This window comes from Rhinopithecus roxellana, chromosome 2, assembly GCF_007565055.1.
Source record: "Rhinopithecus roxellana isolate Shanxi Qingling chromosome 2, ASM756505v1, whole genome shotgun sequence".
NCBI lineage: Eukaryota > Metazoa > Chordata > Mammalia > Primates > Cercopithecidae > Rhinopithecus > Rhinopithecus roxellana.
In genome coordinates this window covers 88,871,842-89,448,557 of record NC_044550.1, presented here as the reverse complement: position 1 = coordinate 89,448,557, position 576,716 = coordinate 88,871,842, and the positions used below count along the sequence as shown (strand labels likewise).

The 576,716-nt window shown below is 39.1% G+C and overlaps 3 protein-coding genes, 1 non-coding gene and 4 pseudogenes across 14 annotated transcripts in view; 3 read left to right on the top strand and 5 right to left on the bottom strand.

Annotated features, from left to right (window-relative positions):
• Window positions 1-215,188, bottom strand: part of RAPGEF2 (Rap guanine nucleotide exchange factor 2) — a 269,038-nt gene extending 53,850 nt beyond the window's left edge. Inside the window, 8 exon segments of the mRNA XM_010383053.2 lie at window positions 2,870-3,001; window positions 62,798-62,815; window positions 65,158-65,325; window positions 67,644-67,719; window positions 98,471-98,554; window positions 115,601-115,657; window positions 122,173-122,243; window positions 215,006-215,188. Of these exon segments, the coding sequence (XP_010381355.2) occupies window positions 2,870-3,001; window positions 62,798-62,815; window positions 65,158-65,325; window positions 67,644-67,719; window positions 98,471-98,554; window positions 115,601-115,657; window positions 122,173-122,243; window positions 215,006-215,074 (675 nt within the window). The 5' untranslated portion in view covers window positions 215,075-215,188.
• On the bottom strand, window positions 130,707-132,714 carry LOC104678088 (annotated as a pseudogene). Its single transcript, XR_004054908.1, has 2 exons — window positions 132,609-132,714; window positions 130,707-131,450 (listed from the first exon to the last, which is right to left on the bottom strand). The product of XR_004054908.1 is annotated as a peptidyl-prolyl cis-trans isomerase A pseudogene (transcript).
• Window positions 215,189-282,530: 67,342 nt separating the features above from the next.
• Window positions 282,531-413,199, top strand: C2H4orf45 (chromosome 2 C4orf45 homolog). Its single transcript, XM_010383170.2, has 5 exons — window positions 282,531-282,726; window positions 336,599-336,831; window positions 349,528-349,586; window positions 391,102-391,291; window positions 412,622-413,199. The coding sequence occupies exons 1-5, from the start codon at window positions 282,663-282,665 to the stop codon at window positions 412,634-412,636; spliced, it is 561 nt and encodes a 186-aa protein (XP_010381472.1). The 5' UTR covers window positions 282,531-282,662; the 3' UTR covers window positions 412,637-413,199.
• On the bottom strand, window positions 287,858-288,052 carry LOC115893548 (annotated as a pseudogene).
• On the bottom strand, window positions 310,060-310,780 carry LOC104677988 (annotated as a pseudogene). Its single transcript, XR_004053569.1, has one exon. The product of XR_004053569.1 is annotated as a proteasome activator complex subunit 2 pseudogene (transcript).
• On the bottom strand, window positions 398,326-535,618 carry FNIP2 (folliculin interacting protein 2). 9 transcript variants are annotated; one of them, XM_010383116.2, is made up of 18 exons: window positions 535,290-535,618; window positions 477,111-477,237; window positions 473,890-474,048; window positions 471,558-471,658; window positions 471,381-471,452; window positions 469,884-469,984; window positions 469,614-469,703; window positions 467,997-468,068; window positions 451,920-452,049; window positions 444,077-444,278; window positions 443,671-443,759; window positions 441,805-441,951; window positions 441,517-441,686; window positions 433,841-435,167; window positions 432,799-432,955; window positions 414,735-414,935; window positions 410,447-410,562; window positions 398,326-401,921 (listed from the first exon to the last, which is right to left on the bottom strand). In XM_010383116.2, the coding sequence occupies exons 1-18, from the start codon at window positions 535,394-535,396 to the stop codon at window positions 401,843-401,845; spliced, it is 3,447 nt and encodes a 1,148-aa protein (XP_010381418.2). In that variant the 5' UTR covers window positions 535,397-535,618; the 3' UTR covers window positions 398,326-401,842. The 9 variants fall into 9 exon arrangements, with proteins under 9 accessions (XP_010381418.2, XP_030773558.1, XP_030773597.1 ...); XM_030917698.1 differs by lacking the exon at window positions 535,290-535,618 and adding an exon at window positions 496,856-497,439; XM_010383129.2 differs by lacking the exon at window positions 469,614-469,703 and having other exon boundaries at window positions 399,578-401,921; window positions 535,290-535,592.
• On the top strand, window positions 508,612-508,718 carry LOC115896325. Its single transcript, XR_004056207.1, has one exon. It is a non-coding gene; the product is annotated as a U6 spliceosomal RNA (small nuclear RNA).
• A 2,503-nt stretch (window positions 535,619-538,121) lies between the features above and the next one.
• Window positions 538,122-538,275, top strand: LOC115896298 (annotated as a pseudogene).
• The last annotated feature ends 38,441 nt before the right edge of the window (window positions 538,276-576,716 follow it).

Here is a 576,716-nt window from a genome sequence, read left to right as displayed (position 1 = left end):
TCAAAATAACATTATTTTCCAAGATCTACTAAATTCAGGACCTAAACGAATATGTCTTGTATTGAAGGTATTCTTAATTGTTCACTAACTTTCAATAATTAAAAAAATAAAAACATCACTGACTAAATACAACAATAATCTTTCATAACTATACTGTCTCTAAAGAAAGTTACTTTTACGGTTATTTCATGCCACAGTTCCTAATAAGCCAAGAGTTATTCTTTGTAAAGTAAGAATAATGTTATTTTGCTTGAAACCATATACAATCCAATAGTAGTAGAATGTATTTGAAGGCCCAAATAAGGATTTTTTGTGTATATTTCAGTCTCTTTTCCTAAATTTGCATATTCAAAGCTACTAGAATGTTTCTTAAGAATTAAAATTATCTTGTTTTAAAAACATTTTTGGAATCCCATAGCTCTGGCTTATTTTCTATCCATCAGTATCATAAAAATTTATTTTAAGCAGATACTAAATCTAAAGGTAATTTTTTAAAAACACAAGGAAGATAATTCAATGATCCACTCTGAATAGGCCCTTCCTTTTGTCACACTCAGTATGAGCTTTAATAAGAAAAACTTGTAATATTAGATAAACCTACAGCCAACATCTCACTCAACAGGGAAAAGCTGAAAGCATTCCCTATAAGAACTGTAACAAGGATGCCCACTTTCCCACTCCTATTCAAAATAGTATTCTAAGTCCTAGCCAGAGCAATTAGGCGAGAGAAAGAAATAAAAGGCATCCAAAATGGAAAGTGGAAGTGAAATTATCCCTGTTCACTGATGGAGTGATCTCATTATATATAGAAACCCCTCAAGACTCCTCAAAAAATTTTTAGATTTGATAAAAGAATTCAGGGAAGTTTCAGAATGCAAAATTAATGTGCACAAATCAGTAGCATTTCTATACACCAATAGCAACCTAGCTGAGAACAAAATCAAGAAAGCAATCTCATTTACAATAGCTACAAAAAAAAAATACCTAGAATATATTCAACCAAGGAGGTGAAAGCTCTACAAGGAAAACTACAAAATACTGATGAAAGAAATTGTAGATGACATAATGAGAAAACATCCCATGCTCATGGATTGAAAGAGTTAATATCATTAAAATGACCTTACTGCCTAAAGCAATATACAGATTGAATATAATTCCTATCAAAATCCCAGCATCATTTTTCACAGAATTAGAAAAAAAAAAAATCCTAAAGTACATATGTAACCACAAAAGAGCCTGAATAGTGAAAGCAATCTTGGGCAAAAAGAACAAATTACACTACAAGGTTATAATAACCAAAACAGCATGATACTGGTATAAAAGTAGGTACATAGATAAATGGAACAAAATAAAGAATCCAGAAATAAAGTCACATATTTACAGCCAACTGATCTTTGACAAAGCCAAGAACATACACTGGGGAAAAGTTACCCTTTTTGATAAATGGTGCTGGGAAAATTGGATTGCCATATACAGCATAATGAAACTGGACCCCTATCTTTCAGCATATAAAAAAATCGACTCAAAACGGATTGAAGACTTAAGACCCAAAGCTATAAAAATAATAGAAGACAATCTAGGGAAAATTCTTTTGGACACTGGTCTAGGCAAATAATTCATGACTAAGACCTCAAAAGCACAGGCAATGAAAACAGACAAATGGGACTTAATTAAACTAAAAAGCTTCTGCACAGTAGAAGAAATAATCAACAGAGTGAACAGATAATCTGTAGAATGGGAGAAATATTTGCTAACTATGCATCCTACTGGAGACTTATATTCAGAACCTCAAACAACTGAATAACAACAACAACAAAATAATCCCATTAAAAAGCGGGGAAAGGACATGAACAGACATTTTCAAAGGAAGACATACAGATAGCCAACAGACATATGAAAAAATGCTTAATACCAGTAATCATCAGAGAAACGCCAATTAAAACCACAATGAGATACTATCTTTCACCAGTCAGAACGGCTGTCATGAAAAAGACAAAAATAGTAACAGATGGCGAGGATGTGGAGATAAGAGAACAATAACATGCAGCTGGTGGGAATGTAAACTAGTACAACCTCTGATGAAAAACAGTATGGAGATTTCTCCAAGAACTAAAAACAGAACTACTATTCAATCTACCAATCTCATGACTGAGTATCTACCCAAAGGAAAATAAATCATTATATCAAAAAGGTACCTGTACCTGTATGTTTCTTGCAGCACTAGTAACAATAGCAAAGATACAGAATCAACCAAAGTGTTCATCAATGGATGACTGAATAAAGTACAGTACATATACACAATGAAATACTATTCAGCCATAAAAAATGAAATCATGTCTTTTGCAGCAATATGGATGGAAGTGGAGGCCACTATCTTAATTGAAATAAGTCAGACACAGACAGACAAATACCACATTTTCAGTCACAAGTGGGAGCTAAATAATGTTTACACATGGATGCAGAGTGTGGAATAAGCAGTGGAGACTCAGAGCATGAGAGAGTAGGGGGTGGATAATGAGAAATTACTTAATGGGCACCATGTAAGTTATTGGGGTGATGTATAACCTAAAAGTCCTGACTTCACCACTATGTAATCTATCCAAGCAAAAAGTTTACACTTTTACCCCATACATTTTATACAAATAAAAAAATAAACACTTTGATAACTCGTAATAGCAGAGGCAGTACAATTAGACAGTTCTACACCCTAAAAATAACATATATTAAATAAACATTAATATTTTTTGTACATACATGCACACGTAATATACACACATGTATTTACTTTATAGATTCTATCAGCTGAGAACCTTAAAATTTCTTGGAATAAATGAAAATGAAGCAAATGACAAGGAAAACACTCTCTTACCTGGTAGATATCAGAAAGACTGCTGCTTCCAGAATCACTAGTGATACTACATCCTGAATGGCTAGAAGAAACGTGGGTCACCTGTGGGTGGAGACTGTCAGTAAGATGCAGTTTTGTGAAATCTGCAGGAAGCTATGGAAGGAGCAGGAAAAACTAGGATTACAATCTGAATCAAGAATTCCAAGAAGACATTTTAAAATTAAAATATCATATTTTATTCTATACCATTGAACTAAAAATGGTATTCATTTTCCACATTCACAAATTACTAAATATTGTCTTATTTACCAAAAATCACATAATAATTTTTAAACTGTATGAGCACACAGTAAGCCTTAAATAACACTAAATTCAATGCTTTAAATAGGTGGGTCTGGTGATTAAGATAAACTTGGGTGTTTAATTTAGTTAGCTAAAATTTTCCAATAACACATCAATGAGCAAATTAGGCTACTACTATTTATTAGCCATCACAAATGTAACTTTGTGGCAAAAAGCAGTTTAAACAAGAAAACACATTTAAGCTTCTTTTATACCCAAATGATGTTTAAAGGTTAAGAAAAAAGAGAGCATCTTAGAATTGATGAAGTACACTGCCATATAAGCAACTGTACTAGGCTCTACAAAGAGAGAAGAATGCCATCAAAGATCTTAGAATTGAAAAAGTTATTGACAACACTTACCTATCTATACTCATATACATAAATATCAACTTTCTACATGTTCATGTTTAAATAAAATGTCTCTATTAAAATAAACACATTCACTAAGCATCTCTTATGTGTTCTGCATCCCTTATATACCAGAGAAAATGCATTTTAAAAAACCCACTCATACAATAGCTTATTTGACAAATATTTACTGAGCCCCTTTTCTCTTATTATGCCCTAGTCATGTGAGAATCTAAGAAAACAGATGTAAGGTTCTGAAGAATCTTACAGTCTTACCAGTTATTACTAATTCTTTTGAATAAAAAAAGACATTATATTTATCTATAATATCACACATTATACTACTGAGCTATTAAACAGCATTGCAAAATACGTGTTAACTAGCATCATGAAATACTGATAACACTCCCTTTTTCCTGCATGTTGATCCTGTTTAGTTGGTGAATAGTTATAAATATAAGGACTAACTGTTAAAACTTAAATAAATGTTAACCTTAGTAATACTCCCATCTACCTTTTGAGGCTCATTCCCTCTCCCCCTCCAAAATGTTAGGGCATAGTTTAGAGTAGGCCTCACAAGGGAGACAGTTCGGATTTACGACAATGCTCAATGGATTTTGATACTTCAGAGCTCCAAGTAGGCAAAATGTATTTATATCCCATAATAATTCAGACCTACTCTCTGAATAGATTACATTCCCTCTACCTTAAGTGAATTATATTTAACAATATTTACATACAATCTGTTTAGAAATAATAACTTTATGGGATACGAGGCATACAAAGGAAAGATTTAAACATAAACTTCATAGGGGCATATAATTAGATGCCAAATAAATGGAGAAAAATCTATTTGTTGAGGGAGCTTGGAGAAGTGAAATAATCGCAAACCTATCTTACTAACAGTGTTTATAAAGAAGCTGGTAATTGAAGATGTTGTAAAATATATAATAATTAGGAGAATAACAACTTATCTGTAAGGGATAGGCAAATACTTCTAAATTCAGAATTTATATGTTTCATTCATAATGTAGAATAATGAAATATTTGCAGGACTTCTTCAGGAACAATTCCAAGATACAAGTTTACAGATATATATTAATGACTCTAATTTTACATGTAGCTAAATGATGGTGATCAGATATTAAAATAAATAATAGGCAGGATAGATACCCTTCACTGTCTTAGCTACGCTTCCATTTAATTCAGTCACTTACTGCAGAAGGCAACTGGGGAAACATTACTCTTATGGCTTAGAGATGTTAAAAGGCATCAATCAATACATGTAATTAGAGAACAATAAACTGATTTCTATTGATTATCTTTTGCAGACATGACTCAGGTTGACGTGCCACATAGTGTATTTTTTTTTTTAAATTAATGTGTCAAATGAAGATAAAACAATCTAATGAATTTTTACACTTTATTTATTCAGGTCTCACAGAACTCTCTTCTCTTCAGAATCCATCATCTGGTCATCTTCCCTGACTAAGAATTCACTGTATGGAGAGCACTAGGAGCTGTAAGAGCCCCAAACCTAACAGAAGAGACATTTATCCAGCTTTTAGATACCACAATCTATTCATCTGTGCCTACTTACAGTCACAAATATCAGAATTACATGGAAATGTTAGGCCCAGAACCATAAGACTGTCAAAAGAGAAATATTTTTGCTTTTAAAAATTCAATTATATTTAATAAATACTTATTGAATATCTGCTGTGTCATACACTCTGCTAGGGGCAGAGAATATCAAGATAAGTAAGACATTCCTAACTCCAAACCTCTACTACCTCCAAATTCACTGTGTGACAGGTGTTACAAACAACAGGAAATAAATGTTTTTTATTTTTATTTTTATTTTAAAGACACGGACTTCCTCAACTGTCCAGGCTGGAATGCAGAGACACAATCATAGCTCACTGTAGCCTTAAACTCCTGGGCTGAAGTGATCCTTCCACCTCAGCCTCCTGAGTAGTTGGAACCACAGGCACATGCCACCATGCCCAGCTAATTTTAAAATTTTTTGCAGGTAATAAAGGGGTCTCCCTATGTTGCCCAGGTAGGTCTCAAACTTCTGGCCTTAAGCAATCCTCCCTCCTCAGAGGGCTGGGATTACAGGTGTGAGCCACTGCAAACATTGTTTTTATCTCTTTCTCCCCACTATCTGTGTTCTTTGCAGAATAGCATGAAATAATGATATATTAAACTAAATGCATATATAAATTAGCATTAATTAAATACCTTTTAATATGAGATATGTAAGAATAGATGCCATGTTCAAAAAAACCTTAAAATCTTTTCCCACCAATTAGGATAACAATACTATTATTAATTTTTTTTTTTTTTTTTTTTTGAGACAGAATCTTGCTCTGTCACCCCGGGTGGGGTGTGGTGGCACAATCTCAGCTCACTGCAACTTCCACCTCCTGGATTTAAGCGATTCTCCTGCCTCAGCCTCCCAAAGAGCTGGGATTACAGGTGGCCACCACCCCGGCTATTTATTTATTTATTTATTTTATTTTTTTAAGCAGAGACAGGCTTTTCACTATGTTGGCCAAACTGGTCTCAAACTGCTGGCCTCAAGTGATCCACCTGCCTCGACCTCCTAAAGTGCTGGGATTACAGGCATGAGTCACCACATCTGGCATTATTATTAAATTTTATTGACAATACACATCAGTCAAGTTATGGAATGAGAGATGTTACAAAAGGTGTTCCCATAAGGAAAGAAACTGAAATGCCCTGATTTGGCTCTGCCATGACACTCTAATGGAATAGAGGCCTGAGCCCATGCCTAGGAAAAATGGAGTTTCTAGGAGGGAAATAAACCATGTAGGGGTTAAGAGTCAGGAGGCAGACACAAGGGCAGATGCCCACATTTAAACCCAAGGGCATCAGGGCAACAGAGATCTGAGAAATATATACAAGAAAGGCACAACATGACAGCAAGCATCACTTATTCTAAACTTTTTCTAAGCTTGACCCAGTGCCAATTTAAATTACTATGTATCAGTATGCTATTTAATTAAATTACAGATTAAATTGAGGTTGTGAATTATCTTGCAACTGCAGTCACCATTTATAACAGAAATTCTGTTCAAAAAATAGAAAAATTTTATAAAGCTAGAAATATACAGTAATTACCTGAATAAAATCAATAATTAAATTAATTAAATGAGAAAGTAACACATTTTATGTATTTTTAATACCAATGTATTTTCCAACAATTCATTAAGAACACAATTCCAAGGAATCTTTTCACCTATATTTTTCATTTTTATCACTTAAATATTTATTTTAATATTTGATTATATAAATATATTACTGCTTAATTTTTTGTTCCTGGAACAAGCAACCTATAGTCCTAAAAAACACCACCTATCAATCACAATTTTAATAAACTACTGTTAGGAAAATGGTTGAATCACAGTTTAAACACAAACACTGCTAAATACATAAAAAACAAGGGTAATATTTAAATCAGGTTCTTAAATCAGACTTAGATTATATTAATTATATATTTAAATCAGATATTAATTTTACTTTATATAAGTATTACTTTATACTTTTAACACTTTATGTAAGTATTATAATAAAGGATACTACATTTTCATCCAGCATTCATCCATCATTTATTGAAAGCCTGTATTGTGAGGACTGAATAAATAAATGGGTATGAAGGACTTAGAGAAGTGCCTGGCACACAGGAAGTAATACTTTATATAAGCATAAATCTAAAATTAATCACAGTTTCATAAAACCTTGGTATCATTTGTTTAATAATTTTTTTTTGTTTTATTATGTAGGACAAACAGATGCTACCATAATTAGCTTTGAAAAAGTAAATTCTACACATTATTTAAGTCTCTATAATATATAAATAGGAATTTGATAATCACTGATTAATCTAATTGTTGGCATTTATAAAATTACTAGCTAATAAATGAACTCTATCTTGAACATAAAGATAATGAGTATGGATGCCTCAAAGTCTCTGATACCAATAAGTAAATACTCATAAGTAAATAAGTAATAAGTAAAAAAAAAAAAAAAGTTAAATTGGTAAAATACCTAAAGTTGGTGACAGTGCAGTACAAACAAGGGTGGCTGCCCTTCTTCTTCCTCTCCATCCTGAATTAATTACTGATATAATTATTGATATAGCCCAGCATCTGTGGTACTAGATCCCCAAGTTTTGGGGATGAATTTTGTGGAATTTTATTATCAACAGAGGCTTATTCTCCTTTTTTAAAAATATATGTGAAAGAGAGTTTCATGCTCCAAGATACCTATCATCATCATCTTAGGACTGCTGAGAAATCCAACAGTTAAAAACAAAAAAATACTGTCTATTGACTGAAATATATTTAATTGATAATTTTCCAAACTAATCTTGGAACCACTTTAAGTAACAGTTACAACAGAATGCACAACGTTTGGGTGATGATCACTGGAATCTAGTCAATCTTCCCGGGCATCTTACCTTGAATAAAACTACTTAAAGTAAATTAAACATCACACTTAGTGACTAAAGTATATTTATATTAAGATGCATCACTCAGAATTTACCCAAATGAACACTGCTCTCCCCATATCATTGTTAGAGTTTTGAGTCTTTATGTTCATGTTTTTAATCTCTACAAGGTGGAGTCAGTATATTCCTAGACATATTTTCTATTTTTCTCTGAGGTATTCGTAAAAAATAAAGCATAGTATATTTTCGTTCAGCATTCATCCATCATTTATTGAAAGCCTGTGTTGTGAGGACTGAATAAATAAATGGGTGTGAAGGACTTAGAGAAGTGCCTGACCCACAGAAATGAGTAAAGAAGTGTTAAGTATAGATCGTCACAGACCAGATTCTGCAAGGCGCAGGTCCCTTCCAACTTCATGATTCCTGTAGCTGGAATCTAAGCCCAGATGACAATGGATTATTGAGCTATTCCCAGAAAGGGCTTTCACGGCCAAAGTCACCCAGCTATAGACACTATCTTTCACTCCCTCTGGAGCTCAAGTTGTTTTAAAAGCCATTCATATAGTTTCTCTTTCTCTAGGCATGCACACACATACACACCCACATTGGTTTTTTTTTTTTTTTTTTCCCTTTCTGCTACTAATCTTTTCAGGTACTACTAGTTCTGACACTCTTTGACTTGTTTCTACATGTAGCTTGATGAGGCAGGAAATTTTTTAGTAGCTAATTTTAAAGACCAGTTTATAATCTGATCAACTTTTATTTCTTTAAATCCTATCTCTTTAAGAACACCAGAAAAAGTAAACATTTAGACTTTTAAATATTATTTACCATAGTAATTTTGACTCCTCTCATAATCCCTTTATATACACCCTAGATACAACACCCATCCTCAAAGGCTTCATCTATCAGTATTCCACAAAGCAAAGAGAAAGATTTTTGTAAAATATACAATTTATTTTGCTAATAAATGTATATAATGTCAGGAAACAAAAGTTTTCTAAATCTGTCATGAGTTAATAACTTAATAAACTGATAAGGCCTAATGTTTTTCTGATTAAACTACAGGTAGAGTTTTTAAGGTGTTGATATAACTATGCTTTATAAGAATAGTTCTGCAAAAATGTATTTGCTTTTATCTATTGGAGAAAACTGCCAAAATTAACAATTTGTAAGAACTTAACATTCTTCCAGCTTCCTACCAGGCTCAGAAGACAGAAGCCTCATGTTAGCCATATACGGATTTATCTTCTGTTCAATTACCTCCTAAGTCAAGCGAACCTGGGCACGTAACTTCTGTGTACCTCAGTTTCTTCTATGAAATGACTGTAACATAAGAGAGTGATCAAATGAAATAATCACTATCATCCAAATAATCTACCTTACATACGCCTCTCTATTCCTTCTCATTTCTTCTGTCATTTTTCCATTCAACATCCTTCACCACCTTAGGCCAGATAATTTTTCAAATTCCGTGGGAACAAAGACTTGTCAACCAAAGAAATGACTTGTTTTGACAGGGTCATACCTAAAACTACCATTATGGTAGTTCACTTACTACGTATTTCCCCAAAAGTCTACGTATTACCTTTTAAATAAATCATGTATTTATATGGAGAGGAACTCACTGCTTAGAATACCATAATAAATTTTGCAAACTACATAACCTCATTGTCATGATATGCTTATAGCTCAATTACTCTCTTTTATAAATATTCAAATTTCTGTAGTTTAGAATTCTCTCAAAGTGGTAACAACTTGGGTAGCTTTGTGCTTTTATATGTATTGCCTTATATTTGACTGCAAAAGCCTCGAAAATAGTATGTATTTGGCACAGACATACGCTACAAACTAAGTATGGTGAAACCATAAAACTTTGCTCCTGCCATACGGAGCACACCGCCTCTCAGAGGACAGTCTGAACAGAAACACCACTGTGTTGTGTGTTTTTTGGGGGGTGGGGGAGGGGATGTATTTCAAAAGTTCCTTGCTACTTTCCTATATTATGATAATGTTTTAGAGAGAGTTGTAACAGAGAGGGCTTGATAAGATGTGGCTTATACAATGAATATTTCACATGGCTTGCTGTCCAAATATATATCTTTATGTGGTGGAATTAGCTACTGAAATATGGTACCCTAGCCCTCTCCCAAGGCAGAAAGGAATTAATTCTTACATGTATGAAATGGGGACACTTTAAACACACTTGGCACCCTGATGAGGAAAATAAATAATCAGAATTAGTGAACTGGTTGAAAAGAGACTGTCTGTCACAAGGTGACTAATGTTTCAAAGCAAATAGTTTTAGAAGGGTTTTTCCATTGAATGTTGAAAGAAAGCACTGAGTAGAAAGGAAACCTGTATGAACTTCACTTCAAAATGGGAGAGAGGAATACTTCAGGGTGATGAGAAACTGCATGATCTAAGTATCATGTATTTCAAAATGTGAGGCTTTGCCCCATTTTCCCAAAGATAACAAAATTAGATCACCTGTACACCAGTTACTATGTGCCAGGCCCTACTCTAAGTACTTGCATATATTAGCTCACCTAATTTTTAACAACACTCTTACAAAGTAGGTATTAGTAGGACTATTTTATGTAGGAGGAAACCTCAGATGCAGAAAAGTGATTTGCATCAAGATCACACAGCAAAAAGGTGATGGAAACAGATGGCAGCCCCAGACGAATGGCTAGGGAGCACACACTTAAGCGTTAAACTTAAATATATTTATTAATTTACTAACTAACCTGAAAATTCTCATGGATATCGATGAAACAATTAAATGGCTATTTATATCAACTTACCAGTGTAATACAAATTTCAAAATCACATGGAAAATAAAATATTAATTGTAAATAATTTCTTGCTCTCACGAAACTTTACTTTTTTTTTTTTTTTTTTTTTGAGACGGAGTCTCGCTCTGTCGCCCGGGCTGGAGTGCAGTGGCCGGATCTCAGCTCACTGCAAGCTCCGCCTCCCGGGTTTACGCCATTCTCCTGCCTCAGCCTCCCTGAGTAGCTGGGACTACAGGCGCCCGCCACCTCGCCCGGCTAGTTTTTTTTTTGTATTTTTTAGTAGAGACGGGGTTTCACCATGTTAGCCAGGATGGTCTCGATCTTCTGACCTCGTGATCCGCCCGTCTCGGCCTCCCAAAGCGCTGGGATTACAGGCTTGAGCCACCGCGCCCGGCCAACTCACGAAACTTTACATCTGCATCTCCAACATCAAGGACTTTGACATTTGCAAAGCTGACTCACTGTTTGAGTCATCCAGTTGAGTTTACATTCCTTCTAATTTGTTTAAGGTAGTGACGTGTCTATACATGACATAGTGCTGTACAACATTCGTGAAGCTGATTTTTCATTTTTCTTGCAAGTTCTTTACAACGACAATCATTTACTTTTTGCTTCATAAGTTGATATTTACAATGTTCATGGTAATATCCAGTAATTGCAATTTTGAGATCATATTTTCAGGTCTCATTATTAAATCTATGTAAAACTTCTTTAAGTCCCTTATACCATTGCCATCATGTGACTCTTACAAACATTCCAAGCTAAGATCGCTTGGGGTCATTTCTGATTTATTTTCCTTATGGAAAAAATATATTCTTGTTTAAAAACAATAAACTAAATTGAGAGAGAACTTCATTATACAGAAGATTAAGGTGACTTATTTTCTGATAGTTGATTTTGGTGGAAGCAAAACCTTGTCTTATATATAATTTCCCCAACATTTGAAGGTCAGAAAAAATACTATGTGTGTGCACACGCTCTCTTGCGCGCGTTCTCTCTCTCTCTCTCACTTATGCTAGCTAGTCAACGAATTCTATCACTTTAGGAAAGATATCTGAGATATCTGGCATCAAGAATAATAGCAGAATTATTATTAGAACCATTGAAAGTGTCATTGAAAAGATAATTGTCTTTTTTCAAAATGGAAATATTTATTTGAGACCTCAAACAGTACAATCCAACCGTTTATACAGGTTTCCATAGAAGCACGAAGGTAGTTGATTAATGTATATATGGCCAAATGAAATGTCCTGTTGTCTGTTAATAAACAATTTTATGATGGATTTCAAGTGACAGCCACACTATTCTCACTTCAAATACACATACCCACACACACAAATGCACATACACAGGCATGCACTCTGCATATAATTCCCTTTCCTTTTCAATTCATTTTCAACCATCAACAACCACTCATTTGAAAAGCATGAATCCCTCTGGGAGATTCCAAAAAATTCTCTAGGTTACCAGTCCAAGAACTTTCAATGAAAAACACGGCAACTGTTGGCACTGAGTTGGGTGATTTAAAAGTCATGTTCTGGGTAGTATTTCACCTATTTTAAATTCCAAACTCCCTTGTATATTTTCTCTTAATGTTAATAATAATTACTGTGATTGCTTTGGGGTGAGGGGGCATGTACTGTGTAACGGGCAATGCACAGAATGTTGCATACATTGTCTCTTGGTTCTAATACCTATGAAGAGCCCAGATGTTGCACTTCATTGCCGAAGAAATGAAAGCTCAGGCTGGATGCGATGGCTCACGCCTGTAATCCCAGCACTTTGGGACGGCGAGGCAGCTGGATCACCTGAGGTCAGGCGTTTCAGACCAGTCTGATGAACATGGTGAAACCCCGTCTCTACTAAAAATACAAAAATTAGCCAGGCATGGTGGCATACACCTCCCAGCTACTTGGGAGGCTGAGGCATGAGAACAGCTTGAACCCAGGAGGCAGAGTTTGTAGTGGGCCAAGACCATACCAATGCACTCCAGCCTGGGTGACACAGTGAGACGAAAGGATGGAAGGATGGAAGGATGGACGGACGGACGGATGGAAGGAAGGAGATAAGAAACGGAAGTTCACAGAGCTTAAGTGGCTCGTCCAAAACCCTCAGTAACAGACTCCAAAATCTATGTTTAAGAACTATAAGCATATCATGCAATCATACCACCTAGACTGTAACACTAATTAATATAGAAATATTGGTAATATTCTACAATTACTAAAACTTGAGTTCTCGGTCTCCTGTTTTCCGGAACCTAGTGGGACTGGTGCTATGGAAGCAGCAATCCCTGGAGAGGGTGGCAGCTGCTGGTACTATCAGAAGATGGTTTCTACAACCAATTAGACTACAACTTTGATGAGCTCCAAAGAGACTGCACTTAGTTATCCCAGCTGAAGAAATGCTCAGTGGGGTATGGAGTTTGGGAAATGAGTGTTTAAAATCAAAGAAAAAAGATTCCTATGGGATCCATGGAGGATTCTAAGCTGCCTTATTTGTGAAAAAAAAGGTTGGGTTTGGGAAGGAGGCCTTACACAGAATTAAAAACATTAATCCATAATTAATTTTTAACTCTTCAAAAGTTATAAAGCTATCTTACACCTAAATGCAAATGAACTTAGATCTACACACAGTAGCATGGCTGAGACTGGCTAGCTATTCACCAGTGCCCTCTTGCTGGGTACATCGCTAGATTACATTTCCCAGCCTCCCTTCCGGTTACGTAAGTGCCAATATAAATGAGTTCAAACCACTAGAGTATGAACAATTAGAAGTGATTATGCCACTTCTGTATCTTACTCATAACAACCTTCCACATGAGACTCTCCATGATCTTACCCTTTCCATTAAAGAGAGTCTCCATTGGAAGAAAACGCAAGCTTTGCATTGAAGGTTAAAGACAACTGAGCCAAAAAATGGAGAAGGCCTGCACCCCTGAACTACTATCTAGAAGGAATTTGTCCATTGATCAAGAACAACATCAGATTTATGAAAAAGAGACTTTAAAACAAATCTATTGTGTTTGAACCATTATATTTTGTTTTGTTTGGTACAATAGCTAGCATCACCCTAAACAAATACTAGGATCATTTTTGCGACCTATGACTGAAAAATCTTCCACAGTGAAATTCTAAATTCCTTATGAAGAAGTAGTCAGGACTCTGATAACATGTGACTTATTTCATGGGATTGTGTGCAGTTTGGACAAAATAAACATGACAGTTCATTTACTTTTCAATTAACTAGTCAAACAACATTTATTGAAAACCAGTAGGCCAGACACTGTTCTGAGTTTGCTAAATATAGCAACGAGTAAAATAAAGCCCATGCTGTCATGCATCTTACAACCAGTGGGTGGGGACAAATAATTAAATAACAAACAAGAAACTGTCAAGTTCTGATAAGTACTGCATCCAGCAAAGATGAAAAGAAACCGATGTGATAAACAGTAACTAGATAGCAAGGGATGACGTAAGATGTGATTTTTTTTTTTTTTTTTGAGACGGAGTCTCGCTCTGTCGCCCAGGCTGGAGTGCAGTGGCTGGATCTCAGCTCACTGCAAGCTCCGCCTCCCGGGTTCACGCCATTCTCCTGCCTCAGCCTCCCGAGTAGCTGGGACTACAGGCGCCCGCCAACGCTCCCGGCTAGTTTTCTGTATTTTTTAGTAGAGACGGGGTTTCACCGTGTTAGCCAGGATGGTCTCGATCTCCTGACCCCGTGATCCGCCCGTCTCGGCCTCCCAAAGTGCTGGGATTACAGGCTTGAGCCACCGTGCCCGGCCCAAGATGTGATATTAAGACGAGAAAATTGTTTTCTTTTTTTTAATGCTCTCACTTATTTCCCAAAGGAATAATTTTAATTATATCATCTTCATGAAATATATAGACATGCACACAAAGTATATAAGCATACAAACTTTGTATATAACATTTTCATATATTAATATATAATACATTGCTAAGTATACTTCATATTTGTCTTTGCGTAAAGTTGAGATAAATCTAGCATATCACTAAGTCAAAGGAATATAATCATTAAATATATTATGAAAAATTCTTGTGCTGTTTATGTAACTTAAGAACAAAATCAACAAAGTATTAGATTATCTTATGAACCAAAGACAGTAATGAAATATATGGGGTTGTTCAGTGCCCTCTAATTTGGAGAGCACTAATATCTACCCAAATTTCAATACACAAATATTCTATGATGAAACTATAAGGCTTCCAAAAAACTACTTGTTTTTAAAAGTGCTGCTTCATAGGTTACATGAAAAATTAGGTCTAGAAGCCATCTACTTGATTGTTTGATTTTGATGACTCATAAAATTTACTGAATAGGCTGACCACTTGAGAATAAATACTTCTCTTGAAATTTGTGCTGTAGTCTTTCAAAAAAATGGAAGTAAACTTGATTTCATTAGGAAGAAGAGTGGATGTACTCAAAACTCTGATTCCATAGACTTTATATCCTAGCATTTCTGTGTCTGTGTTGGGGAGTGGGTAGGAAGTTGGGGGAAGGCCATCAAAAAAATAAGAACATCACATAGCAGTGATTAGAAAGTTAATTAAGTAGGATCCAGGATACAGGGGGTGAAAGGTCTCCCTGCTCAGGTAACATCTGAGTACAAGATATGAATGAAATGAAAGCCTGACCCCTGCAGAAGCACATGTGAGTAGGAGGCATTTCAGGAACAAGGACACCAAGATCAAAAGCCCAAGGCAGGGGTGGCGTTAGCATGTTTTAGGAATAGCTAGGTCAGTACAAGCTCTGACAAGGAGAGGGACTGGGGCAGAGAGACATTCAAGGGTGAAATTATGTGCGGAGCTATGGTAAAGAGTTTGGATTTTACCCTGAATGAGGTGGGAAGCCACTGAAGGGTTTTGGAAGCTCACAATGTACGAGTCAATAATTCAACACATTTTAAATATCAGCAACGGTGGTAATGTTGCACAAAAGATTTTCCTCATTTTAATGTGAACCAATTCCACACACATACACAAAATAAAGACTATGGAAGGGCATAAAGAAAATGTTAACAATAGCTATAATTGCATAGTAGGATTATAGACAATTAAAATTTGTTTCTGCTTATCTACATTTTCTAAAGTTTTAAATATAAATATGAATTACTTTTGAGATAAGAAAAATAAAACACTGGCCAGGCGCGGTGGCTCAAGCCTGTAATCCCAGCACTTTGGGAGGCCGAGACAGGCAGATCACGAGGTCAGAAGATGGAGACCACCCTGGTTAACACGGTGAAACCCCGTCTCTACTAAAAAATACAAAAAACTAGCCGGGCGAGGTGGCGGGTACCTGTAGTCCCAGCTACTTGGGAGGCTGAGGCAGGAGAATGGTGTAAACCCGGGAGGCGGAGATTGCAGTGAGCTGAGATCCGGCCACTGCACTCCAGCCTGGGCAACAGAGCGAGACATGGTCTCAAAAAAAAAAAAAAAAAAAAAGAAAAAGAAAACATTTACAGTAATTCCACATAACTTTAACAGAAAAAGATATTCATTACAACTTATATCAAGAGGACATCAAAAAACCGCACTAAAGCTTGTCTTGATATATAAACAATGGATAGTGACTCAAAACTGTGAAGTTCCATCTATTCTAAGTTATCATTTATGGATACACTGGTTATATAACTTTATCAACTGAAAAACTCTATGTACTGTGTGGCTTCTCAAATAGTGCCTAAAGTATAGTAAGTAAATTTAATAAGCAAATCAGGCATGGTGGCTCATGCCTGTAATCCCAGCACTTTGGGAGGTTGAGGTGGGAGGACAGCTTGAGTCCAGGGGTTTCAGACTAGCCTGGGCAACATGGCAAAACCCTGTCTCTACAAGAAATACAAAAATTAGTCGGGTGTAATGACACACGTCTGCAGTCCCAGCTACTAAGGAGGCTGAGGTGGGAGGATCGCTTGAGCCTAGGAAGTTGAGTAAACTGTGACTGCACCACAGCACTCAAGCCCTGGATGGCAGAGTGAGACCTTGTCTCAAAAAATAATAAAAATAATTAATAATCTCCACCCATTCCTCATACACACAGATGTATATCTTCACACACACACAGGAAACTACCTTGATTTTAGATGACAACTCAGATCCTACCTCTAAAAATTCGCTTCTAGATTTCATGCAACCACCACCACAGGTGCTAACAAAAACACTAGGTATTCACATTATGTGTCTACTGTATCAATTTTTCCTTTTTAAAGATATCCACGTTAGGATTTATTTCCAAGGACTTCAATGATAAGACATTTAATTTCACATTTATTTTCAAAGCCTTGATGTGTCAACCCTGGTATGCCAGGTAATCTCACTGCTTTGGCTGTCGGGAGGGCACTATACAAGAACTGACTGAACATTTGTGGTGCATTACTCACTGCCTAGGGCCAGCAGGAATATATACTCATAAGCTGCAAGAAGTCTAACAGATTTTTCTCTTTTCCTTCATCTTTTCTTTTTTTTTTTGTAAACCTTAGACACATGCCATTAAATGAATAGTCTGAATGACTATGACATCGTCAAGCACACATTATTACCTCATAAAGAGATCCCCTCACTTCTGCCAATGCTCCGGCATTTTTATGACTTTCTCAGTCACCTGCCATGACTGATTTACATCACCAATTGAGTAACTCTCTTAGAAAGTACATTCTTCCCAAATTAATACAAACTTTTAATATTCTATTGCTGTATTAAGTTTTGTTTCCTTTCCTCAACTTCAACTACTTTCTCTAAATTTTTCTGTTAAGTGTGTATGTGTATGCATATTGATGTATCATCCTAGGTTGAAATCAGGGAAACAGAGTAGCATTCATTAAAATCCACTTAGAGAAACTGATGACTGGTTAAATATAATCTGTGGTGTCAGTGCACATGCATGCACATACACAAAAGCATGAATACTCTGAAAATGTCTTTAGATGCAAACAGTATAACTTCCATAACCTTGAAGTTACATAGCCTCAATTCACCTTAGGAAAACCCAGAACTTACAAAATTAACCAAGCTCCCACTATGTGTGACAGCACTCTGAGAGGGGATTTACAAATACGAACCCACTTCACTGTGGTGCTACCGTACTACCACTGTCCCATCTTGCTTCTTGTAACCCTCTTCTTCATGTTGCAGCCAGAAGTAAACTTTTAAAACACGATAGGAAAATACACACCTGATCCCGTCACTCTCCTGCCTAAAATGTTTTAGTGGCTTCTCTTTCCCTTTGGAAGAAGTTATATTCCTAACCACTGTACCCTACTGTCTACTCCTTTTGATCTTCTCACACTTACTTCTCTTCCCCTCAGTCTCTGTACTAAATATATAAATCTATTTCTGGTCATTTTAAATACAGAGAGATACTCTGTATCTCCTCCCGGGTCTTCATTGTTCCCTCTTCCGGGAAGAACACTCTCACCCCTGGCCTGGCTAATTCTCTGAACCCTCCTCCTGAAGTTAGAAATTCTTGTGAGGTGTTCCTGTGATACCCAGAATGCTGCCTGTCACAGAACTTAAATCACTTTATAGTAGCTGCTGATTTAATAATTCAATGCCCTCTCTAGGTGTATCTGTCTTTTTCATCACTCTTTCCTAGCTTCTCACATAGTGCCTAAGGTATAGTAAGTATTTAACAAGCAAATCATTGAACTGTGAACTCCAGTTAGAAGATATTGAGGCTGAGAGAAATTGAACAGGGACGGTCTGATCCCAATGTTCTTTTCCTTACCAGCTCTACAGTCAACCCCTTCCATCAGCAATTATAGGCAAGATCACCAGAATAAGACTAAAACACAATGACCAGCAACTGTAGTTATGCAATAAATTTAGTTTAGCTTTCCTGGAAGCCAGCACCAAAAAAATTAAGGACAAAACTTCTGAACTCAACAAATTTTTAACTTCCTATCATAGATCTCAACAAGAAGCCTGCCAGATGAAGAGTATATAAACTCGCTTAGAACAATAAGATTCATTCATCTACTTAATTATCCAGCAAGTATTTACTGACATCCTGTAACAAGCCAGTCACTGTTACAGGAACTAGTGATTTGGCAATGACTAGGATTAGCAAAATTCCTGCTCCCTGGAATTTACACTCTTAAATCAGAGAGCAAGGGTTTGAGGGGGGAAGGGGAAAGGAGGAATATGTAACAATAAAAAAATTTTAAAAAGATTTCAGCTATCAGTAAGTACTGTACAGACAATACCAAAAGAAGAGCATGTAATAGATGGTGATGGCTGGGAATGGAGAGTCTACTATTTAAGACTGGGTGATCTGAGAAGGCTGCTCTGAGAAAATAATATCTGAAATAAGAGGTGAATAAATACAAAGGATCCAGCCAAAGATGTAGAAGGAAAGCTTTACAGATGGCAGGAGTATCCAGGGTAAAGACCTTCAGGTGAGATAAACCTAGGAACGGTCGAGAACCAATTTCAAGGTGACTGGAATAAAGAGTGAGAATGCAGAGGGAGAAAACATGCACTCAGAATCTGACGGTTCTGAGAAGAGTTCATGCACTGGAAGGTAAGGAGTGAGAAAGGCTGAGTGGTACAAATAGGGTCAGGGCAGTAGGGACCAAGCCTACCAAAAAGTAGGCTCTCTAAGTGCAATGAGAAGTCACTGGGTTTTTTTAAACAGGAAGTTAACAAGACCCAGTTATGTTTTATAAGATAATTCTGGCACAGGGTGGGGAAAATGGGTTATAAGGGATTAGAATGGAAGTAGGAAGACAAGTTAGAATGGAGTGAGGTATACCATCTGGACAACAAATTGAAAAATGGCCTTTCAAAACCTAACCTGAAAGTACTTTAGAGGAGCCTCTATATTCAGCTATTCAACTTTTTAAAAAAGTAAAAATTTGATATGCTTGAAGCACCATAAAAGTGATTAGGTATATCCCACAAATTGCTACAATACTTTAGTACTGGCTTCCTACAAATTATGTGGGTGGATAACCAAATTTCCAAGGTCAGATTTTGAAAATTCTCAAGTTACTGTAGTGGTAACTTATGAAATATGGATATTTACTTTGACTAAGTACTTAACATCACCAGGAACTGGCATCAGGAGGTCAAAGATTATGATATGAAATTATACAGCAAATACATGGCTAGTTCCAAGATGACTGTGTAACTCAAGAAAATAATTTTAATTCTTAGTAGTTCAGTTTACTCACAAGTGTGGAACAGACATAACAAGGTCTGTACTGCCTACCTAACAAGATAGTTGTGAGAACAAATGGAACAGATGCGAAAGAATTCTGGTAATATAAAGCATTATGCAAATACAAGTTTTTGTATAAAGCACAATGATAGACCTGGAAGAGCCTAAGGATTCATTTAGTATAATCTTCTCATTTCACAGCTGTAGGAACTGATATCAAGAGAAGTGAATTAGCTATGCCACTGCTAAAAGCAGAATTTAGATTTTGCTTTTATATCATAGAAAAATATTAATTTAAATAGTTTCCAAATTTTCTACAATGTAAACTGTAACATTAATTTTAAAGACAAGTATTCCACAAACCCTCATAAATCCTAAGAGGGAAAAGTAACTTGGAATTCTTTATTAACAATTTATTATGCATGTAAACAAAAATTTACATATTTTTACTTCAAGTCCATGATATACATACATTAAATATGATTGTTCTTAGAGAACCACGTAACTTTCATAATGCTTTATAGTCAAGTCCTATCACTTAAGGAAACATCCAAGTAGCTTTACTTGGTTTTTGGCACTGAATTATACCGAAGGCTTTCAAAGTTTGATCTTCAAAATAATCCATATTAATATTCTTCCTAAATAGAATGTCAGTATTTCTAAAATTCTGTATCATCTAAAATTCCTAAGAAGCTTATATCAAAACTTTTTTGTTGCTTAAACAATATTTATTTCCATATTTTATTAAAATGTTCAATGTTAAAGAATCACATGACATAACAATAGTGATAGTTAACAGTGTTAATCCTAACTTATCATTAAGATTGCTAATGTGGATATTCAGTGATTGATGTTTACTAGCTACTTATTGCCTCCAGTCTTTATACCTAAATTCAATTTTATCTAAGTTTAATCTACTCACAAGAGAAAAAAAAATCCTCCCAAGATGAAACAATTATCTACTAATTCTAAGCTTACTAACATGTTGCCTATACCTATATTTTTGTACTTATTAATTTTCCTCTTACACATTCCATAATTATTTATCAAATGGTTTTTTTATGTTAAACACATCCCAGACATTACAGACAGTGATGAACTGAACAGATGAGGTACATACTTTCATGAAGCTTGCATTCCAGTGGGGAAAGACATAATAATCAAGCAGTAATAACATGAACTACAACAACAAACAAAAACCCAAAATATAATAATCAATGCTTGGCAGAGAATTAGCATAATATGGTGTAACAGAAATGCCCGAGGGGCTACTTTGAACTGGCCTGCCAGGAAAACCTCCTATAGCTGAGATCTGAGAGTCATGGATCCAGCCAGGTAAGCATCACAGATAAAATTCTGGGCAAAAGAAAACACAGAGCCTGAAAAGGCTCCATGGCTTGGTCTGTTAAATGTACAAAGGGAGGATCAAGGCAACGGAAGCAAGAGTGGGTAAGATGGAGAAAAGTCCAATGAGAGGAAAGAAGAACAAGTGGGGCTAGTTCATGCATCGTTCTCCAGGGAGCGCAGATTCTACTCCAAGTGCAATAGAAAGCTACTGAAGAGTTTTAAAAGCACAGAAATGATATTGTTTGATTTATATTTTATAAATGTGAAGAATAGCATGCACAGAAGAAGGGCAGATGAGAAATAAGGGAAACACTAGGAATAGTACAAGTACTATTAGGTATTTGGAACAGTACAACACCAGGAACCGTATAAGTGAGACGATGGTAGCTTGGACCAGGGTGGTAATAATGGAGATGGAGGGAAGAAAGTCAATTCATGGTGAGGCAGGTAGAAGAAATAAGACTTGCTGAAGGATACAGAGGTTTGAGCAACCTGAGGAACCAAAGATAGGTTTGGGGTTTCAATACGCGCATAGATGGCAACCTCAATGATTTGAGATGAGGAAAACTAGGGACCCTAATAGTTTGTTGACTGCATGGTTGGTTGGTTGGTTGGTTGGTTGGTGGGTTTGGGTTAATATTTGATGGTGGTGGTGGCGGCTGGGGGGAACAGTTAAGAGTTGTATTTTAGCTATGTCAAATCTGTGACAACATCCACACTAAAATATCCAGTGGGCAAATAAATAGACTCGTAATTTTTAAAATTATAATCAACCAATTGATGTTTCGTTTTGGGGGCAAAACTTTGTAAAACTTCACCTGCTTATTGAGTGCTTACAAGTTAATGCATACAAGTACAATGATGATCAAGATGACAATGATGATGAGGGAGGGAATACTTTGATCCATACTGTGGTGAGACAGTGATTCTTGAAATCCATAAACAGATGGGGTAACTAAATAACAGGCCTCAAGGTTTCTCTTCCTTTTGAGGTAAGCCCTACTTAAAGTAGTTCATACATGAAGCCCCCTACAGGAAAGTAAAATAGGAATTCATTTATATTTTAAAGTTTGCTTAAACGTCTACACTTTTGCTTATAAATATCTTAAGGAACTTGAGAAACACCTAGTGCTTCCTCCAAACACAGAAACCTAATAAAAGTTCAAGTGAAATATGAACTTGGCTAGATACTTGCCATTTGAATTAATGTAGCTTTGTAAATAAATTCTGTTCTTTAATGATTTCAATTTTATCAACAGGATTAGCAAACCTCCTGAGATAGAATCCTCCCTTTAGACTGTAATTCACAGAACTCAGATTAAAATCAATAAAAAAAATAGTAACCAAGACATCAATAACAAAACACACCAAATAAATCAGACATGAACTTTGATATTTTTTATGTGTCCTCTTCACTTGAAGGCCAGCATTTGACATCTGTGATTCTCTGGTGCTTATAAACTAGATAGCTTCATGTAAACTAGATATATACATACCTTCATATATGACTAAATAGGGCTTATTCGAATGTATTCTACCAACTATGGAAAACTGGAACATAAAAAAAAGAAAAGTAATAGAGGTAGAAAAAATCTCCTGTCAACACAAGAAAAGTATGTTTCTTTTCTTTTCTTTTTTTGAGACAGGGTCTCCCTCTATCACCCAGAACGGAATGCAGTGGTATGAACATGGCTCACTGCAGTCTCAACCTCCTGGGCTCAAGTGATCCTCCTACTTCAGTCTCTCAAGTAGCTGGAACCACAGGCATGCTCCACCACCCCCCGCTAATTTTTCAATTTTTTTTGTAGAGACAAAGTCTCCCTATGTTGCTCAGGCTGGTCTCCAACTCTTGGGTTCGAGTCATCCTCCCACTTTGGTCTCCCAAAGTGTTGGGATTATAGGCGTGAGCCACTGCATCCAGCCAGAAGAGTAAGTTAAGGAAAGACATATTTAAACAATTTTCAAGAATTTTATATATTTCATATATTCCAGTTAATGATGGTTCAAATCTATGAGATATTTTGAAGTGAACTGAACCAAAAATGAAGATTTATCACCTTAATTCAGGAAAAAAGGGATAAAGTGTCTATTGGAACGACATCCAGAGGAGTCAGGCACTGCGTATCCCCCACCAGGACACTGTTTCATTTACAATTCGTGTGTGTGTGTGTGTGTGTGTGTGTGTGTGTGTGTGTGTCTCCATGGGGGTGGGAGGTAGGCATCAACTACATTCTTAATATTTCCAACCTGACTGCTCCATGATCCTTTAGGAAAAATTCGTAAGGTGCTCAATTTCACAATTCCTGACGGATTGCTTGGAGTTATGTGTACAAGAAAAGGCTTATATAATCTTCTCCCTCCAAATCAATGCTGAGGCAAGAAAATACTTGGCTTACACGAGAGTAGGGCTGATAGAGTTAGTACATTACTGTGTTACTACGTTAGGCAAAGGTAGGTGCTTTTCTCCGTTGATTTGGGGAAAACTCTAAAAAAACAACTGTTATTCTGGTGGGATGTGATGGGAAGTTAAGAGGAGCCAATGAAGGCAGATTTCAGAGCTTGTATGTTACTTTTCAGTAAAGAAACTTCAGCCTGACATTGGTCATTTTTCTTAAATTAAAATACAATTTCACTGTGAAACAGCCTAAAATCAAAAGTTACATTTAGCATATAAGAATTTCAGTGCTAACACCTCTTTTGGCACAGATTCTCAGTTTCCACTGCATGCAAATTTGGGGAGGGGGGTGGAGAATGAACTCATGGCTTAAGAATCTGGCAACTGCTTGAATTTCACTGTAAAGACGCATCATTAAGAAGCTAGGAGTCTGACTCACTTAATATCAGGCTTCAGCTAAATACTTAAATGGTTACATAACGCCACTAATTTTTAAGAACAAGAAAGGATTTTTTTTTTTTTAAATGTCATGGCTTTAGGATTTCCTCTGTTTTTCATACTATAAAAATGTCTTGTTTGATCCTTCGATATATAAAAAAAACTTATTTGCTTTCTTCTTGAAGAATAAAAGATCTCCACATCTTCATACAGATGCCCATTATTAACCTGACACTCTAAGATGTGTCTTTCTTTGGCATTAGATAATTCATTTCTCTCTGACAATGATTCATGTTTACAATATAAGATAAAATATGAGAAATTCCATTGTAATAATTAAAATATCTCTAAAATTCCAGTGAATTCACACATTATCAAATAACTAAACTGAAAACCAAAAACCATGCTTTAAACCCTGGATGCTTCACACCATGCAGATGACACATCGGAACCAATAACAAAAGTTTTCACTCAAGCTTTGACATTTCGACATGTAGTAGATATAACTTAAAAATTTTGGAAAAGAAATAAAGAACATACTGGAAAATTATTTTTTAAAAATCTTTTAAACTTCTCTATGAATAGTTTCTCAACTTAGCTGTAGTAAAATTAGAAAAAAAATTCTATGTTTATCATTAATCAAAGATACTAAGTATATCATTAACCAAAGGTATTATCTCTTTTGAGATAAGTGTCACAAACAACTAACATGAATTTGCTTAAGCCTTAAGAGTTTCTTTTCCCAGTATTTCGAAAGGGGTAAGGAGAATCAGATAAAAGAAGATATTATAACTTCCTATAAACACTGTATTTAGAGCAATAAGAAAGCAAATAACAATGTTCCTCTTACATACTCAGCATTAAATTATCTTTCACAAAGCAAAAGGCATTTTTTTAAACCGATAAAGCAGTATGTGCAGTTATAAGAAGTATAGAACTCCCACATCCTGGCCTTTACATTCTTCTTCTTAAAAGAACGCAGCATTTATGAGCCCCATAATGACTATTTTAAATCCCTGAATCACATTGCAACAGAAAAACACTGTAGAGCATAATGTATAATGGCATATTTATATACAGCTCCAAATCCCATGCTTCTATAATCTATATTAAGTTGTGAGCAAATAAAGACATTTCTACCTTGATCATTTCTTAAGCAAAGGTTAACCAGAAAGGCAAGCCTTAGGAAGAAATAGAATACATACCATGATGTAGTCTCTTTCGTTAGAAAAGGCAAGAAAAACAGATTTAAATTAAGACTTGGTGTATAAAAGCCGAAAGCATAGAATTTGTATCCACATAATGAACTGATGTCTCCTCTAAAGACGTCAGATTGCTGTTCAGCTAAACTATCTAAAAATACCTCCTTGCAAACACACACATGAAATGACTACAAAGACAGGTCTTACTAAGCAGCTCGACTTGCACAAAATCACTTAATAAGTGGGAAAAAATTGAAGTACTTAGGGAAAAAAATAATAGAAATTTTTCATATCAATTATGGTCTTTTATGAGCTATTTTGCAAACCAGTACCAATGTGGAAAGAGTAGTTAGTAAAGGATCTTAAAGCAAATTGTAATTAATCTAAGATGTCCAACAGAAAATCATGTTCTACGAAGTTAAAATCAAATAAATAAGTCTCTGAATCACCATCAACATTCTATTTAAAAATCAAGAAAAGGAAAACATCCTAGCTGAAAAAGCAGGAGTCGAATTCATGGATGCCACCGTGTGTCAGGCCATGTGCCAGATATGTAATTCCTGCAAAACCTATGAAGTATGCATCATTAACAGCACTTGACAGATCAGGAAAAATGGTTCTGAACATTGAAGCAATCTGCCTATCGTCACACAGCTACAGAGAAGAGTTGGGTTCCAACCCACATAGGAATGACTCTAGAGCATTACAATCTAACAACAATAACTGGCATTCACATAAGCTTTACAGTGTGCAAAAAGATTCGGATGACATGAACTCTAGTTTTCTCATTTAAACCTAAAGTTTTCATCTAAAGAATGAGAAGCAGAATCCCATTTTGCTCTTAATATTGTTAGACGACTAAAGAAAATCACACACACACACATACACACACACACACACAGTACTTAGTAAAATAATTGTAATTATTACTGTAACTATTAATAATTCTTTTTTCTTTTTTTTTTGAAACAAAGTTTCACTCTTCTTGCCCAGGCTAGAGTGCAATGGCCCGATCTCAGCTCATTGCAACCTCCACCTCCCGGGTGCAAGCGATTCTCCTGCCCCAAGCTCCCAAGTAGCAGGGGTTACAGGTGCACACCACCATGCCCAGCTAATTTTAATATTTTAAGTAGAGAAGGGGTTTCACCATGTTGGCCAGGCTGGCCTTGAACTCCCGGATCTTCAGGTGATCCACCCGCCTCAGCCTCCCAAAAGTGCTGGGACTACAAGCGTGAGCCACCATGCCCAGCCAATAATTTTCAAAACAATATTGTGAGGTAGACCAGTATTACAATCATTATCTCCATTTTGAAGGGAGAAATCAGTAACTTTAAGAAGTTAAATGACAGCCAGGTGTGGTGGCTCATGCCTGTAATCCCAGCATTTTGGGAGGCCAAGGTGGGCGGATCATGAGGTCAAAAGATCGAGACCATTCTGGGCGACATGGTGAAACTCTGTCTCTACTAAAAATACAAAAATTAGCTGCGCGTGGTGGTGCATGCCTGTAGGCCCAGCTACTCAGGAGGCTGAGGAAGGAGAATCGCTTGAACCCGGGAGGCAGAGGTAGAGGTTGCAGTGAGCCAAGATGGCGCCATTGCACTCTAGCCTGGAGACAGAGGGAGACTCCATCTCAAAAAAGAAAAAAAAGAAGAAGAAGAAGTTAAATTACTTGCCTAAGCATTGTGCAGCTAGCTAACATCAGAATAAGAACTCAAATCAAGGTCTCTGGTAAATAAAGTACTTTATTGTTTTACTACACAAAACAACCTAATTGGAATAGTTCCTTCCTGTTGCTGTGTAGAGGTCCACAGCTGAAAAAATGAAGATTTTGTTTTAAATATGCTTACTAAAATGCTTGAAGATAATATGCAGTGAGTACCATTAATAAGTTTTGCTACACTATGTATGACGTTTCAATATAGATCCAGTTTGTTCTCAGGCTCAGGGTTAACAATTCAAAGTCACTCATTAACTTCATTATAAACAAACTGACGACAATATCTTTTTCCACGGCAGCTCTGGATGACACTTTAAGGAGGGAACAATACAGAGAAAGGAGTAATATATATACACGTGGCTAATAAAGCCAGCACATGACATGAACTCCTTCAAGGATGTGCTCTTGTCCTACCTACTCTAACACCACAGCCATCATCATTAGACATACACTCTTTTCAGAGAGTAGGGACTGAATATAGTGCCATTAGCAGTGCCAAGAAAGAAGAATCCATAATCAGTGGATTTCAGGGCACTCTGTTGTGGCCAGGTGAAAATATATCTTAATACAGTTTTCTAAAAGGTCTAATTATATCTCACAGTCAAAACTGTAATAAAGATAAAGCTAATTATTATTTATTTATATGTATTTTAAATGGCTAAGCCTATGTTGCTAAGTCAGTCTGGCTGAGAAAACTCTTTCATCCGGCTATATACTAAAATTAGCTCCCTATAGATTACTTATCTAACTAGAAACAAATTAAGAGAGCAATTATATCACCCAAATAGTAAGTCAAAGCAGGATTATTTTCTAAATCCAAGTCTAAAAAAGGATAACATGAAAGACCTCTGGCAAATCATATGGATGGGAAATTTCAGATAAGCATGGTGACCTGCTCCTAAAAGGTTAAATTAACAAGAGAAAATGTGCATAAAGGCCAGGTGCAGTGGCTCACACCTGTAATCCCAGCACTTTGGGAGGCCAAGGCGGGCAGATCACTTGAGCTCAGGAGTTAAGAGAGCAGCCTGGCCAACACGACGAAACCCTGTCTCTACCAAAAATTCCACAAAAATTAGCTGGGTGTGGGTGTGGTGACACGCACCTGTAATCCCAGCTACTCGGGAGGCTGAGGTGGAAGAATCACAGGAACCCAGGAGCGGAGGTTGCAGTGAGCTGAGATCACACCACTGCACTCCAGCCTGTCCAGCCTGGCTGACAGAATAAGACCCTGTCTTAAAAAAAAAAAAAAAAAAAAAAAAAAAAAAAAAAAAAAAGAGTAGTTCTTCAAAACAAAATTGTATTCTTGCAATTCTGGCTAAGACTGAGGAACAATAAAATACTCTGCTTTTATTTCTACCAGGATCAAGGTAAAGTTACTCTACATTTTATGTCAGGGATGGTAGCAGTTATGACACGGCACTTATGAAATCCCTCTGAAATCTATTTGAAAGAAAATCACCTCTAAATGTTGAGGGAGGAATAAACTGTTCACAGACTTTCTGATTAGAATTATAACCCACAGGACACACTGAAAACAAAAGGAACTGTCCATCCTTTAACCTATGTACAAAGGACAGGTATTTCATGTAGCTTCCCCAAATAGACCTGTGTGTGCACATGCATCTGCACATACAAGAACATTCTGCCAATGACTCCACCAGGCATTAGCCTGTGACTTTGAGAAAGTTACTGTAACTCTATGTCCTGATTTCTTTAGTATGTGGAAGCAGCACTCTTACATTATTGTGAGGATTCAATGAGATAATAAATGAAGAGTTTCGAACACTGCCTAGAACAAAGGGAGCCTTCCATTTTAACTAATGATATCATTACTGTTGCTTTTTCACTCTAATAACAAACTAGTAAAAAGAAGGTTGCTGCTGATATGCAACGGTAGGGGATGGAAAAGGCAAACCAACTTAAGGACAGTCACCTAAAGGAAAGGGAAACATCAAGTGTACTTGTAAAAGACAAGTATACTGTGTCTGCCTCACGTGTGTAACAGGTTTAATTTTCCTTACCTCCTGGATAGTGTGGATAAAATCTTCCTACAAAAATGTAAGACTTGTATTTATTTATGGGTCGTGTATTATTCTAAGCACTTTATAGGTTTTACCTCATTTAATCTTCACACAACCATATTACCTCCATTTTACAAATGAAGATTCCATGTTAAAGGGCCATACAGCCAGGGTCATACAGCGAATGAGTGGTGAAGCCAGATTATAAATCCAAGTTACTGATTCTAGAGTTTTCTGACCACAATGCTACAGCTCTTACTAATCCCTTCTCTTAACATAACTTTGTTCACAAAGGTCACAACTGGCCAGATTACTGTTTTCGTAATCACATGTGCAAACTATTTCCTAACGTGGGCTATTTTTATAGATGGGTTACTAGCAGCAGTTTCACTTCTAAGTCAGATTCCCCCCTTCCATCCACTGCTAAATTTCGAGAGCTCCTGTGGAACCCTGAGTAGTTATTTCAATATATTTAAGTACTCAGATTCTTTAGGAGTAGGAATGATAACATTATATAAATTACAAGAGTAGAGTATTTAAACCAAAGTGGGAGCAGGTCATCTTCAATCCCATTCTATTCTGGATTTTTTCAAACCCTGTGTTCCAGGACTTCCAGATGACTCTGATGCGCAGCTCAAATTTTCCAAAACTCCATCTGCCTGAAATGCCTTTATTCACCATGTTCATACGCATTCACCTGGTGGGCCCCAGCTACCCCCTGCACACTCCTCAGTCAGCCCCATACATAACAATGGGTACACATGTCAGCAGATCCCTCATCTCCTACTATCATTCTGTGAGCAACTCTAAGATAGGGGACGTCTTATTCACAATCAAATAACCAAGACACGTGAATGGTGACACTGAATTTTCCTTAACAAGTGAATCTGCTGTAAGGAACCTGGGAAGGTTAATAGCATATCCAGCTCTACTATCTGCACATTACTATTAATGTAATATAAAGACATTATTATTGAATATATTAAACATACACATTAAATATGTTAATGGCTAATACCACATTTCATAGATTCTAAAAGTTTATTTCATTTCAACATCTTTGAAATTAAGATCCAATTAATAATCAATGAAAACAAAGTACTGGGTCATTTAAAGTAAGGTGAGTCAAGCAGTGACATTTTCATTGAAACACATATACAGTCAAATTTTAAAGGAAAATAACATCTAGGAATTCTTGATCCTTTCATCTGCTGACACCACAAAGTTAGCAGTGAGTAGACTGTGCCCAGATCAACAGAGATAGCTTGATTCCACTAGTCACCCTAAAAGACCATACTCATGAACATTAACATCACATTGGTACCCTGGCCACACCAAACAATTTCATTTCACTATATTCAGTGGCTAATGGTTTTCTAATTATTATATGTATCCACAGATGAGACCAAAATTCCTTGAGTTGACATTCAACGGCTTCTGTAAACTGACCCCTCTCATCAACCCAGCTTTCCTCCAACTGCCCTAGCATCTCAGCCAAGTTGATCCACTCACTGCTCCTTGATGGCACATGAACCTTTCTGATTCAAGGTTTTAGCTTGTTCCTTCTACTTTGCAAATGTTCTTCCCATTTCCTTTTTTCTTCCCATCTTGCTTATGTCCTGTAAAATTGGAGTCTTATTTGCTTCTCTGGGGACAACTCAATCACGGGTGACAGTCTTGCCTGTGCATTCCTATGTATTTATTGTCCGTTCACCCGGTATTTAGATATATGTTACTCCAACTAGATGGAAAATTTTCAAACCACAGTGTCTAATCTTTTACAGAACTCTGAAAAAAAACCCACAAGAAAACATTCAGAATGTTGTTTCCTTATTAATACTCTCTTCTCACAAAGCAAATAAGCATAACATACAATTTCAAAACAAAATGGAACTGCTCAGATGACAAAAGAACAACAGTAATGTAAATGTTTTGTAATTTTTTTCTCTCCATTAATGGTTCATTTTCTGCAGAGTGCTTCTGCACTAGTCAGTGGCTGTTCTTATATAAAAATGTACTTATTTTAACCTATATGTTTTTAATATCAATATAGATTTACTTCTTTTCTGATATCTAGCAAGTATTTGAAATGTTAATTTTTAACGTTTTATTTAGCTGACACTGAAGACACTTTCATTAAGAACCAAAATCTGTATTTTCCTCTTCTTTTGAAAGACAGTCCCTGACTAGTCTTGCTCTAAGAAACAGCTAAGACATTTAAAGTTATCCCTATTTCTTTTTCTAGAAAAAAAAAGAATTTCGTAATATCACTACTAATGAACTTTTGTGAGGTTGTTCAACAGACATGCTTTAATTCTTATTTATATCAGGTTGTTAATTATTTTCAGAGGGGAAATAGGGATAATGAAGGGTAAAGAAATCTGGGAATATGCCCAACTAAAATGAACACATTAAAAGATTTTAGTGATAAAAGGCTCACTATATACAGTGCAAACGGAGAAGAAATGTCACCTGTGTTTATACTTTCTTTAGCTGCTATTTCAAATTTTATTTGTTATAACAAACAAGACACAGACCAAGCTGCTGCCTAAATAACTGTAACAAATAAAAACCATCTGTGAAAATTAGTTTAGCTATTCAAAGTATACCTTCTTCTATATAAAATTGTTTTAAGTTATTTTTACATTTAGGTAAATGTTATCCCTAAAATACTATGGTTTTGACACTTGACTATTTCAACAAATGATACTCATTTCAACAGGAAATAGGTAGTCCTATGCATCCATATCTTTAAGTTGCCATTTAAAATGAACAAAAGTATACCTTCAAGAAAACAAGTAAATGTAAAATTAATTAGTCATAAAGAAAAAGCTAATTTCATCCTTCACATTCTGAGTCACTGGAAACCTGGGGCATAAATTTACTCATCGCTCATTTTTGCTGAACTTCCCACAACCCCCAGCAACCCAGCCACTATAGGCCCAGTGACTACAGAATCATTCTAAACCTTTACTGACAAGGAACTCAAGACAATCTCCTTTTTCACTACTATTAAAGATACTATAATACGAAGTACCTAAGGTTTAAGTATTAAAATTACTGTAGTACCTTTAGTAGTCCTTCTCAGTTCCATAGTACCCATAAAAATTATATGGCAGAATTCTCCCATTTAAATCCAAATATTTCTTAATTACTGAGAAAAATAAATAAGAGTGCTCCCACTTAATAAAGATACTTCAGAATGCAAAAGTGGGTTACTCATTTTTTTTCCCGTGAGAGAGAATGAAAAAATTACAACTCTTCACTTTTTCACATTTCATGTTTTATTGTCTTCATCATGAAAAGTATGATTTTTTTTTGCCACTTTTAGTAAATTTTTGCCCACTGAAAATACCCTGTAATAAGATGACTCTATTGTAATCTGTATTTTTAACTCTATTATAGAAGAGTAAGAAATAAAACATCTATGACAAGAGATAGAACATATATTCTCAAAATTCAATTTTTACTAATAAAGTAAGCAAATCTTAATTCTAGTTTTTTTTCTACACGCCAAAATTAAAAATGAGAGTATGGATTAATTATATTTACACATACACACATTTACATATGAAATAAGTACACGTATATAGATATATCAATAAAGGGGAAAGGAGGGTATGTTTCATTTAATAATCAAACCAAGTCAATATTGCAAACCAGTAATGTATTTCTCTAGAGTTCATTAAAGAAGAATATAACTTTGATAATTGTAAGGAAATTTTTCAGGCTGTCACTTTATTAATAAACGTAAGGCTAACTCATGCCTAACATGTCTCTGAAAACAGCCTTCATGATGAATATCCAGTGTAAGTTGTAAAAGAGAATTTGCTCTATTGATGTGGAATGAAGAGATCTGAAGCATATGGGGCATATTTATATAGTGACTTCAGAGTACAAAAGAAACATAGATAGTGGATGATTGATACGATGTATCATAGACTGCAATTATAAGATTCTTATATATCATACACACACACACAAGTGAAAGAGAGAGAAAAACACAACAAAACTACATACAAGGCCTATGTTAGAGGTTCAATTAAGAAGAAGAAATGGCAGAGGGTGACAAGTGATTAATTCTTTATGGCATGGGTGTTTCTGTACCAACAGGAAAGACAGTGAGTGGCAGGGACCATTAGTGAGCTTAAGAGAACTTCTTGTGTGATACAATGTGTCGCATTTTTAAAGTGTGCTCTGTTATATCATATCTTTAAAGTAGCTTTAAGGTAGCAAATTTATATCTACATTCCCTAATATATCTTTTCTATTAGTTTCTTAATCTATGTTCCAAAAACCAGACACTATTCCATGTAGCCCATTCTGTGTAATACCTAAGACAATAATAATAGCATTGGCATCTTAATACTATATGGAAATAATCACAAGCATGTGTCATGTCTATAAAGACCACTTCTTAAGGATGAAGAAAAAGTAGGCAGAGAGAACAAAGATCTCAGAACAAGGATATTAATAGAGACCTTAAGGACACATTTACAAACTTTCATTTAAACTACAAACACACTTATACACATATACGTGTATATTTTTATACATGCTCACATGGTTATATCTGTATGTAGCTATACTTAGACACTCATTTTATTTTTAAAATATTTTTCAAAAAAGCTTATAAGCAAACCATATTTGAATAAAATATATAATGATAAAAGTTATTTGATCTAAATTGAAAAGGCTTTCAAAAGTTTATAAAGAGCACTACAGGCATGACAGTAATAAGTTAGTTTTTTTAAAATGAGGGATATAAAGTAAGCATTAAAAAGTACTTCATTAAGGATTGAAAGTAACTGTAAAATAATTTTACCTTTATTGTTAAACAAAAGAAAATGAAGAAAACTTAAGCATTCATCTGGAGGAATTCTTAATAGATTACCTGAATAAATTAGGAGTTTGGTCAAACCTCTGGAGGCAGATTAAAGAAATGTCAGGGCTGGGTGCAGTGGCTCAGCCTGTAATCCAGCACTTTGGGAGGCCAAGGCAGGCACATCACCTGAGGTCAGGAGTTCAAGACCACCCTGGCCAACATGGCGAAACCCTGCCTCTACTAAAAATACAAAAATTAGCTGGGCATGGCGGCGGGCACCTGTAATCCCAGCTACTTGGGAGACTGAGGGGGAGGACTGCTTGAACCCGGGAGACAGAGGTAGCAGTGAGCCAAGACTGCGCCACTGCACTTCAGCCCAGGTGACAGAGCGAGACTCCATCTCGAGAAGAGAAGAGAAGAGAAGAGAAATGTCAGGTGATGTTTAAGGAATACTTATACCTATGAGACCAAACTTACAGAGCGTTTACTTTGGTGCATTTTATATAATATTTAAAATGAGAAAGAAAGAAAGAAACTGATTACTGATCTTACCTAGTTAAATGGTTAAAGGAGAATAACTGAATTCCTAATGATACATTTTGAGCATTTGCTGTTTCTTAAGTTCATCATTCTTTTTCACAAACCTAAATTGATTTTATTTTCAGATAGATTTTTTAATGGATTATTACTAAAAATATTTAAAAGCAAAGATATGAAGTATACTTATTTTGACTAAAAGCAGAGATCTTACTTTAATATGTCCTCTGTGACATAACTGGACACACAGTGATACAACTGGAAAAAGCACTGTCTTACCCATATAAGCAGAGCATGTAATGTCTTGGCAAGTTTCTGAATACATTTCTTCACTTCCAATGGGGGTAAAAAGATCTATTATTTGTTGCCAGGGTTTCTTGGCCCAAATCCAAGGCAAGACGACCTTGTCCTTGAATAAAACAACAGGATATGCTTCCTCTCAATCCCCTCTCTGCTAGTAAGCACAGAAGAAAATGATGCCAAGAGATAAGTTTATTTCATCTCAGGAAATATATCTGTTATAATAGACAAAATAAAGATCAGATAATGAAGAGGTGGAGTCTCACCCAGAAGAGGTGTACTCTAGCCTCTATAATTAGTTCTGGTGCTTTTTTCCTACATGCTAAGGAAAATCCATCAATCAAAATATCCTAAAGAGACATTCTACCCAATGTTTACACACAAGGTCAAACTGTCATGGTAATATAACTCATTTTTTGTTAATTGAGTTCTCTTAAATCTGTTCCAGTTGAAAGACAGGAAGGAGAGGGGAAGAAAGAGGTTACACTCCTTTGCTGCATCTTCAAAATAGTCATTAATTTATCTGGTATTCTAACATCCTCCACTCCATCACCTGTACTGACCTACTTCTCTCTAACACAAAACTCCAACAGTGATGATTTCATTGTTTTTCCTCAGAACCCTCATATTCTTCTACATCTTCCTACCTTGGGCCCTCACATGTTAGTCTTCCAGCCTAAAAAATCCTTCTCTATACTGTACTCTTAACAGCTGATAAACAGTTTTAAATTCCAGCCACACCCTTTGAACACATGGAATTCATTCCAGATGTAATCTGTTATCTAACTGTAAAGACCGAACAAATTTATAAGCATCAATTAGAAGAACTAATAAAATTAAGCACTGCATATTAAGAGATCCTGATTCATTATTAACATAGAGATAAATACGAAGCGATAAGGACCAAGTCAAAGTCAAGCCATGAACACAGCAAGCTGAGAAATGAGAAAAAAAAATGAACCTGGAGTGTTTCTCATCAGGCCAGCTTGTCCTAAAATAAAAGAGCACAATCTTATACGTTTATAAGGGAACAAATGTAGATTATAGAGGGTCTTAAGTAACCAATAGGAATTTGGAAAATATGGTTAAGTTATATCCTTCTTGGTTAAGGGGCTTCTGAATGATGAAAATGATACTTATGGCTACAGTTGAGTCATGGGCGGTATGGACTTAAGGGAGGTGATCATGAATTGAAGTCAGGCTCCACCGTATGCAGGGTTCACTGGGGCAGCAACAGGCAAGACACAATGGCAAGGTTCAGGACTTCTGGTAGAACACAAGTGGCCACGGTCAGGCACTCAGAGGTTACAAAGGGAAAAGGCAGAGGAAATTGAGACATTGAGCGTATGTTTAAAGAGTTAAGCAGCAAAAAGGAAATGTACACGGTAGGGGCAAACACAGAAAAGCAGAAGGAAGAAAGGAACTGGGCTAAATGGCAACTATTCCTGACCATCTCAACTCAAGTCTCAACATGATTTCAAAATGGATAGATGTACGACTGACTCAGCCAAGCAATGAAAGTTTTGTAAAATGATTTTGATCATGATATTCTTTCTGCTTGGAATGTCACATATGCCAGGAAAAAGATAGCTGCAGGAAAAAAAGCACTTTTTCAAGTTGTGCATTCCACTGGTTAATACTAGCTCTCATAATTATGCAGTCTACACACTGGAAGTAGACTAAATTTGGTCACACAGAGGTAAGTATGTGTAAGTCTGTGGTTAAGGCAATGGCTATAAAATCAGACAAACCTGGGTACCAATGATGGCTCCAACACTTACTAGTAATATGCCCTTGAAAAAACTCTTTTTAATCTCAGTTTTCTCATATGTAAAAAGGTAATACTGTTTCTTAAGAGTTGAGATAATATGTAATATAGTGTCTGCTATGCAGTACATTACTCTATAAATTACAGCTACTGCAATTTATTCCCATATTTAAGTAGGGCACTTTCTTATGTGTACTACCATTTTTATTATTATTTAATCATGACTTGGGCTGTGATTTAAGTATAGCACACTATATAAATCAATTTCTACAAAAATGTAAAATTTAAAAACATGTTATCAGTTTGATAGCATCAAATTAATTTATTTTAAAACTTTTTTTAATTTACAAAGTTTCAAATCCATCCTATATTGTAGAATTTTCAAAGGCATCTGAGCTGGACAAAATGGGGAAGAGAAGAGCTCCACTTTAAAAAACTAAACAGTTGGTAAATTGAGTAAAGATACTTTTAATGCTAACATTTTCCCTAACTTAATGAGCCTATAAAACTTTTCTTCATCTACCATCTATTAACAGTCTATCCAACTAATGGTCCACAGTAGTCTTTAGAAAAATGCAGTCTCATAATACAGTTCTGAAATGTTAGAAATCTCATCTTATTTTAAAAAGAAATCACAAGATTTTTACATTTTTATATTCACAAAATCATGAGATTCCTCTGAAGACTAACTGAAAAGCACCACATGACTATAAAAATACAGCCCAGTGCTGGGTGCATTTCTGGTGACACGTGGGTATTCATCTTAGTATTATCAATCAGCCACATAAAATGGAATTGGGGGGAGGTGTGATAAAATATGTAAAATTTACTAGTTAAAAAGGTTGAGACTTTATTCATCCAAAAATTTAAAGAGAAATTCAATGGTATTTATCATACGTCTATCATGTGCCAGCAACTAAGGTATGCATCGAATGAGAGACAACAAATAAAGAATAAAAGCCCATGAAATCTGAAAGGTTCTGATAAAGTAGAACAACTGAGCTTACTATTTGTGCCTTGTCATAGCTAAAAAATGCCTCCACCCCAAATTTAATGGTTTTTGTTTTCTAGTACTGCACTACCTGCTGCAGTCAAAGAAGCAAAGCCATTTAAAAGTCCACAAACTTTTTGAAGAAGCAAAAACAGAAGTATTTATGAATTTAATAAATTCTATTCATTTGAAATTAGCTCTGACACCATAAAACCTCATAGGATGAAAAAGGGGCCATCTCACTCATTTTTGCCCAATAACTACATTAAGTCATTTATTGAGAGCCTGAGTAATTATTTTCTTATTCAACTCCTCACCCACAATTAAAATTTTAAAGGTCTGATTATTACATAGCAGCTCAATAGAACCAAAGGACTAGTCAACCATGATACAGCAAGATCTTGATATCCTAAGCTGCATGTGACATCTTGAGATGGCAAATTCTAGTATTTTAAGTTCTAACCAAAGTATCATGGGCAATACCACTCACATATTTTCTATAAATTGCTTGATCCAAAGTTATTTTATCGCTAGTGTTACTTTAGTCTAATTTAATCTCTCTAAATTGTAGCAAAATATAGGCACTTGTCAGGAAACAAACAGGTTTACAGAATAAGATCAGGGACTGTAGTTCAGGCACTACTAGGTAGTATCTGTCCCATCTGGCCTTTTCATGAATGTAGTAATATGTTTTCCTCCTCCTGGCAGTAAATGGTTTTAACAATTTTCTTTTCTTTTTTTAAATAGAGATGGATTTCACTATGCTGCCCACAGTAGTCTCAAACATCTGGCCTCATGCAATCCTCCCACCTCTGCCTCTCAAAGTGCTCGGATTATAGGTGTGAGCCACCACACCCAGCCAACAATTTTCTTTGTTCATTAAATTTATATTATTATTCATTTAAATGAATAATACAAACACACACACACATACACTTTAAGAAAAGACATATGAAACAGTTAAGTAAAAAGCCTGGGGTTTAACTTTTGTTTCTAAGGTTCCTCAAGTATAGCTTAACTAACACTCTTACTTTTACCTGGAAAATCATGACTACAGAAGAGTTTAATTTCAAAGGCCCTGTTAAGAAAATCAAACTACAATGGAACTTCTCTACAACACCCTTTCCTACTAGTGAAATTAAGTTTAGGGCTGGTCTTTTTCTGGATCTGATCCAAAGAGAGTTAATTAGTGAAGTACCACGAGGACCTCATGGTAAGGGGTTGGGCTCTCGGCGCAGCGTCATAACATGCTTCCAACACAGGCGCTGCCTTAAGCGCAGCTTGCATGGCTCATTCCTGAGGTGAGACAGTGCGCAAAGAATCCCATCTAAGAACATCTCTTGGATTTAGTTGGTAATTTCGTTCATAATGATGAACAAAATCAAATTATACTCATGAACCTAAGCATCTAAATATTCTACATTCATGGCCTCCTATCTATAAACTTACAAAGCCTCAGCAACTTATTTCCACTTTTGAAGTTTACCATCTTATCTTCTTTAGAATACATGAAAGATAATTCCCACACTTTAACAACCTGCTAGATGCTAGGATGTAGAAGAAGGCATTTCAAAAATACTTAGACTACTATACAAGCTGCCTAAATTCATGCATTTTCATTTTGAGGATTGAATATATTTATGTATGTATCAATCAGGTGAATTTGTGTGATGCCAGAAAACTCCCAATATGGTGATATAAAAGTAGCACTGTGAGAACTCACATTCCTGAAACAGGAGGCTCTGACTTGCTGTTAGGCATAGAAAAGTCTTTCTCGGTAGCTGCCCATGGGATTTCAGCATGACAAACACATAGCTGACTCATGGGATCAATTATAAAGAAGCAGTAATTTTTTGTGGCATTAAAAAAAATCTGTGTTTTCATAAGTGATGAATACATGTTAAGAAGTCAGATAGATCCCACTGATCACTTTATTACCAAATCAATAACCAAAGCTCTCCCTCCTACACTCAAACCTACATGTGAATTCCTCACTATAGATTCCTGTTCTCAATAACCTTTCTGATGATTTCTCATTAATTTCAACTACAAAAACATTTTTTTGAAAACTATTCGAGTATTAAGTCGAAGCTGAACTGTCAAGCTTTAGTTTCTGAATATAAAAATCAGCTGCCCACTATTTCTCAGTATCAGTGATTTTGCTTTAAATAAATTGCTGGTCTTGCTTCCAATTTTTAAAAATTACAACACTGGAGGAACAAGGCAGTTTTAATGTACCCTCCCCTCCTCCAAGCAGACTATTATACCTTCTACAAAAACTGTTTTCCCTGAAGAGAAAGAGCAACATCCCCATTTTAAAGCAGTTCTCTATGACGTGCTATCAAAGCACAAGCGGCATTTGCGATACTTACTGAGTGTTTCTCCTGCTGGCCCATAACTCCATGGTTAGCTGGGATTGCTAGTGGTTTCATAATGAAGAAACATATGCTGAACTGAATTTACACATCATGTACCAATCTCTCACGATGGCAAGTCACCCTCTACAGCATTAAATTAAAAGAAAAAGGAAAAAAAAAAAAAAAAGAGGGAGGAGGGAAAACCAAGCTGCAGCTTAAAGTGTCACTACTGGTAAGCTTAAAAACCCTTCACACTTGTAGACCAGAAAAGGAATCCGAACAACAGTGTTCGTCTCCATTTTTATAACATTGAAACTCTAACCATCCTAGGCTATGACAAGACCGAGAAAACCTCACACAGCTCTTAGTCTTCCAAGAGAACAAGATCATTTCTGAGATTGAAGAACAAGAGGCAAAAGAAAAGGAGAGAAAAAAAAAAAAAAGAAAGAAAAAAGCTAAAATGGCTGACTGCACACAGACTCCCCTCAAAAAGGCTTAACACAGAAATATATTAGTCAGGGTGGTATAAGAACCAGGCTCTAGCATTCAGCCAAGCATTGTTAATACCCTTGTTTCATCTGCAATCACACATACAGAACCCTCCAACCAAGAGAAAAAAAAAAGAAAATGAAAGAAAGAAAAAAATCAGGGCAGAGCGTGTGAATCGGGAACTCCTCCCTAGCTGCTAATGATGCTGACAGAGTGGTGACCAGTGATCTCTGTCCCACTCCACTAACCAAGTTTGCACAATTAATCTTAGCAGCATGACACTGATGGACATTTAATTTAATGATGTCTGTCCCTCACACTCAACACAAGCATGCCTGCTAGCAAGAGAGCCACTAAAAGAAACACAGCACATGCACACACACAATCTCAAAAATCATGAGTCTGAATGCAATACACCAATATAATTACATTATTGTGCTTACTTTGGAGGACCATGGCTGCAGGCAGTTGGCATAGCAACGCACAAGGAAAGCCATTTCCTGGATAGAAAGCTTCCTTTTCTAAATAAAAAATTCCTCTTAGGAAACAAACGGCATTGCTGCTTCCTGCAGAAAGCAAGACACTGTAGTCTGTCTCTTAACCTGCAAGGCTCACACTCAATGCAGTTCTAGTGATGTAAGTGGATTTCTCTCTCACCCTCCCTCTCCCTATATACACTGAAATATTCAGCTCAAATGGTACACACATTCCTTAAGACTCGCCCCCTCCTCTACTTAACCATTTCACTCATTAAGGTAGCAATGGACAATTCAGATAAAGTAACAAGCTCTTGCCTGTATTCTATCAGCAGCTGTAGGTTAAGCAAGTCTCAGAGGGATGGAATCCATTGATTGCTGACTCCAAATAATATCACTGAAGACAGGGTGGGAAAACGGAGCAAGGACTTACTTGAACAGCTTTGAATTAAAATATGATTTTTTTCACCAAGGTGAAGATAAAGGAATCAATATGACCTCTATCCCACCCTCAAATATCGCTGTGCTATAGTAAACAAGTATCTATCAAAAATTTAAAAAATGCACACTTGACAAGCATTGTATAAATTTAGACGATGTGATTTTCACAAACACGCATACACACACACACACACACAGATGCACATATTGCCTTGCAAATAATATAAAAAATTAACCTACCAAGGTTTTTTTAAAAAACCAAACCAAACTTCAGAGGCAGAGAGTTGAAATAAAATGAGGATACATTATTCTATTATAAACTCTTAATTTCACGTAGGTATGTAGGTATTTGAAAGACTGCATTATATTTGACAAAGAATAAGGACATTTTAATTCTGAAACACTGGTCAGCTTTTCACAATCAGGTTTATCTATCAATGGCACATGTAAATAAAATAGATACAGAAAATGTAGTATTTTTAATAATTGACTTTGGAATTGTCAGTGCTTGCTGACTTGTGTTTCTTGACTACTACCTAAGACTCTGCCCACCCTATTCTCTTTCCTTCTTTCTCCTCATGTCTAAAGGCAACCATTCCCACCACATCACTCTTTTGGATCCTTCTCCAAACATACCCATTATCCTTCTTTTGCCATGTATGCTTAACCTCTGCCCCACAACCAGAGTCCTCCCTGCCAGCTTTTAAATGTGCAGGTCTCAAAAACAAAACAAAAACAGAAACATTCTCCAGACCCGGTATTTTCCTCTTCCTCCACTTCCCAGACAAATCTCTCAAGAATCTGTTTTGGTTTACACTATTCCTCATCCCATGGAATACTCACATGATGAACCACAGTGATCCTGTTACACCATTTCTACATCTAAGAGTTTCCTTAACATCTCTGTCCATGATCAATCCATCACAACATCTGTTTATTACATTCTCTAATCTTTCTCAGATTTAGATTTCTCTTTGTCTTTGCTGTTATCATCCCACTCCAATCATTATTTTTTGCCTTGAGAACTGTAAAAGTCTCCTTAATTAACTTTCTGGATTCTAACTCCATTCACCCAACCTATTTACCATACCACCTCCTGAAATCTTATAAAAACTAAAGCCTAATCATTTTGCCCTCATCCACTAAGCCCCTTTTACAAATGAAAACAAAACACTTCCATGGCTTCCCACTGCTCCTGGCATAAAGACCAAAACTCTTATCATGATCTGCAAGATTTATATGTTTTCCAGATTTACACCCTGCTCACGGTCACTCTCTGCACTCCCAAGTTGCATGGGCGGCTCTTGCCTCCCTGATAGACAAAAGGGCCTTTGCACACGTTATTTCCTCTGCCTGAAACTTTCCTTCTTCCTTCCTTTCCTGACTGATGCCACCTCCACCCGCAAAAACATACTGGTGAAATACCCTCAGAAATCTCATGTTAGTGTTTATCCCTTCATGGAAGCACTTATTTACTACCATTGTAATTTTGCATGGAGTCCCAAGAGTATTTAAGCAGTTAGTGTCTGCTTCCTCCACTACACTCTCATCTCCACAATGGCTGATGCCTCATCTGTGTGTGGGCACTCCTGTGATCGCCGCCCCAAGCACTGTAGGCACTCTCATTCTTGTTGAGTGAATGAACCTTCCACTGACTGGGAAAGGGCACAGGAAAGACCCTATTTAATTCTCTAGACTAGTTTTTGTCAAAATCCCAAATATTTTTCTATAATATTCATAACTAACGACTTAAAAGTCAACTTTTGCCAAAAGGTAGAAGCAACCCAAGTGTTCGACAGATGAATGTATGAATAATATTCATACAAATGTGGTATATGCATTATTCAGCCTTCAAAAGGAATGAATTTCTATTACATGCTACACCACAGATAAAACTTGAAGACATCAAGCTAGAAATAAGCCAGTCACAAAAGGATAAATACTATATAATGCTCTACTCTAGATATCACAGTAGTCAAATTCACGTAGGTACAAAGTAGAATGGAGGTTGCCAGGTGCTGGGGGAAGGAGGGATTGGGGAGTTATTGTTCGATGGCATAGAGTTTTAGCTTGGGAAGATCAAAACAGTTCTGGAGATGGATGGTGGTAATGGTTGCAAAAACAATGGGAATGTATTTAATCCCATTGGCCTTTTACACTTAATAACACATAAAATTATAAATTTTATTGTTACTTATATTTTATCACAATTAAAAAAAAGTAAATGGCAACTCAGCGATTAAATAATCAAGTTCTACACCTTCCATCTGGCCCGTGTCCCACAAAACACATGTCCATGAGCCAAAGAATTCTTCTCAAGGTTATGTCAAATTACCCCCATGCTGATGGTGTCTGACTTTATATATGGAGGTTTCCAACTGCTTGCCTCTCTCTGGAAAAATGTGTGACTTCTCTCAAGATGGAAACTAACCTAATCGGGGAACCTGATAGATGAAGTAAAATCACACATCCTCAGGCACTGATGCTTTTCTGTGCTGAGACTTGGCGTGATCTCTCTTTCAATCTGGCTCCACGCCTACAACCTACACATCTTAAAACTCATAATTGTAATACAGAAATTTCATTATCCACACTATCTTGTATGTTGAAACACAATTATGACAGGCTATAATATACCAAACACTGCTAAAGAAATAAAACATAAACAAAGGATTTAGGAGAAACCTATATTATAGATTTTATACAAAAAAGAATAAATCACACTTACCTTGACGTTCACTCTAATTTGGGTTATATTTACCCCATTCCTTAACCATTACCAAGTAGCATTAACTACATCCGATTAAGAAAAAGAACCATGTAAGAACTTTCTACCCTGTCAATAACATCCAATGACTTCTAAATTATCAGTAACAACACTCCAAAAAAAATGGAGATTATATAGTTCAGGAAGCTACTTAATGCAAAGGCTTTCCATGCTATATTTAATACCATTATATTCTTTTTTTTCCGCCTAAAGTATTCACTTTCTAATTACTATGAAATTGAGAAAAATGGTCTGTTCTCAGTAATGATTAATCATACTTAGAACATATACAATGTTTAACCATAGATCTCAATGTGCTTTACAAATATTTAATTAAACTTCATCAAAACCCAAGGGAAACAAGAGAATAATGTACTTATCTTTCATAGAAAAATAAAGTGTATAAGATCATAGAGTTAGTAGCATAGAAGAATGCAAAATAGAATTCTAGGTTTAATACCACTTACTTCACTTAATAGTTAAATATTCCCTCTCGCCTCTACCACAGAGGAAAAACTATAGAAGCTGGGGAAAACTTGTGGGTAGAGCACAAAGAAGTCATTCTTTGATACTAGAAAACAAGAAAGTTTACAAATCGGATTTATAGTCTTTCATTGTTCCCCCAAAATATGTCATTTTAAAATGCAATTTTCTATATGAGTACATCAAACTAATTAAGCACGGAGCCAATGCAAAATAAAAGATGGTAGACACGGTCAGAAGTTTTACTTTCTCTTTTCCTAAAGCCAATACATCCCTCATTAATAGTTGCAATTTCTTTTAGAAGAAAAGTTGATTATCTGATAAACTTTATATTTTAACTCAATCTTACATTTTCACATCACCTATTTCATCCTTGGGTTTACCTCACACAAGTCCTTGACACACCCCACCCAAAGCAGTCACAGAGGACACCTGGGCTAAAATTTCATTTTTCTACTTTCATAAAGTGAAATGGTATTTCTGGTTCATTATTAAAAATAATATAATTATGAAATAAAATATGAAAGAAACCAATGCAATGGCTGACACATAAGAAATGCTAGATGCTAACTAAACATCTAAGTGAATCTAAATACAGTCTTTAGAAACACAAGGAATCTGTTGAGTTAATGTTCAGTATCAGAAAAACCTACATGAGAGTTCAAGAAAGATCACCAAGATTTACTCCACAGATATGCTGCAAGAAAATGTTTTTTAAAAAAGTTTCTGATAGCAAACTGTTTATGTAGCATCTGATTTGTAATTGAAAAATTACGTGGCAACTATCTATAAGAAGTATAAGAAAATTATGTGGCAACTATAAGAAACATTCACATGGAGCAGGTTAGAAGGGCAAGATTAAAAGATGACATGAGATGGAGACATGCAGAAAAACAAAGAAGCCTGTAAGTCCATGAGAAATTCCCACGTGGGGCTTTTAAAAATGCACTTACTTGAAAACTGGGCAGACCTTAATAGCAGATATAACAAAGCTTACTTCATTTCCTAGAATCTATCTTTTAAAAAGGCCAGACTTCACTTACAAACCTCTGCTCAAGGTTTCAGAGGTGGAGTCCTTCAACAGTGGTTGTGAATTGTTTCCATGCTTTTTCTAGGGGCGAGGCCCTATCCCCACTATAGTATTTCACACAGCAACACATGGCAAATGTAAAATATTATCTTTATTACTAATTTGACTGTAATATATTCCCTTGGGATTATTATGTTGCATGAGCACAATGATCTGTTAATTATCCCTCTGTTTTATTTAAGAAAAACAGGAAATACTGCATCACAAACTGGGATTATAAGTTAGATGAGGGCAACCTCACAACACTTATCTGATATTGTCAACGACAGACTGGGCTTTATCCCTAGTACTCGACACACAGTAGTTCACAGAATGAATCATAAGTGATTCCACTTCAACTTCGAAACTAACCTGTTAAATATTATTCCACACTTTTTAAAATGGGGAACCAGACACAGGATGGGTGAGTAATCGTAAAAGATGTCTAATTTCTTTACTGACAAAATCTGGAGTTTTAAATAATTTGATAGGCAAAAAGAGTAGGCTAAAACCAGTAAATTTAAATTTAACAGGAATAAAGACCTACATGAACATTATCAAAATGTCACTTGTACAAGAAAAGGATAGGGGAGGGTCAGGCTTAAGGAACAATTCACAGGTGAGTGGGAGGTAGAAGGGGTTATCTATAAAACAGAGCAAGCCAAAAGCTCTCTCTGAGCCAATGTACCATCCCCAAAACCTTAATATAATCTCAGGTTACATGATCAGACCTATGATGTCCAGAGCAAGGAAGACAGAAAATTCTACTGTTATCTGCACTGCAGGGTATTATAGGACCTATGCAAACAACAGCAAGCAGTAACTGGTTTAGGAAAGCTACAAAAAGCTGGTAATATTTAATACAGAAGAAGAGGTTTAAAGGGTGGATCTTTATAAACATCTGAAACACAGTTATACAAAAATGGAATATTAATATTCACTTGTGTTGCTTTAAAAGAGACCTAGAAACATGAACTAAAATTGTGGAGAGACAGATTACAGCTAATCATAATAGTTTCTTAATAATTAGCCCTTTCCTATAATAAACAATAACTGTTAGGATTTACTAAGTTCAAGAGTTTCTTAATAATTAACCTTTTCCAGCCGGGTGCGGTGGCTCATGCCTGTAATCCCAGCACTTGGGGAGGCCGAGGTGGGCGGATCACGAGGTCAGGAGATCAAGACCATCACGGCTAACACAGTGAAACCCCGTTTCTACTAAAAATACAAAAAAAAGTAGCCAGGAATGGTGGTGGCACCTGTAGTCCCAGCTACTCGGGAAGCTGAGGCAGGAGAACAGTGTGAACAAGGGAGGGAGAGCCTGCATTGAGCCAAGATCACTCCACTGCACTCCAGCCTGGGCAACAGAGTGACTGGATCTCCAAAAAAAAAAAAAAAAAAAATTAACCTTTTCCTGGCTGGGCACAGTGGCTCACACCTGTAATCCCAGCACAAAAAATAAGCCGGGCGTGGTGGCGCATGCCTGTAATCCCGGACTTGAGAGGCTGAGGCAGGAGAATCACTTGAACCTGGGAGGCGGAGGTTGTGGTGAGCTGAGATCACCCCATTACACTCCAGCCTGGGCAACAAGAGTGAAACTCTGTCTCAAAAACTAATAATAATTAAACTTTTCCTATAATAAATAATAACTGTTAGGTTATAGAAAAGAACTAAACTGCATTAAGTGGTTCAGCAAGAAAATTCTTACAATCCTTTCACACTCTTAAGGTAGTCTTATCTAACATGGCTGTTACCAAACATCAGCTGTTGGGAAAATGGGGTTAGAAGCGTGATATAATATAGAATCAGAGAAAAAAAACCCACCACCTTCATTCCAAGTAGCTCCTTCATTCCAAGATTTTTGTCTTTCTGTTTTGGTAGTGGGAGGGAGAATATTAAAATGCCCCATACTAAAAAAAAAAAAAAAATTTTGGCTGGGTGCAGGGGCTCACACATATAATCCCAGCACTCTGGGAGGCTGAAGCGGGCGAATTGCTTGAGCTTAGGAGTTTAAGACTAGCGTGGGCAACACGGCAAAACCCCATCTCTACAAAAAATTAGTCAGTTGTTGTGGTGCACACCTGTAGTCCCAGCTACTCGTGAGGAGAATCACTTGAGCCTGGGAGGTCAAGGCTGCAGTGACCGGTGACTGTGCCACCACACTCTATCCTGGGTGACTGAGTGAGACCCTGTCTCAAAAAATTAAAATAAATAAATAAATAATAATAAAAACAAACTATAGTGATAATTGAACGATAGTTAAGCAGTTTTCTTCTTAATGTCCTTACTTAAAAATTAAAAGTTGCCAAACTTAGAAATGGGATTAGAGAAAGATGATTTTAAACAATAATTTGAATTATTCAGATTATATATAACTAGATAGTAAGTTTTACAAAAGTTTTTTTTTTTAAACTCTTTGATTTACTTATATTTTTTCAACATTCTTAAGTATTGCCAAAACACTTCCAACATTTTCTGGTACACAAGAAGCAATTTTATGAGTGGTATTTTTTTCACCTCTAAAAACTATGAGTAATTTTAGACAACTAAGTTATTTCAGTTCATTAAAGAGTCACACCTACAAAAGATCTTTCAGCAAGATTTTGGTTTTCCTTAGTATAATATTAGTGGGACTAACTTTTAAAATACACTAGTTACATGGTGATCCCTTTGTGTGTGTGTGTGTGTGTTTTTTTTTTTTTTGAGACAGCTCTGTCGCCCAGGCTGGAGTGCGGTGGCGCGATCTCGGCTCACTGCAAGCTCTGCCTCCCGGGTTCACGCCATTCTCCTGCCTCAGCCTCCGGAGTAGCTGGGACTACAGGCGCCCGCCACTACGCAGGGCTAATTTTTTGTAGTTTTAGTAGAGACGGGGTTTCACCGTGTTAACCAAGATGGTCTTGATCTCCTGACCTCGTGATCTGCCCGTCTCGGCCTCCCAAAGTGCTGGGATTACAGGCGTGAGCCACCGCGCCCAGCCATGGTCATCCCTTTGTTATGAAATGGTGCTACTTACTAGTAAAAATGTATCCTATTGGAATGAAGCTAGAAAGGTTAAAAAGAAAAAAAGATAGCTGTGCTTCATTAATGATACATGGTCAGAAAAGGAAAAACACTTAACTTGTAACAAAAAGACTGATTCATCAACCAAAGTCCCTAACTGCTGTAAATATAGCTCAGTCATCATTTCTGGATATTGGGCATTGGACATTCTATGCCCCAGTCTCTTTCTTCAAAAGGCACTTAAATGGTATACTTCTAAAGTAGTTAAATTATTTGATATATATCTCCTTTGGGCTGTATTTTAAGTTTAAATAACATAAAAAGCAACATATGTTAAATTCATTTTTTAAAATGAGTAATTTCATAGATTGGGAATGGGAAAGACCTATGTTTGGCTCTATGTCTAACATTTACTACCTGAGTGACCATGAGTATTGAACATGTTACTTAACCTCTTTGGCCAGTGCATGCTTATCTACTGACAGGGAAATACAGAACTGTGGGCTAGTTTCATCGACAAAACATGAGTAAACATCTAGCAGACTGGTGTATCATAAACTTTCAGTAAGTGTCAATTTTATTCTCTCTAAAATATTCTAAAAAGTCAGCTGCATTCAAGCCTCGGCCAACCCATTAATTAATGTTGTACAGTTGTCTGGGACTAAGATCCTTGTGCTGATATCCCTGTACAGACCTGTTAAAGCAGGAAGATCTATAATGCCACTCCTAGAAATACTAAATAATGCTAATTTTGCAAGTTAGATCCAAAGATATCAACATGACGTAACCACGGTATTGCTGAGACCTATATATTATCTGTTGTGTGAAGGACATACACAATGGCATAAAGACACTATCTGCTTTCAAAGACCTATTGAGTCTTCAGAAATTTAATGTTTAACAAATACATTTTTATTTTTAAAAAATCTAGTATCTGGAAATATCAAAATATGCAAGTTTTCAAAATGGTTCAACAGTCTTTCTAAAAGAAAGCGACAGTGATTATAAACGGACGCATTAACCAATGGACTTTACTACCAGAAATAGAATTGTGCCTGCCCTTTTGATGTAATCAAATACATTCCAGACAGGAAATGCTTCCAAATAAACTTGCCTGGAAAATAAATAAATATAGAAGACCATCTCAATATAGAAAATATTTTAAATGACACAAAAATTTCTAAAATATTTTCTTGAAAAAAAAGTCAGCCTACCAATACAGCCATGAGTTTAACATAACAACATTCGATATTCCTTTTTATAAATAAATGAATAAGCAAACAAAGCCCAAAACACACACTAATTTCTCCCTCTCCGTAGCAGCTCTAAAAAGGCATGGAGAGCATTTTACTATTCATATTTTAGTTATACTTTGAAATTATCAGTTACTACCATTTTGATATTTAAAAACCAAAGATAATACTAGAATATTTAATTGTAAATATCAGATCATCATTGTTAGAATTGCTAACAGCTGGCCAGATAGTTCATGTTCATGGAAGATTACATCACCTATGTGTGTCATAAAGTAGCATTTCACATTATTAATAAAGGAAGGCATTCACTCATTAATTCTACAACTGACCCCCAAGACTTTAAATGGAATAGGACAAGAAACAAGAAATCAGGCATGAAAGAGCCCATATAGCCAAGACAATACTAAGGAAAAAGAACAAAGCTGGAGGCATCATGCTACCCGATTTCCAACTATACTACAAGTCTACAGTAAGCAAAACAGCATGGTACTGTTACAAAACCAGACACATAGACCAACAAAACAGAATAGAGAACTCAGAAATAAGATTGCACATCTACAACCATCTGATCTTCAACAAACCTGACATAAAAAAGCAATGAGGAAAACATTCCCTATTTAATAAATGGTGCTGGGAGAACTAGCTAGCCACATGCAGAAAACTGAAATTGCTCCTTTCTTACACCTTTTACAAAAATTAACTCAAGATAGATGAAATACTTAAATGTTGATATGATATGGCTCTGCATCCCCAACCAAATCTCATTTTATAGTTCCCGTAATTCCCAAGTGTTGTGAGAGGGACTTGGTGGGAGGTGATTAAATCATGGGGCGGTTCTCATGATAGTGAATGGGTCTCATGAGATTTGATGGTTTTAAAAATGGGAGTTTCTCTGCACAAGCCCTCTCTTTGCCTGCTGCCATCCACATAAGATGTGACTTGCTCCTCCCTGCCTTCCACTATGATTGTGAGGCTTCCCTAGCCACGTGGAACTGAGTCCAATTAAATATCTTTCTTTTGTAAATTGCCCAGTGTCAGGTATGTCTTTATCAGCAGTGTGAAACTGACTAACATAAATGTAAAACCCAAAACTATTAACAATCCTAGAAGAAAATCTAGACAATGCCATTCAGGACATAGGCACGAGCAAAGACTTCACACACACACACAAACACCAAAAGCATTGCAACAAAAGCAAAAACTGACAAATGGGATCTAATTAAACTAAAAGGCCTCTGCACAGCAAAAGAAACTATCATCAGAGTGAACAGACAACCTACAGAATGGGAGGAAATTTTTACAATCTATCCACCTGACAAAGGTCTAATATCCAGAGTCTACAAGAAACAAAAAACATTTACAAGAAAAAACCAGACAATTCTATTAAAAAGTGGGCAAAGAACATGAACAGACACTTCTCAAAAGACATTCATGCAGCCAACAAAAATGAAAAATACTCAAACATCATTGATCATTAGAGATATTCAAATCAAAACCATGAGATACCATCTTACACCAATCAGGATGGCTGTTATTAAAAAGTCAAGAAACAACAGATGCTGGCGAAGTTGCAGAGAAAAAGAAATACTTTTACATTGTTGGTGGGAGTATAAATTAGTTCAATAATTGTAGAAGACAGTGTGGCGATTCCTCAAAGACCTAGAGGCAGAAATACCATTTGACCCAGCAATCCCATTACTGGGTATATACCCGAAGGAATAGAAATCATCTTATTATAAAGATACACACACACATATGTTCATTGCAGCACTACTCACAACAGCAAAAACATGGAATCAACCCAAATACCCAGATAGACTGCATAAAGAAAATGTGATACATACACACCATGGAATACTCTGCAGCCATAAAAAGGAACAAGATCATGTCCTTTGCAGAGACATGGATGGAGCTGGAAGCCATTATCCTCAGCAAACTAAAAAAGGAACAGAAAACCAAAAACTGCATTTTCTCACTTTTAAGTGGCAGTGCAAGGGAGGGGAACAACAGACACTATGGCCTGGGGGGGCCACAGCAGGGGAGAACATCAGGATACATAAAGCTAATACACTGGGCTTAATACCTAGGTGATGGGTTGCTACGTGTGGCAAACCACCATGTTACACGTTTACCTATGTAACAAACCTGTATATCCTGCACGTGTATCCTGGAACTTTAAATAAAATTAAACTAAAAAAAGAAATCAGAGATGAACTTCAGAAATCATGTTTGGTCAGTTCAACAGTGTACTAGACATAAACAAAATATACTGACCATCTATGAAATGCTTACTAAAAGACTGTCTTAGAGCAAATGTATAAAAAACCTGTTTTCTGGATGGTTTATGTTTTACAGCAAGTAAATATTTTTTCCAAGACAGAAAGCAAACTTAAAATCTGTTCGACCAAAATTTAAAAGTATGTATCACTAAACTCAGTGAACTTTTAAGATTAAAAACAAAACTAACAAGATATTAATAATCCAATCAACTACTACAAAACATGGTATTTACAATAAAAGTAAAAACACAGTATGGAAGAAAATGAGACTATTGAAAAAAATTTTCTCTACCCAGAAACAATGCATGAACCTATGGTGACCCCTTATCACGTAGAATATTCATCTGGCCATTTCAGTTTTCACCAAGCGAGACCCACCATTTCAGATTTGAGGAGTTGACACAACATTTCCAGTGCCTTTCCAAAGGCAGCTCTATTCCCTCAGACAATTATTTTGCTTTATAGTAGCTGATTACTGAAAGAATTCTGAATGTCAGAGCACAGTCATGAGTTGCCAATCACACTTTGTGATAACAAGGGAAACTGGCCACTTACGTCTTAATATAAGAACAAGGAGATAGAAAAAGAATGAAGGCAGCACAAAGGCACCAGTAAAACAAAAACAAAAACAAAAACCACTATATATTCAAAATACAGCAAAAGAGAGAGAAGAATTCTAGAAATAAAGTAAGGGGAGTTTTGAGAAGAAAGAAGTTTTAAAAACGGTCACACGTCATAACGACAGAATGACGGGGAATACATTCCGAGAAAAGCGTCACTGGGCAATTTTGTCTTTGTACAAACATCATGGGAGTGTACTTACACAAACCTAGAAGATGTTGCCTACTACACACCTAGCTAGGCTCTATGGGATAGCCTATTCCTCCTAGGTGACAAACCTGTACAGCACGTCACTGTACTGAATCCTGTATGCAACTGTAATACAATGGTAAGTTTTTCCATATGTAAAATACCTAAACACAGAAAAGCTAACAGTAAAAATACTGTACTATAATATTCTAGGACCACTGTTGTGTATGTGGTCCTTCATTGACAAAAACATCACTATGCAGCATATGACTATTTAAAGAGTCATGCTGGTGGGACATGGTGGCTCATGCCTGTGATCCCAGCACTTTGGGAGGCCAAAGTGGGCAGATCACCTGGGGTCAGGAGTTCAAGACCAGCCTGGCCAACATGGTGAAACCCTGTCTCTACTAAAAATTAGACAGGCATAGTGGCACACGCCTATAGTTCCAGCTACTTGGGACACAGAGGTGGGAAAATCACCTGAACCCAGAAGGTGGGGGTTGCAGTGAGTGAAGATTGTGCCACCGCACTCCCGCCTGGGTGATAGAGTGAGACTCCATCTCAAAAGGAAAAAAAAAAAAAAAAAAGTCATGCCGTATTAGGTACAGATTTTGGACTTGTCAGCTTCCACAATAGCATATGCCAATTCCTTAACGTCTCCTTCCCTTAACACTCCACTGGTTCTGTTTATTTGCGGAACTCTATTATACTATGCAAATAAAATCTGAAGAACCAGTGAATCAAAGCTATAAGAGACTAGTTCACAAAGTATGGTCTCAGGACCCCTGAGGATCCCCAAGGTTCTTAAGGAGTTCATAAAGTCAAACTATGTTTTCATTCTGACACTAAAATGTTGCTTGCTTTTTTCACTGTGCTGCTGTGCAAAAGCAAACATGGGTAAAACCTGACTGATGTCTTAGCATATATCAAGACACTGGTATCACTACTACTGTGTAACTGCTGTCATTACCAATATGGTACTCATATTCTTTACCACCACTCACAGTGGCAAAAAAAGAAAATGCAGTATTACTTTAAAGTGTCCTTGATAAAGCAGTAATAATTAATTGCATTAAATCTCCACCCATTAGTACACATCCTTTTAATATTCTGTATGATGAAGTGAGAAGTCTGCATAAAGCACTTTTGTTACAATGTACAATGGTTGTCTCAAGGAAAAGATGTGCAATTATTTGAGTCGTGAGTGAACTGGCCCCTTTTTTCACAGAAAAACATTTTCATTTGAAAGAACAAATAAAAAAAAAAAAAACTATGGTTATTCGGACTTGGGTATCTGGCAGGTGTTTTCTAAAAATGAACAAAATGAGCTTGTCATTTGAAGAAAAACAGCTGATAGTACTTTGCTAATGATAAAATTTGAAGTTTCAACTAAAATAATTTTGAAAAACATATCTAACACAGTTTGACAGCTTCTTAATAATTAAGGCATTTTCTTGATGAGATCTGTGGTGATATTAACAAATGTGACTTTTCTTTATATTGTATAATGTGCCAAAATTCAGAAGACTGTTTAACCTAGTGACCAATGCATAACGTTACAAAAGTATGCATAAGTAAAAAGATCCTTTCATGTGCAAGTAAGACCAATGGGTTTTAATAAAAGAGAATAAGGCAAGTTACACTAACTATGGTTTTAAATTCTTCATGCAGTTAAGAAACCACTACTGGTCAAATTTTGGTGTAGTCTTTCAAAGAACATCCACAATTATTTTTGAAAGCTGTTAAAATACTCTTCCCTCTTCCAACTACCTATGCATGTGAGGTCAGATTTTCTTCATATACTTTACATACTTCAACCAGAGCAGCGTATCACAACAGATTGAATACAGATATGAGAATCCAACTGTCTATTAGACCAATATTAAACGTATTTGCTAAAGTATAAAACACTATCATTCTCCTTAAAAATTTTTGTTTTATAAAATATTTCCCCTTAGAAACCCTCATATTAATGTGTAATGGGTTTATTACTATTTTTAAATTAATCAATGGATACATATTCAAAATTCTGTTTCATTTCTGATGTGGTAAATAATAAGAGATAAACAAAAACTCATTAGAGCCAAAAACTTTTTTTTAGAAGTTTAAAGGAGTCCAGAGGTTGAACTGTTTGAAAACTGCTGCAACAAGAAAACAATCAGCCTCTCTTAGCTGATGTGAAAGAATGCAGAGTTATCAACTGTCCTTAGATTTCCTGTTTACACCCACTTCAGAGCAGAACCCTCTGACTGACAACTTAATCTGCTTGCAGAATAGCTGGCTGCTCTTTTAGTCTAACCAAAGTTAATACTAAAAGTCAGGTAAAAGTTTATACTAAAGAGTAATTTCTAAACTGAGCTGTTAAGTGCTCCTCAAAAATGCCCATTGTAAAGGACATCAAGAATATCAATGATGCCCAAATATTCTCTACATCCCAGTTGGTTAGGGATATGCTTATTTCATAAATTAACAAATGGCAAAATGATCCTTTTCTAAAAACTTTCCTAGGTGTTCCAAAAGTCCTGATGATTCAAACATTTTTTAAAGGTTCAGTTTAAATTTTTGTATAGGCCGGGCGCGGTGGCTCAAGCCTGTAATCCCAGCACTTTGGGAGGCCGAGACGGGCGGATCACGAGGTCAGGAGATCGAGACCATACTGGCTAACACGGTGAAACCCCGTCTCTACTAAAAATACAAAAAACTAGCCGGGCGAGGTGGCGGGCGCCTGTAGTCCCAGCTACTCGGGAGGCTGAGGCAGGAGAATGGCGTAAACCCGGGAGGCGGAGCTTGCAGTGAGCTGAGATCTGGCCACTGCACTCCAGCCTGGGCGACAGAGCGAGACTCCGTCTCAACACACACACAAAAAAATAAATAAATAAATAAATAAATAAATAAATAAATAATAAATAAATAAATTTTTGTATAAAGAAATACAGGGCCAGGCGCCTATAATCCTAATACTTTGGGAGGCCAAGGCAGGCAGATCTCTTGAGCTCAGGAGCTCAACCCAGCCTGGTCAACATGGCGAAACCCTGTCTCTACAAAAAAAAAAAGACATAAATGAGCCAAGCGTGCTGGCTCACGCCTGTAGTATTCTCAGCTATTAGGGAGGCTGAGGTGGGAGGATCTTTTAAGTTTGAAAAGCGGAGGTTGCTGTGAGCCGAGATCACGCCACTGCACTCCAGCTTGGGTGACAGAGCAAGAGACCCTGTCTCCAAAACAAACAAACAAACAAACAAAAAGAAGTGTGCTAATAATCGGTGAAAGGGAAATGTCACGACTTGTTTTGAGGTTTTAACTTTATTTTCTAACACCCTCAAATGCCTTCTGCACTGTATCGAAACCATAGATGACAGGTTACCATTGCTATTCTCAGAGACATCTGAGTAAAAATCAAAACAGCCTCAGTATTTTTTTTGTCATCCTCAAATATTTCCCTTTGTAATTACTCCACTATTTATCTAAATCAGCAATTCATATTACAAGTTTGGTCCACTCTACTGCCATACCATTTCTCCCCTAGGTCAGCTATTCCAAATGTCATATTACATCCAACTACCACCTGTCTTCCACTTAATTATTATTATTTTTACTTTTCCATAGGTTATTGGGGTACAGGTGGTATCTGGTTACATGAGTAAGTTCTTTAGCGGTGATTTGTGAGACCCTGGTGCACCCATCTCCCGAGCAGTATACACTGCACCATATATGTTGTCTTCTGTCTTCCACTTAAAAGAAAGGAAGATTTAAGGGGATGGGAGAGGATATCTGATCATTTACTGAGTCCATAAGAAATTGCTATAACACAATTATTTAGTAATGTTTTAAAAATAGATTCTACAATTACTTTTTCCAAAAATATCTTTAAAAGTATTTTTTAGCCTATGTGTAATTTTATTTTACTTTTTTGCCTTGATATTTTCCAATACGAGTAATTTTAATTTTCACAAAGGATGGTAGGCAGTACATCTGTGAAATGGATATGCTCAGTCAGTCCAAAGTTTACTACTAATATACTTAACCCTACTGAGCTGTATCATAAAAATGTTAAGATGGTAACATTAATGGTATTTGGGTTTCTTTAACCAAAAAAAAAAACAATTAACTTATGTATTTTAAATAGGTGAATTTTATGGCACGTGAATTATATCTCAAAGAAGCTGTTATTGGACAAAAGAAGCGGAGGTTTGTCCCTGATCAGTTAAAAAAAAAGTTTACTATTAAAATAGTATTGATAATACTGACTAAATGACTAAATTTTTCAGAGAAAATAAGGGGGAAATTTTATATAGATAAATATGTATAGCATTATTATCTTAATACAAATAATTAAAATATTTTGTTTCACAAGTGATTTAAAACCTAACATCTATATATTCCATAAAATGCTAGAGTTTTGTCCAGAGGTCAATAGTATCTTCCAGCTAACAGAGAGGCATTTCAGGCTAACAATGTTTTAACACTGCATTCAAAACCAAAAGATAGTATTTCTAATCACCTGATATTTCAAACAGTGAAAACAGACAACTTACAACAGATAACTGAAAAAAGATCAATTCAGCACTGGCAGGAAATAGGTCTGAATATCAAAGTAGATTTTTCCAAAAAAAAAAAAAAAAAAAAAAAACAGAGACTTTTTAAATCAGCATGTAGCTCTGCAAAATCTCATGACAAAAAAAAATCACATGGTAAGAAATGAAACAGTCGAAGATGAAAAGCATCTTCATTGTTGCAATTAAAAGCTAAATTTTAGCCAACTATATTTAAAACATGTACAAGCACAGACAGCCACCGGTATTCACAAGGAGAGGCAAGACAAAGTGACAGTGATCTTTTTGACAAATAAATCGCTTGAAATATTGCATGACTTGCTACACAACACCCTTATTACTTTCAATTTCCAAATGCAACCAAAAGATGGGTCCAATTATGACATCAATACAAGCTTTCTTTCAAAATGGAATGAAAGAACAGTAAATCCCAGTGGACACGGGAGTTCTGTAGCAGAGATGATGTAATATATAAAAATAGACATCCTTCAACAGAAGCTGAAACTTGGGTAAACAGCACACTGCATATCATTCTCAACTGCCTTGCATGAATTTACAATGCATGCTGTTAATAGCATGAGAAATCATTTTATTTTCTAACTATTTCCTGATTTACATTTCAATTTCTGTACATACGCTATAGTACAATTTCCCAATCCATATAAATTAAATCAACATAAATACCTGATTATAACTACAAGAAAGAGAATTAGTGCCCCCAAAGCAAGGAGGTTGAGACCACTACAGCAGCTTTAACATGCTGCATTTTGCCAGAAATTGCAGCATACAGCACAGTATTGTTACATCCACCTATTGTTCAGAGACTTTTCCACAGGGAGCTTTCTGTAGGATGTTAAAATGCAACATAATCTAGGGTACAGAGGAACTAGTAAATCTGCTGATAATGGGCGTGAAAAGCAAAGGATACTTTTGACACCACTCTCCAAAGACTCGTCTGATGAAAACATAAAGCATCAGGCATCCAAACAATAAATTTTAGTAAAATTTGTGGGGGTTTTTATTTGTATGTATATCACTCTCTAACACTCTCTCCACATCCTCTTTTCCATTCTTTATTACCTAATTCAGTTTTCACATTTCTAGTTAGCTTTCCTGGATTAAAGAGTAATCTGCTTGAAACTAATCTACCTCAAACTCTCACTCACGTATTTATATTCATATACAGTATGGTCATTAAACACTATTGGAATAGAAAGTACTGCCCACAAAGCAAATCATCAGAAATTAATGAATTAGAGCTAAAGTTTTATTTTGAAACATAAATTATTTCTACTTTCTTCCCCCCAAACACCACCTAAATCCCTCACCTTTCATTCTTACTCCAGTTGCCATGTTCTAGCCACCACTTCCATTTCCATTACTTAACCAGGTCCTGTGGTCCCACCTTACCATCCCTATCCCCAAAATCTGTTCCATCTCGGAGCCAGAGTAGTTTATTTAAATGTAAATCTCAGGATGTCACACCTCTGCTTCAGTCTCTTTGTTCTTCCTTACGGTCATGAAAAAGTTCAGCTTCCAACATGGCTTTCAAAAACCCTATGACCACTCAACCTCTAAGTCTTTGAGCAAATAAGATTCTTTCTGTACAAAACAGCTTTCTTTGAGCCAAGACATTGAGGTGGTTCATGAAATCATCCCTGACTCCTGTAAGGGCCCTGGGTGCGTACCATTTATTTATCTGTATTCCCTGTGAGGCTATAAGGGCAAAAGGGGCGCAGATTCTCCTGTGTTGCAGACTTTTATATCTCTAGAGCCTGGGACAGACCTGAAACATGGTGGGCACTCAATGAATATGTGTTAAATGACCAAAAATATATAAATGAAAATATTGAGCTATTCTCTCTATGATACAAGAAATAAAATACACAAATTTCCTGAAACTCCATCCCATTATAATTCACAGAGACACTGATAATAATATTGAAGACAAGTCTTCAGGTCCAATTAAGCAAACAAATGCTTGATAAATTTATGTTTTAAAAGGACAAAAAATGTTAAGATAACTAAGAAATTTCTTCTGTATTTGCATAATTTCATATATATGTACATAAACAGATTTTTAAATATCATCATATAAATTATAGCCAGGTGTGATATCATATAAACTGAAGGTAAAATCTGAAGTCCTTAAATATTCTAGGAACTTTACTAGCTATACAAGTCATTGATACATTACCCAAAACATATCCTCTTATTTTAAGTAGCAAATACTGAGTCACACCTAATAAATAATAAATGACAAGGTAAATACATGACATGAGTAAAAATATTGCCTACTTCTTATTTAAGAACATAACTCAAGTCAAAAAGCCTAAATGTCAAATAAATGTACACGATCACGGAAACTAAATGCTGTAATGTTTTCATTTGTTTCAATAGCTAAATGATTTTTGAAACTAACCAAAACTACCAAGGAATCTTTAACTGAAGGAGAAATCAACTTAACTCTATCTCAAGAGAAATACTGACTTCAGAGATATTTAAGATATATTCTAGGAATGGTTATATCTTATACACCCATTGTAAGAAACAAAATTTGTCTTATATTATTATACATATTATATATTAATATGAATAATATATATTTAAATACTATATGGTTTTAAATAATATATATTTAAAACTAATAACCTTAGTTTTAAAATGGGACTGATTTTCATAAGCCTCATATATGAATCAATCTTATTACATTGCTGCCACATTTTAAAAATATTATATTATCACTGACTACAACAAAAATTATTTCCATGAAGTTTAATATTATATGGCATTCAACTTACATTATATTAATTTAATCTTATGTAGTATTTTCCATTACTTTTGCACATTCTCTCTAAGAACATTAAGCCTCATCTACTGGAAAATTCAGTGTACCTTTATGAAACAGTACTCTGGAGTGTATATTCACATTGTAGAAAAGGACTACTAATAAAATGTGTGGGAGATACCCTTTTACACAACCAATGAATTTTCATCATTTTAAAATTTTTGCACTGACTGAAACTTTATAAATATGTTTTATTTACACTGTGTTCAAATTCTCCTGATTCAGATTTGTATAAAGTGGAGCCATATTTTTGGGTAAGTAGGAGTGGGAGTATGGGGTCAACCAGAACTTTAAAGCATGGAGAGCATTTTAATATTGCCACCAGCCTAGGAAGGATGGAAATTATGAAATGTCAGTTGGGACACATAACCTTTACAGTTTGGACAAGTTTTCTTCAATCTTTAGTCTAATATTTCTCTGTATAGTTTTCCTCTTTCCAAACTGGAAAAATGGAAGAGCTGCATTTTTTCCTTATTAAAATCAGGGGAGGGATAGAAGATGATGGAAGAGGAATGTGCCAGCTTCCCACGTCACTCCAATAAGGTACAAGTTAAAATGGTCCTTCCTCTCCTCTCCACTTTTAATATGGAATTCAGATTTTCCTACCCACACAAACTTCTAGAATAAATTACTGATCAATACAGAGAAGGCTTGAAACCATGGGTAAAACAAACATAGCTTTTCTTCTCCTGCCCTATTCTGAACCCGGAGACAAGGTAAACTTTACCATCCAAAGTCCCCAGATAGTCTCTTTAGTGATGGACCCCAAATCTTCCAGCCTCTGCCAGGAACCTTATTACCTGCCTCTATAACTACTCACTCTAAGACTGAAAAGTCATGCTAAATCTTATTTTTTTAGCAATTTTAAATACAGCCTCAATCTCTACTCATCAAAATGTAAGAAAATGCTAATGAAAGCCATCTCCAATCTTCCTTTCTCACTGCATTTTAAAATGCTATTCTCTCTGCAAATCTCATACACTTGTCTTGAAAAATGTCCTGAAAACACACTACATGGACTATGAGTATTCATGTTTCTGAAGAAAATAATTATAATCCATTTTAAACTATTGTGAAACATCTAATTTTAAAAAGTGTACATTAAAGTATACATCATAACTCAGTGCATATTTTAAATTCAATTCCAAGTTCTAAGTAGGAATTAGACTGGCAATTTATGCTTAAAAAAAGAGGAAGATCAAGTACATATTGATTTATCTTTTAAAATATTATGTTATATATAAGTGTACTCTTTTCAGAGAGAAGCTCAAAACACTGATGTACATAAAACTGTGTACAATTTAAAAATTATTTTAACTTAAAATTTTAAAATTATATAAAAATGTTTTAGATTTATCACATCATTTAAAAATTAGTAGTGCTTCCAAAAACCAATACAGCAATCATGACATCTGTGGCATTCTAATACATACTCTCTTGTATAGAACATAAAGGAACTGTCTCATTTTAATTTGAAAATTTATACATAAAATTCATACTTTTAGGCAAAGTTACTCTAATAGCCAAAGATATATAGATGATAGATTTCCCCAAAGTGAATAAATTATTCATGATCTTTTCCCTGTGCAATGATAAAACACAAGCATAAAATGCTACTAGTTACTTAACCAATTAGTTTTCAGGAATAAATCAGTTTTTCTTCCTTGACTCAAAATTCCCTGATAACCCCAAATGTAATCTAGATCTTCAAAGAACTCACACTGAAAATCATAGATTTTAGTACTTAGTACAGTACTTAGTCATGTACTTTAGTACTTAGTATAGTACTTAGTCATGTACTGGCATGAAAGAAGTGACCAAGGAGATTATTACAGACCTCAATTAAAATGTAGAATGAAATAAAAGCAAGAAACCTTGTTAAAAACAAAGTGCAAATAAGAAAATACAAAGAGATTTTAAACTTTGTTTCCTTTCTAACTAAGCTTTTTAAAAAAAATCTGACTGAAATTTTACCAGTGGCCTCCCAAAATGTTCTCCCATTGGGATTCCTGAACTTTAAAGTTTTCATCTATAGTATTTAAAATGTAAATTTCTAATGAATTTCCCATAAGCTTTCACATAAAAAGGAAAAAAAATCCTTTATGTCTGCCTGCCTTTCTCTCTTCATTTTTTTATTTGCAAAGCAGGTTAGTGAAGAATAGTGTTCCACTCATTTTTTTAAGTGCTCCATTCATTTTTAAAAATACGTAGCTTGCACTTGAATTCTTTCTTCAACATGGACAATCCATCCCCAGGTCTGTATAGATCAAGCAGCCTATTCAACCACCCAAACCACTGATAATTTCAAAGTAAATTAGGGCAAAATACAGAAGGACAAGACCAAGCAAAACATATCAATATTATAAATTCATTAGTAACAGTGCAAATTCACACATAAACTTAGGTTAGTGTCAGGAGACCACACACAAATTACAATACCTGAGATTTAGTGCATTCCTTTGAGCCAAAATGAAATGAGTGCCATAAAGGAGGAAAGGAAAAGATGAACATTATCAGACATGCTATATTACATCTGCCAAAATGAAGATAATGTTAAAATTAAGTTAAGAATGATCATACAGAATCAGCTATATGTATAATGCTTCCCATGTTCTTTAGCCATGCACTTGAAATGCACTTGCAATCACTTTAAATCACCTGTGAAGTTGATCATGCAATTCTTTTAAATAAACTTTTCACCCTCAGTCCTTCCCTACTAGCCAATTTCTTTCAAAGAGAACTATTTCTGTTAAAAATAAGTAAATATGATGTAGGGGTAATAAAGAACAATTTCTATTTAATTCTTTTTACTATGTGGTATCATATATACAAAACAAAATTTTGCAATCTTCCTACATTAAAATTATGTATGTAAAATAAATAAATATAATTATGTCATTTTTACATCCCAAAAAGGATGCAATCCTTATGACCATGTTGTTGCCAATCTTAACTCATTTAGTAAAATTAATGCCACATGTCACACATTAGTAAACCAGTATAAGATCCATTAGTAATCAAGCCAAATTTTTCATCCTAGTATTGAATTTTCCCTAAAAGTATCTGCTGGCTAGGTAAGACATTCTTAAAAATCCACTAAAAAAAAAAAAAAAAAAAAATCTTGTAACAATAAAAGAAATATATTTTTTAAAACAAATAATGAAAAGGGAGCAGTGTAAGGAAATTGAATGAAGTTTTCCATAAAAGGGGAATCACAGTGGGGGTGGGGGTGACAGTTATCAAACGGCCCACCCAACTAAAGTGTGACAAATGTAAGAACAAACAAACCAACTTTAGCACTACATTTTAAATAATCCATACTCCCACTGACTATTTTAGTTTGAAAACTAAACTGGAAAAACAATTCCAAAGCAGAAAAAAATTAGGCTAAAATATTATCTGTGTTGTACTATTAATATGTGTAACTATTTTTAATACATATTTCCTTCTTCCATAATGCTACATCAACCCCAAAAGCATTACCTTCTTTTATGGACAATGGTAACAAAAAACCTTTCATGGTTTTTTTTAATACTAAGTCTCTGCAACAGACAAAGATGTCTTTGTGATGAGCAAAAAGCAGTCCTTTCCAAATGAGCTCAATGCAATGATTCAACTATGAAATTCATGTTAAACTAAAATACTTCATGGGTAGCAAGAGGAGTAGTCAGATTGCTAGTGGTCAAAACCACATTAAATATTTAAATAAAAAGAGCTCTCTGAGAAATAGAATATATGAAGTGTGGGTTTAAGATATATCACTTAAACTTATTAAAAGTTGAGTAAATAATTTTAAGTCTATATACATTTTCCCATGCATTTTGTATTTATACTTATTTGCAGAAAAGAAAGAAAACTGTAAACAACTGGGGAATGTAAAACAGTTGTTAATTATCTATTTTTACTTTAAAATTAATTATACATAAAATAACCACTCATTTAATGGTATTACATGCATAAACGATCTTTCACATTATTATGACCTATCCAGGAATCTAAGCTACTTTGCTCTTGAAAAAACAAAGGAATAAGAAAAATAAGGTTTTAAAGTGACTTTATTGAGATCTTAAACAAAGCACTCATTATCTGTGTCTTGGTTTCCTCAAACATAAAAAGCAGTTTATCTATCAATATTTATGAAATAAATGACAATCAACTGGGTTATGCCTGCCTGCCTTTAAGAGGATCTTTGAACCTATTAGAAATATTTCAGGGCATCTTCACATTGAGATTTTAAAAAGCATTATTTCAAATTATTCTTACTTCATTGCATTAAAAAATAAATCTCAGATATTCTCACAAAGGTATAAAAAACTATGAAAAATAATGCAATTTTTACATATCTACTTTTAAATAGATAGCAGCCATTTGGGTTGGGAGTGAAGGGTGGAGTGCACAGGAGGGGGCTAAAATGTTAGATTAAAGTAAAACAACTTAAAATACTCCAATTACAATTATATGGGCTTATCACAAAGCTGATCTTCAGAGAACAACTTAAGAAATAAAGGAGCTAGCAAAGTCTGTTGACATCTTATTTCAATGTCTTTTAAAAACTAATCATATCATGTTTGCTTCCAGAAAAATCTACTATTTCTTTAATAAATATAAGTTTACATAATATATATTTATTTTATATTTATTAATATAACAATTAAAAATAAATATTTAAGTATATTTAATGTGTGTGTGTATATATATCATTGAAAAGATTTGTCAAAAATTGAAAATTTAAACATCTTTTCACAAAACCCCAACAAAAAACTAGAAATAAATAAAATGATTACACTCGTATAACTTACCGTGTGATAGCCTCTAGGCAAAGGAGGTTTGCCCATGGGATAAGGATCCACAGTGTCAATAATTGTTTGTCTTTCACCCTTCTGGTTGATTTTTCTAAATCTCCTCCGAGACTGTCTATGGGAAGCTTGACGCTGAAAATATTCTTCATTTTCATCCATATAGTCCACCTGAAATAAAACCCCCCAAAATTTCATTTCTCCAAATGCAACATTTCCTATTAATATCAGATACAGAAAGAAACTTACAGATAACCCATATTCAATCATCTTGCAAAGAACATCTGCAGACAAACTATCTAGACAAACTTCAAGTGTCTCTGAACTTCTCTGGAACTAATTGGTTTTAAGTAACATTTCTTTTATGAGGAGGCATTTTCAGTTCCACTTAGGACAATATGGGTAACTCTTGAATTTCCTGTAGTTTCAAAGGGAAGGATATTTTCAGCAGTCTTTGTACTGATTTATTAGTGAAAGATCTCACAGGATACATTACCACACATTATGGAAGCAACTGCCACACTGTCTTAAGCAACGTGGAAAAAACAAAAACAAAAAAAAAAAACTGATGGAAATCTGTAAAAACCTCCAAATGACTCAAACACTGCTAACAGAATGGCTTCAGTAGGTTATGCAAGGGTTTCTCCTTCTACTTTCATTCTGTGACTTCAGTTTCTTTTTTTAATAAATAGTGTTGTTTAAAAGTAATTCCTCATTTAAAATCATTTTAGGCCAGACACAGTTGCTCACGCCTGTAATCCCAGCACTTTGGGAGGCTGAGACGGGTGGATCATGAGGTCAGGAGTTCAAGACCAGCCTGGCCAACATGGTGAAACCCCATCTCTACTAAAGATACAAAAAATTAGCTGGGTGTGGTGCACGTGCCTGTAATTCCAGCTACTAGGGAGGCTTAGGCAGGAGAATTGCTTGAACTCAGGAGGTGGAAGTTGCAGTGAGCTGAGATCACGCCATTGCACTCCAAATTGGGCAACAGGGCGAGACTCTGTCTCAAAAAAAAAAAAAAAAAAAAAAAAAAAAAAAAATTAGAAATGCTGATGAATGAACAGGGAATAAAAGTTACATTAGGTTATTCCTCATGTGACTGCTCATAATAGAGGCATGTTTAGGTTATGTAACTGTTCTCACACCAGCAAACCTAGTAGTTCATGTAGTACCAGCAAGTATAAAATACTCAATTTTAAAGACTAAAAATCCTTCAGAGAAAACTCAAAGTGGTAGTAACAGAGGGCAAAATCTCAAGGAAATATCTAGACTATCTACTGTTGGAAAGTGCTATATAGCTGCCCACATTCTTCCCAACCCTAAATCCTTACCATAACTATGCTACTTTCTCACTTGAGTACATTTTGTAAAACTTTACCAAATATTTCAGTAAATTTTACAAAAAGTTTGCTAGCTTTGATGAGGAAGTTCTCATTTCTGACGGAATTCCTCTCCTACATCATAGGGAAAAACCCTACATCTTCTCTGAAAAGAGACCTAGAATTCTTTATCAAATACTTTACTAAACGTGAATAAAGTTTCCATCGTCATCTTTATTTGGTTATCATTTACTTTACAAGATCTTCCTTCCCAGCTAGGATGGTGGATGGGGACAGAAAGAATATCGACTGAATGTCTACACTGGGAAACTCCCCTTCCACCTCATCTTATTTCTGTGACTAATTTTTTTAAAGGGTACATATTATCCTATCTTAAAATCATTCTTATACAGTAAGAAAAAAGTATGACAGGTTTGGTTTTTAAGCTTCAAGGTTGCTAATATCTATTTTACTAATATGTTCCATGTATAATCTTTCTTTATAAATTTTTAAGTCACAAAATTCCATTAAAAAGAGAGAAAAGATGTCAACAGAGTGTTTAACCAGCATAATAGTCCCCAAATTTCCTTTTAATTACTTGAAAGAATTCAAGTGATTATCTTGTGTTTTTAAAAATAGTGTTGTTTAAAAAATAATTCCTCATTTAAAACATCTTAGAAACTCTGATGAATGAATTAACAGTGAACAAAGTTCCATTTGGTTATTCCTCACAAACGCTCAGAGTGGAGGCACGTTTAGATTCCAAAATTGTTCTCACACCAGCAAACCTAGTGATTCATTTAAAGTAAGTCACTCAAACCAACCAAAACTTGGAGAGCTAAAATCCTGCAATCAAGAGATTCTCCCCAAATTTCAATTAAATGGCATTATTATAGACTGAATTACAAAGTACAAAAACAAAACACTTAGCTACTTGTAGTTTTAAAAATTTTTTTGCATTTAATTGAATCCTGTAAATAATGAAATATTATGATTATGAACTCAAATTCATAATAAAAAGTTGTGAAATAAATATATCTAATGTTATAGAAAATATGCAATATTTTCTATTCAACAAAAATCTAATATTATAAGCAGTTTGTAAAAATGCCTTTATTTCATGCAATTTTTCAGGAGAAAAATAGTCCTCACAAGAAATACTCTTACCACAATCATTTCAGAAGGCTCTAAAACAATGCATTCACAGCCACGCCTAAAACTTCCTGCAGAACGCTTGCCAAAACTAGAAAGAAAGAAAAAAAAAAAATCAATGAGGACAACCTCAGAGATTTAAGTAATATGAATTGGGAACATAAGCCAAACTTCCAGATAAATAAAAATTAAAAACAATTACAAAAAGTACACCTTGGAGAAAATGAACTATCTTTAATAATTTACATAGAATGACAAGAAAGCATGCAAATTCTTAAGTTTCAGTCATAGATTTTTCTGGAAAATTCTAACATAATATTTTCAAATTAATGATGTAAGAAAAGGAGAATTATTAGCATGGGTGAGTTTTCTGTTAGGTTATTTTAAATCATCCTCAGGTGAACTTTGAGAATATTCCAGTAGGGATGGGAAATGTCTCAGTGGCAAACTACAGAAATGTCCCAAAGAAGTATAAAATGCATGTACATGTAATTCTCTTCACAACTTGCTTAGGTTAAACACTTTTTTTCACCTAAAAAGTGTATTTATTTTCCTAAATTTTCAAATCAACTTATTCTAAATGTTTTAAGAAAAAGATACTCAACTTAAGACTTTATTTTTACAGTAAAGTGATTTCAGTTGATGTACTACTGAAAGCTCATTCCTCCTGAGAACTCTGCATGAGTGAACACAGACATAGCACCTTTGCCTTATCTGTGGTGAATTCCCACGTTAACACTGGAGAAGATTTATTGTTTCTGACATAGGGATATGCAAACTAGAATCAAGAACAGTGAATTCCAGTGAAGCTCTTTTTGTTAATGTGACACCTCAATCACAAAAATATTTCTTTCCTTCCATTTAATATGAACTTTTAAAAAATTATTATTATACTTTAAGTTCTAGGGTACATGTGCACAACGTGCAGATTTGTTACATATGTATACATGTACCATGTTGGTGTGTTGCACCCATTAACTCATCATTTACATTAGGTATATCTCCTAATGCTGTCCCTCCCCCCTACCCCCACCCCACGACAGGCCCTGGTGTGTGATGTTCTCCTTCCTGTGTCCAAGTGTTCTCATTGTTCAATTCCCACCTATGAGCAAGAACATGCGGTGTTTGTTTTTCTGTTCTTGCGATAGTTTGCTCAGAATGATGGTTTCTGGCTTCATCCATGTACCTACAAAGGACATGAACTCATCCTTTTTTATGGCTGTATAGTATTTCATGGTGTATACGTGCCACATTTTTTTAATCCAGTCTATCATTGATGGACATTTGGATTGGTTCCAAGTCTCTGTTATTGTGAATAGTGCCGCAATAAACATAGGTGTGCATGTGTCTTTATAGCAGCATGATTTATAATCCTTTGGGTATATACCCAGTAATGGGATGGCTGGGTCAAATGGTATTTCTAGCTCTAGATCCTTGAGGAATCACCACACTGTCTTCCACAATGGTTGAACTAGTTTACAGTCCCACCAACAGTGTAAAAGTGTTCCTATTTCTCCACATCCTCTCCAGCATCTGTTTTTTCCCAACTTTTTAATGATCACCATTCTAACTGGTGTGAGATGGTATCTCATTGTGGTTTTGATTTGCATTTCTCTGATGGCCAGTGATGATGAGCACTTTTTCATGTGTCTGTTGGCTGCATAAATGTCTTCTTTTGAGAACTGTCTGTTCATATCCTTTGCCCACTTTTTGATGGGGTTGTTTTTTTCTTGTAAATTTGTTTGAGTTCTTTGTAGATTCTGGATATTAGCCCTTTGTCAGGTGAGTAGATTGCAAAAATTTTCTCCTATTCTGTAGGTTGCCTGTTAACTGATGGTAGTTTCTTTTGCTGTGCAGAAGCTCTTTAGTTTAATTAGGTTCCATTTGTCAATTCTGGCTTTTGTTGCCATTGCTTTTGGTGTTTTAGACATGAAGTTCTTGCCCATGCCTATGTCCTGAATGGTATTGCCTAGGTTTTCTTCTAGGGTTTTTATGGTTTTAGGTCTAACATTTAAGTCTTTAATCCATCTTGAATTAATTTTTGTATGAGGTGTAAGGAAGGGATCCAGTTTCAGCTTTCTACATATGGCTAGCCAGTTTTCCCAGCACCATTTACTAAATAGGGAATCCTTTCCCCATTTCTAATTTTTGTTTGGTTTGTCAAAGATCAGATAGTTGTAGATGTGTGGTGTTATTTCTGAGAGTTCTGTTCTGTTCCATTGGTCTATATCTCTGTTTTGGTACCAGTACCATGCTGTTTTGGTTACTGTAGCCTTGTAGTATAGTTTGAAGTCAGACAGTGTGATGCCTCCAGCTTTGTTCTTTTGGCTTAGGATTGTCTTGGCAATGCAGGCTCTTTTTTGGTTCCATATGAACTTTAAAACAGTTTTTTCCAATTCTGTGAAGAAACTCATTGGTAGCTTGATGGGGATGGCATTGAATCTATAAATTACCTTGGGCAGTATGGCCATTTTCCCGATATTGATTCTTCCTATCCATGAGCATGGAATGTTCTTCCATTTGTTTGTGTCCTCTTTTATTTCACTGAGCAGTGGTTTGTAATTCTCCTTGAAGAGGTCCTTCACATCCCTTGTAAGTTGGATTTCTAGGTATTTTATTCTCTTTGAAGCTATTGTGAATGGGAGTTCACTCATGATTTGGCTCTCTGTATGTCTGTTACTGGTGTATAAGAATGCTTGTGATTTTTGCACATTGATTTTGTATCCTGAGACTTTGCTGAAGTTGCTTATCAGCTTAAGGAGATTTGGGGCTGAGATGATGGGGTTTTCTAAATATACAATCAGTCATCTGCAAACAGGGACAATTTGACTTCCTCTTTTCCTAAATGAATACACTTTCTTTCTTTCTTTCTCCTGCCTGACTGCCCTGGCCAGAATTTCCAACACTATGTTGAACAGGAGTGGTGAGAGAAGGCATCCCTGTCTTGTGCCAGTTTTAAAAGGGAAGGCTGCCAGTTTTTGCCCATTCAGGACTTAACTTTTTTTTTTTTTTTTTTTTAAAGAGACAGGGTCTCACTCCATCACCCAAGCCACAGTATAGCAGCACAATCACAGCTCACTGCAGTCTTGAACTCCTGGACTCAAGCAACCCTTCTACCTTACCTCAGACTCCCAAGTACCTGGGACTACAGGTGTATACCACCATACATGGCTTTTTTTTTTTTTTTTTTAAATTTTTGTACAGACAAAGTCTAGCTATGTTGCTCAGGTTGGTCTTGAACTTAGGGCCACAATCAATTTTCCCTCCTTGGCCTCCCAAAATTCTGGGATTACAGGTGTGAGCTACCACCACTGGCCTAATATTAAAATTTTTGTCAATCATACTTAATAAACTTATCTTTAAAAAAATGCTTTAAAATTCTATCAAAAACTATTTCATTGAACAATTTTTTCCAAGTTAATTAGGCACTGTGACGGACTCCTATGGAAATTCTTGTTCCATTTATAATCCTCTTTATATCATAGTAATATACATGTTTCAAGTATCAGGAGCCAAGTCATGTAAGAGGAAGAAAATAGAAAAGCCAATATTGTCATTCTATCGTCTGCAATCTCTAGCAAACTATCTTCACCACATCATACAATAAATTTTATTTGTTTACAGGTTTATCAGGTTAGACTAGGCCATCACTTAAGTCCTTTTCCTTAATAATAATTATTTGATTGTTAAAGATAATTAAGTCCTTTTCCAAAATCATTTCTGGCCAGATGCGATGGCTTATGCTTGCAATCCCAGCATTTTGGAAGCCTGAGGAGGGATGATCACTTGAGCCCAGGAGTTCGAGACTAGCTTGGGCAACATGGTGAAATCCTGTCTCTACTAAAAGTACAAAAATTAGCCAGGCATGGTGGTGTGAGCCTATAGTCCCTGCTACTCAGGAAGTTGAGATGGGAGGATCACTTGAGCATGGGAGGCAGAGGTTGCAGTGAGCCAAGAATGTGCCACTGCACTCTAGCCTGGGCAACAGAGTAAAACCCTGCCTTGAAAAGAAGAAAAAGTTTCCATGAAAATCAAAACCAGCATCATGTTTAACATATTTGAAAAAAAGTTTTAAATGTTCATATATACAGTCACACATATATGCTGTCACACATATATGCCCACAGAAACATACACGTTAGAGTACTTTTAAGTGAAAAAATTTGCCAGAAACATAATAAATCTATCTTCATGTTACTTCTCATACAATTTAAATGATCTGAATTTTTAAACATTTCTTTTAGCTTACAATTAAATACAACTGAAATTCCATAACTCTTCAATACACACAAAAATTTGAGTTTCTGAATCTACCTATTTGCAATTTAATTTTTTTAAACGAAGCTTACAATTATGCACTACAAATTAATAAATAATCTCAATGTGTGAGTAAAATATCTGGCAGGTTACATACAGACTTAGACAAGTTTATAAATATAGTGGTCTAATGTTTATCCATTTTTAAATGTAACATAGTAAAAAATCATAAATGTTTGTAAAGTATACACTGTTCATATAACACCTGATACAAAAATACATGCCTAGAATTGTTTACAAATTTTAGCAACAAAAGGTGTTAATGTTCACATAAATAAACTATATAACTGTTAATTATTTTATATATAAATATAGTACCATCTTCCCCACTCCAGGATTTAGGGTGCAAATCCTCTTACCAATTAGTCATTCATTCAACAGAACTTTATGGCTAGGAAGTCACACTTCAAGTTGCACTAGCACACTATTACTTTGGGGATGAAAAGTTTACATTTCCTAAAATGTGCTCTATAAAAATATTTCCATGAGAGTTTTTCAGAGAGTCAGTTGCACTAGAGCCTGATGAAACTTTTTCAATCACAAAAAGACTCGAGTTCCACAAAGCGTCACAAAGATATGAACACGAGAAACTGCAGACTCTCCATCAGATGTATTTATTGAAAAAGCTGAATGGAAAAAGCAATGTGCACAGAACACATATTAGCAAGAGAGAATATATTACTTCATTTATTCAACAATCTATTTTTTCAAACACAGCCAGGAATGCAGAAAGGAAGAGCAGCCTCAAAGGAGCCAAAGAGTAGGTCATGAGTGCACACGATAGGCCTGATGAGTGACAAAGTCTCTGAGCTCTCTCACAGAGATGATGTGCTCTTAGCTCACAAACCAGAAGCTGTAAGGTTGGAAGAAACAGACACAGCAATGAAAAAAAAAAAAGTTAGCTCGAAATTAAGTCCACAAGTTACTTCTGCTTCTGCTCTCTGATTCTTTGAAACAATAAATACATAAACAAAAGTAAATAAATATGATTATTTACAACATTTTCAAAAATCTTTGGCCAAGTTCTATACAAATAAACTGAAGAAATTCGGCTCTGGAAAATAAGTACAGAGACTTAAAAAAGGCAACAGATGAAGATGTGTAGGAGATAAAGTACCTCATTGACAATATAATGAACAATCCTTTTAAATATTTTAGATTACTGAGTGGAAAAAAATGGTGCAAAATCTTCAGGACTGCAAATAACAAATACACTTTGAGAGAGTAAAACAAAAACCAAAACAGTAAGAATAAAGTACAAGACATTTTATAAAGTGTGAGTGCAGGAAAGCCACAGAGGATCCAGTGTGCACAATGAAATGCTCTACACTGAAAAGGTGATCAAATGCACACAGTATTTAATATTATATTAAACAACAGGTTCTCAGTTTTCAGTTAAAAGTTATTAACAAAAACGAAGTCTTTGAATGCATTAGCACAGCAAGATGCTTACACAACAAGTAAAATTATAAACAAAGACAAAAGTATGAAATGATGGACACACAAGGAAAGAATCAAAAACAATAATTACAATACATGCCCTTATAGAAAAATCAAATCTGTAAGAGGGTATTATCCCCGAAGAGTTTCTAAGGGGAAATACACAGAACTGAAAAATTTCTCACAAAAAATTCAGGGAATCCAAAGGGCTTTCCAAAAGACCAGATGCATAAATTAAGATAACTTTTCATAGGCTGGGCTTGGTGGCTCATGCCTGTAATCCCAGCACTTTGGAAAGCCAAGATGGGAAGATCACTTGAGGTTAGGAGTTTGAGACCAGCCTAGCCAACATGGTGAAACCCCGTCTCTACTAAAAATACAAAAGTTAGCTAGGCATAATGGCAGGCACCTGTAATCCTAACTACTCAGGAGGCTGAGGTAGGAGAATCACTTGAACTCAGGAGATGGAGGTTGCAGTAAGTCGAGATTGCACCACTGCACTTCAGCCTGGGTAACAGAGCAAGACTCAGGCTCAAAAATAATAATAATAGGCCGGGAACGGTGGCTCATGCCTATAATCCCAGCACTTTGGGAGGCTGAGGCAGGCAGATCGCCTGAGGTCAGGAGTTTGAGACCAGACTGGCCAACAAATGGCGTGAACCCAGGAGGCAGAGCTTGCAGTAAGCCGAGATCACACCACTCATTCCAGCCTGGGCAACAGAGCAAGACTCCATCTCAAAAAAAAAAAAAAAAAAAAAAAAAAATTAGCCAGGCATGGTGGCGTGTGCCTGAAGTCCCAGCTACTCGGGAGGCTGAGGCAGAAGAATCACTTGAACCCGGGAGGCAGAGGTTGCAGTGAGCGAGATCACGCCACTACACTCCAGCCTGGGTGATAGAGCAAGATTCCGTCTCAAAATAATAATAATAATAATAATAATTCATTAAGTCCTATTACACCAGCTAAAAGCCAGTATCCCTCAAGTTTCTAAAATAATCATTTTTTAAAAACTTAGAAATAATTTAGAAAAAAAACAATTAAAGAACTTGGGTAACTTAAATGTATACTTACGATCCTTGATCAAAAATCAGGAGTAGGTAAGGATTGCTCTAAACCATGTGACTACATTCTGATCCAAATGTGATTACATCCTGTTCCTTGGTGCCACTGTCAGAAATGGACTCTTAACACTGTCAAATACAGCACTGTTTTTTTTTTTTTTTTAGTAAGTCTTACAATAAACTACATAAGGTGATCTACAGATTCAACATACCCTCTATCAAAATTAGACCAGTCTTTTTTACAGAAATGAAAAAACTGGTCGTAAAATTCATATGGAAATTCAGTGGGCCCTAATTTGCCAAGAAAATCTTGAAAAAGAACAAAGTCAGAGGACTCACACTTCCCAATTTCAAAATTTACTACAAAGCTACAGTAATCAAAACAGTGTGGTACTTAGGCCAAAAGGATAGAAGTGGGAGTCCAGAAATCAACTCATACATCAATGGCCAATTGATTTTTTGTGTGTGAGTGTTAAATTAACAGTACTTTTTTTTCTTATGTTTTCTTTTTTTCTTTTTTTAATTTTTTATTTCCACAGGTTATTGGGGAACAGGTGGCACTTGGTTATATAAGTTCTTTAGGGGTGATTTGTGAGATTTCGGTGCACCCATCACCCAAGCAGTATACGCTGCACCCAATTTGTAGTCTTTTATCCCTCACCCCCTTCTCACACTTCCCCGCTGAGTCCCCAAAATCCACTGTGTCATTCTTATGCCTCTGTATCCTCATAGATTAGTTCCCACTTATGAGTGAGAACATATGATGTTTGGTTTTCCATTTCTGAGTTACTTCACTCAAAATAATAGTCTCCAGTCTCATCCAGGTTACTGCAAATGATTGACCAGCTGGTTTTTGACAAGGATGCCATATCTGTTCAATGGGAGAAGAACACAGTCTTCAACAAATGGTGGTGGGATTATTGGCTTTCACATGAAAAAGAATGAAATTGGACCCCTACTGCACACCATAGACAAAAATTAACTCGAAATGAATCAACAAGCTAAATATAAAAGCCAAAAGTAAACTCTTAGTAAAAGCATAGGATTAAATCCTCATGAACTTGGAGTTGGCAATAGATTCTTAGCTCTGGAAAATAAAAGCATGAGGAGCAGGAGAATAAACACAGATCAACTGAATTTCATCACAATGAAAAAATCCGCATCAAAGGGCCTTAACTGAAAAGGCAACCTGCAGAATAAGAAAGTATTTGCAAATCACATACCTGATAAAGATTCAATATTCAAAATACATAAAAAATTCTTAAACAACAAAAAGACAACCCAGTGTCAACTTGACAAAGGACTTACATAGGCATTTCTCCACAGAAGATACACAAAGAGCCAATACGCACATGAAAAGGTCCTCAGCATCTTTAGTCATCAGAGAAAAGCAAATCAAAACCACAGTAAGATACCATTTCACACCTGAAGCCACATGCAAATGAGATACCAGGATGGCTACAATTTTTTACTATTTTCCTTTTTTAAGAAAGCAAAAAGAAAGAAAAAAAAGAATGTGGAGGACTTGGAACTCTGTGCATTGCTAGTGGGCATGTAAAATGATACAGCCACTGTGGAAAACAGTTTGGCAATTTCTCAAAAATCTAAACATAGAATTAACATATGACACAGAAATTCTAGCCCTAGGTAAACACCAAAAAGAACTGAGAGCAGGGACTCAAACAGATATTTGTACACCAATGCTCACTGCAACATTATTCACAGTAGCCAAAATGTGGAAACAACCCCAGTGTCCAACAATGGATGAACAGATAAACAAGCTGTGGCATACACACATAATGGAATATTATTCAACCATATAAAGGAATGAAGTTCAGATACCTGCTACAACATAGATGAATCTTGAAAACATACACTAAAGACAACAAGCCAGCCACAAAAGTACAAACATATGATTCCACTTACATGAAATATCTAGAATAGGCAAATTAATAGAGACAGAAAGTCGATTCAAGGTTGCCACGGGTTGGAGAAAGTGGTTTGGAAAGCATAATGGTTTCAGGGTTTCCATCTGGAGTTACAGAAAAGCTTTAGAAAGAGGTAGCGCCTCTAGTGACACAACAGTGTGAATGTTATTAATGCCACTGGAACACACACTTAAATGTAACCATACATTTAAAAATAGTTAAAATGACATAGTTTACATATTTTTTTTTACCACAATAAAAAAATCTTAGAAAAGAAACTATAGAGAGGATATTTGGGTTTCTTGGCCAAAATCTGGGACTTGAATAAGAAAAAGTAGAATCACTATTTTAACAAACAACAAATCTTAGGAACAAATAAAGAGTTATATTTGATGACGGACAAACTGGGAACCTGTCTCTTTTATATGATAATTTAACAACGAAGTGACAGACATTGGGTGAAAGAACTAGTTAGAGATGGGCAGAAGGTAAACAAATACGACTGAAAGACAGGTCAAGTATCCATTATCCAAAATGCTTAGAATCAGAAGTGCTTTGATTTTGGATTATTTTGGATTTGGGAATATTTGCATGTATAGGTAGAGCATCCCTACTCTAGAAATATGAAATCCAGAATGCGCCAATGGGTATTTCCTTTGAGCACCATGTCAGTGCTCAAAAAATTTCAAGTTTTGGAGCATTCTGGATTTGAAATTTTTGGATTAAGAATACAACTTAATCTTTAACACATAACAAAATAATACGTGTGAGTAATAATATATATTAACATACAGTCATGCATTGCTTAAGGATGGAGATATGTTCTGGGAAATACGTTGTTTTGCGATTTTACTGTTGTGTGACCATCACAGAGTATACTTACACAAACCAAGATGGGATAGCCTACTATCAACCTAGGCTAGATGACACAGCCTATTGCTCCTCGGCTACAAACCCATACAGAATGTTACTCTACTGAATATTGTAGGCAATTGTAACACAATGGTATTTGTGTATCTAAACATCTAAACATTGAAAAGGTACAGTAAAAATACCATATTATAATCTTCTGGGACGACCACTGTATATGTGGTCCATTATTGATCAAAACATTATTACACAGTGCATGACTAGATAACATTATTTCTGACATATATATTATTGTGCTATCTATTCCTCTTCCAAATGTTCACTGGACACATAACAGAATCGATATTACCAATATAAACTCGGTACTCAATACTGAGAGTTTACAAAAAAACTCATTAAATACAGTCCCTCTTCTTAAGTAGTTTATATGCCATGGATGACAAGTACACAAACAGCTATAGCCCAATGACAAGTCGAGAAGTGAGTTTCATTGAGAGGTGAATTCTCAATGGCCAGGCTCACTCAGTAGCTAGTTGAGTGAAAAACACAAATCAGCATTTGTAATTCAGAAGGCAATTCAAATTCAGCAAAATTACAAATGACCATAAAGAGCTTTAGGGTTACCTCAGCAAAGATCTGTTGTTTATCAAGATAAACAAGATATTTTAAAATTTCAGACTCCTTAATTTTTAAAGATACATGGCTTATCTTTTCTACTTAGAATTAAAATATCTTTCAAAAGTTATTTCTGGTCTTCTAGTAGTTTCAGTCTGTGTGTATATGTGTATTTGTATATAAGACACGCCATCAACACACACGTATTAACACACATATATGAATAGCTGTCTTTCAAAAACAAGAAAGATGTAGGTTAACAGTTATCAATGAGAGTTAGCCTGAATATTTTAAAAACTTGTTCTTTCTAACTAGACACTAGCATTTGACAAGAGGTGTTTAGTCAGAGGCCATAAAGTAGGAAAAGGGGGTGGTGGAAGGGAGAAGTACGGTATATGTGTTTTAAGAATGCTGATAGTCTTCTCCTTCTACACAGAATGAAAATGTGATCACTATGGTCTATTTTAAAGCTTTCTAAATTGTTCTGTATAAATACGCTGTACACCTCGCCTTTCAACAATTCAATCTCAATGTAATTTCAGCATGTCCTTAAAATCTTACATTAAACAATCACAAGATAACAACTAAAAGTGATGTAGGTTTACTTCTGGTAAATCTGTGAGTTCTCTGCCATGTCAAAACAGAAAAAAAATTAAGCCCACCAGTAAATGATTACTGAAAAGACCACTTGCAGCATATGAAACAGATTATTCCTAAATGCTAGTACTCCCTCAGTATGGCTAAGAACGACTGCTCTAAAAACAGTATAACAATTCAGACTTTCATTCCATTAAATTTTTTTGCTGAAGTTTTTACACAAAACAATTTAAAAATTAAAAAGTAAAATTGTTAGCAAAATTGAAACTAAGTTAAATACTTCTACAGGTGCAAATGACATGACTTTGTAATATCAAAAATATGAAGACAAAAAAATTACTAAGTAGTCTTCCATATAATATAAAAAATAGAAAAAACTAAACTTTCCTTCAAGACTCCCACACAGCATGAAAGTTTGAGAACGTAAAGTCTTACCTAGTTTTCGTAAATACCCATAGGCAATGAAACACCAGACAGGGTGCTGCAGGTGTTGTAAGGTCCAGTTGTCCGAAGTTTCTGTGACCACATTTTCCTCTCCCAAGTTGGGTCAAGAGCACTTTCTGCCAGTGTGAGCTTTCCACGAAAGGCAGTCACAGTGCATAGAAGCCTCTTCTATCAGTGTCCCTAATCTTGCCCTTTGTATGGGCCTCCACATTCTTCTTGTACGTCAGAACTACCCAGTGGAATGCAATTCTCGGTATCGGAATGTAAACTTATTCAAGTCAGCCTACACCCAGCAAGGGAATACACAGGAGTCAAGCAGATATTATACTGGTGGGCAGTCCTAATTTACAAAATGATTAAAAACGTAATACTCCAATATATCAATTTTTCACACCCCTGTTTCCAGAAAATGATAGGCAGTTACTAAATTTTAGTTTCTTCCTTAAAAAAGTCTAAGTAACTGACTGGACTGATGTTCCTAAATCAAAACCAATTTATTTGTTTAGGACTTGCAAAAAAACAATCACATAACACTGTCTTCAGACAGCAGAGTGGCAATTAAAGTAGGGAGGAAAAGCTAACAAGTAACTGCTGATGCCATCAATTCCATTCTCAAAAATTGGTAACGTATATAAGAATAAATTTTAATATAAGTATAAAAGGAAAGTGGCAAGGTTGAAAGACTTTCCATAAAATACATGTAATATTTTCTTAATAAGTTGACTCATTAGTTTAGACCCCAAAAAAGTAACAGCTATGTTAAAAATCACACACACACACCAGATACATATATAAATTACATGCATGTGTGTAAACTGCAAACTGCTTCTAAAGCATGGACTTTAACCGGCTTATATTTCAGAAGTATTGGGAAAACTGAACACACACTATACATCTCTAAATTTCTTTCAAGGCTCACTTAGAAACATTCTAACAATCATCCCCCCAACACAAATTAACAGAAGTTTGCTCCTCTGCAAAGTGGATCTCAACATTTAATCTCTGCTTATAAAAATAGCGTACACGATAAAAATTATTATACAATATCTAGGCCTTATAGCTGTGCTATTTCCCCTGTTCGTTCCTCAGTAGTTTGTTGTCTATTTAACAAGCACTAAACATACTTAAGCTACTAACATTTTAATTCCTTTAAAAAAAATTCTAACCTGCACTGTCTTCAGTATCTTTGAAGTACCACTAACAGCAATAGTGCTGTCACCTTCTATAGGAGCTCTTTTCTCTGCAGCACTGAGCACTCCCCATTTCCCTGTGTGTTTTCTCCCAGTGAGTCCATGCGCACGGCGTAGCTTGTACAGAGGCCAACATTCCATCTGACGGCTAATTTCCTGCTTCGATGACCCACCCACCTCTCCTGGCTGCAGCTATGTGTTTCGCATGTTGTATGGGTACTCTTTTCGCATACCAGCCTCATGACCTCAGCGGCTGCCTGACAGACAGTCTTTATCAATTTCTATTAATTCATTATCTACTCTCTTGTAAGTGAAGGGCAAGTAGGGAAATCTGCAATGTCTGCTCTCCTCAGTCTTCAAAGTCAAATGCTTCGTGCTGGCAACACAATTTTGTTATTAAAATTTACCCAAGCTGCGCTACAAACTAGTTGCTCTCCGCCAAAAAGATGCTGAACTGTATACCTGGCCTGGGGGATTATCATGGAAAAGACTAGAATAAATTTAAATCAAACAGCATGGGAAAAGTTAAAAGAGGCAGATTTGCTCTCGTTTTTCCCTTCAAGAGAAAAAAAGGTGGCTCTTACCTCAGCTGTATTAGGGTGAAGAGAGCAAGCAGTTTTTCTCTCTTGCCACAATCTAAACCAGCAAAGATCAGTGGTGTGATGACTACACTTTGGTAGTATCTATGTCCTCGTGACCAAACTGCTAGAGAACAGCTCAGCTAAATTAATCTGCTGCTATCAGTCTACACAGTGGCACAAACAGGTCTCTGCTGATCACAGTGCTTTGTACACAGATGGCAGCTGATCAGCTGGTATAAAAGTTATGGTCCATAACAGCTTTTCCTTTCAGCATGTAGATACATGCCCATCCAATATACTTTTGTTAAATGTTCACCATTTCAGTGTGCAAAGCTGGCCGTGTATGAGTTGTATAGACAAGGAAGCTTAGCTCTAATATCTTATTTTCTTTTTTTTTTTTTTTTTTTTTTTTGAGACGGAGTCTCGCTCTGTCGCCCAGGCTGGAGTGCAGTGGCCGGATCTCAGCTCACTGCAAACTCCGCCTCCCGGGTTTATTCCATTCTCCTGCCTCAGCCTCCGGAGTAGCTGGGACTACAGGTGCCCGCCACCTCGCCCGGCTAGTTTTTTGTATTTTTAGTAGAGACGGGGTTTCACCGTGTTCGCCAGGATGGTCTCGATCTCCTGACCTCGTGATCCACCCGTCTCGGCCTCCCAAAGTGCTGGGATTACAGGCTTGAGCCACCGCGCCCGGCCAATATCTTATTTTCAAATGGCCTTATTTTTTATAAAATTCATTCAAGAAGTAAAATAAACAATTACATTAAGAATTAACCAAACAGATCTATGTAACATATTAATGAGAAAAATGGCAGATGAATATAACGAATGATTCAGATTGGCCCTAAGCAAGTAAGAACTTGAACTGATCTCAAGAATCACGACTAAACATCTGCTATTCTTTAAAGCTCTATGTTAATGGCATCAAAACCTAGCCACTAACCTGCCCAAAAATTGGCACATACCATAAGAGAAGTTGAAATGGTAAGTATGTCTTTGTAAGACTGAACCTCAACAAAAATTCAGGTCACTTGAAAAATACTGTATTCATAATTCTTGGAAATTAAAAGAACACATGTACACATATATAATCTTTTACAAAGATATCAAGTCATAACATGGCAACTGGTTTAATTCATCTGAATTAAATGTGGACTTTTCTCATGAGCCTGTACTTGTTTTGTAAGTGAAAGATTGTTCTAATTCTACCAATAACTAACACTGGCAATATTGCATAACCTTTGTTTCAGAGCTTCTCCCTTATAGACTGAAGTGGTAAAAATCTATTACTTATAATCAAAATACAAAATACTTAGGAATAAATACAATGAAGAATGTGTATGATCTGTATACTAAAAACTACCAAAGGGAACTTAACCTTGCAAAGGGAAATTCTAGAAAACTTAAATGGAGAGAGAGTTCACGGTTTGGAAAGCTCAATATTGTTAAGATAGTAATCTTTCCCAAGCTGATCTACAGACTCAGTGCAATTCCAACCAAATCCCAACAAACATTTTTTTGGCACTGATAACCTGGTTTAAAATTTATATAAAAAGGCAAGGACAGAATAAAAATAATCAAGAACAAAGTCAGGGATTTATGCTACATGACTTCAAAAGTGACTATAAAGTTACACAAATGAAGATATTGTGGTACTGGTGGAAGAACTGACATGTAAAGCAATGGAACAGAAGAGAGATTCCAGAGATAGATCTAAACAAATATTTCATAGTTAAATAATTTATTTTTACAATTAATTGATTTCAAACAAACATGCCAAGGCAATTCTATGGATTAAAACTATTCTTTTCAATGAAGTCTTCTAGAACAACTGAATATCTGTATGAAGAAATGTAAATCTCAACCCTTACCTCACACCACACACAAAAATTAAATCAAAATAGATCTCAGACCTAAATGGAAGAAGTAAAACTATTACATTTCTAGAAGAAAAACTGAGGAAACCTTTATGACATGAGGTTAAGAAAAGATTTATTAACGAGGACACTAAAAGTACAAAGTATAAAAAACAGGTTGACAACATGGACTTCATTAAGATTAAAAGCCTTGCCGGGCACGGTGGCTCAAGCCTGTAATCCCATCACTTTGGGAGGCCGAGGCGGGTGGATCACGAGGTCAGGAGATTGAGACCATCCTGGCTAACATGGTGAAACCCTGTCTCTACTAAAAATACAAAAAACTAGCCGGGCGTGGTGGCGGGCGCCTGTAGTCCCAGCTACTCGGAGGCTGAGGCGGGAGAATGGCGTGAACCCGGGAGGCGGAGCTTGCAGTGAGCCGAGATCAGGCCACTGCACTCCAGCCTGGGCGACACAGCGAGACTCCATCTCAAAAAAAAAAAAAAAAAAAAAGAAAGATTAAAAGCCTTAGCTTTCAAAAACACAGAGTTTTTACTTTATTTTTTTAAGGTGCATGTTAGATTAGGAGGAAATTTTTGCAAAATATAGCCAACAAAATAATTGTATCCAAAACACATAAAGATTGCTTACACAACTCAAAAATAAGACAAACAATCCAATTTTTTAAAACAGCAAAAGAGGTGAACTGACACTTTGCCAAGATATAGAAATGGCCAACAAACACATGAAAAAAATATCAACATTAATCTTCAGAGAAATGCAAAATAAAAACCACAGTAAGAATACTGCCACATATCTACTAGAACAGCTAAGATGAAAAAGACTGACAATACCAAGCGTTGACGAGGATGTGAGGCAAACAGAAATCTCATAAACTGCTAGTGTGCATAAAAAATGTTACAGCCACTGTGGAATACAGTGTGGGAGTTCCTTATACAGTTAAATACACATTTACCATGTTATCCATCAATTTCACCCCAGGTACCTTTCCAAGACATTAAGGAAAGCATACACCCACACAAACAGACATTTGTGAATGTTCATAGAAGCCAAAATATGAAAGCAACTCAATCATTTTCAAATTAATGTTTTGTGAAAGATTAATACTGCCTCATTTACAAAATTCGGTAACTTTATAAATCTGGCATTCACTTTATGTAAGGATTGACAACATATTGCATGGCTTGCTAAAATGACCATGAGACATCTCTGCACTGGGTTGGTCAGTACAGCAAAATTTTAAAGTTTGCAAATTCTGTTCCTGTTTGTTACTTTCTGACATAGCTGTAAGTACTCTTCTTTTCCTTTGGTATTCTTTCTATTTACCCAACCTCCACCTACCCTACCCTGTATCTACAATCTTTCTCAGGAACCCAGGTTATCTCTTTATATTCCCCGTAGTTCCCATCTATTTGTCAATGCATTAATTAAACATGCCTAAAATCAAGTATCTTCATTTCAACTCTGATACCCACCTACCTCATTCCCTCCAGATTTGGTTATAGCTGTAATTGCTCTATAGACATCCAAATTCAAAGAACTGAAGCCATTTTTTACTTTTTTTCTTCCCTTGTCTGTAACCTTCAGTCACTAAATTCCACCAATTAGCCCTTTTAAATTATTCTCCATCAACTTCTTTTTCCATGGAAATACTATCCAGGCCCTTAGCTTTGGCACACAGAGACCATTAAGATAAGGTTCCTGTCTCTGGTTTCAACTTTACCAAATCTTCCAGGGATTCTCTTCTTCTATTGATCTACCTTTAAAACAATTACACATCGATTTTAAAGTCATTCACCTACAGCCTCTCTGTTCGAATCTGATTAACCACCTGCTGGTATGCTTTTAAAACAAGAGAGTCCAAGGTCCAACCCAGATGTGGCAAACCAAAATCTCTAGGGCGTGGGACTCAGCATTTTGCCCATCCTCAGCCAGTCAAATCTAATAACTGCCTGGTTTGAAAACCTCTACCTTGGGCAATTACTTTGAAAGTCTTGCCCCATGTCATCTTCAAACCATCATTATTGCCAAACACAAGGACTCTAAAGTCTTTTCTATATACTGTCCCACAAGCACGTTCTTAGAAAAATTAAAATTCATGTTTCTTGGGCTTGAATGGTAATCAAGCAGCTCTTCTCTACTATATTTGAAAGACTAAAATTACTTTATGTTCCAACATAGATAATCAATGAAAAAAATCTGTTTCAGTCACAATGATGCTTTCAAACACAAAATTTCCTATACATAAGAGATTTTAGAAGTTCACTTAAATGGGGCCAGACATGGTAGTTCACACCTGTAATCCCAGCACTTTGGGAGGCCAAGGCAGGCGGACCACTTCAGGCCAGGACTTCAAGACCAGCCTGGCCAACATGGCAAAACCCCATCTTTACAAAAAATACAAAAATTAGCCAGGAGTGGTGGCACATGACTGTAATTCCAGCTACTCAGGAGGCTGAGGCACAAGAATCACTTGAGACCGAGAGGCAAAGGTTGCAGTGAGACAAGATCACACCACTACACTCCAGCCTGGGTGGCAGAGTGAGACTCTGTCTAAAAAAAAATCACTTAAATGGGATAATGGCTATAAAACCTGGAATACCTTATTCAAAGCCAATTCCTTAGTTTGTGTTCCCAAAATTATGTAAGTTAAATTCAAGATAAGGTGAAAAGAGGTAAACGGAAATGGTCTCATGATTCCGAGTAATAACTAAATTATTATCCTGGAATATATCCATCATGGCAAGAAAAGAGGGAAACATATATGCCTCTGATACATACACGCTAGAATATATACATATTCATCCTAAAATATATCTGATTTAGCCTAATGAAATGGAATTTCTCAACTTGAGGTTTTTCTATGTGTAAAACTGAATTAAGTCTGCCTAATGACTATTTTCTAAATTCACCCTAATGAACCATAAAATAATAATAATAAAACACAAGAATATGTTTGACAAATTTTAAATTGCCCTCATTTTTAAAACTATCTGAAAATGTTTAATACCAAAGTTATCTTAAGGAAATTACACTTACATTCTAAGCAATTTCTAGTTATAAAACATGAAAAGATAAGCCATCAATTAAAGATAAGGTTAAGATTATCTTCAAATATCTGACTCAAAAAAAGTAGATAAAAGTATAACCAAGAAAATAATGATTTAATGTTTGTGTAGCTCTCTAAATACATGAACAGTCAATAGCAGAAATTCTATTTTCTATTTAATAGCAAAAATATGTAACCCCTATAAAGCTGTAAGAAACATCTAAGACAATAATTTAAATATTTTGGATTCACAATTCAAAATACTAATTGGTAATAAAAAATAACTGCAGATCCTTTTAAAAACCACATGACATTTAAATTCTTACATTTAAAAAGGCAATAATATAAATATCTAAGCTATAGTCCTTCACTTTATTATTTCAACAAGTACTGTCAAAAAATTTACAATACATGGAAAAAATTAAGTGGGTACATAATACAGAATAAAGTCATCTTCTTTAACATTTCAAAATATGATTTTGTCTTCTATCTATCTATCTATATATATATATACACACACACACACACACATATTCAACTCATAAGAAGGTCCCTGAACTATGATTAATTGGACATTTTTATCTTAATAATGACATTCCAATTTCCCAGAGTATAATTTGCATCACATATCAATCCTTCTTTTAACCATATTATTACTCTTGTTATTTTCTGTTAGTGACCCCAATACAGAGAGTACACTTTCTTAAACAAAAACAAATTTAGCTGCTCTATTATTTTAAGATACACCCTGAATTCATACAAGTGAAACAGTAACTCACACATCCCTCCGTCCCTTCTCCAAAAACAACTGCAGCACAGACAAGAGTTAGGCGTTCCTGAGCACTTAGCAGTGGGTAACCAACCGAAACATCTTCCAGAGAAAAACAATAGTGTGTTTCATTGACACAAACATCAGACTCTAAAATCTTTATGAAATATAGTATTATTTATTTCTTCAAGAGAAATATAAACATCACTGCAAACAGGACTTCTGGGATGAACTATCACACACTCATTTATAGCAAGGATCACAAACAATGCCCTAACTGAAGACTTTAAGCATCAGGTGACCTGTGGAACTCCATCAACTATATACACAAAAAATATCAGAGTCCTTCTCTTTTCGGCTACTTACTGTGTCAAGACACTACTAATCCCAGTACTCCAAAGGCCACAGAAGCCTACATAAACGTACAGCACATCTGCGATGTTGTGGTTATAGCAACCAAATTCCCAACTTGATCCAGCAATTGAACCCTCTCTCTCTAGAGAACAGTTTTGCTCTGTGCATCAGGTATCACATTGGAATATGATGTACAACATGAAAGAGGGTTCTAAATAATGCTAAAAATCATGTTAATGTTCCAGGATGAAGATACCTCATACTGAAGCAGAAAGTATGACGAACACCCGAAGGGGGAATATTTTAATATATACCACTGTGACTATTTACATATTTCACTTTACTCCTTTAGAGACCTACCTTATTTTACATTTAAAATAGAATATACTTACATCTAGTGTAACTAAAGTTTCCCTTCAATATCATCAACTCTAGTTGAACCAAGTTGACATTTGTTTCATCATTTTCTTTACCTTATTTGGAATTCTCTCCCAGCACTTCCTTAAAACCTTTAATATAAGCCTTTGCCTTATATATGTCATAGGAATACCAGGACTTGAGTAAACTTTCAGTAGGACAAATAGGAATTACAGATAATGTAAAAGCTAAAGGAGTGTGGCTAAGCTGATGTAGGATGTGAGCACAGGCAATTAATGCACTCCAAGAGTGAGGGGGAAAACTGAAAAGGAGGTGTAACAGAGACTGTGGGTTCCCTGCTCCAATATCCATTTTCCTCTTTCTCCTTAGAAGGATATTTTTATATTATTTTTAGCAGGGCGCATCACATTGCAGAATAAAAGACTACATGTCCCAGGATCCTGGGTGGCCTGAAGTAGCCACATGACTACATTCTGGACAATGAGATATAAATAGAAATGACGTTTCAAGGAATCTGTCTTGGATGGAAAAGGTAACTTTTCTGCTCTGTTGCCTTTCCTTCTGCTTCTAGCTTTTAATGCAGACATGATGGCTGGGGTTTGGCAGCCATCTGTGCTACGAACTGACCCTGAAAATGCAAGCACATGGTAGCACAAGTAGAGAAGGGTGGAAGCCTGTAACCTTTCACCTTTGGAGCCACCACCAAACCATCCTGGACCATCCACTCCCAGGGTCCTTTTCTGTGAGAGAAAAATTGGGTCCTACTGTATTGTAGCAATTGGTTTTTGCAACCAAAACTAATTACAACTAACACAGTAAAGAAATCCAATATCCAGCAAACCCCATTTGCCTTTTTTCCTCTTCTACACCCCTGCAAAGGTCGAACAATATCAATTTCTCATACGCTTTCCCCAGACTCCTCCTTCTATTACCTTGCAACCTCATTCTTTTCCCTGGTTTTCTCCTCTATATCAACCTGACATTAAATAAATTGTAGGCTACTGAAAAGTTATTTCTGAAAGGGAATATGTTATCATAATATTGTCAAACTTTATAAGTGATTTTTTTAAAGAGCAAGTTAAAAATATAATCCTGACCCAACAGAATTCAGCAAACATTTATTAAACGCCTGCTGTGTCCTAGGCACTGGGGAAGCAAAGATGAATAACAGAGCCCACACCTTTGAAAATATCACAGTTTAATATGATATGCAATGATTGATCCTGACAGGAACACAAGGGTAGACTTCCTAAAGAAATTCACAGGGTAGGGGGAAGGTGCTAACAATGTGGTGGATATCCCAGACAGACAACAACAGCTTAGACAAAAGTATGTCCAGACCACAGAGATCAGTAACTGTAGAGCATGTTGGAAGCACCACAAGCTGGAAGCATTTTGAGCTGCCCTGTATGTCTCATCAAGGGAGTGTGGATTTATGTTTGGCAGCAGGAAATCATGGAATTTCCAAATCTACCAACTGACCTACATCTCTTATCCTAAGTTTATAAAAGAGCATGAAGTGCTTTCACACTCTCAAAAGCTAACACCTCCCCCACCCCATCCCACCCCACTGTGGGCATTTCATACACTTCTGCAAGTACCTCCCCTCTTTCCTTTATCACCGTTGTACCTCTCTCAACTGGATCGTTTCCATCAACACACAAACACATGCTAGCATCTCCTAATTTTGAAGAGACAAACCCCTCTTGATTTTACAACTCCTAGTCAGCACCCCATTTTCCCGCTCTACTTCACTATGAAATTTCTTGATATGATGAAATTTTCTGTTTCACCAATTCTTCTCTCCCCATTGTCTCCTCCACCAGCTCCACCACTCCACTAACACGAGTCCTGTTAGGTCACAGGACTCCCATGTTGCTAAATCCAAAGGTTATGTCTCCCATTATCGAATGTCCCTGCAGCACTAGACAAAGTGACCCTTCTCCCTTCTCAAAACACTTTTTAATCTCTTGGCTTTGATAGCACATGAGGAGGATCTCTCCTTTAGTTCAGCACCACATTCTAAGCAAGCATGTAAGAAGCAATAAATATTTGTAGGATGAATAAAATAGAAGTATATGCATATCAAACATTGCAGGTGAGTTTAGATCAGAAGTCAGGATAAAAGAGCTCATTAGTACTGATTAAGCACAAAGGTAAGGAATCTCTTGAAAAGACATGACTAATAACCTGGAGTAATGTCTGATTTTAGAAATCAGTTCTGGTCATTTTTGCTCGTAACTTTTGATAATCCTTTTGGTAAACAATTCTTCAAAGATAAAGTTGTTGGGACACTACCCCTTGTAGTGATTAGGTTTTGCACATTAATATCTTAAAAAGAACAATACATATACCGCTCATTCTTGATAAACTACCGACTTAATAATTACTTAATAGGTTAATGCTTTGTAAAACTAATACAGGTATGTCAGTTTTTTACACCTGTTGCTGGATTAGGTGCGCGGTAAATAAGTGCAGAAGACTTAAGGAAACAGAGTCAAGTCCTAGAGGATGAATTGATACACATACACACAAACAAATATATATTTATGCACATGTGTATATTTTAACTCTAGATTCAGTTATACATATATGCATATATCAAATTGAACATTTTTAGGTTAAAATGGATGGCTCCCTGCCTAACCTAGTACTTTTATTAACTGACCAACTACAGGGCCCAATCACCTGCTTCTGCAAAAATAACATGATAATGAGTTGTACAAGACGAATCCTAAGATAAGCAGTTCTTACACACTTAGTAACCCTTACTAATTCTCCCATCATCTAACTTTAGGCCATTCCAAATATGAATTAAATAAAGTCTTATGGTTTTCCTTTTCAAGAAAACAACAACTTTTTTTTTTTTTTTTTTTAGATGGAGTCCCACTCTGTTGCCCAGGCTGGAGCGCGGTGGCATGATCTTGGCTCACTGCAACCTCTGCCACCCAGGTTCAAGCAATTCTCGTGCTTCGTCCTACCGAGTATCTGGGACTACAGGCTTCTGCCACCACACCTAACTAATTTTTTTTGTATTTTTAGTAAAGATGGGGTTTTCACCATGTTGGCCAGGCTTTTCTTGAACTCCTGACCTCAGGTCATCTGCCTGCCTCAGCCTCCCGAAGTGCTGGGATTACAGGCATGAGGCACTGTGCCCGGCCAGCAACTTCTAATAATGTTCTCTATAAAGAAAACATCTAAAAAGCTTATGTATTGCCTCATTTAATCCTATTATAAGTTAGTGATATTTTCCCATGGTAGGAGGAAAGGGTATGTAAGACCAGTATATTACTTGTAAAACTCAATAAGGACAGTTTTAACATGATTTGTAGTTTTTCCTTTTTCCCCTCCATTCCTTCTCCAATCACCACACTCCTATCATGCTTAATCTGCACTCCAGCTGTGATTTTTGCCAATACCTGAAAGTAAATCTTACGTGAATATACAACTTCCAGAACTCCATCCCTCACTTATCTTTATGCCTTTTGGATGTGTTTAATGTCCAATAAAGTTACCCTTCTGTAACATAATTCACTAGTGAGTTATTTTTAAAATGCCATACTCCTTAAGGTATCTTCAGTAAGTCATTGTATGACTTAAAACAAATGTGTACTCTTTCAAGAATATGATTTTCTTTGTTTTTTTTTTTTTTTTTTGAGACGGAGTCTCGCTCTGTGGCCCAGGCTGGAATGCAGTGGCCGGATCTCAGCTCACTGCAAGCTCCACCTCCCGGGTTCACGCCATTCTCCCTTCTCAGCCTCCCGAGTAGCTGGGACTACAGGCGCCCTGCCACCTCGCCTGGCTAGTTTTTTGTATTTTTAGTAGAAACGGGGTTTCACCGTGTTAGCCAGGATGGTCTCGATCTCCTGACCTCGTGATCCGCCCGTCTCGGCCTCCCAAAGTGCTGGGATTACAGGCTTGAGCCACCGCGCCCGGCCAAGAATATGATTTTCTAATCCTATATAGCTCTTTACATGAAATAAGAAACACTTAAATTTGTCTTCACATACAGGTGGCAAAAAACATATGAAAAAATGCTCAACATCAATAATTAAGAGAGAAATTCAAATCAAAGCCACACTGAGATACCACCTCACACCAGTCAGAATGGCTATATTAAAACGTCAAAAAACAACAGATGCTGGCCAGGCTGTGGAGAAAAGCAAACGCTTATACACTATTGGTGGGAATGTAAATTAGTTCAGACATTATGGAGAACAGGTTGGAGATTTCTCAAAGAAATAAAAATAGAACTGCCATTTGACCCAGCCATCCCATTACTGGGTATATAATCAAAGGAAAAGAAATCGTTCTACCAAAAAGAAACCTGCCCTTGCACATTCATCTCAGCAATATTCACAATAGCAAAGACATGGAATCAAACTAGGTGCCCATCCGTGGTGGACTGGATAGACAACGTGGTACACGTACACCATGGAATGCTACACAGCCATAAAAAATGTCCTCTGCAGCAACATGGATGGAGCTGGAGGCTGCAACACAGAAACAGAAAACCAAATATCACATGTTCTCCCTTATAAGTGGGAGCTAAACATTAGGTACTCATGGACATAAACATGGCAACAACAAACAGTGGGGAGTACAAGAGTGAGGAGGAAGGAAGGGGACAAGAATTGAAAAGCTACCTATTGCACACTTTGCTCACTATCTGGGTGATGGATTCAATCAAACCCAAACCTCAGCATCACACAATATACCCTTGTAAAAAAAACCTGCACAAGTTCTCCCTGAATCTAAAATCAAAGTCAAAATTAAAATAAATAATCCCACTTGAAAACAAATAAATAAATTTGTCTTCAGTCTCTGCCACATATAGAACCACTCATCCATTGTTTTACCTCCTCCCATTACTAAAAAAAAAAAAACCTTACAGGATCTCAGAACAATCACTTAACTTATCATGCAGCACCGGCAAGCAGAAAGTAGGCCTGCGACTTTTAAACTCAAGTAGCTCATTGTTCGTCATGTGAATCATAACGAGAATAGTATTTCAGCCTCTCCAAACTGATTAGTTAAATGTTCTGTTTCTCCACTTATTCTCACTATAGCTGTCAGCTCTGATTTAAAATGTGATTATTAAGAGTACCACAGCACAGTTTTAATTTTTAAATTATAGATACAGTTGGTATCAATGAAGGAGAAGCACTAATTGTAAATGGACACAGTCAATGTGGTGTAAATACATGATATGCACATTTCTTTCAACCTTCTGCCAATGTTACTTGAGACCTAATTTACCAACAGTCCCGGCTTTCCAACCAAGTTATACCGCTTTGTAAAGTAGAGCTCTCATCGATGCCACTATTACCAATGCTTCTGTAACTATTTCACTCCCTAAACTACACTTGCATTCTAGATAAATTGATCTCAATCTTTTGTCCTCACTCAAGCTGTTGGTTATGTTTGAATCATCCTCACTCAATCCTATCTCTGTGCCATCACTCATGTTCTTTACCATGTCCACATTTTCTTCCTGACCACTTTCCAACAATCTAAATTATAAACCCAACTCAAAAATACCCCCTTAAGAGCCACCCTTGAGGGCCTTCCACATACATTAAAATATCCCTGTCTTTGAAATGATTTTGCATTTTGTATGGTCTTCGCCACGTCGATTTACACTGTACTACGTACTTGTTCAATGATACCCAGGGAACTTTTTCTGCTTCCCATGCAACCGCCTCATTGCCCCAAGCAGACACTAAGTTACATGACGGCAGGGGTAGATCATCTTGCTTCTTTTGAATACTCTAGGACTCATTGTAGAGACCACACAGTAGGAGAGTGGTCAGGTCAATGCAAGTTTCAATTAATGTTTGAAAAAACACTGAAACCTATAAAATGAGGAGAATAATCCATAGATAAGCATGGAAAGGACCCATGAAGCAAACCTCAATTTTGATGGCACTTCACTGTACAGCAGTTCCCACTGCCAGTACATTTTCAGTTATAGATAAAATTTCTTAATGCACTTGTAGTATAGATCATTTTGCCTACTAAGTCTGCTGCCCAAATAACCTGGTAAATCAAACCCTAAAGTCCATGCATCAGAAGCCACCACTCTCTGTATAGTCTTTGTCCTAATCTCTCTGGTTTCCAGCCTTAATTACCATCCTCCTATTGGCATCTTCAAAGTTCCAAGACTAATAGCTACCCTGGGATTAATTTCCCTTCAACCCTACAGTCCCTACCTGGCCAACACATAAAAGAAAGTGAAGAGATTCCTCTCCAAATGCTCTATATAAAAGATATAAAAAGTTTTAAACTATCAGAGCAATAAAGATGCTGTTTATGATTAAATATGGGACACATGACTATTTCTATTAAAAGGCCCTTCCTTTGAGACTTCTATGATAAAATTGATTTTATTAAGAAAATCAGATTAAGCATTTCAACAGCAGTGATTTTTTAAGACTGTGACCAACATAAAAGAGTCTCTCTGTATAACAATAATGATTCATGTCTTAAATATCTAGCATAGGCCAGGTGCAGTGGCTCACGCCTGTAATCCCAGAACTTTGGGAGGTCAAGGTGGGAGGATCGCTTGAGGTCAGGGTTTGAGACCAGCCTGGGCAACACAGCAAGACCCCATCTTTCCCCTCAAATATTTTTCACATCAGCAGGGCATACTGGTGTGTGCCTGTAGTTCCAGTTACTTGGGAGGCTGAGGAGACAGGATGGGTTAAGCCCAGGAGGTTGAGGCCACAGTGAGCTAAGACTGCCCCATTGCACTCAAGACTAGATGACAGACTGAGAACCTGTCTCTTTAAAAACCAACCAAACAACAACAACAACAAAAACTGGCAGTGGCTCATATCTGTAATCCCAGGATTTTGGGAGGCCAAGGTGGGAGGATCAGTTGAGGTCAGGAGTTCGGGAGCAGCCTGGCCAACAAGGTGAAACCTCGTCTCCACTTAAAGTACAAAACGTTGCAGGATGTGGTGGTAGGTACCTGTAATACCAACTATTTGGGGGGCCGAGGCATGATAATCGCTTGAACGTGGAAGGCGGAGGCTGCAGTGAGCTGAGATTGTGCCACTACACTCCAGCCTGGACAACAGAGTAAGACTCCATAACCCCCTCCCCACAAAATAAAAATTGTACGCTTTTTTTTTTCTTACTGCAAATAGGATTTTTAATGACTGATAAATTAGTAGAAAAATGCTCTAACTCAATAAGTTTACATGAAACCTAGGTAAACTATCTCCTTCTCTAACAAATAATCTAAAGAGCTAGATATACATTTAGAAATACAGTCTGAACCTATCTTTAATAAATTCCTAGCCTTCCAAAAGTCAGCAGCCAAAAAATAATATATTGGTTCATTATTATATTGTGACTTTATTAGGAAATAGGCTTCATCATTCATAGAATGGGGTAATTTTAGACAAAAATTTAAATTCCACAATTTCTATTATAATTTTTAAATATACTGATTTCAGGTATTTAGGGGCAATGAAAATTGTCAGTGTTTTCCTATCCATTACGTACAATAGCATAAAGCAAAGGTACATTAGAAAACCATTTCTAAATCTGCAACCTCATAAGATAATCTTCATCTATTGCTTTCCAGCCCCACAGCTGTTGCAAATGATGCCTCTGAAAATATTATGTAGGAAAAACTCCTTCTTCTTACTACCCTCTGCCTGTCAATTATTTTAATAAATCAACCTGCAATGACTATGGGTGTAGTCAGCACCTCATAAAGTTATGCAGCACACAACCTTACAACCGAGTGGCCACAACTGCTTCACTCATAGATTTGAAAAAACACATCACAGTTTGCACTGTTTCTATATTCACCTATGGCAAATATTCTCTCTCACCCACACACTCCATTCTTAAATTACCTTTGCTAGCAATCTTCTGTTGATACAAAGAAACTGAATTCATTTTAAACGACTTTTAAGAAAACAATAACTATAAATTATACCTTGCTTCAATACAACTATAATTCAAATAAGAGTTTAGCTCTATCTGAAGGCAACAATATATGTAACAACACAAAATACATGGTGTCACAGGCACTTGTATAAATATCAATGTTTCAAAACTTGACAAATTTCTACTAGATTAAAAATAAAACTCACAAAAACATTCATGATCACTGAAACTGCTTGAAGTGGAGAAGAGTAAGCAAGCTGTCAATGATAGTCACATAGGAATTCATAAGCTCTACAAACCTTAACAAGGAACAACACTCATGTTTGAACAACCAAAGTAAAAGTACATACCTAAACCACCCTCATCTATCTAGGAAGAGTTGTAACTAACACAAAAGAAAAAAATTAGAAAAACATAAAATGCTGACTTAAATGTTGACTGAGGGATTTCAATAAGGCTAATTAAATCTGGAAGCCAAATGACAGATTTTCTGCCATATATATCCTCCTTTTCACTGGATGAAATCATGTGTGAAAACAATTTCATCAGAATTAGTCAAAAATATAAAAATGCTGTTCCAGATCTTTTGGTACTTTCAAGGTGAATTACCCGTCAAAACAAGTTGGCACTTTCAAGAGAAAGTTGACTTATTATATACTGATAACCAATTTCCAGGCTTACATGATAAAAACATAGGTTGAAGAATCATCTGTAAACTAGTTGTTTTATGAAACTGGACTGTCAGTAATACCTAATCCATATAGAACCTCAGTATTTTCTGGGAAGAGAAATATATATTGAATCACTAATGCCAATCTTCAGCATAACACCACTAAACTCTTTCTCATTAAAACAATCTCAGTCCTATTCCTAAGGCAACATCCCCAAAGGAAACAAACAACTTGGACAGTGCAAATGTCAGCAGGTGCAACATGAAGCAATAACCTATAAATAGTACTGACTTGTCATTCTGTCAGAACCACTATTCCCTCTTTTACCCTATTAAAGTACTAACTGGCAAGCACTTGACATCCAGCCAGAAAAAAAGTAACTTATGTCATCTTTTAAAATAATTAGATACAGAGTCCAATGTGCTCAAGAAATAAGTCTGAACTGCAAGTCCTCTTTTTTCTAGAATAGCAGTCTTTTGAACATTAAGTTCCCTTTCCAGAAGTTAGAACAAGCTGTTACTTGACTAGTTGATAACGGCTGGTAGTCAAGGACGACCACTACTGGCTTCTTCACTGTTCTGGGGCTTCAGTCTTATGCATTTAGTTTGTACAACAGACCTTGTATTAAGATGATGATAAAGTCACAATCAGTGTTCTTTTTAAGACATAAATTTCAAATTGCATTTGCTATAGCATTATTTATAATAAAATGTATCCTTTACAATTATTAACTAAATTGTGGAAAGTTCAAATAACTAAATGTTAAATAGGCATTAGAAGTTATAAAGAGTAAACCTTTTTAAGAAGAATTTTTAATATTATAAGGCAACATATATATTCTTTAACCGGAATAAGGAAGACATTAAATTGTATTTAAAGCATGATCTTAAACACAAGCATATAAGTGTAGAGAAAAAATACTATTAAAGAATGATTATCTTGGATGAGAGGATTTTAGCTGATAATGTTTCTTCTCTTTATTTTTGAAAATGTATATGGTAATTACTACTTTTATATTAAATTATATGTAATTTTAAAAATATGCCAATGCTTAAATACTGTTTGCCAGCACCTTCTTTTAAGTTCAGAAACAGAGTCAGACAGAACCTCCAAAAAGGGACCAAATAGTAGGTCCTTAGTCTGAAGGAGTGGAAGAGCTTTACGATTCCAGTGGAGATATTCCTGCAGGAAACAGAATTCCTAGAATTATCAAAGCTAGCTCACAGGGTCAATCCAGGCTTTCTAGGCAGATTTCCAGGAAGTACAACCACCCTCCATCCTGTATTACCATAGTTTCCTCATTCATAAAATATAGGTAATAATTGTACCCACTTCAAAGGGGAGTTATGAAATTAATATATACAAAACATTTAAAATGGTGAATGGAAAATAATGTAAAAGCTTAGCTATTTTGTCATCATTCTTTTATTACTATTATTTTTACTATTACAATTATTACTATCTCCTATTACTACTACCACCACCACCAATGGTAGCATCATTTCCAAGACTATTACTACAGGAACAAGCAGGCAGTAGAGTTTCCCTCCCTCATGTGACCATTTTCCAAAGAGAATATGTTTGTCAATTTGACCTCAAAGAAGTAGAAGGGCAAAGAGGCATGAGAATCCCACCCAAGATTATTTTTAATTAGATGCAATGTGCCTCTGGCACTCCTTCACTAGCATTCTGGCCACCAAAGGCCCGTTCTACTCACGTCAGCTACCACACCCAGGCTGATCTTTCTCCACAGTGTAAAATTACCTCTCCTTGTTTCAGACTCTGACCTTTTATAAAAATTTGTTCACATCTTTCAAATAGATTCTTCATAAGAGCCTGACCCATTGAGAATATTTATCAACAAGACATTTGAATATTTTTATAGAAGAGCTAAGTGACAGAAAGGGGCAATCCCCGTACTTTAACAAATTTAGTCAATTCAAATAAAATATTTATTTCGTAATTTAAAATAAAAATACTTAAAAGTTTAAAACCTTTAGTAAAAATTATTTACTTACGAAAAGTACATAGAAACATAACTACTGAAACTCAGTAGCTGACACCCTTGGGGAACCTGAACCTAGGCAATCATGTATGCAACAGATGAGCCCTAACCCTTTCTGGCCACAGCTGGTTGGAAGACAGGAATACATCCGCCCCAACCCAGGCCAGTCAGATTGTATCCTGAGGAATCTAAAGACAATACCAGCACTGTAGTCAAACAATGTAAACATTAGGGACATAAGGCCGTAAGTGAGTAGTCAGCACATACAAGTCAAAGACAGGGAGAAAGGAATTAACAGCCTTACAGAGCAGGGAGCCAATCCATAGACAAATGCAAAACTGAAAGGTCATATGGTCTTGAGAAACAAAAAATGTCAATGAAAGTCCCTGGCTCTCCATTTCTAGACCCATGTGGTCTTAATGAACTTTCTTTGTCTCTCTTTAAATGTTTATGAGACTGCCTGCTATACTCTTTAAGTTAGTCCCCCTTTATCTAAGCTATCTTGAGCTGATTTTATTCCCTAGGAGCAAATGTGCCCTCAACACAGTGACATAATCATGTAACAAATGCACATGGCATCAGCATGTTTTCTGTTCTTGCTCTTTGTTAAAGAGATTGGAACAGTGTATAAAAAACAAAGTTATTTCTTAAAGATTCATATATCTACACCCCAAAGTACTGTCTTGCTTTGCGTCAGCAGAAGAGGACACAGGAAAAGAAAAAAATTTTAGAACTCAATTCTGCAAAAGAATTTCAAGCTTCATGGATAATCTGTTACAGAATGTCTATACGATACCTGCTTCTTGGAAGAAACATGGATTCCTTGATGAACACAGAACCAGAAAGAAGGATATACCAGCAGGTCCCAATATCATCGGGGCTGAAAAGAAACAGTAACAGAATCAGATTGTTACCTATAACAACAACAACAACAAAATTAAAACATATAGCACAAAGTGCAGCACCCGTATTACTTTTAACATAATAAAGAACAATAGCATAAAACACATTCATAAAAATACCATTATTCAACTATTGAAATCATTTTTACAAATTACTTTATATCCCTGAAATACACAAAAGATAATTATTAGTATATTTAAATGTTTCAAATGTTCCTTAGACCTACAGCACCTATCATTCTAAGTTTTATTTTTTACTTTTTTTGAACATGAAATACTTTCACTTGCTTCACAAAATGAAAAAATACCCAGAGCTATCAGTGAAACTTACTATTCCTAATCATTTTCCCTGTGTAGCAAGTTCTCACATTTCTCCACTATTTCTTCCGGTATTCTTTTAGAATTTATGTATATGCACACAATAATGGACATACATTCTTATGCTTCCCACCAACTTCTTTCGTTACAGAAAAGATAGCACACTCTACATAGCTCTTTTCTTTTGCGATAACTCTTAGAGATCTTTTCATCAAAAGATAGCTTTCTTGAGCATTCTTTTTACTGCTGTAGAGCATTCCTGCTCTTTTTACTGCTGTAGAATCAAATATGGATGTGCCATATTTGACTCAAGCAACCCCCTACTGACAGTCATTTCCCATTGTTTTCAATATTATACAATTATATAAAAACAAATAAAAACTGCAATAGTAATTTTGTACATACAGTAGTAGCTGGAAGATAAAGTCCCAGAAAGGCAACTGTTGGGTCTAGGAGCACATACATAGTAATCTTGTTAGATACTGTCAAACTGTCCTCCACAGGTAGTTGGCGATGTATATGCCTACCTACTTCCCCACAACCTTACTAATATAGTCTGTCACAATTTAACAAATACTGACAAATTTTATGTGGAAGGCTTTTCTGGATGTTTAGGATATGTCAGGGAAAAACAACAAAAAGATCCCGCCCTCATGGAGATTACATTCAAGTCTCATTGAGAAGACATCTGAGCAAAGGAGGTGAGTTAGCCACGTGGATCCTGAAGGGAGCAGCATTCCAGGCAACAGGCAGGGAGGATCAGGAGTGTGAGTGCAAAGGGCTGCCACTGCCAAGCAAGGTCAGGGTGACCGAAGCGCTTCTGGATGTTTTGCCAATCTGCTTGGTGAAAATGATATCTCAGTTTATTTTTCATTTGTTTTTCTTATAAGATCATCTTTTTTATGTTCATGAGTCATTTCGGTTTCCTTTTTGTAAAATCACTTCATAACTTTTAACTAAGTCTCTAATTAATTACTCTAAGTCTCTAATTAATTGTGACGGGATTTTTGTCTTTTTTTTTTTTTTTTTTCCCAGCTGGGCATGGTGGCTCACACCTATAATCCCAGCACTTTGGGAGGCTGAGGCAGGCGGATCACCTGAGGTCAGGAGTTCAAGACCAGCCTGGCCAACATGGTGAAACCCCGTCACTACTAAAAATACACAAAAAATAGCAATGGTGGTGGCTCACGCCTGTAATTCCAGCTGCTTGGGAGGCTGAGGCAGGAGAATTGCTTGAACCCAGGAGGTGGAGGTTGCAGTGAGCCGAGATTGGGTTACTGCACTCCAGCCTGGGTGGACATGGCGAGAGATTCTGCCTTTAAAAAAAAAAAAAAAAAAATTGTGAGATTTTTTTCTAGGCGTACTTTATAAAAACTGGCCTTCTGAAAACATGACCTGTGAATATCTTTTCTCCCAGTTTGCTGCTTACCCTTGGACTTGGTTTATGGTGCCTTCTGCCATGAATAAGTTATTTTATCGTATATAGTCAATTGCATCAAATTTATTAGTTAGGACACAAACTCAGCTACTATTAAAAAATCTAAACATAGCAATGGCATAACATAACCAAAGAGGAAGTTCATTACTCTCTCATACACAAAATAGTGTGAACATGAGAAGTCTAAGACTGATAAGGTGTTTCCATGATATTGGGAAGCCACACTCTTTCTATTTTGTGGTTCAGCCATCCTCAACCCATGGCTTCCATCTCATCTTCTAGGGTGGCATCTCATCCACCATATCCACGCTCCAGCCAGGGGGAGGAGTAGAAAGGGAGCAGAGAGCATACCCCTTTTCTTTCAAGAGCACAACATGGACGGCATACTATGCTCCTCTCAGATCCCCGTGAACCATATGCACCTTGCAAGGGAGTCTTCAGCAATTTCTGCCAAGTCCTTGCTTTGTCTGGTTTCTGTATGTCATGAAAAAGTTTTTAGAAGACACTAAATTCTATTTACAACTCTGAATAATTACATCACTTAATAATGTCAATCTCTATCGCCTTATCATTTTCACTGTGCTATCTGCTTCCAAAGTGAATCAGCAGTCGAACATCTTTCCCCCCAAGTCCATTCTTCACCAAATTCATGACTACTTAGCTCAATAGCAATGCCTCAAGAAAATATAAAGGAAAAGCACTGTTAAAGAGTTTCGTGTGAATGCAGAACCATAAAAATAAAATGATTTCTCAAGTGAAAATGCAAAGTACTTCAAAGAGTAATTCATATTTTTGTCTCCTCAGTTTTTAATCATTAGCTCTTGCAACCAGCAATCATTCGTCTGGTTTGTGAAAAAAACTTACTTGTCTTTACTAAGATGACAGCATTACTCTCAAATTCTGAATGATGCTAAGTAAAAATGTTATTCCAGACTCAAAACTAGTTTAATAATTTTTAAATAATAAATGGTGAAACATTAAAACAGAAAGCGGGAAAAAAAATACTCTGTAAACTTTTTAAAATCTGTTTTTACCATGTTCCCTTTATCACAAAAAAGGTTGGCCCAAGGAAATAAAATCTAGAAAAATAGGAAATTAAGGTAGATCACCACTTCCTAACTATGTGGCCTGGCGCAAGTTACTAGAGCTGCTGCAAGGATTAAATGAACAGTGATCATTAAATGCAAATAATTATTCAGTGACAACTAATAGCATTAACAAGTTAGAAAGTACAATAAATGGCACCATGATCTAGATTATCTGTGACAGAGGGAAATAACAAACATTAGCTGGCTTTTCAATTATTTCATGTCTGTCAACTGTGAAGGCAAAAATAATAAGGACAAATTAAGTACAAGCCTTATAAACTCGGCTCTCCTGGCACTGATAATAAAGCACACATGAAGTGAAAGACAACCGATGTTCAAAGTCGATAAAATACTGTGGCAGTGAATGCTCTAGCATCCTTAACACCTACCGATTAGCCTGTGTTTAGGGTTGACTCTTTATATCAGGAAATCCATGGGAAAGATTTGAGGATGTGAAGGTAAGTGGTAATCTCTACCACTCATGACAATTTTGTTTATCTGATAGATAGGCTGTTGCTCTACATTCCCCAAAGAATCCAAAGTTAACTTGCAAGAGTTATATTTGCTTTAGTAGGCATCTGCAGAGAATGACCATTCAATCAACATTTATTAAATTCAGTGAGCATTTACCACACGCCAGGCCCCATATGATAAGCAAAATTTTTAGAGTTGTCTCTTCTAAGGATTCAGGTTTTCGAAAAGTAAGTTAATTAAAAGTAAGAACACATAGTTAAGGAAAGTAAGAATACAAAAAAAACAGTGAATCTTATTTTACAGATGTTCTGGAAATAGCTGGAAGCTAGAAAAACCCCTCTCCTCTCCTCCTATCCATCCCCTACAGAACTTAAGTTTAGTTCCTGTTACGAAAATTCCTTGCTATGAGGTGTCAGCATCAAAAATCTGTTTTATTTAGTCTTACTTGTCTAGGAAATTCCCCTTACTTTATTAGAAAGCACTGTACTAACCACGCTTACTCTTTTCACTTACAATTATGCCTCAGGCAGACAGTGTTTCCATGTGGGGTACAACGTGCTTCCTTTCAAGGTCTGCAAACACTTCCTTTCCACAGTGCAGCTGTTACTAGAGGGTTTTTACACGTGTATGTAAAAATGGAAAAGTGATTTTTTTTTAAGAAAAATGAAACTAAAATTATGAAAATAATACTTAGTAGTAGCAGCAGCAAATTGTTCAGTACTTAAAGGGTATGCAAATTGAGACCTCACTTCCAGGCAATGAAGCTGGTTAAGAGAAGACTGACAATAATAGTACAGACGGTGCCCAACTTCCAATGATCCAACAAGCTTTTCGTCTTTATGACACACTCAACTTCGAGTACCACAACGATTCTGCTTTTCACTTTCAGTACAATATTCAATAAATTACATGAGGTACTCAACAGTTTGTTATAAAACAGGCTTTGTGTTAAAAGATCCTGTCCAACTGTAGGCTAATGTAAGCGTTCTGAGCATGTTTATGGTAGGCTAAGTGTATGTGTCATTCTCACACTGCTACAAAGAACTACCTGGGACTGTGTAACTTGAAAAGAGGTTTAACTGGCTGACAGTTCTGCAGGCTGTACAGGAAGCATGACTGGGAGACCTCAGGAAACTTACAATCATGGGGGAAGGGGAAGGGAAAGCAAGTACGTCTTACCATGGCGGAGCAGGAAAGAGAGCAAAGAGGGAAGTGCTACACACGTTTAAACAACCAGATCTCATGAGCACTCATCCACTATCATGGGAACAGCAAGAGGGAAATCTGCCCCCATGATCCAATCACCTCCCACCAGGTCCCTCTCCCAACATTAGGGACAACAATTTGACATGAGATTTGGGTGCGGACACAGAGCCAAACCATATCATTAGGCTAAGCAATGATGTTCAGTAGGCTAGGTACATTAACTGCATTTTGATTGATGATATTTTCAACATATAGTGGGTTTATTGGGATGTAACCACATTGGAGTAGGTGTAGTGGTAGATAACAAATATCTAACACTGAGATTCTATTCTATCCAGTAGTTCTCAAGCCTTGATGTGCAAGTGAATCAACTAAGATGTTAATTAAAAATGCATCTATCCCACCCAATTTCTGATCTTTAGGTAGGAGATCCATCAAAGTGACTTTTAATCAAATATCCCAGATGATTCTTACGTATGGGGCTGGCCAACTCTGAAAAACTTTCAGAAAAATGGTCTCGATATGAAGTCCCAAGAGGAACAAATGGCAGGAAAAAAAACTACAACTCTATCAATATCCATGCAACTAGGTACATGCATTGTATTAATCAGTGCTATTTTAATTTTTCCTCAAATAATTTTTTTTTAAAATTATGAGCAAAGAAGCTCCTTCAAGTGTTGCTGAAATGCCAAAGCTTAACCCTGAAAGAACCCTGACTGAGGATTTCCAAACAACCTGACACCACCAGTACTGGGCAAAAAAAAGAAATCTGAAGACTAAAGAGGTCTATATAGGAAAGCAGTACTTGCAAGTCTCTCTAATCAGAATTCACGCTTAGAGAAGACCTAATCCTTCTTAGAATCTCAGAATTTGATCACAGGATGATGAGCTAGGAACCACAATGGACAACTGATTTGATTTCAACACATCTCATCCTACAATGGATGAAACGGAAGTCACAAAAGCCCTGGTATATAATGAGAAACTTTAAAAGGCTCCGACTTCTGTTTTTCATCAACAGGAAGGAAATTAACAAGGCCAAACAAATACAGACCATTATAAAATGATCAGTTCACCTTCCAGACAGACAGAAAGCTGTAAATAGACAGAAAGCCTCTGGGGCAATCAGAACTGTATGATCCCGCTGAGCATTACCCCAAGTCTAAACCAGAAAAATGGGCATGAGGGAAATACTTGATCTGACCCCCTCTCCTCTCCCACCTTCCTTCCTACTACCCCCCAACATAACCCACTGCTCCTGTCTGGCTGCTTTCCTTCTGTTCCTTCCAACTCTGCCACACTGTTCAGGATGTTTACCTCTCTCCATCTACCCTCTGCATCACACTGTACCTTAAGAGATGGCTCAAAAACTACTACTTTAAGAAAATCTTCTCACTGTTTTCCAAACTCTAGAATACTTAGCCCATCTAATTTCATCATTTTATGTTTGTCTGTAATGATTTCTTATTCCTGAGCATCTTCTTCCAACTACAATGAACTTCCTTTCAGGGCAGAAACTGTGCGTCATGCCTAGTAGAAGCTGGGCAACATTTCAGCGATCATTTGCTCAGGTAAATCAGATCACATGACATCCTTCTGATGAACCCCATGGTCCTTCGCAAGAGAAGGTCCAATCCCCCTGGCAAAGTTCATGAAGGAAGCAGGAAAAGGCTGTGCAAAGAGCACAGGTTCCAGAGTGCAGGTTCTGGAGCAGATTCCTTCTTCCACACCAGCCACGTGATCCTGGTAAAGTCAAATTCTGAGACTCTAGTTCCTCAACTGCAAAATGCAAGACATTGATACCTTCTTCACAGAGCTCTTTTTATATAATGAAACAATATATATGTAGTACCTTGTATGACGGGTACAAAAAATACTAGTTCTCTTCATCTCCTTTCCTCTCTTAGCATCGTCTCTGAAAGGACCAACCTACAGTTTTGCTTTCTGCTCGCAAGCCCAACATTCGTTATGCTGCAAACTTCATCCTGTTCGGCCAAGCCACACATTTTTTTTTCCACCTATGCCACAAAGGTTCTGGACAAACCTGCTGACTAGCTTCTAAATAGTGTATTTTCTCTTGTAAATGTACTACTCATCCTTCTAGTTCCAGGTTAACTATCACCTCCTCTGAGAAGTGTTTTGGTATATTCCAAGGAAAGTGAGTCATTTTTTTCCAGCTTCCCAGTGCCCTGTGTACATGCTTGCCTGAAGCAGGTGCCCGTGTCATAATTCCTCACAGTAGGAGTTTCTCCTCAGTAGTTTTTAAACTCCTCTAACTCTTAAGTACCCCCAATATATACACTACATAATGCCTGAGTGGTACTCAAATATTTTCTTAATAAGTAAATTAATGAACTGAAGGTATTAAAGTGCTTGAAAGTCAAAGATGTAAACTTCAGTTTACCAGTAAATGGAAACATGGAGCCACCATCTAAGCGCCTCCTTGGCAATATCCTAGAGATCCACAAGGTGGCACTCTCTCCATGGGAAAGAGCTGTGTGTGCCGCTCCACATTCTCATTTAAGGAAGCCGCCAGTAAATGCAAGTGATCAAGTTGAAGTTAACAAGGGAATTGAAAGAACAAAAAACTACTAAGTCTGAAGAAAACTGATTAAATCAGCAAAGACAATTATTAGAGGGCAAGAAAGTAACTCTGAAAATGCTACTTCATTCAGCTGTTAATACAAGAGGAAAACTTAAGTGAGGCCCAGTCAGCCAAAAAGGCTGCTCATGGCTGCAGGCACAGTGGCTCACGCCTGTAATCCCAGCACTTTAGGAGGCAGAGGTGGGTGGATTACCTGAGGTCAGGAGTTTGACAACTGCCTGACCAACATGGTGAAACCCTGTCTCTACTAAAAATACAAAAATTAGCCGGGTATGGTGGCAGGCACCTGTAGTCCCAGCTACTGGGTAGGCTGAGGCAAGAGAATCTCTTGAACCCAGACGGCGGAGGTTGCAGTGAGCCAAGATCGTGCCACTGCACTCCAGCCTAGGCAACAATAGCAAAACTCCATCTTAAAAAAAAAAGGAAGAAGAAAGAAAAGCCAAGGGGGACTGACAAGGAGAGAGAAGATTCTGACTTGAAACAAAACAGAGTGGTAGGCATTGTGGAGGTGGCTGTGGGCAAAGGATGCTAAGCCTAGCAGACCATCGGCTCAAAATAAGACTCCCAACAGTCACAAACATGGCCATCTAAGCTTGGAGAGGGTGGTTTGGGGAGTGGAGAAGCAATAAACAGAAACAGATAGAATGGTGCCCACGCAAAATCTAAGCAATCTGGAACCAGAAGTTAGTGTTTTCCCAGATGATCCTGACAAAATATGGAACAAGGAGGGTGTATAGGCTACAAGAAGAGACTCCTCCCACTTTAGCAGCTCAAATGCAATATGGCCAAGCCTGAAGCGGCCCAGGGGAGTGAGGAAGCTCCTCTGAATACTTCATATGGGCAGCATTAACAAGGTCATTAAAACAGAGAAGCAAAAAGATGGCAATTGTTTTGTGAGTAAGAATAGGTAAGATGAGCACTGGCAAAATGTCCAGAAATAGTGGCTGAGCTTACCACATGACACAGCTATCTCAGACAGGTTTGGCACAACTGAGAACCACGTATCGCATCAAATACTAATTTTGGTGCTATTTTAGAAAGGTCACTTTATACCATCCAGGATGTAATACCACACAGTATCACATTCAAAAGACAAGGCTGTTGGCATCTGGAGAAAAGGAGACAGGAATCATCATCTACGGCTATTGATCCCATGCCTATAAAACAAGAAAAAATGAAATAAAATGAAGACTAACAAAGGTTCCAGTAACTACGTGGGGACCACAAGGAATTCCACAGGGCCAGCTACCTGTGACCAAAAAATAGAAAAAACACCTTTATTTTCCTGTATCTGCTGTCTCACCAACACCATCCAACCAAAAGACAAAGGGACATCTTCCCAAGCTTCTGCCTCTTCACGGCCTGTCATCACATTCTGCGGGTTCCCCTCCCAAGTCTCTATCGAAGCCCTTTGCTAAAGTTCAGGGTCCCATTTTTGCTCACCTACAATGCTGTTATTACAGACTTCTGGCCAGCTTAGACTCGTGCTCTCAAATATACGATTATGCCAAAAAAAATCACAGTGAAAATTACTTATTTACGACAAATTATCGTCTATCCCTTTATAGGCGTCCAGCAGACGGTTGAGATCAGAGGTTTTCAATGTCAACAGCCCTTGGGATTTCAAGGCGTCCAAACCTCTTTCAACCATAATAGCTACTGCTGTTGGGCTGAACAGGATTTTCTATGAACAAAGTGTTCCACGGCTTCAAAAAAATACATTCTAACAATGGCCACCTTCCAATACACAGATGGCTTTCCAGATATACAATAATTTTAATCTTTTTCACAAATACATTACATCATTTGTTACTGGATTTATTACAGTTTAAAAATTATTTGTATATTTTTACTCTTCTCATGGAGCTCTGAGTTATAAGCTGATAGAAAAATGCTTCATTATTTATTTTTGTATAGCCAAATGGTACAAAGCAAGCTCACTAGATAAATTAATGCAACACAGCACATTAGTAAACAACCCTAACAATGATATCAAGTCAAAAGAAATATAAAGTGCATGTACTAAAACATGAAGTATACGCCAGATTTCAGAAGGAGTCCTAACAAGAGTTAAGGGCTTTGGTATTTCCATTTTCCACTGTTGGAATACTGGTACTTTATTATAAAATGAGCTATATGTAAATATATCAATTATAAATTCCCACAATAAGAAAACAAATGACATTTTTAAAGTTGAGGGTAATTTTTATTCTATTTCTTAAAAGTTCCAAATTGTGAGGAAATTACTTCATTTATAATTAAAAACTCTGAAGAAAGAAAACACCATTTTAAGATTTTCCAAACAAAAATCCTTATTTTCCAATCAACAGCAATTCATTCACAAGGAATTGCAACCAACAAACAGGAAAAGTCAGTAAGATCAATAAGAACTCTGAAAACTGATGAAAATATTAAAGACATTTCATCTTTATACTGAAAATACAGGGGAGACAGCAGACATCCTTTTTTTTTTTTAACTACCAATGTAAACTACCAAAGAACCAATAAAGCCAGATATTCTATAGGCTCATTAATGTCATCATTTTTTTCATTATTTATTATTTTTATTATTGTTTTTGAGACAGGGTCTCACTATCGCCCAGGCTGGAGTGCAGTGGTACACTCTTGGCTCACTGCAACCTCCACCTCCCGGGCTCAAGCGACCTTCCCACCTCACCCTCCCGAGTAGCGCTGGGACTACAGGGGTGCACTGGAGTCCCAGCACTGGCTAAGTTTTGTATTTTCTTAGAGATGGGGTCGTGCCATTTTGCCCAGGCTGGTCTTGAACTCCTGGGCTCAAGTGATCTACCCACCTCAGCATCTCAAGGTGCTGGGATTACAGGCATGAGTCACTGTGCCTGGCACAATCTTAAATTTATGAAATTCATTTTTAAAATGAAAGGAAGGAATGAAACACTGGGAGTTATGAAGCTCTTCAATAAACGATAAATGAAAGGAAAAACACCAATACAAACTACATACAGATATAGATATATAGAGAGAGATTACAATACATCAAATTGATGAGTCAGCTATACTGAGGGTAAAAAAATAGATCCAAGGGCTCAAGGAACAATTTATCACATTTAAAAGAATCTGAAAATTTCACTCTTTTGGAAACAACTAATGGGTTACGAAATTAATTTACAAATGTGTCTTTTAGATTCATATGCTGCAATTTCATCTTCACAAGAAAACTGTTCCTCACCCAGTGTCACCTGGGTCTAGAAAAATTAAAGGTAACTTATACACACCCAGAGAAGAGTCAAATTCAAGGCTAAATCTGCCTAACTTCACTATAGGAGTCCCTACAGCAAGAAATCGCAACACTGCAAAACACTTGACAGCACCACTAACTCTCACATCAGAAAGGATATAAAAAGCAAGCTGTATTTTTCTCCTATACCTTACCCTAAACAGCTTTTATTCACTAAGCAGTTTCATAGAACATTGATACAAAGAATCCAACACCTGATGATGTGTAACCAGCCATTTTATTAGGAAGTTAGACCATAATGAAAGTCTTTATCTACAGATCAAAGGAGTTCCTTCTTTTGAATTGAAAAAAAATAAATAAGTAACCATCAGGAACAGACTAAATGCAAATTTCCATTGCAGGCATGAGAAGGCAAACCTGAAATATAAACATAGTCCCTACCCTCGTGAAGATTACAGATTAATTGTATTTTTAACAATGTTTTTATTTAAATACTCTTCTGTTCAACATAAAAATAAAACATTTTCATGTTAAAATAGTAATATAAAAATATCATTGTCAAGAAGCCTTAAAGGATCTCCATATGTACATGATGAAACAGTCTTTCTTAAGTATCTGCGTGGGCATGGGTGTGTGTGTGCTTAATTCTCATACTTACATACAGGCAAGGTGGTTGAGCACCTGTATCCTACAATTCCATGCAAAGGCTAAGTCTTTAAAGATGTCATTTTTTTCAAATACATTAAAACCTTTGGTTTCACTTTTTTGGGGGGACGGCAGGGGGCGACAGGGTCTCAGCTGCCCAGGCGTGATCTCAGCTCACTGCAAACCCCGCTGCTGGGGCTCAAGCAATTCTCGTGGCTCAGCCTCCCAAGTAGCTGGGATTACCGGCTCATGCCACCACGCCAGGCTAATTTTTGTATTTTTAGTAGAGACGGGGTTTCACCATGTTGCCCAGGCTTGTCTCGAACTCCTGGCCTCAAGTGATCTGCCCGCCTCAGCCTCCCAAAGTGCTGGGATTACAGGTGCGAGCCACCACATCCAGCCACCATTTTCTTTATGTACACATATAAGCATAATAAAATTAGGACAGAAAAATACTCAAAATGGTGGTTACATCTTGCTGGGTAAAAACAGAAGAGGCCAGGTGCTGTGGCTTACGCCTGTAATCCCAGCACATTCGGAGGCCAAGGTGGGTGGATCACTTGAGGTCAGGAGTTTGAGATCAGCCTGGTCAATACGGCGAAACCCCAGCTCTACTAAAATTACAAAAATTAGCCAGGCGTGGTGGCACATGCCTGTAATTCCAGCTACTCGGGAGGCAGAGGCACGAGAATGGCTTAAACCAGTGAGGTGGAGGCTGTAGTGAGCCAAGATAGTGCCACTGCACTCCAGCCTGGGTAACAGAGCTAGACTCTGTCTCAAGAAAAAAAAAATAATAATAATAATAAAGAAAGAAGATCCGCAGTATTTTGCTACCTGGGGTAGGGGTGGGGGGCTATAAAAATGATCTAAGTAGTAGATTAGTGCTTTTGTAATAATTTTAAAACAATTTACTGTGATGTAAAATAAAATCTTGGTCACATCAGGAAGGAAAAAAATAGTGTAATAATTGGATATGAGTAAGAGAGGCAAAGGAGAAACTTCAGGATGGAAGGCATCATGGCACACTTAGGGTCAGGCTTACGGTCTCAGAAATGGGGCAGGAAGAAGAGGCTGAAGATACAAATGAGAACAGAAATAACTCCATCATACAGGCAAAAAGACATCCCTTCCTCCTAGAGACAGGAGTGGGACAAGAGGTAAATGCAGATACAGATAAATTAGGGTACTTGAGACCAGAAAGCAAACTTGAGGCAGAGTTCGCTGGAGGAGGTGTGGGAGAGCAGAAAGGGGACAGAGATGGATGAACACCCTCAAAGAGCAGTGGGAATAGCTGCTGTGAAAACAGAAAGCCAAGTCAACAACTGCAAAGACTGCTAAAAGCAACAAGAGCTCAGCTGAGGCCTGCAGTTCTAAATTGCACATTTACAGATTTAAATGAAAATGCTTTAAAAGACCCAATAGGTCTCAATGCAGCTCTTTTATGGAGAACAATTTCCTCTCCTGGAATAGAGCGAGATAACCCCCTTACAAAGTGCTATGAAAACTCCTTTGGAAACCAAAGCATTCAGTCAAATGTATGTGGAAAACAGGCAATGAGGTGCACAGTTACACTTATATATAGTGTGGGCATGTGTGTGTGGACACTTAAACTTTTGCAGTGGTTGAATTTCTGATCCAAAGGTTTTGAGCACGTTAAATGTAATTATATATTAAAAGGTATTTCCGTTTCACTTCACTATCTGTGAAGATGGCTGGCCTTAAGAAAAAACTAAAACAGATCAGTTTCCATACTGTACTATGAGACAGTCCTACATTCGAAGAATTTTTCCAGAGAACAAATTCCCAACTTCTTATTGGCGATACACTGCAACTTTTACTATCCAGTGTTTTTACATATATGTTTCTCATTTAAGATTAAATTCTTAAATAAAAACAAATACAAGTTAAGGTCCCTTCGGTGAGGAATTTATATTATCCACCTCAGTATTCCCGTAAAACAGCACAATACCTAACAGGGTAGATGATAAAGGAAAGGAAGGTAGAAATTACCTGACAGGCTTTTCCATTCTGTAAAGTTGAGCTAATTTTCTCTAACTTTCTAATGCAAACAAATAAAATTTGACTCTAAACGGGCAACTCTAAATTTTAAAAATGCAATCCTCTCAGAATCACAATGTTCCCCCCAACTCAATACAATTTAAAATGGCGTTTTTGTCATCTTGGTGGTTCATGTTAAAACAGTAACACCATCAGAGCTAAAGCATCACTATTATAATTCCTTCCCAACAAACATTTAAAGCGATAAAAAACTGGAAGACCAAAATGTAAATTATCAAACACTGATGAGAATGACAATGATGCTGGCACTAACGTGTTTGTGCACTTATCCTGAACATGCTGCTCTAAACAGTCTGCTACAGATTACTGCATCTCATCCTCATGCCAATCCTCATGGGTAGGAACTTTATCGGTTCCACATTATAGGTGAGAAAAACGAGGTAAAGGGGTGGATCAAAAGAGTATTATATTTACCTGGAGAAATTATTCAAACCATAGACTTAGCAGGCACCAGCACATAAACATAATAAGGAAAATGACTACTCTACTCATCTCTTGGTCATAAAACCAAAGCCTGAAAGCCTTTCATATTTCTGACTACACTGTGCTCTTCAAGCTCAAGGAAGAACAAGAACAAACAAGTCATTTCCCCACAACGTAATAACAACAGGTCCAAAAAACAGGAGTACTATTATTAAGTTTATCGCAGATTTATATATAACACAAACACAATAATTTTTTAATTTTCAAAACCAAACTCATACAAATTGGTAAGAGCTGACGCATGTCTGTTTAAGGATCATGGAAGAAAATAATTCAATTACATTTCATCACAAGATTGGTCAAACGCTAGAAATCTGATTATGTGAACCTACAATTAGTCTCTGAATTTTGGGTCTTATGAAATCATGATTTGTTGAATATCCAAAGACTTTTCATCACTTACTAACACTGTCACCTACTTCTAACTAGGCAAATATGGGCAGGTGCCACAATCAACTCTACAGAGTGGAATGCATTCAAATTTAAGGCTACCTAAAATATGGTTTTACATTATCAGCATAGCTCACATGCACTGTCTAAACCTCTAAACCTACTCAAAAAAAAAAAAAAAAAAAAGGTAGGTTTGAAGACACTGTAATCTACCTTTGATTTAAACAAGTAAGCAATAATAATTGTTAGGCAGTCATAACGTAGCATGAGCTGCTGGTGGGCTTCAGTTGCCACTTTAGGAGAACAGGTTGGGGCACGGAGAGAGTGTGTGTTTACCCCACCATGTACATAAGCATTATTTTATGGTGACAAGGCATGAAATGAGCCAGAAAAAGAGCTATGGCTGCAGAATCACAATGTCTGGGCTCAAATCTTTGTCCCACGTTAGGCAGTGGGAGCTTGGGTAAGTTCTTTATCGTCTCAAAGCCTCAGTTTGTCCATGTGTAAAGCTGGGATAATGATAACAAGTACCTCACAAGATACCCATGAAGAGTAAGTAAATGAATGCATATAAATCACGTATTAGGGGACACGGGACATAGGAAGCGCTTGTGAAGTGTCAGCTATCACCTCATCATCATCGATACTATCCAAACTATGTTTCAGAGGAAGACAAAATATTAGAAAGCTGATGCTTACTGCCACTAGGCTGCTTTGATAAATGCCGATAATAGAATTCAAATATCTCTATCCCTTTTATACCCATTCCACTGATAACTTTTTATTGCTCCCAAAATAGTACTTTATTCACATCTTCATTTCTTCTGGAATAAGTATGTTAAGAGCACTTGCCTCTTGTTAATTTTCTTATTATCAAATATGTCTTGATTATTTATGACTCTATATTTGGTGTAGGTTCTAGATGGATATTTATTATTATCTTCTGAACAGGTCCTAGACATCATAGTTTCGTATGTTGCAACCTCAGAATCATCCTAGATTCTATCTACCTGTATCATCTTCTAAAATCCATCATCCCTGACTGCTCCATTCTCTCAGTCTTTGCCTCAGTTCAAGTACTTAACCACCTCAGATGGCTGTAACTGTCTCCTTACTGACTTCTTTGTCCAGACACTCAATCTATCTAACTCACCCTTCGTATTTTCATACAACCACAGGTATTATCTTTGAGGGAACAGGTAGACAGGTAGGGTTGGGAGACATGTGACCATATCATTTTGCTGCCTGAAAACCAGCCTCCAAGCTACTATAAAAAGAGGCTTAAAGAAAATCAACAATCACAATGAATAAACTTTAGATTTAGATTCAAATAAATAAGCTGTAAAAAAAATTTTGAGACAAAAACTTTGAATATTTTCATGATATTAAAGTGTTATTTTTAAAGACTTGACAATCTTGTGTTTAAGGTTTTTTAAAGTCACTATCTTTTAGAGATACATATCATAATAATTATGGAATTTACTTCAAAATCATCCAGTTGGAGCTGGGAGGGGAGAGTCAGAAATGAAACACAATTGGCCATGGGTTTGCCATGTTGGACAATGAGTATTTGTGGGTCTGTGATACCCCTATGTCAAATATTGTAATTTTCCATAACATGTTATTTAGGAGGGAAAAAAATATCCTGAAGAACCCAGGACCTGAATTGCCTGAAGAATCCAGATTGTTTTCTGAACAATACGTTCTTCACCAAGTATGACTGCAGACTGCGTCTTCTCTTGACTTACCACCCCGACCCACGCCACAGGCCAGTCACACTAAACTTGCCATGATGTTCAAAACATCAGGCCGGGCCCCTTCACCTCTCTGCATCCTGGCACATACTGTTCCTTCTGCCGAAGAAGTCTCTGCAGCCTCCTGGACACACCTTTGAGATCTGGTTCCACAGCCCCTTCGCTGAGGCTCTCCTCATTTCCTTCATGCGCTCCCTTGCGCTTCTTCTACCCTTGGAACATAGCTACATTCTCACAATTATTTTGCTTTGTTTGTTTCCGTTGTTGTTGTTTTCCTTGTATTCTATTTCTTTTTTTTTTTTTTTTTGAGACGGAGTCTCGCTCTGTCGCCCAGGCTGGAGCGCAGTGGCCGGATCTCAGCTCACTGCAAGCTCCGCCTCCCGGGTTTACGCCATTCTCCTGCCTCAGCCTCCCGAGTAGCTGGTACTACAGGCGCCCGCCACCTCGCCCGGCTAGTTTTTTGTATTTTTTTTTTAGTAGAAACGGGGTTTCACCGTGTTAGCCAGGATGGTCTCGATCTCCTGACCTCGTGATCCGCCCGTCTTGGCCTCCCAAAGTGCTGGGACTACAGGCTTGAGCCACGGCGCCCGGCCTTGTATTCTATTTCTACCTCCCTCAACAGATAATGAACTCCTTAAGGGCAGAAGTGTGACTTATTTATTTCAATAAATATTCCCTATAAGTCTAGAAGGTACTAATTTTTAAATAAATGCTTGGAAAAACAGTCATGAGAACAACAGTCATGGCAAACATAATTTAAACAAAATAATGTCTACTAAATCATAATTTATGTTAATATGCCAGTATTTATCTACTACATATTCTTTAAGAATAGGCTGTCTTTTCTGAAGGAATATGCTGCACATCTTGAAAGGAATATTAATATTATCTAAAGATGAAATGATACCCAAAGACATGGGGGCAGCTTATTTTCCTGTTTCTGAAAGAAGTATAAACTAAAATACGGCCTTTATGCTATCTTCACATTTCATCTGGTGTGGCTGTGGGAATATATGTGTTGTTCCGTTAGAAAAACTGTATACTATTTCTTATTTCATAATAAAAATGTCAAAATACTCTACAATATGAAATAGTATCTTTGACCCACATGTGAGAGATACAAATATAGACATAAATGTGAACTTATCAGGAAAGAACTGTAAACTTTTATTTTATGACAGGAAACAGATAAAATGTTTCCCATTTCTCAACTAAGAAAAATAAGTTAGTGCTGACTTAGCCAGCTGTTATTAATACTCCTTTGATTCTTTAAGAAAATTTAGTCACTGGATTAGACACATTGTACAAACAAAAAGGAAACACCTACTAGTATAAAACTTCATTTGCTTCATGTCTCTCATATCTCACAGTTTCACACATTAACCTGTAAAAGAGATAAAAACATGAGTTCAACATCTGTCACTAAAAAACAGACTGGTATTTTAAAACCTTAAATGAGACATATAGTCTAGAAAGTTGATTATTTTATATGGTTAGTCACAATCATTTATTAGTCTCAAGATGAGTATTTTTAATACCTAGGTTAATTTACATTAAATCTGGTAAAAATGTGCTAGAAAAGAAAATATCTAATACGATGTCAACTTCACTATGTTTATTTTATGGGGGAGAACATCGTGTGTATTTTATATTTTGTAAAGGGCATGTGGACAAATTAATGTTCCCCAAGATAAATAAAAAATGAGAAGGAACCTAAAAGTTAAAAGGAAAACCTATTCATTTTAAAAGTGATAACATCATTCACGGCTCAACAAGAATGTTACTCAACAGTATGGAATTTAAGATAAAAGTAGGCTCTAATTAACTTGATATTTTTATGAGCACTAACTGGAGGCTTTAGAACTTTAAAGATTTCTTCAGCTGATTCATCCCAGTTTTTGAAAAAATCACTAAACTATAAAAATTACAAAAAACATGAATAATTTTTAAATATTCAAAATTACCCTGAGAATAGCATCTTCAAGAAGCGTCCTATTATTTTAAGTGAATTACATTTTTCCCAAAATACAGAAATGCAAATCAAAGAATTACTATTCCATCTTATGAAGGAACTAGAAATAGAAAAGGCTGGCTATTAAAAGTGTTTATTTCAACAGCACCTCCATTTGGTCAGTCAGACTACTATTCTCCATCCTGTGAAATCTTAGAATCAACCCACATCCATCTTTCTTTCCTCGGTTTCCTAAATCAAAGAAACAGCTCTCTTGGGTACTTTTTTCCCTTGTTCTTCGCATTCCCACCACCGTACTTTAAAGGTCCTTAACTTCAATCCCTTCCTGGAAACACTGCAGCTGATTCTCACTTAACTCCAGGAGGCAGCAGTGAGTCTTGAATACATCTTATTAAGCATACATTCCTCTTCAGTGGGTTGAATAACAATTTTTCATAGGAAAAGTTGATAGCTAAAAGCGTTAAGTCTAAAAATATCTGGTCTTAAATTAGATAATGGGCTCTGCCTTGTTTCCTGTTGGAATAGAAGGATTCTTGCCTCGGCCTCTTTACTTCCGCCCCAAATCTCATTCCTGCTTCCATGGAAGACCCTGCACTCCTGTGTAAGACACTGTGCTCCTGCAAGCTTACCTCCTCCTCCAAGTTCCTCTCTACTGAATCACGTCCACTAATATGTAAACATAACTCAATATTATCACCTATCGTGTGGGCAGAACTTCTCTCTTGACCTCACATCTCCTTCCAGCTACTATCTATATTTTGCTTTTTTCCCCATCACAGAAAATCTTTTAGAGTTGTCTATATATTCTTTTTTTTTTTTTTTTTTTTTGAGATGGAGTCTCACTCCGTCACCAGGCTGGAGTGCCGTGGGGCAATCTTGGCTCACTGCAACCTCCGCCTCCTGGGTTCAAGCGATTCTCCTGCCTCAGCCTCCCAAGTAGCTGGGACTAACGCTGCGTGCCACCACACCCAGCTAATTTTTGTATTTTTAGTAGAGACGGGGTTTCCCCACATTGGTCAGTATGGTCTCCATCTCTTGACCTCGTGATCCGCCCACCTCGGCCTCCCAAAGTGCTGGGATTACAGGCGTGAGCCACCGCGCCTGGCCTGAGTTGTCTATATATTCTATCTCCATTTTCTCACCATTTTCCTCACTCCTCCATCATCTGGTCCCCGAAACTCCAAAGAAAAAGCTCTAAAAATTATCAGCATCCACCTTATTATCGGAATCCTATCTGTCCTTAGCAATTCCACTACTCTGCAGTATTTGATTACTCCTTTTTCCTTACAGCATTATCTCCTTTCAGCTCCCTGTCCTTGGTCTTCTGCTTTTCCAGCTTAACTTACTAGTCATTTTTTTTTCTGTCTCTTTTGGATGCTACCCGACTTCATCCTCTACCTGACTTCTAAATGTTGTTATCTCCAGGGTCCTGTCCTTAGTCCTCTTCTCTACACCCACATAATCTCACCCAGTTCATGATTTTAATCTATACACTGATGACTTCCAAAGCAATGCCCCAGACCTACTCTCTCATCACGGCAGCCACTCATCTAAATGCCTACTCAGTGTTGCCACTTGAATATGTAACAGCCACCTCATGCTTACAACGTCCAAGACAGAATATGAATTTCTCCCCCAAAATCTGCTTTCCCAGAGTTAGTACCCTGACATGGTTTGGCCTTGGTATCTCCACCCAAATCTCATCTTGAATTGCAGTTCCCATAATCCCCACGTCATGGGAGGGATCAGTGGCGATAACTGAATCACGGGGGCGGTTCCCCAATCCTGTTCTGGTGTTAGTGAGTTCTCAAAGATCTGATAGTTTTGTAAGGCGCTTCCCCCTTCGCTGGGCACTCATTCTTCTCTCTCCTGCCACCTTGTGAAAAAAGATGTGTTTGCTTCCCCTTCTGCCACGATTGTAAATTTTCTGAGGCCTCCCCAGCCATGCGGAACTGTGAGTCAGCTAAACTTCTTTCCTTTATAAATTACCCAGTCTCGGATATGGCCTTACAGCAGAGAACAGACTAATATAGTAACAACCTTAGAGTCATCATTCTCTTTTCTTCACATACATCTTTCTGCCATCACCTGTTTCCAAAACACATCCTCCAGAACTGACCAAATTCACCATCTCCCCTGTTAAATCTAGCATGAGCTATCATTATCCCACCATTATCCCTTACCAAGACCTTGACAAGTACAGACTTCTACTTCCACCTTTACATACCTATTGTCGATTCCCCACAAACTTTCCAGAGAGATATTTCCAAACACTAAATCAGATGATCTTACAGCTCTACTCTTAATCTCTACAACCTCTCAGAGAAAATCCAAACTCCTATGCTATTTGCTGTACTTTTATACTATGCTACATTTTACTTACTTACTGTACCTTACTATATACCGTGGCCCCTGCCTTCCCCTGCACCAAGCCTGTGCCCACGACAGAGCATCTGAGGCACCTCTACAATGAAGAAATCTTCACAGGCTGTCCCGACTCTAATGTCACCTCCTTTTGACCCCAAAGCCAGCAGCTCAGCACCCATCCTTATCATGTCCAACATACTAAATAAAGTAACACTGATTCATATCTCCATCTTTTCTGCTCCCCTGGGAACCTCAGTTCCGTGATGTCAGGGGTTTGATTTACTTCATTGCAGTATCTCCAGAGCCTACATCAATATCAAGTACATAGTAAGTATACAATCAATCAATAATTGTTTATAAAATAAATAAATTTAAACAGTGCTATCAGAAAGTCATGATAAAATATCTTATATGAACATGTCATAAACGAAGGAATCAAGTACCAAAATGCTTTTTGTCTTTAAACATTGTTAGGCAATGTTTTAGCAAAAGCAAACTGACCTTCCTTGAATTCCTAATGAGTGTAATAACCATACTTCAGTTACTACTCAATGAACTAATGGTGCCTATATAGGAACAATTACACTCATCCATGATGCTGCAGAAAATATATATTCTATTTCAGCAGGCTCTTGTTTCCAAAACTAAGTAGTCCCAATTACTCTATTTTTTAAAACAGATTTTTGGTCTCTGCTCCCAATTACAGCATTCTTTTCCCCACTGGCAAATATGCTGCTTCTTGTCTATCTAAACTAAAGGGATAAAACACTAGAAAAACAGTTAAAATGATGTTGAAGAAACATAGTTTTTAGTAAAGCTCTGAAAAACTTTTACATTGCACAAAGTGTGTGATCTTACAGCAATGCAGTAATGTCTATTTTAACTGCTCTGTAACAATGCAGGGAGCTGAAGCTTTCAAATAAATAAAAGCCACTTCCACTCCCCCAGAAGAGAACATGAATGCTGCTGCTCTACTGCCCAATATTTAACAGACTGAAAATCTTGATTATGAGCACTTTTTTTCTAAAACTGGAAAACTGTATCATGTGGAAGTCTTAACTGACTGCTCTCTATTAATCCCAGGGTATAAAATTAAAGGAAAATAATTTACCTAAAGGATACATGTTTTTCCCAGAAATTGTAGTATTATAAAGCAGTTTATCTAAGTTGTTGGGTTTATCTGTACCTCTATTTTTGCTATTATGTATGTGGTATCCTGATCTCGTTCTAAAAAACAACTTAAATTAGTTTAAGCTAATGTTTTCCATTAATGTGACTTCAACACAAGCCTAAGATAAACATCTTACAGGCCCATCCTGTAGGTTCATGCCAACAAACACATCTGTGTAGGCTCCAAAATAGACATTGTAAGGTGTAAATAGACTCAACTATACCCTTGAACTTATTATTTATAACCAAAAATTACTTCTGTAGGTACAGAAAGTTGACAGTTCTGAAACTGGCTGATAGATGTATGGAACTTCATTAGTATTTTTATACTTTTTATTTTTCCTTTTTTAATTTAATTTTTTTTTTTTTTTTGAGATGGAGTCTCACTCTGCTGCCCAGGCTGGAGTGCGGTAGTGCGATCTCTGCTCACTGCAACCTCCACCTCCCAGGTTCAAGTACTCTCCTGCCTCAGCTTCCAGAGTAGCTGGGATTGTAAGCGTTTGCCAACACACCCCACTAATTTTTGTATTTTTAGTAGAAATGGGGTTTCACCATGTCGGCCAGGCTAGTCTTGAACTCCTGACCTCAAGTGATCCACCCACCTTGGCCACCCAAAGAGCTGGGACTACAGGCATGAGCCACCACGCCCAGCCTATTTATACATTTGTCATCCAGAAAATTTCTCTAAGTATAAAAAATCCTTTTTCTAATTGCACAGAATTCCTATTATCTAAATCATTTTATAACCACACATACTATAAAATACATTATATAATCAATATATCTAAATATTAGGTGTGTGTGGTTTTATGTGCACAGCGGGAATGTGACATTTGTATTTACATATTAATTAACTGCATCTGCATTTATGAATTAACCACATGCAATTAAATAAACAATTGTTACTGCAATTTTTTCTTAGCAAAGTTGTCATCGCAAAACATAAAATGAAAGTTACACACTTTAAAAATTATTCTTGCTCTAATTTGAGCCATCTTCTAAAATCCCAGTGGTTTTGCCCTTCCTAATAAAACTTGACTTAATTTTTAAACACTTAATCTACAATCTAGTTTAATTTAAATGATTTTCATTAAAAATTTAATTTTAGAAGTACTCAATCCTCTTGATATTCTTTTCAATTAACAACTAAATATGGAATTGACATGCTCACAAATTAATTAGTGTTCAAAGCGTAAAGGGGAAATACATGGAAAAAGCATTCCTTTCATAATTAAAACCTGCTGGCATCAGAAATAGCTAGACCTGGAAGAAAAAAGACTTTCCCATTATGTCCTAGTTGGAGTTTATATATTATCCATCTTCCTAAGGTCCTTTATTTTATATCCCACTTAAGGTAAACTCATTTTTGTTCTTTAATATGAAGCCCAGATAAACACAAATACAACTGCTGTATTACTGTACAACAGAAGTAATGAGATTTCTATATGGGCAGATCTCATAAAAACAAATATGGTATAAACTGTGCTTCTCTGAAAGGCAGTCTACTTAATGCAATAAAATATTCAAACAAAGATCCAGAACATACAAAAATAATGGACCTAATCATTCTTTAAATGATTAATTTAAAAGGTTCTGGTTTCTAATAAATCTGAATGCTAAGTAATAGGTTTTTAATTTGCCAAGATGGCAAATGTTGCCCCTATTGATATTTTCACCAAGCGGCATTTACTACATTTGGTGAGAGGTGAGAGAGGAAGGGAGGGAAATGGAGGGGGATGGGGAGAGAGAAAGATAGAAAAGAGGGGGGAGAAGGAAGAAGAGAGAGAGAGAGACAGAGACAAACACTGGGGTGGAAATGGAAAAATATTACTATGACAGAAATGTCAAAATATTATTCTTTTATTGGATACAATTGAATTCAACTTTGTAAAAGTAAAATTTAAGCTGTATAAGTTTGACTGTACATACTGTGTAAGTATATATTATTAGTGTAAGTTTAAACTCCTTAGTATAGAAGCTAGATGAAGCAGAGTTTTCACGAATAAGATTTCTTTAAGCCTACTTGTTGACTACAGTAAGTAATCTATAAAATTCTAGAATTCTAGGTAGGAGAAATAAGTCCCAGTGTTCTATAGCACTATAGGGTAACTATCATTAACAACAATTTGTGGTGTATTTTCAAATAGCTCAAAGAGTGGATTTCAAATGCTCTAACACAAAGAAATGATAAGTGTTTGAAGTGATGGACATGCTAATAATCCTCATTTGATCACAACACATTGTATACATATATTAAAATATCAATGTACCCCATAAATATATACAACTATTGTGTCAAGAATAATAAAAGTAAAAAATTAAAATGTTCAATTGTTACATGCTTCAAATTTTTAGCATTCTATGATTAACTTAATATTAAAATGACATACCTAAGTTGATGCTCCCTCAAGTTTGACAAGGCTTCCATACCATGTAAATAGGAATATACTATTTCCAGATCCTGTGTCAAAGAAAAGGATAGAAATTATTAGACTTGTCAGGAAAGGGAGTTTCTAAAATAAGTCACTATCTCTACAAACTGAATTAAACTATGGATAGCTTTTTAAAAAATACATATTTTCTTAAGACATTAAAAATAAACATTATTAAAAGCTCAATTATACAAATGTTGTCCATTACAACTGATTCCAGGATATGCACAAAACCTACTAAAATATAAAATAAAATGACAAACTTATAAAAATAAATTCCTCATAAATCATTTTTTATCACCTGTTTCTGTCTTTTACATTAAAGTAGCAAGTACAAAGTTTTAATTTCAAAGTACATTTGTCAATACCATAGTTAAATTATTTTCTTAGTTAATATAAAATGAATGCTTGTTATTGCCTGGTCACACTTAAAAATTGATATAAATTCAGTTTTTTTCAATTCTTACCAAAATTACATCTTATAGAGATATTTAAGTTTAAATATTTTCTTTTAAAAAAGAAAACATGCCTTGTTTTTCCAGATCACATTGCAGTAAATAGGGAAAAAAAATGACTCAAATTTATTTATGAAAGTTCAGAAGAGGTAAAAATTCAAAGTCCTGTTTATATTCATATGTGACAAGCCAGAAAGGAGTTAGTATTTTAAGACTCTAATAATATCTAGGAGTCTAGGATTACACATAGTTTCTGACATCAAGAATATGAGGGATATTTACTCCTTTCCGAACCCTTAGACAAAATCTACAACAAATCTAAGAAATTTGTAAAATAATCCTCTCCTTTTCAAAGTGTTAACAGTTTTATTTACTAATAATTCACATACTATAAAACATATCCTTTTAAAGTGAACAATTCAGTGGTTTCATTGTACAATCCATCACTAATTTTAGAACATTTTCACCATCCCAAAAAAACAACTCCATATTCATTAGCAGTCATTCTCCATTCCCCCTTACTCCAAGCTCCTGACAACCACTAAACTACTTTCTGTTTCTATGGGTTTGCCTATTCCAGACATTTCGTGTAAATGAAATTCCACAGTGGAATATATGATCTTTGGGGACAGCTTCTTTCACTTAGCACAATGTTTTCAAGGTTCATCCATGTTTTAGCATGTATCAGTACTTTTCTTTTTATTGCCAAATATTATTTCATTGTAGATACATACTACATTTTGTTTGCCTGTTCATCAATTGATAGACATTTATGATCTTCCCTCTTTTTGGCTCATAGTTTCACCTATGTGTGAAACTGCTGATTCACATTATAACTCTGTGTTTGACTCTTTAAGGACCTGCCAAGTTGCTTTCCTATGTCACTGTAACCATTTTATAATCCCATAGGCAATGTATGAGGATTCCAAGCTCTCTACATCCTTACCAACACTTGTTATTGTCTCTCTTTTTATTTTAGTCATCTTACTAAGTGTGTAATAGTATTGATTTGCATTTCCCCAATGATTAAGGATGTTGAGCATCTTTTCACATGCTTTTTTTGTCCATTTATATAAATTCTTGGATAAGTGTCTATTCAAATTCTTTGTTCATATTTTAATTGGTTTATCTGCCTTTTTATCATTAAATTGTAAGAGTCCTTTATACATTCTGGATAGAAGGTCCTTATTCAAATGTATAATTTGTAAATATGTTCTCCCATTCCATGGACCATCTTTTTTACTTTCTTGATGGTGTCCTTTGAAGCACACAATTTTAATTTTGAAGTTCAATTTATTTTCTTTTGTTGCATGAGCTTTTTGAGTAATATTTAAGAAACCATTACCTAATCCAAGATCCCAATGATTTACTACTATATTTTCTTCTAAAAGTTGCATGGTTTTAGCTCTTACATTTAGGCCTATGATCCATTTTAATTTTCGTATACAATGTGAGGTAGGGGTCCAACATTATTATCATATGTGTGTATCAGTTGTCCTGGAACCCTCTGTTGAAAAGACTATTCATTACTACATTGAACTGTAATAGTATGCTTACTGAAAAATCAATTGACCATAAATAAAAGGGTTTAATTTCTGAACTCTCAATTCTATTCCACTGGTTTGTCTATCCTTATGCCTGTACCACGCTGTCTGGAGTAGGCAGCTTTGGTAGTTAAGTTTTGAAACTGCGAATTGTGAGTGTTCCAGCCTTGTTCTACCTTTCAACAACAGGTTTTACTGGCTCTTTTAGGTGCCTTGCATTTTCAATCCTAATTTTTTTGATTAGCTTGTCGGTATAAGCAAATGAGCCAGCTGGGATTTTAGTAGGGTTGCATTGAATCCGCAGACCAATTCGAGTAGTATTGCCATCTTAAAAATTCAAGTCTCCTGATCCATAACATGTGATGTCTATACATTTATTTAGGTCTTCTGTGATTTCTTTTAACATTGTTTTTGTACTTTTCAGTGTACAGACCATACTCTCTTAGTTAAATTTTAATCCTTTTAATTAAGAAAAAAAACTTTTTGTAGGCCGAGAACACTTAGGAACAATTAGAACCGTGTGAGAAACTGAATCTTACATAAGGACATAGATGACAACAATTCACAGAATAACTAGATAAGGAATTAGAAACCTTTTAAAGAAAGTACTAAGGCCGGGCATGGTGGCTCACGCCTGTAATCCCAGTATTTTGGGAAGCTGAGGTACACAGACCATTTGAGGTTAGAGGTTCGAGACCAGCCTGGCTAACATGGTGAAACCCCATCTCTACTGAAAATACAAAAATTGGCAGGGTGTGGTGGCATATGCCTGTAATCCCAGCTACTCAGGAGGCTAAGGCAGAAGAATCACTTGAACCCAGGAGAAGAAGGTTGCAGTGAGCGAGATTGCACCACTGCACTCCTGCCTGGGCAAGAGTGAGACTCTGTCTCAAAAAAAAAAAAAAAAAAAAAAAAAAAAACAAGAAGAAAAGAAAATACTAGGAAGCTTTTCAGTCTAAAATATTTTAGACTATTTTAGTCCTTAAAACAATGTTATGGTATGTTAAGACATGATTTATAATTTTAAGTCATTCCAATTTAAAATTTATCAATATTAGAAACTTAAAATGTCACCCTCATATAGACAACTTTCAAATAAACTGATGGCCTCTCATTTTGTCCATCTATACTCTGATAAATAATTTCCAAGAAGCCTTTTAAAAGCTATTTAAAGACTGAAATGTAAAAATAGGTCCCATAAGTTCAATACCAATAAGAAAACTAAAACAAAATTGTTTCCTCTATCCAGTTAACGAAGTGTACATTCCTAAATCTAATAAACCCCTTCTTTAGAAAAACAGTCAGGCTCCAATCATAATGTTCTATTTGCATTCAAGGAAAGCCAATAAAAATGTCCTAATGAAACATTTGTAATAAAAGATCCTTCTGGATAATCCTAAAGTTCACCATTCTAGTTTAAATATTATGAATTTGTATGTTACTTGAAGTCATCAAATAGTACAGAATGACTGTCTTCCGGGCCGGGCATGGTGGCTCACACCTGTAATCCCACCACTTTGGGAAGCCAAGGCGGGTGGACGACCTGAGGTCAGGAGTTCAAGATCATTCTGGCCAACATGGTGAAATCCCGTCTCTACTAAAAATACAAAAAATTAGCCAGGCGTGGTGATGCGCGCCTGTAGTTCCCAGCTACTCAGGAGGCTGAGGCAGGGGAATTGCTTGAACCCAGGAGGCGGAGATTGCAGTAGGCTGAGATTGTGCCACTGTACTCCAGCCTGGCAACAGAGTGAGACTCCATCTCAAGAAAAAAAAGACTGTCTTCCCATTTCTGAGGAGCTTATATTCTGACTCTAATATTAAAGTCTTACATTGTTTTCACTAAATTACCTGTCAACCTGTTATAATCTGCCCAAGGCCTAAAACTGATTTTATCTAAGCAAAAAGACTGTTTGCATTCATTTAACCATCAAGAATAAACAAATTCACACTGATCAAAAAAGTGTATTTGGAAAAGTATTAGAAAGAAATAAAATTTTTAAAAGCTATTTCTGGAAAGGACGGCGAAGTCTAAGAAACACAGTAGAAGCAAGAATTTGGAAGCCTCAAGACAGAATCAAAGAACAGCCTTAAGGCCTTAAAACAGAACAAAAGACCTTGAAATAATCAAGTTTCTACTTCAACTAACCCAAGAAAAATCAAAGATAAAAAGCTAGCTCACTGATCAAGTAGCACTTTATTAATCTGCTGCTTTTCAACATTATGGAGTTTCATAGTTGTATAAGGGCCATGCTCTTACACAAATTATGTCATACACATTATGTTAGTGTGATATACATGGATTTAACAATTTTGAGTATGAATGTATACTTTGAATAATAACCATTATTTATCTTAATTATAACATACAAATTAAATAAGATTGTCGATTAGTTAATAAAAATGTAAAGAATGGAATATTATCACCTATAATTCACTGACATAAATGAACGAATCAGGAAGTCGTTCCTGAGCCTGTATCATAAACCTAGGAGACAGACATTACACCTTACTGCATGAACAGACTTAAAAAGCAGTTTTTCTGTCTATATGTACCTGCATAAATAAAACATTCATATCTCATATAATCATGATTTTTAGGGGGTACTTTCGAATGTGTCATTATTCAAGCAATATACAACCAGAAAACCCTGTGTAGTAACTGCTTCATTTTGTATTTTATACAGCAAACCAGACTATAAACTTCTTAAATGAATTCAGTTACATTCAGAGTTTCTTCTGTTGCTCTTACAGTACATCATCCTACAAGAAACTTGTTTTAAACTTGTTTTAAATGGTCTGTGCCACAAGGAGCCTATAAACTGGGGGAAAAGACTACATGATTCCGCTGTTAAAGACGCAATTAGAGGGCTTTACAGATAGACTCCATGTAAACTTGAGACTTCTTAGTTATATTAACAGGAGTGGCAGGCAACATATAAGTAATGTCTCACTACGTAATGTGAACTTGACCAACGTGGATTTTGGTATGTAGGAAAAAACAGAGAAATTATGGCAAAGATATCAAGAAATCTCTGCTCTCCGACCCTGAAAAATGAAAGAAAGTTGACTAGAGATAAGCAAAAGACACGCAAACCGAAGGAGGAATCTGTGTTTAAGCTTTTCTTAAATCAGGATGTCAGCAGCCAAATATTAGTTACCATAGATCGCATAAACAACAAAAAGCAAAAAGGAAAACAAGTTTTCTTGTCCTTTCCTAAAAGCAAGCAGGACTAAGCAATGTCTTAAAATAGGAAGATTTGAAATGAAAGGCAATGTGTGCCTATCACCTCTTTCTACCTTCTCACCAAGTGTCAAGAGACCTTACATTACCCAGGCCTCATATCGGCTCACTATGCCCTGGTCTAAGAATTAAAAGCAGGCAATCTGAACACAATCAGTAGGAACCCTTAAAACTTGTACAAGAACTGTCTGTTGGCATTTGTACTTCCATAGTCCAAACAAACCTCCAAGTGGTATGAGATTTCAGGCAGCACAACCAAGAGAAATTAAATCTACGAGGAGTGTAAGGGAGGAGATTTGGGGCATGAAAGGCCACTGCAAAACAATCCAGCTCTGCCCTGCCCAGGAGCTACCCCCACTCCTTTCCTGCCCATAGTAGTCACTCCTATTTCTCCTCCTTCACTTCTCACACAGAAGTTTCAACCTTTATTTCCCCTTAGTTGTTGGCTTTTATTAAAATAATTAGTTGGCATGGAATTGCCTCTACCAGCAAAAAAACAAAAAGGCAAGTGAGTAAGAATGGGGTGCTGAGAAGTCCCGCTCCTCAAACCAACCTGAAATGTGCAACCATCAGTGAAAACCAATGGCTGCACATCACAGAGCAAGACTTTTCTCTTATTAAGATGCACAAAGAAATGTGTGGCCTTCAGGGAGTTACACTTTTAGAATCTTCTTTTCTCTATGCAAACAAGAAACATTCATAGAAGGACATTTCAACCAACAACTACAGAAAAAAAAAAAATGCTGAAATGTTAAATTACCTAGAGTATCTCAATGTCCATTTTGGTCAAAAAACTATGACACACAAACTGAACAATTTCTAACCTTCCCAACTGCACTTCCTAAGACAAATGAAATTCATATGACGACTACTATTTTAAAGGACTCTAAAAAAAAAAAAAAAAAAAAGTAAGCTATTTTTTCCCCAAAATTCTCTAGTCATTGAGCACAAACAGGAACATGTTGCTCTAACCAGGAAGCAGCATTTTTTAGAACAATAAGCCTTTCGTTTTACCCTAGGAAGGACATCCTTTTTTCAAAAATAGACGCTACTTGAAAGTAGACTGAAGTTATAAAACCATAGTAGCACAGTGGACAAAGATATTGATAGACCAATTGGAATAAAGCTTTCCCATGAAAAACAGACTCCCTTTTTTTTGTCCCAAATGTAAACCAGATTCAAAACCCAAAAGCATCCTTTAAGTACTTTAGGAGAGTGATTGTTCACAACCTATCCAAAGTCAATCCTCTTGCTCAAAGTCTGTTAACATAATACATGCTAGGTCAGGCGTGGTGGCTCACGCATGTAATCCCAGCACTTTGGGAAGCAGAGGCGGGTGAACTGCCAGAGGTCAGGAGCCCAAGACCAGCCTGGCTAACATGGAGAAATCCCTGTCTCTACTAAAAATACAAAAACTAGCCAGGCGTGGTAGTGTGCACCTGTAAGCCCAGCTACTTGGGGGGCTGAGGCAGGAGAATCGCTTGAATCTGGGAGGTGGAGGCTGCAGTGAGCCGAAATCACACCGCTGCACTCAAGCCTGGGTGACAGAGCAAGGCTCCGTCTCAAAAAGAAAAAAAAAAACATAATACATGCTAATGGGAAAGAAGTCAGAGGGAGAGTACCCCACATCCTGGGCTCTCTAATTTTTCCTAAGAGACTCATTCAGAATACATAACTGGCTTCATAGCAAACTTACAATTCACTTACAAGTAGCTTTTAATTTCATTTGTTTGCAGCATTAAGATCTCGCTAACAATCTACAGTATGTCTTAATATGATCTTTGGAGAACTGAGAGCAGATTACTATTTCTCCACCTCCTCTCCCAACTGACTGCCCATACCATATGCTGGTGTGATCCCTCCTATCCTGTATGGACTCTTTGCTGCTTAGACACAACAAAAAATAATGGGGTGGGGGGATTATGTTACACTGCACCATGAGAAAAAAGGCATTATCTTTTTCCTTTAAAACGGGTTTTGTTTCATATATGAAGCTACATATTTAACTGTATTTGGAACTGGATTGATCCCTTTAAAAAGCCTATCTTAATGGTCAAGGAAACTGAGGCCAAGACTGTGTCATAATTAGCAGGCCTGTGGAGGTTGAGGCCTAAGTGGTAAATGTCTACGGACTTAAACGTAAGGAGGAAGAGAAAGGAGCATCTTGCTTAAAGCAACACTAGTCACTGGATAAGAACTGTCCTGATGCCAACATATTCTTCCTTGTGGATCTATCAGAGAGAGGAACTTGGAAAGATAAAATGAAATTTATCCTTTTGGGCAAAAGATCACTAGCAATGAATTAGACAGCTACATCTTGAACATGATTAATAAGGGGGTTAAAAGCTAGATTATCCAATGCTCAAATTCACGTCTATACCCAAATGGGGGAGGGGCAGAAAAGGGGAAGTTCTGCAAGTTTCATTATGTTTACTGATACAGTATGGTTAAGTGGATATGGTATGGTTAAGTTGCAGTGTTTTATTTAGGAGATCTCAAACACTTCTACACTAAAACATACAAAAGAGCTATCCTAAGAAGGAGAGAGATGTAATAAAAGGAATACAAGCTTTGGAGTCAGATGGGGCAGAGTTCAAATCCTGATCCCCAGCACTCCCTAAGTGTGTGACCCTGGGTTTGTTAGTGAGACCATATTTGCAAAACAAGGTGAATAATATCAATGCAACTAGGCTGTGTGGCTGAAATTACACATAGTTTCAGTACTGATAGTTTTATGCCACAATCGGATCCTGGAAAAAAAGGTGATTGAGGCTGGGCGCGGTGGCTCAAGCCTGTAATCCCAGCACTTTGGAAGGCCGAGGCGGGTGGATCACGAGGTCAGGAGATCAAGACCATCCTGGCTAACATGGTAAAACCCCGTCTCTACTAAAAACACAAAAACTAGCCGGGCGTGGTGGCAGGCGCCTGTAGTCTCGGCTACTCGGAGGCTGAGGCGGGAGAATGGCGTGAACCCGGGAGGCGGAGCTTGCAGTGAGCCGAGATCGCCCCACTACAGTCCAGCCTGGGCGACACAGCAAGACTCCGTCTCAAAAAAAAAAAAAAAAAAAAAAAAAGGTGATTGAGTTTACTGCCAATGAGATCTGAATGCAAGCACAAGTAATCCTAAGAATATAAAATTTAAAATTTTCCTGAGACACTTACTATGTATATCAGAATTTTTACAAATTAACGTATCCTTTTATGATGTGTCTGTATGCCAAAAAAAGTCAAATTAATTCTTTTTTTTTGTTGTTGTTATTTAGTTTTTATTTCATAATCATAAACTTAACTCTGCAATCCAGCTAGGCATGGGAGAGAACAAGGAAAACATGGAACCCAAAGGGAACTGCAGCGAGAGCACAAAAATTCTAGGATACTGTGAGCAAATGGGGTGGAGGGGTGCTCTCCTGAGTTACAGAAGGAATGGTCTGGTGGTTAAGATAAAACACAAGTCAAACTTATTCGAGTTGTCCACAGTCAGCAATGGTGATCTTCTTGCTGGTCTTGCCATTCCTGGACCCAAAGCGCTCCATGGCCTCGACAATATTCATGCCTTCTTTCACTTTGCCAAAGACCACATGCTTGCCATCCAACCACTCAGTCTTGGCAGTGCAGATGAAAAACTGGGAACCATTTGTGTTGGGTCCAGCATTTGCCATGGACAAGATGCCAGGACCTGTATGCTTTAGGATGAAGTTCACATCTTCAAACTTCTCCCCATAGATGGACTTGCCACCAGTGCCATTATGGCGTGTGAAGTCACCACCCTGACACATAAACCCTGGAATAATTCTGTGAAAGCAGGAACCCTTATAACCAAATCCTTTCTCTCCAGTGCTCAGAGCACGAAAATTTTCTGCTGCCTTTGGAAACTTGTCTGCAAACAGCTCGAAGGAGACGCGGCCCAAGGGCTCGCCGTCTACGGCAATGTCGAAGAACACGGTAGGGTTGGGTTGACCATGGCTAGTAGTACAGGACTTTCCTCGGCAGCAGCGTCTGCAAAGCCATGAATTCTTATAATATTTATAAAGGGCCCCTAAATTGTGTCTTTTATAAATCCAGATTTTTAGATTAGGTTTAAAGAGAAGTGTACCTGACATATATTTTATCACATCTGTTATAAATATACTTTCCAAATGACACTAGTATGAAATCTCATATCCTTAAGACCGAGAAAGAGGAGAATGGGGAAATTTTCCAATTTGAAAACAGTAACTTAATTTTTCCTCCAAGAAAGATTGGCTAGAAACTTATTTAAGACTGGCAGAACTGGACAACAAAGTATTTTCCTCTCTAATATAGGTTTACCTTCCATAGCTCAAGACTGTTTTACAACACTTAAAATGAAGCTGTTAAAAAAAAATTCTGCATGCATTCCATTAACATTTGGACCTACAGACTTAAAAACATTCCTTACAATATTTACACTTCACTCTTACAATTGTTTAAAATTATAAGAGGTTTCCCACAAGTTTCAGGTCACATTGGAGTTACTGAAACTGTCTTTGAAGATCTAATTTAATTTAGCACAATGCTTGGATATTTTTTCATCTGTGGATAGTATTAGAAAACAAATTAAAATGTTGTATATATTTTCTTCTAAAATATATCCACACAACTGAAGTATCATTTGAATAAAACTTGTTATATTGAAGTAATTCAACATAACACATCAGTAGCATATTGTCAGGTTAATCCTTTTTAACATTTTTTGGCAGTATTTCCCAAAATGTACCCCACAGTACCTTGTCCTGTACAACACTGTATAGCATGTATTTCTGCCAGGTTCACAAACTACATTAAAGTTCATGCAGGAGAGGGACTAATAACTTTACCCACAAATTTCCCAAACAAGGTTAATGCTGTCTTCATTGGAGGTAGGGGCAGAGGGTGCCTGTTACCTCCGGAGCACATATCTGTTAACACTGTTTCAAGCACACCATGTTCAAACCACCTTGTTCCAAGGCTCCCCACACTGGAATGAAACCCAAACACCAACAACCTCTTGCACCCTTTCCACATGATGACCAGCAGTCTTTGGGTCCAGCCTAACACAAAGTCCCTCCAAGTACTCTTCTGTCCTCCTCTGCTCCAAGACCTCATTTAAAACTGGCAGTGAAAACTTCCTTTCTGAGCTTCTAAAGTTCTTACTACCTTGACCATTCACATTAGGCCCTTCACACGTGCTGTATGTGGTCACTTTAATAGGTTTGTATTTTATGTCCTCAATCAGAGAAGCACCTTGAACAAAGACACTCATCTTCTCTTACATCTCTTTCTCAGCTCTGCATCTAGCAACGGACGGTGGATGTGCTGGGTGCAAAGGAAGAAAACGCCAACATTCCTGCAGCAGTGGTGGTATGCACGACCTTAAGCACTCCCTGAGAACCGGGAGAGAAAGAAAGGGAGGAAATATGTTTTCAATCTGGGTGTTACAGCTTCAGAAAACTCATACCTATACAGGCTGAAACAATTCTGTAAATAACCACAAGGTGGCAGACCGGACCAACCGTCCTTCCTGGAACCCAAAAGCAGTCGCTGGTCTCACAAGCGATTCTACACAGAGATAGGGGTTTAAAGCATTCCTGAAGATGATCTCAAAAAATGTGATGATTCCTTTCTCTTTGTGTCCCTAAAGACAAGGGGCAGGAAGTGGGGAACAAGTCCATCAGCACTCCTATTAAAACTGTGTAACTTCTATCATCCTTAGCGGGGAAATGTTTATTTTAAAATAGCCTCCCCACATCTTTGTAAAGCACCAGAACAAATAAAACAAAAATGTCAGATCACCAGCCTGCTGAGGTGCTTTGTGCATCCGAATCACTCATACCCCAGAGTTACATCATCACATGCTTTTGAACAATGTAAGAAAAAAAAAAAAAATCCATAGCAGAGTGTATGGTTTTCAAAATAACATATATATATTATTTTAGAGTTACAATAATTACTTTAACCCTAAATCATATGAAGGCAAAATACTGTTTCTGACCTTACTAATTTACACTCGAAAGAAAAACAATCTCCAAGGACTGTGATTTCAATTCAAATTCACGTCAAAGCCCAGGAAAACCCGATAATGATATTACTGGTCATGGCTGATAAGGCCCTCGTATATTTCTCCAGCCTCAGATTCTTAAACATTGTAAGACACACGTATGGCTTAAACTTTATAAGACACATGTATGGCTGAGTGCAGCCAAACACGTAATCCCACAAATGGCTTGCTTGAGTCCAAGTTTGAAACCAACCTGGGAAACACAGTGAGACCCCATCTCTATAGAGAAAAAAGAAAACAAAATTAGCCAGGCGTGGTGATGCACACCTGTGGTCCCAGCTACTGGAGAAGCTGGGGTAGAAGAATCACTTGAGCCCGGGAAGTTAAGGCTACAGTGTGCTATCAATGTGCCAATGCACTCCAGTCTGGGCAACAGAGCAAGACCTTATCTCCAAAAAAAAAAAAAAAAAGCCCCTTGTATGAAGAATTCTAGAGGTAAATTATAAAGACTCAAGTTGTTCCGTTTGTCTAAAACTTCCTCAGGTTTCTTTTCTAGAGGAAAAAATAAATCAATCAAAAATAAAATTTCCTCAAGTGCTTTCCACTGAAAAAGGCATTTTTTTAAACTGAGTTTTTGAACAATTCCTAAACTTGAGACAAAGGTGATTAGTAATTACCTCATTAATTAGCCATAAAAATTACAAAACAGACTTGCAAATTACAACAAAACACTCTCTTATCCCATTCGTCTTCTAATTCAAGTTGGTGTCAGGGAGCCCAAGCGCAGTCAAGTGTCAAGGGACAAGAGTTGAAGAAGGTACAAAGTACTTCATAAATTTGAGGGGACAGATGAAGTATCATCTATAATCTGCATTCTCAAAGAGTTGATCTCTCATTGAAGAAAACACAAGGGTTAAATGATATAGTCACAACAGAGGTCACAAGGCAGTTTTTATGATTATTAATGGGTGTTTTGTTTAGCAAACTAAAATGCATACTAAGCACCATGTTCATTGTCATGTCCCAGGAGAAAATGATCCTGTAAGCAAGTTTCATTTGTGAAGTTACAATTTTTCATTAGAAGAAGCAACAGTTTAGTTTTCACCAAAAACTCATTTTGTTAACAAATAAGAAAATAGAAAGTGCCCAAGATCAGTCCGCAATTCCTGTTTTCAAGAGTCAGTATAAATATTTCCCCTTTAGAACAATATATTACACCACCAAGCCTACAGCTTCCCAGAATTCCCATCTCTCAGGCAGCAAAAATACATTTAACAAAAGATACCTTCGTTTTAAAAGTATCTTATTTTAATAGACTCTCAGACGGCAATATTTGTAGTCAAATTTTAATTTACATGTGTAGATTAACATACTATACTTGCACTGGTTTTCTCCATCAAAAGTTAGCACGCTGTGAATGATTACATTTAACATTTAAGTAAAACAACCAAAAACGTAAAGCAGCTGCATATACACAAAGAGAACAGAGGCACGGACATACACTCTCTCTCTAATAAAATGATTCCTGAACTATCTTCGATTTCAATTAAAAAATAACATCAACCAAACACCTTCCCCCCAAATTCTCCTCTAACAATAGAGTTAAAACCTTCAGCTTGGTGTTCAATTAATTTCCCAAATACAGTCTGGCTCCTAGAAATCTTGCTGAGCTGAGGGTGGACAGACAGGGGCTGCTATACATCACTCCACTGAACTCCTATCTCTGCAACAAGGGGCCCTAGAGTCTGCACAAATCACCCTCAGGAAACCTCAAGTTTCTAATACCAACCTAATTCCAGAACCACTATCAACAGCACTCATTTTGAACATTCACTGTACAAATCTCAACAGTCCTACAGTGGTAGAATTTAGACAGTCTTAATAAAAGCAAAGCAGAATAGGTCACTGAGGATACCAGTTCTTTATTGCCTCTTAGCAAAAAGGAAGTACTCTGTGAATGGAAGTAGGTTTTAAATATAGAAAATTTCATTGCAGCCATTTTTCTAGGACAAAAGACAAAAATAATTTGACATCTGTTTTTCCCATCTTGAATGTTTTACCAAGAGTCAACCACCAATAGTACTACTTATTCTCAAATTTTTTATTTCTCAAGAGGACAGGAGAAGCAAATGAGAATATTCCACATATGTAATTAAAGCCTTCCACCTTTATTGGTCAGAAATGAGTTAAAATGCTAAAGAAATCTTAGGTCTGTTCAAAATTGATCTCTTTTAGACCTATCCATAAAAGGTGAAGGAGCAGAGAAGAGGAATAGTTTATCCAATCAGATAAACATTTAGGGAAAGGGTGCAGAGGAGGGCAGTTACAGAAATTGTGCGTTACTGAATTTCAAAGAAGAACCAGAGACTTAAAAATATGTAAAAATATGTATTTTCTAATCAAGTGCTCCACTAGAAGGGACAGCAAGTTAATTATAGTTTCTGAAGTACCTCACCTTTCAATACATGTTTTGAATTCTCCCTTGAAGCTAAGAATCTCACTTTACTTATCCTACTAATAACTGCTTTACCTCCCCCACTTAAAGAGGAAGTAGCATGCATGCATTACAGCTTAAAATTGTACATGTGTACATTTGATTTACATGACAGACTCCATCACATTCATAAACAGACCTTTACCTTCATAACATCAATACTCTGACATCCTATCCCCAACATCTAAAGCCCTCCCATCATCATTACCAAGATTCTCCAGAAATCAGAAGGAAGCAAAGAGGCCTTGGGGTGGTGAGAATGAACATCCTATGAAGTCAATTACTGCAGAGCAGCCATCACAATCAGAACGGAAGATGAATAGGGAAGGTAGGAAAACGGTTCCCAACTTCACATTTCCTAAAATACTTGTGCATAACTTAAAATGTGTGTTGCCTCAGAGCCAGTGTTGTAAAAGGTGGTTGGGTTTGTCTATCAGCTACTGCATCTGAGAACTACAGGACTCATACAGGAAGAAGGAAAAGGAAGCTATAAAATATTTTCTTGGTAAAATATTTCAAAGAAGTCTAGTGAAAAAGTTCCAAATGTAGGTCCACCGGAGAATTCTCACTAGTGTGTGGCAAAATAAGAGAGTAAGGACAAGTTGAGATTCTTGATAAGTTTAATGTATTCCATTTAAAGAATTCTCCTTTATTATGGGATTGTAACCTTCCCTTTTTTTTCTCTTATAATGTCATTACTTGAAATTATATTGCTACTAGTTAGTAGATCACTGTTTTATCTAATATCCTCAATAGAAGAAATGTTTTAAGTTGCCTACCTTATTTTGGTGCTCTAACTCTTGAACGGCAAGGGTCTTGCCGTATGAAGGGCAATGGTCTTGGCTTGATGAAAATCTAAAAACTTGGGACACTTGTCTCTGACACGTACCTAAGCAATCTTAACTGACTGAGGTGACTGCAAAGTTGCAGAATTATTTACCTTTTACTTCCAGCTCTTATTCTCTATGAAAACTTTCCAGAAAAAAAAAGTATTCTAGGTGTGTTGACCCTCTCCCATGAAAGATTTAAAAAAAAAAAAAATTTAAGAGACACTCCTTTTACATTAAAGATATATCTGAAACTACTAGTGGAACTCTGGGCCTTGGTATAGAATGAAAAATTTGCAAAGTGACGTAGGAAGACGTTGTGGACAGAACAGGCAGAGTGCACCTTTCCAGGCAATTCCCCTGCATACTCTCTGCTTGCCAGGCCACTAGGCTAAGATGAGTCACTTGAGCAACACTGACTGAGTTCAATATCTGACTGCCATTTACCAGCCTGGCATCCCTGAACAAGTCACTCAACCTCTCTGTGGCTCAGTCTCTCCGCCAGTAAAATAGGAATAATAACAGTATCTAAGACTTGTGAAGTGAATCATCAGGGCCTTGACACTTTCTTTTGTGAGCACTGGCATGTGGAACATTACTGCTGTTCAATTTAAAGGTAATTATGAAAATCTAAGGGAGAGGGGTACCTCAGGGTGAAGGAGGTTATCAGTAACTCTTCGGCTTCTGCCAAAATATGTCAGGCTGCAGAGATTTCCTACAATATACTCAAAATAGCATTTTAGTTTTTCTTTTTTGTTTTCTTACTTAGATAATTTCTGGTCTTAAAGTAAAATACAATGATGCAACACTCTAATAGTAGACAGCTTAAGAAGTAGACAAGGGAACAGAACAGAGAGATTAGAATTAAATCCACCATTTATGGTAACTGATTCTCAACAAAGGTAGCAAGAGCACAATGTGGGAAAGAACAGTCTCTTCAATAAATATTGTTGAGAAAACTGGGTATCTACATGCAGAAGAATAAAATTAGACCCTTATTCACACCATACACAAAATAAACTCAAAATAAAGACTTAAACGTAAGACCTGGAACTGTAAAACTAATAGAAAACATCTGAAAAGTTCCATGACACTGGTCTGGGCAATAATGTTCTGGAAATGACACCAAAAGTACAGGCGACAAAATCAAAAACAGATGAATGGGATCACATCAAACTAAAAAGTTTCTGCATAGCCAAGAAAACAGTTGGGCTACAGAGACAATCTACAGAATGGGAGGAAATAAAGTTGACCCTCAGTATCTATGAGGGGTTGCTTCCAGAACCTGCCCCCGAGGATTTTCCGTATATAAAATGGCACAGGGTTTGCGTGTAGCCTATGCACATCCTTCCATATACTTCAAATCATCTCTAGATGACTTATCATATCTAATGCCATGTAAATACTATGTGAATAGTTGTTGTTATACTGTATTGTCTTTTTATTGTATTAGTTTTTACTGTTGTATTGTTTATTGGTTTTTTAAAAAATATCTTCAATCCATGGTTTGTTGAACCTGCAGGTACAACCTAAGTATATGGAGGGCTGACTGTCTGTGTAAACCATATATCTGATAGGGGGTTAATATTCAAAATAAATAAGAAAAACAACTCGACAGCAAAAAAAAAAAAAAAACACAAGTAACCCAATTAAAAAATAGGAAAAGGAACTGAATAGACATTTCTCGAAAGACTACAAATGGCCAACAGGTATATGTAAACATGTTCAAGATCACTAATCATCTGAGAAATGCAAATTAAAACCACAATGATAAAACCTCACACCTGTAAGAACGGCTGTTTAAAGAAAAAAAAAAGGATGAACATTGAAGAGGATGTGAAGAAAAGAGAAATTCTCACTGTTGATGAGAATGTAAATTAGTGTAAATTAGTATATCCATTATGGAAAAGAGTATGGAGGTTCCTGCAAAAAAATTAAAAATAGGACTACCATATATGATCACGAGGTCCCACTACTGCCTATATATTCAAGGAAATGAAATCACTATGTTGAAGAGATGCCTGCACTCCCATGTTCACTGCAGCATTATTCACAACAGCTGAGATATGGAATCAACCTAAATGTCCCTCAATGGATGGATGAAGAAAGTGTGGTATATATGTGTAACAGAATATTAGCCTTAAAAAAGAAAGAAATCCTATCATTTATGACAGTATAGATGAACCTGGAAGACATGTTAAGTGAGATAAGCCAGGCATACAAAGACAAATACCCTGTGATTTCATCTATATGTAGAATCTAGAGAAGTCGAATTCACAGGAGTAGAGAGTTCCCACAGTGGTGACCAGGGGCTGGGGAGGAGGGGACTGCTGGGGAGACGTTGATCAAATGATACAAAATTAGCTAGGAGGAATAAGTTTGAGAGATCTAAGGCACAACATGGTAACTATAGTTTACAACAATATATTATATTCTTAAATCACTAAGTAAATTTTTAGTGTTTTAACCACAAAAAATAAGTTGAGGTAATATATATGTTAATTAGCTCAATTTGGCTATTCCACAATGTATGCATATTTCAAATCACGTTGTACACCATAAATACCTATAATTTTTATGTATCAATTTTTAAAATAAACTTTTAAAAAGAAGAGAACAGCAGAATTTGACATGTAATCAAGAGTATTTAATTAAACACACATATTTTTCCTAATACAAATGACAACTTCTATTTAGTCTCAAATTTCCATATAGATTCGGAGTTGAGGGGGATCCAAAATCTGTTCAGATGTTATCCTTTCCCTTCATTTGCAGTTCACTGGTAAATTCAAGATACTTGCTCTGTGCAAAGCACTGTGCTGGGATGTTGCCTCGGAGATACAAAGGTTGGTACAATATACTCTGGCACTCAAAGAAACTTAGTTTGCTAGAATAGATAAAAGGTTCTCACAAATGGCCACAATGCAAGATAGAAATTCAATTATGAATCACAGTTGTCAGAAGACAAGTTTTCTTACTCCCAAATTCACAAATGCTTTCTTCCACTCTACCACTGCTGCCTGATAACAAAACTTCTATATCCTATCACACACAGTCTTCTAGCCTTTGATCCTCAAGCTACCCACAAAGCAATTATATAAAAAATAATAAATACCTATAACTTCTCATTCTTCCATTGGCAAACTGTTACTGAGTACCTGCTATGCATAATGAAAAGCGACCGTATCCTACATGTAGCATCAGGTCCTTTTATCATTAGAAAAGAGGTGTCATTTTCAAAGTATATCTTTTACTGAGTTATTTAAATTTATGACAGTTCAATAATAATTTAATATAAAGTGATGTCTTCTGCCAAAAAGTACTAATAAATCTGCATGCTCCTGGGGATGCAACCCAACTTGGCAGAATCACCAGCTGTGCTGAACCACATGTGGGGCCTGGCCACCCGGCATCCAGTCTGCCTTCCTTTGCAAAGAACTAGGGAGGGAAAAGAAAAATAAAAAGAGGAGGCTAAGGATGGATTTGTCTCGTGTATGCTGACTGGTCATTCACTGTAAAGTTCTGGCTATTAAATGTATGCAGGTACATTCCTTTTGTCCATTTTCTCAACTATCCAGTTACTATATAACCTTTGGGAAACTGATCTTTGCCCCTAAATTGACTGAAATTTGTTTCTACAAGATCACCAGTGATCTCTTTAAAGCAAATCCTTTTTCTTCTTGGGCCAAGAATAGTGCCAAGCTCTATTCTAGATGGCAGGAACACACTAGCATATAAAATAGCCAAAACCACTGTCTTTTCTAGTAAGACAGACAATATTAAATAAAACATTTTTTAAAATTTGACACAAGCAGAAAAAAATCACAAAAGGAAAGGGTATGAAACTTCAGGAAGGCAGCCAGTGCTGTGTGGCCTTGGAGGTTCCCTGGCCGGACATGGGCTCTGCAGGCTGCACCAGGCTCTGCGGTCTCTCCATGTTAGGGACTCCCAGGGCTGGTCTTTGAACGGTCATTGTTCTTCATAAGGATCCTTATGAAGGATCGCATCTATTCTCACCCTATCTTTACAACTGACTCCTGGACTCTGACTTTTCTTACAAACCACCACAATTCCCAGCTGATTAGTTACCATTTAAAGCTGCCGAAGCGTCATTTCAAATGGTAACTAAACTCCACACTAAATTTCCCCAAAAAAACCAGCCAAACATTTAAATTTCTCTACTTCTGGTGCCCACACCAGTGTCCCAGCTATTCCAGTGAAAACCACGTAGGAGTTTTCAACTTAGTTGCTACTTGTAGCAACTATTTTCTGTTTTTTTCACACATTTAATTCGTCGTGTTTTTTTTTTTTTTTTTTAAATCTTGTTAAGTCTCCTGTCATACTTCTTTTTTTCATTTCTATTTCTATCCCATGGTCATTTCGGGGCCTTCTCTTCTTTCACCATGTACAACATAAACCAAGTAAAGGACCCCAAGTCATTTTTTATGCGGCTGCCCTGCCCTGCCGGAATACATCCATTGATCACCAAATTTCAACTATGTTACACGGGCACATCATCATGCAGCATCTGAGGTCTATTTCAGTGTTTGCCCACATCAGCATCCACTGCCCAATCCATCCTGATGGGCAACTCAACTCATATCCTCTGAGAAACCTTTTTGGACCACTCTATCGTGTTCTCCCCTTCTCTAATCTCATCAACATTTACTCATGTATCACAAATAAGGAAGTTATCATATGTTCATTTTTATTGTCAGCTTTTTAAATGTATATATGAAATACCTGTGGAAACAAGACAATATAGACACTACTCAATAAAGACTGCATTGCTCCCCTACAGGGACCATACCCTACACTTCTTTTTACTCCCCACAATCCCTAGGAAACTGGATTCTGGAATTCTGGAACTCAAGGGACAGAAAGTTCTGTAGCAATGGCTGTGTTAACTTCTCTAGGTTAACTACAAAGTAGATCAACAAAGCAATGAGACTAAAATCCCACAGCAGAGGTAAAAATGCATGTCTGATCAGTATTTATTATCTGCAAAACAGTACATTTCCTCTAGAAGCATTCACTCCTCACCCCACAGGCCTCCACCACACCCTGTCTCATTGCCAGAGCCCTGAGGGTTTGCTCAGTTTTGATTTATGCTTCTGCCCTTTTCCTTACTTTTTTTTTGGAGATGGAGTTTTGCTCTGTCTGTCGCCAGGCTAGAGTGCAGTGGCGCAATCTCGGCTCACTGCAACCTCCGCCTCCTGGGTTCAAGCAATTCTCCTGCCTCAGTCTCCCAAGTAGCTGGGACTACAGGTGCCCAGCTAATTTTTCTATTTTTAGTAGAGATGGGGTTTCACCACGTTGGCCAGGCTGGTTTCAAACTCCTAACCTCGTGATCCACCCACCTCGGCCTCCCAAAGTGCTGGGATTACAGGTGTCAGCCACCACTCCTGGCCCCTTTTCCTGACATCTTTGGAGCACTAATCCACATTTGACTAATCCCACTTCCTAATTTCTTATTTCATTGTTCAATGACATATATATATATATATATATATATATATATATATACCTTTCTTTTATCCTCTGTGATTTCTTTTCACATTTTTCAAAACATCCATTGTTAGCTAGGCACAGTGGTTCATGCCTGTAATTGCAGCACTCTGGGAGGCCAAGGCTGGAGGACTGCCTGAGCCCATAAATTCGAGACCAGCCTGGGCAACACAGGGAAACCTCAACCCTACAAAAACTAAACAAATTAGCTGGGCATTGGGGTAGACTCCTATAGTCTTCCCTACTCAGGAGGCTGAGGTGGGAGAATTGCTTGAGCCCAGGAAGTCAAGACTACAGTGAACTGTGATCCTGCTGCTGTACTCCAGCCTGGTCAACAGATTGAGACCCTCTCTCTCAAAAAAAAAAAAAAAAAAAAAAAAAAAAAAAAATCCACTGTTTACACAATTTGACTGATGTTCAACATCCAACATGCTAAAATGAAAATACCTGCTTCTATATTCAACCTGATATGAATTATTCACTAATGATAACCTGACTTCAAAAACCTTTAAGCAAAGAGAAGACACATTTAATTCTATTTACATATACAGAGATGTACAGATATAGATATAATTAAAGAAAATCATTACCAAAACATATCTGATCTGAATGATTTCCTCCAAGTTACAAATGTATTGACTTTAGGCCGGGCGCTGGTGGCTCACACCTGTAATCCCAGCACTTCGGAAGGCCGAGGCGGGCAGATCACAAGGTCAGGAGATGGAGACCACCCTGGCTAACACGGTGAAAACCCCGTCTCTACTAAAAATACAAAAAATTAGCCGGGCGAGGTGGCAGGCGCCTGTAGTTCCAGTTACTCAGGAGGCTGAGGCAGGAGAACAGCGTGAGCCGAGATCGCACCACTGCACTCCAGCCTGGGTGACAGAAGGAGACTCCGTCTCAAAAGAAACAAACAAACAAAAAACCAAAAAATGTACTGACTTTAAAATAAACATGAATATGACCCAGGTAGGAAAAAACAGTTACTCCAGAAAGGATTAAAACTTTTCACCAGTTTTTATATTTTAATGTTCTATTTGATAAAGTAGTATTTAAAACAAGACTCCTTTGTAATGAGTCATCATTTAATTAATATCAAAATACCTTGAGAGCCCATAACAGTTCAACAAAACAGCTGGAAATCAAATATCAGAGATAATTACTCACAGCTGGCTTTATTCAACTGATGTCATATTAAATAAACTTATCCTACAGACCTTTTCCCCTTCCCCAAAAAAGAAAAAAAAAATTCTTTAAGAAACATAGAAGGCTCTTTGTGTGAGATTTTTTTTTAAATGTGCAGAGAATATTCCACTACTAAAGATTTTCCAGAGTACGTTAAAGATTTTCAGCAGGAATACACTGCTGTATTTTATACCATCCTGTATGCTTGCAATATTTTGAACTTTGTTTTTCTTAAATTTTTCTTAAAACTTAAACAAAAATAGCAAACTGAACTAAGTCAGAAAATATGCTGGACATCTAAATTTTTATGATTCTTGCAGTCAGTTTACTATTTTGATATTGGGCTAAACTTATTATTTTTGTAGAAATGCCACATTTCAACAGCTTACTAATATAAACTATCAAACCAAAGTATTAGTTTCAAGCTGTTTCAAACCATTATTTAAACCATTGTATTATATTGTGCCACCCAAGTTATATGAATGTATTCATATAAATGATTTATCAACAATAACTACCTATTATATGCCAGACACTGTGCTAAATGTTTTATATCTATTATCTCTAATTTCCATAAAATTTCACATGTAGACAACTTATATCTAATAATCACCAAAGGGAAAGATATCAAAGATAGTTTTCAAACTGCTACATACATACACTAATTCCATAAGCCAGGTTATTATTATCTGCTGCAGTAGAATTTTCAAATCCAAAATACAGATATTTTCGTTTTCACTCCTCTCATTCATCCAAATTCATTCTTATATTCTCTCCCCTTCTCCTTCCTGTCTCTCCAGATTAATAAGGAAGAAAACAAACAAACAAAAAAAACCCTACCAGTACCATTGATACATGTTATGATTATCTACCCAACAAACTTTGAAGTCATATTTTATGAAACCTCACAAATAGTCCTGATATGTGAGATACAACTAAGTTTGCTCATTTTATCCATGTACTACTATTTCTTCACACTCATCTAGACAGACTCTTGATGTGATTTTTACTGATGTAATAATCCCTTTGTTTTTCAGATCCTCTTTCATCTTTCAGTAACTCCTTCTTGGCATTTTTTAAAACTATACAGTCTCTAGCACATAGTAAGAACTCAGTTCAAATGTGTTGAGTCAGTAAATAAAACTTTTCTTACAATACACTAGAAAAAGTGATTTTTATGCTTATCAAAAAATTTAAATAGATTACCACCAAATTTTCTTGACATGTCTTACTTCCACTATTCATTTATGCATTTTAAGTAAACATTTTTATCAGATCTTTAGTTTTTGCACATAAGCCTAATTTTGTGCAACACACAATATGAAAAATATAAGCTTATATTTAGAATGCTCTTGAATTTTCACTGAGCTTTTATAAACCCTCTTATTTGCTTTATTCTAATAGTACAAACAACCATTTTTTACCACCCCACAAAAGCAAAGTAGGCATCCACAAATAACCACACCTATTTCTCTATCAAGACAAAGTGCTTATTCAACACTCAACATTTATACCTTGCAATAAATGTCTGCATGATCATCTCTCACTATGTGAGGGACTAACAGGATGTTATTGGGGGTTCTGGAGGGAAAAAATTCCGTCACAATTGCCTACATTTTACAAATTTGTAAAATAGGTAAAATAATAGTATATAAAATTAGAACAAGAAAAACCACCCCACTCTTATAATTGAACCATTTACCTCAAGCATATCCATCTTTTGGTAGGGATAAATACCTACTAGCTACCTTTTCTGGAATACTATGATACAAAAAAAAAAAAAAAAAATTAAGCCCTTTACAAAGCTCAGCAAGTGGTGCACAGTCATCATCAAAAATGACTCCTTTCTGGAACAGGTTTTTCGAAGTGAGGAGGTGCCAGGTAACAAAGAGAAGATTCTAGATTATAGCCCACTGCCTAAACTCTCTGACATTTCACCTATTTCTTCCTCCCTGGGTAATCTTATGGAAAAAAAAAAAAAAAATTACAACGAACCTCAAAAGAGACAACTGAAATGTGTACTTTAATATACCCTGCACGCTGGCACTGTGGGTAAGAGACTGATCTCTGGAGCCAGGCTGAGATAAAATCTACACCTCTGCCACTTGCATGGTTTTTAACTGTGGACAAGTTACTTATAACCTGAGAATCAATTCCATTTGAAAATTCAACGCACAGGGTTGCTGAGGGCTATAATCTAGAATCTTCTTTTTATTACCTGGTACCTCATTAAATGAGGGAACACCAGCAAAACCCTTAGGTTCCATTTTGATAGTTTTATCAAACTATCACATGTACTGCAAATACTGTGCAGATGTAATTTAAGTAGGTTCTATAATCCAGGTTTATTAATGTATACAACAAACCTGAATTTTAAGTGTAAAGATTTACGAATATGCTTCCCAGGTGGTTGAAAATTATTTCCTAAGAACAATTATAACAATTAATTTTTTCAATATAAAGATTCCCAGACTTTTTTTTTTTTTTTTTTTTGAGACGGAGTCTCGCTCTGTTGCCCAGGCTAGAGGTGCAGTGGTGCGATCTCGGCTCACTGCAAGCTCCACCTCCCAGGTTCATGCCATTCTCCTGCCTCAGCCTCCCCAGTAGCTGGGACTACAGAAGCCTGCCACCATGCCCGGCTAATTTTTTGTGTGTGTATTTTTTAGTAGATACTGGGTTTCACCACTATGTTAGCCAGGATGGTCTCGATCTCCTGACCTCGTGATCTGCCCGCCTCCGCCTCCCAAAGTGCTGGCATTACAGGCATGAGCCACCATGCCCGGCTGACTTTTTTTTTTTTTTTTTTAAAGAGAGAGGATCTCGCTCTGTCATCCAGGCCAGAGTGCAGTGTTGTGATCAGAGCTCACCGTAACCCCCAAACTCCTGGACTCAAGCAATCCTCTTGCCTCAGTCTCCCAAGTAGCTGAGACGACAAGTACATGCCACCACATCCAGCTAATTTTTTTTTTTTTTTTTTTTTTAAGAAACACAAGTCTCACTATATTGCTCAAGTGAGTATTAAACTCTTGGCTTTAAGCAATCATCCCACCTCAACCTCCCAAAGTGCTGGGATTACAAGCATGACCTACCACAGCCAGCAAAGATTCCAGATTTTTAACAAACACTTAAAAATATGTTAGAGACAGCATATAAATGAACAAAATTTATGGTTTACTTTACTGTTGTTTGCATGCTGCATTCTGCAGACTTTTCTCTCCAGAATATTATGATGTATGCTTTAAAAGACTGCCTCAGCCTCCTGGGTAGCTGGGACTACAGGCAAGTGTCACTACACCTGGCTAATTTTTGTATTTTTTTGTAGAAACAGGGTTTCACCATGTTGCTCAGGCCAGTCTCCAACTCCTGGGCTCGGCAATCCACCTGCCTCGGCCTCCCAAAGTGCTGGCATTAAAGGCATGAGCCATGGTGCCCAGCCTAAATTATTTCTTCAATTAAATAACACTTTTGCAAAAAGAAAACCTACAGGGAACCTACATACTGTTTATGATACAAACTTTTGAAAATATAATTTAACTATTCATAAAGAAAGTACCTCCAAACACAGTTAACATCTCTTCTAATCACTGGCTTTCTGAAACTAATACCAGAGAAAATATTATTATGAAGTTCAATTTTACTAACAATTTTAATCCCTTTAGAATAATTTCTGAAAAAAAAATTAATACATGAATCTCAAAATCTTCAGGATGACACACAGAAATCCTTTTTTAATGTTTACATCCAGAATGATTTTTTAATCATACATGGCAATGTCCTCATTTAAGGTGTTTTTTTTCTTTTATCCCATGTAAATTCCCATCTTATCTTCAATCAGAAGCATTTTTTAAGCTATGAATTCAACACCTAAAATTTAAAAAAAACAAACTTTAATTTCTAATTAGGTTAAGATACTTGAGCACTAATATTTCTAATTAGTTTCAAACGGAAGGCTAAAAATGTAATACAGACAAAGCTATAGAAAAAATTTTACCTTTCAAACCCTGATGTGGGTAAGTACACTCCACTTTAAGATGATTTCTTACACTGTACTCAAAAAATTTCATTGTGGAAGAGAAAAAAAAGATGTACAAGAATATGTGAACAGAGCACGCACTACAAATTCACTTAAATCAAGCCCACTTCCTTCTGGAGTCGTTACTTTAAGGCACAAAGTAGCAGACCTTCATCCATATAGTTTGCTACATATAGAAAAAGATATACTGAATATCATGTTAAAGATACATAACCTAACTCTGGTCTAAGCTCTGTGTGCAAGTAATGCAGTTAGTTTGAAGTTGACTTTCTTCAAATTGCTACTGAAGTTTGCTACTGAAATAAGTGAAACACTTTCTAGCCATAGTGCCAACACTGCCAACAATATCCTGTTATAGGTGAGGATTTAAAATCAATCCTTTGGGTATATACCCAGTAGTGGGATGGCTGGGTCATATGGTACATCTAGTTCTAGATCCTTGAGGAATTGCCATACTGTTTTCCATAATGGTTGAACTAGTTTACAATCCCACCAACAGTGTAAAAGTGTTCCTATTTCTCCACATCCTCTCCAACACCTGTTGTTTCCTGACTTCTTAATGATTGCCATTCTAACTGGTGTGAGATGGTATCTCATTGTGGTTTTGAAGGAAGGGGAACATCACACACTGGGGTCTATCATGGGGAGGGGGGAGGGGGGAGGGGGGAGGGGGGAGGAGGGAGGGATTGCATTGGGGAGTTATACATGATATAAATGATGAATTGATGGGTGCTGATGAGTTGATGGGTGCAGCACACCAACATGGCATAAGTATACATATGTAACAAACCTGCACGTTATGCACATGTACCCTAGAACTTAAAGTATAATAAAAAAAAAAAAAAAAAAAAAAAATCAGAAACAGATGGGTTTGAAGCTTCGGTTCTAGCATTTACTAGCTGTATGACCTCAGGCAAAGTATATCAACTGTCCTCATCTGTATAATGTGAGAAAACAACATATTCTTCACTGGGTTGGGAGAGAATTAAATAAGATAAAACAGGCAAAATATAAAGCACAGTGCCTGGCTTTCTCTAAGTATCAGATATTACTAACATTTTAAATAAAAGCACAACTATCAGTTATTGATAGGAAAGAATGGGAGAGAATCAATCAGTAAAAGGTATAATTCATAAAATAAATACAATTTTAAATGTGAATAGATATGTGTCTATAGTATACATCACAGACTAAAGCCTTTGCACAACTAGAAACATTGAACAAAGATACCTTCTTGATGAAATAATCTCATTAGACTAAAACAACTATGTAAGTGTCCAATTAATATGAATTCAGCACCACATTTCATACTTAGCTATCAGAGTTTAAATGCATTATTTTTTCATATAGCTGAATAAAAGCTTGATTGGAGGGAGATAATACCTGTGTTATAATCGGCTCAATCACATTTTCCCCACAGGGTCATTCACCTGATGATCTGAGAACAATAGTATTCCTCCTAAATAAAGAAAAAGGATGCAGCTGCCTCCATCTATAAATAGGATGCTGCTATACGAGTTGAGAACACTATTGTTCATACTGTCAGTTTAAATCACTTCCACATTTCTAATGAAGAGGTCAAGTTGCAGAATTGTTATTATAATTTTGAATACTGGGAAAAAGTCACTAAAATTTAATTTGCTGTAATATGTATACGAATAATTTTTCAGTGGTCAGACTTGATTCCGAAATACTCTTTTGAAGACACCTCTTGGACAACAAGAGGTCCCTTAAAAACAACACTACACTCAGTTTTCTTGAAAACATCTACAGGTTGATCCCACTAAATGTACTTAAAATAAAAGAATTTTCTCCATACAGATTCAAGCGACACATTTTTCCTAAGAGAATAGTGATGTCCAGCCGTATGTGCCTAACAGTGGAATATGAGGTTACAACTTGTTGTTCGTAAAATGGAAGGAGGGTGATGCAAAATAAACAGCTGTGTGATCCAGGAAAGGGGCTGACGGAGATACTGCAGATGGGCCCTGCAAATGACAGAGGTGGCAGAGGAAAACAATTGAGAGAAGTATTTTGGCATCAGACCCAGTCGAAATCCGAACTTCGCTACTTATTGCTGTAAGGTTCTGGGAGAGTTACTTAAATATCTCTAAGCTTAAATTTCACCATATAAAAATTAAGGATCATACCTACACTTTATAGTGTCGCCGTGAAGACCAAATAAAATGAGGTATATAAAACACTTAAACACTGGCCATTATACAGCTACTGCTATTGTTTCAATTTTAATGAAAAAGGGGATTAGCCAGTCTCCAAAAAAGTCAAGTAAGAGTGAAACTTGAGTAAGGGCTTCCACAAGGTGGTCAACGACGATTTCTGGTTCCTTCAGGTTCCAAGGTCCAACCTGGCAAATAATGCTAGTAAAATTTCATCCTTCTCAGTTGATTCAATTAATATTGAGCAAATTGGGTAAATTAAAAAGACTTGGTTTTGTGTGCCATTCAAGATACTCTGGATGCTCTCCTGAATGAGTGACTATAGTCATCTCTGAGCTTTTTTTTGTTTTGTTTGCGATCACCAAGGGCTGCTACTGGTAATTACCTATTTCTCCCTGCCCACAAAGAGAATAGTTACACAAAATGTTCAATAAGGAACTCTGTAAAGGAAAGGTGTTAGCAGAGAGATTTGGGTAGGAAATTGTTTAATGACCTCTGATAACCTTATAAGTGCTCTCAACAAAGATGGTTTAGGCACTACCTCTTGGGAGACTGGAGATTAACTAGATAATCTTAAAGTCCTTCCAGACTCAAGACACAAAAAGGAGAGCCAAAGGAAAGTGATATGTCTTCCTTTGCTTTTTTGTTCAGCTACAATCTACATTTACAACTAAGCAACAATGCTTTCCCACAGTAAGGAGAACAATGAAAGATAAAGGATCACTGATCTGCATGCAGTTCCTGGAATTTATTGCTGGTTAGGGAGCGAAGTTGGAGGAGAATAAGAGGACTATTGCCTCTTTTTACTTTTGGCAAAAATGCAATGCAGGCCCTCTTAAGAACAAAAATCATTAAAACCTTCTAGTTAATATTTATCTCCTTTAAGAAGAAAATATTATGAACTACTATAACTCTGAAATGTCAAATAAAACAAGTATTTTAAACAACTAAAATTAGAAGTACACCCTCAGGCACCATCTGCTAGCCCCACCATAGACATTTACTACACTTAGCTGCTGCCTGTCTCAGTCATTACCCCCAATTCCTCAAAACCCAGCTTCCCTACCTCAACCTTCACATGCCACTGCCACTGCCATAGGAAGAAAGGAAAATGAGTGGAGTAACTTCAAATACTCAAGTAACTGTCCTAAAAGAAGGACCATTCCTTTCTTAAACAATGACATTCTAGCAGCAGAGGTATGTTGGGAGTGTTTTTCAAGGTCCAAATGAGATAACAGACATTATGAGGAACAAGGAACACCATGGCAATAGAAAGTTGTTGTCTCATAAAGTTTCCCCTTCCCCCTGAAGAATGGACTTGGTGAAGAATTCCTTTAGATAGATACCAAGATTACAGATACCAAGTACAACAAAACTTCTGTAGTCTTGTAAAACATGTTCTTTTAAAAAGCCATTCATTATCCATTTTGGCTGACAGACATAGTCAATTAAGTCAAAGGTCTGACTCCAAAACCCTGGTAACCACTTCAAAAGAGTATGGGTTTATGATTCCCAAACTGTAAAGAACACAATAAGCACATAATTTGGGAGTATTAACAATAATAGATAAAAACAGTAATGCCCCTCCTCTCCCACTTGCTTAGTAGCAGCCCTGTTAGTTGGCTTTTTGTTTTTTTTCTTTCAATCACCACTGAACAGCATACCCTATAGGCCAGCATTCTTACTGCTGTCACATAGCAGTTTCATTCAGACCAAGACCAGCTATAACCACCTAAGATCCTTTCAAGAGGCAAAGCTGCAGTTCTAACTTCATGGTTAATGGAGTCTGGCATATGTTTATTGACATTTATAGATCATGAAGTGTTACATGAAGAAGGCACAATTGGGCAGTATCTTTTCTTCAGCTTGAATGGACAGACAATGCAAGAATCCTGACCAGGCAAATAAAGTGAAAGGCCAATGAACCAGCTAAGTGGGAGAAAATGGTTCCTAAAACGAGCACTGGCGTCACTGAGCTTCTTAAATAATATACATTCCTGAGCACTTCTTTAGATGTAAATTGGGTAGATACTGTAGTGGGTAAATCTCTACGTTATTTTAACCCAATGCAATATAAACACTCTGTAAATGGTTGTTATACTATATTTCTTATTTGTATTGTTTATTGTTGCACTGTTATTTTTGGGTTTGGGGTTTTCTTCTTAGTATTTCCCATCTATCGCTAGTTGGATGCTGCACCTGCAGATATCGAGACCAACTGTAATAACTATCACAAGGACAAAAAACCAAACACATGTTCTCACTCATAGGTGGGAATTGAACAATGAGATCACTTGGACACAAGGCAGGGAATATCACACATGGGGTCCTGTGGGCAGGGGGGTTGGGGGTTGGGGGAGGGATAGCACTAGGAGAAATACCTAATGTAAATGATGAGTTGATGGGTGCAGCAAACCAACATGGCATATGTATACCTATGTAACAAACCTTCACGTTGTGCACATGTATCCTAGAACTTAAAGTATAATTTTTTAAAAATGCCAAAAAAAAGTTCCTCAGGCTGAAAAAAACAGTATTACATAAAAATCATAATTTATAGAAAAGAATTCAGAAAGTAGATATAATACATAGGGATTAAAGAGATTCTTTTTTCTTTTTTTAGTTATAAAAATTGTTCAAAGAAAATTAGTAACAATATATTCAGAAGTTAACAACATGCAGCAGTAAAATATATAAAACAATTTCAAGTGCTGTGGGATGTTAAGTGGAATGACACTTTCAAAGGATCTTTCATTTCTATTGAGAAACTGAGTCCTGCCAACAGTCAGCTTGGAAGCGGATCCTTCCTCAGTCAAGCCTTCATATAAAACTGTAGCCCCAGCCAGACAATGATTACAAATTTGTAAAAGACCCTGAAGCACTGGAATCTGCTAAGCCATCCTTAGATCCCTGACCTACAGAAACTGAGACATAACAAGTACATGGTGTTTTCAGTCTAAGTTGTAAAGTAACTTTCATATGGGAATAAGTAGCTTATATATCTAGAAAAATCTTCAAATATTTGGAAACTTGGCAATACATTTTTGATAACCTATGAATCAAAGTAAAAGTTTTAACAGAAATAAGCAAATATTTAGAACTCAACACTAACTAAAACATATCAAAATTTGTGAGATGCAATTAAAATAGTATTGAGAGGAAATTTTATAGCTATAAGTGTTAAATTAAAAATACATTTTTTTAAAAAAAAAGAATGAGTGCATTGTGAGGCATAAGGGATGCATTTACTAATTAAATGGCAGAGGTCTGCCAATAGACAAAAGTGCTCTTTTATTCCTCAAGAAAGACCAAAGTCACCCTTAAGAATTACCACGTCTTCTGTAATACTGCTCAAACTAAATTCCAGGAATTTCTACTGTCCTAAATGCAGAGTCAATTCAGGTATGGAACAATAAAATAATGCTCAGTAATGGTCCTACTAGGGAAATAGATAACATCTTACATGTTCCCCCTACCTGGAAACTTCTTATAAAGAAACTCATTATCTCCTTTCCATTAACTGTATTTCTTCTCAGGACAGAATTCTATTACTGAACATTCCCACCTTTGTTTAAGGCCAAAGGGAAGGAGAAATGCCTAAAGAATCAATTTTCTAATCCTCTTAAATCTTGTCAAAACAAGGAAGAGGAAATGTGCAAAGGTGGCTGTCAATCAAAATGGAAAATTAAAACTACTCAGCGAGAATTTCATATTGGCTTTAAATGCTGTGTTTGCCAACTTTTTGTCACCTATGTATCCTTTCAAAATTTAAAAAATCTCATTGTCTCCTCACTATAGTTTAAGGTTGTCTCCGTCCCCAATTTGAGAATCACAGGAACCATACTAGCTGAAAGTTTCACTGTGTTAATCTCTGGGGAGATTTATATTATATTTTGGAATATATTATGGAAGTTATAGCATGTTCTGAATTCGAAATATCAAGAAATTTTTATAATACTGCTTCACATCTGAAAATCATCACTTTAATAAATATGTAAGCTACTAAAAAAGTGGTTCATACTATATACTTACAATAGTTTATACAACTGATTGACTCTCTAGGCAAACAATCATATCTATGGTACATGGATTATCCTCACGGCCATTTCTATCAAAACAGAACATTTGTCTTTGCCCACTTGGCCTAATATAGAATTCATAAGAAGCAGTATAGTAACATGGGAAGGGATCTGAATCAAATCCTATCTGAGAACCTGAGCAAGTCACCAATTCCCTCTGTGTCTCTGATTCAAGAGATCTCTTGATTCTAAAATCTCCTTAGTCAATCACAAATTGAGCCTGGTACCTATCTCTAGAAGCAGATTGTTTTACAAATTATCAGCACAATAACATAGCTAAACATCAATCACTAACCATTTGATCTTAAATGCTAAATATAGTCCCTGGTTTCTGGACGTAATCTCAATTTTTGTTTGTTTGTTTGTTTGTTTTTAAGGTGATGTGAGTGGAAGGAGAGATAACATAAGAATGTGTTTGTAATCTGAGTTCAATAATACCTACCAAGAGTACGCATTCTCCAAAATATAGTACACAAAGACAACTTTATGAGTGAAGGGATTTCAACAGATGTAAATACAGTCAGTAAGAGACAGGCAATAAATAATATGTGTGGAGAAAGAAGGAACCACTATTACTGTCCCTTCTACATCCAATCTACCTAGTAAGTTTTCTTGCCATTTCACCAACATACTGAATTCTACTTGCTTCTCTAGTTGAACAACCTTCTAGTTAGCTAAGAAAATTCTTTCCTCTGGACTGCTAGGTGATAATGTATCATTTACTTAAAATTATACTGCCAAATATTAATGGTTATAGAATCATAAAACGCTAGAGCTAAAAAAGTCCTTAGAAAGCATCAATTCAACACTAATTTTACAAGGAAACCAAAGCCTAAAGAAGTTAATCAACCTGTAAAAGGTCAGATTCCTATCTAACCACTGAGTTTATCATTGCAAAGATGGACTGAGAGATAGAAATGTTTAAAAATTAAAACATGGGTCCTTCTTTTGTTTACTCAAGTACTAACTGAGCATCGACTGTATACCATGCCAAGCACTGAGGCTTGTATATGTCCTTTTAATGCAAGGTTAGCTAATTCTGTTTTATTTAAAACATGCTTTACTAGCAAATTTGCATAGTACCCTTCCCTGAACAGCCTACAAGAATTCTACAAATAACTTTCAAGGAGGGGATATTTTCTCAAACAAACAGCGAAGATTCAATTTCAGGAAAATGTTGGAGGGCAACAGGAGGAGGCAAGAAGGAAGCACTAAACATATACCTGGGAAAATCTAATCACTCCTATACTAGACCTTAAAAAGTTAGTGATAGTTTAGTTATAAGGATTAGGATAAGAGAGTCTAGCCGTGTTTAGTTTTATTTCTAACTTATTAAAACTACCAAGATGGACTTCTAAGAGTCATTCTAAATTCACCAATTTTAATAATGATTTTGGATCCCCAAAGTAGACATTATTGGATTAATAAGTCTGAGTCTCATTTTTCTTTTCCACAGAGTGGGGAACTATAACAGTGGTTCTCACACTTCACTGTACATTACAATCTCCTGTGGAAGCTTTTTAAAAGTCTGGTGCCCAGGCCACACTCCAAATCAATTAAATCAAAATCCCTCTCAGGTGGGGGGTGGGCGGCGAACCCCAGCAAGATTTCTTTTTAAAGTTCCCCAGATGTTTCAATGTATAGTCAAGGGAACCACTAAATCAGGCAATCTCTTGCATCTAATCCAGTTCCAAAATTCTGTATCAAAGTCAACTCAAGTCCATTGCACCAGGGAATTTTCATGCTAATGAAGGCTAGTAGTGTAATGAAATTGTTTGATAAAGGCAAATAAAAGGTTATTGAAATAACATAGTAACTGACCAATATAAAAAAGTGTAAACAATCCAAGTGAAAGGCATATAGCAACTATTTAAACACTTACTAATTAGATGTAAGACAGCAACACCTAAAACCGTTAGCTAAAATAGAAGACAATTTGAGCTAAGAACACTTTTAAAATGTGTAACACTTAGGCCGGGCACAGTGGCTCACACCTGTAATCCCAGCACTTTGGGAGGGCGAGGCGGGCTGATCACGAGGTCAGGAGATTGAGACAATCCTGGCTAACATGGTGAAACCCCGTCTCTACTAAAAATACAAAAAAATTAGCCGGGCATGGTGGCGGGCGCCTGTAGTCCCAGCTACTCAGCAGGCTGAGGCAGGAGAATGGCGTGAACCAGGGAGGCAAAGCTTGCAGTGAGCCGAGACTGCACCACTGCACTCCAGCCTGGGTGACACAGTGAGACTCCGTCTAAAAAAAAAAAAGGAGGGGGGGATATATATCTATATATCTATATCTGTATCTATATATATATATACACACACACACAACACTTAGAATTAATTATAAATCCATGAGTTCACAAGGTAACTTCTCAGTTTCCTCACCTTTCTCTTCTCGATACTCTCACAGAGCACTGTGCCTTAAAATAATATGCCAAAGAATCTTTCTCTAAAATAATCTTTCCTACCAGGATTGACAATGAAAATAACGCCTTCAAAATAAAATTCTGTACCTTTTTACAAATATGGAAGCTATATGAAAACACCCTAGTGTTAGGCTCAACATCTTTATGGATTTTCATTCTTAATTCATTTTACTCTGTAGTTTTCCCTTCACCTCAAAATAATCGTAGAAACAGCAACAACAAAATCAAAACCATGATGTGGTTATATGTATTATTCTGGCTGATTCTTAAGCATTATGTCAGAAAAAAAATAAAATGTATTATATACTAATCATAAGCTTTAATACTTTTTTTTAAAAAAACAAAACGAGACACATTAAGTTCAGCAACTAAATTATCTAAAAATGACACAGCACTGTAAATTTTCAGCCATTAGGCACATACAAGCCGGTTTCTTCTAACAGCTCTCAGAAAACGTAAGTGTATTTTAGTATTAAGTAATTCTAACAAAATTAGTAAGAAACATACTGTAAAATGCATATATATGGACAGTTTTATGCACATTAGAGCAAATACAAATTTTGCACAATACTGTGTGAATTCTAGATCACTCAATAAACAGAAATGATATGGTAACTCACACTGAAATTATCTGGGACTGTCATTATACTCCATTTCATAGATAATTGAAATTTGACAGTCCAGATGAATAAGGATTCCCCAACAAAGATAAAATGTTTTTAACCTCTGCTTCTTAACCTGATTCTTTACAATATTCAGATAAGTCTTCAGGGGTAAAGTCTACAGAAGACTTTGTAGCACATTGTCAAGTACACATCAAATAGTCCCTAAAAATTTGCTCAAGGTTAAACTCTTAATTCAACAATAAAAGAGAGAAGGCAGCTATCAGGTGCAAATCAAGTATTTAGTAAAATTTAATATAAATCAGATGATTGCCCTAAAAAGGACTGGAGTAACAGGATATCTGGATTATACTCTGGATTCTACTATTAGTCATTTAGGGGACAACCCATTTTATATTGAGCTAATTTTTTTAACCTGAAAAATGAAAGGAGATAGAATAACTTCTTAATTTCCTTTTAACACAAAATTTAAGCAAAGTATACAGTATATTAAAAAGTCAATGCAACTTTACTCAATCACTGTGAGTAAAAAAGTTAAAAAGGTCAGGCGCGGTGGCTCTCGCCTGTAATCCCAGCACTTTGGGAGGCTGAGGTGGGAGGATCATTTAGCTCAGGAGTTAAGAGACCAGCCTGGGAAATGTGGAGAAATCCCGTCTCTACACAATATACAAAAAAACTCAGTCAGATGTGGTGGTGTGCAGCCACAGCCCCAGCTACCCAAGAGGCTGAGGTAGGAAGATGGCTTGAACCCAGAGGGCAGAGGTTGCAGTGAACTGAGATTAAGCCACTGTACTCCAGCCTGGGTGATACAGCCAGACCTTGTCTCAAAAAAAAAAAGAAAAAAAAAAAAAAAAAGCAAAAGGCAGGCAACATCAATCAGCACCTAACATGCTGTAAAACTTTCAAAAACATTCTGCCTTTACTATTTCATAACACAATTCTGAAAATATTTCTATTAAATCCACAAGTACCAGAAATAGTGTTTCATTGCTTGTTTTTAAGATTAATTGGTCATTAAGACCAGAAACAGATAGTAATAATCTTGATTTCTAGGACTATTTGCATATTGCTGTTATAAAAACAACAATATTATAGAATAATGGCACGTGTAATATAACTATTTAAAATGGAGAGGCCGGATGCAGTGGCTCACACCTGTAATCCCAGCACTTTGGGAGGTCGAGGCGGGTAGATCACCTGAGGTTGGGAGTTCGAGACTAGCCTGACCAACATGGAGAAACCCCATCGCTACTAAAAATACAAAATTAGCTGGGTGTGGTGGCGCATGCCTGTAATCCCAGCTACTCGGGAGCCTGAGGCAGGAGAATTGCTTGAACCCAGGAGGCGGAGGTTGCGGTGAGCCAAGATCGCGTCAATGCACTCCAGCCTGGGCAACAAGAGCGAAACGCCACCTCAAATAACTAAATAAATAAATAAAATGGAGAAAACCCTACAAATTACTTTATAGTAGTTAACACTGAACTCGTTTGCGCTTTCCCTTTATTTGTCACAAGATGATAAAATTAATTTTAACAACACAAGCAACAAACGACTTTCGAGACTAGTGTTTTTGAAAACTTAGATCTAATACTATTATGCTGTTAGGAAACTGCTTTACTCTGAAAATTAAAATTATGTTTTTATTTAGGAAAACATTAACAAGATATCTTATGGTCTAGAAGTGATGATTAAACTGCTCAGGTTAAATATCTCTACATCTGAAAAATCATTAAGATTGTGAGTACAAAGGCCAATATGGAAACTGATACATGTGAATTCTCTTTTCATAAATAACTAAAGTTTAAAAAAAATTATCCCAGCTTGTAACCAAAAAAGGCCAATATGGAAATTCATACATGTGAATTATCTTTTCATAATAAAGTTTTAAAAAAATTATCCTAGCTTGTAACTCATCAAACGAAAAAATGGCAGAAATTTAAATCTCTTCACTATGAAAAAAATAAAATAATTATCTACAGGCAACAAAAAAGTTCAGCCCAGATTTTCATACCAAAGAATCAACCGTAATAAAAATACAATAATTTACAACTAAAAATGAAAACAAAGACTTTGGGGAAGATACCTACTTAATAGTATTGTCTAATCTACTTATAAAATATATAGACATTCATATCTATGCCTAAAGATATATTAATTTGCCTAAGGAGTTTAATTTTAGTTTCTGAATGTTAAGTATTAAAAAGCATTTAAATCCCTTGATATAAAACTACATTAATGTGTCTCCGCATATGCACATTGATTTCCTAGCGCTGTCCAGTGAGAGGGCCTAGAAGAGGTAATACCCCAGAGCAGCAAAAAGCACATCCCGACACCCAGACCTTGGTTTCTAATGTCATTCTCCAGTGAAAGGAACCAGGGGTCCTCAGAGAATGGCTGACTCTAGGCTGGGGTGGGGAAAACACAAGATGAGCCCGGAACACTTAGTAGCACCAAAATGTAAGAACGTGCTCAAAAAATAAGAACAACAACAAAAAAAACATGGGCATATCAAACGGATACAGGAACAAAGCTGAAAGAGCTTCAATGCCAAACACTGGAAAAATCTGAGCAATAAAATATATAATGTAATATTAAATTACACTGCAAAGTATCAAATAAATAGACCTGAACCCACACTGATACAACTGTGATTAACTGACTAGATAATAAATGGGGGAGAATAGGTCACTCTTCCTTACAGAAGAATTCCAAATACTTTATGTAGATGTTCCCTCCCTCCAGGAGGTGGAGCTTAATTAATTCTCCCATTTCTTGAGTGTGGGTTGGATTTAATGACTCGCTTCCAAAGAAGAGAGTTTCGGGACGAAGGAGCAGTAACTTTACAGTGCAAAAACCTGACAACCACTAACTCAGGACATGGTGAAGGTCAACATCAACAGTGACAAGTCATATTAATAGTATGTATCCTTGATATGATGTGATGCAAACAGTACTTCACCTCTGTGGTCTTCTTCCCAAAACCCATAGTCACAGTCTAATCATGAGCAAACATTCCAATCGAGGAACATTCTACAAAATACCTGACCATTAGTCCTCATAACTGTCTAGGTCATAAAAAAACAAGAGTGAGAAACACAAGTCAGAAAAGATGACAAAGGAGACATGATGACTGAATGGTGCGATCCTGTCTCACTTGCAGCCTCTGCCTCCCATGCACAGGTGACTCTCCCACCCCAGCCTCCAAATAGTAGGACTACAGGCGTGCAACACTATGCCTGGCCAAATTTAGTATTCTGGATGGGATCCTGGAACAGAAAGACACATTAGTGGAAAAACTAGTGGAGTTCAAATAAAGTCGGTAGTTTAACTGTAATAAACCAGTGTTGGTCTCTTAGTTCTTACAAAAAATGTGTCACGGTGATGTAAGATATTAACGGGGGGCCAGGCACGGTGGTTTATGCCTGTAATCCCAGCACTTCTGGAGGCTGAGGCGGGCTGATCACAAGGTCAGGAGATCGAGACCATCCTGGCTAACACGGTGAAACTCCGTCTCTACTAAAAATACAAAAAATTAGCTGGGTATGGTGGCGGGCGCCTGTAGTCCCAGCTACTCGGGAGGCTGAGGCAGGAGAATGGCATGAACCCGGGAGGCAGAGCTTGCAGTGAGCTGAGATCAGGCCCCTGTACTCCAGCCTAGGTGACAGAGCGAGACTACATTTCAAAAAAAAAAGATACTAACAGAGGAAACTCAGTAGGAGATATTACAAGAACTTTCTAGACCATCTCTGCAATTTTTCTGTAATCTAAAATTATTCCACAATAAAGTATTCTTGAAAAAACCATACCCACATGGACATACCAATTTTAAAAATATTTTCTCACAGCTAAAAATAAAACAATGCAAAAGAATTTCATAGATTCAGGCATGGGCATTCTGCCTTTGAGTCCAGATTTGAGTTTGAGAATGATTTACAGACTAGAGAAGAAACATTCATTCTTTTCTTTCTTATTTTGTTTTAGACAGAGTCTCGCTCTCTCGCCCATCCCAGAGTGCAGTGGTGTGATCCTGGCTCACCTGCAGCCTCTGCCTCCCACACACAGGTGACTCTCCCACCCCAGCCTCCAAATAGCAGGACTACAGGCATACAACACTATGCCTGGCTAAATTTTGTATTTTTTGTAGAGACGAGGTTTTGCCATGTTGCCCAGGCTGGTCTCAAACTCCTGAGCTCAAGCAGTATGCTCACCCTTGCAAAGGGCCAGAATTACAGGTATGAACCACCACATCTGGCCTATTTATTATTTAAATAGTGTAAAACCTTACTTTCTACTTTCTCCTTGTCCGTATTCAGTGATCAAGACACACTGATTGTTGCTCCTCAACAGCTCCTTCCCACTGCCAATCAAGTGTCTGGTGAAAGGCCCTTGTCCCTCTAGATGAAGAAGTACCTGTCTCCTACCAACGAGACAAGATGGTGCTCTCTTTTCTCATTCCCATCAATTTCGCACAACTGTTATATTCCTAAGATGCAGAGCTTTAAAGTTGACATCCTACTTTAAACACAGACACCTCCCAACACAAACACACACAAACACACACTTACACAAAAAGCCACAACATAATCACTGATACTGGCCCTTACCTCCCTCTCACCACACCTTCCCCAAGCACCCTGCTCTCTAATAAATTTATTTCCTGAAGCCCACCGCAACTTTGCTTTTTGTTTTTTAATATTTTGCATCCTGTATCAGACTGCGAGCTTCTAACAGCCAAGGAATAGCACATTTTATTTATACCAATTCATTGTCCACAGTCCAGCACAGGACTTCATGCAGAACAGGCCCTTAATAAGGTATTTTTAAAAATTTTCTCAAGAACCAAGTTTCCACATAAAATCAATTTGACAATCTCAAAAAAAAAAAAAAAAAAAAAAAAAAAAAAGGCCGGGCGCAGTGGCTCACACCTGTAATTCCAGCACTTTGGGAGGCCGAGGCGGTGGATCACCTGAGGTCAGGAGTTTGAGACCAGCCTAACCAACATGGAGAAACCCCGTCTCTACTAAAAATACAAAATTAGCCAGGCGTGGTGGCACATGCCTGTAATCCCAGCTACTCGGGAGGCTGAGGCAGGGGAATCCCTTGAACCTGGGAGGCAGAGGTTGTGGTGAGTCTAGACAGCGCCATTGTACTCCAGCCTGGGCGACAAGAGCGAAACTCCATCTCAAAAAACTAAATAAATAAAAAACCTCCTTAATAACCAGCTAACAAGCAATGCTCAAAACTGGTCATTTGACTGCATTCAACTCATGTTTTCAGTCTCATACCAACTCAACTGACCTGCACCAAACTGACCTGGACTCCCGAGATAAGCATTTATCACTGACTGCAGCTGTGAGCAACCATGAGCCCACATGGGAACAAAAAAGCCAGAGAGCTGTATGGTATAACTTAAAGTACTTTAAAGAAGTTGAACGAACGTGCATCTACACTCACTTGTTCCATAGGGTATAACCTAACTTTGAAACCAACATTTATACTCTCCATCATAAATTACACTAATACTTAAAGTATAGGAAATAGGAAAGTACAATGTAAGTCTCCAATTGATCCAACAATCGTGGGCACAATCAGCAAAATGTCTACAGCCAAGCCCTAGCTCTGTTCATGCCTCCAATCCCATTACTTGGTCACCCTCTATTCTCTTGCCTGCTAGATCAGGAGCAACCTACACATACTTCACACTGAAGCTGGAGAGAACAACAGTAGCAAAGCAGAAAAGGAGGGCAGTCAGGGGAACACGAGCTGAGTTACCTGAAACCTCAGCTTCTGGGTCATCACCTGATTCCAAAACAATCCAAATACTGCTGGATCCTCATTATTCAAGGATTCCGTCCTCGTGAATTTGCCTACTTGCTAAAATTTATTTGTAACTCGAACAGTTAGTACTCCTGGACTTCCATGGTCATTCAAGGGACATGCAGAGAGCACCAAAAAATTTTTGTCCAACAAACACATTTCCAGCTAAGGCTGAACAAGTGGCCCTCTGCCTTCCTGTTTCAATTCTTATAAACAAGTTTCTCTTCATGGTACATTAGGTCTCAGGTTTTTCCCCTTCTTGTGTGTTCTCTGGTGATTCCACCATTTAAAACGGCCTCCAAACAAAATGCTGAAGTGCTGGTCTCGTGTTCCGTAAGCACAGGAAGCCTGTGATGTGCCTTACAGAGAAAATATGTGTGTTCGATACACTTCATTCAAGCATGCGTTATAGTGCTCCTGGCCAGGAGTTTAATGTTGATGAATCAACCATATATATTAAATAAGCTGTTTTTAAACAAAAGCACACTAATATGAGCTGACGAAAATGTCACCTGAAGTTTGCAGGTGACATTTGTATTTCCCCTAGATGCAATGGTTCACTATTTGCTAATGCAGTGGTCAGGGTGACTTTATAGTATATAACTACCACAAATAACAAGATTAAGTGATACTGCTGATAACAATATAAATTAATACCACTTAGTGAACCTTCTCCTAGGATTTGCAAAGTCAAGAGCAAGAAAAACACAACATTCTAAGTAAAACAACTAAGATTACAGGGCTAATTTTCTAGATCCAACCTCCACCTGTGCCTGTTTTTAGACCCCCCCCCCATTAGTGCCACAACATTTTATAAAGTTTTGAAATTACATTTTCACCATCACATCTGTTTATGATAGCAATTCTGTCTCCTAAGAACTTCTGATTATAGCGGCACTAAAACAAACAATGGGTAAACTACGCAATACCAAGCAGTTTCACTCTATAAAGCGCTTACCAGATTGGATAGTCTCAATTACTTAATGCAGTTTCTGAGCACTCACAGTACTATACACACAGAAATAATCTATTTAGGGAAATACATACTCAGAATAATTCTCTGGTTCTTTTTCATTGTTTACAAAAAACAGTCTCTTACTTTAAAAGAGGGAGTGAGGAGGATGAGGGAGAGGAGATGAAGAGGAAGAAGAAAAACTAAAACTTTAGGCCAGGCTCGGTGGCTCACACCTGTAATCCCAGCACTTTGGGAGGCCGAGTTGGGTGGATCACAAGGTCAGGAGTTTAAGACCAGTCTGGCCAAGATGGTGAAACCCTGCCTCTACTAAAAATACAAAACTTAGCCAGGTATGGTGGCAGGCACCTGTAATCCCAGCTACTTGGGTGGCTGAGGCAGAGAATTGCTTGAAGCTGGAGGCAGAGGTTGCAATGAGCCAAGATCATGACACTGCACTCCAGCCTGGGCGACAGAGCGAGACTGTCTCAACAAAGCAAACAAACAAACAAAAAACTAAAACTTTAAATCTGGGTCCACAAAAAGCAATGGTTTTAAGTGCCAGTTTCATTTTTTATTCAATGAATAAATATTTCAGCTTTATCTTCTGCCCTCTTTCTGTATTTTTATTTAGAACAGTTATTTCCCAGAATGTGTTTCACGACAGTTATGCAAAAGGGTAGCTTAGCCAAGTCAATTGATTTTGGGAAACATATATTCTAGCCTCTCCGGCCTTAGAGAGGCAACATGCAGATTAGAAGAAGGGCTCAAAAAACGCTTGCAGTAAATAATAAACTTGTTTAATCCAAGTTTAATTTGGACCCAAAAAATAATTTGTCCACAACATCCTTTTACCAATAAACAAAGTAACAAACATTTATAAAATATTAAAATTTAATAAAATAGACTAGAAAAAGAAATTACATAAAACAAATGTGTTCATAAGAACCAGTTTTAGTTTTGTTTCTTCTAGACCTGTTCTTGACAGTTGCACCAGAATGCAACCAATAAGCAGATAAATGTACACTGTACTATTCAGAAAATGTAATACGAAATCTGGATTCACTTGTAAACTCAATGCTTAAGTACACTCAATCCCAAGAGTGGTTTCCAAGAAAGCCATGAAAAAAAAAAACAGTGAAAATCCATTTTAAATAGAAGAGTTGGCATTCAACAGGCAGTAGTTAAACATGGACCACCGTATGTGTAAGATGCTTCAAAGGATTTAAAGGCAAAACGGAAATAAAATCAGGAAACATTATTGGAAACATTATATTCAACTCCCCAAATTAGTAAATAACCTGATAGTTTGACTTTCTCTTTATTAAGGAATCATAACACTTCCTGATTCAAAATATAAGAAATAATTTTTAAAACTTTCCTAAAAACAAATATAAGAAACTTGCATTTACAATTTTCAACATCTATTCCTAGTTATTGAACCTTGCTTAACTATCTACTTTAAAGATAAAGACTGGGACTAACATTCAATAAAACCTATTATTTCTTTATGAATACTATTAACTGTAAATGTGGTTGAAGGGTTGTTTTTCAACATCAGATGAGTGATTCTCTAGACTTTGCAATTCAGTAAGCAATAATAATAATTTCTGATATAGATCTAATATACTAGATGTCAGTGTAACATCAAATCTATCTTTGCTCTCTTTAACCTAAAAACAAAACAGTTCCTAGCTTTTAAATAAAAGATGTCTATTGTTGAAAATGTTAAACATGAATACGACAAAATAAGAAATTTTAGATTATCTGCAATCTCTTCAGCCAGAAATAAGATTTTTTTTAAAACATTTGTGAGGGCCATTTATTAGGCACGTGAGCCAGGCATTGCCAAAAACTCTTTGCTTTTCATCTGATTTAATCCTTTCAACTACCTGTAAATCTGTAAAGGAATCTTTTCAAAGAAAACTTAAGGCACTGAAAGATTAGGTATCTTGACTAAAGTCACATTTTTAGTGACTTTGGTCACTAGTAAGGAGAAAGCAACAATTGGAACCTTTCTGTGGAGATGATTTCTACTCACATGTATATGAATACATGAGTGTAATTTTAAATGAATATTCAACTACAGTATGCATTCTGTTTTGTAATCAGCTTTCATCACTGACATCTATTCAAAAATATCCTCAGGAGCAATTAAAAAATAATCTTTTATTCCAAATTCTTTATTTGCTCTATCAAGCTATTCATTATAAATATTTAATATCTTGCTATTTTTTCTATAACTTTAAGCAATGCTACAATATACCCCTGCCACTTGATATTGTATGACCTTGGGTAGCTGGCTAACCTGCCTGTCTCCTCAAAGCCCTAGGAAAATTGAGTATTATCCTCTTTTTTCTATAAACTTTTTCCAGTTTCATAAACCAAAAGAAAACAAAAAAAAAAGGTATTTTGTGCAAACCACATGTTTAGTTTCTAGTGAAAATCATTTTTCATACACTTTAAACCATTTCTTTTTTCTTTATTCATTATATTAATATGTTTGGTTTTTTATTGAGTTGTAAAAATTCTTTGTGTTTTTTAAGGATAGTACCATTTATGCTGCAAATAATTTTATCCAATAATGTTCAGTCATTAATGTTTAGTTTCATATAAAAAAAAAGACTGGTTAATAGAACAATAAAGTCAAAAATAAAAAAGAAGCCTGGCGCTGTGGCCCATGCCTGTAATCCCAGAACTTTGGGAGGCCAGCGGGGAGGAAGCGCTCGATGCCAGGAGTTCAAAACTAGCCAGGGCAACAAAGTGAGACCAATCCATCTCTATAAAAAAAACAACAGAAAAGAAGAGAATTTATAGGTTGTCAATAGTGACTCTTTTTTAAAAACTTTATTTTGGAAGTACAGAAAGGCTGCAAAGATAGTACAGACAGTATGAGGTCTTTCCTTCCTTCAGTCAGGTTGTACCAATGTTTTCACATTAAAAATTATGAGAGCCGGGGAGAAATGACTAGATACAAAAGAAAAGCTGGGAGGGAAGAAACCTAAGTCAGCCCCCACAATAGGCAGTGAAGCATCAGAGTTAATAGCATTAGTTCTGGTGCCAGGTAGCCTGGATTCAAATCCCAGTTCTTCCTCCTTGAACAAGTTAGGTCACCTCTCCATACGATTATTATTACATATACAGACAGTATCATAAGACAGGCAGTTTCTTCATCTGTAACACGATAATAGTAATAACAGTAGTAGCATCTACCTCATTAGGTTCTTCTGAGGATTAAATTAATACATGTAATTATAAATACTGACACATAACAAGCAGTCATCAAATGACTTTTATCTCCAGTTAACTGAGTTCTTCAAAGATCGAAACCTTTAGGCTTTATAACTTACAGGAACTATCCTAATAATCCCTACACTGCACCAAAAGGAAAAAAAGAAAAGAAAAAGAAAAGAAAAAAGCTTACATGCTTTTTAAAGTTTTAAAGTTAAAACTTCTGATTTTTTTATAGCATAATTTATTAGACCCAAAGTATTAAACATGCACATCCAACTAACATTCCACTTTTTGTTGCTTTTGTAAACTCATTCTCATCCCTCTTAGTCATTCTCCTTACAGTGGTAAACATCCAACTTATATATAATTTCACAGAATTATATAACAATGACCTCATAGTTTATCAGAATCATAATTCACTCTGCAAGGACAACCATGAAATATGGAAGGTATAGTTTCATAAACCTGACAAGCCTTCTTCTGCGAAGAAGAAAAAAAAAAAAGATACTGTTACATACAGACAGCATAAAACTCCGACACCCACAACTCCTTATCAAGTGGTGACAGTTTACCTATCAACGCTTCCTTCCCACTTTTCTGAAATCTAGCCCTCTATGACAAGCCAGCTACTTGTTTCTGGAATAAGCCACAGTTGCTCCCACCACACATCATCTTTGCTTAAGCCATGCACCTGGGTTTTCTTCCAATGAGTCCACATGGCACCTGATGGCTTAGATCTGCTCAGCTCTTGGTACCTCCAGCTCCTCCCTGAAACCTCCCCTCAGCCCCAATCACTCTGATCCTTACTAATACCTCTTAAACATGTATTTTCTATACCTGCACTATCTAACATGGCAGCCACTAAACACATTGGGTATGGAATGCTTGACATGCCGCTGGTCCTGGGGAACATATGTTAGGATTTTGAAGAGCTGGTAAGAAAAGAGGAATGTGAATTATCTCAATAGGCTGTTATATAGATCACATGTTGAAATGGCAATGTTTTGGGGTGTACTGGTTAAATAACATTGATTTTACCCATTTCACTTTACCTTTTATAGTGTGGCTCCCAGAAAATTAAAAATTACACAGGTGGCTTGCATTCTGTTCTATCCGACAGCAAGCGCTGATATAACTTGTATTTTGACAACTGTATTGGGCAAACTGAGTCCTCAGCACTACTTTCTGAATAGTATTACTATAATAAAGGGGTGAAAAAAAACAGGCCAGGTGCAGTGGCTCATAATCCCACCATTTTGGGCAGCTGAGTGGGCAGATCACTTGAGCCTAGGAGTTTGAGACCAGCCTGGGCAACATGGTGAAATATTGTCTATACAAAAAATTAGCCAGGTGTGCTGGTGCATGCCTGCAGTTCCAGGTTTTTGGGAGGCTGAGGTGGGAGAATCACCTGAGCCTAGGGAGGTAGAGGCTGCAGTGAGCCGTGATCATACCTCTGCACTTCAGCCTGGGCAATGGTATGACACCCTGTCTCCAAAAAAAGAAAGAAAGAAAGAAATTAAAAAGCAAGTTGTTTAATAAGCAAAAACATCAATGGAGTATGATCAAAAGTACTTAAAAGGTTAGAGCTATGCTTTCTCTATAATTCCTAGAGCCATCAAAGATGTTACAAGGCAGCTTCTTGCAACAGCAATGCTGTTACTTATAATTTCTGGAAAAAAATCCATATCTCGAAAAGACAATTACATCCCAAAACCTAGCCAGGCTACAAGTACATGGGTTATACATATCACAGTTCAACAGAGTAAACATGTGATGAGAGCGAATGACTGGAAAGTACCTAAAACGATTAAAAGTAAACTGAACTGAGACCATTTGAAAGAACTGAAACAGATGAAGGATAGCTTCATAGCTCATGACCTAGCTTTAGTCAAATCAAAATAAAGTCAAGTAAGTATGTACTGAGTTCCTACACGCAACACCACAGAAAGGACAGGAACAAATGGAACTGAAGAGTTACACAGAAATACAAAAAGAGAACATCTAAAAGTCCGTCACTAAGGGACTAGATCAAATGCAGTACAATGGAATACTATGACCAACTAAAATAAATGAACCTGATTAATGTCAACATGAAGAGACCTCAAAAAATACAGTAAGACTAAGGTAGGTTGCAGAATGATATATGAAGGATGATAGTATTCGGATGAACTTTAAAAACACAAAACTGTGGTTACACAGCTATACAGAGAGTAAAGGAATTAAAAACATGGATTGGAAGGACACCCACCAAATTTTCAACAGTGATTTGATCTAAAGGGAAGACTATGAGACTAAAGAAGCAAAAGAGTTACTTACACGGTTTCACTGATCCTACGTCAGATATATACACATAGACAGGAAAAAAAGATTATGAGAAAAAGAGATTATAAAAAGACCAGTGGGCACCTGGCTACTGTAAAATAACATCTCTGAACAAACTGACTATACACATCTGGACTCACTCTGTTCTCACAGCCCCACATGACAACCCAATGTCATATTCTTGCCTGTTACTGCAAGTTACAATTTACAGACTATATACTTCTCCATGGCAACATAATCTGTCAAAAAGGCAGGCATTTGCTCAGAGTCAGAGAAAACATTTTTCCTCTAAAGCACCCTGCTCATTCAAAAAACGCCAGAAACACCTATTCCGTTCAACTACCCATTAAGTATCAACTTTAAAGCAACCATGTAACATTTGATCCAGCTCTTACCCAGAGCCTTAAATGTATATCCCTGCAGCTGTTAAAAAGAAGAAAAAATTACATTTGATCCAAGTTCTCAGTCAAAATAAACTACATTATATCACATGGTATTACGAATCCTCCTTTTATTAATTGACAGGTATGGGCCCAGTGGAATATTTGCTGTGAGAAAATATATTCTCCTTGAATATACCATAAGACTGATAAAATAAACATTCCAAATAAATATTTTTATGTGCTTCTCACTTTTACAAGTTTCCATCTATTGTGTGAGTTTCCACAGATCTTTGGAACCCAAACTAGGGAAGATTAAGACCTAAACCAAAAACAAAATTAGAGGAAATTTATTGTAGAAAAGAAAAAAACAAAGGGTCTTTTTTTTTTTTTTTTTTGGTGGTGATGGTTGCTGTTAAAGAGACATGGTCTCACTGTATTGCCCAGTCTGGAGTGCAGAAGCTATGCACGGGAGCTATCATCATACGATACAGCCTGGAACTCCTGAGCTCAAGTGATTTTCAGCCTCCCAAGAAACTGAGACTACAGGTGCATGCCACCAAGCCCAGCAACTAATTTCTTCTTAATCCTTAAAATTACTCAAGGAAGTTTATTAATGTTTTTAAAATGCAGGTTTTTAGTGAGATAAGCTCAATTCACAAATTATATTTGTTCTTCTTGATTACTTGGAGTCATTCTAGCACAATGCTTAAGAGCACAAGTTTTAGAACCAGAGTGCCTGGATCATACCACTAGTTCTTCCACATACCATCTGTGTCAGCCCTGACAAATCAACTGCACTTTCAAAGCCTCTTCTGAAAAATGGAAATAATGTGTCCAATACATAATACAGGTGAAATGTTTAACACAGGGCCTGGCACACAGAAACTATCCAACAAATATTTGCTACTTATACTTTGTATAAGCAAGAAGATTTTAAAATTAACCATTGCTTTCTATAATTTAAACTGAAAAGAAAAATTTTAAAGGCTTTTTTTTAGAATGATATGTTAAAATTTTTTTTATATTTATCTGTATTTTATTTATATATTTTTATATATTAGCAATAAACTTTCTTGGTTTACCCATTCATATCCAAATGAATTTCATTAAAAAAAAAATAAACCATGAAGTATTCTGGTAAGTCAACCCTTCCCCCACAGCAGCTGTTGTGTGAAACTGACTCATGAAATGTAGACATAGAAATGAAATATTTGATCATCTGGTCCCATACACTTGCCAACGTACTAGTAGGATTCTTTCATCCTATAATTTATTTTCAAATACTCCAAATAAATTGCTTATTGGTTTTGTCAGAAATCAATCGAGGTTTAATATACACAAGAAAAATGTTCCTCATTTTGTCAAAGCTATAAATCCATTAACTTCTGACTACAACAAAAACAAAAGAAAGAATAAAGACATTTTCAACATTTTTAATGTTCTGAGTGACATTAGGGTACTTCTTACTTTCCAAGTCAAAAAAAAAATACCCAAATTAAATCATTTTTCCAATTGTTCTAGATAACATTATTTAAATAAAGATAAAATTGCTATTCCTAGAATCTTAGATGTACACAACGTAGAAAAGACATTTGGTCACACACACTCAGAAGGTACAGGGGAATTTGCTTTGTCTTTCATTCTGCACATATGCCTCCAACAACAGTGATACACTGAGATACTTCTCTTACGTTACAGATGGGTGAGGTTTTCTGAATCCCATTTATTTGTTGAGCCTGTCTCTCCACTTAATATTAATTATTTATAACTGAAGTAAATGTAAAACTGGTTAAAATTATCTTTAATACTGGCCACTAACCACATAAAAATATGTTCAGCCTCACTCAGAATCAAAGAAATGTTATCTAAAGAGTGATACAATTTTTCACTTCTCAGATTGGCAAAAGTGGTAAAGTTTAATGAAAATCCATCGCTGGCATGGACTTTTTATACACTGTTGGTGGAAATATAAACTGGTACAGCCTTTTCAATGAACCATTTGGCAATAACTACCAAAATGTTAAAATATATATAAACATTTATATATATAATATATATTTTTATATATTATATATAAATATATATTTATATATATTATAAAATATATATTTGTATATATAAATATATATACACACACATATATAAATAGATATATATACACACACACTTAGTCTCCATAATTCCACTACCGGAGACCTAATTTATGCATCTACTCACAAAAAGCATCTACAAACACACATACACACATATATAATGATATTCACCACAGCACTATGTGTAAGGGGACATGGAATCGGGAAACACACTAAATGTTCATCCTTTGGGACTGCTAAGATAAATAATGAGGTATCCAGGGGAATACTGTGCTGCTGGACAGAATGAGGCTGACCTCTGAATCATCTCGTGGAAATATTTAAAAGAAAAGGCAAGAACTATGTGTATGAAACGATTCCATTTGTTTAACTTACAAAATATATCTAAATATCCTGATAGGATTATAAAAATTTTCATTCAAGTATATAAAAAGAAATTAGGAAATTTGGAACAGTGGTATACAAGAGGGAAACTTTCTCTTACGCTGTTTTAGACTGGGTTGCAAAGTGTTTGTATTTTTTATTTTTAAAAAATATTTTTAGGGTAGGCATGGTGTCTCACACCTCTAATCCCAGCACTTCGGGAGGCTGAGGCGGGTGGATCACTTGAGCTCAACCCCATCTCTACTAAAAATACAAATATTAGCCAGGCGTGGTGGCAGGCACCTGCAGTTCCAGCTATTCCAGAGGCCGAGGCAGGAGAATCACTTGAACCAAGGAGACAGAGGTTACAGTGAGCTGAGATCGTGCTGCTACACTCCAGCCTGGGCAACAGAGTGAGACTCCATCTCTTAAAAAATTTCTTTTCTTTTCAGTGAGACTCTGTCTCAACAAAAAATAAAAAAATAAAAAATTAAAAAAATTTTTTTAAATTCAGAAAAACATGTTTGGCTTACAAAGATTCAACATTATTGCTTACACAATCTTTCATGAAACATTAAATTGGCGTTATCAATGTTAAATTCTGTCCTCCAAGGCCCTATCTGTTAAATAACAAGCTGGTCTTGTTGATTTCATTTCCTACTTCTTTGTCTACTAGAGAGTTGTCACTGAGACTCTTTCTTCATCTTGATCCCCCATAATTAGAACAGTCTTCTACATTACCTTGGTTATTTACTTCTCTATTTTCACAGCCCATGGCAAATCCTGAATTCTCTGATACTTGTTAACATTTAAAGCTGTCACATGCAACCCCACATTTGGCAACTACAAAGAGACATCCCAAAAAATATCTTTTAAGAAATGGTAATATCATTGGAATTAATATATAGTTTCCAACAACAACTGCTTTTAAAAGAGAAAGGTAAGTTCAGGTTCATTTGTTGTTTATTTGCTTGATTTCCAGGAGGGGAAGAGTAATTTTTTAATATTATACCTCTCATTTTCAAACTTTCTTGAATACATATATGCAAATGTAAAAACAAATGGCTATACTAAATTACTGAATCTATACTAACCATATTTAACTACACTAAAACTATTTCTACCCAAAATGGAAAATTACCTCCTAACAGTATAAAACGTTGAGAACATCAAGCTAAACATGATAATGAATGAATATGAGAAAACACCACTGTCAACTTTCAAAACTTTATTCTGCAACATGCAGTCCTAGTCAAGATAATTTATCATTCATAGCAGTAATGAAAAAGACCATTTAGCACTCCATTAAATCTAACATTCTTAAAAAGGTATTCATAATGGTGAAATGGTATAACTCAAATGCGCATAAGCCTCCATTCCCCTTGCAAAATCTATCTCTTAGCACACAATTCCTGTTTACTGGATGCCTTTCTTCTTGTTCAATGACTCCACCCCTAATAGGACAAAACTAAAAACCTGAAGGAATCTATTTTTAGCACAGATATTCATTGAGGTATTTTCTATTTAATAAACAGGATGCAAAAGTTGTTTATGCTTGACAAAAATCTGTCCTCTTTGTTCACTGTCCACTTACTAATACTGAACAATGGGAAATCTTTTAACAAACCACATTTAACAAAAGATAACTTTAGAATAATTTTGAGCTTAATATCCCTCCAATAATTATATTTCAGGATTTAAAATTACCATAATAACCTTTAAGGAAAAAAATTTAAAGTGCTCTGTGTTTTGTTTTGTTTTGTTTTAGATTTCTCCAATACCACACTCCATGTATTTCGGAGCATGCTGTATATATGACACGTAAAGGAAATACTGCTCAAAACGCTTAAGGTTTTTATTTTTCGTTCTGTGCTTCAAATGTGTGTCTCACATTAAATAGGATGCCCTTCTCCAAGCCATAAGTATTACAGAAATATGATCTGAAACGAGACTGAAGAAACTGTATAGAAGAGGCTGCTGGGGAAGCAACAATCCTGTTAATGGAAACAGTTATGGAGTCTGTCATCTGACCCATGCATATCCAAGTTTCTTTCACCCTTTTCCACACAGCTTCATCACTGCACTTCCACGCTGTGGTATGAATTCTTCACCTATGGGTACTGCCCTCACTGGACTGTGAGTTCCCTGCACTATGCCTTACCAATCTCTGTATCCCAACGTACTTGGCAACACAGTGCCATACACACACAGTAGGTGTGCTCAAAAATATCTGGCATGTGACCAAGGCCCTCAAGTGTGCAAATGTGCCCTTCCTAGAGCTTTACACAATTATGACCTATGCCATATTCACCCATTCACTGAAAATGTTACCTAGTCAGATGCACCAAGTTGCCTGAGACTCTATTTAATGGATAATTTACATTATTCTTCTGCTTTACCTATTTCAATTCGTTACTGTCCCCAGAAGTTTCCCTCACATGGTAGTAAAGTTGGGTATCCTTTCAGTGCATATAAACTAACTATAATTTAGGAGTACATGATTGGTATCCTTGTTCTGTAATTTTTGGTTCAAATGGTGTCAGAGAAGAGTTTTATGCTTCAGTGAGGTAAACAAGTAGACAAAAATATGCTTTAAGATTATTACACATTTCCTAACTCTTTCAATCACCCAAACTCAATATATAATTTCAAAATTATCTTGTCTACATCATTAAAAAAAAAAAATCCCCAATGTAGAAATTATATTCTTTCATGTGGATCTTTGTACTTCCCAAATGAATCAATTAACCCACCACAAGGCATCATTTCACTTATTTAGTACCATCTATTTACTCAAGCCAAAGAGATATGAACAGAGTAAAATTCTCTTAAAATTTAGCCTAAGGTATGAAATTATTCTTACCTCTCCCTACACCTGCTTAAATGTCAAAAGCTGAAAGAGATAAAGTTTTATTCAATGTGGCAGTGAAAACTATTACCAAACCAAATGCATCAGTATCAGTAACTTTAGCTGGATAACTTGGACACACTAAAACATGAACTTTATACTTTTCTACTTTCTATCAAAAAGGAAAAATAGTCTATATCAGTGCTTTTTAGATGTTTTGGGTATAGATACCCATCTTATACGCATATGTGTGTGTGTTTGTGTATCTCCATCCATTTCAAATCAGAGCTCCTTTCAGCAATGTAGGGGTGGTATAAAACTGGTACCAATGTAAAATCTCTAAGGAGATACTTCTCATCCCAATACTTTCTTAGAGAAAGCTTGTGTCTCAGGCCACATGATGTAAAATTAAACCATATCAATTAACATTATACTAATTAGTAATTCAGTCTGTGCGAAAGTCAATTATACCATGAAAATTAATAATGCAATAAAATCTTATGTGGACACATTTATCCCACTCAAGAAATGAATTTAAGAACCCTAGCACACTAGTTGAAAGCTAATTACAAGTCACCAATTTTTTAACTCATTAAATCAATCCAAACAGGATAAAGAAACGTTTTCAAAGAATTACAGTTACTCTTTGTGCTTATAGGTAATGAGTTGCATGTATTTTTAATTTTTAAAATATTCTACCATGTAAGCATTTCAGAAATTTAAACCTCCCTTCCCAGTAAGTTTAAATCTTTGCAGGTTTTTTTTTTTTTTTTTTGCTTTTATTTTTCACAAACTCATTCTCATTTCCTAGAATGATACCTCAGGTATAAATACCTTAAAAGGTGTGTTCTTTATTCTCTCTCATACACAAAAGTGCAAAATAACCCCAGTATTAAAGATGCTACTATGGTTACATGTTATAGATTAAACTGTATTCCCCTAAAATTCATATATTGAAGCCCTAATCCCAATGTGATAGTACTTGGAGATGGAGGCCTCTGGGAGGTAATCAAGGTTGGATGAGATCATAAGGGAGGGGCCCTGGTCCAGTTGGACTGGTGTTCTTATACGAGAGGAGAGACAGAGCACCTGCTCTCTCCCTCTGCTCCTCCTCCATTTCCCCTCCTACGAGCAGAGGAAAGGCTGTGTGAGGACATAGCAGGAAAGCAGTCTGCAGGCCAGGAGCAGGCCTTCACCAGAAAATGAACTGACCAGAACCTTAATCTTGGACCTCTAGCCTCCAAGACTGTGAGAAAATAAATTTATGTTGTTTAAGCCACCCCGTCTACGGTATTTTGTTATGGCAGCCCAAATGGACTAATACAGTAAACTTCTTAAACTAAGGTAAGTTTCAAAAGAACGTTAAATGTAGTCAAATGAATTTCTAGGCCCACTGAACAGAGCCAAAATATAGTTACTACCAACCCCCCCCCACCTTTTCTGTTTACAAATAACCTATGATGATTATAAATTTACCTTCTTACACAGTTTTAGCATTAGCAACCAATGGCCATTAAGGACGGGAAGCCTAGGATCAAGGATGGCACTTTTCACAGTGATCAGGAATACAGGCTTCAGGGGACAGTAGCCAGCTTAGGTGCAGGCTCTATTTTTTTAATGTCTACACATTTCCAAAAATTATTCCTTAAGAAAGGTTATCAAACTTTCTCATGACTTGATAAAAGTATATTCTATTCAAGTTCAGTTGAAAGAAAATAATGTACACTTCAAACACCAGAAACTATTATTAGAGTAAAATATCTAATTATAGAAAACAGAACTGAAATTTACATTTCAATTCAATTCAACATATTCAACATTAAACACTTGTCAAGCAGTGTTTAGAGAAAATAAAGACATTTACGTATACATAGATGTCAAATATGAGTTAAAAAGCATAGTAGCCTTAAATCCCTAACCAGTGAAGTCCAAACTACAGTACTTACTGGACAACTCCTCTCTGGATTACAAATAAGCATCCCAAACTCTCCTTGTTCTAAATTAAGCTCTTAATCACTACCACCACCAGCACCACCCACTGTTCACTGTCTTAATCAAACCTGGTCTTCCTGAAGTCCTTTTCTCCAATAATTAACATCCCCAGCCATCCAGAAACTTTCAAGTCATCCTTAAGTCTTCTTTCTTTCACACCCAAATCTAACATGAGTAATGATTCTACTACTAATAAAATTATTTTGGAGAACCGTGCCAAGTGAAAAAGTGGCATTTAATAAAGTACTTGTATCCAGAACATATAAAGAACTCTCACAACTCAAGGAAAAACAACCACATTTTTAAAAATGCTAAATGCAATATAGTACACCTGGACTGGATCCTGAAGAAAAAGAAAACATGAGTGGAGAATCTAGCAAAATCCAAATAAAAGTCTGCAGTTAATGGCACTGATTCAATATTAATTTCTTACTTCTGACAAATATACTTAAATTATTAACAGCAGGAGAACCTGAGTGTCAGGTATACATATGGAAACTCTCTGTACTATTTTGGTAACTTTTCTGTAAATCTAAATTTATTTCAAAACAAGGAATTAAGGCCAGGCACAGTGGCTCATGCCTGTAATCCCAGCGCTTCGGGAGGCCGAGGCAGGCAGATTACCTGAGGTCGAGAGTTTGAGACTGGCCTAGTCAACATGGTGAAACCCCATCTCTCTAAAAATACAGAAATTGGCCAGGCACAGTGGTGGGGTACCTGTAATCCCAGCTACTCAGGAGGCTGAGGCTGGAGAATTGCTTGAACCCGGGAGGCGGAGGTTGCAGTGAGCCAAGATCATGCCATTGCACTCCAGCCTGAGTGAAAAGAGTGAAACTCCATCTCAAAAAAAGAAAAGAAAGAAATTAAAATGGGGGCAAAATATTTGAAAAGAACTTCACCAAAGAGAGATGGATGGAAAGTAAATATATGAAAGGTTTTCACTGTTAATGATTAAAGGAACTGCAATCTTGTACATGAATGTTTATAACAGCATCATTCATAAGAGCCAAAAGGTAGAAACAACCCAAATGTTCATCAACTGATGAATGGATACACAAAACGCAATATTATCTATATAATGGAATATTACTTGTCCACAAAAAGAAATGAACTGGGCCAGGCACAGTGACTCACGCCTGTAATCCCAGCACTTTGGGAGGCCGAGGTGGGAGGACTGCTTGAGTACAGAAGTTCGACACCAGCTTGGGCAACATGGTGAAACATCATCTCTACAAAAAAATACAAAAATTAGCTGGGCATGGTGGCACACACCTATAGTACCAGCTACTCAGGAGGCTGAAACAGGAGAATCACTTGAGCCTGGAAGGTCAAAGCTGCAGTGAGCCATAATCATACCACTGCACTCCAAACTGGGCAACAGAGTCAGACTCTGTCTCAAAAAACAAAGGGGAAAGACATGAACTGCTGATACATACTACAACATGGATGAATCTCGAAAACACCATGCTAAATGAAAGAAGCCAGTTCCAAAGACCACATATAAACTATTTACATGAAATGTCCAAAATAGGAAAATATATAGACAGACAGTAAACTGGTAGGTGCTTAGGACAGAAGGGATAGAGGATGAGGGTATAGGAATTTTCTTTTCGAGGCTGATAAAATGTCCTAAAGTTGATTGTGATGATGGTTGCATATATCCAGGAATATACAAAAAACCATTGATTATATACTTTAAACGGGTGAATTGTATGGTATGTGAATGATATCTCAATAAAGTTGTTTCTAAATTACAGAATTAAATACCATCAAACGACTATCCATCACACACCTATAAGACGGCTTACAAAATAAAACTGACACGTGTAAGTGCTGATGAGGATGCAGAATTGAAACTTTTGTACATTGCTGGTAGAAATAAAATAGGATATAGCTGCTTTGGGAAGGAGTTTGTTAGTTTCTCATAAAGTTAAACATACACTTCTCATATATCCTAACAATCTCACATTTAGGTATTTATCAAGAAAAAGGAAAACATATGTCCATATTAATACTATATATGAACATTTATAGCAGCTTCATTCATAACTGCCATAAACTAGAGGCAACCTAAATATTCATCACTTGGAGAAAGAATAAACAAATTTTAGTACATCCATACAATGAAATACTATTCAGCAATAAAAAGAAGCAAACCACTGATACATACAACAGTATGGCTGAATCTCAAAAGCTTATGCTTAGTGAAAAGTCATGCAAAAAAGACTGTACACTGTATGACTCTATATACAGTACAAGGCTGGTAAAACTATAGGGATAGAAATCAGATCACTGGTTGCCAGAGGCAGCCTAGAAGGAGAGGACTGACTACAAAAAAGCTCAAGGGACCTTTACAGGGCAATGAAAATGTCTTAGTCTTGGTTGTGGTTACAGTGGTGACATGACTGTACACACATTAAAACTCATAGAATTGCCAGGTGTGGTAACTCACACCTGTAATCCTGGCACTTTGGGAGGTTGAGGCAGGTGGATCACTTGAGGTCAGGAGTTCAAGACCAGCCTGGCCAACATGGTGAAACCCCATCTCTATTAAAAATACAAAAAGTTGGCCGGGTGCGATGGCGCACACCTATAATCCCAGCACTTTGAGAGGCCGAGGCGGTCGGATCACAAGGTCAGGGGATCGAGACCATCCTGGCTAACATGGTGAAACCCCGTCTCTATAAAAATACAAAAAATTTAGCCGGGCATGTGGCCGGCACCTGTAGTCCCAGCGACTCGTTAGGCTGAGGCAGGAGAAAGACTTGAACCTGGGAGGTCGAGCTTGCAGTAAGCCCAGATCGCACCACTGTACTTCAGCATGGGTGACAGAGCAAGACTCCGGAAGGAAAAAAAAAAATTAGCCAGGCATGGTGGCGGGCGCCTGTAATTCCAGCTACTCAGGAGACTGAGGCAGGAGAATTGCTTGAACCCGGGAGGTGGAGGTTGCAGTGAGCTGAGATCGTGCCACTGCACTCCGGCCTGGAGATAAGTGCAAAACTCTGGAAAAAAAAAAAATTCATACAACTTTATACTTAAAAAGGTTAATCTTATATATATTACAAGTTTATATTTTTAAAATAAAGGAAAAGAAATGTACTAATACAATGCTGGTAGTCCCGTAAGTCACTTCTACAACAACTAGCAAAATTAGAAATGCAAGCACCCTGTGGCCCAGCAGAAATTTTCCAGGTCACGTATGTGAGGGGTATTCATTGCAGTCCTGTGATACTCTGTAATGGTTAATCACACACACAGGAGCTCTTCATGTACTGATGTGGAAAGATCCTCAAACTGCACCTCTGGGGACAGCGCACAGCTGAAGACCAACAGGGGAAGTAGCGGGAGCCGGTGCAGATGCGAACGACTCTGTCTGACAGCTTTGGGTAGAGCCGTGGATCTCCCAACGCGGAGGTTGAGATCTGAGAACGGACAGACTGCCTGCTCAGGTGTGTCCCTGACCCCTGAGTAGCCTAGCTGGGAGAAATCCCCCACTAGGGGCAGTCTGACACCCCACACCTCACAGGGTGGAGTACACCCCTGAGAGGAAACTTCCAAAGGAAGAATCAGACAGGTACACTCGCTGTTCAGCAATATTCTATCTTCGGCAACCTCTGCTGCTGATACCCAGGCAAACAGGGTCTGGAGTGGACCTCAAGCAATCTCCAACAGACTAACAGACAGTCCTTCTGACTGTCAGAAGGAAAACTATCAAACAGGAAGGACACCTATACCAAAACCCCATCAGTACGTCACCACCATCAAAGACCAGAGACAGATAAAACCACAAAGATGGGGAAGAAGCAGGGCAGAAAAGCTGGAAATTCAAAAAATAAGAGCGCATCTCCCCCTGCAAAGGAGCGCAGCCCATCGCCAGCAACGGATCAAAGCTGGTCAGAGAATGACTTGGACGAGAGGAGAGAAGAAGGCTTCAGTCCATCAAACTTATCAGAGCTAAAGGAGGAATTACGTACCCAGCGCAAAGAAACTAAAAATCTTGAAAAAAGAGTGGAAGAATTGACAGCTAGACTAATTAATGCAGAGAAGATCATAAACGAAATGACAGAGATGAAAACCATGACACGAGAAATACGTGACAAATGCACAAGCTTCAGTAACCGACTCGATCAACTGGAAGAAAGAGTATCAGCGATTGAAGATCAAATGAATGAAATGAAGCGAGAAGAGAAACCAAAAGAAAAAAGAAGAAAAAGAAATGAGCAAAGCCTGCAAGAAGTATGGGATTACGTAAAAAGACCAAATCTACGTCTGATTGGGGTGCCTGAAAGTGAGGGGGAAAATGGAACCCAGTTGGAAAACACTCTTCAGGATATCATCCAGGAGAACTTCCCCAACCTAGTAGGGCAGGCCAACATTCAAATTCAGGAAATACAGAGAACGCCACAAAGATACTCCTCCAGAAGAGCAACTCCAAGACACATAATTGCCAGATTCACCAAAGTTGAAATGAAGGAAAAAATCTTAAGGGCAGCCAGAGAGAAAGGTCGGGTTACCCACAAAGGGAAGCCCATCAGACTAACAGCAGATCTCTCCGCAGAAACTCTACAAGCCAGAAGAGAGTGGGGGCCAATATTCAACGTTCTTAAAGAAAAGAATTTTAAACCCAGAATTTCATATCCAGCCAAACTAAGTTTCATAAGTGAAGGAGAAATAAAATCCTTTACAGATAAGCAAATGCTTAGAGATTTTGTCACCACCAGGCCTGCCTTACAAGAGACCCTGAAGGAAGCCCTAAACATGGAAAGGAACAACCGGTACCAGCCATCGCAAAAACATGCCAAAATGTAAAGACCATCGAGGCTAGGAAGAAACTGCATCAACTAACGAGCAAAATAACCAGTTAATATCATAATGGCAGGATCAAGTTCACACATAACAATATTAACCTTAAATGTTAATGGACTAAATGCTCCAATTAAAAGACACAGACTGGCAAACTGGATAAAGAGTCAAGACCCATCAGTCTGCTGTATTCAGGAGACCCATCTCACATGCAGAGACATACATAGGCTCAAAATAAAGGGATGGAGGAAGATCTACCAAGCAAATGGAGAACAAAAAAAAGCAGGGGTTGCAATCCTTGTCTCTGATAAAACAGACGTTAAACCATCAAAGATCAAAAGAGACAAAGAAGGCCATTACATAATGGTAAAGGGATCAATTCAACAGGAAGAGCTAACTCTCCTAAATATATATGCACCCAATACAGGAGCACCCAGATTCATAAAGCAAGTCCTTAGAGACTTACAAAGAGACTTAGACTCCCATACAATAATAATGGGAGACTTCAACACTCCGCTGTCAACATTAGACAGATCAACGAGACAGAAAGTTAACAAGGATATCCAGGAATTGAACTCATCTCTGCACCAAGCAGACCTAATAGACATCTATAGAACTCTCCACCCCAAATCAACAGAATATACATTCTTCTCAGCACCACATCGCACTTATTCCAAAATAGACCACATAATTGGAAGTAAAGCACTCCTCAGCAAATGTAAAAGAACAGAAATTATAACAAACTGTCTCTCAGACCACAGTGCAATCAAACTAGAACTCAGGACTAAGAAACTCAATCAAAACCGCTCAACTACATGGAAACTGAACAACCTGCTCCTGAATGACTACTGGGTACATAACGAAATGAAAGCGGAAATAAAGATGTTCTTTGAAACCAATGAGAACAAAGATACAACATACCAGAATCTCTGGGACACATTTAAAGCAGTGTGTAGAGGGAAATTTATAGCACTAAATGCCCACAAGAGAAAGCAGGAAAGATCTAAAATTGACACTCTAACATCACAATTAAAAGAACTAGAGAGGCAAGAGCAAACACATTCAAAAGCTAGCAGAAGGCAAGAAATAACTAAGATCAGAGCTGAACTGAAGGAGATAGAGACACAAAAAACCCTCCAAAAAATCAATGAATCCAGGAGTTGGTTTTTTGAAAAGATCAACAAAATTGACAGACCGCTAGCAAGGCTAATAAAGAAGAAAAGAGAGAGGAACCAAATAGATGCAATAAAAAATGATAAAGGGGATATCACCACTGACCCCACAGAAATACAAACTACCATCAGAGAATACTATAAACGCCTCTACGCAAATCAACTAGAAAATCTAGAAGAAATGGATAATTTCCTGGACACTTACACTCTCCCAAGGCTAAACCAGGAAGAAGTTGAATCCCTGAATAGACCAATAGCAGGCTCTGAAATTGAGGCAACAATTAATAGCCTACCCACCAAAAAAAGTCCAGGACCAGATGGATTCACAGCTGAATTCTACCAGAGGTACAAGGAGGAGCTGGTACCCTTCCTTCTGAAACTATTCCAATCAATAGAAAAAGAGGGAATCCTCCCTAACTCATTTTATGAGGCCAACATCATCCTGATACCAAAGCCTGGCAGAGACACAACAAAAAAAGAGAATTTTAGACCAATATCCCTGACGAACATTGATGCAAAAATTCTCAATAAAATACTGGCAAACCGGATTCAGCAGCACATCAAAAAGCTTATCCACCATGATCAAGTGGGCTTCATCCCTGGGATGCAAGGCTGGTTCAACATTCGCAAATCAATAAACGTAATCCAGCATATAAACAGAACCAAAGACAAGAACCACATCATTGTCTCAATAGATGCAGAAAAGGCCTTTGACAAAATTCAACAGCCCTTCATGCTAAAAACGCTCAATAAATTCGGTATCGATGGAACGTACCTCAAAATAATAAGAGCTATTTATGACAAACCCACAGCTAATATCATACTGAATGGGCAAAAACTGGAAAAATTCCCTTTGAAAACTGGCACAAGACAGGGATGCCCTCTCTCACCACTCCTATTCAACATAGTGTTGGAAGTTCTGGCTAGGGCAATCAGGCAAGAGAAAGAAATCAAGGGTATCCAGTTAGGAAAAGAAGAAGTCAAATTGTCCCTGTTTGCAGATGACATGATTGTATATTTAGAAAACCCCATCATCTCAGCCCAAAATCTCCTTAAGCTGATAAGCAACTTCAGCAAAGTCTCAGGATACAAAATTAATGTGCAAAAATCACAAGCATTCTTATACACCAGTAACAGACAAGCAGAGAGCCAAATCAGGAATGAACTTCCATTCACAATTGCTTCAAAGACAATAAAATACCTAGGAATCCAGCTTACAAGGGATGTAAAGGACCTCTTCAAGGAGAACTACAAACCACTGCTCAGTGAAATAAAAGAGGACACAAACAAATGGAAGAACATACCATGCTCATGGATAGGAAGAATCAATATCGTGAAAATGGCCATACTCCCCAAGGTTATTTATAGATTCAATGCCATCCCCATCAAGCTACCAATGAGTTTCTTCACAGAATTGGAAAAAACTGCTTTAAAGTTCATATGGAACCAAAAAAGAGCCCGCATTGCCAAGACAATCCTAAGTCAAAAGGACAAAGCTGGAGGCGTCACGCTACCTGACTTCAAACTATACTACAAGGCTACAGTAACCAAAACAGCATGGTACTGGTACCAAAACAGAGATATAGACCAATGGAACAGAACAGAGTCCTCAGAAATAATACCGCACATCTACAGCCATCTGATCTTTGACAAACCTGACAAAAACAAGAAATGGGGAAAGGATTCCCTATTTAATAAATGGTGCTGGGAAAATTGGCTAGCCGTAAGTAGAAAGCTGAAACTGGATCCTTTCCTTACCCCTTATACGAAGATTAATTCAAGATGGATTAGAGACTTAAATGTTAGACCTAATACCATAAAAACCCTAGAAGAAAATCTAGGTAGTACCATTCAGGACATAGGCATGGGCAAGGACTTCATGTCTAAAACACCAAAAGCAACGGCAGCAAAAGCAAAAATTGACAAATGGGATCTAATTAAACTAAAGAGCTTTTGCACAGCAAAAGAAACTACCATCAGAGTGAACAGGCAACTTACAGAATGGGAGAAAATTTTTGCAACCTACTCGTCTGACAAAGGGCTAATATCCAGAATCTACAAAGAACTCAAACAAATATACGAGAAAAAAACAAACAACCCCATCAAAAAGTGGGGAAAGGATATGAACAGACATTTCTCAAAAGAAGATATTCATACAGCCAACAGACACATGAAAAAATGCTCATCATCACTCGCCATCAGAGAAATGCAAATCAAAACCACAATGAGATACCATCTCACACCAGTTAGAATGGCAATCATTAAGAAGTCAGGAAACAACAGGTGTTGGAGAGGATGTGGAGAAATAGGAACACTTTTACACTGTTGGTGGGATTGTAAACTAGTTCAACCATTATGGAAAACAGTATGGCGATTCCTCAAGGATCTAGAACTAGATGTACCATATGACCCAGCCATCCCACTACTGGGTATATACCCAAAGGATTATAAATTATTCTACTACAAAGACACATGTACACGTATGTTTATTGAGGCACTATTCACAATAGCAAAGACTTGGAATCAACCCAAATGTCCATCTGTGACAGACTGGATTAAGAAAATGTGGCACATATACACCATGGAATACTATGCAGCCATAAAAAAGGATGAGTTTGCGTCCTTTGTAGGGACATGGATGCAGCTGGAAACCATCATTCTTAGCAAACTATCACAAGAAGAGAAAACCAAACACCGCATGTTCTCACTCATAGGTGGGAACTGAACAATGAGATCACTTGGACTCGGGAAGGGGAACATCACGCACTGGGGCCTATCATGGGGAGGGGGGAGGGGGGAGGAGGGAGGGATTGCATTGGGGAGTTATACATGATATAAATGATGAATTGATGGGTGCTGATGAGTTGATGGGTGCAGCACACCAACATGGCATAAGTATACATATGTAACAAACCTGCACGTTATGCACATGTACCCTAGAACTTAAAGTATAATAAAAAAAAAAAAAAAAGAAAGTTAATTCAAAGGTAATTCCATAGAAGAAAATGCTTATATAATTAAATTTATATATCAACTTCATATCTATTTTAAAGCTTAAAATAAATTTATAATCTTTCTGTGTAAAAAAAAAAAAAACTATGTATCAAAAACTATGTATCAAAACACTGTAAATTTACTTAAATTTAAGAATTATTAAAGTACTTGAGAAAGTCAAAAAAAAAAAAAGATCCTCAAACTGTATTTTACATTAAATAAATAAAAGGGCAGATATGTATGTAGATATAACTTGAGAAGAAAAATATATTTTTATCGATCTGTGTATGAATTTTTCTTTAATTTTTGGAAGAATAAACAAGTAACTAAAATCACTCAGTACCAGAAGGTAACTGGGAATTAGGCAGGTGTGGAAGAGGAAAGTAAGACTGCAGTGTATAACTTTTTATAATTTGTGACATGTGAACTATGCAAAATAAAAAATAAAAAAACTAAGTATATAATACTTAAAATATTAATTTAGGTACAAGTTATAAACATTTCTAGAACACTGCAAACATTCCAGAAAGAGGAAACATTATCATATACACTTACAACACACATAACTTTCAACTACCAGAAGAAAATGAGCAATCAACGTAAAAGACTGTATTTAACCTTTCTTTCTGACCCACCACCCACAAAAATAGAAGAAAATAAGGAGTGTGAGAAATAGAGAACAAAGAATGGTTTGGAAGAAAAAGCTATAATTTAGAAAAAGGAGGCATAAACACGAAAACTCAGATTTTAAAAAGCCAACAACTTGCCACGCCTTTGAAAACCCTCTACCTTTCTGTCCTGGAGTACAGCGCTCATCTATTCCTAAAGGAGAGAGAGCCCTTTCTATGTCTTGTAAGGACCAAAGAGAAACAAACAAGACTCCTTGCCACAGACACAAGGAGACACTGTCCTCTACAACCGAAGGACTCAGAAACATCATTTAAACACAGATACACCCATCACAACCAAAGAACCTGGATGGATTATTTTAGAATTTTGGAAGAACTTAAGTCTCCTTGACAGCTCACATTCCAAAATCTAGCAAAGTAACTTTTTCATTCTGCAGTTGAGACTGTGACGTCCAATCATAAAACGGTGTTAAGAGTTAGATAACCTCAAGATAACGTATTTCTGTGCAAGATACAGGCTCACGAATATATCTGAATAAATGTTTCTCAATTCTTGATAAACTCTAGACCAACTAGCCCCTGTCTGAATAGTGTGGTCCAATAACAAAGTTCACTTTCAAGCTAAGACATTATCCTAATGGCAACAGTTAGATAAGCAAAAATACCAGGAATATTTTACTCTCCAACTTGCTAGTTTCAAACAATATACCCATTACAATCTGGACTTTTGTTGCAAGTATCCAGATTTGAATCTGGATCCTGTTGGTAAGGAGACTGTAACTTCCCACACATTTCCTCCGACTTTTTCAGTTAGCATAGAGAACCAAGGTTCCCACTTGTGGCCCTATAAAGAAAGGCTAAGTATTAACAAAGTAATTCTATGTTAAAACTTCTTAAGGAATGGAAATATCGAGTATGCCAAGTCTGTGTTTCTGACAAACAAGGAGATGTCTGGGTTGTAGGACTGTTGAGAAAACCCGATAACTTTCCCAAGTACAGAACAACTCAAAAGACGTCAATCTAGCCCAAAGTTCTCTAGCCCAAGGTTCCCAAAGCCCAAGGAACTTTAACCGCGCTTAGCACTTATATGTCACTTCAACTAGTAAAAACTCCAAATAGTATAGCTGACTGAACAAAAACAACAACAGCATAAGCTGAAAACCAAAATAACAATAGTAATTAATCAGACAAAGATATCAAGATAACACATTTAAGTCTTTAACACAGTATCTGCTGAAAAAATCAGCAATCAATAAATCTTAGATGTTATTAAAACCATGCAAGGCTGGGCACGGTGGCTCACGCCTGTAATCCCAGAACTTTGGGAGGCCGAGACAGGCGAATCACCTGAGGTTGGGAGTTCGAGATCAGCCTGACCAACATGGAGAAACCCCGTCTCTACTAAAGATACAACATGGAGAAACCCCGTCTCTACTAAAGATACAAAATTAGTTAGGTGTGGTGGCATATGCCTGTAATCCCAGCTATTCAGGAGGCTGAGGCAGGAGACTTTGCTTGAACCTAGGAGGCAGAGGTTGCGGTGAGCCAAGATCACGCCATTGCAGTACAGCGTGGGCAATAAGGGTGAAATTCTGTCTCTCTCACACACACATACACACACACACACACACACACACAAACAACATGCGAAACTCTGTATTATTTTCAAATAAACCTGGAGAGTAAAACATGCTACTTAAAAAGGTGTAGTTAAAATAGTAATAGCTGGCTGGGTGTGGCTGCGCCTGTAATCCCAGAACTTCGGACAGATTGTTTGAGCCCAAAAGCTTGAGACCAGCCTGGGCAACATGGTGAAACCCCGTCTCTACAAAAAATACAAAAATTAGCCAGATATGGTGGTGCCCGCCTATGGTCCCAGCTACTCGGGAGGTTGTGGTGGGCCTGAGAGGTGGAGGGTGCAGTGAGCCAAGATTGTGCCACCGCACTACAGCCTAGGCAACACAGCAACATCCTGTCCCAAAAAATGAAATAAAACATTAATAGATAACCTTTATTGAGAGTAATCTATTTGCTAAACCTGGGTCTAATTTAAAAGAAGCCCTTCCAGTCCTACTCTACTAATTCCAATTGTTTAAAAATTTTTAATTTTAATAAAATTAGACTTTAGACCTGAAATTCATCTCTAAAGTAAAAGTGACCTAGCAGAGAAATTTGAATACAGAAAAATGTGCATGCCTTTGGTCCTAGCTACTTGGGGGGCTAAGGTGGGAGGATCACTTGAGCTCAAGAATTCAACACCGCAGTGAGCTATAATCACACCATTGCAATTCTACCTAGGTGATAGGGCAAGACCCTGTTGTCAAAGGCATTTGAACAAGAGCCAACTCCATCTTAAATAGGGGCTGGGTAAAATAAGGCTGAGACCTACTGGGCTGCATTCCCAGGAGGTTAGACATTCTTAGTCACAGGATGAGATAAGAGGTCACCACGAGATACAGGTCAAAAAGACCCTGCTGATAAAACAGGACAAGGTAAAGAAGCAGACCAAAACCCACCAAAACCAAGATGACAATAAAAGTGACCTCTGGTAGTAGTCACTGTTCATTATTCATTAATTATAATGCATTAGATTGCTAAAAGACACTCTCACCAGCACCAGTTTACAAATGCCATGGCAATGTCTGGAAGTTTCCCTATATGGTCTAAAATGGGGAGGAACACCTCAGTTCTGGGGTAAATCCCCACTCCTTTCCAGGAAAACTCATGAATAATTCACCCCTTGTTTAGCATATAATCAAGAAATAACCACAAAAACAGCCAGCCTGCAGTCCTCAGGGCTGCTCTATGGAATAGCCATTCTTCTATTCCCGTACTTTCTTAATAAACTTGCTTTCACTTTATGGACTCAACCCGAATTCTTTCTTGCCCAAGATCCAAGAACCCTCTTTTCAGGGTCCATATCAGGACCCCTTTCCAGTGACACTGTTTCAAAAAAAATAAAAACATCCTAACCAAATTAGAACTTCATTTTGTAAAAGTCTTTATTAACAACAACATAGACATTTATACCTGCTCTTATTATAGAGGGAGTAGAGTGGATAGAAAAGGGACTTTGAAATCAGACAGTTATGTGTTCTTAAGCAAATTACTTAATCCCTGCATCTCAGTTTCTTCATTAGTAAATTGATAATAGTATACCTCCTGCTTTATAAGGTTGATGTCAGAACTAAATAAACCATGAGAAAACATCTAGATGACTTTCTGGCACATAACAGACACTTTATAAATGACAACTGCTTTTCTATGTCTTTCCTGAACTGTTCTGAGATATGTGCTCCGTAAACATAAAATAAAGAACTGACACCACAACTGAAAGTACTATATATTATTACAGTGACAGGCAATCTGAAACCATCAGTGTGGCACTTTCAAAAGGGCAATATTATCAAAGTAACTCTTAAAGAGACAACTAGAGGCATAATATAAAGATTCATTAATATTGTACCTTTCAATGGTGAGCATTTATAAAATGAAAGCAATTCTAATTCCTTTTCAAATTCTTCAAAGAAATGGTGGTAAGATTTCTATTTGAGATTCTTATTCTTATTACATTTCTATGCAAGTTTCTGGCTCCGTGTCTAGTGTCTAAGATCACATATCAGCATTCATATTTAAATACAGAATGATGACAGATTTCAATAATCAAAGACTGTATCCATTCACATCATACAATTACAAATCTTTTCTTCTACAAACATGTATTCCAAAAAACATACTTAAAATAGAATATTTATATATATAATACATATATATACACACACCCCTATATGTGTATATATATACACACTCTTCACTTTCAAAAGTGACAAAGTCTTTCCATATGTATGTATGTGTGTCTATTATACATATGGAAAGACTTTGCCACTCTTTAAAGTGAAGAACTTTTGGTTCAGCTTCTTTATTTAAATAAAATAATCAAAACTATTTAAGATACATTGGTGTAAAAGAGTTTTTACACAATGGTTCTTTGAAGTCTGAAAATGTTTTGGCAAAGAGAAAGCTCTTTACAAAACTCAGTATGAAGCCCATACTTCTAAAATAATCCATGTAAGTATAAACCTGCATAACCAAATAATAATTTGAAAACATGGCTCTACCGCTTTGTATTCACCATAAAGAGGGATATTTCTATAAACACTACTAGCCAAATGTTAAGAATATTAAGAAGATCTTAGCCTATTATCTTTATAAATGACTCACAATTTCTACTGACATTAATATTTTTATTATGTCAGCAATAGTAATACTTTACATCCATGTAGACTTTTCCATTGTGAAGTTCTTTCTCATATATTGAACTTATTTCACCCTGAAAATAGGTATGGAAAGCATTGTGTTCCATTTTGCAGATGAGAAAACTAAGATCCAGTGAAAATTTCCAAGGTCATATGGAGAGTAACTGGACAGAACACCAGTCTCTCTCTTGCAGCTAGTCTTCCCCATTAGAATTAGGCCCCAAAATGTACTATTAGATTGACAGTTATGTAAAAGTTAAGACATTATTAGTCTCAGTATTTTTCTTCCTGGATTTTACTATATGAAATAGAATGTACAATTTCAAGTATCTCCTAACAAAAGAAAGGTTATAAGGTACACGTATAAAACAGAGAGTTCAAAATTCAAGGAAAGCAAACATATATACACATACCTAAATATAATCCAAAGCAATAAACTGAAGTCCAGGGCATAGAGATTCATAACACCATGCCTAGAATTCATGGCTTTGCTTCTGAATTGCTTCTGTAACTTACACAAATCATGGTGACTAAGTAAAATTTGAATTGCTATCACCTAACCAGGCAATTTTCTAAGAATCAGTTTTGACTCTCTTAAAATAATTTACAAGCCTGAACAATGTTGTATTCAAATTCAAACTGTCTATAAATTAAATTTTTAAAAATGTACCAAACTGAGTTATATACCCCATTAGTATTGCTTATTCTATTACTATGAGAATGTCAAACACTTAATATTATACATTTGAATATTTAAGGAATGCTCAGGTTTTATAAAATGCCATGGAGACATAAAGGTCATTAAGGTAGTTTAACCTTGAGGAATTCTGCAGTTTAAAAGATATGAGATATGTACACTTAATAATTATGAAATTATGCATTACCAAGGAATGCCTAGAAGAAATGCACAAGCTAAAAACAGTGACAGCATAAAGAAAAATTCAACCTCTCGACTAAGTGATTAGAAGATGCTTCATGAAGGGGGAAACATTGTATTAAATGAGTTACTACCACAGGTAAAAAGGGAGGAAATCAAAAGGTGTGATTTTTTTGTGGGGTATTGATAAAGCCCTGAGAATGGTGGCAGTGAGAATGTAAATAATACCATAAAACACAAATAAATAGGCCAGGCGCGGTGGTTCACGCCTGTAATCCCAGCACTTTGGGAGGCAAAGGCAGGCGGATCATGTGAGGTCAGGAGTTCAAGCCCAGACTGGCCAACATGGCGAAACCCCGTCTCTATTAAAAATACAAAAATTACCCAGGCGTGGTGGCGCATGCCTATAATCCCAGCTACTCAGAAGGCTGAGGCAGGAGAACTGCTTGAACCCAGGAGGAGAAAGTTGTAGTGAGCCAAGATAGCACCATTGCACTCCAGCCTGGGCAACAAGAGCAAAACTCCATCTCAAGAAAACAAACAACAACAAAAAAATGCAAATAAACAAATGTTTTCATCCACAAACCACAGTTAGCTCTTTACAAAATCAATTCAAACATAGGAGCAGTTTACCCAGAAGATAGTGTGAGATTATTGTTCTTTGTGGTTACAAATACGATTCTTCACAATTACCATGCACATGAATGGGATTCTACTTGACAATGAGAAATGAGGGCTTGAATTTTTTCCTCTAAAAGACCATCATAATAAACAGGTCTACAACAGCACTTTTCCTCTTGTAGCTTTGATCTTATAATCAACTGAGAAAAGTAAAAATGAAGGGAAACTGAAATTATGACCTAAGACCTAGCCTAAAAGCAAAGCGGGAAAAGGATAAGTGTGGGTTCCTGTAAACACTTTTAAGATTGCCATTTTCACCATCAGAAGAGAGGAGTGTTTATCCAGTAAGTTAAAAAGAAAATTCTGAGAAAGTCTTAAAAGTTTTCTTCTGAGTGAGATGACAGGGAGGCATCAAGCATCTTTTTTTTTTTTTTTTTTTTTTTAACCTGGATGGGAGATAGAATAAATGACATTTTACAATCAAAATTACTTCACTTATTTCATATATAAAGAAAAGTGTAAAAATATGCAAAAAGCCAGATTTTAAGTTGTGTTGGTGAGACTTTCTTATTTTTAAAAATTTCACCCAGCTTTGTAAGAATGATGGATTGCTTTACACTGGGCTTTCAAAGGTTTCTAGAATTGTTCTCTCCTATGCTATTTTGTATTTTGTTTGAACCAATTCGGAGATAGGTGTTTTCCTGAAATTTGTCTTTAACTCTCATCCTTTAAAAAACAAAAAACATCACAACTAGAAATGTATAAAATGCTACACAGTAAGTTTGAAGGAAGGCTTAAATAGTATTCAATCCTTTCCAAAAAAACGTTGTTTTTATAAAAAACATAAAAATTGAGGACAATCAATTTTTATACTTTCAAATATCACCCAGTTATTTTTGACCAAGTAGTTAAAGGAGAGTAAACACTAGCAACATTTCTATTGGGAAGTGCTGAGTTCTGATACCAGACACATTGTAGTAAGTTTTTCATTAGCATTTTTCTACAAAGTTATACTTAACATCACTGGGAAGATACTGTTGCCAAATTCTGAGTGGTCCGTGTCTCTCCTGAATCATGATGACAGCAAATGCTCTCAACTAAGTAATTTCACATCTAACAACCAAAATCCAATTGGAACAACCTCTTTTTCTTAACATATATTGATAAAATTGTCATAGATGCACAGATTATAACAGCTAATTATTATTATTTTAAGATGGAGTGCCGCTCTGTTGCCCAGGCTGGAGTGCAGTGGTGCAATCTCGGCTCACTGTAAACGCCGCCACCCGGGTTCACGCCATTCTCCTGCCTCAGCCTCCAGAGTAGCTGGGACTACATACGCTCGCCACCACGCCCGGCTAAATTTTTGTATTTTGAGTAGAGATGGGGTTTCACCGTGTTAGCCAGGATAGTCTCCATCTCCTGACCTCATTTTCCACCTGCCTCGGCCTCCCAAAATGCTAGGATTACAGATGTGAGCCACGACACCTGGCCCATAATAGCTCATTATTTATCTTTGCGGTTTCCAAGAAGTAGAAGCTACTGAACAAAATTCCATAGCACATTACAAATAAGAAAACGGAAAATAAACTCAGGTAAATTTCTGTTTTGACACGAGATAAGGAAATGTACATCATTAATAAAGAGTAAACAGTCTTATCTCTGACTCCAATTTCAAGGTTGATATAATATGCCTACAATCATTTTAAATAAGGTAAAATAGTAGTAAAATATTTCTCAATTGTAAACTAAATCAACTGATTGTGCAGATTTATTGAGCAAAGCACCTAACATATGCCAGATTGGGGTGTGGTATATCTGATGGGCTCTAAAATCTCATAGCGGCTGGGCGCGGTGGCTCAAGCCTGTAATCCCAGCACTTTGGGAGGCCGAGACGGGCGGATCACGAGGTCAGGAGATGGAGACCATCCTGGCTAACCCGGTGAAACCCCATCTCTACTAAAAAAAAAAAAAAATTCAAAAACACTAGCCAGGCGAGGTCGCGGCGCCTATAGTCCCAGCTACTCGGGAGGCTGAGGCAGGAGAATGGCGGGAGCCCGGGAGGCGGAGCTTGCAGTGAGCCGAGATCTGGCCACTGCACTCCAGGCCGGGCAACAGAGCGAGACTCCGTCTCAAAAAAAAAAAAATCTCATAGCTGTTTGTGTGTGGTTTAATAACCAAAGCCTAATGCAGGAAGAAAACTTTATTAAAACCTCTCATCTAACTTTTGATTTCTTAAAAAAAAAAAAAAAAAAAAAAAAATCACCTACGCAAACACCACAGATAGTTTCAAGAAAGTTAGGCTAGAAAACTGAAGGCAACCTAGACAAAAATATGTCCTTCCGTAAGCAAAAGTGTGTGATCTGGAAAAACCATTCTGGATGAACATTAACAGATGAACAATAATAAATAGTATCTATTATACCTAGTATCTTTAAGAAGTTTTACAAAGTTATGTTAATAACAGTATTTGTAGAATAAAATTTCTTTTTTGCCCTCAGAGTATATTTGTAAAGATCATCAACAGATACTTTCTGAGAGTTACTGCAAGTCCTAGTCCTTGCTTGGCTATATTTAGGAAGAAAAAATAACCAAGATAGACAAAAGAGCTTTGTCTTGGCTGTTTTCAAATAACAGGGAAACTAGGCTGGGATGAGTCTCTTCCTTTTCATTCTTCTTTGCCTAAAGATACATCTTCAGCAAAAAGATTACAGGCTTGTAATTACAGAAGACTGATTAGTTTTTTTGTTTTTTTTTTTTTTTTTTTAAGACAGTGTCTTCACTCTGTTGCCCAGGCTGGAGTGCAGTGGTGTGCTCTTGGCTCACTACAACCTCTCCCTCCCAGGTTCAAGGGATTCTTCTGCCTCAGCTTCCCGAGTAGCTGGGACTACAGGCACGTGCCACCACGCCCAGTTAATTTTTGTATTTTGTATTTTACAAAAGACAGGGTTTTGCATGTTGGCGAGGCTGGTCCTGAACTCCTTACCTCAGGTGATCCGCCCTCCTTGGCCTCCCAAAGTGCTGGTATTACAGGCATGAGCCACCGTACCTGGCCAACTTACTAGATCTTGTGCCCTGAAATCAGTGGAAAGTTCTCATCGAGAGTCCAAGAGATAATTGAGGAAAGAAAAACTTAGTACATCTAACAACAACAACAACAACAACAAAGGCTGGGCGCGGTGGCTCACGCCTGTAATCCCAAAACTTTGGGAGGCTGAGCCAGGCAGATCACCTGAGGTCAGGAGTTGAGACGAGCCTGGCCAACATTGCAAAACCCCATCTCTACTAAAAATACAAAAATTAGCCAGGCGTGGTGGGCACGCACCTGTAATCCCAGCTACTTGGGAGGCTGGGACATAAGAATGGCTTGAACCCAGGAGGCAGAGTTTGCAGTGAGCGGAGTCCGCGCCACTGCACTCCAGCCTGGGCAAGAAAAGTTAAACTACATCTCAAGAAAACAAAACAAAACAACAACAAAAGTAAAATGATAAAAATCCAGCCGGGCGCAGTGGCTCAGGCCTGTAATTCCAGCACTTTGGGAGGCCGAGGCGGGCGGATCACGAGGTCAGGAGATCGAGACCATCCTGGCTAACACAGTGAAACCCTGTCTGTACTAAAAACACAAAAAATTAGCCAGGTGTGGCGGCGGGTGCCTGTAGTCCCAGCTACTCTAGAGGCTGAGGCAGGAGAATGGCGGGAACCCAGGTGGCGGAGCTTGCAGTGAGCCGAGATCGCACCACTGGACTCCAACCTGGGCAACAGAGCAAGACACCGTCTCAAAAAAAAAAAAAAAAGATAAAAATCCATATTCCACCCACAGGCACACACAGTTTAAACTCAAAGAAAATACTTAACCTGGCATTAACAACTTTTACAAGCTGGTAAACCAACTCTGTAACCACCAAGGCAGGGAACAAGATCCTTTTTATAGAATATATGCAAACTATGAGAGAATTAACACTTTCAGCATCACGAAAGAGAAATATCAAATTAAGTGTTCCATCGCAAAAGCCAAAGACAATCTTGCTAACACTCAGTGAGTAAATTTAATCCATGAAGTGGGTAACTTCTGACCCATGAACAGCTCAGATATTAGAGGTGCCAAACCCTAACAAAGTTGAAAATCTGCATGTAACTTTGGACTCCCCAAAACTTCACTACTAATACTGTTGACCAAAAGCCTTATTGATAAGCAAACACTCGATTAACACATATTTTGTATTGTATACTGTTTTCTTACAACAAAGTAAGCTAAAGAAAGGAAAATGTCATTAAAATCATAGGAAGAGAAAATACATTTACAGTACTGTATTTATCAATATCTTAAATTTGTTTAATAAAAAACAGAAATAATCTTTGCAAGATGAACTGCCTGTCTGAAATTCTGGGTAACTGTAGTTGCATACCTTAATCTATAGTCCATAGCAAGCAATCCAACTTTTTCTTATAATGTTATGAATTTTCTCTGCTTCTTGGGAAGACTTCCAGCCACCAGTGGCACTCTGTATGGGTTCCATGATGTTATTCAAGGTTTACAGTATTGCACTAAAATCCATGAAAAATATAGGAGATCCACAAAAGATCACTTTTTACTGCAATATGCAGTTTACTGATAGACAAACTCCTCATTGAGAGATGAGTAACCACACTCATGACACAAAAGTGACAGGAGGTGGCTACAAAATTATTACAGTAGTACTGTACGCACAATAATCTTATGCAGTTATGATTTAATGCTTCATCTTTATATTTGTTTACATTTCTCTAGACTTCAAATGGAGCTATGTACAATCTGTAAGTGTCCATAAGTTTTGATAAATTTTAACATTTTGTAATAGATTTGTTGACATCTTATGGTCATATATAGACTAGTACCCAGATATATTTTATGCGTTCATGACATACCTACTTTTTCATAATTATTCATAATTTTTCCAGTTCATTTGCAAGTTTTTTCAAATTGTGGCAATCCTCCAAAAATTTTTTCAATATATTTACTGAAGTTTCAACACTTGTAATCCCAACACTTTGGGAGGCCAAGGCAGGAGGACAGCTTGAGCCCAGCAGTTTGAGACTAGACTGGACAACACAGCGAGACCCTATCTCTACCAAAAAAAAAATTAAAAATTAGCTACAGGCATGGTAGCACACACCTGTAGTACCAGCTATTCAGAGGCTGAGGTGGGAGGAGAGCTTGAGTCCAAGAGGTTGAAGCTGCAGTGAGCTGTTATCACACCATTGTACTCCAGCCTGGGCAACAGACAGAGCAAGACCCTATGTCAGAAAGGAAAGGAAAAAAAAAAAAAGAGAGAGAGAAGAGGAAGGGGAGGAGAGGGGAGAGGTCCATGTATGAGGAGATCCACAGAATTCAAACCCATGTTGTTCAAGCTTCCACTGTACATTTTTCCCTGTACCACCAAGTCTAAAATCTCAGGAAATCAAGATCAAGTCATTAAACATTTATCAGCTCCAATTCTGTGCTAAGAGGTTGAGCAAGTACTGAGCTTTAAAGATGGGCCGGGTGTGGGAGCTCACGCCTGTAATTTCAGCACTTTGGGAGGCCGAGATGGGCAGATAGCTTGAGATGGAGTTCAAGATCAACCTGGCCAACACGGTGAAACCCTGTCTCTACTAAAAATACAAAAATTAGCTGGGCATGGTGGTGGATGCCTATAGTCCCAACTACTAGGGAGGCAGAGGATAGAGAATGGCTCAAACCCAGGAGGCAGAGGTTGCAGTGAGCCAAGATTGCACCACTGCACTACAGCCGGGCAACAGAGCAAGACTCCTCTCAAAAATAAAATAAAGTAATTTAAAAATTAAAAAAAAAAAGATGGACAATAAGTCTCAGCCCAATAAACTCTCAGCTTAGTGGGAATGATAGACATAGTTCAAGTTAATCAATTTTAAAGAAAAACCGAGTCCTAAGTTAAGACTCCAAATTCAGGCATATATTATAGACCCACCAAAAGAAATAATTTATGGAAACATAGATTTAAAGATGATAAATGCTAGACTCTTACCAGTAACATTTCTAGCCATTAGCTTCTGATAGGAAATTGTTTAACTGATCCCACTATAAAACATTAAGGGCAGTTTATGTATATAAATCTTGAATGCTATCAGAAAAAGCCCATAACACATCATACGTCCTACCTTAAGACAGAACACAATGCATTCTTAAAGTTTTAGTATCAAAGCTAGTCCTGTATAACAACCAATATGAAACTTTTTCTTAAAGACAAAAAGTTATGATGTAAGCAAAGTGCAAAAACCTATTTAACTAGCTTTTATGTATATTTTATATAAAAATATACATTTGTAAGTGATGATTTGGCTGGGCACAATGCTTCACGCCTGTAATCCCAGAACTTTGGGAGGCCGAGGCATATAGATCACTTGAGGCCAGAAGTTCAAGACCAGCCTGGTCAACATGGCAAAACCCTGTCTCTACTAAAAATACAAAAATCAGCCAGATGTGGTGGCACACACCTGTAATTCCAGCTACTCAGGAGGCTGAGACACGAGAATCACCTGAACCCAGGAGGCAGAGGCTGAAGTGAGCCGAGATTGCACTACTGCACTCCAGCCTGGAAAACAGAGACTCTGACTCAAAAAACAAACAAAAAAGAAGTGATTCAGCTTTTGGGAATGATGACAAATGAAACACTGAAGTCCTAGAAAAATGACAAAATATTACTACAAGTAGACATATCAGTACATACTTTTGTACTTTTTGGGAGCACCCAAAAAAACGAAATACATTTCTGGAATTTTTTAAATAGAGTAAATCTGAAACAAAAGGAACCAATTTAGAAAATAGCATATGCCAATATCTTCAAATCAATAGATGGGATGTTTAGAACTCATCTACCATAGAAATGATAATATTTAACATTACACACAGTTTTATAATATTTACACATAACGCTCGCCCACTAGTATTTTTATCCCTATTTGTAAATGAGACTGAGATTCAAAAAATTAATAATCATATGCCTAATAAGTGAACCAAGAAGTTGAATATATCTGCATTCCATAACTGTAGCTACAGTAACATAACTCTATAATTCAATAAGACTTTCAAAGAAGTCTCCTGAGAATCACTGCATAAGCTTATTACAATCATCTATTTTCTATGCAAAGTAAATTGGAGAAATACATCAGCTCACAGCACCCATTAATCTTCATGTCTTTCTTTCCTGCCTTTCTGTACTATTGAGGCTTACAAGAAAAACACTCAAATTTCCAGCCTCTTTTGCAGCCAAGAGTAGCCATGTGACACAGTCTTAGCCAATAAGTCTCTAGAGAGGGCTTTCCTTCAAAATAGAAAGACAATACACCAAGGAAAGGATTTAACACCCACCCCTCTCCTTTCCTGCTTGTTGAGGCAACTACCATTTTGTGACTTTGAAGACTAAAATTGCTTGCTCAACAGAAGACTCAGCCAGTTTCTTTAAATGACATCCTTAAGCATCTGCACCAACCCAACCCTGCACTGTCTACCTTTAGATTTTTTCTTGCATAAAAAAAAAAAGCCTGGAGTTAACCCCTATATGTGCAGTTCTTGGCAACCTGCAAACCTAACAATCTGTGCTATAAATCAAGTCTATCAAATCAACATATTAAAATCACTTTGGTGAATTAGTCATTAAACTAATGATGAAAAGTTATCTATGGGAAAAAATAAAAGAGTAACGAATATCAACTACTGAAAAATAGTAATAAGAAGAGTAAATATTCAATGCCAGAGATTGTGTTAAGAACTTTACTAGGGCCGGGCGTGGTGGCTCACGCCTGTAATCCCAGCACTTTGGGAGGCCGAGGAGGGTGGATCACCTGAGGTCAGAAGTCCAAGACCAGTCTGGTCAACATGGTAAAATCCCGTCTCTACAAAATATACAAAAAGTAGCCAGGCGTAATCCCAGCACCTGTAATCCCAGTGACTTGGGAGACTGAGGCAGGAGAATCACTTGAACCTGGGAGGCAGGGGTTGTGGTGAACTGAGACTGCACCACTGCGCTCCAGTCTGAGCAACAAGAGCGTAACTTCGTCTCAAAAAAAAAAAAAGAACTTTAATATACATTAATGCAGAGGTCCCCAACCCTTCTGGCACCAGGGACCAGTTTCATGGAAGACAATTTTTCCACAGAGTTGGGCGTCGGGGGGGGGGGGGGGGGGGACGTTTCAGCGTTTCAGGATGATTCAAGCACATTATATTTATTGTGTACTTTATTTCTGTATTACATTGTAATATATAATGAAATAATTATACAACTTACCATAATGTAGAATCAGCATGAGCCCTGAGCTTGTTTTCCTGCAACTAGGGGGTGATGGGATACAGTGACAAATCATCAAGCATTAGATTCTCATGAGGAGTGCACAACCTAGATCCCTTGCATATGCGGCTCACAATAGGGTTTGTGCTCCCATGGGAATCTAATGCTGCTGCTAATCTGACAGGAGGCGGAGTTCAGGCAGTAACCCAGATGAAGCTTCACTCTCTCACCTACCACTCACTTCCTGCTGTGTGGCCTGGTTCCTAACAGGCCATGGACTGCTATCAGTCTGTGGTCCAGAGGTTGGGTACCCCTGCATTAATGTATTTAATATTCACAATTATAGGAGATTGGTAATATTACAATACCCACCCATGGTGAAAATTTCATCAATCCTTGAAAAAAAAAACAGAATATAGCAAAACAAAGCTGTATTTGTTTATTCTGAAACTATGACCTTCCTATTTTTATGACAGTAAAATATCCTTTCTTAAATGAGGCTAGTGGATAGCAAGTTTATGTGTATTTTAACCATGCTTACTTGGTATAATAAATAGGTGACGAACAAATGTCAATGCCCAGTGCTATGAAATTTTAAGGCTGTGAAATCCAAAAAGCCTCAGACTAAGGTGAAGTAACCTGCCCAAGGCCACAAAGCAGTTTGTTTGACACCAGAGCCCAAGATTATAACCACTAGGTTATATGAAGGAAATATACTAAACTCAAAACAAGTATTCTATGAATACAATTAAAATTAAAGATATGAACTTATAACTACAAGAAAAAAAAAAACCAACCATCGCAGAATATGTAAAGTAGGAACAAGGACATTTAAAATGAAATGATTTTAGTATGTTGCCTCCCACAGAGTTTTCTCTAACTATGGGATGTAGATTTAAACTACACGAGAGAAAACAGAATCAAGATAGGAATTCTCACCCATTCCAACTTAAGTCTCAGGTGACGATTAGGTTAGGAGGTTCACATATGGGAATAAAGAACTTTTGGGTCTCTCAGCACACTGATTGTAAATGAAGCTTGTGGTATCCCAAATCCAAGCAACAGACACATAGAAAATGCTTGCCCTAAAGCTTGCTCTTCAATTCCTCATAGCTACACAAAAACAGGATGGGGATCAGATATGAATGAAGATTAGAAACACTGAAATGCTATCAAATTCTTCCTTATTTCAATTATTGGCATTTTATGATACTATATTTCAATTTTTTTAACTCACTTTTTTTTTTCTTTTTTTTGAGACGGAGTCTCACTCTGGGCTGAAGTGCAGTGGCACAATCTCAGCTCACTGCAAGCTCCACCTCCCAGGTTCACGCCATTCTCCTGCCTCCCAAGTAGCTGGGACTACAGATGCCCGCCACCAAGCCCGGCTAATTTTTTGTATTTTTAGTAGAGATGGTGTATTTTTAGTAGAGATGGTGTATTGTTAGTAGAGATGGTGTATTTTTAGTAGAGACGGTGTTTCACCATGTTAGCCAGGATGGTCTCGATCTCCTGACCAAACTCACGAGTTTTTAAAACTCATTTCTAGTCATACAGAAATATATAAATTTGATGAAGCCATTTTTCAATACAGTAACTAAAAAATACAAGTTAAATACTTTTGTTAAGTTCCAGGACACATGTGCAGAATGTGCAGGCTTGTTATAGGTAAAAGTGTGCCATGGTGGTTTGCTGCACCTATTAATCCATCACCTAGTTATTAAGCCCAGCATGCATTAATTGTTTTTCCTGATGCTCTCCCTCCCCTAACACTGACAGGCCCCAGTGTGTGTTGTCCCCTCCCTGTGTCCATGTGTTCTTATTGTTCGGCTTCCCACTTATAAATGAGAACATGCAGTGTTTGGTTTTCTGTTCCTGTGTTAGTTTACTGAGGATAATGGCTTTCAGCTCCATCCATGTCCCTGCAAAGGACATGATCTCACAGCCTGCCGAGTATTCTACGGTGTACATGTACCACATTTTCTTTATCCAGTCTATCAGTGATGGACATTTGGGTTGATTCCATGTCTTTGTTATTGTGAATAGTGCTGCAATGAACATATGCTTCCATGTATCTTTATAACAGAATGATTTATATTCCTTTGGGTATATACCCAGTAATGGTATTGCTGGGCCAAATGATATTTCTGGTTCTAGGTCTTTGAGGAATCACCACTCTGTCTTCCACAAAAGCATTCCTACTTCTCCAGAGCCTCACCAGCATCTGTTGTTTCCCAACTTTTCAATAACTGCCATCTGACTGCCGTGAGATGGTATCTCACTGTGGTTTTGATTTGCATTTATCTACTGGTCAGTTATATTGAGCTTTTTTTCCATGCTTGTTGGCTGCAATGAATATCTTCTTTTGAGAAGTGTCTGTTCATGTCCTCTGCCCACTTTTTGATGGGATTGTTTTTTTCTTCCAAATTTGTTTAAGTTCCTTGTAGACTGTGGCCTTTGTCAGATGGGTAGATTGCAAAAATTTTCTCCCATTCTGTAGGTTGTCTGCTCACTTCGATGATAGTTTCTTTTGCTGTACAGAGGCGCTTTAGTTTAATTAGATCCCATTTGTCAACTGCCACTTTTGCTGCAATTACTTTTGATGTTTTCATCATAAAATCTTTACCCGTGCCTATGTCCCGAATGGTACTGCCTAGATTTTCTTCTAGAGTTTTTATAGTTGTGGGTTTCCCATTTAAGTCTTTAATCCATCTTGAGTTAATTTTTGTATAAGGTGTAAGGAAGGGGTCCAGTTTCCATTTTCTGCATATGGCTAGCCAGTTTTCCCAGCACCATTTATTAACAGGGAATCCTCTCCCCATTGCTTGTTTTTATGTCAGGTTTGTCAAAGATCAGATGTTGTAGATGTGTGGTCTTTTTTCTGAGAACACTATTCTGTTCCACTGGTCTATGTGTCTGTTTTTGTACCAGTGCCATGCTGTTTTGGTTACCGTATCTTTGCAGAATACTTTGAAGTCAGGTAGCAGAGAAATACTTTTACCAATTTGACCAAATATTCCCTAATACATTTGACTGTGTTTAAAAGGAAACGGAGTTTGTAAGAATGCATGAAGTAGCTCAGAGGAAAAAAAAATCAGAAACTTTTTGCCTTGCAGAATTCAAATAGTTTCTCTATGAAGAAATGGATAAATGTCAAATAGGTTTAGTCCACACCTGTATGTTTACACATTTTTCATTTTATTTTATACAATTAGTTACTTCAAAACCTGGCTGGCTCTCTTCTTTTTCATTTGTGCCCTCAAATGCAACTTATTATTTAAAACATCAAATACCAGCAAAAGTTTCTTAAAATACAGCAAACAAGGGATTTATGTCTTTATTATTAAAAATAATAAATACCTTCCTGTTTACATTATATTTACAATTATCTAAAATGTTAGGTCTCATATGTTTTAATTCAATCTTTTAACACCAATTTCAGTTATGAAAAAAACCTGTAACATTAAAAACAGCATTCATTCTCTGGTATTTACCACCAAAAAATAAAAAAAGGAAAGACAGTTGGCTAATTCATGGGATTGGGGAGGGGGGCTGACTTTATAACCTAAATGTAAAGGCATACATATGAGGGGGAAAATGTGTAGAGACCGTTTGCCTTAATTTGATTTTTAAAATTCCTTTTCTTTTCTTTTTATATCCTACTAAAGTCCTTTTAAGACATCTAGATGAAAGCATTCAATATACTCAGCTTAGATAACACTATTATCCACAGCTATAACAGGGCCTCTGACTAGACTACACACCCCTTCCATTCATTCCCTTCCCTCCCTTTCCACCCCCTCGCTCCTACCAAAAGTAACAATTTAAAGAATTTTTAAGGTCACAGGAAAGAAAAAAATGGGGAAGAGGGAATCTACAATTTAAATTTCACTGGGATTGACTTCTTTAAACTACTACCACAATTTTTCTATTCTGCTTAATATACATGGAATATTCTATTTCCTACAATTTTTCTTATACCAAATATTCTAATTTACTTAAATTCAGAATCACAAAACATTAAACACTGATAAAATACACTCTGTCTTGGGAATATCAACAAAATTCAGATAGGAATAAAGGTGAATAAATTGTTAAAATTCTGGCCAAGCAAGGTGGCTCACACCTATAATCCCAGCACTTTGGGAGGCCAAGAGGGGGAGATCACTTGAGCCAGGAGTTCAAGACCAGCCCAGGCTACATAGCAATACCCAGATCTTAAAAATTTCAAAAATTAGGGCCGGGCACAGTGGCTCACGCCTGTAATCCCACCACCTTAAGAGGATGAGGTGGGCGGATCACGAGGTCAGGAGTTCTAGACCAGCCTGACCAACGTGGTGAAACCCTGTCTCTACTAAAAATAACAAAAATTAACTGGGCATGGTGGTGTGCACCTGTGATCCCAGCTACTCAGGAGGCTAAGGCAGGAAAATGACTTGAACCCAGCAGGTGGAGGTTGTTGGGAGTGAGCTGAGATTGCACCACTGCACTCAAGCCTGGGCAACAGAGCGAGACTCCATCTCAAAAAAAAAAAAAAAAAAAAAATTAGCCAGGTATGATGGTGCATGCCTGCAGTCCCAGCTACTCAGGAGCTTAAGGTGGGAGGATCCTTGAGCCCAGGACAAGGCTGCAGTGAGCCATGATCATGTCACTGCACTCCAGCCTGGGTGACACAGTGAGATCCTGTTGCAAAAATAAATAAAATAAAATAAAACAAAATAAAAGTTACTATTTTATCTCTTTTCATCCATTTATTTATTAGCTATTATGTGTGTGTGTGCTTTCAAGTTTCTCCAACTAATATATATACTGCCTCAACCATTTTACTGGTGGTCCAATACATACAAAATACTCACTTAAAAGGCACTAGGCTCTTCATTAAGAGTAAATTATCAAACAGGAAAAAAAGATTTTTTGCTTTTTTTTTTTGAGACGAAGTCTCACTCTGTCACCCAGGCTGGAGGGCAATGGTGCAATCTCGGCTCACTGCAACTTCCACCTCCTGGGTTCAAGTCATTCTCTGGCCTCAGCCTCCCAAGTAGCTGGAATTACAAGCATGTACCACCAGGCCCGGCTAATTTTTTGTATTTTTAGTAGAGAAGGGGTTTCGCCATTTTGGCCAGGCTCATCTCGAACACCCAAATTCAGGTGATCCACCCACCTCAGTCTCCCAAAGCACGGGGATTACAGGGTGAGCCACCATGCTCAGCCTAAAAGATTTTTTTAGAAGTAATAATTTGGTATCCCCTTTTCAGGATCACAAAAAAAACTTCAAAAGCTATGCTTCCCTTTTTTAACTTTGAATTTTAAAATAATTTTAGAGTAAAAGAGGTTATTTAAAAAACAGGTCAAAGATCCCGTTTACCCAGCTTCCCATAATTTAGCATCTACAATAATTGTGGTAAAATTATCTAAAATTCCAATTTCATCAGTCATCCTAATAATGTTTTTTTGTTGCTGTTCTTGTCCAGGATCAATTCTAGAATCCTATACTGCATTTGGTTATCACATTTCCTTAGTTTCTTCCAATGTACAGTTTCTCCCAATACTTTTGGGGAGTACTGGCCAGTTATTCTGTAGAATGTCCTTAAATTTGAATCTGTCTGATATTTGCTCCACTTAGGTTGATTTTTAGTTAAGAATACCTGAGATGTCTCTTTCTCAATACATTATATCAGGAGACACATGATGTTGACATGTCTTATTACTAATGATATTAACTTTGATGATCTGGTTAATTTGGTATCAGCAGTTTTCTTCATTATTAAGTATTGATCTTTTTCCTTTATAGTTAATTAATTGTGTGGGGGAGATATTTTGAGACTATGCAAATATCCCAATGATATGATCTATGATGATATTTTTCATCATACCTTCACCCACTAATTTTAGCATCCATTGATGATTCTTGCCTGTAGCAACTGCTACTGTGGTGTTTGCCTGCTGGTGATTTTCGATTTCCATCATTCCTTCATTTTCTAATTAGAATTCTACTGTAACAAAGAGCTGTCTCTTCTCCTGCTTTTTATTCAACTACTTACTTATATCAGTATGGGCTCATGGATATTTTCTTCCCTAGGGGTAATACTCCGTTACTGCCATTATTTGCTTCTCAAATTGTCCCAAATTTGGCCATTGGGACTCCCTTTTGTATAAACAGTCATTAGACTTTCTTCTGATTTATTTTTTAAATTTCAATTGGAGAATATGAAGGCTAAGGCTAACCTTACTACTTCCATTATGACAAAAAAAAAATACGAAAATGAAATACACATATTAAAATCTCCCAAATGTAGTATGCTATCACAACTCTTGCTCACCCAAGACCTTATGCTCTCTGCTCTATATTTATACACATTATCATAGAACTTTCTCTTCACTGTCACTATTAAACCCATCTTACCTTTTACCACTAACCTCCCAATCCTCAGACATTACTGGTATTTTAGAAGCACAAGGCCAAACTATTCACTAACAACAACAGAAATTCATTTTAACCAAAAGGTAATGAGCCTTAATGATGCTGCGCGGGGTGAGGGGAGCCAATCTCCAAAGGCCATACTGTACGATTCCAATTAATAACATTTTTGAAATGACAAAGTTATAGAAATGGAACAGATTAGTGATCCCCAGAGGTGGGGTGGGGAAGTGAATGTCCCTATAAAGTCCAACAAGAACCATTCGTGGTGCTGGAGTTGCTTTGTTTCTTGATTGCACTGATGTCAATATCCTGATTGTGATATTACACTACAGTTTTATAAGCTATTACTAATGGTCGAAACTGGGTAAAGGGTACACAGGATCTCTCCCCATTATTTCCTACAATTGTATATGAATCTACATTTACCTCAATTATTTGAGATAATTCAATAACTGACATAATCACTTGAACACAGTTTTAACTATATAAATCAGAAGGAAGTCTAATGACTGTATATACAAAAGGGAGTCCAAATGGCCAAATTTGGGACAATTTGAGAAGCAAATAATGATGGTAATGGAGTATTAAAAAGTTTAAGAAAGAAAATGATTCCACTTAAGACTGGTCATTAAAAAATAAAATAAATTTTAAAAAATAATAAGTCTTAATTCTAGAATGAATTTTTAGGAGAAATCAGATAATCACCATAGTACCATAAACCTCTTAGATCCATTGATTGCTAGTTTCTAAGAAAGTTACTATCAGGCCTTCCCAGAATGGCCTAATGATTAGTTCTTGTTCAGTGTTCTCTATCTTTCTTCTTAGTTTTTATGTTGGGTGGAAACAAATACCATGAGCTACAGAACAGAAAGGTGCCAAGGGGCAGATATTACACTGTGTCGTTTTGTCAACTAAACTTCAAATGGCAGCAAAATGTAAATTTTTATTCACTTATTTTAATTCTAAAGCTCCACAGTCCATTATTTTCAACCTGTGGAAGGTAAGCAATGAGAAACAACAGCCAGAGGAAGAGGAGTTTATTTCCAATGACAAAACAAAGTTCCTCTTCAAGTCATTGACACTAACTCTCCCAAAACACTTCTTATACATAATGGATATTAAAGTACAGAAAAGGTGGAGCCAGGACAACTTAAAATCCAAGAACCAAGCTGTTCCCTCCACAAAAAAACAATAACCCCACCACCACCGCACCCAGGGTAAATTCTTTCACAGACTGGAGGGAAAAAGGAAACAGCTGAATATAGCAAGAAACACACCCCTCTTAAAATTCAGCAGGTGGTGGCGATTTTGCACGTGAAAACAGGGGTGGTTTTTTTTTTCCTGAAAAGATAAAAATTTTAACAGTCAAAATAATGTGGAATAAACTTATTTTTCTTCCCACAATGACTGATATAATCAATCACTTGAACATAGTTTTAACTACATAAATACATAAATATATATATATATATATATTCTAGCTCCAATAAAGCTACAAAAGATCAAGTACATGTACTACAAATTGCTTCTCCTCCTAATTTACCAACACCAGTTAATTTATCTAAACAAAAAATGGTATAGAGGAGTAAGAAACTGTTCTTAAAGACTCAATGCCATCATTACATTGTGCCATCACGAGTCAATTTTGAGTTTTTATATAAATAAGTTCATTTTTGCCTGCTTAAATTTAGAAGTTCTCCAACTCTTCCAAATGATGAAATGTTTGGAAATCACATTATCATTACAGATAAAGAAATATATTTAGTGTAACTATATAGTGGTGTTTTGGGTTTTGTTTGTTTGTTTTTTTGAGACGTAGTTTCATTCTTGTTACCCAGGCTGGAGTGCAATGGCGCAATCTCAGCTCACTGCAACCTCTGCCTCCCAGGTTCAAGTGATTCTCCGGTCTCAGTCTCCCTGAGTAGCTGGGATTACAGGCACCCACCACCACGCCTGGTTAATTTTTTTGTATTTTTAGTAGAGACGGGGTTTCATCATGTTGGCCAGGCTGGTGTTGAACTCCTGACCTCAAGTGATCCACCCACCTCGGCCTCCCAAAGTGCTACAATAGAGGCATGAGCCACAGCACCCGGACTAGTTTAACTAATATTTCAAACTAGATTCCCAGAATGTACATGTAGAAGATACTAATGTTTAAGGGAAAAAAATAGTGTGAGAAATCTTACAAATCAAGAAAACTGTATTGGACAACTTGGATTTTTTCCCATGAACTATGAAATATCCATGATCATCCTGTGCCATAATTAGGATGCACTGGTATAATTCAAGCATAGTTTTAATATAATGAGATAGAAAATGTGCACACATTCAGCAGCCTGTCCAGCAGATTCTACTCCTGCAATATTTCTAATCCATCACCACTGTGTAATTGAGCCTCCCAACCATCTCAAGCCATGAAAATGAACACCAGTCTTTAACAGAACTCTTGATCTCCTCCCTACCCTCACAAACCATAAGCTTCTAAATGCCAGTAATCATTCCTCATCCCTTCCTCAGTCCCCTTGTTCCCAGCACACTCAACAAAGATCTACACATGTCGTCTTACCATGTGTGCTACTCATACGACAGTAGGTCAATCTGGAATACACTTCATGTCTGCTAGTTCACTGGTAGGTGAATTCTTACTCCCCTACGACTCAATACATATTCATCTAGGAAGTCCATATCCTCTTCAGTGCTGTCATAGGATCGCTGTTATAGCACTAATAAATTACAATCTACTTATAAGATAACAATAGATTAGTGAGTTACTTGAGGGACACACATTTCATCTTTGAATTCCCAAGGCCTGTTAAATAATAGATATTTTATAAAATATGCTATAAAGAGGACTAACATTAGGCATTACACTAAATAATGTACTTTCACTTAATCCACAAAACCTCAGAAAGCTATTATCATTTTACCGACAAAGAAATTGTTACCAAAAATGGAGTGAAGAGAAGGAATATCCCATAAAATACAGATTATTAAGGACCAATAATTTTCAGTGGTTTCCATATCTCCTAAGTCTAAATCAAATTTACCTTTTTTTTTTTAAATAGAAACACGGCCTTGCTATGATGCCCAGGCTGGTCTTGAACACCTGGGCTTCAAGAGATCCTCCCACCTCAGCCTCCCAAAGTGCTGGGATTACAGATATGTGTGTCACCACTCCTGGCCAAAGTTACTTTCATATAAAATTTACAAAAAAGGAGTAATTTTTTTCTCATTAAGTTTTCATATGAGTCAAGCAAAATCAGAGTTTTTATTTCTAGAAGGTTATCATATCATTATTTCAGATAGTCCATTTATATCTGAGGCATATCCCATTACAATTTTATGTTACTTGAATTTCAAATTATCACCAATGGACTAGGTGCAGTGGCTCACACCTGTAATCCCAGCACTTTGGGAGGCTGAAGCAGGAGGATCACTTCTGTCCAGGACTTCATGACCAGTCTAGGCAACAAAGCGAGACCCCACATCTCTACAAAAGATTTTTAAAATTAGCCAGGCACAGAGGCATAAACCTGTAGACCCAGCTGGTCAAGAGGCCGAGGTGGGAGGATTATTTGAGCCTGGGAGATACAGGCTGCAGTGAGCCCGGGCAACAAAGCAAGACCCTATTCCAAATATATATATATGTATCTCTCTCTCTTACCAAACTTTGTCTGTGGCCACACCATCCTGAAAGCACCCCATCTCATCAAATATCACCAAAGAAAGATCTTATTGTGATTCTTTGAATCATCCAAAATCTACCCAAATAAGTTTTTTTCAGGTCCAAAGTAAAATTTAAATGAAAAACTGCAGTGAATTTTCTTATGACGCAAACAATAATTTCTTTCAAAACTGAGATTTAGAATAACAGTGCATCCTTCCCTTCTTAAAAACAGTGAGATTAAATGATAGCAATAAGAAGTCATAACTAGTTTTGATTTTATGTTCCTTCTTGAGAGAAAAATCAAGGTGGTCATCTTCTCCAAAAAAAAAAAAATCTGTGAAATTCCATCATTTGGGAATGACTGCAACTGCATTAAACCAGTAGCTCCATACAGCATTGCAGTTGGAGAGATTTTCATTTTGAATCTCAGCCAAGATATGCAAAGCTAATAATGGAACTGTTAATTAGTAAATGTTTAAAGGGTTATTTCAAGGCGACTAAGGTTCTATCAATATTGCAAGGAATGTTAACATTTTTTCATAAATTTAAGTTCTCATTTGTTCAAAGTCACATGCCAACAGAGTTTGAAGTTAATGTTTCCGTTATAAATGTATTTCTGTACCAAGAAATTCAAATGTCATTATGATGAAATCTAACTGCTTGTGGCCAATCATTTCTTTATGAGACATACTTTTTAAATGGCATACAGATAGTTTAGTTGTATTCTATGAACAAAAACTACTTGAGAAACAAATACTACTAAAGCCCCAAAATGGGCTAAAATACAATGAAAGTATAAGCTGACAAATACAAGTCTGCTTATAAACAATGGTAAAAAGAAACTCAAATGGAAAATTTAACTGTAACAGACACAATTCTTCCATTAGGTTTGAAAGTTAAATATTTGTCAGAGATACTCTTTCGTGCCGTTTCTCATAATTTACAGTTCTCTGGGCTAAAGTTATTTTTTTCAGCTCTCTCATTATGACTCAAGACGAATTCTACTGAGTGACTTCCCAATGAATCAAGTCCTGTATTCTTTATAACACATTAATGGGTTAGTAACTACATCAAAAGTTGTAATAGCCAAAAAAAAAGTAAGATTATTAACTAGGAGGAGATGGGGTGGGGTTTATTTTACACAAAACATTTTTAAAAGTAACTTCTACAACTAGCTAAAAATGCATTACATTAGGTCTTTAAAGAGAGGAAACAATTTTGCAATAGATGTTTCACCTGAAAAACCAAAAACAGTATGCATTTAAACACTCTACAGAAGCAATTTCAAAGGGCCTGAACTCAACAAGTTAATAAAATGGTTTAGAAAAATCATTTTATTGTATAAGCCCTGGGGGATAAAAGCTGTTTGTAATTTATTTACAATCTTTTACTTCACCAAATTGCCTTGGTGACCAAGCTTCTCATTTAAGTGATTAAAGACATAAACCCAAATAATTAAATAAAGCAATTACTTAAGAGTCCTGTTTTTCAACAGAGGTGCACTGAGAAATATCAGTAGAATGTTTTCAGGGCTCATTATTTTCAAGGAAGTTTGTTATTTAGAATACAATGCCCCATTGACTAGAACTCAGCCAGGTTTCCAGACACACAATATGGGACACACATTGGATTAAAGAGTTTTTTCCTCCTCTCAGAATATCAGGTGAAATAGTGATAGTCTCTTGAAACTGAACTATGTATAACCTGGCTAAAACTTTGATGATAATTTTTGGTATTTTTCCTTACTCTTCCCCCTCTCTAAAGATATAACTGAAATGTGTTTCCATTTTCCAGGTGGACATGAAAAGCTCCCAGTTTACGGAAGTTCCTGGTACTCTTCCCACCCCCAGATTCTCTTCAAGCCAACTTCTTAGGTTACACTAATGACATCAGGATTACTTCTAGGCAACTGATTGACCTAAATACAAAACTATGTTTTCACGGAGCTTGGGAAATGAATGAGGCCTGCAAGACTTTAAAAAACAAATAGAATTGAATAGCAGGAGAAAAAAAATTACATATGTTCCCCAATTCTTTTCCTTTTGCATATAACGAGAATCACACAAACTCCTTTATCAAGTCTATCCTCAGAAACAGAAAGAAGCACAACAGCAAAACTTTCCTAATTCCTGTCCTTCTGTTCATATCAAGCTTATTTAACAAGGTTGCTTTTCTAATATTAAAAAATTCTAACTCACATTTATAAGACAAGGCTGTATGGAAAATCTTCCAGCGTTCCATTAACAAAGCATTCTTAACATAAAAAGTACCTTCTACAAAAGCTTTTATATATATATATATAACTTTCGAGTAAATTTCAAATTTTTAGAAGATTACTCCTGGCCAGTCAGGTAAAGATGGAAAACGTTCACATTCTGAACAACTTTCTCTTGAAAACAAATAAACATGGGGTTTTGTAGTAATAACCAAACGAACATCAAAGTTAACAGGGCTGACACTTAGGAATGTTTGAAATGTTTGGTAGGTTTCCTTATGTTTACTTCTTCTACGAAGGTCTGGTGGGGCAAATGTGCTGCTTTCCGACTGTCAATAAAGCTTTCATGTAGTGGGGTTAGTAGTAGCTGGCACAGGCCAAATTTTGTGTTGGGTCAGTTTTTACTCTATTCTACACAACTGGCAGGGGAACAGGAAAGTTGAACAGTTCATTTATTTGACACAGTAGGCCCACAGTCACAGTGGAGGTTTTGTCTCTTCTAGTCTTATTTGGTGACCCGCCCCCCAACCTGATAGTAGGTTTTAGTCATTGTTATTCTTCTAACTAATCAACCAAATGCACCGCTTCCCCCCTCTCTAATTTCCACCAAAGGCCTCTGACATCATTTTCTGACCAGCCTTGCTGGGTTCCCATATTCTCAGCATGCGTAATTTCACTTGGCACTTAAAACAATATTCTTGAAAGGAAATGAAATATCTCACTGAAATCTGCTTTTCCTTCACACTGAGACAGGGAATGTGCATTTTCAGATGCAGAAGACTGATCCAACTGACAATTTTAAAACAAATAGATGAGAAAGGCACAGGAGACGCAGCGCGTGCAACACCAAGAGAAGAACAAGATCAAAGCAGGACATTCCTAGTTGGGATAAAAATAGTCTTTTAAAATGGGAACTTTCTGGAGACACTGAGATAAATTTTCTTGTAAAATTCCAGCCATCTTCCACACGTTTGATAAGTATGTGCAATCTATCCATGATCTCCCAGATGTGACAGCTCCATCAAGGAAAATGAAAAATCAAAAACGGTACCAGGTGCCATTCTTGAGGCTTGTCCAAAAGCAGCCAGGGGAAGATTATATTTTATTATGTTCTCCCCACAGTAAATAATAATCAACATCAGAGAAGGAGAGCATTTGGATTTGAACAGATGGCATCCAACACCTAACAAGCGAAGCAACACTTTCAAGCATTAGATCCTAAATGTTTGATGGTCCCAAGGATCAGGAGGGCTTATTTGTCTTAAGAGGGTTGGCAGGCAGGATCTCCTGTAGTCACCATCCCAACGCTTAGGAATATGCGTCATTATCCAGTCAGCAACTAAAAGGGGAGAAAATTAAGCTACCACATTTTTATAAAATATCCCCCTCTCCAGTAAAACTTGAGACAACCAAATCCAATCCTATCAGCCGCTACAAGTAAGAGAATAAGCCTGCAGGTAAACAAATGTATAAAGGTTAACAAACTTATCTAATTTTGACAAGGTTGTGCAACACCAAAAGAATCCGCAGGGTGCCCTTCCCGAGGGTGTATTTGAACACGCCTGCTCTGCAGCTATGTCTGCAATTTAAACTAAAAGCACTAACCTAGCTATTCAACTTTTTTTTCTCTTCAATTGAAAGCAGTATCCTTTAAAAAACAAAAGCAAAACAGTAAACATACAAACACCTCAATGTTTCACTAGAAGGTCAGCACGGATCTGTCTTTAGCACAACCGTACAGGTTTCCTCCTCTATCTTTCAAACACCACTGAACTCCAAGGGTCACTTGCAAGGGGAGGAACGGATCTGAAGTCAGAGGGAGCAAGAGTCGCTGGCCAAGGGGAGATGAGACCCCAACCCCTGATATTCAGAGGCCACCGAGGGCGGCCGGGGAGAGGGAAAGCTAGAGAATTCACACACACACACACACACACACACACACACACACACTCTCTCTCTCTCTCTCTCTCTCTCTCTCTCTCTCTCTCTCTCTCTGTCTCTCGGCGGGGCCACATGCGGGGGAAGGTCAGTCATGGGTAGGGGAGCGTTAAGGAGCAGAATGTCAAGGAGAGGAAAAAATAAAATCAGGATAGGCGGAGTAAAAGACTCGGAGGTGGAATGCCTTTGGCAGTTGGGGGTCCTAATGCAAGAAGTGGGGTGCTCGGGGCGAACTGTGTCAGGAAGGAGGTGGGAGGACAGGGGAAGACGCAGCCTGCGAGGCAGAAATCCGGCCAAGTGCAGGCGGCCGCCGCGTTCTCACCTGGGGGGTCCTCTCAGGGGGGTTCTTCATCACCGCCTGGCGGAAGCTGTTATCTACGTAGGACGCCATCTCCCTACTGGGGGCCGGGCTGGGGCCGCTCCGCACCCTGGCCGGCCTCCTCCCGGCCCAGCGCCGCTGCTGCCTCCGCCCTGCGCGCTGCGCCCGCCCGCCCGCGGCTAATCAGCCAAACCGCGGCGGCGGCGGCGGCGGCGGCGGCGCGGGGCCCGCGCGGGGGGGCGGCTTGGCTGGGCCCGGCGGCCGGGAGCGCGGCACAGGCGCGAGGGGCGCTGGACGCAGCCGGGAGGGTCGCGGCGCCCCTAGGCTGCCGTGCGGTGCGCCCCGCAGGCGGAACTCCTCTTCCTCCTCCTGTTCCTCGCCGCTCCGCCGGCTCCCTCCGGACCAGGCTCGACACGCCTCCCCGACTCCACTCGGGGGACAGTGGCGGCTCCTCCTGGCCCCAGCGAGCCCGAGTTATTTTTAGGGAGGTACGAGTGGCAGTGGGGAGGGCTGCGGGCAGGCGGAGCCTCCTCCCCCACGGCGCTGAGGGTCGCCCCCTCCTCTCAGAGGTTTGTGCCGCCGCCCAGGGGTCTCCGAGAATCACTTGGATCTTCCGCGTCCCCAGTCCTCGGGCGCTCGGGTGCCTTGGCCGCAGGGCGGGAGGACGGACCGGGTGGGTCTGGCTCAGGTCCGGGAGCTGCGAAGCCCGATCGCCTCGGCCGCCGCTCCTGGTCTCTGTCTACTGGGCTCGGCCGTCCCTCCCGACTGCTGCTGCATCCCCTCGGGCCGCCCAGCCGCCGCCGCCGCCGCCTCTGCTGCTCGGGCCGCCGCTGTGGGCTCCGCCGCCGCCGCCTCCCCCCATCAGCGCGCCCGGAGCGGAGCTGCCCGGGCGCCGGCGCCGCCGCGGCCAGAGCACCCGGCCCGGGCTGCAGCCCTCCGGCCCAGTAGCTCTCGGCAACTTTGTTCCTCGTCTGCGCGGGGCGGAGGAGGGGGAAGAGGGGGCCACGGACAGCCCGGGTTTGGACTCCCGGCAGCGGGCGTCCGAGGGCCAAGAGCCGAGCGCCGCGAACCACGCACAGCACCCTCAGAGAGAGTGTTTGGGAAGCGGCGATTCCCCTCCTCTTCCTCCGCCTCTTCCTCCTCCTGCGCCTTCTCCGGCCGCCGGAGCCGCTCCTCAGGGAGGAAGCGGCCTCCGGGGCTTGTTGCTTTGTGCTGCAACCATGGTGAGGAATGAGTGACAGCGCGGGGGCGAGTCGGCGGCCGCCGCATCATCGCGGGGCGGGGCAGCCCCGTCGCGCCGGGTCCCGCCTTCCCGCTCCCCGCCCGCCAGCCGGCCGCGCCCTCGCGTCTGACCGGCACCTTCGGTGGCGCCCAGGTGAACAGCGCTCGGGCCGCCAGGGGGTCGCGGAGCGCTCGGCCGGGCTGGCGGGTCCCTCGCGCAGACTGGACGCGAGGAGGGGGCGCAAGTCCTAGTGCCCCGGCGAGAAGCGCAGGGCTTTCCTCACGCAGTGCCCCCCACTGTTTCACACCGCGCCACCTCCCCACACCCGAAGCGCCCTACTGGGAGACCCAGCCGCGTCGGGTCGCCGCTCCCCGCCCGCTCCTGACGCCACGCCGCCGCCCAGGGGCTGAAAGCTAACCCTGGGCAGAAGACCGGCCCACCAACGCGGGCTGTACTGGGCATTCTTTTGGAGCCCAAGAGTTGGGTCCAAGTTGCTTATGTGGCGATAAATCCTCTTAGGATTTGTTTTGCTTATTTGTAATTTGCTGCACCCTCCCCTGCTTTCCAAGCCCACTGTGGCACCTCAGACAGTAAAATGAGCACGAAATTAGGCAGAGAGGTTTCAACACGAGACCCACTACCACCCCTGGACCAACAAACACTCCAGATTTAAAGATGATCACTCCTTAGCGACAGACCAGGATGTCAAGTTCTGTGACATAATCAGAAACATTTATTGGTAGATCTGGCTCTGCCTTGGACAGAACAAACCTCCTCCTCTAGATGCTCAAATTTCCAAACCAGACTCACTTGGTGCAGAAAAAATACCTGGTCCTTCAAGATGTCACCGCTCCTGCCGCTTCCCTCAGCTCCCCTCCTCTCTTTGCCCTGGCCACGTAGAGGTGTGTAAGATCAGCCCAAGCGTTGGGGACCACTCTGCTGTTTTGGTCCCAGGGATTTATTTTTGTTTGCTCCCACCCCCCATAAGTTCAGATTTTGATAGAGACAATGAGTTTTATGTATGAGCTACTACATTGAACTTTCATCAGATTCTCAAACATGCTTGTCAACATCTGGTTTAAACACTTGGAATAGATTGTCAGCTAACATTTTGGAGTTCCTTAAGTCACCTGTGTGCACTAAACAGCTTGTGTGACTTCCTAGCGAAGGCACTGTCCCTGCCCAACCTTGTGAAACGGAATCTGAGTTACCAATTGTACCTATAGACCTTTTTATATTACTCTTGCTGTAACTGCTTCTCTATATTTCTCTTTCACCTCTTAGTTGAGCCCCAAGATCAAATTCTCTATGACATAGGCCACTATCTTGAAAGCAAAGGAACATGAATAAGTGCCAATACAGCTCTGAAAAAAGCAGAGAGGCAGATAAAAGAATTGAAACCCAATGAAGTGAAAAAATATAACTGACATCTCCACCTGGTGTCTAATGGACATCTCAGAATTCACATGTGCAAACCAGGCTGCAGATCTCCTGTCTCAGACACCCACAGCCTTCCCCATCCTCTGTTAATCACATCTACACCATTTTCATTGCCGGGGTGAAAACCTTGACTTCCTTGACTCCTTTCTTTCTGTTATACCTCAAAAGTGACAGTAAAAATCGTCAGCTCAACCTCCAAAATACCATATCTGAACTCTAACCTCTATCTGCCACCTCTACTGCCATGACCCTGGTCCAGTGCAGCATCATGTTTGGCCAGCACTTTGTCATAACCACCCACCTGGTCCCCCTCTTTCTAACCTTGCTTGCCATACAGTTAATTTCCAATGCAGCGCCAAAGTGTGAATTCTTTTCACTTCTTCTCAAATCATTCCTCTGCTTAGCTTCCCGTACCACTCAAGCTAAAAGCCAGAGTCTTTACCATGGCCTGAATGACCTATGGACCTTCATCTCTCTGACATCTTCTCCTACTATTCTGTTCCCAAGCACATTAGCCTCCATGCTTGTCTCTGAAACAGTAAGCAAATTCCAGTCTCATGGCCTTTCTATCTGCTGTTCCCTCTACTGCCTGGATTATCTCTCCCCCTCTCCCCACCCCACTTGCACCCACAAAAACAAAAAGAAAAATGCACACACACAACAACCAAAATATAGAATGTTGTTCCTCCATTGTCATCATATCTTTGTTTGAATGTCACCTTCCCTGTAACTCCATACACTTTGGTTATCTTCCTCACTTTACTTACCACCTAACATACTATGTATTGTACAGGTGCTCACCCACTTAGGATGGGGTTACATCCTGTAAACCACTGTAAGTCGCAAATATCGTAAGTCAGAAATGCACTTAATACCCTGATAAACCCATTATAAAGTGGAAAAATCGAAAGTCAATTTCTTGACCATCATAAATTGAAAACCATCTGTACTTATTTATTTTATGTATTGTTTTATCCCTCCGCTGTAATGTAAGCTTCTAAGTCAGGGATGTTTGTCCCTTTTGTTTACTGCTATATCCTCAACACAAGACAGGCAGCCAACAAATATGTAATAAATGGATGCATGAAGTAGTTCATGTTACCTTGTATTTGTATGAGATTGTTACATACATTATCTTCCTTGTGTCCCTGGTTGGCCGGAGAAGACTGGGAGAGGAAACTTAACCTCTCTGAGCCTGTTTTCTGTTTTATAAAAAGAGATTAAAAATTGAATAGTCAGGCCAGGCAAAGTGGCTTACTCCTATAATCTCAGCACTTTGGGAGGCTGAACCAGGAGGATAGCTTGAGGCCAGGAGTTCAAGACCAGCCTGGTCAACATAGCAAGACCTCCGCCTCTACAAAAACAAAAACCAAAACAAAAAGAAGTAGCTGGGCATGGTGGGGTGCACTTGCAGTCCTAGCTACTCAGGAGGCTGAGGTGGGAGGTTATCTTGAGCCCAGGAGTTTGAGGTTGCGGTAAGCTATGATCACACCATGGCACTCCAGCCTGAGTGACAGAGCAAGACCCTATCACACAAAAAGAAAAAGTTGCATACCGTGAAGATTTGTGAAGATCCAAGATAATACATGCAAAGTGCCTTTGCATAGTGGTTTAACAACAGTATATACTCAATAAATGGTAGTTATATTTAAGATTATTCTCATCATTGCAATCTTCTGAGGCTAGTGGGACAGTGTTTTCTTATTTACAGATGAAGAACTGACGCTAAAACAAGCTACATGACTTGTCCTAGTTCCGGGCCTGCCTTTCACTTTAGAAAGTTCTGGAGCCAGCTAACAAATGGGGACCCATATACTCTATCGTAAATACTAAAAGCTACACATTAACTGGGGAAGTACTGCTGCAGGGAGTACTGGTGTCTGGTCTGCAACTGGAATCTCCTTTTCTTTCCATCTCAGCTTCATCCTATCCCATGGAAAGGCTCACATATAAGAGGACAACCCAGCCGGGTGCAGTGGCTCATGCCTGTAATCCCAATACTTTGGGAGGCTGAGGTGGGCGGATCACAAGGTCAGGAGTTCAAGACCAGCCTGGCCAATATGGGGAAACCCCTGTCTCTACTAAAAATACAAAAATTAGCCAGGCATGGTGGCGTGTGCCTGTAGTCCCAGTTACTTGGGAGGCTGAGGCAGAAAAATTGCTTTTACCCGGGAGGCGGAGGTTGCTTGCAGTGAGCCGAGATCAAGCCACTGCACTCCAGCCTGGGTGACAGAGTGAGACTCCATCTCAAAAAAAAGAAAAGGGCAACCCAGCCTACACATCTAAGTGATATCACACCTCTCAAAAAAGCCACCCCTTGGTGATTCCTCGGGCCAAGGGCCAGCCTTGGAAGATGAGGTCTGGAAGTGGCAGGGCAGTCAGGACCAGGCTTCCAGGTGCTCAGACAGTATGGAACTCCTTGCCCCATGGGGAGGGGGGATGCTAGAGGGGACCTTCTACACCAGACAGGAATGCCTCTCTGCCAGATCTCACAGCGAGAGTTATGAATTCCGGTTGCAAACCCAAGTCTTTTTTCTCTGTGTGCTCTACTCTGACACTGAATTACATCAGTCACCTCAGGTAAGACATAATAGTATGTCTTATCCACCAACAAAATGACTAACTCGTTGTCACCTTCTAAGCTATCATTTAACTTCAATTAAAGCCAATTTTCACACTATGTATAACCTACTTATCTACATATGTCAATAATGCATATCACCACTCAGCATCTAGGACATCAGATACTTGGCATGTGTTGCTGTTTTATTAACACTTGAGCACCAGTAATGTGGTAGGCACAACCTGGAAGACAGAATTAGACAAAGATCTGCCACTCTGCCAGTTAGGCTAAACCAAACTGTGTCAACAAACCATAATCAAAGTAAGCCATCTATTATGCGGCCTCATAAAGGCAAGTGTAAAAATGAGAGTTTCTTTGTTCTGTTTCTACTACCATCATATTATCTAGAAAATCATTAGGGGATAGGAAGAGAGACAGAGCACTGGGTTTTAAGTTCAGAAATACTTTTCAAGTTCTGGCCTTAATACCATTCTACTTGTAACTTAAAAAGCTTTGATCTTTCCAACTGTAAAATCTAATACATCCCTAAATATATCACGTGGGTTAGGCATTTAGGGTCATCTTTAAAAGTGAATTAAAATATTTGTTTTAAATTCCCATGAGTCCAGCTATGCCCAAGATTAGGGAGATTTTACATACATAGTCATTTTGTTTTAAAAACACGTCGAGCCCTTACTGCTCCATCAATAAATATGTATTGTGTGCTTTCCTGTGTGCCAGGTACTGATCTCCATGCCTGGAATACCAATAATGAATAAGACAAATATGGTTCCTTCCCTGGCCTCCTGGGAGCTTGTTCCATGTGCCAAGCATTGGTTTAATTTACTCACCTCTCCTACAAGGAGGGTGACGATAATAGAAAGGATCCAGGAAACTGCCCTCCTGTGCTAAGACAAGAGATCCCTCTCGTTACTGCTTTCTCCAGTTGTTACAACCTTCTCAAGGCAAGATTTCCAGCTGAGAGAAGTTGGATTCTGTTAAAGACATTCCTCACACCACTCCCCCTTCCCTAGAAACTTTTTTTTAAAAGTGTTGTTTTGCAATTACTTTTACCCTTGCAGTCAAGTCAGTAAGAATCTCAGGAGAGTGGAAGGGTGTCGTTTACACGTTGTATCATTCTCACTGAGCACACTCCACTAGGAAATACTGTATTCACCTACAAGTAGCATTCCAGAGAGTCTCTAATAGGGAGTACAATTACAGACATTCAGGGAGAGATACAGTGAGTTCATAGGATAGATCTCATGATGAAGTGTATCAGAAGCACAGGTAGAGTATCAGACTATTCATTTTGATTGTACAGGAATCATAACATTCAGAGTTGAGGATGCTGCCACAGAACTACTCTAACATAGAGGTCAGGTAGATGTTTAGATATTTTGGAACTGATTCAGAAAAAGGAAACCATCTCCCCCGATTTATCAATATTATTACCTAGGTTCTGCCCTGGATATAATATTAAATAAAAATAAATCAAAAATATACACACTAACAAAAGTGTTCTATTCAGTTACACTATTGTATCCCTCACACTGACATAACTACTTTCTTTAATTGATTTGTTTGCACTTGAAATATAGGGCTAGTGGTAGAGAACAACCTTTGTATTTCCCTTATTGTGAGAAAGCTTATGCTGACAGTTCTAAAAGGAAATGCATTGTTAAACTTGTAATCCACTATCAATTCCTTCTATTGTTATGTAGTATTTGGCATTTATTTTTATAAATTGGCCCATGGGATGATGGTCCAAAATCATTTGGCCACTTTAAGAGGAGTAAAGGAGTTTAGGTAAGAGATACAGATTAAGGGCTTTTTTTTAAAAGCCTAAAAGCAGGTAAAATTAAGAACTTTATTTTAAAATCTAACAATATAAATGCACTACATAATCCAAGAGTATTTAGATCTTTTAGAGCTTACACTAGATATCATGAAAGCTCAAGTTAGTAATTGAAAAAGAAAAAACCCTCCCATTTCCAACATACAAAGTTAACCCATTGAGACAATTCTGTCATCATAGAGCATTGTACAAGATGGTATCTGGGTTTTTCCAGTTCTGTTAAGGTGATTATACACAACTGAAATTACATCCATAAGCAAACTGGTGTGCAGTGCAGAATCTGTAAAAGTGTTCCAAAAAAGTAAAACAGCTACACTTAGTGCCAACTCTGTTCTCCAGGTGGTATTCAAGGGTAAATGTAAGTGTGCTATAGTACAGCGGTCGACCATAGCAGTGTCAAAATCAGACAAGGTCATTTGAAAAAACAAAACAAAACCAGTATTCTTGGCCAGCTGTGATTTTTAAAATGTCAATACTAATAATCATTCTAAAGTCATGATTATTTAATATTTGTTAAATCCAAGACTAGTGCTAGGCACCATATGTATATAAACAAAGACAAAGTGCTTATGTGTTGAGCTTACAAATGTAAATTAGGCAAAGGAAGTGAAGGGCAAACAAGGGCATGGGAAACACACACTGAGGACCTCTTTAGAAAATGAGGTGTTTTTTTAATTGTTATTATTATTATTATTGTTGTTGTTTTTTGAGATGGAGTCTCGCTCTGTCACCAGGCTGGAGTGCAGTGGCGCGATCTCAGCTCACTGCAACCTCTGGCTCCCAGGTTCAAGTGATTCTCCTGCCTCACCTTCCCGAGTAGCTGGGACTACCGGCGCACACCAACACACCCAGCTAATTTTAGTATTTTTAGTAGAGACGGGGCTTCACCATGTTGACCAGGATGGTCTCGATCTCTTGACCTCTTGATCCGCCCGCCTCGGCCTCCCAAAGTAGTAGGATTACAGGCATGAGCTACCGCACCCAACCAGATTGTTATTTTTGTTTTAACTATCAGAAAGTCCGTTATCTTGGCTAGGCACGGTAGCTCATGCCTGTAATTCCAGCACTTTGGGAGGCCGAGACGGGCGGATCACGAGGTCAGGAGGTCGAGACCATGGTGGCTAACACGGTGAAACCCTGTCTCTACTGAAAATGCAAAAAATTAGCCGGGCGTGGTGGCAGGCGCCTGTAGTCCCAGCTACTCGGGAGGCTGAGGCAGGAGAATGGCGTGAACCTGGGAGGCGGAGCTTGCAGTGAGCTGAGATCGTGCCACTGCACTCCAGCCTGAGTGACAGAGCAAGACTCCATCTCAAAAAAAAAAAAAAAAAAAAAAAAAAAGAAAGCCCATTATCTTGGAAAACAAAAATTAAGGAGGAAAATCAAAGGAGAAAAGCATATTGCCTTTTTGGGAGTTTAAAGAGGAAGGCTTAAATATGAAATGGCACCATGTATCAAGTTAGAGACCTGAAGGAAGAAAGCACAGGTAAATGGCAAAAAGAGAAACTGTCAACATTGGATGGAATACAATACAGGGACTAAGTGAAGATAATGTATGAGTCATGGCTCGGAAGAAAATGGAGCTGTCCAAGCCCTTGAGAGGCATATCACAATTGGTCCTGGCCATCTTCTGTGTTTTTCTTTTAGTAACGTTTTACTTATCACCTAAAATAAATAGTACGTTCTGGTATGGCATTTAAGACAGAGTTCAGTTTCACCTTGTGCTTAGCTCACCTAAAAGGAATGAGTCTATTTCATCATAGTCTTTCTGTAAGAATCCAGTGATAATTAAGCCAAGTCACAAACCAATAAAAACTCATAATACTACACCCCTACCTGGCCAGGTGCCTCATAGATGGGTCTATTGACACGAAAGAAATAGCATAGAAGTGATTGAAGTAACAGAATTTTATCATATTGCTACAGGGAGGGAAATGGGATCTGCATTATCAATGAAGTCAATAAATGCAGCTTTATAAGGTTATAATAGAATATATGATATAAGTGATATAAAGGAAAAACCTTAGGTCTGATATAAGATAGCCCTGAATTTGAAAAGTTATTGTGATTTACATTAGCTCTGTGCCCTTGAGAAAAGAATTTAACTTCTCTGAGCCTAAATTTCCGCCTTTGTAAAATGTGGTTAGAAATATCTTCCTTGTGGTCAGGTGGGTGGTTCACGCCTGTAATCCCAGCACTTTGGGAGGTCAAGGCAGCCAGATCACTTGAACTCAGGGGTTTGAGACCAGCCTGGCCAACATGGTGAAACCTCGCCTCTAGAAAAAAAATGCAAAAATCAGCTGGGCGTGGTGGCACACACCTGTACTCCCAGCTAAGGTGGGAGAATCACGTGAACCCGGAGGCAGACGTTGCAGTAAGCCTACATCATGCCACTGCCCTTCAGCCTGGGTGACAGAGAGAGACTCTGTCTCAACAGAAAAAGAAAGAAATATTTTCCTTGCTAGATTGATATGACAATGATTCAAAGCAGGATTAATTAAAAAAAAAAATCATGGCTGGGCATGGTGGCTCATGGTGGCTCATAGCTGGGCATGGTAATCCCAGCACTTTGGGAGGCCAAGGCGGGTGGATCACCTGAGGTCAAGAGTTCAAGACCAGCATGGCCAACATGTTGAAACCCCGTCTCTACTAAAAGTACAATAATTAGCTAGGCGTGGTGGCGGGCGCCTGTAATCCCAGCTACTCAGGAGGCTGAGGCAGGAGAATCGCTTGAACCCGGGAGTCAGAGGTTGCAGTGAGCCACGATTGCGCCATTGCACTCCAGCCTGGGTGGCAAGATCAAAACTCAGTCTCAAAAAAATAAAATAAAATAATTAAAAAATAAAAAATATTTTTCCTCTGACCCTTCTCCCAAAAATAAATTGCATTAGTTCTAGACTATTTATATGGCCCTTCCAGTTTCTATGAAAGAACTTAGGCTAAAAATATATCAACTTGTCTAATTCACTTTACAGAATTTTGAACTTAGAAAACTAAAATAAGCTTTAATTGATTTGTTGTAAACAACCCAGAGCCTCAAATATAAATAATTTCCATCTGGATCAGTGATTCCTAGATGCAGGTGATCAGCATCTTTGCAATGCTAAGAATGCTGGCACAGGTAGACAGAGCTGGCAGTCCCCAGAAATCCTCTAGCATCCCACAAGACAGAACAGAAGCTGTGTTACAGATATGTCAAACTGGGGCTCTGGAGGCATCTCTGTCTTTATTGAATAAATGAAAATTAGAATTTACTCTTACAAATATTTAATCTGTTACCAGGTTTATGTCCATTTTATAAAGCATGAGATAGTTGTCCTCTATTAATTTGTGTTATTGTCCCATTTTTTAAATTATTTATTTCAAATATCAATATGTACAAATGTAAATATAGCACTCAAAAGGCTAAATCTAAGAAGTGTATAATAAAGCTGAATTAGAGAGATCCAATTTTATTATATTCAAAGGTAATAGTCACAGTGCTGCTTGTAACATTTGCAGTTCCCAGGTTTTTTTTTTTTTTTTTTTGAGACGGAGTCTCGCTCTGTCCCCCAGGCTGGAGTGCAGTGGTGCGATCTCCACTCACTGCAAGATCCGCCCCCCCCCGGGTTCACGCCATTCTCCTGCCTCAGCCTCCTGAGTAGCTGGGACTTACAGGCGCCCGCCACCGCGCCTGGCTAATTTTTTGTATTTTTAGTAGAGACGGGGTTTCACAGTGTTAGCCAGGATGGTCTTGATCTCCTGAACTTGTGATCCGCCCGTCTCGGCCTCCCAAAGTGCTGGGATTACAGGCGTGAGCCACCGCATCCGGCCAGTTCCCAGGTTTTCAAAAGATTTTAAAATCAAATCAATCTCTGCCATACCCTGGCCAACCACAGGACAAAGAATGATGCTTCAGAAGCTTCTCATTATTCTGTCCAACATTAGCTATAGCGTTACAGTCTGATAAACCAAGAGGAATATGTGCAAAAAGACCTGAGACATTTCTTCTACCAATTTATCTTTTTATTGTATTTTATTTAAAGTTCTGGGATACATGTGAAGGACATGCAGGATTGTTACATAGGTAAACGTGTGCCATGGTAGTTTGCTGCACCTATCAACCTATCACCTAGGTATTAAGCCCCGCATACGTTAGCTGTTTATCCTGATGCTCTCCCTTCCTTCCTGTTCTCTACCAGGCCCTGGTATGTGTTGTTCCCCTCCCTGTGTCCATGTGTTCTCATTGTTCAACTCCCACTTATAAGTGAGAACATGTGGCATTTGGTTTTCTGTTCCTGTGTTAGTTTGCTGAGGATAATGGCTTCCAGTTCCATCCATGTCCCTGTAAAAGACATGAGGACATGATCTCATTCCTTTTTATGGTTCCATAGTATTCCATGGTATACATTTACCACATTATCTTTATCCAGTCTATCACTGATGGGCATTTGAGTTGATTCCATGTCTTTGCTATTGTGAATAGTGCTGCAATGAACATATACATGCATGTGTCTTTATAATAGAATTCTTTATATTTCTTTAGGTGTATACCCAGTATTGGGATTGCTGGGTCAAATGCTATTTCTGGTTCTAGATCTTTGAGGAATCACCACACCAGTCTTCCACAATGGTTGAACTAATTAACATTCCCACCAATAGAGTAAAAGCATTCCTATTTCTCCACAGCCTTTCCTGCATGTGTTGTTTCTTGACTTTTTAATCATCACCATTCTAACTGGTGTAGCTAGTATCTCATTTTGGTTTTGATTTGCATTTCTCTAATGATCAGTGATGTTGAGCTTTTTAAAAATATGTTTGTTGGCCGCATAAATGTCTTCTGTTGAGAAGTGTCTCTTCACCTGCCTTTTGCCCACTTTTTGATAGTTTTTTTTTTTTTTTTTCCTTGTACATTTGTTTAAGTTTCTTGTAGATTCTGGATATTAGACCTTTGTCAGATGGATAGATTGCAAAAATTTTCTCCCATTCTGTAGGTTGTCTGCTCACTCTGATGATAGTTTCTTTTGTTGTGCAGAGGTTCTTTAATTAGATTCCATTTGTGAATTGTTGCTTTTGTTGCAATTGCTTTTGGGGTTTTAGTCATGAAGTCTTGCCCATGCCTATGTCCTGAATAATATTGCCTAGGTTTTCTTCTAGGATTTTTATGATTTGGGTTTTACATTTAAGTCTTTAATCCATCTTGAATTAATTTTTGTATAAGGTGTAAGGAAAGGGTCCAGTTTCAATTTTCTGCATATGGCTAGCCAGTTTTCCCAGCACCATTTATTTAATAGGGAATCCTCTCTCCGTTGCTTGTTTTTGTCAGGTTTGTTGAAGATCAGATATGTGGTCTTATTTCTGAGATCTCTATCCTGTTCCATTGGTCTATGTGTCTGTTTTTGTATCAGTATCATGCTGTTTTGTTTACTGTAGCCTTGTAGTATAGTTTGAAGTCGGGTAGCCTGATGCCTCCAGCTAAGTTCTTTTTGCTTAGGATTGTTTTGGCTGTATGGGCACTTTTTTGGTTCCATATGAATTTTAAAGTTTTTTCTAATTCTGTGAGGAATATCAGTGTCTACTGATTTGTCTTGATGGTCATTTAACAATACTTGCAAGACACACTTTATGTAGTGTAACACAACTTCCATCAAGAACTATGGAAACTTGTGAAGACAAAGTCATCCAAGAATTTCTGGGAGGAATGGTAGCAGAAGCCTTGGCACTGAGTCTCAGACCGATTGGCTTTTTCCTGGCAATATATTGCAAGAGATCTCGGAGGAGTACAGGCACTTTTGCCTGATTAGAGAATCTATACTTCCTGTTACTATCTCAGAAGCACAGTTAACTGTGGGCCTCTATCCTGGTACCTGCCAATATTAGACAGTGGTCCCCTTTCTGAGCAAGACATTTCTTTGGCTTTTATAAACACAGTAAGAATGAAATTGGAGAAACAACAACGTTAGTAAAGAGTTTCAATTCTCCCCTTTTCCCTATCAAAGTGCCAAACAATGTCCAGACCATCGAGTTATCATTGTCCAATTTCTGTCCTTTCCCTAAAGTGAGATTATTTTGAAGGACTCTGGTCTCATGCAGAGCTGGAGACAGACTAAACCATGGGGATAAAATCTGTGAGCAAAGCTAGGCAATCATTGGGGAAAGAGGAGGGATAGGGAGGAAAAATATGAATTCCGAGTCCATAGTAATACCTAATCATGTTTCTCATACTTCATTTGGGAGATGTTTGAAACACATATCAAAAATAGCAAGCAGGGGGTGTAGGAGATAAAGAGAGAGGTTGATTAATGGGTATAAACATACAGTTAGGGACAGGTGCAGTGGCTCATGCCTATAATCCCAACACTTTGGGAGACTGAGGCAGGTGGATGGCTTGAACCTAGGAGTCTGAGACCAGTCTGGCCAACATGGTGAAACCCCATCTCTATCAAAAAATACAAAAATTAACCAAATTTTTGTATTTAATTAACATAACCTAATTAATTTATGTATTTAATTAAATTATTATGTAATTAATTCAAATATGTATTTAATTAGCATGATTTAATTAATTTAATTAACACAATTTTAATAAAAGGTGTGGTGGTGTGTACCTATAGTCCCAGTAAAAGGTGTGGTGGTGTGCACCTATAGTCCCAGCTACTCGGTAGGCTGTCATGGGAGGATCCTGAGCCCAGAAGGTGGAGGTTGCAGTGGGCTGAGATGGCACCACTGCACTCCACTGCTCTCCAGCCTGGGTGACAGAGACCCTGTTTCAAAACAAATAAATAACATACAGTTAGAAGAAATAAGTGCTGGTGTTTGATGGTATGGTAAGTTGACTACAGTTAACAACAATTTATTATATATTTCAAAATATCTAGAAGATTTGAAATATTCCTGACACAAAGAAATAATGATTGAATGAAGTGATGAATATCCTAAATACTCTGATTTATTGTTACTCATTAAATGGATGTATCAAAATATCACATGTATTCCATCTATATATATATAATAATTATGTATTAATTTTTTTTTTTTTTTTTTTTTTTTTTTGAGACAGAGTGTCGCTCTGTCGCCCAGGCTGGAGTGCAGTGGCCGGATCTCAGCTCACTGCAAGCTCTGCCTCCCGGGTTTATGCCATTCTCCTGCCTCAGCCTCCCGAGTAGCTGGGACTACAGGCGCCCACCACTTCGCCCGGCTAGTTTTTTGTATTTTTTAGTAGAGACGGGGTTTCACCATGTTAGCCGGGATGGTCTGGATCTCCTGACCTCGTGATCCACCCGTCTCGGCCTCCCAAAGTGCTGGGATTACAGGTTTGAGCCACCGCGCCCGGCCTATGTATTAATTTTTTTAAAAATGCAAGCCGGCATGGTTTCTAAAGGAAGAGCTTTTAGCAGAGAATTCCAGATGCTACAATTGATTTATTTAGTTTGCAGCAGGGTCTCACTCTGTGGCCCAGGCTGGAATGCAGTGGTGTGACCATGGCTCACCGCAGCCTCGACCTCCTGGGCTTAAGCAGTCCTCCTGCCTCAGCCTCCCAAGTAGCTGGGACTACAGGCATGTGGCACTATGTGTGGCTAATTTTTTGTTTTTATTTTATTTTTGTAGACATAGGTCTCACCATGCTGCCCAGGCTTGTGTCAAATTCCTGGGCTCCAGTGAGCCTCCTGCCTTGGCCTCCCAAAGTGCTTGGATTAAAGGCATGAGCCACTGCACCAAACAACAAATTTTGTATTATATGCAATTTATCTTTGTACCCAGGCCTGGGCATATCTCATGTGAGAAAAATTATTTTAGTAGTGAATCCCAATTTTTCATGTGAAAATCAACAGTCATTACCAGAAAATACCAGGAATCTTAAAAATCATGACATTTTTTCCAAGACCTTCCCACAGTAAGCTCCCAGAAAGTAATTTATACAACTGGTAAGAGTGACTGACAGATGTTGAGTGCTCACTATATGCCAAGCATTGTTCCAAGTCCTCCATGTGATTGTCTTACTTAATCTTCCAACAACCCTATGAGATGGGCACTATTACTATACCTGTTTTACAAATATGAGAACAGAGACTTAGCATGTTCCCAGAGTCAGGATCTAGACACATACTCTTTGGTGCCATCTCATTATGGGGGTTCTTGGGTCTTCCTTGACTCATTTCTTAAACTTAGAACATCAAGTGCCATAATTAACCGTTTGTTGGTGATTTGGTGATTAAGGTGACTTACTCCTGAGGACTGTTTTCTTCTCTGTTTTTTGTCCTTGAAAAATCTGACACATTCTGAGAAATGTGACTACACTAAACCTGAATTTTATCCTAAATGACATCCCAGACCTCTAGACTTCTGTATTTATTTTCCCACATCTGCACATAGACGTACACAGGCATCTCAAAATCAAAAAGTCCAGCAAAAACAAATGAAGTACTTAGGGATACATATAACAGAATAAATGCATGATCTGTATTCAGAAGACTATAAACCCCTTATAAAGAAATTTAAAATGTCTGAGTAAATGGAAAAATATACCACGTTCATGGGTTAGAAGACTCAATATTATTAAGATATCAATTTTCTGCCATTTGATTTATCAAATCAATGCTTCTAGTAAGTTTCTTTATAGATATTGGCAAGCCAATTGTCAAATTCATGTGGAAGGGCAAAACATTTTTCTCTCTTTTTCAACTTTTCTTTTAGATTCAGGGGGTACATGTACCAGTCTGTTACCTGCATGATGCTGAGGTTTGGGGTATCAATGATCTCATCACCCAGGCGCTGAGGTTAGTGCCCAACAGTTAGTTTTCAACCCTTCCCTGCTCCTTTCCTTCCCCCAGCAAAACACTTTTGATAGAAAAATAATGAAGTTGAAGGATCCACATCACCCCACTTCAAGATTTACTATAAAGCTACACTCATCAAGACAGTGCATTGTTAGCAAAATGATAGACTCATAGACCAATGAAATTACACTAAACCTGAATTTTATCCTAAATGACACCCCAGACCTCCAGACTTCTGCATTTATAGAAGAATAGAAAGGCCAGAAATAGACCCACAGAAATATGGTCAACTGATTTCCTAGAAAGATGCAGTAGAGGAAGGACAATCTTTTGATAAGTGGTACTGAAACAATTTTGGCATCCAAATGCAAAATTAGCATGTTCAAATTTAAACTCAGCATCTGTCTTCCAAAATCTTCTCTCCAAATATTCCCGTATCTTACACCACCATCTACCCAGTTGCTCAGGCAAAACCAGGAGTCATCTTTGAAATGCCTTCTCACTTTTGGTCCCGTAGTCAATCAGTTATCAAGTAATGTTGAATCACATAGCCAATCCTCCCCACCACCATTCCTACTGTCATTGACCTAGTTCAGGTACTCTTTCTCCTAAACCTTATTTTCTGTCTTTAATCCCTCCAAAATGCCATTTAAGGAGAAGCATTGCTGGAAGTAGTAGAGGAAACCATTGTTTCCCTGGGCACCATTTGCAAAAATGGTATCTTTTAAATATATTATGTTGTTATTTATTTTATTTATGTTATTTTATTATTTTATTTTATCTTTTGGAGAGAGGGTCTAGCTCTTTTGCCCAGGCTGAGTGCAGTGATGTGATCATAATTCACTGCAGTCTCAACCTCCTGGACTCAAGCAATCCTCCCACCTCAGCCTCCTGAGTAGCTGGGACAGGCATGTGCCACCACAGTTTTAAAATAACATGTTGGCATGATGGTTTTTATGATTATTTTGGAAAAATGATACATTTTGCCATGTTGAAAGAAGGACTGTAAATTATGTAGAGAATACAGGCAAAGGGTAAGACCTTTTTATCCTGCCAGGTGCCTCCAGTCACAGAGCAGGCTCAACCCCTGCTTGTCCCTTGCCCTTGGCTGACTCCCTTCTTGTTAGAGTCTGCCTGGCCTTTGCACAGTCATCTTTCTAAAAACCAAGTCTGATCATGGAATTCCAAAGCTTAAGGTCTTTCAGTGGCTTTCCAGTGCTTACTCCATAAAGTACAATTCCCTTTGCATAATATTCAAGAGTCCTGTGTTCCGGCCCAAGTAGGACTATCTAGTTTTTTCTTCTAATGCCTTCTACCCCAATTATGCCTAATAATTAATTGAGCCTAGGAGTATTTGCCAAACTCTGTAATTCCTTAATGCCTTGCATATGCACCTCCTGACTACAATTCTCTTTTCTCCTTGGTTCACCTGTGAAATTCCTACTCCCAATTCCACCTTTTTTTTTTTTTTTTTTAAAGACGATCTTGCTATGCTGCCCAGGTTGGCCTCAAACTTCTGAGCTCAAAAGACCCTCCTGCCTCAGTCTCCCAAGTAGCTGCGATTACAGGTACAAGCCCTGATGCTGAACTTCCCACTCCTTTTTTTATTAAAGACTCTCCTGAGCAAAGGTCTGTGGGCAGGTGGCGTTACATACTAAATGGAGCAAATATCTGAGACACCTGAGTTCTAACCTAAATTTTGTGTTGCCACACACCAGCTGTTTATCCAGAGGCAAATGGCATACCTACCTCCTGTGAGCCTCAAGTCCTCTTTCGGGTGGAGGCAATATTAGCTAGATGACATATGAGAAATACGTGTGAACGGAGTTTGTGGCAATGGCAAAAATGTTCTAGCCACGTAGACTTGCTAGCATTTTTTTACCCAAGATTTGTATTGCCATATCCTGGGCCTCTTCCCTATCTGGTAATTTGTATTGGCTTATGCCAACTGTCAACCCTTACCTACCCCTCTGTAACTATTGTATTTAGGACTTGCCTGGTGTATGACCACTGTTATTATTGTTGTTGTTGCCATTATTACTTATTATTGTATCATTATAACCTGATTTATCACCTCCTCCCTTTCTCATCAGATAAATTAAGGCTTCTTAAACCATGATCCCATAGCAACTTACACATACCATTATTATAATACTTTTTACATCATACTCTAATTATGTGTCAAAAATCTGCCTCACCGATTGACTGTGAACTTGAGGACAGGGCCCTTGTCTTTTTATTTTTGCATATTCAGAGCCCATCACTAGCCCTGGCATAAACAGACAGTCAATAAATTGTATTAATTGGATGAAAAAAGGAAGAAAATATCTATTTTTGATTAAGGTAGTATAAGAAATATTGCTTTATTGATTCTTAGGTTCTGAGTTGGTAGAAGGCTAAAGTTGTAGAAGAAAAAATTCATCAAAAGGAACTAGATAGTTTATTTTTAAAGGTTGGACTTCTTTAGAAAGTAAATGGCATTTCTCCAGTGACTTTTGAGGTTGACTGAATTTATGTCTGTGTGTGTTTGTAAATCCATTTATCTAAAATGAGTGACTTGGCCAGGCGCAGTGGCTCAGGCCTGTAATCCGAACACTTTGGGAAGCCAAGGCAGGAGGATTGCTTGAGCCCAGGAGTTTGAGACCAGCCTGGGCAATATAATGAGACCCCCCAACTCTATTAAAAAAAAAAAAAAAATTAGCCAGCCATAGTGGTGTATGTCTGTAGTCTCAGATACTTGGGGGACTTAGGTTGGAGGATTGCCTGAGCCTGGGAGGTTGAGGCTGCGGTGAGCAGCATGCAGTGGTCACATCACTGCCCTCCAGTCTGGTTGACAGAGGAAGACCCTGCCTCAAAAAAATAAATACATAAATTTACACAAAATACTTATCAACTATGCTTCTTTTGATACTTGGCATTCTAATTTTAGTGATTATGTGGTTTCCCCCCAGAGAAAATTTGAAAAAAAAAATCGTACATATTTTGACCCATCTCTCTATCTCTGTCTGTGCCCATCTCTGTCTCTCTTTGTCTTTCTGTCTGTTGTTTTGTCTCTCTCTCTCTCTCTGTGTATGTGTGTGTGTGTATGTGTGTATGTGTGTGTGTATACACATAGAGTTTTTTTGCTAAAAAATTTGGAAGTTCCAAACATCATGACACTAAACCTCAAAATATTTCAGCATGTACTTCCTACTTATGAAAACATTTTTTATCTAATCGTAGTAACAGTACAGTTCCTAAGAAATTCAATGAAATAATTAAATATCATTAAAAGAAAAATCAGAAGTTGTTGGACTCTACCATACAAATTAGCATTATTTGACTGGACACAGTGGCTCACACCTGTAATCCCAGCACTTTGGAAGGCCAAGGTGAGTGGACCACCTGAGGTCAGGAGTTTGAGACCAGCCTGGGCAACATAGTGAAACCCCACCTCTACTAAAAATACAAAAATTAGCCAGGTGTGGTGGTGCATGCCTGTAATCCCAGTTACTTGGGAGGCTGAGGCAGGAAAATCACTTGATTGGTTGCAGATGGGAGGCAGAGGTTGCAGTGAACTGAGGTCACACCACTGAACGACAGAGCGAGACTCCATCTCAAAAAAAAAAAATTAGCATTGTTTTATTGAGAATTGAATATGGGGGTACTGTACCATAATTTTGTCAGCATTTAAGATTTCTAAGAGTCTATATTTAGGCCTGGTCAGCTGTGAGGGGACCATGGAAAGACAATCCAGCATGATTTGGGGGCACCTGCCCCAACCAGGAACAATGTGTGCAACCAGGAACGATGGCTGTGTGCTGTGACTGTGATAAGTCACCTTTTCTTATTCAAGGACCACTTTGCAAGAGTACATCAGCCAAAAAACGGTCTAAATTTAAATGTATCCTTAAAAAAAAAACTATGGTTCCTTATATAACAGGATGGGTGGTAGATTGTCTGCTAGATTACTCAGGGTGATTGCAAACCTGTTTAACACTCAGGTATCAGGCCTTATTCTGGTTTCCATGATTGCAGGAAGTTTTTCGTGTTTTTTTTTTTTTTCTAACACAAATACATGTGATAGCTTCACCCTACATATAACCAAATTAAATGATTGCTCTGTGCTCTACAGAGGTAGTACAGTAACTTCTGTAACTGTACCTGTCCTCTAAATACACTTCCTTATCTCATACAAAAGGATAACTCATCCGCATTCGTATTATTAAATTTGTAGATTGCTAACAAATTCATAAAACACAACACGTAACAGGACCTAATCCTTAGGTTTTGTTTTTGTTTTCAGATGGAGTCTTGCTCTGTTGCCAGACTGCAGTGCAGTGGCACGATCTCGGCTCACTGCAACCTCTGACTTTCTGGTTCAAGCGATTCTCCTGCCTCAGCCTCCCCAGTAGCTAGGATTACAGGCATGCACCACGATGCCCAGCTAATTTTTTTGTGTGTGGATTTTTAGTAGAGACAGGGTTTTACCATGTTGGTGCAGCTGGTCTTGAAGTCCTGAGCTCAAGTGATCCACCCACCTTGGCTTCCCAAAGTGCTGGGATTACAGGCATGAGCCACCTTGCCTGGCCAACAATTTTCTTAAATCACAATACCATACTAATATTTACTATACCTACTTGTAACTCTTTAGTTAAGCTGGGGAATGTTGTCTCCTGGGGTTCCAGAAGCATTTTTGAAGTAATGGAAATTACAATTCACTCTAGAGAGAATTATGAGAATATTAATTAAAATCAACTTGTCCTAGTTTTCATAGTTTCTCCAGAAATGAAAAGGATGATGGGTATGGCAAAACTGACATATTTTGAAAATATGACTGCTCCTCAAGGCTGTGGTTTTAAACAAAGTTAAATGAATCTTCAGAAAAGATGATTTCTGGAAGAACAGAGCATTTTTACCCTAAAAATTACATAATAAGGTATGACTACGATACACAAGGGACTCAACTGAATTAGTGAAATGTGAAAGAAATAAGGCAATTTCTGATAGTGAGAAATCGGCAGCATTTAATCTCCCAAGGCATGGCCTATTCATAGTTTTACTTTGATGTGCACACCTAACATGTATTAACTTTGACAAGAGTTAAGCATAATTTTTTTTTTTTTTTTTTTTTTTTTGAGATGGAGTTTCTCTCTTGTTCCCCAGGCTGGAGTGCAATGGCGTGATCTTGGCTTACTGCAACCTCTGCTTCCCGTGTTCAAGCGATTCTCCTGCCTCAGCCTCCCAAGTACAGGCATGCGCCACTACGCCCAGCTAATTTTGTATTTTTAGTGGAGATGGGGGCTTTCTCCATGTTGGTCAGCCTGGTCTTGAATTCCCGACCTCAGGTGATCCACCCACCTTGGCCTCCCAAAGTGCTGAGAGTCTAGGCGTGAGCCAGCGCACCCGGCCAAGCATACATTTTAAACGAGAAAATTGCACCATTGTGAATCTATCTCCCAAATGATTAATAAACACCAAAACCTACATTTAGATAGAAATCTAATAAAATACTAGGAACCAATAAACTCAGCTCTGATTATGCTGTCAGGCGTTAAAACAAACCAAGGAGACTGGAGAAATCCAAAACTTAAATTTCTTTTCTACGTGTGTGTTTTTTGTACAGATGGCATCTCATTGTGGAATTTGAGACCAGTTTGGGCTCAAGCCATCTTCCTGCCTCAGCTTCCCAAAGTGCTGGGATTACAGACATAAGCCACCACACCTAGCCCCAATAGTTTAATTTCAAACATAGGAAATAGGGAAGTAGTTGAATTGAATTGATTATTTACCTGCCAATATAACCAGGATGGTTTTTGCAATGTAGTTTCTAATTATGATTAGATTAATTACATTAGTGAAAATGTAATTGAACATCTTTTTTTCTAAAATCGCTTAATATTTATTTGAAGATAATATTTCAGCACTCCCAGCTTGTCACCAAATGCCTTTCTTAACCTCCTATTCCCAGTCTTCAGTCCATTCATTTTTTCCAGGCTCATATTTGATAAACCCTTCTGTCGTTCAGGTTCAAAACACACACACACATACACACACAGAGAGAGAGAGAGAGAAAAAAAGGGGAATTGTTAGATTTATTCATTTTTCTGCTTGATATTTTTTCTTTATGGTTTTATCTCCTCATAGTAGAAGCACAACATTTATTTTTTTATTTGAGATGGAATCTCACTCTGTCACCCAGGCTGGAGTGCAATGGCACAATCTCAGCTCACTGCAACCTCTGCCTCCCAGGTTCAAATGATTCTCCCGCCTCAGCCTCCAGAGTAGCTGGGATTACAAGCGACTGCCACCACGCCCACCTGATTTTTTTTTTGTATTCTTAGTAGCGATAAGGTTTTGCCATGTTGGCCAGGCTGGTCTCGAACTCCTGACCTCAAGTGATCTGCCCGCCTCTTCTTCCCAAAGTGTTGAGATTACAGGCATGAGCCACCGCGTCCAGCCTAGAAGCACAACTTTTAAAGAACTCTCACGTAAACCAGGTTCATTAAATGAATAAGTGTTGAGTTTCAACAGAGTCTGGATGGGAAAAGATGAGAAAATCAAAAACCCAATAATTTGTACACAGAATTTCAGGCCCTCCTTGACTCATTATATCACTTCTAAAAATTAGTTATAAGTAAATAAGAGTTAACTGCACCACTGTTTACAATAATGCAAATGTGGTTACAATCTCAATATTCAACAAGGAAGGACTTATTAAATAAATTATGTTAAAGCAATAGAATAAAATACCTACAGCTTTAAAATCATTTTCTTTTTGTTTTTCTCTCTCTCTTTTTGGAGACAGGGTCTCACTCTGTCACCCAGGTTGGAGTGCAGTGGAGTACAGAGCAAACACGGCTCACTGCAGCCTCCGCCTCTCAGACTCGTGTGATCTCATCTCAGCCTCCCAAGTAGTTGGGTGTGTGACAACACACCCAGCTAATTTTTGTGTTTTTTGTAGAGACAAGAGTCTCCTGGTGCTGCCTAGGCTGGTCTTGAACTCTTGAGCTCAACCAATCCTCCTGCCTGGGGTCCCAAACTGCTGGGACTCCAGGCATGAGCCACCATGACCAGCCTAAAATTACATTCTCAAAATTATTTAATAACGTGAGTATTGCTCACAATATACTTAATAAGAAAAAAATCGGCTGGGCGTGGTGACTCATGCCTCTAATCCCAGCACTTTGGGAGGCTGAGGTGGGTGAATTACCTGAGGTCAGGAGTTCAAGACCAGTCTGGCCAACATGGCAAAACCTCATCTTCACTAAAAATACAAAAAATTAGCCAGGTGCGGTGGTGTGTGCCTGTAATCCCAGCTACTTAGGAGACTGAGACAGGAGAATCGCTTGAACCTGGGAGGCGGAGGTTGCAATGAGCCAAGATCATGCCACTGCACTCCAGCCTGGGTGACAGAGTGAGACTCCATCTCAAAAAAAAAAAAAAAGAAAAAAGAAAAAAAGAAAAAATCATACTTTACACCTGAATTTACCCTGATAGCCCAATTTTGTTGTTTTTTTAAAAAGAGGTACAGATAGATGTAAGTACAGAAATAGAAATAGATGGTGGGGGGCACTCATCATAAGGAGATACCAAAAGTGTTAACAATGGGAAGCGCTGCTTTAATCTATATGTCACAATAAGTTACTGCCCATTTATGAATCAGCTCAAGAATCAATTAAGGGGCTCAATGAGGTGGCTCATACCTGTAATCTCAGTACTTTGAGACCCGAGGCAGGAGAACTGCTTGAGCTCAGGAGTTCAAGAGCAGCCTAGGCAGCATAGGGAGACCCCTGTCTCTACAAAAAACAATTTAAAATTAGCCTGGTGTGGTAACTTGTGCCTGTAGTCCTGGGTACTAGGGAGGCAGAGGTGGGAGGATCATGTGAGCCCAGGAGTTGGAGGCGGCAGTGAGCCATGATTGTGCCATTGCTTTCTAGCATGAGCAATGGAGTGAGACCATCTCAAAAACAAAAAAAAAAATTTTTAAAATTAAGTCTTTGTTGTCTGTATCAGAACACGTATATCTTTTCTAGATTGTAAGCTTCTAGAGGCAAGAGAAAAAGTCTATACAGTCACTTTGTACATCAAGACGTGCCAAAAGACAACTGGGATTTTCATTATTATTCCCATTTCCCATTATTATTATTTGATACTTTTTATATTAGATAATAATGGGAGATGAGATGGAATAAAGCAAAAGATCATTTTGAGACTGTAGTTGGGATTTAAATGCTAGAGAAGTGCTTCATAAGCAACATAAATAATACAATTACAATTAAAATGCATTAATATTTTTTTCAGCCTGAGAATGCATTAGTGTTTTTAAAAAACACTCTCCTCAAACCCTTTTTTCCTACTACTAAAAATCTAATTAGAAACAGGAAAGAACAATCAAAACCAAAAAGTGATTAAAAGTAAAAATTAATATCCTGTGACAATTCTCATGTGCCGAATATAGAACCCACGTAGAACACCAAATTAAAGCAGAAACCAAAATGAAATTCAGGATTCCAAATTTTTGTGCTTTAAATATATGGTTGATCTCTGGCTTGGTAAAACCAAACAATTTGCAATGCAAACAGCAACTACAAAAATCCCAAGTCTTCTTGACTAGAACACTTCTTGAACAGAAATCAGTATATTTGTCTTAGCCTGCTCAGGCTGCTATAACAAAATACCTGAAACTGGGTAGCTTATAAACAACAGAAATTATTTCTCGCAGTTCTGGAAGCTGGAAAGCCTAAGAACAGGGTGTGCACCAGCAGATTCAGTGTCTGGTGAGGATCAGTTTCCTGATTGCTTAGATGGCAGCTTCTTGCTGTGTCCTTACATGGTGGAAGGGGCGAGGAAGCTCTCTGGAGTCTCTTTTTTAGGCCACTAATTCCTTTCATGTGGGTGGAGCCCTCATGACCTAACTGCCTCCCAAAAGTCCCCACCTCTAAAAAACATCACCTTGGAGGTTAGGATGTCAACACATGAATGTTGGGAGGGACACAAACGCTTACACCATTACAGTGTTTTAAAGTTTCCAGGTTTTATTATTATTATTATTATTATTATTATTACTTATTTATTAGATTTTTTGAGATGGAGTCTCACTCTGTTGCCCAGGCTGGAGTGCAGTGGCACGATCTCGGCTCACTGCAACCTCCGCCTCCCAGGTTCAAGAGATTCTCCTGCCTCAGCCTCTTGAGTAGCTGGGATTACAGGCTTGCACCGCCATGCCTAGCTAATTTTTGTATTTTTAGTAGAGACGGGGTTTCATCATGTTGGCCAGGCTGGTTTCGACCTTCTGACCTCAAGTGATTCACCCGCCTCAGCCTCCCAAAGTGCTGGAATTACAGGCGTGAGCCACCATGCCTTGCCTCCAGTTGGTTTTTAGATGACAAATTAGTTTATCCATAGGAAATATTGATCTAGGAAACTAGGTAAGGTTCGAGTTGTGTAGGACCACCTCTATCCCCAATGTCAAGTGAGAAGTTTGTCTTTTTACTTCCTGCCTTTCTTTACAATCCACCCACACAATCCCATGGCTTTCCTTACAATCCACCCATGCAATCCTCAAGCTTTCTTCATCTTCTAACCCTCAACCATTCTCCTCCATTAAATACCCAGGCTTTAGAAGGTTCTCTCAAATTTATGTAGCCTAAGATAAAAAGTGCTGACCAACTTAGTGAAGTGCTTCTGTGAAAAATATTTGCATTTGAGTAGGGAAAGTCTTGAAGCACCCAGTGTTTCTTCACTGGGGCACTATTTGCCTTTAGGACGGGGCCATTTCCATGCCAGTAGGAACTCCCCACCCTCATCTTTTCGAAATTCACAAAATTGATGTAGAACTAGTGCTATCAAGTTCTAGTCTGGATTCCTGCCAATTGCTTGGGAATTTATTTATTTAAGGGATATTTGTTGGAGATCTACTACAAAGCCAGGCACTGTTCTGAATCTCAGAGCAAGCTTTGGTGCTCATGACTGCACAGGAATCATGACATAAAATACATAATATACTGACAACTTTCTTTAACAAACATTATTTGTATGCTGTTCTTTCCAATTTTTCCCCCTTTACTTTCCATTTAATTTTTGAAGCAAAATCAAAAACAAAATCAAAGTTTAGATTTGATTTTCGAATATCTGTCTCCCCAGTCCTTTGCTTTTTTCACATTTAAAATATGACTTTTAGAGGTAGCTTGCCTTTTTTTCTATGTTATTTATGTGTAAACTTGAGACTCTTGATTACATCCCCTCTTTGGTAATTGGACAAGAAAATGAAAGTGCCACCTGTTTGCTACCATAATAGCACTAGTTTACATATCTCAGTTTCAGTACTTTATTTGACAGCATATTACTTTGTTCCATTACACTGAAGGCCTCTGTTTTTATTTTGTTTCCGGTGTATTAGTCATCATCACTCTGTTACTTAAGAGTTTCTTTCTAGGTAATTAAAGATCTCTTGTTTTTTTTTTGAGACGGAGTCTCGCTCTGCCGCCCGGGCTGGAGTGCAGTGGCCGGATCTCAGCTCACTGCAAGCCCCGCCTTCCGGGTTCACGCCATTCTCCTGCCTCAGCCTCCCGAGTAGCTGGGACTACAGGCGCCCGCCACCTCGCCCGGCTAGTTTTTTGTATTTTTAGTAGAGACGGGGTTTCACCATGTTAGCCAGGATGGTCTCGATCTCCTGACCTCGTGATCCGCCCGTCTCGGCCTCCCAAAGTGCTGGGATTACAGGCTTGAGCCACCGCGCCCGGCCTAAAGATCTCTTTATATCATGCTTGAACACTAAGTTAGAAATGAATTAAGCAATGGGACTTTGTCTTCTGAGTATAGTAGCACCTGTTTTAATGAAAGAAATTTTTCGATAAATTTTAAAAGCATGAAAGAAAAATTTGATTATACATTTCTAATACAGCTGGGTTTATAAAGCATATCATCTTATTAAATAATGAGAATAATTTATAAGAAAGTATTACTAACCTCAAACTTTGGGTTAGAAACCAAAGAAGCTAACATTCCCTCCCAAGAAAAAACCCTCCTAAGAAAAACACATTAAAAGAAAATCTGGGCCGGGCGCAATGGCTCACGCCCGTAATCCCAGCACTTTGGGAGGCCCAGGCGGCAGATCACCTGAGGTAAGGAGTTCAAGACCAGCCTGACCAACATGGAGAAACCATGTCTCTACTAATAATGCAAAAATTAGCTGGGCATGGTGGCGCATCCTTGTAATCTCAGCTACTCGGGCGGCTGAGGCACGAGAATCGCTTGAACCTGGGAGATGGAGGTTGGGGTGAGCCGAGATCACGCCATTGTACTCCAGCCTGCGCAACAAGAGTGAAACTCCGTCTCAAAAAAGAAAAAAAGAAAATCTGTTTAGGCCAGGCGCAGTGGCTCACGCCTGTAATCCTAGCACTTTGGGAGGCTGAGGTGGGCAGATCACCTGAGGTCAGGAGTTCGAAACCATCCTGGCCAACATGGCGAAACCCTGTCTCTGCTAAAAATACAAAAATTACCCAGGTATGGTGGCAGGTGCCTGTAATCCCAGGTACTTGGGAGGCTGAGGCAGGAGAATTGGTTGAACCTGGGAGGCGGAGGCTGCAGTGAGCCTAGATTGTGCCACTGCACTCCAGCCTGGGCAAAAGCGAGACTGTCTCAAAAAAAAGAAAAAAATCTGTTTAGTGCCAGGAATGGTGATGCATGTCTGTAATCCCAGCTACCCTGGAGGCTGAGATGGGAGGATCTTTTGAGCCCAGGAGTTTGAGGCTGCAGTGAGCTATGATTGCTCTACTGCACTCCAACCTAGGCAACAGAGCAAGACTCTATCTCTGAAGAAAAAAAGAAAGAAAAGAAAGGAAAAAATTGTTTAAGTTGGTTTTAAAGTATTTATTACTGTTTATTACCATTTTTTAAAAATGGACATCAGGACTTTACCCCTACTTTTCCTACATTTTAAATTATGAGCATGTATTCAAACTGTAGATGAAAATAACATGCTTTTGTTAAGCATTTAAAATAAAATGCTTTTCATAATATGCTGGGTTTTTTTCATAATATGCTGGTTGTCCCATTACTATTCTAGTAACGAGACATTACATAGATAGATATTTCAACTAATGGAAATCAAAACAGCAGTTACCAAAATAGTCAGAAGTAACTGTGAAATTAATTATAGCTTGCTGTATGCTATATAATAACAGAGTAAATGTATCACCCGGAATTAAAACTATAAGTTAGAAGAGCAATCTTTTGGGAGTCTGTATTCTTTAGCCATCAGGGAAAGTGTTAGAATGACACAGATCAGGATTTGAGAATAAGTTTTAATGCTTATTAGAAGTGTGGTCTTGTTTTAATAAGCCTCTGAGCTGCAAGTTCTTCACCTGTAAACCTGGGACAATAATGTCTGACTCACAGTTGTTGGAAGAATTAACATGTGTGAAGCACATAGTACACAGAACCCTGTAAATGTCAGCATCATCCTCATCATCACCACCATCCCCATCATTAGGGAAACTAAAAGCCAACTATTGGTCTAAAGGCCTAGTTAGTGGCAAAATCTTGATTACATGAAAAAAAATTAGTGCCACCAGCCAAGGTTTTTTTTTCTGCTGTCACTAGTGAAGCAAAAGTTTTAGCATTATCCAATGCTCATGGATGTTCATAACTATAAACTGTGAGCCCTCATTACAAAATACTGAAGAGCTTTCAGAATTAAAAAATAAAAAAAAAGATGAGTCAAATTATGTTCTGCTTGATGCTTGATAGTCATGGCATCACTATTTTAATTGGATCTAAAAATGTGAATGTTGGTGATTTATGCATAGTGAAAGTCCCTGAGTATTGGTCTATGACACATCCTGTCACCAGATATGATTGCTTTGTCCTACACGCTGTTGGTGCAGATGAAGTTAAAGTGACCAAGATTATCACACAGGATTCAAATCCAAGTTGTCCTGCCTCTAAAAGCTTTCATTATGCCACGCTGTCTCTTTGAATTTTTTCCAGGCCACTCATCTACTAGAAATCTCTCATCATTATAGAAACACAATTACAAAATGATCCAATGCAATGTAGTGGTATTTTAAAGTGTGGTTAGAAAAAAATGTTAAAGGGAAATAATAACCTTTAGATTGTGTTTACGCAATACTTGATGACAAGTTAATCTTTGAATATCACGGATAATATCTCATTGACATGTTTATGTATATGACTAAATTGACTATTCCAGTTACATGGTTGTTTCTATCACATGAAATGTACATATATATGCATGTGTATTGGTCTGTAGGTAAACAAGGCCATGCTGCAAATTTTCCGTTTGGCCCTCCAGATCACCACCCATTTCCACTCTGGTCCCTGTACTGGTAGGCTGACCTCTAAGGACTACATCAATGGACTCTGTTGTTTGCTTGCTTCTAGGCAGGTTCAACTAATAAAGTACATCAGCAGGAGATGGGAGAGAAGGACAGCAAAAGTTTGAAGTATTTATTCTCCATGTCCCTCCCTAAGGTGGTCACTCTAAGAGGGAAAGGGCTACATCCTTGACCAGACTTAGGATTGGTAAATCTAATCCCTTGCTCTTACCAGCCCCAAGAAATTGCATCACTGTGGTTTCCCTACATCCCACTTGCATCCTTGTAAATAGTCTCTTTATTGAGCTCTCTTGAAAATTCCCAATATGAGTATCTCATCTTACCTTATGTTATGAAAGTCTCTACTTGATACAAATTCTTAACAGAAATGATACAATGGGCTATATAGTTAATATTTTCATCTGCCTCCCAGATTCAATATCCTTCTTCTGGTCAACCTCCTGCTTCTGTTGAGATTGTAAAACATGTGCTCCATTGCACATTGCCCCACCCACTGCAAAAACCACCCCCGGATCATGGTGGGTCACTTGTATTCCTACTGTCCCCTAGAATAAGGATAACTTCACAAGGTGAAGCTGCACTCTAAGCCAGACTAATAAGAATTCTTCACTGAGAACTTCCCAAATTGGAGGGAAGGGGCTTGTCCTCTTCTTGAATGAATAACTGATAAATGTAACCTTGGGGCTTTCTGTGGCCATATCTCATCTTCTCAAGTAGATCTTTCTATAGAATAGAGCTCAGCAGACAACTAAGAATAAGAGAAAGATGGTGCCAAGGAGAGGATCCTGAAGGCATTGTGCCCATTTCATTCCCTGAACTCCTTGTTCCTGCAGCTCTCTTCTATGCCTGCCTTCACCACTGTATGCGCATACAGCATCTACAGTATATGCCCTTTATGCTCGAACTAGTTGAAGTTTCTGTCACATGCAACTAAAAAAAAAAGTGCTATTGAAATAATATTAAAAAGTGCAAACTGATATGTTTGTAATAGTTGAATCCCAATTGTTTTGAAGAATTCGGTGGTGCTGGCAAGAAATGCACTAGAAAAGTCTTGACCCACATTTTCACCAGAATCAACAGGACCTCTTATCACCAAGAGTCTTCAGAAAACCTCCACTGGAATTATGTTTTTTGTTTTTGTTTTTTGAGACTGAGTCTCACTCTGTCACCCAGGCTGGAGTGCAGTTGCGTGATCTCGGCTCATTGCAACCTCTACCTTCCAGGTTCAAGCGATTCTCCTGCCTTAGCCTCCCAAGTAGCTGGGATTACAGATGCCTGCCACCATGCCCAGCTAATTTTTTTTTTATTTTTAGTAGAGATGGTGTTTCACCGTGTTGGCCAGGCTGGTCTTGAACTCCTGACCTCAGGTGATCCGCCCGCCTCAGTCTCCCAAAGTGCTGGGATTACAGGCATGAGCCACCATGTCCAGCCAGAATTCAGTTTTTCTTAGGACATATATTTGGACATTATTTCCTGAAGGGAAAAATGACTGGATTGGGAGAGGGTGGATGGCAGCAGGGTGGACGACAGAGAGGAGAGCTTCCATTTCTTCTTATTTTTAAAGTACAAGCATGGTTAGGTATTTTGGTTTTATTATTTGTTGTGGAATTTTACTTATTTATTTATTTTTGGTCAAAGAGAGCCTGAATGAAGAGTAGGTAGAATAATAGAAGAAAATGTATTCTTCCAGCCAGGCGTGGTGGCTCACACCTGTAATCACTGCACTTTGGGAGGCTGAGGTGGGCAGATCTCTTGAGCCCAGGAATTTGAGACCAGCCTGGGCAACATGGTGAAACCCTGTTCCTACAAAAAAATACAAGTTTTAGCCGGGCATGGTGGCGTGCACCTGTGGCCCCAGCTCCTTGGGGAGCTGAGGTGGAAGCATCACTTGAGCCTGGGAGGTCAAGGCTGCAGTGAGCCATGTTTGCGCCACTGCACTCCAGCCTGGGTGACAAAGTAAGACCCTGTCTCCAAAACAAAAAACAAAAAAAAAGAAGAAGAAAAAGAAAATGTATTATTCCTAAACAGATAGCTTCCCTCCATAGGTGTGACATTGTGTGGATTCAAAAAAGCACAAACACAGCACAAAAGACAAATGGGATTACACTCCGTTAGAATAATTTTCATATGTATTAACAATACATCTCACCTACTTCTCTGGCTGCAGCATTGTGAGACTAACAAAACCTTTGAAAAGATAGGAAATAGTCCATAAATATTAATAATAGTTTACCTTCCTACAATTAAAAAATAGGAAGCCAGCACAATTCACCATGTTTTGTTATACTTATCAAAGCACATCTTTTCATTAACATTCTAAATTTAGTTTTAGAGCAATTGTATTATTACTGGTGAAGAATTTGGGACACTGAAAAAAGAATTCATAAGATTAACATAATCCCAGCACTTTAGGAGGCTGAGCCAGGTAGATCATGTGAGCCCAGGAGTTTGAGACCAGCCTGGGCAACATGGAGAAACCCCTTCTCTCCAAAAAACACAAATTAGAAAGGCATGGTGGTGCGCGTCTGTAGTCTGAGCTGCTCGGGAAGCTGAGGCAGGAGAATTGCTTAGTCCAGGAGGTTGAGGCTGCAGTGAGTTGTGTTAGCACCGCTACACTCCACACTCCAGCCTGGGTGACAAAGTGAGACCTTATCTCCAAAAGAAAAAGAATTCATAAAATTAACAATGGGCATCATTAAAACACTATAAAGGAAAAGATCAATAAATAAACACAAAGAAGACATTCAAATCTAAGTTGTCTTCAATCTACAAACTTCTATTAATATTTTTCTTTTATTCTTCTTTTTTTGAGACAGGGCCTCACTTTATCATTCAGGCTGGAGTGAGTGACGCAATCATGGCTCACTGCAGCCTCTACTTCCCAGCCTTAGGTGATCCTCCCACCTCAGATTCCCGAGTGGCTGTGACTACAGGCACACGCCACAACACCCAGCTAATTTTTGTATTTTTTGTATAGCGGGGGCTGTCCCATGTTGCCCAGGCTGGTCTCGAACTCCTTGGGCCCAAGTGATCCACCCGCCTTGGCCTACCAAAGTACTGGGACTACAAGGGTGAGCCATGGATGCCTGGCTCAAAACTGCTATTTTTACTACCAAAACAGGTGTTTGTGAATTCTTTTGGAACTTAGAAGAAAATATTCCTAGGGAAACAATGCTAAAAATGGTAGTTTCCTAGCAGGACCTTGCAAGTCTGCTAACCCCCAGGCAGCTGAACCAAAGAACTCTAGCTCCCTGTTACTCCTGTGGGAAAGCAGTGAAATTCCAACCTGCAACCCAGGATTTTGGAATATCTCTCTGTTTTCTGACATCATCATCCACCACAACTCCACAGCTTGAGAAACGGGAGTGGAATCCTCCAGTCTCTTCTACTGAGCCAACAGGAAAAAAGAATTCCTTCCCTCATGGCGACAAAAGAAAAAAAGAATTCTCAGGTACAAACATAAGCAGGAATGAGGCAGTGACTCATCTATCAAGATGTTCAAACTTTAGTTTTCAGGGCTTGGGAAGGGCCCAAGTCCAGACACTTGCTTCATTTTCTTTCATAATGAATTTCTCATTGCTGCCCTGTGTTTGCTTTTGTTTAAAAGAAATTGCTGTGTTGCTTTCCTATCCTGCTTTCCTATCCTGTTGCTATCCTATCCTATCAAAACACCTGTTGCAGGTGTTTTGAATTTTTATTCTTCTTCTGAGTAAATGGTAGAATCTGTAAATCCAAGGCTCCTCCTGTTCTTCCTCTTGCCCTTTGTCCTCAAGAGGAAGCTCACTCTGGACAACTTTACCTGAGATACCAGAAACCACACACAGGTTCTACCAGCCACCCTTTAGGATTCTCTGAAAGCATCACCTAAATACAATCTCCTGTATATTATTCTAACAACAACTACAGCCAAAAGTAACTCAGATCCATTTTTTAAATGTCAAGCCTCAAAAGATTTTCCCCTCCCTCCAAAAACATTAGCATGCAAACGAGTTAGCAGCCACTAATAACTTTCTTTGCTGCAAAATTATTGGCTAATTATAACAATTACTACATTCTTAGCCTATCAGACCACGCTTTGATCATCCAGAGACAAAGATGTTTCTTGGAACCAATCCACAGGGCAACAAACGGAATCTGTTTTGATTGTTCTTTCTGAAAATCATGTTTTCAATAGTGCTCATCATCATTGCTGACCACTGAGGCCTGGCGCAGGTCCAGAACGAATGGTTCCAGCATGCTATCAAGAGTCCTTAGAGGATGAGTCCTTGTCTGGCAACTTTCCCTCTAAAACATTCATAAAACCAAATAAGTGCCACATAAACGTATATTCTCTGACACAAGTTTTCACTCATACCTTTCAGAATCCTGAAAATTCTGAGTATATGGGTCTGCACACATTTAAGTGATAAAAAGCATGTCTCCAATTCACAGCACTCTTCCCTAATAAGTATTACATTACAGATTGCCATATTGAGGACAATCTCATAAGACTTATGTGTGAAGGAGGTAAGAAATACCTCCAAAGTTACAAAATATTCTCCTTATCTACCACTTGGTTGATATTCATAATTGAAGGTTCTTCCAAACCATATGTGTATCTTTACATTTGAAAATGTCTAGGCATCATCTGGCATTAAAACTTAATCACCACTCAGAAAAGTTTAGTTTATGTAGGTCAAAGCTTAGTGAACTATTAAAGCAACAAAAGCTTACAGTGGAGTTATAAATATTATACTAGACAGTATGATGGAACCTGAAAAATTCACTTTAAAACATACTTACATTCAATCACTCGCCAGTGTATATATTACCTTGGAATCAATTAAATACTTGATGACTGTTGATGTTTATTATGGCAAAAGATTTTCTGACTTCACTGTATTCACTAGATGTACTTGTCACTACACTGTGGTTTTAAACAATTTGATGGCACAAAATATTGCAGATTTTTATCTCATGATTTTTTCTCTTACAGTTTTGGCACATTCTGTTTATGGTGGGGAATGGTAATTCAAGTTGGGGCAGGGTGTAATAAGAACCATCTGTACTTTTCCCCATCTGAGTCCTTCTGTCATGATTAATTGTTGTTACCAAAAAAAAAAAAAAAAAAAGTGTACCGCCTCCTTCTTGTACTTTGCGAGAGGTTACTAGTCATTCCCTTCTTTTGCAATAACGTACTTAAAATATTACATGCTTAGTTATCTGTGGCACTAAATATGCAATCTCTGCTATTAGGATTCCAAAGCCTTCCAGTAGACTTCGAGAGACAGGTGGAAGCCATTCTTGTTAATGTCAGAGTCTAACAAAATAGAGACAATATTTAAATGGTTAGTCAAGAATGCTCCACTTTGTATTAAACATCCCAGATGTTTGCTTTGTGAGGAATAAAAAAGAACTGAAGAAAAAAAAATAAGTATCGTGTAATAAGGATTTTCTAAAGGGTATGAGAAAAATGCTAATATTGCATCAAAGTATATTCATGTTTAACAGAAAATACGTACCAGGCTGGGCAACATAGGGAGACCTCATATCTACAAAAGATTTATTTATTTTTTTAAATTAGCTGGGTGTGGTGGCACGTGCCTGTGGCCCCAACTATTCAGGAGGCTGAGGTAGGAGGATTGCTTGAGCCCAGGGAGGTTGAGGCTGCAGTGAGCCATGATCATGCCACTGCACTCCAGCATGGGTGTCAGAGTGAGACCTTGTCTCTAAAAAAAAAGAAAACAAGTTAAAAACCTAAATTCACACTTCCTAAAGACTTCTAGCATTACTTAATTTCAGAAACATTTTTAAGAGAAAGTGAAAAGGATCTGAAGTAGGGTTTAAATTGTTTCTTGTTTGTTTGTTTGTTTGTTTTTGAGATGGAGTCTCACTCTGTCCCCCAGGCTAGAGTGCAGTGGCATGATCTCGGCCCACTGCAAACTTCGCCTCCCGGGTTCAAGAGATTCTACTGCCTCAGCCTCCCGAGTAGCTGGGACTACAGGCACCAACCACCATGCCCAGCTAATTTTTGTATTTTTAGTAGAGATGAGGTTTCACAATGTCGGCCAGGCTGGTCTCGAACTCCTAACCTCAGGTGATCCACCCACCTTGGCCTCCCAAAGTGCTGGGATTATAGGCATGAGCCATGGCACCCAGCCTAATTGTTTCTTAGAAGAATTATCATTCCTTTGTAAATAATATGTCTTTTGGGTTTCTTCTCCATCCCAATTTACCTTTTCTGTTTTCCATTTCTTCCTTTCTCCAAGTTATGGGTAGTTTTGTCAGTTTTAGCTCATTAAGTCTCACTTCTGCTCTTTAAATTTTCTATTGATATTTAATTTCAATTACTTTTGTTTTTCATTTATAGAAGTTCTATTTGATTGGCCGGGCATAGTGGGTCATGCCTGTAATCCCAGCACTTTGGGAGGCCGAGGTGGTTGGATCACTTGAGGTCGGGAGTTGGAGACCAGCTTGGGCAACATGTCAAAACCCCACCTCTACTAAAAATACAAAAATTATCCAGGTGTGGTGGCATCCTAGCTACTCGGGAGGCTGAGGCAGAATCTCTTGAACCCAGGAGGTGGACACAGCACTCTAGCCTGGGTGACAGAGTGAGACTCCATCTCAAAACAAAACAAAACAAAACAAAAAAAAACAGTTCTATTTAATTATTCCTTTCAAACCTATATGTTTTTTGTTTTTTTAAAAAATAGATTCTCATTCTATTCTCACACTTTAGAGTCTTCCTATGTCCTTAATCACATTTATGTTTATTTTATAGTTCCTATCCATTCGTTCTATTATCTGAATGTCCTGGGGAACCCATTCCTCCTATGTCTGCTGGCTCTCAGGCATATGCTGTACTGCTTTTTTGTATGCTTTATATTCAGCAACATGTGAAAGAACAATTTTTATTGGGATCAATTTTTCAACTTACCAGTTCCTGGCCCATGCAGATAGTGTAAATCAACAAACCACCACCTGCTTTTATAAAAGTTCTGTTGATACACAAACATGCCCTTTTGTTTACACATTGCCTACAGCACCTTCACTCTACAAAGGCAGAGTTCAGTAGCTATAACAGAGCCTACATGTACAACGCTGATAATAGGTATTCTCTGGCCGTTTACAGAAAGTATTTGCCAACCCCTGGTATAAATTCAACTCCTAAGTCAGGATAAGAGCAGATATAAGGTTACAAATTCCCGAGGGAGACTGTTTTCTTCCACAAAGGGTCCAAACTGACACGTTTCTTTGTTGACTTCAAGTGTTAATGAGAAGGGTTGAGATATATATATAACTCAACCCTTCAAGATTTTATATATATATACACACACACACATATATGTATGTAATCCCATACATATATACTATATATGTGATACATATATACATATATACATATATACATATATATACACACACATACATTCCACACATTCACTAAGGACATAGCTTTTTGAAGGTTCTGAATTCATGCAGAGGTGTTGGTTTTAGCTCTCTGTCTTGCATGAGCCCAGGACTCACAGTCGCATATCCTGAGGGCATTGAAATCCACACCCTAGATCTAACAAAGCATATTTCCCTGCGGCACCAGCACATCTTCCATAGGATTGCAGCACCCACAACTCCTGTACTCACCACTCTTCATTTTTGTCCCCTGCAGATATCACTTACAAGTCAGGTATGCTTAGTTAGTTTTCCAGCATTCATAGTGTTTAATGGCAAAACGTTTCTCAAGTTATGTAATATGTCATGTTTCTGGGAATTGAAAGTTGTTTAAAAGGTAAATGGAATCTTGGAGGACTGCAATATTTTGCCAAAAGAATTTTAGAATTTTGAATTAGACAATATCTGTGGAATTGTAAAGGTGGAAGTTATTTAGGAAGCTTGAGAAATAAGTGAACAATGAGGGAAGTAAAGACATGTACATAGCCATGAATGATTGGCAGCCACATAGCAGAAAGGACTCTGATATCAGACATGTCTCAATCTGAATCCTAGCTATGTGATCCTTGGAAAAGTTATTTAACTTCTCATAACCTTAACTTTCTTATCTATAAAATGGGGATAATAGGTCTGACATGTAGCAAAATCTCAATGACTCTTGGAATTAATGTGAGTGTATTACAATGTCGTAAGATTGTTACCCACTCTCCAGATTACTTCTCTCTACTTGAAGGAAGGAAAGAACGGTATGTATGTCGCATATATAACAGGCAATATTTCTAGTTGAATTTAGTCATTGTTATTGTTTCCATGGCAACTACCTTATTCTGAGAAGAGGGACTTAGGAGATCCTCCCACCTCAGCCTCCCAAGTAGATGGGACCACAGATGCATGCCACCCGCCTGGCTAATTTTTGTATTTTTTGTAGAGAGGGGGTTTCACCATGCTGCCCAGGTTGGTCTCAAACTCCTGAGCTCAAGTGGTCTCAAACTCCTAGGCCTTGGCCTCCCAAAGTGCTGGGATTACAGGTGTGAGCCACCACGTCCAGCCAGGAAAAATAGTTTTTAAAGAGTTGCCTAAATGAATAAATACTTCAGAAGTCTCAATTTTATTTAATATGAAAGACTGATGAAAAGGTACTCTTCCTTATGGTATGAAACTTAGTTATGGTGAACTTGTCTAGCTATTTAGAACATTTACTTAGAAGATGGAGAATACATTCTACCCCATCTCTTCCTTCAAAATAGGTGCTGCCATTTGGTCTCTATTCATTGTCAAATACTCAAAAGCAGCTATGAGTTCTAAAAGAAAATCTGCATAGAGAGGAACTAGCAAGACATCTTTGCTCAAGGGTCTTCCAAAATAAAAGTGCAAATGTATGTGAGTAAGTTTATGTGAACAGGTATAATGTGAAATTCTCTAAAAGGTCCCCTAACCAAATGCATCTTCCCAATCACCATTCTGCCCGGGAAATGTGGAATTCTGTTTGCAAATAACTGCATGCATTACTAATGCAAAGCTATGGAACCAAATAAAAAACTCAATGTTGGGTTACATTAATATGATTTGAGAGATAATCAATGCTTCCTTTTATTCCCTCAATACACATGTGTATTTTTTCCACATGTGGAACTTGATTTAAAAAATCTGTACAACTTCACAGATGAAAGACAGACAGTAGTCTCAATGGAATTAGACTAACACCTTTTAATGAAAACGATTTAAAAACATGAATATATGCCTATATATAAACTTTATATATATATAACTTTTAATAATTAATGTAGTTTTCACAAAATTTGGGGTATTTAGTATTTTTCAGACATTAAAATAGAATTTGGGAGAGGAAACCATAGACATTATAAGTGTTCGGAGAAAAGTTAACATAAAAGCAGGTGATGTTTCTCAAGCAATCTTGTTGTTGACCATTTTTGAGTAAGAGGAAAAATACGAATCATCTGCATTTCTTTCAAACAAGAAACAGTGAAGAATTCCAAGAATATTACTGACATCGGAAATGTGATTTTACTTAGTAATTCTTTTCCAGCCTACTTGGCTTGTTATTTTTCACATTAAAATGGAAGATGTTGGCTAGGTCAATTGATTCTTCGTAGTCAAACTCCTTGTTCTACTCTTTCTCCTCTTCTCACTACTGCACTTGACTAGTCTTAAAAATAATAATAATAATGATAAAAAAATAAAATGGAAGATGTGGAAGAAATGGAGACATTTATTTTATTTTGCCTTGTTTTGAGATGGAGTCTCACTCTGTCACCCAGGCTGGAGTGCAGTGGCGCCATCTCAGCTCATGCAAACTCCGCCTCCTGGGTTCAAGTGATTCTCCTGCCTCCGCCTCCTGAGGAGCTGCAATTACAGGCATGAGCCACCACGCCCAGCCAAGACATTTGTTTTCAACATTAAAATGAGCATTGAGAGAGAACACCAATGAAGCTACTAATAAACTGTTTTTGTTTCTCTGCACATGTCTTTTTCAGAAAGATTTTAGAAGCAATTCCTTTGACGTATCTTAAAATTTCCTCATACGTTTTTCTGGCTCTACATGATCCTTTTACCCTGGTAAATATGAAGAATGCAAACCCATGAGCCACTGAGCATCAATCACTCCATTCTAACCATTGCTCAAACCAATTCTGTTGATTCAAAAACTATTCTCTGTTCATCTTGCTATTCATTATTTATTCATCAACTCATTAATAATATATAGTGATAAATTACAAACAGCAAAGTTAACACGCTTTTGGCCATCTTTTGATATTATCCTTGTAAGTATTTAAATAAACAAATAACAAGTAAAGCTTTAGGAATGAACTTTCAATGAGAAGAGCCAAGGAAAACGCCAGTCTCTTAAATATTATTTTATTTTTATTTATTTATTATTATTATTTTTTTGGAAAGAATTTTGCTCTGTTGCCCAGTCTGGAGTGCAGTGGCGCAATTTCAGCTCACTGCAACCTCTGCTTCCCAGGTTCAAGTGATCCTCCTGCCTCAGCCTCCTGGGTAGCTGGGAGCACAGGCATGTGCCACCACGTCCGGCTAATTTTTGTAGAGAAGGGGTTTCACCATGTTGGCCAAGCTGGTCTCGAACTCCTGAGCTCAAGTGATCCTCCTGCCTCGGTCTCCCAAAGTGCTGGGATTACAGGTGTGAGCCACCATGCCTGGCCCAAGATAAGTTTATTTTTAGAACACAGTGAGCTAAATAACCTACTGAGTCAGTGGAGCTTTTATTCATTTTGTAAGCCACTCCTATTTTTGCTTCTCTTTTGTTGGTCTTTAAAATGAAAGCATTGAAACTTTGTGTTGTGAAGCCACCCTAACATCTTATTCTGTAATTATCTTTGTGAGGTTGAATCATAAATAGAATGAAACTTACACCAAATGATAATGTCTTGATACAGCCTGTCTTGTCAACTTTTCTGAGATAGAGACCATTTAAAAATGCAATCAGACTCCTGCTGGACTCATGCCTGTAACCCCAACTCTTTGGAAGGCCGAGGTGGGTGTATCCATTGAACCCAGGAGTTTGAGACCAACCTGAGCAACATGGCAAAACCCTGTCTCTACAAAAAAAAAAAAAAATTAGCCAGGCGTGGTGGTGAACGCCTGTAATCTTAGCTACTTGGGAGGCTGAGACAGGAGGATTGCTTAAGCCTGGAAGGCAGAGGCGGAGGTTGTAGTGAGAGAGAGAGAGAGAGAGAGAGAGAGAGAGAGAGAGAGAGAGAGAGAGAGAACCCTGTTTCAAAAAAAAGAAAAATAAAAAAATGCAATCAGCCTGAATGAACTTGGGGCAAACAGATCAACAATGTAGATAGGAAATCACAAGCAGTTTTCAAGACTAGTCAAGAGTCAGGTGAGGTGATAAAGAGTTTTGAAACCTCACTTTACACAGTAAAAAGTTAAAAGAAAGAGTGAATGGAATGTGGGGAAGCTTTGGGTTTTGAAACTAGGAACCACAACCTGAGTTCAAGTCTCAGTTAATCTTCCTGACAGTCAATTATCTTACCTGAAAAAGGGGCATAGTTAAATCTTTTACAAATATGTAAATACCCATTCCATCATAATGACTAGCATATGATAGGTGTTTTAAAATAGTGGCCCACAGTAGTAATAAAGGAAAAATATTAAAGCAATTAACATAAAAACTAAAGCCAATTATCTTAGTTTCAAATCTTTGTAACCCTTGCTTTCTAGGCAGACTGGCAGGGAACAATCAAGAGGTAACTACTACAAAAATAATGAAAATCGTCTCTGCTTTTTAGCTGCTCACAGCGGAATCAGGGATAAGACATCCCCTCCTTCTGACCTCTGGCAGGGTCCCATGGTAGTCCTGTCTCTTTTTGGCAGCCAGTTAAGTTCTGCTGAGGTCCAGCTCCCGACACACACTTGGCATTTGTGCAGTCACTCGTTGCTCCTGCAAACAAGGGCTGTGCTGTCCCCACTGCTGCTGGTTTCTCTGGTCACTGCCAACCTTTATACCACTAGTATGGATGGCTGTTGTTCTCACTCTATCACTCAGTACTGCCACGCTTTCCCCAGCAGGGATAAGACATTTGCAATTTTCCCAGAGGGAAGTCTCCAGTTGCCATGGTGTTCCTGCTGTTTCAGCTCTATCTTTTCTTTTTCTTTTCTTTTTTTTTTTTTTGAGACAGAGTCTCTCACTCTGTCGCCCAGGCTGGAGTGCAGTGGTGCAATCTCAGCTCACTGCAACCTCTGCCACCTGGGTTCAAGCAATTCTCATGCCTCAGCCTCTCAAGCAGCTGGGACTACAGTCATGTGCCACCACGCCCAGCTAATTTTTTTGTATTTTTAGTAGAGATGGGGTTTCACCATGTTGGCTAGGCTGTTCTCGAACTCCTGACCTCAGGTGATATGCCTGCTTTGGCCTCCCAAAGTACTGGGATTACAGGTGTGAGCCACCATGCCCAGCCCAGCTCTATCTTTTAAGTGTTCACTTCTTTACAAACCATCATTTTGGCTCAAAGGATAAATGGAGGCACCCATACCATGTGTCTCCCACCCACCATGAACCAGTTTCCAAGGATACAATGAAGGACCAACAGTGTTCCTGGTTTCAGAGTAAGGCAAGTGCATGTGTTTTCTGAAAGGTGGGCTGAGGACCCGAAGGTTATGAGGGGACGGGGGACAAAAATACAGGACTGGGGCCAGCTCTCACAGCTGAGGGTGTGTAAGGTAAGGGTGGTGAGATTCTTCCAATAGAGGCCAAACTTCCAGGTTCCAGGTTTTTTCTGCTGTTTTATGGCTATATTCCTTTCCCTCCAATTTGTTTACCATAGTGTCAGTATTCAGCTATGTTACATATATATACACACATACACACACACACACACACACACACATATGTATTTTTTTTTTTTTTTTTTGGAGATAGGGTCTCACTCTGTTGCCCAGGCTAGAGTGCAGTGGTGCAATCTTAGCTCACTGTAGCCTTGACCTCCTGAACTTGGGTGATCCTCCCACCTCAGCCTCCCAAGTAGCTGGAACTATAGGTGCATGCAACCACACCCAGCTAAGTTTTATATTTTTTCTAAATATAGGATTTTGCCATGTTGCCTAGACTGGTCTTGAACTCCTGGGCTCAAGTGATCTGCCTGCCTTGGCCTCCCAAAGTGCTGGCACTATAGATGGGAGCCACAGCACCCAGCCTATGCTATATATACTTAATACTACTCTATGAATGTTAATTTACAATTGGAGTTTACATAAGGGTAAGCTATTTCACAAATAGGGTTTATGGCATTTAGTTGTCTTTGTACAGGATTAAACACCAGGATTACGCTGTGGTCTCCATCTCTTTGGCCACCTCAAAGCCCCTCAGATGTTTAAGTGTTAACCATAGCTCCTTCCACCTACAACTATCAGAAAATGCTTTATCTTCCTGGCATACACCATCCTTACCTACTATTCCATGTTCAGGCCACCATCGTTACTAACACTCTTCCAGTGTCTGGAAGAATAATCGTTTTTCCTGTGTAGTCACCAGCTCTAAACATTAGACTTCTGTTTCTGACTCCACTGACAGTAGATTTCATCTGCCTTAGCAGCCAGGTCCAGGGGCTGCCACTCTAGGCTGGGCGCCACTTTAGTTCCTGATGTTGGCAGCAAGTACAATGACCCCATTTGGAACTTAGTATTAACTCTCCTTATTGGAGAGCACTGTCTGGGAGGCAGTGCTGCTCCGCTCCCCACTAGGCCTCTAAATCGGTGTCCCTCTTTGTCCAATCCTGGTAATTGAACTCCTCACTAAAATTCCAATTCTTGAGTTAATTTTCTTATCTGACCCAGCTGGTAAAACTGGAAATCTGTCTTGGTTCCTATTCTGGAAACCTCAGAATATGTTAGAATCCTACTGGAAATTCACTTGGCCCACCCAGTGGCTGGTGCACTGCACGCAACAGTCAGGCCTGCCAGGAGTCCTGGAAACCCCATCTAGGGTAGGACTCACCGTTCCATGCCCTGAGTGCCTGGTGGGACTTCAATTGCTTTGCCTTAGAGCTGCATATGCCTCCACATGACTAGAAAGCACTCTTGTGCTTGGCTCCTGTGCTTTCTCTCACCCCAAAGAATCGCAAGGTCAACCCCTACAGCCAAGCACAGTCCCCTAAGCATCCACATCCCTCTCATGAGGAAGGACAGCATGCTGCAGGCCCTTGCCTGATCTTTTTAGAAGTCAGCCTGCCATATCTCATCAATTAATCCTTTGATACTCTTCCCTCCCTGTTCAGACATTATCTCCCTTCCAACACCCCAGGGATCGCTTCACAAAACTCATCTGCATTTTAAAATTAACTCAGCCTGAGTGTGGTGGCTCACACCTGTAATCCTAGCACTTTGGGAGGCTGAGGCTGGCGGATCCCTTGAGCTCAGGAGTTTGAGACCAGCCTGGGAGATATAGCAAGACCCTGTCTCCACGAAAAATTAAAGCAATTATCTGAGTTTGGTGGTGCACACCTGTAATCCCAGCTACTTGGGAGGCTGAGGCCATATTATAGCACGACTTGAGCCCAGGAGATGGAGGCTGCAGTGAGGCGCATTTGTGCCATTGCACTCCAGCCTGGGTGACAGAGTGAGACTGTCTCAAAAAATAAATGAATAAACTAAATAAAATAAACTCTATCTGCTCTACAGTACATTAAAAATATTTGACCCCATATTTTATCACTGTTAGATTCACATTCATATTTTAGGATACAGAACCTTAGAAAAACTTGCTTTCTGGGGTCTGTGACAAAAAATAGACTTCAACTGCCAGCCTTGTATAGAGCCCCATGGCACAGGGAAATGTTACCTCGTACTTTGCAGCACCTATGGATCTAGCCACCAGCATGCTTCAACCTGTGCTCTTGTCTTTTCTGTTTTTGTTCAATTTACTAAGCCATCCTATGATATATGTCTACATTCCTGCTGCACATTTTAGAATTTAAGCTCTCACAGATTGTGTCTATGTTCTAGGTGAATTATTTTGTAAAATACCTATCACAATGACATTTGTACTCAGATTTTTTAAACTACTGTATTTTCATTATAATAATTACCCTAAAATTAAAGTAGGAAGCCAAATTAAAGGTATTATATGCCATTTGTGGATCAATATTTTACTTTATGTAAAACTAAAGATAACAGGTATGAAAGTGCTTTGTAAAATATTATTTGTTATTATTACAGTTATTCTTATATTATTACATCTTCCTAAATGTGCCAGTTAAAATAAAAAAGTATCTTATTCTTAATATTATAATTATGCTTTTAAATAGAAATAAGCCACTTTTACCCATGCTTCCATTATTTCTTTCGTAGCTATTTATAGCCTTTCTTTTCCTGTAATAGCTGTGAATTTCTAGATTGATAGTCATAGAACCAGTTTAAAAGAGACTTCAGAGCTCTTATCTATTTCTTTGCCTTTAGGCAGAGTTGCCCTTAAACCTATTCAGACAGATGAAGATGTACACAATTGAAAAAATATAATGTGAATGTTTTCCCTATTATAAAAATGACATACCTTTTTGAAAAGAAGTCCTATATCTTCCTTTCATTCAATGTCAAATACTTCTGGCTTAACAATATAAACACTCAGTGATCAAGGGCAAAAACAAAACAATATATAACCAAAAACTATTTCTTTTGCTAGTACTTGGCATAAAAATTACACATTGCGATTTGATATTGCTGTTCTTGTGATGGATTTTCTGTGCCCTTTCACCCTAGTTGCTTCTGCCTGCAGACATGACATTTAGAAAATAATACTATTACAAATGTTCAAAACAACATTAACAAGAATTTTAAAGAAAATAAAAAAAACCCAGCAAATACAATTGCCATTTTCTGGCCTAGTGCAGCGGCTCACGCCTGATAATCCCAGCATTTTAGGAGACCTACATGGTGGATCACTTCAACCTAAGAGTTAAAGACCAACCTGGGCAACATGGTGAAAGCTCTACAAAAATTAGCCAGGCATGGTGGCATGCAGCTCAGATCCCAGCTACTTGGGAGGCTGAGGTGGGAGGATTGATTGAGCCTGGGAGGTCGAGGCTGCAGTGAGCCGAGATCCCACCACTGCACTCCAGCCTGGGCTACCGAGTGAGACCCTGTCTCAAACAAACAAACAAAAAATTTACAATTGCCATTTTCTACTTTACTTTCCTGTAGTTACTAATACATGTGATGATTTAAAAAATTACAATCATGTACTCAAAATTTTTTTGTATAACATTGCTTTATAAATTTTTCTATATTCTGACATGTTACTGATGTTTTTCATTTTAATAAATGTATAATATTTTATTTGGTAAACATGCCATTATGGTTTATTTTCTATCATTATGTAATGAGGCAATAAACATATTTGGTCACACAGTTTCTCCAATTGAAATCTCTCTTTATAAAAATTTTCAAAAATGAACATTTTTAAGACTTGATCTACAGTTTCAAATTACTTTTCCAAGTGATTCTTCTGATTTCTCTACCATCAGCCATGCATGAGTGCTCTAGCACTGTATGTTCCTGTGATGTTAATTTGTACTAAATTTGGAATAGGTGTCTTTGATGTAATTAATCTTTTGGGAACCAAATAAAGGGAGAAAAAAGGTACTGTAGCTGCTGCACACATTAGATTATAAAAAACTCAGATTAATTTCAGACTATTAGACAATGATCTAAAGTCTTATATCAGATGATCAGTTACCAGATAGGTTAAAAGGGCAGTGACGAATTGAGAGCTCCTGTTCCTTGCCTGCCAACTGTCCCATCTGGGCCCCTTGCTTTAGAGGAACATTTTAATGATAGTTCTCTCTTTTCTGATTTAATTGTTTATTTCCCTTGGTGAAAAGAGTTTCAGTGGCTCCCATTGTCCACAGACAAATTCCAAATCCTAAATCCTGGGTCTAAGGCAATAGAAAAAATGCACAGCACAGCAGTACCCTGACGGGGACAAGGCGGGCAGTCAGAGGACCTGGTTTCAAGTCCCATCCCTGTGATAATATTTGACTTTTCAGTTTGCTTATCTGTGCAAGGAGAAGAATGGTATCTATTTTACAAAGCTGTAAAGAAGATTACGTGAGAATTCATTTGAAGAAGTTCAGCACAGAATGAACGGCCTCCTTCATGTGAATTCCTTTCTTTCTTTCCTCCTTAATCTGGGTTCAGCCTTTGTTACTCCAGCCCATGGATCCCCACCCCACTTGTTGCTTTTCTGTTTCTGTACCTCTGCTCATTCTATTTCCCTATCAAATTCTTGTTCTTCACATCTTCAAAATCCTATAGAAGATCTACATAGGAAGCCTTTCCAGCTTGAGCTCTCCAACTAAAACAAACTTCTCATGCACTACCACCTCCTTCTAGCATTTGCCATAGTTTGCTGCATGCAAGAGCCACGTCCTTTGGAAATGAAGTCCATGCCTCGATGTTCTTTGTATCCCTACGTCACTCTGACGCAATACCTGGCACAAAATAAGCAACTGTTTATTGTTGGTTTTATTTCATTCTATCTTATACTTTATGCTTTTTTCTATTGTTCTCCCTCCTCTGCCTTAATTTTTTTATATTTTATATGTATTGACATTCCACACTGAGCACATCCATTGTGAACAATAGAGATGGAAGACTGTGAACTTCCCCTACCCTCCAAACAGGCATACAAAAATTTGAATAAGCAAATGAAATGATAGTTTTAAGGAAAGCGGGGAAGAGAACAAATCTGTCAAAGAAACAGTGTTTGCATGTCTAAATCTGTCTGTTTTGGATGTAAGCCAAAGTCAGGAGTCCAAGACTATTTCCATTCTATTGCATTCCATCTATTATTTACATAGTGCATATTGCTATAGTCTCTAAGCACTTTCAAATGAAATACAACATACCTTTGGGAGTGAAAAAGGAAATGAGGACCAGGGAGGAGGGGGAGGTGTTGGAACATTGGTTATCATTTTGAGCATGGTAAGGTCTGAAGCCGAGACACATGGCTCCTCTTCTCTTGACAAAGGTGTGAATAACGTATTGTTCAATATCTGTGGCATACACTTACATTTGTGAGTTGGAGGCCAAGCTTTGCAGTAAAACCTTTATCCTTTGCTTTAAAAACACACACTCCTCAGGGAAGAAGGACCCCCTACTTCCCTAGTATCCACCCTGAAATTCAAAACCTGATCAGAACATAATTGCTATCAGTGTTCACCACATCAACCTCACTCTTCATGTTTTTGTTTTTTGTTTTTTATATTTATTGATTTACTTACTTATTTTTGAGACAGGGTCTTACTCTGTCACCCAGGCTGGAATGCAGTGGCATAATCTTATCTCACTGCAGCCTCAACTTCCTGGGCTCAAGTGCTCCTCCTGCCTCAGCTCCTCAAGTACCTGGGACTACAGGCACACACCACCATGACCAGCTAATTTTCGTTTTTCTTTTTTTGGAGAGACGGGGTTTTCCCCGGTTGCCCAGGCTGGTCTCGAACTCTTGAACTCAAGCAATCTGCCTGCTTTGCCTTGGCCTCCCAAAGTTCTGGGAATGCAGGGGTGAGCCACTGCAGCCAGCCTGTTTTTCATTTTTTAAAAATCCTTGTGACAACAGAGACTACAAATGCTAAAGTTTCTGCATGCTGCGTTTTGCTCATATGGTTCAGTTTCCCATGACATTTGTAAATTCTCAAAACACAGAAGAAAAGAAAAGAGTCAGGTGGTGTCCTTACAACACTTATAGAGCATCCTATGTCTCTCCAGGCAGCGCCACAGATACATAGACAGTAGAGGTTCAATACATGCTTTTCCTCTCACTGAATTCTTCAGGTAGTTCCTTATAACCTGCTCTTATTAAGGAGGTTTAAGGAAGCCTTGAGATCTCTCCAGAAATAGAAGAGCATCCAAAAGCTTTGACACCAGGCTCCAATATTTCTGATGGCTTTAAAGGACATTTTTAGGACAAGCAGGGGGCCTTGATAAAGCTTTCTAGTTATAAGTCATGCAGACTTCCTTGCAGAAGCCTCAGACGGGGGAAATAAGTTAAATACAGCTGCTTCAGCCTGGGGTGCTCAATATTGTCTTTAATGATTAAAAATGCTGACTCCAGTGGGAGCAGAGCACATGCTGCAGAGATTATTATGGTTTGAAGCATTTTCTATGTGAGTGGCAAGGGGCAGGGTAGGAGGGGTTGGGGAGGAAGACCATGAAAGATGTCAGTGGATTGAGCAGCTGAGCTGGTGAAGGACAGAGGCAGGCAGGAGAGGGTCTGGGAAGGGGATGTCCAATGTCCTCAGGAGCAAAGTTTTCAAAACTGAAGTCTCAAGTTGTTTTCCCTTCTGTATGTAGAGCCCACCATCCAGTGAAGAATGTTAGAGACAACAGCTTTCTGTTAGCAGTGCGCTGAGGGATAGGAGGGAAGCCCGTGTCTGTGCTCTGGAGGGAAGTGGACTGGGGAGAGGTGTGAGCATGAGAGGTGACTGAGGAAAAGGCTTCCAGTGTGGTGGAGAGCGAGAGGGAACAGTGGCAGCCAAAATGGGCTTGTGGAACTTGTCAACATGATCCCTGGCTTCTCAGAAATCCTAGGAGTCAGGGCTACATTTCCTATATCCATGCAAGATGGAGGAGGGGAGGTCATTGTGATATGATTTTTAAGGAAAGACTTGAGCTGGAATAATGATAAACTAATTGGAAAAAAAATGCCGAAATAGTCTGGGCACGGTGGCTCACAGCTGTAATCCCAACACTTTGGGAAGTCAAGGCAGTAGGTTCACCTGAGGACAGGAGTTCAGGAACAGTCTGGGCAACATAGTGAGACCCTGTCTCTACAAAAAAAAAAATTAACCAGGTGTGGTGGCATGCACCTGTAGTCCCAGCTATGCAGAGGCTGAGGAGGTGAGGCAGGAAAACTCTTGAGTCCAGGCATTAGGAGACGGCAGTGAGCCACGATTGCACCACTGTACTCATCTGGGCAACAAAACAAGATTCCATCTCTTTAAAAAATGAATTGCTGAAATATGGATTCATTTCTTTTCTTTTCTTTCTTTCTTTCTTTCTTTTTTTTTTTTTTTTTTTTTTTTTTTTTTGAGACAAGTTTCACTATGTTGCCCAGGCTGGTTTATTCTTGGGTTCAAGCAATCCTCCCACCTCGGCCTCCCAAAGTGCTGAGATGACAGGTATGAACTACTGTGCTCAGCCTTGGATTTGTTTCTAATTGAAGGAAAGAAAGAAAAAGAAAAGGAAAGAAAGGAGAGGAAGGAAGGAGGGAGGGAGGAAGAAAAGAAGGAAGGGAGATCTCTGCCAACCTTATTCCTATGCCATCCATGGATTCAGTCTGTTTAGAATGGCTCCTACAGAACCGGCTAGTAAGGTACATATCTCCTGGGAATGCCTTTAAAGGATGGGGCAGTGGAAGGGAACTCAGAAACAAAACACACATTGAGTTTTCAGGAGCCACCAAAAGATCCTGGAAGAGACCTAAAATAGGAAGGAGTAGGCTAGGGGAACCAAAGAATGTGAGGTGTGGGGTTCTTGGCTAGGGGCCCCTACTGGCCCACAGCCATCCTTATATTCTCCTAGGTGTTATTATGCATTCATAACTCAATATATTACCCATCCATGTATGCTTGTATTTTAAAAGGGGGAACATCGAGTAGATAATATTTAACGCAAAAGAATGAACCAAGAAAAACTAGTGGCCATGCAATTTAGTATGTACTCGATATTGTCACTCAAATCATATTTTAAAAAATAATAGTCGGCCAGGCACAGCGGCTCACACCTGTAATCCCAGCACTTTGGGAGGCTGAGGCGAGTGGATCACCTGAGGTCAGGAGTTCAAGACCAGCCTGCCAACATGGAGAAACCTCATCTCTATTAAAAGTACAAAGAATTAGCCAGGTGTGGTGGCGGACGCCTGTAATTCCAGCTACTTGGGAGGCTGAGGCAGGAGAATTGCTTGAACCTGGGAGGTGGAGGTTGCAGTGAGCTGAGATGGCGCCATTGCACTCCAGCCTAGGCAACAAGAGCAAAACTCTGCCTTAATAATAATAATAATAATAATAATAGTCTTGAGATAATCCCATAAGGACAGATAGCAGCATCACTACCCCATCTACAGAAGAGAAGATGGAGCCTCAGGGGAGCCAAGTTCCAACCACAAAACTTCTCACTGTTTCAGTCAGCTTTACCCTGCACAACTAGCTAGTTGCAGAGTTTGTGGCATCTGAGCAGATAAATGTTTTACCGTGTGCAGGGATTGTGTTGGTTTTTTTTTTTTTTTTTTTTTTTTTTTTCTTCAGGGTCTACTTAACTCATGGAGCATGGGACACTCTACTGTAGCTGACTATTACCATGCAGGAATGTAGGTCCAGGTCTTCCAATTTTTTAAGAGAATTCAGACATTTCTATTTGCACACAAGGTCTGATATTTCGATGTTGGTTCATGTGGAAAAAAAAGAAATGAAAACATTGTGTGAACGAGGTACACTGGCCGTCAGTGTGAGGCGTCTGCTTTGGCTCTGTGTGCTTGGCCTAGAGTCCTCATCTCTTTTGTCTACTTCCCTCCATCTGAATCATTCGCACTTTTTGGGGGGAGTCTTGCAAATGAAAGATAGCAAGGGAAACTTGGTTTTTGTTTTTGTTTTTTTTTAGCATCCAGAATTGTGGTGAGCTTGATAGTAGGTAGCTGGAGGGTATGGGGGCAGGGCAAGGAAGAGCAAGGAAGGAGGGGGGAGATGCCTGCCACGGAGACGAAATGAAAGCACAGAGCTGACAGCACTCTTAGTAAATATTAAATTGTAATGAAACAAAGAGTAATAGGCCACAGAAACTGCGATAAGAATGCCAGTCGTTTAGTATATTTCAGCACGCAGCTGGGTACCAGAGCTTAACACATCTCTTCTGACATTGCAGACAGTTTCACTATGCTAGGAGCAAAAACCTGAGTAATAAATAAAAAGCAAATGTTTTTGCTATTAAAGAAATAAATGAATGGTAGAATGAGAATGACAAAAGAATGAAAGAAAGAAATTCTATTTCTATCGTTCTAAATGTTACATCTCATGACCAGATAAGAGTTCATTAATTAGCAGCAAGAGATTTTGGAAATAACCATAGTATAAATGGTCTCTGCTTTGCATTTGGTAATGAAAGTGCTTTGAATGTGACACTTTAGTAATTTTGACATAATATTTCTTAGTTTCTATTGTGTACGAAGTACCAGACACTGTGGGGAGAGGCAAGGGAAATGGTGGGTGTAATCGTTTCTTCTGTGCAGTTTACAGTCTAGTGGTATTAGATTTTCAGGAAGGACGAAGCTCCCCCAAAAGCCCATGTCAAATCTTAAACAGTTTCAAGCAATAAAAAAGCTATGTGCTAGATACCTTTTCCAGAAAACGTATCACTTTGCATTCATCTGAACATAATTCAAACCACATTTACCAAAACTCCGGTTACTCTGCTATACAGCCACTTTGCTTTTATGTTTCTGTAAGAAAATGCAAAGAATAGCACTTTTTTGGAAACATCTTTAAGATTTTTTTTTTTTTTTTTTTTTTTTTTTTTTTTTTTTTTTTTTTTTTTTTTTAAGACAGAGTCTTTCGCTGTCGCCCAGCTGGAGTGCAGTGGCAAGATCTCGGCTCACTGCAACCTCTGCCTCCTGGTTCAAGCGATTCTCCTGCCTCAGCCTCCCGAGTAGCTGAGACTACAGGCACCTGCCACCATGCCCAGCCAATTTTTGTATTTTTAGTAGAGACGGGGTTTCCCCATGTTGGCCAGGATTGTCTCGATCTCCTGACCTGGTCATCTACCCGCCTCGGCCTCCCAAAATGCTGGGATTACAGGCGTGAGCCATGGCGCCCGGCCAAGATTTTTTTTATAATTAATTTTATTTTTTTTTAAAGAGATGAGTTCTTGCTCTGTCACCTAGGCTAGCATGTAGTGGTATAATCATAACTCGCTGCAGCCTCGAACTCCTGGGCTCAAGCGATCCACTCACCTCAGCCTCCTGGGTAGCTTGTGACTACAGGCACACACCATGGCTAATTTTTTATGTTTTATAGAGATGGGGTTTAGCCATGTTGCCCAGGCTGGTCTCAAACTCCTGGGTTCAAGCAATCCACCTGCTTCAGCCTCATAAAGTGCTGGGATTACAGGTGTGAGCCATCATGCCTGGCTATCTTTAACATTTTAAACAATAAAATGCTGTTTACATTTATCCAATCTTAAGGCTCTCTGAGTCTGGGCTGTTACTGGATACGGTGATCCTTACTCCTAACCCATCCTACTTTCTTCCCCCTCCCTTCTTTTTATATTATACTCACACTATCATGAATTTCAGACATTTATTAAAAATGCTATCACACCTCTCTTTCCATTCTTTTTCCCTTTCAATACAGCAGGCCTGTCCTCAAGTTAGGGAGTCACACCTGTTCACTTCCCAAGCCTGACACTAACCATTAGGAAGCACATTTCAAAAAAAAAAAAAAAAAAAAGTACAGTGGTGGCAGTACCACCCAGTGAGAAGAATGAATTCCAAATGCTGTCAAAATAAAGACTGGTTTGATTAATGCCAGTATTCACTTTATTTTCATGGCTTCCCCTGCAGGGTCAAAAAGAGCAGCCCAGGGCCAGAGAATATGTGTTGACACTAAGGGGCACCTTTTAGCAATGCACATTTTTAAAAGTAACATCTAAGTTACTTGACGTTATCAAGAGATTGCCTTATATCTATCAAGAAGCTTTAAGGCTCATTTCCTACCAAGACATCCCCAGTACCAAAGTTTTTACTCTCTCTTCTGTGACAGCTACAATATCAGTGATGTAATTAATGCAGCATATATTTGAGCTCTCTATGACATCTGTGGAAGTCGAACCCTGTTTTCCAGACAGACACAAAAATCATATGGCTTTTAATTCATTTTTAAGTGGATTTTAACCTTGTATAAAAAATCGAGAACAGGTGATCAATATTCTTGAAGAATCATAAAAACTCAGAACATTCTAAAGAATAAGTACCGTTAAGAAAGTTGATGGGAAATACGAAGCTGAAATCAAACAAATGACTGTATTTAAAATCACTTGGTTTGCCAAAATAGCTAGAAGAGAAGCTTTGAAATGTTTCCAAGAAATGAAGTGTTTGAGGTGATGGATATCCTAAATGCCCTGATTTGATCATTACACATTGTCTGCGTATATCAAAAGAAGTATCCCATAAATATATACTATTATTATGTATCGATAACAATTTTTTTTTTAAAATCACTTGGTTTGCATTCTATCCCTTAATCAATCTTTGTGAATCTTGATATCATCTCTATGTTTCAGACTACTTCCTTACATCTTCTCAACCATTTTCAAAGCTATTGTGGGGCTTTTAGGAAGGCAGTAAAACAATTCTTAGACTTACGTGCAGCGAAAGAACAGAAAAATACAAGAGCTTACTTGGTCCAGCTGGACCTTCTTGTTTACTTAAATAAAAATAATAAGCTAATCTGTGTTGAAGAATCCATTGAAATGTCACAAACTGACCTTGCTTTATCTTTCTCGACAGTGTTTTCTCAGAAATCCCTACCATCTTTTTGTCAATTTACAATAGTCAGAGAATTCTTTTATTTTCTTTCTGTGAAAATCAGTAATTGGTAATATTTAATAAATATAATAAATGTACCTGACATAACCTTAACATTTGACATCTACATTTTAAGTCATTCAAATTACATTATGTCAACTAAAAGCCCATGTTTTATACTGATTTAAAAAAATTTTTAACTTTATATCATTTAGTAAATTATCTCAGGTTTAAAAAATAATAATTATTAAGCCCAGGGTGGTGTCGCATATCTGTAATGCCAGCTAAGTCTGGAGACTGAGGCAGGAGGATCACTTGAGCCTAGGAGTTAGAGTCCACCCTGGGCAACATAGGGACACCCTCTCAAAAAAAAAAAAAAAGTGGAAGGGGAGAGAAAAAAATTAGTTACCATTGTAAACAAATTTCTTTGACAATATCATCATAAGCAAACTGATAGGCATTTTCAATTCGGGATCCTTGTGTATACTGAATGTGGGAGGAAAAACCCTGTGAAGCGTCCCCTCCCCCTGCTTCTGGTCCAAGCTTTTCTTGTGGCTCAGTGGCTCTAGGTTACGTCCATGTGGCTCGGAGCCAACAGAAATGCCTATGGAAAGGCTGTTCTCAACAGAGGGCTGTCTGCCTTTGTGAAAGACGAGAAGACAAAGCCTAATACAGTGCAACTTCTTTAGAACGTTTTCCAGGGAACTGAACATTTTGAATGTCGTACGTGGGAAAACATGCGCCGTGAGAGCAGCACAATGACGGCATTTCACTGTACTTGCACTTGCCAGGCATTCCAGCGCGCCCTGCCTACGAGGCTAACAAATGGGCTTCAACAGGAGATAGCACAGGCTCGGGAAAGCTCTCCTACCCCACCCCCTTTTGTGCTTACACAAAACGGTCAATTATGGCCTTCTGAAACAAAGGCCAGGTCTGTTCTTAAATACCATGCTTTGGAGGAGGTATGATTACTTAAGCGAGTTCAGGTGGCCTAGAGAAAGGCAAAACAGTACCTTTACAGACTGCAAAACAACGCTGAAAGCATGAACAAACATCTCTGAAGGAAGGTAAGCACACAGCTCGGGGTGAGTATCCTCATCTCTAAAGACTGGGAGCAGAAGCTCTCTTACCTTCCCTCTTTGTGCTTTCTCTATTATATGCTATTCCATTACATGCTATCATATCATGGTTCACATATTTGAAACTCCGTCTTCTTATTCATTTAGATTTATTTCAGATTATACAGAATCTCAGGCCACTGAGGACCAGGTAGCGGGGCAGGCCATTCTCTTTGCCTTTCTTCCAGTGTGCTGTGAGGCAGCGCTCTCCATGGAACTGGGATTGGGCAACCTCACTGTCATCTACTGGCTCCAGCCTCGTTACTTTTCTGCAGAGTAACTTGTTTGGTATAGCGCAGGAAATTCTCCTTCGCCAGGGTTTTCAGTTATCTAAGAGCATCTCGGTATTTTTCAGATTACCAAGAATCTGTGGCAATGTGACTGTGACTCAACAGATAAAGCAACCAAGATAGATGGCTGATGGAGACTCTGTGTTTTCTAAGCGTGTATGATAAGCACTAGGAGATAAAAAAAAAAAAAAATCAATCAATGTTCGGAACAAGGCAGGAATGAGAAGAATGTTTCTACTTTAAAATCTAGCATAAATTTTGTTCTTAAAATCAGAGAAAATATAAAGAATCTGGAAACTTTTAAAATACAAAATCAAGAAAAGTCTTGCTTAAATAGATGAGTATATGGTTTCAGACACAAATAAATGTATGTATGTGTGGGGTTTTCCTTTTCTGTTAGGATTAAGTAACTTTTTGGAGCAAATTTATTTAGAAGTTGATTATTCAGTTTGTGTATAAAAATCTACTTTTTATAATTCTTTTAAAAACCATAAAATGCACAATATTAGATTTTTTAAAAAAACACAAGTAATATTTTCAACTTCTCTAAATGCTAGGTTCTAGAGCATAAGTGGTCTAACAAAACTGATCAAGTCCTGGTCACTGAAGTGGAGTGCCCTAAAAGGCCTCAGAGAATACAGGAATGAAAGAATGAGGCAACCAAAGGTCAAAGTCTGGATAACTTCCAACTCTATGTCCACCAGCCCCGCCTTACCACACCTCTTATGGATCAGCCATTCTTCCACCATGCAATAGGTTGTACGGAGTCAGTTTTGATGCTTAACAGGCTGCAGCAGCACTATAAACGGCTGAAAGGCTGGGCGCGGTGGCTCATGCCTGTAATCCCAGCACTTTGGGAGGCCAAGGTGGGTGGATCACTTAAGGTCACAAGTTCGAGGCCCGCCTGGCCAACGGGGTGAAAACCCGTCTCTTCTAAAAATAGAATAATTAGCAGGGTGTGGCGACATGCACATGTAGTACCAGCTTCTTGGGAGGCGGAGGCAGGAGAATCACTGGAACCAGGGAGGTGGAGGTCGCGGTGAGCCGAGATCATGCTACTGTACTCAGGCTTGGGCAACAGAGCAAGACTCTGTCTCAATGAAAACAAACAAACAAACAAACACGAACAAACAAAAAAAAAATACCAAAACTGAAAGTTCAATATTTAACATTCTTGCTCTTAAAATACTCCCAGTGCTGCTGAGGACTTCTCATTGGCTACCTGTATCCTGTATCCCTACCTCCTGGTGTTCATGCCCTTTGTAATGCCCTCCCCTTCAGTGTGAGCTGGGTTTTGTGAACTTGTGTCTAGCAAACACGATGGGGCAGAGGTGATGAAATGTCACCTTTAAGATTAGGTTACAAAATAACCGTGGCTTCTGTCTCAGGTGCCCTCTCATTTTCTCCATCTGAAGGAAGCCAGCTGCCTTTTTTTTCTTTTTCTTTTTCTTTTCTTTTTTTTTTTTTTTTTTTTTTTTTTTTTTTTTTTTTTTTTGAGATAGGGTCTCACTCTGTCACCCAGGCTGGAGTGCAGTAGCGCGATCACTCTCATTGCAGCCTCGACTTCCTGAGTTCAAGTGATCATCCTGCCTCAGCCTCCCAAGTAGCTGGCACATACCATGACACCTGGCTAATTTTTGTAGATAGAGTTTTGCCATGTTGCCAAGGCTAGTCTCGAACTTCTGAGCTCAAGTGATCTGCCCGTCTTGGCTTTCCAAAGTGCTGGGATTACAGGCAGGAGCCACCGTGCCCAGCCTCGGCTGCCATGTTTTGAGCTGCTCTATGGAGAGGCACACGGTGCACTCCAATACCCCTCCAAGGAACCAAATCCTGCCAACCATCATGTGAGTGAGCCGGGAATCAGATCTAGCCTCTTGAGTCTTCATATAAAACCTCAGCCCAGGCTGGGCGCGGAGGCTCACGCCTGTAATCTCAACACTTTGGGAGGCCGAGGTGGGCGGATCACGAGGTCAGGAGATCGAGACCATCCTGGCCAACACAGTGAAACCCCGTCTCTACTAAAAATACAAAAATTAGCCGGGCCTGGTGGCGAAGGCCTGTAGTCCCAGCTACTCGGGAGGCTGAGGCAGGAAAATGGCGTGAACCCGGGAGGCGGAGCTTGCAGTGAGCCGAGATCCGGCCACTGCACTCCAGCCTGGGAGACAGAGCGAGACTCCGTCTCAAAAAAAACAAAAACAAAAACAAGAACAAAAACAAAAAAAACCTCAGCCCCAACTGACTGCTTGCCTGCAATCTTATGAGGGATCTTGGGCCAGAGGCACCTCGCTGAGCAGTGCCCAGATTCCTGACCCACAAAAACTGTGAAATGATAAATATTTGTTGTTTTAAGCCACTAAATTTTAGAGTGATTTGTTATTCTGCAACAGATAATGAACACCCCAGTTTTGTTCAGTTTCAGCCTTCCATCTCCTGCAGGCTGCTTCTCTCGCCCTTTCTCTCTCATAGCTATTCCAACCCCCACATTCTTTTTACTTCTTTTGTGCAAAAGTTTAAAACTATCTTCTTTAGGCTGGCTCTTTTAGGCTATGCTCTACGGGCTTCTCCCCCTTTACTTTCAATGGCCTAAAAATAATAAAGAAAGGTTTCAACCTAGGTGAAACTTTAGCGCTAGCTGTTATGAGAAAATTTTTTCAACTTATATTAAGAAAGTGAGTTATCCAAAATAAATAACGTATCTATGACTTCATCATTTCAAAAATACCTTTGCTTTTGTACATTTTATAAAGTCGAGATTAAAAATCTTGATTAAATAATCAACTCCTTGAGTAATTAAACTTTTTATAGTAATTATACAAATTATTTTTAAATATTTTATCTGGAATATTTTTATCTTTTGCCTACCATTTTTTGTGGATTATTGCAATATGTTCTTGTGTGAGATGTGTCTACATCTGAAATCCTCAACTTTCCAGCCTTCTGGGCTCAGCTATAACTTTTTTTTTTCTTTTTTGAGACAGTCTCACTTTGTTGCCCAGGATGGAGTACAGAGGTGCAATCTCTGCTCACTGCAACCGCTGCCTTCCTGGGTTCAAGTGATTCTTCTGCCTCAGCCTCCCGAGTAGCTGGGACTATAGGCAGTCGCCATCACAATGACCTATTTTTGTATTTCTAGTAGAGATGGGGTTTCACCATGTGGACCAGGTTGGTCTCAAACTCCTGAACTCAGGTAATCTGTCCACCTTGGTCTCCCAAAGTGCTGGGATCACAGGCACAAGCCATCGTACCCAGCCAGCTCAGCTATGACTTTAACACCCTAAAGAAAATGCCTTGTGCCACCCTTGTCCCATTCATCACCTTGAAAAATGTTATACTGGAGGTAACAAATAACTTAAAATTAAAATTAGGCTTTTCCTCCTGGATGTCTGGAGCACAGGAAAACCCTCATGAACTCCCCTTCCAGGGCTGTGTGTCCCTCCCCACCTGCCCCCATTTTCCTCACACTCTTCTTGTCCATCTTGCTGTTTTTTCCCCCCAGTTCCAAAGCTCCCAAATTCATTCCCCACCACAACATTATTTCTCCTTAATACAGGGCCTTTTGAGTTGATTTTGTTTAACTTCTCCCATCTAGGTTGTGTGATAGCAGGGAGGGGAGGGGTCTCCGCTTCCAACACAAAGGAGGTCCCAGACCCATTTGCGTTTTCTTGTTCTTTCTTTCTTTTTTTTTTTTTTTTTTTTTGAGATGGAGTCTCGTTGTGTCACCCAGGCTGGAGTGTAATGGCTTGGTCTCGGCTCACTGCAACCTCCGCCTCCTGGGTTCAGGCGATTCTCCTGCCTCAGCATCCCAAGTAGGTGGGACTACAGGCACCGCGCCCAGCTGTGTTTTCTTTCCCAGATGTTGTCCTCCCCTTCAGCTCAAACTTCCTTGCCACTGAAAATAACATTTTAAAAATCTTATACTAGAGTTTAATTACAATGATTAAGTTTAAAAATCTTGATAAAATATACAACAAGAAAAGTAATTTTCTCATTGAGATCCTGCTGAGTTTGCTAAAAAATGAAAATTTTCAAAGTGAAGTATTTTCTTAATCCTGGCCCAAATGCTCATAAGCCAGTTTATAATCCATTTCAGGTAAAAGGTAACAGCTGTTTTTAGGTTATAACTATAAGACGCTCTTTGGGGATCAATAGTCATGTATTTGAATGTTCGTTTTATGGCATGGCAAATGAATGGCAAATATTAGGAAGTTATGTCTTTTCTTTCAACATCAAAAGTATGACACTGAAACTAATCCTGGATTGTAGCCTGCTGTAAATTGCGCTTAGTCTCAGGAAGCTGGATGAAGAGGAGACACTCAATTCCAGGCATTGGGTCTAAGGAGGAACTATAGAAGAGCTTATGGAAGAATACATAGTAATTCTAGATGACACTCAATTGTATTTAAAAAAAATGTAAATATTTCTATTCCACTATGAAAATGCATTTCCCCAAGAAGGTAAGAAGGGTTGGTTTCTAGCTGTGCACTGGGGAAACATTCCCTCTCTGCTTCCCTCTTGGCAGCTAATTTATCCAGTGTTGTCAAAGGGAGTCGGAAGTTTCTAGGGAAAATAACTTGAAACACATTTGGTGAACTGGAAGGGGGATAGAAAATAGGGAGTTAGTGAGTGAGAAGGGTGCTGATGAAAGAAAATTTCCAAAGGTACATTTTGCTAAGCGGTAGAAAGAATTCATGAGGAGCAAATAATAAGAATGGCATGGTGCACTGGATTCAACAGAAGACCTGAGGGTCAGAGTAGAGGAGTTTTTAAATCAAAAGTATCTAGGCTAGGCGCAGTGGATCACGGCCTGTAATCCCCGCACTTGGGGAGGCCAAGGCAGGTGGGTCACTTGAGCCCAGGAGTTGGAGACCAGCCTGAGCAACATGGCAAAACTCTGTCTCTACTAAAAATGCAAAAATTAGCCAGGCGTGGTGGCACATGCCTGTAGTCCCAGCTACTCGGGAGGCTGAGGCACAAGAATCATTGAACCCAGGAGGCAGAGGTTGCAGTGAGCAGTGATCGCACCACTGCACTCCAGCCTGGGCAATAGAGTGTGACTCTGTCTCAATAAAGCAAAATCAAAACAAAAAAAGTACCTAGTGAGGCCCTAGCCAGTCAGCAGTGTGCTCACTAAATAATTAAAAGTGTTATCACCCAAAATTGTGTTGTTTCGCGTGGGCCGAGAAAACCTTCTGGAGACCCTCTAAGTAAGCATCTCATAGTGGAAGGAACTTTCTTCCCTTCTGGTTGAGCCAAGGAGTCCAAGTCAGAATGGCAATACAGAGAATGGAACGGTAGCCAGAAGCCCAGTGGCAGTTGAGTGATCTGGGAATCAGAGATTAACAGAATTTCACTTTGGCCAATGGCCAGTGTAGAGAAGTGCTCCACTCGCTTAGATAAAACATGTTTGAGCAGCAGCCAAGTTAAAACTTACAGAGCAGCAGCCTCGAAGGGAGCAAAGAGGGAAGTGTGGGCATCCGGAACCTCCAGAGACTTGAGCTGGTGGACGGAGGAGAGGAGACATTTGAAAGGAGGTTGATTTTTCATAGTTACAGGGGTGGGAAATATATTAAACTAGGAAACTATTAGGATTGAATGATACGGTCAGCTCATTTGCACTCACAGGCCGGGAAGTCGCAGTAGCCTACAGAGGGAATAGTTTCTAACTATGGTCAGTTTTTCATATGGGAGAATTTCAATCATGTAAAACTAACATTTTGAAAAACATGTTTGTTGAAGATCAAATTTAGATTTAGGTTATTAAGACCCCGAAATAATTAGCCAGATTTGGGAATCAACATTCTCTGTCGTTAATGTACAACAGGGCAAAACTTTGACACTAAACTGTAGAACTCACCTCTTTAGTGAATCAGGGTAATAATTCTGTGTCATAACACTATTGTGCAGATAACAAGAAAACTTTGGGGAAAGTGTTTAGCACAGTGTCTGGCACATAGTAAGTGTCCAATTATATTTGTTCATCGATCAGTGAAAAAGGCGTCACCAGAAAATTAAACTGGTGGGAGGAGAAAGACCACATAAAACACTAGAGCCATCTCCACGAGCTTTTGATATCCACAACACCATGAATGCGATGACAGTTTCTTTTACAAGGCAGAATAGAGAGAAAAACATTCCGAACTGAGAATCAGGAGTGTTGGGGTTTTTTGGTTGTGGTTGTGGTTCTATTTCCCCCGGTACCTTTGGTTAACTCCTCAACTAACCTCTCCCAACATCAGACAGCTCATGGGAAAAATAAGGGGTTCAGTCTCAGTAATAGGTAAGGTTGCTTTTAATGATAACAACTTACACATTTGTAAGATATGACCATTATTGCTTCTGTAACACTGGCTTTAAATTATCTGTTGTTTTTTAAATGTGTAGTATAGCAATTACAGGATAGCAATTATAATGTTTGTGTATTTAATTTAAAAAACTGTGTGTCCATAGAAAAAGCCTAAGTGTTGCATCATCCCCAATTAAATTAACTACAACTGGGGCAAGTTGGGTTGATTGGCCCGACAGGGAATAGCACCACTGTACTCCCAGCGTCACCCTACCCAAATTAGAGTTAAATGAGCCAGAGGAAGACTACAGACTCTTTTGTGAGCTGGTGTTGCAAATTCAAATACAAGAAAAGTTATGATGGTTGCTGTTTAAATTTGTATTAATCGTCTATGTTTTTTCAGGGAAGAATGGGGTGGGTGGCAAGGATGCAGGGGAAGCATGATGAGTCCAATATTACAGCTGATATTTATTGAGTACGTACCATGTAGCAGGCACGTGGCAAGCATTTTACATCCATTATCCCAATTGACTTATAGGTAGGCACAATGATTCTCATTTCATAGAAAAGCAACCTGCCAATGTTACTCAGAAGAGTTGTTGGGATTTGAAGCCAAGTCTGTGGCTCTATTCAGTGTGTTTTCCAGATTATTTCCTGAACATAGAATACATGGAAAAGACATATAAATATGTGGTACTCGGCTGGGTGTGGTGGCTCACAACTTTGGGAGGCTGAGGTAGGAGGATAGCTTGGGGTCAGGAGTTCAAGACCAGCCTGGGAAACACAGTGAGACCTTTTCTCTACAAAATGTACAAAATTTAGCCAAATGTGGTGGTACACACCTCTAATCTCAGCTACTTGGGAGGCTGATCCAGGAGGATCTCCTAAGCCCAGGAGTTTGAGGCTATAGTGAGCTATGGTCCCACCACTGCATTCCAGCCTGGACAACAGTGAGACTCTGTCTCAAAAGAAAATATACAGGCCGGGTGCAGTGGCTCACGCCTGTAATCCCAGCACTTTGGGAGGCCGAGGTGGGTGGATCATGAGGTCAGGAGATCAAGACCATCCTGGCTAACACGGTGAAACGCCATCTCTACTAAAAATATAAAAAATTAGCCAGGTATGGTGGCACATGCCTGTAATCCCAGCTACTCAGGAGGCTGAGGCAGGAGAATTACTTGAACCCAGGAGGCAGAGGTTGCAGTGAGCCAAGATTACGCCACTGCACTCCAGCCTGGGCAACAGAGCGAGACTCCATCTCAAAAAAGAAAAAAAAAATACATCCATATATACACACACACACACATATTTAAGTACCATATATATATATATATATATTTAAGTACTATACATATAGTGCTCAAAAGTATAAGTTTCACACTGATACGATGGCAATGCTTCCCAGTTTGCCAAGTGTGCTTTGTAATAGGATATTTGAATGTTATTATGTAATTATAGTACATTCTGACCTGTGTTCATCTAGAGATATATCACTGTCATATAATAAAAGCTTCTAGTTTGTATCACTTTTATATCATTAAAATACATAACTTGATTCTTTCCCAAATGTTAAAACAAGATACTTTCACAGGGTCGCTGCATTGGCCTCCACAGTTGTAACTGGTAAAGTGGTTATCAACTCTGAAGTAGCTATTAAATTACCGAAGCAAGACAATAGCCAAAATTTCATCTGTGCCGAACAGCAAACCCTGAGTTTCATTAGAAGAGGCAACTATTGATTCATAAACAATAGGAATTTTCTCTAATGAAAAGGCATCTGGTGGCCCACGGAGACCACTTTTAGTCCCAATAATGAGTTCAGTCGCTGTCACAATACTTTATGACAATTTGGGCTTAATTTTAACTGCTCTGTTAGCCTATTGTGCAGCATGTACAAATCCACATCTAGTTAATGCCATCAATTTGTTTATTGGTCTCGGTTTTCTTCTGTTTTCCTGTGTTATTTTGGGGTACCACTACTCACTAGTCAGGCAAACTAGAAAACTGGGGGTCATTCTTACTCTTCAATACACACTCCAAATGTGTCTCCTCTGTGCCTGGCTTAGTTCAGGCCCCATCTCTACTGCCCTGGATCACTTCAACAGTTGCCTGCTGGGCCCCAGACTCCTCGCTTTTCTTAAGCCCATTCTCCACACAGTCAGGTGTCTTCCATTTAAACCCAACACCAACCAGTGTCTGCCCATTTAAAACCTTTCAGAGGGCCAGGCATGGTGGCTCGTGCATGTAACTCCAGTATTTTGGGAGCCTGAGTTAGGATTGCTTGAGCCCAGGAGTTCCAGACCAGCCTGGGTAACAGGGTGAGACCCCATCTCCTGTAGTCCCAGCTACTCTGGAGGCTGAAGTGAGAGCATCACCTGAGTCCAGGGAGGTCAAGGTTGTAGTGAGCCATGATTGAGCCCCTGCAGTCCAGCCTGGGTGACACAGTGAGACTCTGCCTCAACAAAATAAAATAAATACATAAATAAGTAAGACTATAAAACCCTCAGGGGTCCTCATTGCCTACAGAGTAAAGTTTCAGCCTCACATCCCAGCTCACCCTCTTAGTCATGACTCTCCAGCAATGCGGAACTTGTATTTTTGCTATGCACCATGCTATTGGCTGTTTCTCCCCTCCCAGCCTTTTGCTCAAGCTATGCCCTTTGCCCAAAATGCCCTCACCACCCACCCCAACCTCCAGCTCCCTGTCCCTTGTCTAGATCCTAGTCATTCTCTACAACACAGTTCAAACATCACTTCCTCAAGGAAACCCTGCCTCACCACATCATCAGCCCTCAGCTTCCGTCCCAGCCCCGGCCAATTAACCTTCCTCTCTGTTCCCATGACTGGGAAATCAGGTATTTACTAAATGTATTACTACAATTATCATTACTCTTACTACATTGTATCGTCATTCTCTGTTTATGTGTTTCTTTAGAATGTTAGCTCATTTTAAAAAAATGTAGGAGGGAAAAAAGTCAACAATTTGATAGAAAAAGAGATAAGACTAGACAGTTCATAGTATATAATGCACATGGCCCTGACGCACATGAAAACACAATCACACTAACAAGAACAGAAGTGTAACTTACGATGTTACTATTTCTTACCTGTCATACTGAAAAAAATTAGAAAGTTTGACAACACAGTCTGTGGGTGAGGCCGTATAAAAATCAGCATTCTCAGGTATTGTGCATGAGAATACAAAATGGCATAACCACCATGGTGGCAGGGTTAGCAACACTGAGCAAAATTACATATGTCTTTTTCCTTTGACCCAGCAATATCACTTCTAGGAATCTATCCCAAAGATGTCTGCAAAAAATATGAGAAGACGTATACAGAAAACTATACTTTGTAGCAATTTTTGTAATAGCAAAAAAATTGGAAACAGCCCAAATGACCACTAATAGTGGACTGGTTGAATAAACTGGTAAATGCATTTTGCAGCTGTACTGAGAGAGACAGAGAGAGAGAGAGAGAGACAGAGAGAGACAGGGAGAGAGAGACAGAGAGAGAGAGAGAAATATCTTTATGTAATGCTATGGAGTGATCTCTCCAGATGTTAAGAGAAAAAAGCAAGGTAAAAGACAGTATGTTCAGTATGCTACTATTTCTTTAGGAAAGGGGAGGATATAATCATATATATATATGTTTGTTTTTGAGACAAGGTCTCACTGTCACCCAGGCTGGAGTGCAGTGGTATGATCACAGCTCACTGTAGTCTCAAACTCCTGAGCTCTCAAGTAATCCTCCCACCTCAGCCTCCTGACTAGCTGGGACCATAGGCACAGACCACTGTGCCCAGCTAATTTTTGTAGAGATGGGGGTCTTGCTGTGTTGCCCAGACTTGTTTCAAACTCCTGGGCTCAAGCAATTCGCCCATCTCGACCTCCTAAAGTGCTGGCATTACAGGTGTAAGCCACTGTGCCAGGCCTTGTATTTATATTTTTAAAAATGTTTCCTGAAAGAAAAAAAGGAGGGAACAGCAGGAAGTAACAAGAATAAAAGCTAGACTTCTCTGAATATCCCTTAAGGATTTTACTTTGAAACTATATAAATATGTTACTTGTGAAATAAATTTTTAAATTTCTGAAAACTGAAACAACACAAAACAAATGAATCTAAATATGTCTTGAATTAGTGGAATAATTTTATGGAGAAGAGCTAACCTGGTTCTTCTCCCATGTTTTCCCTTCCCTCCAGCCTTTGCCATCGAATGTCTGACCGTAAGCCTACAACAGAGTAGAGTTTTAACAGTCTCAAAGGCAAAGCAGAAGCCCGCATTTCCCCTGAAGGGTTAATGGGAAGTCCTCCAACAAAAGCCAAAATCTCATTTATTTTCTGACTTGTTTACCAAAGAATTACTTTCTTCATTTAGGTTCCTTCTTCCTTTCTCTTCTCAGCATCCTTAAAAACACAAGTGACGTGAGCAGGCTTCCCTCTTCTAGGAATGTTCAAAGTTGGGCGCCTTGGAAAATGGTAGTTTCAAAGACACAACTAGGAGCTTTTCAAAGAAAGATACTTTCAGCTAGAGATAGAGAGCCCTTGACTATAGGAACTAGAATTAGTTAACAGCAGAGAGAGTAGGAAAGCTTCTGAAACTGTAGCGGGCCACAGGAAGGTAAAGAAGAGTGTAATTCAGGTCAGGACCAAAGAAAAGGACACCAAAGATCAGTAACACAGCAGCGACTGACTCTAGTTGCCCACACTGGGGAAATATATTCAGTTTCTGGTTAGGAGGGTTGAGTGGTTAAAATGAGAAGCGCTCTTGTATAATACATTTGTGCATACGTGCTTACGCTGTCTAGTTATCTCAGGTCAGTTTCTCTGGAAGTGGGGGGCAAGGTGGTTATTTGGGTTCAATACCTGTGAAAGGAAAGGAGAGGAAGCAGGACTGCTCAGGGGAGGAAGAACTGCAAGGGCTCAACACAACCTTGACCGATTCGGTGAGAAATGACTGGTCCTTATACCCCTACCTCATTCAGTCACCTGACATAGGCTCCCCTAGAAAAGGCTTGACCTCAGACAGAGGAGGCTGCTCTCTGCAGGCAAAGCAGACCCTGAAGGTGCTGACATCTGGACACTGTCTACTGACAGTCCTTCCTCCAGCTGGGCTATAAGCCCTTCCTTGAAGGGGAACCTACCTGAGTAGCGCATCTCTTTGCCTACCATAAGCCTACTGTAAGCCTTTCCAGAGTTCATATAGTATTTTTCTTATAATTCTCAAAATATAAAAGGTATTACATTTACAGTGGAGAACTCCACATATTAGTGTTGAATACAAAATTACTGTTAGAATTTATCTCAATGGATTATCAGGTAGTCGATATATTTCTGTGCAAGCTAGAATTACTGATCATATACTTATTCATCCCACAAACATCTATTAACTATTTATTGCATACCAGTCTCTGGAAATTGAAATATAAATAAGTATACTTTTACCATAAACTCCTAGAAGTCAGATTCTAGTAGGGAGATCGATAAAATAGACAAATAATTAAAATGGTGAGTTAAAAAGATAGGTCTAAACACAGTGCTAAAGAGGTTAAAGGGACATGAAGAAGAAAGCACTTAGCTGTGTCTGCAGACATCCTCCTGGAAGAGCAGATGTGGGCCTTGGCTGTCAGAGGACAAGAAATATTTGCATTACAGGAAGAGCAAATTGTACGTGTAAAGACTCAGAACAATGAAAAAGCATTGCACAGATTGAGAACCACAGATAAATTGACATGACCAAAGCACAAGCGGTGTTTAAGGAGGGACTGAAATATGAGACTGGAAATATACCTATATATACACATCTGTGTGTAATTATCTCATTAATTTATTAATGTTATTTTTTACTGTATTTTATCTTGTCAGTGTTTGTCAAATATATTTAACCATGGTTTGTGGGGGCTTTTTGTTTTTTGGTATAACATATTTCTGCAAGACATTCTTTGTGAAATGTTGAAAGACAGTAGTGACTGAGCCTGCCGGATTATCTGGGACATAAGCTCGAACTGGATCTAGTGCCTGTGAACAAGTGTATTCTGACTTGATATTGACAAATAGGGAAAAGTTATCACTGGATGCAAGTTCTGGGAAGGCTACAGCAGTATCTCTCTGCTCTTGGAGATTGGAATGCGGAACTCTTCTGGGAGGAACATTCTGTCTCCCTGTCATGAAGAGTCTTTAGCAACCGCCTGGTTCAGGTCACAGGCAGGGAGAGGAAGGACTGCAGAGTCTTTCATTCTTTCTGGTGCAGCTTAACTGATTTGAAGAAGCCGAAGAATAAAATCCAGTAGCACAGTTAAGACTTTAGCCATGGCATCTGTATCATACCAAAAGCCAACATCTACTACTGTGGGAAAACAAATGATTTTTACAGGTAAATAGTTTTTGTGTATGCGTTCACAAGGAGATCTAAATTTGCTTTTTCTCATATATGATTTTATATAATGGATATAACAATGAAATGATCACATATGTTATTGTTTGTTTGTTTGCTGGGTTTTTTTTTTTTTTTTTTTTTTTTTTTTTTTGAGCTAGAGTCTTGCTCTGTCTCCCAGGCTGGAGTGCAGTGGTGTGATCTCAGCTCACTGCAACCTCCGCCTCCTGGGTTCAAGAGATTCTCCAGCGTCAGCTTCCTGAGTAGCTGGGATGACAGGCACCTGCCATCATGCCCAGCTAATTTGTGTATTTTTGTAAAGACGAGGGTTTCACCATGTTGGCCAGGCTGACCTTGAACTCCTAAGGTCAGGTGATCTGCCCGCCTTGGCCTCCCAAAATGCTGAGATTACAGGCGTGAGCCACCGTGCCCGGCCCACCGATGTTTAATTGACATGATACTGCTGTCTCATTATGCCTACTCAGTCTGATCATCAACATCTTGTCATCATAAACACCTCTTTAACACAGCACTTGTCACTACATCTGAGGTAACTTTCACAAAGGAATCTTTGAATTAGCATAGCTTTTATGGTTTGTGCCAAAGAAACTTCTTTGATGTAATAAAAAAATACTTTTCTTCAAATTTTTATTAACACCGATTTAAGCTTCTCGTAATATTATAAAGTTATAAATATTATAAACTTGACATATTTGCTTGATAAAAATTTGAGCAAGATATGCATTAAGCCTAGTAAAGTTATTGGTTTTCGTTCTGTTTGTTCAACTTACTTTAAATGATTTGGGTAGTACGTGTGAAATTACAATAAAATCTAAAAAATAGAATATGACTAATTATGGTAAGTCTGTAAGACATAAACTAAACTTTATCTTATTTCCTTTTTTTCCAAATTATTTATTTTTTGAGACAGAGTCTCTCCCTGTTACCCAGGCTGGGGTGCAATGGCACGATCTTGCCTCTCTGTACCCTCCACCTCCCAGGTTCAAGTGATTCTCCTGCCTCAGCCTCCTGAGTGGCTAGGACTGCAGGCACATGCCATCATGCCTGGTTATTTATTTATTTATTTATTTATTTATTTATTTATTTATTTATTTTGTACTTTTAGTAGAAATGGGGTTTCACCATGTTGGCTAGGCTGGTCTTGAACTCCTGACATCAAGTGATCCACCCGCCTGTGTTGGGATTACAGGCGAGAGCCACCGTGCCTGGCCTTATTTATGTATTTATTTTTCCAAATTGTGAGCATATTTTACAATGTTACAGAAAAATAATCAAATGCATGTTTTTGGTGGGCATTTATGATTTGTGTTGCTCATCATCCATCTCATCCACTCCCCTTCTTGTGACTCACTGGCTTTGGGAAAACCATCTCTTTCCTCACTCTTATCCCTTTTTTACTCCTGTGAGAAGGACTTTGTCAACTAGAGTACCCTGCTAATCTGCAATTCCTTTTTTCTTTATTCTTACAAACTATTCATTTCCAAAGTTATTTAGGTCAGCACATTTTCTTTCTAGCCTCTTCAGTAAGGTTGTTTTATGCACTTGTAATACAGTTAGATTTTCTTGTCACAGTCTGAATTCCTTCCTGAAACCCCACAATTTCCTAAATAATTTTTGTTTAATTTGCATCCATTAAGGTTTGCTTTTTATGCTGTTAAGTATATGGAAGTCTTGACAAATTAACAGAACCGTGTATTCACCATTATAGTACCATACATTATAGTTTTACCACTTAAAAAATCTCCTATGCTTCACCTATTCATTCCCTCCTCCCCCTTTTCCTCTAGCTCTTGGCAACCACTGATCTTTTCATTGTCGCCACAGTTTTGCCTTTTCTTGAATGTCACAGAGCTGGAGTTATACAGTATGTAGTCTTTTCAGATTGGCTTCTTTTCCTTATCAATATCATTTTAAGGCTTCTCCACATCCTTTCATGGTTTGATAGCTTATTTCTTTTTACTACTGAATAATATTTCACTGTGCTGATGTGTCACAATTTGTTCACCCCTTCACCTATTGAAAGACATCTTGGTGGCTTCCAGTTTTTGACAATTGTGAGAAATGCTTCTGTATATATTTATGTGCAGCTTTTTGCATGGATATGTTTTCAAATCAACTGGATAAATACCTAGGAGAGTAAGTGCTGGATCCTGTGTTAAGCCAAACTGTCTTCTAAACTAGCTATACTATTTTGCATTTCCATTAGCAATGAATGAGAGTCCTTGTTGCTTTGCATCCTTGTCAGCCTTTGGTATTGTCTGTTTTTTACTTTTTTACCAAAAAAACAAAGGTCATTTAGATTTTTATCCTGTATTTTCTTTTAGACATTTTACAATGTTACTTTTTCATTTAGGTCTATGATCTATTTTGATGAGATTTTTGTGCCTTTTTAAGTTTTAATTTTCGTCAACCAATAAATTTCCTCTTTTCCTTAGCCAGTTTGGGGTGGGTTTTCTGTCATTTGGAACTGTGCAAGAGTCTTAATACTTAAAATTTCCTCTAACTTACGCCAGAGTATATACTTACTTTTATGTATTTACATAGTTCAAATTCTTATCACCTTTGATAGATTTCTGTCTTTCATTATACTGACACATAATACTTAGCTTCATAGCCTCCTGTATTTTATAATTTCCTAATTTTTGCTATTACAAATTTGTATGAATACTTTGCATAAATTATTTTTCTTGTTCTCTTATATTCTTGTGTTATATCTAGAGAGAGCAGAATTAGCAGGTGAAAGATACAAACAGATATATAACTTATTAATGCCACAAGCTTTAGAGGATTGTGCATACTATGAACAATGTATATGTATTTAAAGCCCAACAATTTTTTTTTTTTTTTTTTTTTTTGAGACAGTCTCCCTCTGTTGCCCAGGCTGGAGGGCAGTGGTATGATCTCAGCTCACTGCAATCTCTTCCTCCAGGGTTCAAGTGATTCTCGTGCCTCAGCCTCCTAAGTAGCTGGAATTACAGATGTGAGCCACCATGCCCACTAATTTTTTGTATTTTTAGTAGAGATGGGGTTTCACCATGTTGGCCAGGCTGGTCTCGAACTCCTGACCTCCAGTGATCCGCCCGCCTCGGCCTCCCAAAGTGCTGGGATTACAGGCATGAGCCACTGCAACTGGCCCCCACCAATATTTTTTAAAATCGTTTTTATTTACTTTGAAGATGTAGATATGAATCCTTTTTTGCCTTTGCCTTTTACAAATTTTATTGCGACTATTTTAAAACACCCCAATGAACTCCCACTTACCTGTCACCCATATTCAACATTTATCAAAATTTTGCCACATTTGACTCACATCTCTCCTGTCTTTTTCTTGTGCAATATATTTTAAGCTCAGATATCATACTATTTCACTTACATATTTTATTGTGCATCTCAAAAAATATGAACTTACTCTTACATAGCCACATGGCTGTGACTGTACCAAATAAAATTAATAACTATCCTTTGGCATCATGTAATTAACAACTCTATAATAAAATTTTCCTGATTGTTTCTAAAATGTGTTTTTACAGTTGATTTTGAGAATTAAGGATCCAACACACATTGCATTCAGTTGTGTTTTCTCTTTTTGTCTCTTTTAAACTGATGCAGTCTTCCCTTTTTTCCCTGACATTTACTTGTTGCAGAAACTGGATCAGTTATGGTGCAGAGATGTCCACATTCTGAATTTGTCAATTACTTCCTTCTCATATCATTTAACTTGTTCCTTTAGTCTCTGTAAACTGAATTTGGCTCTACAGGCTTGATTATAGCCAAATTCAACTCTTTAGGGATGCTTGTGTCTTAAATGGTACTGCAATCAATTCACAGAAATCAAATTTTAAGCTGTTCAAGAATAATAATTTTAACTCCTATAAGGCCCATCACTTACTACCTTTCTAACCTATTGGGGCTTGGAGCTCTTTCCTCCATGTTTGGAACTGTTCTTAATATAAAGCCCATGTTTTCATGAAAACATTAGTTTGAGCGAAGTACCCAGGCTAGGCAAACAAAAGATTGATTTAATCCATACAAATATTGTGTAATTGTGATAAAAAAGTGAAAAATATCTTGTCACTATTAATAATTAACATAAGACAATAAAATATCATGAGAAATCATTAAAAAATTATTTTGGATGTCGATAATGTAAAAAAATATATAGAGAGGATGAGAAAATACTGAGGAATTTCGCAGCAATTCTGAGAGTTACTTTAAAGCACTTCTAAGAGTTTCATAGGATTTTTATTGATTTCTAATTTAATTTTAAAGTGAAATTTTGACTGGACGTGGTGCCTCACGCCCTGTAATCTCAGCACCTGGAAGGCTGAGGCAGGTGGATCACTTGAGGTCAGGGGTTTGAGACCAGCCTGACCAACATGGTGAAGCCCCATCTCTACTAAAAATACAAAAATTAGCTGGGAATGGTGGCGCACCCCTGTAATCCCAGCTACTCAGGAGGCTGAGGCATAAGAATTGCTTGAACTCAGAAGGCGGAGGTTGCAGTGAGCCAAGATTGTACCATGGCACTCCAGCCTGGGCAACAGAGTGATACTCTGTCTCGAATAAATAAATAATTAAATAAATAAAGGAAATGTTGCTTTCTCTTGGCATAGGCATAACACTACTCTTTCTTTTTTTTTTTTTGAGGGAGGGTTTCGCTCTGTCGCCCAGGCTAGAGTGCAGTGGCACGATTATGGCTTACTGCAGCCTTGGCCTCCCTGGGGTCAGGTGATCCTCCCACCTCAGCCTCCCAAGTGGCTGGGACTATAGGCGTGTGCCATCACTCCTGGTTAATTTTTGTATTTTTGTGGAGATGAGGTCTCACCGTATTTCACCATATTGCCCAGGTTGCTCTCGAACTCCTGGGCTCGAGGGATCTGCCCACTTCGGCCTCCCGAAGTGCTAGGATTGCAATCATGAGCCACCACACCCAGCCAACACTATTTTTTTTTTTTTTTTTTTTTACAAAAGTTTATTCTTAAATGTACAACAGCTCCAAGACAACACTTAATTCCAGCTATAGGTGGCAAAAGATGTTATGGCAGGGAATACAGATGCTTAAATATGGATGAAATAAAGGGTTACCATCTCCTCAGGCACAAGGAACAGCTTACTTTTTACCAGATTTCTTAATTCCACCTGTGGCCAAGGGCCCCTTCCCCACAGCCTTTGCTTTTAGCTCCTCGAGTTTCTTCTGCTTCTCTTTTTGTTTCTGCTTGAAAGCCTTATCTTCCTCGTCCATCTCCTTGGCCTGCTTCTTGGGCTGTTTCAGTGGCTTCTTCTTGCCACCTTCACAGCCAGACATGACGCCTGCCATCCCTTCCCCTGCCAACACTATTCTTTTATTTGTCATTTATAACTACAGTTATTTTAAATTTCATTTTTAAAAATTTCTACTGAGACTTCATTATTCTATGTGATGATTCACAGTATATATTTATCTAGTATACCTTGACTACGTAACTAATTTGATCACTTATCAAGTCTTATTTTTGTATCAAATTTTGATATATTTCTTTTTAAAATAAATTTTTGATGCTAATTTTTTATCCTACATATTTGAAATCCAATTTAACAAATTGAATGCCAATTAAATACTAAAAACTTGTCCATGAGTATGGGAGGATACAAAAATATACATGAAAAAAGTTCTCTTTTTTCTAGAAGCTTATAATCTATTGGATAACCAGAACATAATAGGGTTGATTTGCTCAATCTAAATATCCATCACAGCATAGTGTGGCATCCAAACGAAACACAAACCCAATTCCAAAAACCCTGAGAACTAATGGGAAATCACCTCACATAACACTACACAAAACTCAGCCATATGTTTTGTTTTGTTTCCCACTCATTTCTCTTCTTTTTGAGTATCATAGAGCATAAGTTACTTCCTACATTGCAGATGGATCTTGGAATTTATTTAGTTTTCAATTAATAAAGGAATCAAAATTTTTTGAAAAAACTATCACTGGATCCAACTTTTAAAACTTTTTTAAAAAGTTGATATATAACATACTCTATTAAGTACGTTAATTTGTCTTTAGCTTGATAACATTTTACAAAGTGAGCACCTTTATGTATGCACTTTTAGATTGACAGTGAATATTTTTATCACTCTAAAAAAGTTCCTGTATGTCCTTTCCCAGTCAATCCTCCCACAGTCAGATGCTGTTGTGATTTCTATAATCCATGTTTTCGATAACTGTGAGTTTTAATCTAACAGGCCAAGCTAATCATCAGTACTTTTAAAATGTGTATTTGCTGGCTATTCTTCCACAGATGTTTTACTGCCAATTTGCTAAGTTCTATAATGACATAGTGAGGAGATTTTATAATCATGTTTGTTTTTTTGAGATGGAGTCTTGCTCTGTTGCCCAGGCTGGAGTGCAGTGGCACGATCTCAGCTCACTGCAATCTCTGCCTCCTGGGTTCAGCCTGGATTCTCCTGCCTTAGCCTCCCCGGTAGCTGGGATTTCAGGTATGTTCCACCACACCCAGCTAATTTTTGTATTTTTAGTAGAGATGGGGTTTCGCTGTATTGGCCAGGCTGGTCTCAAACTCCTGAACTCAAGTGATCCACCCGCCTTCACCTCCCAAAGTGCTGGGTTACAGGTGTGAGCCACTGCACCCTGCCTAGATAATGTTATTTTTGTATTACAAAGATTTTACTATAAAAACCTTATAAACAAAAAATTTTTAAAACATCTGTTTACATACAAATGACATTAATTTGTTTACCCAGTTCCAGGTCCTATGCAATTTTTAAGTTTAAAACTTGGGCTGAATGTGGTGGCTCACACCTATAATCCTCACATTTTGGAAGGAAGATGTGGGAGGATCACTTGAGCCCAGGAGTTTGAGACCAGCCTGGACAACACAGAGAGAGTTCATCTCTACAAAAAAATTTAAAAAATCAGCCGAGTGTGGTGGTGCACACCTACTACACTACTCAGAAGGCTGAGCCAGAGGATAGCTTAGGCCTGGGAGGTCGAGGCTGCAGTGAGCTATGATCACACTACTGTACTCCAGCCTGGGCAACAGAGCAAGGCCCTATCTCAAAGGAAAAAAAAATGTTGAAAAATTACATTTATTTAAAAATATATTCTTTAATTCAGATTTTTCTTCATTAATTCCTACTTGGTTCAAATTAAATATAGTTAATGAATAGTCAATATAAGACATAAAATTTAAAAGGCACTATGACAGATAATCTCATTTAACCTATTTTTTCAGATGGGAATCCTCAGGGTTCAGGTAAGTTAAGTGACTTGCTGAAGGCCACACAGCCTTGATCAGAAGGAGGGAAACCTCTGCCTACTCCCTGTTTGTATGGGGTATTTATGTGCCTTACATCCAGATTACTGACTAAATAAAAGTATTAATATATTTAGTCAGCCATCATATACCTACCAGAAAATCTGCTCATGTAAATCAGAAATATTACAGAACTCTACCTTACAAAGGAGTGATCACAGCATGAAATTTCTGTTAGAAATACATTAGAATTGGAAATACTCTCTAGGAAATGGCCAGAAAACGATATGATGAATGAAACTGTAAGTGGTAGGAGAAGTACATAAATGTATATGTAATTTCAAAATGTATTGCTCCATTAGCCAGCATTTCAGACCCACTTATTCATCTTATTTTTTGCTCTGTGAAACTGTCATACTAATAGTTATGTCTCAGATTCAATTATTTTAAAAATAGAAAATGACTTCACACTGAATTGCCAGTGGTTTCCTGTTTGAAGAAATAATAAAATAGTCCTACTGCAATTCAGCTTAAGTCCCAGCACTATAATCCACAAGACAACTCTTTTAGATTTTTAAAAACTAACTCATGACAAAAGCTTACACATTTTAATGGTACTGAAACATTTGGTTGACTAAACTGCATTTTATTTCTCTATTTTTATTTTTACCTGCATTTTATTCTGTTGTTGTAGCATGCAGTTTACCCTGAATCGAAATTTGTTCTATTATTTTAAGATATATTATAGACAATATACATATATCCTTACCATGATTCTTCAGCCTATTCAAAAATAATAAATTAAAAGCTAAGATAGTTGGAAATGATCTTCTGATAGAATATAATAGGCCATTTATTTAAAACAAAATTGCCAAACATCTAGTTAGCTTAATCATATCCAGTTGCAGTGATTTATTTGCTAAGGACATATTAGATAATTAGGCATTGCTATCATATCATAATAGCAAAAGTGGGAGACCTCATTCATTGTCCTTCATCAAATGCTGTTCTTTTCATAAGACGTATTATTACTTTTTACAAAACTGTAAGTGTTACATGAAAGGCTTATCTATAGGTGACAGCAGCTCCAAATCAATCCTATCTTAAATTGTTGGTCATCTAACTCAACACGATGTGATTTGCAGAAAAAAAAAATCAGTTGCTGCCATTCGTTTGAAAAGCACCTGAACCAACCTTTGTCTTCAAGTTTTTTGGTTTTGTTTTATATATGCATAAATATAAATATATATAATATATAAATATATGTATATAAATAATTACTGCATAAGCTAAGATGGAAGGGAGGAGGATTTATTTGCCTTTCCATGGCTTTATTTAATTTTCCAAAGTTGATACTTTGTAGGTTATGTTAATGTCACTTCTTCATTGTTTTATTCTTTATTTTTTAGCACAAACACATTTATTTATTAACCAAAGGGATGATCCTAATTAATCCAATACTGAAACAGCTGCATATAAAACGTTTGTGATAAAGATAATTGAACACAGTAATGAAAAAAAAAAAAAAAAAAGAAGCAGTATGGAGATTTGTCCATTGAACTGAGCTTGTTCATTCTCGTAGCTAATTCCTGCCCAAAGTGATGATGGAATTTTTATTCTACTTTTTTATAGATCCAAGAACAGGTGACATTGTGCATGACACAGTCTACCACCAATTTCCCATCTTTCAATTTTCTTGTTATTGTGCTTTTCTTCCCATCCCACTCCGATGCTGAACCAATGCTCCATCTGTAAAGTTGCAGAGAATCTGAGATTTTCTGCTATGAGCTGTAGTTTCTTCAGACTTTTCTCCCAGGGTACAAGAAAACTGTGCTGTTTTCTAAGTGCTCTGAGTTTTTATGGTGACGTTTTTACCATCACAAATGATGATACACTCTGGTTTGGCCATTGTGCCCATTTTTCGCAAAGCTATTCCCACTCCTAGTTCCTTCACGTATTCATCAAAGCCTTTGCTGTCCACTAGGCATCATCTTCCAGCTGCTGAACAGTGGCCGTGGTGGGTGCAGGAGGGTGTGCAGAGCAAGCTTAGCAGGGTCCGCCTGGGCAGCATGCTGCGAGTATCACTTCTTTAAATCAGGGTGAAATGCTTTTGATTAAGCAAACAGAAGTTTCTGTTGTTGAAACAGGCTGTGAAAAAATTATTCAATTAAAGATGAGTTGATTGTTCATTGTGTGCCAGGCCCTGTGCTACCTACCAGGAAATGGGTGTAAGCATGAAGATCCTGCTTTAGCAAGCAAAAACTGTAAACTTAGACACCAATGTGGACTTTCCCCTTAACTCTTTTGAACTCAGTTTTTAAAACATCTGTAATTTGGGGGATATAGTACATATTTTGTAAGGTTTTCTATCATGGTTTAATGAAATGAAAGCACCTGCAAATAATATGAATTTAATAATTTTTTAAAGCTTTGTTGTTTCTCTTGAGAAGTTGATTATCTGGGGGGGAGATTGGTGCTAGGGAAAGGACACAAAACCATCTTGAAATTCTTTTTTTTCTTAATAAGCCAACCAAGTACACCTTATTTCCCAAAGCCTGAAGCCATAAGCAGGTTTTTAAAGTACAGGAAGAAATAATCTAAGATTATTTAAGCAAATGGTTTTAAAACTTTAATGTGGAAATGATTCCCCCGAGAGGCTTGTTAAAATGCAGATTCTGGGGTGGCTGTGCTGGCTCACTCCTGTAATCCCAGCATTTTGGGAGGCCGAGGTTGGGGGGAATCACTTGAGGTCAGGAGCTCGAGACCAGCCTGGCCAACATGGTGAAACCTTGTCTCTGCTAAAAATATAAAAATTAGCCAGGTGTGGTGGTTCACACCTGTAATCCCAGCTACTTGGGAGGCTGAGGCAGGAGAATCACTTAAACCTTGGGGATAGAGGTTGCAGTGAGCCAAGATCATGCCACTGCACTCCAGCCTGTGCAACAGAGTGAGACTGGGGTGAGCTTGAGAGTCTGCATTTCTGTCAAGCTCCCGGGTGATGCCCACCTTGCTGGTTCCCAGACCACACTTTTGAGCAGCAAGGATCTAAACTATTCTGGCTCCACCGTTTACTAATTGTTGTGACCTTGGACAAGATACCCCTCTGTGTCTCAGTTATACCATCTGTAAAATGACCTTAATAATATCTACTTCATATGATATTTAGTGGGGTAGTATGTACAGAGTACTTAGTGTCTGGCATGTGGTAGGCTTCATATGTGTTATATATATATATGTATATTGATCACAAGCAATATAAGTAAACTGATGGCTACTGGGCCTAGAAGATGAAGTTATTTGTGATGCTAATCATTATCCTGATAAACATTGGCTTTTCGGATTTTCTTGTAAACCTGATCTAAATAACATTAAAGAAAAACAAGTTCCATTAAAAATATTTTATAGTAGAATAGCTGAGTTTGGAATTCTGCCTATAAACTTCATTAGTTTACATAATCTTGGTTGATGAAAACTCTATGTCATTCAGAAAGAATAGAAAGATCTCATTAAGGGCCTCTGGTGGAAAGCTTTTAACTACAGGCATCATTTTGTCTGTTTACCTTGAGTCCGTTTCTCTTTCCTTTCTTCCCTTTCTTGCAAGAGGAGAGGTAGCACAAGCTGAACTCCAGCAAGGAAGCACTTTACCCTTGACCCCTGCTGTGTATGATCCTAGTCAATTTCATTCACAGCAAGTGATAAAGGATAAAATGCCTCACTGTCTTGCTAACCCCAGTTGCCAGCAATTATCTCAGAAAAGGTAGAACCTTTCACCATGCCTATTAAAAGCCCCCTTTGACCAAAGATATCACCTTTTAGAAAAATATACCTCAGGGAAAAGTCTGCAGTGGATAGATTATCCATGCCTTCAAGAATAATGGTACTGACAGACATCAAATCATTTAGTTGGTCAAATCATTTATTAGAGGCAGCACTTTCTAAAATAAAGGAGATAATTTCTAGAAAGGACAGGATTGCAGGAGAGGTGGTCATTTGAGAGGAAGAAATGAGCAGCAGATGGATCGCCCCTGCTCTGTAGTAAGGGTTGAACAGGACAAACATCACAAGGCGTCCAGCTACTTCGTTTCCGAGCTGAGTCTGAGCAGAACTGAGTTCCTAGTTAGGAGGATGCCTAACTGTAGCTCTGAAAAGGACCTACAACAGCTTTAGGAAACCTGGTGGAGGAGAGGAGAGATCTGCTTTATTTCTAAGCTTTATTCTTGGCAGTCAGGTGACCTTCTCGGGCTGGAGGAGTGGAGACTTGAGGGCAGAGGCAGGAACTCAAAGTGGCTAGAAGTACAGCAGCTTCTAAGTTTATTAAACAATGATCAAAACTCACAAATGCACAATTGGGGGCAAGGGTGGTTACTGAGGAAAAAAGAGATACAGTGTGCCATAAAATGTGAGCCTAATCCTGTTTTGGGGTTCTTTGTGAATATTCTGCCCATGATACAGCCATTCTGTTGGTGGCTTTAGAGGATGACTCTAGAAGACTGTGAGATTTATTCATAACATCTAGCTTTTATTTAAGTCAGATTATGTACAAATTTGGATGGGAGTTTGGTCATTTTTGTGTGATGAAGTGACATAACCACAGGGTCCTCTAGAGAAGCAGAACCAATAGGATACAGCAAATGAGGGACTGGCTCATGTGATTATGGGGGAGAAGTCCTATGGTCTGCTGTGTGTAAGCAGAACCAGAAATGCCAGTGGTACAGTTCCACTCCAAACCCGAGGCCTGAGAACCAGGAACACTGATGTCTGAGGGTCCAAGCGGAGCACAAATTTGCCATTTTTCCACTTTTTGGCTCTATTCATGCCCTCCAGGAATTGGATGATGCCTACCACATGGGTGAGAAGGTATTCTGTCCTCAGTTTACCAATTCAAATGTTAATCTCTTCTGGAAACACCCTCACAGACACACCCAGAAAAAACATTTAACAAGGTCTCTGAGCATCCTTTAGCCCAGTCAAGTTGACACACTATATATATGTGTGTGTGTGTATATATATATATATATATATATTTTTTTTTTTTTTTTTTTTTTGAGATGGAGTCACCTGTCACCAGGCTGGGGTGCTGTGGTGCTATCTCGGCTCACTGCAACCTCCAACTTTCTGGTTCAAGGGATTATCCTGCCTTAGCCTCCTGAGTAGCTGGGATTACAGGCAGATACCACCATGCCCAGCTAATTTTTTTATTTTTAATAGAGACGGGGTTTCACCATGTTGGCCAGGATGGTCTTGATCTCCTGACTTCGTGATCTGCCACTTTGGCCTCCCAAAGTGCTGGGATTACAGGCGTGAGCCACCGTGCCTGGCTGACAAACGGTATTAACCATCACAGTCCTCCTGAAGGGGACTCTGAGCTAACCACAATCCGTGTCTAGGACATTGCAGAGCAAGATGTAATATGCATAAGAACCACTTATGGAGACACTTAAGAATGCAGAGCCTCAGGTCCTATACCCCAAATTGTTTTTTGGGGGCCTTGGAACCTGCATGTTAAAGAAGCACACCAGGAGACTGTGATGCAGGCAGTCCAGTGACACATGTGGGAGACACGGTAGACCCAGAGCGGTAGGAGCTGTGTATGTTCTACACCTTGAAGCTCACATGTGCTCCAATTCCACTGCTCTTTATGATCTAATTTTAGTAGGAAGATCAGAAGATGGGAACATCCTTTTAATTTTAGTTATTATTTAACTTAATTTAATTATTGAAATTAGCATGTATAATACCATTTTGTGAATGATTATATAAAAATGGAATATGTTTTCTGCCCAGTGAATGACGGCACTGGTGACAGGATAATTAGGAATCTAAGTAGTCAAAAGTTATGCAAACAAACCTGAAGTTAAGGGAAGGTTAGTGAATAAATGCTGGTAGCATTTGGGTTATATAAATTCTGTGTTCATTGCAAGGAAATAATACCTCCCACATCTCTTTCTTTTAGGGATTTCCAGACTCTTTCAAAGTTCCATTTACAAGCTAAGTAGCTATCACCACCCTCTTTTATAAAACGGAAACAGAGCAAAGTAGGCATGCTCATCATGTGGGCTGAATAAAGGAGTTTAAAAAATAAAATGATCTGTGATTCCAGATCATACCAAGGAAGTGACATGGTAGATTTCATTTATTTCCTTTTCTGAGGATTCCATAGTCACTTAGAATGCAAGAACCACTGAACCAAACTCACCTTCCTCATCGCCACCCCTCACCAGGGTATGTGTAACCTTAGAGATAGGGAAATGTCCTGAGGAATGCCAGCTCCTTTTGTCTGCATGGATACAAAACAATCCGTTCCAGATCTTGCGGATTTCTTTCGTTTCTCGAACTGAGTCTCTTAGACTCCCTTGTAAGTGAGCTAAAAATAAATAATATCATTGACCCAGGCATAAAACTACTCAGAAGATAGAGATGGAAATCAGGATTTGCAGTAAATCCCATAACACTGTGTTGATTCTACTTCTGCTTCTGAAGGAAGGAAGGTGCTGTGAAATAATTGTCTACATGTATAGATTGTTTGTGTGAAGACCATCAAGTATAAAGTTATTTATGTTATTCTATATATTGGTCAAGAATCCCATTAATCATGGTTAAATAAGCAATTTCCCTGCTGCTGCTCACCCAGGAGCACTCAGAGGCACGAGCACCAGCATGGAGAAGCTGCTTATTCACAAATCAATGCGGGACACTGAAAGCCTCTGCCTCTGTGATTTTGTGATGAGGGCTCACAGTTGTCCTGGTCCACAGCATCTGAATGTGAATGACTTTCTCCGATTGACCGTTAAGGCTGCCTCTTATTGTACCTGTGTTTGAATAGCTTTGGAGGATGACTCTAGAAAATTGTGAGATTTATTCATAACATCTAGCTTTTAATTATGTCAGATTATCTCCAAATTTGGATGGGAGTTTATCCAGTCATTTCTGTGTGATGAAGTGACAGAACCACAGACAGAAGCTAGACGTGTAAACCATTGCGGCACCACTGTGGACTCCCTAAGAGAACAGCAGAGGCCAGAGGCGGTGGCTCACGCCTGTAATCCTGGCACTTGGGAGGCCGAGGCGGGTGGATCACGAAGTCAGGAGATCGAGGCCATCCTGGCTAACATGGTGAAACCTTGTCTCTACTAAAAATACAAAAAATTAGCCAGGCGTGGTGGTGGGCGCATGTAGTCCCAGCTACTCGGGAGGCTGAGGCAGGAGAATGGCGTGAACCCTGGAGGCAGAGCTTCCAGTGAGCTGAGATCGTGCCACCGCACTCCTGCCTGGGCGACAGAACGAGACTCCGTCTCAACAACAACAACAAAAAACGGCACAGTGCCTTAGCTTAAATGTTTGGAAGTTGAGGCATACATTTGGGGCTGCGACTGTAGCCTTAAGAAAATTATGTATTGTATGAAAAGTAAGGACCACCTGTTAAAGCAGAGTTCAGACTTCCTAGAAGGTGGCATAGGGTAGCCTCGCAGATAACCAGAAAGGAAAAGACTCCCTCACCTCTAACCAGCCCAGGGGCAGAAGGTCCAAGGGCAGGGATACTTCAGTGTGGGGCGCTCACTTTGTCACATCTCCGCTGGACACAACTGAGTATATAAAATTTGAGCAAGTGACTCTAACATAAGGCAGCTTCAAGACAGCTTCTACCATAACCGTCATCCTTGTAGTCTGTTCATTAAAAGGGATGACAAATATTTTGATCCTCTGCTATCTCCTACCCTCACCAAATGACTGATATACCCTTAACCTCTGTTCTACTCCCCACCCCACCTCCTGCCCATCTCTCCATAGCTTCTTTCTCTTCTACAATTGCACAGAGATGGAAGAAGAATGAAAAGGGAAAAGCTGCACATAGAAAATCATAAACCTTAGTCTCTAGTTACATTATTAAAAATTGCTACCAAAGGACATTTAGGGATTTTTTTTTTTTTTTAAAAAGATGGAGTCTGGCTCTGTTGCCCAGGCTGGTAGTGCAGTGGCACAGTCTTGGCTCACTGCAACCTCCGACTCCCAGGTTCAAGCAATTCTCCTGCCTCAGTCTCCTGAGTAGCTGGGGTTACAGGCATGCACCACCATGCCAGTTAAGTTTTGTAGTTTTAGTAGAGGCGGGGTTTCACCATATTGGCCAGGCTGGTCTCGAACTCCTGACCTCAAGTGATCCACCCACCTCGTCCTCCCAAAGTACTGGAATTACAAGTGTGAGCCACCATGCCTGGCCCATTTAGGGAATCTTGATGAAAGCTTGTCTGATTTTTTAGAGAAAAATCAACTCTAATTTTTTGTCCCCCAGAACTGATTTACTGTCCCCCCTCTCTCCAATCAGCAAACCCAGCAGGCCAGATGGCTGGCATCCCTCTTGTTGTACATTTCCTTTGCCTTTTCTTCTGGTTTTAATTTCTCCTGTTGTCCAGGTCAGCAAAACCTTGTTCCTGCCACAGCCACACTCTGGCATAGGTTGACCAATTGTCCCAGTGTATTCAGGGTGAAAGGGATTCCCAGTACACTGAACTTTCAGTGCTAAAACTGGGTTGAGCTGGTCTCCTGAATTCTATCCCTGGCCGGGCAGCCTCTTCAGTGCCATGACATCCACTCCCAAGTGCAGAGAGAATTCAGATAAGCACCAAACAGAAGGGGAGGCACTCGTGATGTCAGGGTACTAGGCAAAGTTCCCGCATCTATAGGTCGTTACTGACTTCCTCCCTTGCAATCAGAGAAAGACGAAAAGATGCAGAGGCCATTCCACAGATATCACCAAGTAGATACCCACCTCCACTCTGAGGAAATCTTGTGCAGTTACGGCAGGTGACATTCACTGGTGTATTTCTCCAGCTATGGTTTGCTATTCTTTTTTTTTTCTTTTCTTTTTTTTTTTTTTGAGACAGAGTCTTGCTCTGTTGCTCAGGCTGTAGTGCAGTGGCGCAATCTCGGCTCTCCGCCTTCCGGGTTCATGTCATTCTCCCGTCTCAGTCTCCTGAGTAGCTGGGACTACAGGTGCCCACCACCACGCCCGGCTAATTTTTTGTATTTTTAGTAGAGACAGGGTTTCACCGTATTAGCCAGGATCGTCTCGATCTCCTGACCTCATGATCCGCTTGCCTCAGCCTCCCAAAGTGCTGGGATTACAGGCGTGAGCCACCGCGCCCAGCCTGGTTTGCTATTCTTCTTGACTAAAGATGACTTTTATCAAGACCACCTGTTGACTTCATTATATACCCAAGGAGAAGACTGTGAATTTATCACAAATTGATTCCAGTAACTCAGGGATGGCTTCAAATTTTGCCAGGGGGACAAGACCAGCATTCTGAACCATCATACTTGCCTAGAGACAAAAAATTTAATACAATCTCCTTTCACTTTTTATAGTTTGGACATTTTTTTGCCGTGTTCAATGATAAGCTGTCCCGGTATTTGTCCAGTTTCTATCATTAATCAGTACATATTGCCTCACACTAAAGTCAAAGAAATTATGTAAAGTGTAAACTAGAAAACAACATAGTGCCTTAGCTGGACTGAGCTTGCCGCAGCCTGTGGCAGGTTCGTACTGTGTCAGCTGAGCCCACTGGACTGCATGTCCTAGATTCCCTTCCCTACATAGTTTTGGGTTTGTCTGGGCCACAAGAGACATTTTGTGGGAAATTTGGAAAGCAGAAGTGAAGCAGCAGACGTATCATTTCAACACAACAGCTCAAATGGTAGGTGCAGGTCCCCAGGGTCTGCTGCAGCCACGTGGGCTGTTACTGATATGCTGCCTCCGCTGTGGTGGCGCAGCTGCCACATCCACAGTGACCTCCAGCTCTTTCCCTGCCTCCTCCTTCGGTGTCCCTGGCTTCTGGGCCAGGTGGTGTTTAACCCCATGTTGAAAGGCACCAGTTTCAGTGCAAACCACCCACTTCATCAGTGTTGGAGGCTTGGGGGCAATAAGAAACCTTCGTTGGGTTCCACTAATCCTCATGGGTTCCAGGTTGGTGGACAACTTTAAAGCCCATTGACTGTGTCTGGAGCATCCCAATGCACTCCTGAAGCAGACACAGTAATCCTAGATTTGTGTGATGCATTCTGATTCTATCCACACCTTGCTTTGTCTTGCCTTGCTGTATATCTTGTAAGCTGCCCCGAGACTTCCTCTTTACCATTCTCAAACCCACATTGGCTTGACTACTTGGCTCTGAGCTCTTGCTTGTTCCCCAGCATCTGAATCACTTTCCTGCACTGGTGTTGGTGGACTATCCACTTGGGTATATCACAGGCAGAAACTTTCTTGTGAAGCGGTCTATTTGGGCAACTCCAGCAGGGGAACCAGGACTTCTGGAACTCTCTTTTTGGCTCCAGCTTTAAAGGACAGGGAGATAGGACATGCAGGACACACCAAAACAGTGCAACACAGAGTACACTAAAAAGATTGTATTAGGTGGGGTGGGTGGAATCACTTGAGCCCAGGAGTTCAATGCCGTAGTGAGCTATGATTGCACCACTGCACTCCAGCTTGGGCAATGAAGTGAGACTCTGTTTCTTAAAAAAAAAAAAATTGTTGGAGGAAGGAGTAAATGAATGAACTGATTTGCAGGGGCTTAAGAAGTTTGCAGTCTAAGGCCTTTGTGTGTGTGTGTGTTTTGTCTTACTGTTCATAGGCACTAACTAACATGTTTGATTGACTGTTCTATCCAGGGAGTCATTCCGGATAACTGTTTATCCTTAACCTGGGTCAATAATAATCTCAGCACATAAAGGCACTGCAGAAGCAACCTATCACTGTATACTACTTTTGCTCACTTTTTCTTTGCTTGGAATAGGGTATGTTGACAGAAAGTAGAGGAGTTCTTTTTCCTTTCCTATCTAACATTTCTCTACTACTGCTTTCTGAATGATTTATACTATTTGTTCACTACCAAAGGACTGCTGAGGGCAACATGTAGAAGCAGATTTCAGAGAAACAGCTCCCACCTGCTCCCTCCAATCCATACTCCAATCACCTGGGCCCCTCCCGGCTCATCGCTCCCCACAGAGCTTTCCAGGGTGGTAGTTACTTATGTTCACTGTCCTTTGGAAGAGACAGAGATTTGCTTTCTAGCAGAAATGGAAGAGTAAAGGTGTTACAGATGCATTGTGGGAAGCAACGGGTGGGAATCACGCATCTGAAACGGAATGCATTTATCCCCCTTCTCTAGTGGCCCAGCTGTGGCTCACCTAGTGTCTCCCTGTCAGGGGCAGCCTGCTGTCAAAAAAGCGAAATTGAAAGCCCAGTTAGACTCCCACTTTAGCCTTTTTTAGCTGGCAAGCATGCTTGAAGTAGCTAGGCTGCAACCACAAGGGGTTACCAAAGAAAAGGTTGAAAAATAAAATAGAAAAGATGGCCATCTATAAAGCCTCCCTAAGAGAGAAGGGAAAATAAATAAATAACCAACTTAATCCTCTTTTCTTTTTGTTGACTAGAAAATTGGGAGCTAGAAAACAATCTGTAATTTTTAGATTGCTGGAATTTCTCCAATAATAATTAACATGAAAAAGTAACACCTGATGGAGCAAAAGTAGTGTTATGTTTTCATTTGTGAACAGTAGAATAGTAAGTGGGCTAAAGGGAGTTCAGCTAATTAGCCCATCGTTATAGCTTTAATTTCTTCATCTGTTATAAGGAGAAATCAGCTTTTGAAGTGGGTGGAAAACTATGAAGTTTTTAATATGGATCAATAAGATGTCATAATGGCCTGATTAACAGAGATTGGCAGTGATTTTGGAAATCTGCTTCACATTGCGTGTCTCTTACACAGAGAACAGGAAAATTTAACAGATTCCCATCCCCACATTTCACACGTATTTGATTATATACTTGTATTTTTTAAATTACGAATTCTAATTTTTAAAACTTGTGTATTGACGCCATCAGTCTCATTCCTGCTCAGGACCACATTTTCCATGACTACTACAGACTGACCACACCCTTCTCTGAATTTCTTTTTCAGTGAAAGGCAGCATCACCCAGCTTTGCTCTAGTTATTCAGTGCACAAGACTCTTTTCTTAGCTACATTATAAGCTTTCTGAGGACTGGGCCAAGCTTTCTCTCTTTCTGCCACCTCCTCATCCATCAACACAATATCACACATGTACTAAGCACTTACTATAAATTTTAAACAGCTATAATCATTAATCATTCTAAGTGCACAAAATTCTAGGTTTTTAATCTTTTGTCAGCATTTGAATGTGTATTATTCATATTTATACTTTATCTTAGCCAAAAGGCCGAGAAGTGATATTATTCATATTTATATACAAATTACAAAGCGAACCATTGTAAAAGGCTAAATTTCTTTGTTCCAACTCTCTTTTGTGTAATAGAATAGACTATTTCTCTTTCCTTGATCTAGCAAATCTTGAAACTTTTATATGACATCTGCAAAGGCATTAGGACAGACGCTCAGAAAGTTGGCACCAACTCGTCTTGTTTTTGCTTTTCAAAAGGGATGAAGTGATATTGAATTAAATTTTATTTCTAAATGCTTTGCTGCACCTGAAAATAATTCTTTCCAAATGAAAACTTATTATCTGTATTTTAAAAACTGAACTATTCCTACAATAATGTAATGCTATCCTAAAATATGATGCTTACAGATCTGCACATGACTGGTTTGCATGAGGCACTGGATTTTTCCTTTCCTTCAGTAAAGGAATTGTTTTCATAACACGCAAATACACACATATATTCACTTATTCACAAATATTTACTGTGTGTTAGGACGCAGGCATTCCTTGCATTTGTATATTAGCCAAGGAAGGGAAAGAGACAGAGGCAAAAGAAATCTGGGAGTTTCCAATTCTGCTAGTTTATCGTCAGTTAACATCTGACGATATTGTTAAATTATTTACAGTCTCGCAGGACTTAGGAAACCCCAAAACTGATTTTCCTGCAATTCAGTAAAAATGTAATTTTATTACCATCACTGTAATTACAACACATGGAAAAAATTAAGTTGCAATGCATAATGAAAATTTAAGAGTTATGGAAAGGTAGATGTAAATCAAGCTTGTCCAACCAGTGGCCCACGGGCTGCATGCAGCCCAGAACAGCTTTGAATGAGACCCAACACAAATTTGTAAGCTTTTTTAAAACATGAATTATTATTATTATTTTTAGCTCATCAGCTATGGTTAGTGTTAGTGTATTTTACGTGTGGCCTGAGACAATTCTTCTTCCAATGAACCCAGGGAAGCCAAAAGCTTGGAACCCCTGACATAAATGATGAAATACCCATGTGACACATTGGAAAAGCTAATATAGAGAAAAAGCATGAAATGCAGAGTTTTAGGCTAGTGACTGAGAGACTGACAGCACATCATGGCAGCACGGTAAGTGTGTGTGTTTAAATTTTCAGGAGGAATACATCCACCTACAGTGAGTGCCATTTGGGGCTGCAATTTTTTCTGAGACAGAGTCTCGCCCTGTCGCCCAGCCTGGAGTGCAGTGGTGCGATCTCAGCTCACTACAACCACTGCCTCCTGGGTTCAAGCGATTCTCCTGCCTCAGCCTCCCGAGTAGCTGGGACTACAGGCGCCAGCCACCATGCCCAGCTAATTTTTGTATTTTTAGTAGAGATGGAGTTCACCATGTTGGCCAGGCTGGTCTCCATTTCCTGACCTTATGATCCACCCACTTTGGCCTCCCAAAGTGCTGTGATTACAGGCGTGAGACACCACACCTGGCCCTGGGCTGCATATTAAAACACGAGTGGTTTAATGTCAGAGTGCCTTTCTCGTTCTTTTCTATTATAAACATAACAGAATTTACCTTTTAACTATTCTAAAGTGGACAATCCTGTGGCATTAAGTATATTCACATTGCTTGCAACAATCACCTCTTCCATCTCCAGAATGTTTTCATGCTGTAAAACTGAACCTCTGTACCTATAAACACTCACTCTCCATTCTCCCCTTCCCCTAGCTTCTGGCAACTACTACTTTACTCTCTGTCCCGATAAACTTACTCAGAACCTCATTAAGTGAAATCATGCAGTATTTGTCTTTTTGGGACTGGCTTATTGGACTTAGTAATATGTCCTCAAGCTTCATTTGTATCACAGCATGTGTCTCAATTTCCTTCCTTTTTAAGACTAAATAATATTGCATTGTATGTTGTTATGATCTGAATTTTTATCCCCACCCCCCCAATTCATATGTTGAAGCCCCAACCCCTCAGTGTGACTATAGTTGGAGGCCAGCCCTTTCGAAGGTAACTGAGGTTAAATGAGGTACTAAAATAATCTCATAAAACTGGTATCCTTATAAGAAGAGGAAGGGGCATCAGGCCTTCCTCTCTGCCTTCACCCGCGCAGAGGAAAAGCCATTTGAGGACGTGACAGGAAGGTGGGCTCCTACCAGCCAGGAAGAGGGGCTCACCAGTCACCAACCCTAACAGCGCCTTGATTTTAGATTTCAGGCTCCAGAACTGTGAGAAGATAAATTTCTGTTGTTTAAGCCACCCAGTCTGCGGTATTTTCTTATGGCAGCCCTAGGGAAATCATACGTATACACCACACTTGAGTTGCCTCTGAACCTCTTGGCTATTGTGAGTAATGCTGCTATGAACACGCATGAACAAATACTTGAGTCCCTGCTTTCACTTCTTTTGGATACATACCCAGAACTGGGATGGCTGGATCTCATGGTATTTCTCTAAGTTTTTGAGGAATCATCACACCTTTTCCTGCAGCAGCTGCACCATTTTACATTTTCACCAGCAACACACAGCATTCCTATTTCACTGTATTTCTCATTTTTAAAACATTTCAATATACTCTGGTTACTGTGAAGCACCTGTGGCCACTGGGGAATGATTGTAGACGTGGGACTGTTGCCAACATATTCGAACCTGTAAAGTTAATTTGCTTTCCTGTAAGCAGTGATGCAACAAATACACAACACTGCTTTTGAAGTGGAAATCTAAATAAGCAGGATCCTCAGTGCCATTCTGTATCAGCATAACTTAATGAAAAATTGGCCAGGCGCAGTGGCTCATGCCTGTAATCCCTGCAATTTGGAGGCCAAAGTGGGAGGATCACTTGAACCCGGGAGTTCGAGACCAGCCTGAGTAACATGGTGAAACTTCGTCTTTACAAAAATCAAAAAAAATTTAGCTGGGCATGGTGTTGAGCACCTGTAGTCCCAGCTACTCGGGAGGCTGAGGTGGGAGGATCATTTGAGCCCACGAGATCAAGGCTGCAGTGAGCCGTGATGGTACCACTGCACTCCAGCATGGATGACAGAATAGATCCTCTCAAAAAAAAAAAAAATTTTTTTTTCAACATCCTGTGGTGCTAGGTTAGCTAAGGTTATTCATGTTAAAAATGCTGCCACTATTTCCCTAGCAGTGTTCTCACTATGTCTATTGAAAACACATTTTCTGATCTTTCCTCTCTGGGTGCTGTGAAGATATCAGATCAGATATCATCTCAGCCCACACCCCCTGAATTGAATTGTGTTTTTTTTCGATCATGATGTTATTTGTTTTCAACTCCACATTTCACGTAATCATGTAGCTCATAAATTAAGTTTAGGAATATATTTCTTCCCATAACCCATGATCTCTAAGTGCCAACACTCTGCTAAGTAAGATTATCTTACAATTTTGTTTTAATAGAAGTAGGGTCTCACTATGTTGCCCTGGTTGGTCTTGAATTCCTGGGCTCAAGTGATCCTCCTACCTCAGCCTTCCAAGTCCTGGAACTACTGTTCTTGGCTTTAAAGTTTTTCTTTATAATTATTTTCAATTTTTATAGCTTTAAGAAGCCATTTGAGGAATTTTTTTTTTTTTTTTTTGAGACAAAGTCTTGCTCTGTCGCCCAGGCTGGAGAGCAATGGTGTGATCTTAGCTCACTGCAACCTCTGCCTTCTGGGTTCAACTGATTCTCCTGCCTCAGCCTCCTGAGTAGCTGGGATTACAGATGCGCACCACCACACCTGGCTAATTTTTGTAGTTTTTTAGTAGAGACGGGGTTTTACCATGTTAGCCAGGCTGGTCGCGGACTCCTTACCTCAGGTAATCCACCTTCCTCGGCCTCCCAAAGTGCTGGGATTACAGGCGTGAACCACCGCGCCCGGCCGGAATGATTTTTTTTTTTTTTTTTTTTTTTTGAGACAGAGTTTCACTCTTGTTGCCGGGGCTGGAGTGCAATGGCGCAATCTCGGCTCAACACAACCTCCACCTCTCAGGTTCAAGCGATTCTCCTGCCTCATCCTCCCGAGTAGCTGGGATTACAGACATGTGTGCGCCACCATGCCCGGCTAATTTTTTTATTTTTAGTAGAGACAGGGTTTCTCCATGTTAGTCAGGCTCATTTTGAACTCCCAACCTCAAGTGATCCACCCCGCCTCGGCCTCCCAAAGTGCTGGGATTACAGGCGTGAGCTACCGCACCCGGCCAGAATAATTTTTATAAGCATTAATTAACTCAAAGAAAATTACAAAACCCTAAATTTTGTAATAGCGATTTTCAGTACGGCATCACCACTCTAAATACTTCGGTTAATCCAAGATCATGATAAAAGCTTTTAATTACTCTATACTATTCTTTACCTCCTTCTACACACATCAAAGAATGGGGATTTATATTTCAAATATTTAATACCCGTTAGGCATTCTAAATGATCCCTAAGAATTACTTACAATGATTACATTTTCATTTTTCAGGCTACTTCAGATGAAAGACAGATTGAAGTAAAATTGGCAAGTGAAAGTCAATATTTAACTGGTACTTCACTTGGACATTTTATTCTAATTTCAAGCTTTGAGGTAAATAATTGAGTGAGAGAGGGGAACAGGAATTGGCTCTGTTTTGTTCAACAGTTTCCTCAGTATTTTATACAAAGAGGGAAGTCATGTCGTTACGTTTGCTGAACATATAAACCTAGGAAAAAGAGAGAGTAAAATTCGATGACAATTTGGACTGTAAAAGATGTTACTATTTTAGAATTGGGGCTGAAACTCACAAAGTTATAATTTAATAGGACTAAATATGAAGCTTGCACTTAGAGTTTAACAATCAACAGTCCAAGTAGAGGATAGGTAAGACATTATGCAACAGGTTGGTGTGGAGCATGGAGCTGACTGCAGACTGGAGATGTGCCCAGAGGTTAGCTCAGTTGCCAACAAAGCTGATACAATAACAGGCTGCGTTAACAGAGAGCTGTGTTCCAGAAACAAATGCTGCCCCGATCGGGTCACATGGTAGCATTATTTTTGGTTATGCATGCCACATTTTAACCAGATGTTAATAAATTGAAGAGCATCAAGAGGCAGGGTGGTGCAGAGCCTGGGAATGTTGTTACATGAATGCCTGAAAGAAGTGGGGAAGCCTAATTTGCAAAAGAGCCTAGAGTGAGCCTTTCCTGGGATCTGATGGGCTATTTAAATGAGACGGGGATTCTTTACCAGAATTCAGAATTCAGACTACTGTGTGACTGTTACAGGAAGGCAGATTTTAGTTCAATGTATGGAAGAATAATTAGACCTGTCCAAAAATAGAATGTGCTTTTGTTACTGGAAATATTTTGTCAGTGGATGAACATGTGCTGTGAAGGGGAGCCCCACACAGAATGCAAAGTCATACCTGCTGACTTCTGAAGGCTGCACCAATCCAAAGCTCCCTTAGAACATACTGGAAACCATGTATCTCTGCCAATACTGTGTATAGTATAACTGAATTTAGGGCTGTATTTATGTGATTTTCAACCAACCAACCAACCATACAAAGTAGATTAACAACATGCCCGCTAATATATCAGGGCACATATTTATTTCAGCATAGGGATTTTGCCCATGGTCTCTGCTGCAGAAGCAACCAGAAATCACAAGCAGTGGTTTTTGTTTTTGTTTTAATTTTTATTATTTATTTATTATTTATTTATTTATGTATTTATTTACTGTGACAAAGTCTCCTTTGTCATCCAGGCTGGAGCACAATGGCGCCATCACAACTCACTGCAGCTTTGACCTCCCAGACTCCTAGACTCAAGTGATCCACCCACCTCAGCCTCCCAAGTGGCTGGGACTACAGGTGTGCACCGCTGTGTCTGGTTAACTTTTGTAATTTTGCATTTTTTTTTTTAACAGAGATGAGGTTTTGCCATGTTGTCCAGGCTAGTCTCAAACCCCTGGGCTTGAGGGATCTGCCCGCCATAGCCTCCCAAAGTGCTAGGATTGCAGGCATGAATCACTGAGCCAAGCCAGTAGAACTCTTAACTAATCCTTATTAGAGCCTCTCAATAGCAACTGAAACATGGGGACATTTGAAGATAAAATTACCTTTCTATGCAAAAGAGCAGCAGCTTGGTGTCCTTTGTTGATTCTAGGAATATATAAATTGCAATTTCAGAGTCCATAATTAGATGCTTTGAAGAATGAGAACACCAACATGGCTAGTCTTGGTACACTAATTAATAAATGTTAGAAGTTACTTGGCACTTCTTCCCCTTCAGAAACAACAGCAAGAGCATAGGGCAGGGGTCCTCAAACATTATGTGTCAAAATCACTTGGAGGGATTGTTAAGACAGATTGCTAAGCCTCATTTTCATGGTTTCTTTTTTAGGAGATAGGAGATGGGCCCTGAGATTTTGCATTTTTAGTAAGTTCCCCAATGATGCTTGTGCTGTTGGTCAGGGGATCACATTTGCAGAACCATTGGTATAATGAATGAATGAACACTGTATGAGAAGCCGTGCTATAATCATGCAAAGTATTTATGTGAGTGGTGTGTGGGAGGCTGTTTGTACCTTCTTGAGAGAACCAATTATTATCATCTCTTTCCAACTTTGTATTCAGTGACATCACACAATAGTTTGACATTGACCATGTTGGAAATGTTTATACCACAGAAACTGGTAAATGCTAAAACCATAGCTTTTTCTCTTGAGAGCCCAGTAAACCACTGCTATAGACTCAAAGCAGAATGAAAATATTGAATGATCGAACGCCTAATGCAGTGTTTCTCAAATTCACTTCATTCATGGTTTTACTGAATGCTTCTTGAGTCCTGGCTACATAACCACAGCAATATTTTTTCAATTATAATGTGTTAAAAAGGCTTAACAGGAATGGAATTCATGAAATAAATTGTATTCCTGGATTAAAGAAGACAATGCAATATTGTCTTATTTACTAATTATTTAAGAATAGTCAACAACTGATCCACTTTATAAATGTGTATTAAAATTATGACATGAAAATGAACATAGTGATCATTAAATATATGTACAACACTAGTTCATCATCATCTAACATTTACCAGCTGCTTCAAATGGGCACTGTCATAATTCTTTACATGGATTATCTCAATTTTTTTTTTCTTTTGAGACGGAGTCTCGTTCTGTTGCCCAGGCAGGAGTGCAGTGGCATGATCTTGGCTCACTGCAACCTCTGCCTCCCAGGTTCAAGCAATTCTCCTGCCTCAACCTCCTGAGTAGCTGGGATTATAGGCGTGTGCCACCACATCTGGCTAATTTTTGCATTTTTAGTAGAGATGGGGTTTCACCATGTGCTCATCTTGAACCCCTGACCTCAGGTGATCCACCCGCCCTGGCCTCCCAAAGTGCTGGGATTATAGGCATGAGCCACCGTGCCCGACCGAATTATCTCAATTCTTACAAAAGTCTGTGATGTAGATATGTTATCCCTCACCTTACAGATAAAAAACTGAGTCACAGTAACAGGTGTATGATACTGAGGTATCAATGTGTATATGAAAGAGGCTGGCATGTATCAGATGATCCCATAGGTAATGTCCTGGAAACCTCACATATAGCATTTATTTTTTAAAATTTGTACTGTATCTACTTATTTTAGAGGGAGTTCTCAGTATGTTGCCCAGGCAGGACTTGAGCTCCTAGGCTCAAGAAATCCTCCCACCCCAGCCTCCCAAGTAGCTGGGACTACAGGCGCATGCCAATGTGCCAGGTGAAATATACCATTTCTTAAAGACACTTTACTGATAACTACATTGTTATTATGTAATTACCATATTCTTTTCTTTCCCCACACAACATATAGGTCATTTATTTTCCTTCTAGTCCTGGGTTCAGTGCATAGATGGCTTCTCTTCACCCTTTGGGTTGACAATTTTCTGCAGGTTGCCGCTGCTGATATGATAAACCTCTCAGCATACAAGGCCCTGAGGTCCAGCACCATGGCCCTGAGCTCCCCATAGGCTGCCTCATCTTGCTGGTGAACCGAGGCCCGGTAGTCCATTACATGAGTCTCCTTGGAGGCCTTGGCCACAGCATCCCGACGTTCTGAGAAGTACTTGGAAATGGTTGTCTGGAAAGCTTCCACTTTGGTCTTGATGGCATTCACCCTCTCCAGCACCTTTTCCTGGATTGCTACCCCCAAATCATTTCCATCTTCAATCTTGCAGATCAGATGCTGGATTCATGTGATCACCAGAATGCATTTCTCTTTGAGACTCCAGACTTCTGGTTTAACCAGGGCAAGCAGGAACAGGACCTTCTCATTCCTAGAGAGAAATCCACACTTAGGAACTTCTTTCATCTCCTGCTTATCTGTTTCCATCTCATCATCCTTGGGTGGAGGGCCTGGGATGGAATGTCCAGTGGGGCCCGGAGGGAAGTCAGGTCAGCCACATTGAGGGAGTACTCTTGCAAGAGCTGATTCAGGTATATGATTTTCTGTGGCAAGAATCTATAGAGGAATTCCTCAGCCTCCTGGAAAAGATTCTGCCTGAAGATCTCCACCTGTTTACAAGCCTCCCCTCTCAGGCGCACCCCACACGGCTTGGCCATATGCTGCTTCAATTGCTAGATCTCTGGCCTCCTTATTACCATATTCTTAAATATATTTTAAATACATTTTAGAAGAAAATACTGCTGGCATCAAAACTTTCACAGAACAATATTAGAACAACATTGGCATTCTAGGGAAAACAACGTTAGCCATTGGCTTAATGGCGTTAAACTGTAATAACTTTACCAATCCTCACCCTTCTCTTTTGAGCTTTGCCTCTCAAAGGGAGGAACTTCAGCCCTCATTTGTGGTGGGTGGACATTATCAATGCTTGCCACTTTGACTCCCCAATTTCTCAGCTTCCCTGAGGCTGTCCTACCTGTGTTTGACATGTTTTACATTTATGTATTATTAGTAAGTTATTGGCAATCTGTGATTGCTCTGACTTTAAAACCTCTGTTTTTAAGTTTCTTTTGTATCTCTTTGACACAATCAGGATGCATCCTGGGGATTTCTATCTGTCACCACTTAGTATCATCTTCAATTCAGCTTTTTCATGTTCAGTATTTTGTTCAAAGCTGTAATATGACCAAAAATGAGTCTTAGGTTGAATGAAAACCTTGGAAACTTGGATGTCAGCATGTACAACATATCCTGTAGGGAGTGTAATTTCACTTTAAAAGGGATCCAACTGTGAGCAATTAGCTATAGAAAGCTGGGGGGCAGGTTTCAGGGATGAGTAACAAGTCGAACTTTACATTGCATTGGCAGGGTGTGGTACATTTTCCCACAGGTGAAAGCCACTAGCTTTTCATCTTGCATAAACATGGTTGCTCAAATTGGTTTCACTTTGGACTTCTGAATGACCCTTCTATACTGCTTCTGTCTGACTCTTCAGCCAGTTATGTACACTAAAAACCTCTCCCTCTTTAACAAATATTGCAACAAGTTTTCCAAATCCTAATGAGCCACAGTTATAATTATCCACCAGCTTTTTTTTTTTGTTTTTTGTTTTTTTTGGTTTTTTGGTTTTTTTTTTTGAAACAGAGTCTCACTCTGTCGCCCAGGCTGGAGTGCGGTGGCCAGATCTCAGCTCACTGCAAGCTCCGCCTCCCGGGTTCACGCCATTCTCCTTTCTCAGCCTCCCAAGTAGCTCGGACTACAGGTGCCCGCCACCTCGCCCGGCTAGTTTTTTGTATTTTTTAGTAGAGACAGGGTTTCACCGGGTTAGCCAGGATGGTCTCGATCTCCTGACCTTGTGATCCGCCCGTCTCGGCTTCCCAAAGTGCTGGGATTACAGGCTTGAGCCACCTGAGCCCGGCCCACCAGCTTTAATTACTGTAGAATTTCACAAGTTTCTAAACTTCAGACCAACACTGTTCAACAGAAACATAATTCGAACCACATACATAATTGAACATTTTCTAATAACCACATTAAAATATTAAAAGAGGGTCAGGTGCGGTGGCTCATGCCTGTAATCCCAGCCTTTGGGAGGCCAAGGCAGGCAGATCACTTGAAGTCAGAAGTTCAAGACCAGCCTGGCCATCATGGCAAAACCCTGTCTCTACTAAAAATACAAAAATTAGCTGGGCGTGGTGGTGCACGCCCGTAGTCCCAGCTACTCAGGAGGCTAAGGCAGGAGAATCACTCGAACCTGGGAAATGGAGGTTGCAGTGAGCCAAGATTGCGGCACTGCGCTCCAGCCTGGGCAACAGAGAGAAACTCCCTCTTAAAAAATTAAAACAGGTAAAAATAACTTTAATAATGTATTTTGTTTAATCCAATAAATCCAAATAGTTATCACTTTAATATGAAATCAATATTGAAAGTTATTAACAAAATGTTTTACATTCTTTCTTTTGTACTAAGTATGTCAAATCTTGTGTGTACTTTCGACTTATAGCATCTCAGTTTGGACTAGCCACAATAACACATGTGGCCAGTGGCTGCTCCATCGGAAAGTATAGTTGTAGACTTGTTAAAACACAGATTAATATTATCTTGGAACATCCATATATCCAACCACGCTAGTTGATGGGGTTTTTTTTGTTGTTGTTATTGTTTTGTTTTGTTTTGAGATGGAGTTTCGCTCTTGTTGCCCAGGCTGGAGTGCAATGGTGTGATCTTGGCTCACTGCAACCTCCGCCTCCCAGGTTTAAGCAATTATCCTGCCCCAGCCTCCCGAGTAGCTGGGATTATAGATGCCCACCACCACGCCTGGCTGATTTTTGTATTTTTAGTAGAGATGGGGTTTCACCATGTTGGCCAGTCTGGTTAAGACAGAGTCATGCTGTGTCACCCAGGATGGAGTGCAATGGCATGATCTCAGCTCTCTGCAACCTCTGCCTCCTGGGTTCAAGGGCTTCTCCTGCCTCAGCCTCTTGAGTAGCTGGGATTACAGGCTTGCACCACCATGCTTGGCTGATTTTTGTATTTTTAGTAGAGACAGGGTTTCACCATGTTGGTCAGGTTGATCTTGAACTCCTGACCTCCTGATCCACTTGCCTCAGCCTCCTAAAGTGCTAGGATTACAGGCGTGAGCCACTGTGCCCAGCTGATGGTCTTTTTTAAGCTAAGTTTCTGGAAGGAAGTATTAATTAAACAGCCTGGGCAACAAGAGCAAAACTCCATCTCAAAAAAACGAAACAAAACAAAACAAACAGAAAAACAAACCACTCTTGACCTGGTAGCTTTAATATCAGATCATATAATTAATAGGATGAATAATAATGAATTAATTATGGTAGAAAACAGCTTGAAACTTACTGTGTATAAATAAAAGTGAGTAAATTTATTGAAATTGTGACCCAGTGCAAAAATAGAACAACCATGTTAGGTGCCAGAATTCCCATTATTATTTATAATGAGGTAGAGTCTACCCAGGCTAGGAATCTAGGAATTCATAGAGTGGCTCTTGATTATTTTAACATTTAACAAAAAACTAATGAATACATCATGCCTGTAATCCCAGCACTTTGGGAGGTCAAGGCAGGCGGATTACCTGAGGTCAGGAGTTCGAGATAAGCCTGGCCACCATGGCAAAATCCCGTCTCTACTAGAAATACAAAAATTAGTAGGGCGTGGTGCCGTGGGCCCGTAATCACAGCTACTCGGGCTGAAGTGGGAGAATCGGTTGAACCTGGGAGGCGGAGGTTGCAGTGAGCCGAGACAAAAAAAAAAAGAAGAACACAGAATAGCTTCAGATAATCTCTAGTTCCTCTTCAAAATGGACTCAGCTTGGCCTGGGCAACATGGCAAAACCCTATCTCTACCAAAAATGCAACAAAAAATTAGCCAGGTGTGTTGGCACACACCTGTGGTCCCAGCTACTTGGGAGGCAGAGGTGGGAGGATCACTTGAGCCTGGGAGGTAGAGGTTGCAGTGAGCCAAGACTGCACCACTGTGCTCCAGCCTGGGTAACAGTAAGACCCTATCTCAAAAAATAAAACAAAACGACAACAAAAAAACCCAAAATGGACTCAGCTGGTGATGACTCAAAAGTCTGTGGATCAGTCTAAGTTCCTTTTCTGTGTCCAGCATTTTCTTATCTGGTATAGGTTAGAATGTTCTTGTCCCCATCAGCATTCACAGAGCCTTTATTTATTTCTTTTTTCACTAAATTTTCATTAAACTTTTTCACTAATTTTTTTTTCACTAAAATCTTTAAAAAAAATTTTTGTTTATTATTATACTTTAAGTTCCAGGGTACATGTGCACAACGTGCAGGTTTGTTACATGTGTATATATGTGCCATGCTGGTGTGCTCTACCCATTAACTCGTCATTTATATTAGGTATATCTCCTAATGCTATCCCTCCCCGCTCTCCCCACCCCACGACAGGCCCGGTGTGTGATGTTCCCCTTCCTGTGTCCAAGTGATCTCATTGTTCAATTCCCACCTATGAGTAAGAACATGCAGTGTTTGGTTTTCTGTTCTTGTGATAGTTTGCTGAGAATGATGGTTTCCAGCTGCATCCATGTCTCTACAAAGGACACAAACTCATCCTTTTTATGGTTGCATAGTATTCCATGGTGCATATGGGCCACATTTTCTTAATCCAGTCTGTCACTGTGGACATTTGGGTTGATTCCAAGTCTTTGCTATTGTGAATAGTGCTGCAATAAACATACGTGTGCATGTGTCTTTATAGCAGCATGATTTATAATCCTTTGGGTATACACCCAGTAATGGGATGGCTGGGTCAAATGGTATCTCTAGTTCTAGATCCTTGAGGAATCACCACACTGTTTTCCACAATGGTTGAACTAGTTTTACAGTCCCACCAACAGTGTAAAAGTATTTCTATTTCTCCACATCCTCTCCAGCATCTGTTGTTTCCTGATTTTTTAATGATTGCCATTCTAACTGGTGTGAGATGGTACCTCATTGTGGTTTTGATTTGCATCTCTCTGATGGCGAGTGATGATGAGCATTTTTTCATGTGTCTGTTGGCTGTATGAATGTCTTCTTTTGAGAAGCATCTGTTCATATCCTTTGCCCACTTTTTGATGGGGTTGTTTGCTCTTTTCTTGTAAATTTGTTTGAGTTCTTTGTAGGTTCTGGATATTAGCCCTTTGTCAGATGAGTAGATTGCAAAAATTTTCTCCCGTTCTGTAGGTTGCCTGTTCACTCTGATGGTAGTTTCTTTTGCTGTGCAGAAGCTCTTTAGTTTAATTAGATCCCATTTGTCAATTTTGACTTTTGTTGCCATTGCTTTTGGTGTTTTAGACATGAAGTCCTTGCCCATGCCTATGTCCTGAATGGTATTACCTAGGTTTTCTTCTAGGGTTTTTATGGTTTTAGGTCTAACATTTAAGTCTCTAATCCATCTTGAATTAATTTTCATATAAGGAGTAAGGAAAGCATCCAGTTTCAGCTTTCTACTTATGGCTAGCCAATTTTCCCAGCACCATTTATTAAATAGGGAATTCTTTCCCCATTTCTTGGTTTTTGTCAGGTTTGTCAAAGATCAGATGGCTGTAGATGTGTGGTATTACTTCTGAGGGCTCTGTTCTGTTCCATTGGTCTATATCTCTGTTTTTGGTACCAGTACCATGCTGTTTTAGTTACTGTAGCCTTGTAGTATAGTTTGAAGTTAAGTAGCATGATGCCTCCAGCTTTGTTCTTTTGGCTTAGGATTGTCTTGGCAATGCGGGGTCTTTTTTGGTTCCATATGAACTTTAAAGCAGTTTTTTCCAATTATGTGAAGAAAGTCATTGGTAGCTTAATGGGTATGGCATTGAATCTATAAATTACCTTGGGCAGTATGGCCATTTTCACAATATTGATTCTTCCTTTCCATGAGCATGGTATGTTCTTCCATTTGTTTGTGTTCTCTTTTATTTCACTGAGCAGTGGTTTGTAGTTCTCCTTGAAGAGGTCCTTTACATCCCTTGTAAGTTGGATTCCTAGGTATTTTACTCTCTTTGAAGCTATTGTGAATGGGAGTTCATCCCTGATTTGGCTCTCTGTTTGTCTGTTATTGGTGTATAAGAATGCTTGTGATTTTTGCACATTGATTTTGTATCCTGAGACTTTGCTGAAGTTGCTTATCAGCTTAAGGAGATTTTGGGCTGAGACAATGGGGTTTTCTAAATATACAATCATGTCATCTGCAAACAGGGACAATTTGACTTCTTTTCCTAACTGAATACCCTTGATTTCTTTCTCTTGCCTGATTGCCCTAGCCAGAACTTCCAACACTATGTTGAATAAGAGTGATGAGAGAGGGCATCCCTGTCTTGTGCCAGTTTTCAAAGGGAATGGTTCCAGTTTTTCCCCATTCAGTATGATATTGGCTGTGGGTTTGTCATAAATAGCTCTTATTATTTTGAGATACATTCCATCAATACTGAATTTATTGAGTGTTTTTAGCACGAAGGGCTGTTGAATTTTGTCAAAGGCCTTTCCTGCATCTATTGAGAAAATCATGTGGTTTTTGTCTTTGGTTCTGTTTATATGCTGGATTACGTTTATTGATTTATGTATGTTGAACCAGCCTTGCATCCCAGGGATGAAGCCCACTGGATCATGATGGATAAGCTTTTTGATGTGCTGCTGGATTCGGTTTGCCAGTATTTTATTGAGGATTTTTGCATTGATGTTCATCAGGGATATTGGTCTAAAATTCTCTTTTTTTGTTGTGTCTCTGCCAGGCTTTGGTATCAGGATGATGCTGGCCTCATAAAATGAGTTAGGGAGGATTCCCTCTTTTTCTATTGATTGGAATAGTTTCAGAAGGAAGGGTACCAGCTCCTCCTTGTACTTCTGGTAGAATTTGGCTGTGAATCCATCTGGTCCTGGACTTTTTTTGCTTGGTAGGCTATTAATTATTGCCTCAATTTCAGAGCCTGTTGTGGGTCTATTCAGGGATTCAACTTCTTCCTACTTTAGTCTTAGGAGAGTGTAAGTGTCCAGGAAATTATCCATTTCTTCTAGGTTTTCTAGGTTATTTGCGTAGAGGTGTTTATAATATTCTCTGATGGTAGTTTGTATTTCTTTGGGGTTGGTGGTGATATCACCTTTATCATTTTTTATTGCATCTATTTGATTCTTCTCTCTTTTCTTCTTTATTAGTCTTGCTAGCAATCTATCAATTTTGTTGATCTTTTCAAAAAACCAGCTCCTGGATTCATTGATTTTTTTGGAGGGTTTTTTGTGTCTCTATCTCCTTCAGTTCTGCTCTGATCTTAGTTATTTCTTGCCTTCTGCTAGCTTTTGAATGTGTTTGCTCTTGCTTCTCTAGTTCTTTTAATTGTGATGTTAGGGTGTCAATTTTAGATCTTTCCTGCTTTCTCTTATGGACATTTAGTGCTATAAATTTCCTTCTACACAGTGCTTTAAATGTGTCCCAGAGATTCTGGTATGTTGTATCTTTGTTCTCATTGGTTTCAAAGAACATCTTTATTTCTGCCTTTATTTCGTTATGTACCCAGTAGTGATTCAGGAGCAGGTTGTTCAGTTTCCATGTAGTTGAGCGGTTTTGATTGAGTTTCTTAGTCCTGAGTTCTAGTTTGATTGCACTGTGGTCTGAGAGACAGTTTGTTATAATTTCTGTTCTTTTACATTTGCTGAGGAGTGCTTTACTTCCAATTATGTGGTCAATTTTGGAATAAGTGCGATGTGGTGCTGAGAAGAATGTATATTCTGTTGATTTGGGGTGGAGAGTTCTGTAGATGTCTATTAGGTCCGCTTGGTGCAAAGTTGAGTTCAATTCCTGGATATCCTTGTTAACTTTCTGTCTCGTTGATCTGTCTAATGTTGACAGTGGGGTGTTAAAGTCTCCTGTTATTATTGTGTGGGAGTCTAAGTCTCTTTGTAAGTCTCTAAGGACTTGCTTTATGAATCTGGGTGCTCCTGTATTGGGTGCATATATATTTAGGATAGTTAGCTCTTCCTGTTGAATTGATCTCTTTATCATTATGTAATGGCCTTCTTTGTCTCTTTTGATCTTTGATGGTTTAAAGTCTGTTTTATCAGAGACTAGGATTGCAACCCCTGCTTTTTTTTGTTTTCCATTTGCGTGGTAGATCTTCTTCCATCCCTTTAGTTTCAGCCTATGTGTGTCTGTGCATGTGAGATGGGTCTCCTGAATACAGCAAACTGATGGGTCTTGACTCTTTATCCAATTTGCCAGTCTGTGTCTTTTAATTGGACCATTTAGCCCATTTACATTTAAGGTTAATATTGTTATGTGTGAACTTGATCCTGTCATTATGATATTAGCTGGTTATTTTGCTCATTAGTTGATGCAGTTTCTTCCTAGCATCGATGGTCTTTACATTTTGGCATGTTTTTGCAATGGCTGGTACCAGTTATTCCTTTCCATGTTTAGTGCTTCCTTCAGGATCTCTTGTAGGACAGGCCTGGTGGTGACAAAATCTCTCAGCATTTTCTTGTCTGTAAAGGATTTTATTTCTCTTTCACTTATGAAACTTAGTTTGGCTGGATATGAAATTCTGGGTTTAAAATTCTTTTCTTTAAGAATGTTGAATATTGGCCCCCACTCTCTTCTGGCTTGGAGAGTTTCTGCCGAGAGATCTGCTGTTAGTCTGATGGGCTTCCCTTTGTGGGTAACCTGACCTTTCTCTCTGGCTGCCCTTAACAGTTTTTCCTTCATTTCAACTTTGGTGAATCTGACAATTATGTGTCTTAGAGTTGCTCTTCTGGAGGAGTATCTTTGTGGCATTCTCTGTATTTCCTGAATTTGAATGTTGGCCTGCCTTACTAGGTTGGGGAAATTCTCCTGGATGATATCCTGAAGAGTGTTTTCCAACTTGGTTCCATTTTCCCCGTCACTTTCAGGCACACCAATCAGACATAGATTTGGTCTTTTCACATAATCCCATATTTCTTGGAGACTTTGTTCATTTCTTTTTACTCTTTTTTCTCTACATTTCTCTTCTCACTTCATTTCATTCATTTGATCTTCAATCACTGATAATCTTTCTTCCAGTTGATCGAGTCGGTTACTGAAGCTTGTGCAGTTGTCACATAGTTCTCGTGTCATGGTTTTCATCTCTATCAGTTCTTTTAAGGTCTTCTCTGCATTGATTATTCGAGTTATCCATTCATCCATTCTTTTTTCAAGGTTTTTAGTTTCTTTGCGCTGGTTACATAGTTCCTCCTTTAGCTCTGAGAAGTTTGATCGACAGAAGACTTCTTCTCTCAACTCGTCAAAGTCATTCTCCGTCCAGCTTTGTTCCGTTGCTGGTGATAAGCTACGTTCTTTTGGAGGGGGAGATGCGCTCTGATTTTTTGAACTTCCAGCTTTTCTGCACTGCTTTTTCCCCATCTTTGTGGTTTTATCTGCCTTTGGTCTTTGATGTTGGTGACGTACTGATGGGGTTTTGGTGTGGGTGTCCTTTCTGTTTGTTAGTTTTCCTTCTTACAGTCAGGACCCTCAGCTGCAGGTCTGTTGGAGTTTGCTTGAGGTCCACTCCAGACCCTGTTTGCCTGGGTATCAGCAGCGGAGGCTGCAGAAGATAGAATATTGCTGAACAGCGAGTGCTGCTGTCTGATTCTTGCTCTGGAAGCTTCATCTCAGTGTGTACCCAGCCGTGTGAGGTGTGATGTGTCAGTCTGCACCTAGTAGGGGATGTCTCCCAGCTAGGCTACTCAGGGGTCAGGGACCCACTTGAGCAGGCAGTCTGTCCGTTCTCAGATCTCAACCTCCGTGCTGGGAGAACCACTGCTCTCTTCAAAGCTGTCAGGCAGGGACTTTTACATCTGCAGAGGTTTCTGCTGCTTTTTGTTTAGCTATGCCCTGTCCCCAGAGGAGGAGTCTACAGAGGCTGGCCGGTCTCCTTGAACTGTGGTGGGCTCCACCCAATTCGAGCTTCCCAGTGGCTTTGTTTATCTACTTAAGCCTCAGCAATGGTGGGCGCCCCTCCCCCAGCCTTGCTGCTGCCTGGCAGTTAGATGTCCGACTGCTGTGCTAGCAATGAGGGAGGCCCCTTGGGTGTGGGACCCTCCAGGCCAGGTGTGGGATATAATCTCCTGGTGTGCCTGTTTGCTAAGACCCTTGGTAAAGTGCAGTATTAGGGTGGGAGTTACCCAATTTTCCAGGTGTTGTGTGTCTCAATTTCCCTTGGCTAGGAAAAGGAACTTCCTTCCCCCTTGCACTTCCCAGGTGAGGCGATGCCTCGCCCTGCTGCAGCTCTCCCTGGTGGGGCTGCACCCGCGGACCAGCATCAACTGTCCAACATGCCCTAGTGAGATGAACCCGGTACCTCAGTTGAAAATGCAGAAATCACCCGTCTTCTGTGTCGCTCACGCTGGGAGCTAGAGGCTGGAGCTGTTCCTATTCGGCCATCTTGGGCACCACTATCTTTTCACTAAAATCTTATTTTTGCCTCTTACGTCCTAGGGAATGGTAGTTTGAGCTACCATTCTGACCGTGTTAGCTGAATGCTTAGCATTTCTAGTAGCTGTGTTCTCTTTAAAGAGGAGTATTTTTCTGTCTACCTTGATAATGGGAAGGAGATTTAAAGCCCTCTTTTGTGGAAGAAAAAATGTCTTTCTTTTATAGAGTGAAATGAAATCTGATCTCTTTCATCTCTTTGGCACCATGACACTTCCTGTGTACAATCATTAAACATTTCTCACAAGGGTAGTTCAGGTCACTGATTTTAATTATCGGAGGCGCCATACTGTACAGCCTACAATAGCATTAGCATAGTAGAAGATAACGGACACGAGGGAAAGTGACAGAAATAACAGAAGTGGCTAGAAGGTACATAATATGGTGATAATAGCTATCATCAGGCATCTATTATGTGCCCAGTATAGGACTAGACATGCCTCACATATGCTACATACAATACCTTACTTAATTCTTACAACAAATATATGAGGTTGTTAGATGTGGTTTTATTTTTCCTATAAAGAAACTGAGCCTGAGAGATGGTGTTTTGAAGAAGGTTATGAGCCTATTATGAAATAGGGTTTAGCTGGAGTATGGCCCATTCTCTCTTCTCCACATCATGCTGTCTCCCAATAAAGCAAAACAAATGAAAAAGGAAATGATTTGCTGTAAACCAATTGCAAACCACAAGAAACATTGAATGAAAGGTCACAGGGTGAATTACACAGAGAGTGTTATAAACTTGGCAGGGAGAAATAAAATGTTTTATCATTTCTCTGTATGGCAGAGGGGAGGAAAAAATGGAAGGAACAGCAAAAACAATGGTTTCCTGAGGTGATCGTAAATGTGCTTCCACAGAAAATGACGTTTTAGAGGAACAGTGGAAATTGAAGAAGCAGGAAGGACTGAATATATGGAAGTGATAGACAAGAATGATTAGGAGACCAGAGAGAGAGAAAAAAGTAATTCAGGTAACCATCACAGCAGTACCTTTCAAACTTTTCTGACTGCAGTCACAGTAAGAAATGCATTTTACATAGGTACCCAGTTAACAACACTGTGTGTGTGTATGCATGTGTATGTGTGTGTGTAGTGTTATGTATCATTAAAACAAAGGTACAAAAGCAATTTAGTGAAAAGCGATAGTCTTTTACAAATGGTGCTAAAATAACTGGATATACATATACAAAAAAATTGACCTTCATATCTCTTCTTATATACAAAAATGGACTTGAAAAAGGTCACGGACCTATATGTATAAACCTAAAACTATAAAACTTCTAAAAGAAAACATAGGAGAAAATCTTTGTGATCTTGGATTAAACAAAGATTATTATTATTATTATTTTTTGAGACGGAGTCTGGCTCTGTCGCCCAGGCTGGAGTGCGGTGGCCGGATCTCAGCTCACTGCAAGCTCTGCCTCCCAGGTTCATGCCATTCTCCTGCCTCCGCCTCCCAAGTAGCTGGGACTACAGGTGCCCGCCTCGTTGCCCGGCTAGTTTTTTGTATTCTTTAGTAGAGACGGGGTTTCACCGTATTAGCCAGGATGGTCTCGATCTCCTGACCTTGTGATCCGCCCGTCTCGGCCTCCCAAAGTGCTGGAATTACAGGCTTGAGCCACCGCACCCGGCCTAAACAAAGATTATTTAGACTGGGCACAGTAGCTCATGCTTGAGGCCGGGAGTTGAGACTAACCTGGGCAACATAATGAGATCCCATCTCTACAAAAAATACTTTTTTTGACAAAATAGTTTTTAGGTATAACACCTATGGCATGATCCATTAAAGAATAAATTAATAAAGTAAACTTTATCAAAATTAAAAACTTCTGCTCTTCACAAGACAATTTCAAAAATGAAAGTATAAGCACAGATTAGAAGACAATATTTGCAAAGTACATATCTGATAAAGGACTTGTATTCAGAGCATATAAAATACTCTTGGTCTAATATCCAGCATCCATAAGGAACAGAAACAAATTTACAAGAAAAAACCAAGCAACCCCATTAAAAAGTGGGCAAGTGACAAGAATACTTTTCTAAAGAAGACATACATGTGTCCAAGAAGCATATGAAAAAAACCTCAATATCACTGATAATTAGAGAAATGCAAATCAAAACCACAATAAGATACTATCTAACACCAGTCAGAATCGCTATTATTAAAAAGTCAAAAAATAACAGATGCTAGCGAGGTTGCAGAGAAAAGGGAACACTTGTTGGTTGGAGTGTAAATCAGTTCAACCATTGTGGAAAGCAGGGTGGCACTTCCTCACAGAGCTAAAAACAGAACTGCCATTTGATGCAGCAATCCCATCACTGGGTATAAAACTAGTGGAATATAAATTAGTATATCATAAAGACACGTGCACACAAATGTTCATTGCAGCACTGCTCACAATAGCAAAGACATGGAATCAACCTAAATGCCCATTAATGATAGATTGAATAAAGAAAACATGGTGCATATACAACATGGAATACTACACAGCCATAAGGAAGAGTGAGATCATGTCTTTTGTGGGAACATGGATGGAACTGGAGGCCATTAGCCTTAGCAAACTAATGCAGGAATAGAAAACCAAATACTGAATGTTCTCACTTATAAGTGGTAGCTAAATGATGAGAACTCACAGACACAAAGAAGAGAACAACAGCCTACTTGAGGGTAGAGGATGGGAGGAGGGAGAGGAGCAGAAAAAGTAACTATTGGGTACTAGGCTTAGTACCTGGGTGACAAAATAATCTGTACAACGAACCCCCATGACATGAGTTTACCTGTACAACAAACTTGCACATGTACCCCCAAACCTAAAATAAAAGTTTTTTAAAAAGCTTAACTCTCAATAAGAAGATGAAGCAATTAAGAAATGGGCAAAATATTTGAACACTTCACTAAAGAAAATATGTGGATAGCAAATAAGCAAAAGATCCTCTACATGATTAGTCATTAGAGATTGCAAATTAAAACTGCAATGAGGCATCACTACGTACCTATTAGAATGCACCAATTAAGAAGACCAAGTGTTGGCAAAGATATGGAGAAGATAGAACTCTCATACACTGCTAGTGGGAATGTAAAAATGACACTACTGTTGAATAAATTTGGAAGTTCCTTTACAAATTTATACATCTACCATATGATCCAGCCATTGCACTTCTAGTTATTTACCCAAGATAAATGAAAACAAATGTCCATGAAAAGATTTATACACAAATGTTCATAGCAGTTTTATACAGCCCCAAATTGAAAAGAACCCCAAAGTCCGTCAACAGGTAAATGTTACATATCTGTACAATAGAATATTACTCAGCAATAAAAAGGAATAAACTATTGTTACATGTTATAATTCGGATGATCTCAAAATAATTATGCTTAGTGTAAGAAGCCAGACAAGCCGGGCCCAGTGGCTCACTCCTGTAATCCCAGCACTTTGGGAGGCCAAGTTGGGTGGATCACTTGAGACAGGAGTTTGAGACAAGCCTGGCCAAATGGTGAAACCAAATCTCTACTAAAAATACAAAATCTAGCCAGGTGTGGTGGTATGCGCCTGTCATCTCAGCTACTAGGGAGGCTGAGGCAGGAGAATGTTTGAATCCAGGAGGCGGAGGTTGCAGTGAGCGGAGATTGCGCCACTGCACTCCAGCCTGGGCAACCAAGCAAGACTCTCTCTCAAAAAAAAAAAAAAAAGAAGCCAGACAAAAGAGGGTGCTTACTGTATTATTTGATGCCATTTAGATCAAATTCTAGAAACCGTAAACTAATCTACAGTAACAGAAAGCAGAAAAGTGATTGCCTGGGTATGGGAAAAATGACAGATATGTTCTTGATCTTAACTGTAGTGAGAATCCATGGATAGGGCTGCTCGATTTCGCAAATAAAAACATAGAGTGGCCAGTAAAATTTGAATTTCAGATGAATAAATTTTTTAGTATAAGTATGTACCATGTAAATGTTTGGGACATACTTATACTAAAAATGATTCATTGTTTATCTGAAATCCAAATTTAACTGGGAATTCTGTACTTTAAATCTGATGACCCTGTTCATGTGTGTACATATATGTAAAAATGTACAGATGTATGCTTCAAATATGTGCAATTTATTGTATGTCAATTACATCTCAATACAGCTGGCTTAAAAAAAAAAAAAAAGAAAGACATTGAAGTTAACCAAGGAAGATGAAATGACTTTCCCAAGTTCTCTATGCCAATGGCAGCAAGGTCAAAACCAAAATCTTAATTGCCATTTTTCCCTGTTCAAGTGCTCTTTCTATTATACCAAGTAGGTTCTTAAAAAAAAAAAAAAAATGTTTATTTACAGGGATGGGAAAATAAATCCTCAGAGTAAGAATATTCAGATAAATAAATTTAATTTGTAAATCTTTACCCTCATGTGGCTTTACCCACCTACTATTTCACCTGTTTATAAATTCATTTTACAAGCTAAGTGCTGCAGCATAGTGAAAACCGTTTTTGGAATGAAGAGTCACTTTATTTCAGTCTTCTCCATGATCAGGAAGCACAGCCAATTCCCTGGGTGTCTTAAAGTAGAGAAGGGCAAAGGTTTTACAAAAGAGATAGCAAAAAAATGTAAAGATTATCTATCTGTTGATTATGGCTTACTTGCTTTCCACAATTAAATATTTCTCAATAATCCAGATAGCAGGTTCACATGTTTTTCTTACAGCATACTTTTAGCTATTTTCCTTTTATTATGTATTTACAAGGTTGAGAAATACCACTTACTGGTCTAAATTACCCTGGCCTAAATTGAAGTCACTTACTGCCATCGAGAAATAGACAAGCCCTTCCTAATGTACTGTTTATCTAGGGAATTGCCACATTTCATCCAGGCTAAAAGTGTCATTTTCATAAATTACATTTAACTTGTCTATAATTGTGATGCTCTTTGCTATCAATGCCTACACTTAAAGTGGTAAATTTCTTTTCTCTTTTTGAAGCAAAGCCAGTATTAAGTCAATGGTACTTTTTTTTTTTTTTTTTTTTTAGACAGGGTCTCACTCTGTCTCCCAGACTAGAGTGCAGTGGCACGATCTTGGCTCACTGCAGGCTCAAATTCCTGACCTCCTGGGCTCAAGCAATCCTCCAGCCTCAGCCTCTCAAGTAGCTGGGACCACAGGTGGTTGCCACCATGCCCAATTAATTTTTTAATTTTTTTGTAGAGACAGGGTCTCACTATGTTTCCCAGGCTGGTCTTGAACTCCTGGACTCGAGTGATCCTCCTGTCTTGGCCTTCCAAAGTAGTCATGAGCCACCACGCCTGGCCTTAATGGTACATATGTTTTACAACCCATATTATTATAGAGTGGAGGATTGAGAGCACTATTTCCACCCCGTCCAGTGTTGGTTGTGCTCTGTGGATTACATCATAATTACCATCATTACTCAGAGCAATAAAACAGCAATGCATACCTCTCAGCTCTTTCCAGTGTGGGTAAAACCAGGGTGATTCTTACCTAATGTTATTTCCAATCTATCTGTATGATTTACTGTCTTCCCCACTTTTCTATTTTTTTATTGTGCTGGCAAATCTAATTTATATTCACATCTTCTCACTGGTCATTTATACAACTCTAATAATGAGAAAACCAATTAACACAAAGGCAGAAATGATATGGGGCCAAACTGACACCGGCAATGTAGAGTCAAGCAAGACTCTCCATTGGGACCTCTTATTGTACAAATAAAAAGTACGCTCTTTTATGAATCTACAGAATAGTCCGTTTAAATGAAATACTTATTTTTGCAGTTATGTAATCAATTAAGTCTAATAAATAGAGAAGCTTCATTCATATCTAAAATATGCAAGAAGGAGGTGTAAGATAAAAGACAAATATGAAAACTGCTGTAGATCAGGATTTAGTAAACCATGCCTTGGTTTACTAAATCTGGCTTGCCACCTTTTTTTATGCAGCTAAAAGTGGGCTTTCACTTTGTAAGTGGTTGAAAAAAATTAAAAGAAAAATCCCAACCCATAAAAACTACATAAAATTCTAATTTCAGTGTCCATAAATTATGTTTTATTAGAACACAGCCACACTTACTGGTTTACATATTGTCTACTGCAATGATAGGGTTGAGGAGTTGTGATAGAGATTGTATGTATGACCTGTAGGCCTAAAACATTTAGTATCTGGCCTTTAAAAAAAAAATGTGCTGACCTCTGCTCTAGATCAAAGAGTTTGATTATGGAGGCCAGGCACAGTGGCTCATGTCAGTAATCCCAGCACTTTGGGAGGCCGATGTGGGAGGATCACTTGAGGCCAGGAGTTTGACACCAGCCTGGGTAACATAGTAAGTCCTCCATATCTACCAAAAAAATTAAAAAATTAGCCAAGTGTGGAGGCCCATGCCTGTAATCACAACTACTTGGGAGGCTGAGGTGGGAGAATTATTTGAGCCCAGGAGTTCAAGGCTGCAGTGAGTCAGGATTGTGCCACTGCACTCCAGCCAGGGCAACAGAGTGAGACCCTGTCTCTAAACAATAACAACAGCAATTAAAGAGCTTGAATATGGAAGAATACCAATAATTGCCCTATCCCTTGCATTTTGTGAGGATAGCTTCTGACTGAGCCCCTGGCTTGCCTCCATTTCTTGGCATTGCTTTAGTATAAACCCATATCCTTGGCTGGGTGTGGTGGCTCACACCTGTAATCCCAGCACTTTCGAGGCGGGCAGATCACCTGAGGTCAGGAGCTTGAGACCAGCCTGACCAACATAGTGAAACCCTGTCTCTATTAAAATTACAAAATTAGCTGGGCGTGGTGGTGCATGCCTATAATCCCAGCTACTTCGGAGGCCGAAGCATGAGAATTGCTGGAGCCCAGGAGGCAGAGGTTGTAATGAGCTGAGATTGTGCCATTGCACTCCAGCCTGGGCAACAAGAGCGAAGTTTCATCTCAAAACAAAACAAAGCAAAACAAAACAAAAGCCATATCCACAAGTACCATAGTACAAACACCAAACTAATTATGATTTAGCTAGAAAGGAAGACCAAAGAGGAGAAAAGAAGTAACTTCAAATAATTTCATGTGGTCTTAAAAGTAAATCGCACACCAGCAGTAAAAAGTTGCCTTGTGTCTGTATGTGTGTTTGTGTGTGTTTACTCTGAGGACTGTTTTCCTTTTTGCTTTGTAACTGATTACCCAGAGGCCAGCACACTCTTCTCCCTTTCCAGAGAGCCTCCATTTTTTATTTGGATGTCTACCCTGACCTCACATGACTCAGGATGAAATTCTGAATCATCCAAGCCAGTCATCGAAATTCCAGTTCCCTTGCCAGTGCTTGGTTTTAGGAAGAGGCAAATGACTCAATCCTGGTGAACAGAATGAGAGAGGAATTGATCTGAGGTTTTCTAGGAAGGGCTTCCCCACTGATTGAACATACACACACCCTCTTGAACATCATTGTATCTGCCTATGAACCTGAAACCGTGACAGCCTCCTAGGGACCTCTAGGGGAACTTGCCCGAGGTAAGGGGAGGGTGCAGTGCACACAGATGGAAAAGCCTGTGATTCTGAAGACATCATTGAGCTACTGAAGAAAGCAGCCCCAGATTCCTCCTCCTGCCCCAGAAGATCTTATTATGGGACATAATTTTCCTTTATTGTTTAATCAATTTTGCAATGGATTTCCTATTACTTGCAGCACTCAAATGGATTTTTAGTAGTTCTATATATACAAATCTTACTAATTTTTTTCATGAAATAGCTAGAGCCTATCTATGTGAATAGTGAGAGTTTCTTATAATAAAATTGACTGTATCATGCATATTTATGCTAGGAAAATTGCAAGCCAAAATAAAGAAAATGTAATTTATTTGTTATCTACTTAGGTTTTCCTTTCAGGAGACACGTGGAGAGTCACTTGGTTGCAAAATTTTGTCAAGAGGGTCAGTTTTACTTTTCAACTAAAAGTCCAAGGATATTTACAAAATTTTTTATTCTGCCTTCTTTCTCTACTAAACAGGAAAACTATGGAATTTTACATTTTTGATTACATCAGCAAATTTAATGAGCAAGCAGTCATTCTTTCAGCAAATATTACTAAGCATTGGCTTCGTGCATTGCACTGTCCAGAATGCAAAAGATGTTCCAAAGCAAATGAGACATAGTGTGAGTCTCTAATAGGGACTAATAAGGGGTTAACTGTCAAGCAAAGAGACAAGACACATACTCACGAAATGGCTAGGAAACCTCAGCACACAAATGAAACAGATCAAATTGTACTTTAAAGTTTCAGTGAATAATAATGTTTGCCATGAAGGATAGAAAACGTTTTCCCTTTTTTTTTTTTTTTCTGAGATGGAGTCTCACTCTGTTGCCAGGGTGGAGCACAGTGGTGCGATCTCGGCTCACTGCAAGCTCTGCCCAGGAGGGTTCAAGCGGTTCTCCTGCCTCAGTCTCCCAAGTAGCTGGGACTATAGGCACATGCCACCACACCCAGCTAATTTTTGTATTTGTAGTAAAGATGGGGTTTCACGATGTAGGCCCAGATGGTCTCGATCTGTTGACCTCGTGATCCACCTGCCTCAGCCTCCCAAAATGCTGGGATTACAGGCGTGAGTCACCATGCCCGGCTCAGAAAATGTTTTCTAAAGGAGGTGAGCATGGTCTTTAGATTGTATGGGAGACCAGAAAAACAGAGGCCATGTCATAATGACCTTTGTTCACACTGAGCCAGTATTGGGCACGTGGTAAGGTGCCAAATATATTATTTAAGCCATCAGTTAAACTGTGCATAAGTGTCAGGTGAATTCTCTAATTCGTTGTGACCGAATTCCAATTTATAATTTGAGGCATAATTATATCAGTTACCTAATTGACACAATAATCCCAAGAGTTTATTATTGGAAGCAGTTTGATTAGTAATCACTGCCCCTAATGCCTTCAGGTTGTCCACAGGATAGTTTGACTACAAAAAATAAAAAGAATAATACCGAAGTCCAGGCACAGGGGCTCATGCCTGTAATCCCCACACTTTGGGTGTCCAGAGTAGGAGGATCACTTGAGGTCAGGAATTCAAGATCAGCCTGGGCAACACAGCAAGACCCTGTCTTTATTAAAAAGAAAATGAAAAAAATGAGAAAGTTTATCATTTGAGAATAGAACTAAGGTATGTAGCAAGGATGCTTTTGCCTGCTGTTTATTCAGCTCATTCAGAAATTTGACAAACCGAGCCTTTCAATTCTTTCAATGGTTAGACCCATTGCATAACTGTACCAACTGAATTGAAATGCAGCATTTAAACATTTTCCAGGCCATGAGTCCGTTCTGTGATAAATGTCAGAATTGGAGAGCCTATTCACATTAGCAGTTGTAGTAATTAATCTCTAGCAGTATCTCCTTTTTTCTTCCCCCATGTGCACATGTCAGACATGCCCATTAGAGTTCATTTCATAGGTTCGAATACCACCACCACCCTCTGGCCTTTACCTTGGCTTGATTCCCCTGACAAGCCCAGCTGTTCTGCACTGCACATCTTCAATGGGCAAATTATGCCTATGGTGTCAACAGATTATCAAATATACTTATTGAAACACTCATTTCCATGGTCCACTTGATTCCTTTTGATTTATTTCTTTGATGGGTTTCCATCCGGTCACTGAAATTGAGGACTGACCTCATGAGGCAATATTATAAAATGAAATAATATTCCTGTGAGCTCTCATCCTTCTAAGTCTTAAAAATAAATGTAGTGAAAAGCAATTCTTCCTTTGACCTTACACTTAAGGATCTTAACATAAATCCCAGAATAGGAGGGTTTTAAGGCATTTCTAGAAATTAAGTGGCTCATTGGAAATTTAAAGAAGTGATTGCCTCTCACCCAATATGACTTTATATATCTTCAGTCTTATAATGGAACTCTTTAATTCCTGTGTTCAATCAACAATTCACTTATTTATTCAACATGCATTTCTTTTGTGGATCTCCTATGTTCATAGCACGGTGCTGGCCATTAAGAATTAACAGAGATAAATAAGATACAACTCTTATCCTCCAAGAGCTTACAAATGAGGAAGATCCAGTAAATTTGATATAGAAAAGAAGAAGTGAAATTCAATGAAACTACCATACTACATCGTGCTGAATGTTTAATTTTGACTTGAGGGGATTAGATATGTTCTCCATAGATGGAAGCATTTACAATAAGCCTTGTAGGCTTTGGTTTCACAATGAGAAAAGGTTATGGACGGTATTATGGTCAGATTAGGAAGACACTATTCTGCAATCCTGAGACATCTGAATGGAAACAAATTTCCAAGCGCTGGAGAAAATGATTTCATGTTTTTAAGGAAAGGAAGTGTTTAATGTTATCTGAGTTTTAAATCACTCTTGACAGCTGTGTAGAAGATGGATTAGAAAGGAGAGAAACTAGAGCCAAGACTAGTTAAGGAGGCTATGGTGATAATCCAGATGATGAAGAATTGTTTATTTCTAGCACCTCAAAGAATGCCAGCTTCATAAAGGCAACGGCCTTTGTTTTTTTCACTGCTATATTCCAAGCACTCAGAACAGTGCCTGACATGTAGTAGCTGTTCATAAGTACATGTTGAATAAATGAATAAATCAGTGAAAGAATAAATGAAGGAACTAAATGAGACAATGAAACTGCAGAGAATCCCAGTAATAGAAAAAGAAAAAAAAAAAAAAACCTGCAGAGAAGAGGTCAGAAAGAGACATTTGCTTCAAGGATGGAATTTTCCCCTACTCTATTAACACACATTGTAGTTCGGTCCTTTTCTTTCTTTCTTTTTTTTCTTTTTTTAGAGACAGGAACTCACCCTGTTGCCCAGGCTGGAGTGCCATGATCATAGCTCACTGCTACCTCAAACTTCTGGGCTCAAATGAGCCTCCTGCCTCAGCCTCCTGAGGAGCTGGGACTACCTGGGCATGCCACGGGCGACTGGCTATTTAAAAATTTTTTTTGTAGAGAGAGGGTCTTACTGTGTTGCTGAGGCTGGTCTCAGACTCCTACACTCCAGTGATCCTCCCTTCTTAGCCTTCCATGGTGCCTGACACACCATGCCCAGCCCTTTTTTCAAGTGTTGGCAAAAGATGAAGTTTGTTGGACTGACTGGACATGCACACACACACAAACACACATACTTGGGTTGCGAAGCATGTACACCACACCTTCTCACACGAAGTGCTTTTCACTCAGCTTATGCTATGGTTTCAGTGTGCCCACCTCCCCAGATTCAGGTGTTGAAATTTAACAGCCAATGTGATAGGAGTAAGAGGTGGGGCCTTTAAGAGATGATTAGGTCATGAGGGCTCCTCCCTCATGAATGAGATTAAAGCCTTTATAAAGAAGGCTTCACAAAGCCTCCAGCTTGCTTGTCCTTCCACCAGCTGCCCTGTCGGGACCTGGCGTTCCTCTCCTCCAGAGGATGCAGGCAGCAACGAGGCGCCATCTTAGGAGCGGAGAGCAGCCTTCGTCACATGACCTGCCAGCACCTTGATCTTGGACTCCCAGCCTTCATAACTGTATGAAAACAAATTTCTGTTCTTTACAAGTTACTTAGTCTCAGGTATTTTGTTATAGCAGCACAAACCAAGACAGCCGGCAAGTAATAGTTTTTTTCAAAAAGTTACTACAGTCCACAGAGCAACTAAGGCACTAACGACAGATAAATATCTACTCTCACATTTACAGTAGGACGCATATAAATGACCCAGTAGGGAAAAACCATCTATGTTTAAATCAGTTTGGGGAACACTGGGCTATGTAACTGTAAATAGTTTATTTACCATATAAGTCTTATCAGAACTCTTAATATACTTTCATATGCTGTGAATATCTACAAGGCAAATGTAGCAAGCAGTGTTCCCAAGTGCATTTGACTGTAGACATCCCTCCCACACACACCACCACCTTCATGGTGCACTCATGCGAGCAGCATTTGATGAAGTATTTGGGAAAACACTGGTCTGAGTCTGGGCACAGTGGCTCATGTCTGTAATCTCAGCACTTTGGAAGACCAAGGCAGGAGGTTCACTTGAGGCCAGGAGTTTGAGACCAGCCTGGGCAATAAGACTCCATGTCTACAAATAAAAATAATAATAATTAGCCAGACGTGATGACCTGCACCTGTAGTCCTACCTACTCGAGAGGCTGAGACCCTGGAGCCCAGGTGGTCAAGGCTGCAGTGAGCTAGTATTGCATCACTTCAGCCTGGGTGAAGCAAGGTCCTGTTTCTGAAAAGGAAAAAAAGTATCTTCTGAAGGATACACCTCAGAGTAAAATAAAATTTAAAAACTGGCTTAAACATACACTGCAATTCCAAAAAGACTAATACAGTTCTTCCATATTTCACTGTTTAGAAGAGATTGCAAAAAGTTCCTTTTGACAGAGTTTTGTAAAGGAGACCTCAACACCTGTCATATGGAGAGAGAAAACAGGTTTTCATGCTCTGACAATTCTATGCTTTATCAAAGTAGTTCCATCTAAGTGAAAACCTGAAGCAAATAAAACTGAAGCCACGATGTATTCATCAGGGGAAATTAGCCACTCAGTGAATACTCAATTTTCTTGGGGAGTGATGGTGATTAGGAAGCTATGAAAACACCTGCTAAAATTGTTTCTGAAAAACCCTCACATTTTCGGCTTCCTTGGAAAGCTGAGATTCGTTTTCTGAGCACAGTCTTGTTACACGTTTACCATCCTATCAAGAGTACCTGGTCCGCATGTCAGGCGCAGTGGATCAAAGCCTTTGCCCACCTTGCACTTTCTGCAAATACTGAGCTCCCTGATTTAAGAGCAAGATGAAAGGAGCCACAGGAGCCAGAAAGGACTGAGGCAATGTCACCACAACACAGATTCTCTCTCCAAGGTCTTTGGTTAACTTTTGGAAAAGAAATGAAGTTCCTTCTTTCTGTTCCCAGTCTGCCCATACAGGTCTACACTCATTTTGGTTATGGGGTTTTTGAACTTCTTCCTGGGCCAGTAGCTTCATTGTCTTATCTTTCATCAGTAAGTACCATTTCTTACAGAAAGTCTTAGGTCTTTCACATTCACATGATTAACTTTACCAATTTTAGCAGGGCTTGGTGGCATGTGCCGTAGTCGCAGCTACTTGGGAGGTTGAGGCAGGAGAATCATTTGAGCCCAGGAGTTCAAGTCTTTAGAGCACTATTATTGTACCTGTGAATAGCTGCTGCACTTCAGCCTGGGCAACATAGCAAGACCCTATCTCTTTTTTAAAAATGCATTTATTTGAGCTAGCTGCAAAAGTTTTTTATTATCTTTTAAGTTCTGGGGTACATGTGCAGAACATGCAGGTTTGTTTACATGTGCCATGGTGGTTTGCTGCACCCATCAGCCCATCATCTACATTACGTATTTCTCCTAATGGTATCCCTCTCCTAGCCCCTCACCCCACAACAGGACCCAATGTATGATGTTCCCCTGCCTATGTCCATGTGTTCTCATTGTTCAACTCCCACTTATGAGTGAGAACATGCAGTGTTTGGTTTTCTATTGTGTTTGCTGAGGATGATGGTTTTCAGCTTCATCCATGTCCCTGCAAAGAACATGACCTCATCTTTTTTATGGCTGGGTAGTATTCCATGGTGTATATGTGGCACATTATCCAGTCTTTCATTGATGGGCATTTGGGTTGGTTCCAAGTCAGTATTCACTATTCACTATTCACTGTTCACTATTGTGAACAGAGCCACAATAAACATACATGTGCATGTGTCTTTATAGTAGAATGATCTATAATCCTTTGGGTATATACCCAGTGATGGGATTGCTGAGTCAAATGGTATTTCTGGTTCTAGATCCTTGAGGAATTGCCACACTGTCTTCCACAATAGTTGAACTAATTTACACTCCCATCAACAGTGTAAAAGCGTTCCTATTTCTCCACATCCTCTCCAGCATCTGTTGTTTCCTGACTTTTTAATGATCGCCATTCTAACTGAGGTGAGATGGTATCTCACTGTGGTTTTGATTTGCATTTCTCTAATGACCAGTGATAATGAACTTTTTTTTGTATGTTTGTTGGCTGCATAAATGTCTGGGAGAAGTGCCTGTTCATATCCTTCACCCGCTTTTTGATAAGGTGTGTTTTTCTTGTAAATTTATTTAAGTTCTTTGTAGATTCTGGATATTAGCCCTTTGTCAGATGGATAGATAACATAATTTTCTCCTATTCTGTAGGTTGCCTGTTTACTCTGATGATAGTTTCTTTTGTTGTGCAGAAGCTCTTTAGTTTAATTAGATCCCATTTGTCAATTTTGGCTTTCGTTGCCATTGCTTTTGGTGTTTTAGTCATGAAATCTTTGCCCATGCCTATGTCCTGAATGGTATTGCCTAGGTTTTCTTCTAGGGGTTTTATGGTTTTAGGTCTTACATTTAAGTCTTTAGTCCATCTTGAGTTGATTTTTGTATAAGGGGTAAGGAAGGGGTTCAGTTTCAGTTTTCTGCATATGGCTAGCCAGTTTTCCCAACACAATTTATTAAGTAGGGAATCTTTTCCCCATTTCTTGTTTTTGTCAGGTTTGTCAAAGACAAACATATGTGTCAAGCACACATATGTTTAGTGCAGCACTATTCACAGTAGCAAAGACTTGGAACCAACCCGAATGTCCATCAATGTTAGACTGGATAAAGAAGTTGTGGCACATATGTACCATGGAATAACTATGCAGCCATGAAAAATAATGAGTTCACGTCCTTTGGAGGGACATGAATGAAGCTGGAAACCGTCATTTTCAGCAAAGTGACTGAGGAACAGAAAACCAAACACCTCATGTCCTCCCTCATAAGTGGGAGTTGAACAGTGAGAACATATGGACACAGGGAGGGGAACATCATACACGGAGGCCTGTCAGGGGGTGGGGGGCTAGGAGAGGGATAGCATTAGGAGAAATACGTAATGTAGATGATGGGCTGATGGGTGCAGCAAACCACCATGGCACGTGTATACCTATGTAACAAATCTGCATGTTCTGCACATGTACCCCAGAACTTAAAATATCATAGTAAAAAAATTTAATCTTTTCCCAGACCTTCTCTTATTTCTGCTTTTTTCACCTATTTCTATAATTCATTGATTTTTTTTTGTTAATTATTTTACTTTTAAAATACAAATACTTCTGCCTTTGGTAATGTTATAAGCTTACCCTCATCTAACAATTTTCTCCATTTTTCAATTTTTTGCTAATACATTTGGGGAGTATTCTAATACTCATTTCAGATTTTTATCTACCTAGATAAAACACCTCAATATCTGAAGGCCTACATCCTGCAAATATGGCATATGAGAAATTTTAGTATATATCATGTCTTTCTTTTCTTTCTTTTTTTTTTTTTTTTTTGAGGTGATCTTGCTCTATTGCCCAAGCTGAAGTGCAGTGGCACAGTCATAGCTCACTGCAGCCTCCACCTCCTGGGCTTAAGCAATCCTCTCACCTCCATCTCTCAAATAGCTGGGACCACAGGTGTGTGCCACCATGCCTGGCTAATTTTTATTTTTTGTAGAGACAGGGTCTCACTAGTTATCCAGGCTGGTCTCAGATTCCTGAGTTCAAGCGATCCACCCACCTTGGCCTCCCAAAGTGCTGGGATTACAGGCATAAACCACCACATCCAGCCCGTGTCTATAGTAAGTTGATGATACACAAAGTAGTTTAATGGGTCAATTAAGAGCCCAACCTTTGCATCAGGCTGTCTGGGTACAAAGACCTTGTTAGCTATAATTCTGGACAAATAACCAATCTTTCATTTTCCCCATACATAAACTGGAGGAAAAAAATTCTACCAGTCTCATTTGGTTACTAATAAGCATTAATAAGAATTATTAATTATAAATAAGTATTAATAAGAATTAACATGTCTAAAAGGCTTATAATAGAACCTAGAACATAGTAAGTGCCATATAATTATTGGCTATTAGTATTTCAATGGTTAAAACAACAAAAGTATCTTAGAATAAAGTGTGGAGAAGTTTTAAGTACTTTTTGTCTTTTAAAGGTCCAGACTACATAAAGGATTATTTACCCAAAATTCATGAGCACACCTGCTATGTAGGAGAACAGCATCCGGCGTTAGAAAAAACTGGAGATCTCAGATATTTATGGAGGCCTGCCTCAAATAGAAGCTTGCCAGCAAAATATAAACATGAGTACGCTGGTGAAATTGGTTGGGGAGTACCACAGTATAATTTTATCAACAAATCAAGACTGGAGAGTGGCTTCCATATCAAGGTATTGCTCTTAAATTTATGCTTTTCATAGTGTACTGTTTTCTAACTTGAATTCTTTATGAATTTGCTTCTAAAGGAAATGTCGGGTGCTTGATTTCTCATTGAGACATAAAGAGGTTTGAGTTTTGCAGAAAGACGTGTGAATAAATGCATGTGCTCCACTCCTGGAGCCCGTTTAATACACCAGGGGAAGGGTATGAGGAAAATGAAGCCATGGATAATCCAAAAGCGTTTGTGTTTGGCTTTGGCATGCATTCTGATTCACATTCAGGCTGAGGCACTGGCATACACTCTTCCCCCTTCCTAGCACTGCTTCATGCGTGGGTGGTGCAAAGAAAGAAGCCTGTGCTGGGCGTAATCCACAAACCTAACATGTGCATCTCAGATCTTTAAGATTCGCTGTACTGATAATGCCTTCGTATCCAGTATTAACAATTCAGGGTATGTTGTCAGAGGGTTTTAGAAACCTTGTCTTATTTCCTTTTGGTTACGTAGACATAGGCATGAGATCATGGTGTCTCCTCTGAAATAGAAGAGTGCACAAGTGGTTTTAGAAGTAAAATCTGAGAACCTGGATATTTTTTTCCAGGCAGGCCTGTGCATTGTCTGAAAATTGAATATATCAATCATGCAATAACTGTATTTCCTCAAATTCTTAAGTTTCATCTGGTAAAGGTTAACAAAAGGAAAAACCATTTATTATTTTTTAATTTTTTTTTGAGACAGGGTCTCACTCTGTCGCCCAGGCTGGAGTGCAGTGGCACGATCCTGACTCACTGTAACCCCCGCCTCCCAGGTTCAAACGATTCTCCTGCCTCAGCCTCCCAAGTAGCTGGGACTAAAGGCACATGCCATTACACTCAGTTAATTTTTGTATTTTTAGTAAAGATGGGTTTTTGCCATGTTGGCCAGGCTGGTTTCGAAATCCTGATCTCAGGTGATCCATCTGCGTCAGCCTCCCAAAGTGCTGGGGTTATAGGTGTGAGCCACCACACCCGGCCAGAAAAACCTTTTTCTGGCCCAAACTGTGGCAGTTCAGGAGGGTGGATGGGAGCACAGTCTTTGAGGTTACACTCTGATCTAGATCTAGCTCTGTGACCTTGGGCAAATCAGTTCACCTCTCGGCATCTTTGTTTGCACCTCTTCTACGTGGCAGTATTCAGAGGCCCACTTCACAGGATCGTCTAAATTTCTATCCTAGTTCTGCCACCTGCTAGCTGTGTGTGACCTTGGTTAAGTTCATTTGCCTCTGTGCGTCAATGTCTTCATTATGAAATCTTAGTTCTAGAATATTTTTTTCTAGGCAGGCCTTTGAATCGTCTTTGCTCAGATAATGGGCTGTTGTAAACAGTGTATAAATTAATATTAGGAAAGCACTAGAAGCAGTAACTAGCATGTATCAAGCCCTATATGTGTTTCATATTGTTATGTTGTGAGGACTAAATATGAGAACCCAACGAATGCACTGGGCGCGATCCTGGCACCAGGCTGACATCCAGATTTTAGCTATTAGTACTGTTGTGGTTGTATTTCATGTAATTCATTAAATTTAATATAATATTTAATGTAATATGTTTAAACGCCAGGGCCAAGAAAATGCACTGATGATAAGCAATGTCTCTTACAGCATATTCCAAAGGAGACCAGTTTCTGAGCGTGTGACAAGCTGAGTATAATGAATGCTTAGGTTCTTAAACTGTGTCCTATTCCACTTAGGCAATAAAAATGAAAATCCAAAATTTGATTAAATATCAAACTAGCCACCAGCAAGAAGAGTCCAGCCCCAAAGCAAGGCAGCTGGTTTGAATAAAGTCCAGAAATGTTGTTGTCTTGGTGTTTCTCCTTGGGTTATGATGCCCCGCTCTCAGACACAGCCCTCAATCTGTCAGACCATCTTGAGTGTGTATAGCCTCTCTTCCTTCTTTATCTTTAACTTAAGAACCCATTTTTCTGCTCAAATGAACTGCAATCAAGCATTCCTTGGTCTTCAAAGCAAGCTGGGAATCCAAAAGAGATAATAGCCACGAGTTAGCCTTCCAGGAATGTATTTATTCTGTATTTTTAGTTAGTATTTCATGGATTGCTTTTAATCACTGCCCTGCTGGGTAATGGGGAACTCTTTGTCTCTGAGATTGTGAGCCACATAGTGATTTTCTTCCCCAGCTGTGGCACGCTCAGAAACTGCTTGGAATATACTATAAGGGATGTTGCTTGTCATCTGTGTACTTTCTTAGCCCCAGTATTTTAATAGTAATTGTTTTCAAGGGTCTAGCTGTCTCAGAGAACAATCTTGAACAATACCTTAAAGCTCCTTGGACTTAGAGCTTTATAATAGGAGGGAAAAAAGACTCACTGAGAATGACCACACATACCAGCATTGAAATTGAAGCATCTATAATTTCCTTAACAGTTAAGATTTAAGTTTTGTCACTGGGTCTACTCATCCCCTCCTCTGCATCTAAGGCATACCTCTCTCTTTCCAAGGCCGATCAAAATCTTTTTTTTTTTTTTTTTTTTTGAGACAAGGTCTCACTGTGTCACCCAAGCTGGAGTACAGTAGCATGCTCCCCCTCACTGCAGCCTCCATCTCCTGGGCTGACACAGTCCTCCTACCTCAGCCTTCTGAGTAGCTGAGACTACAGGCACATGCTACCACACCCAGATAATTTTTTTTTTTTTTTGGTAGAGACAAGGTTTATGTTGCCCAGGCTGGTCTCAAACTCCTGAGCTCAAGTGATCCTCCTGCCTCGGCCTCCCAAAGTGCTGGGATTACAAATGTGAGCCACCGTGCCCAGCTCACAGTATCATTTTTGGAGTGTAGACTCAGACTTTGATTCCTTATTGACCCTGGGCTTCAGGCAGCTACTTCTAAAAAATCAGACGTGGTGCATGAATTGACACTTGAGCCGATACATACACATACACTCCATGCATTCAAACATACTCCTAATTACAGAGACTATACAAGAGTGGTGGCATTAACCCAGGGCCCTCCTCACAAGGGAACTAGTAAAGCTCTCAGTGTGGCGTCACTTTGAGAAATGTCTCAATCCACTTCCTGTTCGTTTTCCACTTTATCTGTCTATAGACCCTTTCCATATCCCTTGCTTTTCCTTGTCCCATAATAATCCAAATCAAAATGGTCACTTCCTGTTTTAGTCTAACTGCAGAGACTCCTCAGTGTCTCTCATGGCAATTGCTCAGAGCTTGGATTTTAAGCAAAACTTTCATCTCCTGGATTTTTATAGCTCTAACAGCTGCTCTGCCTAATTTACTGCTCCAGGTTTATATAAGACTGGTGGTTAAGGACGCTCAGTCACCTCCAATAGAGTCTTGGTAAAATGCCTGGAGCAGCTGCCTCCTACCGAGGAATGGTCTCTCCTATTTGGGGCACTAGGAGGGGTTCTGCAGATCATCTGGCTTTTTGCAGGAAGATAATAACTTTCATGCTGAGTGACACCTGAAAAGCTTCCCCCACGTTGTGGAGGTCACAGTAAAAATCACAAGATTGAGTTTCTCTTCTGGATTTTTTAATGTTTAGTTATTTCCTACTGACTCTTACATGGGTTACTATGCAATAATCATAAATGTATGTATAAACAAGGACAGACCATTACTTTTATCATCTCGGATTTAAGAGCAGCACATTCTTTAAAAAAATGGATTTGGTCTCTATCAAACTATGTATGTTCTTTCTGCAAGCATATATGGAGACAGTTGAAACAGTTGATTTGGTTTCAATCCCATGCTAAACTGGGGAACTTTTCTAACTGCTGCTTAGCTGGTTGTGTCTCCTCTCCACTGGCCTTTCTTTAACCCCAACCTCAACGGGGTCTGCTGGCTTCCTAATGTCCATTTTCTGCACCTGTGCTCTGACCTTGTGACAAAATGATTTAAGTCATTTAGTTTTCTCACAGAAACAATGTTACACTGGACATGATGACTAACTTCACGGGTGTGATCCCAAAGAAAATATTAAATCAATTAATCATATAACCAATATATTACATATTTTTAAAAAACTATATGAGGTAATAAGGAGAATCATGGGAACTCACCAACATATTTATATGTAATATGAGGTAACAAAAAACAAAATTTTGAGGCTTTGAAATCTCTGCCTCATTTTTAACTGTCACAAGTTCCGCTGTCATGAAATAGAGCTTCTTTGTGACGGTTTTATGGACATTTGAACAGCCTTCTGATGAAATGTTGAATTTCTTGATGGCTATAGAATAAACTGATACAAGGTTGGTTTATTAGACATTTTGCTCACTGTGAATTTATTTATAGAAGGTAAACATAAAAAGAGCTACAATTGATTGTTTAATAAGAATGGTACTGGGATGATTTTACAGCTGAGGAAACTGAGGTATAACAGGCAAGGTTCCTTGCCTGAGGCCACAGAGCTAGTAAGTGATAGAGCCAGAATTTCAACCCAGGCCATGTGAAATCAAGGACTCGGAGGAATACAGGACTCGGAGGAATATCAGGCCATGTGAAATCAAGGACTCGGAGGAATACAATGATAGACAATGAGATCAGAACATTAGATTGGAGCCACTTTATAACGTACACAGTTGTGTTATTTTCCTCTAAGGCAGGGTCATGCTGGGGTCAAACCTACTTGCTTTCTCTTATAAGGTATGCATTAGTTTCTACATGGTTCCATCAATTGTCTCCTAGCGTCCCACTGTGCATCATTTGCACACGATATACTTCTTTTATAATATCAAAAGAAATAGTAGAGGCCAGGCATGGTGGCTTATGCCTGTAATCCCAATCCTTTGGGAGGCTGAGGCAGATGGGTTATTTGAGGACAAGAGTTCAAGGCCAGCCTGGCCAACATGATGAAACCCTGTCTCAACTAAAATACAAAAATTAGCTGAGTGTGGTGGCGGGCGCCTGTAATCCCAGCTACTTGGGAGGGTGAGGCAGGAGAATCGCTTGAACCTGGGAAGTGGAGGTTGCAGTGAGCCAAGATTGCACCACTGCATTCCAGCCTGTTGCCCAGGCTGGAATTTTGAGACTTTCTCAAAAATAAATAAACAAACAAACAAAATGTAGAGATGATACCACCCACATATTTGACATAAGACATCTCTTGATAGTAGTTGTTTTGAATTTGTATTTTGTAAGCACTTTATTGCCTTTCAAAACATATCAAATACAATCATTGGCATTATGGGGGAAAAAAGAGAGTGAGTTCTCACCAGGTCAAACCCTCTTTCCTTGCACTAACTCCATGCAGTCTTTCAAGCTCCTACACAACAGTGTTTTCAGATTCATCTAGGGAAAATGTATTGCCAGCATGGAGTTGATAAGTCTGTAGACCACCAAAATACATATTTCAGAATTTCTGCATTTTTATCGCCAAATTCTCATTTCCCTTGGGGTTCATCTAGAGCCATCATAAAAAGAGCCAGCAGTTTTGAGTCTCATTAAAATTCCTAATCTCCAGATGTTGTTATCAGTAGAGACAATTTTAGAAACATAATAAAGCTTCCATTTTCAACTAAGTTATAAACGCAAAATAGAAAATAGCTTTTCTAAAATTAGGCATGTCTTTGGAGGGCTGCTGTTCTTTCCAGATGAGTGTGTGTTTAGTTCTCACTTTTTACTTTATAGTTATTTGCATCCTAACAGTTTGTGGTTTAACATAAAAATAATTACATTAGCACCTTTCATCCTTAAGGGCTGTATAAAGTAATATGTCTTATGATACCACCAGAAGGCTTTAGTGAGAGAGTACCACATGCTGACCATCTGTGAGGCGGAAGAAACATTTTTCTTTCACCCTCCTTTTTCTTGAAAATAATATATTAACCTCCTTATATGCAGATGTTACATTTTCTCCATTTTACAAAGCTTTGCTTTATAGGATTCTCAAATACATTGAAGGAAACAATTTCCTTATAAAATTTTACTTATATCTAAATTTCCAGAAAATAAATTTTATGTTTGATGCTTCCTTTTTCTAACAGACCATGGAAACATCAAGGGAGGCGTGTATCACTGATGTGTGCTCTGTAGTGTGTTCAAAGCGGTTCCACAAAGAATAATGAGTTTGGAATGGGAAGCCTCTCTGTTGGTAGCCAGCGATGCTGCCACATTCCAGTGGGCATCCCAGCCCCAATTACTTGGCCTCTCAACTAAACACAGGGCTTTCTCTGTCTTTTAGAGGTGACTTTCTAGAAACTTATTGGCAAATTGGAAAACAAAAGTCCTAATTGTCACATCATTTGTTAGGATGTGAACATTTAGGCGAAAAAAGGAAATAAAAATAACTCAAAGTAATGTAAAGCTTTGTAGATGATTTTATCCCTTAATTTAGGCAGACTAAAAATACATTGTGGTAGTTATGAATTCTTGTTAAGGCTTGACACAATATCTGGAGTATGTGTCTAAATGTAAATATCACCTTTAAAAAAATTAAGCTTCTTAAAGTTAGTAATTAAGCATATGTCATAGATTTTTCAACAAATGCTATTTGATGATAGTGACATACAAAGCTAAGAAAAGATGCTATAACTTAGAATAGGTGCTAGTAAAAGTGTGGTATGACTCCATAGCTAGGCTGTTAAGTATATTGTCAAAGAATTCTGAAACTTGTGTGTGAGCCAATATCCCAAGCACAGGTGGATCAAATACCAGGACATCTGTTTTCTAAATCTGGCATTAATCCTGTCTTTTTAAGATCACTGGAGGAAATTCTTAAATCATTGTAAATTTATGACTGTAGTTTTCCCTATTATTCATATACAACACTCCCAGGGTATCTCAGCTATGTTGACAAAAATGCATAGCATGCATAGCAAATGATACCAGAAACCTGGAGATTTCTTTTCCCAGGATTAAATCTGGGAAACCAAGGAACTTTAATTGGGGAAGTTTAGGAATAGTTCATTAAATATAGGGGGCCCCCCACTACATGGTCTCAGCTCTGTGTTTAGGCACGAAGAAATGACACTGAAAATATATGCTATAGGAATCCACTATGACCACCCACTTGGGAAGAATTCATAGGAAAGTTTCTTTGTGGAAGTTTAGTGCGATTATTGTCAGTAATTGTACTACACAGTCCTAGCAATGTTCCAATGGCTTTAAGCAATTTGAGATCTGAGATCTGTTGTATGTGTCTTTGTATTGACAACATCAATCCCAGCCCCCACCCACCATCTTCTAGTGCTTATCATGGGGTAAATGATTATCGGTAAATGATGAGAAATGGAGACTGGAATCTATTCTATTCTCATGCAGTGTCTTTGTTGAGAGACCAAGTTGCAGATAAAGAGTAATGAATTTTAAGTGTGTATTAGGTTGGCAATTAGTCCACTTCCAGCTTATTCAATAAAATCATTCAAAACTATGTACCTTTTTTTTAAAAATGGAAACTTAAGGAAACTGGGCACAGTCTCCTTCATATCAAATCTCATGTTCACAATGCTTGTTTTACAACCCATAGTTGTAGAGCTAATTGGACAATTAACTTGGGAGCAAACTTTCTGACCTTAGAATTAACAACAGTGGCAAACACATTAGAAAACTCCAAGGCTGAGTACAGTTGCAAAATAGGCCCTTGATGGTATTTCAGAAACTCTGCACTGAGCACACACAGTGACTTGGAAGCACTTGTATAGCTTTCTGTTGCTTGAATAGTCCACTCAGATTTCAGACCCTGTTAGGAATCATCAACCAGCTCTGGGTAAAGGGCTGATATCAGAATGGCTGGTCATTCATTACAAATCATAACAATTCCCAAGAAAATTAATTCCAGTCTTATATAAATGATGAATTGATGGGTGCTGACGAGTTGATGGGTGCAGCACACCAACATGGCATAAGTATACATATGTAACAAACCTGCACGTTATGCACATGTACCCTAGAACTTAAAGTATAATAAAAAAAAAAAATTTACCTTTGTTGTTGTTGTTTTATTTTGTTTTTTGTTTCCACCAACAGCATTGAAAAATATGCCTTTTCTCTGAGAATTAGTGAGGCAAGTAGCATTCATATTGCTTCTCAGGGCAAATCTATGTTTGTGGCCTGATAGGGTTTGGCTTTGTGTCCCCATCCAAATCTCATTTAGAATTGTAATTCCCCATAATCCCCATCAGTCGAGGAAAGGACCTGGTGGGAGAAAATTGGATTGTGGGGGTGGTTTCTCCCATGATGTTCTCCTGATGGTGAGTTCTCACAAGATCTGATGGTTTGATGAGGGGCTTCCCTCTTCCCTCTCTCTTGCCTGCCACCATGTAAGACATGCCTGCTTCCTTTTCCACCATGATTGTAAGTTTACTGAGGCCTCCCCAGCCAGGTGGAACTGGGGGTCAATTAAACCTCTTTCCTTTACAAATTACTCAGTCTCAGGGAATATTTTCATAGCAGTGTGAAAACGGACTAATACATGACCGTAATGAAAATCGAATGTGGCTTTCAAGCTAAAATAGCCAGTTGAAGAATTTTTTATATTCTCCCTTTTCTACCCTTGCATGCTAGTCCAAATGCCGGTTTTTATAATGCCTCAGTTTTCCCATCTATGAAATGGGAATATATTGGTTTTCTGTTGCATAATAAATTACCACAAATTTAGCAGCTTAAATCAATACTCATTTATTGGCTCACAGTTCTGTAGGTCAGAAATCCAGGGATGGCAGTGACTGGGCTCTCCACTCAGATCTCCCAAAGATGAAGGTGTTAACTATAGCTGTGAAGTCATCTGAGGCTGGAGCTCTCTTCCAAGTTCATATGGTTATGGAAGATTTCAGTTCCTCGTGGTTGTAGAGCTGAAGTTGTACTTCTGTTTCTTTGCTGATTGTCAGCCAGGGGCCATTCTCAACATTCAGAGGTCACCCAGGCACCTCGCTCCATGACCCCTCCACATCTTTTTTTTTTGAGATGGAGTCTTGCTCTGTTGCCCAGGCTGGAGTGCAGTAGCGCAATCTCGGCTCACTGCAAGCTCCACCTCCTGGGTTCAGGCCATTCCCCTGCCCCAGCCTCCCAAGTAGCTGGGACTACAGGTGTCTGCCACCATGCCCGGCTAATTTTTTGTATTTTCAGTAGACCTGGGGTTTCACCATGTCAGCCAGGATGGTCTCAATCTCATGACCTCGTGATCTGCCCACCTCGGCCTCCCAAAGTACTGGGATTACAGGCGTGAGCCACTGCACCCAGCTGACCCCTCCACATCTTTAAAGCCAGCTGTGGAGAGTCTCCCTCCTGTCAAATCCCTCTCATGCTTCAAATCCCCTTTGCCAAGAGGAGGCTAGGTCTTTTTAAGAGCTCTCCTGATTAGCTTAGGCCCACTGAGAATAATCTCCCTTTTTCCAAGTCAGCTGATTTGGGACTTTAATTACATCTGCACAATCCTTCACAGTAGCGCCTAGATTTGTATTCAGTTGAATACCTGAGAGAACGTGTGTATACCAGGGGGTGAGAATCTTGGGTGCTTTTTTAGAATTCTGCCTACTGGCTGGGAACAGTAACTCATACCTGTAATCCCAGCACTTTGGGAGGCTAAGGCAGATGGATAGCTTGAGCTCAGGAATTTGAGACCAGCCTGGGCAACATGGCAAGACCCTCTCACTACTAGCTGGGCATGGTGGTGTGCACCTGTGGTCGCAGTTACTGAGGAGGCTGAGATGGGAGGATTGCTTGAACTTAGGAGGCAGAGGTTGCAATGAGCCGAGGTTGTGCCACTGCACTCTAGCCTGGGTGACAGAGTGAGACCCTGTCTCCAAAAATAAATAAATAAAAAATCTACCTATCCACAGGATAACACTAATACCTTAGAGTACTATTAAATGGATTGAGACATGTGTAAAGCACTTAACATGCTCAACAAATTGGATCTAGTATTAATGTCTCTATATAGTATATTTTCCTGCCTGCATGGATTTTTAAATTATAGTGTTATAAGCACACTAGAAATGTGAGAGACTATGTTGCTCATTATTTGGATACTCCCCAGAAAGCAGAGATAACTGGGGTCACAGTGAACAAACTCACAGAACCCAATGTTTAGTCTGTCGCTGAAAGGTGATGAATTAATTCAGATTATTTAAAAACTACAGTTAAGAGAGACTAGGATATCATTAATGTTGGTACTCAAGGCCATCTATAATGTGGCATAAAATGAAGTATGTATGGGTCTCTGCATTGAACATTTTTTTTCCTTTAACAAGAGAAATGCATCACAGAATCCATGCCTTAACCACCAACATTTTTCAGAAAGAATTGTTTTGTTTCTACTCATGCTCTGAATGTAAAATGAATATTTCAAATGCTCCATTCATGCAAAGGTCTTTATGTCCCCTTTCTCCCTGTAATAGTTCCAATCTAGAATAGGCAACATTATGCAATTTGGTGACCCTGCTGCAACAATGGAAATGTTTCTCACAGACTGTGGGAAGAAAGACACCTAAGAGGTTAACAGTAATATTTTGCAAATTGAGGCAAATGAAGGAAAAAAAACACATTAGCATAAGAAAAGATAGCCGTAGGGAATTTTCCACTCAAATGTTTGGTACTAAGAGCTCTATGTTACCAAGGAGGAGGCTACAGAAGAAAACCCTTAGTGTCTATGCATTCTCAAACTACATTGCCATTGTATTCGTTCTACGGGTGAGAAAGACCTCATAGTTATAGAGATGGAAAATTGTTCTTTCTAGTAAGAAAAGTAAAAATTGGATATACTAAGAAAAGCATCTTGGATGATGGCAACAAAGCAAGAGGATTCCTCAGGAACAGTCCCCAAAAGACTTCCTAAATGTATCAGGACTAGACTAGAGTTTAGAGATTAAAAGTGAAAGTCTTAAGCAATGATTTAAATTTTTAACTAGAATGTGCCCCAAATGTCTACAATTAATTTAACTCAAATTTAACAGATTTTACTCATTTTAGAAATTGCATAACTCACAGTATGTGAATGTAGTTAGCAGGTATTTCCCTTTTGTTAATACATAGACTTATTTGAAGATTGTTCTGTAGGAAATATCCAAATTGGAGTTGTAATTATTTTTGTTAAAAACATTTAAAATAAGTGTAAAAGGTTCTCATTGATTTAAGATAGAAAATATACTAATCGTTACCCATTTCTATGAAGATATTGAATTGGTTTTGAAACTAATCTTTACTCTTAGGAATGATTTGCCAGTAAAAAAATGATTTATCTGAGTCTGAATTTTATTAGGTTCAACACTACAGCAAGCATAGATGTCCAAATAAATCATGATGCATTTCATTAATAAATTAAGATAGAGAAGGACCAGCTTATTTTAGATAACAAATTGTTTATAGGGACTGATATCTGTAGGAGGAATGGAAAAAAGATGTGTTATTTTGTTTCTGAGAAAGGTCTTCCCCAATTAAGAAGATGCAATTTTGGGTTATTAAAGATAAGAATAGCATAAAACTAAAGACCATCCAAGTCCTGCAAAATTTGTCCAGAAGCTGATAATAAAATTACTTATAAGTCAATGGATAAGGTCAATTTTCAGGGAATTCTGTTAGGAATCAATTGAAAAAAAAAGCTGTCCCATGATCTTTCCATTATATGCAGATTGTTTTCAAAGTTTCTGTGGAATAGTGACCTTGTTTATCTTGTGCCTTCCTTTGTTTATTCAACTGATGTGTGAATATTGAAGAGATTAAGGTTTCAGGTCTTTATCCCTGAGAAGATGACACAAATAAATGAATTTGCCTTCTCAAGCACAAAAAACTCTGTGGTAGTCAATAAGGAAAGTCATTCTAAACTGAAACTTGAGGGAAAAGGAAGAGGAGAGAAGAGAATTTAAAAAGTACCAAGTAACGTCATTCCTTTAATGCTGACATTTTTATAATAGGATTTTGCCACTTTTTGAGATGTTATGAATATTGCATCCCATACTAATGTAAGTAAAAAATGCACCCACAACTGAAGTGAAATACTTTTTGATAATTCATGTCATGGTTTCTTAATCCTAGTATAGAAACATGAGAAATGATTATAGACCAAGATGCTTTTCAATATAAATTTGACACTTTTACTCCCCATGCTTATTTACAAGATGTGCCATCCATCTGACAGTTCCTGGAGAAGAGGAGTCAGTATATAGCAGTCATTCATTCAGTAATAACAGATCATTTCCATGCACATGGGAGGGGGTGGGAATTACTTTTTAATCTAAGAACCCCTCTAAGCCACCAAATACATTATCAATACTCTGAATTATCCCTTCTGAAAGGAGTTTTCAAATCTACACTTTACCACAGTCTGTCTATAATCTAGCTCTTTCCTACATTGTTGTGACCACATTTTTTTGATTCTGTAAGGAGAAAGCAAAGTGAAAAGAGGTAACCTGTTTGAGTCTAATGACAACAGTAGTTTAGAATGTTCGCTTATTTAGAGATAGAATCATAAAGATGGAAAGCAGCTTAGTGATTACGCATCATACACTTCTTGCTACCCAACACCCTTCCTTTCAAAAATGGAAAGTAAAGCACACAGGGTCTTGTTTATTTTACTTCTTGTACTTTTTTCCTCTCTGTTCGGGAATCAAAAGACTGTCTTCTTCTCTGATCTTCTTTTAACTGAATTTAGCATTTCCTATTTCATTTCCCAACCTGACTTCCTTTTTGACTAGAAATATGGATACTTAGACCTGTCACCTATTTACTTTGGAATTATAGTACATTAATTTTCTTCCTTTTACAGTATGAAGAACTAAGTCAAGCTTCTCTTGATTCAATAACCCACAGATATCAAAACCCTTGGTAAGCAAATAGGAGTATATTTTTTATTAATTAGTGTGTTTCCTTCCTAAACTGGTAACAGGATTCATTTTTTAAAAACTTGTAAGTATATTACCACTTTCTTTTTATTTCATAAAGGTTTTTTGTAAATTTGTGAATTTTTATTTCTAATAAAAATAGTAAATCTTAACTATCTGCTAAATTTTAATTAAGGGGAGGAAAGGAAAAAAGCAAGCAGAGTTAGAATGAAAAACTGTTAGAATATAGTAAAGAAAAAGAGAAGCAAGTCAGAAGCTATTAAGAATGGCAACTGGATTGGTAGATTAGCTTTAACTTTATAAATATCTCTGTGGAAGAAACAATATTAATTTTTTTTCAGATAAAAAACTCATTTCATGCTGTTGGCCTGGAAACCATCATAATGGGTAATCTTGGTTAATAACCATAATCTTACTAAAGTCACATAATGGCTTCAATTCACATTATCTTATGGCAGCTTCTGACCCAAATGAAACATGGGTAGCTCACGGCATGTTAAATTACAGGAAACAAGCAAAAGCTGACTTGTCATGTAGGTATAACATACGATTCAGATTCCTAAGAGGGAAAAGATCAATCAGCATTGCTCTCACAAGACTGCAGATTGAATATTGTCTTTGTTATAGATTTTTGAAAGTGAGGATTTCTGGGGCTTATTTTACTTCACTTTTAATTGTTGAAGGATTTAGCTATTAGCATATGCAAAATCACTGGATTTTATTAGCCCTGAGGTGGCTAAACAATACCAACATAAACTGCATCAAATAGAGAAAAGACTTCAAACCCCATGTCAAAAGCCTATTAGTTATTTCAGAACAAAAAATACCTTAGTGGGCAATTCGTATAACTTATTAAGCAGGTACCATATTTAAAGCCACAAAGACACAGGTATACTTTAAAGCATGAATAACACATATTCTCATTAAAATATTCTACTTCATTTGTTTAGATAGCATTGTAGACATCCACTGCAATTACCTTATCAAATATTTCCAAGCAAAGAAAAACATTAAAGACCAATGAAACTTCAAGCATTGGTGATAAAAGCATGAAAATGTGCTGCATTTATTTAAACATTAAAAACTTGTTGGAGGGTATCTGAGAAACACTGAAGCTCTGAGCATGTTCTTTGAATGAAAGAATGTTGGCTATATTCATTTCTAGGGCATATGATATGGGTTGAACTGAGTCATGAGGATGTAGAATAGTTATGAAAGAGACCTTGTATTTAGGAGATTGCAGATTCAACTAGGAAATTGGGCGTATATGTGAAGAAAAATAACAAAATTACTTTGCAAATACTGAGAGCCAAATTAATAATGAAGATAATAACTAGAAAATTATAGCCAGAATTTTTTTTTAATTAACTGTATTGACAACGCCCTGAACTCATCTATAACTCCTGACTTGGGTCCTATTTAACTAGTCAGACACCAATAACCTGAATACTGCTTCCTTTGAGAGACTGTAAGCACCTACCCTGTTTCAAAGCCCTTGCTAGCAGGATACTTTTGAATAGGGCCCTGACTCAGACAGGCTCGGGTGTGCCCTACCCCTTTGCATTCTCTAAGGTGGCCCGAGAGCCATCTTTTTCCTGGGCAAAGGTTAGTGCTGAGTCTCCCAACCAGTTTTCATGTTTTGTTCTTTTCAGTCAACAGCATTCACTCAATATGTTCAGCATCTTCTGGGTTCAAAGCACTGTTAGATTCTGTGGCCATCATGGTCAACCAGCCAGCCTCAATATATGCCCTTCTTGGAACTTGTATTCTAGGGAAGGAGGCAGACATTGAAGCAACAACATGGCTTTTTAAAAATAATGTATTGTCTGGACACAGTGGCTCATGCCTGTAATCCTAGCACTTAGGCCCAGCGAGGCAGGAGGATCGATTGAGGACAGGAGTTTGAGTCTAGACTTTGCAACATGACGAAATCCCATCTCTACAAATAATAAAAAAAAACTAACTGGACATGGTAGCTGTGCCTGTCTCAACTATGCAGGAGCCTGAAGTGGGAGGATGGCTTGAGCCCAGGAGTTTAAGACCAGCCTGGGCAACATAGAATCCCCATCTCTACAAGAAAAATTAAAAAAATTAGCCAGGAGTGGTGGTGCGCACATGTGGTCCCAGCTACTGAGGAGGCTGAGGTGGGAGGTACACTTGAGCCCGGGAGGTCGAGGCTGCAGTGAGCCTTGATCATGCCAGTACACTCCAGCCTTGGCAACAGAGCCCCTTGTCCAAAAATATAAAATAAATAACAAACCATACTGTTTCTCAAACTTAAAAGCAAATGTTTTAAATTACCAATATAATCCATGCTTATGGCAACAAATCAAACAATATAGAGGTATATTGAGAAAAAGTTAATATCTGACCCGAATCCATCCAGTTTCCGATAAAATAGTTCATTATAAAAGAATATTTATAGGATGTAAAGAGAAGGTTTACCCAGGGCAAACCTATAGGTCAATTCCTATAGAAGGCTATAGCAGCCGGTGAAGAATTTTGAGAGGAAGAGTTTAATGCAAAGAAACAGAGAAATCAAGGAAAACACGGCAGACAAATGTTTAGAGGTGATCAGTGGCCTCAGAAAAAGCAGTATAGGAAAAGTAGGATGCTTTGAGTCGATGTAACTCGTGCTGAGGAAAGTTTGTCTATTGACATAATGCAGGCAAAAGTCCAGTCTGTTTATGACATGAGAAATTCAGTTAGAGCACAATGACAGGATTTCCTCTGTTCGAAGGCATATTTTTTACATTTTAATATTCTTGAAGTCAGAATGAGTTTTATAATAGTTGTTTGTAAATGCAGTGGTCAAATGTAGTGCCTTTTTTTGGCCTCCCATGTAAAACTGTGTTAAATTAATGGCTGCACGCAGTGGCTCATGCCAGGCATTGGTGGCTCACACCTGTAATCCCAGCATTTTGGGAGGCCAAGGCAGGCAGATCACCTGAGGTCAGGAGTTTGAGACTAGCCTGGCCAAAGTAGTGAAATCCCTTCTCTACTAAAAACACACAAAAATTAGCCAGGCATGTTTGTGCATGACTGCGATCCCAGGTACTCGGGAGACTGAGGCAGGAGAATCACTTGAACCCAGGAGGTGGAGGTTGCAGTGAGCTGAGATCATGGAACTGCACTCCAGCCTGGGTGACAGAGTAAGACTCTGTCTCAAAAAACAAACAAAAAAAAAAGGTGTGTTATACAATTAATTGTATCTTAAAGACTGATAAAGATGTAGGTTAGCAAATATGAAATGATGACTTGCTATGTGCTAAGTGCTCAGAATTTAAAAATTTGTTCACAGAGTCCTTAGGTTGCTCACAGAATTTTCAAGGCAGATAGATGTGACAGACGATTTCAGCACAAGGTTCACCGATGGAGAGACAGTGCAGTTATTGGGTGTAGGTTAACTCGTTTTTGTTGTGTGCGTGTGTGTGTGTGTGTGTGTGTGTGTGTGTTTTAAATCTTTATTCTGATTTTCTTTAAATTAAAGGAAATGTACTCTTGTTTTAAATATCCCAAGTTTCTCTAGATATGTGACCCAATGATTTATTTGTTTTCATATGATCTCTTCTATTTGCAATTGGGAATTTCCCTATATATACCTACAGTATTTCTAATTTCAACAAGCAGAATAAAAAGCATAGGGAGGAAATAGAGGAATGTTTATAGTCCAATTAAGAGAGGTCATAAGAGAATGTATTGGTAAATGACAAATTGGCAGGACTTTTGTTTTTTCTCTAAGAGGTGAGTGGATTCTGCAGGAGCTACTCACCATTACTGAAGAACCCACCCTATCTTCTAGGCCTTTAATAAATAATACGAAGGCTAACTTCAGAAATGCCTCTGTTTTTCTTTTCTAATGAGAGCAAACTTTCTTGTGTGATAATCTTTTTTTCTAGATGTTTCTGAGTCATTCAACTTGAGAAAAACTATTTTCAGAGATAGGACTTCTTTAGCTCTTTGGAATACAACTTCTTATTTTGGTAGTTGTAATTATTGTGTTATTAAACAGCTGGCCACGAGATTGGTCTCAGAGTCAGTGGGTTTCTCTAAGGCTACATTGATTTAAGGCAAACAAGTTTGGAAAGGGACAGTGTTCTTGTAGTTCCTTTGTATTAGTCTGTTTTCACACTGCTGATAAAGACATACTTGAGCCTGGGAAGAAGAGGCTTAATTGGACTTACAGTTCCACATGACTGGGGGAGGCCTCAGAATCATAGTGGGAGGAGAAGATACTTCTTACATGGTACCAGCAAGAGAAAATGAAGATGAAAAAGTGGAAACCCCCAATAAAACCGTCAGATCTTGTGAGACTTATTCACTACCATGAGAACAGTATGGGGGAAACTGCCCCCTGTGATTCAAATGATCTCCCACCAGGCCCCACCCACAACACATGGGGATTATGGGAGTACACTTCAAGATGAGATTTGGGTGGGGACATGGAGCCAAATCATATCATTCTGCCCCTGGACCCTCCAAATATCATATCCTCACATTTCAAAACCAATCATGCCTTCCTAATAGTCCCCCAAAGTCTTAACTCATTTCAGCATTAACCCAAAAGTCCATAGTCCAAAGTTTCATCTGAGACAAGGCAAGTCCCTTCTGCCTATGAGCCTGTAAAATCTAAAGCAAGCTAGTTACTTCCTCGATACAGCGTGGGTACAGGTATTGGGTAAATACAGCTGTTCAAATGGGAGAAATGGGTCAAAACAAAGAGGTTACAGGGCCCATGCAAGTCCAAAATCCAGTGGAGCAGTCAAATTATAAAGCTCCAAAATGATCTCCTTTGACTCCAGGTCTTACATCCAGGTCACACTGATGTAAGAGGTGGGTTCCCATGGTCTTGGGTAGCTCCACCCCTGTGGCTTTGCAGGGTATGGTCTCCCTCCCAGCTGCTTTCACAGGTTGGCATTGAGTGTGGCTTTTCCAGGCAAGTGGTGCAAGCTGTCAGTGGATTTACCATTCTGGGGTCTGGAGGACAATGGCCCCCTCCTCACAGCTCCACTAGGCAGTGCCCCAGTAGGGACTCTGTAGGGGCTCTGGCCCCACATTTCCCTTTCACACTGTCCTAACAGAGTTTTTCCATGAGGCATCCCAGCCCTGCAGAAAACTGCCTGAGCATCCAGGAGTTTCCATGCATCTTCTGAAACCTAGGCGGAGGTACACATTCTTGACTTATGTGTACTCACAGGCTCAACACCACGTGGAAGCTGCCAAGGCTTAGGGCTTGCACCTTCTGAAGCCACGGCCCAAATTCTGTGTTGGCCCCTTTCAGCCATGGCTGGAGCAGCTGGGACACAAGGTATCAAGTCCCTAGGCTGCACACAGCACGGGGACCCTTGACCCAGCTCATGAAACCACTTTCTCCTAAGTCTAGGGGCCTGTGATGGGAGGGGCTGTCAAGAAGACCTCTGATATGCCCTAGAGATATTTTCCCCATTGTTTTGGGGATTAACATTCTGTTCCTTGTTACTTATGCAAATTTCTACTGCCAGCTTGAATTTCTTATCAGAAAATGGATTCTTCTTTTCTATCACATTGTCAGGCTGCAAATTTTCTGAACTTTTATGCTCAGTTTCCCTTATAAAACTGAATACCTTTAGCAGCACCCAAGTCACATCTTGAATGCTTTGCTGCTTAGAAATTTCTTCCACCAGATACCCTAAATCATCTCTCTCAAGTTCAAAGATCCACAAATCTCTAGGGCAGGAGCAAAACGTCACTAGTCTCTTTGCTGAAACCTAACAGAAATCATCTTTGCTCCAGTTCACAACAAGTTCCTCGTCTCCATCTGAGACCATCTCAGCCTGGACCTTATTGTCCATACTGCTATCAGGCTTCTGATCAAAGCCATTCAAGTCTCTAGGAAGTTCCAAACTTTCTCACATTTTCCTGTCATCTTCTAAGGCCTCTAAACTGTTCCAACCTCTGCCTGTTTCCCAGTTCCAAAGTTGCTTCCACATTTTTGGGTATTTTTTCAGCAACACCTCAATCCTGGTACCAATTTACTGTATTAGTCCGTTTTCATGCTACTATAAAGACATACTTGAGACTGGGAAGAAAAGGAGGCTTAATTGGACTTACAGTTCCACATGGCTGGGGAGGTGGCCTTACATGGTGGTGGCAAGACAGAATGAGGAAGATGCAGAAGTGGAAACCCCTGATAAAAACATATCTTGTGAGACTTATTGACTACCACAAGAACAGTATGGGGGAAACCACCTCCATGATTCAAATAATCTCCCACTGGGTCCCTCCCACAACATGTGGGAATTATGGGAGTACAATTCAAGATGAGATTTGGATGAGGACACAGCCAAACCATATCATCTTTCCACTCATGATTTCATAAAAATTTTTTTCAAGTCATGTTCTTTTCAAATAAAAAGCAAGGAGTACTGATTTATTGGTAAGTTTTACTTCCTTTCACAGTGTGTTAATTTTCCTTACCTCAGAGACAGTGGATCAGCAAATATGAAATATCTAAATACAAATCCTTAAAGTTAAAATATCAAACCAGCAATCCCAAATTACCCAAAAAGTAGAAATGGTGTGTTTGTCTGCTGTACAAAGTAAATAGATTCTGGATTTCCCTGCCATTTTACAGGTCAGAAAGAGGAATTTAGACAAAGTGCTTTTGGAAAGTCTAGTCTAAGCTTTTCCCCCTTTTTCTTCACCCCACATCTGTAGTGAGAATCTATGGAAAACTACTCAAGGTTCTGAAATCACTGAGCAATCTGAACTTTCATCCATCCCTGACATATTTCAGCTAGTCACCTAGTTAGGGAAAGCATTTCACTGCAATAGGAACTCACACATGGGAACTTGGCTCCTCAGACACCGTTTCCCACTAATCTGACATTCTCTGCAGGTTTAGCTCCTCAAACATTTCCTATTCTTTTCTGTATGCATATTTTTTTGTGTGTGTGCGTGTCCTCTTTGTTCTACTTGGAATAATTTTTAAAGTTTCTCATAAAGCACTCTCCTGCATCTATTTCTTTGACTTATTCATGAAATGGGGGAATTTAACATTCATTCTTCATTCGATAATTAAATCTGTGTACTGCTTAATGAGGAGCTGCATATACAAAGGTGGTCCTATAAGGTTATAATACTATATTGTTTACCTTTTCTATGTTTGGATATGTTTAGATACACAAATACTTACCACTGTGTTACAATTGTCTACAGTATTCAGCACAGTAACTTACTGTACAGGTGTGTAGCTTAGGAGCAATAGGTTATACCAAATAGCCTAGGTGTGTCGTGGGCTATGCCATCCAGGTTTGTGTAAGTACATTCTATGATGTGCACACAGTGACGAAATCACCTACCGGCACATTTCTCAGGACATGTCCCGTTAAGTGATGCATGACTGCATTTAGTACTCACATACTAGGTGGTAAGCAGTACAGCAAAGCATTTATGAAACAAAGATAAATAAAAGTCTGGCACCTACCATCAAGAAGCTTATAACAGGGGAAATAAAAATAGGAGCTAAAACTGGCAGTTTAACGTGATAGGATATGGTGGAATGGGAAGCAGCGTGCTGTGGCTGCTCACAGTAGGAAACATCTTCAGCTCGCTGGAAGCCCCAAAACATAAGCTTGAACACGTTTTCTCCTTTGTGAGCCCTTTAACATTCCCACAGACCCTCCGTTCAGTCTCCATTTTGCTTGTTTTTGAGATGGAGTCTGTCTCTGTCACCCAGGCTGGAGTGCAATGGAGGCTCACTGCAAGCTCCGCCTCCCGGGTTCAAGCGATTCTCCTGCCTCAAGGCCTCCCCAGTAGCTGGGATTACAGGCGCCCACCACCATGCCCGGCTAATTTTTTGTGTTTTTAGTAGATGTGGGATTTCACCACGTTGGCCAGGCTAGTCTCGAACTCCTGACCTCAGGTTATCCACCTGCCTTGGTCTCCCAAAATGCTGGGATTACAGGTGTGAACCACTGCGCCTGGCCTCAGTCTCCATTTTGAAGACAGACCGACTCAACTCCATTGCCGATTGGTCTCCCCGCGAGATTGTGCAGCAGGCAGTGTTTTCCTTTCCCTTTCCCTTGCATTGAACACGGTGCTTGGCATAAATGGGCACTTGATATAATTTGCTGAATTGTGTATTATAAAAGACAAGTCCTGGTCTATATTGTATGCCTAACAGCTCAAATGACTGTGGTTTAGGCTTGAGAAGCTGAATGAGTTCAAGTGATGAGGACTTCCTTAGAGGAAATTTAAGCCAGGCATAGAAAGAACATTTTTGGGAAACCTCTAGCTGTCTCCATGAGTGAGTTTTTCAACGTGTGCAAATCAAAGACTTGATATGATTAAATCAATGGAATCACAGTCAAACACCATTCTAGAAAGAAATGATGACATGCCTCTGATCTAATGTCACAAAGATGCCTCTTCACCAGCTGGGGGTGCCTGATAAATTTGCCACTTACTTGCTGATTTATGGATTTGTCTTAAGGAACACTGCAAGTTCCTGTGGACTGTCATTATTGGTGGATGGGGTTGGGGGTCAAGAGGCTACAAATCCCAAGGTAAGGACAGCCAAAGCGGTTGTCAGCCATGAAGACCAGAGAGACATGGATTTTAAAGGACCAGAATTAACTACAACCTCCCCCAGCTTTTCATGTGCTTGAAAGTCACAGAAACACAGCTCTTTTCAATATTGCCTCTCCTAGTTTTTTGTTTTTTGTTTTTTGTTTTTTTTTTTTGCTTTGTAATAGAAGCAAGATCATCTATAACTGATCCGCGTTCTTGTGGTCTGTCTGCTCATCATCTTAGACTTCATTAGTTAGCACCCACATTCAACAGGCATGCAGCATGACTGAGTTGAAACAGCACTGAATTGAGAATCAAGAAAATTGGGTTCACTAGGAATTTATCCTTCCCAAGTAAATAATAAAGGAGATGTACAAAGGTTTTGCCGGAAGGAAGCCTAACAATATGCGAGCAGGAATAAAAAGTCAGAAATCACTTAATATCCCGCAAATAGGGAATTCTAATCAGTCATGAAGCAGTATCTATATGCTAATTAAGTACAATGACTTTGAAGACAGACTTCCTGAATTCAAGTCCGAGCTTCACCACCTCTTAGCTATGATACCTTGGACAAGTTATTTAAACTATGCCTCAGTTTTCCAATCTGTAAAATGCAGAATCTACTCCACTGGACTGTTGTATAGACAGTGTTGTTAAATATACGGACTTAGAACAGCATTTGGTACATACAAAGGGCTTAATAAATAGTGTGACCATATAATTTATCACCCAAGACAGGACACTTTTGAAAGTGAAAGAAGAAGCTAATCAATGAGTCACCAGGACAACAGGATAAACTGAAACTATCCTGAACAAAGCAGGCCACTCTATTAATAAATACTATGTATTAAATATAGTACACTGAAATAATGAAGCAAATATATCTATTAAAATTCATATTAGCTAAAAATCATCAGGATAAAGATTCAGTATGGTCTAGAAATTGTATACTATATAGGAGAGTTAATCCTTCAAAAGTAGAACAAAAAGTCTAAGAGATAGAAAAGAAGAGAAATAAGAGATCAGTTAAAATGTATAATATCTAATAAAGGATTCAGAAAAAGAGAAAACAGAAGGAAATAACACAAGAAAATTTATCAGAAGAGAATAGTAAATTTCCAGATTGAAAGTTTCCATTAATGGTGGGGCACGGTGGCTCTTGCCTATAATTCTAGAACTTTGGGAAGCCATGCAGTTGAATTACTTGAGCCCAGGAGTTCAACACCAGCCTGGGAAACATGGTGAGATCCATCTCTACAAAAAGTACAAAAATTAGCTGGGCATGGTGGCACATAACTGTAGTCCCAGCTACTTGAGAGGCTGAAGTGGGAGGATCACTTGAGTTTGGGAGATCGAAACTACCATGAGCCAAACATCCCACTGCCCTCCAGCCTGGGTGACAGAGCAAGACTCTGTCTTAAAAATAAAAAAAAAAGTCTCATCACATGTGAATTGAAAAAAACAAAACAAAATTACATACAGGCATGTCATTGTGAAACCTCATAATACCAGAATGAAAAGACAACTCTAAAGCCTTCAAGAGGAAAATTAGGATATTTACAGAGGATCAGGGATCAATATGGTATCGCACTTCTTGACACAATGCTGGACTTTAGAAGACACTGCGGCAATGACTTCCATAGGTGATAGAAGATGACTTTTAACCTAGAATTTTATACCCAGCCAATGAGCAAGTAGGAAGGTAGAAAAAAAGAAATTTTCAGGCATTTATGTACTCAGAAAATGTACCTCCAAGCTTTTTCTTCCCCCCAAGGGGCAGCTGAAGAATGTTATCTAGCAGGACAAGCAGGTAAAACAAAAAGGAATCCAATCCAGGAACCAAGGTACCTAACAAAGGTGACGGGCAAAGGGAATTCCTGAGACAGTGTTAAAGGACTAGGAATGTGGCTGTGCAGGAGCCTAGGGAACTTTCAATTCAGATAGGAAAAAGCAAAGTGGGGGATTCAGAAGGAGCTTTATCGAGTGTAAGTATTGGGTTAAATACAGTATTAGAACCAAATGGGCTAAAAGTGGTTGTTTTGGGGGGAAGAAAACATTGGAGCAGGGAGCAGGGCGAGAAGGGGAGTAACTTTTTAATAAGCATTTTAATGTTATTTACGTGTATTATCTACATGTATCTAAATTATTTCATTAAAATGCAGAAAACACTCTATTATGTACATGTAAAAGTGTTCTATTTGGTAAAAATGAAAATTATTTTTACTTAATGATTAAAAAATTGATTTCCTTGTTTTCTCTGACCTCTTTCTGGATACTTTATTAGATATTACGCATTTTAATCTCTTATTTTCTTATTTCTTTTGTCTTTTCCATCTCTTGGACTTTTTGCTCTACTTTTGAAGGGTTAACTCATCAATATAGTATAAAATTTCTTTACTGAATCTTTACACTGATCTTTTTAAGCTAACTATGAATTTTAATAGATATATTTGCTTCATTATTTCAGTGGCACTATCAACTTACTATGGGAGAAATAGCCATAGTCACAAGGAATGTTAGTAGTTAGGGCTCCTAAGTTGAAAAAAAAATTGCAATCTAAAGCTAGGACTTTCAGTGCTAAAGAAATATTCACTGACCTGAATAAACAGGGCTTTTTGTTTATTCAGAAAGGTGTAAGGTTTGCCTGTATTTTGCATTAGTTGGGTGGTGTGTAGAAAAATTTATTTCATAAGAAATACTGCCAAAACCAGTTGTTAAACTAGCACAGACTTAATGTCAGTCACTATTTTAAACCATGTTGGTACATAAATGCATGCTTTTTTTTTCTTGGAGTTGTTTTCCTCAAAACATCCATAAATCTGGACAGTTTTCTGTTTTTAAGACTGTCAGTGCCTGGCACATTGGAGGGATTTCCATAAGCATTAAGTAGCAAATTTCTGCGATTTTTTTTTGAGATAATTAGTACCCATTCTTACTTTGGTCCTTTAGGTCTATTCTGTAAAAACTGTCTTCCCACTTCCTTTCCCAAGCCTATTCCTTCCTCTCTCCCTCACCTCCCCTTCAGCTGGGCAGTGGGGGAGCAGGGTTCTCAGCAAGCTGCTGCCGTAGTCAGATCAGTATAGAGCTCCTGTAGTTGTTACCCCTGTAGCCACAAAGATAGATGGTGCTGATATATTCATTCAATAAATAGCCAAGTGCCAACTATGTACCAGGCACTGGTAGGCCTGGGATTCAGAAATGAACAAGACAGACATAGTTCCTGCTTTCTTTATCTTCTATCGGGGAGACAGGACAGAAACAGCCTAATAACATGGTTGATCACTTAATTGCAATCATAGTAGGTGCCACAAGGGAGAAATGCAGGATGCACATCAGTCAGTCTTTGGTAAATGAATGATGTATTTGTTCATGTTCACATGGCTATAAAGAATGACCTGAGATGGGGTAATGTATAAAGGAAAGAGGTTTAATCGATACACAGTTCTGCATGGCTGGGGCAGGCCTCAGGAAACTTACAATCATGGCAGAAGGAGAAGCAAGGCATACCTTACATGGTGGCAGAAAGGGTGCGGGGAAGTGCGAAACTTTTAAACCATCAGATCTCATGAAAACTCACTATCACAAGAACAGCATGGGCGAAACCTCCCTCATGATCCAATCACCTCCCACCAGGTCCCTCAGCTGAAATGTGGGGATTACAATTTGAGATGAGATTTGGGTGGGGACACAGAGTCAGACTTTATCAAATGACTATTCTTCATCTCAGAATGGAGCACTGAGAGCAAACAGACGAGATGTTACTGATCTTTGAAAAGCTACTGTTTTTGAAAAGCTAGCTCAAGATACTGTACTATGATTTTTAAGAAGAGAACTTACTAATCTATTACTTGATGCCAAGTTGGGGGAAAAATCAGTTCATTTCAGAATATAGCCTTTTATGGCAAATTCTTCTCCACATAAATTATGAAAGATACATCTCAAATATCTCACACACATCTAAAGTGTGTGAGAAAGAGGCACTATCAATTCACTGTTCTGTCATCTACAATTTGTCAGCATTTTGGAGAGAGCTGTAGCTCTTTCAGGAGACCAGGTTTACTGAGGGAACAGCTTCTGGCCCTAACAAAATGGTTTATGGTGATGAAATCAAAGCACGGACTGCAAATTACAAGTAAACAAATGGATGAGCTAAGATTTAGATCCAGGCAAAGTTCATGTACTGAACAGAAGACTACAGGAAAAAAAAAATAACAGACAAGTTATGTTACAAGTCTTATGTCCATCTTCCTGGTAGGAGTCAAACTAGTTCGAAGATTTTGAATTTGGTAAAATTTCAGCTTTCAGTCGTGAGGAATGTCTTACCTGCAGCATGTAACTTCTCATTGGTGTCATTATGTTTGTGGCTGGTGTGGTTTCCCAACTGTTCATCCGCCTGGCGGTGAGGAAGCGCCACATGGCTCTATGTGATATTTGATGACTCTAACCATCGAGTCCCTGCAGCAAGGGTGTTTTAAAATTATTAATAGTCAGAAGGAGAGTAGTTCAGTATTTGTCTTTTTCTTGGAACTCACTTTATTCTAAATGGTTTCTTCTATGTTCAATGAAGAGGAAATGCCCTTTTCTGACTACTTTGTGTTAAAGTTTTCAATCAGACCATTCATTTATTCAGTCAGTAAATCAATAATTTTACAGCATGGTTCTTTCCATCAAACTGCTCCTCGTGTAGGGGGAGAGTGGACACATAGGTAATTCTGAAACACATGGCCAGAGCAGTGATGCAGCCACGCCAGGGTATTATGCATATTACCCAGAACACGGGTGAGGAGGGAAGGTGCAGAGGCTCTCTGTGGAGGAATCTGAAAAGTGAAGTTAGGTGGGAAAGGAAGGGTAGTGATGCAGGGGAGTGGTTCAAGAAGAGCAGACCTCAGTAACAAAAGTCCAGAAGTGAGAAATATTCTGGACTGATGCAAATGAGTGTCATAGTGTGCTGCCAGATCCCAGAGGGTAATTATGAACAGTACAGAGACCGATGAAGACAGTGACATAGTCAGGGGCAAGTTAGTTCTTGAGTTCTGACCTTTAGAGGAGGAGCAAAGCCAGGAAGGAATTTAAATTTTGCCCACCCATCCCTTTACATAGTACCCAAAGTGACAAGAGCAGGTTTACGTTTTGGATAGAAGATGGATGTGAGCAGGGCATGACCAGGCAGGAATGTGTCAGGTAGCCCAGGAGCATGATGGCGGCCTAGGGGAGTGGAGTCAAAGTGGAGAGGAGGGATAGATTCCAGAATTATTAAGGAGAAAAATTATCAGGGCTTACCAGAAGGGATGAAAGTAGTGATGGAGGCAGTGACGACTCCAAATTTTCTACTTTGAGTGAAGAAGTAGAAGCAGATCAACTCAGATGCAGCATAGAAGGAGCATCTCCCTTAATGGGGAAGATGATGAGTTCAGGTGGATTCCAGGTTTCTGTGGGATCGCCTGTGGCAAGCCGAGGTAGATGTATGAAGCTAGATGGAAATACTGCTGGAGAGCTTTTTCTGCCATCGTTTTTCGGTTGCATTTGAAAATGTGTGAGTGAATGAGAAAGGAAAAGACCACAGGAATAAGAGCAGAATTGCAGGAAATTCAAACTCTGATTGTAAAAAGAAGAGCCACGAAAGAAGATACAGCAGAAGCAGAGGAGACCCTGAGGGGCTGAGGTTCACCATGAAATAAGATGTCAAATAAGAAATAAGATGTCTACTTTCTTCAGCAGACAGCCAGTCATTGAGACTTGGTGAGAAGAGTACAACTAGAACAATTTAGGGGAAGAGGTAGGGGAAGGCAAAGAGGGATGGGTGGGAGGTATGAATGGGAGGTGAAGTGGAATAAACCAAAACATGCCATGGTTTTTGAAAAAATTGGATAGGAAGAAAATGTGGCCAAGCGCGTTGGCTCACGCCTGTAATACCAGCACTTTGGGAAGTCGAGGCGGGTGCATCACGAGGTCAGGAGATCAAGACCATCCTGGCCAACATGGTGAAACCCTGTCTCTACTAAAAATACAAAAATTAGCCGGGCGTGGTGGTGGGCACCTGTAGTCCCAGCTACTCAGGAGGCTGAGACCAAAGAATCGCTTGAACCCAGGAGGTGGAGGTTGCAGTGAGCCGAGACCGCGCCACTGCACTCCAGCCTGGTGACAGGGCAAAGCTCCGTCTCCAAAAAAAAAAAGAAAATGTGAATAGTAACTAGAGGCAGATGAAGGACCAAGTGTAGGGCTTTTTTTTTTTAGGATGCAAGAAGCTTGATCCAAAGAAGGGCTTACTGCTGTGGAGCAGTGTTCTGGGGTCTGCAGTGATGCAGTTGTGGGTTTAAGGCCACAGGTGGTTATGGAGGCCTTGGATGAGAGAAATGATCCCTCATTCCCAGAGACTAAAGAGGAGAGAGGGCTGGCTTTATAGGTAGGTAGGGATGCACTTGTAGGGGATTATGGTGGTACTGATGAAGTTTAAACCTGAGGGCCTTGTTCTCCATGGAGTTTTTTTTTTTTTGGCTATTAAAAAAATGTTGGTAAAAGATATAATAAATTTTACTGTTTTAATCATTTTAAGTGTATTCAGTGGTCTATGAAGTCTGTAAAATGTCTGTCCTATAGAGAACTGATGAGAATGATGGGAATGAGAAGTGAGCGGGGGTCTTGAGGAAACAAGGAAGGCCCCCTTGAAGTTCGAGGCCATGTGTTTGTATCAGCAAGGTTATCCAATTGTTCTGTAGAAGAGTTAAGCCACCTTGCTAGAGGATCCAAGAAAAATTAGAATTGGGGCAACTGGCTAACCTTTAGGAAAAAGTAAAATTATAGCTATACCTCATAGCATGCAATAAAATTAATTCCAGAAGTACTAAGCAATTAACTGCTTTAAAGGCCTGATGTTAAAACACAGAATAAAATGTACAGGAACATTTATATTATGTTTACAGAGTCTGAGGGTACAAAAGGCAGACTGTAGCGGTAAGCATTAAGTTGATGATTTGCATGTTATCCCACTCAAACTTATGTTTCTTAAGAGCAGCTCATGTTTATTCTTTGTAATTCTAATTAAATTTTCAAACAGCATCACTAAGGTATTTTATTCCATCAAAGTATGGACAAGTATAGTACCGAGAAAATAGGACATACTTCCTGCCCTAAAAGAGCTTATTATCTGGTTGGTGGGGAGAATGCATAAATAGGTAATTTTACCTGAATATATTAGGATGCAGTGATAGAAATTTTGAGTTAACCAATATTTAGGGATTACCTATTTGTTTTTTGTTTTGTTTTGTTTTGTTTGTTCGTTTTTTGAGATAGAGTCTTGCTCTGTGGTCCAGGCTGGAGTGCAGTGGTGCAATCTTGGCTCACTGCAACCTCCGCCTCCCAGGTTCAAGTGACTCTTGTGCCTCAGCTTCTCAAGTAGCTGGGATTACAGGCACCTCCCCACCACCACCACGCCTGGCTAATTTTTGAATTTTTAGTAGAGGTGGGTTTTCACCATATTAGCCAGGCTGGTTTCGAACTCCTGACCTTAAGTGACCCGCCCCCTTGGCCTCCCAAAGTGCTGGGATTACGAGTGTGAGCCTCTGTGTCTGGCCAGGATGACCTATTTGTGCTGATACAATGCTCAATGCTGGGTTTGGATACTTAACAAAGTTTAACAACTGAGTGCAAAACCTGTTAACATTAGGGGGGATTTTAGAGGGTGCAGTGGAAATACATTTCTGGAAGTCTAAACTTTGAACAGGGATCAGGAAGGCTCAGTAAGTTCACCTGATCTTAAAGGATGGATAGGAGTCAGCTTCTAGAAGTGCTGCATTTAGATTCTAAGATGCTGCTATTTTAGAGATGGAACTTCACACATTCAGACGAATTATCTCAGAGCACAATTACCACACATTTTACAATAAAAACTTTTCATTTCTAGCTTCTACAGCAATATGTAAAGATGGCAGGGTTTATGCAGTATGCTGTGGCTTGTTTCTGTCTAGCAGCCTAAAGGCTAACTCATTAATATTCAAGGATGAATTACATGGTGGGTGGCAGAACAAATGTTTTCTTCACCGAGCAGAGCTAGGACCTTCGAGACAGTTTCTCCCAGAACCAAAGTCACTCTTTGCAGCTGTTTAGTAAGACACGATTCAAGTATCACCTCCTCCTCCAAATCTATCAGGACACCACCGTCTCTTAATCTGCATTAGACCCATATGGTAATGACAGCAATAAAAAAAAAAAAAATAGAGCAATGCTGGTTCTACCCTTGATTTTTCTTTGGAACCAGGTACATATTTTACCTAGTTATAAAATAAAATAAATATTTTTTTTTAAAAAGCCACATATGTTTCTAGTTGATACTTTAATTCACAGAGAAGAATTATTCCAAGAGATTTTAAGCATAAGAATTTTAGTAGAAATCTCCTTTTTGTTTTTTGAGACAGGATCTTGCTCTGTCACCCAGCCTAGTGTACAGTGATGTGATCATAGCTCACTGCAGCCTTGAACTCCTGGGCTCAAACAATCCTCCTGCCACAGCCTCCCAAGTAGCTGAGATTACAGGGAGGCACCACCATAGCCAGCTAATTTTAAAAATTTTTTTGTAGATACAGAGTCTCATTATGTTTCCCAGGTTTGTCTGGAACTCCTGGCCTCAAAGCAATCCTCACACCTCAGCCACCCAATGAGTATAAATCTCTAATGTGGTGTACCCAAAGAACAAAAAGAACAGCAGAAAGCTTGGTTGAGGCATTCATAGTGTTACTCAGATTCTGTTGTGGGTATACTGTGGGATAAAATAAATGATCAATCATGTAATGTTCTGATTCAATCATTCCCGGTTTGGTTGAGTACTAGCATTCTTGGAATGGGAGAGAGAAAATACAGATGTTAACATAAAATAACTGAAAAACAAACTCTGAATTTGATTGGAAGATTATATATGTCTATTTGTCTATCTGTATGTGCGCATTTGCATTTTTTCTGGCGCGATTCTCTGTAAAGGCCTAGACAGTAGCTGTGATATCTCCTAGTACTCAGATTCTTCAAATACCTTTTCTCCTAAAAGAAACTGGCACTTCTTGAAGAAATGGCTGATTCTGGATCTGGAGAAGGAAATGAAAAAGATGAACCTAGAACATCTTGCCGTATCAGACAGCAAGAAAGCCATCAGAGACTACTGTAGTCCTGTCTAAGGGACTTAGGAGCCAAACTTGGAGAGATTTTTGCTGGCCAAAAAAATTGGACAACTTGAGCAATAAGGGCAATAGCTGTAATGGATCAATATACATCATACATACATATCCACATATGTATCCATGAACATTCATGAGTCCATACTGTCACTTCAGGAAAAACACAACAAACTGCTCACGTTATTTTAAAACCAACTCATTATTTTGAAAATGGTAAATAAGAGGAAAGAAACATTAATTCCACCTTTGCAATACATTACTGCATAACCAAATAGAAAATAAAATGACTTCAAAAAGAATCAAAGTAATTCAGCTAAAAAAATAAGGAGCAACAGAATTAGGACATCACCACTTTGGAAACCCTGATAAATCAGTGAACCTAGGGACTGAAAATCCAGGGCTGCCAAAACCACAAAAAGAGTGATGATGAGATATTTAGTGCCTCTTGGTGGAAAAACACACCACCACCCAAAGTAGGTGTTATGGGACGAATTGTTTCCTTACCCAAGTTCATATGGTGAATTTCAAACTCCCACTACCTCAGAATGTGATTGTATATGGAGACAGGGCCTTTAAAGGGGTAATTAAGTTAAAATGAGGTCGCCCTAATCCCTCCTAATTGCGGGATCATAAGAAGAGGAAATTTGGACAGGTACAGAGGGAGAACCATGTAAAGACACAGAAAGAAGATGGCCATGTACGAGCCAAGGAGAGAGCCCTCAGGAGAAATCAATACTGCGGACTCCTTGATCTTGGACTTCTAGCCTCAAGAATTGTAAGAAAATTCATTTCTGTTGTTTAAGCCACCCTGCCTGTGATACTTGGTTATGGCCATCCTGACAAACTAATACAGTAGTCTCACCCCCAAAAACCCAGCCTGATGCAGGTCAATCCTCTAAATACAACTGACAATGTATAGGAAATGAGATGACCTCAGAACATGATAAACAACATCACGGAGATGTTATCAGAAAAGTGTACTGTGAGAAATTTTACAGAATAAAGGACTTTTTTTTTTTTTTTTTTTTTTTTTTTTCTGAGACAGTGTCTTGCTCTGTCATCCAGGCTGGAGTGCAGTGGTGCAATCTTGGCTCACTGCAACTTCCACCTCCCGAGTTCAAGCAATTCTTCTGCTTCAGCCACCCAAGTAGCTGGGATTACAGGTGCTCGCCACTACACTAGGCTAATTTTTTGTATTTTTAGTAGAGATGGGGTTTCACCATGTTAGCCAGGATGGTCTCGAACTCCTGACCTCAGGTTGTCCACTCATCTCGGCCTCCCAAAGTTCTGGGATTACAGGCGTGAGCCACCGCGCCTGGCCCCGGTTTTTTTCGACAAATGAGAGGGAGAAGAAAAAGCAGAAGATAAGAGATGAGAGGAATCTATGAATTAAACTTAGCCAATTGCAAAAGTGTGGGATTTACTTGGATTGTCCTAACAGAAAAACTGTTAAAAATTCCTAACATGACACAAATTAGACTTTTGAATACTGAATATTTGGTCAAATTTTTTAAATTTTTAGGAGAAATAATTGCATGTTAAATTTCGTATTTTCGAGAGTCATATCAAAAGATATGGAGTGGGGTGGGGATTAGTAAGTAGGATAGAGATGACATAAGACTGTCTATAAATTGATAATTTTTGAAGTTGAGTGATTAGTTCTGTGGAGCTTTACACTATTTTGTCTTTTTTGTGTATATTTAAAATTTGCAAAGTAACTAAAATAAGTTGTATCAACTTTATTCTTAGTTAATAAATGTCAAGATTTACCATCTGGATGGATAAACTTATCCAAAACTAAACCAAGTCAATACTGCTATACTCTCCCAAAGAACCTTCTCTCCAATTGCTACCAATCAGCTCACAGAAACACTGTCCTCCTTCCTTCCCTGTGTTGCCCTTTCATGTATACATTAGCAAGTGATGCGAGGAAGCACCAGTGTGAAGAGAAACGAGACTTGGTTTAGTTTCAGAAACCCCGAGCTGCTGGAATTGGAAGACCTTCCTGAATATCTTATAGAAAATCTCCTACCTCTCTGGGAACATCAGGAATTACATTCAACACTTCTAATAGTGACCCCAGACGATCTAATAGGCCACGTTTCTGGTAAGATTTTGGACAGCTGCCTCTGAGGCTGTGTGCACAAGAAAACCTAATATGATCATTACTCCATATAAATCATTTAAAAATACCGAATGAAAATCAATAAACACTCTGTGTATTTTTAGATCATGGACAAACTCTTGGCAACAGTAACCTTTTGCAGTATGTTATTCTGCCCAGGAAGACAACATGCTTGATTTAAAGTGCATGGCTGGTATAACTAGAAGCCCAGCTGGAGCCCGTAAGAGCAACCAGCAACGTCCTGGTGACATCACTATGGCAAGGATGGCATTTTTCACATTCTGGAGCTTGGGGAAGGCAATCTGGCAAACTAGCGAAGAAGCGTTCACTCAGGGTAAAGTGAGAGCTTTCTTATTTCAATTAATTCTTTAGAATAGTGGTAGGATATTTAACCAAGCCTTCAAGTAAAGTGGTTGTGTTCCTATGAAATCAAAGCAATAAATCAAACCAAAATAGTCACATCCTGAGGTTCAAAGCATATGGTGCATATAATTTTGCTGAACTGCATAATTTTTTGATGCTTCCCTTGTAGAGGAGAGCCCTAGAGAGTGGGCTTTTCCTTCTTAAAGGAAAAATAAATATGTTTACACTTTATCTCTTGCTGTCTTTTAAAAATGGCATTCAAGCAATATTCATCTGTCTGAAATAGGTGCACTGGCAATTTGGGATGACATCTCTTGTGCTTTCTCAAATACTTCTTTGGGGAGCGATTTCATTTTGATCCCCAGACAGCATAGGTATCATACTAATGTGGGATCATCCAATTTTATTTAGAAATTTAAATAATTCTCACCCATTTTTGCAAAAGTTTTGTCCATAGATACACAGACCTATTTCATAAATTCATCTTTGATTTGTTAATGACGTAAAACAGATCATAAACATTTTTGCTGTCTTAGGAGGGAGGAAACTCCTAAGCAAGAATAAAAGATTTAAGCTGGTATAAAAAATTAACTCTCACATTTCATCATGAACGACTGATTATCCTTGGAATTTATTGCCATCAAATAACTTCTTAGTACCCATTTCACTCACGTACAGGTACAGCAGTAAATCAGCTATTGTTTATGCATATACTAATGTTTGCGCCTTTTGCCATGAGTTTGTATTACATAGACTGTTCACTTTCTTTGTGGGTTCCCAGAGGACCTGGTATATGGCTGAACACATGGTGTGTGCTCAGTAAACTCTGGCCAAGACAATGTCTAAAGACAGAAGAAACAGATGGAAAGATTCTGGATCCTTAAGGCTACTAAGTGCCTCAGATTGTCCTGATTAATCAGTTGAATGTTACTTTGGACCTTTATTTTAAACAGGATGCCACCACTCAGAAGTAGAACCTCGATTTTCCCAGCATCCTTAAGACTGCACATAAAAGAAGTAAGCATGACTTCTAGACAAATCTCGATAAGCTCCCGTGGATTTTGATTGCTAAAATTTTGCTTCTTTTTATAAGCCCCTTTCTGTTGCACTTACCAATAACTTCCCGGGCAACAACTATCCTTGGGTAAACTCCATTAACATTTACATTTTTCTCTATTAATAATTGGTAAATATGGTAATATTTACCATAAATATTGGTATATTTTACCAATAAATAATTGGTAAAAATTCATTTGTTCATCCAAATACAAAATATAAAGATAACTTCCTGTTTTGAATCATCTCCATCACAACTGTTGATCCAGTATCAAATAAGTGTTCTCCCAGAGGATTAAGATTAAATGTTTTGCAAACAAGATACAGCATTATCACGAATGATTCTGTGGAGGCAGGGAGAAAAGGAAGATCAATGTCTGAGAAATAAGGTTGGATCAGCTCAGTGATGATACGTCTAAAACGGACCTGTAGCATTGGTTTCCCCCATTCCTCCTTTGTGGCATTAGCCCCTCAAAATATGCTCTCTCAAGAAGGGGTGGGTGATCATGCCTCATAGTACCTCTCTTAGCTGTGTGCATTGGAAGCCTAATGTCCAGTTTTGAAAGAAAAAGGAGTAGAGAAGGGCAAAAGGGAGGATTTTTCTCAGGCAGCCAGTGTCGCTGAAATACCACAAATACCGTCTGTGTCAGCAGTAACACCCACCCCACCTATGTGGAAAGCCAATGTAGACGAGGAAAATATGATTAAATACATCTTTAAAGCCCTGATTGTGATTCCTTGGAAGATTCTGTAGGTGTGGACTACACCACACACAAAAAACATCTTTAAAGAGCAGAGGTCTTGTTTTCCTGCGAATGTTCCAAAGAGAAAATAACAGGGAAAGAAGGCTTGTTCTCCCAGAAAGCACAGATCCTGCCAAATGGTTTCTAAATGTGTTTCTCCAAAATTTCCATGTGCCATCAATGGCTTTTTCGTACTGTTGGAAATGGAAAGAGCAGAAATCGGTACCACTGTGAGAAAGCAAACATTGAAGGGAACCAGCTTGCTGAGGAAACAGGTTGTGCTTTTAAGTCACAGCACAGATATGGCACCGGTCCTCTTCCCAAGCTTGAAATACATGAATACACAGAGTGACATCACCTTCTGATGCTGCAAGGAGAATGTTGAAGTCCCAAAGGGAAGTTTCCACATAACTTCTCTATTTGAAACTCAAGTGAATGACTGTCTCTGGAGTTTATATTAGGTAACTAGACGGACTCCCTGGAACTCAAACAGTAATTTTCTTTCTTTAATTTTGTAATCCAAAAAGACATCAACTTTGCCACTTATTAGAACTATTTTTAGTCAACCAGAGAATCTCCAGAGGATGTGGGTCAGAATACCAAAGAGAAGAATATAAGGTTTGTTTCTGGGCAAGACTGAAGCTGGGTGGTCAGTTATCCAGAATAACTGTCTGTTTTGATCCATTTAAGTCAACATGTTTATTCAAGCTCCTTATTTCGCCAAAATACCGAGAGTTCATTGAATTGTTTGGTCATGAATCAAAGTGGCTGACATGGATGCTACTATGGGTCCAGCTCAAGTCACAAAAAGGCGAAATACCAAAGACACAGCTCAGCAGCAACCCTGGCGGGTCCCTTCTTCAGCCCTCTGGAGTGTTTTCTCTGGCAAAAGTGTCAAAATGAAAGTGGAGTTTGTCCCATTGGTTTTAGACATTATATAAGTAAGGCACAGCCAGTCCTTTCCTCACTGAAGGCTGAAGCCCTATTCTATCTTTTCACCCCATTTCCCTGCCATTCAGGCCACTAGGAAAATCTTGGTCATTTCTCAAATAACCAACGTTTAAGGAAAATTTAAATATGTTTTATTATTTAAAATCAGTTCTACCACACTCCAAACCCTTTATCATGTGCAGTCACAATTTCCGTCACCAGACATAGAAAAAGACACTTTTTTTGTATCATTATAGAAGCAAGCAAAATTGACTGAAAATGTGATCTATGTCAGGAATTCTGCTAGATGCTGAAGATACAAAAATGTCAGGAATGATTCCCTCCTTTTCTCACAGATTTACCGAGGGAGGGAGTCAACATGATTACCCCAAGTGTCATGGGTATGAACAGTAGTCTGTGGGGAAGACAGGAGGGACTCATTGTGTCCTATTGTTGCAGGTGGGTAGACACTGAGGGATGCTTTGTAGGAGAGGTAACACTTGAGCTGCATTTTCAAGGCCGTGTGGGAAATTAAAAGAAGAGTGTGGAGGTGGAGGCCGGAAAGGAATTCCAGCCATATGGGATTGCATAAGCCAAAGCATGGAAGGGTGAACCATCATGATGTCTTAAGGGAATGACTGGTTGTCTGGTATGGCGAAAACACAGGGTATTGTTTTGAAAGCGTGGTGGGAAGCAAGGAGGAAATTGCAGTACAGGGAAAATACTGTGTAGTGTTTTAAACTCCACACTGAAGATTTTGTGCTTAATTCTAATAGGCAATGAGCTGTTCTTTTAAATTCTTTAAGGAAGTGATACAATCAAATCCATGTATTAGGAAGAATACCTGATATATAATAGGTATAGAGAACTGTTTGCTGAATGAATGGAGCTGAGGAATGAGAGACCGGGGGAGACAAGTTACATGATATTGCAATAATCCTGATGATGGGAGCCTGAATTAGAGAGCTGGGGGTGGTGTGATAGCTTAAAGAAAGACTCAATGAGACTTGGCAAACCAACTAAATGTGGAGGGACGGTGGAGAAGTAAAAGTGAAAGCTAATTCTGATATGTCTCTCTTGGGTGACAAGAGTATATGGTTATATCAATGACCAAAATAGGGAACACAGGAAGGAGAGAGTATTTTGAGGGGTGACGGGTAGAGAAAGCAGAGAGATGGGGAGATAAGTTGATAGGCAGCATTCTATGATAATAATTTATATGGCTAACACATATAAATTTTTACTATGGGTCAGATACCATTTTAAATGCTTTATAAGTATTAACTCATTTAATCTTCATAAGGAGTAGTATTACATTATTGTTCCTATTTTATTTTATTTTATTTTTGAGACTGAGTCTGGCTCTGTCACCCAGGCTGAAGTACAGTGGCACGATCTTGGCTCACTGCAACCTCCACCTCCCGGGTTCAAGCAATTCTCATGCCTCAGCCTCCCGAATAGCTGGGGTTATAGGCACCAACCACCATGCCCAGCTAATTTTTTGTATTTTTAGTAGAGATGGGGTTTCACCTGTTTGGCCAGGCTGGTCTCAAACTTCTGCCTAGGCCTCTCAAAGTGCTGGGATTACAGGTATGAGCCACCACACCCGACTTGTTCCTATTTTATAGATGAGATGATTGCATAGGTTTGGAAGGCAACAACTCTGAGTTCAAGTCCCAGCTTTTCTGCTTTTTAGCAGTCTGATCTTAAGTATGTAAAAAATGGGTAATAATACCTATTATACGAAATTATTAGAAAGATTAGAGATAATACATGTAAACCAACTGACATAGTGTCTGTAACCTCATATGTCTCAATACGTACTAGAAAGTATTATTATTATCAGCTATGAGATGTCCAGTAAAAAGTCAGGCATTTTTGTCTAGATAGTAAGAACTGAAAGTAAAAAATTTAAACATCAATATGTTGATGTTGGTTTGATCCTTGTATATAAATACTATTCCCTGGCCTGGAGGTGAGTGGCAATGTATAAAGAGAAAATAATTGAGGGTAGAATTCTAGAAAATACCAATGGAAAAGGAACAGAAAGAATAAAAGATTCTTCCAAAAGAAATATAGATGAAATAATATTAGAGGTAGGAGGAGAGACATAGAAAAGTTTTGCAAGCCCAAGAGGAAAGGGTTTCTAAGAAGGCAATGTCAGCAATCACAGATGCTTCTGGGAAGCCATATATGAAAGTCTGAAAAGAGATGATTTTATTTGACAGATAGAAAAGAGCTTGCTGTTGGTTGGGGTAAGAACCATTACAATGAAGTAATGGCAACCCAAGGCACAACTTCAGCATATGGAGGAGGAGCAAATGAAGAAGTGGAAAGAAAAGGAATAGGCAAATTTTCCTTTAAATAGTGAGTCTCCATTTCATTTCACAATGATACAGTTTGGAAAGCACTTCAGGAATGGTGAACTAAGGACCTCCAAAAATATGCTCCTCTAAAAAAGAAACAAGAACACTGGCAAAAATCATCAAAATCACCTTTTTGAAAACACTGGAGATGTGTTTTCACACCTGTAATCCCAGCAATTTGGGAGGCTGAGGCAGGCGGATCACTTGAGGTCAGGAGTTTAAGATCAACATGGTGAAACCCTGTCTCTACTAGAAACACAAAAATTAGCAGGGCATGGTAGTGCGTGCCTGTAATCCCAGCTACTCAGGAGGCTGAGGCAGGCAGGAGAATCGCTTGAACCCAGGAGGTGGAGGTTGCAGTGAGCCAAGATCATGTCATTGCACTCCAGTCTGGGTGACAGAGCAAGACTCTGTCATAATTAATAAAGAACAAACAAGAAACCACTGGGAATGAACCAAATGCTCGCAGCAATTCTTGGATCATTTATTTGAGAAATATGGCTGAATCTTGGTAATAACAGTGATTTTTATAGTACATTTGAAATTGTACTATTCCCATCCCTCTCTTCCTAGCTCCATGGCAGCCTTGAAAACCCACAGCCTCACATCCATGGAAACTCTGAACATCAGCAGCTTAGCAGTCACTGGAAGTTGAACACAGATTTGAAGCTCTTTGGGAAGCCTTGTACCCAAAGAAATGTCATTTTTGACCTGTCTTGAAATCCCTTGAAAAGCTTCACTCTCAGGGCTTGCTTTTGTTTGACCTGACTCTCCGTGTGCTCTACCCCACGGGCATTTGTCAATAGCAAAAAATTAACACACCCAAAGAAATGAGAAAGAATGGCCCATACACAGGGTGAAAAAACAGTCGATAGAAACTATCTCCAAGGAAACTGAAACATTAGAATTACCAGACAGAAACTTTATCTTTATGTATTCTTTATGTATGTATATATGTATATGTATATATATGCATGCATGTTTTGACACAGTCTCGCTCTGTTGCCCAGGCTGGAGAGCAGTGGTGCACTCTTGGCTCATTGCAACCTCTGCCTCCTGGGTTCAAGCAATTATCCTGCCTCAGCCTCCTGAGTAGCTGGGATTACAGGTTCCCACCTCTATGCCTGGCTAACTTTTGTATTTTTCATAGAGATGGGGTTTTGCCAAGTTGGTCAGGCTGACCTCAAGTGATTCACCCGCCTCGGCCTCCCAAAGTGCTGGGATTACAGGCGTGAGCCACCATGCCCGGCTCTGACATACAATTCTTGAAATTTTAGTGTTAAGAATTTTAAATTAGCCGGGTGTGGTGGTGGGCACCTGTAGGCCCAGCTACTCGGGAGGCTGAAGCAGGAGAATGGAGTGAACCCGGGAGGCGGAGCTTACAGTGAGCCAAGATCGTACCACTGCACTCCAGCCTGGGCGACAGAGTGAGACTCTGTCTCAAAATAATAATAATAATAATAATAATTTTAATTGTCTTCTTTAAAAGAACACTGCATAAACAGATGTATTATTTATTTATGGAAAGAAAAACAAATTGTACCTGGTATTTCTACCTGAAGCCCGGCTGGTCTTGAACTCCTGGCCTCAATCTATCCACCCACCTCAGCCTCCCAAAGTGCTGGAATTACAGGCATGAGCCACCATGCCTGGCCCAGACAAAGACTTTAAATCAGCTATTATAAATATGTTCAAAGCAGTAAAGGAAACTGTATCTAAAGAATTAAAGGAAAGTATGAGAATAATGTTTTATCAAGCAGAGGATATCAATAAAAAGGTAGTAATTATTTAAAAAATCCTGGAGTTGCTGGGCACAGTGGCTCACACTTGTAATCCCAACACTTTGGGAGGCCAAGGTGGGCAGATCACTTGAGGTCAAGAGTTTGAGACCAGCCTGGACAACATGGTGAAACCCCATCCCTACTGAAAATACAAATGTTAGCTGGGTGTGCTGGCATGCACCTGTAGTCCCAGCTACTCAGGAGGCTGAGGCGCAAGAATCCTCTGAGTCTGGGGGTTGGAGGTTGCAGTGAGATTGTGCCACAACTCTCTAGCCTGGGCAAAAGAGCCAGACCTTGTCTCAATAGTAATGATAATAATTTCTGGGCTGGGCATGGTGGCTCATGCCTGTAATCCCAGCACTTTGGGAGGCTGAGGTAGGTGGATCACCTGAGGTCAAGAGTTCAAGACCAGCCTAGCCAATGTCATGAAACCCCATCTCTACTAAAATTACAAAAATTAGCCGGGCATAGTGACAGTGCCTCTAGTCCCAGCTGCTTGGGAGGCTGAGGTACAAGAATTGCTTGAACCCAGGAGGCGGAGGTTGCAGTGAGCCGAGATCATGCCACTGCATTCCAGCCTGGGTGACAGAATGAGGCCCCATCTAAAAAAAAAATTCTGGAGTTGAAGAGTATAATAAAAAATAAAAAATTTACTAATTTACTAGAGGAGCTCAAGGGCAGATTTGCGCTATCAAAAAGTAATCAGTGAACTTGAATATAGGTCAGTTGAGATTATCCACTCTGAGGGACAGAAAAGAAAAAAAATGAAGAAAAATGAACAGAGCCTCTGAGACTGTGGGACCCCATCAAGTGTGCTAACATAGCAAAATGGTAATCCCAGAAGTAAGTGAGAGAGAGAGAAAGGGGAAGAAAGAATATATAAAGAAATAATAGCCAAAACTTCCCACATTTGATAAAAAACAGTAATCTATATATTCAAGAGGTTTAACAAACTTTGAGTAAGATAAGCTCAAAGATTCATCATAGTCAAACTGTTAAAAGGTAAAGACAAGAGAATCTGGAAAGTAGAAAATGAAAAGCGACTGTCATATACAACAGATCCTTAGTAAAGGCTGGACACAGTGACTCATGACTCTAATCCTAGTGTTTCGGGAGGCCAAAACAGAAGAATTGCTTGAGGCCAGGCCTGGCCAGGAGTTTGAGAACAGCCTGGGCAATGTAGTCAGACCTCATCTCTATCCAAATAAAAATAAAAAATTTAGCTGGGCATGGTAGTGCATGCCTGTAGTCCTAAATACTTAGGAGGCTAAGGCAGAAGGATCACTTGAGTTCAAAGCTGCAGTGAGCTGTGATCCCACCACTACACTCCTGGGTTATGGAATCTCTCAAAAAAAAAAAAAAAATCTCTAAAAAAAAAGCTAGGCATGGTAGCTCACACCTGTAATCGCAGCACTTTGGGAGGCTGATATGGGTAGATTCCTTGAACCTAGGAGTTTGAGACCAGCCTGGCAACATGATAAAATCCTGCCTGTCTCTATAAAAAAGACAAAACTAGTCAGGCAAAGTCGTGTGCACCTCTAGTCCCAGCTACTTGGGAGGCTGCGGTGGGGAGGATTGCTTGTGCTTGGGAGGTCGAGGCTTCACTGAGCTGTGATTGTACCACTGCACTCCAGCCTGGGTGATAGAGCAAGACTCTTTTAACTCAGAGTGAGAGAGAGATTGAGATCCTCAATAAGATTAACATGAATTATCAGCAGAAACCTTGGAAGCCAGAAGGCAGGTGGTATGACATATTCAAAGTGCTAAAAGAAAGACTGTCAGCCAAGAATTCTGTGTATGCAGAAATTTGTAGTATGCAGGAATACTATGCTTTTATGCTTCAAAAATGAAAGAGAAAGTAAGATATTCTCAGATATACAACAATTGAGAAATGTTTTCACTAGCAGACCTGCCCTGCAAGAAATGTTGAAGAGGATATTTCAGGCTGAAATGAAAGGACCACACAAATGAACTCAAATCCACATGAAGTAATAAAGAACCCTGGTAAGGGCACTGGTAACTACATAGGTATATTATAAAGTCAGTATTAATATATTTTTGATTTGTAACTTCTCTTTTCTGCTATGTGATTTAAAAGATAACTGCATAAAACAATAATTATAAAATTATATTGATAGGCTTATAATTTAGAAAAATGTAATTTGTCTAAAACTAATAGCACAAAGGAGGAAATGGAGTTATACTGAGGCACAGTTTTTCATATGATGGAAATTAAGTTGGTATTAATCCTAACTAGAATATTTTGAAATAAGATATTAATGATAATCCCCAGACCAGTCACTAAGAAAGTAACTAAAAAACACATACTAAAAGATACAAGGGAATTAAAATAGTGTACTATTTAAATGAAATGCAAGGCTACAATGATAGAAAATATCTACCACAAAAGAAAGCATGAAGAAATAAACAAAAAATATTTATGACTTACAGAAAAACAAGTAGCAAAAGAACAGACATAAATCCTACCAAATCAATGACTATGACCACATTAAATGTAAATGGACTGAACAATCCAATCAAATGCCAGAGATTGTGCTGGGTGTGGTGGCTTATGCCTGTAATCCCATCACTTTGGGAGGCCAAGGCAGGAAGACTGCTTGGGGCCAGGAGCTTGAGACCAATCTGGGCAATAGAGCGAGGCCCCATCTCTACAAAAGGAATTTTTTTTAAATAACCAGGCATGGTGACATGCACCTGTAGTCCTAGCTACTCAGGAGGTTGAGGTGGGAGGATCACTTGAGCCCAGGAAGTTGAGGCTGCAGTGAGCCAAGATCATACCAGTGCACTGCAGCCTAGGTGACAGAGTGAGACCCTGTTTCTAAAAATAAATAAGTACAAAATTTTTAAAAGTAAGAGATTGGCTAGAAAAAAGAAAACACAATTCAAGTATACATTGTCTATAAGAGACATACTCTAGATTCAAAGACACATAAAGTGAAAGTAAAAAATACACCAGACAGTAGTAATCAAAGAGAGTTAGAATGGTTACTCTAATACCAGACAATTTAGACTTCAAGACAAAAGCTGTTAGATAAAGGAGAGCATTTTTAAGAGTCTCCAGATCCAACTGGAAAATATATTTTTTTGAAAAGAGGGCATTTTATAATGATAGAATGGTCAGTCTATCAGGAAGACATAGCAATTATAAATAAATGTGTACCTACAACAGAGCCCCAAACACATGAAGCAAAAACTGACAGAACTCAAGGAGGAAATAGACAATTCAACAATAATAGTTGGGCAATTAAAACCCCACTCACATTTTTTGTAAATTTAATTTTATTTTAGATTGAGGGGTACATGTGTAGGTTTGTTATACAGGTATACTGTGTAATTGTGGGGTTTGGGCTTCTAGTGTACTCATTACCCATATAGTGAATGTTGTATCCAATGGGTAATTTTTCAACTCTTACTCTCTTCCGTTTCCTTTTTTGGATTCCCCAGTGTCTATTATTTTCATATTTATGTCCATGTGTATTCATTGTTTAACTCCCACTTATAAGTGAGAATATGTGTTTAAGTACTCCACTTTCAATAACGGATAGAACAACTAGGCAGAAAATCAGCAAGCAATTAAAAGACTTGAACAACACAATAAACCAATGGATCTAACAGATATCTATAGGATACTTTACCTTATGACAACAGAAAATACATTCTTTTCAAGTGCTCATGGAACTTTCTCCAAGATAGACCATATATTGGGCCATAAAATAAGTCTCAGTATATTTAAGAGGCATGAAATCATGAAACTATGATGAAATCTTCAGCCATAATACAAATTAAATTTAAAATCAATAATTAAAAATTTGTAAATATTAATAAACATATAACCAATAGGTCAAAAAAGAAATCACAAGGGAATTAGAAAATACTTTGAGCTAAATGAAACAAACATATAACACATGAAAACTTTAGGGATGCAGTGAAGGTAATGCTTAGAAATGTATAACTATCAATGCTTACTACAATAAAAAGGGAAGATGTAAAACCAAGAACCTAACCTTACACCTTAAAAAAAAAAAAAAAAAAAAAAAAAAAACTAGAAAATGAAGGACAAACTAAATTCAAAGCAAGTGGAAATAAGGAAATAATAACTAATAAAAATAGATAAAGAATAGAAAAGCAATCAGGAACTTTTTTTTTAAAGTTGGTTCTTAAAAAGAATGATATAATTGACAAAACATTAGTGAGACTGACTGCTGTGGTCTGAAGGTTTACGTCCCCTCAATATTCTTATGTTAAAATCTTCACAAGGTGATGGCATTAGAAGGTGGGGCCTTTGGAAGGTGACTAGATCATGAAGGTGGGATTAGTGTCTTCATAAAAGAAGCTTGAGAGAGACCCTTCCACCCTGTGAGGACACAGGAAGAAGATGGCTGTCTAGGTGGAAGCAAGTCTTTACTAGACACTAAATCTGCTGGGGGCTTGATCCTGGACTTCTCATCTTCCAAATTTCTGTTATTGATAAGCCACTCAGTGTATGGTATTTTGTTACTGCAGTTCAGATGAACTAAGACAGGTGTCCCCATCCCCTGGGCTGCAGACCTGTACCGGTTAGGAACTGGGCTACACAGGAAGAGATGAGCAGCAGGTCAGAGAGCATTACTGCCTGAGCTCTGCCTCTTGTCAGATTAGCGGCAGCATTAGATTCTCACAAGAGTATGAACCCTATTGTGAACTGCACATGTGAGGGATCTAGGTTGCGTGCTCCTTATGAATCTAAGTAATGTCTGAGGATCTGAGGTGACAGTTTCATCCTAAAACCACCCCATTCACCCCCCTCTTCATCCATGGAAAATTGTCTTCCATGAAACTGGTCCCTGGTGCCAAAAAGGTTGGGGACTGCTGAACTAAGATACCGACTAAGAAATATGAGAAAACATTTAAATTACTAAAATCAGGAATAAAATAAGGACATCACTACTGATCTTATAGAAATAAGAATTATTATAAGGGAGTACTGTAAACAATTATATGCCAACAAATCAGATCAATAAAATTGATAAATTCCTGGGAAGATACAAATTACCAAAATTGATTCAAGCAGAAATAGAAAATATGAATAGACCTATAACAAGTTAAAAAATTAAATCATTAATCAACAAACTTCCCACAAAGAAAAGCTGAAGCCTAAATAACTTCACTGGTAAATTCTAGCAAATAGAATAATTAACAAATTCTTCACAAACTGTTTCCAGAAAAATGAGGAGGAAACAATTCCAATTCATTTATTACTCTGTTACCAAAGCAAAGATATAACAAGAAAACTACAGACTAATACCTGCTATGAATATAGATACAAAATATGTTCAACAAAATACTAGTAAACCAAATCTAGCAATATAAAAGGGATTATACATCATGACCAAGTGGAATCTATCCCAGGAATGCGTGATTGACTTAATGTATGGAAATCAATCAATGTAATATACCATGTCAACAGAATGAAGGATAAAAATCACATGGTCAAGCCAGGCATGGTGGTACATGCCTAGAGTCTCAGTGACTTGGGAGGCTGAGGTGAGAGGATCCTTTGGGCCTAAAAGTTCAAGTATAATCTGGGCAATGTAGTAAGACCCTGTTTGAAAAAACAAACAGGCCAGGTGCGGTGGCTGACTTTTGTAATCCCAGTGCTTTGGGAGGCTGAGGCAGTTTGATCATCTGAGGTCAGGAGTTTGAGACCAGTCTAACCAATATGGTGAAACCACGTCTCTACTAAAAATACAAAAAAATTAGCCAGGCGTGGTAGTGGGCACCTGTAATTCCAGCTACTTGGGAGGCTGAGGCAGGAGAACCGCTTGAATCCAGGATGCGGAGGTTGCAGTATGCAGAGATCACGCCATTGCACTCCAGCCTGTGCAACAAGAGCAAAACTTTATCTCAAAAGTCAAAAAACAAACAAAAACCATCCATATGATCATCTCAATAAATGCAGAAAAAGCATTTGACAAAAACTCTAACCCTTTTTCATAACGAAAAACACTCAACAAACTAGGAATAGAAGGGGATGTTCTCAATCTGACTGTATTAGTTTGCTTGCACTGCTGTAACAAAATACCACAGACTGGGTGGCTCAAAAACAGAGATTAATTTTCTCACAGTTCTGTAGCTAGAAATTCAAGATCAAAGTACTGTTAGGGTTGGTTCCTGGTAAGGCCACTCTTCTTGGCTTGGAGATTTCTATTTTCTGTGTCCTTACATGGTTTTTCTATGTGCATATGCAGAGAGACAGCTCTCTGGTGTCTCTATCTCTTTTTATAAGGACACCAGTCCTATTGGATAAAGGCCCCACCCTTATGATGTCACCTAACCTTTATTATCTCCTTAGAGGTCCTATCAGCAAATAGGACCACCTTGGGGGTTAGAACGTCAACATATAAACTTGGGGAGAAAACCAGCCTGTAATGCTGATAAAATGCATCTATTAAAAAACCACAGAAAATATAATATTTAATGGTAAAAAACTGCATGTGTTTATTCTATGATCAAAAACAAGACAAAGATATCAGTTCTCACTATGTCTATTCAACCTTGTGATAGGTATTCTAGCCAGAGCAATTAGATAGAAAACAAAATAAAAGGCATCATATTGGAGAAGAAGTAATACTATCTCTAGTTGCTGATAACATGATCTTATATATAAAATATCCTAAGGAATCTACATAAAATCTATCAGAACTAATAAGTTCAGTAGGTCACAGGATATAAGATCAAGATACAAAAATCAATTGTATTTTTATATATTAGCAATGAATAGTCTAAAGTGAAATTAAAACAATTTCATTTATAATAACATCAAAAGAATAAGATATTTAGGAATAAATTTAACAAGCACAAGATGTGCACACTGAAAACAAAACATCATTGAAAGAAAGTAAAGAAGATCCAAATAAATAGAAATACATACTAATTAACTGGAAGACTTAATACAGTCTTCTCTAAATAGATCTACAGATTCAATGCAGTCCCTATCAAAATCTCAACTGGCTTCTTTGTAGAAATCAACAAGTGTATCCTAAAATTCAAACGGAAATACAAGGGATCCAGAATAGCCAAAACAATCTTAGAACAAAGTTGGAGAACTCACTCTTTTCTATTTCAAAACTTACTATAAAGCTACAGTAATCAAGACAGTATGGCACTGGCATAAAGATAGATATATAGATCAAAGGAATAAATCTTAGAGTCCAGAAATAAACTCTTACATTTATGGTCAACTAACTTTAACAAGGATGCTGAGACAATTCAATATGTTAACATAGTCTTTTTGACAATGGTGCTGGGATGACTGGATATCCATCAAGTGATGAAGGCATAAACAAACTTATATATCCATACCATGAAATACTATTTGGCCATAAAAAGGAATGAAGTACATTCCACAACCTGGACAATTCTTGAAATCATTATTCTAACTGAAAGAAGACAATCAAAAGGCCACATTTTGTATGATTCCATTTATATAAAATGTCCCCAATAGGCAAATGCATAGAGATAGAAAGTAGATTAGTTGTTGCTAGGGGCTGGAGGAAGGGGAGAATGGGGACTGTTAATGAATATAAAGTATCTTTTTGGGGTTGGTGAAAATGTCTGAAATTATTAAGTGGTGGTGATTGCATAATCTTTTGAATATAATAAAACCCTTATGAATTGGTCACTTAAATGTGTGTGGATTCAATAGTATATGAATTATATTTCAATTTAAAAGTTACCTAAAACATGATTGAATGATATCTAACAATCTGGATCTTGTGATATAAAATCAACTTATTTAATCAGTGGATATATACAGTATCTTCTTCCAGACATTTGGGGATGTCTCAGAGATACCTGACCACGTTCCTCTTCCCTTCCCCCACAATACAGTCTTAGAGCCACTAGGTGCAGCCTGGTAAAGGGATTGTCTGCCCCAGAGTGGGGAGTTGGGGGACTGTGATGGTCCAGAGCACAGTGAGAAGGGGTCTGCTGGGGAGGGCATACACAAGGCAGAGGAGGTGGCAGTAGCATTGGGATATTGGTTATAGACAAGGAGGCAGATCAAACAAATATGTAAAAGGAATGGGAGCCAGCTTTATCACTGTAGTAGAAGAAATTTACAAATATGGCAAGGGAGAAAACTATAGCTCAGGAACAGTGTCACCCCCTATGGCAATAAGAATGCTTAACACTGAGATCTTGGTTTTTAAAATATAATCTTTTCTCACACTGCTATAAAGATATATCTGAGACTGGGTAATTTATAAAGAAAGAGGTTTAGTTGACTCACAGTTCTGCAGGCTGTACAGGCTTCTGCTTCTGGGGAGGGCTCAGAAAACTTACAATCATGGCAGAAGATGAAGGGAAAGCAGAAGCAGGCACATCTTTCTATGGCCAACAGGAGAGAGAGAGAGCGAAGTGGGAGGTGCTACACACTTTTTTTCTTTTTCTTTTTTCTTTTAAATTTTGAGATGGAATCTCACTCTGTTGCCCAGGTTGGGGTGCAGTGGAGTGATTTCAGCTCACTACAACTTCCACCTCCAGGGTTCAAGCAATTCTTGTGCCTCAGCCTCCCAAGTGGCTGGAATTACAAATGCGTGCCACCATGCCTGGCTGATTATTTTTGTATTTTTAGTAGAGATGGGGTTTCACCATGTTGGACAGGCTGGTCTTGAACTCCTGACCTCTGGTGATCTGCCTGTCTTGGCCTCCCAAAGTGCTGGAATTACAGGCTTGAGCCACTGTGCTTGGTCTACACGCTTTCAAACAACCAGATCTTGTGAGAACTCTGTCATGATGTCTCACTAGGGTGATTATTGGGGGGAACCACCCCTGGTATTTCAACGTAGGTTATTTCTATTTTCCATAAGTGTCAGCCAGCTGAGAAATAAAGAGAAAGAGTACAAAGAGAAGAATTTTACAGCTGGGTCACCGGGGGTCATCACATACTGGTAGGACCATGATGCCCACCTGAGCCTCAAACCAGCAAGTTTTTTTATTAAGGGTTTCAAAAGGGGAGGGGGCGTAATAACAGAGTAGGTACAAAGATCACATACTTCAAAGAGCAAAAAGCAGAACAAAGATCACATGCTTCTGAGGGAACAGGACAAAGGGCAAAAGCAGAACTACTGATAAGGGTCTATGCTCAGCGGTACCTGTATTGTCTTGACAAACATCTTAACAGAAAACAGGGTTTGAGAGCAGAGAACTGGTCTGACCACAAATTTGCTAGGGTGGAGTTTTTTCCCCACCCTAGTAAGCCTGAGGGTACTGCAGGAGACCAGGGCGTATCTCAGTCTTTATCTCAACCTCATAAGACAGACACTCCCAGAGCAGCCGTTTATAGACCTCCCCCAAGGAATGCAATCCTTTCTCAGTGTATTAATATTCTTTGCTAGGAAAAGAATTTAGCGATATCTCTCCTACTTGCACATCCGTTTATAGGCTCTCTGCAAGAAGAAAAATATGGCTCTTTTTGCCTGACCCCGCAGGCAGTCAGACCTTATGGTTGTCTTCCCTTGTTCCCTAAAAATCACTGTTATTCTGTTCTTTTTCAAGGTGCACTGATAGCATATTGTTCAAACACACATTTTACAATCGATTTGTACAATTAACAAAATTATCACAGTGGTCTTCAGGTGATGTACATCCTCAGCTTACGAAGATAACAGGATTAAGAGACTAAAGAGAGGCATAAGAAATTATAAAAGTACTATTTGGGAACTGATAAATGTCCACGAAATCTTCACAATTCATGCTCCTCTGCCGTGGCTCCAGCCGGTCCCTCTGTTTGGGGTCCCTGACTTCCTGCAACAGGGGATGGTGCTAAATGATTAGAAACCACCCCTGTAATCCAATCCCTTCCCACCAGGCCCCACATCCAACAAGTTCCTTCACAAAATGGATTATTCCAGGGCTGGAGTGGGAAAAGATGACCCTGGAACATCTTTTGTGCAGAAACATAAGCAAGTGTATGAAGAATGACAGGGACATGTCAAAAGGACACAGAAGCCAGATTGAAGGGGCTTCTACTAGCCAAATCTGGGATAACTTGAGCATCATAAATGAACAGTATTAATGATGGATTGTTACTTATTGGATAAAGCAGGAAACCGTAAGCCCATACTGAAATAAATAGATTTAAACAAATAAAACATTTGATATGGGATGAAAGTTTTACATAATTTCAAAGTATTTTTCCAAAAAGTACTAATAACAAGAAATGTGATGGTAAAAAGGAGAATTCTGGTAGGTAGCATTTTAAGCAAGTGACCTAAGTGAACATCATCAGTAATGGAACAACTCAAAATTATGGTCATTCTGTATTATTCCTGTCCAAAGATGCATAACCTGAATCTAACCGAGAGGAAACATAAGAAACCCAAATTGAGGGACATCTACAAAATAACCAGCCTGGATTCTTCAAAAACATCAAGGCTATGTGAATGTCACAGGAAGACTGAGAAACGGTTCCAGACTGAAGGAGACATAAAAACTAAATGTAACACGTGATTCTGATTCTGAACTGGATCCTTTTGCAAAATGGGTGTTATTGGGATGCCTGGCCAAACTTGAATGGTGTCTGAGCATTCGATGGTAGTAATATAAAAATGTTAATTTTACCATTTTCTCTGCTTTTGACAGTTATGTCAAGGTTATGTAGAGTGTCCTTGTTTGTGGGAATTACACACAGATGTACTTGGGATGATAGGTATCCTGTCAACAATGTACTTTTAACTGGTTTGGGAAAAGAAGATTTTGTACTGTGCTTCCAACTTTTCTATAAGCTTCAGGTTGTTTCAAAAAAACAGCCAAAAAGAAAAGTATCTGACCCTGAGAGGCCTATTTAGTGTAATAATTAAATAGTAAGAATGTTGCACAAAAATGTCTGGTGGTGGTGTTCATTGTGGAGCACGTGTGTGTTTGCTGCTATTTTGTGTGTGCCCCTGACACCTACCCATCATGCAGGCCTGGCACTCATGGCCCATCTAGAGCCAGACCTTCTGCTCCTTGGTTTGTCTCTTTAGACTTTGGGCCCATCTGGGTCCCAGTTCAATATAGTGTGGGTAAATCCCCATAGTTGATGTGGCCAGTATATTTGTAAAAACTTTAATATATTTGAACTATATCTAATTTTTAACTTTCTATTGCTTCTGTTGATCCCAATTTCAGGGACGTAGGAGATACTGAATTTAAATTAAAAGATAATAAAATATTTTAGCACTTAAGTGAAGACTAAAGATGGACAAGGATGTTTCTTTTCTAAACTCTTCTCGATAGTTACTTGTATAACATGTTAAAGAAAAGGTGACATTTGCGTGAAATAGTTTTCACATGCATCATTAATCAAGCTAATATAAACTACAAGCACTATCTGTTGCTCACATTCTCACCATCAGCTATTCTGCCTTTGAAGCTTTCTTGAAATTATTTCCAGCTATTAATCTGTACTTGTAAATAACACAACTCAGACAAACTGGACCACAGGGATCCACTTCTACATAGCTGCCCGGCGGGAGGGGAAAGAGGCTGTAGAGCAGGTGGAGTGAAGGGAGTGCGAGGGAAGGCAGGCGCCCTTCATGTCACTCAGTTCTGATCTTCCCTGTCCTTCCCTCTTCCTCCATTCTCCAAGATTAGTTGAGTGTCAGTTACATGTCAGGCAGGGTAATGGGACTGGGGAGCCAATGACAAATGAGATACACTCTGGGCCTTTTAAGGAGCACTGAATTTGTAGAAAGACTGTTGAGCTAGGAATTCAAGAATATTCTAATAGTTTCTACAAAAGAAGTCAGGCCAGGCACGATGGTTCGCGCCTGTAATCCCAGCACTTCGGGAGGCCGAGGCGGGTGGATCACCTAAGGTCAGGAGTTTGAGACCAGCCTGGCTAACATGGTGAAACCTTGTCTCTACTAAAACTACAAAAATTAGCCAGGCATGGCAGGCGCCTGTAATCCCAGCGACTTGGGAGGCTGAGGCAAGTAAATTGCAAGTAAATTGGAAGGCAGAGGTTGCAGTGAGCTGAGATTGTGCCATTGCACTCCAGAGCCTGGGAGACAGAGAATCTGTCTCAAAAAAAAAAAAAAAAAAAAAAAAAAAAAAAAAAAAAAAGTCGAATAGTGCTATTAAAGTAGAAAAATTGCTTCATGACAGGAATAAAAAAAGTCTTCATGGAAAAAGTAATGTTTAAAGCCCCAACTTAATTGCAGTTTTCCAGGAAAGAAGGAGGAGAGGGAATCACAAGCAGAGGAAATTGAAGCAAAAGGCTGTGAGTCTCAGAGTGCAGCTTCTTTGGAGCTCATCGAGGGGAAGGTGAAGGCAAAAAGAAGGATTGTGTGTGTCTGAAAGTAGAGACAGGCTGAGGAGAGTGGGTCAGAAGGACCCACTGGGGTTGGGCCTTTTTTTCCCCTGCTCTGTCACCCGGGCTGGAGTGCAGTGACGTGATCTCGGCTCACTGCAACCGCCTCCCAGGTTCAAGCGATTCTCCTGCCTTGGTCTCCCGAGTTGCTGGGATTACAGGCGTGTACCACCATGCCCAGCTAGTTGTTTGTATTATTATTTTTTTTTTTTGAGATGGAGTCTTTCTTTGTCACCCAGACTGGAGTGCAGTGGTGCGATCTTGGCTCACTGCAACCTTCGCCTCCTGGGTTCAAGTGATTCTCCTGCCTTGGCCTCCTGAGTAGCTAGGATTACAGGCATGTGCCATTACACCCAGCTAACTTTTTGTATTTTTAGTAGAGACTGGGTTTTGCCATGTTGGCCAGGATGGTCTTGATCTCCTGACCTCATGATCTGCCTGCCTCAGCCTCCCAAAGTGCTGGGATTACAGGCATGAGCCACCATGCCCAGTAGGACCATTTTTAAAAAGAAAGCAGACCGGGTGGTGACTCATGCCTGTAATCCCAGCACTTTGGGAGGCTAAGGCAGGAGGATGGCCGGAGGTCAGGAGTTCAAGACCAGCCTGGCCGACGTGGTAAAGCCCTGTCTCTACTGAAAATACAAAAACTTAGCCAGGCATGGTGGCGCACACCTGTAATCCCAGCTACTTGGGAGGCCGAAGCAGGAGAATTGCTTGAACCTGGGAGGTGGAGGTTGCAGTGAGCCAAGATCACGTCATTGCACTCCAGCCTGGGTGACAGAGGGAGACTCTGTCTCTACATACATACATAAAATAAATGTAGACAAACCAAACAGCAACAACAAACTCCCCCACATGATATGCTGAGGAGCTCAGACTTTATTCTAGAACGATGGGATGTCAGGTGAGGGTCTGCTGGAGACAGCCATGGTCACTTCCCTCCCACCACATGGATTCTGTGATTCTCAGGAGCAGGAAGGAACAGCCTGACCCCTGTAGGATGGGATAATTGCTCACATTCTTGTATTTTTAGTAGAGACTGGGTTTCGCCATGAGATCTTCACAGAGATCTCTGCTCAAACATTACCTCATCCTCTCCTGTCTAACCTCATGAAAATAGCATGCCCAGGATTTTCTACTCATCTGTCTTTTTCTTCCTAGTACTTCCCAAATATTTCAGTTATCTGTTTTTTGTCTCCCCTACAGGTATATAAACTCTATAACAACAAGGGCTTTGTCTTATTACTGCTGGTCCTCATGGTGCCTTGTGCTGTGCCAGCCATATAGAAAATGTCTATAGATTCTTGAATGAGTGAAGAGTGATCCAAATCTCCCAGAAATCATGGTCCCACAGACTCAGATTCTAGAAAGAGAACTTTGCAGTCCCCAAAGGGCTCTTGCAGCCCAGGTCGAAGGATGGTGAATAAGAAGTCCCAAAAGGCTCCCTGAACAACAACAGCTTTCCAAATGAGATGGCAAATCCCTACCCTTACAATCCTGTTTCTGTCTGTTTCCCAGAGTCAGCCTTTTATAATGGAAAGGTAGGGCTGAGATAATGTTCTAATTTAGGGTTGTCAGGACTTAGCCAAGGATCTCACCAGGGAAAGAGGAAGAAGCCTAGATCTTTCCTCTAAAATGCAGTCCAAAGCCAGAGCTTGGAGAATAGAAAAGCTGGTGTTTTCCTGAATGTCCATGAGACCTCAAAATGGACAGGCTGTGTCCTTCAGGAGATCACATGGGTCTCGTGAAGTCTCAGCCGTAGCGTATCACCTTCAACTTCACAGCATCTTCCATGCTTGGCTTTGAAAGGACAGTAGTGCAATCATCAACAAGCTTCCTAGATAGGTGTCCATCTTGGGGGTGGTTTTTGGATCTTTAGCAGTCCAGTGATGTAGAGTGGAGACAGCCCAGAAACTTCCCAGGATGGGTCAGGTCTTCAGCTTTCCTAAGCCACATGGCTAGAATCACCTTAAATTACTAGAAAAACAGACAAATCTCAACTATCTGAAAACTGGTGGCCTTGTTTCTAGATCTTTTCCATTTGAGAACCAATTTGTTCCTATTCCAGGCAACCAAAACCTCATGTCCTGGATATGCAAGGAAAACAGAGTCGCGCTTCTTTTGCCTGGCATGTGAGTGATTTCGAGGACACTGATCGGAGAAATTCCAAATGGGCTACTCTCGTTAGGCAGAGTAAGTCATTATTGCCAAGAGCTTCCAAACCATTTAAGCTGCCGAAGCTGCCAAAAAAGGAAAAGGTATGATTTTTTGCTTTTCTAAATCATCATAGAAAAAGTAAGGCTGCTTTAACATATAAATTAGGGAGGGGTTTCTCATAGTAATACTAATAATCAGTTTTATAGCTTCTTTTAACCTATCGAAGCATTTTGTACTTTATACTGGATTGCCACAGTTTATGCAGTGGGTGAGTGGGCATTATTCCCCTGTTAAAGAAAACAAGAGGTTTTGTCCTCAGAATTTATCACTAGGTTTAACCTCGAGAGAATGGCCACCCCTGTGAGTTCCAAGAGCTGAGAAAGCACTGTTTGTGAAATGGAGGTAAATCTGTAGCTCCCCTTAAAACCTCACAAACTGGTTAGCAGAGTAAGCTTATACCTGTTCAAACTCTAGGTTTTCCCCTAAACTATTTATGGAATCTTGGGTAAGTTGCATAATTTCCCTGTATGGGTTTTTATAAGTAAAATGGGGATTTTGGTAGCTGTTCTGAATATTTTATAGAGTTAGGAGGAGAATTAAAGAATGTGGAAGTATATATTCAACAACTATTTCCTGAGGTCTGTGTACAAACCATTCGCCAATAATAGCTTTCTGTCTAAACCCACAGCACAATGGACTTTGCAGGCATCCAGGTTTTCAATAGAGTTTGACAGCAGATTTCCATGATAGAAAAAGGACTAGAATAGCTCAGGCCCATTCGGCAACTCCTGTTCCCTACGCGTAGAATGACTTCTTGCTCTTTTGGAGAATCTTGCCAATTCACTAGAATATTACTCACCCTCTGTTGCCAGAGATCTGATTCATCAGCAAGCCATTATGTCTATTTGAGACATTCTGTGATGGAGGGCGACTTAGCTGTCCTGCTCAGTGGATTCTGACCTTAGGAATACTTCGTATTGAAAAAGGGAACAGTTTGACATCTAACATTTCAACGTAGTCTGAATTTTGAGATGGGTCCAAGTGAAATGATTTATTGCAGTGTGTGTGGAGGAGGGCTTGGATTAGTTACTTTCTGTCACTGAACTAATTTCGTGTCAGGTTAGAGCTATTACAGACTAAATTATCCCAAACGCCTCTTTCATTCACCAAATCCAGTTGAAATATTTTTTTGCTTTCAAACATCTGTTAAAAGACTTCTTATTTTGATTTCAAATTTGTAGAGCAAGTTGTAACAACAGCACAAAGAACTCTTGATATACTCTTTCCCCAGCCCCATCTGTTGTTAATTTTATTTGCTTTAATGTTCTCTTTCTTCCTCTCTCTCTTACACCATTTGAGGGCAAGTTGCAGACATGATGTCCCCCAGCTTTGTTTATCTTTTTTTTTTTAAGATATGGGGGTCTCACTATGTTGCCCAGGCTGGAGTGCAGTGGCTTTTCATGGGCACAACCATAGTCCTCCCACCTCAGCCTCCTGAGTAGCTAGGACTACAGGCACAGACCCTGTGGAATAAATAATCTACAGGCTAGACCCTTTACTCCTAAATATTTCAGGGTGTATTTCCTAAGAACAAGGATTCTCTCTCACATAACCACAGTACAATTTATAAGGTTCAGGAAATTTAACATTGATACAGTATTACTATCTAAAGTTCATAGTCAAATTTTATTAAATAGCAGATGGTGGTGGTTCACACCTATAATCCCAGCACTTTGGGAGGCTGAGGTGGAAGAATCACTTGAGTCCAGCAGTTTGAGAGCAGCCTGGGCAACATAATGAGACCCCGTCTCTACAAAAAAATATACAAAATTAGGCAGGGGTGGTGGTGCGTGCCTGTAATCCCAGCTAATCAGGAGGCTGAGGTGGGAGGTTTGCTCGAGCACAGGCCTGCAAGTCTGCAGTGAGCTATGATTGCATCACTGCACTCCAGCCTGCATGACAGAGAGCCTGTCTAAAAAAACAACAACAAAAAGTATTAACTGATGACCTTTGTTATATTCTGATCCAGGATTCAGTCTAGGACCATGTATTATATTGAGTTATCACGTCTCTTTAGTCCTCTTCAATTTGGAGGAGTTCCTCACTCTGGTTTTTTATAACACAGACATTTTTGAGGAATCCAGGCCAGTTCTGTATCTTTCAGTGTGGGCTCGTCTGATGTTTCCTCACGAGTGGGTTCAGGTTACGTGTTTTTGTCAGGAATCCCAGATAAGTGACGTCGCGTCATGCTCAGTGCATCACATCAAGAGGCACCTGAGGTCGGTTTAACCCATTATTTACGAGAGTAGTTGAGTACTTGTTCATACCCCTTTCATTCCAGAAATAAAATACTGAATCATTCAAAATAATTTATCTTTTTATCAATGAGGTTTTCTTCTAACTTTCCAGAGATACTTGAGATACTTGTCCCACAAGTCCATTTTTTGGACTGTCCTGCAGAATTTGTGTGGATGCTTCAATAAATACTCAATCCCCTCTCTTTTACATGAACCCTCTTTAGGGAAAATAAATTGGAACAAGTGTTCTCATATATTCGAAAGCAAATAATGAATACCACATGTGAAAAGCTTCCAACACAGTGCCTCACACATAGCCGCCAATGAGTGGCTATCATTCCTATTCTTACTTGAGATGCCAACACATTTTCCATTCTTATGTGACAAGAATCAGAACCATGCACTGAACGCCTCTTAAGTAGAAATTTGTCTGTGTTACTGGGCGACTTGGGGGAAATTTTAAGAGCTTAAACCTATAGACAGTATCACAAGCTTTCCCATCAAAATAGATGGTTGAAAATGGGAATATTTTATATCCATAGTTTGAGTTTGGTTTTCCATGTATAAACTTAAGTTTAGAGAGCTTAATTACAATGTTTCTAAAAAGTACAATTTATGAGATTTAACAGTATGTATCATTCTTGTATACATTTACCCAAAAATGCTCTTAAAAATACTTTTGGAAATCCATTGAGCAAGTCTCTAAACCGCTTCTTCTATAATGCCCTAATCTCTCTTTTTAAATCACAAAATATCTCTTAAGTTCTATCTTCTATTCCATTCATTATTTTCCCCTTCTGGATTTCTGGTAGTTTTCCTTCCTTCCTATAATAGCTACCTAATCATTGTCCAATTTATGTGCATATGATAGATATTTTTAATGTAATTCATTTCTATTTCATTTCTTTGCTGGCAAATACTCTCATTGTCCCCCTTCATTTCCAATCCACGGACTTCAGTCTTAGTGACTGATACATTCTTTTCCTCATCCACTCGAGTTTGAGAGCAGTATTCTCAAATTTTAAAGGTCATACAAATCACTTGGGGATCATGTTAAGATGCAGATTATGATTCAGTAGGTCTGAAATGGGGTTTGAGATTTTGCATTTCTGTCAAGCTCCCAGGAAATCCAGTTAGTTGTTGCTGGTCTGAGGACCTTGAGTAGCAAGGTGCTGGAGGATTTGACAATGAACTGGATTTTGTGCTAGGAACAGGGGGCACTTGATGAGGTAAAGGGAAGAGGGAATGGGGGGATTTGATGAGGCAAAGGGAAGTCTATTCTAGGAAGAACAGACGGAGCAAAGACAATGATAACCCAGCCCCTTTGCGGAAGTGTATGTGGTTCAATGTGGCCGGAATATAGAGCACAGAACTACCTGGTGATAAGGCTGGAGATCAATCAGCTGAGTCGCTGGAGTGCACAGGGCTGGGCTTTTATTTAGTTTTTTGAGACAGAGTCTCACTCTACTGCCCAGGTTGTAGTGGCACAATCTCAGCTTACTGCAGCCTCCGCCTCCTGGGTTCAGGTGATTCTCCTGCCTTAGCCTCCCGAGTAGCTGGGATTACAGGAACTGGCATGAGGCACTACGCCGGGTCTTTCTACTACTTTTAATGAGATGTTACCTCTTTCCTTCTCAGAGGGTTGTTTTCCAATTCTTTGCAACACATATTCAGAGACTATGTGACATCTATGTCAACCTTTATGGGATAACTCTCAAGTTGGTACTTTTTATTATGTTAAAGATATTTGCTTGAAAGTCTTACTTCCTGTAACTTGGAATGATGATTTTCTGACCCTACTCAACTCCATTTTGGGTTATCATACCATATCATTGGACTGATCTCCTAAGTCTCTGTATCAGTCAGGGTTCTCCAGAGAGACAGAACCAATGATGTGTGTGTTGTGCGTGTAGGAGAGGAACAGCCAGGGAGGGGTGTTTATTTTTAGAGATGGCTCCTGTGATTTTGGAAGTTGGCAAATCCAAATGCAGCAGGGTGGGCCAACAGGATGGAGACCCTGGGAGGAACTGATGTTGCAGCTTCAGCCTGAAGGCAGTTTGCAGGCAGAATTCTCTTCCTGAGGGATCTTCAGTCTTTCTCTTGAGACCTTCAATAGGTTGAATGAGGCCCACCCACATTTTGGAGGATAAACAGCTTTATTCAAGGTCTACTGACTTAAATATTAATCTCACCTAAGAAATATCTGCACAGCATTGGGCCGGGTGCAGTGGCTCACGCCTGTAATCCTAGCGCTTTGGGAGGCCGAGTTGGGCAGATCATCTGCGGTCAGGAGTTCAAGACCAGCCTGACCAACATGGGGAAACCCCGTCTCTACTAAAAATACAAAATTAGCTGGGTGTAGCGGTACATGCCTGCAATCCCAGCTACTCAGGAAGGCTGAGGCAGGAGAATCACTTGAACCCGGGAGGCAGAGGTTGCAGTGAGCCGAGATCATGCCATTGCACTCCAGCCTGGGCAACAAGAGTGAAACTCCATCTAAAAAAAAAAAAAAAAAAAAAGAAAAAGAAAGAAAAGAGAAGAAATACCTGCACAGCATCATCCAGATTGGTGTTTGACTAAATATCTGATTACTATTGCCTAGCCAAGATGACACATAAAATTAACCATCTCAGGCCACACCTGGCGGCTCATGCCTGTAATCCCAACGGTTTGGGAAGCTGAGGAGCATCATGTAAGGCCCAGAATTCAAGACCAGCCTGGGCAACAGAGTGAGACCCTGTCTCTACAGATTTTTTTTTTTTTTTTTTTTTTTTTTTGAGACGGAGTCTCACTGTTGCTCAGGCTGGAATGCAGTGGCGCGATCTCAGCTCACTGCAACCTCCACCTCCCAGATTCAAACGATTCTCCTGCTTCAGCCTCCCGAGTAGCTGGGACTACAGGCACCCACCACCATGGCCGGCTAATTTTTTGTATTTTTAGTAGAGGCGAGGTTTCACCATGTTAGCCAGGGTGATCTCGATCTCCTGACCTCGTGATCTGCCTGCCTCGGCCTCCCAAAGTGCTGGGATTACAGGCGTGAGCCATTGCGCCCAGCCCCCAATTTTTTTCTTTTACATTAGCTGGGTGTGTTCGTGCATGCTTGTAGTCCCAGGTACTTGAGAGGCTGAGGCAGGAGGATTACTTGAGGCCAGAAGTTTGAGGTTACTGTGAGCTATGATCATGCCACTGTACTCCAGCCTGGGTGACAAAGTGAGACCCTGTCTCTTAAAAAAAAATAATAACCATCACAGCATCACAGTACCCCTCTTATCCATTGTGAGGATTAACTGAGGTAACATACAGAAAGCATCTGACAGAACGGTCCAGGCGCTAGGGAACCAAAAAGCACTGTGGTGTGCACATGTGTTTAAATCCTTTTATGGATGGCATGATTGCACTGTGGTGTGCACGTGCGTTTAAATTCTTTTATCGATGGCATGATTTTAAAGCTGTTTCACTTGAGTGCACAGCAGAGAAGCCATCGTTGGAGAGCTGAGCATGCAGGAAAAGGAAAAAAAAAGCTTCAGGGAAAAACACTTGAAATTTTCATTTATCAGAAAGGATTTTGAAATATCTACTGTAATTTCCCCCCCAGTCTTTAAGATAACATAACTCAGTATGGCATTATGTTGGTACCAACAGTTGCACTCAACGGCATATTTTTTTTCCTGAGAACAAATATATCAGTGGACATCATCCCTTTTCAGAGCAAATATTTTGTAATGCCCCTTTATTAACCTAAAATAAAATTTACAAATATACTCAATTTATATCAAACCAATATAATGTCCTATTATACCATAATTTAAAAGAAATTTAACAGTAATTTATACTACTTTAATACATAAATATTGGGGCAGTAGATTAGAAAATATAATTAGGTTGGCCAGGCGCGGTGGCTCACGCCTGTAATCCCAGCACTTTGGGAGGCCGAGGTGGGCGGATCTTCTGAGGTCAGGAGTTCGAGACCAGCCTGGCTAACATGGTGAAACCTTGTTTCTACTAAAAATACAAAAAATTAGCCAGGTGTGTTGGCGCATGCCTGTCATCCCAGCTACCTGGGAGGCTGAGGTAGCAGAATCACTTGAACCCGGGAGGCGGAGATTGTAGTGAGCCGAGATTACACCATTGCATTCCAGCCTGGGCAATAAGAGCGAAACCCCATATCAAAAAAAAAAAAAAAAAAAAAAAAAAAAAAAAAGTAGGCATCTATATAGAGAGTCTTCATGAACGCAGGGGCTACAAATGAAGACTGACAGAAATGTGCTGTATTGGTGACTCAAATTCCATAGCTATCATGGCTACCAAACTATGTTACCATTGGAAACATAACTTTCCAAAAAGTATATCAATTCTTGGTAAAGACCAAGTGACCGCTTCTCGCTAAAATTCTAAATCTTACAAAGTAAAACTCTTCCCTCAATTTATACAACTGCATTCCTGGAGAACGCATTATATACTAAAATCACGTAAAAAGATACTGTGTTTTTATGTAGCAGAATTATCTGCTTAACTATAAACAGGCTTTTTTAGCTATATAAATGTCCTGCAGGACATTTAAGGGTTACACAGGAGGTAGGTGGGACAAGTGCTCATCCTGTAGGGCTGTCTCTCGTGGGGCAGGACCTCTCGCCTATCATCGGAGCCCCCACCCTCTCTGTGCCAGTAACCCTAACCTGTCATTATGCTAACCAAAAATGTCCCCGCAGTTCCAAAACACCCCAGTTAAAAACCACTGAGATATATAATCAGCTTGTTTTCAGCATGAATTATTAGAAATGAGACCTCTACATTTTATTAAATGTAACAAACAAATAGCATGCAGCACCAGGAAAATGTTCAAGATAAATTCAAAAGTTTTATTGCACCAAATGCCACAGAAAAATGGATCAAAATAATACATAAACAAGTTAAAAAAATTCCCACACAATGACATTGGTATCTATTCAAACTGATCAAAAACGAAGTCCTATCAATTTCTCTTATGGAGCTTCAAATAACAAATTCCAGAATTTTCTCATTTTTGAAATACCACTTAAGTTTAAGCATATTGCAATCTCACTTTCAAGATATATGGTTCATCATATTTTGACATTTAAAAATTAACATTCAGAGGGGACTGCTTGATTTAGGCAAAAATTATATTAAAATACCCTCTCCCCGAAGCACAATAAAAAACAAATGGTTCACATTTACCAAGAGAAGCTGAAGACATTTTCAATTTAATGTGAAAGTATGCATGAACAAAATCTTCTCTAAAGTACATATTAGTGGAAAAATCCAGACATTTAAAAGAATTTTGGGGTACTTTATATTCTTTATTTTTATGTACAACCATCTCTAGTGAAGAACCTAAAAAGCTACAGACTAAATTTTTATAAAATCTCAGGACCTAATTATAAGAGCCCAAACAATGGTTTAGTATCATTTAGCAAGCGGCGATTTTTCTCCCTCCAAAAACGTTAATAATTTTGAAAAATATGGTTAAGTTTAAAAAGTTGCAATGTGTAAACGGCAGTTCCATGGGATGTGAAAAGATTATAGTTACTTTCATTAAAAAACAGCACACTTCAGAAAAATGGATTGAAGCCTGTACAAAAAGCTATTTAACACTGATAAAAAATAAAATACTTTGGAATTATGCACAAGTATGGAAGCTACATTTTAAATTTTCATTGTCATGTCTAAAACGTACACAATTACCTTTACATTCATTTCACTTATCAATTTATTAAAAATAAAACTGCAACATGCTAGAAAGAGGTCCATCACAGGGACATTTACAGACTTCTGCTCTGTCATGCCTCACTAGCTTGCTTAGAAAAGCAAGATGCTACAAAAGTTACACTCAACAGGTAAGACTTAAAAGTTGAAGAAACCCTAAAGGTGGAATCCTGTCAACTGAGGTAGATTTCTTTTCTTTTTTTAAAAAAATTATTTTATGTTTTTTTCTTGAGGTGGGCGTGGGAGCGGGTGGGGTCCCTTTCTTGCCTCTGCGGCTAAGCCAGAATGAAGCCACCGGGTGGTGCACGATGTGTGAGCGGTGGATCGCAACACAATTCTGTGTTGTTGTTTTTTTTTTTCTTTTTCGCTTTTAGGAAGAGGTTGAATTTAAGACAAAGAAAACTTGAATGTTAAATATTTAAAGATTATAAAATAGCAGCAACATTCTTGGTCTATTTTTGTAGGCAATAGATATGAGGATTAGGTTCTGACTGGAATCCTGAGTGTCACGGAGACAGCCCCCACACGTGACCCACCTGTAGTTTTCCAACAGGCATTTTTGCAAGAGTGAGTTCTGGAACATTAGATTGAGAGCAAATGAAATTTTCTCAGGCTTTGAGGGGCCTGGGCTGAATTTTTTCAATGTGTAGAGTTTAGAATCAACGATTTAAAGCTCAGTGTTCCCTAGATGGGTCTAATGATCAACATGCCACCATGTCCACATTAGAATTACACTGATTTTGTAACAAGTTATTTTCTATGAAACCCTGCAAGGTGGTGAATGAGGGAAAGTGCCCAAAACATGTAAACAAGAAAAAAGGAACTAGAGAGGAGGGGAATGCTTTAAACTGTAAAAGCTGTAACATCAGCTCTGACAGTTTATTTACACATAATGAGAAATGGATGTGGGATGAGCGGAGCCACAGGTGAGGTTCTTTCTCTCTGTAACACAACAGCAAACAATGATGTCAGGAAACTACAGAACTTAAAACACCAAAGTCAAATGCTAGGCAAAAGGAAACAGGAAAACATTAAAAGGAATGAACATTTCAATTTTCAATGAATGACATAAAATGATAAAGATCTTACAAGCCTTAATGCACTCATCTACATTTTGCATCATTAAAAAAAAGAAGAAAAGGTAGTAGTTCTGATTTTTATCAAATAAAATAATTGAAGTCATTCTAGTCCCTAATAGGGAAATTACTTCATATTCTTAGGTTCAAAGATACGTGAAAAGAACTGGAATTAATTCATAAAACAGTGGAAGGGAATCAGAACCTGGTTAACTGCTTAAGATCTGCAAAGTGCTAAAGATGTTTTGCTTTGCTAGCTTTAGCTCCTGTCTTTTAATGACCAATATTTAGAAGTCTTTTACTTTACCCTGGATGTCAGTACATAGTCTGTTTCATGGTCAGTAAGCTAAAGTTTCTTTCATATTCACAGAAAATTGTTTTTTTTGTTTTGTTTTGCATGAACTTTGGGAAATCATTTTGGTCGGTTTTATACAATGGGTAAGTTAATTTCTGGAAAGATGTTTTGAAAAAGATGCAGGAATTAGAAGGCACAGAAATGATAATATAAAAATTTAGATCATGTATGGATTTTTTCTAAATGTTCAAGCAATCATCCTGAATGTTCATTAGTCATCCTGAACTGCTGCAGGTTCATTTCCCACCAGGACAGCTGTGCCTTTTAAAGTAAAAATAGTCATTTGTATTAACTATAAGAAAAAAGTGGCTTCAGTTGGAAGAACTTACCAACAGAAACACTCTTGAGCTTATAGAAGTAACTTTGGTAAATGGCCTCTCTTAAAAAGGCTGCTGAAAGCTCTAAAATGTAAGGATAAAACGTATAGTTTCAGACTGTACACTTTGCTGTTACAAACTACATCTTGATGGGATTAAGAGGCTACATTGATTCTTGGGTTTATTGCACCAACAATCCATCTCTGACCTACCTGTGGCTGCATCTGAAACAAGGTAAACTCCAAGAAGAAATGAAAACAGTGGGTCCCTAAAGCACTCTTCCCAACAAGCAATTCTCTTACAAGTTTTGTGTCAGTCACTGCTACAGCCACTGGAGCTGAAGATGGCACAATGTGGCTCTCTTTGCTTTACCTTGTATAAAAAGCAAACTGTGACCTGGAATCCAAAGTCCGTGTTCTGACTGTTGTCTCAGAATAGCAAAATATGTTTTCCCCAGTTCGGGGAGCTCATGCTTAAACTCAGAAGCAGTTTCCTACTGGAATGTTACGTACACTGCTGACCACCCCGCTCAAGTCGCTTGCCTTTATTCTGCCTAAACAGCACAAGGCGATCTGTTGCAACAGCTTCATGTTTAGTGTAGTGCTTATGTTTCCTCCCACCAAAAAGATCAGTCTCTTTGTTGATTCATGGGTAACAAATGGCCTGAAGTGTTCATGACAATCACAAATGCCATTATGTCAAGTAAACCTAAGTCTTCAATGAAGCATCAGCTTGACAGCAAAAACACAAAACAAAAAGGTGGAATGACCGTGTTTCTGTTTGCTCTGCTCATGCTTTCGACATCACAGAGAGCTTATTCCTTTCTCCTTCAGTTGAGAATTTGATTTTTTTCTTCCAAGGAAGAACTGTCCTGAGCTTTAGCTTATAAGAGTATTTGAGCCACATAAGGAGAATGAGTACTGGCAATAGCAGTCAACAGAGGCAGGTCGTTGGATTCAATCCTGAATATTGAGAAAAGAAAAGAATATTACTTTAAAAGAGCATGGTTTTATGAGAAAGTATTATTTCTAGGTACTAAGTTTATCATTTAAAACTAATGAAAAAGCAAAACAGATGGAAGGATAATAAACTTACTCTTTTTATAAAATATTCCAGTGGACACTGACCAGGGAGGCAAAGGGAGAGAAATACAGGAAGTGTGTTGTGCCTGTGTGTGGACATAAAGCTCTTTCTCCCTTGGCAGGGGTCACCAGACTTTCTAACTTTCCTGTATTCCCTATATAACTTCATTGTATCATACTTTAAGGTTTTCTCCTTATAAACTCATTCTTCCAGTCAACACTCCTAAATGCATACTGATTTTTCACCTAAGTTCAAACTGGTCTTAGAAAAATGGTGATGGTAGCAATTTCTTACAAAACGTTGGGAATTTGTACAAAGGTTATACAACTGGGATCCTCACTGAGCATTTAAGCCACAAGATTCTGAGAGCAAAGTGACACTAAAAGATACTGGGTTAAGAGACATCATGGTTTCAAATGGACACAGCTTTGGCTGCCTCTCTAATAGCAGAGGTAGATACAGTATGGGCACTGGCTAAAAATGATGCCAGATGTCATGAAAAAAGAACTGTTTCAGTCTGTGGAGTATGTCCTAATTCTTACCCTTGAATTCCTCAAAATAAAAATAAAACAGTATCTGGCATTACCTCATGGAATTTTCTAGTCCTTCTCCAGTAATGCTACGTACAGATCTGATTTCAGAGTGCACAGAAGTTCTCTAGTACTTTTAGTGCTACTGGCCCTGACTATAGGAGGAACGGGATAAAGGAAGGATGAACATGGGTCTACTAATAATTCACGAAGAGGACCTGGAGCTGAGTGCACAGGGGAATAAAAGCTTATGATTACAGGTGTTGATGCACACCTGTAAGGTTCAAGGACGAGGTAAAGACCTTGAAATGTAAGGTACACATCTGGCAATGGAAAATTTCTAATAAGGCAAGATGGCGGAATAGGAACAGCTCCGGTCTGCAGCTCCCAGTGAGATCGACACAGAAGGCAGGTGATTTCTGCATTTCCAGCTGAGGTACCCAGTTCATCTCACTGGGACTGGTGGGACAGTGGGTGCAGCCCACGGAGGGCAAGCAGAAGCAGGGTGGGGTGCTGCTTCACCCGGGAAGTGCAAGGGGTCGGGGAATTGTCTCCCCTACCCAAGGGAGGCTATGAGGAACTCAGTATCTGCACTCCGGCCCAGATACTGCACTTTTCTGACGGCCTTCGCAACCCACAGACCAGGAGAATCCCTCGGGTGTGTACACCACCAGGGCCCTGGGTTTCAAGCACAAAACTGGGCAGCTATTTGGGCAGACGCTGAGCTAGCTGCAAGAGTTTTTTTTTTTTTTTTTTTCATACCCCAGTGGCACCTGGAACACTAGTGAGACAGAACTGTTCACTCCCCTGGAAAGGGGGCTGAAGCCAGGGAGTCAAGTGGTCTGGCTCAGTTGGTCCCACCCCTACAGGGCCCAGCAAGCTAAGGTCCACTGGCTTGAAATTCTCACTGCCAGCACAGCAGTCTGAGGTTGACCTGGGACGTTTGAGGTTGGAGGGGGGAGGGGCGTCTGCCATTGCTGAGGCTTGAGTAAGCGGTTTTACCCTCACAGTGTGAACAAAGCCACCTGGAAGTTTGAACTGGGCGGAGCCCACAGCAGCTCAGCAAGGCCACTGGGGCCAGACTGTCTCTCTAGATACCTCCTCTCTGGGCAGGGCATCTTTAAAAAAAGGCAGCAGCCCCAGTTAAGGGTTTATAGAGAAAACCCCCATCTCCCTGGGACAGAGCACCTGGGGGAAGGGGCGGCTGTGGGCACAGCTTCAGCAGACTTAAACGTCCCTGCCTGATGGCTCTGAAGACAGCAGCGGATCCCCCACATAGCGTTTGAGCTCTGCTAAGGGTCAGACTGCCTCCTCAAGTGGGTCCCTGACCCCTGTGTATCCTGACTGGGAGACACCTCCCAGTAGGGGCCGACAGAACCTCATACAGGAGAGCTCTGGCTGGAATCTGGTGGGTGCACCTCTGGGACGAAGCTTCCAGAGGAAGGAACAGGCAGCAATCTTTGCTGTTCTGCAGCCTCTGCTGGTGATACCCAGGCAAACAGGGTTTGGAGTGGACCTCCAACAAACCACAGCAGACCTGCAGCAGAGAGGCCTGTTAGAAGGAAAACTAACAGAAAGCAGCCACATCAACATCAACAAAAAGGACATTCACTCAGAGACCCCATCCGAAGGTCACCAACATTAAAGACCAAAAGTAGATAAAGATGGGGAGAAACCAGTGCAAAAAGGCTGGTTTGGAATTTTGGAAAATTCCAAAAACCAGAATGCGTCTCTCCTCCAAAGGATCACAACTCCTTGTCAGCACGGGAACAAAACTGGATGGAGAATTGAGTCTGATGAATTGACAGAAGTAGGCTTCAGAAGGTGAGTAATAACAAACTCCTCCGAGCTAAAGGAGCATGTTCTAACCCAATGCAAGGAAGCTAAGAACCTTGAAAAAAGGTTAGATGAATTGCTAACTAGAATAACCAGTTTAGAGAAGAACATAAATGACCTGATGGAGCTGAAAAACACAGCACGAGAACTTCGTAAAGCATACACAAGTATCAATAGCTGGATCGATCAAGCAGAAGAAAGGATATCAGAGATTGAAGATCAACTTAATGAAACAAAGTGTGAAGACAAGATTACAAGAAAAATGAAAAGGAATGAACAAAGCCTCCAAGAAATATGAGACTATGTGAAAAGACCAAATCTACGTTTGATTGGTGTACCTGAAAGTAACAGGGAGAATGGAAACAAGTTGGAAAACACACTTCAGGTTATTATCCAGGAGAACGTCCCCAACCTAGCAAGGCAGGCCAACATTCAAATTCAAGAAATGCAGAGAACACCACAAAGATACTCCTCGAGAAGAGCACCCCAAGACACATAATGGTCAGATTCACCAAGGTTGAAATGAAGGAACAAATGTTAAGGGCAGCCATAGAGAAAGGTCAGGTTACCCACAAAGGGAAGCCCATCAGACTAACAGCAGATCTCTCTGCAGAAACCCTACAAAAGCCAGAAGAGAGTGGGGGCCAATATTCAACGTTCTTAAAATAATATTTGTGGCATGTGCCTGTAATCCCAGCTACTCTGGAGGCTGAGGCAGAGAACTGCTTAAACCTGGAGGGGCAGAGGTTGCAGTGAGCTGAGATTGCACCACTGCACTCCAGCCCGGGCAACAGAGCGAGACTCCATCTCCAAAAAAAAAAAAAAGAATTTTCAACCCAGAATTTCATATCCAGCCAAACTAAGCATTATAAGCAAAGGGAGAAATAAAATCCTTTACAGATAAGCAAATGCTGAGGGATTTTGACACCACCAGGCCTGCTGTACAAGAGCTCCTGAAGGAAGCACTAAACATAGAAAGGAAAAATTGGTACCAGCCACTGCAAAAACATACCAAATTGTAAAGACCATCAACACTATGAAGAAACTGCATCAATTAATGGGCAAAAAAACCCAGCTAGCATCACAATGACAGGGTTACATTCACATATAACAATATTAACCTTAAATGTAATATGGGCTAAATGCCCCAAATAAAAGACACAGACTGGCAAATTGGATAAAGAGTCAAGACCCATCATCGTGCTGTATTCAGGAGACCCATCTCACGTGCAAAGACACACATAAGGCTTAAAATAAAGGGATGGAGGAATATCTACCAAGCAAATGGAAAGCAAAAAAAAAAGCAGGTGTTGTAATCCTAGTCCTGATAAAACAGATTTTAAACCAACAGAGATCAAAGAGACAAGGGCATTACGTAATGGTAAAGGGATTAATGCAACAAGAAGAGCTAACTATCCTAAATATACATGCACCCAATACAGGAGCACCCAGATTCATAAAGCAAGTTCTTAGAGAGCTACAAAGAGACTTAGGCTCCCACACAATAATAGTGGTAGACTTTAATACCCCATTGTCAATATTAGATCAACGAGACAGAAAATTAACAGGGATATTCAGGACTTGAACTCAGTTCTGGACCAAGTGGATGTAACAGACATCTACAGAACTCTCCACCCCAAATCATTCTTCTCAGCACCTCATCACACTTATTCTAAAACTGGCCACATAACTGGAAGTAAAGCACTCCTCAGCAAATGTAAAAGAAAGGAAATAATAACAGTCTGAGACCACAGTGCAATCAAATTAGAACTCGGGATTAAGAAACTCACCCAAAACCACACAACTACATGGAAACTGAACAACATTCTCCTGAATAACTACTGGGTAAATAAAGAAATGAAGGCAGAAATAAATAAGTTATTTGAATCCAATGAGAACAATGACACAGCATACCAGAATCTCTGGGACACATTTAAAGCAGTGTTTAGAGGGAAATTTATAGCACTAAATGCTCACAAGAGAAAGCAGGAAAGATCTAAAATCGACACCCTAACATCACATTTAAAAGAACTAGAGAAGCAAGAGCAAACAAATTAAAAAGCTAGCAGAAGACAAGAAATAACTAAGAGCAGAACTGAAGGAGACATAAAAAAACCCTTCAAAAAAATCAATGAATCCAGGAGCTGGTTTTTTGAAAAGATCAACAAAATAGACCTACTAACCAGACTAACAAAGAAGAAAGGAGAGAATATTCAAATAGATGCAACAAAAAATGATAAAGGGGAGATCACCACTGATCCCACAGAAGTACAAACTACCATCAGAGAATACTGTAAATACCTCTATGCAAATAAACTAGAAAATCTAGAAGAAATGGATAAATTCCTGGGCACATACACCCTCCCAAGTCTAAACTAGGAAGGAGTCAAATCCCTGAATAGACCAATAAAAAGTTCTGAAATTGAGGCAGTAATTTAATAGCCTACCAACCAAAAAATGTCCAGGACCAGATGGATTCACAGCCAAATTCTACCAGAGGTACAAAGAGGAGCTGGTATCATTCCTTCTGAAACTATTCCAAACAATACAAAAAGAGGGACTCCTGCCTAACTCATTTTATGAGGCCAGCATTATCCTGATACCAAAACCTGGCAGAGACACAACAAAAAAAAATTTCAGGCCAATATCCCTGATGAACATCGATGCAAAAATCCTCAATAAAGTACTGGCAAACCGAATCCAGCAGCACATCAAAAAGCTTATCCACCATGATCAAGTTGGCTTCATCCCTGGGATGCAAGGCTGGTTCAGTATACACAAATCAATAAATGTAATCTATCACATAAACAGAACCAAAGACAAAAACCAGATGATTATCTCAATAGATGCAGAAAAAGCCTTTGACAAAATTCAATACCCCTTCATGCTATAAACTCTCAATAAACTAGGTATTGATGGAACGTATACCAAAATAATAAGAGCTATTTATGACAAACCCACAGCCAATATCATACTGAATGGGCAAAAACTGGAAGAATTCCCTTTGAAAACCAGCACAAGACAAGGATGCCCTCTCTCACCACTCCTATCCAACTATTCAACACAGTATTGGAAGTTCTGGCCAGGACAGGACAATCAGGCAAGAGAAAAAACAAAGAGTATTCAAATAGGAAGAGAGGAAGTCAAATTGTCTGTTTGCAGATGACATGATTGTATATTTGGAAAACCCCATCATCTCAGCCCAAAATCTCCTTAAGCTGATGAGCAACTTCAGCAAAGTCTCAGGATACAAACTCAATGTGCAAAAATCACAAGCATTCCCTATACACCAATAACAGACAAACAGCCAAATCATGAGTGAACTCCCATTCACAATTGCTACAAAGAGAATAAAATACCTAGTAATATAACTTACAAGAGATGTGAAGGACCCCTTCAAGGAGAACTGCAAACCACTGCTCAAGGAAATAAGAGAGGACACAAATAAATAAACATTCCATGCTCATGGATAGGAAGAATCAATATTGTGAAAACGGCCATACTGCCCAAAGTAATTTATAGATCCAATGCTATCCCCATCAAGCTCCCATGGACATTCTTCATAGAATTGGAAAAAATTACTTTAAATTTCATATGGAACCAAAAAAGAGCCTGCATAGCCAAGACAATCCTAAGCAAAAAGAACAAAGCTGGAGGCATCATGCTACCTGCCTTCAAACTCTACAACAAGGCTATGGTAACCAAAACAGCACGGTACTGGTACCAAAACAGATATATAGACCAATGGAACAGTACAGAGGCCTCAGAAATAACACTACACATCTACAACCATCTGATCTTTGACAAACCTGACAAAAACAGGAAACGGGGAAAGGATTCCCTATTTAATACACGGTGTTGGGAAAACTGGCTAGCCATATGCAGAAAACTGAAACTGGACCCCTTCCTTACACCTTATACAAAAATTAACTCAAGATGGATTAAAGACATAAACATAAAACCTAAAACCATAAAAAACCCTAGAAGAAAACTTCGGCAATACCATTCAGGACATAGGCACGGGCAAAGACTTCGTGACTAAAACACCAAAAGCAATGGCAACAAAAGCCAAAATTGACAAATGGGATCTAACTAAACTAAAGAGTTTCTGCACAGCAAAAGAAACTATCATCAGAGTGAACAGGCAACCTATAGAATGGGAGAACATTTTTGCAATCCATCCATCTAACAAAGGGCTAATATCAAGATGCTACAAGGAAATTAAATGTACAAGAAAAAACCCCATCAAAAAGTGGGCGAAGGATATGAACAGACACTTTTCAAAAGAAGACATTTATGTGGCCAACAAACACATGAAAAAAAGCTTATCACTGATCATCAGAGAAATGCAAATCAAAACCACAATGAGATACTATCTCAGGCCAGTTCGAATGGCAATCATTAAAAAGTCAGGAAACAACAGATGCTGGAGAGGATGTGGAGAAATAGGAACAGTTTTACACTGTTGATGAGAGTGTAAATTAGTTCAATCACTGTGGAAAACAGTGTGGCGATTCCTCAAGGATCTAGAACTAGAAATACCATTTGACCCAGCAATCCCATTACTGGGTATATACCCAAAGGATTATAAATCATTCTACTCTAAGGACACATGCATACGTATATTTATTGTGGCAGTATTCACAACAGCAAAGACTTGCAACCAACCCAAATGCCTATCAGTGATAGACTGGATAAAGCAAAAGTGGCACATACACACCATGGAATACTATGCAACCATAAAAAGGATGAGTTCGTGTCCTTGGCAGGGACATGGATGAAGCTGGAAACCATCATTCTCAGTAAATTAACACAAGAACACAAAACCAAACACCACATGTCCTCCCTCATAAGTGGAAGTTGAACAATGAGAACACATGGACACAGGGAGGGGAATATCACACACTAGGGCCTACTGGGGGGTTGGGGGCTGGGGGTGGGTTAGCATTAGGAGAAGTACCTAATGTAGATGACGGGTTGATGGGTGCAGTAAACGTGCATGGCATGTGTATATCTATGTAACAAACCTGCACATTCTGCACGTTTCCCAGAACTTAAAAGTACATAAAAAACAAACAAACAAAAATATCTAATAAGGCAGGATTGAAGTATGAGGCTGGTAGAGAGATATAAACAAATGCAAAAAAATAAATGACAAAGGGACATATTGCAAGTTAATTGCAAAAGCAAACACCTCATAAGGGGGAAATACTTTGTAAATAAACTATGTAAGAATAATCTATGACAGGAAATGCCAAGAGCCAAACAACACAGGCGTCACATTCTGGGTGTGAAAGATGAGAAATCTAAAGAAAATATGAAAGCCCCAGTCTCTTAGGAGGCTTTGAGAATTTAAATGTCGACATTATAAACAATATTTTCTTCTCCCAAGCGAGGGGAATCAGCATCATGGATAAGCAGGGCAATTCCCCAAATGTACAATGTCTTTCTGTTCTCTTTTGAAATATCAAGCAGATAGTAAAACAAAAGTCAGAATTACTTCCCTTAGAGAAATTATGGCAAATACCCTCTGGAGGATGACAGGCATTTTTAGTAACATACAAGTCTCCTCTTCAGTGGGCTTATAATGAGGGAAGGAAAGCACTGTCCCCCCACAGACACGAAGGCAGGCTCCTCAAGCCTAGAAGGGCCTTTCCTGCCACCAGGTGGAATGTGCCCACCTACTCCTCCTCCAGGAAGTGACGTGTAAACACAAGCTGCTGCGGCATGTCCCACAGCTTGTGACTTCAGCATCTTACTCAGTTACTAGAAGCGGGCAGTGTGGGATTAACGGAGAGGCGTAACAAAGCATGACCAGCCTGAAGTCCTGCGATTCTCTGTGGGTGTGAAACCCAGTATCAGATAAAGGCACATGCTGTTCATTGGGGAGCTGCAGAGGCACGTATCTGATGGACTCCACATACTTTGATGGGTTACCAGGGCCTCAGGTTTAGGGTGGCACAGGCTAAACATGTCAGTGGGTACAATGCTAGGGATACCCATTAAAGGGAGAAGTAGCGGCACTTCCCAGAACTCACCCCAGTACGACACCTAATTCTTTCACATGGACTCGTGTGTGTCCCCGGAGATATTCAGACAGCATTTTGCTTTTAAGGTACATCTCCTGTAGTCTATCTTCAAGATGCATGATGCACTGCAAAGCCAAGAACATTCACAATGAGGGCTAGAAGTCAAATCTCTGCCAACATTTTAAAAGTCAGAAATTTCTTAATTCATTTCTAACTATACAGCTTTAATCTCATCTGTTTCAAACACAGTTAAAAAATCACAAGCCATCTCAAACCCTACCACTACCAGGTATAAGAATAGGTTCTTGTAAAACAAAGTTTACTTTTGCTAACGATTAAGATTTACATATGTATTATTCTAGTCTTTCTGAACAAGTATTTTTTCACAGTTGAAAGCATTCCAAAAGTATGTTTCTTGCCTTTAAAAACTTTATAATAATCCTTTTCCACATTAAGAACTCCTTGATATAATTTTTATAGCTAAACAATCTTGAGAATGTGAATTTACATGTAACCACATAGCAATTTGCATTTTTGTTGTGAATAATTTAGTAAACAGTATGGTTTTTGTTGTTTTTTTCCCCCAATATCTCAGATTACTTTGGCCCAGTACATTTCCAGAGGAGACTGACTGGAAGAGGTCATTCTGAACCTCCCCCACAACTTTTTTTTTTTCTTTTGCTTTCAAGAATATTTTAACTAGGTCTTTAATAACAGTAAAGAAAAGGCAATTATTTTCAGGACATCTTTACCCTTGGAATTGTGTTCAGCTTCATTTTTTAGAGAACAGCAACCATCTGTGTCTTTCACCAGAGGCAAATGCTTTTGCATTTGGCAGGCAGAGCTACCCGAGCATCTTCAGTAAGACACCTGATGGCTTTGGCAAGGGTAATTCCATCATACATAATTTTCTTCTAGACCATTAGGCCTGTTATTTTCAAGGTAAAAAGATTAACAGATGCATTTGAAAATGTTGATCTTGACCATCTGGGCTGATCAGTGACATGGAGAAAATATCTATCAGAGATGCAATCTTTTCAGTTTTTCGTTGGTTTAAAATCTTAAATGCATTGTGTCAGGTGGATGAAACACAACTGCTAAGTGACTAAGAGTAATAAAGCAAGGAGGATTTCACCAGTTCTCATGGAAATGATCCTCCAAGTAAAGTGGCAAAAGGATCTCTTATTAGCTTTAAGTTCCTTATGGAGTGAAACAGAAAATTTTTAATAAGTCACAAAATATTAAAAACAATATTCATATTACATTGAATCCTTTCTGATTGGAAAAAGTAATTACAGCTGTTCACAGTCTATATGAAAACTGTATGATGCAATGTGGAAATAAAAACTGTGGTCTATATGAAATATATACTAGATGTGACATCAAAGCATTTAGACAACTTTTAGCCAGGTGCAGTGGCTCACGCATGTAATCCCAGCACTTTGGGAGGCTGAGGAAGGAGGATCACTTGAGCCCAGGAGTTCAAGATCAGCCTAGGCAACATATGGAGCCTCCCGTCTCTACAAAAATTAAAAAATTACCTGGGCATAGTGGCACACACCCGTAGTTCTAGTTACCCGGGAGGCTGAGGTGGGAGGATTGCTTAAGCCCAGGAGATCAAGGCTGCAGTGAGCCAAGATCATACTACTGCATTATAACCCAGGTAACAAAATGAGATTCTGTCTCAAAAACAAACAAAACAAAACAAAAAACAAAACAAAAAAAACTAAAACCATTTTTTAAAAGACTTGATTATTCAATTGAACCATGCTGGGGGCTTTTTTTTTAAACTCCTCTTTCTGGGATTTTATTCCTGACATGGATTTCTCCAATTTTTAACTTCTGAAATTTCAAATAGCTACTTTCTCTTTTTGTATTGAAGGTTCTAAAAGCCATTGCATCACAGGTTTCATTCAAGTGATTTTTTAAAGGAGAATTTTAAACTGCAGATAAAATTTTCTTTGATCTTGGTTTTGTCGGGTTAAATAAGTCATTCATACTAGTAACTGCTTGAACATACTTCTGTCCAAATGAAGTAAAAAGAATTAACTATAACAATTTATTGCTTTGATAACCAAGATATCAACTATGACAAGACCTATGTATTATAGAATGAAATATAAAAGTTTGGCAAATACTTATGAAGTAAACTATGAAGTCTAATATACATTCCTTCTCTTACAGAAAAGGAAGCATTAGCCTCTAAATCAGCATAATTCAACCTGCTTTTAGAAGGAGAAACTGCCTACTACTGTAGAACAAAAAATAAGATCATAATAATCTGCAAGTGCTTCTCATATTGCCCAGGGACAGATGTCTTGCAAGAGTACGGTTCAGCTTAAAGCACAAATAAAGAGTTTGGAAAAAAGTTGTTGTCAGTCTTTGCAACCATTGTTTCATGAAACTAATTGTTATTGACTATCAAACTAATAGTAACTGTTTACTGAGTGCTTATAACATCTAACACTATTCCAAGTGCTTTACATTCATTCTCTAATATAATTTCATAACCATATGAGATAGCTTCTATTATTTCCCCAGCTTTGCAGATAAGGAAATTAAGGCTTTGAAAGATTACATGGTTAGGAAGTAACAGAACTTGGATTTGACCCCAGGCTATTGGACTCTAAAGCTAACATATATGGCTTTTAAAGTATCTTATAATATTGGCATGGTGCTTTGGCAATAAAAAGCAGTTACATCCCTAATTTTCAGAAGATTCTCATAGCACCCTTGTTGAACAGGTACTATCTTCCTTTTACAAATAAGAAAGCTGACGTTCGGAGAGACTCAGAATTGTCCATTGTTACGCAACTAATCAACGGCAAAGCCTAGACCAGAACCCAGCTACACTCAGTGGTCTTCCTGCTTTGCACACTGTCACGACTTTGATAACAACCGGATGGTATTTCAGAGCACCTTCTTCAAAGCCACAAAAGTCTTGACTCTTTTTGAGGAATTGGTACAAGTATAGATTTGGTCATAAAAACCCAGGACAATGACCATTGCATTAGCAATTAGTGTAGGTAATTAATATTTAAAAACTTCCTGCTTTGTTGGGTAAACAGGTTTGCATCAGTTTTGGAGGCCAGGAGGCAGGTAACAGATGCTTTGGTTTAGGGGCTGTGCTGCAGAGTACAGCGCTGTGCAGACAGTAGGGAACAGCAGAGAAAGCAGACTCTTTCCTCACACACCTGTCTCTGAGGTCAGCCCATCCAGGCTCTACCCAGCTATATGCCATATGCCCTTAAGCTTCTCTCTCTCTTTTTAAGTGTTCATCACTGGAAACGCTGTTCTTCTTTTGAAACCTTTCCCCCTCCCTCTCTAAATGTATTTTCTTTCAATTTCTCTGCACATAGGCAGATACTGAGAAGATTTTGTTGTGCATGTTAATTCCAGTGGCTAGGGGGGAGCTACTGATACTTTTCTAAGAGTGTATAGGCTCTGTTTGTTGTTTGTGTTTAAAGTATTGTTACAAAAGTGATTTTAAAATCCTATCTGGAAAGAAACAATTAGGCCGGGCGAGGTGGCTCACACCTATAATCCCAGCACTTTGGAAGGCAGAGGCGGGTGGATTGCTTGAGCCCAGGAATTCGAGACCAGCCTGAGCAACATGGCGAAACCCATTTCTACAAAAAATACAAAAATTAGCTGGCGTGGTGGCACATGCCTCTAGTCCCAACTACTCAGGAGGCTGAGGTGGGAGGATTACTTGAGCACGGGAGGCGGAGGTTGCAGTGAGCAGAGATCACACCACTGCACTACTCAAGCCTGGATGATAGAGTGAGACCTTGTCTTAAAAAAAAAAAAGCAACAATTGATATAATCTTACATGTGTTTTAGTACTTCAAAGTTGGAAATGTTTACACAAACGATATTCTATTTTATCCTTAAAACCTCTGTGAAAATGTTTGCTTAACAAAAGAAACTATAGTCCCTTCAGAAACTGGCCTACTTATTATAATATCAATCTAATAAAAGGAGAACTCATGAGTTCTCCAGTGGATGATTTACAGTTTCCTTTTATGCTTGATCTCTCCACCTATTCCTTATTTACTGCACCATATACCTTGTTCCAAAAAATTCCAGTGTTGCTCCTCGTTATTTGTTTCACGGAAGAGCTGTTGTTACTGACATATATCCTGTTGCTGGTTTTATGTTGCATGTTCTGGTTTTAGTTATGCTAACCTCCAATTATATTAAAACAGTACTTTTGAATTTGTGATTTTATAATCAAAATGTCATTAAAAGTATTTTAAAACTAGGTTTCTTTGGTGATATAAGAACTAGTACTTACAAAATCAGCAGGGAGGTGAAGCTTGTAGAGCTGTAAAATGGACTGAAGCAAACTGGACACCTGACTAGAGACTAGGACATCCTGGCCTAGTTTCATGTTGTCCGCCACTTTCCTCTGACTTGTAGCTACCTGCACACTCCATTTATCCGTGTCTGCGATAATACAGACAGCTTCAGCTATTGGCTCATCCAGGACTGGATGCTGAAAGAGAAACACAGTAGGTCAACTTCCCACCAGACCTCCAAGTAACGCTCAGAATGTCCGCAGTGGTTTTGCTTAGCGTTACACTAATGGTTTAGAAGTTGAAGGTAGGAGCTACAGAAATTTAGAGCTTTACAGGGACTCAAATAGGAGTGTCACTAAATCATTATTTTAAATTGATTTGATAAAACTGCATTTAATAATTTTTTTCCTTACACCTAGGTTTGCTGTAGCTTGTTAAACATTCATAGAAAGCAAAAAGATAAATACCCTCACTACAGTCCAGGATATTCATTTCTTTTTGAAAGGCTGCACTCTCTTTTGAAAATAGGGAAAGTGTACATAAGATGTAGGATATTCCATCATCATTTCTCTAATAACAAAGTTAGGCAGGATAACTATTTCCTTAAAGTTACAGCTTTAATCATGAAGCAAAGTTGGGTAACTGTGTATGCTATATACACAAATTATCTCCAACAACCAACTAAAATCAGATAAAGGGATGAATTAATTTATCCAGGTGAGTCCAAAAGGTCAAAGTTGCACTACTGATAAATACATTTAAATGTAAAATTCTTGACAGCTGGGCAGTTATGGATAGAGCAGATTTAACAACTGGTAAATTGTGCCATAGGGTGAAGAGAGTAAACATTGAAGCAGTCACAAGGACTTTTTTAAAAACGTAATTTCTCAAAACAAATCAAAGTGTAACTGCTTGGGAGGGGTGGGTGGGGGAGGGGGAGGATAGAGAGAGCCAGAAACAGAGAGACCTGCCTCAAAGCCAGTGCACATATGCACATTTTTCTAACCCTCATTTACCAAGGAAAATGAGTACTGGCTGCTTCCATCCTTAATGCCTTCTACTATACTGGGGTGACTGCTTGATTCTTTTCGCTGCTTAAATAACTTCCTCCTGTAAATCCATCTGAATTTGCCTTTGAAGAATGGTCTTTCTATATACAAGGCCTGGTGAGATTGCAATTGGGTTCACCCTTCCTCTCTATTAAGGTGTGTTCGTATGGCCCAAGCTATGCCAGCTGGATGCTCCTTCCCTGGGAATTCCTTGTAAGTACTGGCACAGAAGACCAAAAAAGGTTGGCTAACTACCATATTCCTGCCCAGACAGCAATTAGTACAAGGCCTGGTGGGACTTAGTACAAATACCTTCAAGTAGTCCACGGTTCCTGGAACTCCAGAATTGCCTTGTTGCTTATTTCAACCCTAATTCTTTTGTCTTCTCATCAATTCTATATATTCCTAATATTCTTCCACTAAGGTCCCTCCTGGTTAAGTTAACAAGAGTTGCTAATTGCAACAAAGGACACAAAGAGATACACAACTTTGCCACTGGACGATGGTTACCTGTGATTTTTACGACTTAATCCAAGTAGTGGGAAGGCTGCAAATACAAATCAAAGATGCATGGTGCAATACTGTAATTTTAACACGTGATCTGACTCCCTAGTCTTGGACTCCTGTTACTAAAAGGGGAGCCTGTGCAGCTTCGTATTCCTTCTCACAAATGGGGAACAGAGAGGTGAGATGAATGAAAACTTTGTGGGGACCAACATTTTTTTCTACTATTATTCAAGGGAAATAGTAGGAAAAATAGTAGGAAAAACCCTAGTAATAGGGTTTATCTTTTTCCCTATTATCAGGGTTTATAAAAATATAAGGGTTTAAAAAGATATAAACCCTACTATTAGGGTTTATATTTTTCCCATAGAAAGGAACAGCAATCAGGCAAAGTCCGGTGTTCAACATTTATTTAAGTGTCTGTTCAAACAATTTTAAACATGAGAGATAAAGAATTTGATATACTTTTGAATTCATAAAGCCCAGTTTCCCAAGACAGCTCTCATTTTGTAGAATTGTTAACTGAAAAGTACAAAGATTTTCTTACATCACCTTTTTCAACCAAAGGTTTTCATGACCCTTTCACCCCTATGCTTCTTACACATGCATATATACACTCTCCAAAACGGACACCTAAAGATACAAGGCCTCAGTGACTTCCTTTTACAAGTTCCTCCAAGGTCTTGTTCATCAGTGTGTTATAAACTTACAGCAAGATGATGATGACTTGCCATCAACGAGTCTGGTCCTTATGGAAAAAATAAAAGGAAATGTGAACACTTAAAATATTTGTATTTTGAACTAAAGCTCCTTCACTGCATTTGTCAGAAATCCACAACATGCTGGTCATGCTACGGGACAGATCTATATTAGGGACCTTTTCCTCATACTGACCATATGTCAACATAGAGACAATGAATTGAACGTATGCCTGTCACCTTTCACAGTAAATTCTAGCCTTTGCGAGGGGCAGGGGGAGGAGGAGGACTGATTTGCAGTAGGTAATTTGGGCCCTAGGTTCAAATCGAGCTTAGTCTTCTAAATGATTTTCCCACTGCAGTGGTGGGGAAGGGAAGGGTGTGTCAATCCCCTTGTCCAACAGTGCACAGACTAAGTTATACAGTACCACTACCAACACAAAGGGCTTTGTTTTAAGGAACTAATTGCTGGAATAAGGGCCAAGAGGCGTACTAGGAAGGTGATGGATGGAAGATTCCGCAAGCCTAGGTTATATCAGAAGGCTGTAGATTTACATGCAGTAACAAAAAATGACAGAGAGGTTGGCTCAATTATTTTAAAAGTAAGCATGCAAGAGAAATGTAAAACTAAAAATACTAACATGAAAAATGAGTACAAATCTTTTTATTGATTTACTTTTTAGAGACAGGGTCATGCTTTTGCCCAGACTGGAGTGCAAAACTCCGATCACAGTTCATAATAGCCTCAAGCACCCGAGCTCAAGTGATCCTCCTGCCTCAGCATGCCAAGTAGTTGGACTACAGACGTGTGCCACCACACCTGACTAATTAAAAACATTTTTTTCTTAGTGCTGGGGTCTTGCTATGTTGCCCAGGCTGGTCTCAAACTCCTGGCCTCAAGTGATCTGCCTGCCTCAACCTCTGAAAATGCTGGGATTATAGGCTCACAAGTCATTTTTAAATCACTGGAGCAAAGAGGCAGAATCTGAGGTAGAGACCTGAGTAAAGACTAAAGAACAATGAGTCCAAAGATTGAGACAAACTGACAGGAATTTGCGAGAGTCCATTCCTTGAGGGTGGGGCTGAATCTTCTCTCTGCATCCTTAGCCTCTAGCACAGGAGCTGGCATTTGAAAAATGTTACTTGCTGAATGAAAATGAAACAGATTAAGCACAAGCAAATGACAAGAGGCGATGAGCATCTCGTGTTCTTTACAGCACGGATGGCTGACTTTTATGCATACAGGCCCCAGGAACAGAAAAGAACCAGTGGAACCTTTTCAAAAGAGTATCTTAAAAAAATACCCCAGGAATTACATATTCTCAGGCTACCAAATACATAACACACAGTTCCCTGAATCAATCCAATTGCCTGCATCTAACTATATCACTTAGTAGCTACTTACTTATTTACTAAAGAATAAACACCTTTTAACGGAAGAACAAACTAGAGGGAAGTCTAAAAATTCAAGAAAAAGAAATGAATGCTGGAAAGAGACAAAAATATCAACTACTTTTAGTTACAACTCAAGGGGTATCGGGGCCACTGCTGGCCATTCCTGATCACGCCTGCACTTGCATAGGGTCACAGAGTTGAAGCTGAAGTTCTGGTGACTTGAGATTTCTAATAATCTTTCCAAAGGAAACTCAACCCTATTAGAGAGTGGGCAGTGGAAACATATTATGATCAGGCTTATCAGTCAATCTCTAAGTTTTCAGAATTTAAAGAACTGTAAGATCAAGAAAACTATGTTTGGATTTGTCACAGAAATACATACCTGCACACACCTTATGCTCTGGAATTCAATTTAACATTCCTCTTGGGGTAGACTTTTTTTTTTTTTTTTTTTGAGACAGAGTCTCGCCTTGTCGCCCAGGCTGGAGTAGAGTAGTGCATTCTCGGCTCACTACAACCTCTGCCTCCCGGGCTCAAGCAATTCTCCTACCTCAGCCTCCCGGGTAGTTGGGATTACAGGTGCTCACCACCACACCCAGCTAATTTTTTGTATTTTTAGTAGAGACGGGGTTTTACCATGTTGGCCAGGCTGGTCTTGAACTCCTGACCTCAAGTGATCCACCCACCTCAGCCTCCCAAAGTGCTGGGATTACAGGCGTGAACCACTGCGCCCACCTGGGAAGACTATTTTTTAGGCATCTATAGAACCACAATAAAGAAACACTGAATTATATGTATGCTTCTTTTTTTTTTTAGATGGAGTCTCGCTCTGTCGCCTAGGCTGGAGTGCAGTAGCGCGATCTTGGCTCACTGCAAGCTCTGCCTCCCAGGTACACGCCATTCTCCTGCCTCAGCCTCTCGAGTAGCTGGGACTACAGGCGCCCGCCACCACAACTGGTTAATTTTTTGTATTCTTAGTAGAGACGGGGTTTCACCATGTAAGCCAGGATGGTCTCGATCTCCTGATCTCGTGATCTGCCCGCCTCGGCCTCCCAAAGTGCTGGGATTACAGGCGTGAGCCACCGCATCTGGCCATAATACTATTTCTTACTACCCATACCTTAATAGTAGAAGTTAGTAAATAGTGAAATCTGTCAAGTAAGTTTTTTAAGTTCACAATTTTATCAAGTTCACGTGCACCGCAAGTTTCATACATACACTTATTTGCAGTAACAAACATGTAGCAGTACTTTTAAGAAATTAAGTACTCTAAAAAATGCAAACCTAAGCTTGGCTGCTTTCAACACCTATGAAAAGCCTAATCCACTATCTGCTCTTGTTAGGACCTGGAGCTTGGGCATGGGAACTAAAGAAAAGGAATAGGAAGGTAGGGCGTGCCTGTACCCCAACGCTGACAATTGAAAAATGGTGAGCCTCACTGTGGCCTCCCATACACCTTAAGGAAAAGGGAGATACGATATGGATACCTGTCGGTTTAGTAAGATTATTTGGCAAAATTTCTCTTCTTAATGCTAAAATCTTTTTCCCCAAAGGGTTGTGTTACCTTGACGAAATTTCTCTAGAAAAACAAACCAAAAAGCCTACATTGTATAGTTACCTTTTTAAAAAGTTCTCCTGCAAACCATTGTAGTCTCAGATTAATCAGGTCCTCATTTCAGAGTTCCAAATGAAAATCTGAGAGAAATACTAATATTAAATAGTCATTCCACTTAAAATGCCTGTTTGAGAAACTTTACAAACCTTATGGATGCTGACATACATCAATTACCCTCTTCTCTCTCAAGCTAAAGACAATCAATTTCAAAACAAGTTTCCTGTCCGAAGAATTAGTCAAATTCTCCTATCAGAATGGATCTGTGATTTGTTTGTACTTCCTCCATCATCTGAGAAAAGCACTGCCCTATCGCCACCCTCCTGAGTGCCCACACTACACTGAGTGTCCAACGGCAGCCAGGGAATCCATGCAGAGCTGCCAGCCCAGCACCTTCCTGCTACCCTTGCCAGACCACTGCCAGCAGGTTACATGCCTCCCACAGAAACTTCTGACAGGAACTTGTGGATAGAAGAACACTGGAGACGAGTAAGGAGCTGAGATGATTGTTAGGGTGGATGGCCAGTCTCCAGAGAGAAAGGAGGTATAGCCCATATGCCACTATCATTTTCCCCTTGCTGCATTCATATGAGAAGTTAGAAACAACCATTTATTCTTTCTACCTTGTCAATATCTCATTTACCCAAACTACTTTCCTGTGAAGATTTCTCAAGATAGATTAACAAATGAAATGCCTTGTTTTATAGATATTTAGAAGATTATTGAGTTTTCTTTGCTCTTACAGCTTGTTGAATCAACAGGGTAAGCCTGGTTAAACTGGAGCCTCTAAGGATGGGTCCGTTTCCTGGGAGTGTTAAATGCCTAGGACATTCCAGTTTCAAGGTTTTGGGTCAGATTGCTGCACACACAAAATATGCTGCCTTGATTCATATACACATGACTTCTGCTTAACTTAAACTTCCATGAACAAGAAATGTCTACAAGGTTTAGAGAATCCCAAGAGCTGTGGTTCTGATAATTCAACAAAGGGCAATGATAAGATGACAGCAAGGGCTCTGAAGTCAGATTGGGATTGAATACAACCACCGTCACTTACCAGCTGTGGAACCTCAGCAACTCAATCTGGGCCTCAGTTGCTATGTCTGTAAAATGGGACAGTACTTAGTTCAGAGCTTCTGTGAGGCTAAAATGTCATTTAAAGCACAAGTTTTCTATGAGAAATATGTGTTGAAACATGTAGCATAGAACCTAACACATTAGGTGCTCAAATGTCCGTCCTGCTCTTCTGAACCACCCTCTCTCTGTATTGACCATGTACCCTGAAACCTCAGACTCAAGAGCTCACAAATAGTGCAGCTGTGGACAACACTGCCCTAGTTTATGTACTTTACCTAAAACCTCAAACTTCTTCAAATACCACATTATCATTTCCCTCATCAACTCTAAAATCTACGCTAGCACACATAACCCAAACCGTTAAGTCAAAACTGTTCTTCTTCACCCTTACAGCTCTTCACAGCCTGGGACCATCCAACCTGTACATATTCAGTTCCCAATAAGACCCCTGATACGGTTTGGCTCTATGTCCCCACCTAAATCTCATCTCAAATTATAATCCCCACATGTCCAAGAAGGGGACAGGTGGGAGGAGATTGGATCACGGGGGCGATTTCCCCCATGCTGTTCTCGTGATAGTGGGTTCTCACGAGAGCTGATTTTTTTTTTTTTTTTTTTTTTTTTTGAGACAGTGTCTCACTCTGTTGCCCAGGCTGGAGTGCAGTGGCACAATCTCGGCTCACTGCAACCTCTGCTTACCAGGCTCAAGTGATTCTCGTGCCTCAGCCTCCCGAGTAGCTGGGACTACAGGTGCCCACCACCACACCCAGCTAATTTTTGTATTATTTTTTTTTTTTAGTAGAGGTGGGGTTTCGCCATGTTGGCCAGGCTGGTTGCAAACTCCTGGCCTCAAGTGATCCGCCGGCCTTGGCCTCCCAAAGGGCTGGGATTACAGGTATGAGCCTCTGCAGCTGGCCGAGAGCTGATGGTTTTAAAGTGTGGTACTTCCTCACATATGCTCTCGCTCTCTCCTGTCGCCTTGTGAAGAAGGTACTTGCTTTTCCTTCACTTTCCACCATGATTGTAAGTTTCCTGAGGCCTCCCCAGTCCTGCAGAACTGTGAGTCAATTAAACCTCTTTCCTTTATAAATTACCCAGTCTTGGGCAGTACTTTATAGTTGTGTGAAAATAGGACTAATACAGCCTCCCTCTCCAGGCCAAAAAGATTCCTGCTCTTACCTCAGGTTGTGCCCAGAATGCCTTCCCTGCCACCCCGTCTCAAGTCTACAATCCTTCAAGGACCCGGCGTGGGTCCATCCCTTGCCCTGGAGACCTTCCCACACGCACTGTACTGCTCTTCCTTTGACCTCTGAGAACACTTGCTGTCCACACCATTCATTTTGGCACTTCATCACACACTGTCTTAACTTGTTCCTGATTTCACATGTTTGTCTACTCAGTGATTTTATAAGCAACTTGAGATAAATCACATTTCTTTCTCTTCCGTAGCCTTTGAAAGGAACATAACACAGTGCTGGGCATGTGCAAAATATCTAATACATTCTAGCTGTGGTGAACAGTTTATTTTTGGATGGAATCCAGTTTCTATTAAGTCATCTGCACATTTCTTTTTTTTCTGGCATATTATACCTCCAATGCACAATCATTAATATATTTCTTTTCTATGTACCACATTTAAATGAGTAGTATTTCATGTGATTATCTATTTTTAACCCAATGAAGAGTGAGGAAATGCCGTTCTTGCATATATGCTTCCCATAACTACTTATTAACTCATCATGCCATTTTTCCTGGAGAGGGCCAGGAATGCAGTACTGCTCTACAGATAGGAACACTCAGGACAAAAAAAAATAAATAAATAAGAGCTTATTAAGTATCTTGGCATGTAAGAAATAAAGTCTAGGAACTCACAAGTGTTTCCAACTTTTAGTCCAATAAGTCTTCTAAGCCCTCTACTATAAAATCCAAGGACCACATCAGGGTAGAAATCCCTTAGAAGACAAGAGTGCAAGAAGTGTCAATGATGGTCTGAATTTATTGTCATTAGAAGAAAACACAGCTACTTCTATCAGACACTTTGCTACAAAAGTTCCACATCTTTATGCTGCTTGACACTGACCCTTTATCAATCTTCAAAGATGTCTCAGCCCTCATGTGTATTACAGACAGCAGGAGTGTGGAGACTTCTGTATTCATAACCAGCTCTAAAATCTGCACAATAGTTATAACAGTGTGGGTTTAACTATCAGGGATAAAGCCACTGCAAAGCCTCACACACAAAGGGAAGAGGCAACTTATGATTCAGGTAATTGGAAGCACTTCCCTCTGTTTTTCTCTGAGATTTTCTGGATAATAAAACACATGATTCTTTGGCTTTATTTGAATTCCCATTTGTTAATCATTTTATATAATTCTGGTAAGTTTTATACATTTATTAAACTGTACTTGGATGGCTGAGAGCCACTAAAAGGACTGCAGAGGTGTGTGAATTGTAGACCAGTTTTTTAGAAAATAAAAACAAACCAAAAACCCCCTCAGTCTCAAATCCATCCAGAGAAAAGAAACCTGGTTATCATTCATTCTTCTTAAACCATCTTCTCCAATATATAAAGTCAGTTCAACCTTTTTTTTTTTTTTTTTTTAAACTCATGTTGAGTAGACATTCCTGACAGCAGTGTTACTGAGAGAGTGGACAGACAGACCTCCTGCTGGTGGCAAAGCCAGCTTTGAGATATGCTGAAGGGGTCATCAGCGAAAGGGGCTTCAGTTCCCTGAAAAAGCCACACTATCCCCTGCAACCTTCCCTGCTTCTCATCCTCACTCTGCTACGGACCCCAGCTGAGTCCTCACCACAGCCGCCCTGTGCGCATGTCCTCAGCACCCTGGCCTCCTACTGCCACACACTTGTCCATGCTATTTTCACTGCTGATTTATTTCTATTTCCTGTTAAATTGCAAACTCCCTGAGGACAGATGCCATGTCTTCTTCTCTCTGGCTACTTCTAAGAGTTTTCTTTATCTTTGATGTCCAGTTGTTAAGTGTGAATTTGTTAATATTCTCCCTACTTGGGAGTCAGTGTGCTTATTTAACCTGAAAAATGCCAGCCATTCTTTCTCTGAATATTACCTTCCTTCATTTTCTCTATTCTCTTTCTGGCATATGCTATAAAGTGTCTTCATTCTGGCCACCACATCTTTTACTTGCTCTCTGATATTTTTCATGTTTTTGTGTCTCAGAGCTCAAAAAGATAATTTCTTAAGTAGCCTCCATTTCAAATTCTAATGATCGTTAGCTGTATTTAATCAGCTCTGTTCTTTAACCTATTCTTGGAGTTTAAATTTCAGGGACTATTTTTCAATTTTAGAAGTTGTTTTTAGTTCTTATACGAATCTAAATGATCCTTTATCACATTATCCTCTCTTTAAGGTTCCAATTCCTTCTTTTTATCACCGTAAACATTTTAAACATGGCTACTTTAATAGTTACTGCCGATTGGAGGAGTGCTGACTCTCCTGCTTGTATGCGCTTGCTCTCTGCTCATGATGATTTCCTGGTTTCCCACATATGTTTGTAATTTCTGAATGTGGGCCTATCTTACTGGAGCTATGTTTCATTTTCCTACATGCGTCTCATGAGCTTGTGGTTGTGAAAGTGTCTAAAGTAGTGTGCTTCCTTCTGCTAGAGTCCTAAAGGTTTCTGTGCTCCTGGTTTTATGTTTATTTCTTGGGTAGGGATTCGCAAATCACTCGGGTAGAATAAATCTGGACCTGAAACCCACAAATAGCACAGACCAGGGGTTTTGATTTCTCATGGGTGACTTTATTTTCCCCAACCTGTTTCCAGCCTGTTTCTTTGCTGCTTCACTGCTTATGTCTGGTGATTTCTAGTCTCCTTTTCATGGAAGAATAGTTCTTTGAAACTCCAGGCTTTAGGTAAGGGGCTTGATTCCAGGTCTCAAGCCTTACGTGCATGCGAGACCACAATCTCTCATCCTCGGGTGAATCTGAGAACCTCAGCACCCAATTCCTAGGACCTGTATCAAGACTGAAATCCTGGAGGACCAGCTCATGCTTACTGCTTTGGTTTAGATTTCCATTTATCTCTGGCACGAAACGATTTCCATTTTTTTTTTTTTTTCATGCACAGGAATTACAACAATGGGGCAGCAATGAGAATAGTGATATTTTATCCATCACTATATAGTTTTAGAGGGGAGGCATGCCAACCACACCAGTTTAGTACATGTTGCTAGAATCCTCCCACCTCAGATTTTTTTTTTTTTTTTTTGGCGTTTTTTTTTGGCTGGGGGGACGATGTGCGGGGAGAGAGGAGACAGGGTCTCACTCTTTCACCCAGGCTGGAATGCAGTGGCTCCATCACAGCTTACTGCAGCCTCGACCTCCAGAGCTCAAACCATTCTCCCACCTCAGCCTCCTGAGTAGCTGGGACCATGGGCACACAGCCACCACGCCCTGGCTAATTCTACCTTAGATTTTGACTACTGCTATAAACGCAGTGCCAAGCACATAAAACGTACCTGATAAGTATTTTTCAACAGATAAATCTCTAAGGTGTGATTCTCCCCGCTCTAACCCAAAAGCATCTCCAGCTTCTCTGCCCCATCAAGTGACATGAGTTATCTTGACCACCTGAAATGCCACCACTGGAGATTTCTATGCATCAAACATATTTTTAACACATGAAAATACCAGAAGGGGTAACAGTCATATATGACCTTATCATAACTCTATAAGCATTTGCTTATCAGAAATTTTTCTCTTGGAAGCAGGTTTAATGTCAGTCACTAAAGGCTTAAGAGTTATAATAAGGTAAACAAGAGGAAGAGGAAAATAATCATTTTGGACCATGGGACATTGCTGAGGGATCCTGAAGACAGTATGAAGACTTAGGGGTAGAGGGAAAGAAGAAAGGGTCCAAAGTGTGGCAAGATGGCCTGGAGGGTTGCCGGGAAAACGTCTTATCTTCTGTGTATCTGTGTCTGGAGACTCAAGCCCAAATTCAGCCCGTGGCCTTGAAGACACCGTACATAACCTCTGGAACGGCTGACTGTCAGGCTGGCCACTTGCTGAGTAAAATTCAGTCGGAAGTTGAGAAGAGGTGCTCAAGGTCAGAAAGGGTATCAGAATCCAGTTGTGTGATGAGATGTGCAACTCCAAAATAAAATGAGAGGGGGTTGGTAGCTTTTTTGCAGAGAATGGCACAAATGTTCAAATATCTGGTAGGTAGTAAAAAAATCTGGGAAAAAACATCAAAATTAGACATGTGTCTAACTCTGACACGATGCAAGAGACATGAAGCCCAAGAGACCTGTAATAAGATTTTATTCTCCTTTAGGTAACGACAGTGAACACATAGAGCCGCAGGCATGTCTAAACATCTTACTCTTCCCCTTTAAGTTTCTTTAAAGAAAGGCCATCTCCCATTTCTCTTTACTTCAGAAGAAAGGGGCCACACTATAGTAATAGACACACATGGCTCTAACTCCAGTTTTATGGGGAACAGTCAACTAACGTTAGTGAGCACTTTCTATGTGCCAGGCACCAGGCAAGGTGCTGGGGATATAAGGAAAATTAAGTCCCTGCTTTTTGCTTCAAGGCACCTTCAGCCCTAGTGAGAGGAAGACATCTGGAACAGAACAGGGATATGGGGCCTGGAATGATTTCGAAGAAGCAGCAACGTATGAAATGGGTCTTCAACAATGTAAAAAACTTTGTTCAATAGTGTCCTAGGCAAAGAAAGCATAATCTGATAGGCAGAGGGGTGTGACGAAAGGCGGACTATTTGAAGAATGGCAAACAGTGTGACTGGGCATAAGAGGAGATACAGGGGTATGTGTGTGTACCTGAAGGGCATAAAAGGGACAATTCCAGCTAAGGAGTTTATAGTTTAGTCTCTTAGAAAATAGGAAGCTATTCAAGCAAAAGAGTAAATGATTGTCTCATGCTTTAGAAAGTCCTCTTGCAGCACTGCACAAGGTGATGGAAGGAGGTAAAGTGGACACAGGGACGCCATTTGGGAAGATCAAAAGGAACTTTAAAAAGACTAGTCACATTGAGAAGGTGAGAGAATCACAATGATTTCAGATTGGAGTTGGGGATACCCAGAGATCAGTATTGTTTTGTTTAACCACAATCCATGATAAGAAATATATTTTAACATCATGATCTGGCATGCATGCTTGTATGACATAACCTGGCATGACAAGCCATATGCATACAAGTGTGACATGTGTGCATGTGTGTATAAATACACACACACAAAATACAAAGGTTTCATTAGTCAATAAGCCTAATGTGTGATGATCTTAGTTCTATATCATTAAAAAAACTGGTAATCAAAACCCATTTATGGGTCAAAATATATAGTTGTAAAAGTGCTCCATAGGCCAATGGACATAGGTAGTATTGCAGTGAGGGCTGTGGCTATTGAAGACAGTGCTAGAGGCCAGAGGTACTGCCATGTTTATTATCCAAACACGGGGAAAAGAAAACAACGAGAGATGTTCCAAAATAGTGGATTTGCCTTACAGAGATGTTTTCTTTGTATCTTATTGATTTTGAGGTTGTTGCTGACCTGAGGTATTTAATGTTATCTGTGTTACTTAAGTAATGATTTACCATTTGAAGGGACTTGCTGTTCTTTTATAGTCCTACAGGTTGATTGCACTGCATGGACTAATTAGGTATTCATGAGCATATATATATCACAGCCAGGCTTTTAGCAAAGCTCTTTATCTGTGCTACTGATTCCTGCATGATATTTCTGGAGTCAATCTGTTGCTATGCTTAAAATTAAATGGAAGAGGCTGATGTATCCAATGGTTACTTCATCTTATAAATTATTCTGTAAAATGCTTGAAGCCCTGGAGCATAGTTGTTTTTTTAAAAACATCAAAATGTAGTGTTAATTTTCGGTCTTGATGACCCTGCCCTGCAGAGTTAGAGCTGTCCATTCTGCTCCTGGGCAAAGCAAAAGTGAATGTTTTCAGCACTCAATGAATGTGTGTACAGGTTCCGTTCAGTCATTCCTAACAGTAGTCCCCTGGGATTGACAAGGCCACTGACTAGTTAGGAGAACTTTAAGTACATACACATATAGCTTTCTTTTCTCTTTTTTTCTTTTTTTTTGAGACAGAGTCTCGTTCTGTTGCTCAGGCTGGAGTGCAGTGGTGTGATCTCAGCTCACTGCAACCTCTGCCTCCTGGGTTCAAGTAATTCTCCTGCTCAGTCTCTCGAGTAGCTGGGACTACAGGTGCATACTGCCACGCCCAGCTACTTTTTTTTTCGTATTTTAGTAGAGATGGGGTTTCACCATGTTGCCCAGGCTGGTCAGGAATTCCTGAGCTCAGGCAATCAGCCTGCCTCAGCCTTCAAGTGCTAGGATTACAGGCATGAGACACCGTGCTCGCCCCATATATTGCTTTCTTAACTCTAACAGTAATTTTCATTTTTACTAAAATAATGGTTGTTATTCTGCTCTCCCATATTGAAAACATGATATATTGCTGTATAATTTACAAAGCACTTTCACATATATTATTATTATTATTATTATTATTATTATTTACTGAGATGAGGTCTCATTCTGTTGCCCAGGATGGAGTGCAATGGCAATGATCATAGCTCACTGCAGCATTGAACATCTGGCTTAAACAATCCTTCTGCCCCAGTCTCCTGGGTAGCTGGGACTATAGGCATGTGCCACCATGCCTATTTTTTTTTTTTTTTTTTTTTTTTTTTGCAAGAGATGGGATTTTGCTATATTGTCCAGACTGATCTTGAAGGATCCTCCTACCTTGGCCTCCCAAAGCTCTGGCTTTACAGGGGTGAGCTATCACATCTGGCCCACATTTATTGAGCACTTAGCAATGTGCCAGGCTATGCGCTAAGCACTTGATATGCATTATCTCACAGAATCTTCAAACCAAACCTATGACATAAGTACTGTTCACAGTATAGATAAGAAAATTACAGAAACTTGCCCAAGGCCACAAAGCCACTAAGGGGTGAACCATGATTCAAACTTAGGTTTGTCTGGCTTCAGACGTTAACTTCCTAACCACTGAATCCTATTTCTTCTGTTCCACTAAATACATTTTTCTGGGGCTTAGCAATGCCAGTTTATTTACCTAAGATTATCAACAAAGGAGTGGTAATACCAGGGTTCAAACCCAAGCCATCGACACTAAGTCAGTGATCTTCCATCACCTTACACTGCCCCAAAATAACCTCAACAGTACCCCCGTCAGCAGTATGCACAGGACAGACACAGGAGGAAAAAGGCGAGGGAAAAGGCTACCCAGGAGTCACAGGCATAGAATGCTGCTGGCACGTATGCCCGCTCTCTTTCCATTTAAAGCCAAAAAGAAAACAGAGGAAAGAATGCACAAGATGTGGCAAGAAAAAAACTGAAACCGTATTACCTTACACTAATTTAAGGCAGCTGTATAACCTATATGTTAGGAGGCAGAGAGTTCAAATGACAGAAAAGAGGTAGTATATGGACTAAACAAGAATACGTGTTTAAATATTTAAAGAACTTCTGAATCTTGATATGTGAGAGTCAGCAATAAAAATGAAAATCAATGAAATAAAGTTACTATATCTTTCTTTCCTAAGAGACTAGGATAAGAAAAGTACACAAAAATTCTTAATATTGGAAGCTTTACAAAGCAATCTCTCAATGAGAGAAAAACTCCAAACTAGTAGTTACAAAAGTGTACATTTAGAGCCAGGTACAGTGGCCTGTGCCTATAATCCTGGCCACTTGGGAGAATGAGGCAGGATCACAAGAGCCCAGTTCGAGTCCAGCCTGGGCAATACAGGAAGACCCCATCTCTAAAACAAACAAACACACACATTTAATTTATGTAAGACAGATTATAAAATCCAAATTGTGCACAGGTCTAGAAGAGGTCAAGAACCGGAATCAATTGCTTTTAAACAGTTAAAAATCCTTCTCTAAAAAGAATTAGGAGTACCAAAGCCTCCTGAAATCTAGCATGAACACTGAAATTAATGTTCAAAAAATAGGTTTTTTTCCTATTTTTTAAAATGCTATTTCATTTTTGAGATGAAGACTTGCTATGTCGCCCAAGCTGATCTTGAACTCCTGAGCACAAGTGATCTACCCACCTTGGCCTCTCAAATTGCTGGGATTACAGGCGTGAGCCACTGTGCCCAACTCAAAAAAGCAAGTTATGATAAAACAATTTATTACAATTTTCTCTTATTCAACAAGCTATTATTTCAGCTCTAACTCTGGTCATATACTTGTTTTTGGATCTCTGCTTCTTTCTCTGGCAACATACTCAAGAATTTAAATATTCACTGGGCTTTATGGAGCAGTAAATTCAGTATAATGTTTAAACAAATACTTCTAAAATATTTTTCAACAAATGTTTGTAAATGGATGTTGAAAGTAAGTCTGTTTTTTTGTTATTATTATTATTATTTTTAAAAAGCACTGTCATAGACCAGAGCGCCAGTCTGAGAGGCAGTTTAAACAGAACACAACTTCAAAAGCAAAACTCATTATGATGAATGTGTCAAGTGAAATTAGAAATCCACTAATGCTAATTGGATGTATTCTGAATGTATTAAACTTCTGAAGATATTTTTATGAACCCTTTGAAATTTCCTATTAACACCCACGCGTGGCTGCACTTTGCATGTACCCACAATTTGACACAATATAGGTTATTACGCTTAATAACTTTCTATCTCTCAGGATGATTGCATAGTTTAAAGAAATGAGAAAAGCTAGTGTGAAAACACTCCGTCCAAAAGGAAGGGAAAATGAAATATGAAAAAGCTTGAAGAGTAATGACAGAATAAACATGGTTGTGTTTTTTCAAATATAAGAATTATAGAGCCAGATGGTCACCATGAAAATCTAATACACAAAAATTAGAACTTGCCAGCCTATGGAAATATAAAATATTTCACGAATGGTTTTACAGATAAGTTCAAGAAGGGTTATAAATCAATAGATTGCATTTCCAGAGTGGTCAGTGAGTAAATCCAGGGCATTCAAACAAAGTCCCCAGCTGGTAAAACTGATGTCACTGAGGACAATCCCGTTAGTTCCCCCGTAGTCTCTTGATACCTCTGTCAGAAGCAGCTCACTGGGCTTCATGGAAGGAAGGTCCAATAAGCAACACCAAGGTTCTTGGAAATCAAAATGATAGCAGAGCAGGAAAAAAAAAAAACCTCACAGTTTGGCATGTGTGAATATAAATATTAGATGCAGATAGAAAAGGTGCCTTAATGTTACAGGCAGTTACCAAACACACATAAATACAGCCTGTGGAACTGCCAAGGCATCAGACATCATCTTGGACAACTTAGATAGCATTATACAATGAGGGCATTTTTCTTACAGGGGTCACTGATGCATGGACTCATAAAATGATGACTAGATGGTGTTCATAACTATAAAGAGAAATTACTGATATTAAATAATTATGATATTATAGAGACAAAAGCACTTCATAGCTTCATTCCAGGAGCATCCTGGTGAGGGGCGGTATGTGACCACAAAGCAGGGGTGGGGTTAGGAACATTTGGCCACACACATGTACACTGGGCTGGCTTTCCCCAGCTTCGGACGGCCCTAGCCTCATCTCTTTGCCCTCCCCATTGAGGGAGGTTATGAGGACATCTGCTTCACTACTGAGTTTTTTTCCCACTTCACATAAATATACTTAGCCTGTTTAGCCTGTGTCTGATGTTTAGTCTTCACAGAGGAGATGCTCAAGGCCAAAGATAACATGCAATGCCTTTTGTTCCACCTCAAAAAAAAAAATACTTGTTGGCCGAGGAGGTAGGTAATAGGCCAAATTCTGATTTTCTTAATGCAGTGAGGACTTTCCCTATTGCACAAGATACAAAATGTTTCTAATACAAAATGCCTATTTTTGCACATCTGCCCAATAACAGCTCAATTAAAAACAGGCCCATCAGATTGACAGTTTCCTTAACTGCTTAGTTCCTGTAGCACTGCAGATAGCAGAAAAGCACTTAATGGCAGCCACGAGGCAATTTTCCAGTAAGACTTGTTAATCTTTATACAGTCATCCTTATGCAGCCATCAAAGTGAACTTAATGACAAATCAGTTAAAATAAATTACTTTTAGGAACTTGTTTAAGCATCGGATAAAAAACAAACCATATGTGACATCTCTTTGGTCCTCACCGTGACAGCATATAATTGTCATCATCTGTGCTGTTTATTCCATTTGCCCGGCCTATCTGCTAACCCACCACTTCCAGAGCAGCTCTTTACCCTTCTCTGTCCTGTTCTGGGCCCCAGGAGGCTGACCTCGATGCACCACAAGGCTGTGTCTGCATCAGCTGTGCCCCTGCTCTCTGGCTTTCAGCTGGGCTCAGCCAATGAGAGGCACCAGAAAGAGATCAGAGAATGGGAGGAGGGATGGCAGGAAGTCACCTTCCCCCCAACGTCATTGCTCCTGCAGCCATTACTCCTCCTCGTGGCTCAGGCTCTCCAGGGCTCTGATGTCACGCTCCCTCCCCTTACTCTGTCAGGCCCAGGTGTGCTTCTAGCTTCCAGCTGCTGCTAGGCTCCAGGTGCCTCACTAGCCCTAGCTGGTTCCCATAACCCTGCCCACATGTCCATAAACAATCCCTTAACTAGTCTCTCTTCAGTCTAAACACCTGTTGTCGGCCAAGACTTTGACTGACACACTGTCAGCAGCCAGAGGCTCCACGCTGGGATCACTTACATGGACCGTGTGGACGAGGTCGGCCACCAGGCACTGCTTCAGCTTCTCGTCACTGCCAGTCCCATGAAGCACAAGATCAGGCATGTATGTGGGGCAGTAGCCCGCCAGAAGTGAGCGGCCAAAGTTCCTTACATTCTGGGTGCTGATGCTCTGAGACCTAAAACAACATGTGGCCCATTAAAATGCACAGCTGAAAATGTACTTTCTTCTTTCATTATAATTGGTACAAGCACTCCAATGACACAGGTAAATAAAATAGATTCAGGGTGGCCCATGTCACCAACTCTCCAGTAAGTGGATCACAGGTGGGAGAAAAGGGAGTTTTTTTTAAAGTGGAAGGTTGGCGGGGGAAAAAACTATATCCATGGCTGGTCATGAGTTTGTTTTTGTACCTCATATTGGACTTCCACCAGGCAGTCTGTGTCAATATACTGACAAAAGAAAATATCTCAGGAAGGGCTCTTGCCAAAAGCCTGGCTTTAGGAATCTGACATATCTGCACAGAGTGGTGCCCACGACAGTGCGGAAGAAACAGAAGAAATCTCTAATTACTGCTTTCAGTCATCACAGAGCAAATAATCAGCCTGATGGAGTGTTAAGGAAGAGGTGTTGTTTCCCAACCACCTCACGCTGCTCTGATCGGCAGGAGAGAGGCCACACGGCGAGTGTAATCCACCACCTCTGAAGCAAGGCATCTGCTGCCAGCCATGGACCTTCCCTGCAGTTGACAGAAAATGAAACTCCCTGTTCCCTCCCCCATCTACACCACATCCCTTAGCTTCCCCAGAGGGTCATGATAGCTGCAAAGACAACCACGGGCCACCTGCCCCAGTGAGCTCAGTGGTACTAAGCCAGTGACCATCCTTGGAAGAAGGACAGGTGGGAAACCGTTTGTATTAAATTAATACTTCTAGTACTTTGTGGAAAAAAAGATACTGTGTGTAAAGCAGACAACAGTAGAAGCTAACACGATCACAGGCATCAGGCCAGGAAAGTGGGATTTGAACCCAGTTCCCTCTACTTCCCAGCCTGCCGGAGTTACCTTGGCAGAGGCAGCTCCACTTCCAAGGACCCTCCAGTCCTGTCACCACCGTGACCCAGATCTAGCATTGCTGAAGTGCAGGCTTCATCGTCACTGTCTCCCAGGGCGCTATCCGAGCTTTCATTTCGGGGAATGTCTCCTTCAGTCCTGAAGTAGGCCTTCTTGTTGTCATCCCCACAGGGGATATTTGCAGCAGCCACGAGGCCAGGGCCCCGCTGGACACAGCTGGCGGCAACAGGCTCCAGCACAGGTCCTTCCTCAGCCTTCACATACAAACCTGTAGCCACCTCCAGCCTTCCCCCGGCAGTTCCTGCCGCGCGGTGGGAGGCTGCGTCCAAGTCGGCAGCGTGGCTGAGCTGCCCGGCAGCATCTGCTGCTTTGTCGTTTCTGCTGCCTCTGTCCTCTGCAAAACCCTTGTCAGACTCGCCTTCATCCCCCTCTGAAGGCCGATTCTGAGGACAGCAGACATTCTCCTGAAAGCCAGGTTTGAAAGGGCTCCTAGAAATCTGCGGGTCCTGAGCTGTGTCAGCAGCCTCCCTGGCCTCCAAGGAGGGGCTACAGGCCTTCATCCGTTCCTCCATTTTTTTCATGCGGCTTTCAAAGTCAGACTCTGGAGATGTGGAGCTTCCTATCTGGAAAGTGACCTTTTCCGTGGGAGGTTTCTCCCAAAGATGTCTGTCAGGGCAAGGCCAGGCCACTGACCGGTCTGGCAGTCTCGTAGACATCTCCACTTTCAACGGCTCACAGACAGCTTGCTGGTCCATCTTCATTCCTGCCCCCAAAACTTCACAGCTGGAAAGTCTTGAAGAGCCATCTTGTGGTACCTCTTTATTTTTTTCTTCCCCACAAAATGCATTCTGAGGTTTCCAGGAAGCACCTGATGCTGGCCCCTGGCATCCTGTGCTGCAAGCCTCAAAACCCTGCTCTGGCCTCCTGTTAGCTTCTTTGTCAGGTTTAAGAACCAGGTCTCTACTGTCAGTGCCCTCTGGGCTCTCAGGAAACCCTGCCGGCCAGGGGTTCTGTCTCTCAGCTGCTGTTGGTGGTAGGATGGGGGGTACAAGAGCGGGCTCGTTCCTCACCGTAACGACCACATACTCAGACTCCTCCACCTCTCCTTTCTCCAAGGCTGTTATGATCTTGCTCCCATTTAAAACTTGGTCACCTTCACTGTGATTGCCACTCCAGGTCAGCTGGTTCTCTTGTAGCTCAGAGCAACGGAGAAAGTAGGTCAGGACATAAAGTATTCGCTGGACCAAGTCCTTCTGCTTCCCTACCACTACGGTGCGAGTCAGTCTCACTGGAGAGCCTATGGCTCCATAAAGATCACCTAGAGAGCAAAGGTGGACACAAAGGCAGTGGTCTCTGGGGTTAGCATGTCACAGATATATCAGCCTTTACAAGAGCAAAATAGATGACTTATATTCCCAATCTGGAATCCCTGCTTCAGACTCCTGATTTCTACTTTCTAGTAATGACCATGTTTTAGTTTTGCCCCTGTAAGAGAGTCAGCCTGGACACAGGCTGCAGCCCACCACACCTGGTGTGTGGGAGTCGTGCTGCTGCGCACACAGCCCCTACCAGTGCCTGCTGGGTCTTCCCTGCAGCTCAATGGGTCAGCCAATGAGATGGCCCAAAGAAGGTTAAACCCAGAGTTCTGAATATGTGACCAGATCTAATACTGTATCTTGGAAACTAGAAATAATAAGAATTTGTTGGAAGAATCCCAGGACATTGGGCCTTGGGATAAAATCCAAATTCAGGAGTTTCTCAACAGAAGTGCAGTGAATTAATTCAAAATACTTAATGAGGTGGTCTACATAGATTTCTCTTAATACGCATACACACGCCAAGTAGAATCAGTTTGACTAACAAGAAGAAAATCACTTAGTCATGAATGAGTCTGAAGGTTTTATTTCGCTTGAAAATTCAACTGGGCCAGGCGCAGTGGTTTATGCCTATAATATCAGCACTTTGGGAGGCTGAGGCAGGCAATCACCTGAGGTCAAGAGTTCAAGAGCAGCCTGGCCAACATGGCAAAATCCCGTCTCTACCCAAAATACAAAAATTAGGTGAGCGTGGTGGTGTGCACCTGCAGTCCCAGCTACTCGAGAGGTCGAGGCAGGAGAATTGCTTGAACCTGGAAGTCAGAGGTTGCAGTGAGCCAAGATGGGACCACTGCACTCCAGCCTGGGTGACACAGTGAGACTCTGTCTCAGAAAAAAAAGAAAAGAAAATTCAACTGGAAAAAAATACGTCCCATTAGCTATATCCTGACAAGTTGATTAAAAACTGACTAATGTACCGTGAGCTCTACAGTCAGCTTAAGGAGGAGAGAATAAGGGTAAATGTGTCATCCAACCACCCAGCAATAAGCTTTTCATCAAAAGTACTTAAGTGCCTAACTATTAAAACTACGGCATTTGATAATTTGATTATTACACTTTATAATAAGTTACACATATGATATGATGTGATGGAAAATTATAATAAAGCACCCACATTTACTAACTGGACAGGCACTGTATTAAGATCCTAAAGATGTATCTCAGCCGGGTGTGGTGGCTCATGTCTGTAATCCCAGCACTTTGGGAGGCTGAGGTGGGTGGATCACCTGAGGTCAGGAGTTTGAGACCAGCCTGGCCAACATGGTGAAACCCTGTCTCTGCCAAAAATACAAAAAATTAGCCAGGCATGATGACAGGCACCTGTAATCCCAGCTACTTGGGAGGCTGAGGCAGGAGAATGACTTGAACCCAAAGGCAGAGGTTGCAGTGAGCCCAGGTGACGTCACTGCACTCCAGCCTGGGCTACAAGAGCAAAACTCTGTCTCCAAAAAAAAAAAAAAAAAAAAAAGAGGTATCTCATTATATCTTTGTATAACCAAACTGGAATTAGAAACCCACTGAAGAATAACCAGAGGGCTGGGCATGGTGGCTCACGACTGTAATCCCAGCACTTTGGGAGGCCAAGGTGGCGGATCACTTGAGGTCAGGAGTTCGTGACCAGCCTGGCCAACAGGGTGAAACCCTGTCTCTACCCAAAATACAAAAATTAGCCAGGTGTGGTGGCAGACACCTGTAACCTAGCTACTTGGGAGGCTGAAGCAGGAGAATCGCTTGAGCCCAGGAGGCAGAGGTTGCAGTGAGCCGAGATTATGCCACCGCACTCCAGCCTGGGCGACAGAGCAAGACTGTCTAAAAAAAAAAAAAAAAAAAAAAAAAGAACAACCAGAATGTTGGAACAAATCAAAAGCTGAAAAGATACTAAATAAAGGAGGAGAAGTGATACATGGTAATTGGTATAAATCAGAATTTAGGAAGTTAGAACCCCTCTGAGGAATGCATCTAGAGAGGAGGGAAAGCAGTTATAAGGGCATATACTGGATAAAACTAATTAAAATAGATGAGTATGGAAAAAAAGTGATGAGAACCATCAGAAAGTACCTCCCCCGGGACCCATTAGGAAATACCTCCTTCTGCGAGTAGTCCCTCGAGTAAGGTTCCTAAGAACATTCAAAGGGCAGGACAGAAATAATAATAAACAATCCTCTCTATAAAATGACTAGATTACAGGCTGATAGAGTTTTAATTGAGAGGACTTTGCAAGTAACTGAGAAATCAGCCTAGAATTTAAGAGAGTAACTCAGAATTGTAGGCTGAAGCTAGGATTTCTGTTTGAGAAAACCTTCCTAAGAGCTCATCACTGTTACTTTGATTACATCTGCCTACTGCTGCAGGATATCAACAGTCATTTCAGCAATTCATGAAATATTTTTTGTTAAATCAGTTTCAATATTAATAAAGAAGCAGCATTACTTATCCAAAATCTGGCATAACAAACTACAGGGGAAAGAACACTTAGAATATTATTTTTTAGCAATGCATTTGAATATTGCACATTTTAATAACCAAGGAATAAATGGAAATGGTAAAACAAGGAAGGTTATTAAAAATACAATTTATAATCACTTAAACTATATAAAATAATGAGTGCAATGTGACTGGAACCAGTGCTATTACATTATAGCCAAACTTCATAAAATAAAGCTTTTTTAAAACAATAGACCTACAATATTAAATATTTACTGGAAGTTGAAGGCAATTTTTTTTGAGTCCTGGATAACTGACGCTAATTTTTAGAGAATATGTGTTTTCATAATTTTTTAAAATGAAGAAATTGAACAACAATTTGAATGTACTTAACATGACTGAACTGTGTACACTTCGAAATGGTTAAGATAATAAACGTTGTTATATCTTTTTTACCTCAATTAAAAATAAAAATTTAAAAGAGAGGCAAATGGGGAAAAAGCAGAAGAAAAAGTGAGGGAGTCAAGAGAGCTTACAAGTGAAACAGGCCAAAGACAGAGTGCACGGAAGCAGGAAAGGTGCTGGACGAAGTAGGAGGAGAGGTCACAGAAGAGGAGGACACAGAAAGCAACGGTGGCAAACAGGGACACAGAGTTGAGACTCAGGGAGGGAGAGACAGAGGGAGTAGAGAAACAGACAGAGGAAACTAGGAAGAAAGAGGGAAGAATAGAGAGAAGAGAAAGCAGAAAGAAAAAAGATGGGATGTTAGAGAGGTGCAAAATGATAGAGAACTGGGGTGAAGCCAAAAGAGGATGGAGAAGGAGAGGAGATAACAGCCAGGAGGGTAAAACAAGTAGAGAAAAAGAAAACAAAGAGGGAGGAAGAGGGAGAAGAAACGAAAGAACTGTTGAAGGGAACAATAGTGAAGAGTTGGAAACTAGAAAGACAGAAAAGAATGAAGTGGAGAAGCTGAGAGAAGTTAGAAGCTCTGTAAAGAAAGCATGGTGAAAGAAAGGGGGTTAGAGAGGTAGGGGACTATACAGACAGAAACAAAAATAAACAAGGAGAAGCTGAGAGAGAACAAAAATAGGAGACAAGAAGAGAGTTAAGGATCTTAAAGGCACACTTATTCCTGGTCACATTCTAATAATGTCTATGCTGTAGAATTCCCTTTTCAACAGTGTTTCCTTATACCCTACACAGTTTAACTTATCGCATCTTTATTATCATTATTTCAAATGTTTTCTAATTTCTTTTGTGCAATTTGTTTGGCTTGTGGGTTATTTAAATGTGGTTTTCAGCTGGGTACGGTGGCTGACACCTGTAATCCCAGCATTTTGGGAGGCAGAGGCAGGTAGATCGCTTGAGCCCAGTTCGAGACCAGCCTGCAAAACATGGTGAAACTCTGCCTTTACAAAAAATGCAAAAATTAGCTGGGCATGTTGATGCACATCCGTAGTCCCAGCCACCAGGGAGGCTGAGGGGGGAGGATCACTTGAGCCCATGGTTGGGGCTGTGGTGAGCCGTCATTGTACCACTGCACTCAGCCTGGGTGACAGAGTGAGACTCTGTCTCAAAAACAACAACAACAACAAAAATACATGGTTTGATTTCTGAGAAAGTGAGAATTTAAAAAAGAAATTGATTTGTAGTCTAATTCCACTGCATTTTGAAAAATACAATGTAAACTTCTGAGAAAAAAATTTCACACATTTTAACTTATATTAAATCAGTGGTCCAAATCTCTTTTGGGTAGAAAAGCTCCTTTTCATTTCCACAAACCCTTAACATCATTAGGTCAAAAAGAGACCTATATGGAACTACTTCAGTCAGTGGTGTAGACAGCAGCATTGAAACTTTGTATACCTATTCCAAGAAAGAAATACATTTTATACTGCAACCTCAATGTACCTTTTGAAACAGACATTCTACAAAGTATACATGTAAGTCACTGATATTTTCTATTCTATTACACCAATTAAATGCTTTTTAATTAAACCCACTAAATTGTTTCCACAGCCCACTAACGGGTGGCGATCACATCGTACACAGGGAAGTGGCTGGGCAGAGGCAAGGATCACCAAGCTCCTGAGCCGCAAGCCTGTGAAAGTGGCATCCAGCTTCCCTCCCTCTTCCCTGGTAGTGCTGAGCAGCCATGGAGGGGGAACACACAGTGGCACCTGTCCTGGAAAGCTCTCAGAGGAGTCTTTGGAATGATTCCAGATAGTCTTCTCTATACTTAGGAACCTGGATTGAAATTATATCTGCATCATTGTATATTCCCAGCAGTTTCTATTTTCACGTTTACTGTGACTTGCTAAATACTGAATGAAAACAACGAAATGTGAAGCAAGTGCTTCTACCTGTCAAATTATTGAAGGCCCCCCGACTTCATTGTAATGATGGAAACTCGGCCATCACTTACACTTGGCTTTACAAAGCTATCACAGGCCTTCGCTGACCAGAAGTTATCACAGGCCTTCGATAACCAGGGCCTTGTCCCCTCCTCACACTCCTCCTGTCAATAGCCAGACCCCTGATGGATTGTTTGGGGGAAGGGAGGACTGAAGACTTTCAGCAATACATGATCTCCTCTGAAAGATGAGGATTGTGAACCTACAGGAAAAGACTCTTCCTTGTTATGCTGAACATAGGGAATTAATGGCTCTCAGTTATGTTTCAGATGAGAAGCACACCTAATTATGAGTACATTTATTTAACTAAATGCACACTATTTAATTAGCATTGTTTTAAAATGGGTGACCCAGCAGCATGGAATACAATGTTTCCTTAATATCCAGCCCCCTTTCCTTCTCCACTTAATGAGCCTACGTTTCTTTCAAGACTATTATTGTTCTATAATAAAAACAGCCATGTTCTATCTTCCCCAGGAAAAACTTCCTGTATGACCAAGAATGAGTTAGGCATGTTCTGAGTAATGATCAAATCAGGGCAATTAGCATATCCATCACCCCAAACTTTTATCATTTCTTTGTGTTGGGAACATTTGAAACCTTTCTTCCAGCTTTCTCTGAAAATAAGCTATTAACTATCCTAATCCAGTGCTAAAGAACACTAGAATTTATTCCTCCTATCCAGTTGTAATTTTGTATTTGTTAACTAGCCTCTCTCCATATTCCCCCTCCCTTAAGTCCATTTAAATATCCATAAATTCTTTAATTGATTTAGAATATGCCTTTTACCCCTAACCATGAGGGGGCTTATATTCGCTTATACATCTCACGACCAAGAGCACAAGGACAAGACAACATCTGTACTGTTACAAAATGAGGCTGAGAGTAATAAGTGTAGGGATGAGAATCTAATGAATATGTATAAAACCAGTGCTTGGCTCATAGTGTCAGCTTTCATTATTGTTATTATAACATGCTGCTTTCCAGGATGAGGTGCTTTTCTGTGGATATTTTTGATTGTTACAACTTTGGGTGGGAGGTGGGAGGGGCAGTTCTACCGGCATCTAGTAAATGGAGGCCAAGGATGCCACTTAACATCTGTTAATGCATAAAACAGCTCTTCCTACACCCCACAACTCAACCAACAAAGAATTATCTGGTCAACAGTGCTGAGGTTAAGAAATCCTGCTCGAGGGTGAACAGCCGCTGTGGAATGGGAGAACACAGCTGGCTTACACTGCTTTAAGAGTGTAGCACAAAGCTGCCACTTGGGGTAAGGAGAGGAAGGTGGTGGCCTTACAATTAGAATCCAGGGACCAACTTCCTGTTCCTCATCTGCCCAATGACAACCTATGAATTACTGGGTGAGAGAGCCAGTATAAACTACAAATTCTAGCTTTTTTTCCCCTATTCCATCCTATATATTCTCTGAATAGTCAAATTAGGTACTAACCCAGCTGTGCCCAGAGAGGATTATATGGATGTGTTTTGGCCAGCATGTTCACTGACTGGGAGGTACGTTTCTCTGAGAAGGCTTTAATGGGAGGGTGATCCACAGGCATGACAGTTGGGACCCAGGCCAGGTGGTAGGTTAACACTGCAGTCAGCAAGGCAGCAAAAAACCTTGAAGAAATGGAAAAAGATACAACCAACTTAGTCAATACAGAAAGAGGCACGTCCTATGCAGTACATACATTGGTTATGGGATTTGCATACAAGTCTCCAGAGAGTTGAAGCTTACTGGTTTTTATTGATCTGTTCTATCAGAAGCGTAAACTCCTTGAGAAAGCGCTGGCAGAGCTGGTTTTTTTCCAAAGTGCCAGACATCATGGTAAGCCATACAGGTTCAGCTATCCTTGGAACAGAATATAAGTTCCAGATAGTTCCTCTAGAGAACAGAAAGAGAGGAAAACACAAAAGTGTCAGAAATACTATTTTGGATAACCTTGGTGTAAAAGAATAAAGGAGAAAACAGCGTGAATCTATGTAGTCCTTAAAAGATTCAAGCTCCACACATAACAGGGGTTGGCACACTGTGGCCCATAGGCCAAATCTGACTGCCACCTTTCTTTGTAAATAAAAAGTTTTACTGGGTCCCAGCCATACTCGTTCATTTACTTATTTATTGTCTATGGCTGCTTCCGTGGGATAAAGGCTAAGTTGGGTTGCTACTACAGAGACTCTATAGAAACTGAAAGTACAGAACTAGAAAGCCTCGCTTTCAGCTTCTTGACCTTTGAAAAATGAACACTTCATTAAAGTAGGACCCAGATTCTCGGCTGGGCGTGGTGGCTCCTGCCTGTAATACCAGCACTTTGGAGCGCCGAGGTGGTGGATTACAAGGTCAAGAGATCGAGAACATTCTGGCCAACATGGTGAAACCCCATCTCTACTAAAAATACAAAAATTAGCTGGGTGTGGCGGCAGGCACCTGTAAACCCAGCTACTCAGGAGGTTGAGGCAGGAAAATAGCTTGAACCCAGGAGGTGAAGGTTGCAGCGAGCCGAGATTGCACCACTGCACTCCAGCCTGGTGACAGAGCGAGACTTAGTCTAAAAAATTAGAAGAAAAAAAAAAAAAAAGTAGGACCCAGATTCTCAAGTGCAAGCCAGTGTCCAGTCTGACCACAGCAGAGCAACAAGCAAATCTCTAGTGCTTTACCAAAAAATTATGGAAGGTTTACTAATCATCAGATTGCCATCAAAGAGCACAACTTCATGTCATTCTCAAATATATGACTTAGTGATCATATAAGTCTTAGTGATCACCAGATAATGAGTAACATGTTACTTGAGTACTTTAACACATAACCCAGAGTTAAAAAAGGCTTGTGATTTTGCTCCAGGTAGCATTATACAGTTCATCAACATATACGTTAAGCATCATAAAAGTGTTCTAACATTCAAAGGATTATAAATCTTTTTTATCCTCCAGCTATGGAGTAACAGTTTGACTCATTAGCTCATGACTGTTTTGGAGTGGGATTCTATTCCCCATCAAGAAAGTGGCTCTAAATGGTGCAACAATCCCAACTCAGTATGATGAAAGAGGATCCCACCTGCTACCCAGTACAATTTACTTTTCCATGCAGATACAAGGAGCAAGGACTCCCTTTTCACACAGATACTAGGAGCGAGGACTCTAGACACCAGTTTCCACAGGACACTGGATATAAACTAGGACTGTCCTGGCAAACTGGAATGTATGTCTCCCCGACATGCATAACCTTTCCATCTGTACTGTGAATAAGCATCCGTGAACTCAAGTTTCCACATCTGTAAAATGGGGTTAGTAGTGCTTAGGGCTTTTGTGAGGCTGACATAAGATAATGAATAGACTGGTGAGAGATACCTGAACATTAGTTTTCCTCATACATCCTGATAAAAACAATCCTATCAGGGACTGTCGATCGAGCAGTAGTGAAAATTACTCATTGGTAAATTATTTAAATTTTCTGCTTCATTTGTTCTGTTTCCATCTTGAAGAGCGGAACCACAAAAGTAAGGAATAACTGCCAGGCCCCCAATTCTTCCAAGTTACAGTTTCTCTTTATCCATGGCTGCTCATAAATATCTCCTGCTGGATTTGCCAAACTTTGCTACTTTACCTGAATTCTCCCAGAGCTTCCATCAAACGGCTGACATAAAACTGGACTCGGAGGCTTGATTCTGCTATTTTCCTACAGGAGATCATAGCCTTTATTGAAGAGAAAGCAAGCCAAATTACTGAGAAGAAATTTTATAACTTATCTACTGGGCTTTATTAATAAAAAATATGTAATCAATTAACAACACTCAAGGTAATAATGCCTTTAGTGATGAAAAAGCAGTAATTTCTTTCCCTAAGGCAACCCAGTATCTGGTAACTAACATCAACATGTCTAAGAATTTATCACTGCTACGGGTGATTTAACTTCCTTAGGAAAGACATCTGATATATAAAGAAAGAAATTCTGCCATTTTCAAAGCCCCACAATCACTTCTCTATTTGACTTCGGATTACATCCTTATTACCTTTTCAATTGCACTCTTCAGCCTGTTCATGTGAGATTCAAACAGGGGAAAATGAGAAAAGAAGAAGTCCTGGAAATTCCTTTGTGCTTCTTCTTTCTCACATAGGGAAAAGATGATGCTTATGGCAATTTTCTTCCTCCTAACCATAGATGGATTAGAACTACAGGTTTCTTCAGCCAAGCTGAATGTCTCATCAGTTGACCTGGAGGGAAATATAAGTTTGAAAAGTTGCCATGCATCAATGAGTCACACTGATGGTCAACTGTAATGACTGGGGATGACACCCAGAACATTCAGTCGTAACTATGAGTATATCCGCCTTTAGTTCATTCTCTTCTATAATTCTCTGGCATGCAGATGAGAACGTCAGCTTGCTTGCCACACAGTATTATCCTAATATGGAAAGAAACTCAAACAAAAGCTACAAGTAATTTAAATTTCCTGTTGTTACTCTTGTCCTTTTTCCTTTGGATCATTTTATGTCAAACTGATGATATTTAAGAAGGAATATGAAATATCTGTTTACCCAAAACACAGTCCCTTTATTTCGGCTGACAGATACCAATAGATAAGACGTCAAAAGAGGAATGATCCTACATGGTATTCGGCTGAACAAGAGTATCACATTTGAACATGTACTGGTACTTCCAGGATTACTTTCCCAGGGCTATTAAAACTACTAGATCAAGTAACTCTTCTAAATGCTCAGATTAAGCCATGTGATTAAGCTCTCTGAAAATCCTTCAAGCAGAAACACTTACCTCTCTTCTGCTACAGCAAAATTTTCAAAAAACCTATGATTCTTTCTGTGATGACGGCCATGAAGCCCAAAACTTCTAAATATATATTTAGTCTTACAGGGTAAGCCTCACAAAAACGGCCTAACCATGTCTCTTACTTAACTACTGTGGAAAGCCAGTGTAGCTACCAAATAGCTACTAACAGCAAGCATACAAATAAAATATTTTTTTCCTACAAAAACACCAACACAAAGGACCTAACATTGCAAATGAGAGCCCTACACGGGCAATACATTTTCTCTTTCTCACTAACTCCATCATTTAGTCTCATATCTCTGCCAAATATGGAAAGGTACTGCTTCCTCCATTTTCTTGACTATAAATTACAACGTTTAACAATTACTCATGCTGGGCAGAATATGAGAATTAGCCTTCTGCCCCTAGTCTTCAACTTATTTACTTAGGGCTCTACTCATAGTCTTTAATGCTTGTGTGATTTCAAATAAACCCAGATTTTATTATTAAACATACATAGGCCAAAAGTGTTATGGTCAGGAAAGCTATTAATTAACTAATTTTGGAGGGACAGGGTCTCACTCTGTCACCCATGCTGGGGTGTAGCGGTGTGATCATGGCTCACTGCAGCCTCAATTACCCAGGCTCAAACGATCCTCCCACCAGCCTCCCAAGTAGCTGGGACTACGATCATAGGCACACGCCAGGTACATTTTCTTTTTTTTTTTTTTTTTTTGGTGAAGATGGAGTCTCCCTATGTTGCCCAAGCTGGTCTTGAACTCCTGGCCTCAAGTGATCCTTCCACCTCACTGTCCCCAAGTGCTGGGATTACAGCTGTGAGCCACTGCATCTGGCTATTTTGCTTTTAAAGGAAAGGAGATAGACATCTTATTCTAACCTTGTTATATGTTACTGTTGCCCTTAACTTCAAGCAAGATCCTGGAGATGTAGTTACGGTTGGTAAATCAGTCAAAGGTTTTCACTCCTAGATGTGTCACTAATGGCACATAGTGCTCTTATAAATGCTACACATTACAAAAAATCATCAATTGCTTTCTCCAGGAAATCCCTGGATTCTAATCATCAGAGAAAATTCTTGAGGTTTCCTTAGAACTTCACACAATTTCATACAATGTTCTCTCTTCCTTACCAAGGTACTGGTACTAAAGCCTTGTTTTCTTGCACTATAGTAGTTGATTTCTGTTCTGTATAGGAAATTCTTCTGAGTTTATATTACAATAAGGCTTGCTTGCAATCCTTTCCTCTTGTCTGTCATCTTACATTTCCCTTCTTTTTCAAAAGTAAAATGGCCATATCAGTCCACTCATCTTTAGGCCAGCTTTAATAATCAAACTGTAATAAACACTGAACCCAATCAGTTTCTCATCATCATCATCTCCACCCTATAAACAATAGCCAATGCTCTCATCAGTTTTAACGTAGGAGAGAGTGCCACCTGCTGAATTTCTGAAAAACTTCCATAGCTGTAACAGTGGAGAACTTACTTGCTTCACTATATCCCTCCACTGAATTTTAAATCAACTGAGTTTCATTCTGTAGTTTTTTTTTTTGTTTTTTTTTTTTGAGACAGAGTCGTGCTTTGTTGCCCAGGCTGGAGTGCAATGGCGCGATCTCCGCTCACTGCCAGCTCCGCCTCCCAGGTTCACGCCATTCTCCTGCCTCAGCCTCCCGAGTAGCTGGGACTACAGGCACCCTCCACCACGCCTGGCTAATTTTTTGTATTTTTAGTAGAGACGGGATTTCACTATGTCAGCCAGGATGGTCTCGATCTCCTGACCTCGTGATCCGCCTGCCTTGGCCTCCCAAAGTGCTGGGATAACAGGTGTGACCCACTGTGCCCGGCCTCATTCTGTAGTCTTGGATCAACCATGCAACGTGGAATAAATCAGGTCATGTACTATCTTACTTATAATTTAAGAAGTATTCTGCAATAAAAGGATGTTTAAGAATATTTTCAAAAATTTAAGTGTGTGCCCCAGTACTTCATCATACCTTTATCTCCATGTCACCAGAGAAGGTACACAGGCTGTACTGCAAATGTGGAAACTGAGGCAGAGTGCTGCCTCAACCTTCCTCGGGAACAGAAAGGTTCTCAGTAACAATGCTGGAGTTAGAACCCAGGATTTCTATCTTCTAGTCTAGGCTCATTACTTGGATACTGGCAATGACCAGGGATTCTGACCCCATGCCTAATCTGTCTGCTGCCGCTCATGCTAGCCAATGCATCATGCCATGCAGAGCACTGAGGGAAGGAACTGGAAGCAGTCTGATAAGCTGACAGCCCTGAGAGTCAAGGAAAGGCTGCAGCTACACACAATTTTTTTCCTAACAAAGAAATCAAATAGAATTTTGTTAACACTTATGGATAAGCATTTATGTACATTGTAAATACTTCAAGATCATAAATAATTAAAGCAGAAATAGCTATTTAAGTACATCTCAACAATCTATCATTGATATCAGGACTCCTTAGTCTAATTGTTATTTATGTCAGTTTTGAACTTATACTGAATCGATGTATTACATTGGATTATACGAAATTAATGTTTTGTAGGTCAAAGAACACCCCATCAGCAACTTTATAAGGTTGGTCCAATTTAATAATTCAAATCTAAGGCTTTCTGGGACATTATACCTTGCTCTTTAGGGTTTCAATTGCCTCGGCAAGTGATGGAATCCCTGAGGTTAGCTGTTAAATGCTCAAGCCCTATTCCCCATTCAGTAATCAAAGCCTACCACTTGGCACAGCAGGGAGCCCTGAGGTCAGTGTGGAGCCAACTGTTAAGAATTGTGAATACTGAAAACATTCATTCTATTTTATAGAATATAGTGTTGCCCGATTCTAACAAAAAACAGAAACTGTGAATATCATCCCTGCTACCTTTAACTCTCTTAGGAAGGACATTTTTAACTACCAGGAATTTTCTGTCAAAGCCAGAAGCAATCATAACGTTTGGTACCCACTGTTCTCCTGTATCTAGCATAAAAAATGAATTTTCATAACCACATACCTGCCAAAAGGGAGAGATCAACTACAACATCCTTTAAATGAAGCGATCTTAGGCCAGACGCGGTGGCTCAGGCCTGTAATCCCAGCACTTTGGGAGGCCGAGGTGGGAGGATCACGAGGTCAAGAGATTGAGACCATCCTGGCCAACATGGTGAAACCCCATCTCTACTAAAAATACAAAAATTAGCTGGGCGTGGTGGCACACGCCTGTAATCCCAGCTACTCAGGAGGCTGAGGCAGGGGAATCGCTCGAACCCGGGAGAAAGAGGTTGCAGTGAGCCGAGATTGTGCCATTGCACTCCAGCCTGGCGACAGAGCGAGACTCCATTTCCAAAAAAAAAAAAAAAAAAAGGGATCTTCATTGGCACAGTGACCAATTCAGAACATCTGCTGCACTCACGTTCTCGGTGTTCAGCAGTACTCTGCTAAGGGCTTGCTGCATGGGCATGGGACCCGGCACACACAGGGTCCCCCTTTCACAAGAGCCCCAGGCTTCATTTAATGTTCTGTGATCACCATCTTGAATTTTAAATAATTTTATCTTTGAACTTTTGTGCTGTAAGTGAAGTCTAATGGGACAATGAAGCATGTGTTGGGATGAAGTCTAATGAGACAATGAAGCTCAGAAAAGGATACCCCAAAGTATGACACTTTGGTATGCTGAGTACTTTGAACTGAAGGACAGGGGCTCAGAAGCAAGACCTTGCTTTTCTGACCTTATCCTGCCCTTCCTTTTCCTACTCCTCTTTCTCCCTAAAGGCACAGAAACTAAGATTCCTGTTCCCCAAGGTAAATAAAAAAACATGAGCCTTTTTTTCCCTAAAGCCAACTGTAAAATTTATTATAGAAATACTATTCTAACTTCCTCCCACCTTTGTAAGTGCTGGTCACAAATAATTTCTCTGACCTACCTTGTCTGAAAATAGATGATAAGACCATTCCATTCCAGAGGGGTCTTACCCTCTACCTGGGAGGAAGGAATGCTATACAGAGAGGTCAAAAAGAATTCCGATAAGACAGGCCCCTCTGGGTTTTCCTGCTTAAGTCTATTACCAGATCATATTCCTCTGTCCAATCACATTTCTACATGGCAGTCCATTCTTTGTTGAACTTAAGCATAAAAATACAGTTCTCCTTGGGTCCCTCAATCATCATGTCTGAAGGCTCCATGTCACGTGAAACTCTGACTGAATAAAATTGTTATGTTTCTCTCTTGTTAACCTGTATTTGTTATAGGAGTGTCAGCCATGACCCTTATGATGGGGAGGGCATGGATGAACTCAGAACCCAGGGCTTGCAGCCCAGACACCGAGCAACTGGCCCAGCAGTCGGGCACATACCCATAAGCCTGGGGCAGGCCATGGTGTTACAAGACTCTAAGTGGCACGGCCGGGTCTTGGACCCACAATGACGGCTATGACTAGGGTGACAGCAGAAGCTGCAGAGGCCATGGTTGTTGGAGATAGGGGAGCAGAGAGAGGAGGGACTCTGGTAGCTTCAGGAACCAGGGTGGAAGGCCAGCTTGCCCATCAGTCACCGTAGCCTGTCCCTATAGAGTCTGCACAGATATTTAACTCTCTGACCTGAGCCCCAGGACAGTAAATTATCACAAAGTAAAAGCCTACATGGGGACATTGCAATAAAGAATATCAGGGAGTTATTACAATTCTGCAAAGAGTTTAGTCTCTGTTTTTAAAAACTGCTGCAACACTGCAAAGTAAATATTCATAGGCATAGAAATAGAAATTGAATGTAAAGATTGTTATGCTGGAAAAAACCACACTGTTTTCATATGAAGCTTCAGATGAACAAATTATTAAAGAGGAAGGCTTTTTTAAAATTAATTTTTCCTCGTAATTGAGGACACAGTGATAGAATGCATAAACAGGCATTTTGAATTATATATAACTCATGAGAACATTTTTAGTTTCTTGTAAGAGCTCCACAAGTTACAGGAAATGTCAGAAGAAATATTAAAATAAGCTTGTATAAATTTACATCTAAAATTAAATTCAGACTTACTCAAAATGGCTTTGTGTGAAGAATTAAATCTTTTAAAAAACTGTTTAACAAGAATCATCTGATGCAAATGTACTAAAATTTACATCTTGAAAGTTTATCAAAAATTTATCCAAATGTTGTCATAGTCCATAAAGCTATGTAACACTGCATCAGCAGAAAGATCTTTCTCCAAGTAAAAAATTATCAAAAATTATTTGCCACCTTGCATTTGCCAGGAGTGACTATCACTTTCAATTATATCCATTGAAAGCCAAGTTGCTAAAACTATAAACTTTGATGACCAAACAAATGTATTTGCAGAAAAGGCTTACAACACCAGATATCACATAAAGTATTCTTAAAGAAAAACTTTTTTCCTTTTTAGTCCCTTTAATAACACTTTTCTTGTTTTTTGAGTAAGAGGCACCACATTTTTATTTTGCACTGGTCCCATAAATTAGGTAGCCAGCCTTGACTGTATTCACAACCTTTCTGAATGTAAGATACTTATTTTAGGTGTAAGAGTTCACTAGAGATTCACTAGTTTCCAATGCCAGATCTCAATTCAAATTAGTTTTGAAGAATTTCGAAGGAGTTGAGAAACATTATTTCAACTTTGGATTTAAGCCTGAAAGGATAAAAAAACATTTTCAGAAAAGAGATGCTGAAAGAGGATGATTTCCAAGACCCATCTCTTCCAATCACAGAAGCTGTCATAATGACAGTGAGGATGGTGGAGGTGCCATCTCCTGATAGTTGCAGTAATGGTAATGACAATGATAGCAATAATAGTAGTAAATAAATCACACTGGCCATACTTTATTGCCCATATCCTATGTCTTGGCTAAACACTGGACTTGCTTTATCTCATTTAACCCTCCCAGCCACAATCTGAAGCTGTGCTAGTATTATTATATTGCAGATGATGATGCAACACTCAGAATCCAGGTTAACTTATTCTATCATACATCTAGTGAGTGACAGAGCTAGGACTTGTGTTCACACAGAATTCCAAGCTTTTAATCATTTCATTCAAAGTCCACCAACCAAAAAGTAGCTTCTTGATGGGTGGCGAAGGTATAACTTTTTCTTTCCAGCTAGCTCCCTAGGATTGTGAAAGGAACAGAAGCGAGGCAAGCAACCTGATGTGTGCTACTCACACACCCTGACCCCTCAGTTTCTCAGCTCATCCCTTCAGTGCCATCTCTTCCATGAAGGGCTCCCTAATTCCCCCCATGACCATCACTGTACTTTCTCCATCCTGAGTCTCATAGCACTTTATGTCTCCCTATGATATTTACCATGTAACATCTTTATACCATGATTTATGTGTGTACCATCTCGTAAACTATGCAAGTACAGGCACATGCTAAACTATCTTATACCTTCACAGATCCCTATGTATGGTGAGTACCAGTCAATTTACTAAATCAGTTAATTGACATGTGAATTTTTATAGGTACACATAAAAATTCCCCTTCAAGTATTTGGATTGTAGGAAGAACAAGTTGGAAGCTATGAATGTAACATCAAATGTACATTTTGCACACAACTAACCTTTAGATCCAAAAACCAACTGAAATGAAGACAGAAAATACCTAGATGCCATCTCTATTTAAAATCATGTTCATATCTGTTTAGTTTAAGAATTTACGTATCACAAACCCTTGACTTCATATATTTTTGAATACAAAACTGGTATCACTGTAGCCAAGGAAGAGATTGATCCACCCTTCATTACTTTTATAAGCTACATCTGGAAGGGACCCACTTTAAAGAGAGTGCACCATTTTAAAAGAACACCCTATCTAGCTCAACATGATACAACTACTCAGATACTTCCCAGTGTCTTCCAAAGGAGAAGATTTTAAAATTTTAGCTTTTATTTATTCTTTCCTTTAGAACTTCCAATTTGTAAACTTTCAGGCTGAGCTGAAGCTAATAAAAAAGTTCTGGTTCTTTTTCCACTGACAATAGGCACGAACAGTTGCCCTGCCAGTTTCATCAAGCTGCCTACACTAGTACTTTTCTCAGCAAGAGGAAACTTGCAACTCACCTCCTTGGAATGATGCCATTTTCCAAACTTGTTGTCTGACTTCGAAGCCAGCGACGCTGGTAACTGCTGGAAGAAGATGTAGAGGAACTTGGAGATGGGAAAGGTGTGATCAAAAGACTGCTTAGTGAGGCTGTAGGAAGAATTTAGAATTTAAAAGTTGAGATCAATTAGTTCTTATGTAGCTACATAATGCACAACATTATGAATGTATTTAATATCATTTAACTCTACATTTATTATGTGTTTAATATCACTAAGCTGTATACTTTGCCATTAAAAAATGACAACACCTGCAATTACCTTTGCACCAACCTAATAAAATGGTTGAGATGGTAAATTTTATGTTATGTATATTTTAATACAATCCAAAAATTGGAAAAAAATATCTATGCCAAGTAATCTAAAATTTCAGGTTCTACCAGTCATATCCAGCAGGGGGAGACTATAATTTCTCTCTTGCTAAGATTTCTGAATAGCAAAGAAAACATCCTTTAAAAAGGAAAACAAATTAAAGGAAATAAGAGTGTCACAGATGTAGCAAGTACATAAATTAGCAGGCCCATATTACAAACGCAAAATAATCATTACTCAGAGTGTAGATTGCAGATTTCTACTAAAATGGTCCACACAACATAACTATATTGCCACCTGGTATCTAATGCCATACACAATGCTTGCTTTACACACATTTCTTCCTGAGTACTCCTTCACTCTAGACTTTGAGGTAAAATTTACGCAAATAAGTTTTTTCCCCACCTAGTATCATGTCTTCCAACCTTCATCTCCATATATACAATACTTAGCCTCCTTCCCTCCAGCCCCCACTGCTACTCTGTTGTCTGTGAAAAAGAAACCTCTACTCTCCAATACGCTCTCTGCTTGAATGACTTATTTGCTTCTGAGCCTTTCTCTGCTTCCTCCTGCCACATATGAGATGCCTACACCTGCGTCTCAGGAAGTATGAGCTGACAGTGCCAGCCCAGACTTTTCTAACCAGCAGGGAGGAGGGACTAGTCCTTCTCAGGTAGGCAAAGGGTTTCTTTCAAGTGAAGCTGCTTGATGAACCTCTACTGATTTGAAAGAATGGAAGAAAACAGACTTGTTCTGCTTTTACTTCCCTAGGGCTAAGGAATTAGACATTGAAATGTCACTCAGTCCAGTGGAAAATAAAACAGGGTGCTACAGATGGCCAGGCAACATTTTCTGAAACAAATCACAGGGTAAAGGAAACTGATTTTGGTAAACACAGTATACTATGCTCATGAATATGACTTGATAAAGCAGTGTCTCCACATGAACGATTACATTTTTATTTATACTTTTGTGGGCAAACGTCAATAACCTGACTCGTATATACTATATACTCTTATATACTATATACTCCCCGACCTGAGCTCTTATATACTACAGGAGTTACTTTGCTATCAACTAATAAGAAATGCCAGGTGTGCTAGGCAACTGGGGTAAGTGGTGGACAAGTCTATAATAGTATCAACGAACATGATGACTCAAGTTTCTTTCCAAAGCAGAGGTCTATGAGATGCTTTTCCTTTTATCTAGCTGATGTTCACAGAAAATTTGTTTGGTAGGTCTTAATCATCTTTGCATCCATTGTACCCATAACAGTGCCTTGACCACAGTAGGCAATTAGCAAATACTTCCTGACCGTATGGCACTTTTTTTTTTTTTTTTAAAAACCAAACTGTTACATGTGGCTGGCCCCAGTAAGCTGACCTGGTTGCCATCTTGAGACCAGACTTAAATCCCCAAAACCAAATCCACATTTCAAGTATCACTGAACAGGTAATTTTACTGAGAATTTTGAAGAGAGTTAGAAGAGAGCTTTTCCTTGGAGTCACACAAAATTACTTAATAAAACATCCCAAATAGACATTTCTGTCCTGCCCCCTAGTTCCCAAAGTCCCCTACAGAATCCAGAAGCCCCCTCCCACATCTCCAGGGTCCTGCCTCTCTCCTTGCCTTATGCTGCAAATCAACTTCTGGCAGGCAGAAGACAAGGTTGATGCGGGTACTTGTTGGATAAATACTTTTCTCCTGTCACAGTATTAGGGCTTAGAAAATGGTAGCCCAAAATATGGTGCCCTGGCATCCTGAGCACTTTGGACCAAAGGACACTGGAAGGCCTCAGAAGTCAAGTCTGTCTCAGACCTTCTCCTGCCCTTCTTTCTCCTGCTCCCTGCAAGGCAAATCACAGAAACTTAAAATTCCTCTCTGCATTAAGGCAAGTCATAGAAACTAGATCCCCTTTCCCCCAAAGCCAGCCATGAAACCTAGAAATATTACTCTAACATTCGCCTGCCTTTCTGTGTAAGAGCTGGCTATAAAGAAATTCTTATACCTACTTTATCTGAAAGTAGATTGTAAGACCCTTAATTCCAGAAGGGGTCCAGTCCTACACCTGACAGGAAGAAACGCCACACAGAGAGATCAAGAAGAATCTGGATGGGCCCTTGCTAGGTGGGTTTTCCCCTTTGGTCTGTGACTGTAAGATCAACCTCTCTTTGTCCAATCACAATTCTACCTGGCTACCCACTCTTTATCAAATCTAAGCATAAAAAGGGACAGTTTTCCCTTGGGTCTTTGGGTACTTCTGAAGGCTCCCAAACCATATAAAATTTTGAAGCATTCTTCAGCATGACAATTGCATTTTTCAACTCCAGAATTTCTGCTTCTTTTTAATTATTGCAATTTCTTCATTAAATATATCTGATAGGATTCTGAATTCCTTCTGTGTTCTCTTGAATTTTGAGTTTCCTCAACACAACTATTTTGAATTCTCTGTCTGAAAGGTCACATATCTCTGTCTCTCCAGGACTGGCCCCTGGTGCCGTATTTAGTCCATTTGGTGAGGTAACGTGATCCTGGATGGTATTTATGCTTGTGGATGTCAGCAAGTGTCTGGGCACTGAAGAGTTAGATATTGATTGTAGTCTTCACAATCTGGGCTTATCTGTACCCATCCTTCTTGGGCAGGCTTTCCAAGTGTTTGAAGGGACTTGGGTATTGTGATCTAAGTTTTTGGTCACTGCAGCTGTATCTCCATTAGGGGGTACCCCAAGCCAACTGACACTGTGCTCCCCTTGGCTGATCTTAGATAAAATCTAGAAGAATTCTCTGGATTACCAGGCAAAGACTCTTGTTCTCTTCCCTTACTTTCTCCCAGACAAATGGAGTCTCTCTCTCTCTGCTGAGCTGCCTAGAGCTGGAGGAGGGGGTGACACAAACATCCCTGTGACCACCACCATTGAGACTGCACTGGGTCAGACCTGAAGCCAGCACAGCACTGGGTGTTGCCCAAGGCCTGCTGCAACTACTACCTGGTTATTGCCTATGTTTGCTTAAGGACCTAGGGCTCTAAAATCAGCAGATGGTGAAGCCAGCCAGGCTTGTGTCCTTCCCTCAAAGGTGGCAAGTTCTCCTTGGTGGGTCCAGAGATACTGTCTGTGAGCCAATGCCTGGAGTCAGAAACCTTAGATCTACCTGGTGCTCTGTTCTGCTGCAGCTGGGCTGGCATCCAAGTCACAAGACAAAGTCATTCCAACTCTTCCCTCCCCTGTCCCCAGGCAGAGGAGTCTCTCTCCATGTTCACCACCACTACAGGCCCACAGTGGGTACTGCCAGCCTATAACTGATGTTCACTTAACGCCCAAGGGCTCTTCAGTCAGCTTATGGTGAATGTTGCCATGCCTGGGACTCACCCTTAGGGCAGTGGGCTCCCCTCTGGCCCAGGGTAGGTCCACAGATGCTGTCAAAGAGCCAATGTCTGGAATTGAGGACCCTAAGCGCTTGCTTGGTGTTCTACGCCATTGTGCCCAAGCTGGTACCTTGGTGCAAACAAAGTCCTCTTTATTCTTCCCTCTGCTTTTCTCAAGCATAAGGGGCCTCTCTTCATAGCTACCACAGCAGTGACTGTGCTAGGTCATGTCACATCTCAGAGTCTCACCCAGGGCCTTAAGTCAGCAGGTGATGAATCCTGCCAGGACTGGGTCCTTCCCTTCAAGGCAGCGGGTTCCTTTGTGGCCCAGGCTGTGTCTGAAAATGTCCAGGAGCTAGGGCCTAGAATAGGCACCTCATGACATTGCCCCGTGCTCTATCCTACTGTGTCTGAGCTGGTATCCAAGTTGCAAGACAAAGTCCTCTTTACTGTTCCCTCTCTTCTCATCAAGTGGAAGAAAGGAGTTTCTCCTGGAGCTACGAACTACACTGCCTGGGGTTGGAAGATTGGTGGCACAAGCACTCCCTTGGCTGCTGTATCACTAAGCTGTGTGCACCCTAAGTCCACTGGCTCTGAGCCCAGCACAGCATCAGACTGGCCCAGGAGTTGCAGTCCTTGTGGTCTAGACAGCCTTTCAAGTTTATTCATTTAGGACCCCAGAGACTTTAGCCCGTGGTGGCAAGGCTTTCCAAAACTCAAGTTCCAGCTGCTGGGATGGGTGTTTCCTTCTGGCTAGGGCTGGAGTAAGTGCTCTGTGGGCGCCAGCTGAGCTCTGCCTGGTGTTGGCAGCACTGCATTCCAATGCAAAGTTTCTCCCCAAGCGCACAGATTCCCTTTCTGCACCACACGGTCACGGGATTGGGGAGGGGTGGCGCTGGCAATTCAAGACTGCTTCGCCTACCCTCCCACCCTCTATGAAGTTAAATCCAGGTACTGTGATCGCTGAGCTGATTTTTGGTTTTTATGAAGGTGCTTTTTTTGTGTGGATAGTTTTCAAATTTGGGGTTCCTGCAGGGAGGATGGTCGGTGGGGGTTTCCATTCAGCCATCTGGCTCTGCCTCCTCTTCACGTAAAATTTTAATTAAATCATTTGTTATGCTTTTCTCTTGTTAACCTGTATTTTGTTACAGGAGCGTCAGCTATGACCCTTATGAGGGGTGAGAAAAGGTATCACACCCTTTCTGACCCTACAACACAAGACAGAGAAGATCCTGGGGTCCAATTTATTCTGGAAATTATCTGTATTATATCATTCAGGTTACAAACTGAATAAGAGTCCAGGCTCCTAGTTCAAATCCTGCTTCTGTGTCTAGTAGCTGTGACTCTTGGACAGCAGTTGACTTAACCTGTCAGCTTTCTCATCTGTAAAACGGGGACAATAAAGTACCACACCTCAGTATTTTTCATGAAAGCTGCTATCTGCCAGTGGATTCTGAATTGTTTAGTGGATCAAAACCAACATTTAAAAAAAACAGAAAAGAAAACAGAGTATATTGCACTGTTAATATTAATCCATGAAACTTCTCTGTAATATGTAAAGATATTTCTTACTAGATCATGATGTAAAAAGTAATTAGCATGGGTTGCAGACCAAAGAAAAATTTGAAAAAATAGCTATTTCATAAGCTTCCTGTGAAGATTAAACAAATCAATACATGTACAACATTTAACCCAGTCACCCACATGATAAATGTTAGCTTTTTACTTCTAATCATTCTTGGAAAAGGTGGGCCAAGTAAGACAACTTGGAGTACTAGAAGATTATTAGTTCTGATTAGTTAATTATGAGAAGAACTTAGAACTTGTAATAGAGACATAACAAGGGAAGGCAAAAAAATCAAAGAGAACATTCCTTTTTTCCTGCTGAATGACACTTTTTATGGCATGCAAATCAGACAGTTTATATTAAAGTGTTGGCTTAGTGTTATCCAGTGTTTCCTCATCAAAAGTATTTTAAGATTTTTATGTAAAAGTGCTGTGGCACATCATTGTTAATCATAGACTCTAGATAACAATTCAGTACAACTTTCAAATGCAAGAGGACTAACCTTAACCTGAAAACAACTGCCATTTTCACGAGGGTGGATTCAGTCAACATTAGTGTATCTGAATGTTGGCCTGGCTCACTGTCTGAATGGCAGTGCCTTCTGATGCAATGCATGCAATACTAGAGTGCTAGTACACATCTGAGTCACCTGGGGAGCTTGTTTAAAAAGAAAACTTCACGAAGGTGGTGGTGCAAGCATGTGTGTCCAGTAACTTGGGGGCCTGAGGCAGGAGGATAGCTCAAGCCTAGAGGATCGCTTGAGCCTAGGAGCTTGAGTCCAGCCTAAATAACACAGTGAGACCTCATCTCTAAAAAAAAGACAAGACAGCAACATGGGCTCTCCCCGAGTTGATTCACTACCTTTGGAATAGAGCTTAGCATCTACATGATAATGAAAAGAAATTCTGCATGAGTTCAGTGCTAGCTGTGCCCCCAGTTAACTCTGTGTACTGGATAAAGAAATTCTCTAATTGGTGCCTCAGTTATCAAATGCAAGACTTTTAGTTAAATTATTCACAGGCTCAGTTTCAGTTTTAAAAGTGCTATATCTAAATGGTTCCTTAATATTTTTAGCTTTTCTTTTACAATACTTTTATAATTAGAAAATAGTTAATGCATATAGGTTGCAAAGATTTTGGCAGTTTTGTGCATTAAGAAGAAAATTAAAATTAACCCTAGTTCCATCACCAGATTACTGTTAACATTTTATATCTGGTTAACTCCCAGCTTAAACACAACTATGCTTTTGTCCCCACCCTCCTATCTAAGGAGGTATCTTCAACTAGCATCCATTTATTCCTGCAGAGATTAACAACGAGAAAAGAGAATCAATCTAAAGATTTTAAAATGCTGATTGCTGCTGTTCCTGGCATGTGCCAATCAAGTTCAAGATTAATGTTTAACTTTCTCTGAAAAAAATTTTGCTACTTGTGACAGTTTATTAGAAAACACTGTAGTGATTATTTGACAAAAGAATTTAGATTTGACCAAATAAGGCCCTGAAACTCTTAAGTCAAATCCATTCATTCAATGAATATTTACTGAACACTTACTAAGCGCCTGCACCATGCTAGGGACCTAGCTCTAGGATGGAAACTGAAGGGACACAGGCAGAGTAGTTGCCCTTAAGAAACTTAACACTCATGGAATAAATACGATTATTTCAGACAGTGGTAATTACTATAAAAATAAGTTACCATGATTTTCTCTAAGTAACTAGGACAAAGGTTTACAGGGGTGGTAGAGGTAAATTCTGTAATCAGTGGTCAAGAACACCTTTATGAAAGCGGGTCATCTCAACTGAGACTTAAATGCCAACAAAAGCCAGCCATGGAAAAGGCTCAAAGGGAGAACATTCCAGATATTCTATATGAAAAGAACCAGATAATATCAATAATTACAAAAAAAATCCATGCACGCTCCTACTTAAATACATGGATGGATTTATTTTTTCCCCCTCATTCAAATATTCATTGATCATCTACTATATGCCAGGTACTATATGAGCTGCTGGGAACAGATCTGTTGATATGACAGATTGGCTAGGTTTCTGCCCTCCTGGAGCTCATACTCTGCGGGAGAAGAACAAACAAAAGTCTTCAAGGATTTAACAACATAACAGAATGTGTTAAGTCGAGAAAGAAAGTGCAAAAGTCAAGCACTCAGAAGCAGCTCCAGTTTCTTCAAAGGAAAAAGTTTTGAAGTTGGCTTCTTTATTCTGCCGGAAAATGTGATCATAGTTCCAAACAGGCAGCACCCTCAGACTTTGTCCAGGAAACAGGGCTACAGCAAATGATCAGGGCAGGACCCTGGAACAGATCTACGCCCTGCCAAGCATTTTCATTTGCAAGGAGACATCTAGGGAGAGGATGCTACAGAGAACTCCCAACTCTTCTCTATCTTCAGCAGCCACTCAAATACATGTGGAAACAATCCCATCAAAATAAAAAATGTATCAGTGGGATCAGACCCCTATTTCCTCTCCAGACTCATTCTGCACCACTCTCCCTTCCCCACAATATATCTTCGCACTAGCCCTAAGCCCTTCCCGTACCTGAGATGCTCTTTGCTGTGATCTTCACATAGCTGGTCTCTACTGCCATTCAAGTCTCAGGTGAAATTTTCTCTTCTCAGAGAGGTCTTCCATAAGTTTTATTTTCCTCAATGGTAAGTGGTTGCCTACATTTTATTGCCTATTATCTGTGTCTTCTTTATTGAATATAAATCTGTGAGATCAGGGATAATATCCATTTGATCACTGATCTATTCTCATATCCTAGAAAAAGCGTCTGCCACATAAGATGCTCAAGAAATACTGCTGTTTGAAGAATGAGCAAACAATATGTGAAGGATGACAGTGATATCCATCTCAATCAAGTGTGACAGAAATGAAGCATTAGAGAAACACATTTCTGGACAGAATTCAAATACTGAATTTGTTAAAAAAGTTTCTTGTGGCCAACACAGTATATACAGCATTTAGATTTTCTTTTTTCCCCTGCCTTCACTAAAAATAATTTTTTGGATGGTGTAAGTGACAGCATGGCTCTGAAGCTGAGCACTTTTTATATCTGTTTGACACAGGGGGTATTACATCCACAACATAATAATGATCTCCGTTTATTGTAATATGACACTACTTATCTTCAAGTTTTAGCTTGAAACACTGGAAAAAATATAAGGTTCCCCAAAGTTTAGCAACTGTATTTCTCAGCACACAAACATAGGAGCATTTAAAAGGTAAATGAGTAGAGCTGTAATTATTGTCTAGCAGGCAAAAACATTAATTTAATAGGAAAATCAAATTATAAGGATTACATTTTAGTTCCCAAATCACAAAATGACTTTAGGACTTTAAAGGGTCCTCAAGAGCCAAACAGGTACTTTAAAGTTTTAATAAAATTTCTATAAATTTTAATAAAATTTCTATAAAGGCCCTTTAATAAAAAGCCAATGTTCTTACCACCTTGATTTCAAAACATCTTAAATTTTTTCCTTTTTAAAAAATGTGTATAATTAAAAAAATTTATACTGTGGTTTTAAAAAAATGTATAAGGGGTCCAAGTGCAGTTTTGTTACGTGGATATGTTGTATGGTAAAACACCTTAAATTTTAATTTATCTAAAGTATAAACGCTAGCCACCTTGGTAACCAACTCACTCTCTGCATTTATATGTCAAATTATTCTAATGTCCTATGTCTTTTATCCATAGTTTGGGCTCTAAGAAAGGTGTCTACAAAAGACTTATGGAGGGCATAAAAATGTGGTCCTTTATTATTCCATTTAAGTAAAAGTTATTTAGTCTGGCTTCACAAAGGATTTTAATTCAAGTTACACTAAATTTATAGTTTGCAGAATTTGATGTATTGCTCCATTTATTTAGGTCTTCTTTTTAATATAAGTTTTTACAGTTTCTCCATAGCAGTATCACATATTTTTTCTTAGATTTATTCCTTTATCCATTACAGGTTTTATTGCTACCTACATTACTTTCTAATTTTTCTTAAACAGGTATGTAAGAATGCAAATTTAGAAAGGAAAAAGCTAAGGCAAAAGACCAAGTAAGTTTGTGGAAATGAAAAAGATAAATATCCATGCCAGGAAAATACCAAATGTCTGAAATAGGAGAAGTATAAAGAAACAAGAAACTAAGCCACACTACAGATTATCAAGCTCACATATATGAAGACAAGGCAAAGCAAGGCTAAGGCCAAGGCCAAGATTCGATGGTTAAGATACAACCAGGCATTTTAAGATTTGGATAGTTAATTACTTACATAGACAGTGAAAAGAAGAAGAAGCCAAAGGTGATCCTTGCCCCACACACCAAAAAGGACAACGCCAACACAAGAGGGGCCAGATGCCTACAAGGCAAGTTGTAGGATATCCTGTTGCTGGGGAGTCAGCTCTAGACTGCAGCTACGCGCTGTTATATACTGCAGCTCTAGTCTGAGGCAGGCAGGGCAGAAAGTCCCATACCTCATCAGAACTCTGGAGTGGATGAGAAACGATCATGACAGCCTCCAGGGGAAGGTAGGGAAGTGTTCCAGGGGGATCAAGTTGTACTGCCAGGGCTCAGATAAGATGCAGCTTAAGCCTCTGCCTATATGGAATTGTGCGACGTCAATGGGTGTCACAGCCTTTTCCCCGACACAAAGAATAAACAAAAACAGTACCCTCCTTTGCTCTTCTCCTCTCTACAAAGCACTCTATCAGTTCAGTCAGTGAAGGGGTCAAGTATAAATGGGATGCCATCCATCATTATTCATTGGTCCCATACTGTAATAAAGAACCTGACTTTATTTCTTGATGTTCAACTCCTGATAGCTTTTAAGCTTTACCCTCCTCTCCCTCTTCCCTTTCTGCTCCACACCTGGGCAAACTGATGAGAAAGCCCAGGTGCTCACTCCTTTGGTGCCAGCGAGAATTTCAAACCATATGCAGGAACCCTCACCCCAGCCTTACCCCGCAACCACCATAAAAGCCCCAGTCTAATCTCCTGTCCCATTCTCTTAAGACATTCTCCAACCAGCTTGAGAAGCCCACCCTGTTCTCTCCCCAGAAGAGCCTCATTATGTGAGTAATAAGCCTTTTCATATCCTCTTGGTGTGTGCATGTAGAGTCATCAGTCTTGACATCTAAACCAAATTTTGGGTGGTTGTACATCCTGTATCTGTAGAGTGACCAAAACACATGTCTTATATGAACACTATGATAATGTGTATTCTTACCCTGAAAGTTCATTTCAAAGCACTTAAACAAAAATGTTTAAAAGTACATATTATAACTTCTCCTTATACTGACTTTGTTTATTTTACCACCTTTAAGAACAGAGGAAATGCAGTTGCAGACAGAATGGAAAAAGTATTTTTCTTGTCAATGATGTGAACACCTTGACGAGGAAGAGTCTAAAGCTGAATTCAGGTCAGTAGACAAGGCTCGATGACACTGGTCTCAATCCCAGCCCTCTGAACCTTACTCTACTCATGTACTCAAGACTTCCAAATTTCAGCTTCTGGCCGGGCATGGTGGCTCATGCCTGTAATCCCAGCACTTTAGGAGGCTGAGGTGGGTGGATCACCTGAGGTCAGGAGTTCGAGACCAGCCTGGCCAACATGGCAAAACCCCATTTCTACTGAAAATACAAAAATCAGCCAGGTGTGGTGGTGTGCGCCTGTGATTTCAGCTACTTGGGAGGCTGAGGCAGGAGAAAATCACTTGAACCCGGGAGGCGGAGTTTGCAGTGAGCTGAGATTGCGCCACTGCACTCCAGCCTGGGCGACAAAGCAAGACCTTGTCTCAAAACAAAACAAAACAAAACAAAAAAACACAAATTTTAGCTTCTGCCCCAACCCATCTCACTAGAGCCATTTTCCTATTTCTAAATTACAGCTGACTACGCACAACTGGAGAACATGTAGACATTTCTAGGTAAAAATGTATCCCAATCTCTGTAGCTAAAAAATTATCTTAATATCTGTCTCCCTGACCTGGCCTCCTGCTTTCCCTGTACTGGGTAATGCCCACCTTCCACTTGCTTTCTCAAGTTAGAAACTGGAGAGGCATCCTTGATTCCTCCTTTCTCCTCCATAACCTGTGTCCCATTAATCACTGAACCTTGCCAATGCAACCTCCTAGGATGGCTGAAACCCAACTTCTTCTCTCCCAAGACTCTGCTTAAAAATTTCTAATGGGAACCACTAGAATAACCCCTTAAAAAGCTATCTTTTGGATCTGTATATGTAAAGAAGACATATTCAAAATATCCAAAAGAGAATACAATGAGGATGCATTTCTCTCCATACCTGCCCCAGCTTGTGCTGCTTTTTCCAAAGACATTCTATGAGTGGAGAAATGGCTGATTCTAGGATGGGGGTAGGAAATACACAAGATGACTTTGGAGCATCTTGTCATGCGGAAAGTAAGGAAGTGCTCAATATACCCCAACCCCTCACAGACAGAGGTATGTTAAAGGAGCATGGAAGCCTACTGAGAGAGTTCCCAATGGTCAAAACTGAAATGATTTGAGCAACAAAAGAAATGAAGTGGTGGGGTGCTGTGGCTCAAGCCTGTAACTCCAATACTTTGGGAGGCTGAGGTGGGAAAATCGCTTGAGCCCAGGAGTTTGAGACCAGCCTGGGCAACATAGTGGGGCCTTATTTCTACATAAAAGAAAAAAAAAAAAAATACTGGGTGTGGTGGTGCATGACTGTAGTCCCAGCTACTCAGGGGGCTGAGGAGGGAGGATCCCTTGTGCTCAGGAGTTTGAGGCTGCAGTGATGCAGTGAGCTATGATCACACCAGAGCACTCCAGCCTAGGGGCAAGAAAGACCGTCTCAAAAAAAAAAAAAAAAAGGAAGTAGTATTGGGTTTTAGTCAAAAGTGAAAAATTACTATTAATATATTTGAGTTCATAGTAGTATAATGACTAAACAAATAAAAATGGGAGAAGAGACCTATCTCCAGCAGGAGAAGTTCAAATAATTTATGTAGCTACTCCGTCCTCAAGGAGGGGCAGCATAATTCCCCACCCCTTAGGTATGGGGTAAGCATAGTGACTTCTTTCCAAAGTACACAGTCTGGACAAGAGGAAATAAAGAGTAACTTTACAGTGGAGAAACTGACAAACACTACCTCAGCCAGGTAATCAAGGCCAATATTAACAGTCATAAATCATGTTGGTAGTATATACCCTTATAGGATGTGATGAAAATGGCACTTTACTTCTGTGATCTTCCTTCCCCAAACCTATAACCTCAGTGTCATCATGAGAAAAGCATTAAACAAATTCTAATAATAGGGCAATCTACAAAATACCTAACCAGTACTCCTCAAGATTATCAAAAACAAAGAAAATCTGAGAAACCACCACAGCTAACAGAAGCCTGAAGAACATGACAACTGTCATGTCCCAGAACCAGAAAAGGCCATTAGATGAAAAACTAAGGAAAAAAACAAAAAAAAAAAAACCAAAAAAACCTGTGGACTTTAGCTAATAGTAATGTATCAGTATTGGTTCATTAATTGTAACAAATATACCATACCAACATAAGATGTTAATAATAGGGTGAACAGAGTGTGCAGGTTATATGGGCACTCTTGTACTACCTTCTCAATTTTTCTGTAAGTCTAAAATTGTTCTAGAAAATAAAACTATTTTTAAAATTTTCCCCTTTTATCAACTATTTAGACAGGAAGTTAAAAATTGCAGGCCTAGACTAGGCATGGTGGCTTACACCTATAATCTCAGCACTTTGGGAGGCCAAGGTGGGTGGATTGCTTGAGCTCAGGAGTTCCAGACCAACCTGAGCAACATGGCAAAACTCCATCTCTACCAAAAATACAAAAATTAGCTAGGCGTGGTGCTATGTACCTGTAGTCCCAGCTACTTGTGAGGCTGAGGTGGGAGGATGGCTTAAGCCTGTGAGGCAGAGGTTACAGTGAGTCAAGATTGTGCCATTGCACTCTAGCCTGGGCAACAGAGCCAGAAAAAAAAAAAAAAAAAAAAAAAAAAGAAAAGGCAGGCCTAAAAGAGAATAAATTACATCTTTATGTCTTCAATTTCTCTACATCTTCTACTGCTAACTTAACTCTCACACTTGGAGCTCCTGCCGTTTCAGAACTTGGGTCTTCATCCCTACACAATTTTAGATGGGTATAAGGAGACAAAATCTTAGAGAACAAACTACAGTGTGAACATAAAGAGTTTTTACATTAACAGAGTGTTAAATGCCACCACAGGTGTGAAGCTCACACTAGTCTTGACGTGGACTCTGTGACTTCAGAACCGCTCCCAGGTATGATATCTGAAGGTAAACACATCTACCAGGATAGCAGGGAGAGCAAAATGCCACTCAGGGCCATTTGCAGCCCTCTCCACCATCTGTGCTCCCTTCCTCCCAACAGGAGGACCGGAGACTGGAAGTAAAGACTGCCCAGAATAGAAGTCAGAGTGCCAAAGAAAGCCAGCCTTCTCCAGCTTTCAAAATTCACATTGGTATCAATGTTTATCCCCCATTCTCTTCAGTCTGGTTAGTCCCAAGTTCCTCTCATGGACTGCAAAAAAGCATTCCGGCCTGGCTGAATCTTTACTTTTCATCTGACTTTCTACTTTAATTTGAACTTGGCTTCCCAACTTTTCTGTTTCTCAAAGAGCAAGGAAAAGTGGTTTCAGGAGCAATTTAGAATCTGAACACAAAACAAGTAAGATGTCAACCTGTATGACGCGAACCATTTATATGAACTACATTATAAACTGAAAAGTTACCGAGGCAAATCCAAAATTCTTCCTAATCATATTTTTGTTATTAGGTCCCTCAGATTCCCTGAATCTTTTTTCCACAACAAAAAGGGGCATAAACAAATAAATAAGGTTACAGTTGTACAGAAACTGTGATGTCAGTGTTCAGAACGGGCCCCAGTAGAACGCTGCTCGTCTTTCTTTCACAGAGAGCTAAAGAGCTCCCACCACACAGAGGCAAACATGTTAAATTCTGTCACCCACTAAGACAGCCATCTTGACTAAGCGTGATCTTGGTCCTAGGGCTGTGCTGCCCACTCTGCGACTTCTGGTGAGGTCCACATCTTCTTGCCAGGAAAGTCAACCATAACAAAGCCTTACTGCCATTCCTGTCGGGCGCTGGGTCGCGGGTGGTTACAAAGGCAGGGAGCCGAGCTTTGGGACACTAAGCTCTGTAACACATGCTTATTGTCTTTGAGTAACTGATGGAACTCAGTTATCTGACAGTGTCCCACAAAGATAGGAGGAGTTGTCTTCAGCACCATTAAACAGAAAGAGAACCAAACCAGTTTACTTAGTGCTTCATAAGTTGCCCTTCACCTTCTCAGATTTTATGTTGTACAAAAGGGGCTGTAAGTTAAAATGATACAGGTCTGATCAATGAGTCTTTCTTTTCTTTTCTTCTTTCCCTTGTTTCTTTCTTTTTGAGACGGAGTCTCTGTCATCCAGCCTGGAGTGCAGTGGCGCAATCTTGACTCAGTGCAACCTCCACCTCCCAGGTACAAGTGATTCTCATGCCTCAGCTTCCTGAGTAGCTGGGACTACAGGTACGCGCCACCATGCCTGGTTAATTTTTTTTTTTTTTTTTTGTATTTTTAGTAGAGATGGGGTTTCGCCATGTTGGTCAGGCTGGTCTCGAACTCCTGACCTCAAGTGATCTGCTCGCTTTGGCCTCCCAAAGTGCTGGGATTACAGGTATGAGTCACTGTGCTGGGCTTGATCAATGAGAGTTTCTGACCAAAGGTTCCCAGCTCAACTTCACAGAAAAGATTATGAACACCAAAGCCCAACAATTTTAACCATAAATAAAATGCTATATACTTTACATCATGTGACATATGTAAACCAAACTGGGGACTCAGCAACAAATCACATTTCATTTAGTAACACGAGAGCAGAGTTGCACAGAGTGGGGTAAAAGGCTTTGAGACTACACAGGAGCACAAGGACCTTGGAGTAGTGTCTAAGGGAAGGAGCTGGACAGAGAAATGAGTGAAAGGCCAAGAAGAACATCATGTGAGGCCCGGATCCAGTCTGAGCACTGGCTGGCTGGCCCATTTGTGGAAGGTGTCATGTATCAGAGGAGAAAGCAGCAGGGTGCTCCTAGTCTCAGTGGAAGGCAGGGGCAGCCTGTATGGTATGTATTCATCAGGCAGAGCACCACACACCTCCGAGTTCTTGAATTTCAGTTCCCTCATTCATCACCCTTCTCTCATAATACAAAATCTCAGATCTGAACCACAAGTCAAAACTCAAAAGAGGTCACATACAAAAGGCGAAACCAACAGATCCTAAAAGCAGTAACAGAAAGGTTTAGACCTTGAGGCAAGGAGAGAAGGGTACCTGATAAAATCTAGATCAGCATGTCTCTAGAACAGAAGAAACGGTGACCAGGTCAGCTGGCTGGTCCTCCCACTGTCACAAGACAGATTTACTTCCACAAACCCTTCTCTTCCTCTGAGTCTATACTCAATAGTCAAGCAAGCACATTACTAGTACAATGGGCTCAAGGAAGCTTCACTCTGGAAAGAAATTTCTCAATAAACATTAGTCTCATATAAATTTGAGTGTTAGAAAAAACTAGTTTATGTTGCACAATCACTCGTAGATACTGTACATTAAAGTTTCAGATATTTAGATATGTCAGACTATCTTAGGAAGGAAAAAACAAAGAACAGGATGAGGGTTATCCACCTGTCTTCTACTTTCCCAACTTCCATACCACTGTAGATAGTTCACTCTGTTAGTTAAACCAATAAATGGAGTACAAGTACCTGATCGAGCAATGCCACTGTCCCTGTCTTCATTCTGTCCTCTGCTTGGCATATCAACTGGTGTGCTGTGTGCTAAGATAAAGGAACAAGGAAACCATGTTATTGGGCTCTTCAGAGATACAGTTTTTAAAATGACTGCAGTAATTTTCACATTTCAAAGTAGGCTACTGCTACTGATGATTGGCATAAGCTTATAACAGAGATTAACTAGAAGACAAAATTAAATATATAAAAAGATAATGAGAAGAAAAGAGAACCAAGTAACTATCTCAAAAAGATCTGCCTGTATTCAGTTGTAGCATACGAACTTTTTTGAGCGATGTTCAACTCTTAAGAAAAAACTCTGAATAATAAATGATTTGTGCAGTTGATGCAATGAACAAACATTCTCAGGTAGATTTTTTTTAGCCATTTTCTTCATTAGTAGTAGTATTTAAATGGCAATGTATTTTCAAAATGCTTTATAATCAGTTTTGGTAGTAACTGTAGGCGACTTAGGGAAGAGAAATACTTGAAAACCATTTCATAAATTCAAAAAATGTTTCTCTGTTTATAACCCACTCTCTTGGCAGATAGAAAACATTTATACTCATTTTCAAATATTTCTCCCTCCATTTCTTTCCATATACACCCATACACAGTATTATTGTAGAGTTACTTAGAAAAACTCATGTTCTGGCATGAATTGTGGAAAACACTCTGAAGTATTATAGACTTCTAGGAATGCTTCAGACTGACCTAAGCTGCATACTTATTGTGCTAGAAGGTAGATGAGATGCTGCTGTAGTGAAGTTTCAAATGAACAAGCAGCCCAGTGCTCCGCCTGATTATTATACTTGACAGCTATTTTTTGAAGCATGTTTATTTTCACAATTTTAATGAGAGTATTTAAACGCGTTTTCCTCACTCTAAGTAGGTGGGAGCGTGTCAATTTCATTAGGGTGACAGTTAACTATGGTACTTAGCATATTTCAGGCTACAAAGAACAGAAAGGAAAATACCATTTGCTATACTCACAACTTTAAATGTTAGTAATGGAGGTTCCCTACATGTTAATCATGCTAAGACAAGTTAAATCTCAGAGACACCAAGATGACTATACCTGTAAATAACCTAGAAATTGTATTTACACTACTTAAATGAGAGAGGGAGAGGAAGAGGGAGAGTGAGTGAGTGAGAGAGTGAGAGAGAGAGAGAGAGAGAGAGAGAGAGAGAGAGAAAGTCTTCCATGCTCTTATTAGAGTGACTTTTAATGAAACTCCGTGCAGGTAAGGATGCAATTGAATAAATGGATAAAAGACACCAAGGCAAAGGGAAACAGTTCATAGTAGCAGAAGAGGCCCAGAAAAATGAGAAAAAACAATCCTCTTCGAAATACTAAGGGCTCATTTCAGATCAAAATCAGCTTATACTAGAGTATTAGTCAAGACATTTACAAGAGAGGTTCATTGGCAGAATTTTCAATACACCATGGATTTGGCCGCATTTGAAACCGATATCTGTGATCACAAGAGCCCCTTGGATTTCTAGAGAGGCACAAGTAGGATTTTTCCTAAGAACCTGCACAGGATTTATTAATATGTGTGGGTCACACTGTACTCAGCATTCCACACAAACCTGCAAAGAAAGAAGCACTCCGGGTGAGCCGGAGAGGTCCTCCTTCAGCTACCCCCTGCAGCAGTTTGCTGCTGCATGCTTGCAGCAGACCTAGAGATGGAAACACATAGAAGAGGGCAAACAAAGTACACACACACAAAAAATAAATACAGATTAAAGATAACGCAAAAAAAAAAAAAAAAAAACCCACAACAAACTCAAATAAAGCAAAACACACACCCACAATAGTGTATTCAGAAAGAAAGAATTTGTTTGTGTGTCTGATTTTACCTAGGTTACTTCCAGTACGACAAGGACCCAAACTATTCTGATTTGTATTCAGTTTTCCCAAATTAGGATCTTGGTTGATGTACTCAAAGCTGTCTTGCAAGCTATATCCGGAGAGGGAAGGAAAAGGAGAAAGAGGATACGAATGTCAAGAAGTTACCAAAGCTGTTTTCTAATATATAGACTTCCAAATGTAGACCACAACTGATCAGTCACTCAATACTTTTCCTTATAAACAAAGTCTCACATCTACCAAAGGGAATTAAACTTGCAACTTCAGGTGAATTTGTTGGAAGAAAACAAAAGCTATTTTGGATGTAGCTCAACCTATGTAACTAAACAACTGTACTTCTCACAATTTCATGTTATATAATAAGACACCAAACTCTAAATTTTGCTTCAGTGACTGACACCTGAGATTCTGTTATTCATTTCTACATTTTGCTTTAGCAACTGACAGATAACATGTTGCCATTCGTTTCAAGTATTTTACATAAACTCTCAAAACGAAATTAATTTTTACTCTTGGTTAACATCAATAAGCAAGTCAGCAACCTTTTCAGGAATAAAATATAACAGAAATTATAATTCTTATAGGAGTTTCATTTCACAACTTCTAAAAAGAATTACTCATAAAAATATGAGGGAAGCAGATTTTATTAATTTATTGTATTTATTAACAATTAAACTAAACACTTTTGCTGTGTGTAGAGCTGACAAAAACAACAATGACCAAAAGACTGAGAATAATGCAGCATAATGAAGCCAAAATAATTTTTACTTAAATCTGCATGTAAGGGAATTAATGCAATAAATGTTCAGGTAATCCCAAGGGTCTGTTAGAAACAAATCTCATAAGAAATAAATAACAATTATCATATTGGCTTAAGTCATGACAGTCCAATGTTAAATGTTCAAACTGTTTTGTTGAAGAGTAAGCCAAGACTCACTCAATGGTATTCAAATATATAGAGAAATATTTTTAATTTCCCAGGATAAGAAAAAACAGCTTTCACTTGACCCCTAAGAATGTCCTTTAATTTATAACAAGCCCTTTTTAAATTTATCAAAGTACAACTGGTGTTTTGTTGTTTTATTTAAAAATTGAAGTATATGAAATAGTTCTGCTTGAAAGTTCAAAATACATGAATGCATATGCCAAATGAGCTTAAGTTCTTAGATATTTCAGAATAATGTAGCCCCTTCCCTTTTGTTCTTTATTTTTGATTTCCCAGGAAATTAAAAATTGGTGACTGGGTAACAGATGGAGACTCAAAACACATAAAGATAGCCATTTGTCTTTAGGGCCACCTAATAAATAAAGTCAAAGGCCTTTTCCCACTCACTGTTGATAGGACAGTAGCCACTTTTAAAACCTCTTTGTTAATTTGGACTCATTCTGCTTCTCATTTCAAAATGCCTTATGGCCCTTAAAGAATTATTCTATCTAGATATACACTTTAAAAAATGGGGGTGGGGAATGCAAAATCCTACACTTACTTATTTGTACTTCCACAGAAGCTGCCCATTCTAGCAGAGAAGACTTTACTAATCATCAGTTGTGGAGGAGAACTGGGGAGCGGGGGAAAGGAGAGAGGAAAAATACATTTATGAGTTAAGGAGTCAATACCACCATCCCATTTCTCAAAACTGGTAGAAAAGGAAGCCCAGACTCACCGTATGTAGTGTATCTTTAAGGTGGAGCCTTTGTAACTCATGGCAACTGAGCCAAACATCATTTCCCCCAACATGTTGACATCGGAAGCTGGTCGTGTGTACTACATGCAAGAAAACAAAATCAAAGCTAGTACATGGAACATGACGTGCAATGCAACAGAAAATAATGTTTATTAATCTCATTAGTGTCATTGGTGATTAAAACTATTTCTCAAAGCTTCAAGTGGTCATCTTACAATCTTAACTTATAATGGCAATTGCCTATTTTCCCCCCAAAGTATTACACATGTTTGTGATTTCTTCTCTATACACAACATCATCACATAGGATCCAAGTGTTTTATCAGAGTTCATTTTTATTTTTATTATGAGAAACAAAGATTACTATTATCTCCATTTATAAACTCTAAATAGAAAGGTTCAATTATGAAAATAACCGTTAACTCTTCTCTTGGTACTAAGAAAACATCCTGAAAAAAATATAGTTCAGTATTATTCAGCCAAATAATTAACAGTATGGAATAAAAAATGCCCATTGCTGCAGATAGGGTTTTGTGAGGGTCCAAAAGATAACCAATGGTCTGATAACTCTAAAGTTTTACAAAAGTATTTCAAAAACATTTGATCCCTCTAGCTTCTGACCAGTCTCTCTCATGCCTTTTACCATCCAAAGAGTGGACTGCCTGCCTCCTCTTCCTCTACTCTCACTGGCTTGTTAATCTACCGCAGCCTGATTTCACCTCTTAGCTCAAACTAGTCCAATTGCTCCAATGATGACCTCCTCCCTCTTGGTCAAATCCAATGGACCCTTTCCAGTTTGCTTTATTAAACTTCTCTCAATATATTCGATTCTGTTCATGACTCTCCATTTTGAATCTATTCTTTCTCAGATCATCCCTTACTATGGTTTTGCCTGGAGGTCAACCCTACTAACTGCCTGCCTTTTCAACCATTCTTTCGATTTTGATTATTATTTACATAGAATACCTCCTACGTCTTTGTCTCTGGACCAGGAGCTCTCCTGGAGCTCTAGAATCGTATACCCCAATATATTCATTCACCTAGTGACATCTGAATGAGTGTCTTGGGATATAGAATTCTGAGCACCTATACTAAGTGTTGGTGACACACTGATGAACAGGATAGGTATGAATGCTGAGCAAATCGAGGTGCCACCAAAGCAACCGTGGTTCTGCACCCCGACCTACCAACTAGATTCTCTGTCACTGTGGTTTCCACCCAAGGAAAAACCTGGGAATCACCCTTAACATACTCTTCCGAATCTTTTTTTAAAATTCCAAATACATACACACATATAGACACATAAACGTACATATACTGACACACAAATACACACTTACTTATACATGGTTGCAGAGGCAGAAAGAGAAAGATAAATCTATCAGCTCTGCTCAGCTAGGTTCCTCTCTCACGTTATAGCTCATACCAACTTCTTCCCACTATATGCAGACAGAAACCAACTGGTTTTCACATTCTTTATTACTAACTTCAACCCACCTCCTTCACTTATAATCTGCTTTTTCTTGGGGTACAAGGGCCACATGCCAACTGTGATTCTCAACCTGCTGAAAATTCTACTGTATACTTTTTAAACTGCAGACTGCTGTGAGACCCAGGAGCACCGTGTCTCAAAAAGGGCAAACGCATGGCACAAATCCTGACTATGAAATTAACAAAATCCTCTAGACCCATTTGCTGGTAATTTCCTTAGTGTTGTTTTTCCAGAAAAATAGTAGAAAAGATTCTACATGGGTTTAAGAAAAAGTTCAACATATTCTCCATCAATTAATACCCTTTTGCCATTCAATATTTATAAAACATGTCTTCCTTTTTATCTTGTTAGCTAATATTTCTCAAAAACCTCAACCCCTATCCTTATACACACACACACAGTGTGTTTCTTTCTGTTCCCATACAAGTCTTTCTTCCTTTTACTGGCATGTTCTATTTTCTTAGGATGCCCATATACATTCCTAGAATCCTCAGGAATTCTTACAACAAACCTGGAGAGTACATGTTTATTATTCTGGATCAGACAGCAAAGGAAACAAAGCAAGGTAACTTACCGGACTGGCAATATTTCTCATCTAGTACATACAAGGCTGTATCGCCTCTGCTTGATTACAGTTTTTATTGGAGATAAAAGCCAAAGAGCAAAAACAACATTGATGTGAAACATTTAAGAGTACTCTGTTGAATACTTGTCCTCATATTTCTGGAGTAGAGCCCTCGAGCGGCATTCTTTTCCGAGGAGAAAATACAGTAAATAACTTTAACTCCAGGGGCCATTCCCACAGAAACGATGGTTGTACCTGGTACTTTGGAAGCTGTTCCTTAGCATGGTGTGAAGATCCCCCAGAAGAACTGTGGAATGAGATGCTGCTGCTGCTGCTACTGCTGCTCACGCTGCTGACACTGCTGCTTCCCTGGCAGCACTTGGCTGATATTTTAATAGGAACATCCTCTGTTTTCTAAGTTAAGAGAGACAGGCAAGGTAAAATATTACTAAGTATATCAGGTTCGTTAACAGTTCTTCATTGGGAATTCCTTTTTAAAAGCATTCTGGTGTCTAAGTTGCATTAAAAAAGAGAAGTTTTTTTATTTTTCCCCAGTAATGACAAAAACATGGTTTGGGAAGGCAGAATGCTGAAGAATGGTTCTAGACAAAAGGAGGTAGGTTATGTATTAAGACTTTATCCTCTTTTAATAATTTATTGTTTACACTTCAATTCATATAATTGATCTCTTTTTGTTATTAGAGTTTTGGTTATTAGCTTTTTAGTACTATGTAGAGTGATAATCCATTAAATTGATGAGGAGAAAGATGAGGCTTCAAATCCAAATTTTTACTAAGCAAATGGAACTAATAAAACAAAACTATTAACTTGGGCAGACTGGCTTGTGGGGTTTTTTGTTTGTTTGTGAGATGGAGTCTCACCCTGTTGCCAGGTTGGAGTGCAGTGGTGTGATCTTGGCTCACTGCAACTCCTGCCTCCCAGGTTCAAGCAATTCTCCTGCCTCAGCCTCCAAGTAGCTGGGATTACAGGCACGTGCCATCACGCCCAGCTAATTTTTTTGTATTTTTAGTAGAGATGGGATTTCACCATGTTGGCCAGGATGGTTTGATCTCTTGACCTCGTGATCCGCCTGCCTTGGCCTCCCAAAGTGCTGGGATTACAGGCGTGAGCCACCGCACCCAGCCCGCTTGTGTTTTTAATGACACACCTCCTCTAGTACTCCTTTAAAGGCAACAGGAAGAAAAATCATGAGGCTGAATTTGTAAGGATGAAACCAAAACCCTGAAACAGGAGCTACTGTGAATTACATAGCATGTGATGGAAATATGGTCTTCAAAGGTTAAGGACGACAGAGGATTCTCTACTATACATTCCCCAAATAGAGTTCACCACTAATTTTTATCACAGTGACAAAGGTATAAAGATAAACCTTTATTAATATTTATTTCCCCCCAAACATATTACTCCCTACAGAAGCTTCTTGCACCCTCTATGATAAGTTGTTTCTATTCTGAGTCTTCTTTGCCTTTCTTTTTTTCCTTATGCAGCTTTTGCTTGGAAAAAAACATGAATGCAATTGCAGCTTATCTAATCTCCAATGTGACAGTCACACTGGTGGTCTAATGCAAATGCCTGCAGTCATGTGCTTGATACAAACGCATGACGTTTTGTGCTTGCCAAGGGAGGCTGGGGCGGTGGGGACTGAAAATGGGAAAAGAATGTAAGGAAAACACAAAATGTGCTGGACCACAATTGTCACTACAGCAATGATGGCATTCAAAGTGGTACTTGATTATTCCTGAGCACCCAGCACTCCCTCAACATGCGAAAGATACAGCTGCTACTTAATATCACTTAAGCCAGAAACGCAGCCCCTCAGAGGGCCTAAGTGACACGAAGTGCCACCTGCCTCAGACTGCTAGACCCTTTGGCTGGAGTACAATGCTGAACAGTCTATAAGCGGAGACAGCACCTGGTATAGTGAATAGAGCACCGACTGAATTCTTTTGCAGCCTTGGGCAAGCTACAAACCTCCTGAACCTAAGATGCCTTTTTGGTTAGATGAATGCTTCCAAGAAAGCCTATGTTTCCAGATTCCAGCATTACTACTGCTCTAGTACACTGAAGATTCCAGTTCCTTTTGAAAATTTGTGTTTCCTTTTCCCTCCACCTGCCACCACTATGAGCAGCCCCAGTGATAGGTGTTCAACTAGACCATCCATGTGAAGCCTTCAGAGAAATGGGAAATAATTCAAGAAATTAAGAGGTAAACCATCTCCTGTCCACCAAAGGGTCAAGTGCTGGCTCATCTAAATTTCTGTTACAAATCTAACCAGGAAAGCCTACGGTGAATCACCTGAGAGATCTCTTGGTTCCCCCACCCCCCACCCCCTTCACCTACCTAACAAGCCCAACAACTACTGTAATGATTAGCCACCTGGCAGAACTCCACTTTAAAACATTGTGGAATCCACCCAGCTAAACTGTGTTTAGTCAAACACTTCCTTCCTGCAGAAATGATCCTTATCAAAAGCAGGAAAACAACCCCTTGGCCCTGAAGAGACGAAGACTGCGTTATAAACTGTTCATTTACTTAGCTGCACATTCTACAAACTGCCAGTATTTGGTCAGTATGGATAGCAACTTACTGAACATAAAAGGAATGAATACAAGTGGATTTATTTAATTTGTAGGCATCTGAACAAATACTGAAAAGAGAATGAAAGGTCTAAAGTGAATTTACAAGTACCCTGGTCTCATATCCAAAAAGACCCAGAAAGGATCAGACTCTTCTCACCTTAAACATGTTAATTTACCATTCCTATTCTGCTTCCAAGGGATCAAGAGCTGCTCTGTCCTCACTCTACCCATCCCTTGTCACCCACCCTACACCACCACCACCACCACCACCACCACCACCACCACCACCACCACTACCACCACCCAACTCTCCACCAAAACAAAAAGGGAAATAAATAAAAGGTCCACTGGTCAGAAGGGTTTGAAAAACAATCCCTTTTGAAGATAACAATGCAGGTTTGCATATGGAAGCCCTGTAAGTGAGTAAAGCTGTTTAATTTTGTTTAACCCAGTGCTACTTACTATTATCTATGAGAAACACTGGACAGAATGATCTTCACGCTAACACTTTTTATCATTTTATGAATTTTAGAGTTCTGCTTTCCCATTACATTTGGGGCACTCACTTGGCATCAAAATCTTACTGGATTGCAACTCACTGGCAAATTTACCTCTAGTACTATTCATAGTACACTGCTTAGCTCCTGCCATGATTACTTGCTAACAGTTTCACTTGCGTTTAGTAGTGAGCATACTCATACCTGTTGGGGGTAGGGCTTTGATTAAAGGACTCAATGCTTGCTTATATTTCTTCTGAACCATTAATGGCACTGTATAATATAACTCAAAGAGAAGATCATAGATTAATAAATGATTGATCAGAGGGGTGGTTAAAAGCACAAAAGAGAAGGAGAAAGCAAATCAGCATTTCATACCTGAGCTGTCACCTCCTCAATCTTTTGAACAGCTTTAGAGTCAAACAAGACTTGTCTGCCTCTCCTGTCACAGTCCTGGTAAACTATCAGGCGAATCTCATTCAGGTCAAACTCCGAACATGACCAACTGTGGATTAAAAAGGGAGAAAGAAGTTATGTCATCTGCAGCACGTGAGATGATCACAGACAGATAAGCTTCCCAGTCACCATGCCTGCATGCACATCAAAAGGCCACAAGGTTGCAGGGATAGTGATTCCCTCAGAACTGGGGCACCAGTGAGCTTGGGACAGATAGCCTTGTATGCGGATTCCAGTGGGCCATATGAAAATTGCCTGTTTTCATGATAAGGGCTGAGAAGACTGCTTTAAATAATAAATCACTGAAGAGAAAGCTTCTCCTTCCAAAGTCAATTTGGACACAGATGGCAGTCAGAAATCACAAGGACATGCAGAGATGGCTAAATTTGGATGCCTGGGTTCTGGGGACAGCATATCCGAGTTAAAGGAGTGTTAAAGCTTCTGTGTTATCGGGCAGGGAACCATTTGGAGCAAGTCGTAGAGCCGTCTCTTCTTTCCCTCACCCACACTCAGGTCAAACTGAGAGGCATTACATACCCTAAAATTTATTATCTTCCCCGATTATGGCTAGCTCTAATCCAGGAGTTTCAAAAACCAAGTGCATCACTGTAGAACATCGGAATTGCTAGCAATTACAGTCAGTAAGAAAGGAAGCATGTTTCGAAGCAAACCAAAAGCAACTGGGATAAAACTGCTCCAAGGAAAACACAGATTCATTCTTAATAAATGAGAGTGAGAGAACTCTAGAAAAGGTAATCATTTAAAAGTGCACTGCTTTGGTCATACTCAGTTTTTAACTTATCAGTCCAGTCAACACATATTTGAGTGTCTGTGATGTTCCAGGCACTGTGGTTGCTGCTAGAGACTCAGCAGTTAATTAACCAGACAGACCTGGTCCCCACGCTTAAGGAGTTCATGATTCAGTGGGGAATATTAGGCAAATAATCACAGTTGAATGTATCACTACAAACTGTGAAAAGTACAAAAAGGAGCAGTAAACAGTTTCAGATTTCCAGATTGAAGAGGTAGGGGAGAGGGACAGAGAAGTCCCTAAGGACTTGAAGTGACATGTAAACACAGACCTGAAGAAGTAAAACAAATGAAGTGCACTGTAGGAGCAGAGAAGGACGTGGTAAGGTGTAAGACTGCCGCACTGGAGAAGGAAAAAGAAAAGAGGCCAGAGAGTGAGTGCCATGAGGTGGAAAGGACGGCAGGCAGGGGCCAGGATCATGCTCTCCCTCCATGAGAAGCCAAGGAAAACAGACGCTTGATAAGATCAGGTCTGCACTTTTTGAAAGTTCAATCTGGTTATTAAGGAAAATGGGGGTGGAAGAGATGAAGACTGGAAGCAGGAAGGCCAAACAGAATTCATAATAAGAGCTCCGGCCCTTCATAATGAAGGTTGGAGCTCCAGCAACGGAGGTGGGGGAAAGGGGACAGACACTGGTGGCATACTCAGAGGACAGAGTTGAGCCGGTTTCCCAATGGACTGGAAAGGTGCCAGAGATGAAAGGGGGCCTTGCTTAGAGAAGCTGAGGGAGAGCTCTGATGGGACAGAGGAGGATAGATGGACACACAGGCAGACTAACAAAAGCAAACTGTAAAACTAGGAGATGGTATAAATGAAATCAGACACATCTGGATTCAAACCCAAATGCCTCTGGCCTCCTAGTTCTTCATCAGTACAATGAGAATATTAAGACTGCCCTCACAAAGCTGCCCTACGGATTAAATGAAATGTGTGAAGAGTGACACACAGTAAGTGCTCCAAAATGGCAATAATTACCTCAGAGGATTGTTAATGTTATGATTTTTAAAGAAAATTAATACAGTGTCTGGTACTCAATCACAAATTGTGCATTTTGCGTCTTCTCCTTTTTCAGGCAGCTAATACTGAACATGTTCTTTTTGGGTAGCAGATTTGTTTTCTTAAATCCCTGCAGCAAAACATATAAAGTTCTGGTTGTACCTTCTTTCAACAAGCTGTGCCCTAAACTATCATGCCCAGCATCCTTTCCTCCTAATCTTGACAACAATATGGCAAGTTTATTTTCAAACCATTTTCCCTCTATTCACAGTCCATAGGGAGTCCATGTTTCAGGTCTGGCTAATGAGACATGGCCACATGACCCAAGCTGGCTGTGTGAGCCAGCCCCAAAACTCAGTTGTTCAGCTTGTAAGTGGTAACCCTGGAGTTGGTGGTGGCTATTTTTGCCATCATGAAGTAAGGACCTGTCTGAAAATGAAGTCAGCAAAAGTCAGCATGGAGGAAAGTAGAGGTGAGCAATGGAATGAAACAGATTCCTGGCAGTACCCGAAGCCAGCTGTTCCTGAGTAAGCACTATTCCTGGAATTAGTTCACTGTCACTTACAACCAACACAGTTTGATGACTATGACCCAGACCACTAAATTTTAAAATTACATAAGGCCAAGGCAGGCGGAACACTGGAGCTCAGGAAGGAGTTCAAGACCACCCTGGCCAACCACGGCCAACATGGTGAAATCCCGTTTCTACTAAAAATACAAAAATTAGCCAGGCGCACTAGTGGACACCCATAATCCTAGCTATTCAGGAGGCTGAAGCAGGAGAATCGCTTGAACCTAGGAGACAGAGGTTGCAGTGAGCCGAGATCGCACCACTGCACTCCAGCCTGGGCGACAGAGAGAGATTCCATCTCTAAATAAATAAATAAATAAAATGAGGTCATTAAAAAGGCTCTGAAGCTATATATTATCATAACATAGTACATACGTTCATTTTGTTAAAAGTAAAAAAAAAAAAATGGATTTAATTTACTTTCATTTTCTTTTAAATCAATTTTGCCTTAATAATTACATTTTGCCAAGACAGCATTATAATTTATAACCAAGTCATTCAATCCTTATTTTTGAAGAATAACACGTATTCAAATATCAAACTGAAAACAGCTACTTTAGAAGAGATAAAATTTAATAATGATCATAACACCTTATTAAATGTTTCATGTTATTTTTCAATGTAAAAAGGATGAAAATAAAAATCATGGACAATTGTACTGATCCAGGAGTCTAAAAATATTTTTTTTACTCAATAATTAAAAAAAAGACACAGAGGGGAAAAGTATGTATTTCAGATTGTCTCATTTTTTGATCCAAATGTTTTAAATTTTATAAGACACAAGTGATGGATACAGTGGCTCGTACCTGTAATCCCAGCTACTTAGGTTGCTGAAGCAAAAAAGATCTCTTGAGCCCGGGAATTCCAGACAAGACTGGATGACATAGCAAGACCCAGACTCTGTAAAATTTTTTTAAAATTAGTTGGTTGTGATGGTTTACACCTGTAGTCCCAGCTACTCAGGAAGCTGAGGCAGGAGGATCACTCGAGCCCAGGAGTTCAAGGCTGCAGTAAGCCATGATCATACCACTGCACTCCAACTCCAGTCTTGGTGACAGAGTGAGATCCCATCTCTTAAACAAACAAAACAAAACAAAACAAAACAAAACAAAACGGTCAGACACAATGGCTCACGTCTGTAATCTCAGCAATTTGGGAGGCCGAGGCCGGCTGATCACTTGAGCCTAGGAGTTTGAGGCCAGCCTGGGCAACAGGGTGAAACCCCATATTTACTAAAAATACAAAAAGTTAGCTGGGCGTGGTGGTGCACACCTGCAGTCCCAGCTACTGGAGTACGGAGGCTGAGATGGTAGAATCACCTGAGCTCGAGAGGTCGAGGCTGCTGTGAGCTGAGATCACACCACTGCATTGCAACCTGGGCAACAGAGTGAGACTCTATCTCAAAAAAAACAAAACAAAAAAAAAAAAAAAAAAAAAAGAGGAAAACTCTGTTCTTCCATATGAATACGACTTTTGGTTTAATACATAAATATAATTTTGACATTGACATCTCTTTTTTTTGGAAACAGGGTTTTGCTCTGTTGCCCAGGCTGGAGTGCAGTGGCACCATCTGGGCTCACCGCAGCCTCAACCTCCTGCTCAAGCAATTCTCCCACCTCAGCCCCCAAAGTAGCTGGGACTACAGGCATGCGCCACCATGCCTGGCTAATTTCTTTGTATTTTTTGTAAAGACAGGGTTTTACCGTGTTGCCCAGGCTGGTCTCAAACTCCTGAGCTCAGGCAATCTGCCCGCCTCAGCCTCCCAAAGTGCAGTGAGACACTCACATTTTAATATTAGTAGAGGAAAAAACAGTTGCATAATTTGGTAAAGGAAACAGAGGCAGGCAGGACAAAGGTCACTAGTGCTTCAGAATGAGACGGGCTTGGGATCCAATCTCAGCTCTGCTTCCCACCAGTTTTATAGTTTTGGGAACGTCTCCCCTAGGAGTACTTATAGGTCCTGTTGTGAAGATTAAAAGAGATTATCTATGGAAATTCCCAGCACACTCCCAACCCCTTTCCCTGCCATCCCTGATACACAGGCCTTGAGCTATTGCTAGCTCCATGGCACACATATTCTCTTCATATTCACATTCACTTCTACATTCAACCAACAGTTACTGTGGAGCTTGCAAGAGCACCGACCACAGTTCCTGGTGCTTTACTGAGGACATCTCTTCATATGACTGGGGCCACTGGGCATGATTCAAAAGGGGTATGAAAACAAGCCTTGGGGCTTTTGCCTTAAAATAGCTGACCATTTCAGAGAAACTTATTCTAATCCAAATTATTTCATTTCTCTGTTTTTGCTGAACATAAAGAATGAACACTGTCCTTGGCATCAGGGTATTATTTATGTCCACTTTATGCCTTCAGGCACAGTAAGAGAAGATGATTTGTCTACCTTTTCTTATTGTAAAATTTAAGCAAAATGACTTATATGGACTCTTTTCGGTTTTAAAATTCCAGGATGCCAGGATTTCCCTGGTTAGACTTGAAGCCAGGCCTTATTTCTGAAACTACTCATCAAGAGTGGAAAAGCAAGGAACCAAAGTCTCAGTTACCTCCCTGAAACATGACAGGCACTAGAGTTCAAGTGATCTGAAACACAGAAAACAGAATTCTCTTTAAAATATCTAGAGACATGTACTGTAGTTTAAATTGTGTCCCCCCAAAAGACAAGTTCAAGTCCTAATTCCTATACCTGTGAATATGACTTTGCTTGGAAACAGGGTCTCTGCAGATACAATCAAGTTAAGATGAGGTCATACTGAATTAGTAGGCACCCTAATCCAATGACTGGTGTCCTCCTAAGAAGGAGAAAATCTGGACAAAGACACAGAAGGAATAATGAACAGGGAAGTCACTGCAGACTTAGGGCAAAGCACAAACACAAAAAGACAATATCACTGAGTGCTTAGAATGTGTCTCCTGCAGAAGAACCACACAGCAAATGAGGCTAGAAAGGCACTTGAGGACTACTTGTGAGGGACTTTAAATGTTATGCCAAGGAATGCATCTGTTGCTCTACAGGCTGTGGTGTGCCAATTCCAAGATTCCAAGAAACAAAATGACATGATCTGACCTGCGCTTTAGGAAGACAACTAAAGTGGTTTGAGAAGACCATTTTCAGGGCAAATGCAGAGGTAGTGACTTGTAAATCCAGGGTTTCAAGGATTAAAGGCCAACAAGGAAAAGAGCAATAGTTGTATAACATGCTGCAGGGTGATTTGCTATATCCTTTGAGACCAGTTCTAGTGTGGGTGTTGTTTCTTCTCTTGAACTTTTACAGGAATCACAGTAGAAGTGGTCATGGGTATCCCCATGTCAAAAAAGCATGATCTCTGTTTTTCCTCTTGGTCTCACACAAGGAAGCCACCCTACACAGTCAAAAATAAGTTTACATAAAGAGTTTAAAGAACAGTCTTATGATATAAGAAGGTACATATTTAAACAGTCAGGAATGATAGGAAACTTTCAATGGTCCAAGAAAAGGTAAAATGAAACAAAACAAAAACAAACAATCATGATGACAACAAAAACTGGCAAAAATACTATCCATTTAACCAGCAATTCCTGCATGCCTACTACTTGGCAAGCATTCTGAGATAAAGCAGTGAACAAATCATAACCCTGCTCCTATGAAACGCACTACATGACATTTTCCAACCACTCTTCAACCCTATTCTATATTCTTTTTTCTCTGCCAACCTCCACCGTTTCCTTACTGTCTCAAAAAAGTTTCTAAGTACAAGCAGAAATCTCTCAAAAGGTTTGCTCAAGAAGAGTGGGGAGACCCAAAGGGCTACACCCTGAAAATAAAGGAAGACTGGGGGTGGAAGAAAAGGGAAAATTAAGCTTGACATGGCAATGAGAGTTCACCCTGTCAGCACAAAATACACATTATTTCCCACCCAGTAAAAAGCTGTTTATTTCAAGAAAAAAAATATGTAAATAGATGGCAGTAACAGATTTGGAATTCATTTATCTTTTGCTATGTTAGTACTCTCAGGAAGACTGTGTTGGCTCTCCTTTCTTTCACTGTTTTGCACTTATACAGCCTTAGCTGTGTGAATTGCCTAGAGCAATTTCTGAGGAACCGCATAAAAAATCACCATTGAGTTGCTATCCTGTGATCAGGAGTATAGTGAAAAGCACTTAGAGTTCTTATCAGAAGCTTTAATATATATTGATAACCTAAAGATATTAATATTAATTTACAAACAATTCCAATTAAATGTAGTCCACTGTTATGTTACCAACACAGAGCTATACTGCATGTTGGCTGCAATTCTTCCATCTTTAAGAAAGTAGGTAATACGTAAATCCTTTATTCCTTTTGTAAAGGAAAATGTGAAATGAAAGAATAAATATGTTTAATCAGCAGCAAAGGCATGGAAGGAGCACTGTAACATAAAACCATACTTCTGAGTTCATTCCTTCCACACACCTTTGAGTGTGTGGCTTCACACAGGCACCATGAGAGGTACCAGGAACAGAAATTAACTATATCCAGTCTTTACCTCAATATGCTTATAACTGGGAATGGAAAGGCCAACATACAAATATTAAGTTAACTATACTGTTACAGGTGCCAAGATAAATGTCTATAGGGACTTAGGGGGACTCTACAGGATAAAGAGGTCAAGTCTACATAGTTGGGTGAGGGATGGATGTGAGTCACAGAGGACATGATGCTTGGGACATGGATTAGGATTCACCAGGGTAAACAGGGCTTCTAACTCTAGCTCTGCTGCCTTCAACCCAGATGATTTTAGGAACGCGCCAACCCTAGCGCTGAGCTTTCCCAAAATGCATCTGCCTTATTTACCTCACAAGGCTGTCAGGAAAAACAGAGAGTAAGTTATGAAAGCATTTTTAAAACTGTAAAGCATAATTCAAAGATCTACTCAGATACACAATTCCTTAACTGAGAGCCTTGGGGCTAGATGTTTCAGAATTCAGAATTTTTTTTTTTGAAATCGGAGAGATGCTACACTACATATTACATAATACCTCCTCCAGGGGCTGAGATGTAATCAAACCTCCAAAACAAACAAATTAATATTTCACCAGCCCAAGTTATGAACACTTAAATGCTAAGTGCATTAGATAGAGACTATAAACAGCCTCACATCAGTTCAGATTAATTCCAAAAGATTTTCCAGAAATTTTAGGATTTTGGAATTATAGGATAAAGGACTGTTGATCACTTAAGTGATTACTATGTCTGAGAAAAGGACAAAAGACTGGAATAAATAACTTTCAGGTTCCCCACATTTTCCTGAATATAACTGATCTCTAACAAAAATGACAGCCAAAAGTTTCTGTGTAAGTAGGTTAGTTGTAGCTCTGAACTTGTTTTCCCCCTCCTTGCTACCAAAATAATGTGTAAATGGTAGCAAAGGTCACAAGTTAAAACCACATACGTCTTTAAATAATGTGTTCACACGGCAGTGACAAAACGTTATTGTGTGTGTCACAATACAGCCTAAGGTTTGGGTGCTATGAACAAGGAACTACAAAGTACAGAGAGGAAAAGACAGAATTTCTTCCTTCCTTTTTGAGTTCAGGATCACATCAAGTAAAACTCTAAAACAGGTAAAGTTTGTGTGTGGCACTTACAGCACCACTACCCACATTCCACTGCCCTGGGGCCACCACAGCATAGACAAAATAGTGGAGCACTCCGCTGGATGTCAGATTGCCCAGGCTGGAGGCAGGATCCCACAGTCCCATCTCAGTCACTTCTTCACCTCTTAATCCAGCATCTCCTCCTCTATAAAAGGATGGAGTGGGGCCAGGCACGGTGGCTCACGCCTGTAATCCTAGCACTTTGGGAGGCAGAGGCAGGCGGATCACTTGAGGCCAGGAGTTTGAGACCAGCATGGCCAACATGGTGAAACCCCATCTCTATTAAAAACATAAAAATTAGCCAGGCGTGGTGGTGGGTGCCTGTGATCCCAGCTACTGGGGAGGCTGAGACACAAGAATCGCTTAAACCCGGGAGGCAGAGGTTGCAGTGAGCTGAGATCATACCACTGTACTCCAGCCTGGCCAATAGAGTGAGACACTGTCTGAAAAAAGAAAAAAGAAAAAATGGGAAATGGGGTGGGACTAAAATTATACCTAAAGGTCTGGTGCTTCCAATTCTATTCTAACACATTATAATCCCAAGTTATCTATTAAATGTGCACAGTGTGATTTAGAATAGGTGATCTCAGGTACCAAAAGGAAAGCAATCTTAATGAATTAACCTACATTATTACTACATGTTATCCCTTAAACCTTCGCAACATAATCTGTACTTCAATAAGCATCTTAATATCAACACAGCTCTAATCAACAGAACTTTCAAAAGGTGCTCACAAAATCTAAAGGGGAAAAGTACAAGTTCTTTTGAGGTGAGAGGGACACTGAGTGGGCAGGTTACTGTGGCAGTCAAGATTCTGCCCCTTGCAGAGTTGTTGCTGCTGTTGTTAATAATTCCTTCCTTTTTTCTCCTTAAAAAACCTACAGAGGTCAGGTGCAGTGGCTCATGCCTGTAATCTCAACACTTTGGGAGGCCAAGGCAGGAGGATCGCTGGAATCCAGGAGTTTGAGCAATAGAGTGAGATTCCGACTCTGCAAAAACAAAACAAAAAACCCCTACAGAATCTCTATAAATGGCCCATTTTCCCCTAAAATGGTTCCCTTAATTCTTAAATGTGCATGATTTATTCTTTTCTGATATCTGTAAACTAGAAACTACTTGTACTTAAAATAGCCAAACTGACAAAAAAAAAAAAAAAAAAAAGCTTTATGGTTCATCTCCATGCACATATTAATTCAATAATCACTGAGCTATTTTTTTTTTCTTTTTTTTTGAGACAGAGTCTCGCTCTGTTGCCCAGGCTGGAGTGCAGTGGTGCAATCTCGGCTCACTGCAACCTCCACCTCCCAGGTTCACGTGTTTCTTCTGCCTCAGTCTCCCAAGTAGCTGGGATTACAGGTGCCTGCCACCACACCCGGCTAATTTTTTTGTATTTTTAGTAGAGATGAGGTTTCACCATGTTGGCCAGGCTAGTTTCGAATTCCTGACTTCAAGTGATCCGCCCACCATGGCCTCCCAAAGTGCTAGGAGTTCAGGCATGAGCCACCGTGCCTGGCCAAGTTAATTCTTTCATACCCTTGTCAGCATAACCAAAGCCATCAACACATGATTATATTCCTGGATTACTGAAATATGTAATTGCTATGCAATTATAAAAGGTAACTTGCATCAAGATGATGTCATATCTTTCCCCTCCCCCATTTCCAGGGAAATCATATACTAATAATAGATAAATGAATAAGTTTCAAAGTATATACTCAAGACACTACCTCATATATCACTTCTAGATCTAATTAAACTGTACTCAGACAAGGTAATACTTCTATTTTCCAAGAAGTTTCCAGAGGTGAAAAGCATGATTCTCTGTATAAGGTTTCTCATTTGCAAAACGAAAGAACCAAAATAAATAGACAATTGTCACCTATCTTAGGTTGTAAAATATTATCTCTAAAAGAGGTTAAACAAACAAACAAACAAACAAACAAAAAATATACTCGTGACCAAGCAAGTTCACTTCTAGGAATGAATCCTACAGATTAATTTGCACAGGTCCAAAATGATATGTACAAAAAGGTAATGACTGCAGCACTGTTTGGAAACAAACTGTCAGCAGGATGATTAAATAAATTACGGTATATCCATACAAGGGAGTGCTACACCGACACAGCAAAGAATAAGGAAGCTTCTTAGGTAAGTACATAATAAACTCCAAAACATTTTTGACTGGAACAAAAATAAGTATAAAATATTGTGTATAGAATGCTACCATAAGCCTAGAAAAAGGAAAAATTGGGGGTAGAGAACTCTGGGTTTTATTATACATGCATACACTATCTCTAGAAGAAATACAATGAATTGGTAATACTAGTTGACTCTGGAGTAGAAAGCTGGATTACTGGGCCGGGCGCAGTGGCTCACGCCTTGTAATCCCAGCACTTTGGAAGGCCGAGGCAGGCGGATCACAAAGTCAGGAGATCGAGACCATCCTGGCTAACACAGTGAAACCCTCTCTCTACTAAAAAGACAAAAAATTAGCCGGGCGTGGTGGTGGGCGCCTGTAGTCCCAGCTACTCAGGAGGCTGAGGCAGGAGAATGGCATGAACCTGGGAGGCGGAGCTTGCAGTGAGCCGAGATTGCGCCACTGCACTCCAGCCTGGGCAACACAGCAAGACTCCGTCTCAAAAAAAAAGAAAAAAAGAAAAAAGAGAAAGCTGGATTACTGATGGAAAAGAAAGCAGAAGACTCTTCATTCTACACTCGTTACAGAGCAAAGGGAAAGGCTTTCTCTGCACTATGTAATACACACCCATCAAAACAGCACAGTGAGAAGGAGTACAGACTGGACCCAGGCATCCTGGGCTCAGGTCCTATCCTCTGCCTCTTCTTAGCTATGTAACTTTGGTGAGTTACCTAATCTCTTTGTTCCTCAATAGCCTCATCTGCAAAATGGAGATAATATAATAGTATTATCTCCTATATAACTCCACTTACAAGGTGCTGTTTAGGTGACTAAATGTAAAGCACTTAACACAGAGCCAGGCACACTGTGATTGTGCTCTCAACATGCACCACTATTTTGTGCCTTTTGAATATTAAGCCATGTGACTATACTGTCTCTTGAAAAAGTAAAAACAAACAACAAAGATGAGGACAATAGGAACAGCCTATTTTTTTTAAACCCAAAGAATCTATTACTGCTTTAAGACAAACCCCTTAACTACTGTTTCCTTTAAGAGGCTTCTTGGTAGCTGAAGCATGAGGCAGTGGGTGAACTCCTACAGGGAAACCACCTTAATGAATTCCAGGCATTCAGATTCAGTTTTCAAATATGTAGTTTGGCCTAAACAATGGCATTTATTGAGCTTTCTTCTCAACACTCGTACACTACATTTTCCTGTCCTTCTTCATCCCCTCCCTCCCCCAAGGACAGGAGAAAGTTTCTCTCTAAAAATGCAATCCCTTTTCTCATTTATTAAACCCATCTATGTCTTTCAGTTTGTGATTGCTGTTCTAGTGGTGTATCAGATGGATTTCCATCATATTAAATAACTGCCTTTTTTACTGCATAATTCACGCAGAGCCTAGAGATACCAACTCCAGAAGGTCTGGTGTTTGAATGTGGGCAGGGGAAGGCTGGTGATAAGAACTGCACAGCACATGCACAAATAATTGCCTAATATTTTAGAGTTTACCAAACACTTTTACAGAATTCACCTGAGCTGACCTTCTCAAATGTCCTGTGAGAGTCTGTATTATATGATGTTTTACACGGAAGTTAGGAGACTTTAACAAGGTTATGTCCAGTAAGTGGCTAAGTCAGGACTAAAATCAAAGTCTCCTGACTCCAAATTCTGTGCTCATCCAACTCGACTGCACTATCACCTTGATACCAGTAGCAAACAGGTTAGGATAACATTCTCTTCCTTCCAGGACCTTCCTTTGCATGTCCTTCTGAGGTGTAAAAACCTGCACTCCAGCTTGGGCAGAGTGAGGCTCTATCTCTTAAATGAAGGAGGAGTATGAGGAGGAAGAAAAGGAAGAAAAAGAGGAGGAGAAGGAGCAAGTGTGGCATTAACAAAAGAATAGGGAAACTGATCAATGGAACAGAATAGAGACTTCAGAAAAAAATCCACATAAATATAAATCAATATTTGACAAAAGAGCAACAGTAATACAATGGAGCAAAGGCAATCTTTTCAACAAATGGTGCTGGAATAACTGGACATCCAAGTACAAAAAAAAACCAATCTCGACATAGACCTTACGTCCTTCACAAAATTAACCCAAAATGGCTTACAAGCCTAAGTGTAAAAAGCAAAACTACTAAACTCACAGAAGATAACACAGGAGAAAATATAGACAATCTTGGGCATGGCGAAGGATTTTTAGATACAACACCAAAGGCGTGGTCCATGAAAGAAATCATTGAGAAGCTGGACTTCATCAAAATTAAAAACTTCTGCTCTAATAAAGACACTGTCAAGCGAATGAGAAGACAAGCCACAGACTGAGATAAAATTCACAAAAAATATATCTGATAAAGAACTGTTTTATCCAAAATAAAGAACACTTAAAACTCAGTCAGAAATCAAACCAACTGATGAAAAAATGGGCAAAGGACCTGAATAGACACCTCACCAAAGATAATATAAATGGCAAATAAGCATATGAAAAGTTGATTCACGTTGTATGTCATTAGAGAAACACAAATTTAAACAACAAGAAATACTACTACATGCCTAGTAGAATGGCCAAAGACTGGAACACTTAACAATGGCAAATGCTGGTGGGGATGTGGAGCAACAGAAACTCTCATCCATTGCTGGTGGTGGAGTTGTTTTGAAAGAGTTCAGCAGTTTCTTGCAAAACTAAACATACTCTTACCTTACAATCCAGCAATGGGACTCCTTGTTATTTATCCAAATGAGTTGAGGAACCTTATTCATAATTGCCAAAACACAGAAGCAATCATGACATCCTTCAGTACATTGATTCAGAGATAATCAATGGAATATTATTCAGTGCTAAAAAGGAAATGAACTACCATGCTATGAAGAGACATAAAGGGACCTTGAATGTATATTTCTAAGTGAAAGAAGCCAATATGAACAGGGTACATACTGTATGATTCTAATCAAATGACATTCTGGAGAAGGCAAAACTATGGAGACTATAAAAAGACAAGTGGTTGCCTGGGGCTAGAGGAGAGGGAGGGATGAATGGGCAAGGCACAGAGCATTTCTAGGGCAGTGAAACTATCTAGTATGAATAGTGGATACATGTCATTATGCTTTTGTCAAAACATACAGAATATACAACACCAAGAATGAACCCTAATGCAAACTATGGACTTTGGGTGATAAAGATGTGTCAATACAGATTCCTCAATGGTAACAAATATATCACTGTGGTATGGGATGTTGATACTGTGGGGGCAAGGTGTACATGGGAATTCTGTACTTTCTGCTCAATTTTGCTGTGAACCTAAAATTGCTCTAAAATTTTTTTAAAGCAAAAAATTATTTTAATTTCAGTTGTCAAAGGAACTTCTAAAATTTAGAAACTTTCAGGAATAAGCACTCGTTTAAAAATTTGACAGGATTATTTTCTGAAGATCACTTTTGTCTGTTACGGTTGGCTACAGAATACCCTGTAAGGATGAGAACCAAGGACACATAACTCGAGCTTCAGATGTGGCTATCAATTCTGTCCCTGTTCAGCAGAATTACAGGCCGTCTCCTCCTTGTTCTAGCCACCTGGCTGGAAAAAGGAGGGTCAGTCCTCACACACTGCTCCACAGAATGCACCCACCTGTCACATGTGGTCTTGCTCCTACTGACAGAGAGGAATGTTCCCCTAAGATAGTTCACAGTAAGGTATTAGTTATTGCCTAGAGAGAACAATGCTTAAATACAAAGAAATGAGAATTTAGTAATAGAAGTTTCAGCTATCAAGCAAGGTCCAGTGGGAAAGATATTAGGGGCAGCAACCTCTGCCTCCCTCTCATATCACAGTGTGCAGCTGCTAGACCATCCACCAGCACACCTCCATCCCATTCACATTCCCACGAAGGATCGTTTACTTTCTGAATCCAAATCATCTTTGCCCTGAGGCAATATTCTTCGTTTTAGAATGCACACCAGGCATGTTCCGGCCTTAAGATCTCTGTACTTCCTGTTCCCTCTGTTGAAAATGTACTTCCTCAAACACCCATGTGGCTTGTTCGCTCACGTGGAAAAAGATTACCACTGAGCTATTTCTGATTCCCTTGATTACCCAAAGCCCAGCTTTTAAATTTCTCTAACTTCAGGACTCATGGATCACCGACAGATTATCAGAATGTTAGCTGGAAGGGGTGTCAGACACTACCTGTCCACTGGTTCCCAAGTTGTTTGGCTCATCGTTAGAATTACCCCAGAAGTTGTGTGTGTGTGTGTGTGTGTATGTGTGTGTGTGTGTGTGTGTGTGTGTGTGTGTGTGTGTGTGTAATCAACAAAGCTTCACAAGCTCTACCTCCAGGAATCTGGTTCAGTGGATCTGAAGTTGAGGCTCAGGAAACACCATTCCATTCTATTATTATTATTATTATTATTTAGAAAACAAAAACAGAGAGATGAGATGATGTTCCCAAAGAGTGATTTCAAGGCAGAGAAGACCCTCAGATCATAAAACCAGGGTAGAGAAGATCCCCAAGTCAAAGGCCCTTCCATTTTATCTGGCATTAAGTCTAGGTTCTCATATGCTAGAGCTGAAAGTAAGTGGAAAAATAGCTTAAGTCAAATAAGTTCCTTTTTCTGTCTTTGGACAGGGTGAGGCATGAAAGTGAAAGGATATGGCATAGTGAGAAAAAAGGATTTTCATTCACATCAGTTCTGTAAAAACCTAAAGTAGTTTTTTAAAAAACCTTTCTTAAACCCTTAAAGACATAAGGCTGATGGACGGATGTACACCTGGTACCTCAATATCCCCTTGGGAACTCATAAAAGAGAAGAAAATTCCCAGGAACCTTGGTGTTTTTATAACCCACAGGCTGGATACTCTTTGGTGACTTTTGACAGTTATAATCTTAGATGGGTCACAAGTTATTGCTCTCGCCAATTCCCACCAGGGCTTGCTACATCACTGTTCAGCAATTATTTGGCTTTTGTTACTATAACAATAAAAGGATAAGGCTAAGCCAGAGCCTGACTCACCACAGGAGTCATAACAGGAGAACCACAGGGATGGTGGGGGGTACCAGTTCAGCCAGCATTCCACTTCAGCACAGAGCTGAGCACAACTTGAGGAAAAAAGGCTTCAGAAGACTCCAGAGCTGGATTAACCTCATCTTCTGCCTGGAACACTGTCATTCTGGACAGAGTTAGCTATGGTGACTAATAACAAGTGCTTTACCCTGTTATGTCATCAAAGCTTATCCAAATATGACCCAGACAAAAGCTGATGTCAGTTGTTAGCATCTACGAAAATCTCCTATATTAAGATTACTGATTTATTCCTAGTAAGTGATGTATCCTCAGAGGGAAAAGACAAATGTTCTTGAACCCTAAATCAGACATGACATTGCATTCCTTGATTCATTCACTCTTATCAGTCTGGAATTACATCTCAAAATCTCTACCCTCAGCCAGCAGAAATAAACTCTTCTAACTAGTCAAAGAAAAATTCTCATGGTACATAAAAATCAGTAAAAAGGGAAGGAATGCAGGAAGCGCAGAAGAACGTGTGACCGCAATACCCAACGCATCAGAGTCACACCCAACCATTTACGACCTCTCTGTGAAGCTTGTCACAAAGCACAAGACCATCAGCTGACTAGGGTTTGTTTTTTCTCTCTACCCACTTCATTCAACCTGTCCAACTGCTACATTTTCTATTAAGTAGCATCAGGGTAGAGCGGTTTTCACACTGTTTCCAGGAGCCACAGGCAGTGAGAAACATTCTTTCCACTCCTACAAACCTGCATTACACTTACTTTTAATGACCTTTTATTATACTCTTCAGAATTCTTTGGTCTGTTGCCTTAGCATATCTCTCTCTAAATCTGTAACTATTTTTATATTTCCTAGTCAGTAATCCCAACTGCTATAAATAAAGACTAGTCATAAAATCATGGTGAGCTTATCTATGTGAAGCAGCTCACCAGGGAAAAAATGCACTCAAGTTTCTGTACTTACTTTCTTGTTAAGTAACTACCACAATCTAAGGAGTTCCCTTTTTTAATAGAACTATCTCATCTAAAAATGTATCTAAGATGAATATCTATACTCATTTAGAATCATCCTGGTGATTCTAAAGCAGTACAGAGAATTTCTTCTGAAATCAAATGTCAAGATATGAAACTGTAAAGCACAATTGACTCTGAAGTGCTCTGTTTCAGTTCCTTTTCAGTGTGTAAGGGGTATACTCTAAAGACATGGCAAGTTTTCTCTTGCCACCAGAGCAACAATGATTCACAGATATGTTTGGCAAGTCCCAGATTTCTCATATAAACAGCCCTGTGGATTTTGTTTGCTAATTTGCCGGGAAAGTTTGAAAAACTCAAAAGTTGTTGACAGCTTTGCTATAGTCAGTATTTTAAGAAAGAGGATTGGAAGCAATTATTTGAGGATGATACCATATACCTGGCATCATATTTAAGAGTCACTAGATTTTTTTTTTTTTTTTTTTTGAGATGGAGTCTTGCTCTGTTGCCCAGGCTGGTGTGCAGTGGTATGATCTCGGCTCACTGCAACCTCTGCATCCCAGGTTCAAGTGATTTTCCTGCTTCAGCATCTCAAGTAGTTGGGATTACAGGTACCTGCTACCATACCCGATTAATTTTTGTATTTTTAGTAGAGATGGGGTTTCACCATGTTAGCCAGGCTGATCTTGAACTTCTGACCTCAAGTGATCCACCCACCTCAGCCTCCCAAAGTGCTGGGATTACAGGCATGAAAGCCACAGTGCTCAGCAAAGAGTCACTAGATTTGAAGGGAGTTTTAGCAAGGAATTTTTACTGACATGCCATTTAAGACGCCTCTCATCAAACTTAGTAGTTTTTTGTTGACGCTAGAATTTTGTGAAATGAATTGAACCCCAACATCTGCCTTCATAGAGGTTGGGGGGAATGGAAATGGAGATGCAGAGGACAACTCCTATCCTGAAATGTGTCATGCTACATGAACCACAATGAGACGATCAACATGTTTCTTTCTGCACTGTTCCCGTCTGTTTTACACTGTGGCTGTCATCACATATATGACATGATTCTATTGTAATTGGGGAATCTTTCTCTTCATCTTTTCAGTTACTGGAACATCATGAGAAGAAGAAGAAGAAAAAAAAACCCTGCTTGTCAGTGTGCTGAACTAAGAAGGCCACTTGGAACGACTGAGTTAAGATATCAAAGAGCAAAAAGAGATTGGAAGTCTCACCTACTTGACTGCCACATGACTTGGACAAACAGATAACTCATGAGCACTCTGGAGCCAGGTCCTTCAGTGCAAGCGCCTGTCAATAATTCGCTTCTACCCACAAGTGGTCCAATTCCTAAAGAAGTTCTGGAAACCAAGCACAAAACTGCAAGTAAGCAATGTTTCCAAGATTGTAGTAAGGAGAATAGAAAGTGGGTGAGGTCTACCACAGTACATCATCTGACTAGAGATGGATTCCAGTTAATTGACAAATATATGTCATCATTGTACAAAGTTCTAAAAAAAATTCTCAGTACTACAGAAGTAAATCTAAAGGAAGTTAAAATAAGGAAAGAGGATAACAGGTATGAAAATGTTAAAGTTTAAGGTGTCACTTTGAAGGTGAGAAGCAGCAGCTCATATCAAAAATGTTAGAGGTTTTTAAAAACTGGCCCTGCATTTTATTTTCTTATGTGGACATTCACTCCTCACCTTTCATCCTAAATAACTATCTGGGGATCTAGAATTCTATAGAATAACAAAAATAGGGAATACAGAAGGCCCTACTACTACATCTAAGAAACTCAGAAGAAAAAAGAATTTTTAAAATAATCCCAGCAAATTACATAGTTTAGCAGTTGAGAGTGAGATTAAGAAAAGCCCGGAGACTGGCCCAGGGTTAGAGGCTCCTGGGCAGGACCCAGGGCTAGGGATCAAGATTCAGATAAACTTGAGCGTCACTCCGTTACTCTCTCCTATATCACTCAGCTGCCCTTTCTTGATAAGAAACAGATAAAAACAGATAGTATAAAAGTGAAATTCTTATCTGAACACTCAAATGTATTTTTCTAGTGTACCATATCATTACCTCCTCCTCTACAAACAGATCTCTTTAACTGAATGAAGAGCATGTGACCTAACACTTGTAAAATAAGTTCCTCACTTCTCTCTCACTCTCCAGCCTACCGTGCGCTTACACTGTGATGGACTACATCCCATTTTATTAAGTTTCCTTTTTCTTTTTTAGAGATGGAGGTCTCACTCTGTTGCCCTGTTTTATTAAGTTTCTATTTTAAAATGACAAAGATTTTTACATGATAAAAACTATATCCTGATTATTTTTAGCCAAACTAAGAAACATACTTATGGGATAAACAGTTGATGAGACATGTTAATTTTGAGAAAATTTCTGTAAGAAAAAAATATTTTAAGTGAATTTATTTTATTATTATTATTTTTAAAGAGACAGGGTCTTGCTCAGTTGCCCAGGCTGGAGTGTAGTGGTAAAATCACAATTCATTGTAGGCTATAACTCCAGGGCTCAAGTGATCCTCCCACCTCAGCCTCCCAAGTAGCTGGCACCACAGATGCATGCCCCTATGCCCTGCTAATTATTTTTAAATTTTTTTGTAGAGATAGGGTCTTGCTATGCTGCCCTGGCTGGTCTTGAACTCCTAGGCTCAAGTGATTCTCCCACCTCAGTTTCCCGAAGTGTTTGCATTACAGGTTTGAGCCACCATGCCCAGGTTAAATGAACTTATAAACTCGCTTTTACACTAATCATTAACCTTTAGCTCTCCTTACTATCTATCTATGGAAGAATTTGGAATGAAATGTAATTCTCAAAACAGTTTTTTGTTTTTATTGATATGCAATAAAATTCTTTACAAATAGTGTTTCAATTAAGTACCACTAATAATAAAATTAATAAATTCTTCCAAAGTGGATGAAATAAACCAAAAAGAATATTACAAGTATGCTATTCTTTTTAGACAAGCTCCATTATTAAAAGTTGCTGTTCATAACATCCTTCTCATGGAAAGGGTCTTCCAGAGGAAGACTGGGTCTCTCTGACCACCCTGCTGCCAATTGGAAAAGCACAACCACCTGGTCACCATGCAGACTATGAATTGAGAATGCCCAGGCCTGAGCCCCGTCTACTAACTGTGCTGGTACTTCAGGACTGCACCTTTTTTTCCTGATAATTACTGGGAACAGCTTCATCCAAGTTTCAAGGGACAAAGATGTAAACATTTCTTATGAGTTGGCTCCAGCAGAGGTAATGAAAAGAAGAAAACAGATGGGTAGTGGAATCACCATAGTCACTAAAAAATACCCATGCTTACATCTTTTCTGTAAGAGAAGGGACTTGACTCCGCACACCCACCAATAACCCCATTTCTCTTACTTAGAAGCACTTACGAGAAACAACTTTCAGATCAATACAATTCTATCTCCTTATAGTACACAGTAAATTAAATACAAAATTATGTGAGATTTTGAAACAGGACTAAAGTTTCAAACCTGTTGTCGAGTTCCGTGTGGTCAGTGCTCCTGTCTACCCCGGCGTGTTTTTTAATCTTTGTGCATAAAAGCGCCCTGCAAATCCTCCCAGCACCAGGAACGGCATCACTCACACATCTGGCAGAGTCTTGCCAGTTCCCTGGCTGGTTTGTGGTCTTCGCTGTGCCGCCACACATCTCCTGAGCGGTTTAATGTTCTTCCGGTTTATCCTGACCATCAACATGGACTTGGAGACAAATCCTGAAGTTCCTTTGTTATGTGAGGAATATTCCGTAATGATCAGCAGTTCTAAACAATCATTTCACTCCCTTTACAGTATGTAAGAAAAGCTACCTGGCAGCAGCGCACTAATTTCCCCTTTCACAGGTTAAAAAAAAAAAAAGGTGGAGCATTCATCTGTTACGTAAATTAGGCCTGCCAATAATTTAGGAAGTCAGATCCATCTATCACATCATAAAACACGCTGTCTGCAATCCTATTACAAACATAGACAAGTCCTACTTTTGTTCCTAAGCTTACACTCCAGTTAGCAAAGACAAGACACTTAACAGGTTGAGCAGCTTGGACTGACTCACTCCATCTGTGCTCCCTAGCTGGAGATTATGTAGTAGTCGATTAATTGGTCACAAGACCTGTTCATATGGCTCTGGGCAATGCAGTGGCTTGCCTTCAGCTGCAAGGTTGCTCTGACATTGGCCACACCACCCTCTTAATGGCTCTCATGTGAGCCAGTGTCAGCTGACAGGTCTTAACTCTGCAATCTTGCAAAATTCTACCCACAACAAGTGAGGGATGGTTACCCACAACAGCCAAATGTAGGACTTAATGTATAGATGACAAGGGGAGGTGGGAAGCAGATTAGGGATGTATCCTTGCTTTAATACAAGAAAAAAAAGTAATGATAACGAGCAGCCATAAACCCTCGGAACTCTTGCACTGAATTCCTAGGCATATTCAAATGAGAAAGCCCAACCTGAGGACAAAAGCAGCTCAATTTTGACTTCTGACACTAATATTCTTCATCTGAAAAAGGAGAACAATGCTACAGAATCAACAGGATTGTGGGTTCACAAAGAAAACATTTATCTTTTATTAGAAATAAAAATCAAGATCCTTGGAATACAGGTCAAATCTTTACACACAAAACTACAAGGGATTGCCCCAATTCTTTTCCTTTTCTTAGTCCTGGAATTTGGTGAAGAAAACATTAATGGATTCCTAAAATCTGATGAACCTTGTCTGGTCCTTGGGCTTCAGCAATTTGTAAATGTACCTTTGTACTAGGTTGCTGCAAAAGTAATTGCGGTTTTTGCCATTACTTTTAATATATGGTATCCATGCATTTCACTCCACAAGTGTGAGAAAAACTAATGTCATGGCAGGGCCTTCAATTACCTTCAGACATTCTTATATATATAATCCCTAAAATTCCTTCAACATGAACTCAAAAAATAGCTGAAATTCACCCTCTCCTGAGAAATAAAAATTGCAACACACGTATGACAACTTGAATTCTCTGTGGCACATGCTAAATTGATAATATCAAGATAAAACCAGATTAGAAGAAAATGAATTCCTTTTCCCAAGAAGAACACATTTTGAACTTAAAACTTAACTGCCATAGCCACTGATCATGAGTTCTTTCTTCCCACAAACTGCCTTTAAAGTCAGTTTCTCTTTTTAACAGAGAACCAAAAGATTACTTATGCAAGCACTATAAAAAACACTTGTAGATCATGCCTATAATTGCAGTATTTTGAGACGTCAAGGCAAGAGGACTACTTGAAGTAGGATTTAAAGACCAGCCTGGGCAACATAGCAAGACCTCATCTCCACAAAAACTTAGAAAATGAGCCAGGAGTGGTGGCATGCACCTGTAGTCCCAGCTACTCAGGAAGCTGAGGTGAGAGGATCACTTAGCTCAGTAGTTCAAGGTTGCAGTCAGCTACGACCGCACCACTGCACTCCAGCCTGGACAACAGAGAGAGACCCTGTCTCCAAAAAAAAAAAAAAAAAAAAAAGTGAAAAAGTGTATAATACTTCTCTTATGATACTAACTAGATTATAAATTCTTTGCATATTAGTCTGGGTCTTGACATTCATTTTTGTACCTCATGCAGGTCCCTTATCCATTTCAGATGTCCAACAGATACTTTCCAATTGGTTTAATAACACTAAATATTTGCATTAAAACTATGATATGGGCCAGGCGCAGTGGCTCACGCCTATAATCCCAGCACTTTGGGAGGCTGAGGTGGACGGATCATTTGAGGTCAGGAGTTTGAGACCAGCCTGACCAATGTGGTGAAACCTCGTCTCTACTAAAAAAAATACAAAAAAATTAGCCAGGTGTGGTGGTGGATGCCTATAGTCCCAGTTAGTCAGGAGGCTGAGGCAGGAGAATCGCTTGAACTCAGGAGGCAGAGGTTGCAGTGAGCCAAGATCGCGCCACTGCACTCCAGCCTGAGCGACACAGCGAGACTCCATCTAAAAACAAAACAAAACAAGAAAACTATGATATGAATCTAACTGTCACAAGCAGTGTGCTTCTTTCATAGTCAGACAGTCAGATGCATACAGTCTGATCAGGAGGTTGCTTGTGCACTCACACTCCATTTCTCCCTTTCCCTCATTTACTACAGCAAAAGCTCCCATAGAGGCTTTTAATATCTTGTGATTGCTCCAATCAGTGAGACCAACATGATATCTTAACAGAAAGGATTTTTAGATTTTTTTAAAAGTGAAAATGCCATTTCCTCTGTTACTCGGCTAATAAGCCTTAATTCCACAGTTCAAAATCTGATAAAATGTAGTAAAGTAGAAATGAAAAACAAAACCACAACTATTATATTTAAAGGGGGATGTCTCTATATGACTTCAAATTTCCTTATGTTTAAATAGGAGCTCTACAATTTCTTCAGTAAGTGGAAAAAGCAGAATTGTACCATCACAAACACTCTTCTGAGACATGAGAGCAACTCAGAGAGTAACTAAGAGGAGGTATGTGTAGATCTTTTATGCTTAAGAGTCTGTTCTCTCCCTCAATCCAGTCTCCCTTTTTTCCTCAATCTTTTCTTTCCTAAAATGGAATCATACACTTATAGAGGTATTCACACTGTTATTCATTATCATGCTGGGTGCCTGCTCTTAAATATTAAATACTATGCATATTACAATTTATCATCCACCGTATTTGTAACCCTACACATGGCCAAGTTATCTATTTCCTTTCTACAGTTCATCCATGTATCATAGAAAATAATTCAGGTTATCCAAAGTTTACACATTTACAAAAGTGTCTGCAATCACTGACTAGACTCCCACATCCCACATGCAGTTCAATAGGTTATTGACTGGAGCTGCTGCTGCCACCGCTGCTACTTTCACAATACTGATGAACTTTTTCTAAGACACTGGAAGGGAGGACCACAGAAGTATGAAAGCATGATGAATCCATGTGGTATATGTAAGGAAGGGAGACTATTACTTTAATTTTTTAAAGCTGCTATTTGTACTGTTTCCAATCTGATATGCCAGGTATTAAGTGGTCCTACAGAAGAGTGCCAAGTTTAAGAATCAATAAATAGCACAGTATCATTTAGATCATCAAAGGCAAATATCTGGTACTCAAGACCTGTTTTCTCTGTGGCCAAAATCTCTAATCAATCACAACTCTGTCTCCTGTGATGCCAGACTCCTCTCCAAAACCTTCGGATGCAGTGCTGCCAGGACCCACCTCCAATTCAAGATTTGACATCTGAGAAAAAGCCCATTCCCAGGCCTAATTTAGAGTTGGGAGAATTAAAGTCATGAAAGTTTCTAGGTAAGTATTCATGCATTTCTGTAATTCCTTGACGTTACATTCTTCACATGATGAAAAGCAATGATCATGATATGTAATGAAAAATTAACTCAAAAGCAACAATTGAGAAACGTAGTCTGGAGGAGAAAAATCTAAGACTTAATACAGCTCCCTAAAAAGTCCATTCTAATTATTCCCATTTAATGAATCTTGCAATAAAGAATCTTTCTCTTCTCACTATGTCCAATCTTGAAAGAAAAAAAAAACACAATCCCTCTTTCTCTGATATTCGCATTACATTAATGAGAAAAAATGGAGAAATAAATACAGGACGGGAGGGAGTGGGGGAGGTTTAAGATCCACAGCATCACAACTGATCCTCCTCTTTATCAGGGTAATTCCCTATCTTCCATAATGCCCTCTCCTTGCACAAGAACAAATGATCACAAATCTTTCTACCAGAGACTTCAAAGCATGGTCCCAGAAAGACACAAAAAGGTTATGGGATGCTGTTTCTTGATCCCAGTACTGGTACTGTGAACACACAGCAACCCGAATATGTACACTGTTTTGTATGTTATAATTCAATCAAAGTTTATTCAAAACAAAATAGGTCCTCCTCCTAGCCTAGAGCAAGTAGATTAAGGTAAGGGGGTGTGAAAGCTTTTTTGAACCAGTCTACTTTAGGGGAACGGGCTTTGGAGACAGATCCAGGATCGGAACCAAGTCTGTCAATACTTTGCTGTTTTCAGAAACGTGACCATGGATAGTTCCTAATAGCTAGCTAAGCAGCAGGCCATCCTCACAATACCAGTTCAGTGTGCGATCAAACAATAACATACCTACCCTAAGGCCATCTAAACTCATCTGATGAGCTCAGTGCTAAGGAAATTTGTCAATATGTATAAATTCAGTCATATAGGGTAGAAAATACTGGTAGTTAGGTAGATCCACTGAGTGCTCTTTTATGTGCCAAGCGTTGTTCTGTGTTTCATTTAACCACAGGAAGTAGGCAGTAGTAATATCTTCTCTTAACAGATGAGGAGAATGAAGCACAGGAAGGTTAAGGACCTGGCCCAAGGTATATGATTTCTCAGTGGCAGAGCCAGGCCTTAAATCCAGGCATCCTTGCTCACAAGCGGGCCCACCCTGCTCGTCCTCATACCACGTCTGCGCCTGACCACTGGGACAGATCTGTGAAGGAGCAAAGGAGGAGGCAATTGGATATCACTGACTGATAAGTCAAATTCTTTCTTCTACATCTCATATTCTGTGCCACCTAAAATGTTTAGATTCTCACTAATTCGGTCCTCTGAGGACAAGGCCCAAGTCATGTGCTTTGTGAGTGACTAAGTATCTTGTTGGACACCTTGCCATGAACCCTGCCCTGCTCACTCACCCCTGTAAACAATCCCTGTGCAGAAGCCGAGCACACCAGCCCCCACCGCCTCCCCAGGATTCTGCTCTGCCCTCTACTCCCAGTCCAGCACTTCAGCTAGGGACAGACTCCTAGCAGAGTGAAAAAAATATATATATATTTTAATCCATACAAAGTTAGCTTAAATATACAATAAAAATCAATCAGTATTATTGTTTTGATTTAAAATGTGGAACTACCTGGGAAATAATTTAACTTTCAGATCCAGATCAAAGTTACATGGAAATTCAGGAAGATGTGTAGTTCCTAATTATAATCTAGATGATTTTCTACTCCCATGTCTCCATACTTTAAAAAGCAAAGCATTTGGCACCCAGAGCACAGAGAAAAGGCACCCAATAACTCAAAGAATCAATGAATGAGTGGCACATCTTCATAAAATCTGTGAAACATAGAAAATTCTTATGTTAAATAAAAAGAACGGGATAAAAATTGTATATGCAGTTTGATAATAAGTATGCTTTTAAAAACTAAATGTAGAAAAAGGAAATATCAGAAAACAGAAAAAAGAAAGGGTAGAAAAACAATATCAGAATGCTTTTGAGTAGCCACGATCAGAATGCTTTTTAAAAATTATTTTATATTTTTGAATTTTCTAATAATAGGCATGTATTATTTACAAACAATGGGTAAAACTATTTTTTTAAAAAATTCTTGCCATTAATGGTCACTTGATGTCCTTAATCTGTAATAATTCTGCAAGCTTTATTTCAAGAGAATTGTCAGAGGCAAAACAATCTCTGACAGCTGAAAGGAAAAGCAAAGCACTCACCCTGGAAGGGTGCAATTCGACTCACACTATTTTTCCTTCAACATAATTGCTATCATTAATATTTATAAAAACCAGCAAAAGTATACAGCCGTAGCCATTACCCTCTTAAAGTATCTTAAACAAAGCTTCACAATTTCCCTTCATTTGGAAACTTTGCTTAGTACCAAGCAGCAATGCAATATACATAACAATGAGAGGAATTTCTGAAGTACACATATTATACGTTGTTTTGAAAAAGTGCTACTGAAAGGCTATCTGACCAGGTACCAGCATCCAGACAATACAGAGATAAGGAAAAGAAAGTGAAGGCTCCAGGAAATCCCCAACCTGATAAACGAAACAGCGAAACAGTGGCCCAGAAGAGCTACAATAAAGCTGTGTTTGTAACTATTTCATATCTAAACGTTTACACCAAAAAGAGGGGGCCAGGTCAGGCCGGCAGTGTAACTCTCCACCCACAAGAAAAGGCACTGCGTATCTATTTGTCTCGGTAAAATGATTCAACCTTCCTAGAATCAGGGAGATAACTGGCAATTTGGACAAAGACTTCCATGACTTTTTTGTTTAAAGTTCCAATATCAGAACTCAATCTACAACCTGTTTTCCTTATGTATGATTTTTACAACCCATCCCCATGATTAAATTATAATCATAAAATCATTAATTCCCCTGAAATCAACAGCAGCTATGGGATTATTTTTAAGACAGCCAAAAGTTAGAAACACATCAGCAACAAAATATTACATAACTTTTAAAGTTTAACTTTAATTTCCAGCCAGGTTGTCACTAGCATTCGGACCTATGAAAGGTATCGGTAGTCCAGAGCTGCTTAAGAAGTTGGAAGCTGAGCTACTGGGTTGGGGCCATCATCTCAGTAATCATTCACAGATCTCTCATTCTCTGCAAATCATGTGATCAGGACACCGTGTTATCAAGTAAGGTAGAAGGTGTCTGGAAGAGTTCTTGCAGAAATTCTTATTTAACACATTTGCTTACTCTACCTACTTCACAGAAAACTGCTCTATGGTAGTGCCACTTTTCAGTGCTCCCAATCTCCACATCGGAACTAAAATTATTTAATTCATGAGACGCATGTCTGAAAACTACCTAGCAGATAATTCTTGGCTATCTCCAGCTCCCTTCCATTTGGACGTGCAGCCAGAACATAACGAAGTCTTCTGTTAATGCTTTGGAACTTTCCGTTGCTGAAGCCTGGATTCCTCAGCAGGCAATGCAGAACTGTACAAAGTCCAGTCCCCTAAAGTGCTGTCAGTATTGAGAAGCAGCAGCTCACATGCCCAAAACTACTACTGACAATTTAGCCACCTCATCAGCATGAAGGTAAAACCTTCTCATTATTCTGTACCTTCTCATATGCCTTGCACTAACCAACTACACACCTATGTCCCACACTAGACTGGTCTCTGTTTTCCTGGAGAGGAATGTTTTTGTGAAAAGGCTTCTCTCACATTTACAACATTTTTAAGCATTTATAATTTTTAACATTTGTAACATTGAGATACAACTATTTAACTCACAGAGGAATAAAAAATCCATTCAGGCTACTGTAAATGGCATCATACAAATACATATTATCATTGCCATTAGGGTAATTCTGGAATTACTACGAGTTATTCATTAATCTGTGTTATAATTACATAAGCCACCAAATAGGATTAAACAAAACAAAGAACATCTGACATTCTTCCAGTTTACAAAGGCATTTCATTGCTTTTGTAGAATAATTTATGAACTCGCTTTTACAACGTGCTATCTAAAGACTTCAAACTCCACTCATTTCATCTTTTCAAACATTTCATGTGCCAGACCCTGTTCAGGATGCTGATGATACATGAACCAAACCCCTGCCACCTTTATGAAGTTTACATGATAGTGGCAGAAGAAAATCAATAATTCAGAAAAATATTCAGTGTGCCAAAACAAATGGTGAGTGCTATAGCAGAAGATGAAGCAGGGGAAGGGTAAGCAATAGGGAATAATCAGTGGGAGGGAAACTTACCTAATTATCCATCTCTTATATGGAGAGTAAAGACTTGGATTAAGAAAAACTCTAGAAGGGCCAGGTGCGGTAGCTCACGCTTGTAATCTCAGCACTTTGGGAGGCCGAGGTGGAAGGATCACTTGAGTTTAAGAGTTTGAGACCTGCCTAGGCAACAGAGCAAGACCCTGTCTCTATAAGAAATTTAAAAGTAATCAAGCATGGTGGTACATGCATGTCATACTAACTACTCAAGAGGCTGGGGTGGGAAGATCACTTGAGCCCAGGAGTTTCAGGCTGTGGTGAGCTATGACCACACCATTGCACTTCGGCTTGAGTAACAGGGCAAGACCCTGTCTCTGAAAAACAACAACAACAACAAAAACTTAAACAAAAACAAAAATCTCTAGAAGCTTTGGTCTTTCAAAGGCTGTCAGTGTAAACAGTTGTAAACAGGATAAAGAGGAAAATTAAATTAGTGTGTCAACAGTCTCAAAGCAGATGTGGTGATGGAGTAACAGGTCTCCCAAGGTATGGGAGAAGGTCTTGCCAGAAGGCCCTCTCTTCTCTCAACACTAGTGATAGGAAGGCTGGGCAAGAAGTTTTCTCTGGAGCCCGTGGCACTCCTGGCTCCCTCTTAACTCCTGCCAGTGGAGAGACTGCAGCTTCCATCACAAATTCCACTGCTACCACCGTAATCCAAGCCTGGTGGATCTGGGGTTTTGTTTGTTTTGTTTTGTTTTGAGACAGTGTCTTGCTCTGTCACCCAGGCTAGAGTGCAGTGGCAAGATCATGCCTCACTGCAGCCTCAACCTCTAGGCTCAAACAATCCTCCCACCTCAGCCTCCTGAGTAGCTGGGACTACAGGCATGCGCCACCATACCTGGCTAATGTTTGTGTTTTTTGTAGAGACGGGGTTCCATCATGTTGCCCAGACTAGTCTCAAACTCCTGGGCTCAAGCAATCTGCCCGCCTCGGCCTCCCAAAGCGCTGAGATTATAGCTGTGAGCCACCATGCCCAGCAAAGTCCAGTGTTTTGCCAGGACTACCGTAATAGCCTTTGTACTGGTATCCCACTCATTTTGGCCTGCTACAAATCCATTCAATGGAAGTCAATGTGTATAACAGAATAACAAAGTTAATGAGAATTACTAAAGGAAATCTATGGAGAGGTTAAGTTAGTGACAGTTCTCCTTCGGTTTTGGTTTGACAGGCAAAAATAGTGATACCTACCCAAAATATAGCTAAAATTAAAGGTTTCCCATGCAATACATTTATTGCTGGTAAATTAAGTGAGAAAGACTCTTAAAGTGCTCTAAGAGTTCTAATAGCCACAACGACTAAGAAAGCTGCTTGGGAGTTGACAGAAATCAATTTAGGAGAAGAGAAAGCTGGGAATGAAAGACTGGGAAAGGATATCCAGCTCTGAATCAGCAGACTCTCATTTCTCTGAGTCAGTTCCTCATGATCAGGCTGAGTACGAGGAACTCAGGAGACGCCAGCCATCAGCGCATAGTCACCGTCAGCAGGGTCCCTGCTGAGAGAGGGTGTCATACCAGGGAATAGAACCTTCGATGAGAAGGCAAGAGCTAAGTCTAGTTCCGGCCTAGTCATCCACTACCCATGTGACTTTGGGGAAAGACACTAGACTCTCTGGGCCTCAGTTTCCTTAACCATAAATGGACAAGGATTGTTGGAGATGTTAAATGTGAGCATTTGAAAGTCCCTTTGAAAAACCATAAAACTCTAGACAAATGCGATGTGTTAATTTTTATATACACAAGCCCGAAAGTACTCACTGTCCTATTTGAGTTGCTAAGCTCATAGATGATTGCACGGTGTTTATAGAACATGAAGCCAAGATAAGTAACTCTGGCCACAATGATACCTGGCAAATAATGATTTTACCCAAGAAGGTCAATCACCTTCCCACCCCATCTTCCCTCCCCCAAAAGCATAGCCAATTCTCTGGTAGCTCCAGGCAATTAAACACTCTGAGATAGACTCATCACAAAGTTCCTTGGGAACAATGAGGTCTAGAACAAACTAGCGCAACAGTTAGAAAATTATATCTGTGAAACAATTATCTTTCAAATTAATATCAGGTATTCTCTCTTCCACTCATAAATCCCCTTTCAACCCCCCACATATCCTCAGTCACATCAATTTCCCCTTCTAAAGTACCCCTCATTTAACTTTACAAACTGAATCCTCTAAGTTCTTTTAGGACCCAAACCAAGGGCCATCTGCTCTATAAAAACTTCCCAAATGGTCCCTTCCTGAAAATGTTTCAATATTTGTAATAGGAAGACAGAATGGACTCTATAAATAACGCCTCTGAAGGATCCTCTACCTTTCTTGTAGCTCAGAAACCTCCCCAACTACAACCATGGTTCAACTTTTCCCTTGGCTATACTTTGGAACAACAGTCACTGTGTCTACACATTGCCACCAACCACGGTTTAGGGCAGTGGTCCCCAAACTTTTTTGGGACCAGGGACTGGCTTTGTGGAAGACAATTTCTCCATGGACTGGGGGTGGGGGATGGTTTCGGGATGAAACTGTTGCACCTCAGGTCATCAGGCATTAGATTCTCATAAGGAGCACGCAACCTAGATCACCTGCATGCGCCGTTCACGATAGGGTTTGTGCTCCTGTGAGAATCTAACGCCACTGCTGATCTGACAGGAGGCGGAGTTCAGGCGGTAACATCAGCGATGGGGATCAGCTGTAAATGCAGATGAAGCTTCACTGGCTTGCCTGCTGCTCTGTGTGGCAGGTCTGTGGCTTAGGAGCTGGGGACCCTGGTTTAGGGAAGAATACCTGCAAGCCATGCACAATTCCCATAACAGAACATGTGTGGAAGTGGTGTTTCCTCAAGGTAACTTTGGATCTGCGATCTTTAATAAATAATTTTCAAAGTTTAGTGCTTTAGCTGCTATTAAAAAGGTATTAATCTCTCCTTACATCTCATCAGATACATCAGAATGTAGATGCCAGTTAGGAATTCCTGAGCCAGATGATGAACTTCGAGGACATGGACCACACCTTTAATTTCTTTTGTGTTTTGCTTGTGCAGTTAATACTAACACTGAGCAGAGATCAGGCAGTTAGTAAGTGGTTCTTAAACTAGCTCCTTTTAAATGAACCTCTTTTCTATCATATTTACCAAGGCTGCCTTGCAAATAGCTGTTCACCTAAGTTCTGAAAATAGTCACTCTCTCAGGGACAACAAAACCTCATTATACCACGGCTCGATGTGACATAGATTCAAAAGCTCCTTTGAGAAAGAATTGCACATTTAAAAATATGACTGCATTTGATTCGTCCAAAATCCAAGCTAATGCTAACCCTGATACCAATTCTTAAAGGGATTCAGTTATATTCCATCCAGGAGAACTGACATAAATGTTGACTTCATTTTATTTATTATAGAAGAATTTCCCAGGAAAATGAATAAACTTCTGTTAGCAGAAGGGTGTTTAGTACTTATGACAGTAATCCTTCTATTTGCAAGGGATACATTCAGGTATACTAACAACTTCGAGAGGATTAATGTAACTGGACCCAAGACTTTTCTTTAGAAGTGTATCATTTAATATAATCATTTTCAAATTATTCCATGGAAATCCAAAATATCACTCAAAGAGACAGTGCTGTTCAACAGAAAGATAATATAAGCCTCAAATATAATTTTAAATGTTCTAGTACCCATATTTAAAAACTGCAATAAGAAACACGTGAGGTGCTCGCTTTGGCAGCACATATACTAAAATTGGAACGATACAGAGAAGATTAGCAGGGCCCCTGCACAAGTATGACATGCAAATTCATGAGGTGTTCCATATTTTTTAAATACCTAGGTGACAGGTTGATAGGTGCAGTAAACCACCATGGCACACGTTTACCTATGTAACAAACCTGCACTCCCTGCATATGTGCCCTGGAACTTAAAAAAGATAAAAAGAAAAACACATGTGAGGGGTGGATGCGGTGGCTCACACCTGTGATCCCGGTACTTTGGGAGGCCGAGGCTCCCTTGGGAGGATCACTTGAGTTCAGGAGTTCAAGACCAGCCTGGGCAACATAGGGAGACCCTCTGTCTATAAAAACAATTTTTTTTTTAATTAGCCTGGCATGGTGGCACACTTGTAGTCCCAGCTGCTTGCGAGGCTGAGGCAGGAGGTCTGCTTGAGCCCAGGAAGTCAAGGCTGCAGTGAGCCATGATCACACCACTGCACTCCACCCTGGGCCACAAAGCAGGACCCACAAACAAAAAACAAGTGAAATTAATTTTAGTATTTTGTTTAATCCAACATATACAAAATCTTAATTCAACATATTATCAATATTAAAAATTAACTTTCTCACAGAATATTTCACATTCTTTATTTCATTCTAGGTCTTCAAAATCCAATGTGAATTTTATACTTAGAGAATGTCTCAGTTCTGGCTAGCCATATTTCAAGGGCTGACTAGACATGTGGCTGGTGTTTACTGAACTGGGCAGCACAGTTCTAGACAACTCTTTACATAAATCACAATAGTAGGGCACAAGTATGATTTGCCTCTGTTCCATTTACAAACCCCACCACAGCAACCAATAGAAGGGGTATGAAACCTAACCCAGTGGCCAGTAGGAAAGCTTGGAAGGCTGGAATCTGAGTGTCCAGAATTGTCAGTGAAACCTCAAAGACAGTCAAGAGGAAGTTGACCTAGTTCCACAAACCCCCATGCAAACAGAACTGAGAGGAATCATTACCTCTATTTATCAAACCATAAGTAAGCTCATTCGCCAATCTTAAATGTCATAATAATGAAAATCACATGATAAGGGAACCGAAAACTGAAGAATTATGAGATAATAAAGACAACTCTGGAAGTATAACATCCATCAAACTCTGTAGAACAAAACGCATCTTATAGCAATTAGTAAAACTGGAGCAACTCTTGACTATTCACTCCTGTCCTCCCCTCGTCTCCCTAAACCTAATCAGTAAACAAATCTTGATTCTTTCTCTGCATCTTTCCATAGTAAAATGCTGTGGATCCTGTAACTGAAAAAGTACACTGTATCCTGTGTAGTAAAGAACCTGCCACTCATGTGATACTTTGCATAGGCCTCTTTATACCTGCTTTTACATCTGGACATTTAGGATTCCAAAATCATGTCTCAGGGTTCTTGCAATTTCTGGAAATTTGCGCAGACAGCTGCACCTTGTCGGCACACTCCAATTGTCTTTATCAGCACTCTGGGTCCTCTGACCTAAGTATCCCTATACCACCCCCTTGAGCTCAAAGTTCCCATGAAGGGTCTATCCAAAACCAAATGTGTTGTTCTCTGCCTTCTTTGATTGCCCTCATTTCTACCTTCCCCCATTTTCCAGCAAGACTTTGACTACACCCTCTGATCTTTGCAGCTGTAATTATTCCCTGCAGGCCTGCCCTCTGACTTCACACAATCTTCCAGTCCCTTGATAACTTCCTTTATCAAACCCATCCTGACTTCACCTGTTGATCTTGCAAAGCCAATAAGTCATCACTTTGATTCCCTACCTCATTCTATCCCTCAACTGGACTGGCCTCCAAAACTCATCTTAGGGTGAAGCCACCCATTTACCTTCTCCATTCTAAGGCTGCAGAGTGCTGCAGAGGGCTTCTGCTGTGCAGTCCATTCTCATTCTGTGAAGCAGTTATGTTCTATAAAGTCACCATGACCACTGAATTAGTGAATACCGAACCACTGCTTCTAGGGGGAAATAAAGGGTTAGGTTCCTGAAAGCCTCTGATTACAATATTTTCATCAACAGATTAATACATACCTTGGTTTATAGTGTATATGTGTTTCTGCTAAAGATACCCTATTTAATGTACATTGTTGCTTCATTAACACTGAACTCAGAGCCAACAGCACTATTAACTCCTGCCTGAACAAAGCTTACCTAAATATACTGTCTCTGTAAGGCACATCACAGCTCTTACAGTAGGACCACTAGACAGCACTTCAGCACTATACACAGGAACTCAACAGTGCCATTACCAAGAAGAAGCAAAAAACAAAATAAATAAATAAAAAGCACTAAATTCACTGTGAAAAGGACACTTGTTTATAGCAGAAGAGCTGATACAGGACAGCAGAGGGTTATCCTGTTTGACTTCAGCTGGGAACATGCATGTAAAGTGACTCAAATATTTTGTCACTCTGCATATGTCCATGAGTGACCATGAAAGTGCTGAGAGTATTGATTTTGTGGTTACAAATTTTGGTAGGTAGGTGAATTTGCTAATAAGGAATCTGCAAATAATGAGGACTGTACTTAGTACCTGATGTGTGTGGGTGTGTGTTGAGACAGAGTCTTGCTCTGTCTCCCAGGCTAGAGTGCAGTGGTGCAATCACGGCTCACTATAGCTTCGATCTCCTAGGCTCAAGCAATCCTCCTGCCTCAGCTTCCCAAGTAGCTGGGACTACAGATGTACACCACCCTGCCCGGCTAATTTCTCTAGATCTCCATTCTCTGGATCTCATTGTCTGTTATCCCCTAAGGACAGTGTTCCTGATATCAGCTGCCCCTACCACCATGTTTTACCTATTTTCAAGCCTTCTGTATATGTCACGCTTGCACTCGAGATTCCTGATGTACATAACCCTCAGACTGCAGAATGCCAAATGTAGAGAACACACAGGAAATGAAACACTGGGTCATTACTGACAGTCTTATCGGACCATCTGGGCAGGGAGGGATTACCCTCTGTTTTGGCATTCCGAAATAGAATTTCTTGCACATCAACAGTAGCTGGTTGTAACTGGTAAAATTTCTGGTATTACAAACATACCAACGTGAAAACTCTCTTAGGATTCTCAGTGCAGGCTGGGCACCGTGGCTCATGCCTGTAATCCCAGCACTTTGGGAGGCTGAGGCAGGTGGATCACTTGAGGTCAGGAGTTCGAGACCAGCCTGGCCAACATGGAGAAACCCCATCTCTACTAAAAATACAAAAATTAGCCCCAGGCATGGTGGCAGTTGCCTGTAATCCCAGCTACTCAGGAGGCTGAGGCAGGAGAATCACTTGAACCTGGGAGGTGGAGGTTGCAGTGAGCCGAGATCATGCCATTGCACTCCAGTCTGTCTCAAGAAAAAAAAAAGATTCTCAGTGCAGAAGGAACATCTAAAGACTAGAGTGTCTGTAGGCACTAAAAATAAAAATGAAGTTATAGAGGGGATTGGAAGCAATACTGCCTGAGAGAGATGAGCGAGAAATCACAAATTCCCATCATAAAATTCCACCTTCTCATTTATTGCTACCCCCTCCTCCACCGACCTTGTTACCCTCACCCCTCTCTCTCCATTCCATTAAATTAGGTTAGGTTTTCAGAAAACTTTTGAATTCTAATCATGATAACCTGGTGTTTATTTTTGGAAAATCACCTGCAAACAAGATGGGAAGACAAGAATTTTGAAATTATGAGCACAAATATAAAAACAACTTTAAAATGTGTATTTAGCATCTAACTCTCCAAATAAAAAGATACAAATCCAAAAAAGTGCTAAGTGAAAAAAAAAAAGAAAATTAAAGGTATCTACTACTAAGCTTAGACACCTAAATCATCTAACAAACCTTTATTGAGCACTTTAATAATTCATTTTATTTTACATTTTATTTTAGAGACAGGGTCTCACCGTGTCACCCAGGCTGGAGTGCAGTGGTGCGATCATAGATCACTGCATCTCGGAACTCCTGGGATCATGTGGTCCTCCCACCTCAGCCTCCTTAGTAGCTAGAATTACAGGCATGCATCACCATACCCAACTGATTTTTAAAATTTTTTGGAGAGATGGAATCTCATTATGTAGCTGGTCCCAAACTCCTGGCCTCAAATGATCCTCCTGCCTCGCCTCCCAAAATGCTGGGATTACAGGCGTGAGCCACCATGCCCAGCCTACAGAGCACTTCTGTAAGATCTCCTTGTGCCTACTTTTTGGTATACAGGTTGAGTATCCCTTATCCAAACCAAAATATTTATTAGAATAATGGCTATAAGTTAACCTGGTTTTTATAGCATGGCCAGGATTTATTAATAGGATATTAACAGGATCCTACAGTTTATTATAGGATTCATTAATGTATTTACAAATATTCCGAAATCTGAAAAAACTCCAAATCCCTCAAGGGATCAGAAGTGTTTTGGATTTGGCATTTTTTCAGATTTTGGAATATTTGTATATACATTATGAGATATATTGGGGATAGGACCCAGGTCTCAACATGAAATTCACTTGTGTTTCTTTCATATACACCTTATATATACACAGCAGGAAGGTTATTTTATATAATATTTTTAAAAATTTTGCATATGAAGCAAAGTTTTGATTGTGTTGGGACCATGATGCATAACGTCAGGTGTGGAATTTCCCACTTGATGTGTCATATCAATGCTCAAAAGTTACTCCCTAGTATCACTCTTGTATTACTCCAAATCTTTAATGGCTTTAAACAAAAGAATCACAGCAGTACAGCAAAGCTCTCTCCCCTTTTCCCTTGGGTAAGGCATTGTTTCACCTAGAACACATCCACCACTGCCAGGACTTAATCAGGCCACTACAACCCCTGGAGTTGGGAAAAAATGGACTCTCATTGCTTTTAGTCAGAAACTACTCTGATTTTGGAGCAGTTCAGATTTTTGGATTAGGAATACCTAATCTGTACTGTCAGCTCCTGTTACACATGTGGTAACACAGGAATAGGGAGCAAACCTCCATGAACTAAACTCCTCAAAGGCAGGGTGCTACCTTATTCATTCTTGCACTGTAACAATGCTTTGTACCTAGAATATGGAAACTGTCAACAGATGCTTTTGAATGAACATTTACTATTGAGGATCCTATAAATTCATTTGTAAGTTTACTTTTAGAGTTCAGAGCACATATCAGAAACATCATTATAAAGGGCAGTCAGAGTACCTGGCCATCCTATAAAAACCAGGTTAACTTATAGCCATTATTCTAATAAATAAATGAACTGTCCTTCATAACACAGTATCTTAGGTATGAAAAAATGCATTGAGTGGTAAAAGCCTGTGATTTCACGTACACACACACTGCTTTCAGAGGCTCTGAGGTTGGAGAGTGAAGGGTAGAAGAGTTCAGCTGTGAAAGTAGCTTGGGATCAGGTGATCTCTGTGTTTCACTACCGCCCCATGAAAATCTGACTGATTCTGGTGTTTTAGACATGAAGTCCTTGCCCATTCCTATGTCCTGAATGGTATTGTCTAGGTTTTCTTCCAGGGTTTTTATGGTTTTAGGTCTAACATTTAAGTCTCTAATCCATCTTGAATTAATTTTTGTATAAGGTGTAAGGAAGAAGCAATGGCAACAAAAGCCAAAACTGACAAATGGGATCTAATTAAACTAAAGAGCTTCTGCGCAGCAAAAGAAACTACCATCAGAGTGAACAGGCAACCTATAGAATGGGAGAACATTTTTGCAATCTACTCATCTGACAAAGGGCTAACATCCAGAACCTACAAAGAACTCAAACAAACTTACAAGAAAAAAACAACCCCATCAAAAAGTAGGCGAAGGATATGAACAGACACTTCTCAAAAGAAGACATTTATGCAGCCAATAGACACATGAAAAAATGCTCATCATCACCATCAGAGAAATGCAAATCAAAACCACAATGAGATACCATCTCACACCAGTTAGAATGGCGGTCATTTAAAAGTCAGGAAACAACAGGTGCTGGAGAGGATGTGGAGAAATAGGAACACTTTTACACTGTTGGTGGGACTGTAAACTAGTTCAACCATTGTGGAAGACAGTGTGGTGATTCCTCAAGGATCTAGAACTAGAAATACCATTTGACCCAGCCATCGCATTACTGGGTATATACCCAAAGGATTATAAATCATGCTGCTATAAAGACACATGCACACGTGTGTTTATTGTGACACTATTCACAATAGCAAAGATTTGGAACCAACCCAAATGTCCATCAATGACAGACTGGATTAAGAAAATGTGGCCCATATGCACCATGGAATACTATGCAGCCATAAAAAAGGGTGGGTTCATGTCCTTTGTAGGGACATGGATGCAGCTGGAAACCATCATTCTCAGCAAACTATTGCAAGAACAGAAAACCAAACACTGCATGTTCTCACTCATAGGTGGGAATTGAACAATGAGAACACTTGGACACAGGAAGGGGAACATCACACACTGGGGCCTATTGTGGGGTGTGAGGAGCGGGGAGAGATAGCATTAGGAGATACACCTAATGTAAATGATGAGTTAATGGGTGCAGCACACCAACATGGCATATGCATACATATGTAACAAACCTGCAAGTTGTGCATGTGTACCCTAGAACTTAAAGTATAATAAAAAATAATAAAAATAAAAATAACTAAAAAAAAAAAAAAAAAAAAGAAAATCTGACTGATTCTTTAGCAATTATTCCCTAGTATCACTCTTGTATTACCCTCCAAACCAAACCTTTAATGACTCTAAACAAAAGAATTACAGCAGTACAGCAAACTCCTTCTCCCCCTTTTCCTTTAGGTAAGGCATTATTTCACCTAGAACACATCCACCACCACCAGGACCTAACCAGGTCACAACCCCTGGAGTTGGGAAAAAAATGGACTATCATTACTTTTAGTCAGAAAATATCCTGCTCTTGCATAAGCTTTTCCTTTTACATTGTTTTTACTCTTGTCTAAAGATGAAGCATGGAAGGTAAAGAGTCAAGTGGCTTCTACTGCTACATTATGGCCACAGCACAACTGATGATCAACGAATTGCCAGGAAATCCTGTGAGCCTGCCTTTAGAGGGCTGGGGAGCAGGGAGGCTATAGCAGTTATTAGATTAAATCCAGACATGCGGTCAATGTTAACCTGCAAGTTCCTTGTGAGTCTAGCCTTTTCTGTGTGGAACCTACTTTAATTTTTTCTTACAGAATACAGCAACTTTTCAAGAGGCCTGTCCATATGTACGGCCTCTTCTCCCAAAGGGGACAAACAGCATGAAGCAATCATGTGTTACAACTCCAGAAGCTGCTATAAAGCAACCTAGGCTCAACTTCCCTATTAGTTCTCTTCTCCTACAATTACTCATCGAAAACTCCAAATAAAAGGCAAAAAGATCATCACAAAAAGAAAGAAAAGCGGAGGTCAAACACATAAGATTATAGCATGAGCTAAGTGGGCCTTTGCTTATTGATTTATTCAGATATTTGTCTTGTGCCTATACGTACCAAGCACTTATATCGCAAAGCAAAATCAGAGTTGGCATGGTCATCCCTGTCCTCAGAGGGGAGTAGTAAGTCATGCACAGGAATCACACTCCAGGGGGACAGAGTGCTCAGTGCAATGAGTCTATGAAAGAGCAGATTGTCAGCAAAGGCTTCCAGGAATCAGAGTACTTACTACGCACCCAGCACAGTCCTAACTGCAAGAACCACCCACTTAAATCTCATACCACCACCATGAGGTGGTTACTATTATTTCCAACATACCAAAGAGAAAACGGCAGCATAGCACGGCATGGTTAAGCAACTTGTTCGAGATCATACAGCTATTAAGTGATAGTGTGTGGATTCGAAACCTGAAGTCCGATTCCAAGCCCACTCCCGCTCTTAATCACCACACTAGTTAGGAATGAGTTAGGTTAAAGAAGGAAGGGAGGAGCCAAGTTCCAAACAAAGAAGTCCTCATAAAGAGAAAACTCAAAATTGTTTGGGGAACTGAGACAAATTCGCTTTGACTGGACTTAAGAGTATGAGGGGAAGAGCAAAGAGAAATGAGGCAGGGCCACCACACGAAAGAGGCTGGACTTGATTTTCAGAGTTACATATTCTATGTCTCAGCCCCTCAATGCCAGAAAGAAGAAAAGTCTAACGAAAATAAAAAAGTCCAACATACAAGAGAATATAGTTGTGTAAGAATTAAAAAGCATAAAAATGTATTTTAGCTATAAATTCATAACAGTTTTTTAACCACACAACAAGGGAACTTGCCATACTCATAGGACTAAAAATTGGCTCAGGTGTGATGCAGGAATCAAAAGGTCTGCGTCCCACATCTTGGCCTATCCACATGGGTAACTAGCTCTGTAGCCTTGGCGAGTGAGCCTTTTCCTAGTCTATAAAATAAATATAACTGCTTTGGAAAATAAAACTCATGTAAATATCAAGTTTACAGTTAAGTTCCTTTTATCATTTATACTTTGAAATACTGGTCTTTGGCACAGAACAGCACATTTAACCAGTACGCACCTCTCTCCCACAATTTTTAGAAAAGAAAACTATGGGAAAACTGGTTTGTACAACATATAATTCCCAACTTCGGCATCCTAAACCTCCAAAATGCATAGCTCATTTCTTCTTTGAAATCCCCACCACATTTTATTGGCTAAACAAATCTTTGTCTTTGCCAAGGAAAAGAAATGATTCCATTAAAAAGATCTCTGGTTAACTGCACTCATGGGGGCTGAAAACACTCTGAACTTTCTCAACAGCAGCTAAATCCAAGTTCCTCCCCTCCTAGACTTTGGGAGATGGATCGGCTACCTAAAGTCATGGATCCTTCTGTCCCAAGTGTAAAATTCAAAAACCACAGACTTAGAGATTAAAATAAAAAAAAGCTGAGACCCCCAAAAGCAATACAGACTCTGAAGATAATCTCTCCCACTGCTGTTTCCTATCCCCACCCCCACTAAGAAATTACTTCATCTTAGTCAATTAAAGTGGCAAAATAAAAGTATAGCATCATGAAGAGAGAATCACACAAAAAAATAAGGAGAAAGAAACCCTAGATAAAAATTGCAATGCCTTTGATTCTGGTTAATTTGTCACTATTGTTTTTAGAAAATAGGGAACAAAAATTTCACAGAATAAAGAAGCTTGCAAAAACTGACTACAGGCACCTTTTCCCAAACCAAGCTGTTTTTTTGAAAATAGAAATCACTGTCAACTCTCATTACCATATGAGGACAGGCACAATTTATAGGTGAAATAATTATTTTCAAGTCCTGGGCTTGTTCATTTATTTCAGAACTGACATTCACAAAAATGCAAACGGAAGGAATGAGCTTCTGGCAGCTCCTTGAAGCTGTAATAGCATATGACCTGTGCACTAGTAAATCTAGTTTTGTTTTGTTTTTTTAACTCTGGCCATGAGAAACTAAAGTAAGTATTCTTTTATTCATCTGAATCCCCTGTGCAATTAACGTTTTTACTATATGAATTGCATTAGTACACAGGTATTTGGTGACTTGTTTTTATGAAGATAAAACAGCATGAAACCAGTAGAATATTTATCTTGGACACAGAATTGGATTAGGTCCAGAAAACAAAAGGACAGATAAGCATTTCTCTGGAAGGAGAAATATAAACACAGAGGTCTTTTCAGCAATGAGTGTGAAGACTGAACTTAACATTTCCATAATTAACCCGGATGAGAGACTGGTCATGGATAGGGCCATCCCTGTAGATGATGGCACTAATACTTTTTCACCAGCTAAATCCCAAGTAAAGGGAATAAACAGTAAGACCTTTCAAGGTTCTAGGAACAGATAAATGGCAAATGAGTTTCAGTCCAGGCAAAGGTCAGAATTGGTTTAGGCAAAAAAGACCTTCAAACTATTCTTATGACAGACCCTAAACTCTAAGTTTTGTTCAACAGAAAGAATTTACTAAAGAGAGACGTCAGCTAGGAAGAGGGGAGGAACCAAAAAAATGCTGAGTAAATCAGATATGACCTCAGAAACAAAATGATAATTACTTTGCCTTCATATGTAAAACAGTATATTTTAAATAAAATACCCCACACATTTCTTGGTAGTGAATTTCAAAACTCTAAGCTGGAACTGGTATAGAAAATTAAACAATTTATAGAGGAGAGTCTCTGAAGTTAAAAAAAAAAAAAGAAAGAAAAAAGAAAGAACCCTGTTACTAGAAAGGAAAAAACTGGAGTAAATACAGTTTAGAAGCATGGGTAGGGTTGGGCACGGGGCCTCATGCCTATAATTCTACCACTTTGAGAGGCCAAGATGGGAGGGTCGCTTGAGCACAGGAGTTTGAGACCAGCCTGGTGAATATAGCAAGACCTCATCTCTTATTAAATTTAAAATTAAAGAAAGAACGAACCATGGGTAGGATAAATATACTTATTTGTTAAATTCTGAAATAATGGAGATGTTCTTAAAACTTCAAATTTGGAGACAAATTTATGTTTAAAAAAAGAGAGGGGCCAGGTGCAGTGGCTCATGCCTATAATCCCAGCACTTTGGGAGGCCAAGGTGGGCGGATCACGAGGTCAAGAGATCGAGACCATCCTGGCCAACATGGTGAAACCCATCTCTACTAAAAATACAAAAATTAGCTGGGCGTGGTGGCACGTGCCTGTAGTCCCATCTACTCAAGAGGCTGAGGTAGCAGAATCTCTTGAATCCGGGAAGCAAGGTTGCAGTGAGCCGAGATCGTGCCACTGCACTCCAGTCTGGCAACAGAGCAAGACTCTGTCTCAAAAAAAAAAAAAAAAAAAAAGAGTAACTTTATATACTGGCTAATAAATTCACATATTTTTAAGTACTGGTAGTAGCTGAAAACAATGCAGGTTCAAATAAGTGTATTTAAACAAGCGCCTACTAATGTACTGTACTGAGTATTATGCTATACACACTACAGGGACATACATACAATGTTGCTCTCAAGGTATAATCTGGTAAAGTATTTGGATAAATAAAAAAAACAGCTAGTAGAATGTGGTAACTGCCATATTGAAGAATCAGAGCAGGGATCCCCAACCCCTGGGTCACAGACTGGTACCAGACCATGGCTTGTTAGGAATCGGGCTACAAAGCAGGAGGTGAGTGGTGGGTGAGTGAGCATTACCGCCTGAGCTCCACCTCGTCAGATCAGCGGTGGCATTCGATTCTCACAGGAGTGGGAACTCTATTATGAATGGCACATGCGAGGGATCTGGGCTGCACACTCCTTATGAGAATCTAATGTCTGATGATCTGTCACTATCTCCCATGAACCCCCCGATGGGACTGTCTAGTTCCAGGAAAACAGGCTCAGGGCTCCCATTGATTCTACATTTGGTGAGTTGCATAGTTATTTCATTATTACAATGTTACAATAATAGAAATAAAGTACACAATAAATGTAATGTGCTTGAATCATCCCAAAACCATTCCCCACTCCACTGTCCGTGGAAAAATTGTCTGCCATGAAACGGTTCCCTGATGCCAAAAAAGTTGGGGACCACTGGTTTAAAGGGAGCAGCATGCCCATTTGGGGCAATCAACAAAGATAATCAGAGGTGGCATCTAAACTGAGTTTGGAAGAAGGAATAGAATTTCTACAAAAGTAATTCTGGAGGAGGGAACAGAAAAAGAAAAGTCTTAAAGAGCAAGAGATGAATTTTCTGGGCTCTTTGGCAAATATTGGCTTAATATCTTCTGACAACCACAGCTTCATGAATATCAAAACTTGGAGTGTCCAACTGCACCTTAAACTCAACATGTACAAAACCAACTTACAAGGGTAACTTTCCTATTTCCACTAATTATGCTACCCACATTATTTGGGCTCAAAACTTGGAAGTTACTTTATATATCATGATTTTATTTAATCTTTTTGTTTACAATTATCTCCCCACCACTTTCACATCCTGTCCAGCTTTCCTCTGAAATGTGACTCATGTACATTCCTCCATTCATACCAGTTAGGTCCCCAAGAAAGAGAAAGCAATGGAAGACATAATAAACCCTTCATTACTTGTAAGCTTTGATGCAAACCTCAGCCTAGGAAGCTGAACTGGTCCAGGCTCTGGAACTGGATGGGACCAGATGGAGAATTCCAGCTGTGAGGATTTTAGGCCACCCAGAGCCTAGAGCAAAGTAGTTCAAATGTCCTCATCCCCTGCCCTGACAAGGCCACACAGGAATCTCTATTTCACTAATCTGATGGTGAACGGACTCCTGAGAAGGCCAAGCAAAAAAGAAAAAAAAGATCAAGTCTGCTTGCCTCAGTGCTTCAGGCAGAGTTGGTCTAGATCCACATGCCAAATATTTCTAAGATGAAAAGAAAAGTGGAGTCTTTGGAACAGACAGGTAATAAAGGAGATTCACAATACTTTGGAATTTGAAATAAAGAAGAGAGACCCAATTATTTTCTCCTTGAAGGTAACTTGCCCCTCCCCAACTAAAAACATCTCTGAGGGAAACCTCTGCAGGGAAAATGATGAGTTGGAGGCCCTGTGCCTTGTACAGAATGATTTCTAAAGTAAATGGAGAGCATAGCACAGGTCTAACACATTATGGCAATGCTTTTACCCCAGGGATGTTACCTACTGTGGTCTGGTGATTGGACCACAACAATTCTCACCATCAATTGCTAATCTTGACATAATTCTGAAAGGAACTCTCCTCTTAAATAGCATTAAGCATGCTAGCTGAGCATGCTAGCAGGTCACAGAAAGCTCAAGACAACTCACTCTGCTACTGCTGTGTTAAACACAATATTGACTTTAACAGTCCAAGCTGTAAAACTCAGTGCTCTGCTGGAGTAAACTAAAGAGCAGCATGGCACAGTAATCAGCTATAAGATCAAAGTCCAATACAAACTGGACTTCAAGAATGAAGACAAAATGATGAACAAATTAAAGTGTGGATTTGCACCTACTGGAACTAGACTGCTTTTTAACAGCTTTAGCTGCAGTGAGCAGAGGTTGCGTTGCTTCCCTTGGCACATTATCTAAACCAGCACCCACATCCTACATAGAATTACTGGCAGTATTTAGCACTTTGTAGATAAGATTGCTGGACAATTGGGAGCTTTCTCCCCTTGGCTTCTGATACAAATGCCTCTCCCTTTCCCTCCCTTTTTCCAACCCTCTCCCTTTTCTATTTGTAAAAACGTAACAATTGTGAGCAACCGAATTAATAAGAGCTTTCAAACACAAACTCCTTTCCTCGAAGAAAGTCCGGAATTTTAGGATTCGCTGTCATAATTGGCTTCTCATAAGTGTTTGGGAAATGAATCAAAAGAGGCAAGAGAACTGTCAGGAAACTAATTTGAGGAAAAAAACAAAAAAAGAAGCTCCTGATATTGAAGGATACAAAAAGAGATAGTTGTCTATCTGGTAGGTTTACCAAGTATAGATTTTGCCACAGGCTGGAGGGGAAGCTTAAAGGCTGGGAGTATGAAGTTGTCAGCTTGTATGAGTTTTGTTTTTTCCCTTTGAAGATAAGAGAGGTCTGGGATAGGGGAAAGAGGGAAGACTGGGGAATACACATACATTCTACTTGCTGATATCATATACCATAAACACTAAAACTGCACTAACTTGCATCTCAGCACCAAAATTTAAGTTAAGGTCCCTGTGTTTAGCAAGCTGCTCCACCAATCCACTACTTAAAACCTCAGTGGCTCCACATTGCCTTCAGAGCAGGAACTCCACCTTTTGGTAAAGACAAGCTACTAGCCATTTCCCTGCAACCCTGAGATCAGCAGAGATGCATTTAATACAGGGAAAGAGCTGGAGGGAAAGACATAATATTTAAGTCTCTGAGAGTTAAGAGACTCTCATACATAGTGTTACAAGAGACACTACATATTGAATGTCTAATAGTTGCCAAGCACTGTGCAGTACGACTGATATGTATTATCTCTAGTCTTCAGACAAATTTGCAAGAAAGGCAACTTTACAACTGTTTTACAGATTAAAAAAAAAACAAAAAAAAACTCATTTCGAGATGATAATGTGCCCCACATTGCAAGTGGGAGAGTCAGGTTTGAATTCAAAAATGTAAATCCAGGCTAGGCGCAGTGGCTCCCGTATGTAATCCCAGCACCTTGCGGAGGCCGAGATGGGCAGATCACTTGAAGCCAGGAGTTCGAGACCAACCTGGCCAACATGCTGAAACCCCATCTCTACCAAAAAAAATACAAAAATTAGCCAGGCATGGTGGCATGCGCCTGTAATCCCAGCTACTCGGGAGGCTGAGGCAGGACAGTCACTTGAACCTGGGAGGTGGGGGTTGCAGTGAGCCGAGATCGCGCCACTGCACTCCAGCATGGGCGACAGAGTGAGCCTCCGTCTCAAAACAAAAACAAACAAAAAATGTAAATCTGTAACAAAGGCCCTACTCTAATAAGACTCAAAGTATAGACTGGAGACCCTCCCCATCTACACTTTGGGGTTACCTACATTTAAAATTTAAAATTAATAATGCTTGCAACAACTTGCACAATTCGGTCCAAATGTATCTTGCCTCATAGGAATACTTTGATTTCATACAGACTGGTCCACTCATTTTTAACTCAGGAACACCTCTAAGGTAAAAAGTTTTTCACCTCTCTGAATTCTACCTATTAGCTCTTATCTCCTCCACAGAGTCTCCCTAACTAGCCCAGACTAAAGAGCCCTCCCTCACTCCTTCCTTTCATCTTAATAGGACTTTAGAGACTTGGTCCCGAACCACTGTTTTGTATTATTAATTAGTTTTTCACACGTAATGTATATTATTGCACAATTAACAGTAAGCTTCCTAGAAATAGTACTCAGACTTCATACTTTCTTTTTTCTTTTTCTTTTTTTTTTTTTTTGAGACGAAATCTCACTCTGTTGCTGAGACTGGAGTGCAGTGGCACGATCTTGGCTCACTGCAACCTCCACCTCTGGGGTTCAAGCGATTCTCCTGCCTCAGCCTTCTGAGTAGCTGGGACTACAGGTGCATGCCACCACACCCAGCTAATTTTTGTGTGTTTTTAGTAGAGACGGGGTTTCGCCATGTTGGTGAGGCTGGTCTTGAACTCCTGACCTCAAATGATCTGCCTGCCTCATCCTTCCAGAGTGCTGGGATTATGGGCGTGAGCCACCACGCTTGGCTAGACTTAATACTTTCTTATAAACCTCACAAAATCTACCACTGAATCTCAGTCTTAAGTACTTCAAATATTAATCTGCAGAGAGAGAATACCAATGATGTATTAATAAAGAGCTGACTGATTTCAGTTTGAATTCCCAGGGTCACTGGTTAACCACTCAATTTCAGGCAAGCCTCAAGTGTTCATCCATAATTATGGAAAATTTATAATTTATAAATTGGATAATAAAAATATCTATCATCAAAGGATAACTATGAGACATGTGTGAAATGACTTAAGTAAAAAGCACTTGGTATAGGGAAGCAAATGGTAAAGAATATTATTATTTTTTAAATGCTAGAATGGGCTCCCTTAAAATTCTTGAGAAATAGCTATTCTAAAAGCATTCTAAAAGATTTCAGGGAAGTCACTTACGTATATATGCTACATTTATGTCTTCACTAATTAACAAGGTTTACAACATCTTTATCATCATAAATAAATGGCTATTTGTATTATAACAGAATTTTATATTTTTCCTTTCTTTTTTTTTTTTTTTTTTTTCTGAGACAGGGTCTCACTCTGTCACCCAGGCTAGGGTACAGTGGTGTGATCATTGCTAAAGCCTCAACCTCTTGGGTTCAAGCAATCCTACCACCTTAGACCCACAAGTAGCTATAACCACAGGCATGTGCCTAGCTAATTTTTTTTAAACTTTTTATTTTGTAGAGATGGGGTCTCCTTTTGTTGCCAGGCTGGTCTCAAACTCCTGGACTCAAGAGATCCTTCCACCTCAGTCTCCCAAAGTACTGGGATTACAAGCATGAGCCACCATGCCTGGCCTCTAATTTTTATTTTTTGCCCACACATTTTATAGGATATTTATGGTCAGGTAAGGTGGCTCAAGCTTGTAATCCCAGCACTTAGCACTTAGGGAAGCTCAGGTTGGGGGATCACTTGAGCCCTGGAGTTCAAGACTACACTGGGCAACACAGTGAGACCACCCCACTGCTCCCGTCTCTACAAAACAAAACAAAACAAAAAGTGGGTATGGTGGTGCATGCCTGTCTGTGGTCCTAGCTACTTGGGAGGCTGAGGTGGGAGGATCACTTAAGCCCGAGAGGTCGAGGCTGCAGTGAACTGTGATTGTACCACTGCACTCCAGCCTGGGTGACAGAGTGAGACTCTATCTCAAAAAAAAAAAAAAAAAAAAAAAAAAAAAAAAAAAAAAAAAAAAACACCACCAACACAGGATATTTATCCATTTATCCACAATCTCATCACCCCATAATGTCAACTGTTCTTTATTATTTTTCTGTTTTTCTTTCTAGTTCTTGGTCATACATTTGCATATCTTACTAATATATTCATCTTGTAGATACCAACTGGTATTGGATGTTTTCATTTAACATAAACATTTTATATTAACACAGTCTTTATAATCATTTAACTATTACATTACTATCCTACAAAGCTGACGTAACAATTTAGATACTTTCCTGCTGTTGGACAATTGTTATGATCCTTTTATTTAACATTATAATGATAATATATAAAGAACATCTTTGTGCACAAACATTTGTTTTTTAAACATTTTCATGCACAGAAGTTTTTTCTCTTAAGTTACTGAGTCAAAAATGTATGAGCATTTTTAAGTGTGGAAAGCACAGCCAAACTGAGCTGTAAAAGAGTTTAACAATCTGCACACATGTTGAACTAGACAAGTGATCAACAACTACCAAGAATGATCTAGGGTTCAAGTTTCTCCACCACCCTATCACTGCTATTTCTTCAGGGTACTTTAAATCATCTTCACTAAACAGCCATTATCATATGCTGTTGGTAGGTGTATAAACAGGTGCAACCTCTCTGGAGTGCAATTTGGCAAAAATTCCATCCTGGGTTCTTATCCTGGAAATATACTTGAGCTTATGCACAAGAATCTTTCAACCAGGAAGTTCACCATTTCTAACAATAAAGACTGAAAATAAATACACCATCAGTAGAAAACTGGTTAAAATTACAGTAGTCACCTCTTATCCATAGGGGATACCTTTCAAGACTTCCAGTGGATGCCTGAAACTGTGCTTAATGCCAAACCCTGTATATATTATGCTTTTTCCCATACATACCTATGATAAAGTTTAATTTATAAATTAGGCATAGTAAGAGATTAACGACAATAACTAATAATAAAATAGAACAATTTTAATATACTATAGTCATAGTTACGTGAACGTGATCTCTTTCTCAAGAAATATCTCATCGTACTATAGTCACCCTCCTTCTCCTTGTGATGATGTGAGATGACAAATGCCTATGTGATAAGATGAAGTGACAGTGGAGATTCCATCGTGCTACTCAGAATGGTGTGCAATTCAAAACTTATAAATTGTTTGTTTCTGGAATCTTCTTTCTTCTTTTTTAAATGGTACTGCTCCTGGCAGAGCAAACTCATAGGCAGCGCACCCAGAGTTGGTCCATTTCTTGAATTTTCGACTTAATATTGTCAGACTGAGGTTGACAGCAGAAAGTGAAACCTCAGATAAGGGAAGACTATTGTAGTGTGCTTGGCTGCACACGTAAATTACCCAGGGAGAGTTTCATAAAGACAAACATAAAGCCCCAGCCCAGATCTATTAAATCAAGATCTCTGAGAAGTAGTCTGGGCATTTAAAGCTCTCTAGGTGACTTTAGTGTCTCACCAGACTTGAGAACTACTGGGTTAAGTGTTATATATGCATTTATTCAAAGGAATACAAAGCAACTTTTAGCAAAATGATGAACAGTGTAGGCAGCAACTACCATTTTGTCTGAGGGAAAGAATTTCTTTTCTTATATTTGCATAGAGTATTTCTAAAAGGATACGAAAGAAACTGGTACAGCAATGGTAGCCTTTGGGAAGAGGGATTGGGGTGTGAAGTAGGAGGCTTATATTTCAACATATTTTACATGAACTTTTAACCAGATACGTTTGAAAAAAATCTTAAAATCACAATTTCATGTAAAAGCAATTTCTCAGGTACACATGGCGCGAAGCAATGTATGGCAACCCCACTGTGGGGCCAGTTACCAGCATCCACAGGGTCTTCCATGGAGCCTGCACACTCAGCACCAAGTGGCTACCAGGGGTCCATCTCTGCCCTCTGTGCAGGGCAGGGCCAGTAGTTCTGGCTGTCTCCTTCTGTCCTAGCAACTAACTTACTCAATGTACCATTCTAAAGCAAACAGTCATTGCCTCATATGCTTGGAGAAAATGTTTACTCATGGCTCACCTCCTCACACAGTGTAGGCCACCATTAATATGTTAGTCTGGCACATTCTTTTTAAAGAACATGTCAGATTCACAAATCCATTTCTAAGTTAGTTTCTCAAACAGAAAAATCATACATAGAAAGCAGAGATGATTCCATTTTTTTTTTCTAAAGTGCTTACTTCATTTAACATGCAAATATATAGTCTTTGCAGGGTTCAGAATACCAATATTGTTTTCACAATTAAGTGTACTATTATCTTAAATTTGAGAGAACCAATTTGCTCATTTCATTCCATAATGTATTTCAGTTTTAGCAAGCCACACAAGAATTCAAATGAATCTAAAAAGTATACAGAGAAGAGTTCTACATCATCAACCCACAGCTAACAATTTCATAGCTTCATAAATATTTAAATCATTTTTCAGTAGGTCATTTCTGACAGCTGTGGGATTTCATAACTGGATCTCTGATATATTACTCAAGCAAGTGTCTTCTTAAAGGTTTTCTTAGGGAGGTGGGGGTGCAGATCAATCAACTGTTAGAGCACTTTTACCCTATCATTTTGATACCAGAAAAATAATTCACTAATATTGACAAAAAGGAGGACATTTCTTTGAGCCATCTGTAACAAGATTCATTTTCTAAAATGTCAAAATGCATGCTAGAAACATCAAGAAATATTTCAAGAGATCAGATTCTGGAATACTAGAGACTGTTTATGGATTATCAGTGTTCAAAACTCTTGAATGCATTCATTCATTCAACAGGTATTTATTAAACGCCAACTTCCTGCCAAGCACTGCATTAAAAGCAGAGATACAATGGCAAGGCTAGGATTTAGAAGAACTCTCACAGCCATGCTGTAACTATCACATGTATGTCCTCCTGTTTCATTCACAGTTATTTCAGATGTATGCTTTAAATTTAAAAGACTTTGTGGCGTTGAATTTAAAAGGTATTTTTGTTACTATTTTTTAATCACATTTTATAAAAGAACTTGAGTGAGGACAGCTAATGAAGAACCGAATGATAATATACTTTTCCCCCCATAACCCCAAAGGTTTTGACTATAAGACAAAAAAAGAAAATGTCCAATTTTCCAGGCATATTAGAGAGAGAGTTGGCAGTCTGAAGTATTATAAGGCGTTAAAGACAGAATCAACTGGACTGGTGAATTTGCTGCTGCTTCCTAACACATCGTAAATCAACACCTGTTTCATCTCTTGAGGAATGTGCAGGTTAACGTCTAACTTGTCTCCAACTTGTGAAGAGTTGCCATGACAACATGCAACTGTCCTTACTGGGAAACAGGCTGAGGTCCCCACCAGATACATAGGTTCTCAATTAGTCCCCCTCAGCTTTTGGGGGATGAATTTCTACTGCCTCAGTGCTCACTCTCACTTAGATATCCTGCATGAATTGGTTGTCATTTTCAATTAGACATCAGTACATAACCAAACACCCAATCATTTATTTAAAGATATATATCAAATACAGAAATCTCTTATTTATGATTAAAAAGTCTTAGGTGTGGTGATAAAATCATCGTCTAAACCAATATATAAATCTCTTATAGCACTATGATGGACACAAATTCTAGAGTATAATCTACAAATTAAACAAGTTTACAGGGACAAATAACTAGAAAAATAATTCCTAGAAATGAAGGCACACAGTTCAGGAGACAGAAATATGATAATCAGGGATCCAGACTCATGCTGATACTAAAATCTTATATAACAGAAAGAGTACTCTGCTATACAACATTTATCCACAACATTATAGTATTAATGGCTACATTTTATTGCGCTTAATATACTGTATTATTCTGGCACAAACAGAAAGTGCAATAAGGAAAAAAAAATATGTAGCATGATGCATGAGAAGGCACATTGTCCTTTTCAGAAGTCCATTATAAAGGCAGCTGGACAGATTCTGGCTGAACACAAGTGGGGTGCCAGCCCATCTCCTTCCATCCCCATCCCACCCTCCCATTCAAGCACTGGTTACAAAAGTGTCTGTGTGGCCATGAGAAGTGAGTCATGGATGTTCCATTTACAGATGGGGTGGCATTGAGGGAAATCACTGTTACATGGCCAGTTAGCTGGAAAAGTCCATCCTGTTTTTCCTTTTTTACATAATAATCATTTTTCACAAATCTGAGATAAAGAATGCTTGGTAAGTAGGAACTCACCAAATATTTCAGCACTCTTACATCCAAAGGAAAGACTTACTTTTACAGCCAAGTACATGATCTCATAGTGCAGGCCTAACAATTCACACTAAGCCAAGGGGCTTGTACAATCAGTATAAAACATTTGTTTCTTTTCACCCACACCAAGAAAAACAGTGGCTGGAGAAATAAAGCACATTACCAGTTCCCAAATCAGATTCACCCACCAGGAGTTCATGCTGGCAGCCAAAGTATTTCATGACGGCAAGGACAATCTTTTACAGCTTCCATTTCCAAGGAAACTCAATGGCAAAGTAGCTTCCTTAGGCTGACCTTACAGGCAAACCACAAGAAACACAACCTGAAGCAACAACAAAAACCAGTGCTCTTTTTGGAGCTGTATACTCCTCCATGCATTAAAAGACCATATGCCTCCATCCATCTCTTAGTACCACCCACTAAATCAAATAATAATGCATCATATGACAAATTCACATTTCAGGACTTAAAATTATAACTACATGTTTTAGCTTTTAAAACATCTAATCCAGCCCTCTTATCCACATTCCCTCAAAATCCAAAGGACTGTGTCAGTCTTTTCTAAACATATTTCAAATAAAGCTTGAGCTGCATGCAGCTCCTAAACTGTACTCTGAGCCCTCAGGAAGACTACACTAGGCTCTGAAGCTCAGGTGAAGTAGCGACCCTGTCAAACTACTAAACATTTTGCACATACATATTTCCTATCATTATTGACATCGCCAATTAACTTGGCCTCTGAGGTTTGTAACAAATTTAGGTTTTAAATACATTAAACTTCATAACAAACATACTACTTTTAATAATAGGAGCTAACAGTTATTTTGATGAAGAAGAAAGATTCTATGAAGAAATGTATTCAAATCAGGTTTCTCTATAAACATTATCCTTACTCTATTACCTCATGGTGTAGAATATGCTAAATGCTATTTAAGTTACTTTAAATAGTTAAATAATCTAATAGTTAAATAATCTAGAATATTTAGGTTTAAAATAATCCAAATCACAAAAGTAACACAAATTCATTAGAGCAAAATCCAAAAATACCAACAAGAATAAAACACAAAAAATTAAAATAAAATTTTCACCTACCTCTTGGCAACCACTGTTATAATATGTTGGTGTAGAGTGTTGCTGGCCTATTCTGCACATGCATAATCGCTCCTATTTTTAAATGTTTTTCACATAAATTTATAACTTGCTTTTACTTTTTAAAATTTATATAAATTTATGGGTATAAGTGTAATTTTGTTACATGCATAGATTGCACAGTGGTGAAGTCAGGCTACTAGAGTTGCTCTTACTTCTATTGAGAACATTTTTGTGTGTTTTGGTGTCTGTGTATAAAATTATGATTCGGCTGCTATAGAATGTCATCCATTGTGCGACTATATCATTTTGCTTAACCAATTTCCTTTTTTGGCTAAATGCGATTTTATTCTTGATAATAAAAATTTGCAAATAACTTTGAAAAAACAAACACACCGTATTTCTAAGAATCTTTCTGATGCCCCGTCATCTCTACCAGGTTTGAGTGAGTGCCCATTGAACGTCTTTAAGACCTCTCTGAAAACTTAAGATCTCTGTTTCATGACTGACTGCATCAAGGTTAAAAAACTAATACGCAAGCGAAAACAGTTCACTTCAGCTCTGTCTCAAGTCTCTCAGCTACGGAAAGAAAACGGCCTCTGAAAAATCGTTCCATTTTCATAAAGCCTCAACAGGAATAATACTGAACTCCATGACCTAAAAAAAGATGCTTGGTAATACTTAAAATCATTTTGTATTGCATGCTATTCTTTTCAAAAGATTTTCAAACTCATTACCTCCTGACCACAACTCTATTTCATAGGTCTGATGCTGTCACTTTACAAATGACAAAGCTGAGGATCAGAAAAATGGAGTCTTGTGGAGTCTCACATCAACATGGTGCAGTAGGCAGGGCTAAATCAATGGCCTCCTCAATCTGTGTTCCAAGTGCTCTTAATAGAACTCACTGCGTTCAAAGGAAGGGTTCCCTTCTTCACCTCTGAAAAAATCACTAACCAGTGCATAGTATCTTGCAGGACAAGGAGATATGACGTAAGGAGTATGCCAGTAGATCCAAGGCAGCAAGCAAGAAAAATCTACAGAAAGACTTTCTTTTAGGAAGTAGTCAAAAGAAATCAAAACCGCTATTTATACGTCACGTTTTACGTTACTGGCATTAAAAATGTTGAGTGTCCTAGAACAAAACTGTTTTTTTCCAAAATATTCTCCAACCTACCTCAGAACAAATCTCATTAGAAATACTTGCATCTGGAGACTTATTAGTGGGAGGGGAGGAAGAACTTCTGAGTAATTTCCCTCCATATGAGGGGAGAGTAAATCACAATCCTGCCCTTAATCACTCCAAGCACAAGAACAGCAAGTAAGTTTTCAATTCTGTGCTTATATAAAAATCCACTCTTTATCAGTGTTTACCTGTTTGTTATAGTTTCCAGTGTGTGGTCTGCTATTTACTCAACTTGGTGTACAATCTGTTGTCCTTTAGATTGTAAACTTCAGTAGGTGAGACCATGGGTGTCCTGCCTGGATTTATACAGGTAGAGCACCAAGCCACAAGCACAGAGGCATCAGATGCTATTTGATAAGTGGATTACATCACACTTATACTAACTCTATAACAGATTAAATTTGTTCTACCAAAACAGTGGGGATTAGCACTAACTAGGCCATTTGGCCTTAGGTATACTGTTCTCTGGCATTCACACAGGTAGGTAACAAGCAGCTGCAATGCCTTCACTTGTTCTTCATATCCCAGATAATATATATGCTTCCCTACTTCATTTAACTGCTCCAAAATAAAACATCTGATAGTCCAGGGTCTTTTTACCTCCCTGCTAAATACACATTTTAGGGGGAAACTGCCCCATTAATTTACAAAAGACATGGAAAAAACAACAGCAGCAGCAAGAACAACTTTAAGATAACGCTTCAAACTTGAACCACATCTGTCAGTCACTGGGCATAGCATGGCTTGAAAACGTCCTGGCCTTAAATCCTAGGTAACCAAGAATATAATTCTGTTTCTGACTTGAGTCACTGCACACATCATTTTTTTTGGGGGGATCCTAATTTATTTTCTGGTACAAAGCATTATTCAAATGTAAATACCATAATCATATAGCATTTTTAACTACTCCCAAACACATAAGTTTGATCAATCGTGATTTCTTTTGTTTTCCTAGCAACCTGTTTCCTCAAAGCTATGAAAAGGGCTTTCTGTCAAGATCCTAAAGGAAATACTCCAGAAGAAATCTTGACTGTGATGATCCTGTTTTTAGATGAAATGCCAGGAAGCATGAAGTCCTGAAAATGACCTGGGAGATAAACTAGTTATATTGGACAACAAACTAGTTATATTGGACAACAGATTTCCTCTCTAATCAAGTGTGTAAAAACTGGAGGAATGAGAACAGTCATAAGCCCAGCGAAGGGACTAGGAAGTGCACAAGAGTAAAATGACTAACAACAAGGGCAAAACAATTCTGAGAAAAGTTTAAAATAACCAGTGAAAGTCCATCATGGAAACAGAAAATATACGAACTCTAAAACAAAAAGTTGGATCTTAGATTTTCCCCCATATACATTAAAAAACTGCCCCAAAAGTCTACCTGAATCCTCAGTGAATTTTCAATCTCCAGATAAACAAGTTACATCCTGTATTTAAATGCACTAAAGAATACAAATTCATGTTAGGAATACTTGATTTTTAATCTAAGCGTTTTACCTTCACTTCTAAAACTATTCAACTACAAGGTAGGTTCCCAAGGGCAGCTAATGCCCTGCAATAAGGCACCTTGTTCCCCCCGAAGTACATACCAGCTCCTATTTGGCAAAATCTGGATAAAATGAAACAAGGTTCACAATTTTTTAGGTAGAGAGAAAAGTTTTCCTGGAAGCTTTCCCCAGGCCAGCTACACAGCATCTTAGAGTTAAGCCAGGTGAAAAGAGCAAAAGGAAAGACTTGCTTGGGGTCTCCTTTGTCAGTCTGGTGAGCACAGGATGGTTTGTTCCCATCTTCCAGCATCCTTGCTCACATCTGCTACTTTACTTTCTTTGCCATGGTGACCTCTATCAGGGACACTATTGAAGGGGGCCCTCATCAAGTAGGATGTTCAACTGGGATCCCAAATTCTCCAAAAACATCGACCTCAAATACTTGTAGAAAATCCTAACGAGGTCAAAAAAAAAAAAAAAAAAAAAAAAAACCGTACTTGGCACGATTTTCTGTTCTTCATTATACACAAATGAGAAGTCAGAACACTACTGAAAATGTTTCCACGAAGTGGGAATCCATTTCCCTAATATGGCCCAAAGCCCTAAATATAGCCCCAATTTTTTTTGTTCAAATACACTCAGTCAAACTTGTGGATAGAAGAAATGGTGGTCGGCAACTGGGCAAGGAGCACAGAAAACAATGACAGTGTAACCGCCACTATCTCCTCCTGCATTCAAATGGCTTTAAATGTCCTTGGCAAAAGCTGCCAACATACAGACACCTGTAACACCACATGCCTCTTCCGCTCCAGGCTTTGTACCCTTGATAAAGTCTGGGTTACAGAGAGGGAAGGGACGAAATTACACACCTTGGGTCCGAAGTAATTCTACCATTCTGAGAAGTACATGGCATCACTAGTACTCAGCCTAGCAAAAGGCATAGAATTCCCACTCAAATTATAAGGCTCGTTAGCCTAAAGAAAACATGAGAATTTAACTCGGGGAGTTTAAAGTCCTCACAATATGCCTTCCATGCGTGCGCGCGCGCGCGCACACACACGTTATTTAATTTTCACATGACCACAGTGAGAGACTGTTTTCAATGATGGAATTCAAGAAAAGCAAAATCTAGAACATAAAACTTAATTCAGAATTTATTTCAAAGTTTCACTTCGAACTTTTAAAAGGTTTATTATACTGGGTCTAGATCTGTTTAACAATGAACTGTTTTTGCAAGACATTTTGGCCAAAAAGTACCTAGAAGAGTGTCAGAATTGGGAGTTGATGCTCAATTTTAAAATGTGCTGAAAAATTGTTAAAGACAAATAAACCTCTCAACATACTTGTGCTCAAAAGCAATATAGGACATTTTAAGGCATCTTTTAAAAGTTAGCCCTTGAAATCAGAATAGCATAGGGATTTTAAAGACTGGAATCTGTGGTCAAACTGCTTGGGTCAAAACACAGGCTCTACCACTGACAGCTGTGGATTTTGGGCAAGCCGCCTAAGTTCTCCGTGACTCTTAAGTTTCCTCACCTGTAAAATGGGACTACCTCACCGCATTGTTAGAAAAGTAAACGACTGAAATCAACATAAAGCATTTTAGATAGTAAGCTCCCCATAATGCTATCAATATTCAAAGGTATGTGTTCGAGAGATCAAATCTATTAAACATACATTATCAGCTTTGATCACTTGAAATCTCGGAAATTTCATAATTGCATCTTACTCCCCCTTTCCACACATCATGCGGCTTCAACCTTCCAAATGATGTGGAAATTATATACTTTCATTCATCCGTTTGAGAGCTTGTCATATATGGCAAGAAAGAAGAAAGATGCCTTTTTCGTGACTGTTGCTCCTTCAGAACTTCAAAACACTGTCACGTAACACAATAGGTTGGAGCTGCCCTCAAAATGACAGCTCACAGCTTTGCTGGGCCCGCAGAGGCGCCCAGGCGGCTCTGCCCGGAAGGGGTTCACCCCAATAACCGGAGAATCTCCCGTCGCCACAGCCAAGCAAGCGCACGCCTGGGAACCCCAAGGAACACAAGAGAACTCTGAAATGGGGAAGGACCCCGAGTTGTGGAGGAAGAGAGGGAGGAAGGGTCACGGAGAGTCCGGAGCCACACTCGGATCAGGCGCGTCCACGCTGACAAGCCCGGGACCAGGTGCCGGCGATGGGCAGAGCCGTCCCGGACGGCCCCTTCCCCTTCCCCTACCCGGCCCCTTCCCCTACCCGTCCCCTCCCCGGCGAGCACCGAAGCCAACTCGGGTCCCGCGCCAGAGTAGCCCCCCGGCACCTCTTACCTAAAGGCTGGTCCTTCCTTAGGAGCCCTGCCCTGGGCAGACGCCGCCGCGGAGCTGCCGCTGCTGCCCCTTTTGTTGAAGAGCTTCTGGAGCAGGGTCGGGGCCATGATGCCGCCGCCGCCGCCGCCGCACCTCCGGCCGTGGCGCTCGGGGGGCCGGCGGCTCAGCGCGCAGCCGGGGGCGGCGGCCGCGGTGGCGGGGCCATCGCGGCGGCGCGGCCGCCCAGCCTTGCGGGAGCGCGGGGCCGCTGCAGCTGAGTAACTCTGCTCGGCGCCGGAGCTGCCGGCTGCCGGTCATATGACTGAGCCGGCCCGCCGCCGCCTCGCGCGCTGACAGTTATCTCCTGCGGGAGGAGCCCGCAGCCCCACGGCGGCGGCGGCGGCGGCGCGGGAGGAGCGCTGAGGCCCAGGCGGCGGCCATTGGCCCGGCGGCCGCCCGCCCCGGGCTCACGTAACCCCGGCTGGAGGCGGGAGGCAGGAGGTGGGAGGTGGGAGGCGGGAGGCGGGAGGCGGGAGGCGGGAGGCGCGGCCCGGAGCGGGCGGGCGGCCCAGTACTCCGGGCACGCGGGGGACGCGGACTGGGGCAGGCGCGGCACTTAAAGGGGCCTGAGGGGCGGGAGTGGCAGCCGGGGCTCAGCTCCGCGAGTGGCGTGGGGTTCCCACGGAGCCTGAGTTCTTTCGCATAGCGAGCATGCAGCTAGGCCGATCTTTGTTCTTTAGAGACAAAGCCCCTGAACTTGGGTCCTTGCTTTGTTCAGGTACAAGAAGAGCCCGTTCACAGAAGGCGTGTGCTAGGGGAGAGGGCTTGGTACGTGCGGTGACCGCTTCGGTGGGCTGTGATTTGAATCACATAGCACTCAAGGTTTTGTCAGGTTTTCTCTATATCCAGATTCGATTCCTCCAGGCTTTCACAAAATTTAAAGTGTTTATCCATCATTTGTTCTGTTTGACGTCTTGGGCCACCATACTATGGTTATATAAGAAGTTGCATTTGAAATGTTAAGCCCCCCCTTTAAAACAGACACACACACACACACACACACACACACACACACACACACACGGAACTCACTACATAGATTTAGAAACTTAAGATATTTTATAACAAGGGATTGTTTTTCCTAATACATATTTAACAATCAAGGTATATCAGCGGCAGACATTTGGTTTGAGGAATGGAGGAGTTCGTGTGTTTGAGTCCACTTTTCTGCCCTGTCCCACCCCAGTCCCCTTTGGAATTTAATTATTGATGGTGCAGGGCTCTAAACAGCCAGTGTAGGACACGTTACCAGACTCAAAGCAACTTCTTAATCTATGTTTTAGAGTGTTGGGCTTCACGAATTTTTTTGATGATGGGAAATAGAGATAAAGTTAGTAAGATCCCAACCATGCCTCTTCTAGCTTCCCCATGAGTAGTGAACAGTGACTCACCTGGGCTCTCTTACACTTGTTGAGAGTAGGACTCTTGGAGACTCAGAAAGGGAAATATATTTCCAAAAACATAAGTAATCAAAAGAACCTATTCTGGGCCTATTTTACTTTGCATTTTCTTTTCAATTGTGGTAGTTTCTGGACTTGGTTGGGAACTAGCTGTGAATAATGTGCTGAAATTTCACAAAGGTAAGAGAAAGGTGGTAGAAATGGAAACTTAGTCATTTGTTTCCTTCAGACTTTTACTGTTAAAATGGTGGATTAAGTGTTTATCCTGATGAGCAATCATCCTTTTGCACAATTGAGTGTACACAGAACCCTAATTTGCAACTTTGCTATTTCTGTTTACTGAAGGCCTTTACCTCATAGGGCTGCCAGTGTTGGTCAGGATGCTGTATAGAAGGTATTGGCTTTATACGTTGTGACTTTCAGACACAGTCCCAGGTCATACTATGGCCAGCAACATACCACCTTTTCTTACTCCATCCTTGGTCAGAAAATGTCCTTTATTCTCCAGACTAAAATCTGCATGTTCCTCATGAGCCTAGCAGCTTTTGTAACTGCATATAGAAGAGGAATTTGACATATTGTGCCTCCTTCCTCACTTCCTAGGACTCTTTTGGTTCCAACGCAGTCCAAATAGACAAGATCATCCAAAAGAAGCAATTAAAAAATCATACCCTGCTCCAGCCATCATCTTCAATTTTGGTTTTGACTGGGCAACTATAAAGGAAGAGTGTGTATTTAAAACTATTAAAGCTAGGACTTCAGTTAAAGGAGACAAAAGGAACAAAAATGCTTCCCCTCTCCCCTCTTTCTCCCTTCGGTTCCTCTCAGCATCGCATTCTTCCTTATCCTGGTTCTGGTCACACCTTCTGCTTTGGATTTTTAAAGTATACAAAAATCCTAGCCAAAAAAGTTCTGGGAGACAGTTCTAGCCAGCTCTCCCAGTCTTCTTGTTTTTTATTTTCATTTTATTTTATTTTTTCTTGACTATTCAAAGTCGCTACAAAAACCCAATCTTTTGCCCATCATCCATTGGTCACTGCCTGGTCCCGGAGGCTTGTCATAATCTCAGTCTCCAGAACTGGTCACGTGGTCCATCGCCCAGTTCCATACATCTCCTTTATTCACCTCTTCCCACTCACCCTATCTTGGAAAATATAGCAGCTGGCTGTTCCTGTATGCAGCTGTCAAGAGGAGCAGGGAATAAGACAATATCCTGAATGCTTGGAGATGACAGAACAACACTAAAATGGGAAAGGGGAAGTTGTAAAGGGCTGACTTACTTAGTCCAGTCCATTCTGAGTCCTGGTGACAGTTCTCAATTCGTGGGTATTATGTAAGTCATTTTAGTTCTGCTTCTGCAATTATACTGGCATTGATACTGTTTGTAGCCTGTATCGCTTCTCAGCCTTTTGGCTAAGATCAAGTGTAGTATCTGTTCTTATCAGTTTGTAGCCTGTGTAATACCTGTTACCCTTATTCCTAACAGGAGGCAAGAGAGAAGGGAGCTGTAGGAAAAGGAGTAATTCTGGAAAGTTTCCTTACTCTTAATAGAAAGTGAGAGAGAGAGAGAGAGAGAGAGGTGGGTTTTTTGTCTTCCTTTGGATGTTATATGTCTAGGTCTAATGCCATCTTGCTACAAGACTAAAGGTGAAACCAGAACTGGAGGTGGCAAAGAGACATAGAAGCGAGCTGGGTCCTTGATGGCATTATTGAGCCACAGTCCCTCTACCCTAACCTGACACTCTCCATTAGGTGAGATAATATTTCTATTTTCTTATAGACCAGTCTATAAGAGGCTGAGGCAGGTTCTTGTTTTCTGTCTTCTTTATTGCTTGTTATGTGAGACAAATAATGCCAATCTGTTTCTCTCTCAATATGCCAGAGAAAATACTCGTCACCAATGGTCCTGGTTCTGTTTTTTCATACCGTTAAGTCATTTTGCAAATCATTTACAAAACTAAGATTAAAGGAGTAGTGAAAAATAATTCTTTAAAAAATTTTTAATTTAAATATAGCAAACCCGTTTTTTATTCTATATTTTCCTGCATTTGAAGGATTATTTACCCTAAGTGGATAGTGTTCTTTGAACGGAACTGACTACTTATCAATTAGCATATATGAACCAGGAGCACAATCATCACTATTGATTCCAGGCTTCAAATACTTTTTTTTTTTTTTTTTTTTTTTTTTTGAGACAGAGTCTCAACCTGTCACCCAGGCTGAAGTACAGTGGCGCAATCTCGACTCACTGTAACCTCCGCCTCCTGGGTGCAATTCTCATGCCTAACCGTCCAGGACTACAGGCACCTACCACCACGACCGGCTAATTTTTTGTATTTTTATTAGAGACACAGTTTCACCATGTTGGCCAGGCTGGTCTTGAACTCCTGACCTCAAGTAATCCACCTGCCTCAGCCTCCCAAAGTGCTGAGATTACAGGTGTGAGTCACCACACCCAGCCTCAAATACATCTCTAATGATTCCAACTTATCATTACCTTTGTGCTGCTTGCACTTGAATAAACAAAAAGCAGTGCTTTTGAAAACTTTGATGGCTCATCATTTTGTTGAAGAGACAGTAGTTATTTTCTTTGTTTCTTAGCTGCAAAATATTTTCATTTTTAGATTTATAAACACCAATTAGAATTAGCAATCCAGTGAATTTTTTCATCTCTTCCTTATACATTTCCTTCCCTTCACCTTTGTATATATACATCTGCCTTTATCATTTGTTATCTTATAAACTATATGAAGCATATTGGATGCACATCATGAAAGATGACAGTATATCACACTTTTTTAGGATGGCTCAGGTTCTTGTTGCAAAATATTGAATAAGGAAGTAATTCCTATTAAATGTCAAAGTGGATGAGAATACCCTATTTCCTTTTTATCCTTAGGTATATGTTGTTGAATTGCAGTTACTGAGTTTGACAAAATGTATCTAGGATATCGTCATCTAAAGACTCATAGTCTGAGATTTCACTTACATGTTTCAGGCCAGGCACAATAGCTCACACTGATAAATCCCAGCACTTTGGGAGGCCTAGGTGGGAGGATTGCTTGAACTCAGGAGTTCAAGACCAGTCTGGGCAACAGCATAAGACCCTCTCTCCACAAAAAGTAAAAAAAAAAATAGCCAAGCATGGTGGTATATACCCGTAGTCCTACCTACTCAAGAGGCTGAGACAGGAGTTCAAGGAAGAGTCAAGGAAGAGCCCAGGAGTTCAAAGAAACAGTGAGCTATGATCATACCACCGTACTCCAGTCTGGGCAACAGAGCAAGGTCCTGTCTCTAAAATAAAATAAAATAAATAAAATTTTACCATCATCTTTAAAGTATAGAGTCCTCTGTCTTTTTGCATTAGACATCTGCTTTTTCTAATTATTAGAAATATTTTTCTTTATCGATTTTCTTCTATTTGCCATTATGGGAAAAAATGAAAAATTCTGAATATTTATCAATGAAAGCTTAAAAAAAAACAACAACAAATACTATAAAAATAATGTATCCAGATTTTTTTTTCTGCCCTCTTAAAAGATGATACAGTGTTTGGGGCACTACAATAAGATAACAGAAGAATCATCTAATAACGATTTATTTCACTTTTGTTCCCAGTGTTTCTGTTATAGCACCCACCTTACTAATTTTGTCTTGTCTTATACAGTTGGAAATCGCTGAAAAATGTTGAAATAATCCCTAGGATAGTGATAGAGCAAAATTTCTGGAGCTAGAGGAAATCAGAATCACCAAGATCCTGTTAAGTTATGAAAGGGTCCAGTGGAACCTATGTGGGACTTGCAAGATAGAGTTTTATTATATGTTTTAAAATGGAAATTTACATATTTGGAAAAAGTAAGAGACAGAGAAAGAATGAAAATAATGAAATAGCCATCTTTATAAGCAATTAGAACCAGCCAGGCACAGTGGCTCACACCTGTAATCCCAGCACTCTAGGAGGCCGATGCGGGAGGATTCCTTGAGCCCAGGAGTTAAAGACCAGCCTGGGCAGCATAGTGAGACTGTGTCTCTATAAAAAAGTTAAAAAGAAATTAGGTATGGTGGCATGCACCTGTAGTCCCAGCTACTCAGGAAGCTAAAGTGGGAGAATCACTTAAGCCTGGGAAGTTGAGGCTGCAGTGAGCCTTGATCATGCCACTGCACTCCAGTCTGGGTGACAGAAGGAGATCGTGCTTAAAAACAAGCAACAACAACAAATTAAAGCAGAAGCTGTCAGGGAAGAAAACCTCAAAAATCTAACATTGAATCTAATGAATCCTATAAATTGATTCTTTTGGTATTTGCAGCAGAACTCCATCCACCTGACAATCTTAGAGTGGCAATCAGTGACTCCATGGTGCTGAAATCAAGGGACATTTTTCTCTTCTCTGCAATCAATTCAACTGACCATTTCTCCTTTTGGAAACTTTCATCTTTCAGTATTGCAGACCTCTTCTAGTTTTAACTAAACTTGTAGGCTACTCAGTCTCCACTAGTGGGTCTTCTTTTCCCGTCCTTTATTTATTTAGAGACAGTATATCACTTTGTTGCCCAGGCTGGAGTGCAGTGGCACAAACACTCACTACTGCCTCGACCTACTGAGTTCAAGCAGTCCTCCTGCCTCAGCCTCCTGAGTAGCTGGGACCACCGGCACTCACCACCAGACCCAGTTAATTTTTTTCAGGTCTTTTTTTAGAGATGGTATCTCACTATGTAGCCCAGGCTGGTCTAGAACTGCTGGGCTCAAGCGATCCTCCTGCCTCGGCCTCCCAAAGTGCTGGGATATTGCAGGCATGAACCACTCTCTTATCCTTTAAAGTATGAAATTCCTTGGGCTTCTCTTCTCTCACTTCTATTCTTCTCATTTGTATTCTTTAGCTCACTAGATAAACTCATCCATCCGTGTGACTTTAAATGCCGTTTATCTGTCGATGACACCTAATTTTTAACCTTTGATCCTGACCTCTCTTCAGAACTTTACAACCAGCTACCTACTTGATATCTCCACTGGGATATCTTAAAAGCATCACACACTGAACTCTTGATCTTTGCTTGTTCCAAATCCTGCTTCCTTTGCCATCTTCCCTATCCCAGTAAATGGCACCTTCCTTCTACACATTTGGTTAAACTGAAACTTAGGAAGCATCCTTAACCCTTCTATTTCTCTCATCATCCAAAATATTTCTCATCCATTTATCTCTCTATTCATTGCCACCACCCTAGTCCAAGCCCCGTTTATCTCTTGGACTTTGGCAGTAGTAATTGGTTACTTTCTTGCCCAACTCCTATCTACTCTAGTGTAGCTGCTGTAGGGATCACTTATAAATGTAACTTTTTATCATATCCCTTCTTTGATTAAAAATTTTTAGTGGTTTCTCATCACGCTTAGTAAAATCCAAAATTTGTAGCATTGCCAAGAGAGGTTTAGGTCCCCGCCTCCCTCTCCAAATTCATCTCACATCACCCACCCCTGACCTCACCCTTGCTGTCTTCCAGCCACATTGGTGTGCTTTCATTTCTTCAACCAAGCCTCCTCTGTCAAGAATGCTCCCACCCACCCCCATCCCACAGTTTTGCCTGGTTAACTCCTATCTTTTTTTTTTTTTTTTTTTTTTTTTTGAGACAGGGTCTCACTCTGTCACCCAGACTGGAGGGCAGTAGCGTGATCTCGGCCTACTGCAACCTCTGCTTCCTGGGCTCAGGCGATCCGCCTACCTCAGCCTCCTGAGTAGATGGGACTATAGGCACATACTATCACACCTGGCTAATTTTTTTGTATTTGTAGTGATGGGGTTTTGCCTTGTTGCTCAGGCTGGTCTCAAACTCCTGAGCTCAAGCAATCCACTGGCCTCAGACTCCCAAAGTGCTGGGATTACTGGTGTGTGCCACTGCACCCAGCACTCCCATTTATCTTTCAGGTCTCAACTTAATGTCACTTATTCACATGTGGACTGGCTGATTCCCTCAATCTATGTTCTTAATTAAAGGCGTCCACCTTGCCCCCAGTGTTTCTGTTATAGCACCCTTTTCTATTTCTTTAAAGCACTTATCATAATTTGTAATTAACCAATAAATAAATTTATAACACCTTTGTCCCACACTAAACATATATTCCTTTAGGTCAGGGACTATGTCTAACTTGTTGACTAATATGCCTGGCACATGGTATCTCCTCAGATATGTATTTGTTGACTGAATGAATGAAGGAGTCAATAAATGAATGGAGTTTGCAATCCCTACACCATGGTAAGCTATAGACCCTCACAAAAGGATTTGCCACAGAAATTGCTAGATGAGGAAGACTTTCTTAACTTTTTCCATGTATTTATTTTGGGAGGAAGAAGAGATCATTGCTGTTCAGTTGCAAGTCGCCATTAGGAAACTGATCGTATAGGGGACTTGGACTTTTGGTTTTGATTACCTGGCTTAACTCCAAAGCCCTTTTGCTTCAGCATCACCAAATTGGGTCTACCCCGAATGTGAATTTTGCCTTTCTGAATCACCTAACATGTAATACTATCTGCTTCCTCTCTTTTCCCTCTCCCCTTCCTGAGACAAAGCAGACTGTATCAGTTATTGCCTTTTACTTCAAGTCATAGAAGCTCCAGCCCAAACTGGCTTAAACAATAAAAGGATATTTTACCTCATAAAATATTAGGTCTAAAGGTAGTACAGGGGCCAGTCATGGTATACTAGAGCCACACCTGCTTCTCTGGGATTCCCTTGACTCTGCTCTCCTCTGTGTGTTAAATTCTTTCTCGGGCTGGCACCAAGATGGACTCACACTTCTGGAGACTATGTGTAGGTGCAACTATATCCAGCGGGAGATGGGGCTGGTTTCTCCCTGTGTGTTTCATTTTCTCAGAAGCTCTGCAGCATCTAATCACTGGCAAGGGGGATGTGGTGTTATTATGATTGTCTTGGACTAATGAGACTATTCCCTGAGTCACCTGGTGGAGTGATACTCACCAGAACAAAACCAAGTCTCTCAAAAAGAGAAAGGGGAGTGGGGAAAATGACTGTTGGCCAAACATCCATGAGAATTGGCTGCATATAAATTAATTTATAAATTACAAAATGCAGACAGCTGTATTTTTCCTGAGTATTTTTCAGGAACTGACTACATGATGATTACGGATCTTTCTTAAGCGATGAGATGGGAGATTTTTGGATTTTTGCATCTCTAACTCCATGCATAGATTCTGCGAGATATTAGGCACAGAACACATTTTTTTTTTAGTTTTTGAGACAGAGTCTCACTCTGTCACCCAGGCTGGAGTGCAGTGGCGTGATCTTGGCTCACTGCAGCCTCTGCCTCCTGGGTTCAAGCAGTTCTCCTGCCTCACTCAGCCTCTTGAGTAGCTAGGATTACAGGCGTGTGCTACCATGCCCAGCTAATTTTTGTATCTTTAGTAGAGACGGGGTTTCTCCGTTATGGCCAGGCTGGTCTCAAACTCCTGACCTCAGGTGATCCGCCCACCTCGACCTCCTAACATGCTGAGATTACAGGCATGAGCCACCGCACCCGGCCCTGAATACATTTTTTTAAAACAAATGTAAAAATGTTCATATGATTCCATGCCTTCTCAGTTTAAAAAAATTGCTCCCAAGACACTTTCCTCTCCCAACCCAAACTTTTTTTTTTTTTAATAGCTTTTCAGGTTGTGATTCAGAAAATATTTAGCTGCCAGGTGCAGTGGTTCACGCCTGTAATCTCATAATCCCAGCACTTTGGGAGGCCAAGGCAGGCGGATCACTTGAGACCAGGAGTTCGAGACCAGCCTGGGCAACATGGCAAAACTCTGCCTCTACGAAAAAAATACAAAAAGTAGCCAGACGTGGTGGAGTGGCTCAATTGAGCCCAGGAGGTTGAGGTTGCAATGAGCTGAGATTGTGCCACTATACTTCAGCCTGGGTAACAGAGTAACAACCTGTCTTAAAAAAAAAAAAAAAAAAAAGCGAGAAATATTTACCTATTTCTTAATGCTTCTGTAGTATTTAACTTTGGCTTAGGCACTCAATAAAAGCTTGTTCAATTAATGTATATGTTTCAGACTCTGTGGACTTTATTTTACCTCTAGAGATGAGGTGTTGAGAGAGGTACAGAAACTCTCCCGTACATGCAGTCACACACTGCATAAAATTTAGAAAATGCAGGAAAGTACAAAGATGAATATAATAAGGTATCTATTCCACAACCTGGATAGATAAAATAGGTACAGTTAACATACTTAGGACCTTTCTTTCTTCCTTCTTTTTCTTTCTTGTTATTTATTTATTTGGCAGGGATTTTTATTTTGGGATCTGATGAGACTCCTTAGGTCAGTAGTTCAACAAATATCATTTTTGCTGCTTCTAAATATTTAATTCTTTCTAAATTCATCTAGTTCACGACATAGTCAATAGTCAGCCAGTATTCCAGCACCCACTGTATTCTAGTCAGTGACCCTCAAGCGTGTGTGGCACAAGAGTTACTTAGGAATTCCATTTACAGATTGTAATTTCACCACAAGCATTCCCTTTCCCACCTCTCACTTCTTAAAAGCCCAATAAAATGACAGTAGAGGAATAAAAACACATTAATCTACAATAATAAAGACAGTGAAGGGAGAGACAATTAGAATTAGAGATTTCAACAAGTATTTGGACAAAGACACATGTTTGGAAGATGGAAAGTTGGCTCACTGCAACCTCTGCCTCCTGGGTTCAAGCGATTCTCCTGCCTCAGCCTCCCAATTAATTGGGACTACAGGCATACACCACCACACCCAACTGATTTCTGTATTTTTAGTAGAGGTAGGGTTTCACCAGTTGGCCAGGCTGCTCTCGAACTCCTGACCTCAGGTAATCGAACTGCCTCGGCCTCCAAAAGTGCTGGAATTACAGGCATGAGCCACCACGCCTGGCTGACCCCAGGTTCCTTTCTGCACCTACCCTGCAGGGATGGACAACTGTCCCTCAGTGGACCAAAAGAGGAGAATCAAGTGAATGCTCAGCTCCTGGAGAAGTGGAATGGTGGCAGAGAAAAGCTCTCCAGACATTTACAGCTGGGAAAGTTCAGTGAAGAGATGGTTCACTGCTGGAGCATCTATTCGTGAACCTCATAAATCAGTACTCCATACAGAGAACTTCAAATCAAGTGTTCGGGGTGTCATTCTTAAATATGAAGGGTAATCCAAGAAGCACTAGACATTTGATGAATACCTCCAAAATGGTAAGGAAAATACATACTCAGAACTAAGAGGGACCGGGAGGAGTGGAGACAGTGCAAGGAGAAGGCAACTTCAAAAAAAAAAAAAAAAAAAAAAAGATAATAGGCCAGGCATGGTGGCTCACACCTGTAATCTCAGCACTTTGGGAAGCTGAGGTGGGTGGATCACTTGAGGCCAGGAGTTCAAAACCAGCCTGGTCAACATGGTGAAGCCCCATCTCTACGAAAGATACATAAATTAGCCAGGAGTGGTGGCGTGTGCCTGTAATCCCAGCTACTCGGGAGGCTGAGGCACAAGAATTGCTTGAACCCAGGAGGTGGAGGTTGCAGTGAGCTGAGATCACACCACTGCACTGCAGCCCGGGCAACAAAGCAAAACTCCATCTCAAACAAAAACAAAAACAAAACAAAAAACCCCTATAATTGATTAATGTAAAAGAGACAAAAAGATATGTCTATAAAACAAATTGGAAGCCATGAAAAAGGAAAGCAAGAAAGAGCTCTGAAAATTAAATATACAGTGATGTGAATAAAATAGGAGTTTCAGAAAGATCAGAGAAAACAGGGAACAAATCATCAAAGAAATAATAGAAGAAAATTTCCCAGAACTGAAGGATAGAGGTCCCCATATTGATAGGGCCCACCCAGAATAATGTAAAAACAAAACAATTTCAGGACACATCATCATCAAATTTCAGAACATCTTGGATAAGGAAAATAATTCTAGAATCTTTCAGAGAGACAAAGCTGATCATAAAAAAAAAAAAAAAAAAAGGAACAGGACTCAGAAAAGCGTTAGAATTGTCACCAGCCACCCTTCATGATTGAAGATAATGGAGTACAACCTAAAAAATTCAGAGGGAAAACTTTTTAGCATAGAATCCTTTATCAAAGTAAACTATAAATCAAGTCATAGTGAATACCCACATTTTCAGATGTATGAAGTCTTAAACATTACACCATCTGCATCCTTTCTTACGAAGCTGGTTAGCAAAATAGGGAAGTAAAACAAGAAAATAGAAGATACAGGAGAGAAGATGCAATGAAGAAAAGCAACAAGAAAATTTCTAAGGTTGTAGGAAGGGATGTCCCAGGATCTCTAAAACACAATCAGGCCAGGGCTGGGTGTGGTGGCTCACACCTATAATCCCTGCACTTTGGGAGCCTGGGGCGGGTGGATTACTTGAGGTCAGGAATTTGAGACCAGCCTGGCCAACATGGTGAAACCCCATCTCTACTAAAGATACAAAAATTAGCCAGAGAATGGCTTGAACCTGGGATGCAGAGGTTGCAATGAGTCGAGATTGCACCACTGCACTCCAGCCTGGGTAACAGAGCAAGACTCCACCTCAAAGAAAAACAAAACAAAACAACCAGGTCAGAGAGGAGGGGGAAAGAAGAGGGCACCAGAAGTAGCTCAGAAAAATGGAACTTAGATGTTTGGGCATAAAACATCACACCCATGTTGGCTGGGTGTGATGGCTCACGCCTGTAATCCCAGCACTTTGGGAGGCTGAGGCAGGCGGATCCCTTGAGGTCAGGAGTTCAAGACCAGCCTGGCCAACATGGTGAAACCCTGTCTCTACTAAAAATAAAAAAATTAGCTGGGCGCTCTGGCGCATGCCTGTAGTCCCAGCTACTCTGGAAGCTGAGACAGGAGAATTGCTTGAACTTGGGAGGCAAGGTTGCAGTGAGCCGAGATAGTGCTACTGCACTCCAGCCTGGGCAGCAGAGTGAGACTCTGTCTCAAAAAAAAAAAAAAAAAAAAAAAAAAGTCAGTGATAATCGTATGCAAAGACGCTGGAACACTGGGAAAAAAATTACCTATAGGTAAATGGAAAACCAAACGATGCAATGGGGCAGTTACTAAGTTCAGAAAAAAATGAAAGCTATGCAGGAAAAGAGGTTGTAATGCATTATCTGGCTCTAAGCAATATATTGTCTTAATAATTAATGTTGACTATTGATTTAACAAAAAGTTATATACAACTATACTGGGACATAGGGGAAGGAAAGTAAAGTTAGTATAGGGTAGCAAGATCCTAGTGTTTATTCACCATAGTGGGAAGTCAATGGACAAGGACTAAAATTGGCTAGTCAAGACATAGTGAAATGAGCATATAAATTTTTAAAGATATAGGGTAAAATATCAGTGAAATTAGCTAGAAAAGTTGAGGGTGGTAACCTGTAGGGCTAGGACTGGGTGTGGGAAAGAGTGCAATAGGAGACTTTTGTTTTTTTGCTTTGTTTTTGAGACAGGGTCTTGCTCTGTCTCTTAGGATGGAGTGCAATGGCTCAATCATGCCTCACTGCAGCCTCCACCTCCTGGGCTCAAGCGATCCTCCCACCTCAGCCTTCCAAGTAGCTGGAACCACAGGCATGTACCACCACACGCTGCTAACTTTTAAAATTTTTTGGTAAAAACAGGGCCTCACTATATTGCCCGAGCTGTTCTCAAATTCCTGGTTCAAGTGATCCTCCCGCCTCAGGATTACAGGCATGAGCCACCGCACCCAGCCTGTTTTTTTTTTTTTTTTTTAATTTCAATCTTTTTAGTACTATTTGACTTTCAAACTTTACACATGAATATGCTATTTGTGCATTCTTCTTTGATTAAAAAAATACAGTCTATCTTAAAATAATCTCATCTGTGGACACTGTTAAAAATCTTCTTTCTGGGCCAATCTGGTAAATCTGTAGTGGTGCTCAGGAATCTGAACTTTTAACTAGAAGTTCAAGAAATTTGGAAGCAGATGGTCTATGGATGATACTTTGAGAAACAGCACTTAGATCCCTCAAATTGTGTACAAAGTATTGTAGGAATGTGCAGCTTTTTGAAGAGAGCTCATAATTTTTCAGATTCTCTTGTGATGCCTCAAACCTAAACAAGTTTAAAAATTACTGTTCTCTGCCTCCTGCTTGCCTGCCTTTATCCAAGAATAATTGAGATTCCATTAATTATTTAAGATCAAAAGCAGAGCTAATTATTGTTAAATGAGTTAAACACTTTATAAAATTCATTAAATGATACAGACTAGAAAGCATTGGCTAAATTTTCAGTCCATTGCTTAGTATATTCCTATGATGAAAACCAGTGCATTACTACTTGGAATGTGTTGACTAGAAATCTAGGGGCTTGAAAAAGTTAGTATGAATCCATTGTTACCTACCATGATGTTGACCAACCCTGTAGCTAAATTATATTCAGCTGAAAAAAAAAAGTTCATATGTGGTTATTCAACAATATTTTAAATGGTTATAACTGCCACTTACAAGTATTATAGTACAACTAGAAAAGTTTAATGCAAGTATTTTGCCAATTGCATACATTTAGACAACATTTTAGTAATTTTATTGTGCAAGTCAGTCTCTTCCAAACTTTTTCAACACTTAAAAAAGAAAATTTAGCTGGGTGCGGTGGCTCGTGCCTGTAATCCCAAAACTTTGGGAGGCTGAGGTGGGCGGATTACCTGAGGTCAGGAGTTCGAGACCAACCAACATGAAAAAACCCCGTCTCTACTAAAAATACCAATTAGCTGGGTGTGGTGGTGCATGCCTGTAATCCCAGCTACTCAGGAGGCTGAGGCAGGAGAATCACTTGAACCCAGGAAGCAGAGGTTGCAGTGAGCCGACATCGCGCCATTGCACTCCAGCCTGGGCAACAAGAGCATAACTCCGTCTCAAAAAAAAAAAAAAAAAGAAAAAAGAAAAAATAGCCACCAGGTCTTGCCACATTGCCCAGGCTGCCCTCAAATCCCTGGGCTAAGCAACCCTCCTGCCTCAGCTTCCCAAGTAGCTGAGAGTACAGGCATGTTCCATTATGCCCAGCTTTTTTCAACCTTTAAAAATTTGCTTTTGTCTTTGTAAAACATTATAGGAGTTCTTAAGATGTAATTTGGATACATACCAAAATGTAATTTTATTTTTGGCATGAAATCCAAAATGGAAGGGATTAAATTTTGATTCATTTTTTATAAACCCTTATACATTAAGAAATTAGAGAAATTAAGTTTTATGTTTGTGGAAATAAAAAGTATAAAACATTTTTAAAAGAAGACGCATCACATAGAAAAGTGCAAACCAGCAAGTGACAAGTTAATATTTGTTGAATGAACAGTAACGTATAGCATGACCATTATTAGTATTTAAGCTGATTATGTAGTAATTCACATATCAGAGGTGCCTCATTCATATGTCATCTCTGACATTCTTAGGTGTGGCATACCATTTCTTAAAAGTAATAGCAATCCCATGCACAGCACTTACTATATCTCAGGCCTTGTTCTAAGCATTTTCCTTGTGTGTATCTCATATTTCCTTTAACCCTGGCGACAACTCTATGAGGGAAGTAGTAGTATTCCCACTTTTTTTTTTTTTTTTTTTTAAGAGAGAGAGTCTTGCTCTGTCACCCAGGCTGGAGTGCAGTGGTACAATCATAGTTCACTGCAGCCTTGAACTCCTGGGTTCATGTGATTCTACCACCTCAGCCTCCCGAGTAGCTGGGACGACAGGCGTACACCACCACACCTAACTTTAAAAAACAATTTTTTTAGAGACGAGGTCTCAGTATGTCACCCAGGCTGGTCTCAAACTCCCGGGCTCAAGCAATCCTCCTGCCTCAGCCTCCCAAAGTACTGGGATTACAGACAGGAGCCACTGTGCCCAGCCTCAAATTTGTAATTCTTAAACATAAACAAAATTGCATTGTTCTCAATGACAGATGGAGCTAAATTTAATTTATTCACTCTTATGAATTAAGATTACACTGCAAGAATGAGACAGGTTCAATGTTGATTTATATTTTTAATTTTTTAATAGTTGTAAATGCTAAGAAACCTTATTCACATAAATAAGTAGGTGAAAATGGAAGGAGTTTATAACAGCATGTAATTATAATATTTCTTCCAAAATATATTTCTAAAAATCACCATATTCTCCCCATTTACTCTGATGTGATTATTATGCATTGAATACTATATAAAAGTATCTCAGTCAGGTGGGGTGGCTCACGCCTGTAATCCCAGCACTTTGGCAGGCTGAGGCAGGTGGATCACCTGAGGTCAGGAGTTCAAGACCAGCCTGGCCAACATGGTGAAACCCCCTCTCTACTACAAACACAAAAATTAGCTGGGCATGGTGTCAGACACCTGTAATCCCAGCTATTTGGGAGGCTGAGGCAGGAGAATCTCTTGAACCCGGGAGGTGGAGGTTGCAGTAAGCCAAGATCACACCATTGCACTCCAGCCTGAGTGTCAAGAGTGAAACTCTATCTCAAAAAAAAAAAAAAGTATCTCATGTACCCCATAAATATATATATACCTATGTATCCACAAAAATTAAAAATTGAAAACTGAAAAAAATCACCATGTTCTATCATCCAAAATTAGGTTGGTGTCCAGCACATGAAAACTACTTATTAAAAATTAACATTAACTTCCAATTGTTTTTAAACAGACTTTCTATTATTTTTCCAGTCTTTTTTAAAGCAGTTATTGCATTGCTTTAATCATTATAGGATTACAAGGTATTTTGACATCTGTGAGGGCAAATTTTTCACTTATTCTTTGTCATATTTTCCTGTTTTTCTAATTTAAAGTTGTATTTTTAATAGACAATAATTGTATATATTCATGAGGCACTATGTGGTGTTTTGATATTTGTATACATTATGGAATGATTATGTCAAGCTTATCTATCACCTCATACACTTTTTTGCAGTGATAGCATTTAAAATATATATTTTTGCAATTTTGAAATATACAATACATTATTACTAGAAATGGTCACTGTGCTGTGCAATACATCTCGAAAACTTATTCCTCCTAAATAAAACTTTGTACCCTTTGGTCAACATCTCCCTGTCCCCATCCGACATTCTATCCCCAATCCCTGGTAACTGTACTCTGTGCTTCTATGAGCTCCACTTTTTTAGATTCCACATAAAAATGAGATCACATGGTATTTGTGTCTTTGTGCCTGGCTTATTTCACTTGCATAATGTCCTCCATCCAGGTTTATCTGTGTTGCAAATGACAGAATTTCTTTCCTTTTTTAAGGCTGAATAGTATTCCATTGTGTATATATACCACATTTTCTTTATCCATTCCTGTTGATGGACACTTAGGTTGATTCCATATCTTGGCTATTGTGAATAGTGCTGCAATGAACATGGGAATGAGGACATCTTTTCAAAATACTGATGTCGGTTCTTTGGAATATATACCTGAAAGTGGGATTGCTGGCTTTTCTCTTTCAAAACAAATTTTTTGGATTTATAGATATCTTTCCCAGTAGATTTTATGATTGACTTGTCAAGTTTTAAAAATTTTGAGTTGCAGTATTTATTAAAATAAATTAAATTTTAGGTTAATTTCAGCATATTTGATATCATTCCATACTGATTCTTCTCACCCAGGAACCCAATAAGTCTCTCCATTTTACAAGCCTTTTCTCATGTTCCACAATAATGTTTTATAGTTTTATTTTCATGGATTTCACATATTTCTTTTTGAATTGACAATCACATGTATTTTAGTTGCTTTAAATGTATTTTTTATTTCTCCTCCCTCTCTCTCTTGCTTTCTTCCTCTTTTCTTTTCTCTTTCTTTCTCTCTTGTCATCCCAAATAGACCACAAACTCTTGTAGAACTGGGAATGGATTGCCCTTACAACTTCGTAAGTGCCTAGGATAAAGCCATGCTAGACTGGTTGCTAAGGAAAGAAATACTTGTTGAATAAATAAATAAATGAAAGGTTTGATTCACAAACTAGAAATGCAATGAGAAGAATCTGGGGGGGTTGCCAGGAAAAGCCTCAAAAGAATTATAATCCCTCACAAATGGATAATAAATTGCGGCTTGGTTATTCCATAGACCAGATCTAAAGAGAAAAAAATGACTTGGCTGTTAGACAAATTCTCCCAACGTGGATTCACTCAGACAAGATCCAGAGGAGAGAAATATATGCTTCTGATTTCTTCAGACTTTGAGAAAAAACGCCAACTTTTTCTACCTGTGAGGCCCTTTGAAACACTATTTTTATTGAATAATACAAGGATAAAAAAATTTTTCTTTTAAAAAGGATGTATGCCTCCTGAATGTTACAGATTTAAATTGCCTTTTAAACAAGAAATATGGGCTGGGCGCGGTGGCTCATACCTGTAATCCCAGCATTAGTAGAGATGGGGTTTCACTGTATTGGCCAGACTGGTCTCGAACTCCCAACCTCAGGTGATCCACCCACCTTGGCCTCCCAAAGTGCTGGGATTACGGGCATGAGCCACCGCGCCCGGCCCATGTTTGTTATTTAAAAGGCAATTTCAATCTGTAACATTCAGGAGGCATACATCCTTTTTTTTTTTTTTTTTTTTGAGACAGAGTCTCGCTCTGTCGCCCAGGCTGGAGTGCAGTGGCCAGATCTCAGCTCACTGCAAGCTCCGCCTCCCGGGTTTACGCCATTCTCCTGCCTCAGCCTCCCAAGTAGCTGGGACTACAGGCGCCCACCTCGCCCGGCTAGTTTTTTGTATTTTTTTAGTAGAGACGGGGTTTCACCGTGTTAGCCAGGATGGTCTCGATCTCCTGACCTCGTGATTCGCCCGTCTCGGCCTCCCAAAGTGCTGGGATTACAGGCTTGAGCCACCGCGCCCGGCCTGAGCCACGGCGCCCGGCCGATACATCCTTTTTCAAAGAAAATTTTTGTTTATCCTTGTATTATTCAATGGAAATAGTGTTTCAAAGGGTCTCACAGGTAGAAAAAGTTGGCGTTTTTTTCTCAAAGAAATCAGAAGTATATATTTATCTCCTCTGGATCTTCTCTGAGCGAATCCACATCTACATGATGTTGGTCCTGGAGATGGGATAAAGGTTCCTTTTGCCCTCATTTTCACTTTCAAACCACTCCTCCTCCCTAAAAATCTCCAGCTTTGAATCTCATGGCATCAGTTTATACCACCTACTATCCCTCATAGTCACTTGCCCTCATTTCTCAGATGTTAGCAGCTTAGCGTGGGGTCACTTTCTCCAACAGTACACATAGCATAATTCTAAGTAATTTTAATATCCAGAAGGGTCAGCCTTCATGTCTTAGCCTCAATTCTTTCACCTCCCTTCTTCCTGTGATTGGGCCTTTCACCCTGTATCAGCCACTCACAGTGAGATCAGACTCTAGAATTTGACATACTTAGTAACAGTAACTCCATATTTCCCATGTCCAGCATTCTCCATGTCTCATACCCCTACCACAGCCATTCTTTCACTCCATTGAAGTCTACCATCCCTGACTCTACTACCTTTACTCTATGCCTCCTTATTTTCAGATTCTCTCATTCCTTGTTGCTTAGCATACATCCGTTGGTCAACTGTAATCACTCCCTGGCAGACAGTTATAGTTGTCCACAAAAATCCATCCTCTCCTTTCTCAAGTGACAGAATTGTAGCTAAGCACATAGCTAATCATACATATGAAATTTCCTGAGATTTAAGTGTAGCTATCAGACTAAAATTTTGCCAGTGGAATATAAACCGAAGTACTATGTGGCACCTGCAGGCTAGGCCCTTAAAGCAAGGGCTTCCTCTTCAAGCTTTTCTTCCGCCTCCTGGTAACTGGTAAAAGATGTGTCTGCCAATCAGTTTCTATGATTCAAATGAGGAAAATGCACTAGGATGTGGAAGAGAAACAAGATGGAAAGATGGATCCCCAGTCCCTAAATGATTCTTTGAAGATGAGACCCAGTGACCTGAAATGGTCACTTCTGACTATTGCTTGAAGTAGAAATACATATCTGACTTAAGTCACAGAATTAATGTTGGGTTGCTTTGTTATAGCAATCTAGCTGTGTTCTAAATGACACAACTCCCAACTTATTTGGTGCTCCCTCACTTGCTAATACTAGCATGGAAAAACCACAACCCTGGTTAAAACTCTATCTCTTCCTCTCCTGCATTCATCCATGGAGTCTGGCCAGAGAAAACTCTTGATGATTAGATTCTTGGCCACCAAATTCCAGTATGATTTTAATGCTGCCTAGAAATCATACCGTATCTTTCTAGTACCCTCACTTCCCACCCACCTAGACAAATGATTTTTGCCCTTTCTCAGACCTCCAACACTTTGTCTCCCAACCTCACTCTTCACGGATAACCAGCATCTGTTTCATTAAGGGAACTGAGGCATCAGGAGAGAATTTCAACCACCTCTTATTTCCTTACCCTCTCACATCTGTGCCCATGTTTTAGTCCATTTTGTGCTGCTGTAAAAAAAATACCCGAGACTGGGTAATTTATGAAGAAGAGAAATTAATTTTCTCGCAGTCTGGAGACTGAGAAGTTTAAGGCACCAACAGTTTTGGTTTTCTGGTGAGAGCTGTTCTCCGCTTCCAAGATGGTGCATCATCCGAGGATATGGAGGCTGTGTTCTCACATGGCGGAAGGCAGAGGGGCAAGTGAGCCAAATGCCGCATGGAGCCTCGTTTATAAAGGGCTTTAACCCACTCATGAGAGAGGAGCCCTTGTGGCCCAATCATCTGTTAAGGCCCCAGCTCTGAGTACTATCACACTGACAACACCTGAATTTCAGAGGGGACACATTCAAACCATAGCAGCCAATATTCTGTCTTCCCTTGCCTCCTGTTATTGTAGATATAATGTTCTGTACTCCTATTTATGACCAACACGTCCACATTTGCACCAGGTCTCATCCCTTCTTGGCTATTCAAAGACATTCCTCCAAAGAGTCTCCTTTCTCCCCCACATCATCACATTAAACCGGGTGTGGTGGCTCATGACTGTAATTCCAGCAACTTGGGAGGCTGAGGTGGAAGGATGGCTTGAGCCCAGGAGTTTGAGATCACCCTGGGCAACATATCAAGACCTCCATCTCTAAAAATAAAAAGAACTATTTAAAAAATGTTTAGCCTGGCATGGTGGCTCACACCTGTAACCTCAGCACTTTGAATGGCTGAGGTGGGTAGATGGCTTCAGCCGAGGAGTTTGAGACCGGCCTGGGCAACATGGTGAGACTCCGTCTCTACAAAAAAAATTTTTAAATTAGCTGGGTGTGGTGGTGCACACTTGTAGTCCCGGCTATTCGAGATGCTGAGGTGGGACAATCACTTGAGCCCAGCAGGTTGAGGCTGCAGTGAGTCATGATCTCGCCACTGCACTCCAGCCTGGGCGACTGAGTAAGACCCTGTCTCAAGAAAACAAAAATTTTTTTTCAAGTATACACAAAGGTAGAGAGACAGGATAATGAACCTTGTATATCATTACCCAGTTTCAACTATTAGAAACATTTTACCAATCTTATGTCATTTACTCTTCTTCCCTACATTTTCTAAAGTTTTTTTCTGATTTTGACAACCTTGCCTTTGTCTGTTTTCTGAAGTATTTTAAAGCAAATCCCAGACATCATATTATTTTGCCTATAAATACTCCAATACACATCTCTAACAGATAATGACTTTTAAAAATGTCAGTCACAACAGCAATTATCATATCTAACAAATTTAAATATACAACTAGGTATTAAATTTCCCAGACTGTTTCTAAAAACTTCTTTTTTATGTGGATTTGCTCAAATCAGCCTTTGAACACATTATATTTGGCTGGCATGTTTTTTAAGTCTTTTGTCATCTCTAACAGTATTCCCCCCCCCATGTTTTCATGCCATTTATTTGACTTATTTTTAAAAAACAGATCATTGTTTCCTGTAGAAGTTCCCACATTCTGGATTTGGCTGCTTGCATCCTCATCGTTTTGTTTAACATGTTCATCTTTCTTCCATATTTCCTGTGTATTGGTAGTTATATCTAGACACTTGATTCCCTTCTCTCTTGAATTCATCCCAGTCATGCTTTCACCATGCTAGGGCTCAGAACAGGATACCCCAAAGTATGGCACTTTGCCATGCTATGTATTTTGAATGAAAAGGGATTTGAAGGCCTCAGAAGCAAGGTCTCTCTGATGTTCTTCTATTCTCCTGTCTCTCACCCCATTTTCTCCCCAAAAGCAAATCATGGAAACCAGAATTCTCTTCCCCAAGGTGGTTCACAGAAATGAGAATTCCTGTCCCCAAAAGCAAGCCATAAAACCTAGAAAGGTTACTCTCTCCCTTCTTCCTTCTCTCTTCTCCCTGGAGACCCTCACTCCACAGGGGTCATGCCCCACACCAGGGAGGAAGAAATGTTACACAGAGAGGCCAAGAAGAATCTGGACAGGCCTTGCTGGACATCCCCTCTTAGCCTGTTACTATTAGAGCATACACTTTTTGTCTAATCACATGTCTACATGACTGTCCATTCTTTGTTGAATCTATGCATAAAAAGTTCTCCCAGGACTTTAGGGCTTCATTTCTGAAGGCTCTTGTGTCATGGAAAACTTTGATTATATGAATCTGTTAGCTTTTCTCCTGTTAACCTGTTTTATTATAGGAATGTCAGCTGTGACCCTTATGATGGGGAAGAAAGGTACCACCTTCCTCTTCCTGCAACCACAATTGTTGCTCTAAAGCTATGTGTGTCTTCAAGTTTGTTAGTGACCCGCGTTGCTAAATCTAATGGTCTCAACCCTCATCTTCCTCGATCCATCAGCAGTATTTGACACTATCAATCACTTTCTCCTCATTAGTGGGTTTCATTATTAGGCTTACAGGACACCACACTTTTTGTTGTTTTACTTTTACCTCATTTTTTGCTCCCTGTCAGTCTCTTTTCCTGCTGGCTCCTCTTTATGATTCCTACCTCTATATGGTGGCATGCTCTTGGATTAGTTCTTACTCTCTTTTCCTCTGCATTTGCATTGACTCCATGGTGACCTCATCTAGTTCTCAGGCTTTAATAACTGTTTTTACATGCTGAATTCTGATTTTGGGGTTGTTGTTGTTGTTTTGAGACAGTGTCTCATTCTGTCAGGCTGGAATGCAGTGGCGTGATCATGGGGCTTACTGCAGCTTCGACTTCCTAGGCTCAGATAATCCTCCCCCTTCAGCCTCCCGAGTAGTTGGGACCACAGGCGAGTGCAACCACACCTGGCTAATTTTTGTATTTTTTGTAGAGGTGGGGTTTTGTCATGTTGCCCAAGTTGGTCTCTAACTCCTGGGCTCAAGTAATCGGTCCACCTTAGCCTCCCAACGTTCTGGGTTTACAGGCATGAGCCACCATGCCTGACCCCTGTACAGGCTGACTTCTTAATTTGTAGCTTCAGCCTGGATCTCACCCAAGAAATCAGAATTCATATAACCAAACTGTGTCTTTGATATATTCGAATGTCTAAAAAGTGTCTCAGGTTGATCACATTAATCATTTGACATATGACTTCCTTCCAAATTTGCTTCTCTTGTAGTTTGCTTCGTTTCAGTTGATGGCAACTCTGTCTTTCCAGTTTTTCAGGCCAAAAATCTTACAGGCATTCTAGACTTTTTCTTTCTCTCTACCCGTATCCAATCTGTTGGCAAATTCAGGTGACTCTACTTTCAGAATATACCCCAAATCTGGTCATTTCTCACCACCTCTACTACTATCATCTTGATTCGGTCCACTGCCACCTCTTACCTCATATCGTAGCCTCCTAACTGTTCTCTCCTCTGTTCTTATCACAGCAGTAAAGTGGTTTTTTAGAAATGTAGGTTACATGAGGACACTCCTCTGCTCAAAATGCCCCAATGATTTTCTATCTGCTTAGAGTAAAAGCTGATAGAGCCTCCACGTTCTGCCCTACTAATATTTCCCTGACACATCTCCCAATATTTTCCTTCTTCACTTACACCACTCCAGCCACTCTTGTTTCTAGCATACGCCTCACACTGTTCTCAACTTGGGCCTTAGTATTTGGTGTTCTGCCTGGGCTCTTCTTCCCTGAACCTTCCTCAACTCCTTCAGGTTTTGTCCTTTCCCAACCACCCTCTTCAAAACTACATTCCCCTAAAAGTTCAAGTGAGGAATCAATAGGCATAGCATTTGTGTTTCTTTTTGATTCTTATTATTACTTTTCTCAATCTTCCCATTCTTTGCCAGCATTTGTGTTTTGATAAATATTGCCAAATTACCATCACCAATCATGTATGAGCATGTAAGTTTCCCCCATAGATTGACCAACTGAGGCTACTAACTGTTGAATTTTTGACAATCACCGTGTAGTTTTAATTGGCATTCCTTATGAGAGCCATTTTAATTGGCATTCCTTTGAGAGCCATTTTTATTTCCATGTCCGAAAACTGTAAGCTCATATCCCAGGCTCACTTTTCTAAGGATGTTGGTGTTTCTCTTATTTGTAGAAGCTGTTTGTACATTAGGGAAATGAGCACTTTGTCTATGATCTGAGTTGGAATAAAATTTTCCTAGTTTGTCATTTGTCTTTGACTTTATTTATGGTGGGTTTTTCTACGCAGAATTTTTTTTAATTGGAAGTCTAATTTATTCATATTTTATTTTATGTGTTTTAAGTATTATATTTTAAAAGTCCTCTCCCACCTGAGATAAATATACATATTTTTTCATCAAACTTTTAAACATATTTATATCTTTTTATCTATCTGGAATTCGTTTTGGGGCAAGGTGTGAAGTATACTTCTAACTTTAATTTTTTTTCCAATATGGCCATCCATTTGTCTCCATACCATTTATTGGATACTCCACTGTTTTCTCCATTGACATGAAATGCAGAATGAAAGGCAGAATTTAATGGTTGTGAACTGAAGTTGAGGTACCAGCATTTTCTCTTTGTGAAACCTGTTCTGGCAGAGCCCTTCTGCATGCCACTGAGAGCGGCAAACAAGTCAAACCTGTACAGTGCTGAAAGCCCACACCCAGAAAATGCATGGATAATGTCTCCAAATTGTAGCCTGAGATATTGTGAGCACATGATTCTGATATAATTAGTTCTCCACCCCATGCACATTCTCTCCAATAATGTTAAAGGGTGGCAAAGAATAGTCACATAGTTTTTGGTTGTTTGTTTTGCAGACTGATTCCATCTACATTCAATGAAGACCACACCTTAATATTTGCAAATCATCTTGAACTATGGATAACAAAGGTGCTACTGCAATCCTCACGTTATCTTTTAGATTTCCAGACTTTTGTGATTTCAGCATTCTAGGCTTAATAAAGTGTTATTTAAATTGTATAAATGTATCCATCTGTGCTTAACTAACTGAAACAGAGCCACTGGGTGTGGAGAATGAGGGCTGAAGCTTTGGGGGATGGGATACAACTTTCAAATTGGTGATATCATATGAGACCATTATAGGTAGTTCACCTGGCATCTGTCCACTAGGCTGCTTTTTAAACTAGGACACACATCTATTGTTTAGTGATAATTATACTGATAAGGACACGAAGAGACTGTAAAATCCTGCTGAACTATCTGAAATAGTTTTGTATCATTAAAAGTAATTATGAGAAATACATTTTACATTTTAAGGCTATTTGACTGTATTTCTTAATGGAAGTACTTAGTGGTTAGGAGATTTTCAAGACACAAACAGGAGTGCAATCTGGATTCTTCTACTTTTTCTCTGAATGACTTTAGCTAGTTATCTAACCTCTGTAAGCCTTAATTTTTTCCTATGTAAAATGGTGATGATAATAATAGTACTTACTATTATAGAGATTAGTGAGAAACTCTATTTAGAACATAAGTGCTAAGGCATTTCCACTGAATCTTATTAGCAAAGATCAAAAAGTTTAAAAATACTTTTGTTGGTAAGAGTCTGGTGGAGATAGGTACTCTCATACATTGCTTGGGAGAGTGTAAATTAGTGTAGCCATTACATAAGACAGTTTGGCAATACTTATGAAAAATTAAAGCCCACATACTTTATTTTTTAATTGTATGTATGTATGTATGTATATTTGAGACAGGATCTCACTCTGTCGCCCAGGGTACAGTGCAGAGGCGTGGCTCAACCGAACCTCGACCTCCCGGGCTAAAGTGATCTTCCCATCTCGACCTCCCAAGTACCTGGGACTACAGGCATGCACCACCATGCCCGGCTAATTTTTGTATTTTATGTAGAGATGGAATTTCACCATGTTGTCCAGGCTGGTCTTGAACTCCTGGGTTCAAGAGATCTGCCCACCTCAGACTCCCAAAGTGCTGGGATTATAGGCATGAGCCACTGTGCCTGGCTCACATACCTACTTTACCACCAGCAATTCCTCTTCCTAGAATTTCTCAAACAGATGTACTTGTAAATGAGTGAATTGATACCTATATGTGGATATTTATTGTAATACTGTTATGGTAGGAAAAGTATGGAAACAACTTAAATCTCCATCTATAAGGGGCTGCTTTGATGGATTTATGCAATCAAATACAGGTTGAAAATCCCTTATCCAAAATTCTTAGGAACAGACATGTTTCAGATTTTGGATATTTTTGGATTTTGGAATATTTGCATATACATGATGAGATATCTTGGGACTCAAGTCTAAACACAAAATTCATTTATATTTCATGTATACTTTATATACATAGCCTGAAGGTAATTTTATACAATATTTTTAACAATTCTGTGCATGAAACAAAGTTTTGACTTCAACCTGTCACATAAGGCCAGGTGTGGAATTTTCCACTTGTGGCATGTGAGCCCTCAAAAAGTTTTGGATTTAGGGAGCGTTTCAGATTTCAGATTTTTGGATTAGAGATACTCAATGCTATGGTTTGGAAGTTTGTTCCACTAAACCCCATGTTGACATGTGATTCCCAATGTTAGAGGTGGAGCCTAATGCAAGGTGTTTGGGCTTTGGCAGTGGATCCCTCATGAATGGATGAATCCCCTCCCACCTCCCAGGGGAGAAGAGTGAATCAATTTTCACTCTATTAGTTCCCACAAGAGCTGGTTGTTAAAAAGAGCCGGGCACCTCCTCTTTCTGTCTTGATCTCTGCACACACCAGCTCCCCTTCACATTCTTCTATGAGTGTAAGCAGCCCATGGCCCTTACTAGATGCAGAATCACAATCATGAACTTTTTCAGACATCACAATCATGAGCCAAATAAACCCTTTTTTCTTTATAAATTACCCAGTCTCGAGGCACAGTGGCTCATGCTTGTAATCCCAGCATTTTGGGGGGCTGAGGCAGGTGGATCGCTTGAGCCCAAGAGTTCAAGATAAGCCTGGGCAACAAAATGAGACCCTGTCTCCACAAAAATTAAAAAAAAAAAAAAAATAGCTGGTATGACGGTACATGCCTGTGGTCCCAGCTACAAGGGAGGCTGAGGCAGGAGGATTGCTTGATTCTGGGAGGTAGAGGCTGCAGTGAGCCATGATCATGCTGCTGTACTCCAGCTTGAGTGACAAAGTGAGACCTTGTCTAAAAAAAATTAAAATAAATAAATAAATAAATAAAATAAATTACCCAGCCTCAGGTTTTTCTCTATAACAACACTAAATGACTAAGACACTCAACCTGAACCATGCCAGAAAAAAGAATGAGGAAACATTTATGTTACGACATGGGGTATTGCCAAGATATAGTGTTAACTAGAAGAAGCAAAGTATAAAACAGTGCAAAAATGAGTGGCAAGTAGATGATACATGTACATATTTGCTGTGTAATCACAGAAAATGGTAGCACTAAATTTCTCTAAAGCTTGAATTTGGGTAGTTGAGTGGCCAAGAAAATTTTCACTGTGTATTCCTTTTCATCTTTTGACTGTACTTTGTGAATATGTAGCTTTTTAAAAAATAAAATGGGCTGGGCACAGTGGCTCATGCTACTTTGAGAGGCTGAGGCAGGAGGATCACTTGAGTCCAGGAGTTCAAGATCAGCCTGAGCAACAAGGTGAGACCTCCATCTCTGCAAAAAATTAAAATTTTAGCGAGGCATTGGGGAACAGGCCTGTAGCCCCAGCTATTCGGGAGGCTGAGGCAGGAGCATTATGTGAGCCCAGGAGGTCCAGGCTGCACTTCAGCCTGGGTGACAAAGTGAGACCCTGTCTCTAAAAAATAAGTAAATAAATAAATAAAATAAAATAAAACATATATAAAATACATGGAACACTCATGACACAGGATAAGCATGCAATAAACGTCAACACTTATTTAAAATGTTCACTTAATGATAAGGATTATCTTCCACTAAAATAAAGATATCCAGAGACTAAAAAAAAAATACCTGTTTAAAAATTGAAATACTAGGCCAGATGCAGTGGCTCACATCTGTAACCCTAGCCGAAAGAGGAGGATCACATGAGCCTAGGAGTTTGAGGCTGCAGTGAGTTATGGTCCCACCATTGCACTCCAGCCTGAGTGACAGAGACCCTGTCTCAAAAAAGATTATGATATATAAGTACTTTTAAACAATTGGTCTTAGTTTTAAGTTATAAGGGCATTTTTTGGGGGGACCCATGAAGTCCTACAATCTGGTCCTTTATCAATTTACATCTCTCATAAAGGTATTAAAATATCCATAATTTAAAAAAATCTACTTATATGCAAAGAATATGACTAGAAGAAAAGGTTTTCATATACAAATGAAAATTTCTCATGATTTAGTCTTTGAGCCATTGGAGGTTTGGTAGATAATAGATGTCATTTAAACTTCTCTCAAACATTACCAGATTTTGAAAAACGAATACAAATATTGAACATATTTTAGATAGATTTATTTATATATAGTTGTGTTTTGTTTATAGTCCTGAGCTTTGAGCAAATCTGGATAAATTGAGAAAAAATGAAAAATGGAGAATTTATTTCCATTTGTGTTTTCTTTCTTTCTTTTCTTTTTATCTTTTCTTTTTTTTTTTTTTGAGATGGAGTTTCACTCTGTTGCCTAGGCTGGAGTGCAGTGGTGTGATCTTGGCTCACTGCAACCTCCACCTCCCAGGTTCAAGTGATTTTCCTGCCTCAGGCTCCTGAGTAACTGTCACTACAGGCATGTGCCACCATGCCCGGCTAATTTTTGTATTTTCAGTAGAGACGGGGTTTCAACATGTTGGCCAGGCTGGTCTCGGACTCCTGACCTCAAGTGATCTGCTCGTCTCAGCCTCCCAATGTGCTGGTACTACAGCCATGAGCCACTGCACCTGGCTTTTCCTCCCTCCCTCCCTTCCTCCCGTCCTCCCTCCGTACCTCCTTTCTTTCTCTTTCTCTTTCTCCTCTCCTTTCCTTTCTTCTTGTCCTTTCTGTCTCCCTCCCTCCCTCCTTTCTTTTTCCTTTCCTTTCCCCTCCCCTCCCCTATCCTCTCCTCTCCTCTCCTTTCCTTCCAACAGATCTCACTATGTTGCCCAGGCTGAAGTGAGTGGCTACTCACAGGTGCCATTATAGCACACTGCAGCCTTGAACTCCTGGCCTCAAGTAGTCCCACCTCAGCCTCCTGAATAGCTGGAACTACAGGTGCACACCACATGCCTCACTTCTTTTTCCATTTGACTTATATGTATTTATGCCATCAGGCTGTTCTGCTTTTTATTCAATAAGCTACACATGTAGGTTTCTCACTTTTATTAAATATTCTGTTATTAACGTTCTATTTTGTTCTCTCTTACACTTGGTAATAACAGCTTCACTTATTTTATCGGGTTTTAATTTCTTAGACATAAACATTGATATGGTTTGGCTGTGTCGCCAACCAAATCTCATCTTGAATTGTAGTTTCCATAATCCCCACATGTCATAAAGAGAAGTGACTCATGGAGGTGGTTTCTCCAATCCTGTTCTCGTGATAGTGAGTTATTTCTCACAAGATCTGATGGTTTTATAAGGGGCTTGCTTCCCCCTTAGCTGGGCATTCATACTTCTCCTTGCTGCCACCACATGAAGAAGGATGTGTTTGCTTCCCCTTCCGCCATAATTGTAAGTTTCCTGAGCCCTCCCCAACCATGCTGAACTGAACTGTGAGTCAATTAAACCTCGTTCCCTTTTTTTTTTTTTTTGGAGATGGAGTCTCACTCTGTTGCCCAGGCTGGGTTCAGTGTCACAGTCATAGGTCACTATAGCCTTGAGCTGTTGGGTTCAAGCAATTCTCCCACCTCAACCTCCCATGTAGCTGGGACTAAAGGCATCCACCACCACACCTGGCTAACTTTTGTGTTTTTAGTAGAGATGGGGTTTTACCATGTTGGTCAGGTTGGTCTTGAACTACTGGTCTCAAGTGACCCACCCACCTCGGCCCCCCAAAGTGCTGAGATTACAGGCATGAGCTACCATGCCTGGCCAAACCTCTTTCCTTTATAACTTACCCAGTCTTGCCGGGCGCAGTGGCTCACGCCTGTAATCCCAGCACTTTGGGAGGCCAAGGCGGGTGGATCACCTGAGGTCAGGAGTTCGAGACCAGCCTGGCCAACATGGTGAAACTCCATCTCTACTAAAAATACAAAAATTAGCTGGATGTGGTGGTGTGCACCTGTGATTTCAGCTACTTGGGAGGCTGAGGCAGGAGAATCACTTGAACCTGGAGGGCAGAAGTTGCAGTGAGCCAAGATGGCACCACTGCACTCCAGCCTGGTGTCAGAGAGAGACCTCGTCTCCAAAAAAAAAAAAGTTACCCATTCTCTGGGATGTCTTTATTGGCACTGTGAGAATGGACTGATATAAACAGTTTTTAGGCCTTGTTACATATATGTTAGCATATGTTCCTCTAGATTCTAATCTTGTAGCCTAGTATTTTCCAACATTTAAGAACACTTAGATCAAATAGCACATCTCCTATGAAATTGTTAGAAACCTGCAAAGTTGGATAGCCCAATTTTTCTCCCATTATTGTTAATGCAACCTCCATTTTACAACACATTTTATAATGCTCTGTCTCTTTCAGTAAACAGTGAACTCCTCAAAAGCAACAGCACTGTTTTTCACTATTATAACTATGTGCACAGCCCAACATGTATTAGGTACTCAATAGTATCTGCAGAATAAAGACTAATTTTTCCCAGTAGATATGTTACATCTTAATGAAATTACTTCAGCAAGTATTATCACCATATTGTAATATTGGGGTATTTTAATTTAATATAAAAGTAAATCAAATGAAGAGTGCAGACAGTCTTTATCTGGCATATCTCAAAATTAGACTATAGAGGAATTCTGTTTTCCAAGATCAAATTTCAAATTAATTTCATAAGAAATAATTGTGATCTAAATTGCCCATGTTAAGCTTAAATGATTGATATGTGTGGTTGTTTGTGTGTGTGTGTGTGTGTGTGTGTGTGTGTGTGTGTGTGTGTGTATGAGCTGAACATGTAGCCTCCTTCTGACAACATGGTCCCATGATCACTTTTAAGAAAATATTCAAGAAGTAATTGACCCTGTTGGCTAATTTTCCTCAGGAGCAACAACTCATATCACTAATGATCAAAACAAAATTGTCATTTTTTGACAGTTGTCCCCAAACATCTAGACAGACTGTTAGATTAATGCTTTTAGCAACCTAGGATGGCATGTTTTATAGTCTGCCGTAGAAACAAGATTAGCTGTGACAGTTTGGCTATGGGGTAACTTCTTTCCTTCTTTGTGAAATAGGAGCATAATACCAGCCTCATAGGTATGTTTTTATGTTTTACATATATTAAATGTTTATTTTAGCTTTACTTGTACTGTCAGAAACTTAAACCAAACTGAGGTCAGCCTGAAAAGAAACAGTTGAATAAAACTGGTACATTCTTGCAATGGAACTATGCATCTATTAAAAACAAATGATCATATCTATGTCAGTTGAACTGGATATATGTCCATCATATAGTAAGCGAGAAAAACATATCACAGGATAAATAATTGCACTTTTATTAAAAAAAAGCCACAATTTCTGTTTATATAGCATTTCGTTTATGCCTGAAAGGAATGGAGGAATAACTTTCTCTCCATACCTCTTTGGTAGAGTCACTTGAGCATGTATGCTGTTTTTTCCCGCCTCACAGGTTTAGTAGCCAAGGTCTACTTTTTTAAATTGACAAATAAAAATTATATATATTTATTGTGTAAAATATGGTGTTTTGATACACGTATACATTGTGTAATGATGGTTAACTTTTTTTTTATGATGCTTTGCACAGATTTCTGGAACTCCAACAGAGTTCCACAATTTAAACAGATCCATTGCTGCAATTTGAGAAATGTCATAACCCTCACTGAAACCCTCCTTCTTAGTGAAGTGAGATACTCCTTTCAGTTGGCAACAATAGAAACCCATTTTTTTTTTTTTTTTGCTCCTCACTAGTATCCAGGGCACATACATTACTCTTTAGTCAACAGCATAGAAATCCTGAATTTCTTATTGTCGTTAGTGATCTCAGTTATGACATAATCCCAGCACGTTGGGAGGCCGAGGCAGGTGGATCACTTGAGGTCAGGAGTTCGAGACCACCCTCGCCAACATAGTGAAACCCCATTTCTACTAAAAATACAAAAATTAGCCAGATGTGGTGGCACGCACCTGTAATCCCAGCTATTCAGGAGGTTGAGGTGGGAGAATCGCTTGGATCCAGGAGGTGGAGGTTGCAGTGAGCCGAGATCGTGCCATTGCACTCCAGGCTGGGCAACAGAGCAAGACTCCATCTCAAAAAAAAAAAAAAAAAAAAAAAAGGTTCAGCTGATACAGGTAAAAGTCAGGGAGAATTGCGTAAGGAATCTGATAGCCATTAAGCCTTGTGGCTTCGCTACACTTATTCATCTTTCAAATTTGAATTCTAGAAACCTATACAACTAGACAGTATTATTTGGCCACTTGCAAAAATAGTATGTATTCATTTGTTTGTTTTTGATGGTTAATACAAGAAAATGCCTTGGGGAGGAGGAATTCTCTGTTTTGGTATTATAAAGAATGGTACCCATTATATTATTTAATGCTTCTCTTATACTGTGGAGAAACCATAGAGATGGAAAACCATTAATAGATTATTTACGTATAAAATTTCCTGAACAGAAGGGAGATAAATTGGAGAGACATTATATAAGAAGACTTGACAGATTGTGACAGTGAACGTTCCTGAGATCTACTGTGTGCAGAAGTAGAGTGAGATCTTAAGGGTTTCTAGCCCAAGGTAGCCTCAAATAGAGAGGATAACAGGAGAAGGTAATTTGAGTGTAAAGTATAGACGAGAGTTCACTTTGGGATATATCAACTTTGGTGGGATGTGATATTGGAAAGAGGACTCAAAAATTCCCATATGCCAATTCATCTTCTTTGAAATTCAAACCAATCAAATTCAAACTGTTAGTAATCAAACTGCTAACAAACTCAAACTGTTAGTAATCAATATTTACCTAGGATGGTTAATATTGGCATTAGGATACAGAAGGTACCTATCTGTGAAAGCACCTGACACAGAGTAGGTATGGAGTAATGTTTGCTTTTGTATCTTTAATTCCCAGAAATCATTCTGCCAAAGAAACAGAATCTCAAGGAGTAAAACTATTATTAAGAAGAGATTTTTATGCTTATAGGATTTTTAAACTGTATGCATCATTTTCAATAAATTTTAAGGGTATTACAGTAGTAAGATTACTAGGAATAAATGTTAATACGAGGAATGTAAAAAAATGAAAAATCACAGGTTATTTTTATTTGAGATATACCATTCATTTTTAACATCTCAGCAAGCTCATTAATTGCCTCCATGTCACTATACTCAATGGATATCTATCAGTCTTCTTTTTGCTTAATTTCCTAGTCAACTTGTTCATCACTCTCTCCTTGAAACACTTTTTTTCCCTTCAATTTCATAATACCACAGTTTCTTCCTGGCTTGTCTTTCTACTCTTCTTCTCTGCCTCCATTGCAGACTCATTCTTCTCTCCTCTTGGCCTTTAAAAAGTGTAGTTTCTCAGGGCTCTGTCCTAGGATCTTTTCTCTATTCACCCTCTACTCTCCTTGCCCAACTGTCACACCTTTCCCCACTAAATTATCATCTGTATACCATGATACCTAAATTTATGTCTCAATCTTAGACATTTTCCTTTATATGTCCAACTAACTACTCAGTATTTCTATTTGGATGTCTCGAAGGTACCTCAAATTCAACATGTCTGAGACCAAAGTGATGACATACCACTCAAATGCTATCTTTTTCTTCCAGTGTTCCTCATCTCAGTAAACCGCCTCACCATCCATGCAATTGTGTAGCTTAGAAAGCCAGGTGTCATCCTTTTTCCATTCTGCACAGCCATATCCCACATCCAGTCCAACACTTGTTACTGTTGATCACCCCTGTACCTTTCTCATCCATCCACTTTTATCCATCTTTACTATCACAACTTTAGTACAAGTGGAGTCATCGCTCATCAATAGTAACCTGCTCAGTGTCCTCTTTAAATCCATTATGGCTCCCCTCCATTTTGTTCTCTATGCTAGAACCAGAATAGTCTTTTTTTTTTTTTCTTTAAGACGGAGTCTTGTTCTGTTACCCAGGATGGAGTGCAGTGGCATGATCTCAGCTCACTGCAGCCTCCACCTCCCGGGTTCAAGTGATTCTCCTGTCTCAGCCTCCCAAGTAGCTGGGATTACAGGCGCCCGCCACCACATCCAGCTAATTTTTGTTTTTTTTTTTTTTTTTGTAGAGATGGGGTTTTGCCATGTTGGCCAGGCTGGTCTTGAAGTCCTGACTTCGGGTGAGGTCAACTCCCTGCTTCGGCCTCCCAAAGTGCTGGAATTACAGGCGTGAGCCATGGCGCTTGGTCCAGAATAGTCTTTTAAACATGCAAATCTTTTCATGTCAACCCTGCTGAAAATCATTTTCATTGGTTTACTGTTGCTGTTGGGAAAATATCTTAAATCCTCAACAGGTCACAAAAGTCATGTCAATCAATAAGCCCTAACAGATCCTCTCTATACAAACTCTTCTACTTAGCATAACCTTTTTCAGAGACACCAGCATCTGTTAGTTGCATATCTATTTATTTCTTTTGGCTTCTATCTCTGCCCAGAATTAGGGAAGTTCATGGAGATGCCAAAAGATTGGCACTAGTTCTCTAACCTTTCTCACTCCATGCAAAGTGATTCAGTGGAAATTTTATTATTGTTTTTATTTCCTGTGGAAAAAAGTTTTATTTGCCTCTATTCACATTCTATAAATATAGAATATCTTACAAAAGGTATAAAAACCTAAACCATTTTATGATGATATCTCAAAACCAAATTTTATGGGGATAAAACAACTCCAGCATTAATGTCAGAAGGAGCTCAGGGGCCCTTTATATATCATGTAATTTTAAAACAAATATTTAAACCTATCAAGATTGTTAGATTATATTTTTCTAGTGTACGGTAGAAGTGGTTTTAGAATCATACTGAGCAACACTTTTTACCTCTCTAACCCTTATTTGCCTTGTAAGTAAAATGGGATAATAAAGTTACCTATATCCCGACTAAGATAAAGTATGTAAAGTACCTAGCATAAGTGTGGCACATAGTAATGATCAATAGGTGCTAATTATTACTATTTTTGTTTATGATACTCACGAAGTCATTGTTTTAAAAGAACTTTTAAGTTCTTTTAGGTCCATGTAAATTTTTTTTTTTTCAGAGAAAAGAAATACTGAGGATTTGAACAAGTCTATCATTGGTTTTGTTCTATCAAATATGGGTAAATACACTTTTTCAACTGAAAACAGTAAACATTAATCCTACTACTTTGCAGAGAAGAAAATAATCTTACTGCTCTTCAGAAAGATTTTACTATTACTCCTTATTGCACATAAGCCCTGTCTGCCTGGCGCTATTGTGAACTGATAATCAATATCCTTTTTTGCCATGTCACTTCCAGCTCCTAGATGAAGAAGCTTGTCCTGTTGGGAGTCCTCAGGCACCACTTCTGTCTGTGCAATGATTTCTGCCAGTGGAGACTCTACTGTCCCCTGGTGGCATTTGCTGTCTTTCATTTATTCAATGTTCTGGCTCAGAAGACCTAGTTATCCTTAGATACTCATAAATTTAGCAGGCAAAACCTGAGAATTGCTCTCTCATTCTGATCTGTAATTATGACTCTTGTAGTGGAAGCATCACTTTCTCTACATGGTTCAGAGCAGGGGCTCTTGGTTAGGAAACTCTCCCATATGTTACTGTCTCATCAACACCAGTGCTTCCTTTAGGAAGGAGCAGACTCATTTCATCTCCTCTTTAAGGAGCTACATGCTGAACTGTTCTTTGGAGTTCTATCTTTGGTTTCAGAGTCTGATTCTACACACAGGATCCTGAAATTTCCTCTTCTAACTCTACTGTCCTTCCTAATTTCTTACCTTTGACAAAGAGGTTGGATGTTACTTCAAATTTGTCCAGGATCCTAGTAAGGACCTCAGTGATCTACAACCTATGCCCATGTAAAGGAATAAAGTTAGATCTGAATGAAATACAACTTTATTTTTCTGTAACTCCTCTGAAATTCAATTTTGAATTGCCTGTTTCAAAGGGCTGGTAATATCATAATCTGTGTCTATTTCTGGTATTCCTCCTTTTTCTCCCTTGGGGTTGGATCTAAATTCAAAAAGGCCTAAGATAACAGCAAATTTGGGGGTTGGGAGCCTCTGGTTCTCAATGTGATCTGTCTACACAGACATCCAGTGAGAAATTCATGATCCTAACTCAGTTATCAGTTCTACAAACCTCTAATGAGTCCAGAGTTCCCTTCTGTAAGCTCCCTTTAAATGTGGAGGCTGCCTTTCTTTTCCATGTCAAACATGGGTGTACAGGGATATTTTGTTTCCACTTCAAGTTAGGGCATACAAAATCTCTGGGACCCTGTCTAGTTCCTATCTAGCTACTCATACCGTGAATCTTGTTCACTTTCTGGGGCCTGTTGCCTTCCTGGGACAGTTCAGGAATCAGGGAACACGTCCCTCTGCTCCTGGATTTCATAAACCCATCTATGGAGGTTTGGTGGCTTCCCTCAAACCTTTGTGTGATGGGGACCATCGTAAGACTTCCTGTTTCTGGGACTGTGGAAATCTGCCTTGCCATTGCCTCCTCTCTTACTTTCCCCTGTACACCATCCACAATCTTGTCATCTCCCAACACAGAAAGTGGGTTCTTTTTGTTTGATTTTTTTTTTCTGAGAATGGAAAGCCATGATCTTACAAAAGATGTTTTGTCCAAATCTTTTGCTATGCCAAGAGTTTTATCTGTTTCTGTAAATCCAAGCCTTTTGCAACACCAAAGCCAGGAAAAGACTCCCTTTGTTCCCTCTGCTTTCTTTGCTGTCACTTCTTTCTTTAAAAGCAAAGAGCACAGAATGCCTAGCTGCTTGTTTGGGGTGATAGGCAATGAGATCGAGAGAAGAGAATATTGGGGAGGAAGGCAATCTATTAATATTATTCTACCACATTTATGAGCAACAGACAGAAATTATAACAAGGTTATCAGGAAAACTCCCCACTCCATCCAGATGAAACTGTGTCCTCAGCCCTAAGAAACGGGGCATGATTGTCTCTCTCCTGCTCTTTTCCTTGCTAAGCACAGACAAGATGTCAGAACTCAGAAGTCCTATTCCAGGTAAGCAGATTGACAGTAGGACAAGTGTTTTCTAGGAAAAGGTTTATCTTTTCACTAGAGATCCAGTTCTGAGTGGTCTTGAAAGGGACAATTCTTTTATTTGGTTTGGTTCTAGGAATATGACAGTTTATATAAAGCTGTTGCTTTGCTGTGAAAAACCTAGACATAGTGAGAGTAACATCTGAATTAATCTTTTACACCCAGAAACCTGCAGAGCAGGAAGAGTCACTTTTTTTCCTTGTAAGAATGCAAAGAAATCCTCAAAACCTCTTTGCAGTTTTAACATTCATTTTGAAATATGTTGATGTTAGTAACTACTATAATGAAGTATTAGCTACTTATGGTTAATAATTGCTTACACTTATTGAGTACTTACTATGTGTCAGATACTAAAACACTTTTATTTAATCTTCATTTCATCTTCATAATAACCTTAGGAGATACATATTATTATTCTAATTTATAGATGAGGAAAGTGAGGCACAAAGAGGCTAAGTAACTCATCCAAAGGCGCAAACTATGATCTGTTAGAGACTGAATGTGAACTCCAGAATTCTGATGGCAGAGAAGATACGCTCACCTAAGTATATTCATCATGATAATAATGGTTGAGAGGCTATGGCATATGTGTGACAATTCTTGTAATAAAATGTTAAATTGAAGCTAGTACATCAGAATAAAAATGTTAATGGGAACTTATTGTGATACATGTGAGACCAAGAATAAGTTACCAGTTTGCAACCAAGACATGAAACTGGATTAGTGCATGATTTTGACACTCTAGTTTATCAAGGGACACTGAAGTTTTGTTCTGAGTCGTCCTGGGTCTTCAGAGAACCACCATGAATAAATACCATAAATAAACACCAGGAATTGGAGAACATAAGAAATTAACATTTGATATTAATTTTAATGTGCTGGAATTTGAAAGGATCAGTATGGAAATCTGATACAGAGAATCATTTTGAATTACACTTGAAGGCATGGAAATAAAATCTCTTGTTAACATTATTTTATGTTCTCAAAGCCATTAGTATTTTGTATAACTCATTCATTCAAAAATATTTACTGAGCACCTACTATATGTCAGGCACCGTTAGAAGTGCTGGGGATAGAGTAATGAAAAAAAAAAAGGTTCTTGTCCTTGTGGAGCTAAATTTTGTTTTTTTTTAAACTCCTCTTACTATCTATCATTCCCAAGGAGCTGATTTTTAATGAGTAGGTGAAATAAATAAGTAAACAGTATATTACAAAGCTATAAGTGCTATGGAAAAATAAATTAGGGGTACCTTTGGGTTTGTTCCTCTTAGTGTTCCTTTTCCTTTCTATTTCAGTGACAAAATGGGCTAGGTTATAAAACTGTTAGTCATTCTGAAAACTCAATCTGAAGGAGTTGGACAAAAATATAAACCAAAGTATGATTTCTGATTTCAACGTTGAAGCCAGTTGATATGGCTAGGCTTTGTGACACAATCCAAATCTCATCTTGAATTGTAATCCCCACAATCCCCATGTGTCCAAGGAGACTGGATCATGGAGGTGGTTTCCCCATGCTGTTCTTGTGATAGTGAGTGAGTTCTCATGAGATCTGATGGTTTTATAAGGGGCTGTTCCTGCTTCACTCCTCACTCTTCTATCCCATGCTGCCACATAAGAAGGTCCAAGCATGCTTCCCCCTCACCTTCTGCCATGATTGTAAGTTTCATGAGGCCTCCTGCGCCATGCGGAACTGTGAGTCAATTAAACCTCTTTCCTTTATAAATTACCCAGTCTCAGGTATTCCTTTATAGTAGTGTGAAAATGGACTAATACACAAGTGGTCCAGACCCACCTGAAGTAGCAGTACTATCTGAAAAACTGGCTTCTCATGGAGAAATAACATTCTTGTTGCCCATTTTCACTTTATAAGTATATGTAGTTCCCCCCAACTTTGAAGGTGCTCTTTACCTGTTCCCTCCTTACCTGTCTTACTTGCCACATAGGCTGCTGTGACTGATCTTACTCATATTTCTGACCTTAGAAAAGGCTACTGTGTTCAGTGCCACCTGCTGTGTGCCGAATGTGACTGTCTTTTTCCTATTAAAACACTAATTATATTGCATTGTAGAGGTTTATTCAATAGTCTTTCTCCCCCATAAGACTGTATAATTTGTGTAGTTAAGGATAAGGGGCCAGGCTTGGTGGCTCACGCTTGCAACTCTCTTGGAGGCCAATGTGGGTAAAATGCTTGAGCCCAGGAATTCAAGACCAGCCTGAGCAATAAGGCGAAACCCCATCTCTACTAAAATGTTAAATTTAAGCTAGTAGATCAGAATAAAAATGTTAATGTGAACTTATTGTGATAGATATGAGACAAAGTATAAGTTATCAGTTTGCAGCCCAGATATTAGACTGGATTAATGAATGATTTTGATGCTCTTGATTATCAAGGGACATGGAAGTTTTGTTCTGAGTCATCCTGGGTCTTCAGGGAACCACCATGAATAAATACCATGAAAAAACACCAGGAATTGGAGAACATAAGAAATTAACATTTGATATTAATTTTAATGTGCTGGAATTTGAAAGGATCAGTAAGGAAATCTGATAGAGAATCATTTTGAATTACACTTAAAAATAAAAAAAAAAATTACCCGGTCATGGTGGCATGTGCCTGTAGTCCGAGCTACTCAGGAGGCTAGGTGGGAGGATCACTTGGGTCCAGGAGGTTGAGGCTACAGTGAGCTGTGATTGCACCACTGCACTCCAGCCTGGGTGATAGTACAAGATCCTGTCTCAAGAAAAAAAAAAAAAAGGATAAGGATTATGTTTTTTCATCATTGTATCATTAGCACTCAGAATGGAGGCTGGCATATAGTAACAGTAAGAGCTAAATATTTGTCATATAATTGAATCAACTTTTGCTGAGTTATCTATGTGGGCATGCCTATGTAGGTATGCATTTTGTTAATGAGGCAAATTTGTGATTATGCAGAAAAATTCAATCAATATAATATCCTTACTGATTTGTCCTAAAATTTCACCACCTATTGTTTATTTTTTCACAAAAGGTATGTTAGTATTTTAATTAAAAAAGACTCCATAAATTGGTTTTATTTTATTATTTATTTATTTATTGTTTAGAACAATTTTTTTTTGTAGAGATGAGGTTTCACCACACTGTCTGGGCTGGTCTTGAACTCCTGGGCTCAAGCCTTCCACCCACCTTGGCCTCCTAAAGTGCTGGGATTACAGGCATGAGCCACCATACTCGGCCAACAAATTGGTTTTATTATGAGTACCTAGTAATACACGTAATTTCTCTTTTACTTTTTAAAATATTTATTATGAAAAAATGTAAATGTGCAAAATAAAGAAGAGGAGTATAATAAACTCCCAGGCACCAATCATCTGCCTGGCCAATTATGTTTCATCCACAACCCCACCCGCTTACCTGACTCCAAGTTATTTTAAAACAACTTCGGGCACCATGGCGTCTAATTTTCAGTGATTTAAAATAGAGTATAAGAATGTTTTAGAGATTACAAGGCAAATGCTTACACATTATCTTTTTCCATTCTCATACCCTGTCCTTTGGCATTTTACCGAAAAGGAAATGAGAAGGGTTCAGAGAAATTATGTGACTTTTCTTTGGTAACATTCCTAGTATACGCTGTAGTCAGAACTTGAAGCTTTTGCTTTTTTTTTTTTCCTTTTTTAACATCAACTTTCGTGCTTCGTCCAGTGTATAACATCATAGGCAAATTCAAACTGAGAATAGGAACCAGTTGTTCTTTGACCACAACCCTTCTAACTTTTACATATCCTAAGACCAGGTAGCAAGTAGGGTAGGAGCCTTCATCTGGAGGGATGGTGGCAGTTCTGATACGGGAAAATCAGCACTGGTCTTTCCTTCCAAAAAGCCACTCTGGCTGCTGCTGTTGACACCAGGCTCCTAGCTTTTGAGACATAATTTGAGTGCTGGATTCCAATACATTTTACTTCCTCATAAGAAAAAAAAATGTTAAGCATCTAAGGATATCTCATGCCTTATTGATAAAGTAAGTCTCAGGCAGAATCCAAATTGCTGAGCTCCAACAGAACTACAAGGCAAAGCATCTACACAGGGAATTGCCACTCTTCTCCAAAATCAGGCTTTATTAAGAGGCAAGACTATGTTCTCCTCATATGCATATATATATATACACACACACACATATATGTAAAAAGTAAATGTTTTATACAGATTCCCCATAAGGGAAAAGTGGGCTATAGTAATACTGTATTTTTTTTTTTTTTTTTTTTTGCGGGAGACAGTGTCGCTCTGTCACCCAGTGTGGAGTACAGTGGCACGATCTCGGTTCACTGCAACTTCCTCCTCCT

Excerpts from the sequence above, each read along its gene's own strand:
- C2H4orf45 (XM_010383170.2), top strand. The coding sequence starts at position 282,663 with ATGGCATCTGTATCATACCAAAAGCCAACATCTACTACTGTGGGAAAA. Across the intron at positions 282,727-336,598 it reads AAAACAAATGATTTTTACAG|GTCCAGACTACATAAAGGAT; the intron begins GTAAATAGTTTT and ends TGTCTTTTAAAG. Across the intron at positions 336,832-349,527 it reads AGAGTGGCTTCCATATCAAG|TATGAAGAACTAAGTCAAGC; the intron begins GTATTGCTCTTA and ends TTCCTTTTACAG.
- FNIP2 (XM_030917698.1), bottom strand. The coding sequence starts at position 497,031 with ATGTGTGGCGGCACAGCGAAGACCACAAACCAGCCAGGGAACTGGCAA. Across the intron at positions 469,985-471,380 it reads TTCTGTGGAAGTACAAATAA|CTTGCAAGACAGCTTTGAGT; the intron begins GTAAGTGTAGGA and ends CTCCGGATATAG. Across the intron at positions 452,050-467,996 it reads CAGTGGCATTGCTCGATCAG|CCTCACTAAGCAGTCTTTTG; the intron begins GTACTTGTACTC and ends TTCTTCCTACAG.